Source organism: Aphis gossypii, chromosome 3 (genome assembly GCF_020184175.1).
Source record: "Aphis gossypii isolate Hap1 chromosome 3, ASM2018417v2, whole genome shotgun sequence".
Lineage (NCBI taxonomy): Eukaryota > Metazoa > Arthropoda > Insecta > Hemiptera > Aphididae > Aphis > Aphis gossypii.
In genome coordinates this window covers 23,274,612-23,744,332 of record NC_065532.1, presented here as the reverse complement: position 1 = coordinate 23,744,332, position 469,721 = coordinate 23,274,612, and the positions used below count along the sequence as shown (strand labels likewise).

Below are 469,721 nucleotides of genomic sequence, written 5' to 3'. Positions count from 1 at the left end.
ATTAGAGGAAAACTATTTCATTAAATTATAATAATATCAACATTAAAATACAAAAATAAAGATAATGTATTATATTATATTTACGTCATGAAAAAATATTAAAAAGAAAATATTATTTAGACAGGTGTCAATAAATGTTAAGTAAAATTATGTAGGTAGTAGGTACACAATGTTCGCGTTTGTTGAAGTCAACACTAAAAATAAATATTATAAGAAATTACAGTACCTAGCAAAAAGGTGCAATCATTCACAATCACAATTTATTGACATCTATAAAGTAATGATTTTATTAAAAGTCGGACTGAATAATATTTACAATTGAATAACTAAAAATATACGAGTATACAAACAGGAATATTTTATAAATTTACTAAGAAATAATGTTAGTGAAAATGTCATCATTAATAATTCTGATGTCGACTGAATCAATTTTCTTTATTAAATCTTATACAGAGTATGTGTTTATATGATTGGTGCACGGTGATATTACAAGTGAGTTACAAAAAGTGAATGTATTAGGTATATGTTGTGTTAAAATGTAAACAATAATATAATTTAAGAAGATAAAATCTTTAGTAATAGGTAGTCTTAAATTGCAATAATAAACAACATGCATTTAAATTATTTAAATTAAAATTATTTATTCTTATAAAACCATAATGGGTTTAGGTATTTTTATCAGTGTTATTAAATGTTTATTCATAGTTCTAAGCAAACATTGATATCTACTTCTGGGTAGCTGTGACACTTATCTATTACGACGATGATCTTTAGGCATTTTATACTAATATAGAATATAGATGAATGATTCTGTGCAGAGCTTAGTTAAAAATGTAGTCGTTTACCTACATTTATTTAAAAATGAACGGAGGTTGTTTGAATATTTCTTTACGTCTGAAAAAAACTATTGAGAAGATAGAAAAATAAATTATTACTTCTTAGATGTTAACAATTAATAAGAATGTTATACTCAATTTAGATAACATAAATAAAAAATACTACTTATATGAAATCTTCAAGACAATTTCCTTTCACCTTAAATAGTGCAGTTCACATGAAAAGATAAAATAAAATTATATATATATATATCACTTTATTTCAATTATTGTTAAAAACTAACAAATGCCACTGTAACAAAGGCGTATTTAAAATTTTTTCATAGAGGGGGTCCAGTTAAGTGGGTGCTTTGGTTCCTCCCCTCCAGAATTACATTGGAATAGAAATTCAATTTATTATAATGCATTAGCATAAAACCATTTTTATGGTAATAATTATTTATTTTTGATCATATAAAACAACATTTATAATAAAAAATCCAATTTCCTAGGACTTAATACCAATCTATTGATTATTTCTCAACAGTCTCACTACTACCAGGCGACACGAAGACACAGTAGCGGTAGTCGCCATCTTCGTGAAAAAAAATTGTTATTTAATACATTTTAGAATTTATTTTACAAAAAAGCAAAAATTAAGTATAACATTAAGTCAATTAACGCATCAAACGCAAATGAGAGTAAAGAGTGTCGGTCAGTTTAAAATTAATAACAAAAATCATTAACTAATAAACGAAAATTATTTAAGTTTATTAAAATAACCATATTATGTTATGTCCACGGATTAAGATATCTACCAAGTTCGTTATATCTGAGTCCGTGGTTATATTATGTCTTATGTCTATGTTTATAACGGATATCGCGCAGGTTGTTGTACAGAAATCAAATGAGGTACAGTTTTAACTACCTATTGTTTAGTTGTTTCCCCAAGTTATCAGCCAAAGATAATAGACTCTAAAGGGGCCTTATCGATTTCCAACTGGCTAATGGCAATCATGCATAACAAATTATGATAACATTTTTTTCCCCGATTACTTAAAAAAAATAACATTTTGTGTGGTGGTTCAACTTATACATTAGCACGGAATATATGAATGGACATAATATATCAATTGCGTCAAAAATCACAAGTAAGAAAAAAAAGAAATTATGAGATCAGATGAGAGGTTATACATAATATTGCGTCGGCGATACTGAAGTTGAAAAATAAACGATATTGTGTAAATATATAATATTATATATTTATTTATTAATATAAATATTTGTGGATTGTGTATTTTGAGTACATTATTATGTATTATATTACACGAGATTAAATTTAGACAACTTATTTAGAATATTATTTTATAGTTCATGGTACCTATATAAATATATTGTATTAAACATTTATAATACATATTCAGATAAGTTATAAATAAGTTATTTAAATCTAGTTGATAATTATATTACCTATTTGATATTATTAAAAACCATTAATAGTTTTAAATTATTTGTAACATTAACTTAATTATTATACACTTATAACAATGATGAAGTATGAATGATATAATTCAGTTCAAGAGTCGGCAATTAATTCTATTGCGGTCCAGTTAATTTGAAAAAAATTCTTGAGAGCCAGAAAAAACTTAAATATTAGTTAATAAATGTATTTAGTTTTGTGTTAAAAATATAGTTTAAGCTATTTTAAAGCAAATTTAATTATTTAATATAATATAATTTATGCTAATAATAATACAATTTTTTACTTAAATGTTTAACGAGAGAAATTACATTTCTTGTTCTGAGCAAGTTTGTTTTTTAAATTTAAAGTACTCTTGAAGAACAACTAATGCGCAGATTGTCTTGAAAGTAGAAGGGATCAGTTATTGAACGATATATTTTATTCTTTAAAATTTCTAAATATATCATAAAAATAGATGAAATATTTATTATGTGTTACAAAAACAGCATTAAAAAAAATATATTTGTTGGTCTAGTGTTATTTTTGTTCCGTAGTCCAAATTTGAACTGACTCCTGACTTGGATTCCGAGTGAGCTATGAAGCCGTGCGAGGATGAAATCTTATGTTTTGCTAAGATATATTTTTCTGTAAAAACTCTTTTTTGAAAAAAAGTTTTATGAAGTAACTATTTTTAAAATCGGAAATCTTATCTAGAAAATACTTATGAGTTATTAAACAGGTCATTTTTTATTTTCACTGTATAAATTCCCATATATAAATGCAACTCGCAAGGAAAGACCACTGACAATTTTCAGAATATCAACAAAAATAGTCTCAACTGATCTCCAATCAGAATAACTTTTCAAATGTGATGATTTATTATTATAATCTCATTTTAAATCGCGTAACATTAATATCACGCGACACGGACATCATTATATTAAGACGTATACTATTCTGAAGTAAGTTTCTCAATATTGAATACTGAATATAGTATTTGTAATCACCAAAACAAGTCTTTATTTATTAGGTCTTAAGATTTTTGGAAAAATGATATTTTTTTAAATTTTTCAAGTTTGTTTGAAAATTATACTAATTATATTAGGTTATAGGTACGTATTATCATTTATAATATTTTAGCGTAGATTTTATTATAAAAAAACAGTTAATATTCGCTAATAAATTTTTTGATTCTTTAAAAGCTTTTTTCTTAAAATTTCTAAATTTACATTTTATAGTTATTTTATTTATTCATAATATTAATACAAATTTTAAATCTAATGAAAATAAAAACAATTATATATTTTGGAATATAATTTTAAATCTTGAATTAACGTGATCAATTAATTGATCATTTAAACTTTAAATAATTTGCTGTAGGTATTTTTCAAATTTTAAACAATACAGCAAATTGTAAAATTGTATGGTTCTCATATTTTTCAGTAGATAACTAGTGCAAATCCAATAACAAATACACTAATTTTTAATTTTATTATGGAATATTTTATATTTTGTTGTTATACTACTAGCTCATATAATGTCTACTTGAACCTACCTAACCTTTGAACTGCTATAATCATACTTAAATTAATTGTATCTATTGAAATCTAAATCAAACGCACGCATTATTTATTTATTAAATGATTTATGCACTCTGAGGGACAAGAGTACATTAACTAGTGTAATATTAGACGAATAAACATAATATGAGATAAATAAAGGCATAAGACGTAAATTAGTTAATTAATACTGTACTATACTTTTTCGTGTTTACCTCTCTATAAAATGAACGTGTAGAGTGACATAATATAATATGTTATAGGGTGAATATGAAATACATTATTCTGCAGAAGTTCGTGTCTTGTTTGAATTTATATAATCCAACAGTGTTTATCTGGCAACAATATTATACAACATTTAATGTTACCACAAGTTTGGTAAGTTTAGTTTTAAAATTCGTTTCAATTATTTTGAACTCTTATCATGTATGATTAATAAAAATTAAAAACCAGTAAAAAGCTTTTATATTGCGTGATGGGTTAATGGGAATGGTTTGGAGCTAATACTTTGTTGTTTTTCTAAAATGTATGATAAAATGAGGCTTATTCAACAACTTGTTTTATATTTTTATTTATTGGTGTACATAATACAATATTGCAGTTCCGCCGATAAGTTTTCTCAGAAGTTGGTTTTTAATTATGAAATAATAATAATAATATCTGTAAAAAAATAACAGATGAGTGAGGCTAGTAGTACTAAACTACTAACTATAATCACGTGCGAATGCTTGGTAAGGTATTCTTATTTATTTCTATAAATAATTTAAAATAACACTAGGTATTAATGTCATGGAAAAATGTTCAACAAGAAATGTGTCATTTTTAAAAGGTAAGTATATGTTCACAAGCTATTTAAACTTATCAATTGAAAAGTAAAAAAAAGGGAAGATAGTTAAGACGTATAAGTTGTAGTTATCTAATTATTTATTTTCACTTAATTATTGTAAAAAGCTAATTTAACAAAATAAAGCATATTATTTAACTTAAATTTTAAAGATTTCATTTTTAATTTTCTAATCATTTATACAAATACCTAGTATAGTACAGTTGAGTTCAGATGCTATTTATTTAAGTTTTAAGTTGAAGGAGCCAAAAGAAAACCATCTTAGAGTATTCCAGAGAAACATTAAACTTAATGTAGATACCTACCGTTAAATTAAATTAATTTGAAATTATCACTCTATATACATAAAAAAGTAGGTAACTTTAAAATTTATTTATAAAAATAAGTAACTTGTTAGGTAAGTAAGTTGATTATAATTAATTTATTATCTCATCTTATTTTACGTTTTTTAACTTGCTAATACTCGGCCTCTTTGTTCGTAGATCAAATCAAAATCAAAAATAACTACCATAGTTTTTACTAACTGAATGAAATAATATAGCCATGGAAAACATTATCCTATTAATTATTACTATTCATTTTTTTAAATGATTTATGCTTCTATACAGTTTTGAAAATAAGTGCTTATACTAGCCACCACATCACAAGTATAAAAATCGTAATAATGATAATGAATTAAATTTCCAGTTTTTGTCATATTAGTTTTAATAACTAAAATGTGTTAATATATTAATACATTAGTATATATTAATATTATTTTATTTTTTATATTTATCTTTATTTTATATTATTTGTGGTAGACATATTAATTGTTTTTATTTCTACATTATATCTATTAATTCCACAGTAGTGATATATTTCTTTAAAATATAGTATAATATATTATTATTCTTAAAAGTATATATTAAAGTATATTATTGTTATACTCAAACATACATGTAATTTAATTAAGTTAAAAATACTTATAGATTGTATTAAGTATATTTATTTTTTAAATGTAGATGTCTGGTTTATATTTCATGTAGGAGTTGGGTTGAGTAAAATAATATACAGACTCACAGTCTAATAATAAATAATACAACATAAAATATAAATAAAGGTTGTTTGATAATAGAACCCTTCTTATGAATATATTTTTCAAGAAAAAATAGCAATAACAAGAACAAGGATATTGGCCTCTTTTATTTCACTCTCACAGTTGTACGTAATATAACAATATAATGAGACAAGAAGACAAACCTTTGTACAATCACTGTGTGGAGGATCACTTCTCAAATATGTATATGTGTACTGTGCGCTATTCAACATTTCAACCCAAAATATAATAATGATTTCTGACATGATATCTTACATCGTTCAACCAGCACGGAAGACATTCTAAGAGATAAAAACACCAACCGATTTCACAATTTTATTTGGTAAAAATATCATTTTTAAACGATATTGAACGCTGCATAAATAGAGTTTATTAGCAAGTGATACACATAGTACCTATATGGCTATATAGATTTACATTGACCTACGTAATAACTAATGTCTATATAAGTTTATTAACGATTAAATTAAAAAGTTATTGTTGTTTTAATCGATAGTGTATCATTATAAAACAAATGTTTTATTATTTTTTTTTCTTAATTTTCCATTTACTATCTAATAAAAAAAAGTTATTCCTATTCGAATTCCAGGGATTTCATATACCCGTAATCTGGTGGTATGTGTACTCTCGGGATCAGCTATAACTATTACTTATTAGATATGTATAGCCTGCGGGATCATATAACGTTCTTAGTGTACACTTGTCGTTTTGTACGAATATTTGGTAAATTATATTATAAATTGAAAGCTGTGCGTATTATAATTATTCATATAATCAATAATCTGCAATACAATTGTTTCATGAAAATGTCTTCCTTATGATTGTTGACGAGTACCAATATTAACTCTACTATAACTCTATATAAATACGTTTTATCAGCATTGACAGTCAGAGTTGGCCCAATGTAATAGAAAAATAGGCAGCCGCCTAGGGTGGCACTAGTTTAGAGGTCGCAAATTTCGAATGAACAAAATCGATTTTTAACTAGTATATTATCTATAGTACATACATGAATGTTAAAATTGCCTAGGGCGGCAAAAAACCTAAGGCCGGCTGGCTCTGAGGACATTAGAGCGTGAATTAGATATCGAATAAATGTACGATTTAGAAAACATTTCGATAGTCATATAATTGTAAAACTAGGGGTTAGGTTAGGAGAAACAACATTTTCAGACCCAATCGTAAAGAATTTTACTTAACGGATTTAAAAAAAAAAATTTAAAAAAATTAATGCTTCACACCATAAATATCTAACTCTATTTTTTCAGCATCTTTTTTTTTTTTTTTTAATACACAATCTATAGATACATTTTTATAATAAATTTTAATCTCGTAAGAAAATTTAGTGACTTCAATATATATGAGTGAAGAAACTTTCTAATGAAGACACATCGGATAAATACCTAATTCAACTTTTTTTTTTTATCAAAAAAATATTATTTTTCACATTTAAAAATGTTCAATATATAAATATAAACTAATATGAATTAGTTTTGATTATTTTTTAAATAATATTTACATACACGCAAAGCAAATTTTAATTAAACTATAATATGCACATTTTATCGTGTTATTGATACTTAAACAGAATTTACATTTCACTGCTATGGAATTTTCATTATGCTATTGCAGATCCAACGTTGTCTAATTGAACTTATGTAATATAAATCACGAACATTACCACATTGATTGCACATGCTTATTAAATGAAATAAATTATTATTTTGTTATAATTTTTCAAATTTACTTAACAACTGTAAAAACTATTAAAAATTCTGAACAACCTGAATCCAATATTCAATATTCAACTGATACTCCTGTATTAACTTTTAGAAACCCAAATAAAACATTGATTAAAATATATTTTTGATACATTATTTTGTAAAAAAATAAAAATGTTTTTTTAAGTGGGTATTCGGATTATGGAAATTAACTGTATAATAATAGCAAATAATATTATGTATTCCTAAATAAAATGTTTTATTCTTATAACTTTGAATAAATTCTTAAATTAACCTAAAAATGAATGTATTAAACTCAAAATTTGATGTATACAAACCTCAAAGAATAATATTTATATTAAAATAAAAATTATTTATTTATGTTATAAGTACTTTTTAAAGTTATGGTTTTACATTTTCAATTAATCATACCTAAAATTGTATGTATTTTCTTTTAAGTATAATATGAATCTAAAAATAACTAATAAGAAGGTACATATTAACATATTATTTGTGAATGAAAAAAAATTGCTATTAATAAAATAATAATTTGATTAATGTTTGACATCGAAATAAATATTTGTTTTTTATGTTTTGGGCAAGGCGAAAAAATATATTTCCATAAATTTTTTTTTATATTATTATGTGTATGAAAATCAAATCAAATTTGTAATTATAATAAATATTATAAAATTTACTTGTTTAACATTGTATTCATTTAATGAAAAAAAATGGATAACAAAGATTGGGAAGCCATATTATGTCTTTGCTTACTTCTGAGTAATATGGCGCATATTATAAATTATTATTATACAACTGAAAGCAACAAGTAACAATAACACGATGATCAATATTTTTATTTAGAAAAAATATTTTGTAAAAATAACGATTTCTCATCAACTGATTTTCTTATGGGCGTCAGATCTTTTTCGCTCAGAATCGTTTTTTGTTTGAAATGTCTTATCATTTAATTCAAATTGAAAACGTCATACATTACAGTGTCTTATTCAAATATGAAGGGGTACACACGACACCTAATATGTAGTAAAGTGGTTAACTGCTTTCCTTTTATAATATTAATTTTAATGAATGTTAACGAAAAAAAAAAAATTGTAAAAAATGATTCTATAAAAGTGTTTAATTGAGTAATGCTGAATTAAAATGTCAAATATAAAATAATAATAATACTTAAGAGGATGCTACCCATGCATTTGTTGTTTCCATCTTACACACGCCCGACATAGCAAAATTTCGTGCACTAGTTTCAATAGTGGGCTGTTAATTTTGATATTAGAGTGAATTGACCAATTATATAATTTTTAGATGATAACATTATCTGTGCTTAAGTGTTGGCTTCTATTCTATAGTTTAATTTTCAAGCGAGATATGAGCATTTTTAATTTGTGGTATTTCACTGCATACTTGCAGTATGCTTGAAAAAAATTGAAAAATCACCAACGCTTAAGCACAGATAATGTTCTTACCTAAAAGTTTGATAATAGGTCAATTTAATCTAATATCAAAACTAACAGCACATTATTGACACTAGCGAACGAAATTTTGTTATGTCGGGTGTGTGTAAGACGAAAACAACAAATGCATGGTAGCGTCCTCTTAAAAGTAATAATTATACTTTTTATCAAATTAAAAATCTAAAAATAAATGAAAACTGTATTAAAAGTCAAAATAAATTTGAAAATCAATCATCAACTTTGGACACGGAACACTTTGTCCTTGCTAGTATATTGATATAATTTATTTTCAGTACTTATGAACAATATTTTTTGTAATATTGTAAAAATAAAATATAATAATTTTATAATTATAGAATAAATAAAATATGTATATTGAAATTTATGCGTAGGTTTGAGTGTATAAAATAATATAATCGAAATAATTTATGAAAAAACCAAGAAACTCAATCCGCTGCAGTATATTAAGTTTCAAGTGCTGTACCTCGTCATATCGAGTTTGTTACAATAATCGGCATATGTGACTTTTAATTAAATAATAAATAACACTGTATGAAAAACAATTTCGGATGGAAATATTTTTTCAGTTTCTATAATATGTTCAAAGGTTATTTTATAATATATATATGTATTAATATTTATTTAATTTACCAATAGTAATTGATTTTTTTAATTATAATACGGTAAGTTGAATTAAATTTTGCCATAAACCTTGCATATTACATTATATTATTAGATTTTACCGTTAGTTTTGTTGTCTGTAAAGAAGTTCCACTTCATATATTGGTAGAATTTTTTAAAACTTATTTCATAATTATTGGACAGTGTGGACATTGTCGGCTCCCTGCCCACCGCGTATCATCATCAGCCCGCACTATTATTTTGTTTTCGTATAGCGTTCTTTCTTTCTTTTCTTTTTTTTTTGTTTTGTTCGGCTTCTAAGAGTTGTAGCATAATGTTAAATAGTCTATAACCCCTATTAAATGCAAACAAAATTATTTCAAATCCGACTGGTAGTTTCAGTCTCCGGATATTATCGTGATCAAAAAAAAAAAAAAAAAAACAAGCAAACAAACAAATCCGTCAGCTTTATTATACTATTATTTGTAAGTACTCGTATTATTATTAACTAAAATGCGTAATCCACATCGATGTTCCTTAAAATGGGGATGAATAGTAATTTAAACTATTTGAATTTTCCTCTAATATTTTAAAAGTATCGTTGTGCATAGAAAATGATAAAATATGTATACTACCCGAAAGTTTTAAATTTATACGATTAATTTTTTTAACTACTTACAAAAAAAATAACTAAAATGTTTTGATATAATATCGTTATTTGACTAACCAATCTCGTCAAAATTTAAGCTTTAAACTCATGTTAAAATAAGTGTGAATCCGTATTTTCGATGTCTACGAATTATTGCTATATTAAAAACGTATGAAGAAACTTGTATTACATTTTTAAGTTTTTTGACCTAGATCTAATATGGTCTATATAAATTAAAAAGAAAAAAACTTTGATAAAACATTTGGAAAAAATGTTATAAATATCTTAAAAAGAGTTAAATATTTTGAAAATTATATCATTTATAAAATATTTTTATATAAATATTTAGTGAAAATTTAAAGTTTCTACCGTGATATCTTTAAGAATTACAATACTATATTGATAAAATCGATTTTGTTATAAACTATAGTGTCGCGAGTATGTATTAGTTTTCTACTTTTTTCGTCATTTTTTTTCTAGTTTTTTCAATTAAGTATTAAGAAATGTATTAAAATTCTGTCCAAAAAGTGTCGTAAAAAATACAAATATAATATATATCATTGTGAAACCTGTAGGTAATACATATTTCCTGTTTCACTCGGAGTATAAAAATGAACACGCCATGGATTATAAACATGTATAATTTTATTTCAAATTTCTTTAAAGAAAAATATTTTTTATTATCTATATAAAAGTATTAATTTCAAAGAGGATTTATATGACATGTGTCAAAATGTTTTTCATACATTACTTGTTTCAAAATTATATTTATTTTTTGCTACCACCAGTTTCACGTCGACAACATTTTTATGTATTATACGTTATTGAATTTTATTTTGTGAAAAATGCAGCAATTATTGTACTTATTTGTTGTTGTTATTATTATTTATATTTAATTTTAAAATTATAAAAGTAAAAAATTGTGAAATATTCAATATTTTAATGAAATTTGTTTTTGTTTATAATTACATTTTTAAAGTTTTTCTCGTTGTTAAACATATATAAAAATATAAAAATGATACAGAAATACAGAATGATTATATCGAAATAGTATTATATGTATATTATATACTTATATAGTTAAATATAATAATATGTCGACTACGAGTTACAACACTTCAAGCATTGATATCATCAGTTTAACGTTTTTGTAAAATATTTCACAAGAATATTTTATATTTTTATAGTTTCAAAGTGATTCATAATGAACTAAACCATAGTTTATTTGTATCGAAATATTATGTGGTATAAAAATACATTATGTATAGTAAGTATTTACAAAATAAAAATGCAGTATCTACCTTAGTATTGTATATGAGACTGTTATTGAAATAAAATATAATGCCATACGTAGTAGAGCACTAATATTATTCTCAGTTGCTAGAAAAAATTAAAAAGACATTTTAATATTTTAGAAATCGCTTATGATATCAGTGACCTACTTATAGATTGTGAAAATTATAGTAAATTTCTTACGATACCGTTACTCTTGTCTATAATTGTTTAATAAAGTTTGAATCTTATAAACAATTTTATACTTATATTTTCTAGAAAATTTCTATACAGCATCTCGTTCTAATTATAATACTGCGATTAATTTTTTTTTATTTCACAGTTGCTAGAACAACGATTCATTGTAGTAAAATTGAAATTTTAAAATAAGTTCAATGCCAATTGTCGATCTTTTAAACATTCAACTAGAAATTATATAGACAATTCATCGGTAATCGTTTTAATATTTGCAGGTAATTACAGCTAAATTTTATAATATTAATTTTTTTAGTAAATCATTAAATATTTGTATGGGTCTTAAAAAATACTTAATACATAACTAAATATACAATAAATAACACCTCTTTGTTTTATTTTGTTTTCTCACTTACTTAAAAAAAATGTATGATTTTTTGCATTTATTTTATATGATTATTATGTTACATTTATATGTATACATTTAAAAAAAAACCTGGAATTGGATCTTATTTTTGTAATTATTGAGAAAATATTACTATTATAATACATAACTAAGACTATTTTTAGATTCAAACAAATTAGTAATTTAAGCATTGCACATAATGGTTAAATAAAGGTGAGAAAACTAGATAAAACATATTATTATAACTTATAAGTATACCTAAAATATTATTTTTTTACATGATTACCATTAATAGGAATTAGGATCATATTAAAATATTAAAACAAAAAATGATTAAACATATAAATTAAAATAAAGAACTAAACATTTTTTTTATTGTACTTAATTTTTTTTTGGCATTGGTCAAATAAATTTAAGAACACAATAATTATAGTGTCTTTTATGATATTTTTGTACTTGAAAATACCTACAGATATTGGTACTATTAATTTGTCAATTTATAATACAGTAATAAATTTCTAACGGAAATACTTTATAACGTATTAATGTTCAATATATTTACTTATGCATAAATAGAAAGGCTTTTATCAATATACGACAGTTGTTCATATATCAATTGATCGTTTCATGATGCGGATGACTACAACTACAAAATTGCAAATATTTTAGATAAACGAGTATTTTAGCGTTTAACCATTTAGGAGTACACTCTACGTATTATATTAGAAATAACCATAAATATTGTGCGGTAAACTATTTGTGTGTGTTTTTTTTAATAGTATGTAATGTATTATATTTTCCGTAAAAAATATTTTTTGTATTACATTAGGAATACTTGAACTAACAAAAAATTTGCATGAAATAACATACTGCTTGAATGACTATAAAAATTGTAGTAAGTGTTAACATCCAACTATCAGGTTTTAAAAAAACTTAACATCATTAAGGCAAACCTTCATTATTAAGTGATAAATTAAGTAGTTTAACTGTTGCGATATTACTCGATGATTGTTTAGAACTAAATGTATTAAATAAGATATTTTAAAGCTCACATAAACGATAGAAAAATTATAACTTTCACTCAAGATCTTGGACAAAGTACACTTTGATCGAGTATATTACATTCGAGAAAATGTAAAGACAATGAAGGCAATAATGTAGTTGTAATATTATAATTTTTATGTTACCCAAAATGATTGGGTAATGTGAAAACTGTACCTTAGATCTTCTTTATTGTTTATCACATTTTTCATTTTTAGGCAGTAAAAATCAAAATTACAATTCGAAATAGGTAAGAATAAATAATAAGAATAGTATACACTCTAGAATATGCCAAGTTGCATGTAGTCAATTGGTATTTATAAATATTAAAACAATATATTTGAAAAGTATTTTGTCACAATATTGTAATAGTAGTTGATTTGTTTCGTTTGCGAGTTACTTACGAATACAACTAAAAATTGAAATAAGTACCTACTAGGTTACGTGTATTTCTAAACACATCCGAAATCGATACTTTTATACATATACGCATTCAAAAATTTAATGGTCAGGTATGAGTCGGCCATGCCACCGTTTTATCATAATAAAGATTATACTGTAGGGGTGGAATGATATTAATTATACGAACAGTATTTCCGGAAAAGTTTTTAATTATTCCAATTATTCATAAGAACTGGCAACTTTAATATCGCAGTGAACGTAATAACGACCGTTGCAGGTAATAACTCAAACCTGTGTGTATTTTATTATAAAAATCATACTCAGTGATTGAAGTCTGATCTCTAGAAGTAGCAGGAGCAGAAACAGGAGCGATATCAGGAACAGGAACATCGGGAATGTCGTTAGAGCTTAAGTTTTAGGAGGGGAGGAAGGGTATATCGATAGTATCGCCAGTCGTGCCCCGTCCATACCGTGGTGTCCATGCCTCCAAGAATCCTGTTAAATTACACTGTCAACCGTCAATAAAATACACCCTTTGTCCATCGCCGTCGACGCCACTGCGGTCGCATTGTTATACCGTATAATACCACGCGTACCACGCGATTCATTAAACAATGAATTCCATTCTTTGTTTCGGGCTTAACCCGCTCGATTATAAACAATGCGGACATCCTCCCCGCCACCGTGTCCGCCGCCAACCGACCGATATCTCGTTCCTCCGCGACCTTTGCGGACGTTTCAGAATAATATAATAATTGATATTCTATACAGTATAATAGGTGCGTATATATACAATATAACATAATAAAATATAAATAATTTTTTATCTCTACGTGTTTGGCTGTGCCGTTGTTATTTCCGTTGTTACGAAATAAGGGATTAAACTGCAATTATCGTAGTTTGAATCAAAAAATGTATAAAACCGTATGTCTACTTATTTACCCGTTATATACATACTTGTACTAGGTGACACCAAGCACGTTCACTTCCTCCCGCCTACAATAATGGTGTTATTCAAAATCTGATTTTTGGAATTTTTAATATAGGTAATTAAGACCAATTTGAAAATTCTTGAGATTTGTTATACTTCTTAAGAAATGCCTTGTGGAGATGCAAACTTCTATTCTCAAATAAAAACCGGTCTTCTTTTCAAGAGTAAATTATTTAGTGGATAATTTTTCTGAAAATTGTACGTATCAAAATAAAAATTCAAAGTGTAGTTATCGAGTTAGATATTTAATTTGTGTACTAAGGAAAAGAGGTCAGATATAATGAGTGTGAAATAGTCCAAGTATAATGAACACTAGATTCATTATTATAATATGTAATATTTTCTATTTTAATATATTAAAATTTTTTAAAGATATTTTCCACTATTTAATTTTAGGTAAAACAGTGGGAGGTGTCTCATAAGAAACAGAAGTTTGTATCGTTTGGGACACTTCTTAAGTAGTACAAAAAATGTCAAGAATTTGAAAATATTTTCTTTGAGTATATTTTAAGATTTCAAAAAATCAGTTTTAATAAAATTAAGGTGTGTATGCTTTGTGAATCATGTACAATTTATTTTATTGATTTACAATAACATATATCAGCTTATTGTTATAATATGTGATTCAAAAGATCATTCATAATAGTCATTTATTCTGTATTTACAACTCATTAAGTACACAACAGTTGATTGTATTACTTATGATCAGTTATAGCCTACAGCTTGTAGGTATATATGTAGATATTTATTATTGCTATTGATTATAAAAAATAAAAATAATAAACAAACCCCATGTTTATAAATTAAAAAAAAAAAAAATTGTAGTCATTTGTGAAATGGTAATAAAGTTACACTACTTGAATAGATTCATTTATTTATGAATAATTGATAACTTTTAATTATAAAATACTTTCAAATATAAAATATTAAGTATTTATAGAGCACGATGAAAATACGGATATTTAAAAATATATGCATTAAAGAGGACAAGTTTTTTTTTTTAATTCACCATCACATTGGTAAGAAGCTAATTTATAATCAATGAAGCTAATTTAATTTTGGGGTTTTAAATTATTAACGTTTTTATTAAAAACGTAAGATATATATTTCTTTTTGGGCTCAATGCCTGAAAACGTTAATAAAGGAACGCTTTTGTTATTAAATTTGTCTGCAAGAGCTTAAATTGATGTAGTGATGTCTTATTCTGTTTTTGTTTTTAATGATGATATTATTTTCCTAGTAAAACTTATTATGATGTCTTTATTTTAGCTACAAAACATTAAAAAAGTATATTATATTATGTTGTAATTTATTAGATCATCTAAAAGACAAATACAAATTCATAGCTATAGCATTCGTCCCCGCGAGGTAAGCATAAACAAAAAAAAAAACAGTGAATGAATTTTTCTTTGAAGTGTGTACTTTTCATTTCCAATAAAATATAAAATATTTTCTTTAGTCTTCTTAAAACAGGACTTGTTTTGAACTCTGTTAAGTTATCTATTTCAAGCCAAAAGTTAAGCTTTAAATAGGTATATATTATTTACGCATCTGGTCAGTGATGTAATTGTAGCCGATAGTTAAACGGAGGTACTTATATTATATACCTATTATTATTATTTCTATTATATACTTGCTAATCCTGCAAGGCGTTGTCCACAGATTTACTACTCTTATTAAACTCCGTTAATATTGTACATAGATTTTTGACATAGTTATATTTGAGCTGTTTCAACCAAATATAAAATATAGATCCAAATAATATCCGATTATAATCACTATTTTATTTTCAGTAACCGATTTATAGCAACAATATATAAATAAAAAAATGATATTCTTTTGTAAGTTAACTATATTCTACATGTATATATTTAAAAGTAAAATGTATATACTCGTTATCGAATCAATTGACAAACATTTTATAAAATAATCGGTTGAAAATTGTGTTGTGTTGATCATAACGATCATCCGTTTTAATCCTTTAATTTTAATAGTAAATATGTATATTTATTAATTATAGCAAGCTGATCCCGCATGGTTTTATCAGTGACAAATTAAATTATACCGGTGGATTTACTCTGTCTTAAACTCCGTTAAATATAAACTACATATTTTATTTTCAACATATTAGTTTGGGTGGTTTTCAATAAAATATAAAATACATATCTCAAATTATATCAAATTATAATAACTAAACAACCAATGGAAATATCATAAAAAATAAAAAAATATTTGTTTATCGTCGGCCAACAATAATCACTGCGTGAGCCCAACTTTAAAAAAAAATTTGTTTCTAGCGGAGCTTTTTCGGATACGTATTGGATTACCTATACATGTACCTACCATGCTCCAGAATCACGAGTGGGACGGACTTGGCTGTAGGTCGCCACACACACATACACTTACACAGTTATACACACACTAATCGCATTTTATTAATATTGATTATTTAAGTACATAAGACGCATGGTGTCACTAGTAAACTATTTAATCGGAAATCGCAGTTATTGCGGTAAGTCGGATAATCCGGAGTCGTTTTCATGCTGCTGGCTGGTATAGTGCCCCAATTATGAATCTGTCGGGAACAAAAACCTCCATACCGACCATTGCCGGCCATTCGTTTCGAGCTTAAACGGTAACGGCCGTGTACATACTAAATCTTGTACAGGACACGGGGGTTTTTAAGAACAGGTATTTCTCGCAGCCACGTCTATTATGCCACAGCAGTTTTCACCCCATCCCCAGCCGCACCTCGTCCGTTTTTAATGGAAACTGTACAACACAAGAGATTGCAGTCTTACACATATATATGTATTATTACATAGGTACAGTATTTACGGTGCAGCGCAGAACCATTAGCCGTATTAGAACAACGTCCTCTCTGGACCATTTTTCCAACCGGACTGTTAACGCTAATCAATTACGTGTCGGTCGGTGCAGATTTTTTTCTCTTGCTTCTTTTTTTTTTTTTTTTGAAGTTTTCACCTCAGCTTGAATGTTTTCAATATAATAAAAGAACAGTAACAATTATGTAATAAAAAAATTAAAATTATAGCGTCCGCGGTATCTTGTCTTGTAACTTTCGCTTCGAATAATAATTATTATTATTATCATTTTAGTATAAAATGTATAAGCTTTGTAATTCGTTCAAATCGTTTATGCCTGTGTGAAATCGAATGTTTTAAACTCATATTTTCAATGGCGGCGGAGCCGTTAACTGTTTTTCAATAATTCAAATTCAAAGCAAAGTTGCTGTTCACGTGGGAATATCGAACCATTAATTATTCTCCATTCCTCCCCTAGGAACTGTTCTGGGTATACTAGTGCTTATACGGAATAACACATTGTACGGACGTGTTTTAAGGTTTTTTTTTTGTTAACTGTGTTAATATTTTATAAAATTCAAACTAACAGCTGAATACGACTCGGAAGAGTTCATAATATTATAAGTATACCTACATATATATTTTGACAAATTTATCGATTGTGACAGAGTGCCGTCAAATGAATGTACGCTCATATTATTATAAATACGAATATTTCTAATTACGAGAGTAATATAAATAAAGTAATTTTGTCATCTATACATAATACATATATTATTAGTGTTTACATCTCTTCGGAGGTTTTAAATATCATCCGGATATATATATTATGATTTGCATATACCAACATTTAATTATCGAACAAATTGTGTTATTTGCATTTTGTGCTTGGTAGTAATCGAAAATTTAAATGAAAATAAATTGTATTTTATTCTAGTAAATACCTATAATATAATTTCTGTGTATTAAAAACAACGAAATAGTTTCAATTTTTCAATAAAGCGTCATAATTTATTTATAAATTATGCCTTAACAATTTATGTTGATAATAATAAAGAAGTATGTTTAACAAAAATATATATACATATTTTTTGTTTTTATATATTAATTAATATTTGTTTTTAGAAATTTTACTAATCAATACTTTGTCTTCAACAATTTTTCTTTTACAATTATAAAGAAAAGCAAACAGAACGTGTTCCTGGAATTTTGTAATAAATTCCGATCAACTTTTCAGTTTTTTTAAAACTATTTTTTATGCAGGTACCGATAAAACTAATTTGATAAAAACTGTGTTTAAATGTTGTTAGTTAGTTTTTTGTGTTATACATTTTATGAATTAAAATAAACCTTATATAACGGTAGAATAAATGTAAAACCACTTATAATAATTATTAAGTGTTATGTTAGATGTATTTTATTCTTCAAAACGGATTTGACTATGAATAAGCAGTAAGCAAGTACGCATAACGACACTGTTAGTAACTGAATTCGATTGATAAATTATAATATTATTCTATTAGTTTTGTAAGTCAATCAGTGTGATTCAAAATGCTTTCACGTTTGAGTATTTGACCACATATACGGATTTTAAAATTCTTTGCTAATCATTTCATAAATCATTCAAACCGGGGAAAAGGGTTTCGAGTCTCGATGCAAATAATTTATATTTATATTGATTTTCGATAATATCCATCTCCATACCACGCCGTGCATACTACTGACAATGTATACTGTATAGGTATACCTACTATTATTATAAGTTATGCACGCAGCGAACTCCGTTGATATTATACAAATATTGATGTTAATTATATATAGTATACATTTACACAAAGTGCACATTGTACAATACGATTTATTATCTCCAACATGGTCCATCAGGAAAATCGATTATTTTTAATTGAATAACAGGTACCAATCGAGATGGTATACATTTTGGTTTAACCGCTTAAGCCGCCTTATCGAGAACCACAATGTAGGTGTACGATAAAAATAAAAAAGGTTCTTCTTATCGTTGATCATCATCGTTGTTTTTCAGTTTTGACTATACATCATAACTCATAAGATATAAAAATACATAGGTTTAGTAGTCATTACTCATTACTTATTAGCGTATATATATATTTTTTCCTAGGTGATTTTTTTCTTATATTTTATATATTAATAAAATATTGTTTGGTAATAATTTAATTTTATGTAAAAAAATGTTCTATAACGTTTATACTTTTCCAGAACTTGATTGTTTGGGTAACTACTAGCTATTTTTAAAAGAGTTTTTTTGAATATTGCAATATAATATGTATATATAACATTTATAATTAATAGCTGTATCAATTATTAACTTTGGTCGAAAGTCACGTTATCGTTTATTAATTATTGTAAAGGTAAGTTATAACATAAAATTAAAATATAATGTTATGGTTTTACCTGTGATTTGCATACACATACTTTTTTTTGAAAAAATTTATTAGGTTGGGTATTTAGTATCAAAGTACGAAGTATCAATAATTCATTTCATCTTAATTTCGAGTACAATATTAACTATCTATACATTCAATTTGAATGTATGTAACTGATCGGTTATATGACATCTGAATAAACATTTACACAGTATCCACAAAGCGAATATTAAAACAATGAATGATGATTATGGATAATTTAGAAATTAGTCTAGATGATGATAAAATATTTTGTGAAATTTAAATAAATATTAATAAAATAGTTATGATATATTATTGAATAGGTACTTAATGTTTAAAAAATTAATTTTTAAACGTATATAAAAATATAAAAATATTGCAGGTATTAAACAATATATTATATATTATAGCAGGGTTGGCCAAACGGTAGATCGCGAACAATTTTAAGGTCGATAATGTTTAAATTTATTTTTAGGTTCACGTGCCCTATATATTTTTTTAATAATTATAGTTATTGAATAATAAAAAAAATTTTCAATGAAAGTCGATCTTCAAAGGTGAAGTATATTTTTAGTTGATCATGACCAAAAAAAGTTTGGACATCTCTGTATTATACTATACATTATACTATATAATACGATTTATTATATATATGATATCTCAAACTTTTAGGCTTAGGTTAGGAATTTTTAAATGCATTTTTTAAAAGGTTGTAATAAAAAAAATTAATTATTTAAGCATCATTTGGGCTCGGATTTTAAAGCATATGTTTCTTTTTTTATATATATGAGGTAGAAATCTAATTTTTTATTTCGTTTCACGTCATTCTGATTCCAAACAAACTAATTTATTTTTACTTCATTCGGCTTTTTTTTTATGTAAATGATTTTTTTTTGCTTTTTTCAATTATTTCAGCTGTATAATTTATATAATATGTTTATTATACTGCTATAATAATAATAAAACACTGAATTAATAAGAAACTTAAAAACCCAGAATGCGTTATAGGTATTGGATTATTATTGTTTTAGTTATCGGATTGTTTATTAAATATATAAAACGTATAGAATATAGATTATCGATCTACATATTATTATTATAGCAAGCAGTACCCGTTTGGTAAGTATGCCTATAATAACATCGATATTGACCATTTAAAAATTTAAGATTAAGTGTTGTAACTTGTAATTCAAAACTTCTTGTATGAATTAGTATGCACCGATCAATTCAGTAGATGTAGAAAGTTATTTTCTATGTATGAAAATATTCTGTCGGAAAATATGGAGTCAGTTTCACTACTGTTAATTCAGATAAATACATGGTAATTAATTTTTTTAAATTTTTTTATTCATTTTTATAACTAGTTCGAGTTATGTTTTCTTTTTTTTCTTCTTTTAAATTTAGAATTTTGATGGTTACTATATTTAATATAGTAAGTACATAATATAATATAGTAGAAGGGAAATAGCGGTTCTGTTGCACCCTTCCTCACCACCACCTTTCGTATGCTTATCCCTTCGTACTTACTCGTCTCTCCACCCACGCACTCCTGTCATAGCGCAAAGACGAGCAGACGAGCAAGGATGAGCGGACGAGCATGAATGAACATGCGGGTTGGTTGTGGTGGGGGGAGGGAGAAGTAGAACAGCTATTTCCCTTCTACTTAATAAGGTTGATACCGCTCTTTTGATTTTTATTTCGGTGTTATTCATCATAGTTCACATGTATAAATGTATGATTTTATATTGTATCGATTATTAAACCAAAAAAATATTTCTTTTATCCTTGTCTACAAGAGGAGCTATTTTTATTTTTTATAATGTTTTTTAGTGTAAATTATAATTTAAATCCCTTGACTATCTTTATTATGCTACCCTTGTTCAATCTAAACTTTAAAACGTTAAAAGTAAATAATTACACAGTCAATATTAAGATATGATATTATATTATAATTTTTGATAAAATTAAATATTCTTTTTTTTTTGAATTAAAGTTAAATATATACAAAATTTTGCATAATAAAAATAGAAGTTAATTCAATTTTAATGAAAATATTAAACAGACTAATAAAAAAATCGGAGATATTATTATAATAATAAAAAAATAGAGTTACCTAAATAAAATAAAGATTAAAAGTTTTCGAAATGTAAAAATATCTTAAATTATTCAAAACGACCATAAAAACAGTTTTATTTGTGTTAAAACGATCACTCTGAACTTTACAAACGTAGAAGTTTGGAAAACTAAAATTAAAAAATAAAAACATTTTGAAGATTGTTTTTCCCGGGAAGATTATCTTTGCAATCGTCTCAAACAACCTAACCTTACAGGGACCTTTGGCCATTTGCATTGATAAATAAAAAATATAATATGATGATCATGTTAAAATACGTTACATAATATTACCTACAGAGACTTTTGTATAGTTTGAATTTATTTTTAAAAATATTGCATAATTTCATCGTAATTCCAATTCTCTATTCAGTTGAATAATTCTACGATCATTGAGTAGTATCACAATTACTTTCAGCCGATATAAACATACTTTCAATTAATATTAAGTCTATTAATTTATTGTAAATTATAAACCTGACCTAATCTAACCTAGTTAAAAAAAAACTCAACTACTCTCACGCCCTCTTATAACCACTTAATGTTCATATATATCCAAAAAAATTGACTTGATTAATTAACCGTTTTTTATTGATCAATAATGTTAATATTTAGAGTTAGAGACAAGTTAATATAAATTGGCACCACAAATTACTATTTCAATGAGAATAGGATGATTAGTGTTTTACGATGAGTTTAGCTTGATACACTATTGTCAGTGAAGTATTGATATAATGACATCACGGGGATATATATGTATGTCTATAGTTACCACTTACCTAGTTTACTACGTAAACAAAAGCTAACACATGTGAATCCCTTTATAGTGATATTAAATTGTCACGCAGCATTAATAACTAAATGTTTGATTGCGCGTGTGTGACATAGGACGAGTATAACGGTCCTAGATCCAAAATAGTTACACTTTGTTGACTGATATTTTATAATATGAAGTTATGTAAGCCTGCTATTATTCTGCTGAAGTTGAGAAATTCGCTAAAATATACTAATTATAATAGGAGTAAGATGTATAATTATATTGTATTTAAATAGTGTTAGAATGTTGTGTGTAAATGTTTTATTTTGTTAATATTAGGTATTTAACTTATAACAATAATTTACCACGAAGTAAAAAATAAATATTGCATTAGGTAGTAAACTATTTGTTAATATATATTTGAAATAAATAATACCTATTTATTCCAGATAAAAAAACTAGACGCTTGAAGTATGTGATTGTACTATTAAATGACTGAAATTATTTTTAATATGAATTAAAACTGAATGTAATTGGTCAAAAATTAAATTTTAATTTAAACTCGTTTAATTTTTTTTTTTTATATATTTCAAAACTACTCATTGATGATATTAATCAACAGTTCAGTAATTCAACATATAGAAAGTTTCATCGTTAAAATAATTGTGTTACAACAGTTATGTGTTTTTTTTGTGCCTGAGAACACATTTTCTAGTAGAAAAAATATTCAGATCATCAGTTTTGATAGAAGTTTCTGGTATAAAATTAGATCTAGGTGGTACTATTTGGAGCTTAAGATGGACAATTATCGGCATTTTTTAAATTCATTTGAAAAAAAAAATGTGAATATTGATTAAAACTATAATTTTATTATTAACATCATTGTTCGGTAACATTAAATAGCTTTGGAAAACGTAAAAATCAAAACATCTTCACTTAGAATCAGAATCGTATTTCATCGTACATAATGATTTATTCTAACCTAACACATCCGTTATAGTGCTAACTCGATGAAGCTTATCACTCGACTCCTTGCGTGCAATGCAACAAAGTAGTTATCACTTATCAGCTACTTCCTTAATTTTAACAATGTTGTTTTCAAATTTTTATACAGATGTAAAACCGTTTTGTTGATTGTAGATATTTTCTCAATTGTTCAATTTAAATTAGGTAAGTATAGATAAAAGTTAATTTTTATATCAATTAAAACCTTTAAGGCAATAGAAAATATTGCATATTTTAGCTGTAAATTAATATCTTCTATTGTTTTCATTATTATTATAAAAAAAAGTAGAGATAATCGGATAAACAATTATTATTCATAATAAACGTAAGTTAATAAAATTATATCAGAAAGTTACACATTTAGTATAGCAACCTTTCTTATAAACGAATAACTTAATCTATTCTTTATTATATTCATTTTAGTAATAAGTTTAGATAATTAAAAACTTAATTAGAAGATTACTCTAATACGCTTACCACTCGTAAATTATATAATTCAATCATAAATTAAAGATTTAATAATTTAATAAAATTGCTGAGAAACCATTTTTATTCTATGGTTTTATGTGAATTTTGAATCTAGTAATTACTCGTTTTCTAAGTAGGTATAATAAATATAGACACATTAAAACATTAGACATTTTATGAAGTTATAGGAATAATTTTATTGATATACTTTTATGTATTATTAAAAATAATAATAATAAATTATAACGAGCATATTATATTTTATAAAATATTAACTAAAAAATAAAAATATCATATTTAGAAATATTATCTTACAATAGGTAGGTTATGTGCAATATTTCTGCATTTAGTTGATTATATTTTGATAATGTATCTAATTATGCATTCTAAGTATACGCGTATTGAATACTTAATATCAAACAAATAATGATAATAATAAAATCAATGAATTAAATATTTAATCTGTACAGTTAATGATTACAGATTTGAATCGTTATTATTTTTGTTTATTATAATTCATAAAATTTAGTACAAATATTTCAAGTAATAATAACTGACATAATATGGCTAGCATTTTAACATGTGTAAGAATAAAATTGATTTACCTATCGAAGTTTTTTTTATTAAATTATTATTGTTATCAGTTCAAAAATAAAATAATTTGAATTAACTTACACTATATAAAAACAGCTCGTATAGTAAATAGTAATACATGACATACAATACTATATTTAATTATATTACATTATATTACGATGTATGAAGTTATTTTCTATTAAATATTAAAATTAGGGGTATGTTAATTACTATTGATAAATAATAAACTAACTGGGTATTTAAAAAATCCATTAATATTATCTATTTCAGAATTATTTTAAGTAGTATAAAGTTAAAATATCATTAACACTTTAAGTAAAATTTCAAACTTAACTAAAATAATTGTCAAAATTGTATAAATCAAATAACGAGTAGTGTAGTATTTGTTAATGCTTTTATTTACAATAATGATATAACTATCATTTAAACAATACTTAAAACTTTTGAACTCAACGTCAACTTTAAATTATTAATTATTGTTAGTTATTATTTTTGTAGTTTTTAATAAAAATGCGTGTGTGTATTTTAGTAAATATTTTTAAAAATATCTTTTGACAAAAAACTCCAATTATTTTCTCTGAAAAAATGTTTGATTAATTTTTTGGATGAAAACATTATGATTTTTAATTATCATGTATTACATTCACAAGCGTTAATTTTAAACCTAAATATATTTCGAATTCAATTATTTATTTGATAATAATATGTTAATTTAGTCTGGACCCTTATAATATTATATGTGATTGGTTTAAGAGTAAATATTATATAGTAATAGCAATTATAATACAGTAATGTTGGAATACGTATAACATTTTATGATTTGATAATTGGTAATATTAGTATGTGTGTATAACAACAATATATATTATTATGTAACAAAATATCAAACAATATGTAGGTTTTATCGACTTGTTCATTAAGTTAAGTGAGTTTAAAATTGTAAATTATTGCAATATTGTTATAATAAATTATTAGTACACAAGACCACGACGATATTATTGATATTATGTTGTTTTTGTCTTAGTACCTACCATAGTATACCCATCTACGAGGGAATTCTTATGAATGTTATTTACTCGTCGACATAGTATATATTTTACTTATTTCTACCTGTGATATAATAAATGATATTATGTTTAAGGTAAAATATTTCAGAACAATCTATAGTCCTCCCTTCGCAATATAACATTTACATTTTTTAATTTCACCATATTAAAAATAGGATAACTCCGTGATCACGAGACCTATAATACCATAACTTGTCATTTGGATTACAAGAGTTTTCCTCTGGGACTTAATGTATTTTTTTGGTGAGAATATAATTTATCGGTCTTATACTATAGTTGCCATCAGTTATGCGAGAACGGAACGGACATTGAATATAGCATGCGGTATACAGACGCAATTTCATATTTTTTTTTTTGTCCCGCTGAAAAATAAACTGTGGCCGCCACCGAGGGAAAACTAGTAAATGAAGAATAATTTATCAAACCGTTGCAACGCATGTTGTCCGTTAAAAAATATTTATAAGAGCCTCCTCAGCACCGTACAATAAGTGTGTCCCCTTTGGTCGTTAAGACTAGTGGAAAAACATTTTTATAAAGATATAATATTTTGCTCTACAAAATTTACATATTATACTCCCCCCCCAGGTATTTTAATAAAGATATAGATAAGGAGGGACTAATATAATGTGACTGCTATATTACAAGAGAAGAGTAAGAGGTTAGGGGCTCAATAAATGTACAAAATTAAAACACTCTAGGCGCGCTGTTGCGGTAATTGAATTTTAACACCCACTGAGTGAAATATTGAGTGGAAGAAGAAAAACAAAAGTAATTCACTAATATAGAATTTTTAATGTAAAAAGACGGCATAAAATTTATTAATAAAATAAACTGAGTTACATTTTTAAATTGTTTTTTAAATACCAAATTCTTATAGTTTTATGATAATAATACGTTTAATATGGCGTATTTAATTGATTGGTTTCTTTTCTTAAATCTCCATTTAGAGCTATAAGCGGAATTATAATGTGTACCTACTTATTTTTGATTAATGCTTTTCAGGGAGTGTCGAACCCTAGTTATGAATACCAAGAATTAGTGCAGCTGGAAAATTTACACAGATTGTACTATAAATAGATTTTATTAGAAATTAGCGCTTGTTTGAAAATATTGTTAATTTTTGGGTAAAAATGTTCCTTATATTTTATTATTTATCATTAAATTGCAATTTTTAAATATCCATCTAGTAACTTTATAAACAGTCAGTTTCATATTTTTTTTGAAAACTTCTATAGAAATATAAAGTTTACTTTTTTACACTAGGAATGTTGTACAAAAATAATTAATTTATAAAAATTAATTTTTTATTACACTCTTCGACAAAAAAAAAAAAAATATATATATATATAAAAAGTAAAGCATTTGCTACAAAATCCAAACCTTAGTAATCACTATTAATATAAAATTTTATCTATCTAGGTAAAAGTATGAAAAAGTTTATCCGTATAATTATTAATTAATTAATTATTAATTTATAAATTTTTTTTTCTAAAATTGTTGCTATTTAATAGTATTTTATTTAATTATAGTAAAATGTTGTTAAAACTAGTAGCGTAGAAAATATATTTTAATCTCTAAAGAAAGTATTTAAACAATAACTCACCCGCTACTATCTGCAGAATAATATATAATTTAAAACTGTATGCTAATTTTTGTTTAGGATATAGGTCATCAACAATTTAATAATAAAAAAAAAAATACTATGATAATTAATTATACACAAATTTTAATTTTTAAATTGAAGATACATTTTTATTGTTATCTAAGCAATTATATTAGACAAACGTCGTTCACCACTTCATCGGTGAAAAAAATCATTATATTGATTATTTATTCATTTTATAATAGATATAATTTAAATTTTATATTTATGTATTAAATATATATATATATATATATATTATGGTATTATGTAAAAATGGTAAATTAAAATAAACACAAATAAAATAAACCAAATAGATAATTATTTTTTTCAAAACGAATTTATGAAATTTTTTCAGGATAATATTATGTTTTCTAAATCAATCTCATACAATTATGAAAAAGATTAAAATATTTTACGTTTCATGTTTTTATACATTTTAATGACTTATTTAAGGCAATAGCATGATCCTTAAGTTATTCAAACAATTAAAAAAATATACGTTTTTGATGTGGTGTAGTGTATAATCACACTTGTATGTCGTGACTGGGATTTTATCGCCTTACATTTTCTACCCCAGTCCACTGTTAATAATATATATCAATGAACTAATGTAGATTGAGTTTTTGCCAGAGCTGTGAAAGCTAAACTTAATTTAATGTTTGTATAATGGACACGTAAATAATTTCAACTTTTGTGTACTATTTTGTAATTATACTATGTAACTATACATGTTTTTTTTGCTTAAACGATCAAATAATAATTATTTTGTATTTATAAGCACAATTTTCTAGAATTTTATTTATACAGTTTAAGAAGAGTTAGAAAAGAAAAGGTGGACAAGTAGTTACCATTCTGCTATACAGTAGGTGTCGTGTGAATCATTGTAATGAATGTGTTAAATTTGAATTCAATGATACATTTTTACATATAAAAAACTATTATAAGATTATACAATATATACTACCAATGATATTTTATTACATTGTTTTGTAAGAGTAATTTATTATTTTTTTAGTAATATAGTAGGTTGCAATATTTTTTTCCCAAAAGCCAATTGCACAATCTAAATAAAATATTTTATATAGTATAACTAGCTATCATTTATTTTACTTACAAGGTAACATCATAGGGTTAGGCTAGTATGATAAATAAATTAAAATAATATATAATAATAATTATATTTAAAATTACACCGAGCACAATAATTAGTTATAATGTATATAGTGGCAAAATGTTTTAAATTCGTAGGAATAATATTTTTTAAATTGAAACAAAATAACTAACATCATAATTCTTCGTTTGAATATCGAATTTAAATATATCAGTAAAATAAATCAATTATGTATATATTTTTTTAGATTTTTTGGTTACAGTATAAACTACTTAGCTTACTAACCTAACCTATCTTAGCTTTGTATTAAGTTTTCAATTTTTAGCTGTACAAAATTAACATTTTTTATTTTTAACTACAATATTATTCGAATATTGTTACAATATACTTCTTAATAGTGCTCACTTTATTATTATATGTATTTTTTCTGTATCTATTTGTAATCAATCAAAAAATATGAATATTCAAATTACTTCTTAATTGGTATGATACAGTATAGGTACCTGTACATTGTTTTCTTTGGTGTTATTCTTTTATAAAAATTAATTCACAACTTTAATAAATTATTGACATAGCCTACAACAGAAACCAATATCCGTGAGTCTCAAACTACTAACGTTTTATTATATAGTTAAATTAATATTTTTTACACAATATCATAATATTTTCAACGATTCAGAAATTCTATCTTAAATAGTAATTTATTGGCAGAATAGTAAATAAATTAAATATTATAGAATAATATAGATACTTCATCGTTTGCTTAGTTTTTATTATTGATTGTACTCCTATATAAGAAAATCTATTCGTGTATGAATTTGTAATATTTTTATTGTTAATTTTTTTTAAATTTTTTTTCTGTTTTGAATATATAGCATATATTTTTAATTTCATATTCTGTAGTAGAATATTTTTCTAAGTATTTCGGTGCATACAAATCGAAATTTGAACAAATAGTTTATGAGTTATAAATTTTTATTACTATTCAAACTTAGGTGAGCAGAGTAGTAGACACACATTTTGTTAGGTACCACGTACCACTCCATTCCGCTCACTTAAACTTTAAATGCTAATAACTCAAAAGAAACTCGTCTAAATTTTTATTTTTATTTATCGAAATACTCCGAAAAATCTTTTGCTCCAGAATGTGAAATTAAAAATGTAAAACACTTTAATAGTTAAAACGATAAAAATATTAAAATTTCTAATTTTTTTCAAAAACATTTACAGATTTTGAAATAGTGGGTGTTGTTGTATAAAAGAATCGTTCTGTATAATATGTAAAGTATCAGCAACTTGTATATTTGGAATGAACAAATCAAAAAAACGTTCAGATTTTGTTATCATTTAAAAGTGTGTATTTTAAGTGACCAGTATATTATTAAAATAGATAAAAACAAGTCAACATTGTAAATTTACGAGTACCTATTGAGGAAAATCTAGAAATACTTCCTTTTTATAATATAGATAATATTTTATAAATATTCTAACGCAAACCTTATTTAATTTAAATTAAAAATTCTTAAGCGATTTTTCTTGGAAATATCTGTGCATTTAAATAAATCTAAAATTGGAAACATACCTAATTTATTAATAATGGAAATCAGAAGTTTACACTGGTTAGAATAGAGAGGTTAATACTTAAATATTTTTTTAGTTAAACAGAATATTAATAAAAATAGTTATTGGTTTCTTGATGTTTAGCTCGTGTACCTAATATTGTATTTCCATTTATATTAATTTACTATTTCTATTTATATTCATTGTCCTCAAATTGGTTTTGAATGTATCTAATAATTAGAGTAATAAAGTTGTAGGTATAATGTTTCTTATTCTATATTAATAAATTATTTGTTATGTATGTTGCGTACATGTATACAAGTGAAGGTAAAGGTATGTTAAATTTACTACAGTACCCTTAAAAACAATTACCTACCGATCCTTTACCTTTCTCATAAATTACTCCCATATTATTTTAGTGAACCAGAAGATTTAAAGTTTTGTAATATATTTCCTCCAAGTTTTTTTTCACTATAAAATAGACGGTAAGTTTTTATTTTTAGTACTTATATGACCTCGATAAAAAAAAATTGTTAAAATATATTTTGGAAAAATATCAATTAGAGAAATGTCTACGAAGATTGTCATAATGTCATAGCACTAAATATACTGAGTTTTTTTCGGCGTTTGTCCCAGATAATAATATATATTTTTTTTAATTTATGTTTACAAAAATATGATTTTTGGTATTATGACTTTATAAGACGGTAACATTTTATTTGTCTGTAAACAAATAAATTATTTTTGTCCAACCTTAAAATAACTTAACTAAAATATTTATAATGATAAATTTTAGGGTGATAATGCAGTATGTAGTCTACCGCATATTTCTAATAAAGTATGTGATTTTCCGATATATTTATAATTTATGATGTAGTATATAATACAATTTACAATAAAAATGTATAAGATTCGACAGATAATAATACGAATTCTAATATTTTAATTAGGTACCTAACAAAATATCTAAAACCATTTTTTTTGCACAATTCATAAGATTTAAATTTTATAGATTTAAGTAATTTGATAATCTAGTCTGTAATATTTGATAATTAGTTCGTTTTTTTACAATTCAACTGTAATAGAAGTGTTTTGTAATGTTGACACTGGTCAATAAGACAATTAGAAAGTTAAATGTATTTTGAAGAACTTTGTACGTTTAGTAAACATAATCTTCTAGGACAATAGAGTTTTGGCTCTGTAATTGCATATTATTTATCTATTTATTTAATTTATTTATTTAATATTAACGAGCTTAGCCTATTCGATACAATTATAGACTATAGTGCATATATTTTCTCTAGCTAATGCAAAGGATTAATATTTGTCACTTGTTGAATTGAATATCTTTTATATTCTTATTGATTCAAAAAAGAAATATTTAGAATCAATTGCCCAATTAAAATATCTTAACATTGGTATATAATACACAAACAAAACGATTTGTTCAAAAGTTTCGCATGTAACAATATAGAAGTGAAAAATATTTCTATAATAATAAATTTCGCCACGTAAACGCGAGAAAAATACACACCTACTTAATAAAATAACGGTTTAAGTAGTATTTTATGTAAATTTCAATAGTGTACGCATATGACCCGGAACACCCAGTACAATAATAATTATAATACACTATAGTTACCACTTACCGAATGGCGGCATGATTATACCTATAATTTCGTCGTGTTTCCCCTTTGAATATTCTACAACCTTTATTCTCACTCCTTCTTTCTCTTTACACGGGGCGAACGAAGTTGATTAATATCTCTGATTAGACGTCGTCGAACCTGAGTTTATTAAGTTATTATTCAGTCAGCTTGGTCACCGACCGTGTATATAATCCATCGAATGGTACGATCGTCACGCGATCATTTCGCAACCCAATACTTCTAACCATATAACACAATAGTAGGGATAATAATACCTACTTGAAAATATTAATACTTCGAGCACAGAGCAGCATTTTAAATTGGGTCTAACATTGTGCTCGGTGGATTAACGAGTTTTTATTATTTGCTGAAGTCAATCATAAATATTTCTAACGTCCAGATGAATTTTTTAAATGACTTTTGCGAAGATTTTATCTTTTATTTTAGATTTTACTATTTTACCAGCATTACAATTATTTTTCTAATAATAATTATTTCACATATGCGAGAGAGAGACTAACTAAGAAAGTTTAGCTATAATTATTAACTGTGTTAAATTAAAATTCACTTTTGCTTTCTAGAATTCAATTCTTATAGTTTTAATTAAAAAATAATTTCCAAACGATTTTCTGATAGTTTTGTTTATTATTTATATTAGTAACTTTAATGTTGACCGACGACTTATAAAATATTTAAGATAAAGAAGAATTGGAAAGCGGTGTTTAAAACCTTATCTATTTTTAGATAATAGTGTTATATTATTAATAAAAACTTAAAATCAGTATAATTAATTACCCATTTCTTAGATATTTTTTTGATTATTGCCCATCTTCATTATGAGGGAAATAATCTCTTTAAAGAATAAATATTAAATTTATAAATCACAATTTTCATAAAAGTAGTATAGGTACTATAATAATCTTCCACAGATCTTACATAAAGAAGGCATCAATAAAAAATTATAAAAGTAAGTCTACCTACATGTTGTTTATAAATTGTTAATAAAATTTTATAATGATATCTTCTGAAGTTCTAATATTAATATATGCTATTGATTTATGAATTATCTCATACATATATTATAATAATAGCAATGAAGTAATAAAATGTTATTATTAAACAAAATAATTAATTTGTTTTTATAAAACAATAACAATCTCAATAATATTCCTTTAATATAGAAAAAAAATATCAGAATTATATTTATATTAAATTTTTATTATTTTTATCATCAATATTATAAATTACCTCACAGACCTTTTAAAATCCTATACATAAATAACTGAAAGCACTAATATCCTAAGTTGTGGACGATTTTAATAGTGTGTAATTGCGAATATTGGCTGCCCTATACTAGTATAATTAGGAGCGAAGAACGAAAAGATAGAAGTATTACGATTAATTAATTTTTTCGTGTTCATATAAATAATTGAAAGCAAATTTCAATTTTCATTTAACAATGAATACCTATATTCATTTTTTCAATGATATCAGGAAGTAGTTAATAAAATAACTTAAAACTACTCTTTGTAAATTTTTAATAGGGAATATTATGATTTATGATAAATAAAAAAATATTATTAAATTAAGATTTTCTACATTAAAACATGCTAAAATATCTGTCGATTGTACAGACGTTTAATATAATTTTAAATAATATGTATTTCATAATCTTTTTAAATTATTATAATATAGGTATTGGAAAATTCTTACCTATTGCTTTAATTGTGTACTTACATCGTATTAAACATTTTATTTTTTTTTCAACAAATGACACCATTATTATTTTAGTCAAATTAAATGTTTTGCTAACACACACACACACACACATATATATTATATATTATATATAATTTAATTATAATACATATTTTTGATTGTTAAGCAGAATATATTTCTGAAATAATAAATATTCAAACGTCATAAACACTGTAACTGCACTATGGTTAATTAAGTTAATTATTTATAAGAATTAAAAATATGGTTGTGCAGAGCCCGAAAATTTAATAGTGTATCCCGTGCACTTTACCAACGTAATACCTATATAACTGTTTTCTATAGTTATTAGTTTTATATTGTTTATTATTCAATATTCAGAAAATAGAATTAAAATATCCTCATACTATTGAACATAAACAGGTTTAAAAAAATCTATTAATCTATAAAATTAACCATTTTTGTTAGCATTTCACACGCCATGTCTTACATAATCATAATAGTCAAGATGAAAATAGTATCTAACTAAAATCTAACCAGTATAAAAAAAAAACATTTTTATTCACTTAAATTTATTTATAAGAAATGTTGATGTATCCAAATATACTTCATAACTTTTAAAACAGAAGTCAAAGTTTAATATTATAATAATATTATTTATGATTTTCTTATAAAATAGGGTTATAAAATAATCCAAAAATGTTGTTCACAGAAAATAATTAAATATTTATTTCAATGTCAATTTTAAAGTTATAATGGATAATCTGAATTATGTTTGAAAAGAAATTCATCGTGAACAATATTCATCTAATTTTTCATCTTATTTTTTTTTTTGTGTACTGGTTATTTTAAATATTTATGTAACACGAAATTACCCTTCTGAAATGTGTACAAATCTAAATCGAAGATAATTGCTTTTGGTTGTTGAAATTGGATTCACATAATTGGTTATCAATTACTGACAGAAATTGAATAATCTAATTTTATAGCCGGAACCATTTCATTTAGACCGTTTCAAAACGTTCCATTGTCGTCATTCACATCATCTTAATAATGTTCTATGTAGTTATAGAATCTATATTGCTGATTTTTTTCTTGCGTTACACGATTTTCCGAAATATTATTAAATGTATTGATCAAAGTTGTTAAAGAAATATATTATATTTAAAAGTGTTGTAATTTAATCTACATTAATTTAGTAGATAAATTGACAGTGTTAGTTTGAATCTGATAGTGTAACTTTTAGGACAAATTTAGTTGGGGATTTAAAACCATATTTAATGGATTAGTTAAGCTGGTTTGAGTTACATAAAAATTAACTAGGTATATGGTAGTATTTATATTTGAGTAAATATAAACTGAAGTATTTAAATGCATTTTTCATTTACAGTATGAAAAGAGAGTGATGGATAGTATGAGTTTTAAGTGAAATAATATTTTAATAAGTTTACTCAATTTCATTCAATGTTTTCCAATTTAAACCTAATCAATTTATACATAAATGATATATCATAACTTATACCTACAATTTACACATGTTGGTATATTCAGTAATATTAATTAATTTTTATTGGTTGATTATTATTAATATTTCACCAATAAATAAGTATATGATATACATCAGAAAAATAATATTATACTAATATAATTTTGATTAGTTTTAAAATAAAAAATTGCAAATATTACGAATAATACAGTTGTTAATTAGTTATAATTATTATTGAAATATTAGTATTTTATAATTTTATAAAAATCAAGTTATTATTTATATTTAGTTGATAACATGATATCAATAAAAGTTTTTTTAATTATCTTATTAACATTTAATAATATACATTATACATATATACATATTATTGTTTATAATTATTATATTACGTTTTCCTGCTTTACTAGTATTTGATATAGTTTATTCAATATGTATAAGGGTGATTAAAACATTCAAATTTACCTTAAAAACTAAACGGGTACACACAAATACAAAATTCGTAACGGGCTTATTAAAACTATAAAGTTATATTGTGTGCAAAATAAAAGTCTTGAAAGTATAATTATTTTAACACGATTATAATATGGTTTGGTTATACCTAGTAAAAAAAACCTCAATTTCGAGTGAAAAAAATAAATATATTCATTAAGAATTTTACGCGTGCCACATGTTGTTAGCAGGATATCATTTTTTTTACATTTTGTAAATCGATTTCAGTGCGCGCGTTTTTATGATTTCCGTTTTCTTGGTCAGATAGGAACGGATATCGCGAGAACCGATTCGATAGCGAATCGCGATGGCGGAAGTGGCCGTTAAAGCGATGATGACAACTACGTTGATGGTCGTGTAATAGCTGTTCGCCTTTTCGATCGTGGAAGGAAGTCGACGATCTCGGTGATGACGCCGTTACCTACAGATACCTACTGGGATCGTATGCTCTATATTTAGGACACGTCCTGACAATTTTTCGAATAATGTATAAATAATAATTCATACCACAAAATGTACGATTGGTAAATTAGTTGTTAAAAACAGAGATAAATCAGTATTTCTATTTATTTAGTTTAGATTTAAGATAATATGTATACCTATAATTTAATTATCAATATCTACATACATTAAGTGCCGACTTTGTGCGTTATTCAAATCAACGCTTAAAATGCATGTACGTATATTGATACATTGTGTATCAATCGCATTGCATTATGTTATTAATATTTTCTTTGGCAGTTATACAGATAAAATTTTCGCAAATTGTTTTTTTTCACGTGAAGTAAAAGTTTAATATAAACTTATGGCCACACTTCAGGATTAGGGCTGTTGAATTTTCATTTGGTTCGAGTTAATTTCTAAAAGTTTGTCGTCACTGGACTTCAACCAGATGGACGCGGACCTGTTGTACGTCAATTGGATAGGCTGGTGACCGTGGAGGACCGGGGTTGGAACTACATGCGTGGCTATAGGTGGTCGAGGTGTACAGGGACGCGGTGTGAACACCTGGAAGCTGTCGCGCAACTGGTGCTGTACCAGACGCTCGGGCCCGCCGTCTGCCAGGGCCATGGTCGTTTAGGTGAGTGTATTAATTTTGACCGTTGAAATTAATCGTTGTTTGGGTAAGATTATTTTTACTTAAGTGAGCGGTACCTATAGACTTTTAATGTAGGTAAATTTAATTAAATTAAATAAACTATTAACTGAAAATAACTAAGTTACAATATATTACTTTATTAATATATTTGTCGAGTTTAAGTCCATAGTTAATCATATTATACCTACACTGTACGTGGATTTATTGATTTTATTTTATTACAGGCGAACCCGGTCAGCTATATCTACTTTATTAAACAAAACATAACTATTATTTTTTTGGCTAAACAAATTGTTTAATTATTGGATAGACTTAGATTTTTCACGGTATCTTCTCTTAAATTTGAACCACAGATTAACAACAGTCAATTGACCCGTTATTCTCTGTGTGTTCTCTAGGTCTATTGAATATCGTCATTCAGAGACAAAGCAATACAAAAACACGTATCACCTCGTGCAATATTATATGTCACAAATATTGAGTAAGCTCGATTGCTAATTAATTTCATCTATAACATGACAAGGAAACTTACAATGCTTTAATTTATGCTAATCTATATAACTATATGTTTATCGTAGTATAAATAAACAAGAAGGAACTATACAAGATATATTAAATGTTACATTTAATGAGAAATTAAAAAGTTTCGAGTACACAATTTAATTGGAAAAGTATACTAGATTCAGTTGGTCGACACTTTAGTAAGATGTTTTTTCATTATTTTTAGAGGTAACATCGATACTTTAATGATAGTATTGTCATTAGTTATTGCCTAACAATATTAAAATTTGATCATATTGATATTTTCATTAAAAACAGTTTTTATTCGTATTAAAGATTTACGTCTCATTATTATGCATAGATTGTTAAATCATTATTGTACTGTATTTTACGAGACATTCAATTATTTATAATATATGTATATTGCATCATGTTGTCTATAGTTGGTTTAATGTTCGATTACTGAAAATATGAAAGCCAGAAAAACAATACTTGTATTTTTTTTTTTTATTAAAGTCAATTTTAAACGCAAATAATTGAAAAATTACGTTCAAATTATATTATTTTCTTATCTGTAAATTGTGCATAATATTATTATATTTTAACCATCAATATTTTTTTTGTATAATTTTCCTAAAAAAATAATCTATCCAGTTGATATTCATATTTAATTATAATTAATATTAAACTTTGCATACTAAATTTTTAGATTTTGAATAACCTATTATAACTTTATTATATCAACGTAGTCATTAACTGCTTAAAAATAAATGATAATACTAAATAATAGTAAATATATTATCACCTAAGGTTATGTATATTTTTACTTAATGAATCGAAAACATTTTAATCATAGATTTAAGGCGATTCATGATATATTAAATAATACTGTAAAAATCATAATTTATGGACATTTTTATACAACTGTCAATGTTTGTATATATCTTCTTAAAAATAATATGATTGTTATATATTAAAACTAATTTTTAAACAAAATATATTATTGATTTCATCAAGTATTTAAATAATAATATAAGTGTCTGAATAAAAGCGGGATGCATATTATATTATACATCTGAGTTTATATCATTATATAATAATAGATTTGTTTGAGAATTGAAAACAAATATATGATAAATTTAAATCATACATGTACACAAAGTCTGTATACTACACTTTAATATTTAGCATATACACTAATATAACATGGTAAATTTAATATTATTATACAAGTGTATGTATTTTTGTATTTATACGAATGATGATGATTTGTTTACTTTTTAGATTTGTATAAGAAATCATATTTTTTTTATTCCAAATGGTCTAGTTGGACTTTTATTTTTAACCAAAAGCATATAGGGTATATAATTTATTTATTAAATCATATAGCGTATATTATATGTTTATATTTTATTAGTATTGGAAAAAAAACTTATCATGGGGTAGTTTTCAATAAAATTTTCTTTTTTTGTATTTCATTGGTTTCCATTCGTTCTCGTTTGCCAGGAAACTTTTGACAGAAAGTAGCTGTTATGAAGAAAATGGCCAGCCGTTGATAGGAAATATGTGGTGGCGGTGTTTCTACTATTTTTCCTTTATTTTCTCTCCCTCCGCTTGTAGCTCTTTTCGGGTTTTTCTTTTGCAAAAACGAGCAGCAGTTGTATAATAAAATCATAAAAAAGAACGATTGGTGTGAACCTTTCTCCCAATGACGCTTTGTTTTTCCGCTCGGCCTTCGTACAATCGGTATATCCTATTGAATTGAAAGTTCTATGGTCTGTTTTACTTATTTCCTCTGAGTTTTCCATTTCATTACTTTTTTTTTTATTAAACTATTATTTCTAATCCTTATGCATATTATTATTATCATCATTAATGCAAATATAGTATTTTTTTTAAAGTATAATAATTGTACTTTTAGTAAAATTTAAATAATAAATATTACGAAGTACCTAACTGTGTAACTTCGATATGTATTACTGTAAAACGTTATTAGATAATACTTAACCGTCGTGCAAAAACGCATTGCTTTTCTTATATTTATCACAGATTTTTAGTTTTTTTTTTACGTTAGTTTACTTAATTTATTATTAAAACCGTGTCCGTATTTTGCTTAATTTTCAATTTATTTTGTCATAGTCAACTAATAAAATATTTATGATAACGTTAAGTTGATATTGTTTTAAAATATCTAATAATACTCAATATAACAATCTAGCTTGTAGTTGGTATAAAATGTGTTATTGTATGTTTCACATCTAATATTATAGTAAATCCAACTGCAGTTATGTCAACCTAATTGGAAGTCAACAAGACTAAAATAGATGGATAATTTGAAAATCACGTTTAACAAACCATTGTTGTTGTTTCAACACCACATCCACCTTAGTCGGAATCTAACGTTCAAATGTGTATTAGATTAACTCAATTTTGTGTTGAATCTACAACACTTTTCTATGTGTGATAGGTAGAAACCTAATTATTAGTATGATAATATAATATTACTTCGCTTGGTATAACTATACGTGTAAAAGTGTAAAATAGAGAACAAACGTGTACCTAATTAGGAGAATGATGTTTTTTTTTTTATAAACTGTTTACAGATATTTATACAAATACTGTTTTATGAATTGTATAATTTATTGTAATATATTTTCATCAATTTTTAAAAAGTTATAGTGAAACTTAGATATCTACGAGTATAATATGGTACACTTTTTTGTACTTTCGTAGGTACCTATCTATTATTATAGTATTGACTGTAATACACTGGTAACTGACTAAAATGGAAATAATATTGTTTCAATACAGCGGTGAGATCCCTTTTACGGTTAAATATATACCTAAACGGGCTAATGTGATATATATATACATAGAACCGATCAGCCCACAAACGACGGCAATGACCATTTAATGTTTAAACTCAACGTGATCCATGCAGTGAGTAAATGTTATATATTATACTGATGGTCCATCATTCTATTCGCTATAAAACGTTATTTTCTTAGTTGAAAGATTAGAAAGAAATTTTAGTTATTTACTCTTAGATGATATACACCTTTCCGTCCTTTAATTATGATGACTAAATATAATAATATCTATGAATATTGGTGATAATTATTATGGAGAGGGAGGAAGCCTTGAAAAAACTTACCGATAAGACCTTATGGTTTTAAAGAGTTTATTTAGCTCTCCTTTAAAATTTATAAATCCAAGATGATCGTGTAACGTTTTTATTTTTTAACCATATTAAACTTGAAGCTCACGTACTCCAATTTTTTTTTTTTTTTTTAGGGGGACTCTCAGTTATTTATTTATTTTAAAGACTTTTTAATTTTAAAATTGATTTTGCGATTTGTTTACACTAATAAAAAAAATTATTTGTAAAAATAAAATCTTTCAATTTATCAGGAATTTATTTTTAAATAATAGTTTATAAGTACATAACTATTGCTGAAATTTTATGATAAACGTATACAGTATCATGTGTGCATTGAAGTCAACCTCATTGGTGGGTGCAATACAACTATTTGACTGTTAGCGATCCTTAGACATTGTACTATATTACGTATGTCGTATATCCATCTAAATGTCTATGATGCGAATAAGTGGACAACGCGTGATTATAATGATATTTGCACTTAACTAGGAGTAAGCCTGAAAATAACTCTCAACTGCACATAATACGAATAAACAAACGGGTGGAGATGTATTTTGTGGAAGACACATGGTGGCGCCGTTGTAATTAGTAGCTGGTATGTATTATGTGCAACTTTCAACAGAGAAATTGCGCAATAATAATAATAGTATATTATTATCATGTGTACACCAGCATGACGTGGATAGGTAAATATATACATAATATTAAGTTCATTGGCTGACGTCAATAATACTCACGATAAGTATAAGGAAGAGCATACTCTAATATTACAAGCGTTCCATGTAATAATAACTTCCGGTATCAATACGCGTGCTTTATAGTGCGAGTACGAAATTAAACAGAAAACCAATAATTATAATAATAATAATAATAATACGATTAATATTGTAGACGTAGTAAAATCCGATAGATACGATGAAATTGTCATTGTTAAACGGAACTTATCCAGTCATGTATCTAATCGAAAGTTAATATCGTTGTTTAATAATGAACTATTAGTGTACATAATAATATAATATTAGACGAATAATTATTATCATAAAATCTATTCAATTTTTTTTATTAATAAACTATTTATACTGTTCAATATAATTTTTTTTCGAAACATAATAAATATACGTTTGTACGGATGTTGGCACGTTGTGATCATGATGATAAACTTGTCATATACAGGTATCTGATCGATTTTCTAGTTTGTTTAAAAAATCTATTTTTTTTTTTAATCATATGCTTTGTGTCTTGAACATTTTTTAATTGTTTAACATTTTTAACTGATAATTTATTTTAACTAGTCAATACAAAATAATAATTATAGAATAGTATCGCACACAAAAAAACAAAATGAATTTTAACAGATTTAACTGTATAAATACATCAAACATTTTGATTATAAGTAAATTTATCGTTTTAAACATTTAAATATTTAATAAAATCATTAATTAATCATGTTAAAATAAAATATTATAATGTATAGGTAGTGTATTGATACAAACATTTAATATTTTAATATTGATCATTCACTCTCTTAGAAAGTGTCATATTTTTTCTATGTATTTTGACAAAAAAATTATTTTGTTCGATTTTTCTGTCTACAACGTGGACTAAGAAATATCAAAACAAAATAAAACCATTAATAATTTTGTAGTTACCTTTAAAATGCATAGAAGTACTCTTACTAGTAAAATAATAATAAATAATAATAATAATAAGAAAAAAAAACCGATTAAATTTATATTTGATTTAAATAAGAAATCTATTATCTAATTATCTATTTATTCACTTTAGTTCTATACTTATTCTATATGAGTTATAACCCATTTAATAGGTAGGCATAGGTATTGTTAGCAGTTCGAAATTACTTTCAAGCAAAGAAGCGTAGAATTAAGTGAAATATATCTTTATAATGTATATGTATATAAGTACAAATTTGATTTTAATTTCAATTTCAATTTATTTATGTTACTATAACGGAATTATAACAGAGAATAATGATTGAATTATTATTTATTCAATAAAATATTCGAAGATATAGATATTTTATTATAATTTCCGTACATTAAAGCATTTCATTTTCCAGAGGTTAAACGTATTATTGTAGTGCAAGTATGCATAATAATTGGTTACCCATAAAATTTAATTTAGTTCAATCTAGTTAATTTACACACCTATTACATTGATATTTGAAATACTTTAATTATCAATATTTGGATGAATAAAATTTGTATTTGGTAATATAAAATGTGTATTATTTGTGGTTGGTTTGTAAATAGAACCATGTATCAAGTAATACATTTATTAAGTTAAAATGGCAAAAAATTCAAATATAAATGATTTTGTACATACAATAAGTTATATTAAAAAAGAATTTTTATTTTCAAATTAAATCTTACAGTAGTTATATGGTTATAATATATTCATATTAATTTTCAGTCAGATGTTAATAAATAGCATGGTACTAATGGTAAAGTCTGTATTTTAAATAAAAATTTGTATGAATAAACATAAAATATTTAATGTGTTGTATAAAATACTTTTAAATAATTTCAATATTATAATGAATTGATTTTTTTATAGTTATATAAAATTAATGAGCAAAAAAATACATGATAAAATTCTTAAAAAAGCAAACAAATACTATTTTATTGTTTAATTCTAAATCTTTAATAAGTATTTTTCTCCAACTTCTTAATTATTTTATTTCGATATTGTTCTATTGTTCTTTATAATAGCGTGATATTATATTATTAATATCAGCTTTATTAGGTATGCATTTCTATATTTTAAACACAATTTATTATTTAGGAAAGGTAAAGATTTTTTTGTTATTTTTATGTGTATCACATCGAATGAAAATTGTATGTAGATTTTACATAAAGTTTTTAACTTTTAAGATGATCATAATGGTAAAATGTCTATCATTTATTCTCACAAAACCATAAACAAACATTAAAATACTTTATAATTAATATTTGATAACAAATAAAATATGTATTTAATATTTAAAAATGATGAAATAAATATAAAGTTTTCCTTAGTTAACCCATTACTCAATCAGACGTTATATATGTCATTATTTTGTATTTTAGGTTTGATTAAGTGTTACGTATAATATGTTTAATAAATTGTTGTCAATTTGAAAATTATTTTAATGAAATGATTAATATTTAATACCACTATATTAATTGTGTATATGTCGCTAATAAACGCACTTTATATTCTATAATTTGATATTTGTAGTTATTATTAGGTTTTTATAACTACTAAATTAATATTTTAGAATTAAAATTTAAATAGTTAAATTTAGTTATTTTAATATAAAACAACGTAAGCTTATTAGTAAAGACATAATATTCTTGCACTTAGGAGTTGTCAATATAATCTCTATTGTAAAGCTAGTCTACCTATTTGTATAGGAGTTACTGAATAGTGATAGGAATTCAACCTAAACTGTATAATATTGTAATAACTAAATAACCATACTATTAAGTATTACTATTATATAATGCTATTGATAAAAGTTGGTTTTTAATAAAAATGATTATTTTTAAAATTGATGTGTTTCATGTTATTTTTTTTCATGGTTTATGGAAAACTATTAGTAGTTTTTGATATTTAAAGATTTTAATAATTATAATATGTGAAAGTACCATTTTAAATCAATATATTATACGTTACTTATAAGTTATGACTCATGATCAATTACTTAAGTTTGAAGTATTATTGTTGGTTATTACAGTCTTCAATAACTATTTTCTGAAATAGAACTCTATAGTTATTTAATTGTATAATCAATATCAATCTTGAGTGCTTTTAGGATTTTTTCACATCATTCTTGCTAAAATTAAATCATTAACAACTATTGATTAAGTCATAGAATACATAATTAAACTCTCGAAGAAATAAATCATGGTGTAAATGATGGTTTGTCGTAGTCGAATGTTAAAATTTAATTTTCTCTACCCAGGTTAATAATTATTATCCGTCGTTCTTAAATTTAAAAGTGAATTACTTACTTACCTAATATTTACTAAATTATAATAAAGCCATGAGAAAATTAAGATTTATTTATTAAACATTTCTGGTTAAGTTTTTAGAGATGTTCTAAATAATAATAATATGTATAGAAAATGCAAATATTGAATTATTTGGTTGATTGTACCAACCCGTGTAAAACGAACTTTCATTACCAAATTATTGCTATATATTTATACTAATGTTAATTATTATTTGATCTATAAAAATATTATTTAATTAAATTTTTTATATATTTTACTATAACTGTTGATCCATGTATCCTTTTTATATTTTATAGTAACTATATAAATAAAATATTATATTTTTGTGTATGTAAGTGACCCATACATAAAGTCTATCTCACTATTGGTTCGGAAATTTGATGATTTTGTACTTGAGGATGTGCACCCTGAAAACAAATTTTAAATGTTGCATTTTAAATAGGGACTCATACAAGAATGAATTTACTGGTTCATGATAAATGAATATTTTTTGTTTGCACATGATTTTCATTGGTCATTAGGTTATTAAAATTTGATAGTTTGTGTATTTATTATTATGTACTTTATATTTGGCCAAAGCCACCCAATAATGAATGTGTTAAAAATATGTGTAGCTTATATTTAATGGAGTTTAAAACAGGGTAAATCCACAGGCATTATTTAATTTGTCACTGGCAATGCCGTACAGTATCAGCTGCAATTAATAAATATATCTACGATATAAATCAAAGACCTAAAACGGATGCCCATTATACAAATCCACTGTTTTCGACCGATTTTCGTCAATAGATTCAGAAATATTCGTATAGTGTATTCATAGGTTAATTTTTACTTTTCAACACATAAATGTTTAGTATAGTTGACTCATAAAAATTATATTTTTAAAACAATTTGATACTGCTATTATTGATTACAGAAAATAAAATGGTCAACTACTACGAGGATATAATTTTAGAATATTATTGTATATATTTGGTTAAAATAACAAAAATTACCGAATTAAAAATCTATAAAGTTAATATTTGATGGAGTTTAAAAATGGGTTTATTACTACGGACATTTATTTGTCACGGGTATGTTGCTGTGAAGTGCAAGATAAGCTAGATATTAAATATTTAGAAAGTTTTAAATTTTAGCCATTTTAGGAACGGTAACTATTGTACAGCATTTATGTGTTTGATATAAAACAATGTACTTTCTATGCACGGCATTCTATAGAAATCAAAAAAAACCTCATAATTTACCTGTCATTTCAAGTAAAATAAAACAAAATTTCGAATTCTTAAAATCAGAAAATATTATGTAAAAAAAATGCTGTTGTTTTTTAAAAAAAATATCATAATATTTTATAATATGTTACGGATATAATGCCTACAACTGTTTGTAACGCGCGCCAGTAGGACGATAATCCGGATCATATGCACATTATCCGCCTGGGACACTTACAATTCTTTTTTATATCGTTGTCAGATTAAAAAAAAAATATATATACTTTGAATAAATATTTTGTTGTATATCTCATATTATCTGCATTGCATAGTTTACTTCATAATTTGTTAATTTTCGAATAATAATAAAAAAAAAAAGTACTGCATAAATGTGGTTAGTCGTGTCGGTATTAATAATAATTGATATTTTTACGTTTTCTGGATCCCCGTTTCGATTACACGGTCGTGATTAGTCAGTAGTTCTCCCACCGTTTGACTACTGTGATCATATTCGTTTGTAATAATATTAAAATGAAATATTATTATAAACGTAGTCGCTCTAAGATAATATTATACTATATTATTCTAATACTGGGAAACACCGTATGTGGCGTAATAGTTTATGTTATATTTAACCCGATAAAGAAAATCGGATACGGAAACAAAATATAGTATACCTACCTATAATATAATGTACGCATCAGCCAAGGGTTTTTGGTTAATGTGCCCACATTAACCGGATAACGTCGACATTTACAGCCGAATTGCTGACGTTAACCGGAATGCATACTATATTTATATATGGTAATGGTGTGCGCTTACAATAAATAAATAAAACAGAGTTGCTCGTCTTGCGATGATAATATTAACATTTTTGGTATATCGACGTATTTAGCTTGCTTGTTTGATTGAGAAATACGTAGATACGTCTCCCTATATGACACACGCTGAAAAGTCACCATTTTAGACACAGGGCTACAATTCATACATGGTATATTATAGTAGTTCAATTTAATGTTTTACGATCACGATAATTGACTATTTATTTTATTTTTTTTTTTTTAATTGAAGGAAATTCGCTGAATATCTACCCCAAAAAAGTATACTAATACATATTGCAATTTGTAACATAAAATCATCTATCTATTATAATATTTGTATAAATCGTATTTGTTTGACTATTAAATCGGTTAATATGCCGTGAAAAATATATGGTTTATAATAACTGTAAGTTACAAAGTGTTTACTGTTTATATGACGACAACTTAATATTTATTATTCTTGTTCATAAACTAAAATGTTAAATATTTTTAGTTATTTAATACATTTTTATGTTAATCGATCCAGCAATAAAAAGTTACTAATTTAAAATAAATCATTTTTCTAAACACAATAGCATACATAATCAAATTTATTGAAACGGTCGCAAATTGTATTTTAATAATAGATGTCTTACCAATTATCTCAAGGTGTCTCCTTTCTATTCCACAATAGAATGTGAGAACTAATACTAATTATATTTTAAATTAGAAATTTATTATTGTGAATTTATAAGATTTCATATTTGTATTAACCATCTAATAATTGCAGACTTTTGTATTGGCGGCAACAATAGAGATACCTATTGTTCATTTACATAATTTCTTATCGCAAACTTAAAGTGACAGGTTATTTTAAATATTTATAGCTATGTATATATTCATTTTAAATATGTTTGTGTTCAGTAGATGTGGTTTTGCGCAATCAACATTGTACAAGCTTTGAGTGTTTATACTTTATAGCCCCAAAATCGGTCCGGAAGAATAGTATTGATGAACTCTAGAAAATTGTTGTATTTTAGTAGAAAAACCAATAAAATGTTTTTGCGAAATGGGAAGCGTTGTGAAATCTTGAGAAATCAACAAAACGCATACAACCATAAAATAAAGCATTCCAAATCGAAGCATATAACCTCTCAAAAAAAAAAAAAAAAAACAAATAAATAAATAAATGTACATATTATTCGATAAAACAAAATTGTTTTCACTAAAAACAGTAAATCAATAAATTAAGAGTAGAAACAGTAAAAACAGTGACAGGAATATTAAAATATGTTAAATAATTTAAACATTACTAGGTACTTTGTCTCTTTTTCATTATTTTGTACTTTGTATTATGGTGATTTACATATTACTTTTGTGTAAATAGTCTTACAAGTATTGTTTTCAAATTAATGGCATTTATTACAATATGCATAATTTCTTGAAATTTGTTTGTATTTTATATTTTAATAATAGTTGCGTAGTTAAAAACTCATACTATACGTAGAAAATTAAATATAATTAATGTAGTTCGTCATAAAGAAAGATCCACTTTTAGTGTAATATGATATTTATAGATGTAAATAATTAAATGTTAAGTTAATTAAATTCGAAAAATAATAATATCCTTTGATTGTAAAGTCTAGTTTCAATGATTAAATAAAACTCGCAGTAATTTATATTCTTTGGGTCATTGATAAATAATTATCCATAATATGAAATTAACATCACAGATTTGAATTGATTTATTTAAATACAGCATAGAGTATGTTTATAATTTGTACAGTTTAAAGTACAAATTTTAATTTATATTTTCAAATATATACTAACATACTATATATTAATACTACAATATGTATATTAATATAGGCAATGATTTTGGAAAAAAAATTAATATTTATTTATAGTTTATATATATTTCATTTTCGTAAATACATTATGTGTCTGGTTACCAAAAACATTATAACTATAGTTAACTATTGCGATAAAAAAAAATATTGCTATAATAATAATAATAATTATTATTTGATATTTTCACTCTGCTCGTATATGTAACCTAAAAATTAAAATGGAAAATTATCGTGGCGATATTGTTTAGAAAAATAGTTTAATGAATATATTATATATAAATATTTTGTAGAATGATAATAAATTTATTTGTTTGACCTTGTAAATTTTACACTTCAAAACACTAAATATTTATAACGTTTAATTTTAAATGGTAAATTGACTTATATAATCACATAGTTAATCTATATAAATATAAAATCTATGAATTAATCTAATACTGATTCAAACGGTAATCGTGTAGAATTATTCTTCAAAAATGTTTAGTCATACCTTAAAATCTCTTACTTAATATTTAATTATTCATCAATAATTTAGTGTTAAGATTTTTGTGAATTTGTTTATTTCTATCAAAATATGTTCTAAATACATAGTTATTTTTGTTATCTGCATAAAAATAAAATCAAAACAACGTTCTTCTACACACAATGTAATATATTTTTATATAAATACATTAATAGATACAATTAATTTAAACATATTATAAATAATTGAAAACTGAAATAAAAATAAAAATACACTATATAGTCTATAATACAATATTTTAAATTTTATATTCTTTCATGTGTTAGCTTTGATGTGATACAATTCCAACATTTTTTTTTTAACATGTAAAACTTCAGTATCTAAGTTAGAAATGTTTTTTTTTCAAACCATTTGTGTTTTTTTGTTTATTTTTTACTATTTTAGAAAAAAAACGATTTTAATCAGCAATATGAGATATTTATTTCAACAATAATCAGTGCATTAAATAATATTAAAGTTTAAAGTAAGCTACATAATAAATGTTATGATTCGTTGGAAAATGCATTCGTGATGATGTAAAATTGGTCATTGGTACATTTTGTTTTTGAACACATAGGTTTTGGTTTAATTATACTTTAAAAAATTCATTGTGAAATAATTTACTCTTATTTATGCTTAATGTGTTCAAGTGTGTTTTTAGTTCTCCAGTTCTCATCAGTTATGAGATTATTGCATTTCAATACATTACATATTTAATCGCAACATTGTTCTATAAACTGGTATTGACATTTGAATATAGGTCTTATAGATTATAATTTATTCAATAAAATAATGTATGATTGATATAATGGAATAACCTATAAACATAATATGCAATAAGCATAAGCGTATTTGTATGACTATTTCGATATAATAATTTGGATTATTACTATTCTGCTCTATATGAATAATGTTTTATGCATATTCGACAACTCGTTTTTAATAAAATTTGATGTTTGAAATACTATTATCAAAATATGGTAATATTTGTTATAAAAATAGTATTTACCTATAAAAACTCACAGATAGGACGCAGTCGGCACCTTCAAACATTTTAGACTAAATGGCGATACGATTGAAGTATATTATTTTTTAAATTAAAAATAAAAACTATCAAGATTTTATTAAAATCAAATAGCTATTCGTTAAATTTTGTTTACTATATATTTGTATCGGTATTTTTTAGAAATATAATGAAAAATTCTAATAACTATAGAATTGTTTTTAAATAAAATTATAACAATTTTTTTTAAAATAAAAAGTATTTTCTCCTCTATTGTAAAATTTAACCTAGCTTATAAAGTACAGATTTCATTACAAAATTTGAAATTTGATAAAAAAAAAAAACTAATTAAAACTAAAGAATTATATATTTAAAACTACCATGGTAAAATAAAATAAATTTTTAAAGTACTTAAGTACCTAATCTATTTTATATAAACACTGTTTACGTTGAAAATTGCAATCCAAAAGTTTCATCGTTTTAAGAACTTTTAATATAGAAAATGGGATCTAGTTATTATTTTTAAGAGGTACATAAAAATCGATTTGCAGATTAGTTCACTTTTGTTCAAAAAAATCAGTTTAGTTTTCTCTTCGTTAGAATTCAAACATGTGTATTTAATATAAATACACAACATTTTAAATAACATTGATGTTTTGATTTTTTTTAGCACATCTCCTGACACGATCAGGAACAACCATGGGCTCTTCAATATATATTATCTATATATTTATCTACTTCCGGATCGTGAAATTTAAATGGCCTGACCATGTGCAAGGCCAATTTGTGAAGTTCCTAGCTGCCGTAGCAAATTTAAGTCTCTGCGGCTGAGTAAGGCCTGCGCCGTCACGAAGTTAGTATTCACAATTCAACATCACGAGTTCAGAAAACTTTTAAGCCAATAAAACGGTAAAGTTTTTATACCCCCTTCCACCGAGTTGTATATCTTATGGAAATTGAAAAGTTGTCTACCGTCACCCCTACTTGTCTTATCAGTCACGTTCCTTAACGTCATCATAAATTAAATGTTGTGCAGTGTACACTCGTATGCGTGCGGTGTATTATAATATTATAATATTATTGAAACGTGCATATATTTGTAGTACCTCCTCCTTCTTCCACCACTACCACCACCACTGCTGCTAGTACTACAAAAAAAAAAAAATTAAATAAATAAATAAAATACATTTGCATAAATAAAATCAAATTAAAGATATTTAAAATGTTAACAAAACTACGTTTCATAGAATATAGAACTCACGTTTATTTAGGTGGTTAAAAATAATGCGTTATTATTGATTACACATTTCTATATTTTTTTCACGCTTTAAAGTTATAGTATTTTACATGATAAACTGATATAATATTTTTCATTTATTAATAATGGTTATTGTTGTAAAAGTTCAATAAATTAATAAACATAATAAATATATATATGTAATATATTTATATTAATTTAGCGTATGAAAATATTAATATTAGTGAACATGTTAATAAAGTCGAATTGAATTTTGTTTCCAAAATATATCAAAATTCTATAGTGAAAATATTACAAGTAACCATTTTGAAAAATTGCTTAAAAATATAAATTTTAACGTTTTAAAGTAAACAAATTAAAAAGTAAATTTAAATTGTAGTATAATTAAATTTTTTTCTTTTAAAATTAACTTAAGTCACTATTTAGTTATATAAAATAGATGGCTAATCTAATTTTGGGTTTAGTAAATGCAATAAAAGCGTTATCGTAATCATGGTATCTGAAAAAAAGTGTTAGTGAAAAAAACTTATGCACCTACTTTATGTTCTCTTTTTTAATTCCTAATGTATCAAATTGTTCTTCATGCGCATCACATATGTAATATTAAAAATATCAAATAATAAAAAATAATAAAATAATTACTTAATTATAATGTTTAATTAAGAAAACAAAAGAAAGCCAAAAAAAAAAAAAGAGTGAATAATAATTTATACAATTTTCATTATACTATTAATTACAATATTTAATTGATTAACTATAATTCTATCTTTAAATAAATTAGGATAATAGTTGTTAATCTATAAATAATTATAAACAATTGGTGTTTAATGGCGTTAATAAAATTGATACAACGCACCAATGATATTATAATTAGAGTATGAATAACATAATTTGAACGTGTATAATAACAAATTAAAATACTTTTTCACCGTTTGTTATGTTACATCTTACAGGCCAACTTAAACTTAGAAGAAAAACAGATAAACTATGATAAGTCTTTGAGGAAGTGTGTCGAGTTGGCATTTTGTGTGGTGCGATTAATAAAATCCCTTAGCATAGCAAAAATAAAAAAGGACTAAAAGACAATCGAAGCGAATCATAAAAAATATTTTGGGACGTCTCCATAAATTTGATAATAATAAAATGACAAATGCTTGGAATTTTATGATGACATTCTTAGACTCAAATTTGGTAGCTAATGAAAAACTATTTTTATTGTGAGTATAAGTTAAGCTGTCATTTTTAATATGAGTATAACTTACACACCTGGCCAATTTCATTCCGGGTCGAACGCAATCCCTTTTATTATATATTTACAATTATAGCATCGTTGTTTGATGTTTTTATAGTCGTCAGACAATATGAATAAAATTAATATTTCTCGGATTTGTATACCTAGCATTATAGATATTGATTTTCAGTGGTATATGCTGAACCTGCTATAATATAACATGGTTAAACAATCAATTTTATAAAATTGAATAACTACCTATTCCGCATACGGGTATATGATACAAAATATACTAGGGTTTTCACGGAATAAACTATTATTACCTATATAATATTATACAATCAAAAAAATAGTTTTTTTTTTTTTAAATTGTCACCGAATCATAATTTGCTATTAATTATAAAATGGAATCGGTACAGTTACTTATTATTTGTAATTTAATACAAATTCAACTTACTTCTTCCCAAAGTTTATATTTCATAAACAGATTATATGATATCTTTAACAAGTTATCAACCATGTCTTCACATTACGTTTTATTTGTACTATTTAATTGTAATTTTAATATAGATTATGTAATATAATAATAAATATTAAGAAGATGCTCTTTAAAATATTTTAATAAATTAAATAGTATTTGCAATTATTTATCTTTTTTTTATACCACAGATTTTCAGGTATATCTTTAGTTTTCTATTTATTCAAATTGTATTGTTTGATGTAAAAGTTTATCAACAAATGAAAAATCTTACGCCATACTCCTCTACAATAGATTCAATATCCTCATATTCTATATAAAATATCAAACATCGAACAAGTTATTGTTATAGTAACAATGGTAACAATTTTTACCTAAATAATCTCTTACGTAACTCATCTTTGATTATGTTGGTTTTAACTATGATGATTGCATTGCGATTTAATGTGATTATATGAAAACTGTTTATTAAAACTACGATTCTCTGAGCCATGTTATTATATTAAAAACCAAATTCATGATGTTGTTTTGTACAATTTAGACTTACATTATAATATATTCGTTTTTTTTTTATATAAACATTTTTAAAATCAACCAATTAAAATCTCTAAACTTATAAATACAATAAATACATTGAGATAACTACATCGAAACTTAGTTGAGCGATTGGTGATTAGAAAATATACTAAAGTATTTAACTGCACAAGAAAAATATTAATATTTTTGGGATTTTATAAACAAAGAGATTCATATTTACTGTTCAACTATTTCAAAAAAGTTAAACAATGTAATTAATTGTATAGATATTATGCGAGCTAAATGTATAGTATTATCGTTTTGTATTTCAATAAATTGATTATAGCCTATTATTAATATTAATATGAAGTTGGATATCAAAATATTAAATATTTTAATACTATAAACATTCTTTTGTATTTAATATTATATTGAAAAAAAAAACTGTTATTTTATTGTGTTAGTTAGTTTATTGAATTGAGAGTTTTTATGGTAAATTGGATATACCTATGTGAACTCGTTAAACAATTATGTTTCATTCAAATTTCTATTAACATTTTAAAATATTGTATTACGTTGTTCTACTATTAATAAGTGTAGAGGGTATATTATTGCGCATTCCAATTTTCCTGCTGAATATTCTTTTATATTTATGTACATATTATAATAATAACGGTTTTTTAGTAGGTCAAAAGTTCTACTTGATTTGAAAAGGTATTTCCGGGGGAATATAACTTATCCTTGAAATAATAAATGTAAGAGTTGCCACAGGGTGTTTAATATCATTGCACGTGTACGCGTTGAATTACTTTTAGAATTAGCGAAAACCGTATAATCTACGGAATCCTAAAATAATTTGTACTAACGTCACAAGAGTCTGCAACTTTATTTGTTTATGTTTTATTACCTATTATGGTCTGATTTCGTTACGACTTGAACTCAAAAGAGCCCATAAATGATACAACGATGTTGAATAAAACACACGTTCTTCATAACGCGCACCCTCGGTTTATATTTGCTTTTATATCATTCGGCTCAAAAGTCACTTTTTTTTAACCCGTTAATGTCGATTACCCATTAAATTTTAACAACATTAAAACACTCCGTTTTTGTGTTTTCAGTCAAGTTATCTATTGAACACAATCTTGGCAACAACGGTGCATCATAAAAAAATTCGTTTAAAATTCTTTAACGTTTTCATGTGGTATACTGTTTCATTGTTTTTGTCCCATTTTCAATTAGTCAAATTGAACCATTTAAACCATCGACGACGTAAAACCTTATGATTAATGTATATTTGTATTTATTTGTGTTATTTGTGTTCTCTCTATATAAATTATTTTTTAAAACCCAATGTTTTATTTTCAATTGTTTGTAATAAACCTTGATTTAAAACTGATAATTAGTAGAAAATATATATTATAAATGTTTTAACAGTTTTTCTGATTTCACTGATCTGCTGGGTTGAACATCATATTTTATAAATAATACGTCCCAATATTTAACATAATATTTATGGTACAATAATATAATATTATATTATATTTTATGTAAATCGTTTTTTCTCTATCAAAGAATAATAATAATTGTAGAAACGTAGAATATTACCATTCGACGGATTCGTAACTGTATTGTGCGGGTATTTATGTATTATTCCTTTTGTGATTTAACCATAAGTATAAACCTAAATATGAGACCTTATTGTTTCGTGTTTACATATTAAATTATAGTTCAATAGACGAGAGAACCATTTCAAATCTTGATGGTTTTCTGTTTTCTACTGTCGATAAATGTCTATACTTTGATGTCTAATAAATATTTAAGCAGTAAATCTCGCACAAAGAGGTTCGTTTGTAATGTTTTAGGACTATTATTTTACGTCAATTAATATATTTTGTGACCTGAAAGTGTCTTTATTTCACTGGTTTAATCAATAATTGAGTACCTATATTATATATTATCACGTACACATTTTATGTCTGCTACCAGGAAAAGTTAAGTTCAATTGAAAATTACCATATCGTTAAAACAGTCCATAATATTGTCAATTGATAATGAGAATGGTATAACAGATCTGTACGAAAATATCACTCAAACAAATAACTCTCTAATTCGTGTATAACTTCAAACCATAATTATGAACTTCACTATTATACTATTTGTAGATATATTTTTTAATCATATACAAGTACACGTAAATGAATTTAAGTTGAATTTCATCTGATGATCAGCCCGGTAAATTACAATACTATATACAATTAAAATATATAATATAACAAAATTAAATCATATACAAAATTGAAATCAGTAAAATGTAATATACTGTATTAATGTATTATGTATTATAATATCATACTTTTTTTGGCTTAGGGATTTAAAGCTTTAAAAATTCTCACAAAAAGGTATGCATACCGAATACATATAGATAAATATAGAAACTCACATACACACACAAAATAATAACCAAATATTCAAACATTTATCAAAAAAATACCATTAATTCACTAAACACTTTTTTCTGCGAATTATTTACGTATTACTATTGTTATTATTTTATATGTATTTTCACTAAAAAATTTAATTATTTTTTTTTCTTTTTATACCTTAATACTACACAAAATTACACAACATATCAATGCTATAGAAATTCCCAATGAAAACAAACGATAATGCTATATGATATGAAGACTGACATCGATAAGAGTAGGAGTATGAAGCTTTTTTTCAGGAAAATACCCATAATATTTATAACAATTTAAATTTTAAATACTACATTTTTAAGAACAAATTATTTTTAATAGTTAAAGGAAATGTATTGGTATTTTAAATAATGTGTCGAAATTCTCTAATCATAAGTGTAAATCTTAAAACATTCGAAAATAAGAATAAAAAAAATACTGGAATTAGATTCTCTATAATGTGTTGAATAAGATCATTATTATACTGTTATTCACACAATTATATATAAAAATAAATAAATTTAAAAAAAAACATACATACAGTAAAGTTTCTGAGTTGAGCATTGATATACATTTTCAAAGAATTTATTTTTGAATTCAAAATGAATTCAGTTATAAAAACAGACTATGGACAATTAACTATTCACCGAACCGTGAACAGTTGAGATAACTCATAATAAATTCTTGACCAAAATGTCCTTAATATATAATATTCATAACTTAATATTTACGTCTACGCATTATTCGTACTTAAATATAAAATATCATATTATTTTAATAATTTTATAAAATATTGATAGGCTTGTACGGTCAGATATTATTATTACACATACATCTACCAAATTGTCTTTTACAAAGAACCGCTTTTATAGCATCTGAATTTATGGTTACAGTTGCAGTACTTACATATCGACATATCGTGCAGAGCGATTCCCCCCATGTATGCTTAATGCTTATCCTCAATTTATCTTGGGAGTATACGCTTAATGCAATTTAGATTTTTGAAATTTGACATATTTTTAAACCTAAAATGTATTTGTATGCTAATTAAAGTGTGCGGCGATACAAACTTTCATTGTCAAACTATTGGTTTTTTTTTATTATAAAATATAGTCTTTGAGTAAACAATACAAAAAATAAATATATTATTATAAACTTAGAAACGCTAAAAATCAGAATTTTTATGAATGTATAATATACATTTAAAGGATTAAAATATAGTTATGATCATGTTCGGTGAATCATCGTATAGATAACTGACCCGTTCTCCTTCTGTTTCACTTACCTCTTGGGTACACGACATGTAATAACGGCGGCGCTGTTGCTTCGCCAAAACTTTCTTATATTATACCTATACAAATTATTATTACACTACTATAGCTATATAATATATTATTAAGTTTGTACTGAAGAATATTATAGACACTAAATATATAATACGATTACGATATATATTATGATATTATTATTATGTACGATCCGTTTGAAAAATATATTTTTGGGGCTTTCTATATATTATTATATTTACGGCTTAAACGGAAGTTATAATAATAATAATAATAATAATAATTCCAATGACATCTACGTAGGCAATATAATATTATTATTTATTGTCTTCGTTTTCGTGGTATATTTTTACACTCTGGGTTTTGAGTTAAAAACTTTTGTCTTTTTTATTACCACTCTATGATTTCATCTGAGAATATAGTATACTATGTATAATGTATATATTATGTGAGTGTGTTTTGCTATTAATACGTTTTACATAATGATATTGCATTGTATGTGGGGTATTGATCAATAACGTTTGGGTTGATTTCTATAATTTTCTATTGATTTATACGGGTAAATATAACTATACTTATTCAGGTCGGTATAATGCGTTGTGGTTATAAAGTGCATATTATAATATATGTTGTTATTTATTATACCTATACTTACCTGTAAAGGTATGACCAGTTGGTTCAAAACTAAAATTGTTCTATGAATAATCGTTGAAGTGTTAGTATGAAATAGTGTAAATACTTCGATGTAATAGAATATGAGTTTCTTCGTTGTATTTTAACTATTTATTCGTATAACAAATCGGTAATAATATTTAGTACCTACTACGATAAGAATTATTAGTAGTTCGCGGAAGACATAAATTTATTGTATTAAAATTGCATAACCAGCGCGCCGTGTCAAAATATATATTATATTTTATATAATACTACACATTATTTTGTAGTAAAATTATATTTTATATGCACAGTACCTTCTATAAATTGGATTATTTGTAAAAGCTCAACTCGAGTTTATCTAATTCATCAATTTGTATCGTGAACAAAGGCGATATCGCTATACTTTTTTTGGCTTTAGCCCCAAACGATTTTTTATAATAAGTATAATATAGCATGATTTTATGGATTTTGCTCAGTAGTGCAGTTTAAATTATTAGTGGAGTAAAGATATGGGCAAGCTACTGACCATTTGTTGTTTTATTTGTGTTTTCCATCCAAGCCCCAAGTAAATCTTGACTTTAATACCTCGTCGTGCCATCTTGATTGGTTTTTGTATATGAATGCGACGCAAATCCTTGTAAATAATATTCGTATGTCAATAATTGAATAATGTAACGTTGTGGTATAATATCACTTTATTGATAAAATGGCATTCATTTCGCTATTACAAAATATTAAACATTATTGTTTTAATGGAATTCGATACCAACCGTTATAGTCAAATATAGGCGATTTTGTGTGTAATATAATTAGGGCGACTACCCCACTCATATACACACGTCATATCAATAATAGACTATACGATTGTTAAAATTAAATTTTTTTTTTTTGTACAAAATTATTGATACTCGTACTATTCCTTACAGTTTTATAATAATTTTTTTATTTCAATAATATTATAATCTTAAAATCTTATTTTGAAGAGTTTAAGAGGTCAGTTTCAAAAAAGTAAAAAGAGTAGTTTTCTAATAAATTTTATGAAGAACTTAAATATGTTTCCAGAAGCCTTATCCAATAGCTTGGAGGTGGGATGTTTGATATAAAATAAGTGTATTTTGGTAGAAAAATAAATAGTATCGAATCCCTTTTACACAACAGATTTCTGATAATATGATGTCATGTACCAAAAATTTATTCTTGGCGATTTATGGGCATAACTATAATTTTTTATCTGAAAGTACAATACGTGAACTACAACAACATTCACTACGAGATTTTTACCTCTCATAATGGTTACTATCAAATGTACTCATTTTCACGATGACATAATAATATTATGCTGACTATGACTTTGAACGATATTAAATGTATTATTGAAGATATTATCATAGTTTGTTGATTTTGTTTTTTTTATATATAGTTTTTATGGTGCAGTAGGTACAAACGTGACTAAAATTTTAAATTAAACGACTTGTCGTTAAATATCTATAAATTAAATGGACGTGACGATTATTGTACAGATAGCTTCTGAATTACATTAAATTAATAGTTTTGCACTGTATCTAATTACTTTATGTTGATAATTCTCTCATTATAAAGTTTTCGAAAAACAATTAACTTTTTTAATCGATATATTTGTATTCGACTGTGTTTTGTTGTGCTGCACAACCCCAATCTTTTAATTTTTAAATGATTACATTGTTTAAAAAAAATAATAATAAAATAAAAATATATTTCGTTTTCTAAAATGTAGAACAAATATTTGTTAAGATTATAGAAAAAAAATAACACCATTTCGAAAAAATCTTATTTGTTTGCAAGATTATGTAATGACGTAATTAATAATTATTGGTGTTATAATCACATTGAAACAATTTTTTTTTTTAATTACTCTTTCTGAATTATATCTATACTGATTTCAATGACTTACATATCAATATCATTTTTATATCGTTTATCAATATTAATTATTAGTATGTACAATACTTTGTTTATTCATATCAACCATCTTCGGTGCATCTTATTGTACAAACATTAATATAGACATAGTATGGTTTTACGGGTAACATTTAATAAAGTAGATAAAGTTGTATAATTTACGAGTACCGAGTGATCAACAACAAAATTTGTCTTACATACAGGTTGTTGCAAAGTTGTTGTTTATAGAACAATTGTTATTTTGTTGGAAAGTAGAAGAGAAAACTTTTTTTTTTTTGAAAATAAAGTACTTTACCGTGTATGCCTGTGTGATACCTTTGATTAATTTATCGATAGTTCCTTATATTAAACTATTTTAATGAAAAACGTATTATTCTATAACACTTTGAATTTTATATCAAAGAATCCGAGGATAAACTATTTAATTGAGTAAGTGTAGTCACCATATTGAGTTAAATATCAAGACGATGCTTATTTTACAGTTACTCCATGACTTTTTTGTTTTTCATAGAACACCATCTTTATTGCTTTTAACAACAATATTTATTTAACTAATCTTCTGTTTTATATTTTCCTTGAGTATATAACGTGACAATATAAAAAAAAAAACTGAGGTGTATAATATTATATTAATATTATTGTTTGTTTAAAATAAAAGTGATAATCATTGTTTTGTTAGTTTTTTTTTCAAAAATGCATTTTTTATTCTTACATAATATTTTAGCTTTTGATTCCATAATTGCAGTAACTAGTATTCTAGCTATATTGAGTTCTAAGTACACAATTATGACAAATCACAATCTGGATCAGATAAACAAAAATGTTTAAAGATACTTATTAAAAATAACAAAACTGTACAGTGTACATGATGGTTTTAAATTCTTACTTTTAACATTATTTCTAGTAAATTTGATTGTACAAATATGTTAAAGTTTATTATTTTTTTTTTAGAATGATAAATAGTTAAAATTAATTAATTAATATTTCATAAATTTCTTATTACGCTATACTTATACTATTTCTTATTAGTTTAATTATAAATATTTATGTTGTATTAGTTAATTAAAGTGCGAAATATTTTCTGCGTAGTTTTCTAAAAATATAATAATTCATATTGATATAGGTAGACACTTAGTTTATTAGAACATTAAATATTTACCACTTTGTGTTTTTGTTCTTAAAACTATAATTATAGAAAAAAAAATAAGGAAATATAAAGAATAAAACTTACATTTAAGTATTTATTTGAATATACGGGTTGTCTGTACTAAAGTTACTTCAATACTTAACTATAACAAGAAAAATATATTCTATCCCATAACCATATTTATTGAGTGAAAATCACGTTGCTTGTAAATTCAAGTTTATAGTATTACACCAATGATATAACTATATATATTTATAGTGGTCGTACGTGGTAGTGTGTCCTACCAAAAGAATTCACTGACTTACTGTATATACTGTTTCGTCCTTATCTCTCCTTATCTCCCTAGTTTGAGTATCTATCTTTTATGACCTTTATAATATATTTATAGTGCTTTGCAAAAATTCTCCCTAGGCGTATTTTAGATATTTTTTATCATCTGTTTCTACATTTTATGTATTTATACATGATTTGGTTATTTCGAGAATATTATTCATATAATGTTTTGCTGTAAAACCATGCCTAACCTATAATATATTGTTTTTTTTCATACTCTATATTATCAATCTCCATCATAAGCTAATAACTAAAATACTTAGTATTAATATTGTACAGTATTATATACACGTATAATTAATTCCAAGTATAAAAAATGTAAAATCGTAAAAAAAAAATAATAGCTCTATAAAAAATGTATTCTGAGCCATAATTTATATACCTACTATTTTATGTGAGTTTTTGTTATCTATCCTTAATCTTTAAATAAGAAATGAGTAGTTTATATTCAAGATTTTGCAACTATAATTTAATGCAACATAAATAACCATAAGAATGAATTGTTTAAATTTTAATAATCTTCGTTAGCGTTTTATTACCGACTCTATTTTGGGCTAAACTCATTATTTTTAAAACAAATTTCGCAAACATCGTGAATGCTTATTTTACTTTAATTAGGTGTTCTATTGTTTAAATTTAAATAAATATACCAATGTTTTAATATTTTTCAACATGGTTAAACAAATTAAATTCCAGTGGTAAAATATTATTCTTGTTAGGTACCTAATTATTCGCGGTATGTTCAGTGGCAAGGCTTTTGCGCAAAATTTTTGAAACAAAATAACATCATATTGTAAACCATTTAAAAATCAATTATGTTAAATGAAATTAATTCTACGGTAATATACCAGACAAATCCAATTGTACAAAACGCTGTATTCCGTATTTAAGCGGTTGACGGTCATAACAACAACATAAATAATAAACAATCGTTTTTCATGTTTAATTATTGTACGATGCGGTGGACACAAATTCTGTATGAAATTTTCCAAGAGGATTTGGAATTTTATTAATAAATACCTTTATTGCATATATAATTTTTAATTATACGTTTATTACATTGAATTATAATTTGATCAAGACAAAAACATAACATATTGATTGTGATTACTGATATTATTTATTATGTACAAAACGGTGGTGATAATATTATTTATTATTATTATGTTATAATATTATATTTACATGTTACAATGACACTATATATTGGTAAGAAGTGATCGACACAACAGAAACGATATATAAATTTAACACTATTATTAATAATAATTATTAACATTAACATTTTTAATGATCTAAATGAAACTCCCGACATAAAAAATTGATTTTAAAAACGTAACGAAATCGACTATAATACACAAATATATAATATCGTAAATATAATAATATATAATATAGTATCCAGCACTGTACACAATAATGAGAAAACGAACAGCTATAATATAGGAAACATTTATACACAGGTCACAGACGCAAAACAAAACTATACAACATCGATGGATTGGTAATAATAATAATTTTGATATTACAGCTTACAATAATATTATACTATACGACAGAAACACGTATAGATCATAAATCATAATATATAATAATGTACATTATTTTCGTACGAGTAAGAAATTCAAGCGGCATAAGGAACGATATACGGAAAAACAAACATCCAAACATCAATAGGTATATAAATATTTACAAGCACTTATTTTTTTTTCCGTTATCTTGTATTATAATAGTTGCATTAGTAATAATATATTATTATAATAATTTATAATGTGTGTTTTATAAACAAAAAAAAAATAAAAGTGTTTTCGACAAGGCAAAAACCACTGCCGTGAAAAACGCGACCACCTTTCCAAATCGCGCCTTATGTCTACAACGGTAATAATAGTAATAATAATACTCCTGTAGTAATATATTTTATCATTATTTCGCTGTCTCCGTCTCTCGTTTAACGCATCGTTTAAACTGTCGACACGCGAACGTTAAACAGTCGAACACCGTGTGGCACACCGCCCGAGTACAAATCGTGATGATATATATTTTCGGTAAACCTACGCAATAATAATAATGATAATATTGTTATTTCGTAGGAAAACCGAAAATCAAGAAACTCACTCGACGCACAGTATAGTAATATGATACATAATATTAAAGGTACCTACATACAATTTTACAATATACGTCTTACTCTGCGCAGTGGTGGCTGCGACGACATGCGCTTTTTTTTCTGTTTTTTTTTTTTTTTTTTTACAACGATCATCATAATAATAATATTATTATATAATTCATATTTATACATTTTTAAATAATATTTCGGTATAAACAAGCGCGTGTAAACAACACGGCGGTGTACACACGAAAATTAGTTGTAATATTATCAATAATGATTTTAATTGTGCACGCGCTTAGCCGTTCATCTGGTCAGTTTGACGACACGAGATGGCACGTACACGTCGGTGACCAACAGCACCTGAATGGAATGACACACGAACAACAGGAAAATTGGCAGCAGTCTGGTCACGGCACTGTTGCTGCTGTTGCCGTGTTGCATGGCCGCCGGGTGTTCACCTGTCAAAGAAGTCGGTATTTTCGTTATCATTATTATTATCGTAATCGGGTTTACATGTTTGAGAGCGAAAATGAATTTTAAGATGTACAAGTATATTTTGTAAGAAGAAAAATTTCAAAAAAAATTCTGCAGTTAATAAATACAATACGGAAACTATAAAATAATATTGGTAACATTTTGAAACAATAAACACAATTATAATTATAAGCGTTTAATATTTACCAAAAAAATGTAATTGACACGACGTAATTAAAACGTTTTATCAATTATAAATTTAGTGATGTTTAAAATATAATATGTAACTCTGTAGAATCGCAAGACATTATATTTTAACGTTGAAATAAGTATCGGTATAATGACGTAAAAAACTGGTACTTTATGTTTTCAAATTTAAAACTTCAGCAGTTGTCACGGAATCAGCCGTTATATAATTTTAAAAACTACATAATGTAACTACTTTCTCAAATGTTCATGCGATATAATATAACGTCGCAATATATTATGCAAATATTCATGCAGAAATGTTCAAAAGTATACAATAAAAAGATTTTATCATTAGATTCGAAACATTATGAAACATAGACATTTCATCAAAATTGTTCTATTTCAAACATATAGAAAATAAAAAAATTATACTTATATTATAAATCCAGGTCATTATTATGATTATTATTACACCCTATATTTTCAATTTAATGTACCTATGTAGCTACGTTACAATAGGTATGATTTCGTTGAATTATGAGTTTACTATTTGGTTTGTAATTTCACTTTACGTGTTTGAATATATATTCACATGATATCAAAGATATATGATGTATAATAACTCAACGTAAAAAAAAATGAATTTATGATTTTTTTTTTTTTAAACGTAAATATTCAAAGTTGAGAACAGTAAGTTGTTAAAACATTGATAGTTAAGATAGAAATTGTTAAAAATATCTCTACGCATAAAAAATAATATTTGTTCATAATATATAATATTATGCGTACGTACCTACATATATTATACAACGATCTATACTCGAGTTGAAAACGACAACACGGACGAAGGGGTGTTACGAAGGCGTGACTAAGGTTTTTTATCTGCACGAATTTGTCCACCCTCTAGTTAATATCGTTGAAAAATCTGTTTTTTAACTACATAATTTGTTGGAAAAAATTTAATTTGTGTTGTATAATATTAATAGTTTATTTTATGTCATACTGCCATACGTTATAACTTGACTATCAAAACTAATAGAATTCAAGGAAAATATCCTTTTCACTTTTAATACACAGATATCGTCTCAGACGAATTGCTATTTTAGATATTAAAAAAATAAAACAATGACGAAGTTGCACGTTAGACGGTGCTATCTGATACTTTTATTGAATCTCCCGACATTTGTTCCTTTGACGCGTTGTTATATTAATAATATAAGATTTGCCTATGTACTACAAAAACTCATGTATGTATTTTAAAAAACAATAAAATGTATCGAATACCAACAGTAAATAACCACTTTGATATAAAACGTAATTACATTTTTCCCCGATTTTGGGCCGTATATTATGAAACTACAAAGAAGTCATAAAAATAACGTATTTCAATTTTAAAAGAATACCCCGTGTTCAATTTTAAGATTTTGTAGAGGTGAAGATAATTAAAAGATGCAAAGTATGTGTTTATATTATTATAGAAGATAAAAAAATGCTCAAGTAGGTCACGTATTAATAAAATTAATATAAATTTGTGTCTCGTATTGCACAGAGAATAAAAATTAAATGAATACATTTTAATATTATTCGACATTGGTGGATCAATATAAATTTGCTTCAATAATATGAATTATTGATATCAAGATATTTACTCATGTCTATTTACAAGTACTGTATTTTTGTTGTAGCTGGTGTTGTAAGTTCTAATTTGAGATATTTTTATTAAATTTAAAAGTAAACCCAAATAAAATATATTAGGGGATTCATAAATCGTAAATCGAGTCCCCGTGTAATGTATCAAGGCCGAACAAAAAGTAGTATTGAAGGATAAAAACGTGATTGAAATTGAAGATGAAGAAATTGATTCCTGTCTTTTTCTGTGACAGACAACGGTACTATTATAGACTAAGTATTGAGTGTATCCAAATGTTAGAAAAATCAATAAGTAAACATTTTTATTTTTTTTTTCTATCAAAAAGTTCGTGGATTGAATTGTATAAAAAATCAAATAAACTGTCAAAATAAAATTTTGTGTATTATTATAATAGAGATTTTAACTGACGATGAAATCTTTCAATAATAGTGATAAAAATTGTTTTTTTGATTTAATGACACGGCCTTAGTTTTTATTCACAACAATGACAATCAGATATTTTGTAAGACTATAAAAATTAATAATTTGCTAAACAAGTGAACTTTTGTTACCAAACCTTTTTTTAAATAATTGTATACTTAAAAGCTGTGTCTCCACTGGAAAAAAAGTTCAGTTGCCTTTTTTTAATGTCTTGAAAAATTACAAAGAATTATAATTAGTTAAGCGAATGACAAGTCAGTATGAAAAAATTTACCCCGACTATAATAATTTATTATCTGGTAATAATCATATTAACATATTTTGCAGGATAAGTTAAGTATATCTACTGGATTATCCATTTAACGAAAGACACTCATTATTTCAAAAACTATTAGCGTTTTTGAAATATTTTTTTTACGTAATTTTAAGTCATTTTAAAACAACATTAAAAATAAATAAATGAATAATATTTATAAGTATTGTTTTTATAGTTATTGTTTAAAAAAAATCTTAAGTAAAATGTCATTTTTAAAGGTTATAATTGATATTATGGATACAAATTCTTTATTCTATAGCAGAATTATATTATTTAAAATATTTAGGTATGTAAAAATCAGATGTTTAACATGTACTTTATGTACGCTAATTTAAACTTTAAATAATTTATAATAGCTCATTAAGTACTTGTCTGAAGTTTGGTTTTTATAAATTAGAAATTTTATAAAATAAAATGAAATATATATTTAATATTTCAAAAGAGAAAAAACATTTTTAGAACAAGTTTAACAATAAAAAATTGTAATTTTTTTTTTAAATGTTAAGGTTCTAAAAAATTATGAGTGTGTTTTACGTTAAATGGATCACCCCATGTTGAACTGAGTTTTTTTTATAAAGTGAGAGACATTATTTCAGTACATATTTTAATAAACATTGAAGTCATGGCATTCACGAATCACATATGTTCAGAAACACACAATACAATTATTTTTTTAATAACGATTGTGATTTTAAATCGACGATAGAGATCCGTTTTATTCATTTTTGATGAGACTTGGAAATCGGATCAACGAATGGAAATTTAAGTTACGTCCTGCACTCTATGTACGTACCTAATTCGTTTTTGATCGACTTTGTAATTGGTTACGAGTATTTTTTTTTTTTTTCATAATTAACCTCTGTAATGGAGTGCAATCGCAAATTACTTTGGCACGTGCAATACATTTCAATAAACGTGAATACTGGAAGATTTATTTTCGCAAAGTGTATGTAATTTTAGTCGTGCGGTAATGATACGATTATTTCAAACGTCTCTGCGAAAACTTTGCTGTAGGTATTTTATCATAATCGTTGTGCAGAATCAGATCGCGAATTTCCTTCTCCGCACCACAAAATGTACTGTGTATATCGTCGAACGAGGTTTGCTAAAGGCGTTTAAGAAAATATTGCTAACCGTACGTAATACCATTATTGTCGAATTCGTTCGATACGCATGTCGTGTTGTATATAAAATATAAATATATAATAATATCATGTTCGTAGGTATTTCGTTTAGCGGTAACGCACGGTCGGTTGTAAAATATTTCTGTAAATTCACTCGCGTAATTTTAAACTTTCGATAATTTATTGCGTAATATTATTATTATATATAATAACTACACGATATAATGTATATAGGCCGATGTACAAACGATCGAAACAATAGTGACGTTGTAATTTATTTTCAAGCGGAGTCCATGTAGTTACAATTATGTTTCGTTATATTATTTATACGGCTTGTATTGTTAAGTGCGTGACATTTCTCTGAGGGTTCGTTTCAAATTGATCGTTACTAGTTTTTCATTGACGGTGCATAGACACTTTTTGAAATGTATATATTTTTATTTAATGTTATATGCAATACTTTTATCGAGGCTCGAAATTTAAATAACAGAGTAATTTTATTACATTATCTTATGTTTTTAGTACGTTAGAATAATTATCGTGCAACAAAGTCGTTTCTTATTTTATTCATTTAAAAATAATTTAAAATAGTAAAGTTCTTATCGCTGTAAATTGTACAGAAATATATATTTTATTCGAAAATATATTTTAAAAGCTAATTGAGTTTCACGATACTCAAGAGGTTTTAATATTTGTTGTCTTAGGATTATTTGACAAAGAAAATAATACGGTTAGTGTACAAAACTCGATAAATCCAATTTTGTATACTGTTTAATAAGAAGCGCATTCGAATGAGAAAATATTTATAGATATTGTTGAGTTGACTTTAATAAAGGTAGTAAGACTAAGAGTTTCGACCATCTTTCTTAAATAAATATAACCATTTAATATATAATGTTCATGTTTGCAATTTCGATATTTACTATGATAAACAAAGGTTTTATAAAATATATAGATTGTATTGTGGCGCTGTATTTTGTTTTCAGACTATGAAAATCACCATCAAATGGAAAAGTTACGTTACGTCGTTTTAATCATTGAGGGTTTTCATAACTTTTTTACATTTAAACCCCTTAAATATTGTTTTATTTTGCAAAATAATCTATAGTGTACGATCTGAAAAATTACTATAAAATATAGGTAGGTGTTTTTTTCCGACCATTTCCGATAAAACTCGATATTTGTTGTTCTAAGACAATTATTAGTTTAACAGTTTTAGCGCATATTCTTGGAACGAGTATCGACCGCGGTCGGACGTATTTCAACACACACACCGAACTCGATTATTGTAGTAGTCGTGTGATACAGAACGAATGATATCAAATCATTGAATTACATAGGTTATGCCAGAATATCAATTTGACTTGCACGTCGTACGGACGTAATACGATTTGTATTTAACAGACTCTAATAACATCGTCCGATAAAGATGGGTAATATTAATTAACCATTAACCGTATATAGTTGGATAAGTCGCTAGCTTAGCGACGAATCGTACGTATGTGTTGTCGTTAAATGGTTAAAAAATATCCACAGTCAAACATTGTGTTACCGATGTTAACTTACGGTTACTTCTAATAAATTATAATCATGTTTAAATTTTATTGTGCGGTATTATACGGTCCCTACACGTCGTTTCTATTCATAATAAAACACGCGTGTAAAGTTAATGCAACGCGTTTTGATATATACCCGAGTTTCAGTGGCGAATGAATAATACATTAATTGATCACGAAAACGGTGCAGTTTCGCCATGAATTTTTACTGTAGAAATTTGTCACGCGTGCACACCGAACGCTTACACGTACACGTTTTATATTGGTTAAATAATAACATATTTCCATGGCGACGTGATTTGTTCAGGATATCGGTCCCGATGTAGGTGCTTTTGGTTAATGGAATTTGGTTGACGTCGTGAGGAGGTCATCGCAATTACAATATTACATTTTATTGAAGTGCGTTATACGCGCGACAAAGAAAAAAACAATAATGCAATAATAAAATCGAAAATAATAATATTACGGAAAACGGACGAGTACATTGGTGTAGCTAAATTGCCTATACAGGACGCCGGGTTACGATAATAATTTTATTGTATTATTGAAACGAATAAAAAAAAAACACGACTAATGAGATACTGGACAAATGGTCTCTGCGATCTGTGGTACAAATTACGATACAAAAAGAAGATAAATCAATGTGTCCACTGAGTGTACATGGTTCGACCACGGAATTAATCATATTATTTTGTGTAAGATTTTTTTTTTTAATTATCATACACATTATTGAACCCTTTTTTTCAATTCTCGCAGTGTTGATATTAGTCGAAATTATCAATTTTTTACGATAAATATTCTCTGAATACGGATATGATATGTTAACTTTGGTTGAATATTATTAAAGCTAACGTGTCTAATTAAACGTTTAACGTTAGCGGTATTTGGAGTGGGGGAGCTTAAAAGGTGAAGTTTAACCACTCAAATAAATTCTTAACTTCCTAAAAAGTCTATTTCACATATTTTACAAGTATCTTATCATTTGAAGGAGACATAATGATCTATTTAAACGTTTTTTCAATAATTTTAAATTGGATTTCATCTTGGAATATCGCATGCAGTCAATCATTTTTTCCTCAGCCGAACCACTCTCGTACACCGAAAATATACGAAAATCAATAAATATTTAAAAGCTATTCAATTAAGATTATTAAGTTGAATACATTTTTTATGTCTCCTTGTTATAAATTTATTATTCGTTAAATAATATTATCAACAATTATCTATATGTTCAGTGTATTATTGTTTGTTTAAAATTCGTATTATATTTATGACTATATTTTAATATACCTGGCTTAATGAATCTCTAACAATGCAGTGAAGTTATTATAATACATATTATTATTATTATTATTGTTATTTTATAATTTATATAGACATTATAATATGATAAACGATAACTATTTTTTTTAGGCACATGTACAAAACTTGAAAACTCTAAAATATGATCACTTTTTTTTATTAACTAACCTCAAGGTATATTATTATGATCTCTTATAATACATCATGAGAGATTATTGTATTAATTTAAAATCTGGAATGGAAACTAATTCATTTACAGTATGATGAACGTAACGTATTTGAAATTTATGTCTAATTATTATAACAATAATAATAGTAATAGTAGAAATAATAATAATTTATTAAAATATTCTTAAAGACTTTTTGTCTTGCTCGCTCCGCTCATTAGATTCAGTACATTTTTCCTTAGAAATATTATGTTTTAAAAACTAAAAATATATTTTAATATAGTGTATAATTACACTATAATAGTTATTATTTATGAGTCATATCTGTGATATTTATTTTTATTTTATATTGTTGTTACTTTTTTGTTTTTTAATTGCCATACCAATTACTCAGTATTATATTCATAAAAATAAAGTAGTCAATATTTTTCATATTTAACAGAGTGATCTAATAATATAATAATATGTATAAAGGATGTAACCTGGTTATAATATGACAGTTTTTGTATTGAAGAATAATATTACAGTTCAATACGTCATATTTACCAAATACACTTTGAGTATAATATAATATTAAGACATAGTCACCATTAAGGACGTGAACGGTAACGCTTGCTGAGTCTGAGGCCGACGGGGCGCACGTGTAGTTTCCAGTGTCGGGTGGCTGTGCTTTGGATATCAGAAGCCTGCTGGTCCGTGTCTGTTTCTCGGTCACCACACTAATGCCACCACGTCCTGAATAGTTTATGACGTCCCTGTCCCTGTACCAATATATGAAGCTGGGTGGGTCTGGCGTTTCCAGAACAACGCACGTCAGGTTTATGTCACTCCCACTCCGGATATACATTTCCGTGTTTCCAATGATCTTGGCCTTCGATACTGTAAACGAAAAAAAAATATGAATTTTTTGAATTTTTTTCCATACCCCCGAGTTATTTATGACATTTATTTATGACCCATTTGTGGTTCATACACGCCTATCTCGAGGTCATCGCCGTCAATAGTTCAGTAGCCATATTATTCATAATATTATATTATTGATAAGTGGTCAAAAAATAGACTCAAGTTAGAATAATATTAAGGTTTTATACATGATTTATCTAAATAATTTAAAAATACTGCAGTGTTATAATAGAGAGACTGGTGCCACGATGACTATTATTTTAATGATTTATGATTTCAGTGATTTTGAATTACATTACTCTTATAAACATTATAATAGGTATAAAAGCTATTCATTAAAAATATTTTATACGATTTAAATGATTACACCTATGTTTCATTAAAATTCTCAACTTATATCACTATTTATTTGACCTTAATCCATCTTAGTAAAATCGATGTAGTATATGATATATTATGTATATTCTTGATGTATTTATATATTTCTGAAATAAGATTATTATTATTATTATATTCATGAGTAATTTAAAAATCTATTGCTATTTCTCATTTTCAGCATATTAGTTGTGCACTACCTAAAAAAACAACGTACAATGTCGATATAAACGGTAATCGTTACTCTAATGATCCAATCATAATAGATTTTAAAAATCATGAATATCTAAAATATTACAATGATTGAAGTTAAATTTACACGAGTCACAAGCGTAAACCTAACTTAAAATGTATTTATAAATATAATAAATCATCACTGATTATTCATAAGAGAGTGTTATTTTATGTAATATATGATAAATAATTTATTGGTTTAACATCATAATATGCTAAACGGTAACTATTTCTAAATTAAAACGTGTTAAAATATCAAATTCTCAAAATGTGACATGCACCCTTTTTTGGCCCAATACCAAAACGATATATAAGCGATCAACAGCTATGGGTAGCCGGTATATTATATACGTATATATTATGTATATGTACACATCACCGTGGCATTTCGCCCATCCGTGTCGTATAATACCTATATCGTATGCATTACGTAGAAAGGAGAAAAAAGAATGTGTGAGTTGTGGAGGAGTGGATAAACAACGATCGCCAGAAAACAACACCGTAGTACGCGATTAAAGGTATTACAAGTTGTAATCATTTTAAATCAGTGAATTTAGATGAATTTTGTCATTTTGTATTGAAGATTTAAACTAATATAATTTTTTATTTGAAATATCTTATATCTACAAGAGCAGGGTTTTTTTTTTTGGTTTGGGGGGAGGGAGGTTTATAATTCCGAACGAGATTTTCCGTGTATTGAATCGACAATTTTTTTTTTTTTTTTTAAATAAATATCATATTCAATGAAACACGTTTTTGAAATTGAATTAGCTATTTACAATTATTATCATTGTGATGTAATATTATTTTATTGTTTATTGAATCGATAAATGTATCATATTACTGAGTTTAACGAACGAAAATAATAAACCGATTTCTACAACGTTCAATATTATTATAATGATTATATTATACCATATTATTATATTAACGAGGTGCATAATAAACCACTTGCGTTTAGCTCAACATCTCCAGTCGTTTCTATAGTCGCCTTTGTTGAATCTTACGTGCTGTAGGTACTGCATTTATTATAATAATATATTATACATAAAGGCAAATACACAGCCTTTAGCGTATTAAAACCGACGCGGTAATTATAGTAAATCGAATACTTGTCTAAATAAATAAAAAAATATTTTGTGTTTGCTCACTAAGAGTTTTTATTTTTTTTCGAAAACTCCGTGAACCTATATTTTGTAAGCAAAAAAAGCTTCTTAATAAAAATAATAAATGAAAATCTCTAACTGGTAAAAAGGTTGAGAGAACCCGTAATTCAGATAGTCTTATCTACCGTAATCGGCGTAATATACCTAGCACAATTTAATCGTGAGTTTTTAATTATTTTCATAAAGTTTATGGTTTTTAATAAGCGGATGTCATCTTGTGTTTGTGTACTGCACCCGATGGCATATTACCGAGAATGACATAAGTTACGGACGTAGAGTCATAGGCGGTCTCGGACTTTTACTCCAGGGGCTTATGATATAATGTATACTGATATCATGGTAAGGAACGGGTAATTTTTTAAATTCTTTAAATTATTCTCATTCAGCTTCGAATTTTTCTTTGTTAAAAGGGTTAAAAATGTTATTAAGATATTTTTGTTTTTTATGTGCCTTACACGTGAATAGAACATCCAGTTTATTATCTCTCAAGGCACTCTACTGCATTAATTAGTATTGTTTTAACAAAACACTATGGCAAAAAAACACGTGACAAAAAAAATGATGAAACTCAAAAATTGTATTTGATAAAATTATTAACATTAAATAATTACATTTTATACAATGGAAATTAAACAAATATATGACAAATAGGCAAACACGAATAAAAAATTAAATTACGTTAAAACTTCCAATAAATATTAATAATAACTCACACCATGGATAAATATAAAATTATTGTTTATAGTTGTTGATACAAGGTTTCATTAATATAATACTAATGACAAAATACAATAAATTATTAATAATCTTTCTTTTTTTTTTTTTTTTAGTTGAATAACTCATTAGTTGCAAAAAAAAAAAGAAATATAAAGCAAACATAGAATACTGAAGAACTATTATTTGATGTTGAAACTTTTATGATGATATAAAGGAAAAAACAATTAAAAATATTTGTATATATTATAATCAGTCTTTCTTGATTATTATTTATATAGTACTTGGCAAAGTCCTTTAGTATTACCATTACTAGCATATAGAAGTATAACCTTTATGTTTATTGTTGGTATAATGTGTTTTTTCTTGTTTCACATATTATTATAATGTAAATACAACGCCGGATGCAGCCTCTGGCTATGCTGCATAAACTGCAGTCGTGCGACCGGCTACGCAAAAAGTACTTTACAGTACTTAGTAATTCACTTAATTGAAATCATGATCAAGGCCTGTATTTAAACAGCCATTTTTTTATTTTGTTATTATATTAGTATATTTGGTCTGGAGTGTAAATCTTTAATGAGTTTTACGACATGGTTTATAATTAATATATTTTAGAAGAGCAAAGTGATAAAAGAAAGTAAAATAGAAAAATAAGAGAGATAGAATAACGGTAGCGTTATTAATAATTTGCTACTTTTACCCATTGTTACAAATTTCATTAGTATTATAAATTATGAGAAGCATAACAATGTTGACCATTGATTTTTAAAGTTTCATTGGTACTTATATACGAATGGAATTTGTAGTCACATGGTAAAGCTAAACTTCTGACCAACGGAAACTTGATAAATACTATTTGTTGTGGATTGAAACAAAAATTAATTGGAATTATTCAAAAAAAAAAAAAAAAAACACTTGTTTACTTGTTTGAACAGACTTCACTTTTTATGTAATTGAAATAAATTTAAAACTGATTTATTTCTGACTAAAGGTTTCTGTTTATGTTACCTACTAACGCATTTTAGTAAATAGTGTGATCTAACCTTGTGCTTTCAACATTTTATTACACTCGTAATAACAAAACAAGATACATTTTTTTGACAATAGTTATTTTTAACTAGTTTGTACAAGAATTGAAATTTTACAGATACCTAAAGGTGATTTGTCAAAGTTATTCATCTTATTCGAACTCAAATCTTACCACAACATTTGTAGGTAGGTATGAAAATCATAATAAACGATTGACTATTAGGTATACACTGAATATTTCATTAATATTATTAATATTCTCAAATAATTATTATCTCAAAATGGAATTTTGAAAATATATTTTTCTTACATAATACATATTTATTAAAAAACCATATTTTTCTAAAAAACGCATTTTACTGTTTTATCATTTTTAATATTTTAAATTAATAGTTTTTTAAGTTTTTAATAGAAATATGCATTTTATAATTCTTTATTTCAAACCAGAATATTTTTAAGAGTTATGGAGGTAAAAATAGTAAAAAGTATATTTCTGTGATGATTATCTGTACATTCATATTTGACACTATTTTATTCTTTTGTTTTTTATAAAAATACATTATTTTTTTTGATTATTATAGCTTAAAAACTCGAAAATGTTCATAATTGTTTAATTATGAAAATTAGTAAAATACAAAATAAAAACATCATTGAAACAATAAGAATCTCTGAAACCCATTTTTTACTTAGATAACTAAATGTCTACGATTTAAAAAACAAGAAATGAAAACTATTTTTGTATAAATCTCAATCCTAGACATATAAAAATAAATTGAACTAAGTTTATAATTATTGTTAACACAATATTTCTATATTATATTATATTTCTCTTTTATTTTACGAATTTAAATAATTATATATATTAGTTAATTACCTACATTGAATAAAAATGAGCAATTAAAAATTAAATAATTAGTGAAGATATGTTTTATTAATAATGAATTATCTTAACTTAAAAATTATCTTAATTATTCAACAAATTAAAACTGTATACTTAAAAACTGTTATTTTTAATAAAAAAAATTACTTAATTTGTCACCTAATTTTAAAATTTAAATATTCATCTTAATTGGTTTCTTAAATAACAGTAAGTTGTTTAGGTAGATTAAATGTTATGATCCGTATTTTGTAGTCATGTCGATGATAAACCAATTATTATTATGACTATGTACAGAACTGTCACTTTAAATAAATATTTTTTTTTTGAATGATCGATAGAGATAACAAATAAATTATTTTTTTTCACATTAAAAATTAGGTTTTTAATAAATTGATAAATAAATATTTATACATTTATTTATTAACTACTGTTTTAAGCCTTTCAATCATGTATCAAGCTAATGGTAGATAAAATATTATATAATTTCTAAAAGGTCATAGGATATATTATGCAAAAGTGTTATATGTATTAAGAATTTACATTTTCAATAATAAGATAGTATACTTAACGAAAAAATAACAAATTTAGCAAATTGATTATTAACATAATTAGTATTTCAGTTAAAAATATTACAACCTACTTAACTACTTAAAAGGCCTTAAGGTATATTTTACAACAAATTTACTGTTGCCTATGACTTCCAGCTACCAGCTTCCTTTTAACCAAATTATGAATAGGCTGATAAAATAATACTTAAATGAAATTTTAAAAAATTTTATTTTATTATAATGAAAGTGTTTATAAAAAAAATCAATGAATAATATAAATATTTTTTATAATGTGAATTTTATATGCATTTTTTTTAGCAAACATTAAATAGTTATATTTCTATATTTAGGAATGTAACAAACCACATTTTTATATAAAAGTTAAATTATTTATAAAAAATTATCATATTATACATCTATCTCTGTTTTAAATATTTTATCATAAAATAAAATCACTATTGATTACATTCAAATAAATACTTTGAAAAAATGTTAATAGTTCGTCATATAATAAATAAATAATATTATAAATATAATATACTCATGTTAATTTACCCAGAATGTTTTAATAATTATGAGAGTTAAAAAAATATAATTCATTTAGTTTTAAAATATCAGCATTTTTTTTTTTTTAATACTTGAAACATTCAACTACCATAGAAATTATTTTTAGGTTTAAATTAATTTTACTACAAAATAAAAGTAATTTTACTAATATACTACACAAAATAAAAAAATTGAAAAACGCAGAATTTATAGTATTAATTATATAATATTAAACAGTCAACAAACATAATCAAACTTATGTCAAAAAATAAAAATAAAAAATAAAAAAATAAAAAGAAAGAATGAAAGAGAGAGTGAAAAACTAAAAGTTTTTGATTATTTTTAATTGTATAAACTAATAAATATAAATTCCATATATTTTTATATAAAACTTTTTAACTAGAATTATCTAGTGTTAAATGTTCATTAGAACATTTATTTTTACTAAACTTGTGTCCACTGTAGTTAACTTATTTTCCGTCAAATTGATTTAGTAAGTTCAGTGCACACCTCTAAGTTTATTCTATTCAATGGTAACATTTTTGTTGAAAAACCATTATATTTTTTGGACAATAGAATCATCGGACAATGGTTTTTAGTTTATTTCAGTCCGTTAAGGTAATATCTTGAGTTGGCACCTTCTATACTTGTATATCCCAAAAAAATTATTTTCGAAATTCAGAGTCCATGATTTATGGAGTACCGTCCTCGCCCAACTCACACTATGGTTATTAATGTTGTCAATGTCGTGGAAAAAAAAACTCAAACGCCATAATGTAATTTTTTTTTTTTTGAGCGTTTGGCAATAAGTCATAAAACATTTATTGAATATTTTTTGATACACATTTTGTTAATAGTACACGATATATTATAGGTATATACTTTAATGAGACATTTTTATTTTTAATTCAATGGCATAATTCAAATATCAAAATTACTCTCGGAATTTGATGTAATTTAAGAAAATTGCTAACCAGATAACGTTAAATAGATCTATTTGTAGTCAGTTAAAATTAGTTTCATTGTTATAACAGTGCATTAATATGTGAACTTCATAAATGTAATTTCACGTTAACTTAACATACTGAAACTGTAAATATTAGCTAAAAATAATGTTTTTGTAATGCAAGTTCAAATTAATGTGAATAAATACAAGAGGATGAATAAAGTAAACATGAAATAATATGGGAAAGGTTTGAATAAATATTAAATGTTACAATATGTATGTAATCTATTAGGGTTAGTTTTTTTTATTCAGAAATAAATAAAAATATAGTGGACGGACGATTAAAAAATAAAAAAAAATGAAAAATGTTTTGATAATTGAATAATATTTGAGTACTTATAGCTTAACATTTTATTATATTTATATCATGATAATCGTGTACAATAATGTTGTATAACTATAAACTCATGTAAAACAATCTTAATCTCTGGAGAACTATATGGAACAAATCCAAACGGTACAATGAATTTCAAATCATTTACGTTATACTAGTACAATATTAATTTTTAACATTTATTGTAGTAATTATTAAGGAATAAAGCTATTCATTTCTAAAATAACGCAAAACTCAATAAAGGATTGGTACCTAATAAAAGAAAAATATGTCATTAAAACCAACTTTTATTTCTATTATAGAATAATTTCATAAGATCACCAAATAATTTAGGATAGTTGAAAGAGTGGAAAAATCGACAAAAACTATTTTTCTCTTATCAGGTATCGCTGTCCTTAAACGACAAATTAGAAGGAGGTCAGTAGTTAATGAGAGAGCAATACATAAGTAGGTGCATCGGACACAATAATAGATATTACTAATAACACGAATCGCACAGTATAAAATGTAAGATAAACACAAAGAATAAATCCAAATGACGAATTCAATAAGAGAAGAAATGATTTGGACGGTAATGCGAATAATACTACTCGGAACAACTGATTTGAGTATAATACAAATAAATCCACCCTCTGAGCGTGAATACGGCGGCGCTGTAAACACGCCATTACAATCAAACGTATTTTTAATCTGATAACCACGACAAACGGAAGAGAGAAAATTATTCAAAAGACAAGACTGATATCAAAGAAAAACCAGAAACACAACCGGCAGAAGACGTTCGAGTGCTGAACAAGTGTTTAAACGCCTTAGAATTATCGTAGTCACGTACTCTCGTATACAAAAATGTATAATACATTTCTTAGATATTTTGCACGCACTGTGCTCGGAAAATGCTTCCGTTTCTAGGTTTTATAATGTTTTCAGGCCACACAACCACCGCGTCACAGCATTGTCACACTTATAGATCTGCTATGAACGGTTTCGTGTCACGCACCATAAAAGCCCGTTTTAATAACTATCATTAATTAATAACAAAACAATGGGACCAAACAGTATAGTGATTAGAGTGGAATTGAAACCAATCAAGTATAATTGAAACTAGGAGTCTTACTCTTTGATCTCCCATGTTGTTTGTATCTCGTTTTACTTAACATCCTAAACTATAATAACACATACCTAATATCTGTGTAATATACCTACTACAATAAACACACACAACAGTATTATGTACATATTATACATACTTCAAAGAAGCACTACTTCACGTAACGAACAGTGGCAATGTATCGAACTGCGCTCGATGAGAACATAACATGTAATAATATTAGGAGTGTTGTTGATTCGACAGTTTTGTGTTATTTAGCCAAAAAATATTATGAGTAAATAAGTAAATAAATGAATAGGCTTTACGAATCACAGTACAAAAAGTTAAAGAGCTGAAGAATACGATTTAAAAACTAATATAAAAGCAACTGAGCAGTGTCGCAGAGAAACGAAATCTCGCCAGATGTTACGGAAACTATTAATATCAACGGCGTCACAGCAGTAGAACAATATAGGATACGAAATTCAAATACCTATAAGATTTTAGTTGAATAAAGTCTAAAATTGAGAATTGCTAGTACGCGTTTTTCATAATACTATAAGATGGGCCACACACAGGACGGACGAAAAATTTGGTTCAAAATAATCGGAACCCACTTGCTTAATTAATGTCTTGTATATGTGGTTTAAACGCATTGACTTATAAAATATTGTAAGTATTCAATAATGATAGTAAACATAAACATATTTTTTCAATAGGATTTCAGGTTGAACCGATACATAAATCTTGCTTCTATCGAACAAAATCGATTTAAAAGTTTATAACATAGTAGGTATCTATATTGTACAATTTTACAAATACTTCTTCATTACTTTATGTAATCACTAATACATTTTTGAAAAATATGGTATATAAAATATATAATTTAAATTACGAATCATTACGTTGTTTTTAAAGTAAATTTTACTATGTCTATATTTGTATATCCTATACAATATATTTCAATCGAAAGATAAGACTCTTTATCAAACTATTGTGAATTTGCAATTAATCACCAAACTTAAATTGATATATTCGTAAAGTTATTTAATACACCAGATATAAAGTTGTGAATCAACTATTTTATTTTTGAAATAATAATGTCGTTCATTTTTTTTTTGTTAAAATAAGAGTTAAATTTTAAAGTAAAAACAATTTAAAATAATTTTTATTATAATTTGGTACTATTTTTGTACTTGGTTGCGTCATTTTTTTTTTTAATATTTTGGTTGCAAACTGTTTATTTTTCCTTTTTCTTTTTATTATATATTTTCTTTTTGTTTTGTATTTATACCCCTGTGGACATTTTTAGAATAAAAGTAATGAAGATCTTTTTATGAGATTTGAATACAATTTGACAAAGGTAAAGTGGAATATCTCAGTATAATGCGAATTTAATGAATAATTTTGTAAACGAAAGCGGCAACATGAACCATAATCAATATTGAGTTATTTACTTTTGCAATATGCAATAAAAGACATTTTAATGAGCAAGCTTTATTTTTCTACATAAATTATTCACAAAAAAAATTACAATTTCATAGCGAGACCATAGTCAATAATATTATTATGTTTACGCAAATGTATATTACTTCCGCGATTCACGTACACCTTTGCACATAGAAATCCAAACACGTCTTCCGTTGATTTTATTTACATTTTCAACGCATTAGCCTGTTACTTTTTTTTTGTATTTTAAAGTTCAAAAATGAACTATAATTTTAATTTTTTAAAACGATTTCTCCAGTTAATTATTAATTGTTATCAATAGTTTAGACTTTTGAAAGTACCCCTCAATTATTTTGGATGAAATATCATATTATTCTATTAAATTGATATTTTATTTGAATTTTTAGTTTTAAATAAAAATAAAATACAGGAGTTACGTAATTGTTTTCACGACGAATTAAAAAAGGGGAATTTGAAATTTTTCAATTACACTTCTAAGTCTAAACTTATAATCCATTTATTTAAATTGCTTTTAATCATAAATATATATATTATTTGAATTTGAAAAAAATGATTTAAAATAATACAAATTTAAAATCGGTAATGCTAAATGAGCTATAAGTCTAGTTAGCTGTTATTAATTTTTTAATGTTGATTTTTTCATGAAGGTACTCTATTAGCTATAATTTAAAACAGACAGAGGTAAATATACGTAGTGTTTATTTTCAATAAAATAAAATCTATTTATGTAAATCAATGAACAAACTTCAAATTTCATTTCATTTGAAATATATTTCATTTAAAAGCATAAACTTAAGAATTAAAAATACCGGTCGCTATAGTAAACACTTAAAATTACGAATGTTTATAACATTTGTTTTTCAATGTTATACCGTTGAAAACTTTTATTTCCTTTGTAAAGTTTATAGTAATAAAATGTTATATTCAATATAATCATGGATTCGTTAAAATTTATTTAAAGTACCTAGTAAAAACATTAAGAACAATTATTAGTTGTGGCTTTTCTTTGTTTTCTGAGCATTTAAGTTGATTCAATGTATACGAAAGTAGCTTTTTAAAAAACATGTTCAATTAAAATGGACATTTTTTCAAAATGTGCGCATATAAGTACATCGAATCTCGTATTTCTATAGATTTTTTTATTTTTGAATTTATAGTGTTTTCAAATAAATGTTTCATTTATTGACTTTATATTTACCCATAGGCAATTTATTAATTACACGGAAAAGTTTCTTGTGTAATGTTAGCGAATAAAAGAAACGACAGATTGAAATTGATCGATTTGAAGAACTAAAAATATTATTAAAATTATTAATTTAGTTTTCAATGTTTGTATTCAATTTAAATCAATATATAATTTTTCATTATTTATTTTTGAAAATTATAATTACTGTCTGAAAATAATTCACCGCTTCCTATGGTTTAAATCAAATATATATATATATTATATATATATATACACGTATACACATTGAATGATATGCTGTTTATACTTTGTCGTTTACTGAACATTTAAGTATTCTAACTCGTTACTCGACTTAAACTTTGTTCAAACTCTTATTTTTACTTTAAGGAACTTTAGGCGAGGAAACCGGAGTTTTTATAATGCAGACTCGCATAGTGGTTATCGGATATACCTACTGTTGTATACGTACAACAACGCGAATGTTTAACAAGTCGCATTGTGCTCGTCGGATAATATTCGGCAACGGACGGTTTTCGCGGGGTATTCAAGCGATGGTGAAAAATGTACAATATATTGTGCTATTATACACACACACCGGTGTATAGGAGGGTGTTAACCGATCTGATCTAGATTCGGCGAAGAGAAAAAAATGGAAATGCTTATATATATATATGTATATACACACATTATATTATACTGTATGAGCTCATCGTAATATATAATAATATGAGGTATTTCCGCTATTGTCGGTTGTGGCGGCGCGTTGTACACAATAACAAAAGCTGCGGTGCCGTTTGTTCGAACACGTATTATACACACACACTCGCGCACACGAATTCTCGGCCGGAAATAATGGTACATAGGCGTGAAATTTTTGGGAGGCTCCCCAGTTGTTGAAAATCGTGAGAACTTTCACGACCCACGGCATATCATATTTATATATTTATATAATAATAATATATTAAACTATATATATATATATATATAATATATATATACAGAGTAATTTACTAAGTACGCCCCTCTCTCCATTCCGCTCAGTTCTTTCGTTCTTTAATTATGAGATTCTTCAAGTTTTACTATTCATAAGACGTATATACTTAAAGATCTTATTTCCAAATTTTTAAAACGCGCACGCTAAACACTGCTTTAACTTTACGGTCCCGCGTGCAATATGACGTCTACCTTTCGATTTACAAGGAGAGCATCATCAGAAGTTATTATCTTGAATTAAAAAATCTATTTCGTCACTGGGCCGCATTTTATAAATGGAATGAACAATACAGAAATTTGAAATATGTACTTTAAAGTACTAACGAATTTCAATAATCGAAGTTATACGATATTTGCATAACTTAATAGACAATGTGCAATGTGTATGTTTAATGAATCAGTCTGTATATTATTATGTTATATACAGATTTGTCTAGACGGAAATATACGATCCATCGGTTTCGGTCACGTACGCAAAACTGTTTTGTACTCACGTCGGAATTGTCACCGTACACGCAGACCCATAAGCGCAAACCCGCACAGCACGCTTAAAAAGCCACGATTCGATTTTACTTACTTAGTCGTAACACTCCTTTTTTTTTCTCTTTCAAAACCGTCTACAGTTTAGTATTATATTATTATTATTCACTCACTGACTACGTTCAACTGGAATCCTTGGCTGATTTTCGGTTCGGTGCTCACTTGACACTCGTACGTCCCCGAGTCTTTGATCTGCGGAGACGTGATCCTGAGCGTCCACTCGTCCGACCCGTCTGAATGCAGCGATTGAAAACGCTGGTCGTTTGTGTACGTTAGTATGCCCACGGTCAATATGTGCAGGTCACGTTTCCTGATCCACGACACCTGGAAAAAAAAAAACAAAATAAAAATAAAAACGCCGGCCCTTTATAAAATAATATAATATAAAAATGCTCTGCACGCGAAAATACTTTTACGCGTTTACCAAAATTAAATTATCGTAACCGTATAATATATTGCACTTATTATACATAGGTACTTGTACTTGTACCGAGTAGACAGGCCATTGTGTTTTCCCGTTTACCTGTATTCTAATCAGGAAAAAACCCGGTATCACATTACATATTATTGCATTTGAAATGATAATTTTTTTTTTTTTAACATAAATTGCTTATTTTGTATATCAATTTTTGTGATTTTGAAAGAAAACAATGTCCAAATAGATGTATACCTTTCTAAAAAATAAAAAATAATAAGAGATGACACGTAATCTATTAACATGTAACGTACAGATATTTGTCTTGAAATAATTAAGCTCAAAATATAAATCAATTGTATTATAATATTATTATTAGAATGTTTCATGTTGAATCAAGTACCGACGGGTTTGAAAGATATAGACGTTAGTAATAAATATTAACTTGTTAATATTTATAATTTGTAAAAATTATCCAGGTATAATACATGAAAAATAAAATCAATACTAAAAAAAAATATCCATTAAATAATTTACAGCGAAGAATTGGGATTTTCATTTGAAAAATATTAATTTGTATCTCCACAAAATACTTGTTGAATATAATACAGCACAGAGAAATTTTAAGAATGTTAAAATAAAGAGTGTAGGTAATAGTGTAATTGAAAATTCGACGATTCAGAAATTATATAAATTCATTATTTGAAAAAAAATTGGGCTTAACATTTTTGTTGAATCACCATGTATATATATTAAATTATTAATTATAATGTACACGAATGATCCGTGTTTTATTATTGTGCATCATGTCTTCACTGACCGTCCGTGGTGGTGGAACCTTCGTCGTAGTACGGACGAAACGCGTTAAGCCTCCGAAAACACGGTGAGAAATCAGCTGCAACTGTTAAGAGATTACGCACGTCTGACGTCTTATTCGGAATAGCAAATATAATAATATTATCGGTCCATTTTACTGGAGAAAACTAACGCGTACACCTGACATGTGTTACTTTAAACAGTCACATAAGTATTATATATTATATTATATAGGATATGCCTTAAGGATCACGTGTTGAAATTTAATGTGAACATTTTTAATCGAATTTCTATTTTACACGATCCCGATATGGCTGCGTGTAAAATAATAAAATTACAAAATAAATAAAAATACGAAGCAGACGAACGTATCTTTTTTTATACCATGTTAGAAGAAACAAAAAAAAAAAAAATTCAAATTTTATAAGTATAAAAATAAAACGAAAAGTCCATCCGACCGTCGTATTACTTTTTCGTTTGCTCTATATAATAATACTTTTAGCGACTTGTCTTGCTACTAATTCAATACGATGTTGTTAATAATTATTCACAGACGCCACGCGTATAAACCTATTCTTATTTTATGACAACGTATAATTTGGAAAATTAGAAGACATTCAATTTAAATTAATTGCCAAAATTGATAGCGCGGGACATCCGTACGGAATAATTGAAACGTTTTATTAAAACCTACACAATACTGTTTGATTAATATCTCGGACAGACGAACGTAAAACGCATTAAAGAACATTTCGACTAATTTATTTTACCGAATGCCTCTACATCCCACCTTTCCGTGCAATAAATCTGGACTAAACTCAATTATAGCTTCGATTAAACAAAAATGTAATATGACATTGTGACGTAACGCATATTTTGATCACCTGTACCGACCTGACGATGAATTTTTTCAACATTTCAACTCTGTAATGATTCGTAAGCGAAATATCTCATGTCATTTCCTTGGAATAATAATATGCAAGAGTTCTGGTAATAGTCGGAAAATACTTTTATGTACTATATTATAGTCTTCGCATTTTTATTAGCTAGTGGCTTGGGTAGCATATTATATTAGATACGCAAAATCTTGGCGGTAGGTAAAATATTAAATTATTTGTTTAATTTGTTATGAATACATCAAAACTAACAGGAAAAAGTCATAACATGAATTCAAAATATTCAGATCAGTAGAAAATCGTATTTTATTAGCATTGCGAGAAATTTACTGATTTTATAACGGTGTCTCTTTCATTGTTTTTATTTCTCTATAACATCTTGGTGGAATGAGTATTCAAAAAGTTTCGTAATTACATTAAAGCTTAATGATTAAACTATTATTAATCGATATCTTAGTATAATTTGTCATGTTATTTATAAAACAACAGTGCCCGAGAACTGAAAATATGTAGGACACTGGTTCATGTTTAGATAATAGGTAGCTTTATATTACTATACAGAATATTTTAAAATTTTGATTGTTGACATACTTCGTAACATAGTTGATTCCAAAAAAGTCTTTTTTCAGACCAATAATATCACTGTGAGACTTTGACGCATAAATATATTATTTACATGTGACTTTGTAAAAAAGAATATAAGAAAATTTAAATTAATTGTAATACATTTTGTATAAAATTATTTATTCAATATAATATATTGATTTACCATTTAGATAATAAGGGTAATACGCTTTTTTCGAAATAGTATGTATCCATAGTCCATACAGTGTATAAATTATTCGTTTTAATAAGCTCATGTTCAATGATTTTAAGTAAGTAAACTACAATATTTTTAGGTAGCTTTAAGTGATTCGAATGTTGTGTACTTAATAAATTGTTTAATGCAAATTAATAATATGTTTAATTTAGAAAATATGTAATAAAAATACGATATGAATCCTACTTCAGAAAATGAAACTAAACCTATTTTCATTGAAAATTAGTCCTCGAGAATTTAGAAGTAAGTTCAACAACATCATGCATTTTTAATGTGACGGCTTGTGAAATTATGGCAACTACTATAAGGTGTTGGTTTTGTTTGGTCTGATGCTTCAGTCATACTATAGTTCAAAGATTATCTTTAAAGTTGTCTTAGATTCAGATCATGTCATCTCAATGTGTAAATAATGAAACATAGGATGTCGTATGTGATATTCCGCATATTAAATTTTGGCGTGTAGTCTTATTAAAATATGTGCACGCGCGTTGTATAAATAGGTTAATTTGTACACGAAAACAGACAAATGCAAGCTAATAGGTCTTAAAATTTATATGCGTAAAGCGTGCTTGCAATTGATATGGCTGTGTTAATATTATTATAAATTCCGTTAAAACATACTATGAACATTAAACATATTATAAATAGTATTATACATTTTGTAAAACATTAGTTGGATGGCATATTTTAGTACGCATTTGAGTGCATGAAGTATTATTTTTGATAATAACAATTATTATTTAATTAAATTATTTAAGAACCAATACATGTGTAATATGTATATTATATATAGGCATTTTTCGTGGTATATCAATCAAATTCTATAAATCGTAATAAATACCGCATTTATTTACGACGGGTACTCAATGTTAACATTTTATGTTGAGTTAACATACATTGTTGGTTTTTAAAAAGTTTTTTAATATAGTTACCCTGAGAATTTATTTCAAAACAATGCTATATAATATAACTTTCAGTTGGTTTAATACGAAATACATTTTTTATCCTTCCATTCAGGAATATTTATGCACGAGGGTTCGAAGTTAAAAACTATTGAATTAAATTTGATCTCATTAATTATTATGTACGTACACTATGATATAAATTCGAAAAAGTTAAAAGGTATTATTAAGTTTTAAGAGAGTTTACACAGTGTTCAAGTGTTTTAACTTAATATTTTAAACGTGCTTAATTTTAGTCTTAAAATGAAGTGAATTTTTAAAATAATGTATTTATTTTTAGAAAATCATCACGATATCATATTATTATAATTTATATGTGTATATAAATTGAAATTCGCATAATCACTATAAAAAAATTCGAATTGCTTTATTGAATATTTCGTGTATTATTGTAAATAAATTAAATGAGTTAGTAAAAAAATCACGAATTTGTTGACGATATAACACGTCATGTAACTGATTTTGTGAAACAGTTTTGTTCACGAGATACATCGTTTATATAAGAAATGTTGAAGTTGAATTTGACTAGTGAAAAAAATAACCACAGTATAAGATGCACTAATAAGAAATAACGATAATATTAACAAAAATAAAAACCAACAAATGGAAAAGTGGAAATAAAACTCGATAAATATATTTGGAAACTTAGCATTATTTTTATTGTTATAAAATATATTTGTTTAGACTCATTGGAAATTGTAACGTATCAGATGTATTTTAAAATGGAAATACAATATACCCACATAAATATAGAGAATGTCAAATCTGTGTAGGAATATTAATAAATAGAAAATAACCTAAAAATAATATTACTCGAATGCGTGTTTCCTGTTTGAAATTAACATTCAACTGTTTACTCTGTAAACATAATAATATTCATCGGAAAATTGTTTGACCAAACTGAGTTGAAACTTACAGACAAACTACGTAAATCATTGTTTTTTTTTTTTTTTTTTTTTACTATTAAATTTCCAATTCGTCGAGATCGCAACATTTTAGATATATTCGTTTATTTTTATATAATAATACATCGCTATTAGTGTTTACTAACGGAGTTCACGATTAATATTACACATCATCATTCACGGCATTTTTAATTCGCATAGCCGTTAAACGACGTGCGTACAGTGGGTAACCCATTTTACGCCTTTCGAGCGGATTGCGTATCCGACCCGATTAAACAGCACTCAGCTGATACGCGTGTGGTCTACTTAACTGCGTCATCAGATTCTATCTCCTCGCCCATTCCAATCATCCGACCACGTTAAAGGCTTCTAAATTCCTCAAACGGAACCGAACGGACCACTACGGCGGTGGCAGAACGTTTCGGTAAAACATGGCACGGAGGGCGCTTTTCCACGGTCATATCGTTTTATACGCACTATACATCATATATATTATATATAATATTATATTTTATGTATCGGAAGCAGTTATCAACTCTTTGCGCGACTACGTCCCTCGTGGCCTACCGATGATGACGACGCCCGCAGTGATAATAACGTGACACCGGGGGAGAATTTTTGAATTGGGTCAAAGTATTCGGATTTCTACCGCCTCACGTTCAATATTGGCGCGCGAGACGTGCGAGCGGATTACTCGATGCCGAGATTGGTTTCGGCGATACTATTATATTGTTATATGATTCACCGTCGCGTATGATATGAGTGACACACTTCGTTGGGGGTGCCGAATTTCAGTTTTAAAATAATGCTACCAAACGCATTCGGGCAACAAAAAATTTCCCACGGCCAGACCGCAGGAAATTATCTGTTTTTGTTTTGTGCATTGTTTGAAAACTTTTTTTGGTTTTTTGTTTCTCTTGAACAGTTCGAAGGTAATTTAGAATAATGGTATAAAGTAGGTGGCCGCATAGCTGTATACTAGCAGTCGAGTATTCGAGCGTACCTCGTATCGTTGAGTAGATCACGACGTAACGGATGTGTTTAATTGCGGAATTCAATACAAAAAAAAAAAAAAAACTATTGCATACGAAAAACGATTTTGAGCGAAAACGGTCTGTCAGTCTATTGTTATAATATAAATATAATGTTTTTAATTTTATCGTTTTAAGTTATTTTTTTACTATCAGTATTATGAAATTAACTATAAGTGTGATACGATAATATACAATTGATCAAAATTTTTAAAAAATGTCATTATATGCGTAATTAAAATTTAATAATATTCATAAAAGTTTTCCACGAAAACTGTTATTCAATTTATATATTATTCAGATATTTTGGTTCCGGTATGAATTAATTGTGAGAAACCTTGTTTTAAATATTTAAATCTGGCTATGAATATAAAAAATTTTAGGTATTTTTAATTACAAAATAGTTTTCAAATTTTTGCGATTTTGACGAATTTAATTTAAATTTAAATTTTAAAAAATGATTTGACCATTTATTTACGATATTTTTAAATAAACATATTTAATAGAAAAAAAAATTAAAAAAATTAAAAATATCAAATATCCTAACTTATAAACCTCAAAAAGAATCATACTATTTTGATAGTTTTATCATACATAGAAAATGTTAGTGTTAACATTTATTTTGGTGAAAATATCAATTGTCGACGGTTATTCGTTTTTGAGTAACACCATATTTTTCTCGTTTTTACCAATTATTTTGAACAATACTGGAATTTAAAATGTAAACCTCTTAAGATTATCAACTAGATTTAGCTGGTTATCAGAAATCACAATCAAATTTGAAAATCGTAGGATTTTTTCTGCTAAACAGATGAATTCAAATATTCATACCAATCTAAGAATGGCAATCATTTTATACCTCAAAAAAAAAAAAAAATCATCCAATATTTTTAAATTGAGATTTTATAACTTATGTTTTGCACAAGGTCTAATTTTCTTATGAGCCAAGGTAACCCTAACTAAATAGCAACATGTACAGATTTATGTATTACAGGACACTCAATTTTAGTATTTCAATTTATAATTTTTTTTGTCTATGATAACTTACTAGATGTGCAAGTAAGAAAACCTAACTCCTAACAGCGCGAAAGCTATAGTTAATCATCATGAGCATTGAGCAATAATATTAATGTTACCATAATAATAATACGATAGTCACACGATTCATGCCAGTCGAAATAAATTACTATGATTTTAATCATGAAAAATTAAATTTTTGTTGGGGGAGTACAAGTAACCGTATATATATAATATATCATAATAATTCCCGTAAAACTTGTATGTATCGTAAAATAATTTTTAACAGGGGATTCGTAAAAAAAAAGCAATCTTTTTATACGTATAGAATTAGAGTGAACGACCAAAGCAATGCAATTATTATTTTACATCGTATGCAAGTTGATTTTCAAAAAATACCGTTTCTTTCGCCGTTAAACTTTAAACGACTGTATATCATAGTCATAGTAGGTAGTTTATAATTTCACTGGTTAGGAATTGTATACCGTTGTGTAAAAACCCTTTTATGATTATCCACTCTAAAGGGACTATTAAAACATTTTTGCAAACTACAAAAACTAGAAAGTTTTAATTTGTTTTGTATGATATGATATTATAAAATACGTACACGTTATGTTTCACGTGCATCGGTGGATTGTTTCAGTATTATAGTATGAGTAGTTTACTTCGATCGCACACAGAAACACTTAAAATATAATGGAATATTTTTTTATTACAATAACCATTTCCTGCTACCTAGGTCATACTATCAAATCGGATAGGATTTAATTTACACCCATTACTATTATTAGATGACCGATAGCTGTATGTCAAAATATCATAATCGTGTTTACGGTTGTTAATTTTCAGCACTGATACCACGAGTTACATTCAAATGTCAACCAGAGTTTATTTTATGCTAAAATGTAGAAAATAATAATTGGGCCACTGTTTTCAAATAGTGAAATCATTGAAATTTACGATAACCTTTTCCTTTTATTAATTTAATTTAACTATAACAAGAATTTATAATATATACACAAACATTTTCGTAACAGTTCATAAGATTACGTTATAAAATACGATACTAAAGAAATTCTTTGTTCAAAATCTCAATAGAATACAATAAAATATTGTTAATCGGTTTGGCTGAAATGCAACTAAAATATCTTAATTCTAAACTAAACGATTACGATGACTAGCTGACGAAAAAGCTGGAGTATATTAAATGCGTTTAAGATATAATAGTATAAGAATAATATCATCTTTACTAGAAGAAGTAGTAGAACAGTATACTAACTTAAATTTTTATTAAAACGTTTTTACGTTATGAATGTCGATGTCTCGGTTTGTTAGTCTTTCATCATCTTATTTTAGTTGTTTAAATATTATAACGCTCAAATCAATAATACTATATTGTACGACAATATTAAGATCAGCTTAATATATATTATTTTAGGACGATTTATCTTATGAAAAAAGGAGTATTTACTTTGGACGTATATTACTGTACATAGTAATATGTTTTAATACTACGGACATGACGCCGTAATGTAAAAATGAAACCCGCGTGTATCGTAAACCAGAACGATCCGAACACAATAATAATATGCGATGTCTATATCGTCGTTATTGATGTGATCTTTGGCGATTTTTGTACTATCGCGCACTATAATATATTATTATTTATACAGAGTGGGTCCATAGTATTGTTCAGTTACGACAATGCTGGAAAACGGCAGAGATACAATGACCCACTCTGTATACAGATTCAATATAGTATGACAGGTGTAACTTTTGCTATATCGAGACGACGAAATATCATTTTTTTTCTCCTTTGTCATTCGGAGCGTTCCTCTCTAATATATACATATATATCCATATTATGTTTAACCGAAATGAATAAAACGAAGACGCTGTCGCCAGAACGACCCACCTCAATGATTTCGTGTCCGTATTTTGTGCGTATATTATTATTATTGTAAAATATAATGTATATTATTATAGCTATGGTATACACGTAGGCGCTTATTTTTTTTTCTCTCGCGTAATGCGTCGTAAAAACATATCTATGTAAGTACCGCTGTACCAGCTACTTACGTGTAAGTATAACGACGTGAAGAAAAAAAACCCCAAAAACATAGCTGAACAAACTTCACGGCGACGTCATTACGTCATAGAATTTTATTATTATTATCTATACCTACTTATAAAATGCAATTTATGCGTATACGTGTGTGTGTGTGGGTGTGAGAAATTTACGGCCAAGACTTTTACCCTCGTGGTTTTGAAATTCGGTACACGGGTAATAATGACTACTATGTACTTCTTCAAAGTGTACATCTCAAAGTATCGGATTATTAAATTTTGCATTTTATAAGAGGCTTTGGTAGGGATTTGTCGACGAAAAATGAATGTTTTTTTTTCGTTCGTACACGGGTTACAGAAAATAAAATAGTTAATATGATCGGACACATTTTTATGCTTGTATTCTACAATACGGATCGAAACCACCGCCCAGCACACGAACGTGTCAAAAACATATGTATATAGTTCACATGCAGCGGAGTGTATAAGAAATAGTAAACGCACTGGCAATATTTAATCTGTCACGGGAACGGCGCCACCGGTGCAGTATCGGCCGCCTATATATATATATGGTTAAATTATAAATTTTAGCGTATGGTACGGCGGCGGCTGCATATAGGTGGTCGTGTTTTTGTAATTTGGACGCGCCTCCCCCGCCGTACACGACTACACACTATCCCGACCGCCGGCCGTCGTTTACTCGATCAATTACGCCGGCGGTCGCGATCAATTTGTCCGCGGACGTGTCCGAAACTTTTCGACCGAAGTCTAAAAGTGCGATGGCTGTAGATTAATGTTTAATCGATATTAACAGCACACTACACACGCGGTTACACACACGTGAAACGTGTCACGACAGACTTAGAGGGACACCGTCGATACGACTGTCGCCTCGAAATCCACAACCGCGGAGTGGTGGCGGGTGATGACTTACCGATCGGTCGCCGAGATTTCGGACCCTGCAGTGCAAGTACGTCATCTGGCCCACTGTCGCGGTCACGTCACGTCTAGTGGCGTTGTCGAAGTAAGGCTGCGAGAACGGTTGTTCCCAGTAGTTGAGGTTGCCGGTCTGCGACGGCGATTCGATCGAACCATCTGTAAAATAACAAATACGTAAAACGTTATTATTATTATTATTTTTTTTTTTTCTAAAATTTTATTTTAATGAAAAAAAAATTATACATGTAATATTATATTAGATTAACAAAGTATACACAATAATGTATTATATTATAATGATATATCGTCTGGTATATTATTACTGTGTCAGTTTAATTGCATCATGCGTGGACTAAGTATTATTAAGTCGGTATAAACTACTAATATACAGTTACAAAAAAAAAAAAAAAAATTAAAAATAAAAGTAAATTATTATAATAAACATTTTATTACTATTTGCATATTTTGTTTAAACTAAATTACTTCTTGAAGAAATAAAATGCTTTTATTGCATGTAATAATAATAATAATAATACGTCATGGGAAAAAAAACACAAAAAACACATATGAAAAATGTATTTGATTTATGACTTTTATACGGCATATTTACAGTAATAAACTTAAGTTATTCGGCCCGTTGTGTTATATAGGTTCCCAAGGGGTTTTTAACGACCGCAGTATTATTATACAGGTGGTACTTACATTATTATACTTACGGTATACATGATTTATAATTTTATAATTTAAATCGTATTATTATATTCTCATTATATTATAATAATGTCGAGTTTATCATAGTATTATATTTTATACAATATATATAGTGTTTATTCAAATATAATATATTTTCTGAAACTTAACCTCGTGGCCCTGTACGGAGGGGTACTATATATGTATTCGTCAATAGCACGCATTATTCATATTCAATGTATCACGTTGTTGTCTATCTAGGAACTGTAATATATTCGGGTTAGTGGTATTCCCTGTACCACCATTAAATATTCGTATGGAATGTATAAACTCCATTTAAATAGTATTCTATTAATTTGATTTTGAACGTCACGAGACAAGCCATTAGTTTTACATGCATTATATATCATATCTGCGTGGGAGTTGCTCGCGTGGTGTATGCATTTCTTTTCGCAAAGGTATACAATATGACCATAGACCATCTCATCTACGGTTGTTATCAATTTATTGTTTGCGTCGTCTAGAGTAGATAATAATAATATCATCTGATACGGACGGTTGGCTGACTTATTGTTTGTCGTTCACTGTATAAATATGAGCTTAATTTAACATTTACTTTGCAGCGATATTTTATAAATCTTACGCGAGAGGGATTATCTTTTTTTCTCCGTTATTTTTTATTATTACTATATATATATGTGATATAAATTACTTATAGACAAATTTACTACATTTTTCGTTTTTGAAAAGTTTTTAAATATCTTAATCTCATCGACATGTTCATTAATTTTTATATTTCAATATTATTAACAACCTTTATCATGTACAATTAAAATATTTATTGTAAAATACTAGTTGTCTTCAAACCTATTATTAGTTCTCCGCGCTTGTAAATATGGTAAAATTTCCAGCGTGAACGAATAAAAATATATCAGCACCAATGCGTTACGTTATATTTTTTGTGACTTATTGGTTTAACTGTGCTTGTCTAATATTTACATTCAAACATTTTAATTGATAAAAAATATAAACTAATAATACACACGTATACATAGTATATACATAATATTCAATATATTTCACCACGTATATAATTCATTAAATATACAAAAAAAATTAAATATATTTGTACAGTAAATATGAAAAATATCTCAAAATTATAAACTATTATTGGGCGAAATTTCATATTAAAACACAATATTTTATCACGTAGTTCATTTTTAGTTTTATTAGAGTTAACGATTAATTGATTGTTTGTTAAAAAATTAATAATATGGATATGATACTGGAAGTTTATAAAAATAAAAATAATTTCGTTTTCATCGTCACGTTAATATATTTTGTATCAATAAATTTAAACCGAACATAGAACACGATATTAAAGCAATACGGAAAACATAAACCATTTTATATATTTTATTATCATAGATTTATTATATTTATACTATTAGATATTCACGTGTTTCATTTGTAAATAACAAATTATTGTCAACATAATATTAGTTAAGCTCATAAATACGTGTATGTCGTTTATTATACTGTGGGATGTTGAAGTGAATAGCTACGAAATTCAATCCCAAACCCAATATAATAGTAGCGAATTTTCAAGGGTTTAGTGACTTCGTATTGTTTTAAAAGCGCTATATACATATGGCTCAGATATAAATTCTAGTTGTCACCGACTTTTTCTCGGTGGTGTGCTATTTACTTATTTAATTTCAAGCTCTTTGGATTTGACTGTTACTTTTATTGTCCATACTCTCGAGTATGGATAACTTTGCGAATTTAACGTGTGCGACGCTCTCTCAAATCAATAATGCAAATTATTAGAAACTAATAACACAACTTAACTTAAATTTAAAACAAATCATTTTTCTACGTTTAACGCTATGTAAACCAATTAAATTTAGACTCGACATTTTTTATGCTAAACGTTTTACTTCAATAAATATCTATGCATAATTTAATTTAATAGTAACTATAATAATAATTAATACTCAAAACAGAACCAATTACAAAAAATATACTCTTCATTTAAAAATAAATTATTTTTTTTTTGTTAGTAAGATTTAAATTAAAAAACTAAAAAACATTAAAGCATTATTCATTATTCAACAAAATTATCATTATTATTTATTTATTATTACTATTTTTTTTAATTTTTTTTTTTGATTAATTAAACATTAAACAAAAATTGTTATGAGTACTTTTTTAGTATATCCAGATAACAGATAGAAATTATTATATTATATTGTTCATAATAATAATATTAATTAATAACATAAATTAATTAAAACACTTAATTAACTAAAGAATATATATATATATATGTATGTGTATAATTAAATTAAAAAATATTGCATAAAAAAAAATATAATAATAACAGTAATTATTTACTCAAACATATTTGTAATATTGTATTTAAATATATTTTCCTTTTGCGTTATTTTGAAAATTAAATAAATATTTTTTGTGATATTTAATAATATGTGTTTTTCCTTAATGTTTCGAGAACGGAATTCAACAGCTTAATTTGTTATTATAAAATACAAATCATATTAAAACCATAATATATCGAAATATTTTAAAAATTACACTTCATGAAAAATGTACTTTTGTTAAATTTAAAATGTATTTATTTATTGATTTATTTAACTTCGTTTTAAACATTTTATTTACTTTTACAAAATAATATCTATTCCCAGTGAACATACTTGTAGTGATACTAGAGAGTTCAACTTTAGTCTATACTAATTAAATAATACAATTTTACATAAATGATTAGATACATATTGTTATATTAGATATTAAAGATAACATGTTACTTGTTTACATAATTAAATTTAAATACTTGAATGATAACAACAATAAACCATAATTATACTAATCAAACAATTGCATATAAATATTGTTTCACATTAATTTCAATTTGATATTATTACCCAATAAATTTAATTTTACTGAGTAATAAATTAGTTAAATAATTTTATTTATTCTTTATTTTTATTTAAATTCTTGATTGACGTTGTGTTTAATTTAATTAATCTTAAATTTTCGTTATTCTCACTATTTGTTATATATGTTTTATTTAATTTTTATCTTTGTGCATAATTTTTTATAACTGATCGTTTGTTGTATAATTAATGAACTATTAATAGGTTCAGTTTTTTTTTTCGTAAATCTTTTATATTATACATTTTATGCCATTATGGATGTGTCTATTTTATTATTACATTGTTATGAATTGAACAAAAGCATAATAGACGAGAAATATTCAACGTAACTCTTGACATATATATTAACCTACAATTTCTGATACACAATATTAAAATATTTTATCTTATTTTTAATTTTTAAAAGAAAGTTAAAATTATTACTTGTTGGCAAATTAAGTAAATTTGATACAGAGCCACAGAGGAATATACATTTTGACTTAAAGTAGAAACATTTATTTTTTCAAATATTACATTTAAGAGATTTAGAGTGGATTTAGCAGCACAGAATATTTACTCTATATATAATATTATATATAAAATATAAATAAAATTTGCATATATACCTCTGTTATACTTATTCCTTTATAATTATTATCGTGTAGTTTAATTTGGCCGATTTGACATTGATTGATAAAGGAGGAAACCATTTAGTAATGAAATTTGATAAAATGTTTAATTATAAAATTATGACGGTCTCTTGGGAGATAAATTAAGGCGAATTTACGTCAATCAGTCTAAACTATTTTCAAAAATATTGAATTATAATAATATATATAATATACAATACCAGTGGATACACTTGACCGACAATATTTTATTGGTATTTTCTGTATTATTTTTCAGTACTGTGGAAAAACTTTAGAATATGCTTACTGTAGATCCATGTCATATTGGTATTCCTATGTGGTGCACATTATCTATGGCGTACAAAAATATACGTAATGACATTCAGTTGCAAGTAACCCATTAATAAGTATGACCGAAAACTTACGTCGCTGTCTCATTTATCTATCGTAATATTTGAATGTTTTATTAATATTTTATGGAACGCAAGTAATACACTCCTATAAAATACACTGATCGTAATATTTTAGACTTAGTGAAACGAAGAATGTATTGATTCGTAGTAATAGTGTAAAGTTTTTTTACTATATAATATTTTTCAAGTAGACGCTTTGCAACACTATGCGTACAAGCGCTCAAAAAGTTTCGTAGAACACGTACTGTCCATTCATATACTTACGATACTCTTCGTTAAGAAGCAATAATTTGAATTTTATTTTACCTTAGTAGTTTCCTTGAGTACTGCAAAGAGAATCTTCTTACAAAGTCGACAGTTTTAAAGTTTTGAAATTATGTCAGAAAATAGTCATGAATATGATTATAACCGTGATGATCCGATGTTCTACCATCGATTAACACCATTGTAATATTCTGATCCAAAGCGAGACAAGCTTCTTCTGGACTCATATTTTTGGCGTATTCTGACCGACTTGGTTTCGTTATTTTGTAATTTTCATATTACGCTTTCTACTGCCGATCTATACATTATGTCATTACTATTCTTGCGCGAGTGAAATAAATCACGATTTTCCGGCCACCGACACAGATGTTGACGATTGTAATACTAATATAACATTATGCATATAGTCATAATATTATAATAATAATCCTACATTTGTTTTAGCGATTTTGTAGTTGTTTCGTGCGATATAATATTCCTAATAAGAATTCTCAGTGAATTCATATGGGCTCGGACCGAGTCATTCAACGGCGAACCGGAGGACCACCGGAAAGAAACCATTTGCAGAGATGTGTGGTTATCGACTTGGTCGTATATACCTATTTAACCTATTGTACGTCTTAGTACGCTTTTAAACTTGTCGCTTATAAAAAAAGAAAAAAAGAAGAAAAGTTAGGATCAAATTGAACCCTGTGAACGATCGATTTTCTAATCAAACCCCGCACACGTACATTATATAGATACAGCTGTTTCCGACATTGCTGTGCCGACGAAGAAGACAACGACGACGACGACGACGACGACGAAGATCCCTCGGTCGGATTTAATATATTTCATCCTTTGTCTTTGGCTTAGCCATTTATATATATATATATATATATACATTATATACGCGTAAACGTTAAAAAAAATTTTCTATGTGCGAGAAATATTATCGCTGTTTGGCGAATTTAACGTGAACGACGCACACGACCGTTACGTATATATAACAATAATAGTAATAATAATAATAGTATATATATAGAGAAACGTGTATATGATATACACATTTATACAACAACTTGCGAACCCATTCGCACGTACATATATATATATAGATTATATATGAATACGGCACATTCGTATTTTATATTCAACGGTAAAAAATTGTAGAGAAACAATAGCTGAACGGTGCCGTTTGCTTTGTGATTTTTTTTTTTATACTTTGGAGAAATCCGCTTTAGCGTATAGGTTTATCTACACACACACACGAGCGCTCTCTCGACCCGACACGACCCGACCCGGTCGTCGACTAGTGTCTCGATATCCTATCCCTTTCATCCATTTTTTTCGCCTCATTCGCGCTTAGCTCTAAATCCTCCTAAAACACACGCAATAGCATTAAAAGCGCACAAACACCGAACACGAACATTGTGCATAAGTTTCCGTCGTAGTCATCGTCCTTCGCACCAGCGAACTTTGCCCATTGTCAAGACAAAGATGTATATATAAAATACATATATACATATATATCACTATACACATACACACACACAATCACATACATTAATAATAATAATACTGGTCGATTCACACACACACACACACACACGTATGGGCCAAAAATATGCGCCCGTTTAATATTAAATACCACCCCATTATAATAATAATAATAATAATATGCCGTCGACAAAACTTGACCCTTTGTGAAGCGGTGGCGGCCACTGCCGTATACGGTCCTAGTGATTTACCGTCAAGTATAAATTGGCCGACAAACTTTTGGCACCGAGACCAAATTTTATTTCAATATATATCCACGCGTCGCTTTTCTGAGTTCGTTCTCCTCTCCCCCTCCAGACGCATCGTTCGCATTGTGGGGGGGGGGGGTTTCTCTCTTGCCCGTCCTTCTACGCTCAGCCCTCTCACCGTTTCCACTCTCCTCGACTTCACGTATAACACGCATGCTGCACGTCCAAGACGACTTCGGGGCCATAAAACACAGCAGCTAACCGCAGTCAACGTGCAGGAATTCCAACTGCCAAATGTAATAGCGATGTTATATATTATACAATATTATATTATATATAAAGTGTGTTTGCAGGTCGAGAGGGACTGAACGGAACATTTATCGGAGGGTCGATTTCGTCTATTCGTCACCAAACCAGTGATTGCTCTCCCATCCACCCAATTGTGTACGTTGACGTGGCATACCAGAAGAAAAGTTACTCGAACGTCACCCTCTATACTTGACGGGTCCTGTCGGAAATCGAATGCGCGCTATAGTTCGGTACAGGTTTGACGACAGCAACTGAGAAGTACAATAATTATTATTCGAAAACGTATTTTACTAGTTATATAGCTGTAATATTATAAATTATTGTACTATACACATAACCATTGCTTCCGCGTGATACGTTTTGATTATTTTTTGAAGGTGACATCGCGGACGTATAAATGAAAAATAAAAACGTTTGCTGTGCATTATGATATTGTTGTTATTGAAAATTTTTTGTTATTGTTGTTGTTGTTGTTTATTATACATTCTCATACCGATGAAACGCGAAAACGTGATATTCGGTTGATGGAATTTAAAGATGAGTACAACATGCTATACGATGTGTAATATTATATAATACTGTACTGAGTAAATTACATTTTCCCATCAGTTTAAACAATTTATATATGTTAGAAAAAAAAATTTATAAATATTAAATCATTTTATAATATTTCCACGGACACACATAAAAGCAAGCGTTTTCTAGCTTTCTGTTTTTACGATAAGGGATTTTTAAGTTTTCATTACAAGCATATTATGTGAAGTTGTTTGATATTTACAGCCAAGGATGTCGCTACCTTTTTCATTATGTACTTTAAGGATAAAAGGTACCTAGCAAAATTCGGTTTTTCATTGCAAGGATACCTATATATAATATATATATTTATGCTAACTTATGATTCCATGTAATATACACGCGAGCCATTTCCTTTAAATTCGACATTATAGAAACGGAAGTTTAAGTTTTTTTTGGTAAAGGGTCAGTTAAAAAAAAAAAAATAATAAAAATAAAAATATATACCTTTTTGTAAGACTGCAATATCATCGTATATATTATGAACACAATTCTATTAGGAAGGATCGTTTCCTGAGTTAACCGACAATATTGATCGTATACATTATAATATAATATTTATCATCGCATAATCGATTTATTGAGTTGTATTTTTAGGTGAAATAATTATACTTATGTTACATATTTATTTAGATATTTACTAAGTTAAAATTTTTGTCATTCAAATTTATGAAATGTTGTATTCTAGTACATCTTTTAAGTAGCCAAAATATTGAAATTAGATAGAGGGTTTTTAAATTTATTTTAGATGTATAACAAGTTTTCTAATAATTTGTTCTCATAATTAAAAATTATTAAAAATACAAAATATATTATTAAACATTTTAAAAATTGTTTTTATTCACTTAATTTAATACTATGATACGTTCATACTCATTTTTTTATTGTTTTTAAAGAAATTTAAAATGTTTTTCTTCATAAACATATAATTTTTTCATAAAATTATGAAGTTAAAATTAATATTGATGTTAATATATTATCCATGAGTGACATTATAATATAATACTGTTGAATGTGGATGGGTCACTCACTTTTTCGCATAACCTCTACACCATAGAGTGTTGTAAATTGTAATAATATCTGCAGTCACAATAATAAACTAAATTTATTACATAATGACATAATTATTATAAGTGTGTTGTAAAATTTAGTTTTTTCATTTTTTGAATCAAAAACAGATGATACTTATTTTTAAATTTATTGGATTTGACTCTGTGCTATACATAAAGTGAGTGTAGACTGTTTTATATTTTTATTTTAATAACACTGTTCGATCAAAAATAGAAATACATACCTTCTTAAAATTTAAAAATAATTAACTGTATTTTATAAATTCGTAACGAAATTAGATCGTTAACTCAACAGAACAAAATATATTCTTTTTGAACTGAAAAATGATAATTTTGTTTAATCGTTATTGACGGTTCCATAGTAAAAAAGCAAAAAAAAACTCCATTACATACACTGCAGTAGCAGTATTCTCCAAATGTATTTTTATTTTTACATCTACCATTCGCAGAGTATAATATGCATTATTCACAGTACTCAGCTATAGTTTATTAATTTTTACATTGATAACATATTAGTGTAAACTGTACGCCATAGTGTAAAAAGTACGTAATATATCTATACATAAATATATATAGTAAATAATATTTTAACAATAACTTCGAGTGAAATATTTCATTTTAGATAAATGGACTAAAAAAATAAAAATGAAACAATTGAATTTTAGCGTGTGTTCAAATAGATGAAATTACGATTGTGAGTCGGATCATTAGTGTATCTTTGTGGACCCGGCAAAATGGGTTTTTCGTTATCCAATTTCCCGAATCAAACAATGAAATATCGACGCCAATTATTCATTCAATAAATATATATATATATATTATATATGGTGTAGAGGGTAGTATCATCGGTGCTGTAAATTCACATTGATGGTCAGTGACATTTGCAAATTGAGCATACCTTTAAATCCACTGAATATTATTTTAATGGATCGTTTCCTCTGTTAAATTTACCTATCAAACAAACGGACTATATCCATGCACACTATATTAATTTATAATATACATTATACGTTATACATTTTATACTTAACTAGAGACCTACAATGATTATTATTTAGGTGAGCGATTAAATATAAATATTGTGAATGTTTTTCAGTTTAGTTTGTAATCATGTATTTATTTTCTCTACGTACGTCCTACACTATAATAAGTTTATTGATTAGACAAAATAATCATATTTGAAATCTCGAAACATGATTAAGTAAATTAGATTAATTTCTCAAGGATGTATAACTAAGATTATTAATTTTTAAAACTATAAATAGATAAACTATACATAATAAATCAATAAATAGGTAAAATGTATTTTATATTATATCAGTGCGCTTATAAGTTATAACTTACTAATATTTTTTAACTATCAGTCGTAAGTAAAAAATAAAATCTATTTTATTGATACAACGAAGTAATAAATATCGTGTAATGTTTATTTACGATAATCCTTCATGATGAGATTTAATATTATTAAAGATTTGTAAATAAATCATAATATAATAGCATACATTTCAAAGATTGTATTTATAATTAAAAACAAGAAGAAAACTTTTATTTTATACACAATATAAAACGATGTTATATAAAATAAAAGTTTTCATATTTGTAGCCATTAACATTTTATAATATTATTACTGTTATGTTCATGCAAAAAATAAAACAAGAAAATAACCTAACAAAGATTTTAATTTAAACATATTTTATAATATACATAATATTACTATATATAAGTACATAGAATATGTCGTAATTAAATTTTATGAATTTTATAAGGTTGCCTTTATAATTGCTTATACATGTTGAATGTTTTGTATGTGACCATTGTGACCAATAGTATACTAGTTTTCGTATTATATTTTATTATATAAATCATATAGGTACTTATAAATAACTCAATAGTATAAGCCAAAAAAGGATTCGTTGTCGATCACTTTTTTTTTTTTTTATTTCATATAACGTAGCTATAGTCGATCACCGAGTTCAACATAGATTTAATTAAAAAAAAAAAAAAAGAAGAAGAAGAAATTTCTTCTTGCTAGAAGACGTAAGTATTATTTTTTTTTTGTCAGAAGATAGATGAATGGAAATGTCAAGGTGTTTCTCAGTCGAAATGAATTTTTAATTTATATCAAAGTGATCATTTTGATATTTTAAATTTTTAACCGATGTTTTTCAAATTAATAATATGTCACAAGTATAAATTATTTATAAAAACTTTTGATAATCAGCGTACAAGTAAAATTCATGATTTTAAAATGTGGCTAAACAACACATTCGAAAAAAAATGAACCAGTAAAAAACATTTATAGTATTTAAAAAAAAAAACTGTAATTTAATATTGGCGCCCGTCTGTGACTTTTGTTGGACACGCCTAATATAATTATTCCATATTTATTTATGTTTTATATTCATGAATGTCAAATAAGTATGCGCACGTGTGTCTATATTAAATTTCGTATACATATTTATTCTTGTTTTCAAAACACAAACCGTTCTATGTTAATCATTTTTTAATCAAGTTAATTTTTTAATTATGTTATTATTATTATTTTTTTTAATGGGTTATTTAAATAGGTAATGAGCTCAACAAATTTTTGTTTCCATTTAGTTTGACATTAAAAGTTATGCCTTTTAAATTGAAATACAAAAAAACCTTTTACATATTTTATATTAAGCCGCTAAAACTGTTCACACAGTATTGCCGTATTTTTCATTTGTAAACTTTTTTTTATGAAAAATTACAGTATTACAACTTTAAAATGTTTTATTTTATAGTATTTTGTTTATCTCTTATTTTCTAATTTCAAACGTTAATCACTAATAATATATTATTTAAATTGTTATACATATATTGAATCAACGTTCGTAATATAAGTATTGTACGAAGTGCGTTGTACGTCTTGTCAAATCTTCTAATATCAAAATCAAAATTGATTATATCTCACTAACGTTTATGACCACCGCTTACGGACGAAAAAAGGTTTTCTTTTTTATCCATAATTTTAATAAAAGTTGGACGTCTCGGGTTCGGGGCTGAAATGAAATCTATAACCTCGAACTTAAATAATATCATCATTGTTATGAATTCATATAAATATAATTTGACCGCCCATTGAGGAAGAACATGAGATAGGTATATCACATATAATATGACCGTTCTTTTCTCAGCGTTTCGCTATATTCTATTGTGCTATTCTTACAATATAATATAAAAATAACGAATAATGAGACGAGAGAGAAAGAAATAAATAAATCAAAAAAAATCATAAGTCTACACGGGGTTTTTTTACGTCATCAACCTAGACTATAAAATTACAAGATTGGTGAACACAAAACGTTATGATAATAACGCACCATAATAGAGGGCGATAATTTATCACAAATGGCCATTTTTCGGTTGTAATTACCATTTCGTTTGTTTTGTGCGTTCACATATTGCATTTAACGTTATCCAAACGTATTCAAATAACAGTGGGAAGGGAGGGAAGGCACTTTCGAAAAAAATAAATGCTTCAGTTTATCTATTTATACTGTTTGGTTGGATTTTGTTATCTGCACAGATTGACGGTGCTGTCTTCTATTGTGATAGTGTATAATATATTCTCCGAATCGATTCACTCAAGTACCAAATTATTTATGATATAATAATAATAATAAATACGAACTTTTATATAAATAATATTATTAAGTGTTTATCTGAAACGGTAACTCGAAATTCTTGAAATTCGTTTGATGTGTGTAATCATCTGTGAAACTGCATTCGATGATATGGTTATAAAAAAAATATAAAAAAATGAATAAATACTGTTGAGGGCCAACCTGACAGTATTCTCTATGAAAACTCAACCTTCATCGAGTGCCTATTACACAAATGCAATAATAATGTTATGCGCATATTTTTGTCACACAGCAGATATATCATAGCAATAAGCGACGGTATTACCTGTTCAAATGGTCATAATATGATCGAAATTCACGTGTGTTAGAAAATCATAATTATTCGATATACATTTTTTTTTTCATATTATACAGGTGTTTGAAAAATTATACCTGTTCATGTTTAACTTTAAATTTCAATTTCTTTTTACTTATTAGACATATATTTGTCGACAACAAAGTAGACATTGAGTTTTATAAGAATTTTAATTTACAAACAATAATTGACAAAATTGGTAGACATGAAATCGCACAAGAACTTCTCTAGTCGAGTGGATTTACAAGTATAAATAGTAAATATAGACGCAAATTATCTGGTAAAGGCCAATGGGAGAGTGGGAGACTACATTGAATAGATGACAGAATGAGAATTTGTTAATGAGCAAAGTTTTCATGGACAGAACAAACTAAGCTATCAATGTATGTTATACGGAATCAACACCAAACAGATGTTCAGAAGATGACAACCGTTGATTTATTAAAACCACGAAACTTTTCACCACTATATTAGGAAATATTATCGGACACAAAATCCATATTGAAAATAATATATTCTCCTTCTTCTCCGATTCGCTAAAATGTTGGTAACAGTCGTATCTATATGACAGTATTAGAAATAGTTCATAATTAATTTTCTATAGGTTTGAAAATATACATTTCTATAGTTTTTGAGCGGAAATTATGATAGTATTGTAATGTACGTGTAATGTACGTGTAAAATGCAATAAAAATGATAAATTTATAAAATAAAAAAGGGTTTATATTAAAACTGTATAATAACTCTAAAAATGTATGACTTAGAGTTTAATTAAAAAATGCGTAGGTACTTTTTTAACCGTTGATTATAGAAAATATGCTAATATAAAATTCAGCTATTCGTAATTTAAATTCAAAAAATATTATGTTTGTTTAGTATAGTTTTATATAGTTATACCTACGTAGCTTAATAGTTAATAATTATTAATTAGTTATACGTATGTGGTTTCAGAAATGTTTTCGCATATGCTTTTAAAAATAATAAATCTGTTAAAACAACGAAAAGGTTATTATTGAAAAAGTAATTTAAAAAGTTTAAAACGTATTAGAAACTATGTTGTACTCGTATTCAACGGACGAAAAATAAATATAAATCCATTAAATTCATCTTATTATCTATTAGAATAAATATTGTGAATTGTATTTAACGTTTTATTTAGATGGTATTGATTATATAAGTATAAATATAATTTATAGTAAACAATATTTTTGAGTCATGGAGTCAGCTTTGGATTTTTCGATCCGGAAGGATCTAGGATAGATATGAACCATCCTAAAGAATGCGCTACCTGATACATTTTGCTCGACAATGTTCTGAAAATATGTTCGCTGAAGGTGAGGCGTGAGTAAAGAACTGCGCGATCTCAAAAAACTACACCGGATTCCAGAATCCTACTCTTTCGTTAGCATAATGGACTCCACCTTGTGCCATACTAGCTGGAGTCTATAGTTACACTTCCAGGCGTCGATGGCGTCCATAATAGAGTCGACCACTCTAACCAGAGTTTCTGATGTCTGTGAAACAGAAAGTAGAGCTGGATCGTTAACTAAACTGATGAGCTTAACTTCTTCTGATATGTCCATAATAAGGATATCGTCATAAAATACATTTAACAGCATAAAGCCAAAAATCGAACTCTGCAGGATGTCCCTCGTGACAGGTCTGTCGGTTCTATTCCCATCTAATGTCCTTATTATACGTCTCTCCATATCTGACCATAGAATTTCAACTAGGTAACGAGGTATTCATCTGCATCTGCATCAAAGAGGCTCATTTACGTACTCCGGATTGACGTGGAGTTGAAGATATTCTTCACTTCAAGTTTCACCAAAGCACGTGCTTAAAGCTCACCTAGCCAAATTAAAAACCTTATTAAGGTTTTCAGTTGACTCAGTGAAGCAACCTCTCTGGAAGACAAACTGGTTATGACTGAGTCTTACGGTTCAATCGAGATGCTCATCAAGCCTTAAAGTAATATTTTCTTATTATGTGCTTATTTTTAATTGATGTCGTTACGGTTTGTTATAAATTACGTTTAATAATATACTAGAAAGACTACTGCGTATTTTTGATTTATATCGAATCGCTAGGGTTGGATCATCGATTACTGGAAATTATTAATTATTATACTGTTTGTCGTGTATCGCAAATGCTCGTCTCAAATTCTATTTCATTCGATTGTAATATTATGAAATAATAATGACAGGTACAAACAAACGATGATCAAACGCATATGATGGAATATTTATAGGTTTAAATATTAACTGTTGATGAGTTGGATTTACTGTTAATTTGTTAAACATGTTTGTTGAATTTCCAGTAATAAGTTATACGGATATTAATATTAATACTAAACGTACCCACAAGATTTTGCAGTACGTGTTGGATGGTTTTGTATATAATATGAGTATCTAACAAATATATAATATTTTTATGGCATTTATAATTTATACTATAATAATATAATATTTTACTTGAAGCTATTTTACGTATTGTCGAGTATCGCTTTGTACATCAGTTACCATGGTAGCAGTGCAGCGTTTCGCGTTTCAATACGGTTAACGCTTTAATTTCAATAGCCCTTCACCCTTTCACATTGTTATTGTAATAAAACCTTCACTATCTGCGAAAACGGATTGGGGAGTAGAATTAGACAATAATGTTATAATTATTATTTCTCGTTGTTTAAATCTACCAGTTATAATATTATGCATCTATTCAGTATGTGTATACTGTTTGGATTTAATTTAGCATTATACTACACGCTCAGATATGCTGGGTCATCCCATAATAGTATCTACGTATTGTTAATTTTAAATCTCGGCGGCCTAATGTTCTCCGTCCGCGATTTTTACCCGCATGGTCATCGGCGGTATAAAAAAAAAATCTCTTACAAACTACGATTATTACGATTATATCGAACGTTTAATGTGAACGATAATTATAATATAATATACGTACACGCGCCGTTTTAGAATATCATATAATATAATAGGTAGGAGCTTATGAAAACTTTTTCTTTAAGCTCGGGTGAAAAAAAAAACATAAAATACAGTCTATTATGTCTATATAATATAATCGTACTACATTTACGAGGCTTATGCGGAGCCATATTATAACTACTACAGACCTCACCCAACTCGATGTTGGCACAATAACGTAAAACCCCTCAAAGCCCTTTACAGTTAAGTATTAACATCTCTTTTTTTTTATGACATAGCTGCAATTAGAATAGGCCGGGGTTAACATATTATTTCTTTTTGCAAGTCGTTGTATTATCACTCTGTTTAATAGCAATTGATATTTTACAATTCAAATTATTAAATCTAAGTAGTTTTAAATTGAAATATTTACTAAAACTTCTTTACTTATTATTAATAAAGCTGCAGTCGTATAATTTTTTAACAAATATGTATTGTAATTATATGCTCTCTATAATGTTTCATCTAAACTGATTTATGACACTTATATGTAACAATATAATATTATAGATTAATAAATTGTACATAGATTTTTTTATAAGAATAATCATATTAACTATTAACTTATAATAATAATGTCTCATGTACTACATGTATATGGTTGATTCATCCAGCAATTTACGGTTTGATCACATTCAAAGACTGCATAATATACCATCCACATAAATAAACCATACAATATGGAAAATGGCGCTTAACCGCTCACTTTATAGGATGGCTCAACTATTGTATATATATTTTTATTCACGTTTAAGTTAATTGTAGTATTTAATTTTTATTATTAAAAAATTCAAATGTAATATATATCTTCTGATTTATGATTTTTTTTTTTTTAAATAATTCAAATCAACACATGTGAAAAAAAAATGTATAAATATCTGTTCAAATCACAAGTTTTACGAAAGGTAAATATATTTACTCAACACGCTTTATATAAAGTCCAATAATATATCTTAAAACAAACTTCTCATACACACTCTCTGTTAAATTGTTACATTAAGTGATTAAACAGATGTAATGAACTAAAGATATTAAATCAAATTTTAATTATACTAAAATATTATATTAAAAAATAATTGTATTATCTCACACTCTCAAAATCGTTCACTATTTACCCAATTCATTTTATTATTAATTTAAATTTAAAACATTACAGTATATTTGAGTATTTTATTAATGTGTTTTTTTTTCAAGATAATTAACTGATTTATCTAATAAAAATTATTTTCTAGCTCACTTTAAAACAAAGACTTTTGAAAATGTTAAGTAAAAATATATTATTTATTTTAATTCTACTTATACTTATTTTAATATATTTCCCGCAATGTATTTTTTTTAAAACAATTATCACCGAATTCTATTAAATTTGATGTTTACTTTGTTCCCATATAGTATAAAACATTATTTAAATTAGTCATTAATTGGTTTTAGAAGTTATAATTAGTTGCCACTGATAGATATACTCGTCGTCGACTTTGACACACGAAATTGTATAAATAAATTTGTATTGATCTTTGTCGTTTCTGATGGATTCAGCTAAATGGATGGTTAATTAGATTAAAATATACTTTACAGAGAGATTGTTGGTTCAGTAGATTTGAAACATGTACATTGTGTTCAGAGTACACACTTTAATATACGTACATAATATAATAGGACGGGAGACAATAAATTACTGTCATCTGTGTTAGAAACCTATTATCGTATAATACGTTCATAATAATGTATTATAATTATACGAGTATAATTTATCCGCAGTTTTATTCTACCTTTAACCATTATTAAACTATGGTTAATATATAAATTGTATATTTACAAGAAACTAAAATAAGCAATAATTTGAATTTACTATAATTTGTGCTAATAATAATATCGTATTTTAGTGTCTACAGCTTTAGTTTATATATCAAATATTTATGCTTGCCAATTTAATTAAAGTTCATTTAATAATATTCAAGATTATTAAGATTGTTATGGTACGTGTTTAATCCTAAATAAATCTTTCAGTTTAATGTTGTATATTTACGTATGCACAGTCGTGTTAATTTAGACTAAGATGATATTTTGTAAAACAGAGTTCAATACATTATATTGAGCTTTACACTTGAAGCAGTTACTTAATCGATTAGTAATCGCTCGAAAAGTTATTTACTACCTACTATCATTACGTATGTCAACATAATATGCATTTTTATTGTGAGCAATGGTTTAAAAAACAAAAGAAAATCGTTTTTACATATATTTTCAACAACGGTTTTCTTTTGTCTACAGTGAATTGCTTTGGTCCGGTGGAGCATTATTTAGTTTATAATGGATATGGGTGATATAATGAAAACATGTTGCGACAATAATTAAACGTTAGAGTTGAATTGACCGGATGTCTAGAAGTAATAATTTTGAATGTGTTTATGTGTTTGGTTAAAAGTGTTTTTATTATAAATAATCGTTTTTCTTATAACGTTTCGTGTGGTATTTTTTTAATTGTTATGAAAATTGTAAAAATTGATAAAAAAAAACACATGTCTCTATTTTGAGTGACCTATTTATTCTTCTGTGCAACTGAATTCTACATTTTAATAAATCTCTTTAAACAATGTACGAGATGAAGAATATCAAATTGTAGAATATTAAATTTTCACTGTTCAGTAAGCTATATTCAAGGATTTCTGACAGGCCATGCATTCCTGAAGATGCAAATTGGACTTCACAGACCTGAAAAGCCAAATTTGTCTACATTTGAATTTTTTATAAGAAAAAAAATCATTAATTTACATATCCCCAAACAAGAACTTGGACATTTATAATATTGTGATGTAAGTTGGTAGGTTACCTAATAAATAATAATACATCTTAGTATTATGGCCTTCAGAGCACCAATGTACCTATATTGCCTATATATTACGCCGTGTTACGATTTAGTTAATGATGAAAAATAGACTGCTGTACTTAATTTACAACACTATTTTTATAAATTCCAAACATGATTGTAATGTGGAAAAAAATCATTTGATGAAGTGTGTTATATAAAAGGTCATTATATTAAAAGTGTTCCTTATGCATAGGATCAAAATAGTCTTAATTTATTATTCTTAATATCTTATTCGAAATACATAGAAAAATGAAGTATAATATAATTTTCAACATATTTTTATCAAAACAATATTTAGATTGCCTTTACATGATTTATACAATATGGTATAATAGTGGATAAAACTGTCAGTAACAATTCTAAAAACCAAATTTGATTTTGTGATTTTACAAAAATTCTTGTACAATAAAATAATATTGTTTATACGCGTTATAATATATTATGATAATATTATATAATATTTACATAACATTATGTAAATGTTTTTTTTTTATAAAAATATTTATGGTTATTTTTTATTACGATTAGAAATAATACTGTGATAATCACACTCTTTTCATTCAATAAAATGCAATTTAAGATGCGTGTAAAATAACATTAAAAAATTAATATAAAACATAACCCTAATACAATCTTAAATGTTAGACAAAATTTTATTTTGAAAATTTTGTATTAAATTGTTTTTATACCTAAAAGTTAGTACACCAACTGTAGTATTATACTAGATAATAAAATATAATAACTAAAAACTTTATTTTTAATATAAAAATAACATTTTTTTAATTCAAAGTATTATATTGATTATTTTTTAACATTAAGTCACCAGTTATCTTTTATACATATATAAAATTAATTTTAAACTCAAATATTTTTTTGATAAAAAGTGAATATGATTGTATTTTTATTATTTAGTTATTTATATTTAATAATAATCATTTATATTAATAAGTATTATGTTTTATTTATCATACTGATCTAACTATAGTGAGTGTATTATCAATAAGAATAATTTTTTTCTTGCAATATAATTAAAACACGAATAATTCTGAATACTTGAAATTTTCATCAAATGATTGAGTTTTAAAATTGTTATGAACGCTTTGAGATATTTTCCATTATTATTATTTTTTTCTAAAAAAACTTGTATTGAATTCGAAGATTTAAGATTTAAAATTTAATTTAAACGAAACATAAAAAATACATGATCATGATTTTATTTTAATAAGTATATAAAATCAAATTATGATAATATTTTTCAAAATAATGATAGTTTGTAAACTATTTTAAAGTTAAAAATATATAGCTAAGGTTATTTAAAAACCTAATACAAAGTTCATCTAAAGTGTTTTTTCCGAATTAAAAAAAAAAAATAAAAAAAATAAACTAAAAAATATTTAGGAACCCCTTTGGTTTAAAATCATTTGAAATTCAAATTTTAATCACAAGGTATTTAAAAGAACAAAACAATTTAAATTACTTTGTTGTAAACCAAAAATATTAATTGCCGGAATTTGAATCTTTTACGTATATTATTAGCATTATTTTATATACTCAATGAATTTGCATACTATATATTATTATAAAAATGGAATATTGCATATATAATAAATAAATTGCTTTTGAAAAAAAAATAAATTAACTAACATGAAAGTAAATAATATATTTAATATTAAAAATTGACAAACCTTTTTTACTCACAATAGTTTTTTGTATGAAATACTTTTTATTATTGAATTAAAATTTAACACATACACAGTGACTTACTCAATGACAAAGATAGTATACTCGACACAACCGAGGAATTCTCTGATTTCCCCTATTTTTTCGTTAGATTTGAGTAATGTTTAAAAAATGATTGTTATTTATACATTCATATTGCATATAATATATAGCTGTCCATCAATCCAATCATAAAAGATATAGTTTATCAAATAGTAAGACTTTGTTAGCTTATAAAAGGTTTGTCATACATTTTTTTTTTTATTTCACTTTATTAAATATTATATTATTTTAACTTAATTCCATAAAAATTGGAAGTCAATAGTAATATGATGACATTATGTATATGTCTAATATTAGTAGTAAAAATTGTATATTTTATGCCGTTGATAGAATATTAATATTGACTGTTTCCTTTTCTACATAATATAATACAAACATGGTAAAATCTCGATTTTTATGTAAATAAATGCTATTTTATTTTTAAAGTATTACCAAGAATAATTCAAAGAACTTTATAATATTAAGTAACTGAGTCTCTAAAATTATCAGCACATCATACATAATTCGTATCACATTACAAAGGCACAAAAGATAAATTTAAATCATTTTTTTCTGACTAAGTGCGTATTTAGTTTCAAATATATAATCAAAATTAGTAAGTTGAAAAATTAGATGCTTTGTGTAAACTTATTTATGTTTTTATTTTATTTTGATTATTTATCTGATATGTGATATAAGTACTGCATTGCTGGGTTCGTTTAAGTTGAAAAATATATGTGTAATAATAATAATAATATCTTAAATAAAAAATTCAATTTTTAACATAAAAAACTACTGTCATACATTTTTTTTTTGGTTAAAATAATAAAAAAATGTTCTATCTGTTAGAGTCAAAGCGAAAGTATATACTTTTATTTCTATTTTAAATTGTTGATTAATGATTTGATTTTCACTTTGTTTTACTTTTAATTAAAACAAAACATTTAATTAAAAATAATATTGATTTATCTGGGAAAACTATTTCTTATTATTTTTTAACCCATTTAAATTCATACCCATGATCATGTTCGTGAAATTATTTTCTGTTCTCGACTTTTCATTACAGACTATGCATTTTAGAAGTTTATTGTTCTAAAATTTATCCTGGCGAGTCTATACTTAGCCATTAATTATAACCGTTGGTCATGACGTATTTAAAGGGTTCAAGTGTTTTATTATAAGTTCATTTTAAATTATTTCAAGTTCTATTCATATACCTATCTATCTAGAATAATAATAATCACACTTTTATTTATATTATAAAATTTGACATCAAGTTATACTTTGATTGCAATCATAATATTATAATTCCATGTACGAGCTATTTTATTAGCTTACAATATATTTAATATGAGTATATGATGAATATCATATAATAATAAGTAAAGTAAAGACTACTATTACAATCAACTATATGGTTTATTATTAATAAAAATGAAACAAAATTTGATTTTATAAAAGATAAAACCATCAAAATTAATTGTTTGTGTGGGCGGCATGAAACCCGATTAAGAGAAGAACAAATGAGATACAATCATACAAAGATACGTTAGTAATAGTAATTTAATTAAAACTTTGTCTGTAGGTAGTCTAAGATTATGTTAAAGAGCTCTGGATACGTAAATCCTCTGCGGCGCACATATTATCCTACACCTATACAACTTCATGAAGTTATATATATATAAAAAAAAAAAAATCCAATCGTGATTTAGTTATAGAAGTTTCAAAAGCAATTATTTTTTTTTCAGCACGTGACTACGAAATCCGATCATTTTATGTGTGTATCGCGCTCTTTAGATTTTTTTATTTATTTCATATAAAATATATTGTAGGAACGTTATAATAGTAGGCAAGCGCACAGTTACATTATAATATCTAATACGCTGTACTTATATCCGCATACTACGCGTAATACAAGGTGAATAATTTCCTTTTGCGGTGTCTACGTAATATAATATCCTCGAGCATAGGAGTTGCATATATACATATACTTTTTTTTTTTTGTATACATAATAATATTATGATAAACGTATGTGACATATAAATATAATATATTATAATGATAACACGTATATAATCTTTTACGGGCAATCTAACTCTCAAAATTCATTTAAACGGCTCGCAGGTAACTAAATTCGAGCGGAAACTATTCCGGGCGGTGACTCGTGTTCAGGACGTTTATGCGAATCACGAGTTCCATATCGTACGTGTGAAACACTGCAGTGACCCACTGTGAACCGCGACATTACCGCATACGTGGGTCTATCTGCGTCGTCGCAAAGACCGCTGCAAAAGAAGGCGAAGAAAGAAAAACAAAGTTATCATCGCTTCTTCAGACCGGAAAACAAAAAATTGGAGCCGCAACACTTGCCGGAAAACCCGAACCATATCTTAGTGAATTCCGGCGCATAATAATGTCGAACGCCACAAACGACGAAAGAGATTCGCGTCCGAAATGCAAAACACATTAACAGAAAAATTGGTCTTGGCATCACTTTCACAATATCGTTCTTTGTTCGGACACTGTTTTACACGTGTTTGTCTGTGTGTGGTATTCGCCGGGACCATCATGATTATTGATTTGATTAAAAACAACGTGAACGATAATAGCACAACAGCAATAATTACGAAAAGGAACTGTACGGGGTTGGGTATTTAGAAGGGCCCGTCGGGTTGACGGCGGCGGCGCCGCGTACACGCGAGCAATATATTATTTCTCGTCCGGCGGCGGCAACGATTAAGGGTGAAATGCATTTAGGACTTTTGGGTTGGGTCCAAAGACAATAAATGATAGACAATACCGTGGTATCGCTTCGATTCACCTTTGGCTTGTATTCAAACCGTGGCGTCGGGACCGATCGAGCACACACGCCTGTCAGATCGAAGTCCCGATGGGACGGCGTACATTTTTTCATACGCGACCGCCGCTTTTTGATATGAATTTTTGTTCAATATTCGTTAATATATATAAAAAGTGATTCAAAATATATGTTATAGCTATTTTATCGTATAAATATAAAATGATTATTATTATGGAGAAAAATGTTTACTATAAAAGAGTTTTTTATTTTTATATAAAGTTATCTAAAATGGTTAGTAATTTTTATACCTTTTTACAATATTTTAGATGAAATCAATACGTTTACTTTAAAAATACAAATGGATTTTGAATCACTCTGTATAAATAGATGCATAAAAAACTGAAAAAAAATAAAATAATAACATAAAAACGTCAGCGTAAATGTACAACTAAAAATAAAAATTATATTATGTCACAGATACTGTGTAATTGGTAAGCCGATATTATTATGTGTAAAATTTGAGAGGTTTGAATATTGCTGTTCTCCAACGTCGATGGTAATTAACGTCAATCATTTATTTGTATACAGAACAATTTTATTTAAATAAAAGAAAGAATTCTATGATCGTTTTATCTTTTTTTTTTTTTTTTAGATAACTATAGTGATATAATATAAACAGCAATTGTTGAAGTACCTCTTGATACTCTTTGTTAAGTTATAAAAAAATGTAGAGCGAGAAAATGTTGTTGTATAATATCCAGTACCTACATTGATATCTTGTAAGTTGTAACATTCTGAATCTTAAATCTTATGCTTTTTGATAAAATACGACAGTTGATGGAATAAATCATAATAATATAGTATTCTGCTTTGTGTTGTTCTGCATAGTGTCTTAAAAAAGAACACGGCACAGATAAAGAATTATGTGACGCCTACAAATTTCAATAGGTGATAATGGAAATGTTATTTATTTTTCGGATAAAGATTTTCTATAAAATGTAGACTACTTTGAAAATAATGCATGAAAAAAAGAACCCGACTACTTGTCATCACTGCACTACCGCTCTTTCCGCGTGACGTTATCTACTGTCAGCACGAAATACATATTGTATTAGATAATTGGAACGCTAGAATTCTTTTCCTATCCTTAATACCTGTGAAGTTTACTTGATGGGTCTGACAGAACAAGCAACAAATATGACACATAGTACTCAACACTTTTTAAAGAACCGTGCAATTACTTATCACGCAAACGTTGGGCGATTTCTTTAAAATATCTGGAGTGATTCAAAAGACGACAATATATTATCAAATTCTATTTTTTTGTTTATGATTGGAGTGAACATTAAATATTTTGTTTATTGAATTATTTTATACATTATAACAATACTATGTTATTTGATAATACTATTATACATTTACAGTGTGTTATGATTTATACACAACACGATTTAACTGTTAAGTTATGTTATATCATTGTGTGTTGTTGATATCTATAACAAAGAGTAGATGGTCAGCGTATAATATATTATATTCTTCTATTAAATTGGTAAATATTTAAATTTAATTAAAAATGGTAAGCCACTATAAGAGGAACAAGAACATCGTTTTAATACTTTGCTTCAAATAACTTTTGTTCAAAATGTTGTTTGGTACTGAGGGTTCAGTATGTTTAAAATTAAATATTTTTTTTAATAAAATTAAAAAAAAAGATAATGGACGAATATAATTATTAAATTACATTGAATAATGTTCATTATAGTTTATAAAGATTAAATTAGTCATAGAAAAAAGTGAAATTAAATAATAAAAGGATTTTGGTGATTACATAAAGTTTTTTTTAAAAAAAAAAAAAAAAAGAAGGACTATGAATAAATTACTGGATATTAAAATAATAAAATTAAATTTTAAATTCTAAATTATTTACGAGTTGTTAATTTAAATTTTTATCACAATTATAATATTATGACGTCTATTTTTTCTAATATAAGTAATAATTTTATAAATTAATCCATAAACCAATGCAGATGAAATTATTAGAAATACTTTAGAGACCATATTAATCATAGATTGTTGGCATTGATAGTTGGGTCTACTCCAAAGGTGATTACAGTTAAGCAAATTTTGAAGTATACTTCGTTTAATTAATTGATCGTTAATTAGTAAAATTGTTATATCCATTATAATATAATGGTTATAGTACTCGAAAACATAAATAATAAAATAAACATAAAATGATTAGAATTGATTCTTAAGCACATTCAAATATTTACACACATAGTTTTCAAGAATAATGTTAATTTTAATTAAATTATATAATCTTGTGAATTAAGTTCTTATTTAATATATTGTATATATTATAGTCATTATAGTCATTAGTTATACTTATAAACTTGGCATTACGATTACACATAATATCTAGTACTTTTTTTGATTGACATTCACATCATATTATAATATTGCATCATAAAACAATCGATTTTTTTTTCTGAGCATTAAGAAAATTGTATATTGCTAAACTATGTATTAGATACGTGGATTTATGTTATTGTTAAAAAATACATTTTAATAAAAATCATTCTAAGTACTAGTTTTTTTACTGCTTTAAACTTAAATTTATTTTAAGTCGAATGAACTAAAAATATAATATTCAAAAGCTTTAGAGAATAATACAAATAGCGAATGAAAGCAATACTGTTTTGACACAATAATATAATAATAATAAAGTGCGATATTTTTCTAAATATATCAAAAGTATAAATAGAGTGTATTGAGTAAGAACGATTAAAAAGCAATAAAATGAATGAACTATCGATTCGTTGCAATATGGATTATTGTCGGTTCGTAGAAAAGTATATGAAAACAATTTTAAGCCGTGGTGATAATTGAAATTTATTTTCACTCTTGCATGAATATTATGAATTTGCGTTATTACTTATCGCATTTGAATACACGATTATGGAAAATAATAATATAGTATATACAATTCGTTTGCAGCTTAAAAACGAACTTAATGTACTTCATTTGTCACTGAAAATATCCTATGCGGTTTTAGAATTAAAAAAAAAGCCTTGTTAAGCTAACAGATACATTCGTATACATAGGATTATGCATAACGAGATTTTAATAGGAAAAATGTTTTAATAGAAAATTAGCTCTACAACGGCATTTACAGCTGGTTGGTCATAACTTATATAACTTTGTATTGTTCTATAACTCTAACGGGCGTGTATTATTTACACCGTCACACTGTTTCCTATTAAAACGCTCCGTCATTAATAATATACGATGTATATAATAGCTGCTGTGTAAAAATCAAAATATATGCAGATGTGTTTTTGCATTGTTTAGATTGTTTGGACCCGCGGGTAATGGATTGTTTAAAAATGCTGCGAAATGTGTATCGATCGTTTTTTGGTACCTATCCAGTGGCATCCCATTTCTTTCCATTAGAAAATTAATGAACGTGATTTGGAACCCATGTCACTGATTAAAGACCTAGGTGTGGTATGTTCAGTGATCTGTATTTTTTTCTTTGTGTTCATTCGACACACACGCCGGAACAACGTAAGCCTTTTATGGCGCACTCTAAGCCCTCGTGTTTCCCTTAAAAACTGCGTTCGGTTTGAAAATATAATATTTTTTTGAACATTTTTTACGGTTATAATATAACTTAGGTACTTTGAGAAAGCTTGTGGTTTTCACTATTTTCATCAGAGTATTTCAGTACTTTCGAATTTCGATTTTCGATTTTATAGCTTTTGGTCGTTTCATAAATCAGATTGGTATTTTATTAAATTTGCGTTTGCAGGCGATGTACAATTTAATTCAGTAAAGTTACACAAATATACAATTCAATCTAACTTAGAAACAGGTATATAATTTGACAATTTATGACAACATTAATTCAATCCATGACTTAGGATGTACTAAATTAATTAAAACAATGATTATTGTAATGAGAACTAATGAAATAATATAACTATGATTACTACGTATACCTTTAATTTAAAATAAGTAGTGTAAAAGCTTAAATTTGAATAATATAGGCCTACAAAAGTTGTTAGTTCAATATTTTTTGAATTCATAAATGTTTGGTGATATAAATTTCATTGATTAAATAATAATTGAGCTCAATTGTTTCACTAAATCTACATGTTTACTTTATTTGAATAATACATTTATACTGTTAATTTGAAACTGTATTTGTTTCATTTTAGATATTGTTTTAAAATATTAATGTAGAGTGGTTTTAAAACGTATTGTGTATAAATATTAAATTGTTTTATTACACTTTAATTGTATGCTAGCTGTATTACATGATTACTACTTGGAAGAAATATAAAATACAACATGCATATTATATTTTATATAATATAAAATATGGCACTCTGTGTGTGTACTTTTGTTTGAGTGTAATGTATTTCAAGAGCTAAATTCAGTGTCGGTGAATCTCGATTTTTAGATAAAACAAACTGAGATAGTCAATCCGTCTACGGTGGTTAGTGGTGGTCGGTTAAAGTGTAGCAACTAACTTAATGAACAAATAGGTTTAAGTTTACCATTGAACTCCATCTAGGAAATTCATAATTATTGTAAAAAATAAGGATTTTACAACAGTTAAGTCATTAGTTCTGTAGAAAAAAACTTTAAATGTCGCTTTAAAAAATAAATAGATTGCGTTATAGATGTAATTTTATCAATATTTTTTCAAAGTTATATCGAACAAAAGTTGCGTCTATTAACCTATGCTTGACACTTGTTGCGTAGTGTGCTCTGCAAATTAAAAAAAAAAAAAACACTTGACGACAGGATAAGTAATCCTATAAGTGATTTATAACAAAGATACTAACGTTGATATCCTTTTTTAACTCCCTAAAAACTGCATTTAAACTCATTTTTACTGTTTTTCTTTATTAGGAACCTATCTGTGTAAAATGTAAAGTTTTTAGATCCGGTGATGGTTTAAGATGTGCGTTCATCTGTTAATCAGTCAGTTTTTTTTTATATAATGTTGCATAGAAGATGAATTGATTAACTTTTAATCACGCACTTTATTCCACAATGATTTGGTTTAGGTATCTATTTTCAAAATAACTATATAAAAAAAAAAAATAGCTATTATTATGACAGTGATGATATAAAATATTATCATTTATCACGATGACATATTAAATTTAAATCTTATGTGCAGGTGTTTTCATTTTATTAAATTTATTTAAATAACCAAAGCCATAACAATTAATGACATTTTTCAATGTCAGCTGTGAATTTCACGCAGGTACATTTTGAACGTCTCGTTATAGTGTTTCCGACAAGAGAAGTGAAAAAAACCTCGGAAGATTCATATAATGGGGCGAGGGAAAGATTTTAACTCGACCCCTTTCTACTCCGATTATGCTTCACCATCCTTTATGTTGAAATTTGTAAGTGGCTCACGCACGCAGTTATCATATAGAAACCAAGGGAAAAAGTGGATCTTTGCCTCCGTTGAGCATACGTGTGTGCGGTATGGTCATTAGGAAATGATAGCGTTTTGAATTCGCGTTTAACCGAAATTCGTTTTCGGTGACCCTTAGTCATTCTTTAGGAGCTGGTCAAAGTGCACACCCCGACAATAAATCTGTCAGTTTCGTTTTACCACAACCTTTTTTCTTCTTTTTTTTTCTTTCGCGTAAATAATGTTTGTGTACACCAGAATGAAAAAAGAAGTATCTAATTCCCAAGACTGCTTTAGTCAATAGACAGCATATTTAAACAGCATGAAGTAAAAATAAGCTGAAACCATATAATTTATGTTTGTATAGTTATTAGTTAATAACGCCTCTGCGAATTTTGTTTATTTTCAATTTGTGTATGTGTTTGGTAGAAAAAGAAAATCTCAATAGACGATAATTTTAATAAGAATTTTAATATCGTTTGTCATTTTCGTACAATATCGGGCATGATACACGAGTCGTATATAGTAGCTATCACGCGTATTGTTTTCGCAATATAGATAACCTAACGTAGTGATAATAATAATATCAGGACTACGTCGGGCTACGTGTTGCTTCGACGGCACCACTCAGCCACAACTTCCACTGATCGATGTGGTGGTCATCCGGTAAACACGTAAATAAAAAAAAAAAAATAAGTATTTTGTTTAACGCAGGAGCAAAAACGACGATTTTCGATCCTGCGGGGTGACCGCTAGCGAACAAATCATTGCGTCCAAAACCCGAAGGTATGGAACAACGTCCGGGTGTCCGGCGACCGTGTAATATATTAAAACGAGTTGAATATTCATTAATATGTATATGTTTACGTGCAACGCGAGTATAATATGTAATCAATGACGATTTTATACTGTACAGGATCCGCGATGGCAATTCGGGGCAGAGGACTAGCGCCGATGGACGGTGTGGGGGGTGAAAGTGCGACCGAGGGAGAGATAGGCCAAACGAATCGTGTTTTCTGCGGTCTGTACAAGTCCGCTCGGTGACCTGCAACACAGCCTCCGGGTGTCGGGATACGGGATTATTATATTGTTATAATTATTAAATTAATATTGCGTTAAAAAGATTATAACCGTCGCCACGCATATAATACAATAACAACACACAGCAGACGGTCAGACAGTACACTGTTCCTACGATGATTAAACGTTTTTAGGAGGGGGTGGGGTTAGGAGTTAAATACTGCCGTGCTACACAGGTTGATTGCAGTGTTATTCGGCACGTGACGCCGTATTCCAGGATAATTATTTGAAGTGCTCGGAGATGTTTTGCAGGAGGTGAATTATTAGCTACGGCGGCGGTCAAAGAGGATTTTTTTTTTTTATTGTTAAACAAAAACCTAAAAGTCTGCTCACTATTAATAACTGTTGTTGAGCAAAAAAAAAAAAAAAAATACAAATGTAGGTAGTTAAAAGTTTTTGAAAAATAGTTTAGATGTAAAATATATTGTTAATACAAAAATATTAGAGGAATAATAATAATAATACTAAAAATAAAAATATCTTGTGCGAAAAAAATAATTAATGTTTACATTTTTTATTAATACTCGGGAATACAATACGTAATATATTTTGTTATATTTATTTAGGATTTTGATATTTCACCAGAAATTAATTTTAAGTTAATGTTTTATGAAAATGTTTATAATATGTTACATCATTTGATTTTTGCAAAAATTAAATTTTGAATTATTCTCTCGATATGTTTACTCAGTTGCCATAAGTATAGTAAAAAATGATATAAAAAAATGTATACATGCACATTCCAAATTAAATTAATTAAAACCAATCATGTGATATAATAAATAATAAATACACTGTAATTTTTTATACAGGGTGTTCAATAAGTTTAGAAACGATCATTAGACTAATTGGGGCTAATAAACAATAATATGTTATAATTAATGATGTTATTTATTGTTTAACATTATATATGTAAAATATAAAATTTGTCAGTTATTATTGCTATTGGTATTAAAATATGCATACCATAATCACGAGTTTCCAAACTTATTGAACACTCAGCATTTTATAGACCATAGCATTTTAAATATAGAAGAGACCTATTTTTTTCTTAAAATCTACATAATATGTAATATATGTATATTGTATATATATATATATATATATATATATATAATATATATATTGCATTAAAATAATTTGTTGAATCTATGATATAGAAAAAGCGTGTAATATATTTTAATGTTATTATTATGTAAATAATATTTAAGTGTTTAGTCAGACTGAGAAATAATGAATTAATAAATTAACTTTTTAATTTTTAACCTAATTTACGTTATTTTATACAGTATTTAAACTTTATAAATAAGAAGTTAGTTTTAATTTTTTTTTTAATTTAATATGTTATTTTTGATAATTTATGTTTATACACTTGATAAATTATTTATCCAACTAATTTACTAAAAATAACCTATTCTGATAAAATATTAGTTTATTCAACTCAGCTGAGGTAAAATCATTCATTAAGTTACTCAGACTAGCTTTTAATTAGTTTAAATTTATCCCCAACAAGTTTAATAGTCCGGAATAAATATAGTTGGTATATCATTTGTTCATTACTAAGGTATATAAAAATTCAAAATAATATTTTTATTCATTAATTTTATTATTATTTATTTATTCATATATATATTATACATCGCAATACAGATAAGTATGTAAATTGTATAGTTAGATAGATACTTCAATTTTTTCAATTTATGAAATGAATTAAATTATCTAAAAATTATTTATTTTATTTTTCAAGAATACAATTCTCTTTAATAACGAAGATGAAATGTATTAAAAAATCAAATTATTCACTAACGTAGTTTATTTTAAAATTTTTGTTTGCAGTTTCTGGAAATTATTTTTTAAACAACTTCATGTATGTTTACAAAACTCAGTAATCTTCTTATATATCTACTTTTCAAACTTTACAATAACTTACTATTAATTTTATATACAACGGGAACAATTTAAAATTATCCAAATACTAATTAACTTTATAAAGCTGTAATAATAATCGTGATTTTATACATATTTAATTTCTTTACTATAATATGTCTGGCTGTTTGAGAGGAATACGCAAAAATTTAAGTAGAATACCACGTATCACAAATAATATGCGCATAATCTATGTTCGTTATATGTATGAAGATAATACTATCGATTAGATAGAAGATTTGCAATAATTTATTATTTAGCTGGTAGTCACTGCGTTAGATTGATATCTTAATACCATGTGGTTTAACGGAAAATCTCATAATGGAATTGACAAAACATTTAGATTCATATACAATATAGATGGATAATCGTACACCATACAGTGGAACGTAGTTGTAAGCAATCACAATAATAACAATAATAATGATCATCTAATAAAAACTTGTTCTTTGCGTCTTTTTAGCGGATATACGTATAATATGTGATAATATTTTTAACCGTAAACTCTGTGTACAAAAGTTTTGAAACGATATTTCAGTCCGGTTTTTATTTTTAGATAGAATTTCTCTCTTAATGTGCCGCATACAAGTCTTCTCTCTAAAGTATCCTGTTTGATTTATAATGTGTATACTCTCATCGTTTTGGTCATATAGTTTAGGCTGGATACTTTTTAAACAATTTGTAAAAGATTTAGATTGTTATTTGTTACAGCGTCCACGATTCAAAGAATACAGTCATTTTCTTAAAGTTGTAGTTCTCATAAAATACATTCAAGCTCAACATAAAAATAAAAAACAGAAAAATCTATACTATTTATTATTTAGGTTTTATAATATTTTGATAATGTCATAATGATGTACTTTACTTACTAAATTGTTAAGTTTTATGGTAACTGAACTTTAATTTGTAACGGTTTTTAAAATGTATGTTTATAATTATTTACAGTTGAAACCACAGTTCCACGTGGATAAACTTGATAATTTTTTATAAACTGTATTGATGCGACGTCTTTAAAATGTGTCTATATAAAAATAACGCCAATTTAAAAGAGTCGCTGTAATGGATTTGTTAAATTTGAACTCAATGATATTATGTAAACGAAAAATGATTCTGAGCAAAGGCGATCTGTCAGTATATCAGATTATTTATTTTTATTTATAATAAATTATTAGAACTGTGTGTTAAATTGTTAAACTATTTGACTGACCAAGAAAAAAAATAAAAAAAAAATGTAATTGTATATAGATCAATTAAAACAGACAATCTATAGAAAATGATAATATACATATTTATTGAGAATTTCAACTTTCTAAAGTTATTCATTTTTGAATTACAATACAATTTAATCAAAACTGGTTTTGTGTAAAAATTTGCATTTTTCGTTAACTTTTATTTTTGTTTCTCTTGATTATTAAGAAAAATTCTGAGAATTTTGAAGTTTTTACTCCTCAAAGTACCAATTAGATACAATTTTTTTTTTTGTCAAAATCCATGTGAAAAGTTGAAGACAAAAATATACTAATTGCTCTAAAAAATTATAACAGATACAATAAAAAATAAACAAAAATACATATCATTGCAAAACAATCATTCATCATTGTATGGGTATGTATGGGTTACATATTATATTATACTGTTCATGGTTTGATCTTTTTTTAAAAAAAAAAAAAAGTTCCCCGTGGTGATAAAATAATTATACGAGTATTTATATGATGCCCACCGTACTAGCTAATCGAAGAAAATAATTAAATAAAGCTCAAAAATATTGTTTGTTATCAGATAGATATTATATAAATGTTTATTATTGTATTATTTTATTTTTCGTTCAGGCTTATTACAATCAACATCGACGTGGTAGGCGAGAACGGGAGGGGAATAAGAAGCATAACGTCTAGAGAGAGAATGAAATATCTTTGGCATCTTTTCTTGTTCGAAAAAAAAAGCAAAGTATTCTGTAGGATACGGAACGCCAATCACGTGCGCGTCCCCTTCCACCAAAAACGATTCACGGGGAGAAAAAAATTGTACTCACAGCCAAACCATTTCTTTCGTTCTCTCACTCTGCACCACTATCATCCCTCTGCCTCGTACTGTCTCTCTCACTTTCTCCATCTCGTCTCTATGGAACTCCTATATGTTCCTATATATGTATTATATATATATATATATATTATACACGTGCATCTCGGCGGCCTTCTTCATTTCACGTCACGTATCTAAAAAGGTAACATTGCCGGAATGACATATTTTTCTCGCCGGTACTATCAATAGTCATCATACGAAAATTACCAGTCGCACAATGAATAATGGACCATATTTTTATCGCAATTTGTCCCTCAACGCACCACGTAAACCATATACGGCGCTGCAATACTTACACGACGGCGCGGAGGGAGGATCTATCGTTCCCGCGAAGTCCTCACTGTGGTCTCTCAGCCGAGTTTTTGTCGACGCCGTACTGTTATCATTCGTTATTACTTATTATATTAGTTTTGGCAATATGCCGACGACCGCAATCACAGCAGAGAAATAAAAATAAAGACGAACGGGTGAGATTTTTTTTTTTTTTGGTTTTTCTTCTTTCAATTTCAAGATGACGAGCACATCTTATTTTTATGTAAATACATTAAACGTGTAATTAACTTTAAGAAGATGTCAGACTTTTTTTTTTTTTAATTTAAAACATTCGTAAAATATATAACTCTCGACGATTGCACAATCTTTTGACGGCGATCATAACATTAAAAGAAATATATATATATATATATATTTATTTATTTCATTACAGTGCGTTTTGTCTGTTTTGACTGTAGATTTTCCACAGTCGTAAATTAAATTGTAAATAATGATGTAACAGATTCAGTTGGTTGGTTGTTACTCTGATAAGATTTCTTTTGAGACTTATGAGACTCACGTGTTTTAAACATTTTTACAAAACCGTTTGCTTAATGATATTTTATACTCCTCAATATGGTTGTCAATATTACATTCAATGATATATTCAATGTTTCGACAGACTGAAATCTTTTGAAATCATAACAGTAACGTAGTTGACACTATCTGACATTCATTAAGTGATGTAGTTAAGACATATAGTTTGGGCCGAGATGAATAAATACATTTTAAAGGAAAAATAAATACTCTTTTTTTCAAATATCGATATTCATTATTTATGAAAAAATAAAACGTATTTAACAATTATTTCACGAAATCTACAATGCTAAAAAGTACCTACTTTGGTGGTATGATAGTCATGGTACGGAGAGTGATTCTTACTAGAACTGTTTGTAATAGACGAAAAAAATAGTTAAAATCATTATGCCGAATAACCATTATTCGTAGAAACCATAATCAATTGATATAATATAATACATATTACATGGACAATAACGTATCGTATTATACGAGTTATAATGAAATACAGATAAAACATTATTTTTCTATTGTTAGCTGAAAAATTTTAAGAGTAAATCAGAAGTATCGGTAATATTCTATAGAATTTAAAATGAAATGGTTAGTACAAAATACTTAAATGTAGTGATTGCTAATAATTTAACCATAATTTATACTATAATCATGTCTATATGATAATAAAAAATAACTTAACTTTAACCAAAACTATTTAAAAAATATAAAAATCAATTTAAAATTTACTCAAAATATTTAAGTAAATAATACAATGTAGTAAACAATATTTATATTTGTATAAATTAAGTAATATTAATTAAATTCGCTTAAGTAAGTACTGTGAGCATTACTGAGAAATACACTACGTTTGTATTTGTTTTGTTTCACCCGTAAATAATGTAAATTAAATTCAAGACAGTTATTGTGAATTGTATTTTAAATTATTTATCTTCTAATGATTATTGAATGAGGTAAGAAAAGAAAAAAAATACTGGACCGTTTGTTTTTAGTAGTATATAAATGTGTACAATAGGTAATCCTATTTTGTGGACTCGGAGGATCAAAGGATCTAAATTATGGTAATTCTCTTGGATATCTTTCCGAATGTACGCATCTACAGTCTATAATGCGTATGTTTCGGGATATCTGTGTAGTAAAATAAATTTCAATGGAACTCTTTACTCTCAGGAAATGCCGTTATTGGACGACACTATAATATAAGGAATATTCAATAAACACCACGCCATCCTAGTGCACGGGTACTATGTAGAAAGTGAACAATAATAAACGCACAAAAAAGCATACGTATATTTGTAGTATTGTTTCTATTACCTATATAATCTGGTGTTGTTGTTCTTTTTTTCCGATCCGCGTCACACACACAAAACAAAGAAAACAAGACTCGAAATGGCTATTTTTTGACCTTTTCAACCGGCGTATAGTTCGACACAATTCGAGATAACGTTATGAGTCGAATAAAGACCACGTGATATAATAAAATCGCGTATCGAATTTCCATCAGCAAACCTATCTGGATAAAACTGCGTGTCCATAATACACAACCGTAGTACATATAATAGACAGTCTAAGGGCCCTAATGCTTGTTTTGAGGTAATGTTAATAACGTGGCCGCTGTTTATTATTGCAGTAGTGGTCTGCTGTAGCTCGTGCGATGCGAGATAATGCTACGAGACCATCGTTGCAATATGAGTTTGTTAAAAATGAGATCTTACATCCGAGTCGGCATTACTACGTCATATTACACGAGTACTGCTGCAGACGCGATATTATGTTAACTAGCTTTTAGATTTGAATCGTTCGAGACGGTTCAAAAGTTTAGACATAGACGGGAGCAGTTATTTTTATTCACCAACGCATAGAAACTACAATGATGTTAGCTTTAACTAGGTTTGACATTGGATTAACATTTTATCGTAATAAATTACGAACATTCTGCCCATTGCGCATTTTATCCGTGATGTTATACATACCAACTCGTAATACTAAAAAAAAATATGAGCACGAGATTTACTGTGATTAGAAAACATAAAAATTAAGGTAAATTACCGTGTAGTAAGAAATTACATCTCAGACAATCCGGCTTTTAATGGTAGTCAGTTTAAAATGAATTTGCAGATTAGATTTAGCCAAAACAATACATGTGTTAATGCATGTTCAAAAGAAATATCATTATTGTTAAGTAAACATAAAATAGTTAATATATTACCGACTGTATAATAATTAGTGAAGAATTATTTTTCTATTATCCTTTTTCAATATTAATGATATACGATATGAAATAAAAAAAATTATTAATGCGGATCATTATAACTAATTAATAATATAGTATTATTATTATTAGTATTAGTATGTATGGCATACCCAGTAATTTCAATATGTTTACCTATATTTTTTAATATTATTTACAATGTATAATGCAATTTTAAAAATAAATGATAGAATTTTATTTTTAACTACAGAATACGTTTATGACATTTTATACTCTATATAGATAATATAACCCGCAGTTTAAAAACAATTAAAAAACCTAACCCCCCTCCATGGTTAGCTAGTATCATTATTTCGTCAAAAGTATTTATTATTTACTCATAATAGACCATGAAAAACCTGCAGCTTAATATTAATTAACAATCTTTCATTAAATATCACATAAATAAAAACAAAAGTTCGAGTTTTTATTCATAGTTATTTACGCGTATTGAATTTTTTTCTGTGTCTTGATTGACAGAATGTTTATTTAAATTAAAAAAAAAGTAAGATCAGTTTAAAACGATAAAATAAATAATCAGAGATAAAATCCCTCAAAAACTGTTTTTATTTATTTGTATTTAATGTTTTTCTATTTAAAAGGTTAGTCCTCACTAAATGTTGACTAACTAAAAAGTTAATACCTGTATTAATGCTTTAACTTTCATAAGTTATTACAATACAATATGTCTTAAAAGTTATAATTATTTACATAAGATTGGTCAATAAAATTTATGATTATAATATTTTAGTTTAAAACAAAATTACATTTTTGTCGTATGATAAATTGCCATTCGATAAAATTGATGGTGTGTAATGACAGTATAGGACAATGAAATTGTGTGTGTATACTATTATACCTACATCGAAATTTCATAACTGTAGTATTATTATTAATAAAAAAATTATAAAATTATATTTTATTATATCGTAAATAGAATATTTAGGCTGTATTACGCGAATTTAATACACATATCCAATGATTATCCGAACCATGTATTGATAATTCAAATAACTTAGTCACTGGTCAAAAAGTAAAATTGACAATGTGTACCACGCTTCAACAAATACTTTATAAATAATACGTATTATAATTTGTAGTTCTGATACCGCAAATAACTTTCTTAGTAAAATCCATAAATTAATTGATTGCTTTGAAGTTTAAATGGATATGCATATTTAAAATTTTACCTACACATTATAACTTTGTAGACAAGATTAATAATTGATCATAGTTAGTAGCATGGGTATTAGAAAATAAATCATATATATTATTAAATATTATTTTAATTTGAATCACTTGAAATCAAGTTGATGTTTAAATTATTTGGTTTTAAATAGCCAGTTAAAAACTGATTATTTTTTATATTTTTTTCCGGCCAACTTAACCCTATAACTACAGACCAGTAGTGTCGTTTCCTGTAAAACCTTATTTTAATATCCATTAAGTTTTAAACAAAAGTATTATATAGTTTTATATAAAAATTAAAATACGAAATCGTTTAATTTTTTAATAAATTCCTTGATGGTAGGTAACATTACAAGTTTTCACAAAACTATCAGAAAATGAACTAATTAAAACATTCGTTGATCTGATATATTATTATGAACAGAGAACAATACAAACGTTATATTATAATAAGTGATTTTTAATTTTAACATAGTAGCTTATAGTATAATTATAAAACAACGATGGGAATCACGGAATTACTCTTTATTCAATTTTATTATTTAATTGTATGTTTAAATGTAGATTAATCAAATATACTTAATTTTAATAAATATAGTTTCATTGATTTATTTGAGTTTGTTTGTTAGTTTGGTTTTATATATTTAAGTATACAAATTATCAGCATTATCGTCATCGACAATGTTTATGTGAATCATTAAATTATATAACTAATGTGCATAGTGTAAATACATTATAATTAAATTATAACATGAATAAGATTTTATTCATTAAATTAATTGAGGTTTTCTTCCCTATCTGTCTGAATTTAGTATTGTGCATGTTTATAAGAGTACCTACTTGTGGTATTTTTGAAGTACTTATATAGTATTAATGATTTGATAATGATGTGATTTCAATTGATTTATTGCTTAAGTATTTTTTGTTGATTGTTATTTTACTTTATTTTTTAACATAGACCAAAATTAATTAAAAACATTTGAAATATTCTTATTTCTAGAAAAGAAAAAAAATATGCATTATGAGTTGATCTGTTTTTACTGGTATTATTTTCAATTTTCAATTCATCAAATTTATATATAATATACCAAAATACATATATTAATTATATATATTTATTATGTGTTTCCAGATTGGTCGATTAGTGCTAAGGCCGTATTACTGGTCCATTTATGATTGACCAATTATTCATTGCACCTACCTAGCCAAGTAATAAAATATAATTATTTAAAGTCAATGAACGCAATTTTTTATTTAAAATATTATATAAAAGCAGAATTAATAAACTAAAATATTAATTAATCACTGCGGTTTCCAAATTAATAAATAGTTTCATTGAATACAATCATTTTAATTACATTTTTAACTTTACGAGATAAATTATTTATTTTTAAATAATTATTATTAAAAAATATCTTTCTCGCGATATGATAGAGACACGTATTTTGAATTAATTTATGTGAATATAATATAACACAATATTTTATTAGTCGTATTTTTATTTTTATACGGAATAAACATTTTATTTAACACGTTGATTGATTTTTTTTTTTTTTTTAATAAATTGTTTAATGTATCCAAGAAGGTATTTACAAAGTTTTGGTTGTATTCAAATAGAATAAGTAATAGTGTACTTTGTAGTTGACTATGTATCAATGTGTTTAGAACGATCAATTATGTTGAATATAGTTTGAAATATTTAAATATATCTAGGTAAGTATAATTTATTTTGGAATTCTGTCAGATATTCATCACAATAATAAATAAATAATTAAATTAAATATCTATTACACTATTATCTATGGTTGATTGCTACCCGGTACTCTAATCATTTATTACAATTATTTTATTGTATTGATATAATAATTACTAATTAAAATAAATAATTTGTTCCATATTTTTTAAGAACTCAAAATTAATATTATATCTATTATAATATTCATATCTCTTATTTATAATCAAAAATAATAAACAGTAAATGTTCTGTTTATTATCTGATATTACATTAATATTTCAGTAAAAAGTATTTTACACAAATTGAACATCATGAATATTTTATTAGATTTTCTGAATGTTTAAATTATTATACCGAGTAATGTTTTTGATTTAATATTTTAATATATCAATAATACTGAGAAAAATTCTTACTTTATTGGTTATAGTTATAATTCATAACTCGTTAAGCGCACTTGATATTTTCTTTAAATAATTTTTATTTATTTAATTTTACTTACAAAATATATTATAAATATAAATATGTAAATTTAATATTTATAAATTAAATTATTTTCTTATCAAGTTATAAAAAATGAATACTGTTAAAATATATTAATAAATATTATGACTTCCTGTATTTTATCTTCTGGATTTATAATTTTAATTTACTACATCTACTTAAATGTAGTAAAATTGATGTCTATAACTATGTACACAAATTTTTCATTTGTTTCGGTCAAAATATAATGTGAGTATAAATTATCCAAATAAATAAAAGACGTAGTGCGTTTTCTAATGTGAAAATGTAATCTAAATGTAAAATTTAAGCTTAATGTGCAACCGTAAAATTTAATGTCACAAATAAAGCATCAAATATTTTTTTTACGATACATTTACTGGTGCCTGTAAATAATATATTTAATGTTATGAAATAAAAATTCTCATTAAAACAATTCAAAGAATATATAACTAATATACCTACAACCAAAACATTTGAACCAACTAGACATATTTTGTAAGACATATTCTGTCAACATTCTACGTTGATAAATTAAAATGCTTTAAATAGTAGGTACCTTTAAATCTAGTACTGAGTGAAGTTGGATACAAGCATTAAAGATTATTTATTGAAACAGTTAGTTTCTTTTTTTATGTTTTTATTAAATTTAATTCAGTTGAATGAAAACTAATAATAACCACTGAACTTGGAAATGGAATTAAATGCTTTAGTATTTAATATGAATCATTAATAAATACACTTATTCATATTATATAATATTAATAACGAAAGAACGACGTATTTTCCCAAAACTGCCGATAAATAATATATTATAAAAGGTACCTAAGTACTATAATATATATAAATATTATAATGTATTACATTTTTACGTACCGGTTTTTAAATTTTGTGTAAAAATCAATTATTTATTTTATTTATTGAGATACGCCTGGCCATCTAGTCCATTAGCAAATGATAACATACTTAATATAATATAATAACATTAATATCAAACAATTTTATTAGAGTAAAAAATCAGTAAATAACACTATCTATTGTCTATCTATCCATAACGATAAAAAAATAATACATTTAAAAGTACAACAAATTACTGTTATTTAATAATTACATATATTTAAAAACAGAAAGTAAATATTTAATTAAAAATTTTATATACATTAAAATATAATTATATGTATAAATAATTATGAATTTTTATATGATCCATAGTCCATATTCAATGTTTTGAAACTTCAAGAGTTAAACTATTTTTTTTTAATTTAATATTGTTAAACATAAAATAATTTATTAAAATAAGTATAATATATCATAGAGTAGGTATAATATTAAATTACAATAATTATTTATTATAAATACCCATTATTGATTTATGATTATCAGAAAAAAATACATTTTACTTATTTTAAAATAGATGTTTCAAATTCCTATTTTCAATTTCTGTATTAATAATTAAGTTTTATAATATTATATACATTTTTTAAAGGGAATTAATTAATTTTGTTCAAAGTACTATATTTTTAGAATGCAACTATAATGGGTAATTATTATTGATAAAAATATACTTACGTGTTATAACTATATCTTTCTAACAGTAGTAAATCATGCACACACATAATATTTGAAAATGTATTGTTAATTGTATATTTCTATAAATTGTTAGTGGTATTTCAAAATACGTATTAGTTATAGTTGATTTCACTTTAAAACCTATGTTGTAGACACAATGTATGATGTGTATTTTCTCACTCGGACACTGACGAATAAAACAACAATATTGATTAATGTTATTTGTTCAATAGGTATAATAAAGCGATTAATAATTCTATTCGTACTTGAAATTGTGTTTTATTATTTTAACCATGATGAGGAATAGAAGTTTTAATTAGCAGAAATGTTATTATAAAATATTACATTGAGTAATCAGTGATTGTTTTTCTTAGAAAATCTTAATGTTTTGTCATTAAAAACTATAAAACTACACCTACTGTGAATTTTTTATAATACTATAAATACTTATTCCCGGAACATAAAAGTTTTTATTTTAATATAAAACATCAAAATTCCAAAAAATAAAACATTAAAAAACATTAGGTTGTGGCTGAATCAATAGATTAAACAAAGATATATACTAACGCAATTTCCTCTAGTGCCTTTATTATAATTAATTTAATTTATGTATTTATGAGTAGTCAAATATTTGTATAACATTGGTTCAATGAAGTCTTAAACATATATCAAATCTAAATTTTCTAGGCAAGTTTTAGCATTCCTATAATAATTTTTTATAAAAAAATATAACATTTTTTTTTTTTTTTTACAATCTACCAGTATATCAAATAATACAATAGGTAAGTAAATTTTAACAGTGAGATAAAAAGTTATATTACATATTATAGAAATATTCATTGATATCACTCTATAAATGTATATAATTTACAATTTACAGTTTAAAAGTAATAATAACATTTATAAATTAACTAAAATCTGAGTTCAAAAATGATTTTTCTTTTTAAATATAACGATTTATAAAAAAAAAAAATATTTTGATATTTTTGTGATTTTCTTACACAATAATAGTTTAATAATAATATAAATAATAAACTTCTATTTTTGTAGTTCTCCATATGACACCCTGCATTTTAAGACTTATTCACTCACTCTTACAATTTATAAGTTATTTACGATGGCCTAAAATGTATACAATAATTGGATTTTAATAGTTTATTGAAGTTATACACTGCATACCTTAATAGTTATAGGATGTGTACTTTTTTACAACGATTGAATTAATAATATGACAAATGATGGGTACCTTGTACCTAATGCAAATATTAGAAATAATGTAATAGTAGAGGATATTGTGATGTTTGCGCATCAAATAAATCTGAATTAATATTGCGCGTACCTTTATGTTTACTTCATAGCGATCAAATATTTTATTATTATTATTTGTATTAAAAACGTATATATAATTTAAAATGGAAAATAATATTATAAAAGTCATTTTCATACAAATTAACCTATAGTTATCACGAAAAATAAACAATTTCGAGATACACCTTTAACGATACACTATTACACTGATTAGTGATTATGTTTTTATAAATGATGCTACAATAAATGAACAAATTATTTTTAAGAAGAATAAATAAAAAAATTGTAAATATTATTTTTCAAATTAGTTGTTTGTTTGATATAAAAATACGTATAAAAATATATATAATATTATTAACATCGATTTTAGTCGTCCTCGGTGGTTAACTTTGACTTTAAATACGTTATATCTTAAAATGTATTATTTATACATAATATCATTGATGTATTATAACATATTACGTATTCAGTATTCTACATAAATCCTATTTGCATGTAAATACATTTTATATTTTTAAATGTGAAGAATCGTTGGGTAGTGAAAATACAATTTTGATAAATTTTTAATATTTTTATAGATATACGAATTTTTTTATTCATTACAAATAATAGATATTATCACAGTTAAAACTTAAATGTATTTTTCACGTGAATGATAAATACAACAAATACATTGGGAACGGTGCCGTGTCTGAGTAAGTACCTACTTTCATCTCAAACGTTTTCATATTTATACATTCCAAATTCCAATACAAACACAGCGTTAAAACAAAATAATAATAATTATTATTCCAATACTTTAAGAGACTCATTAAATATAATGATATTATTATTGTTATTATTGTACTCGCGAATTACTGCAGTTCTTTTTCTCGGTATATATAGACGGCACCGCCCAGGGTGCTGCAAGTGCAGCCGACCCGAAAACAACCTTTTCAAACACAAAACAGACTGTATAAGGTGCACGACGACGACGACGACAACAATAATATAAAACGATAATGACAATTAGTCTCGGACCTCGTATAGTTTTCCATCACGATTATTTACAACAGTAGCAGTAAATTATATACGTATAATAATATATAAATTTATATAACTGCTACGCGTATATAATATGATGTACGTCGGTTTGTGTACGTTTGAGCACTATGTGTTTATAACACTTTACACACGCCACGAGCACACATCGACATATATATATATATATACATAGTGTGTAGACTGTACACCGATGGCCAGAAAGCTTCAGTCGGGCGGTGGCGGCGACGGCGGTGGCGAACAAACGTTTCGGCGGCGTCAGCGGCAAATAGTAAATGACGTGACAGTCGGAACATACAATCCGATTATTAATGATATAGCCGACTTAAAACCGGTGATCAAGAGTCCCCCCCCCACAGCAGCTGACGATCGGGGGTGCAAGCACACGGGGTGTTTGTCGGCGGTGGTGGTTGACGGCGGACAGGAGGGCGGCTATATATACCTATATATATATATATGACGGTGGCGTAAAACAAGGTCGTTCGGCCGTGAACGGGTCGGCAAGAGCGAACGCCTCGACGCGAATTTCGAAAGGGGAGGGGGCGGCGCGCGATACACTGCCGCGCGGTACTATATATCGCCCTCGAGTCCTGAAAAATGGTGTTGCCCACTTGATAAAACCCGCAGTGTTGTTGTTGTGTGTTTTTTTTCCTCTCTTTCCTTTTGAGTTACATTGATGTCGACGCGTTTCAAAACGGATTAATGAATGACAACAGACGGCGGCGGCGGCGGCGGCGGCGACGGCCCCTTTACACGGTGCGATAAGCGCAAACACGCGCTCGCACGTGCGTTATTTGTTGTGGGTAATAATACCACATCGTACCTGAATCACACGCGTTATATATATAGGTATATTATTATCGTACGAATGTCACTGCAGTTAATTAAGTTACGCGCAAACATTATGCTTGTAACGGGTAATCTCCGATATCGGTCAAAGTCGACATTATACCCGGGTGGTGATAAAGACGCGTTTACCCGGTTAAGTTCCCGTGCGAAACACATCGGCTAAACCGTTACAAGTGATATTATGTAAATCTCAAAACGAAGACGCCGTCCGCACAGAAGTCACTGCCGCACGAACAGAGGACATAAGCCGATACGTATTATCGTTCGTACGCGGGTATAAAATTAAATGTATATTACTTTCTGCGCTGTACGATACTAAAATATTATAACATCATAGTCTTAACTATATCTAGACTCGCCTTGTAATTTAATATAAAATATAATATGATGTGTGCGTTTTATGGTAAACTTTGTTCGATTAAAAATTGGTTTAAAGAATTTTCGATGCGGCACAAAAACCACCCGACGTTAACCACGCGAGCAATATTAACTTAACGATTAATTAATAATTCAGTAGAGTCTGATTAAAGTGGGTAAAAAATTCTTATTCGCTAGAGAAACTTGTGTACGAGTGTATTTTATTCGTTTAGGAAATTACATGTTTATGCCGGTGGATAATTTTTAACTGCCACGTAGAAACTTACATTCGCCCTCAGTGTTACCAATCAAAAAGTAAATGCGTTGTATGATATATTATGGGTGACCGCATTAATATTAGGTATGTTGTCGTATCTAAAGTAAATCATATTTTGCATTTTCACGAAATAAATAAATAGTGCCGTTTAAGGCAAAATAAAATAAAATGGTTTTGGTAGATTTTATGTCAAATGAATTTTACTCAGAATTTTTGCTATATTTAATCCTTATTAAGAAATTCAATATTTGATTTCAGAGACCCGAGCACAACAGGAGCACGGTAGACACCTCGTCAATTTGTATAAAAGATATACCAAACAATTTTGTCTTGGGTCTAATCAAGCTGTCTGTGTAAAATCAATTTTATATTCATGTATAATTTATCTGCAAATCGAGGATAACCATGACATAATATAATATAATAGCCGTGACTCGGATGCAGCCAATACACACACACACACACAATGGTACATTACACCGCCGTCGTGTGTTGTCGTCGTCCGTACAGCCGTTTGTGTTTTACATCGTCGAGCGCGGCGGTGAGCTTTCTTCACCTCCGTGTGTACGATGTCCTGTTCTGCCATTCGTCGTCATCTTACCATCACAAAGAAAACTCGGGAATACTAATTTCGTCACCGTATAATTTACAATACTAACCCTAGTATATAAGGGGTTTTTATCTGTAACCTAACCTGCCGTCATATTATTTAATTATTAAAACATTGTTATCTTCTTTCCTATATTATATTATCATATATACCTATACAGTCCACTTTCAAAAGGTTCGTGTGCAACGAAGCCGCACACTTTTGCTCAATAAGTATACCTAAAACCTCAGTATAAAAAAAAAAACTCTGTAGTACGTATATAATTATACAAAATAAAAATAAAACCATTTTTATCGTACATCAATCGATAAAAATATGACGGTTCCTCGTGTCTCTTTCACTAGTAAAAATAATTATATGTACGTGCGCCGTGCGACTGTATAATATATTATTATCGTTCTGCTCGTCACCTTTATGTCGTCGTCTGTCCTCGTTTCAAACAAGAATAATAATAATAATAATAATTTGAAAGTTTTAAGTGCGACACATTGTATGTACGTTGCCCGTGAGCTGCATCACGTATGATTCACGCAGGTACGCGATATAATACCGTGGTTCTGAGTTCGTCAAACCTACGGTTTTCGACGTCGTCGGGAGCACCAATGGTTGTCGAGCCTTCTGGGGTCTTAAAAAGTCATAATTCAAAGGTCACTGAGCAATAAAGCCACAGAGACTAGTCGCGTATATAAGTATGCTGTTTGCGTTTGAAACGTTCATAATAATAATAATAATAATAATAATAACAACAACAACCGGCGATTAAAATGGCGGCTCGCTATTAAGGAACGGTTATTATTACTCGGGTAAGTCGGTGGGTATCCGTGGTTTGATGTTGTCGTACGACTATAATATAATATGCTAATTACGCCAGTCAACGCGATTTCCGAGTGGAAAAATATAACACACATTTGCAAGCACACGAACGCCAATGCGCCGTAATAATAATATTAGCGTTAATTCAGTCATTAGTCGATTAGAGAACGCCTTTTCCGGCATCCATATCTATAGGTTTACGTTTTCGAAAATTAAGCTTATTATCATAACGAGAGTTATTTGGAGAATGTGAACTTCCCGCACGCTATAGACTGCAAGTCGAAAATACATTAAGTGTCGCCAGCTATAGTATAGTATGCACATTTTGAGTGGTAATGCTTTCGTTTCAAAAAAAAAAAAAAAAAATACTTAGAAACACGAGAATATAACACAAACAAAAATCGAACTTAGCGCTGCTGCATATTATGATGTGTGCGCTTAACCACCGCCGGATTGACTGAGACAATTGTTGATTATTGACTTATACATTTTACATTTTATTATTATGGTTTTCACGTTTTATGTGACCATAATATTCATAGTAATCTGTTGTTATTATTACACAGTGGTATGGAGCTAATATTATCATATTAGCATAGCTTGTACATTTATATTCAGATGGTAGGAGCTATTATAATTCCACATCATGCACATATTTTTTTCTACCTCAGCTCTTATCGACTCGAAGGTGATAATAATAATTTAAATTTGGTGTTGCTGTATTATTACAATAATATTATTTAATATGCTGACACATTTCATCCACATTCTTTACTTGCAATAATAACAACAACATGACACGAACACACGTAGCTTTTTTCCACATAATATTTCTGTTCATTATCAGGAAAAGCATCATATTATAATTTATATACCTGCTGGAAATATTCGAATGTAACTTGCAGTTTTTTCTTTATTTTTTAAAATGTCAACTATTGCATATTTTGCTTTTCACTGATGGTCAAAGAAAAAGCTAATATAATTTACGAAGAATCAAGAAAACATATTTTTACAACTCGGCAAAGAAACTTTAAGATTTATTATTTTTCTTCACGTCAAACAAACGCGATGAAATATAACATAACCCACAATATAGAACCGAGACAGATAGAACAAGACATATTTTCTACTGTAAAGTTATTTCAAAGCTTGGCGTTGAAAATCATAAATGAGATGTATGCTTACACATATTATTATTTATTAGATAAATATTTCTATGCATGTGTAGGAATTTTAAGAGATAAAAAATGAATGTCAAATGTGTATGGAGACTAACAATAATGTAATAAAATTACTATGAAAGTTTAATATTGGATCAGATAAATTGAAAAATGTCAATCGTAAGATTTAAAACTAGACGATTACCTATATTTAATATATATATGTAAATATATATATATATATATATGTAATAAGAAAACGTGAATAGCCCCGAATACATTGAACACGTCCCTTCTAATTAATATGTGTGAACGTTGAAACTCAAAGGGATTATCCTTAAGGTCTAAATAATCCATATAGCTTGTTCTGAAGGTAATTGTCTTTGTTATAGAGCTCTGATAGAAATAGCTGTTCGTACAATTTTCAAAACTTGTCGAGAAGATGTTCAAAATTAAAGAGTGATCGGTTATTATAAAATAGAGTTTGGACTGCTACAACAAGTATTCTTGAACCATTAAGGTTGAACACCATTAAGATATTTCAAAATAATATTTGTTAACCCTTCAGTACCCAATTTTTTTAAATTTGTGTATTAAAATTTATATACAATATTTATACAATAGTTTATAAACAGAATATTTTAGTGTAAATTATTAAAAAAAATTGTATATGTAATCATTTATTAAGTAGATAAGTCTTTTTTATAATATAAAACAAGAAAAGACCCAAAGGTATACATAGATTTTACATTATGCAGATATATACATATCACAACACAATTAATACATAAATATAGGTATGAATATGAAAATATATTTTAATTGATAATTGAATTAACTGCATTTATTTTGCATATAATATTTATCTTATAATATTAAATAAGTCAATAGCTGATAAAAATATGTACTCGTATATTATTTTTTACTATTGGAAAATCACTAAAATTATTATATTTACGATTATTTAATAACTATATATTTTAAAGATTTTATATTTTATTGCTTTAAAATATGAATTGAGATCTTTTTCATTTGTTTAAAAAAAAAAATTAGTTATTAAAAAATTATTTAACTAAATAATAAAACATTTTTAATGGACTTATTAAATTTTTTGAAATATTTAGCGATTTATTCAAGAAAATTAATGATTTATATTCACTTGTTTTCACTTGTTTTCAATTGTAATTTATCTGATAACATGTTAAAGTAAATTTTTTTACTGTATTTCTGTTTTTGTTTTATAACATAAAAATTTTAATTTAAAAAATGTACAATTTAACAAAGGTCATAGTCATATAATATAATGTAGGTAGTAGGTACTTGTAACTTTGACTCTCTAACTAAATTATGAAAAATATAATAATTTCACAAAAATCATGTATATATACAAAACAAAATATTTAAGTAACTTCTTAAACGTTTCTACATACCTAAAATCCCAATTATGTATTAAAAAATGTTGAACTTTGATTAAGCTAGTTATTTACATTGAATTATTCTATACAGCTATGAATACATTTATATGGCAAATATAAACACATTTAACAGTTTTAATTGATAAAGAATCTTAGGTAGGTAAGTTTTTATATTTTAATTTTAGATTTAAATAAGTCGAGTATAATTTTTATAATTGCTTGTATTTTATTTCATCATTTTGAAATCGTATTGAAGTATTGTTAATACACCAATTATTTTACAAGTATTTTAAATCGACTAATCATAGATTAATCTTTATTTTATTCTTTTTAAAATACGAGTATATATTTTCTTAGAATACTTGACATTTTTGTAATATAATAATTATTAATTTGTATGTTATTATACAACAAATAGTTCTTTATTAGATTTGTAAATAAAATAAGTTGTAAGGATTTGGTTCAACAAACAACAAATATTGATTAAGTTTAGAATTTTTTAATGAATACTTCCCCATTTAATATAATCTTGTAATGAATGATGTTTTGTCAAAAAATAGCTTTTAGAATTTACAGAACGATAAAAGTATTTTTCAAATAAAAAATAAAATACAGTTAGTTTATTTAATTTACCAAAATGCATTTATAAATTTACCAGAATTATAAACATAAAGTAAATAACAAAAAAAAAAAAAAAAAATGTTTTACGTGATTTCAAATCACATAAAAGAATTCAAAGTTTCATAATAAAGAATGAGAGATTATTTTAATTTTTCATGGTTTTAAATGCTACACTATAATTGTATAAAAATGCATAATTATTAATGTATTAATAATAAATTAGACAACATAATAAAGTAATAAATAATAACATAAATAAAGAAAATGAATGATTTTACAATTATGCGACTTAAGTTTAAAATTAACACTTAAAATAATTATAAAATATTCTATAATAAATTTTTCATAAAATTCGTATATTAGTACCAAAATAAATAGTATTATTATAATTCTAATATTATTGATAGATCGATATATATATACTAGGTTTTAATATTTAGTTTTATAATTTTGTTTATCCTCATAAACGATCCCGTTTCCATTACCCTTTGAGAATTTCCGTTCGCTAAAATTTTCTGATGCGCCAACCCTAAATAATTATAACTTTCAATACAAAACTAAAGGTTTTTGTTAATATATAAATTATTTAGGTACTTATTAAAATTACTTTATAAGACGTAAATCGATACGACGTTGCCTATATAGTACTTATAATAGTACTTCAACTATTTAATTAATCTTTTTGTTTCTTTTTTAGATTAAAATATTGGAAATAATTATATGTTATTGTCTTTAAATACTTTACGTAAATAGTCACTTATTCGTATGGTCGTATTTGTGCTAAGGAAATATTACAATGAAATTCAATCGAAAAAAAAATGATTTACCTAATAATATAATAAACCGTATATTAAAATACTTTAAAATTCGTACTTTGTTTATTCGTTACCATACACCAAATTAAATTATACTATTAATAATATTTTACTTATGGTACCAATATATAATTTATTATATAATATGTTTTACATTTTATTGTGAATACATATTCACCGAAATCATTTATACGTTTGAAATCAAATCATGTTATTCATCCATAAATTATAAATTATACATCGGTATATTTAACGGTGCATATGCACAGTTTTCAAAAATATTTTAAACAAGTAAAAATAATGTTAGTATTTTTCTTATATTCAAATTTGATCTGTATTGTATGATGATAGATTGTACGCGTTTGTGTCCAATTTGAAGTAGTTCAAACGATAATAAATTTGACAGTTAGTTTTGAGGGAATTTCATAAAATGTAAAAAACTATCCTTGAAAAATTAATTCATGAATTGGGATACAAACAGCGATAAATTAAATTAAAAATATGTAATTGTAGTTATAACAGATCCGCGAATGATAATATTAAATCATATTTTTTGCCAAATTGTAATTGTTTCGTTTTAATTAAACATTTTAATCAATAGATATATTTAATTATACAAGTTAATGTATACATAATATGTACAACGGTGGGCATTCGTGTATCAGGTGATCTACGGTGGTAGAGTGATTAACTATAAATTTAGAACAAATTAAAAATATATATGTATTTTTTTTTTTTATAGTATAAAGCACATTATATTTTTTTTATATGTCATATCATACACATTTTTGTGAAATACAAAAATAAAAAATAAATAGTCAAATATAAAAAAAATAAGTAAATTTTTAGTATCAATTGAAAATTTAAAAAAAAAAGTATATTGATAATTAACTGAACTCCATCATGCTTCAATTGTAAATGGCGATGTAAAAGTTCCGATGTATAGTGCCTTGTATTTTAATTTTAAAATGTGACTAAATAAGTAGTTATATTAATTAATGTTTGAGTGTTAACTTCTGTTTGTGAATCAACAAAATGTTCTGAATGATTAACAGACTTACAGTTATAAGTTATATACTTATATACCATGATTTTATAAAATATTTTATATACAGTTTCTACTCATCTGAAATAATAATAAATTGTCAATTTCCAATATTATACCCTATGGCGTCAATATTTAGACACCTAGTATAGTATTGTAGACCATCTACTACACCTAAAAAATAACTGTAAATCATCTGTTACATGAATGACCAGCCATGTATATATTTTTATATTTTAAATATTTTCAGGAATATATATTTATCGTTAGAACGCTACCTGTACTGTGGTTTAAATTCGTTTATGACATTATATTCATGTCCGTACCATGTAACTGGAAAAGGTCTTGATGTAACATTTAATGAAAACCCGAAATTAGTGGGGTGTGAGCTGGGTCTTGATGTTTCACGTAATCTTTTTGTTACCCTATATACTCCCAGGAAACGCCCATAAAAGCAAAAACTCGTTTCGAGTACATTTTTATTCCACTGACAAATTGGCAAAACTAATATTTTTTTTTTTTTTGGTACGAAACTAATAAGAATTTACTTAAACGTAGTTGGTATTATTATTGCAATGCATTTTAATAATAATAATTAAAATGACCGAAAGTCATTGAATTGAGTTTTATTATTATTATTATTAATAATAATTAATTATCATATATTATGTAAAAGTAATAGTACCATATGACAATAATCAATGTTGCAAAAATAAAAAATATAGTTAACTATATTATAATATATTATATTGTATCTGTTGTTAATGTTAACGATTTTCTTTTTCATAATAAGCTAGTCATTCAGTATTATGAGCGTTTTTTATTATGGTTGTTATAATATTATAAATTTTAATATGACTTGTACATTATTATTTTCTACTGAATAATATTCAGTTTTATATAATTTTGAAATATGCTTATTCAAAAATATTATATAAAAAATCGTCTTACAATAATAATATCTATACATTATATCAAATGAAATACAAATTAATATTTTTATATAGATTAGACGAGGTAATTACAATACATTTACATCGTTCGTATGAATTGGAAGAAAAAAAAACGATGAATCATAATAGTATATATTATAATATTTAAAATCGCAAAATATTGTATGCAAACATTTAACATTTTATTTAAATTACTCGATGAATTCCGTATACGGGGCTATTAATGCGTTGAGGTAAAAAAAAAATAATAATAATATAAAAAAGTATCGATTTGAATATTATGATTATTTATGAGTAAAAGTCCGCGTATATAGACTGTTAACCTGTAACTATTTCTATTCTTGGTAACATCGGTAACATTATAATATTATATAACCACAAGCCTTCAAAACTTGGAAATCGTATACGTATGTGTAATGTGCAGTATCGTATAAGACGGATGAAGAGCCAGCTATATGTACAGTGTGTGTGTATATATATATACACTCTATTACATCCGACAACCGTATGAACATCCTAATGGGTTTCTGCGCTGAGCCGTATTGCGAACTATTAAGTCCAATTTTACCTTCATAATCGTACCTATCTTATACGGTCGGAACTCGGTGCAACACAATTGATCTACTTGGAGCACTATATATCCGGTGCCGGCCGATTTATACATTGTATCACGAAAGCGCGTTGCTATGCGGACGACATCTGGCGCTGGCGCGTTTTATATTGAATTTGGATTCCATTACGATAGCCGACTGCGATCGAAAAACGACCTTATACCGTCGATGGCGATTCGGTCAAGTCTATTTGAAATCTACGATCTTGGCTTACATATACGTCGATGCACGAGCATTTATCGTGGAGTATATAAGGTACTCTCGGCGGACGATATCGTTCCAAAAATTACAGTTCATAATAGTATATTATTATTATTTTTATTTATTATATTATTTAAGTAGAGTGGTGAAACTCAGTCTTATAAAAAATGCCTTCTTCTTGCGTTCGTCGTATAGATACGTTCAAGTAAACAACGTCAAAAGTATTCAAACATATTACTATCATAAATTACATATTCAGAATATTAAAAATGATTCAATTATTTGATTGTGACTTTTTTAGATTTTTTGCTCAATATCATCAATTTTAATTATTATCACGTCATGTCTTTATAGTTTATATGGTTTTATGTAAATTTTAATACGCATTTTGTTAGTATACATTTATTTTCTTAAAAAAACCGAAATGTAACTACTACATATCGATTACGTTATGTACTAAAACAAGTTAATTTAATTAATAATTTATGAAAACAAAATATTTACACTCACTCCGAATGCAATATAAATGGATATTTATTATATTCGGTAATATATTATTATATAAAATATTAATTTAAGATTTTGGTATTTTTTTCAGGCCTTTTGTTGCTTCTATCAAATCCCTCCGATGATCTCTATATTGTCTGCTTTCTTTTATTCTTGCTGTATCATCTACCTGATTTAAATCTCTCTTTACTCGATCAAGCCCACATTGTCATGGTCTTCCTCTGGGACGTGATTTATTTGGTTTATATATAATAAGTCCAAGGCATAATCCTTGAGTATCTACTCGTGACAATAATATATTTCGTTTTGATATCGTTTAGATTGAAGCCCATTCTCTTACTATATCAAGTTAATTTCTTTGTACCTTTTTCTACTTAAATTAGAGGGTTTCTGAAAATAAAATACTATAATGTCAACGTATCCTAGTAAGGTCTTCCTAATATTTTTTCTAAATTTTTAATGTATCTTGCATACTTTATTATTTACTTAACTTATTTTACATTAAACATAAGAGGACATTATATTCATTCTTTATCTCAAATCGGACTTACATCGAAGTTTCTCGACTCTCATCCTAAAAATCATATTTTACACATGACACAAAAATTGTAAATTTAAACTAAATTTAGCTTTGCATACTATAATTATTAAAATTTTCTTTTTTTTATGTATTACATATTAATATGTTAATTATTAAGAAAAACATTGTGAGAGACCGATTATTTTCATAGACAATAGTTCTTTTCCCCGCCATCGCCAAAATAATTATAAATTATAATACCTATAGACAATAATGTAATACAAAGTATTTTTAAATGCAAAAGGAATACAAAAATTATTTTTGTTCAAAATTCATATCGAATCGTTTCATCTCAAACGTATCTGTATTAAAAATCGTACTTCACAAGACTGCGATCTACACTCAAAGGCATGACAACACGGTAGTATAGTACTTGCTATACGTTTATAGGTTGGTATGGTTTTATATGATATATGCTTATAATCATTCATCGTATGCAAAACACTGTTAACAACGGAAAACTATATTCACCGTCGTCATTCTCATGGTAATACGCCGTTGACGTATAGTGTAGAGATGCGGTACGTTATTTTAATGATTATACTCGTAATAATTCATGCGATGGGTGTGCGTCATAAGTTAACAGTGGCCATTGTTGTTGTTATGTGGAGCCAATGGAATTGAAGGTACCTATTATCGGTAATGTTAACCGCAAACGGTACAGGCCATAGTGATATACCGTCTTCAGTACCGGATTATGTGGTTTTTTTTTTCATTCCAATGTGTAATAAATAAATAAATATAATAAATAAACGTATACCCAGCTTTTTTTTATGTTTGTCGCACGATGGCTTGTATTTACATTATTCCATTATAACAATATAAAGGGATATTATATTCCTAGATGCATTATAATATAAGGGACGTCGGACGTCTAAAGAAAAGGGTAAACGATATCGAACGTTGGCCAAACGGCCACCGAAATGATGATAGTGGTGATGGCGGTGGTGGTTTAAGCGGTTAGTCCGTGGGCTTAAAGCGATTTTTTTTTTTTTTATTATCAAAACATTTATTATTATTTCTTTCAATATCAATAATAAATACGATGAATAATATTCATCATATTATATTTTAAGATTTTAATCGATTAAAAATAAAACAAATTTGATATGTTTTTTGTGTTTAATTATAGTTCAATAAGCTTATATTATTCTAAAATATAGTTTATTCACTCAATCTCTACTGTTGTAATAAAATTGGTTTAAAATTAAAATATTGTGTATTACACGCGTGACAACTTAAGATAGACGTTTCATAAAATATGTTATTGATTTTAATTATTTCATATATTTGGACAGTATAAACGTGAAATTACTTAACTCGTGATTATTCTAACCTAATGCTTATATTATAATTTTATAACCCTGATAACATTTTAAAAATATTTTAACTATGTAAAAAATTCTAAGCTATTTTATAGTTAAAACTTAGAATTCCTAATAAAACTTTCCTTTTTATATCTAAGTTATTATAACATAATACAAATTTTCTAGTTTTTCATATAGATACCATAAAATCTAAAAAAATTATTTAATGACGATTTTTTTTTATGTTAATCTTAAGTTCAATTTTTTTTGCAAAAAATTATTTATTTAATTAACAATGTTAATTATTTTGTTACAATTTAAATACATTAAGTTAAAATACCTACATAACTTTTACGTTTATTATATTATTATGAATTTTACTATTTATAACAATGGAATTTTAAATGTATTTTAATATAATATTATAATATATTTTTATTATTTTATGGTATTTACAGAAAGATAAAACTACACTTCGAATTTTATAGATTATATTAATTTGGTTTATATGTATATTACTATAATATTTAAATACCAAATTATTCAATAAAACATTATATCAACTTACTACAACACCACAGTTAAAGTATTAAATTAAGTATTAGATTTAAGTATTTATAATTGTGCATAATACTATAATACTAAAAGTAAAATAAATAGTTTTAATGGCTATATCAAAAAATAAAAAATGTATCTCAAAATATACTTAGTGATATATTGGCTGAGAGGACGGTCTCTGCTCATTTTTCCTATACAATGATTTATCATTGAATTCAAATTTTACACACACATAAGAACGAACCACTCAAGACCTAATGTACAGTAGAGTACATGTTTACCGACCCACTTGCCTACCTTTTCTAAATTGATCTACTGATATTGTATAGCCTGTTTTATACTAAAACATTAAACCTCAGAAACCTCTACAAGTGGTTTTCTTTAAGAGTTTGAAGTATGTTTGGCTTTTTATTGTAAAAGGTAATATTTTTATTAAAATAACACGATAATAAAACACATATTTAATGTAAAAGTATAGAATATACCTAATAAATCGAATTTCATATTCCATAAAGGCCCATTAAAAACTTGAGAACAATAAGTTCATCAATAAACCACACTTAGACTTAAATACATATATTTTGCATTGAAAATGTATCTACAATCACAGACTTTACGAATATTCAAGTGAAGTAGTTGAACAAGTTGAACAAATTGATTTTCCACATTAACATAGATATACTTTAATAAAATATTGCGTTATACGTTCGAGTTTACATTGCTATAGTTTTATTTTAATTACAAGTATACATATTAGGTACACATTATTACTTTGTTTATAATTTATTTTAAGTGCTAGTAAAGAATGCTGTTTCCAAATTATTATTAATAAATTAATGTGAAATTATATTTTTAAATATCAGCCATACTTAATCCAATTATTGAACATACAATAATTTAATAAATCATAAATATTTAAAATTTAAACTAGGTACCTACCTAGTGGAAACGTGTTTATTAAACATTTATTACAAATAAAAAATAAATAATATCTCATTTTGTTCTTAATACCTAATCTATACCTGAGGACAAAATAATATTATAGTTAATGTGTTAAAGGTTTTATATTATATAAATATTAAATACATATATAATTAATTAATCGCGATATTGGATCAATGGTAAATAATATATAATATCTTGTTGATAAGATTTGTGCTGAGCAGTCATTCATTATAGTCATTTACAGATGACTCAATTTTTTAACCAGTAGTAACTTGCGACCATAGTTTAGGAAAAAAAGTCAAGAAGGTCACAAGACTACTTTAGTTTGAAAAGTCGAAGTGTGTTTCAAGAAATTGAAACTATTACAAAATTACGTATGAATAATTGTTTGTTATTGAAGGTAAAACGGTCGTAGATGAATATGTAATGTATTTTAGCTTTTGCATGTACTAATTTTAATATTAATTTATAATGTATATTCAATTGGAAATGTATTATTTATGCCAACATTCAGAATAGGGACAACATAGCACCTGAATAAGATAAACAATAGTTTACTAACTCATATTGACATAGTACTGGTTACAATATCAGTCAGTACTACACAAGTGCAAGGAAATTTAGACTGGTGGTAACATGTTATCCTAATACTAGCATATTACACTTATTACAGGGATCTCGTAATATATTTAATATATGTCGAAATAGTTAAAGTTAAAGTTTAATTTAATCAGTACTAAACAGTCTTGAGAATCGAGTATCAGCCAATACTGGGAATCAAGTACTTATTAGTAATTTGAGTTCAGCAACGCGTTATTATATCAGACATAAGAGTATAGACGTATCGAGTACTTGTGACGATTGGCGACGTACCTGTGTTATAGGTTTCCGATTGGGTGTAGTGTGGTAAATAGATTTCCATCTAGACAAATATCCACAAAGGTTTTGTCTATATTAGAAAGTGCTTCAACGAGACGAATCTTAAAATATCAGAAACATAAAATTTACCTGCTAGAAAGTAGACGGCTTGCAAATGTTTTATTAGTTAAAATATAAAAGATCGTTGTACCAACCCCTGTGGGATAACTGTTGTATGGTATCAAGAAATGCACATGTGTGTTATGGCTTTTTTAAATATAATATATAAAAATGCATTAACAACCGTTTACATTTGATAAAAAAAAAACACTAAAATATTTAGCTAATATTGAGAGCTATTGAGCTATTAATTTATATAATTTGAGCTATTGAGAAAGTCTGTATTATGTAACAATTTGCATTTATATTTGTTTAAATTAAAATAATTAATAAATACTACCTTACGAAAAATTAAATATTGTAGCCGAAGGTTAGCTGGTTAGGTTTTTAATGTAATATTTTCTTTAAACAATAAAATGCACTTTTTAAGTTCATCCAATGAAATTATTAACACATATTTTAACAAAATTATAAGGTTTTACTATTTATAATTCAAATTAGATCTATAGATATACTAATATATTAAATGTATACTTTACTCTTTATTATAATTCGTTAAAATGTAATAAGTTTATCATGACTCATGAGTTTGTATAATATATGCGATAGTTAGTTTTAAAAGTTAAAACAATAGCAAAAAAAAAAAAGAACAAAATTATTGAATGACTTTACAAATAGTGTTATTAACCACATACAAATATATTGTAAAGCAGTTGTCACCTTAAAGGCTAAAAATAAAGTATAATACAATATGTTTAGGGTCACTATTGGAATTTTTCATTTACTTTACTTTGTAATTAAAAGAAAAAATACTCATTAAAAAAGTTTAAGGCAGGTTCATTTTTAAAAGGAAAAGTTTTTTTTTTTTTTTTTAAGAAATCCATGCAATACTAATTGGAATAGCCTTCCTCGTTATACACTCAAGGCTAAGTTCTTTTCTTTTTCTTTTTTAAATGAACAACGAACGGAGATTTTTCGATGTTGTATTTTTTTTTTTTTGTTCATTAAATAATTTTTCTTTATTTAATTTTTTGTTAGACAAAAATGCATAAAATAAAACGAGTTATGATTTATTAAACATTCGTAAGAAACAAAAAATTCTACATATAGATTATCCTCGGTGTTAGAAAAGCGTAATATGTTATTACATATTATACTCTAAAATTAGATTTACTTGTTTATATCTTCACACGATTCACAGCTAAATAAAACCATATCAAACAGATTTTTTTTTATTATCAAGTACTGTCTTATAATAACTGTATTAAATATTTATAGAATAATATAACATGTTAATTATAAATTAACATGACTAAGAGCATTGTATATGCATTTCAAAACCATTTCAAAACACATAGGTATAGTTCTTAAAGTTGTAAATTTAGTTGAACATTTTTCTTATCATAAATATGATACACAATTGAGTTTTGAAAATAAAACATAAAATTAGTACTATGTCTATGTAGATATTGGATAATAAATAAAGTTACAAACAGTTAAAACAGTTATAAAAAAAATATATATTTATTTATATATATAGAAAGTGTATAGTTTATTTATGCAAAACATTATATTTCACTGTCAGTCGTAAAAAAATAAATTTTAAATTTGGTAAAATAAAAAAAATTATACATAACCTAGTTATGAATAACCACATAAATTAATAACAGTTTCATACCTACGGAATAATTAATAGTTTTAAGTTACTATTATATGTTCATACAACAGATAGTATTTATTACATACAATTTATACACAATGGTCTCATATAATTTTAAAACGACACCTCCAATATAAGATGGTATGAAATTACCAATCTGCTATAAATTGAACATTAAAAACTAAATTATAGTATTATTATCCCAATCAATGTTTATTGATATAGGTAAAATAATAAAAAAAATACTATAGGCACAATAATAGTTTAAGCTAGAAGATTTCCATCTTCACTTGGAATGTAAAATGATTTGAAATATTTACAAACTGATATGCAGCATACAAATGACCGAAATTCAGAAAAAGATAAATGGATTCTTCGGAAACAATGTTGTTACATGGTTGACTTCTCTAAACGATTTGGAAACAAGATTTGACTTTCAAAGCATATTAAAAAAAAAAAAGTTTTTGAAACAAGTTCATATAACTTAAGGGATTTGTTATTTGTATAATATAATTCTTGTATATGTGAAGAGTACTTCTTAAACGAGTAAAAAGAAAAGAAAAGAAGAAAATAAAATTTGATCAAATGAAATTGAATATACTGATAATATAAACGGAATTAACCATAGTTGATGTTCACAAATAAATAAAATATAATTTATTATAATAAAAAAAATATTATAAATTTGATGAAAAAACATATAAAAATATATCATGTTTATAATAATTTATAAATTGTGTTGTAGTTATAATTATTTTGTAGCCAAACACTGAACTTCTAATGTATTTTAGTTATCGTTTTAAAACCAAAAATTATTTCGAAACTCAATATTATCAATAAATATATATTATTATAATGAAAATATAATATTATTTCTTTATAACTACATTGTTATTTATTATTAAGTCATACAATTACAGATGTTATTTTTATGATTTATTAAAATTAATTAGCTGAAATAAATGATACCTAAGTAATAACTACTAAACATATTTAATTCAATCTACAACTATAGTAGTTTAAATCAAAATTTGTAAGTAATAAAGGAATTTCAAGAATTTGAAACTAGATATATTGAATTAATTATTTTAAATATTTTTTAAAAAAAATTTAATTTTTAATTTTTAATTGTAATACTATAATTATTTTGATTTTATTAAAAATATGTTTTTTTTTACCATTTAATGGTAGTATTGACTACCTCGAATGTCATACCCATATCTGTCACTATAGTGTAATCTGGTCAAACATCTCAAATATTTGGTTGTCTTGGTGTTCGAGTGTTCAGAATTGAGTGTCGGATATTAAAATTGATCTGTTCGGTCTAATATACATATATGTCGATTTTGAGATGGCGTCAAAGGTTATGATTCACCAACGGTCCTTTTATTTATTTATATAGAACCACCTACTAACCACAAGTGGTTCATATTCAGATGGCGATAAATCTCTATTTATATTTGTTTCCTTATTTTCCTATCAGTATTTATTGTTGATTCATGTAAAGTAACTATATATTATATTATATGTATTATGTATGCACTATGCGTATATTATGTTTTTTTAATATATTTTTGAAATAAATACAATATATATATATATATATATAATATATATCGTCGCTGATACAGCAACAACACCTATCTCATATTATGAAGGTTTACAGGAACACCAAAATGCAATATGTTCCCAATGATTAATACTAATCAAAAAAAAAAAATTCTTATAATTATTTTCAATCATCATTGGTTAAAAATGTATATTTTGCACATCTTATTTGTATTAATTACTTATATAAGGTAAAAAACCTTAAATAAAAAATATATTAGAGATAAGCTTAGTTTCAATTTGACATGGATGAGAAAGGCGGTTTTGTTAATCAACAGTTATCAATAGATATTCGCTATTTATGAAATCTTTTTTATTGTTTTTGTTCATAATATAATAAAAGTGAAACTCTTATAGAATTAAATAATAAGTACAATGTAATAACATAATATTATTGTGATTTTATTAACTTCAGTTTAAAAAAAATAGTTGAAAATATTAAACAGTTTCATTCACTATTAAAAATAAAATTATGTCATTGAAAATAATCACTCATAACAGTATTAATATTGTAAAAATTAGTGCAATACATTTTAACTTAAATTTAAACAATTAAAAAGTCAACAAAATTGAATAACCTATTTCAACAGTCTTAAATTCGTTTCAATCACTATTAAAATAAAATTACAACATAGAAAATAATCAAACATAACAATATTAATATTATAAAATTAGTACTATAATACACTTGCAACTTAAATTATTATATGGTAGAAGTTGAACAGCCATTAAATCACAAGAAAATACGTGCCATTCACCAGCTTCTGCACTTAATTTGTCTTTTCTTCTTCCGCTTGATTTTTTCTAGAAATGTGATTTTGATAATCTTTTTTTTGGTAAATTATTTAGTTTGTACTGACAACATACATCACACTGATCTTTTTAAGTGAGAATATTGATAGATTTTTTTAATTGAAAACATAAACAAATTTTTTTCTAACAAGAGTTTCTTCATCATTTGTTTTGCATGTATCACAGTAAATATTATACAGCTGACTTATTGAATTAATTTCAGTTTGTAAAAATAATTTTCTAGTTAACTGTCTACAATAATAAGATGGTACCTAGTTTAGGAAAGCTATTGAAGTAATTAACCAAAAAATAATTTTTATATTTTCTGGCTCTCCTTGAGTAACCTTTTTTGTGTCCAAATGATTCATTATTTTCATTTTAAAATTTTTCATTATCAATAATCCCCAAGTCTTCTCTAACTTTTTTTGATAATTTAGACCAGTGGTCACCAATTAATACTTTCCATGGACCACATTAAGAATTCGGAAAATTCTCGTGGGCCATAAAAATTCGAAGTACATGATATTTATTATAATATACCGATTAGGTTAGGTTACGTATTAAATTATCGGCTTTTTCTCTCCTTATCTGCGGGCTGGTTAAAATTCATCTACGGGCCGCCATTTTGTGACCCCTGATGTAGACCCTTGTAATATATTTTGATTTTCTAACCAATACCTTACAGTTGAATCTTTTAAACTAAAAGTACTCAAAAACATATTACGACAGACACATAGCTTACAATCACCAATTTTCAAATAATATAACTATATAAGTATGTCCTATTTCTACGTGACACAACACTTTGAGTAGTTCTTTGTTTTGGTGTTATTTTTTCAATAACAGACAGAATAAAAGTTTGTTATTTTCCCCGTGATGTTAATTCCTTCCAAAAGCTATTAAAGATCATTATACGATCATTATATTTTATTTCTAAACAATGTCGTGTTTTCCATTTTTTGCAAATTGTAGATAGACAAGGTGAACCAATTTTTCTCTCATCTCTGTGTATATCATATATACTATATAGTATATCTAAAGTGCTTTTCTTGTCTTTTCTTCTATATCCTAAATAAGCTTCACCTCTCACTCTTTTAGATTTAGCTTTATTCCTGTTCCAAGAACTTGGATTTGATTTAATATGGCGTTTTCTTCCAACATATTGAAAATTGTTTTCTTCATTTTGGATGTGTAGTTCATTTGTTACTGGTACTGATAGTGATAGTGATAGTGATAGATTTTCATTGACCAAGATTTCAGCATTATTTGAATTAAATTCAAATAATTCAATATCCTTAATATTTGCTATATTATTTACGTTGTTGAAATTGATTCATTTCCTAACTTTTGGTTTTAAATTATTTGCAACGACTACTTGATACAGTTCATCCACATAAACATTGTACAATTATTATCGGATTCACTATGAGTTACAAATTCTATCATTGTGACCTCTGACCAGTATTCAGTAGGAAAAATTAAAAATTAAATAGATGAACAGATTACCAAAACACAAAAAAATAATATGCCAATTATTGTATTAAATAGCTCATATAAATTAAGTTCAAACTATAACAAATTATCAAAACTGAATAATACTCAATAAAAAAAAAAGATCGTAAAGATAATTTAAAACAATTTAAGAACATTATACTATTCAAACATAATTTATTTAATTGTTATTTTATAAGTTATAACACATTCTATATAGCATAAACTTTAAGATTGATAATATTATTGTAGTGATTTTTAATATTATTATTATGACCTATGTTGTATAATATTCTGTGTTATATGGTAGTATGTACGACGCACGGCGACATTGTTTACAATCTATTTTTAATATTTTTATAATTCTATCTATTTTTTATTATATTATTTCGTGTACGTTCTGGGCGTGCGTCGACTAACTACCCTATCATACCCTAACGAAATATTTGATTTAATGAATTTATGTATTTAGTATTGTAAACATATCAATTGACATATATAATTAAGATCAGTTTATAGCAAAATGTATTAAGAATTTAAGAAAAACTTACTTTTTTCTGAACTTCCAAAATGTAATCTGTTAATACTATGCTAAACAATGAAATATCAGATGTTATGAGCGTTATGATCAACTATAGATAATAATATAATATATATAATCTATAGACCATAAATATGCTTTGTTATCAATTTTGTTATTTAAAGTGAAACCAATTTTCTAAGCAAAAAGTCTCAAATAAAATATTTCCGTACGATGTTTATTATCAAAAAAAAACCTCATTTTGTCAAATGTTGAGATAGGTGTTGTTGCTGTATTTTAATTTATTTACATATTATCCATTATTTTCACATGACTCTTAATGAAAACATATGGATAGTCGATATTGTGGTATGGTACAATTGTATTTTAGTATAATAAGGTTAACATTATAAACGTCTAATATATTATTTTAACATAGTTTATAATTTATGCCGAGAAATAGCAAGCAAGTAAAATGATTTTTCAATCTGGGAATCGGTGTGTTTTATTTTACATTTAAAAACAAACAACAAAACAAAACTTCTCTAAAACAATAATGCACACATTAACTTTCTTTTATTAATAACAATTGTAGGTATAAGGTATTAAAAATAATCTAAAGTTGAATATATTTAACTATACTTCAAAATACTATTTTCATAATATTATGTCCATTTTACGAATTTATATTTTATCACTGAAAATCAAACATATTTATAGTTAGGTTTAGAATCCATGATGGTATATTATGTACATAAAATTGTTATTGTACAAAATACAGTAAAATGCCGTACTTCATTATTTTTTGGTTTCATGATTTGTAATATCCTATTAATAATATATTTGTGCATGTAATATGTAGGTTCTAAATATAAAGTACCTAACATTAATTATTTAGTCATTTTTTTTTTATATATTTTTATGTTCATAAAACTGTATTATGCTGAAGTATAAAATACCATGTTGTTAATTTTCAAAACTAATTATAAAAATTCAAAACTAAAATCTTAGTAAGAATACTTTATTTATTAAGTAAACATCAGTATCTATAAATATATATATATTATATATATACATTATGCATATTATAAACAGCTAAATTAATATAAATTTCATGAATACACACTTTTTTTTTTAATTTTAATATAAAATACAAGTCTATTGGCACTCAATAAACGTCATACTGATCTATTATTATCTAAATATATAGGCAAGATATTTAGTTTAGAAAAATCACAGACAAATTATACAGCATTGAAATGATATCATATTATTATCATTCTTACACCGCATCTGACTATTTTTTATTTAATATTTACTGTATTGGGTATTTTGGATAAGTTCAAAGAAAAGAAAATAATACATCACACTATATATCGATTATCCTGCAGGTATGTAAAGCACGTCCAAAAAGGTATAAACCCTTTACAATTGCATTGTATTCTGTAAATCCAAAGTTAACCAATATAAAATCTTTGTGAAACTTCAAAAAGCTAGGCAATTCTTATAATAATATATTAGCCAAACAGTTTAAAAGATTTTTATTCAAAAAAAAAAAACTATTAGAATTAATGAAAATTAAAAAAAAAAAAAACATTTGATTCCATATGAGTATAAAAAATAGATGAGTACACAATTAATGTACTTACAAAACATACACATTATGCCATACTCTCGTTTTATACTCGACTATTTGACAAATGCAATAATATCAAATAGTGATATACAACCTGTATATAATTATCTAATTATTATTTTGTTTTTATCTATTACCAAAAATGAACAATTTGGTGCGTCAATATGTGAAGAAGAAAATTAATATTTATAAATATTTTTCAGCTAAATCTGTTAATCAAAACTATCAAATTATTAATTAGGTACAACTTAATAGGACAAATTCGTAAAAGTCATAAAAAAAATAATGATTTGTCACAATATTTACACATTACATCAAGTTTAAACAACCCATAATATGATATATTTATTGAGTATCAGTAAAAAACATTACCGAATCTCCTAATAAAAATTTAATTTAAAAACAATAATTAATAAGATTATTCAAATAAAAAAATCGTAACTATTATAATTTAATTATTTTAAAAGCAATTCAACTTAAACCTTAGTACCATTATAAAGTGATATACAAAGCTAATTAAATGTATTGTGGCCATATGTAACATAATTAATATACGTCATTTTGAATTTAAATATATTTATGAGTCAACCTTAAAACTTGTAAGTTCAAAATGTTATAAAGGTATATAAAAAATAATGTCTATTAGGAAAAATAGAATTAGAAAAGGCGCTTTCCTGTATATTATGTGTAAAGTACATATTATATAATAATCAATATGTAATTTTATTGAGTGTTTTGAACTTCAATTTAATGATAAATAATTGTATATAACAAAATCCTGAGAGGATAGAATCTTTCAGAACAATATTTAATATTACTATTGGTAATATGATAGATATTATTAAATTTTACAAATTGTATCATGTATAAATAATCATATTTTATAAATTTATATTTCGGAAGAAATTCAAGTATTAGTGATTGTTCACTTTTGAATTATAGCAAAATTATGAAACTTGAATCATAAATAATTGGTAAATATTACCAATTAATATTATGTAAGCTATTGAGTTTATGTCCTGATCATATACAATTTTACATAATAATCGGTGAAACAAAAAAATCTTAAGAGTGAAAAGAAGCAGAAAAAATAGAAGAAAGAACATTATCATATTCAGTGTATAAAACCCTGGTGCTACAAATAAAAGTAAAACACATAAAAACAAAAATGTACAAATTAATCTAGAAATACACCATTGGAAAAAAAAATTAAAAACAAAGTTTTTAACAATGATTATAACCAATAACCTCTGTAGTTGAATTTTTAAAGCTTAAAAAAATAATATAATAAAATAAAAATTTACACATAAGCACCTATTGTATAATATATTTTTTTTTTCAAATAAATCCAAATATTTATGAAATATTATACAATTACTTTTTATAATAATTCACCTAAAACTGTTTGCAAGTTTTAAGACATTTTATAAGTTTAAGTTAAAACGACCATTACGCATTTAATCATAATATTTCATTCGAAAATGGGAAGACTGTCTTGGTTTTTATTGCCATACGGGTGAATTATAATTTACATGCACATTGCACAACAGTCAGCTGGGAAGGTTTTGGTTGATTTTCAAGAAAACGTTTTCTGTGGTTGAAAACGTTTGTAGCGATGGCAGTATTATAACTATAAACGGTACTTGATGTGCAAAAAAAAAATAAACAATATGATTTATAGTACAATGATTAAAAACGTAGAAATTATCACTATCATAGTATTTTTGTTTTATTTATTTATTTTGCAGTTAGGTGTATGAGATAAAATTGAATTAATTATTATAGTAAGTATATAAATATAAGCCATTATATTTATTATGTCACAGATTTATAGAAAATGATATCTGTAATTTCATTTAGAATGATTGCAATATAAAGGGAATTAAATTCAATTAATTTTACTTAGTCGATGTAGATTACTTGAGCATCTACCTCGTCCGAATACTAAGTTCGGAATAATTTAAGACGCAACTAAAATGCATATAATTTATATTGACATTTTAAAAATATATTGAATTAAACAATAATTTAATTATTTAATCACACGAATAAGGAAGCAACAACTTAAGCTTAGATTTTCATAACATATTTTATAATTTATAAGTTAAATTGTAATATCATACTAAATGGATCATATTTTTAAAACAAGGATTTCAATTTAAAAAATATAATTAGAAATAAGTAAAGATTATTATTTTTTAAAATTACCAAAAAAAAAAAACCGTATACTTAAGTTCTACAAAATAGCAATTAGACAAATATTGTCTTTGAATATATTCAATCATACATAATAATATAAATGCGATAGGTAATAATTGTACATAATTAATAAAACACTACATTCAATAAACGCTTGGCTATCGTGGAGAAACCCATCAATTGGTGAACAAAATTTATTATTTAAAAAAATATAAACGATGCAACAAGTTGTTTAATCTCAATCGGAAAATATTAAAATACCTACAAAATATATGTACGGTACATTTTATTTGTAATTTAGAGTTCTAAATCGATCTGTCGAGGGTCAAAATTGTTTTTTTGTTTTTTAATAAAATAATTTAATAGGTATGTTTTTAAATTTATTCTAATAATTAAATATTTGTAAGACAATAAAATTGTAATGAATTAAAAAATGATACTATTGTTATCTAAACTAATATTCAATTATAAAATCATAAAAAAATAAGTATATTCATCCGCATGGTACAAAGTAGTAAGTACCTAGTATTTGATGAATAATATAATACAACATAATTTATAGTATAAATTTATAGATCGTGTTTAAAGTGATCTAAAGCAATTGGTATCTGGTATTGTAAAAATCCATCGAATGGCATTAAGAGTAAATATTTTCTTGAAAATGTAAAATCATATTTCATCGTCCTTGCATTGTATTCAGGGCGAGCTAATTAAATTACAGATAGATCTTAAAATTACGTTCCGTTTGATTTATCGAGTTGAGTAGTGTTTGGCAAATATTATTTTGTATGCTCCAATTTTTTAGAAAGTCCTATAGCTTTTTTTTTTTAGTTTTCTTCCTCCGTAATTCATATTTGTTTACTAAAGACGGGATAATCCCATGCACACGTTCAGTGTACGAGATAACTATATCGTATATAGAGTAGAGATATAATTTAATAAAATTGTTTTTGAGTTGAGTTAGGTATAAGAAAAAAATAAAGCTTATAATAATAATAATAATAATAATAATAATCTGTACGTTTCACTAAAATACTTCGTAAAACTATGTTATATAACAGTTTGGTTGTTGAAAAAAATACTACTGTAAAATACCATCATTTGTAAGTATTTTATTTTAATATACGGTTTACATAAACTTATATAAATACAATTGAGTACCCATATCATAGTTTTTTTTATAAACAAAACAAATATTTTATTTGAATTGTGTTTTTTTCTTTTTTTGTTATGTTTCATAATATGAATATATATTATATTACAATAAAAAAGTTAATCAAATGTTACCCGTCTTCATTTATTTGACAAACGTCATTTATTTAAAGGGGAAAAAATCATATTCGGTATTCGTAAACACTAATGTGTGTAATTAAGTATCAAAATATATTTTTTTATATACTCGTTCTTAACATAATATAATAATATTACTGCCATAAAGTTCAACATAGTTACCGTTAGTAAAATTATTTTCACTGTATAGTATATTGTAATGAGTCCTGTAAATTAATAATGAATACTTTTATTTTTATTTTTTTTTAAATAAGTGTGTTTATCAAGTATAAAAACAAAATTCAAACTTAAACTTAATTTTAGAAGAAATATTAAAATTAAATCTCTAATATAATGAACCTTTTAAATAATACGTGCATTTGACATTCTAAAAAATGAAATACCCAAGTACTCAAAAATTAAAACACGTACTTTCAAATGAATTCAAAATAGTTCTGTGACTGACATTTTGGGTAAAACTATTAAAAATTATTTTTATAAAAATTGTTTAATACCTGATAGTAATCGAAGAAATTATAAATATTATTTATATCATTTTATATATAAATATAAAAAGAAAGGAAAAAAATCAGACCATATACTTAACATAATATTCAAAATTGCGAACTGATTAAAACTTGTAAACTATTAGTTTTTATTTTATTAAAAAATTAAAAATTATATACTTTTTAATTGATCTATAATTGTATAATTTTGTCAACCATTCGATTATCTTTTATATACATAAATATTATATTAAGTAATAAGAATGCTACGAAGTAAAATATGTTTAGTATTAATGTTTATAAATAAGAATTTAATTTAGGTATAGTTTTAGAACGAAACATTTTTAATTCCAATAATAAAATAATTAATATTTGAATATATATTATTGTAAAGCTTTATAACATTGCCACATGTAGTTCTTAAATAAGTTGCATTTATTTAGGTGGACATTTATTTAGTATATCTTTTATTTCTTATGGAAAAATAATACAATATTTTAGTCGACTTTCTGAAATATAAGATTTTCCTTTTTTTTCTCTTTAAAGTAATATAATGTAATACATTTTATATTATAGTTAGTCTTTTCTTGAATAAGATTGTTCTGTTTTGTGTAGCGAAATGGACTTTTACAATTAATTTTCAATGGTAAAATACGGACGAGGGGAAATTATGATAATCAGCATGTCCTAATTTTGAATATTAAATTTCGTTTGAATCTTTCATGTCTTATATAATGCATCTTTTTGTACATTTATTTATAATACATAAACATTCTGTCAGCTGAATTTGTTAAGACTATTACTTTTGAAATTACCCAAGGAGGTTTGTGTACTTAAAATCTAAATATTACCAAAAGCGAAATAGTTTTTCAATAGTGTCTCACTAATATAATGTGCATATTTTTATTTTAAATGATTTTAAATAATTAATAACAAAACATATATAATATATTGTTATTCTGTATAAATTTATTTTATTTTATACTATAGACGAATCATATATGTAGTATAAAGGGAGATTTTTTAACAGTAAACACTCATTATCTAGAAAAGTAAATATACTAAATATGTTTTTTTCTAATTATTACTATTTCTTACTATTTTATTTAATCAACATTTTTTGAAAAATAATGATATTGTTTAACAATTTTAAAATGTTTTTGTGTATGATTTTTTATTATTTATTTTTATAGTTTGTATGAAAAATGTTCAATTTCCAGTGAGTTGTATTAGGTACATATTACTTTAATATAGACGAGGTAAATTTAATGAATTAAACGTAATGCCAATACAATTTATTCTTTAAAATTAAAAGAATTTTTGATGGTATGTAAAAATATACATTTGCTAGTCGAAAGGCTTCAAATTAAATTTTTAAATGATTCGTATAAACAATTAGTTATTAAGTTATAGTTTCGTAAAACATAATTTTCATAAACTTTTTTGTCATGATAATTATTTAAAAAATATATATACATACTAGTTTAATTTTAAATAGACAATTATGACTTCTAACTTGAACAAGGCATAGATAATTACTTTTTGTTAGAAATAAATTAAAATATTTTAGCGTGTACCTATATTATTATAAAAAACAAGAGCATATAAAACTATTTCTGGTACGAAAAAAATAATAATTCTATTAAACATTTAATCGTTACTTCTTACTTTTTTACAAAACCATTGTTTAAAGCGAAATGAACACGAAACTACAGTCCCAAAGAATTGATGCCTAATTTAGTAGGTATTAATTAGATGTGTTTAATTTTATAATTTTCACTTATAAATATTCAAATTTAATATTTTATCACAAACGTCTTTTTTTAGATTTCAGATCCCTATATTATGTTATTCTGTACGAGTTACCTGTATTTTGTTTCCTAAATATAATTATTTAAGTGTTAACATCATATATTTAATTAAATATATTCAGTAGATCATTATTAGATAGCTATATATATAAATGTATATAATTTATTTATTATTATTATTATAACAAACAATTTCCTTTCAGAGTCTTCTTAACATTTTCATTATTTTATTTGTATGACATAATTTACTTTTATCATATTATGAAGCTTTGTAGCAGACAATTGAATAAAAAATTGTAGGTTACATTACTAAATGTGTTGAATTGTTTTAATCACCGCTTAACGTAATTCATACCTGAAAAAAAACAATAATAGAAAATTAATAATAAGTTCTATCGTTATAATATAATTTATGTATATCATTTAAAATTTTCATAAACATACATACACCCCATACAATTAGTAAAATAGGTGAGGATAACTGTTCTATTCGTATGTTTCTTATTAATATGATGTGTTTTTATATTTTAACGATGGCTAAAAGCCTCAAAAATGTGATACAAAGTTTTAAAACTTTTCAAAAGAAAATAAGTATAAATACCTATTACAATTCATTATTATTTATGATATGACATTTTTGAGATTCTTTTTTTACTACTATCGCAAAACAACGAAATAAGTATTTTTATATATCATTACGTAACTTTTGAATGACTTATGAAATTGTCAGTATATATCGTGTCTGCTATTATGCAACTTATTCTCGGTAATATACGTATAAAATGTTTAATTTAATACATTTACACGTCATTAGATAAAGCACGAGGTTTAATTTGAAATATTTTCATAGTTTCGAAGTACAATAAAAACACTATATTCTCTTTTTGACCGTGAGAAAAAAAAAGTTTCTGCTTCATTTATTTAAGTTTCGAACTTCACGAATTTATCCCTTTTTATATAAAAACCATACCATATAGTATACTCATAGTAATATTTTATCACGTTTAATTTAAATAACTTACAAATTTAATTACCTAATTAACTATACTGTTATTTTAATAATATCTCTTCTAATCAGTTATATACTATTATAATTAATTATAATTATCGTAAATATCAGATCTTTGATAATATAATCTATGAAAATATTATGATAGATCATAGATGAACGTGTTTTATTTCTATAACTATACAAAGTGTATATTGATTCTTAAACTGTGTTTTATACACATAAAATGTTTTTACTAAGTTATAACTATTATTTATCTTCTTTCTTTTTATTTAGAATTTGTATTTGATATTTTAAAGATTATACTACCGTCAAGACGTCTCACCACCTATCTATACAGACTACAGTATACTGCTAATTCTTACTAATCCTCTGCGTATGACAAATCCTTTCTCGCACTAAATATTTAACGTCTTCAAATTTTTCAAAAGTCAACCCGTGCGATACCAATGATTATCAGACGCATTATCTTGGTTTTTTGTAATTAATCTGTAGACCTGTCTTCTTAACTGCTATTTCCATCACTTTAACTACTCATTTTATGTCCCACAGCGGTTTGGCTATAATGTCAAAGTAATTTTGAAACCCTACGCAGATAACCCGATTCTCATTTATCAATAAACTTCGTCACAGCTCTGCAACTATCATCACATTCTCTTAAAGTTAAACTGAACGAATCGTTTTCTTACTTAGGTCAGTCGATGTTTTTAAAGTCTAATATACGAAATAAATTTTTTAGGCTAGTCATATTTAATTTATGAACTATGTTTTTTCAGTAATTTCATGAATAAGTAGGTAGGTACCTACTTTTGTAATAAATTCACTCTCACTAATTGTGTTTTGTAAATAATATATTATAGATAAAATATTACCTATTCGTATTTTATACTTTCTAATATTTTTTTTTACGGAGAGGCCTTGTTTAGAAATCATCAAAACTATTCTTTATAAATATATTAATTTACAATATCCAATTCGTGATAACCGGTTATGATTTTAAATTGTGCACGCGCTATTTATTGATGGTGAAAAGTTAGTTTTGTTAATGATAGTCGCGTGACAGGGCGGATGGTTGGTTATAAAAATAATTACGGGTCCTGTAACTTATATGAAACTTTCCGTCAAATGCAAGTCTTATCGTACCTATAAATGTATAATGATATATTATATACTATTATTTTATTCTTTACTATAATCTAAATACATAGAATTAAATCAAAACAATACTTTGGAGTATTAAATATATTTTGAATGTCAGCTACCTATCTAATAATAAATAGTACAAAGATTTTGAAATCGATAATATGATGATATGAAAAAAATTATAATAGTCATATCGAATGCGCTTTTTAAAGTATTTAAAATATAGATTTTATATTTGCTCTTGGAATACAAGAAACCAATGGATATGAGAATCCAAGCTAGTAAAACGCGAAAATTTGTATTCAAAAAAAAAAAAAAAAAAATACATTAAATTGTTGGTCCTGAAAATGGTTATAAATATGTTAGTATTTTATCTTTGTAGGTCTATTGAATTGAAATTTAATTCATTATTCATTTTATTACAAATTATTTGATTCGGTTATTAATCTTGAAAGACGTATATCACTATTCAGTTAATCACATTTAGAGTTAAGAGTTAAATATTTCACAAAGGTGAATATTTTACGTTATTTGTGCATATTATATTATAGTCTTCATCGCCTATAAATATATTATGAAGTCAGAGAAACTTAATTTAAATTTGATTTAAGACTTAACAATTTACAGTATTCTTATAGTCTACGTATAGAGAGACTGCATCCACTTGATCTACTCAAAAAATAACAATAAAAAAAAAAAATTAAATCAGAAAACTATAGCTATAGATAACGATACAGTTTTCAATTTACAAAAATTCGATTTAACGTAACAATTTAATTATTTTTCAGCGACGGTTTCATTTTATTTCCGTTATTATTATATCCATTGTATTATAATATGCGAGAATTCAATACGAAATGTATACAATATAATATGCAATGTATGTGTACACTGCAATATAACACACGGTCGAATAATTTTTAGCGATTCTTAGGATTACAACATACATGGCGTACAATGGAAATTGGGTCAATAACGTACGCTCGAAAAATTTACATCCATTATGTGGTTATAGGTTCCTATATCCGTCGTGTCTCTCTTTTTGTCATGGTCGGTAGGTATATATATTCGAGCTCATTTTTCGATGTCGTTTAGGACGTTAAACCAGCTCATCCTCGGTAATGACCGTATCGCAGTGCCAATAGACGAATTTCGGTGCGCCGGAGAACGCCGGCAATATAATATCGTCGGCGGTGTTTAAAATCTCCGACGGTGGAAAAAAAAAAAAAATAAAATAAAATATCGGAAACGACGAAAACGAAAACGAAAAAAAACCACACTCGCGCGCGTAGAGTGAGCGGGAGAGAGAACTGCAGTGTCGGAAACGGCGCGTCGGAATAGATGTCGTCGTTATCCGAGAATAATCCACTTTTCGATTATACCAATTTTCGATGTGTACACCGGGGATTATCCGTTTTATCGGATTTTTTTTTTATAATATTATTATTTATTATACGCGACAGGCTCGTCTGGCGGGCGCGACCGTGGCAACACATATACACTGTACGATATTATATCGTTTCCGTCGTTACGATGACGTAAAATAATAATAATACAGTGACAATAATAATATTATTATAATTGTTTTCGAACGGTCAGTGTATTATATTATTATTATTATTGGTCGTTACTGTATCGGCCAGTTGCGGTCCGTTTTTATCGTCCGACGTTTTATTCGCGAATAAAAACGGCCGACCCGTACAACGCGCGCCATTATAACATTATTATTATTATTATTATTATTATTATTATTATTATGACGTGTAGTGGGGATCAAGAAAATATTGAAATATTTGAAACGGTTCATCATCATATTATTATTATTATTCCCTTACCAGCCCGCAATTATTTGTGTACGAACGTGTGTATAATACGCTGTGATGCCGTACGGATTAAAAAAGGCTCGATCGGAGGTGTGGCGGTGCTGGTGGGGTCGAAACTGAATAACGCTAGAATTTATCATTATTATTACTATTATTATTTTTTATTATTATTTTTTTATTTTTATTTTTTATTTTTTTTTTGTTTTGTTTTTACCCATAACACATAAACCGTGTATAGGACCTTATGAAAACTGTGTCGAGCAACGACTTACGTGTTGTTTTTTCGCCTTTTTTATATATTTTTTTTTTTTATGGTTGAAGGCTTAAAAAATTAATCATTTTAGGTCGGGGTGTCCCTCGACAGTAAAAATGACTTTATGATGTACCGCGGTTTAAAAATTTACCAACACAAAAGTGTATATAATAACTCGGTTATTATTATATGACGACGACGACAATCATTTTACGTACGTAATCATTTCGTCACGCGGTTTTTACGACTGCAGTGCATTTTTTTTTTTTTAACTGAAACATTTTAATGAAAGTTCATGTTTTGGATACCACGAAAAGCGTATCCGGTTCTCTTTTTTTCAGTTTTTATATTCTTATTATTCTTATTATTATTATTATTATTACGGTAAGAACCCATTATTGTTGCTTTGCGGATATGTTTTGTGTTGCTTTCGATACCATTAGCAATACTGCGTATAGTTCCATAATAATGGAGACATATTAATAGATGAATAGGTGTAGGTATCTATAATACTATAATTATAATTCATTTTTCATCAAAAATACACAGTAAAATGTATTTTTCGTCCAACCGTCAGTATAAATTCTACATTTTTTTTCTACAGGATTCAACTTTTATAAATATTAAGTGCATTTGTAGAAAATTAATTTTAATTTTTAAACAATTGTAGAAAATAGGTAACTATTAGTATTAACACCTGTCTATGTTATAATGGTTCACATCTATAAAAAAAAAATGTAGTAAACTATTATTATAAGCTGCCACGCGTTGGCGTTATGTACACGGCAAATGACGGTGGGTACCAAACCATAATAATTTCCCTCGCAACAATATTATTATTTTTGTTAAACAAAAAAAATGTACAGAATATTGTACAGATTATGACTGGAATTTTCATGTTTTCAACATTTTAAGGCCAAGTCGGTGCTATTTTTATTGATATCATAATACAAATAATTTATTTTGATTTTTAAGAATTGGAATCCCCCACCGAAAACAAGCAAAAATAATTTATTGACTTATTTTTTCATTGAAAATAGCACAAAACGAATAAATAAATATTCAAAACATGACTTAAAAATCGTTAAGACATACATAGTATATGGAACATTATGTGTTAAACTTTTCTCTCTTGAGTTATTCTAGGGAAAGAAAAAAAATATAAAACCTATCACGAAACCAAAAGATAAAAATACCAACGTAATTTTTTCGGATTGATATGAACGATAAATGCAGATACATTTGAGCTGCTAAGCTCAGGGATATGAACACTACGGCGCTAGGGCAACTGACTTGTTTGAGTTTCATTTACAGTCTACAGATTAGTCAGACATTGTTTACGTTTATTTAAATCCATATATACATTGTAAGCCACCGGTTATCGAAACAATCACTACAATCGTTTCAGTACTGTTTATATAGTTACCGAATTTATTTTGTTTGTTCAGTTTTGACATTTTTACAATGTTCATCAACAAATTCATTAGAAGTATAGTAAAATAATTATTATTATTGAACAATTCGTTTTGTTAATAAATTGTGTACAGTGTACATATGATATAGTGTGCAGATACCGAGCTAAATTGTACCAGCATTTTAAGTAGTCTTATACTTTCGTAATCATGTGCAAAGTTATCTATGCGAAGATGCACTGTAAAAATAAAACATATTTTTATATTTTTGTCAAATTATTATTTAAATTGGTATATGTACAATAAATATTAGGTAGATAAATACATAGAATAAGACCGTCTTGAATGATCCTGTTTTTCTTTTATAGGTACCTACGGTACACGATGTATGACATTAATTTAACTGATTATATTAAATTCAATAGTTACCTTTTCTACAACTCCTGTATTTACCCAACCACGTTCTGATGCCCGAACATATATTATGAATTGTAACAATTGAACACCACTGTCAAAAATGACAGTTTGATCTAATCGTCATATTATTATTTTATCGAAAAATAAATAAAAATCTTAACGTATGAATTTGTTAGATATTATTAGGAATGTCAAAAATACCTTAATTTTTTTATTACTGGTAGTAGTGATTTTGTAATTGTGTGTAGATTTTCATAACCGTTGAGACACGCATACACAATTCCATAAATTATATAAACATATTACATACACTATTCAACATGAATTTAAATGCAACGTTACAGAACAATATTTGTGTAATAAGCCATCATAAAATTCTCAGAAATTCGTATACATTTTATTTTGTAGATTAAGTCTAAGATAAATTCCAATTACGTTAACAAATTAACTATAGCCAAAAATATAATTATATTATATAAATTGAAGTATTATGTACTGCTAAACAATAAGCTTAATGTCGATAATTTACTAAAAATCGATCACGCGTTCCACGATCGCCCCAGGTGTATAACTACGTATAGTATTCAGTCACAATTAAAAAATATACCTCTTCCTACTTTCTTTTAACGACGTAAAGTTCATCATTTCCATTCTCAACGGCTACTTGATCACGTTTGATATTTTATAAAACGTAAAATCCCGTGAACCTTCTTAACATACTAGAAACTTTTCTCATTTCCATATTTTTCTTTGTCCCACTTCCTGGGGCTATGTACAATGCTCCATCATCTACTCTACCAAATGTATCATCTTTTATATCTATCTTAACATTAAGATTTCATTTTATGTTTACAATAATTATTTAGCCGTATATAATAGCAATCTATCGGTTACTTTTACCGTCGTCTTTAATACATTAAATTAATAAATAAAATTATTATCGCCCCAAAATATTCATAAACCCAAACATTCATAGGTGATAAACGATAGTCAATAGGTTAACATTAAGTCGATGACATACAGACATATTTGCTATATTGTAGCCATCTAAGTTTTTTTCCAGTAATATTATTATCGGTTTACGTATTCTATTAATTAATAGTTAACGAGATAAACCATTAAATAATTAGTTGATTTAAATGAATTAATAGAAATGTTGGAAATGTTTTTTTTTTTTTTTAGTAGAGATGTTCGAGTATAGGTTATAAAAATGTCACGATACTAATTTAATATAATTTTATAGCTGATATTTTTTCGTATGGATACTGAATAATTTTTTATATGCCCATATATTTTTAAATTATTATTTTTTATTATATGTATTTTTTGTGTGTCCATTCAGTTGTAAGCATTGTCAATCAAACTTTCTGTCGACTTTGAGTTATTTTTACTTTTAAATTATAAGATAATATTAATTAATACATTCATAAATATTATAATAACGAAATATCACGAATTATGATAATATACTGACGATGTTTTTAAATTCATGTGAAATAGCGTATATATGTAATATATACGTATATGTTTATATAATATGTGCAATCTGTGAAATTTATGTAAATGGTTATTAAAACCTACACGATTCTACGATTTTTTTTAGAATCGTATTGTAGTTTTTTTCCCCGAATTAAAACATTGCCTTTGGTTCAATGGTTCCGAAATATTACATAATATATTATGAAGCACATTATTGTATTTATAATCATATTATTATGGTATTTAATGATCATAAATTGTTTTATATTCATAGGTACCTACACTACGTTGTGAGTCATGACAGTGTATACTTACGCTGAGATAACGCATTCACACTATATTATGATTTTTATTAATTTTATCATAATTTTATTATGATGAATATAATAAGGTATATTATTCATAATATCTCACTTTCATCAGTGAAGTCCATACATTCATCAAATAATAAACAGATAATTTCTAATGATCCACGAGTTAACTAATTTATAAAGTTATGTAAGTAAATATTAAATCATAAATTATATAATATTTCTAAATTATAAAAGTATTTAATATTTATAGTGTTATGTGATACAATTTTATTAAGCAATGGGTTTTTAAATTTAAAAAAAAAAATATTTTATTATGTACAATTATACATAAGAATAAAATATAATATCACAATTATTATTATTTATAAAATAACACACATTATACAATATAATATTACATTTGTTATTAAACTAATTTTCATTTTTTTTTTTTAAATTCTTATGATGTACATCATTTAATTTACTTTTAGGTAAAAATACTTAGTATTCAAATTAATATACATAATATATATGTTTAAAATATATATATATATATATATTATTTTTAAACTTGATCGTAAATGTGAGTGTTAAAATATAACATCTAACTTAAGCTTTAAGAAATAGTAAACTAAATTTTTTTTTCAAAATTTTAAACATAAAATGTATTATAAAAAGTAAGCTTATCTGTTTTAAAGTACATACTACTTTAATACTTTTATTTTATTTTTAAGTATTAATTTATTATTATTAAATAGTTTTTTTATACAAGTATACAACTATACAAAATACTGCAACTGTGTATAATTAGAAATTGTTAGTCATCACTCATTTTAAACAATTTAAATATGGTAACATTTGGTCGTTTTCCATTCACTTCGATTTTTATAATCTATATTTATATAGATTTTAATGAGTCTTGATATTCGACGCCTACATGACCATCCTTGTAGAATTTCGTATAATTAGTTGTAGTTATTTTTTTTTATTCATAAAAATTTATTCTTGTGGATTTTTTTCTTTTCCCAATTATTGTAAATAACCAATCATCTCTAAAAATATGTTCTCAATCCTCTTATGATCTTACTCGTTCAAATAACCATTTTAAATATAGTGTAATATTCATTCATATTATTTGAACGATAAAAATTATGTAACACGTCTAACTCTATTATTTTTTAATATATTACTAAGTATAAGCTGTTTCTTACTATATTACTTAACGCAGTTATAATATTACTCATTCATTTAAATTGATATTCATATTATGATATATTTTTTTTTTACCATTTCAGCACTTTCAATAGATAGAAAGAAATGAATTTTTTAATATAAAGTAATATGAACAAGTTTTCCAAAGATTCTAAAAGTTTTGAGAAATATAACAAATACTAAACGTCCTTATTTTAAGGTGCTAAATATTATAGGGTACTATAAATAAAAGTGATTGTGAATGTTCTTTTGATAAACTGTAGTTATTTCCAAGCACATAAAATATTCAATGTTCTTAATAAATCTAAGTATAAAATGATTATGTAAAATCATAACATTATGAAAAAAAAAAATACAGGATCAAAATAAATAGAACGTAATAATATAGACATGTATCTCTAATAAGAGATGATATATTGTTGTAATATGCTAAACATGGAACATCGACCATCGTCCATTCAAGATATTTTTGTACTCTTACTTTAATTTTAATATCGATAATAAATCATAAAATTAAAAGGAAAAAAAAATATAGCACTTAAAAAGAAAATATAGTTTTAAAATTTGAGGTTTTTCTAATATAGATTGCCTTTAAAAAAGTGTAACTTTTTATTATCCTACTGTTAACCAAACAATCATTTTTGTAATTTGTTATTCAGTAATTATCTACTATACATTTCAATAATTTTGAATAAAGTTTAAATTAAATAAAACATATTATTGTGTTTATACCTAACCTATGAATTATTATTAATATTTAATAAAACAATAAAAAATATATATATTTTTTATAAAAATATTCAAAAAAAAATAATAAACACAATATATTGTAGAGTTAATATAAGTTAACAAGAACATATAAAAATATAACATTTTAGTACTTAGAAATATAATAAATTTAATAAAAAGCTGCTATGAATATTCAACAACATCATAAGGTTATATCACGATAATGTTATACAATGATCGTACAAAGATAGCAAAAATGTAGTATATGCATTTTTCAAGAGTTAAAATTCAATGTTTGTATATTATGTCAACATTAAATGTGCAAAGTGGTGAGTAATTTTAAAAAATAGGTAGAGAAAGCAGGTAATCGTTCTTCTGTACAACAGTAAGTGTCAAGTGTACTTTGTCATTGAATCATTGTAATCACGAAAAACGATTCTGAACGAATACAGTTTATACTTAGTACTTAATATATTTATTATTAGTAATATAGTACGTTGAATTCGTTATTGCCAAAAACATTGAATTTGAAAATTTCACTGTATATCTGTATACATTATAAAATAATATACTAAGTTTCATGTACCAAGACTAATACTTTTAAATTACAACATAATAACTAAAATCGTTATTCGTCGACAAAATATCATGTTTACTCTAAACTTTAACTTAAAATATCTATATATTATATAAAAAAAAAAAACTATGTTAATGTACTTTTTAATTAATCGGTGACAGTTTTGACTACTAAATACTTCTATCAGAAATATAGTATACAGTTTTCAATTTAAAGCTATAAAAATTGAACATTTCAAAAATATTTAAGTTAAAAAAGTTTAAATGTTTTTATGAATTTATCAAAATTTGAACTTCAAATTATAATATTAAGTATCTATCAAATGATTCTCTTTTTTTCTTGGTTTTCTTGTTTTTATTTTAATTTTTAGTTTTGAACAATCTAAATAACAACTAAACACAATTTTTTACTAGAAACCACTTTCAAAGTTGAAAATCTAAGCATTTTTCTATTAGAAAAAGTATCTTCAGTTACAAAAACAAAGCACACATTATTTATTGTAAACTCAATACGTTTATCGATCGCTCTCTACTCGAATATAAAAAAATATTGTTTGCTATGAAAATGTATAGTAAATTAATAAATTTTACATGAGTTATCATTTGTTAAAATAACTATAATATTATATTGATAACACGAGTATAATTTATTTTAAAGAAATTGATTAAGTATTGGTCTGTAATAAATGTACAAGTTATATTATTTCTTGAATGCATATTATTATATTGTTGGTAGGTGTGTATATATTATTATTGCTCGAAGAAGTTTAAGTTTATTTTAATTAACTGTTACTAAGTCTTATAGTTTCATGTATATATATTTATAAAGTAAATATTATATGAAACTATAATACATTTAATCTATTTTTTTTTATAACTTTATTTAATTTCCATCAATATCGTTGTCTATTTGTCTGTTTATTCTCAAAGAAAATAATACAAATATCTGTGTGTCAAGGCTGTAGATAAGGTAGTTGTGAATATGGTTTACAATTAAAGCAGTAAGTGTCGAATATATCATGAGAGTTTTTGAGATTTCTCTCATAATTTCGCTTTGTACGAAAATATATAATAATTTATGATACGAGTATGATATCATGAAATTTTAATTAAGAAGCTATCAATAGATTAAATGATAAAGCTTAAAAAACATTTGTTAGTATAAAATAATAATAAATAATGCACCTAAGATTATGAAAATACTAAAAACTAATAGGTACATCATGTGGTTGATTCTGAAATTCAACGTGGTTTTTTTAACCTAAGTACTCAAAAATATATAGAAAAAACATATACTTTTATATTTATGATATTGTAATATTGATTAAACGATTTATAAATCCTATGTATGCTTATATAAAAAAAAAAAAAAAAACAAATAAGTAAATAAAAAAATAGTAATTATCGGGTAACAGTTATGAATCTCTATATTTTGATTAAAAATATTCGTAATTGATTTTCGTTATATGATCATTGTATAAAAGTGAAATAGGTTTTTAATTTAAATAGTAAAAATTGTAGATTTAATCTTTTTATAAAATATAAATGACAATAATTCGTCTTATCTAAATACAACAATACAGATGATAAACTTTTCTAAACTCATCTCCAGAATAGAAGATGTTAAGAAATTATTTCAATAGGTCGGTATAATATTATGTCTGATTTTTTCGAACATTAATAATAATGTGCTTCGTCAATCCGTCATCGACGGACAGTTTGACGCTATGCATCTGTAGGTACTTATCAATACGTACGTATATTAATATACCTGTATATAAATAATATTATACATGAATTTTGCGCTTGCCACATTATGATCGATCTGATTTAATAGTATAATACTACCGTCGTATCATTTTATATTATATTGACCATACCTACGTTATTGATGTATACTACGATTCATTCTTCTTAATCTCTTACGCGCTCGTATAATGTTTCCATTGCGATCGGCTGTCATCATACAATTATGGTCACAAATTTAAAAACCTTCTAAATGTCATATTTTATTATGCAGCATTATAAACGGCTGACTTTTTTTACTGAAAATATACCATTTATAGTGTTCCTATGTCCTATAGTAATAATATATATTATAGAATAACCTCAAAAAATACAAATTTTCTGGTTGAAAATCATTTATAATAACCAGTCGTCTATTAAAAATATAAAACCCATAAAAGGGCTCAAAATCAAAGTTTTATTTATATTAAGCATTTATTTACCTAACAAATCAATTAGGTATTACATACATAACTATAATGATGCATTTATTTTAACTATTTAACAGATCTTTTTCAAACATTTTTATAACTGAATGAATAATTTACATTTTATATATTATTTTACTATCATTACATTTATAATAAAAATACTTTACAAATTTATATTATGAATATAAATTCATTTTAAAAATATATTTAAATACATTTTGTAACGTCAATATTTATAAATTAAATAAAAGCTTCTGTTTATGGTAAATTATTATAATGTTAAAATGATTGTGAAGTTGCATTTAAAAAAGTATTAATTTCAAATTGTAGAAGTAAAGTTATTGAAACATCGACTATTGAAAATACGAGATACGAGAAATTGAATATAGTTTTGTCTAATTGTATATATCATGACTATGTTTTACCACATAAAATGGTGTTTTATGAGTAGTTTTTTCATAGTGTACTTATTTTACACAGTAAATCTATATTATTTACATTAATAAATGCAGGAAAATGTACTATTTCTAAATATATAAAAAAAAAAATACAAAATATTGTATTTAAATATAATGCCCAAGCATTATATTATACTATATACATATTGAAAATACAATTCAGGTTATCACTAAGTATACTATTTTCGGTAATTTTAAAATACATATTAACTTTTATTATTTATTTATAAAAATTAACTATTATGCAAACTATTTCAAATTATTTATTTACTTAATAGGTATAACACCTAAACACATTATTTTCATATATATATAGCCTTATGGCTATTAATATTAAAATTAAAAATAATCAATAGTTTTATCTATAGTACTTATCATATTCATATTTCATATAGCTATTCAAATTTTGACTCAAAAATCTTTTGTAGGTACTTTTTTTTTTTTGTAGCTTCTGATTTAGCTTAAAATATATCACACAATGAAATTGTATAAATCAAGAATTATCTACCTTGTGTGTCAATAATAATAAAAAACAAATAGTACCTACCTATAGCTGATATAGTATCTATTAAGTACCTAGTACAGATTAAAATTAAAACTTAAATGAACCTAATTAGCGTTATATATTATAATGTTGGCATAAAGTATCGTAGATATCATATGATTTTCTTTATAGCCATCATAGGTCACAATAATATTATTATAGATATTAAAAAAATGTATTGAAAATATTTTTTTTTATTTTACACTCATAATTATAACGGTTATGCTGTAATAATTACTATTAAGAAAGTAAAAGTCACAATTCAACTATAATTATTAAAAAAATAAATAAATATAGATTTTAATTTGTTTTAGTAATTATTAAGCAAGTTTTAGTAATAATTGGTACACGGCGTCTTGAGTCTTGACACGGGATATTATACATTTTAAATAAAACTAATGACGAATATTGATAGCGATAATGGATGTAGACAAAAACGATTAGTAATTACTTAGAAAGTAGGTAAACCATATTTAATATTATACAAAATTTATAAGTAATACGATTTTAATTCAATAGTCTAATGGAAGTATATTTGCATAAAGTTTCTCAAAATTGTAGATAATCGTTTTCAAACTTTATATTTTATTTTTTTATTTTAATTTCTTAAATTGTATACTGAATTATTCACTGATTAATATTTACAATTATATCATGGAACCTATAATAGAATAATAATTAAAAACTACCATCACATTATACAATAAACGATTAATCACATTATTATTAAATCTAAATATCTTAAATAAGATGACATTTACCAGAAGCTCATCAATATATATATTATGGATTGTACGTATGTAAATATTTGCACTTATAAGTATCAAACTTGTGTACCTAGTACTAAAGAACTATGTTAACAGGCTATCATTATACAAAATGGCATGTATCAAATTTCTTAATACAATATTCTATTGAATAACATTTTTTATCATTTTTTTTTTTTTTATATATATATATACAATATACATATTAATATAATATAAATATTAAATATAATACATTTGACCCAAAGTTTGACGTCATATTGAGTGTGGCACAATGACATATGGCTTACTTTATTATTATGTATTGAACATGTTTTAACATGTTATTAATTCAATGCTTAGAAATTTCTATCTTCTTCTGTGTAAAATATTTAAAACCGTTTACTTGACTTGTTTTAGATAATTTAGATTAAGAAATAAACAATTATAATTAATACGTGACTTATTTTATTTTATTACTTGAATCTAAAGACTTTCTTATATTATAATATGAGTTGATGTTTGTTATTTTTTTGTTGTTCGGCATAGTTTAATTAAAATCTGTTTGACTACCACTCTGATAGTATTAAATAATTAAAGACTGGACTGTGCATTATAGGCTACAACAACGAATTAGATATTCTACCAACCTAACCTATTTTAACATATTTTCATTTGTTTTTGCTATCTAAAAATGTGTTTATCAATAAATGCAAATCATGTTTTACTGGTCTGCAGAGTAGTTCGGTTGAATTTTTTTTTTATTGATATCACGTTATACCTAGCTATTTAATATTTATGAATCATTTTGGGCACAAGTATACGAGTTATAAATAACTGTGATGAATTGTCGTCTTAATAGTCTACACTATTTTTTTTATTTAAAACTCTGAGGAGCACCCATTGTGCTGTGAGGTCTAACGATGAACATTATTAAGATTGACGTGTGCAAACATCAACGCTGTCAAGAAAACGACAACGCGACTATGGTTTAAGTTCTACAATAAATTGTATAAGAGTAAAAAAATACAAGTAATCATACACGGGTTTAGCATGATAAATTGTGTGTTAAATATTTATGTTGTATTCAGTGTATACATTTACAATTTCGAAACCATAATGCAAAATTATTTTAGTAACTAAAAGATGTATGTGAAAATGGGGTAGGTAATCTTCTAGTTAAAAATTAGCCTTTAAAATATTTTTTGACGGTAAAATGGTAAATTAAATTTTTGCTGGAGTATTTTTTAATGAGGCTCAATCCTTTACTAGTTTATTATTTGTGTCTATGGCCACAGATTAAGATAGTTACAGTCTTGGAGTTAAATTCAATTTTAATGAAATTTTTAAGTGTATTTTTTTATTGAAATTCCTGTATACTATTAAATATTTTATAATACTTAAAAAAAAAAATAATAAAAATAAAAATAAAAATATCAACACATTTTTCTTATAAAGATAATATATTATTATGAGGTATGAATAATAACTTTATGTTAATAAATAATGTATATTATACAGCTAACTGAAAGATAGTAGTATAGTTGTGTCAAGTCTATTTTGTGCATTTTATCTTGATTGAGTATGGATTTAATCATGTACCTATAAAATGTAATTCTTCTGTTATGGATTTGTCTAAAAATTATAATTTTATTTTTTTTATCAAATAACAATAATATTATATTCGTTCAATATTTACGATAAACTCATAATATTTAATAATAATATTTTGGGAATTATTAGGAACTATTTGTTTTTAAAATACATGATTTTTCTATGAATATTTTTTTATAATGTTTGTTGACTAAGTTTAAATTAAAATACAATATTTAACACATCTATATAATTTCTTATGCAGTATAAAATGCTTTTTTTAGAAAGTATATATGATAAGATCTTATATTACTTAAACTCAATATCAAATAGGTACCTATTGATTTAAAGCCCATAAAATATGAAAGTATTAGCTAGTATTAGTCACAAACATTGTTTGCGGTTTAAAATTCCTGTTTTACTTAATGAGTATTTATCCCCAGCTAATCAACTATCAAATAATTGTTATGATCAAATCGTTTATTTTTAATATATATTATGTATCGAATCGACGTCACTATTCATAATACAGCTGATGTCATGTATTTATGTTCATCAGAATTAGTATTTGCAGTTAATATTATTATTTATTATATTATTATGTTTTTTAATTAGAATATAATATTTTTTTGACAAATTTAAATTAACTATTCCGTAACTGTTTGGTACTTTTCTATTTTATACATAATAATATAATTTTGGTGTATGATGTAAAATGTGTTAAAAGTTATTTTTCTAGAAGTAAATAATAATTATTTTTGGATTTTTAATACATATCTGTAGGCTATCAGTTATAGATATTTGCTATTCATATCCATTACCATATTGTCATAACCGTGTATATGATTAGATTTATTAAATGCAATTAATGTTTATTAAATTTATGTTACATATATGTATAAGTATTATAGTTAGGCGTTAGCTACTCATAAATTACTTTTATTATCATTTTGAGTTCTAAAAAGTCATATAAAATGAAAATGAAATGTCAAGCTTTGATTGGAATCGTTATTTTTAAATGTGACCTATCATTTATGATGACGAATCGATAATAATAATACGTCACCTCAAAGTAAGTGAAATGAGACGAATTCTACAAAAATCATATCTGTATTCTTTTTTATATAAAGCCTGTCTTATATAATAGATTTTACTTGTATTAAACATAAACTTTTGTGTTTTGTGCAATTCCATTAAAAGTACTGTTCACAAAGTAAAATTTTCCGGGAACATACGTTTTTTTCGCTGTAGTGAACACTTGAGTCGCTATCACAGAGCCTTCCCGTTGTCTAATGGTCTGTATATTTTAATTTTTTTTTTTATATTTTATATTGGTTTATAACTATATAACAATTGTTTAAACAGAATTTTGTGAATTTTATTGACTTTAGATTTAGGAAAAAAACATAATATATTTAAATGAATTATACATGTGTCATATATGTACCTGCTTATTAGTTATATTATAATATTGGTTTATATAGTATATTAAAAATCATAAATATGGTTTTAATGAGTTCGTGCTGGTTTGTGTGTTCATTTGAGAATAATAAAATAAACTACGATACGATCACGTTAGTTTTAAATTTTATGAATTTATATATTAATCTTGGACGTATAATACAATTTTAAATGAATGAGGTAATGCATTCCTATCATGTATATGGATATATTATTATTATTATAAGTAGACAGTAGTAGTAATAATAGAACTACAAAATATATAACTAGTAGTAGTATTCTTTATTCATAATCAATGATAAATTAAGATAACTCAACAACTATTTTTATTAAAATAATATTCTCATAATATCTCATTGCAAATGTAAAATTATTATATAATATAATAATAATATGATTTTTGCTATTATATATGATTATAATGTATTTGACATTGTGTTTTATTATTTTATTCATTTAGAAACATAAAATATGGAAATATAGGTAGATTGTTTCTGGTAAAGTATCAACAACCTAATCACACAACAAAAACCAGGTAAAAAACTAAAAATACTGTCATTCCTAGAACAATAAAAACAACTGCTCAATCGTCATACTCATACATAAAACCATATGAATATATATTTTATTATCTGCTCAAATAAATTTGAAATTCGAAATTTCTAAACTTTAAGATAATATAATTAATGAACGGATAATGCAACAAACAAAGAACTTTAAGAAAATATTATCGTGGTTTTAGTTTTTAAAATGTATTACTAATGTTTAATTCTATATTATTTTAATATTGTATGTTTATCATATGAATATTTTAAGAAAAACATTTATAGGATAAGTTTTCATTGCCACCATTAATATTCTTTCGAAATAAATAAATAAATATTATTACGATTTTGAATTTTTTTGGTCAATTATTAGAACATCTAAAATTAAAACTGTTAATTTGGAAACAATCAATGATTACTGTATTTATATAATATCAATAATTATAGTATAGTTGTTCATGTATAAATTACAATACAAATATTAAATAATCCTATTTAAAAGGATTAAAATCTATACAGATATATTACCTACCTTGTAATATTTATATTTTTTTTTAATTGGCAATTACAATATAGGAATATCAGTAAAATAGTAAAGAGAATTACGAAAAAATATATATATCTTTACAAGCCCATTCTTAGTACTCGGAACTCAGTAGTTCCGTTTGTTTTGATACTGTCGGTAGTTGGATTTATTTTTAGTTATTACTCTAATCATGATAAACCAAGTTCATGCGTTGTTTTTTTTTTTATGGAATGTTCCATCTAGTTAATTGACTTGGTGTATGTGTTTACAATTGAAGTAACTATATATTTATACAATCGAATGATATTTGGAATATATCCATTAAAATATGTTTCCCGTGTAAATACTATGATAATACATATAGTGTAGTTCAATACAATATTTAGTCACGAATTAGTGTTTCTTTTAAACAAATAAACATATCCTCTCAACCAGTACATACAAAAAAAAAATATTTATATATATATAATAAAATTGTATATCTTATGTTGCAAATAATGATTTATAGATAATTTATCTCGAATAAACATTAATATTTATTTAGTTAATGCACAAAACTGATATAATATATTATAATATGCATATATAAATCTCAATTATTAATAGTTATATAGTATACATGCATTAACTGGAAAATACTTGGGTACAATGAATTAATTCGTTCTACAAAGTTAAAAACTTACATTTAGTTTATGTAAGAAAAAAACTTATTTCTACATAAATGCTTTCGTCATCAAGTTTGTGTGAACAATGTATAAAGGTATATTATAGTTAAGTGTAAGTAATACTGTATAATATAGATTATAATACCATATAATTATACAGTATAACTTGTGTATAATTTATGAAACAAATCATAAACATCGTGTTGGATGAACGATGAACGCATTGTAAAAAGAAAAAGCCAGGGCACATATTAACTACAGTAACATCATTTTCATATATTATTTACTTCAAAATGACGTTGAGTTGAGATTAAACATTCTTCTACTAAAGCAAATAATATATATATATATGTGTGTTTTGTGTAGTTATTTGAAAGGTAGCTTTTGAACACAGTAGCTGTGTAACTTTAAAACACGCATTAACAATGTTGAAAATAAAACACACCTATAATGTTTTTTTCTTTCTCATTCTGTCGCCTTATTACCACAATTTATGACTTATTCTTTCGTACATTCGGACAATTGTTTTTTTTCTATTCTCAGCGGTTAACATCCACCCTTCGTCCATACCAAACCTCGTGGCGGTGTCACTCGATACTTTTTTGTCAACTGTTCCGTTCTAATGGCCTCCTATTGATCTTTCGTTTCTAAAAACGTAATGGGGTGTGCATGTGTCCTTTTGAGCAAAAACTAGATCGTCAGACGTGTGTGCTAAATTATTTTCTACTTTTGTACCGTATAACATATAACATAAAAAAAAAAAAAAAAAAAAATACAAAATACAAAACAGAAAAAGGACACGAACGTCAAACATGAAAATACCTACATTTATTTTGGGTATACATAACTTATTCAAGTTTTTTACAAATCGTTAATATCTACGTACATATCGACAGAGTTGGGGTTTATAGTTAACAATTTAAGTATAATACGTATTCTGTTATTCTGTATAGGTACTATAGTGTTCGTTGGAAATAAACTGATAAAGCTATACGAACTTCTTCCTATCACTATCATATGTAATCATATTATTATCAGGTAAACTTGTTTTTCACTTATTTATTTTTTTGTAACTTATCAAAGACTGATTTTTTAGCTTTTTAGTAAATTATCTCATGACTTTTTAGGTAATTTATTGAATTAGATGCACATACAGTAATTTCATACGAACATACAGCCTGAAATAATTACAATTTAACAACAAATCTATCATCAATATAATAAATTTAAAAAATATTTTTCAAATCAAGTTTTTGATTATTAATTATGTCTTTGAATAATCTATTTTTACATATTAAATTGAATTATAAAATCCAATTTTAAAACTTTTTTGGGGATTTTCATAAATGTTTGTGTAGAATTATGTATTTACCTACATACAGTGCAACAGATTAAACCATCAAATATAAATTTATAAAAATATTCATATAATTATTACCTAATATAATTTCTTATTTTAGTTGTGTTACGTTATTATTATGATTTTACTAGAGTATATAATTATTTTACTCTAATCTAATTTACATTTATATTACAGGCATATTTTATAGTTATTGTAGGTATTTTAAGTAATTCATATTTTTGGATTTTAATTGTACAGTATTAACTGCTTTTATGTTTTTATTTTAATACTGATACTTTGCCATGCAAACATTATAATTTACAATAATTGTGTACTAGTTGACTAAGTTGTTTTACAAAACAAAAAACAGGTAAGTGGATACCGCTCTGCTGTACATTAGGTACCGTGTGAATCACTATTATAATATATTATAGGAGTGTTAAATTTGAATCCAATGATAGGTATTATTGTATACGAAAAACGATTCTGAACGAAGATGATTTGTCAGCCTAAGAGATAATTTCCAGTGGTTGGGGAAAAAGGTGGTTTATGTTTTATAATGGCCTATATAAATACACCAAAATTTAAGTTCTTTTATAAATATTGTAAGCTAAACTTATGAAATATCTTGTATTCAATTTTCAAATCTTAGCTACTTTTGTAATTTTTTTATGAATTATACCTACAAAATAATTTGCAAAAAAATTCATGATTTTAACGAATTTTAGTCAATATTTGAACTTCAAATGCTAATAAAAAAAAATTGTTTATATGTATTCTTATAATTTTTTAATCACTATAAGTAAAACTTATGAAAAACTTTGCATTAAATTTTTAAGTATTTTGACTCGGCTGAAATAATTGTATCGACACTTCAAAAAAAATTTTTCAGAAAAATTGAAAAAATTCTGAAAATTTCAGTGGTCTATAAATAGCTCAAAAAAAATCAAAATATTTTGAAAATTAAACCATATAAAGAAAATGCCAATTTAAATAACTGGTGAAATTTTCAAGCATCTACGACTTGTAATTTTTGAATAATAACTAATATTTAAAATCGTTTGAGGGTAAATCGTTATTGTTACGCTATTTCATAAAAATTTAAAATTCAAACCCACTTAAAATCTTTCCTATAACGATGCTTCAAGTTCTACTTGAAGGAAAACTTATGAAAAACTTAGGGTTGAATTTTTTATTCTTAGATATCAACACAAAAAATTTTATAATTTTTCAACTTCAAAATTACTTGCAAATTTTCGAGATTTTTACATATTTCGTAAAAATTTGAACTATAAACGCTTAGAAAAAAAAATTGTGTCTAACGATTTTTAATTTTTTTTTAGCTACAATAAGAACAACTCATAAGGAACCTTGCATTAAATTTTCAAGTTTTTTGGTCATCCAATTTTTTTTATCGACACTTCAAAAAAAATTCTCATAAAAATCGAAAATTTTAGTGGTTTATAAATAACTCAAAAAAGTCAAATTTTTTTAAAATTTATCTGTATATAGATAATACTAACATAAACATTTGGTGAAAATTTCAAGTATTTATAGTTATTATTTTTTGAGTTATAGTAAAATAAAATTATGGAATTCGTTAAAAACTGGTTTTGCGTAAAAATTCTTGTTTTTCTGTTACTTTTTTAGGGTTTTTCCTGATGATTTTGAAAACTATTGGAAATTTTTAACTTTTGACCACCCAAAGTACCAACTAGATTCACTTTCCTAAAAGAAACGGGGCTGAGTTTAAAAATCGAAGCACTTTTACTGCTTCAAAACGTGATGACAGATACAAAAAAAAACACACATCATTGTAAAATCAATACATTCATCACTCCGTTCAGAATATAAAAATAACATTTCTAAAAAAAATAAAACCTTCTAAAGCGTGCATATTACATATTTTTTTTTTTTATGTAACTACTGCTAATTTTTCATTAACATATTTAAATTTTATATTCCGATTTCCAAAGTTAATAATACTTACCTAATATAAAGATGTTTGTACTTTAATTTTTTTTACCCATTTTAGTCATTTTGTAAGTCATAAAAATTGTTTATTCAAGTATTGTTTTTTACATATACTACCATTATAAAAAGCCACTGATGTATACACTATAAATTAATAAATACATAGTATGTCAATCCAAAATTTGAACCTTTAATTTTTATACTTATAAGCATATTATATCACAAGGTGTTTCAGCAAACACGCTCACACCCTTTTTCTTTAATAATGGAGTTATTCATAATCTGATTTTCAAAGAGCATATTTTCAAATTATTTATTATATATATGCTAAAAAGTTTCCTGTTAACATAAACACTTCTGTTTTTAAAATAACGACCCTCTTTTTATTATAAATTATTTAATGAATAACTTTTCCGAAAATTTATCAAAATTAAAATTCTTAGTTAATTATTTAGTTTTTGTATATTTAAATTTGTTTACTATAAATAATTATATGTCTATGATAATGGGTTAGGACAATATGAGTGCTTTGATGCCTTGAAAACGTTCAACATATTTTATATTCTTTTAAAAATTATTCAAGTATAATAAACACTATATCCAATATAAAATTTTATTTTTTTTTTAGTTTTGTAAAACACTTTTCAAGGACTATATTAGATACTTAGTATAATTATTATAATCACTGAAAAACTACTTTTTCGAATTTTGAATTTAATAAAAAATTCAAAAAAAAAGGTAGGGCGAGGGTTCTCATTAAAAAAAAAAAGTTTGTAATGCCACCGAAAACTTCTTGTGTAGTACGAAAAATCTGAAGAATTTTAAATATATAGCTTTTAAATACATTTAATTTTTCCAAATATCAGAACATGAATAAATTCATTATTAAACAGTGGTTGACCATACTTTTTTGACATCCTGTACAATAAACAACCAATATATACTTACTCAAATATCATGTACAAATAAATCCAGAATAGGTCGTAATCATAACTGTTTGGTAAGTATTTAGTAATTTTAAGGTGCATTTACTTATATATTTGTATACCATGTAATGCATTATGTTTGTACCCGACATGGTCTTACATTCAACAAAGAGCCAAGTTATTTTGTGTAGATGATTCTCGTTGCTCTTTACTCGAGTTTTAGTAACGTTGCGGTCCGTAAAGTTTCAAAATCGTTACCTCAATTGCACACTGGGACAAAAGTTCTTGGAACACGAATACATATCGGTAGTAAGGAATACGTCAAGTATTTTAGTGCATTACCTATATAAAGAATTTATAGCAGATACATTAGGACAACGAAATTTTGTAGTTCATTTATGTTATGGTACATCTGTTTATATCACACTAGACAAATAATATTTGATCGTCATTATTATCTAGGCTGCAGATTTAAATGCACATTGTATTCTGTACTTATTTTAGTCTTCTTAGAGTCTAAGAGTCTAAGATTTAGACATTGCTTTCCAAGCACACAGTTTTTTTTCATATATTAAAATTATTTTCATATATTTTCATACATTATTATTATTAATCAAAGGATTTATAAATTACACATTTTATTCTTTTATTCTTACGAATGGATTGCTTATTTCAATATGTCACTTTTAAGACAATAAAATTCACAAAACTAAAAATTTTACAGAATTTATTACACTGCATAGTGCATAGTATAATTCGAGTTTCTCACGATATTGATTAGGTCTCAGTAATTTATTTAAGTAAATAATCATTATATACATATAGAATCTATGAGAAATAAAGAAAATGATGAGATAGGGGATCAAACATTAATTTTTAGTTCTAGTATTAGCTATTTTACACTCCTATTTTTATAGCACTAGTATTTTCCAAAAATATAATTCCTACAAGGTATAAGTGAATACTGATGCAATATCATAAATTGTATGAAAATAAACTAATAATTAAATATTTATTAAAATAATACAATATTGTACTAATATTGGTGTAAATATTTCGAAAATGTTATTGTGTACTAAAATAATAATACACTTAATAATGAAAATGTCCCTTATTGTAATTTTTTAATTACAATAAAATTATTAATATTTTTACTCAGATGAAAAATCGAAACTTTGTATTTGAATATTCAATTTTGTCAACAATGAAATTTCAGTTACTAATAAAGAAAAATTGCAATCCTTTACTTTCTGTAAAAACTACTTATGAGAAAACTTTTATTAAATATTTTGGTTAAGTTTTTGATAAACTAAAAATTTTGTTTACATAAAATAAATAAAAAAAAAGGTAGACAATTTAAAATCTCCATAAGTAGTTTGGTAAAGTCCAAAATATTTTGATTTTAACTTATACCAAGTACAGGAAATATTAATGTAATTTATTATTGAATATTATATTTTATTTTCTGAATTAAAATAAAAAAATAAATGCATTTTGACAAAATGAGTGTTTAATACCTGCTTCCTATATGGTATTACACTATTACTCTTATATCATGGTTTATTGTTAAGTTTGTTTGTTATTCCTCGTTATAAGGAAATGCACTGGAATAATTGTTCTACTTTTAATGTCGCAAAGATTAAAAAATCAGATATTATTAAACTAAAATAATATAGGAGTATTTTGGAAGAAATGATAATCAGTTTTTGATATACACACTGAGCATCAGTATTTATTTATAATTAAAGTAACTTTTAATTTTTTATACTTAACCTCCATTTTGAATAATTGTTTTAGCTGTCAAATATTATTTACTTTAAATCATGTATTTTGTGTTTTATTCTAAAAATAATATATAGAATAATATTGTATTACACTGTTTTATTCCGAATATGTTTTTATACACTGAATTTTTATGAGTATAAAGTTCACTCAAAAACACAAATCATTGTTATAATTATATTATAATTAAAAAATCATGTGCATCATTATTCATACGTGAATGTTTTTATTGGTGTAATGAAATGCCAATCTAACTTCTCCACGCCTACACCTAAATAGCCTTAAACATAATTTATTTATGTTAATGACGATATGTTTCTCATCATGAGTCACGAAAATTGACTTTAATTTTTAAACTACTGATTAAACATAAAATAATAATATTAATGTAGGTTTATATTAGAAATAAATTCATTTTTTTCATTTTTACTTATGTTTGTGCCGATTATTATAGGTCAGTTGAAAAAATTCTATTATTTTTTTCATAATCTAAAATCTAAAATTGTAATGCCTTAGTTTAAACAAGTAAAAACATAAAATAAAAAAAATTCCAAAACTTTCACCACAACTGACACTGGGTACTCGACTTGACGAAACACACGATTATTAAATTTAAATACAATTATAAATCATTGCTGTCAAATAACTGATTGCAATCGAGTTTACTAAATGTGTGTATAGTATATTATGTTAATTTGCATTTACCAAGCAATCAAACAATTTATTGTATACATCGAATTTCAAAATGTTATGAACGCAGTTAAAATATGTATATTATTATTACTATTTTTCTAAACACTTTATTATAGTAAAGTTTCAAAACTAAAATATTTAGAAAATATAAGGTGGAAATAAATTTTAGATAGCTAATTTTAATATACTTTGGCTCTAGAGCCAATATTAATGACATTTTTTACAATTAATGATCTAGTTAAACTATTAAAATACGTTCAGTATCAAATGGTTTGAAAAAAACTTAAATTTTAAAACTTAAAAAATTTTAATTCTTATTATAATTATTTTAATTCAAAAACAAAATCATATTGTTATAAGAATCAAAAAATGTTAATTTTGATTAGAATTAAAATAATAATAAACAAATACGTTTTTATTTGGAGCAATGTTTGAAATACCTTACATTTTTATTTTGATTTCATGAAATATAAAATAGAATAATAATAAAATTTAAAACAGTTAAAAATAGGATCAATTTATATAACAATTTATCATAAATAAATATATTATAAAATATAGTAAAATATAAATAACTTGAAAATAGTACTTTATATACCGTTGTTGGTTCAGTAAACACTAAACATTAACAATTTTTGAAAAAAAATAATGAGAACATATAGCTATACAAGAAAATATAACGTTGAAATAATAGTTTATAAAATAGATTATACTATATAATTTAACATTTAAGCTAACTGAAATAATATTGTATATTATGTTATTTTACGTAATATAATTTTGGATATTATTTTAGTATGTTATACTTAATACCAAGAGCCAAAAAACACACATAATAAATTAAAATAACGATAAAATTAAAACAAATGAGGCATTTGTTTTATTGAAATAATATTTTTAATATTTTACTTATATTTAACAATACACACAGATATATTTTACATGATACGTTTAATTCTCAGTAAATTATTATAATTTAAAAAAACAAACATGTTATACATACACAAAGAATCAGCTTAATATTTTTTGTCATATTGATTGTTATATTTAGATTCTGAACGGAGCAATGAATGTATACACTTAACAATAATTATGTGTATTTTTTTTTCTTATGTAGTTTTTCAAATAGAAAAAAGTGTTATTTTTTAACTTCTAAGATGGTTTTTAATAGAAAATTCTATCTAGTTAGTTTTTAAATAAAAATTAACAAATTCAATTCAAATTTAGCACAATTATTAAAATCACTCAATGATGGGGTAAACTCGACACCTACTCTAATAGAGTGATTATCTACTTTCTCCATTTTTTTACAAATATTACATATTTCCGTGCTAAATAAATTAGCCAAAATGGTGTCCGTCATAAAATGTTATTTAAAACATTTTTCGCATTAGTATTTACTGTTGACAGTTATTTGGTTGAGCTGAGTACATTAAGCTAAAGTATTACACTTCTGTTATGCAATCTAATTATAGTCACAGACGAGTCCTTTTCATCAATTACATCATGTAAGTGACTAATCGACTACCTATGTGCTTATTATTTTCTAATGTATGTTTTTGAACTATACCAGAAATCATCTATTATTTTATTTGAATATATAATATATATGTTGACCATGAGTGCATAGGTGTAAAAATACCTTCGGTCACTTTCTAAGTTTTACAACAATGTTAAATAAAGTAGGTACGTAAGCACAATAATTATTTACTATTGAATGATGACAGGTTATACGTTTTTTATGATTAAGATTGATTTTATAATAAATTACTATCTTGTTAGCCACGATATAAAATATTGTCTCATAACTTTTGTATAATATCTTATTATAGATATAATAGGTAGCTATAATTTTACAACACTATATTATTCGGTTCGAATGTAATTTTTTTTATAGAATGATACGCGCACTGTTAATTCTTTGTATCAAAGATATATATATTGTATTTATTTTACGGTATAGGTATATTGCATTATGTTTTATTGTTTATCGAAGATGTAAGTAATTGGTAATTGTTAAGTACTTCATGTTATGCTATTATATTCTTTGTTTTCTGGTTATAAAATTATATTTTTTTTTTTGTTTTAATTGAGTAGTAACTATTTGTATGTAATACGTCATTTCAACACAAAAAAATCATATCCAGCACATAATCCACATATTTTACAGATAAACTTGAGTTAACATGGTATTTTTTTTGTTTACATTCTTTAGTAATTTTCAAAAATTAATAATGTATAAAAACTATAACGTAACCGATTATAATACGATTTAGTATAGTGTAATAATACCAATATTTATCGAAATAAAGCGAATCATTTAATTGTTTTTATCAAATGCGATAGTTACATAATTATTAAATATTTAATATTTTCGATTTGAAAGTAAAAATTACAATACTGTCTTGCACTACTAATAATAATATTATTTACCTATTATATACTATACGACTGTATACGAGCACTCAACACCAATCGTTTGTGTGTGTATGCACTTCACTTTTATCAACGCAATTACCTGCCAGCCTATATAAATTGAATATCAATATACACAGAAAGCGAAAAAAAAATATTAATTTAAAGACGATACGAAAATTCCCCGAGGTTTTTGCAAGATACCAAGATGATTGAAGTATTCGAATTCCTTTGCATATGTAAACCAATTAACTGGTTTCATTTACATTTTAATTTAACGCAATAAACATTTTGTACCCCGGGCTCGAATAATTACCACGTGAATATCAATTATGATAACGAATGCGCATCTATCTACATTTAACCGTCCGGAACATGGTGTGCAGGTATATTATTTTCATCACGCACTTACAAAAACTATACAGTATATACCTATTACCTACTACACTTATGATGATAAGTCAACATTGTTTTCAGTTACAAACAATATGCTCATTCGTTATAGGTACATCAATCACTGTATGTATTTTATTCGAATATATCATCTGCAATATTTGGTTATATGATGTATTTGTAGAGGTGTTCATTTTTCATTAGAGGTTGGTTTAAACTGTATACGTTCGACGTACAATATCATACATTTCCATTAGCTTTCGTTGAAACATCCAGGAACATCGTCATACTCATATAGAGATAACTTATCGAGAATAAGAAAGTTAATTTATAAGTTTATATAGATCAGTAATATACATTTTGTTTTAAATAAAATATCATCAAGTAATACAGGAATTTGATTGAAAACCAAAGGTTTGTTCATGAATGTTTTTTTTTTTTTTAATTAACTCCCAAGTTAAACCATGTACGCGAGATAAAAACTATTTTTTTTATTTCACCCAGTAAAGTTTAATCAGTAGGGCTTGGATTTAGAAATATAAAAAAAAACATAACAATTTCCAAAACAAAACTCAATACCAATTTTTTCATAGTTTTTATACGTGTTTTCATTTCATCATATATAATTAGTTTTATTTTTTATACTTGAAATTTTAAATTTACATAATTTACAAAACTAAATGGTCCTATAAGTTAAAAATTTAAAGGACTCCTCACCAAACTTAAATATTATTAATTTTTTTTTAAAGTGAAAACAGTCTTTACTGTATGCATTTTAAAATTAAATAATAATTAAAACTTTTAAATTATAAACGTATTGTATTTTATACAATGCAATGCATATCATACATCCTTAATACGTATTACATTTTAATTTTATAACAATTACAATCATCTGAATTGGAAATAATCTAGCTAAAAACCTTTCAAATCGATCATCAATTTGTCATGTATACGCAGTGCGGTACTTGGTGCCTAGAAAGTAATATATTATAATATTGTATAGGAAAAAAAGTATATAAGTATATTACCGTATTTTTATTTTGTTTTTATTATTTAATTAATTATTACATAATTTATTACATTTTTTATGATAGTTTATTTAATAACTAAACTTCTGCACCAAATTCATTGACGTTATAACACGCAAGTGAGAGAAAACTAACAATTTAACTTAAAGACTTTTTTAACACTTCTTAAAACTTTAGTTAAGTTACTAACAGAGGTAATTATTTAGTCATATGAAAACAATATGGAAAAAAAATAAACACGATCACAATGTTAGTAGTTAGTATGTTACACTAACTAAACAATTAGTTGTTGATTGTTTGAGTCCACTACACTGTTAATCAAACTGTAAGTAAATAAAGACGTTTTCAAAAATAAAAATAATTAGAACAATAATTGAAAATTGATACTGGAATATATAATATATATATTATACATATTTCATATTATCCGAGCCCTATTAATCATATTATTATGAGGACGATAATACGAGAAAAAAATACTTCTGAACTATACAGCTAACTTATTATAATTTTATTAAAATGAATTATTATTATAATGTATTTAAAGTTGTCAAATCACTAAATTAACAAATTTTCAACTGACATTAAGCTAGTAGATGATCGCTGATTTACTACAGGATCATTTTGTATTCAGACTTGTAGAGAAAACGTACCTAACAGAAAATGTATAATATACAATTTTAATATATATAATATGAAGATTCACAGTACAACTTAAACACTTTAACAATAGGGTATAATGTCTTTTGGATTAGAATTTAACGTTGACACATTCCATTCCATTGGTTCTCTCTGCAGGGAATCATTATTAGTTATTAGTTACTACTTATTACAAATTATACAAATTAACTACTAACTACGTAATATAGGTAAATTATGTGGTTTATATGCATACACACGCACTACGCACACCATGCTCTAACTTTTATATTATCAAATAAATTGTTGGAACGTTTCGGAATCGGTGTATACTATTGTAAAGAAACCATTACATATTATTATTATTTTATTATTAAACCCCGGCGACAGTGATAGTAGAAAAGTTTTAGGTATGATGTGCACTTATCTACATCATTAGATGGCTAACAGCTGCAGTTTTTTAGTATATTATAGGGGTGTTATTTTTGGACGGTGGTGAGTACACATCTTATCTCGGCCGGTTGCCCGGAATTTTGTGGTAATCCATGGATAGTGGCGGATTACCACATATGGTCACTACGTATAATTCGAATATCTATATATTATATAAGTACGGAACTGTATATAGGAATATAGGAGGATTCATCAATTATGCTTATACCATTTATTCGTTTAATAATTAATTTACTCGAATCCTGAATTTTGGAATTTTTAAATAAAAGTTATGTTTTCAAATTGTTGAGTACTAGTGGTATAATTCTAGTCATACAAACATCTGTTTTTCTAATAAGACCATTTTTAAAATAGAATATTAATTAATAAATAATTTTTAAGTGCATGATTCAAACTTAAAATCAGTAGTATTTCATTTGTTAAAATTTTTATTCTGAGAATAATAGTTCATAAAACAATCATTTTAAAAAAATGCAAATATATGTATAGTATTGTGAACCTAATATTAATTAAACTTGAACCATTTTTACTAATTATATACATTAATTACCAAAGTGTTCGAGTTACAATTATTGCTCCCATATCACTCAAACCCGTTATCATATTATACACAACTTTTCGTTTGAATTATGTTTTTAAATTAATTTCAGAATTTTATAAAATGAAATACCCGCTAAATAATTTACTTTAGAAAACAGGAGTGTTCATACAAAAAATATAAATTGAAATATTCACAAGACAGTACAAAAGTTCCAAAGAATTTTAAAATATGATTCTTTAGTATATTTAAAAATTTTAATTATCAGACTGAATAACTGTATTATTGAAGAAAAACGTTGAGCGTGCTCAGTGAATCACACTGTATACATAAGTAGATGTCGATGGAATTCATATATAGTCTCGATAGAATGGTATAAGTTTTATCTCAAGACCAATGGGTAATAATGAGGATGATCCTCGCTTTATATCTATACACACATATTATGAGCTTATAACGAGTAATACGTGCCGATCGATCGTACAACATTATTACTGTCGAGCGGGTGTGAGCTAAGAAGAACAAAAACCCGCTTGTAAGTTTTTGAAAACACACCACGTCGTGTTCAACAAAAGTTGTGTAAGGGAGGCGGATCGAAATTTTTAAAAATTGAAAACACGATAGGGAATACAAATTTAAAATACACACGTTATACTCGTATGATGGTAACAGCAGTTGATAACCGTCCCTAGCCGTTATACGTTCTAATACACATTATTATGATTTATGAGCACTTTTCCAAAAATTCCTTATTTCATGATTAAAGTCGTTATATAAGTATGTAGCTATTGACTTTAAACATATATATCATTATATGTATTATATTTATATGAGAAAAAGATGATACTGGATTGGGGTGGGTTAGGTTAGGCATCTTTGAATAATAAATCATTGCATTCGATAAACAATTCTGAACGAAACTGGGTCTAAAACGCACAAAACTTTATACCGAAAGTGTTGCTTATTAACATTATTCGAAATTTTCTAAAATCACTAGGGAGAAATTCGAGAAAAAATACAATCCGTGTTCAATCTAAAAAAAGGTGAACTATGAAACTTCTTGTGAGTTTATACTACCCAAAATAACGTTTTCTAGAAAAAAATACATAGTTACTAAACCAACCTAAAAAATATATACATCCCTATTACAAGGTTATAATATTATAGTTCCTTCCCTAATCTAAATAGAATTTCGAAGGCCAGTCGTATTTAGCTCCTCCGCAATATAGTATTTTATTTAAACCACCACTGCGTCGAGGCCCACACAAAAAGTATTTTATTTATAACTTATAGAGAACTGCTGCAAAGCTCTTGACGATATTAATAAAATTATTTGTTGGTAGTGTCAAATAAAAACAACGATAACAACAACATTATTATTCTTATTTCTTGGAATTAAGACATAATGTTATGCGTCATTTAATAGAACACCATAAAAACTGCATAAAAAATTATATAACAATTACAACAACACTAAAATATAATATTATACGTCATCGAATTATTATAATATTACTCGTCCATATACATGATAACCCAACGAGTGTTTTTGTTCTAAGTATATTATGTATTCAACAAATTATAAAACATATACTATAATATTATTATGTAAGTACAAAAATAATAGGCATTTATTAGGTACTTAAGTAATTTCGACTTTTATTTGCATACGTATTATCATGCGTTTAATAATCTAAAAATAAATTTGTAGAAAAAAAATTTGTTTTCAAAATAAATTAGTTCCAAATTATTATTTTATGTCAAATAAAATTTTTTAGCTTGCGATATTTTTATGATATTTGTATATACCTACATATAATTAATATGACATAATATAATTGGAAATCATATCTTTTGAATTTGATAATTTAATATGTGAATAGATAACAATAATATATTGTTAATAAATAAAGTTACCACAACAACTCAGAAAAAATATAGTATAGGAAACACAGAAAATTATAGAACGCTTGGATAGTCATAATATTTTTCAGATATTAAAAATTAAAAACTTTTAGTCTGTACAATTATTATGGTTTTGTTATTCATGAAATCCTCTATACGCTTGTACATTGAGTGGGAAAGGTATGGCGTAAACTTTAGTCGTGTGGTTTTGCTTTGGTACAATAACTAAACCAATACGAGCATAGGATATGCTAAATAAGCTGTTCAGTGTACCTGTGGCTACTAAAATCCGCAATTATTGTCTTTGGTAAATTTGAATATTGAAGACGTCATATAGACCACGAGAAACGTCAAATCTGCGATAATCAAAGAAATAATAACGAGAATTTCAAATTTTAAATTTTAACTGTGGTTTTGGTCTGAAATATTAACTATAGGTCTTGATGATAATGGCGTTATACTTCTTTTGTGATACTAATATTTTAGATTAAATCCACTCCAAAGCTGATTTCGCTAACATATATATTTTACATAATATTACCTATAAATTAAAATATACCTATACTGAAACAATGCATAGTATATATATATATATATATATATATATAATATATATATATATTTAATATTATTTTAAGCTTCAAAAATACAGGATTTTAGTCTACATTTGAACAAATTTGAACAACATTTAAAAAAAATTAAATTTATAAGTATTAATGCATAATATTCTTTTATGTTTACTTATATAACGCAATTAATACGTGTTCATAAAATCGATTAAATATAATAATTTTTGTCTTATATTATAATAAATAATAAATATATATATTTATATCATTTTAGAAAGAAAGAGTGATAATTCACAAGTTTCGTGGAAACTAATAATGTAATATTCCGTTATTACGTTTAACTTTGTATTAAAATGTTTCAACTTAAAAATAGTATTACATTATTAAACGCTTTAATATTATTTTATTCATTTTTTATACATAATAGAATAATACTGTTCGTTCTTGTCAATTTTTCGTTTGAAATACATTATTCTTTTTACCCTGCAAGTCTTCAAATATTATTCTATATGTAATATTATATTCATCGAGTCGTGTAAAAATAACCAAAATCAATACAACTGTTGTAAGACGTGTATTATTATTATTATTCATATAAATGCGTGCAGTACTCAACTTCAATGATGTAAATAATATAATATACCAAAATAAAAACGGTTTTCTCTCCAATAAACACAATATCATATTTTTCACTTGATTTTATTAAATCGTAACATTCGTAACATCAGGGATTAATTACACATTAAATCTAATCCATTATTTGGCATTTATTTTCTCGTGTAACGTAAAACAAAATAAATTTAAATATAATAATAGTAATAATTAAGTAATAATCTGTATATTATATGTAGTAGTTACACAAATGTACCTACATTAGTAAATAACAACAAAGTAAGTAGTATTTTATCTGACAACCAATAAGTTTACTCTGATGTGATTACAATGAAAATATCAAAAACTTTTTAATAAAATTAAACGAAGATAATAAATGTTTTGATTACACTATTGCTTGTGATTTTTATACTTCAATTAAGCAAACGACAAAATCAACAACAAATATTGCTGCAAATGCGTTTAGTTTTCCTTTTTTTTTTTTATATTCAAAATACTTAACTTGAACTTGTACAAAAAATAAAAGCGTAAGCAAAAATATAGTAGGTATGTTTAACAATAGTAGTAAGTACAAAAGTTTTTCAAAGGAGTCCGTTACCCGTGTCGGTCACTGATGACGTAGTACCACTTTGTAAGCCTATAGTTTTGAGTCGTTAAGTTTAAAACTATGACGTTGGTTTTAAAACTAGAGAAATTCATTTAATACTCGTGCACACACATGTTCGTTTGTAACGCTGAATGTTATTAAATAGATATTTATTTCAGGTAATTGTGATTTCCAAAATCCCTTAAGTATGGATAAATTATTACTAAATTTTTATTGTCTTTACTGTAAGTTTTGAAATAAGTATTAAAATATAATATGGTTCTTGAGTTTCAGAGAAAAATACTAGAGTTTATATTTTATAAAATATTAATTCTACATTTAATTTTAAATAAATTTGTATAGGTACAATTTTATTTTTAACACACCGAAATAATAATATGAATTGTGAATACAATTTTTAAACTAATATTTTATTTAGAAAAATGGTCTTATTATATAGAATAAAATAATCATGTTTTTAAAATATTTTAGTTTTCAATATTTCTCTGTTTTGAATGCAAAATTCGATCTGAAAACTCATCAATTTTTGGATACAGGTGTACTTCTAGTTTGGAAACAGAGATTTCTGAAAGTTGTGACATTTTAAATTATACTGAATAAAAATATCTATACGTCCCGGGAGAAAATGTCAAACACAATGACATAACTGAAGAGACAGTGTATGCTTTCGAAGTATGCTTCATACAAATGATAATTGAAAACTCAAAATGTAAAAAAGGTTTTCATAACGGTACATTTTTTCCATAAAATACTATGTTTATATGTTATCTTTTGAATATAAGTTTATCACCAATAAATTATTAAATAATTGATTATTTCTTAAATAGATTTAAATTTGTGCACAACACAACTAATATTTGACAAAGATAATTTTCTGTATTTATGTTTTCATTAACAAGATTCAAAGAATTAAAAATATATAGTACATTGTGTTAAGTTTTAATGTTGATTAATTTTAATTTCAGTTTCCATAAAATGAAATAATTATTATTCATGTAAATGGTATATTGGTATGTATATATTTCTATATTACAACGTATTACCTACCAGTTCCAGGAGAAGATATTGACTAAAAGAAAAACAAGCTGCAATTTACATTTTAAAAGATAAAATCAATAACTTATAAAATACATCATTAAACTGCTTTTGGTAGTGAATGATAAAACAACAAAAATAAATAAATATTTTAATAGTAATAATAAAAGTTGCATAGAATATATCATTTTATTTTGCTTCCCTCAGAAACATTCATTCTTTACGTACTTATATGTATAACAGCTCAGTGAATATAAAATTATATAAACTATTTAAGTATAGCCTTTGTTCATTTGACTTAAAAAAATATATATATTTTTAACTATAAAAATCTCTACGCATTATATACTTTATGACGTAATAAAAGTCGCCGTTGAATGGACATTGGTCATTTTTGTACCGTTAAAATGATTGTACAAAATATTAAATATTTCTTTGAACGGCCGATAAATTCATACTAAAACCTGCATTATGACGAGTAAATTCCACAGCTACAAACTCAGTACTTATTATAATCGTTATTGGGTACTAGAAGTATAATAGCAGTAATAATAGTATAGTCTAGTCTCTAATATAATATTTTTAGATTTTAAGAATATCATTTGTATCATAATTCATAATACACAATTCTGAAATTAAATGTACAACGTTTAGCTTATATAATTATAAATATATTATCCAAATACGATTTGGAAATAGAATGTTTTGTATTTATATATGTAGTTTCTATCGATTCCGGGAAATAAAGCAGTTATCATAATACGTTGGATATCATTTTATCAAAATCACAGGGTAACCTAACCTATGCATAATCAGCTAACATGTTTATGACAAATTTGTTTGTACCTACTACCTATCTATTACTTCTCTGGTTTCTCATTGACTTTCTAGGAATAAATATTATAAATATTAATACTATGTAAACAAATATTTATTGACGGGTGAATATTGACGATATAAAAGTAGCATGAGAACGGAGAAGACTATTATAAATATATAAAGGATTAATTAAATACGATTTATATCATCGAAAGTACATTACACTCAAAGAAACCTTCAATCAAAAAAAAAAAACAATACTATATAAAATCTATGTACTTCTTTAAGATAACTCCTATTTCCTATTGATTTTTTAATATATTTTTTTAACGCGTTTTTGTTTGATTTATACTTACAAGTAGTACTATCGGCTTATTTGTTTTTTCCATCTCAATTTTTATTTTTTTATTAATTGTCTTTATATTTTAAAAATTATTACAATTTAAACAACTCTTTCTTCCTCAAATAAATAAAAACTAGTTTTCTTTACCGTTAAAATCAAGTCTGTGTAATTTAATTAAAAAGCAAATTAATTACATGCTAAAAATTTAATTTAAAATTTAAGATTTTAATTCAATAATGATACACGAATGTGAACTGAGTAATTGACATAATACATTTAGTTATTTTGTGTATTTTACTTCAATATTCGTATAACACAATGTAATTAAAAACAAATCCAACACAATTTGCTTAAAGTTGAACAAGATTACAGCACTATTGTCTCGTATAATAGTCCCGTCATTACTTATTTTGCTACTCAATAATATTAAACATTTAAACATAATATCTGATTTGATTTAATCATCGATAAAACATAAGAAATTATTTATTTATTATAATATACTATATAGATTATAGAACTGCGAAATACTTGAGTAAGTTTGCTAAAAATTAATTAATACCTTTGAGTAAAAATATAAAAGAATATAATATAAAAGAAGTCACATACATATCCTAAAACGTTTTAAATCATACAACTGGTTTATAATTTCCTAATCATACACGTTAACGCTTTCCCCTTTTAAATAAATAAAACGTATGGTTGTATATGACACAATGCGTATTATAGTTAATAGTTATTTCACAAACCGGTTATATCTTTATTTGTGCAGTATTCAAATAATATGCCATTCATTCGTAGTATATACAACTATTATTCACAGCTGTATAATATTGTAAAAATATAAATAAGTGATAACAAATATATACATATTTAAATTTATTTTGTTGTAGTATATAATTTATTTATAACTAATTATTAATAAATAACATAATAATCAAGAAAAAAATTCATTTAACAGATTAGTATTAAATCATATTATAGAAATATAGGATTAACCGATAAATATAATCGTACAGTAGTACAGTATAACTACAGTGGTTTAACATGGATTATTATACAGTTTCAAGTGTTTTGTAGGTATTCGAAAAGGTGTTAACTAGGAGGTACCTATAAAGTTGCTTTGGTATGGACAAAACATTATATTATATTATATTATATTATCAATTATTAATATTTATGTTATAAATAAACAAATACATCTAGTTTTTAATATTATATAATGTCAAATCAAATGTTTAATGCAATATATATAATTTACCCAGATATCAAAAAAATATTCTTTTTTTAAATTAAATATATTCATAAATGTACGTGGACTTATTTAATAAGTTTTATCTTTAATTACACCAGATCAAAAATAAGTACCACTCGGTATAAAAGTGGTACCTATTAAAGAAAAGTTTAAAAGCAATTACTTGGGCAATGGGCATAGGAACACAGAAGAAGAGTTAGAATATAATAATATAAAAACTAAACTACCTAGTTGAATGTAATAATTAAAATTTGCATTTATGGAATATAATAATATATAATAGATGGAAGAATAATTAACAGAGGATTAGAAAGTATTTGCTGAAATTAAATCGCAAATAGAAAAAAAAAATAAACAAAATGTGTAGAAATAATTAAGTTTTTAATTAAATGTGTCGTGCAAATGAAATATATTACGTGGATGGCTTCAGTTACTATAGTTCAAATTTCAAAAACAGATACAAACTTAATTCGAGTAAAATATTTTGTGTTTGAGAAAACTATACGAACGAACCAATAGAGTTGAAATATCTTTAACGATATAAATTATTTTAAATACTTATGCACAAAAAAAAAAAGAACAATTTAAATTTGGAGAAAAATGTAACTAGGTGTACAGTCGTCGACCAAGATAATTTTGAATGAATTAAAATATATTAATAATAGCTATTCAAGATTCAACTAATAACTTACTATTCATACAAATGAAAAAATAAGCAGCGATGATAAAAATTTTTATTATTTACTACGTTTTAACAATATTATGTAGGAAAATAATAGTTAGCATAAAAATATAAATTTAATAAGGATTTTAAATTTGCTATCAAATTGAGTGACTTTATGTTTAAATACGTTTTAAACCATAATTTGGTAAATCAAAACATTTTTATCACGAAAAAACTAGGTACCTATTAATTATTAAATGGTTATAATAATATAAGGTAGTCTTAAATTTTTAAAATGGCTGCCGCGATATACCTAATATAATATTAAATCGAATTTCGACGAGGAATGAGAATAGGGTTAGAACGTGAGACATTTAGAGATTCGAAATTAGTTAGGTTCTTACGTCCTAGCAAAAAAAAAAAAAAAAATATTTAATGTATAAGCGATAAGATGATATTGGTTTCAATTTACGAACGAAAGCGAAAAGCGTTATTCGCAATGAATGTATATGGTAGAAAAATGGTCAGGATTAAAAATCAAATATTTGCGATAGCGCAATTGTAAATAGTCTAGATACAACTAAATGTGGTTTGATGAAGGAACAACGACAATATTGTATTATAATATTATGCAGATATGATAATATTATATTATGCGTATAACTTAAAAGAGAACGTGTTTAACAGAATTCTTTTGACCTATCTCTGTTCGCAGAGGGACTGAGTTCCGAGTTGAAGAATAACAACACTATAGTATTGTGTTGTTGCTTAACGTGATTACGTAACATGAAAAACGGTCGTGACAATATTATAAAATATTTTAAAGCGAGTATAATAATAATAATAATGAATGTAGGTAAGTTATAATATGCACAGTGCGGTGAAAAATGTAACATACATTTCGAAAAAGAAACTTAACTGTCGACTGATCGGAGGTCTCATCATTAAAAAAAATTTCGAAAAGTAGTCGCGCGATCTGAGTCAGGACTCAAGAGATCGTCTGCAGGCGCAGCAGCATCCGTGGCGTTATTAACCTACAATAACCATCAGGTGTTACTAGTGTTACGAGATGACGACGGTCCGATCACGTACGCTTACAATAACCGGTTCAGGCCCTACGTACGTATATTACACTCTATAGGTTATTATTAGTACCACAATGATTATGTAATAATAAATAATAATTGTGGCTTGTATCTCGAAAACATTGTTATTATGGTGGCGTTAAAAACATGACCCTATAATACCATATTATTTAGGTATTATAAATTATTAAAACAATACGATTCTAATTTGGTTTCTTTTTAAAGAGTAGCACTAAATCGGGTAGAAATGAGCCAAGTGCAATCGTTAGGTACTCCTTAAAATAGTGAGAACTGTTAGATAAATAATTCGAATATTCGAATGTATGATCATAAAATACAAGTACATACCTAATTAAATAATTTTTTTTTTTTAAAGACTAATTTTAATGTGAATAATTTTATTGTAAAATATTGTTAGAAAAAAAAACGATCCATTACACATTAATTACATGCTTAATGTTATAATTTATAAATATAGTTTACTAGTTTGTATAATTTTCAATAATTAATTAAAATATACACAAATTATATTATATGAACTGTATATATTATATTATTATTAAACATTTTAAAGCAAACATTTTAGAATCTGAGTTCTTCAGTGATGATTATATAATATATTAGATTTGCAATAGTGCGGTTTTTGGTTGGATATAAACTTTAAAAGCAGTAAAAAAAACATAAATTTTAAACTTTAGTGGGTGAATTCTAGCTAAGTATTGAATCTAGTTGGGGAGTTGAAAGTCAAAAATGCCACGTACTTTTCAAAATAATCTAAACAAAAAATTATCGAAAAATGGAAATATTTACTTACTTACTTATATCCGTATTTCATGATAAAACAAAAATAAAATTCTTGAAATATTTTGAATATTTTTTCAGCCATAAAAATGTGTTTGAAACTGAAGAATTTTTTTCTGTTTTAGTAATGTTTTTATTTAATTTAAATTTAACCGTGTTTCACACTTTCACGTACAGTAGTGATTTATCATTAAATTAAAATCGAACAAAATATCCATTGTCTATAGTAACAGCACTTAAAAATGAGATATACACTAAAAATCGACTACAATATAGCAGAGCATTATTCGTAATTCGTCTTTAATACACGAGAAAAAATGAACTATCAAATATTTCGATTGTCAATATTAATAATATTAATATAGAACGATGTATAGACGTATTATAGTTCCCTTTATGGTGATACCAACAAGCTTATAATATGTTATTTGGTTTATCAACCTGCAGTATGGTCGCACTGCTTCCACCGATTCACAATAACTAATCTAAAGGCGGGTTCACAACTTCCCGTGTCGTGTCGTGCCGTGTGAAATTGTAATATAAATTCGTTCCCGAATCAGGACGATACCAACTTGATAACCATAAATTCTACCGTAGTATCATGGTACCACGGTTATCAAATTTTACGCGGGTTTTATATATTTATATAATATACCAAGTCGTGAACATTGTGACCAGCACGATCAAAAGTTGAATTAATTCAACTTCGCGGTAATCGCGGTATCGTGTTGGTCGACACGAACATATTTTATTATCACATTTTAGTAAACCAATCAGAAAAAAGGATTTTACACGACACGACACGACACGGGAAGTTGTGAACCCGCCTTAACAATTAATAATAGTGGGTTGTGGAAAGATAAATATAGGTAATATTGTACAAGAACTATATTCTGTTGGTATTCTTGGACCACCTACTTCTTAGAAATATTTGTTTTTATTGCATATTATTTTGAATCATATTAGGTACTTCTCAGAATAAAAAATTGTTCGCAATTAAACTCTGAAGGGTATTTTGGACACTATATTTATGGGTCTGATAATCTTAGACGTTCAGTCTTCGTTCGCGTATCATCGGTAGTTCGTCGTCGACTTCACACGAGACGTTCGACCAACCTACACAATATAGAATAACGTATTTGGTTTTACATTTATAATATATAAGTAATACGCATAGTATAATGATATAATACTGAAATACAGCGCACTATTTACGTTGAATTTTTTAATAGTATTTATGACCTATCGTCATTATACGATTACTATAACCGTCCGCGTTCGTCCGGGAAGGGGCTCGTCCGATCCGCAACCGACCACTTTCTCCGTCCGGAAAGTTTTTTTTTTCTTCAGAACTCCATCGAGTGCGCTTTGAACACGGCCTTATATCATAGTGGTAGACGGACAGTTTAGCGGTCAAGTGCTATTCAATTATTATTTTTTTTTTTTTTACTATTATTATAATATAATAATACAGTGATAATCGCACGCGCGTACCATCTTTAGCCGGCCGAGTCTTCCGACGACACAATTTTGCACCACGTGAGTACACAATATATACGATACATTATATTATTATTATTTCGTCGAACAACGTACAAATATCCCAACGATTACGTATAATAATATTATAGTAATATCGCACCCATAACACGTCGTCGCACGCTGGACTTGAAAACATTTTTTTGCCGATCGAAAGCACAATGGTCAAAACGTGTTTTCTTTTATCAAATCTTGATCGTTACAATTTTTAGATTTCCGAGCTCTAGAATAGAAATTCAAACTAAAGATAAAACCTCTAAGAATAGTCATTTTATAGACATATTCTTTGAATCAGACAATTTTACATTTTAACTGTTCAATTATCATAAACTACCTTAAACTACAAGCATAACTCACTGTGCTTGGTAAATTGTATTGTTTTTTCTCAATATTTTTTTCTTTTAGTTTTTAACCATATTGTCGTATATACATAATATATAATATATACTACAGGGTCTTCCAAATGCTTTACGACAAAAATTTGTACAAATAAATTATTATTGGTCAGTAGTTCAAGTTAATATAGAGCTCAAATCATTATTTTATGCTAAATATTATATCTATATAAATATTTAAAATTAAAGTTTTTGTAGTTGATTTAGTATTGATAAAAGTGTTTAGCCTCTAATAAAAATCTTTAAAATTGAATACCTATAAGATAATGTTTTCAAATACAATTTTAAAATATACAAACATTATTATTATTTTTATAAACGTGCTTTAAGTTAAAATGTTGATATTATTTGGTTATTTTGTTTATCACTATAAAGTTAAACATTTATAAAATTTACAATTTTTATATCTTGGGCTTAAAAATCTAATACAAAGTTCCACATAATTACATAAGTACCTAGTTCATAGTAAAACCAAAAAATGTAAGAATATAATATACCTATAGTTTTATTTTACATCTAGGTATTAAAAGTTAAAATTTGAACCAAATTATAAAATAAGATTTTTAAACGAACGATAGTGATTTTAATTTTTTTTTTTTTGTTATTAAAAATAGTATTCTTGGGAATTTAAAATTTTTATTCATATTTATATAAATAAAAGTATTTTATATTTACTTTATACTATATTATAATATATTCAATTAAAATTACTGTGTTGCTGAAAGTTAAATGAATTAATATAGGGAATAGTAACATAAATTTATCATAAAGTATACTTTGTAATATTAGGCTTTGCTCAGAACGGTTTTTGACATGTATTGAATTGTCATTGAATTCAAATTCAGCACAATATACCCCTCAATATACTTTACAATGATTTACTCCATGATAAAGTACATTCCATAACTACTGCAGTCTTTTTATCCTGATTTCCCTCTTGTTTATAACTGTTTATTTAAAAGTTTTTAGTTTTAATTATTTTCTAAGCTAAAAACAATATTAATGTGTATTAATGTGTTTCATAATAAATACTTTAAAGTTATTTAAATTGTTAAATAGCCATGAGATTTTGAACTTATATTTTCATTTGATCTTATTTTAAAATGGTTATAGACCATTAGAAATTAAAATATGTTAACTAAAACTAAATAAATTATTCGGAATTAACCGTTTAAATTGTATTTACTTAGTATAAATATAAACTCTTTAACTCTATTTTTATATTTTATTTTTTATTTATATATATTATTTTATTGTTTGTTTTCCAATAATTTATAAAATTGAATTAAATTAAAAAAAAACACAATCATTATTTTTTTTTTTTGTTTAATCGACAAAACATAAGTAACAAAATCACAATATTATTATATCTTAATGCAAACAAGTAATATTTGTACAAAATTTAAAATATCAAAGAATAAATATTACCTACTTACATTTTATCAGTCCTAAGCAATGTACCTACTCTGAAACTTTACAAAAATAAAATACTCGATAGAGTTGTTGTTATTGTGATAAATTCCCCTGTGATTAATTTTAAATTGTATTATATTTCTAAAAATATTAACTCAAAAATTGATTTTAAAAGTTCTTTAGACTTATTTTAATGAGTGTAATGAATTAATGAGTTTTTTCACATTTATTCTTATGTACGTTTTTTTTCTAACTAGGCCCTGTGTTTTTAAATTCTAAACATAAATAATCCATAGTTATCGTAGTTAACCAGCCATTAATAATATTTAACGTACTTCCGTTTCAGAGAATTATAAATGTTTTAACAAAAAATAACACTTATTTTTTTTTAAGATCCTTGTTGATTTAAACTGAGTGTTCCGTATTTATTCTCCATGGACGAAGTTGGATTAGTTCCATTTACATTTTTTTTATTTACCTGCCATTTTATAAAACTACTCTCTACAAATAACGTACATTTAAGTTATTAATATTGTTGTCTATTACTTTTTTTAAACCTTTCTGTAATATTTACTTTGAAAGTTATTAAGAAAACAAATAAAATCATTATTTCATTATACACTTGCTGGCGATAAAAAAAATGGTACCAATTTCTTGTAGGTACTATTAAACTACAAGGTATATTCGATTGATAAATATAATATTGTATATCTTGCGAATGAAAGGTCTAGTTAAGCACATGTTGACTGACTTACGAACCGGGCCCGAGCCCAATGTGTTGAGAGGGGGGGGGTATAATTGGGTACGGTGCGACGTGGGGATGCGCAAGAATATCCGGTTTTCGACTCGGTACCCTTCTCTCGTGAGACAGTCTGTAGATAAAATGTTTTTCGTTTAAGTATTTTATGAAAAGTTGACGTGGTCACGTAACTCCTCAATCGTACAACATGCGCACAGAACCATGTCAAATAGCGGCGGTGGTTTAAGACCAATAGGACGATGTTTGACTCATAGAATTGTGGGTTCGAGCTCTTGTCGAAATAACTTTATATATTTTTATCGTCTAATTTCTGATACCTGTTTTACGATCGCGCCGGTGAACCGACCTGTACACAGTTGTATAAGCTTTATACATATTATGTGCAGATCCACTGCGTATTGCTCAGACATTCAGACCCATAAAATATTATTATACGTACCTAGTTATCATAATAATACTATAATATTATAATACTGAGTTATTATAATTTATATTTTATTCTCGTCTATACTATAGGACATAGGTATACTACATTTTTTACTTACCAATTTTGTATTCTGTACTTTTTTATTATTTAGAGTAAATGTCTTACCTGTAAAATATATAAAAAAAATTAATTAATATAATTTAAACACTTAAATATGCCTATTAAATAAATCTAGTGATTGATATTGTTTTGTGAGTGAAGTAAATAAAAATTTCATAGTAGCTGTAATGATGTTATAAATCAAAAGCAACATTCAATCGGTCGAAATAATATAATATTATGGATATACGATCACATGGTATACAGTATAATATATTCAGTAATACTTTAAAAAGGTATAGGAATTACATTTCAGTAATGCAATAATTTATGATTCCATTTGAAAGTTAATCTCGAGACAAAGTTTCAGGTAATAATAATAATAATTTATTTCGACTAAGATAGTATTATAAAAGTTGTTGACTTATTTTATACTATAAAATAATAATTTTAACCCTGTTCACCACTGAGAAAGACTTCTTATTGGTGATACAGATACGTTTGACGTGTATACTTCAATATTATGTATTATATTCATCGCGTTATTGCACGTGTATCGATTTTACACTTTTAACATGAGTATAAAAATTATTGTGTAAGATAATATGTAAATATCGAGTGAGAAATTAAAGATTGGTCCTTAAATTATATTTCTAAATTTATGAATTTCGCAAGTTTTTGTGTACAATTATGGGTGCTTTAAATGTTTCATTAATTGTTCATTTATTCGAAATTCTAAACATTCACTTATTTAATTTATTATGCATCATAATTCAATATAAACTCAATTAAATCATAAATTATAATTATATTATGTTACTATTCTAATATAAATAAACTTAAAATCTGTACTGTTAATTTTATCTCATATACCTAAGCATAGTGCATTTTATAGACGTCACGCATGTAAATAAAGCTCACAAACTATAATATGTAAAATTATTGTTTTTTTTTCTAATGAAATTATATACACCTAATACATTTAATACAACATTAAAAATATTTTTTATTCGGTGGATTTCTTTTATTGACTTATAAATTTATAATATTTCATTAGGTTCTACATTGCAAACTCTACAAGGTATATTAAATGCTGGAGTACGCATATTTATGTATAACTTTATTGAATTTTATACAATTTTAATAAGTGTTTATTCATAAAGTATTTATAAAGCAAAATATATTGATTAAACATTTAAAACAAATATGTATGAATTATAATAATATTATTGTCAATTAGTTGAAATATGTTACATTCAATTATTATATAGTCTTTGAGAAAACGCTGTAATACTTTGTTGTATATAAATAAATAATATTTTTATAGGCAATTCTTATATAATTATAATGAACCCTGTATAGTATATACAGAGATGATCTAAAAGTTTATTTTTTGAGGGTTCAAAATTAATTTTCCAACTTTAGAATATTAGAATATTAAATCTGGTGACTGACTTTCATATGGGCGTATGATAACCGATATTTCAGATATTTTTCTTGTATTTTTATAAAATATTTTTCTTTGTTTGGACTAATGTTATGATAGCTACGAATGTATAAAAAATAATAACTCAATAGAATAAAATTATAGCAGGTATCTATTGTTAAAGTAAAAATCAATAAAAAAAATACATGTGGTAAAATTGAGAGATTGGATATAAATGTAAGAGAGGTAGGTTAAATAAAATACAATATTAGGTAACGATAAATGTACGCCTTTTATCAAATTTTAAAAAATATTAAAATACATAGGTATAATAGTGTATACAATTAAAATAAATTCATATGAATACAAATGACGTATAGTATATATACTTATTTTTACGAATACACAATTATATAAAACTAATAATTAGTGAAATTTAATATTATTTCCAAACCTAATATATATAAAATCTCTAATGTTTTAATAGCACGTGATCATAATATAAAATTAATAATAAGTCCGGTATTTAATGCACTTTGCATTATTTCTCAAAGCTAACTATGCGATGTCTGTTTTATTATAAATCCGTTTCTTGAATTATTAGATTTTGACTGAGTATAATATATTATGTACAATTTTACTTTGAATTATTTAAGAAATTTTAATTTAAATTTGTTTGAAGAATTTTAAAATATTTAGGATATTTTACACTTCAATTACGTTAATATAAATTTATACTAAAATACCATATAAATTAAACACTACAATAAAATAACATCCAATGAGTGTTAACTATTAATTTCATAATTAAGAAACGAAATAGTACACTTTACTGTATAATATATAAATGATTGATTGTTGGATCCGAATTTCAGTTTTAGTAGTTACATTATATAGTATTTATATTTTACACTTAATACCGATTACCGAGAATTTACACGAATGAACGAAACGTGCTTAAAAATAATAATATTTATAATTGTTATCATAACAAAAATCTTGCGTGTATGCTGATCGAGTACCGATTTATATATCAGTAAGTTTGTATTGAATTATTTAGACATTTTTATGTATGAAAATAATATAATATTCTGGGTTTTCACAAATCTAGATAACCGCCCATTGGAATTATACACAATGAACAATCAAATAAGTGTCCTTATTTATGTGTTTTATGTGTCTATAAATAGTTATTTAATAATATTGAAGATATTATTTCGATTTTCGTGTATAGGTTGAAAATAGTTAAAAACAAATTATTTGTAAATATTAAATTGCAACTCTTTAATTTAATTGGCAAATTGTATTTAGAAAAAAAAAAATTATTCGAATCTATAGGAAAACAATAGTTTTGTTATTCTAAAATAAAGTAAGTTGTATTGCACTTGCTCATACCAAAAAGTTTAGAGATTAGAAATTAGTTAGAAAATATGTATTTCGGCACTGCGCCTTTCATTTCCCGAAAACCCCATTTCAATAAAGGTCATTCAACTGAAATATTTAGTGATACCACTTAGCGTAAACATATTGTAAATGAATTAACTTATATGCTTTGATAGTTTATTAGTTATTTAGTTACTACTGTAGTCGCATTATACCTAAGTCTCCTCGTGAATCACAACAGCATAGATAACGGTAGATAATGATATACCCTGATTATCCTGTTGCCAACATTCAAGTATCATAAAATTGAACGTTTAAAATGTCCATAAATAGCTTAAAAAACCAAAGAATTTTAAAAATTATGCTATTTTTCTAAAAAATGCTAATGTAAATGTGAAATAAAAGTTTTAAGTCCTTACAATGATCTATTCTAAATTAAAAAAAAAAAAAACATTGTTTTTATCAAAAATCCTAGTGCTGCTGTTTTTGTTATTTTTTTTCCAATAGTATTTGAAAAAAAAACATATTCACTATTTACTCTATTTTGTACTTTTAAAACTTAAGCCGACCAAAATTAATAACAGAAACAAACTTTTATTTTTTGTTCCGAAATTTAACTACAGAAACAAACTGTATTAAGAGTAAATCGTTCTTCATTTCTTGACTCAAAATTTAGAAATAATAAGATAGACGGTAAATTATCATTCAACTAGCGATGAAATAAGCAAAGCAATTCGAGTGCCTTGCAACACCTACTTGCAGTGAATCCACTGCTGTTGGCCTACAGCATCATACATTCATGTCTGTGGTTTTTTTTTCTTTAAAACATATTTTATAGCAAGTCTTACAATTTATTTCGCTTAGTCAAAAGTAGTACACCACGACACTCCAAAACTATAAAGTCCTTGTGAAATTGCACACATGCTAGAATATGAAACCAATTTTCTCACGGGAATGCAGACTTTTGGTTAAAAAAAAAAATGTTGATTTTTCGTTTTGAAATGAAACCACATGTAATATTTTATTACTTAATAATTTATTAAGTATACTATTTTAAAAGCCATCATAGATGTTTAATGTATTTATCAATGCTAATAAATTTACTCATTTCTGTTATACGATATGAAAATGTATTATAAAATGTATGCATTAAGTTTGCACAGAATAACATCAAAGCATACTATATAATATATTATGCAATATGTAGGTATTGAAAGTTTAATGAGAATAACGCGTTTACCATCAGTGATTACGCCAGTAACACTCCTAATGCTCTTTTTTTCTGTATAATACTGTTGTTCAATTGTTCAGTCGTATAAGACGTATATTTTATATTAAATAAAATTAACTTGGTTAAACTTCTTTAACACCCATTATAATTATATTATAGGACATATAGGTACTTACTCGTATATATAGTTTTCTAAAACGTAGTTTTTCATCGAATCATAATTACACGTCTGATGTTTGATAATTAATTACTTAACGATCATCGGCAAAATGAAAAGGTCATTATTCAAGAATAATGATAGTATTTAGACACGTAGTATTTTATATTTTTATATTTATCAATCGATTATAATTACGTTTGGTTCAGTGTATTTTAACGTTGAGTAATTAGTTATTGAATTAGATCATTTAGTTATTCCGTTCTACTTATAATAAGATCGATTAAGTTAATCATTTGTTTTCAATAAAACAAAATTTTTATCCAAGTAAAACCAAAATCAAACAAACATCGATTTTAACTTGTAATGTACTAACTACTAAGTACCATTTAGCACGTATAAATTATTGTATTTTTATTGATGTAAGAAAGTTATAGAAATATAAAGGCGCTTTTCTATTTCATTTTTCACTGAATTAAATTTTATGATTTATTAGTAGCAAAATACAAACTTTCCAATTGAATGTTATAAACATTATGATATTGGACATTGCACTAGTTTCACGTTGGTAGTCCTACATTTTTGAATAATTTTATTCGTGTTATTAAAACGAAATCAATCGTTCTTTAGAAAAATAAGAAAAAAAAATAATAATTTTTAATTGAAACAAATAATAGGTAAATAGTAACCTATCATTTATATTTCAGGTAAAAATAAATTATTGGTACATATTTACCATTTAAGCATATAAATATTTTAATTTATATTATAGCATTATATTTAAATTACGTGCAAAATAATACATTTTCATAAAACGTTCTGAAAAATAACTGTTCTTACATGCACTGTCCTAATAGATTTATTTTTATTACTTCATGAAAGGTACTGTTTTTTTTTCTATTATAAATTTATAATTTAATGATAAAAATAATGGTAAAATCATTTTGTTGGATAAAACAATGTACACCAGGAGTTTAACAGTTTTACATGATATTATCATTCGTTGATTTAAAGTGACCACATCTACGCATTTCTATTAAATTAATAGTATATATTTTATTGAATTAAATTCATTTTAAATAATTAAACATTAAACAATTTTATTTATGTTCACTTTTCATCAAATATTGATTATAATATATGCATGTACAATGGAATAGGAATATTCATTATTTTGTTTTACTGTTTTGTCGTAAAACTTTCTATTTTACAACCTTGCAAAGGAATTTACTGTAGTGTGTAGTGTCATATAATAATATAATATACTCTTCCTACTAATAGTTATCATAGAGTAAATAAAATTGTACCATAATAACTCTTTTGTATTTTTTTTATACCCACTACCTAACCTACTATTTAACTACAATATTTTATAAATCAAATGTATAAATAATTTAAGTTTATAGTGTTCATTTTTTCATTAATAACAATAATAATAAAACAATTTTATTATTTCAATTACCTACATTGTTAATTATACTGCGTATTAAATGTATGTGAAAGTTTTTACAATTGTGATTTTAATACAGATAGATAACAGTAAAAACTGAAAAATTTATTCACCGGACAATATAATAAAGTTAAAGTCAGTGATTTCAATAGGATTTATGCGCAACGTGAATCAATCTATATTATGGAATGTTTTTGTCTAAATTCGAAGGAATGCTCGTTTATAAAAGATATTCTAAAATAAGGTTGGCATATCCGTTTTACTGAAAGTAAATGCAGACGAGGGTACACAGAAATAACGAAAACTAATTAAACAGGGTGGACTTGACGGTTTGTTAAAGCCGATTAAGGTTTTTATTTTTTTTTTTTATGTATTTTAGAAACTTGGTTCTCGTAATCGATGTGATAATAAATCGTGGTAAACACTTTTGTTTCCTCAAGAAAATTATGATTCTACTTTTAATAATGTTAGATAATAATATCTAAATGTTAAAGTTTAATATTTCTTAATACTCAAGCGATTTAACGATGAGTAAAACAAAAAAAAAAAAAAAAGAAGAAAATGTTGAAGTATTTTATTTCAGTTTGTATAATACTATAATAGGTGGATTCCTTTTATTATTATATTCAATTCTGTTGAAAACTGCATAGTTAAGAGATTCAACAACTCTTATATGTTAGTGATTTTCAAATTGTATTATAGGTATAGTATGAGCAGAAATAAATTTTTTCGTCACGATTATGTTATCGGGGACATACCATCTATAATATATTCTATATGTTGTGCACAAGTGCATCGTGAAAACGCTAGTGTCGTAACACTCGTAACTCACGACTGGGAGGACCTCAGAATACTAACTGTTTATTTATTTTAATTTTTTCTACCTACGTAGATAATATTATACATAGTCTAATTATTTTAACCGTCACCTATCGTAGTCTTTTAATTAAATGTCACTTACTTAGATATTATTATAAAACACAGATGGACTCGCGGTGCTCTGCAGTGACACGCGACTACTGTGTATTATTAAAATCCGTAAAGTATAAAAATCCCAACACGCCCGAAACATAAACACAATTGGGTTACTTTAAAACATATTCACTGTATAACATGCCAAAAAGAAATAAATAAAACAAGTTTTTGTTAGAGGCGATGCTCGAGGCAACCGTGATGCGGCTCTTGAATTTCAGCATCTGGTTTTTATAGCGATACGTAGGTACTGAGACTACAGAAGTTTTCTAAATATATTCGAAAACATTAAGTTCAACCAAAGAAACAAAAAAAATAAAAATAAACAAAAATGAAAATAAAATAGCTAAAACTCTAAGACTTATTTTTTATTTTATTTTTTGTTTTGAAGCTGCAGTAGCTATTCAGCTAGTATTTAGGATTGATCGAATTACCGCGTAAAATGTGAGACTAACTCAGTGTTTTGTATTTATTTTTTGTAAGAAGTCGAATTGTATACAATTGTTAGATTGCTTTAAGAACAGTTTTTTTTTCAAGATCGAAATTCGTTTATTTCTTGACAAACCAATTATATATTTTGTAAGTATACTAGGTTTACTTTTCATGAATTCATATATCATAGACTAAATTTAATGATTCAATGTAAAACGAAAACTTCATTGCTTGAAAAAAAAATAAAGAAAACAATAATTATTTGTTAAGTTGTTGGATTATTACAGTAAACATTATTAATAAGTTATACCTGTTCACAAATTCAATCTCGTTACTCGGTATAGAAATTATTTTTTCTTTATATTAGTGAATACCTAAAGATACTTTTAAAATGAATATTTTATTAAAGTAATGATTTTTTTTTTTAATTTAGTAACATAATCATAATGTACATTTAAGCATTATAAAGGTTTACTACAGTACGTGTTTAACTCTCATCGACGATCCACGTGTGTATAGTTCTCAGTCGCTTATCTCAAACGCGCAGTTATAAAGCTTCAGATATCGTACCACAGTCAATAATTCACGGGAATCAGGTATAAATACGAATTATCGAATATTTATGACAGATGATCAATTAACATGTTTTGTGTGTCACCTGAAAAACCATATCTCTTCCCGATGCCCTCTTAATAAACACACCACTAACATAGCTGCTACAGTAAATTTAAATGATAAAAATGACACAACAAAAATTAATCAAATCACCCAAATTAATACACCAGATAAGCCATATTATATAGACTATAGAGGATGCACACACTGATAATAATGTATCAGATGACATTATCTGTAATAATGACACAACTACAACTAGACAAATTGCCCAAATATCTAACACAAAGATGAAAACACAACAATCACAAGAATGCGATAAAATAATAAGTCCAGATAATATTAATGAATCACTTAAAAGAAAAGCCAACTCATCAGTGCACGTGTCTGAGTCACACAGTAGCAGGGAAATAACAAACGATACTACACCATCTGAAATATAATATTGAAAAAAATAAAAATATGTCACATAAAGAAAATAAAAAGCCAATTTAGTGATAATATAGATGATTTTCTTGAACCGACAAGATTAGTATATAATAATAAAAAAAATTATACCACTAACATTTGAAGAAATCATAGCTCAATACGGAATCAACGACATGCTAATGATCGAAAATCTGGAATTGATAAGACCTGAACTAAAATAGAGCAGCACTAAAAATAATTGCACACGAATAACAAATCAAATTTTTTAAGTAACTGATTCGTACCAAATGGATACAGAAAGGGAATCAGACACATACTAAAAAAAACATACCCCACTCATATACAAAAATGAAAGCACATATTAATCACTACACTTACATACCAAAAAAATAAAAACAAAAATAAAAATAAAAATGAAATCAGATAATAATAATAATATAAAAATTTTACAATAGAATATGAACGGGTTCAATAATAAATATGAAGAAATCACCATCTTAATACAAGATAGTAATCAAGATATCATATGCATTTAAGAAACTAATTATAAAAACGACAACATAACAAAATTAGCCAATTATGACGGCTATAATAGAAACAGATTAGATAGTGCAAAGGCAAGTGGCGGAATGGCCACATAAATCAAATCTAATTACCCGAGCACAATTAACCATAAATACAGACATAGAAGCGATAGTGACTACAGTCAAGTTAACAAATAATGATATTAACATATGTAATATGTATTTACCTAATCACAAACCATTCACCGACACTGATATTAACAATATTATCAAACAATTACCACAACCATTTATAATTGTAGGAGATTTCAATAGTCACAATGTAATATGAGGTTCCGATGTACAGATATAAAAAAACAAATACAACAAGACACCACCCTACTTTGGCAAAATTAATGGAACACCTAAACCAACAAATAAAACCAAGTTAAAAAAACGGTCATAAGATGGAAAAAAACCCAAATATTAGCACCACAAACGAAAAACAATTAAATCAGGTCGGAATTGGACACACAAAGCTGGCACATGGATATCTAATGGAAAAAGGTGACCCACCAATATGCAAACCATGTGGCACCACAATCATAATTAAACACCTTTTCGAAGAATGTAGAATGTACGAAAGAAAAAGAGAGGAACTCTAAATAAGTCACTAAATCGGAAAAAAATCTAGGACCAAATAAAGACAACGAAACTAACACCATAGAATTTTTTAGAATAATTAAAATATTTAATCTAAATTAGCCAACTTATGTGATGTACAAAATATCTATAGAACTGTCTTTTTCTTTTTTTTATCATTTTTAATTGTATCCTTATATATAAATAAAATACCAATGATGCTAATGACCATAGAAGTCAAAGCAGAAATTTTTCTTTTGAAAAAATTTCAGGAACAATAAAAAAAAAAGGTATATTAGATTTAATTAAAACAAATGTATTTTTGGGTTTTTTTTTTTGAAATGATCAAATAGTATGTTTATTTAATATAAAGTGGAAAAATAACTTCGTACATTTCATCTTTGGATGTTCAATGTTCATAAATCATAATACAAATATGAAAATTGTAAGTGTCTTTTTCTAGTCCCGTATCATCAGAGAACCATGTAAAACGAGTTATAGTGTAAAACGATTTCACATGTGTACCTAAATATTGTAAATTATCTACGCATGAACATTTCAAAACCAGATTTTATCTTACGACTCTTTTTATTACATGTTTATTTGATTTGTTGGCGTTAAATCTACTGTTGAATACAACTATTATTATTTATTATCTACACGAAAAAAATATATTAGCTTAATAATTTGGACAAAACATTGTGTATGCGGAATTCGTATAACATTCGCCATTATAATCGCTTGAAAAATGAAATAAAACTATGGTCACTTCGTACGCACCATTATCTAGAGTTTTGTACATCGCCGGGCTTGAATTGCAATTAAAGTTAATGTAAATATTAATGAACAACGGTGAAAAAAAACCCAACTATATGATCTTTTTAATTTTTATTCCAAAATCTGAACGAGTGGCAGCTTTCCATTTCGTCAAGCCACTATCTGACATTATTGCAATGATCACATTATTATATAAGTTAATTTTCTCTTATATTTATGCTAGTATCTATATTTAAATATCATATTGTAGACAAAACGTGAGCGTTTTCGAATTGAATCTGATTCGATTGAAAACTGATGTTTACCCATTATTAATAGAACCTTCAAAAGGTTAATGGGAGACGACGGTGCTTAACATCCTTTCAGACATCTGCGAATGTGGTTTCTGTGGTTGAAAATCGGTCCTAGTCCTAATCTTATATTATGCACGTTGCTACTTTCCATTAATCATAAAGTATAATGTATACATAGTACTATAATAGTAGCGTCGTTGTAACGTCTAAATACATAAATTACGTTTTCAATAATTGTACAATTGAATAATAATTTGTTCAAGACAATATTAAATAATTGTTTGGAATGAGAAAGAAAATTTAATTTTGAAGAAATATTACAATTAGGTAATGCAAAAAAAATATTTATAAATATATTTACAGTTTACACGCATAATAAATAATAAATAAACGGGAGTTGATTAGATTTAATTTAATATAATATTGCATTATTCATAACCTCTAGAGACAACAATTTTTTGTGCTACATAAAGTAATAACGAAATAAAAAGACAAATATTCTTATATTATAATAGTGTATTAATATAGTTATAGATGCGTGCAATTCAATAAAACAATATTTATTCATTTTTAAGAATAAATTGTAAGAAGTTTTCTTAATGTTACATTTAAAAAAAAAATGCATACAGTTATATTATATTATAATGTACTGTCTTATATGTATATGCACCATGGAAAAAATTGTTACTTTATAATTAAATATTAGTATCAGTATAATAATACTATTATATTATAAATTATAGTTGATATACATAATACAACATATACATAGTTTAATAATCTAAAATCAAATAGATAAAGTTATATTTATCCACTATATAGTTTTGTTATTTAAAGGACCATATTAATCAAATTAACTCTTAGATAGTTATAATTAGACTATCTAAGAGTTAATTTGATTAATATTTTCTATATTGACTCATGATATTTAAGTGTTTAAGTTTAAAATAATAACTCATTATTGGCTAGTAACTTATGAATGAAAAAAAAAATATTTAATTTTTCATAGAATATCTATAGTTTTTGATTAATCACTTTTTTTTTATACTGCTTATATAAAAAATTAAGTATCCACTAAATAGTAGGTAATTGAGTGTACGAAGTTCAAATAATTCTAACTGAATTCTGAGTTTTTAAAAGTAAATTATAACGTATATTATATTTTATAAAAAAAGAATACGAAATAATTCAATTTTTTAACAAGAGGTTAATTTATTGGACATGAAAAAATAAAATAAAAATTGTAATGATAAATAAAACCATTACAATTAATATAAGAAGGGTAGGTAGATACACAGCACTATTTAAATATATTTAATTTGGTTAATAGCTAAACTAAAACTTTTATAATAGTTACATATAAATTAATTGTGTATCATGCATGTATAGGTAATAGCCAATAAGTAGGTATACCGTATACTATAGATAGGTATGTATTTAATAAAATAAATAATATCTATCAGAAATACATTCAGTAAAAAATAATGTAAATATTTTCTCAATAATCACAAGTAATTAATAACTCCATTTAAAACTTGAGTCCTTGCGGGTTAGGTTAAGATTCAAAACATTATTATCAATAATAATTTTACTATAGTATCATGCATAGTTATTTTTAATAATACCTACATAAATAATGATTTGATATAATTTCAAAATAGTATAAAATAATACTTTTAAAGCATTTTTGACATTCATAATCAAGTATATAAAATATTAATTAGTAAAACAATATTAACATAATCAGTATGAATAAAAATATAATTTCAAAAAAATGTCATTATAATTTATTCATTTAACGAAATTTTCAAGTACGGAACGACGATTGAGTAGGTATATAGTATAGGACATAGGTATTTAGATATCCATTGAATATTTCGGTTTCCGGCTGACGGTTTAAATCGTAATTAATATTTTTTTCATTATTATCTTATTTGGGGGGTTAAGAATTAACGATGCTTTTTGTTGTAAATTTAATTATTCACACTTTTTTATTTTTCCAATGAAATATTGAACAAAGCTTTATAATATTTAATATTAAATTTAATTATTTATTAAAATTTTCTTTTTTTTCATCAAATTTTTCACTAATCAATTTACGACACTATTCAAATAAAACATTTTTTTGTTTAAATTACTAACAAAAAACATTTATGAGAAATATATATATTATATATTACTTGAATAAGAAATACTTCGGTATCTAAAATATTTTGATAATTAAAAACGTTTTATGTGTTATTAAAGTAATGTATTCAAGAAATAACTGATCTTTTAATGCCCTGTAAAAGGCAACCTCTACGTAATGCAACGGAGATTATAATATAGTAATATGAACATTTTTGAACGGATTTTATAAAGGTAGTATTTTTTTTTTAATCATGTTGAAGAATTATAATCCTTAATATGATCATTTTAACAAATAGTTAAACTATAAGTTTAAAATTTGAATTATTCACATCTTTTTTTATAATAAATTATTTACAACAAAAATAGGGTTCTTATTTTAAAAACAGATGTTTGTATCGCCAAAATTTATAAGTTGTACAAAAAATCTTATGAAATTAAAATATGGTCTCTAAGTGTTAAAGTGTATTAAAAAAGATTTTAAAAAATAGGTCAGTGGTTTTCGGTGGTAGATGTTTGTCCATCATCCCTTCGGTCCTCGGACAGGATAGTGCAATTTTCCTGTAGGTATTCGATTTGAATGCAATGATTGCATTTGATAAAAATGATTCTGAGCGGACGAGGGGATCTTTTTTATTTAATTTTATTCGTTTTTATGCGGTAATAAACAAAGCCGTAATTAGTCGTTCGTAATTATATTTTAATATTACAAAATCGTGATATCGTACGGTTTTTCTCCTTTAACCGCTTTTATTTCGAGTACCATTTCGAAAATCCAAAAATAACCTCTCTTAAGTACCAGCTCAAGAACATTATCTTTCAGAAAATATGCTACACTTGTACTTTTGAGCAAGTTTAGGTAGAGAAGAAGTGTTTACAGAATAAAAAAAAGAAATAAACATAATTGTAAAACTGGGTGTAAAACCAATACATTCCTCGCTCCGCTCAGAATCTAAAATCAGAGTTCTAATAAATTGTTTATATGTTATAATAATACAAAAAAAAATGAGGGAGAGCGTGCTCGGTAAATGCATATATAGTAGGTACTTATAATAAGCACGCATCACGGCGGTACGTTTTCAGACTATTCTGCAAATTGGTACATAAAATAAAATGTTTTGGCGCATATCGCATGTATGGTTTAAAATTCGAAATTAAAACCGATAGTGAACACGAAATTTTTCGAATTCTTGCAGGTTTGCACACCAGCTCCAGATATTATACTATACACTACAACGCTGCAGTAACAGACGTAGTCCTGCACCGTCATGGGAGCGTACGTGACGTGGACTTTGGAGGCGTTGGCGTTTGGGACTTTTGTCGTGCTCGCGGTGCTCGTGCCGTACGCTCGTCGAAAGCGCGACTATTGGACGAGTCGGGGAACGCCGACCGCGGTCGGTTACCGGTCGTTGGCCAACACGCTGCCGGGCATCCGTCTACAGGACAGGTCGCTGTCCCGACACCGAGACGACGGTAAGGCCGCCGGCGCCGCCGCCGTCGGACTCTTCGACGGCGGCCGGCCGGTCGCGCTGGCTTGCGATGTCCGCGTGGCCGCGGCCGCGCTCGGCAACGACGGATTCGCCGAGGAGGGCGGTCGCCACGCGAGTCTCGTACCGGCCGCGGTGGACGCCGGCTCGGCGGCGGCCGTGCTGCCGACCCTGGCCGAGTGCGTGGTCGAGCTCATCACGTCGCTGGAGGCCGTGGCCAACCGTCGGCTGACCGTCTCGCCGTGGACGGAGGTGAAGCGGTGCGCGACCACGGCGGTGGCCACGTGCGTGTACGGCCAACCGATGGTCGACTCGCGGATCAAAGCGTTCGCGGAACAGTGTGCGAAGGCGCTGTCGCCCGCGGGCGGCGGCGGTCGGCCGACGGTCACCGACTATTTCGCCGCGTACGATCTTTCGTCGGACGGACGAGCGCCGTCTACCGATTTCAAGCAGATTTTCCGCACGGCGGCCGCGAACAGCGACAAGATCGACGCAGGTGAGTGAATTTTAAGTGCCTTTTATAATTTTGGTTTAAGACGAATACGCGCGTATCGTTTACTATATTTAGATAAAATTGTTTCGTTCGTCCGATCCGTATAGCAGCCAATTTAGGCGAGCACTTGCGCTGCAGGTTAAACTATTAATTTATCTCTTTCCCCGTGAAATCGTATGTTTCAAAGCCATAATACTCAATACATTTCATAACGAATTACTATATAATCATATACGGACGAAAGTAATAGCAATAGAACAGCCAAAGCGTGTACTTGCATTTTGGAAAAAATAACTCTCGTCGGTAATAATATGACGATATCATATTATTATTATCGAGAAATGGATTTCTTTTGTGATCTATTTGTACGTAATGTGACTACAATAATGATATCATCGAAATTGAACGCTTTTATAGCAACGTCATCGACTAGATGAGAAAATATAAAAAAGTGTTTTATTGTTTCCACAATAATAAATATCTCTCAATCACGAAATGTTATCAGATATATTATTATTATTATTATTATTTCGGTTTTTTGGTATTTGTGATATTATCCGCACTAATATAATAAATCGTACCGATAAGATTTCTTTACGATTTTCGTCTATACTAATTATTTTTTTTTTACGGGACACGCGTTTGTCGAAGACTTCACAACTTTCCGACATATGGTCTGCAATACCTTTATTTTTAAGGACGCTACAATAATTACTCGTTACAAAAAAAAAAGTTAGGTACGCGACGATTTTACGAATACCGATCGCCGCGGACGACACAACGGACCGATTCAATCCCGATCTTTCGTCGTCCCGCGGGCGTTTTTCTCGTCGGGGACACCCGACGCCACCGTCGACCTCGCCCGAACTGCGTTTCGGGGTAGTATAAATCATCCGTATAAAATAATAATATAATGTGGTAAGACTCGCGCGCGGGACGGTGCCAGGGGCGGGCGGCGCGGGATAACAAATCGGCTCATTACAGACCGCGTATTATACCGCGCACAACACCTTCTCCGCCACCACCCTCCGCCGCTCGGGGAGGGGGTTCGACCGTGGAACTTTTACGCGGACGATCGGCACCCGAAATTTTAATCCGTCACCGGCACGGCACAGCCGTTGTTTCTCCGATGAAAACTCGCGGGGAATTAATGGTCCACGCCACGCCGCGGCCGTCTATACGAATACCGGTTATAATAATAATAATAATAATAATATCGTATAACCGCCTATGCCGCCTGCGGTAGGAGGTTTCGCCGCAACTTTTCCGCGCTAGACGGTGAAAACTTTGCTCGGTTGTGAGAAATTAACCTCGTCGCCGCCGCCGCGCGCTCTGGCCGCCCCACTGCGGGGCAGCGGCCCAAGTTTTCTCCCGAAGGTTGTTTTTTTCCGGGTTTGCGCCGCGATATATTTCGACGATTGTTTTTTTTTTTTTGTTTTTGTTTTTGATACACGTGCCTTACGGTTTCGTTTCCTATACCGTCGTTATCGATTAAAACGTTCCGTGATAACTATATATTTATTATGTCGTCGGAGTGACTTGGGCGGTTACGCGATGATCGTCTCACTACGTCTTCTAAAAATTATTCTTGTCGTCTATAGCGCTCGTCGGCGTAGAGAATCGTTCCGGGTCATACCGCGATTCGGGTTCGGATATTCGTTGTTTCTACGCGAATCGTTATAATATACAGAAGAGTCGTCACGAACTGACGTCAGACTCCTCGCCAAGTAGGTATATATATTATGTAAATATATGCTGCAGTTGTATATATGTTATCGAATCCAACACCTCTAGTTTTTGCGGTCATACGCGTCTGTGTACTCCGATACTTTTTACGTGTGCGATTCCTGCAGAGGGTTTTTTATATGATAAAATAACTTTCAGAACCATGAAACATTTGAGTATTGATATTTTTATTTGTAAGCTTTAATTCCGTTATTTTTTTAATCTATAACTTAGTAATTTAATCGCTTAAATCTTGTTGTACCTCTCACAACATCTTGTTTTGTATATTATTATTATTATTATATGTTGCACAAACCGTTGTTATTATTGGGCTTGCCCTTTTAATAACAATAATAATAATAAATAAATAAATAATATGATATAATAATGTATAGTGTATGCGTAATCATATAGTACATCGAACAACGATAGTACCTATACGCATTTATACCTTTTATGGATATGGCTGCAAGAACTTGTAAAATACTAGTTATTCAACACTATTTGTGTGACAACGGCGCGATTAAAAAAAAAAAATAATAATAAATAAATAAATAAAAACAATAAAACCATTACGTGGTCCAACTGTCACGGAAATATAATTTATTCTCCGAACACGGTATATTAATATATTATTATTAAAATATGATGATGATCGTGTCTAATCACGAATGAAAACACATATTAACTGCAGGACTGGTATTATAATGAGTTAATGACTAAACATATTTTAATACACACGCCTTTAATTGTTAAGGAAAAAAATTGAACAAACAGATTGTCTATGTTTCTTCTGTATCATCAAAGTTAAGTTTATCGCCTAACACACGTGACTCCTAATAAACTCAACCCCGATTGTCTCAACACATAATAGGATACAGACAAAATTAGACTGAAAACATAAAATATATTTTACAACATTTTTTAGGATTGTTAAAGATATTAATATATGATAATCTGCAGTTAGTAACGTAACGTTTGGATAGTATATTACAAATTACAATACAACTAATCCATTATCAATTTACCATTATAATAGTTGAAGTTGTTTTTTTTAAATAACTCTATATAAAATCATAACAATTTAAATTTTCTCATAAAAAAACTAGAATATAAATTATGCCTAGTATTAATGTAGATAGTATAAAGTATAAACAAATATAGATTAATATAATTAACTAAATGTATCTCATTAAAATTGTGTATGTTTAAATTGTCGGTAGTGATTTAAGTATTTTATTTAATATTTCAGTAGTTTAAGACATAATGTTTATCTAATATCATAATATTATACACTAATAAGATGGCAATACTATTTGCTATCTCCTCAATAGGGTCGTTCAATTACTATTGCAATCATTTTGACTTGCGATCACGAATTTACGATGTTGCATTAGTAGTTGTTAAATTAATATTTAAAATTATTTCATTATTATAAAATCATGTTTTATACTTATATTTACTCTCCACGCTAACATCAAATCAGGTCACGGTATAGCCGTGAATGATGGGTGGTGTTCTAAAAACGACTAGAATGAGTTTCTGTAAAAAGTTTTAAAATTTTCTCTTTTTATGATTTTAGATAAAAACACTGTTTCGTATAATCATCGTCGTATTATCTGATAATATCGTACATTACGTTGTATATATATACGCCAAGTACATTTTATCGGAGTACGCGCTACGAATATAATGCAGTATAATATATATAAGTATACCTACCTAATTTATACCTTTCCTCGAGCACTCGAGCAGGTAGCTGGCATATATAGAATACGATTATCGCTTTGAAAAAGCTTACCGAAAGTTATATTGGACAAATTGTTCTATACAATTTAAATAAATTTAATTTCATCTAATTTTAATTCGTAAAATTTTAAAGTATTATTGTAGCCATTTGCTTACACTCTATTTATGTATTATATAGATATAATTATACATTATTCGTGTGTGAATGAGAATAATAACTAATAAGATGCAAGTAAATGTTTGCAAAAGCACATACCTATGTGTATTCACTGTGGAAATAATGATTATTGATTATAGAATCTTAACTATAATATACTCGTACATAGCATATACTATCTAATGCCATATAATATAATATTATATATAATGTTCTATTGAACAGTTTTGAGAGACTAAATAATACAATATAATAAATACATTTGAGTTTTTAAGTTTTGACATGGAGAAAATGACAATGCTATTAAATCATTCGCTCACCTCTATTTTTCAAAAAAAAAGCTACAATGTATATTATATCTATTTAAAATTTACTGTATAATACTATATTATTACCAAATACCAAGATAATATAATACTATTACAAGAGAAAATATGGATGAAGAGTGCAAAAATAATTACTTTGCAAAGACAATACAAACGAGTGTCAAGAATATCGCTATTTTAAAATGAAGAAAATACGCCCTGAGTTTTGTTACTGTCGAGAATTCAATTTTCGGAGTCATAATACAATTTATCAAACTTTAAAAGTCACTTCTCGTGGATACTGTTTGATTTTCCTCCTCTGTTTTTAACGTTTTTCTACTTCTTGGAAAATAATAAAGCCTAGTCTCGTTATTATGAGGTGGATTCACATATAATGTTATGTTATAAGCAATAAGGTGACCATATAAAAAAAAAAATACCGACAATAATTTAAAAATACTTCTATACTTTTAAACATATTTAGGATATAATATTTTACTGATAGATAAGGCGTGTTGTTGGAAAGAATAATGGTTGTGTGGATTTATAAATACATTATGCTATGAAATACAACAATGTGAAATTATGACTTTATAGCAGACAATATTGTACGTTGTCAATCGACGTTCGTTACACAAAAACTGTTTATAACTACCCAATAGAATTGGTTTAAAATGTTTCGAAATAAATATTAAAAATATAGTTTTGTATTCTTTTCGTATGGATATTCTTCAACTCACATAAAATAATATGGATATAACAGCAATGAAACAAAACTATTGTTTAAAAACGAGAATAACAGCGAAAACGACATACAAAATGGACTATTTCGTTTTAAAAGCGACGTATGGTGACCAACCATATCATGATGTACTATTATGAACCGGGTTAGGTACATATTGTGGGTGTATTATGTATCTATACAACTAGCACAGCCTATCGCTGTTGTAGGCTAAAGGTACCTTGACCGTATGGTATGGATTTGCGTGGGCTTTAATGATATATTAACATCATTAAAACATTTATGATGTGTGTATATATAGAACATATTATTATAGGCATACATTGGCGATTATTTTTAGACGATTAAATAATTGAATATTTTTTTTTACTCGAAATGCATATACATTGTTTGGCGCGCCACCATGTTAATGGATATGTTGTTTGTTTTTAATTTATATTACACGTATACAATAATATTATGTATAGTTTATACACGGAGGTGTATGCGTTATATTATAGTATACCCACGCATCGTATAACGTGTACAAAAACAGTGATGGTCACTTTTGAAATTGTTATATTATTAATAATATAATATGTTTTGACACGGCGACCCTCGTCGATTGGAATAAATCACATCCCGACTAATTGAAATTCGTTGGATCGACATTAATATTATTATATTAACGACTTACGTACATTAGACGTCATACCGTGTGATGTCAAAAACTTTTTGAAACCGAAAACAGCGGTCAAGTGCATATTTACGACCAGAAAAAATACTTCATTTTTCGCCATGCAGCGTCTCAAGAGGTATGCAAGTTTAATTTTTTCTTCAACTTACACATACATGCAGTATAGTTAAAACTTAAAAACCTCTCTTTATATTGCACTCGTTGTACTTACATTGTTGAAATTATTACCTACTATAACAAATATAAAGAATGCAATCAACTGTGTTTTGTCAAAAACGTTTTTTTTAATTTTTATTTTCAAAAAAGTTATTAAAAAAAAAATTAAAAAGATTTAACGCTAAATAATTTTCTTGAAAATAAAATGACTAAAAAAAATGCTAAACACGGAGCAGAGACCTAAGTTCTTACAAAAGGATAAAACGTTTTATTGATGACTACGACATTTGCTGCGGCATCAGTCATATTATGATTTATAATTACTTAAGTTCCTCTATATACCACATACTACATAGGCAAAGTCTAGAAGAAATAAATTATGAAAATATGGAATATTATGAAATTATGGAAAAAGGAAAATATTTTATCCCGTTGAAAACTACATTTTATAATACCATTTGAAGTGAAGAAAGCATGTATTATTAGTTTATTATAATGAAATAATACACTGATGAATTTATGTTTTGGCGTATGCAAGTTCATCTTCTCTCCTTAACCAAGACCCGAATAAAATAACAGGACCAATTCCTTTCCTTGTGTTCAAAATAAATTTAAAAAAATAAAATACAAATTACTTGTGCTACAAACAATTATTAAAAGATAAATGTATAATATATTTATACATTTATATATTTACTAACGTTATAACGTGAAGTTTGTATATACTATATTATAGTATAGTAAAAACGGAATTAGTGAACCAAAATTTAAAGTAATATGTTTTATTTTTAATATGACCAGTGTCAAGTTAAGTTGTCTATTGTTATAGGTTTTTAAATAACAATTATAAATACTTATTTTGACAGTCTTAATGGTTGTTATATTTTTAAATAGTGTACAATTATGTATAACCATAAAAAAAGGATTAATGAAATTGTTTTGTTAGAAGTGAGAAAAAGGGTTAAATTTTAAAAGTTGAGAGAGGTCCACTAAACAAGTCTTATTTAAAACGATAGTCAGTAATAATAATGGAAACGAAAAAAGGCTAAGTACAAAAAAATGTAAAAAAAATAGTCCAACAGGAAAATGTCCAAGTATATAAATATGAAAAAGAAAATTGAGGAAATTTGGTACGAGAAACAAGACCAAAATTATTATATTCTCATGAAAATAAATTGTCTGCTAAGTGTAATTTTTTTTAAAAAACTTCTATTTTACCAAGAAATATATAGTTATAAGTGTAATTTGTATTATTAAAAGATACCGTATTGTTATCTACCTTTATTTGTGATTCAAAGTGTGATGGTCTGTACACAATAAAAATTCGTATAGTTGTATAAAGTTATTATATAGTAATAAAATTCTCAATTTTCGATCATAAACTTTAATACAATATATAAGAGGGCGGGCAAAACTAAGTTATTCAGTTGAAGGTTGCAGTAGATGAACTTTAACTTAAGCAAACTATACTAGACCAATCTTCTGCCAAAAAAAATAAAACAATGTGTATTAAGTATTACAAAAAATAAAGCTGTTTAGATGTTTAGAAACCTTTTAAAACCTCATCTTTAAATATTATAATAATGTTATATAAAAATTATATTAAGTATACTGACAGTATTGTATAATATTATGGTTATTATATGAATAAAAGCTACGTTATTTTTTAACATATTATGTATTTATATTGACTTTTATCTTGTTATAATTAATTAATTAATTATATTGTACATCTTTGGCCATTTTTTTAATTTACCATTTTTTTTCTATCGGGCTAATATTCCACAACCAATTTTTTTCTAAACCTTTGTTTGTGTACATAATTACCGACTTTTAAATACTTCAAAAATGTATTCTTTAGTTTAACATATAATACACTCATACACGAATTATTGTGGCCGATCGGTGACTGCCGGTAGCAAATCGGGTCTTTGTATTCATCTCACGGAACCAGAGTGAGAAAATCAAATTAAAATACAATATACATTAGTCAATAGCGAATTACCACCGTAGCCGTAGGCTAGCTTTTTTTATTATTTATTTCAATTTCAAAAAGAAAATAATGGGGTCACGATAATAATAATAATAATAATTAATATATAATCGTATAACTTGCCTCGAAAAACGTAAATACCCGCACAGGCAGGATTGATTATGTGTAAAAACGGATACGTTTAATAAAATGGTTAGGTTATTAACGAATAATAAAAAAAAAATTTCGTCGGATGGGTCTTTTTTATTGATGGTAAGTATAATAAATAAGCGATGAAATACATAATAATATGCGAGTAATAGAATATTTACGTCATTGGAATAATACCGGGAACAATGATTTATTTTCGTTGTCGTAGGTCACTGTAAGTAGTCGTCACGCGTATTGTCGGCGGATAATACTACCCGTTTCTTCGAACTGGCTACTGGAGAAACCAAACGTGTTTTTCAACTATGAGAGATAATTAATTGATAGGTTCCGATGATTGATACTTACATCATTATTATAATTTCTATATAATTGTACAGAATTGCGTAGGTAACAAAATTATAAGCTATAAGGTAGAAAAACCAATCAAAAACGTTCTGCTCCGAAGGAAACGATGTCTGACGGTATAACAGCAGTTTCATTATTATAATATATTATTATATTAAGCAAAGATGATGGTTACTTACTGGATTAATCATATTACTCTAGAGGTACCTCGGTATTTATGCGCCTTAGCAAACGGATGACGGATAAAATGTAATATTATATAAATATCACTATGAACAGGACTTGACAGAAATTTAAGGGCATACATTTGCAATAGTCGTCGTCCCTTATTCCCCCATACATTTTCATTGTATTTCTAAACTTATCATTTTCTCAAAAAATATTTACACACACACGGACATATATATTATATATCTGTAAGTATACCATTTTACAGATTTATGGTTATGATATTACCAAAGACTTAAACATTTCTGGATATTAAGCAGTATACTATCATATTTTTAATTATATTATCGATTGTTATCTATTATAATTATTTTATTTTTTGGGTTTTTCTTTTGTATGTATAGCATCAATGCTATGTATTCAAATAATTATCTAAATTCAATGATAAAAATCAAGAACACGAAATGTCAATAGTATTACTTATCGGTATTATTCCGGATATTTAAGTTTAAATATCAAATTGAAATGCTATAGTGATTGAAATAATATTTTTGAAAAGTTTACGTTGAAATGCTCGAGATTTATAATTTGATTTCGTATTACGTTAACGTCTGTCCTATTTTAATTCATTCCTATTATTATTTATTTTTTTATTATTGTAAAAGATTTTTCGAAATACATAACTCATACATTAATAACATTTTATTTTAATGTAATAATGTCGAAATAGTTAAACTTTTCACGTTCTATAATTTTACTTTAAAATTCTAAATTTTGATTTACTATTTAGATATAACCGTAAACTTTAAATTTACGCGCATATAGAAACTTGAAATTTCTCTGTTCAAACGTGAAAATATAACTTAAATTATTTTACTCATAAAAACCTCAGAAGTTCAACATTGTTTAAATTTTGAAAAGTATAAAAGAAATTTTTAAACTAATTTTGCTTTTCAGATAGAGAAATCTGAAATATTTGACTAAAAAAAACTGAGATATATAATATATATATTGGAGAAACCGCATGCAATTTATTTAAAAAAAAATTAACTACTTTGATTTATTGTGGTCCGTGGGTTGTTAAAATACATAGTTTTTTATAAAATAGAATATATTTTTAAATGTATAACTTTTGATCCATTGAATTAATTATTACTTATAATGTATTATGCAAAATAAATCCATCATTAATTAAATTAGGTGAGTTCTATAAACAAAAAATATTAATTTAAAAAGAAACATACAAATCGTATAAAAATAAATGACATATTCTTGATAGAACCTTTCTGTAACGGTAATCTAAAAATATATGTTAATATTAATTACGGTTTCAAATTTTCAATACTAATATTGATAATAAGTTATTATTAAACAACATTTCATCATTATATTGTGTACGATATACCTATTGTTATTATCATTGTAGATCAAAGGATTATCCCACATTAATTATTTTCTCAGTTAACTGTAGTAAATTTTCACGTAAGAGTTCTATCATTTTATATTCTTTAAACGTAAAATATTTATTCAATCTTTAAAAAAATAATTAAAATAAAATAACCCGACTAGAATTGATCTAGCTGAAAACTCCAATGCAATAATAAATCGGAAATAATTGAATAACATCTGCGTGCTTAATTCTTAGTATTTTTCGTTAATAAAATACAGAAGGTCTTTGTCAATACAAATATAACGTAACATCATTATTACAAATTTGATAAAAGTGAGATAAATTATAAGATTTCGGTGCATCTAAATTTATCCAATAACGAGATTTATAGTGAATAAAAAATAATAATCACAGTTTGTAAATAATTATATCGCTAATAATTTAACTGTAACGTCAAACGTTCCTTTAACCTAGCTATCAATTTTTAATCAGTTATAATATTATACCTTTTAAAATTGAACAAGTGTTTTGATTAATTAATTTAACGTTAATTTCTACACTCAAAAGCCGTGCATAATGCTATAATCACTATAATATTATATAGTATATTCCGTATTAGCATAAGACTGTTACCTACAATAAGCGGGATTAAAAATGTTCACATATTACAATTTAGTAGGTCTAATATGTTTGTACGAGTAAGACTGCTGTAATAATAATAATAATAATAATAATAATATATGATATATATACTACATTATGTATACCTAGCATTCGACGGTTTCGTCGTGTACATTATAACAATTAGATATGAATCCAGAATCCTGCAGTTATAATAATATATTAAACGTGTAATTAACTATTATTAATTTAAGGCGTATTCGTCGTAATCTTAGTTATTACAAGCAAAATGTTATAGTAATAGTAATGTAACATTATTATTATTTTCTTTATTATAATCGCCATTCGCCGTGTACATCCGGACGGACACAAAACGTCAAATCGACGAGTTTCTGCCCCGAATGGCAGCTGCAGAAGCTCGTGCAATTCGGCGGAGGGTTCACAGACGCGCGGCTTTTATTTAATGTTCACAGAGATAATATAATATTTCGTCCGCGAATTATCTCCCAGAAATTAATTACGACAAAAGAGTCCTGCTCCTGCAACAGTGTGGTGGCGGCGGAGGAGACGGTGCGCGGTCCGTGTCGTTTATTTAGTATTCATCACGTGGAATCGTTCTAAAACTATATAACACCACGGCGGCCGCCATAAGAATCGGGGTCGAGTAGCGTGGTTTTGACGAGTGCGGCTCTCGGTCTCTTGAAGACTGAAAATGTATATTATATTATTGTACAATATTATATTATGCGTTATAATATCACCACGGTCGTCTCGTTCCGATGCGCGTGCGTGCCTGTATAAATCATGCGAAACTTCGCAAACTGCTACTCCCCCGTAACACATAATATATTGTACATACTTATGATGACTGTACATAATAATAATATTTTACTATGACGTCGTGGTTCGTGGGTACGACGTACACGTACGCACTAATGATATTATGTGTTGTGTTATTATAATTTCAGGGTTGAAAAAAATACTATTTATTTTTTGTTGTTGTTTAAAACGATTTTTTCATATATTATAATATAAATACATATTATACGTTTTAATATCTTATAAACAAACTCAAAATTTATTTTAAATTGTTAACAGTGTTTTGTTTATAACATTATGAATCAAAAAACATATATATTTTTAAGAACTACAATATATGTTATATAACAGTCATAATATGGTAAATATTTCCTGGACTTTAATTTTAAGAAAAACAAATTTTTCTATTTATTCGATTTTTGCTTTAAAATTATTATTCTTTCTTGTCTTTTATTTTTACACATATTATTTGGCATTATATGGCATTATTTGGTATTATCATGTTCCTTGTTATTTTAAATATTTATTAACAGAATTTTCGAATGATAAGCATGTGTCGATAATTTCATATGGGTTTCAATGTTGTTGTGTACTTACCTTTTTTATTACACTACCAATCTGATATTCAAATAAATATTTTGGTTCGTTCGTGTGTTATTGGTTGTACTACAAAGTCGTTTTTTCTAAGATCACTAAAAGTAAAGTAGTATACTGTATAGTGTATACAGTAGATGAACAGTGAATCTACTGATCTCCATTTCACATATAATATTTTACGTTTCCCGCAATATTGAACAATCACTGGCGGATACGACATTTTAAAATCATTTTTAAAGGCATTTAAAATATTTTTTACAAGGGGGTAGCAAAGTTTGATCAATAGTTTCTGGAATTCTACTCAGATGTATTTTTCGATTCTAGTTACAACGTTTTTTTCGGCGAATACGGATTTTCTGGTTTTCACGAATAGAGCAACCTCAGTATTGTGTGTTAGACATAAAACGGGTATAAAGAGGCTTGTGACCTTAATCGACCGATCAAACCTAGACAATTTCCCCGTATTCGCCATGACACAGAAATATTGAAATATTGACATGGAAATTGCGCGATTCACGACCACGTATCGCAGTTATTCAATTATAAACATATTACTCTCTTTGAGGTTCGGTTCAAGACAAATTGTGTTGCTCGGTACACATTGACTGGGGTTTTTAGGTGGCTTCTATATTCTATGCATACCTACATTTTACACTGTATTATAGAAACTACCCATTATTATTATAATGTTATATATTTATCTGCACGTTGTGTCCCATTCACGTATCGTGAAATTCGTTACCACGGTTACCAATTTCGTCGTTGATATATATTCCTATTGTTACAAATGCGTTTCATTGGATTCAACAATATTTTCGATCTACACTTTCCAGTAGTATCTTGGCTGCTGCCGTCACTGCTATACTACTAATGCTGCAGTGCTAAGGACAAGAATTTAAAATCTTGATCGGAGGGAGAGAGTGGTAGGTGGCTAAGACCGTGATTATTGATTACTGGAGATGCGCTCCGTTGACGGTATCGCGACATTATAAAAATACGGTTCACGAGAAAAAAATAACAACTGCAGTAAAATAAAATGTAATACATAGTTATAATCCATTTACTACGCCCACTAAAACTTTTGATCGTAACGTTTTATATGCATAATAAAATATCAATCGAAATGAAATGAATTTAATTTAAGAATATAATATAATCATTACTACAGAAACAATAACTGATTATTAATCAGTGATTAACGATAGATAACTATAAAATATACGCATTTTAAACTTATTGATCGACCGTTGTTACATGATATAATAATATAGAAAGCTGAAATGTTGTGGTTTGCACATTGCGGTATGTCTTCGATGCATTTAGGAAGATTGGTTTGGGGGTGCTAATCATCCCCAGTTTTGAAATTAGCCATATATAGCTCGTAATGTATACCATTTTTGGACTAATAAGAAATAACGGACTCCAGTACACCCATTTTTTCGTTTAAATTGCACAACTGCTACACTTGTGTAGGTATATATATTTAAATATGCTTATGTATACAACCTATTACAACTTATATCATTAAGATAGCTTGTATTATGTGTTTTCTCTGTATTTATTTTCTTTTCCGTAAAACGTACACGAAAATACTATTAATTTTAAAATATTAATTATTATAATATCGTCATACGCAGACCGTGGACCGGTTTATATAATTTGTGACGTACGATATAATAAACAATAATAATTTAAGCATACCTATTATATTTTTTTTTTACGGACGTCAGCGAGTTATCCAGTAATCATAATATTAATATAATTTATATATACTATGTCGTAAGTACAACAGTGACTCGTTTGATATACACACGCACGAATATCATAGGTTAGGTAAGTATGCATATATAATATCGTGGTTCGTGACCCGAATGGATGAGAAACGGTTCGTCGGTTGCGCAAACAATATAAACGTACGTATAGATACATATTATGACGATTTAAACTACATGCGATGTCAATTATAACGACGAGAAACAGTAAATAATAGCACGTTATTTTCTCCCGTGTAATGATATGCAACCATGCAGAGTAACTCTTTTATCACTAAACAGTCATTTTCCACAGAAATTTATGCATGCTGTTTATCCTTAAGTCATTGCGCAATATGGTTAGGACAATTGTGTACTATAAAACTAGTAATTATAAATATTACATCTTAGATGAGCGGAAAAGTAGAGCATTCAATAATGCAAAACATTAAAGCCACTACTTCAATCATTGCTATCGAAATCGTAACTATGTTACACGGCTCTATAAGTATTCGATCATTTGGTAATTATTTTCCTTTAATTTCATCACGGTTAAAAGAATGCTGTGTATATTATTTTTCATTTTAGACTGAGCCAAAAAATCAGAACATTATACTAAGTATATGGATTAGAAATCAAACTCTCTCAGCAGAGTTTTCAAACAATGTTGTAGTTTCTTAATAGATTTCTGTAAAACATATGCTTAAATAACAACAAACTTATTATAATCATAAGAAATTATAAGTCTCACGTCTTGGCAAAATTACGATCATAATTATTTGGCTAAATCTACAAACTCTTATCGAAATAACATTCGAATGCAAGGAACTTATCATTGCTGGTAGGTAACAAATTTACAGACGACTATCCCAGAGGCCCATCAAACTGTAGTATCGCATTTTTGTTTTGTTTCGTATCTGTGTAATCACTTTTTCGTATTTCGTATATAAGGAATGGTGGTGCTCCAAAAGTTTCATAACATATCAACTCTTCCTCTCTTCTACTTGTATGGTAGATAGAAATATTTCTTAAAATTACCAAATAGTTTTTCAGAATTTTTTTTTTTTTAGATGCAATAATTCTTTGAAATCCGGTAAGAGATCCGTGTTCTATTCCCAGCAGAGAATAAAACTTTTTGTATATTATATTACAATTTATCACTAGTTTTCATACAGTCTAAAATCCTAGAGACGTCTTAAAAATGTAAACAAATATTTATTTAAGCGTTGTTTTGGTATACTTTTCTTAATAAAATTAAGAATTACATTTAGTGCTTTATATATAACAAAAAATTGATGTTCAATTTTTGTTTTATTTAGTTTTTATATTATACATATTATTAATAGCGATTTATCCAAGAAATGCTACATCATAAAAGCGTTTAATTTTGAGCTGCACTCGTAGTTTTGATTAATAAATGTTATATTGAATTATCAGCAATTAGCTGCTATTTGCTGTTAGGTTTATCATATAAAAATTGGTCTGGGTATTCACTGGTATAAAATCAGTATTTGAATAGAGTATTTTATAGTTTAGCAACAGAAATCGGTTACCACATCTGGTCAAAACTCTGCATCTATAATGATTCTAATCTTACGCTTAAACCATTGAATATCGGATCATTGTAATAACATTTATTTTAGTTGTATTCGACTACCATCGTGTTACACGATACAGTACGTTTGAAGTCGAACTAGTAACCAATAAAATAGAATTTTTATGAATAGATAGGTAATACCAATATATAGTCTGACAGCAATGGTCGACTTCAAAGACCAAATGTTCTGTTGTCTTCGATTAATTCTACTGCCTATTTTGTATAATATAGTGTCGCCTAATTTTGCTGAACTTGTTTCTTGTCTGCCTAAGTGTATACGCGTATATTGTTATTTGTAATGTGTATTGTACTGGTGTGTGCATGTTTGTGACCTGGTTGTTTGGTAATATTTAATAAGTACATGACCATATTTTAAATCAGAGTTATTTGTAACTTTAATTTGTTGTTTTTTTTTATACTTGTATAACAAAACAAAATCATTTTATCCAAGATTGCAATTTACTGAAACAACGTCAATTAATCATGGTTTACTGTGCTAGCCATTAATGTCTCCTGCAGTAATAGTATAGTATACGGTGAGAAAACCTCTGCACGCCACATGTAAATGAGTCAAGCATGAAAATTAAGTTATAATGTGATATTTTTCAGTAACAAGCCAATGAAGTTTTTTTCATTACGTAAAATAATACTAATATTATAGTAAAAAAAAAAGAAAAAATGTAATACATTCGTATCAGATTGTAAGTGTGTGTTTTTGAATTCGTGAAAAGTTAAGTAGGTGCTCTCTTTAATAGGTACTATATAAAACTTATACATATTGTGTACTTATTGTCTCAAACAAAATTTAAATTTATATTCATTAAAATATTCAAATTTTTTTATTAATTGCTTACACCATAGAGTTACAACAATAAAAAGCGAATAAACAGCGCGTTTGCTTCAAATACCAACTTGACCAAGTAAATAAAAATTAAAAATAACTTCAAACCACAGGTTCACTACATACATTTTTTATTTTATATAATATACAGCTAGGGAGTTCATTCTTGGTATCAATTGGATACTTTATATAAAAAATAGTATTATACTTTTTTTATTTATAGTTTTTAATCAAAAAAAGGGATCTCCTTCCCTCATGACGTATGTTGCTATAATATTTTCAAACATAATTTTTTTTTTTAAATATTTGTATTCATTCTTATAATTATCATAGGTACAACAATTCGTTCTAAAAACTATATTTTGAAATTTCATACTTATAGTATATGTTAACGTTTATGATATCTACCTATGGATCACTTTAGGTTTAACTTTGTTTTTGTGATTTGTATGCATAAAGTTTGATCGGTTAGTATGTTATAAGATTAATATACATGGTAAATAAAGTTTATTTTGTTATTTACATGCAGTATTCAAAGTTTATTAACCACAATAAGTCACGAAAAGCTTCAATTATTAAGACAATTTTTATATAGAATTTAACTATAGCTGAACTGTTTTGGCATGTCTTAACAAGAAATATTATACTATAGTACTTTTATGAAATCACATTTTGAGAATTTTTTTATGATACTGATTATATTTTAGCCCCAAAAATTTTTTTAATACTATAATAATTTGGTGAAATATATTTTTTAACGAAATTCTTGATAATATCGATCTCTTCAAGCAAACCACACATTTTTTCATCTATAATAAAACTGCATCAAAGTAAAACTGGCCAATTGCCAGGTGTGTATGTTTTTCCGCGTCCCTTAGTTTCAGGAAAGTCGTGTTTTTGGTACATTTAGCAATTTTTCGTTATGTGTAAATAGATATTCAATTGGAAAAAAATATATATGGACCTATATATTTTCGTCGAACCAAATGAGGTATAGTATTCCGTAGGTTAGGTTTAGGAAAGCTGCAAAAATACTGTCCATTTCATTTTTCATCGAGCCTTCAAAATACATAATATACAGCTACACAAGCTGGTGCTACACCAAGTACGTTAGCAGTTTAGCACCTATTTTATGATCATGATTAATTATAAATCCTAATTTTCGCAAATCCCTATTATCCTTAGTTAATAAAGTTCTTTTATTCAAAATTCGATTGAGATGCATCAACATTTCCGAAAAAAAAATCCTCTAAACTTTGTCAAATAATATATAGTTTGAGGGTACAATAGAAGCGAGTATACTTGATTAATCACTTTGTGTAGTGTATATACAAACGTATTCACTACATAAAATAATATGTGCACTATGGTTGTATTATACTCTAATATTATATTATGTTTTCCCGCAGATGTTGCCGACAAACAAGTGAGATTAGACATGTTCGAGTTCGTGACAGGCACTATAGAACAGACGGCGGCACTAGTAACGGGTGTACTGTACGAGTTAGCCCGCAACCAAAATATCCAAAATCATCTCAGAGAGCACTTGGATAGCGAGCTGGACGAACATCAGCAACAGGTCACAATCGACCAATTGGATCGATTACCGTACTTGGAAAACGTGTTAAAAGGTAGGCAATATAAGTTTTTGCTATAAGTGTATACCAGACATTCTAAATATTTGATTGTGTCGGGTCTGTGTTATCATGCACATAGAATTGATTAAAATATACAGTTACTTTTACGACAAAATAAATCAGAATGTATGATCGTATAATATACACAAGTACTATACGTATAATTTTTTTTAACGTATGGTGTATTGAAACATATCACTTTTAACTTTCAAGGAACATGATAAAGTACTAAACATTTTAGAATCTACAGATATTATGTATATTTCCATTGTAAATATATCGATAACCGAATAAATAATGTTGTGTTATGGAGAGTTATATATGAATCTGGTTGTATTGTTGTAATATGGTAACTGTGAATAACATTGTTTGGAATTCTAAAGGTCTTACAAGTTTTAAAATACAATAAATCTTAAAACGCGAGTACGACTTTTTTGTTGCCTTGCCATTTGGATTTAATATGTTAAAGCAGTATTCAACTCAAAACTGGAAAATTAAATATACAAAAACACAAATTTGTCAAATAAATTCGAATTTTTTTACATAATTTAATTTGGGCGCAACATTATTATACACGAGTGTGATAAAATTATATTACTAAAGAGGCTATAGTGTATAAAAACGTTAATAATAAATTATTATTAGATTTAATCGAGTTAGGACCGTTAAAAATGTAATACAAAAAAAGAATAAAAGCTTTAATGCGTAAAATATTTTAGAGATAATTTATATTTATATTTTTTTTTCACTTGTATTACTTTCATTACAAAGATTTTAACCCATCTTGTTGAGTGCACTCCGTATCATTTTTATCAAAGATAATCAATTCGGAAAACTATAACAATGCGTGTGAACGCGTTATGAAATATTAATATTATTACCTATACACGGGTAACCCATGTTCGACTGCGGTGAGGATTTACCATTCCGTTTGGTAAATACATAACACCATATAGTATTATTATTAGGTCGTGCTTAACATATATTATTATTTATTGTACATTTACTCAGACGTGATAATAATGTAACCGTTTAAATATTATATTACGTTGCATTATAATCCTTTGTATTTCGGTCGTGTATTATTCTGTGTCAACTGCATTGCTCCGTTAACGAAAGAGACATGTCAAAATTGTCAAATAATATTATAAGCCGAAAGGTTTATTGCCTGTGGTCTGCGGCCTCCCTGGAGGTTCACAACACTCTTGTCAGGGATCCACGATACTGGTCGTACACACATATACAGTAGGTATGCGTGGGTGCGTGGGTTTTGTATAGTAGCCGTGATAGCTATAATATTATTTTATACAGTGTATAATATATAATATATATTATGTATTCGTAATCTGAATAATTGAATTATGTTATACTTTATACATGAAAAATGAAACTTATGTGTAAATAAATGTGTTGATTTGTTATCATTATATGATTTGAAAAATAGAATTGATATAATACAAATATAGTTAACCTAATCTACTAGGTATCATATTATACCTATAATAATATGCCGCCTGATATATTTTAGTAAAACAATCTTTATTTCAAATAATTTTAATACTTTTGAAAATATGTTTTTACATCATTTTAAATGGTTGAAAACATTTTTTTTATAATAAATTTTTTTTTAAAAAATTTTCTACATTTTTCAAGTAATATTCTACCTCGGAAAACTGTATGTTGACATTCAAAAGAGTAATTTATAACAATATAAAAATAGTAATGACATTTTTTTTCCAAAAAAATTTCCATTGTTTTGTAACAATTTAAGTTATGTAGGTAAAAGAAATATTTTTAAAACAGTTAATAATTTTCAAACTAATGAGCATCTCACGTTAAATAATATATCACCCGGCATATCAATAAAGGTATACCTATATTTATTTTAACAACTCTATTTTTCACATGGTGTAGGTATAAGTATTATAATAATGAATTCGTATATTTAATTACAGTAAAGTTTCATTCTTTAAAAACATTTTATGCAAAACTATCTGTATTAACATACTTTCAGTTATAAGTTGTTCATATATTTTTTGTAACGAGTTCATATGTAATGAAAAAGTTTAATAATATATTATATGAATTTGTTTAGTAAAGTATATTCAGTTCTTTTTTTTAGGAGGGGGGGGGGGTTCTGTAAATAGGTAATTGTGTAATTATTTTTTTTTATAATTATTATTCTATATGAATATTATATTATGTATTTATTCTCACCCCGGTCTTTTATAAAACTATAAAACACTTCTTAAGTACAACAACTTTAAATATAATATAATATTGTTTTGTGTTTTGTGATCCTAAGTATCGCACATATGCTTAAAATATATGTTACCCTTTATAATATATAACAATAGCGACTAGCGACGAGCAATAGGTACACTGCAGTTTTCTCAAAGATTTTTAAATGCATCTGTATTACGTACAATAGTGAATGATAAAATATCGTTGGCACACCTATCACTGTCTGTTAGTAAAAGCTTCATAAAAAATATAATAAAGATAGCATTGTGGTAGTATATATTGGTTATCCGTATACTACTATATTACAATGATATTATGATATTTTAGCACGATATTGCATTGGAATATACACAGTCATGATTCTGTTCACTCACAAAATTTATTAAAGTGATACAAAAATACGTATTTCGATTTAAGCCATGTTTTGTGATACGTGTATTGTAAAAATCATTATTTTAGGAATATATTTATTTCATAAAAAATCGATGAAAAATATAGAAGAATGATATAATTATAGGAGTTCATTATTCCATTTTAAACGCCGAACGTTAAATAAAAGTAGTCTGTTAAAGATGGAATGTTCAAATTGTACGTTAAGTACTTGACAGTCTTTTGAAGTCTAAATACGCATTTTATTCAAACAAATTTTATTTCTCTTGGATTTTGTAACTTAACGTTGTATTTCTGTATTTGATTATTTTTTATTTTAAAACTCATCTCTGTTCCCTTGTCAAAAACATTATATTATATCTCTTTTGATATCGTATTATAAAAGGTTTTTTACTTTAATTTGTAATTATTCATGATACGGTCATTAACTAAAAGCAAAGATATTTTGGTTAAAATTAAATAGTTTATTTTCTGTCCAAGTACTTATTTAATATCTTATTGATTTGTATATAATACTAAGCTTAGGTTTTTACGAAGACCTATATTTTAATATATTTTCAATAACCTATAGAGCTATTTATCTGTAAACACATATAAATAAATATTATAAATATAATATAATTTTAAATATATAAAATTAATTATATAAATTACACAACAAATAATAGTAACAATCCATTTAACCTTTAACATTTTTTTTTTTTTTTTTTTTGAATACAAAAGTATTGAAATTGAACACGAAACTTCGTGTAAATGACGTTTCCATCAATTGATTGCCCGTCTTAAAACATAAGAACATTAATATTATAATATATTATGTAGGTTTCAAAAAAAATATATTTTCTTATATTTTTTTTATTCCAAACATAATGTTTCAGTCGACAAGAATATATATGTCACACGCTATTGCTATTTTTCAGCTAGTCTTTTTTCTCCCTCAAGCAATAAATACGATTTTTATTTTTTGAATCTCATCCGTCTCTGTTTTGTCTGGCTTCGTCTCAAAACTTAATGGATGACACTGAACCAAACTCTGGCTAATTTATGTACGCTGCTTGAATATGTTGTTTATATAATATTAAAAAACTAGATAGTACCTAAATATATTATATATACCTACAGAGAAATTCAAAATTTATATTACAGCCACTTTTTTTTTTTTTTAACTCATAATAAAGAAAAATATATGATACGAAAACCGTTTTATTTAAAGACATCTAAAATGATTTGTAAATTTTATGATTATTTACAATATTTTTGTAATAGGTTTTTGGGGTAAACTTTGGAAATTTAAATTAGAATATTTGCAATCATAATGTGAAGATTTTTTTCCATAAATTATAGTGATAGAAAAACATAAATTATTACAAAACTATAAAGTATATATGCTTGAAAACGATTTAAAGTTTATTAGATTACATTTTCGATTATTTGTAATAGGATAGGTAACTCTAAAATTATCTAGGTACCTACTAAGCTGTTTGGCGATCGGTTAAATTGATGATATAAATATAATAAATTAAAAGTTAATAAATTATGATAAAATTATAAGTTATTAATATAAGGTATTATAAAATATAATACTATATAATATTACAATAATATTAATTAGGTATTATTAATAATTTTAGGTACATTAAATACTTAATATATTACAATAAAATAATGTCATTAAACAATACACAAAACAAAAAATGTTTAACTTATTTATATAATTTCAACATACAATTTATAGAAATATTAAACATAAATCGAATATTTGATAAAAAGTAAAGAGATTTGAGCAGTAAAATAAGGTACTTTTCATCCAATTTTTTTTTATAATACCTAAATAAACTATTATATTTGAGCATTTATTATATATTATATTTATATCATCTATTTCGTGGTTATTTGACTACCTTTAGTGATTCATCTATTCTATATTAATATTAAATTTGTATTCAGAATTATTAAATATACCTATATACATATTTAGAAACTAGAGAGCAGTTGAAATAACAATATTCGTAAAACATTTTATATCATAATATAATGTGCGTAAACTAAAAAACATATTTTAAATACGATCTATGAAAAGAATTTATTTTTATTCTTACGATGAAATGCCTAATTTATCCTAATTCATCTTAATCTAATATTTTATTGATGTTGTCTTGAAATTATTTATAATAAAAAAATCATAGAAATATTGTATAGTAATAGGTTTGAAGTAAAACAAAAAATAAAAATAAAAATGCCTTTCAAAAATTTAATTTAATACAACAATACCTAATATAACAAAATTTAAAATAAATGTTCATCAATAGTTTAATGCAATAAAGTCTATTTAAATTATTTAAAGTTAGGTACGTAATTTGGTGTTATCGCGATTGATGCAAGATGTAATTAAAACTACCTATCTATACTATACTGTTTTATATTATTATTACTCGTATAAATAACTACCTACTTGCGCGTGACAAAAATTTCGATTAGACTTAATGCAAAAAATAATGTATATTGAAAAAATAAGACAACGCAAAATAAAATTATAACTATTTAGTTTTTTTTTCTTTTAGTGGAATAGTTTATTGAAACGTTTGTCTATAAATATAATAGCTATCGGAATAAAATATATATTAATAGTATATTCTTGCATAATTTTCAATATGAAAAGTATAAAAGTAAGTAACAATAGGAATCAAGAGTAATTTGTAATTGAGTATGTCACTTTAAAGGGTTTGTTAAATTTGAATTCAGTGTTAAGTCATTGTATACAATAATGAATTTAAGCATGGTATTCTGTTAAAATATAAACCATGTATTGTTATTGTTAAATATTTATTGTAGTAAGTTATTTTACTATAAGTAATAAAGTAATATAGTATAAATTATAAATATGTAGTAGCATAAAATTAATCTAAATTTTATGAGAATGTCATTGTTTTTATAATTATTACGATATATGTAAACGTTTAAAATACCTACCCTTATAAAAAGTATTTTGAATTTTAGCAACATATCTGACTAAAATCGTTATACTTCGTTTAAATATCGGATATCGTTCAGATTTGAGCTTAAAATTTTAAGATTTTTTGATTCTAATATTAATTAACTAGGAACTTGTCTTGAATTTTTAAATATTAGCTACATAAATTAAAGATATAATATTATATTTTTACTAAAAAATAGTTTGTAGATTTTCTAAATTTTGTAAAAATTGAACTATGTATAAATACATTTCTAAAATAATTAGTGTAATGAAGCTCATATAGTAATATATCGACGTTTGTTGTATATTAATTTTCAAATAAATTTAAATGAAAAACAGCTATAGCACAAAGTTGTCATAAAAGTTTGTGTGATAGTACCGTGAATTAAAAAAATAATTACTCCAACAAGAATTCAAAACTACATAATATATCGACCTAGATGAAAGCGTATTTTTTTATAAACACCGTTGTTCTTTTTTCTTTTTTGTTCTTGTGTATTGTATTAAAACTTATCAACTGGCTCAACGTTATTCATTCAAGTGTATAACATTTATATGTACTATAATATACTTATGAGTATAGGGTTACTTGCTAGAAAATCTTTTAAAATACACTATAAATATCTTATAAAATGGTCTTAAATCAAGAGTATTCAATATTTTATTGTTTTAAATGGTACATATTTTATTTTAGCATAATATTAGTTATTAAAAAAAATAAATAAAAGAAACATTAGTTAACTTATATAAGTAAATAAATTATTTTGATTTAACATTCATACTAATTAACGACAATTCAAATAAGAAAATTTAAAATTAAAAAATTAGATTATAATAATATGTAAAAGTATTTATTGTATTTATTATTTTTTTGATTATCTGGGTAGGTAAAAAAATGTAACATGGTTTTTCAATTATTATTATGTTTTTAGTTTAAACACGTCTCAAAATTGTATATATTAATTCAAATTCAAATTAATAGAAACTTTATTGTTGTAAGAGATTTAACAAGAGTATATTTGAGACTTGATTAACAAACTGCATTAGTCTAGAATGCGAGCAAGTCATAAGCTTTATAAATGTATAAAAAAATATAATTAAAAAAGTCACTGATATTTATTTTTCATTATAAAACTACATAATCAATTAATACAAAATAAAAACCAGCAGGGAACTTGTTTTTGGTGTATAGCAAACTTTGAATGTATTGAATACAATATGTAACTGCTGTGTTAAAATTTAATTATTCGATGATAAATAGTTTTATACGAAAAAAGTATTCTGAGTACAAGATGCAAAGGAACTATCCTCTATTTCTCAGTACAGCTTAGGTACCAATATTCAAATAATAAGTATTCATCATTTTTAATTTGGTTTGTTGAAGTATATCACACAATAAAAACTCGTATTACGAAAGTAGCATTTATAAATTATGTTATTATAATTAAAGGTATAAATAACTTCAAGTATTCTGTAGTATTTTGGAAATTACATTATAATATACGTAATTAAAAAGCGTCAAGTCTAATTTATAATAAATTTATAAAATATATTATATTTATACATGATATATAACAACATATTTAATTTATATTTTATATTTAAGCCTAGAATACCAAATGAAAGTGTTACTAATGGGTGGCTGCTTTCCCCAAAAATGTCACGTATTATGTATAAATATTATTAAGAATATGATGTATTTTTTATTTTAATAATTTGTATATAACTAATCTGTTTCACATCTACTTATTGTGCCAAAGTGGTATAGATTGTAGATTACATTTAAAAAATAAAAAAAAAAAAAATATTTAAGCCTGGAAAATAGCATAACGAACATCGAGATTATTTACAATTCACATATTAGGTATTATATTGGTACACATAATATAGTTTTCGATGGAATTTAATTTTAACTATCTATATTTAATTATTAAATATATAAAATACAAACGAAATAGGTATGTTTCAATATTTTTTTTCAATATAAAAATCAATACATCTATAATGAATTAGTTTTACTTGAATAAATGATTGAGAATTTCTTCGATTCGACGAATCTATAATAAATAATTAAAAGCTATTAATTTGTGTTAAAAAAAATTAATATATACCAATTTTCAATATCGTTCGGAGCAATTGACAGAATATATACCTCTAAATAGATCTATTCAGTATTTCAACCGAGTCGATGTTTGCTGGCCAAGATAAGGACTGTATCGTTTTATTCGGTAAGACTGATCGTTGAGAAATCGTCATCCATTGGGTTTCTTGCTCGCTGTCCTCGTAGCTGTTAATAATATCATTTTATGTTCGTCAGTACTTCGTTGACGAGATCCACCATAGTCTCAAGTAACTGAAGTCACGTGAACATTGTCAAGCTCAGATGCTGAGTTGTCGTTTTCCAGAATCCTCTAGTATATACACATGCATATATATTATATATATATGTGTGTTTTACAACTTAAATATAATAATCTAATTGTCATTTGATTAATTACTAAGTACTATATATTTATTAGTTTTATTTTATTTATTTTTATCGTCGGACCGTTTTCGTAACTGGAAGCTCTTGTCGGATAATTATCGGCATTGATCGTTAATCGGAATTATTCCGAGAACTCTAGTTAGCTTTCACGGCAATAATTACCTTTAGATGATGGGTTGTAGACACAACAGGAGAATTCTTGTTGGCTCGCCGCCCGTACTACTGTCGGTACTGGCCACCATCGGTTGAATTCTTAATAAACACTCTAGACGTGGGCATGGCAAGTTTTCCGTGGTGCACTAGCTCTTGATAGCTGTTTTATGATTCGCTGGTTGTATTCAGTTAAATTACTACTTTCCCCAATATTTCAGTGTAAAAAAATATAATTCATATTAGTATTTTTAAATTAAAAATAATAACTAAAACTTTTTCTCAGTTAATAAATACCAATTACGTTTTTTATCATTTCTTCGTCGGTCACATGGCACAACAGGATGACCATCATTAAAAGATTGTTTTTTTCTTTTAATGTAATGTAATAATTAATATTTTATTGAGCAAGAAAAAATTATTAAAATTCCGAAAATTCCAATACTTGTTATAATTGAATATGATAAATAATATAATTTTTCATATTCAAGTATATTTTTAATAAAAAATTCTCTTTTCCGAAGCAACAAACGTCAATGTAGCGTTTATACGTGTCGATCTCTATCATTAATTATTCGCTATAGCGAAATTGAAAACAGTTTATATAAACGTATGAATGTCATTTTAAAGTCGTTTCTGCACAAACATTAGCAAACATTTTCTCATCAAGCATTCGAATACTCCGCTTTTCTGATTTACCAGACTTCATCGGACACGGAAACTTTGATGTTGTGAAACCAACCGTTCCACTCGACTTATTCGACAGATAGAGTCTATTTTGTGAATGTATTTACATTTATGTGGCTGTAAGTGAAGATAACTCTTGACTTCCTAGTGAGGATATCTATATAATAAGAAAGTCTCGGGTGTTCACTGTGAAACTTGGTTATTAAAATATGCATTGGCGTCCTGTAAATATCAACGCTTAACTAAACATAGGTGTAAACATGCAAATATAACATATAGAGGCATAGAACCATTATATTATCATGCCCTAAATAAATAATTTATTTTATTTATCGGAATTACGATCAAAATATACTAAAAATATATCTAAAATATTTAATAGATCTGAATAAAAAAGCGAGATACTTCTGTGGGTTATCATAATACTATTTATTGGATAAATATTACGAATCTATGTATATTATATATTTATATTTGTATTTATTATAACGTTCTCGAGGAAACCTAGTTACGATATTAGTTATCCAGTGAAGGTTTGCTATTCTTTAGGATTAGTTTTCCGTAGCTAGGGGTTAGATCTATATACGTATGCGTTATTTTTTTTATCAATAATAAGACACTTTTTGTTTATAAATCTATAATAATTATTATATTTTAAACTGTATTTGACTGGTTTTGGAAAATAGCTGTTAATAATTGTATCGCTTATAATGCTCATGTTGATGTTTATTTTTAAACTGTCTGCCGTGTTTTACTTTAATATATTTACAAGCAATATATGGACGTGTCGAAAAGGGTTTAGTGTATAATATCTATTGTATAATAGATACGTAGTGTAACGAATGTTGAATAATTAATTATCATATTATGAGTAAATAATAAATAGGTATTCGTGTATTAGAAATTAAACGAATCACTAAGAAATAATAGTTAATAATAACTTAAATACAATATTAATTTAATAGCAGTTTTGATTCTAATTTTTTTTTATCCATTGTAATAATATATTTTAGAACACTTCTTTTTTTGAAAGAATAGTATATTGGATTTATAGACGTAATTCTATCATCAGTCATGATTCAATTATTATTTTCCATTTGAAAGGATAAATCAATGGATTCAAAAAACTATTTGAAGTTGACATGGTTTTGAATCGTGTTTTTATATAATATTAATAATATTGTTCATATGAATACATTTTAAAACATGTAGTTTTAAAATATGTTTCATATAACTTGATAACACAGTGATTGATCGATTATTGGCATTTTTTCTCCATGGTGATAGACTGAAGAATGATGATTTCAATATTAAAATTTGAAAAAATATATTTATAATAAAATTATGTAAGTATACTAAAAATATAGCTGAATACTTATATCTCTCCCACAAATCAAAATATATTATTGTACACGTTATTATATTTCATTTAAAATCGTCTATGATAGTAATATTTTTTTTAACTAAAATGTTAAGTTATATTATTATAATATGTTAAAAGTTTGCATTTCTAAATGAGTCGTAGAAATAAGTTCGTATGTATAACATTAATACTTTGTGTAAAGCATCGAACAAAATAACTTTTTAGCTGTATAATACAATGTATTCACATATATATAATATATAATATATATATTATATACTTAATTTTCAAAGTTTTTTCAGTATGAAATTATGAAGTATACATAGAATTCGATTTTTTTTTTTTTTTTTTTTTGAGAAAAATACATGAAACAAAGTAAATTCCATCGTTTCGTACTATAAACCTTATAGACTCGCCAAAAGAAAGAAGAAAACTATTCTAAAAATAAAAAGTATTCCAAATCCTTCCGGCTAACCACAAAGCATTCTGAGAGAATATACCAGTTTTTGATATATTAAAACTCGATAAAGAATTTCAAAATAGTATATTCAATAATAGTATATTACTTTGGCATTGTTGAAAAGTATAATACAAATATAATATACAATTTTTCACCATAAAAATAATTAAGAAAATAAAATTCTTTGTCCATCCATTGATATTTAATCAATTTAATGTAATTCACGGAATGTTTTTTAAATATTATGGTATTACTACTTCATCATGCATAATATTATCATTTAAAGATTAAAAGTTAGACATCTAAAAAAAGAAATTTTAAAACAAAATAGTTGTCCTCAGAGTCGTTTTATTTTTTTTTTTTTAGAAATTATTTGAAAATTTCTGAGTTTCATAGACTTCCTATTTTGATAGCTATGTACTATCATTTATACTTAAATAAAATGATAATATGCCACTGTCATTATATATTACGTTGGTTGTTTTAATATTATGTTTTTTGTGTATGTAAATTCCAATAAGCACACAGAGTGAATTCGTACGTGTTTTAACAAAAATATTAATTAATCCAATTATTTTCTAATAACTAATTTATTAACATTGCTGACTTGTGGTTTTAAAAAACAATTAAGTATGTACATACATATTATTGTTTCTTTTACGTACTCTGTAATTTATCTATTTAAAAAAATGTGGATAAAAATCTGATTGTAAACTAGTAAAGCTCAAAACATTTTTACAATCATAAAATACACCCGTTAAAAAATTTAAACAGTGTAAAAATCGAGGTAATTGTGTTAATCCTTGATTATGAATTTTTCATTGACGCTCAAAGACAATTTAAAAAGTTTTTTATTGGCTCTTAGCTATTACTTATCACTTATTTTAGGTATTTTTCATTCTTTAATACACAGTATAGTATAAAATATAAATACCCATATCTATCAAAAAAAATACGCATAATTCAACACAGAAATGTTTGAAGTTGACAACAATTCCTCCTTCCCTTATTGAATACAATTAAAAATAATTTCATAATATAATAGGAGTCTACACTAGAACTATTCATTGGTGAATAAACACCATAACGTAGTATTCATAAATTTAAATATCATCATAGGCTTATCAAAACAGTTTCATCTACAAAAATAATATGTTATAATTAATTCTTTTCCGTAATCCGATCGCCAACGATGTATGTTAAGAATGTAACTTATAGTAGGTATTATAATATTATGCTACTTATTACGGGTAAGTATGTTTTTTTTTCACTTATTTTAAATGGTCTACCCTAGAGAAACATTTGATCCCATAAATATCTTTACATATTTTCTTAATTAATGCGACTTAGAATTTCACACATTCCTGAATTCCCATCACGAGGTCTATGTCTGTGCACGAATTATTCAGGAATTTACGGCATGTCACTCTAATAATTAATATTTTCACTGCCTTGACTGAATTTAATCTCGCTTAAAAAAATATAGGTATAATTAATTTTAAAATAATAACAACTAGGCAATTTAGATGATAATCATTCATCGATAAAATTGAAGTCAAAATGATAACTGTAATTTAATAGAAGTCAGTTAAAGGTATGCCTATATAGATAGTCAATAAAATATTTTTTATTTAATATTGAAATGTATATTTTAATTATTTTAAACTATATATTGTAGTAATTGCTTATTATAATTTAAAAAAATAGCTTAAATAGTCTATGAATAGTAATTTACACGTATTTATTACATAAAACATGTGTCTGTATTTAATATAACAATAATAAATATTTCTGTGAGCTCAAATACTAAATTAATTGTAATTCCAAATATTTAAAAATCAAAGATTAGTACTTGCCTACAATATGCAATAATAAAAAAAAACTTCTTACCAATAATAAAACGAAAAAAAATAAGCACAATAAATTATTTTCTCTGATTTGTATATATTTACCAACAACAATTAGAGTATAACTTCATACTATGCAGTATATAATTGTATCAATTTTAATACTCTTTATTAATGGTATTGTACAGTAAATTGAACAAATTATTTACTCATTATTTTCTTGAATATATAAACATCAACAATTAATTAATTGTAAATTTAATAACTATTTTTTTGAAGACATAAACATAAGTAATTAAACAACACAGCAACTTCATGTATAATAGTTATTTTAACTGTAACTTACTTGTAACCAGTTGCGAATTTCCTAAGTATCTATCTTATATAATTAGATACCCAATTTCAGAGTAACTTTTTACTATTTACAACTAATCGAGCAAGTTGCCTATTTCTGATCACAGTTCACTACTCGATGTTAAAAGGAATGTTAAATATTTTAGTATCCGTTAAGCTCTAATGGATCAAATCCATCATAAGTTGTTTAAGTTTTAATTAAAATGTATTATTCGTTAATAAATAAGTATTGGTATGTTTAATAATTTCATAAAAAAAAAAAATTTAACTACAATACGAATTACGAAAAATTTTAAATCGGAATATCCCTAAAATAGATTAGTTACTAATCACTATTAATAGGTATACCATTGGCACTTTGAAGGAATAATAAATTCTTAGTGAACTTTATCAAATTATACGTACGTATCTTTATATAATAATACTAGGTATCACCCGCTTAGTCCATCTCAATGGATAGTTGTTTGCAAATTGTGGGACAGTTTCTTTGTCTAATAGTTATTTCTATCATAAATGCTATACCTATTGTGTACATACTTTATATCTACGCAATAACAATAAGAATTTAAGGTGTTTATAAATTCTCATAAATATACTCATAGTTAATAAAAACATTTTTTTGCTCACATTAATATCATTACTATTACACCCGGGAAATATATTATATAATAATATTATTATAACGTCGTTAAATGAATAACAATAATAATGAATATTAAACAACAACATTGGGCATGTCATTCTGTGGCTCTTCCCGTCATATAGCCTATGAGCGCGCTACTGACTTATTATACTATTTTTTATTGGTTATTATTATTATTGGATGCGTTCTAACGTATTTTAACAACTCGAATCTCAAGATTAAGTACGTCAGTTATAGTTAGAACGTAGTGATTTATACATCAAACATCATAGGACCGTTCAAAGCACCGAACCGTTGTCACATCTCATATATGTCGACAATAATAATTGATTCATCGTCGTTTTTATATAGGTTCACATTCTGAGGTGGGTCGTGGACGATTGCTTAACTATACACTTTAAACAATTATTTTAATACATTATAATATATAATACATATACCACTCCAAAATTCAAATTTTACAAGATAGACACAAAACTTATTTTTGTGTATCGTATTATGTTCCCGTTATTTAAACTATTTTTTTGACGATTATTACATAGATGGTACGATGATGTATATCTAATAATTTTACACTGGCAATTTGTCAGTTTATTACAATTTTATTTTAAGCACCTATTGAATTTGAGCTTAAAAATATGAATGAGGTCCACAATAAATTGCAGAAATCATTTACTTATACCTATTTTAAATTTGTTTCTTTCTGACTGTAGAAACATTGCGGAAGTACCCGCTGGTGGCTGTTGTGCGTCGTGTGGCCACCAAACCATACATTGTACCCGGAACAAATAATCGTTGCACCATCGAACCAAACTCGCTGGTTGTGGTACCAGTGCATGCGCTGCACCATGACGCAGAACACTTTCCCGAGCCTGAAGAGTTCCAGCCACACCGTTTTCCCGGACAACTGTCTTCCGCGTACATGCCACATGGAAGTGGCCCGCAGTCTTACATCGGTAAGTTTCAAAAGAATTAATATTTTCAAAAATATTTCTATTACATAGTTGTAATCACCAGATAAAAAGAAAAAAAAGGTTTAAAAAATTTTGAATTGTTCACTTTTATAATTCAATGATAGATTATAAAGAGTAAGTTGCGATGTTCTCTGGCCTTTCTCGATCTTTTAAAAATTTCTTTAATTAACTTCCAAAAATTTTTTTTTAAAAATGTACTACTTGAATTATTTGAAATTACGTGGTTTACGCAGCTATCTGATACACATGATACACAAACATTTATTTAAAAAAATTCTGTATTGTCTGTACACTCTGTACCTTATTAAACGTATTTTTAAAATTTATTTCAAATAGGTATTTTGACACTTGAATAACAGATTGTTGAATGCAAATATCAACATATTTAAAATATATTTTATACTTATCTACATAAAAACTACTTGGATCTGGGATTTATTCTAGTCAATATTTTTCCGTTGAATAGATTAGGTGATATCTTTATTTTATGGTGATTAAAAATATTTTAAATTAAAAAATAAATAAATCTACAGACAAATACTTATGTAATTTAGCGTAAATATACTTGCGCGTATATATTATGAGAAGTTTTTTAATACTTATTTTGTGTTTTAATAAATAATTTAGTAAAAAAAGGTTTTTAAATTCAAATTAAAGTATACATTTGTTATTTTGGTTCTAAATTCTAGTAACGCCCACGGATTAAGGGAGGGAGTAGTTCTCTAGTTCTAGATACGCTCCTTTTACTATAAATTATAATACTCGTACGATATAATATCCACGTTTTATTTTCGTCACACAATCTCACAACTTCATCTCCCTCTGCAAGTCCTCATACTCACCCCTAAAAATGACTTTGCTATAGTATACTAGGATACGACGTCCACGATCCCATCGGATTTGTATACATATTATAATATCATGTCAAAGTCAAAGCCCGATCGCTTTATACACACACACGTATATATATATAATGTCATTAAAGCTAGGTCTTACTGCTAGGATTTACTAATCACGATCGGCGAAACGCGACAGCTTTTTCCATCCTGTTTCTAAAAGCTATTTGTATAAGGCTTGTATGATATACAAAATATATGTTAGTTGAAGCCGATTGATTCAATCGATCCGGTTGTACCCGTAGAAAAGCAATGCTCCCAATTAGGTACAGTAGGTACACTATATAACAGTCAAGGTACTTCAAGTATGGTTGTCATAAGTGTGTGCTTCAGTGTAAAATGTTTGCTTCCGTTGCCCGGTGGTCAAGGATTTCTTGAAAGTGTTAAAAATAAAATGAAAAGTATAACAGAAATACGTAAAAAAAATGTTTCGTTTACATAATAAAATATTATTATTACTATTAGCACTGAGTAATCTCAATTATTGCCTGTCGTCTATCATCACAAGTCACAACTCACCAATAATTAGTTTGATTGTTACAAATAATATTTTGTATAAATAAAGTTAATATTTCTCTCTGTACGAGTGAATTTTCTCAAAATAAAAACCATGAATGGCATGAATGTTCATTTTTATTTTCAACAATGACTTTTTTTATAGACTATACAACAATTTTATTATACGTTACCATATACACACGAATAATTGAAAGAAAAATAGTTTTTTTTTTTTATGTTTCAACGTACCTAATTGATTTGTAAAACCACTATAATTATATATAAATATATTGTGTGTGTGTGCTCTGCAAATTAAATTGAATAGTATAACATTGAGAATATAGATAGTTAGACTCGAGTAATTTATAATAATTATTATCAATTTATATTATGTATTACATATTAAATAATATTATAATTATTAAATTTTATAAACCTTAAGTAATAAAACTTTCTAGTTCAATACATTTAAAAAATATTTGTCTGTTGTTTCAAATTAATCATATTGATATTTTCAAATATTTCAGTTCTTTCAAAAATATTTATAGTCAGCCAATGTTTTAAAGTTTTGATTTACGTTTTAAATAATTTCGAGCAAAAATTCTTGAACATTTAATTTTTAATTTTTCTTGTATTTAATACAATGTTCTGAAAATGTTGTCAATTACATTTTGTAATTAAAATAATATATTGGACTAGACATAGATAGATTATTTTTATAAGCGTTTCAATTTTATATCATGTTGACAAAGTTAATAACTATTACGAAGTATTGACTGACGAGCAGATTCCGATTACAATCGTTTTTCGTCGTATACAATGGTTTGGTATTTATCGTTAACTTCAAATTTAATACATTCATATTACAGGAATCAGTTCAATAAAGAAGTATAGGTAATCGACACCTATTATTCAATAGTATAGTCACATTTCCAGTTCAGTTTTAAATTTATTGTTCGTTAAATTTCAACTTTTCGAATCCAATACATTTAAAAAACTATGAAAACAGTACATTTTTTTCTTCGATAAATTATTATTTTCCACTACAAATTAGTCGATTGCGTGACAGTCAGTCATGAGTCATTATACATTTGATGTGAATTTCAACCAAATTTTAGGAGTTTAATTTGCTTGACCAAAAATCAATAATACATCGACGGTATATTTGGTAATATTTTACGAAATTCAAATAATAATGGATTTTTTCTCCGAAACGACAATTATTCGTACGTTTCAGTAGTTTACTGCCTCGTACTATATTTATAATATTTTAATTATTGTATTTCACAAAGATAGATAAACCAAGTATATTTCAGCAGAATAAAATGCAAAAGAAAAACATAACTATGCAGTGAAATGAGAGCCATTGATTTTTCATCAGGTTTTGTTTTGGGTTCATAGTATATAGAGTAATGAATGTTTTAATTTTACGATTATTACACTCAACCGTTTTGTAGTCAGTGACTATTATTATTATTGAACTAGAATTCAACCGATACATTGCGTTACAGTGGTATTCTACTTAAACATTCGAAACATCAAAACAGAACGACTTCTACTGTTTTTCTAATTATATTTACAATCAAATTATCAATGTGACCATCTGTGACTTATTCGTTGCATAATACAAGTTATTACTTTCAAAGCTATTATATACGCCATGATTATATTGAATACTATCATTTATCACTAATATTATAACTATTAAAATAACCCTCAATAATTGTCCAGATCATTTTTGATTAAATCCTTCATTCCTTGCCAACGTAACAATTAAATTGTAATAACCTTGTAAGTATGACATTGTGGGAAATATTTCCAGATGCATAATATTGTCCTGTTTGAATTTAAAAATAGAAAAAAAACAATTTTTAGTTTTTTGTTTTTTTTTTTTTTTGTTTTCGGGACTGATGTGCGTGCATGAAGTCTATACGCGACATTTTACACAAATGAAACAGGAACGCCCACATGGATCGATTGCCATTTAAATAAGGATTATTAGATATTTGTATCGCTATTGATAATGTTATTAATTGGGAAGAGATGCTGATATTATTAATCTAACACTACAGTCCGTTATCTACAAGTGCGCTAAGTACAAAGAGTAGCGATACGTTCTAAAACTATATTATTTGTGTTATTTCCAGGAAAGAGACTTAATTCCATTAAAAATCCGCGCATTGTAGTGAATATTACACATATTTTTTTTTTTTTACAATTGGATTGAAAGATAATTTAATTGAAACTTAGAAAAAATAAAAGGTGTGATGACTGCTAACAATATCAAAAAATATCAATAAATAGATTGTGTTCAGAAATATTTTCAACAGATAATAATCTCATAGCTGATAAATTAAATGTACTTGCTACGTCAACCAAGATAACAATGTACTTAATACTGTATTACATTGTTAGTAAATAGTAATATAACGTTAATTTGAACGTATCCGTCGGTTGTTTTTAAGTAATAATCTTGTATGAGTACTAAAATATTCACATCTGTAAATTAGAATAAGAAAAATAAAAATGATTTTTTACTATAAATTTTTACCTATCGGTATTATAAAACACAATATTACATCGAGTTTTTGAAAAAAAGAAAAGCGATAATACAAATTGGTATGGAAGCTCTAATTATTATGTTTCAATCGGTTTTAATCGTTTTAATCGTTTCAGTTTATGATGGTCATAAATGCATACGATTAATATAGATATTATCGTATTGTTGTAAAAATAGTTTTAATTATTATAAAATAGACGGTCGATTCAAAAACTAGAAATGAATAACTATATTAATATTTTTATAACTATTACATATTAGGTATATTAAATAATTTATTATGTAGTTTTACGAAAAATATACTGTCAAAGAAGAAATATAATATATTATATACATGTTGTTGACCTGGGCAGCACTATACGACGTATATTTGCAACTGGAGTTCGGTGAAGTGTATATGATGTGAGGTGTGTGTTTTTTTTTTTTTTTTTTTTTTTAAAGAGCTTTTACTTTGACATTGTACATGAACATGAACGTGTACATAACATAGCAATTCAAAATAATATATAATATATATATATTTGTGACATTGTTCGTAGTGACCTGTTTTCCTTCATTTCCATATTTCATTGTATACTCACGCGTAGGAGAACATTATATTTTCATAATTTTATTTATATTGATATAAATAAATGTTCTTCAATGTTCGATAGAAGTATTTGTCTGCATACATGTATGGCAGAAATATTCGTTTTTCTAATAAACTACACGTAATAGTAACTTACTCAATCACTCCTATTATTATTATTTATACTAATAATATTATTGTATTTGTTCACATTACTATAAATACTTTTTATTGTAGAGTTCTTAATTTGATTCCTTTTATATTAATTTTATATTTCATATGTATATTGTGATTTATATTGTTTTTTTTTAAGTTTAAGTAATAACTAACAATATAATTGTTATTCTCGACGATCAAGTTATTATATTTACACTATTGTTGACATTAATTTGGAAAATATAAATCAACAAAAGTTGAGTGTCGACTATAGTAATTTCATTTTCTATTTTAATACTAAATATTGCTGAACTAGAATTAATTTAACTTCTTAGTCAAAAATTACCATTGTTTCCCAATTCTTTAGATAAAATAGTAATACATGCTTTAATGTATTTGACTTTCTTACACTGTATAATAGTTAGAAAATTTTATGTAAAAATTTCAAAGTACACCCTAAAGTTTAAGATTTTAATTTACTATAGTATTATTCTTTAAATTGTTAGTACCATTTATTTCGTTTTAACTTTTTGTTTTATGAAACTAACAAAAAACGTATTTATCATGATTAGAAGGTACTTAGTATACTAGTAACTATATATTTAACTGATATTAATTTAATTTAGTATAAAAAACATAATAATTCAATAAATTAATGTACAAACGAGTTAATTTTTAAGGTCTAAAGTATAAGGTATTTAATTAAATTGATATCTATTATAGTAAGTTGAACAAATAAAAAATTGAATGAATATAAATAGGTAAATAATTATTAGTCAAGTTTCAGTCAAATAATTAGTCAGTGATTAATGATTATACAATAGATTATTATAATACTTGAAAATCTTTATTGTGTTAGGAAAATAAATTATCATGAAAAACATTAAAATAAATTCATACATATATATTTTTTTTTTTACAAAAAAAAAAAAACTTAATGATAAAATATGATAGTGTTTGTTATAATATTTTCCATAGTTTAATAATTCTCAATTAGTAGGTGTAAACGTTAAGCTATTTTTTATATTACTTAAAAAAGAAATATTAGTTTTAACATTTCAATGGTAAACTAATAGTAGGTATTTTTTCTAAAGGCGTACAACCAGAGTATAATAGTTATTTGGATTGTAATTCAAACATACATATATATTATTTTTTTACGTTAAAAATAAGTACGCGTGTGGTATAAGTGTTGAATGTTGATATATATACTATATATGTTACCTATAGATACCCATATCATAATAATTATGGACAGAAATGAAAAGTAGAATTACGTAGTATACATAATAATATACCTTTAAACTATGTATACGATGTATATTTTAATATAGTATTTTTTTGTTTTTACATATTATTATTGTATTTAATTGATAGTGATTTATGTCACTATATAAAATCTGATTTAAAATTTAACCAGAAATCGGAATTAAATGAAAATAATTTTAAAAGCAACAGCGTTTTTATATAATATAATATGATAGGTAGTAGGTACGTAATTAAAATATTTATACTTATTTAATAATACTACAATATCACAACATTAATCATTGTTATGCAAAAATTACAAAATGGATTTAGTTTACTTCTTTAGAAAAACTGATAACAACTGGACTAAATTTTGAAACTCTTATATTTTGAAGTAATTATTACTATAACAATTTTTTTGAATACCATTCTACCCAACTTTGATATTAGGTGATCATCCGGGGAGAAGAGCTACTCAGGACTTAGTTATACCCCCAAATGCTTCGAAAAGTGGGTTTAGCCGCTTTCTAAAACATGTAATGATTATTAAGCAAACTTAACTGTTAAATTTGTTCTAAACAGTCTCTTAAAATATGATCAAATATTTAAAATTAAATTTTATATTTGAATTATGAGTATGTAATACTTGTTCGTATAGTAGATATATATCTAATATTTTTTTTTATAATTCAATTATAATTTATCGAACGGTTTTAACCATGCTGATTATCTTAAACTATGTGTCAGTAATCGACTATAATATATAATATATATTTCAGCAATCCATCAGTAAATTTTCGTCCGCCTTTTTTAGATCACTGTTTAAGATAAACGATAACCGATGATATCCTTTATATTATGTTCACAGGTAAACATTTCGTTGAACTGGAAGCCAAGCTCATTGTCGCCATGCTAGTGTCTCGGTACGAAGTGCACTTGGACAGCTCTAATCCCGGCACATCACCAGACTCGTTGAACCCTAAGTCGTTCGCGGGAGTACGCTTGAAGGTGGTCAACCGGAGCGGTGTCCGCGAGCCAAGGATGTACACTTCTCTGCAGCAGTTACATAAAGACAATAATGAGAGAGCTGGTGACCGGAAATTTATGTTCTTCTAAACGCGTTGTCGTTAGGACGAGATCAACGGTTCGATAATAATATCGACTATAAGAGTCAAAAAAAGGGTTAAGTGACAGTTTTACTTATTTTTATCAGAGAAAAATCAAAAATATGCATTTTAGTATAATCTTGACATTCAGTTTTGGAATGAGGTTAGTGTTATATATTCAGTATTATATCACATAACAGAATAGCCTGATAATTAATTTAATAGTATTTATTCAAAAAATGACTATACAACCTATAGGTTTGATATTATGTATTATAATTTATAATTGTTTTAAAATAAATATTACACCAAATTCATCACTGTATTGAAAACAATATAAGAACCAAAAAAATGTTTTCAAGAATATACCCTACCTATTTCATAATATTCGTTTAGCAAATTTATTATCTACAAATAATTAAAGAAAAATGACTAACCCGTTTTCGATCGTGGCATTTGTATAGAAATTTAAAACATTTGATTAGCAATTATAATTGTAGGAGCTATTTATTTGTTGAATATCTCCACATACATTTTAGTATTTTACAAGAGTCGCATAACCACTCCACAAATCAAAAAAAAAAAAAAAAAAACAGTCTAAAAATACTTTTTTTGGTATTCCGTTAAAAAATGTGGTTTGTCTCAAAATAAGAGATTAAAATATATTGTATTATTAAATTTTTAATAAAACAGAACATTGACGCTTGCACGATTGAATACTTGAACTGTTGGTTGCTCAGTAGTATAATACACCTCATGTCACTTATTACCTTTTACCTTTTATCAGTCGAATTATTATCATGTGCGTAACGTGAACTATTGTTATAGTTTTAATTTACCAATAATATTACCAACCATGGACTTTTTTTTAATTATGTAAGCTTACATGTAAATATTTAGACGACGTAATTCGATAGCGTTCCAAAAACAATAATTTATTGTTTTACTATTAATGAATTTCGATGAAAATATATTTTTATTTACAGTGAATTTATCGTAATTTGTTTTTTGTTAAATACGTACTTATAAGTAATTTCTACCTTACCTTTCCATAGTTAAAAGTCTGAGTGTATCGTTCTATTTACATAAAGATTATTATATTTTAAAATTATCATTAGTCGATGATTTTATAGTAAAGTTAATCCCTTGTAATTGTTTAAAACTTTTTTTTTTATTTATTTATCAAACCAAAATATTATCGCACTTTTCAATGTTTTACAGAGAAAATATAAACGTTTAAGTAATGTTACTTTACATGAATATTTATATTTTATTTATCTAAATGAAATAGCGTTAAAGTGTAAAAATGATTTGATTTAACTGCCAAGCTATACTTACAGATTGGCAGTGAAAATCTTCTCTCTAAGTTTTAATCTACTTAATAACAATATACTGCAATGTCTTAACTTAAATTTAAAACAGTGTTTATTTATTTTATAATTATAAAGAAGTGTTTAATTATTTACTTAACACATAAATCTATATTATATATTTTAATATTATCTACCTTTACAATTTTAGTATGTTTAATGTTTATCATTAATACGAATCGCTATAATTATTCCAAAATAAAAGTCAAAGGAAAAATATTTTTTCAATTGAACTTTGTCAAAAACGGTTTCTTCCCTGATATAGTAATATATAAAATGTATATACATAATATACGTACAAGTATACAACTATTTAGAGACAAATAGTTTTAAATAAGAGAAAAGTTATGACTTATTCTCATAAAATACAGACCAGTAGATGATAATAAGACAGTTTTTTTTATTGTTCAGTTTAAAAAGAAGAAAGTTTTGACATGTGTTTTATTGAATAAAACTTACATATTTTGGCTTTATATTTTATTTTTATATTATTGGGGTTAGGTTAACTTTTTGTAGCTTTTGTCACCAAAAGTACACCGACCGTTGTCTATACTTGACGTACCGTCGGATATTATGTAGTATTGACGTTCATGGCATACAATGATGTCACGGTGGACCATTGCTCATTCTTTCGTAATGTTTATAGACTTCTATCAGAAGAAAAGTTTGAGAACTACATTAATTATTTATTAACCTTTTTTTACCAACTAAAATTGCTAGAAGTCCATTAGGGTGGATCGCTTTTGAAAATACCCAAAACTCTAGTACCTATCAGATGTAAATAATAATATTATCTAAATTTCTTAACTCGTATAAGATGTAGAATAAAATAATATGTGGCCAACAATAAGTGACATCTAAGAATGCACATTGCACACGTTGGTTATAGTTGATTTTAACCTTATAATGGCGTAAATTTGAGTATAAAATGGTAACTCGATGTTGTTAAAATGTATTTTTTATAAACGATTTGCTAGTTAGTAAGCAACTAATCGTAATCTGAGATATTGATAATGAGGTAAGTTCATTAACTGTTAATTCTCTAGATGGTGTGTCATATACTCATATGTGATTAAGTTATTTTTTCATGAGTAACAGGTTGTGAAAAGAATCAATTAAATACACAACAAATATTGTCTTCAATTGTCAAACAAATATGAAAATACATTTTAGTAAATGATGCAGATACTTCGTTATTGTGATTCATTTTGGATAAGTAATATATTATCGCCAAACATTGAACAAGATTGATTTACACGAGTATTGTGTACAAAAGCTCAAAAATAGATATGTTTTTACAAATAATCATAATAATAAGAAATTCTACTTGAAAAAATAACATTCTAAAGTAATGCATTTTCCAAGTGTATTTTTTTTTTCATAAAATAAAATATACAATTTTTGTAGGATAAATATACATGCACATTGCATGTTTACTATTAAAATTGCAGTGAAAATAAATTCAAATATAGAAAATTAGTTATCTATATAATAAAAATAAAATATAGTAGGTACATTTTTATAACCCATTATTAGTATTAAAAAATTGTATTTTATTAATATTAAGCAGATTAAAATTTAAAAAATAAAATGCTTTGTTCGTTGTATGTTATACTATAATTTGTATTTATGTTATTTATTAATCTGATGGCGTTTAGTCGAATATTTTATATTATTATTATTATTATTATTATTAGTGGTGGTGGTTGTAGTATTAATATTATTTTGCAAACAATGGAATCTCCCAGTATGACATTGTCGCTTACCTATTCTCAAGCAATTCCATTAATCTCACCGCGTTCATTATTACCTTTGTAATATTATTAGATAGTAATCAGTCGCACGGTCGTCGGACTACGATCTTTACCAGGCGTATTTAGTATAACGTCTCGTTGTGACTAAGTTATTATTATTAAATTTTGTTTATCTCGAAACAGTAGGTACGTTTTATCATAGTATCATCCATTTTCCTAGGCTGATCCACGGTAGTTATTTAATTGTAACACTACTCTTTGAGATATTGTACACCCGTGTACGGTTGGGCCGTACGATATAGACTTGCTAAAAAACTAACAAAATGTCTTAAACATTTTTATAAATTATAACGGTGCTAATTAATACTTCAAAATTAAAATGTGCAGACTGATAGTATATGTATATGTATATTATATTATACATAAAATGTCTGTGGCATATATTATTATAATACGAATAGGTAGGTCACGCTAAAAATTCAATACGTGAGCTCAGTTGAACGTATTATGCCAATAATTAGTCAGAATATTACCGTCAGTACTATATACGTTTTAATGATATAAGGTAGATATGTATATTTTTTTTTTTTTTTTTGTACATGTATATAATATTGTGTTTACCTATCGAAAAATTGTGCACGCGATATAGTCAAAAATAATACAACATTATATATACATAAACCTTCCGTTTTTCGATTGCGGTCGAGATAATGAGGTCTGTACACACGAATATGTGTGGCCCAAAATAGCGTACAGCCATTGATGAAATATTTTAATATTTAATCAATGGTACAGCTATCCTTATTATATTAAAATAATAATTATAAAATAAATTAATGGCTTTTGTATGAAATAATACGATGGTAATGTTGGTAAAATACTTTTATTTATCTCAACTGTATATTTATTAAATCTTATATAATATACGTAATTATGTTGTATCCATTACAAATATTCATATAATTATATTTAATTAATATAGGTGCTAAATGTGTGAAAGTTAATATTGATTTAAAATATTCACATAATAATAAAAAATAAGTTTTTTTTTTTATTAAACACTTAAAACAAATTATTTATTTCTTAAAAATTTTTTTAATATAAAAATATATGTATAACATATAATATATTCTGAATCCTGATATTCAAATTGGGTTTGTGGGGAAATGTTAATGACAAAAATCACATCTTGACAGTAATTTTTTTATAAAAGCACAATTCCATTGTTTTAACCGTAATCAAAATTCACAAGTTCAATGATTGCATTTTTTATAAAGTTATATTGATATGAAAGGCGAGTGAAGGATTTTAAAAAAGTTTTCTACAAAATTTATTACGATTACCAATACCCGTTTACTGTTAGATAAACTTAGAAATTAATGATATTCAGAAGCAAAATGTTTTTTACATTTATTATGGATCACGTATTAAGCATTTCGAATAAATTACCTACAAGTTGTATCACTTAACTCGAAAATGTATCAACAAATTTTAAACATTTATTTTTAATAAATGTTAATCCACTAAGAAGTGCGTATATTGGAAATATATTTTTTTAACTTATATTAATAAAACAATAAAATATAAATTTGATTATATTTTGGTTCCGATATATACTTTCCTAGTAAAATGAAATTAATGAACTTAAAGCTTATTTATAACAATATTCCAAATAAATTCACCAAAAACTACTGATAACCTTAAAAAGGTCGGTACATTATCATAATATATAACAAAGTAGATACTCTATGGTAAAATAATTATTCGGACAAAATAAACGATTTTTTTTTATTTAGAGCCATATTATGCTGGTTTACTGAAGTCCAAAAGAATACAAAAGTATAGTACATAATAAAAACTGTTTCAATTTTGATATAAATATAATAACACAATATTTTGTAATATTATTATTAAATTTAACACTAATTTAAAGTTCCAGAAGTACACTGTATACTCAATATTCGTATTATTTTCGCATTGAAATAAAATAAAAACTATTTGAATAACATGCGTATTTACGATTGGATAAACGATGATTTTTGCTGTGTTTTCGTCCTTTGTTTAAAAAAAATATATGATTTAAACATATCAAGATTAAATATATAATTATAATATATATTTTTTATTACTAAAAATGAATAATAATCAATTTTGAGTACATTACATTAAAACAATGCGAATGACTGATTGCGAAAGCACTCAGTAGTGCTGACCTACAAATTAGGAATATTTAACAATATTAAAATAACATGTGATCACGCTTGGCTGTTGCTTTGTAAGTATTGCGAATAATCTAAATATTTTTCCAAAATCAAAATGGAGTAATCATCGTATTGCTCAATTATTGTCTATTTGAATTAAAATCGTCTGTTTGAGTATATAAAAAATAAAGCATTTATTTTGTAATCATAGAGTATAATATTTTTGATAAGACGTGCATGATATTTTTTAAATAGTTTATCGTACATTTACAATACGTACACTTATGCTTAACAAATTATCATCATTCACAACAAATATAACGACATGGTCAACAGCCGAAAGCATAACAATTTGCCTATGAAATTCTCCTTAAAATCTGGCAGTAGTGAGATATCTTATACCAGGGGCGGCCAAACAGTCGATCTTGTTAGAATTTATTTTAAGGGCCACGCGCTCTATATGTTTCTTAATAATTATAGTTATTCAATAATATAAAAAAGATTTTATGGAAGTCGACTCTCAAAGATGAAGTATATTTTTAGTAGATTGTGACCAAAAATAGTTTGGCAACCCCTGTCTTATACATGACCGTAAAATAATTCAGACCTATGATACACACAAGTATCGTCAAACCGGCAGTTTAAACCACTGCAGGGTTGCGGGTAAATACATTATAATAATTATAATATTAAGCAGAGCCCGGGTTGGTTCTGCTAATGTGCTGAGCTGACCGAGAACGTAAAGAAGTTGTCTAGAAATGTCTCATTCGCTATATTTGTAACGTCGGCATTGCACGCCTACCTTGTTATTATTAACTATTATTATAATAACTACATATTTATTTGGAGATACCGTTAAAATGTTCACATTTGGAAAATAATTTTTAGTAGGAGTTAGTTTAGTTTTATTGTATTTATAATTTCAAAAATTATATATGTTTGTACGCTTATGATCTGAAGTGCTTGTACATTTTGTTTGAATAATATTTTCAAACATAAATACTTAATAAAATATGTTTGGATTATTTACTGTTGTGAAAACAAAAATTAACTTATTCAAAATCAAGAATATCATTGACAGAATTATAAATTATAGAATTTATTATAATGTTGTAATAATTACATTTTACTATATAGTTAATTTATTTCGTAAGATAAAGTACTCATTGTGTTATAGACTTAAAAAACACAAATTATGGATTAAGGTTATATCTAAATAATAGTATTATTTATGAGGCTCAATATTATGGAGTAAATTCAAACTAATATTTATTGTTAAATAAGAAATATTCATACTTCAAAACATTTGAAAGATTGCCAAGCAAACAAACGTCGTGGAGCAACGGACTATGTAATTATTAAATTGTAAAACTGAGACATTTTTAGGTATGTAATTACAAAATATAAAATAATTATTCATATTATGTCTAATTTTTCTTTTCTTTAAACAGGTGGTGTTCATTTGTTGCTGAAATGTCCTATAATTATAAAAAAAATTGTACATTATTATTTTATTGGAGGAAAATGGTCAATATTTATTTTTTATTTCTTTGGAGAAAAATAGACAGAGAAGGAAAATGGATCCGCCAGATATTATTGCTTATTTCTTCGAAAATATAATTTGCTGCACTAAACAGGTTCGTAGGACTCATCAGTTCACAATTTACAATATTAAACTAATGGCATTGCAAATTAAATCATTTTCAAACCTTTTCCCAAAAACTGAAATAATTACTTTATTTTATCAATAATTTATGTTCGTTTATTAATTAAAATAATTATTTAATATTTTATGAAATATTTTTTACAACATATTGTGCGATGACATGTACCTATTATAGTACGATAAATATTTTTGTGTTTGTGAAAATTGACTGTTAAAAACTGTGTAATTTCCATGTAAAAAAGTGCTGAGAATCTACAGTGATATACTAATTCTACGTACTGTCAATAAGTTAAAGAATGTTTTGAAATTATTATTTTTGTATTGTTACGATTTGCTGATAGAATATAGTGGGAAGTAAGTCAAAGAATAGAAAACCTTCTGAAATCACGGTAACGAACGCGAGACTGCATGTATAGCATTATTTGACTTGCATCTACATTATAAATTTATAATATAGGTATATGACAGTTTTGATAAGGGTGTATTTCCGTTTGACATGGTAATAATTTATCAACGAAACGGTTGGCGTTTGAACGTCACTCGTCATAACACTCAAGTTATCAAATTATTGTCTTTAGGTGGTTTTACATTTTTTTCCTTATGTACACAAACTAGAAATAGTTCATCTAACTATCTGCGGGCTTTATAACGTGCTAAATTTAGTTTCTCAAAATGTGCAAACTCTTGAAACAATATGAAAACTAATTTAAATTAAAGAGTTCAATATAGGTGTTCGATTATTCAATTAGTATTCTAAAAATAATTTATTAAGTTTGTAAAGCTTCAATAAATATTATTAAATTGTTTCACAAACAATTTAATTAGTTGAAAACATTGTACAAAATAAACTATATTAATTATATTACACAGGTATACATGTAGGTACCCAAATTGCGATATTGTATAACAAAAGCTCTTTGACTGGGAATAGTCACAAATAATTTGTTCAATTATAACTGAAAAATTACTTAATTATAGTTAAAGAACACTTTATATTTAAATTTGTATGAGATACAGAGTATCTGAATAATGCGTAACTATGTTACATTTAATAATCTATAATATAAATAAACATTTAGTTTATTATTGGACAAACTAATAAGTGTTAATGAATAATTTTATCTTTCTATTCGTAAATTAAATTATAAAATAGTAGGTTGTAGATACCCATTACATTATGAGTACCTACATTATACGTAGTATAAAATTAAGAATTGAGTATTTAACTACATATTTCAACGTTGGTATTCTTACATTTTAGTAACAAACCCAACAAAATATATTATACTCACGAATATAATACCTAGGATGTTTGAAACTTCGATAATTAGATTTATTGCTTTAGTATTTCATAACAATTTTGAGCGTACTTGAATGTTGTCACAATATCATATAGGACTTAAATATTATAACTTAATGATAAAAAATAATTTTATAGTTATTAGTTATGTTCACATTTAGTTTTACTTGTTATCTGTTAAATTTACCATACGGTATATATATATAATATATATATATATGTATCGTATGGTAATTTTTTATATATATATATCAGTTAAAATGGTCATATAGAAAATAATTATTTCTTATTACTTAGTCGATGGTGAATGATAGACAACTAATACATAATATTATGAGTTACCTATGTGTTGATTTATACTCAATAAACAAACACAGTTTTTGGATATAATATATTATAAAAATCGTTTAAAAATTAAGTGGTTTACAATTTATTTACGATCGATGAACTAACTAGAAATCTACTAAAGCACAGTAAGTAAAACTATCAATTTCAATTGAAAAATGCATTTGAATGCAGAAGTATATTTTATTTTTCCCAATGTTTTCAATTTACTAAGTTAAATCGATTTATCAAAGAAACTAAAAATAATTAATATTTGGACATTTTTTTTGGCTTTTACTTTGTTATTTATTTTTTGGATATTTTAATGCGCTTAATACATTTGCAGTTAATAATGTTGAGTAGCTATAAAAAAAATTATAATTTTTAAACAAAATGTAGGTACGTAATCACAAAAAAATAATGTAATAATGTACATTATTATTATATATTTATATAATCTCAAAATATATTCGTTATTTAAAATATTCATACTTGATAGGTTATTAATAATAAAATTCATAAATTATAAAAACATTTTAATTGAATACCTATACTTTATACTTTATAGGTATGGAACAACTATGTTTTTTGTAGCTACCAACATAACATAATATATTTAATGAACACATTATTGTTTCAGTAACCTTTATGTTATATATTATAATATAATATGTCTTTTTAGGTTAAATTTATAAACTGATAAAACTAACAACATATAAAAAAAAAAATTATGAGCATACTTTTGCGTTTATAGTTACAACATAATCTATCACTCATTACACTAATGGACATTTTTTTAAAAAAAAAAAAATTAAATATTTAAAAACGTTTAATTAACAACAATAACAATCAATATGGTCAAAATTATAGACAAATTACTCAGGAGAGAGAATATTACCATGTTGACCGAGAATTATTGTGACATTTTTGTAGTTGAATAACTGTTAGCTTGTTATTATTTATCCTTAACTATTGATGGTCGATATTATGTTATTAAGTATTTATATTTGTATAATATTACTGCGTAATACATTATCAGATTATACAACATAATTAATACGTAAATGTATACCTCTTCGTAAATTATTATAAATAATAGGAATAGTTAGACGTTATTTACAATCTCATTGTTGTTTTAATCCTGAAGTATACAAAATTTGAAAATTATAAAGTAAGTACAAGATTACAAATTGAAAACGAACTTTACTTTTGTCCTTATCATTTGAAGACAAGTGACGTTAGGAAAACACAATACTGTTATACTCTGTTGGGAGGAAGGGGTTTGATCTACTTTACATAATCCTATAGATGAAAATAATACAATCACAGTAGGTACCTATATATCACATGCTAAAAGCATAACCCGATAGAACCCTTTAAACGTTTTACTACTATATTGTTTTTATTTAAGTTATTAATTAGCTGTATTATTATTCTACAATAGTATATTATTATTGTTCTTAGTATAATGGGTATACGATTTTCTATAGAAGTTAAATGTTTGAGTTATCGCCGGAAAATAACTGAGTATTACTTGTTTGAAGTATCCCAATCAATTTTATCCGTTGTTCACTTGGTATTTCTAAGAACAATAAAATCATCCGTTGTGAAAAACAACGTTCTCGGTTTTAAATATTAAATCCGTTGTATCAGCCGATCGGTATACGATGTTGTGTCACGATAAGAACGGTATAAATGGATAATACACAGCCATCTTTGATCCTTAATAAATTACATCCGAGAACGAGCGAACAAGCTTAGTTCAGAGGTAAACAACAATGTGTTTGGCAATTTTGACGATTCGGAAGACATACGAATACGTGATAAAAATGTCACTGTTGGTGGGTTTACATAAGCAGATGATGAAATTTAAAATAAGAAGTTGATGTCGGGTAAGCTTTAGCCTTCTATGGAAACTGTATACGATAGTAAATCGACTAAAACCTTGGAGAAATAATGGTAATAATAAAAATAATAATAACAAGCTGTGACGTGTTTTTCAGACTGCTGTGTACTTGGAACGACATACACTCGAACGGGATAGGTACCTACGCGCTAAGTTAAAATATTATTTCATCTACTGTTGCTTTGAAAAAAACGAAGTTTAATCAGCAACGCCAGTTATGGATATCGAAATGCTTCATATTTATGCGAATATCTGTATTATTATAACGTGCGATTCGTTAAACTTACTACCTACGCTAATTCAATACGTCAATGTTTGTGTTTAATATATATATATATATTATATATATATTAATACCCTTACTACGACTTAAATCCACTCATCTAAAAAACTTGAATGCTTATTTTAATATAGGTATATATATATATATGTATAATTACCTATTAATATTTAAAAAATAAGTATTTATCTATAAAAAAAAAACACCTAGATACTGAATATTAAGTATGTGTATTTAAATATTTCGAATTAAATAAAAATACTTTCGTTTCTTCAAAAACTAAAATATTGACGTATGTGGTAACAAAAAAAAAAAAAACCCATACAGATTTACTTGTTTAGCCCATATAAATATAACTGGGTATTTCCTACTACGATGCAGATACGCAATAACCAATTTATTTTTGAAAGATATATAGCCCGCGTATATCAGCGTTGTTCGAATGAGAAATCGTATACCTACAGGTATAATATAATATGTATTTGATTGGCATTTCGTGTTTTTATTGTCTTACCAGTCGAATTATTGCATTTATCGAAGTGTTAAAAGAAAACCTCTAGGCGAAAACATAACGTAATACATTATACGCCGACGTCACTGTCATGAAACACGATAATAATAATATAAAAATATTTTATTATTAGTGAGGATTTTTAGTATTTCGATGATAGGCTACAGTAGTACACTGGTACACTATGTATTGTAAAGTATTATTGTAGAAACATGATATAGTCTTGATTTGATCCGAGATAGATTACTATAATAGCTTCAAAAGCATTATTAATTTATTTTGATGGAGTAGGACAATCGAACTTGTGTTAGACTCGAGTTTTTTCGATTACGTCCTATCGGAGTTAAAACGGTTTAAAACAAACAAGTTCTAACTCTGAAATTTAGTGGACCATGGGGCAGTTTTGAGTGGTATCTACCAACCTAATACCTATAATAAATATGATTATAATAATATCATTATAATTTTAAACGTGTAATACACCATAAGCAGTGAACAGTATATTTTAAATTTAATATTTGTTTAGAAAAAAATAAAATGAGAAGTGACACTATTATCATTATTGATGGCTTTATGCATTAAAAGGCTTACTTTCAGGTTTATAATCACTTATTGTGTTCTTATTTCGTTATAAGCCACAATTTGTATATATTTATATCATACCTTAAGAAAAAATGTACACTTTTCAGATAGAAATGGACATTTGTTTTTAGAGGACTGTAACGAACGTTATTCGTGAATTCCAAAAGATGCATTTCCACGAAGCTTACAGCAATAAATTGTATTTCTTAGTTGTTATTTGTTACTATAATCATGATACGTATTAAATAATGCAATCAACCATTTTCTAATGATTATTTATGAATCTCATAATTGAGTTGGAAAAAAGAAAAGAAACTCGTTTCCATAGTACTAAACTATAATTCTTTTTCCAAAGCGAGTAATGTATTGTGTTGAAATGAATTTTTTTTTTTAACTCGAAAGATTAATAATAAATTAAAATTATACAAAATATTGCGTGTATACTATTACAGAATAAAATTGAACATTTTTGAAAATGCATTTTCTAAAAAAATCATTTTATTTGGTTTTACAAGACCAATGATTGTCATTGGTTTAACTCTGAATGATTTTAATGAGAACCTTATTTCTATAAATCATCCTCTTTATCGACGCGGACGTCATTTCAAGATATGAGCTGTCACTTTATAATCGTTGTCTAGGTAGGTTATCGCTTTAGTACAATTTACCTACCAAACATAGCAATCACTGTACACGATCTGTTAATTTAAATAATATCTTCAAAACACTTATGTTTTCTTAGAGCCTAAATAAATCATCGACTCAAGCTAATACAATAAAAATAGATAGTATATTTTTAAATTGTTTAATTTAAATAATATTTTTATAATTTCATATTTTGTTACATAATATAACATTATCTATACTTTAATCCTTCCCCCAAAAAAAATATTTTGCTGATTCCGGCCTTGTATAGAGCGCGTCCGGTCATTGAACATAATAAACATAATAATATTATGGTCAATGTTATTATTATATTTATATATTATAGTGTTGTAAGTTTGACAAAATAAGAGTTTAGAGCGAAATCAAAAATAAAATAATCAACCGTTAATGTAATGTATTTACATGTCTATAATATGTAATCCCACATTCCCACGCTTCATATAGATTTTAAAATTAAAACTGTTAGGTAGTAAATTATTCGTTGAATATTATAAAAAACATAACTCAAAATAATTATAGACTCGAGAGATTAACTCATAAACATCACAAATTGCATCAAATACACAAGTACTTAGTACATGACCAGCAAATTCTACGAAAAGTTAAAATATAATAACAGTATAATAGAAGCCTACTAAACTAAAGTTATAAATTTATAATAATTTATAATCATTCAAATAAAATAATTTAAAAAATAAAAACGAAAACATAATGAAAAATAATGTTCCATTATAAAACATACTTTTCTGCTAATTTTGGCTTATCTGGTGCAATCTATGTAGACAGGATTATACTATAAATGCGAATATTTTATGTTAAATTTTTGATTTTAATTTTAATCTCTACACCGAACAACTGAGAGGCATTCGTATAATCAAATGTACCTAGTCAATTATTGCCGATAAAGTTATCAGTCTGCTATTTAATTTATTTTTTCAGATATTAAGTAAAAATAACTTCCAACAAATATATTAATTTTTTCTTCAATGATTTACAAAACTATGCAAATATTATTAATAAATTACATAGGTACATGGTTTTATATAAGGCATTACAAGTAATATTAGACATTTTTTTACTCTATAACCATTCTATAATCATAAAAATGAATGATTTATGAAATTATATTATAAATTGTAGGGTACACATTGAAAATAAATCAAAAGTATGCTTCTAAAGAAAAAAAAAACATTTTATTAAAATGGATTATACCTTTCAGTTTTAACTGACAAATGATAATAAACAAAAATTTCATACTCTCATTATGTTTAAATATTTTAAAATTCGGTGAAAATGTAAATTATTACGTATGGACAATAAAAATTCTATTAATATTTTATGTGTTTCAACTTTGATAAACAAATTATATCGCAAAATAAACTGTTGATTGACTTAGTAATGTGTTGTACGACTTTATGTACGTATAACATATAATATGTTTATGTTAGTATTGCTTTATAATTTTGGAAAACAATCAATTATTTTTCATGTTATAATAATATAAAGCTTTCAAAAAGTTTAAATTTGAAACCCTTTAATTGGTACATTGAAGTATTCAAATTATCTTTAAAATTGATAACAACAATATTTAAACGTGATTAAAAAATAATAATAACATCATTTTCAACTACATAAATATAATATAAGCAATTAAAATAAATGTATAAAACCAAAGAAAAGATAAGACATTCCTAATAACAATCTCCATTGTACGTAATATTCTATAATTATTTTTTATTAAATTAATTACAAAATGTTAAGATTAAAGTATAATTATATTATTAAGTGTAAAACTCTTTAATTGTCTAACTCATAAATAGGGTATTTAAGTTTTTACTAAATTAATTATTAATAGATATTGTATAAGATTCGTTTGAGTAATTTTTTGCAAATTTGTTTTTTTATTTTTCAATATTATTATGGAGTTTCAACATCGGAATTCATTGTCTTAAATCAAGCTGTACAGGATACTATGAAGTATAATTTATTAAAAAAAAAATAAATAAATTCTAGAATAGATTAAAATGCTTATAAATAATTCTCTTATATACCTATACAAAAGTTGCTTGAAAAAAATAAGTTCATTTTTGTTGTACAGAAATACTAATTTTTTGTGTAAAAATAAATTGTAAATCTAGCACAAAGGTCAAAAGTTCAATAAAAAAAAAACCATTCTTAGTGGAGATTGATCTTAAACTTTATAATGTATTTATAATATTATTAATAATTTATTTTTCCATTATTAATGTTGTATGTTTAACTTAATTTATAAAAATTCATCACATATTTTATAGAATAATTCATGTAAAATTACGTCACATATTATTAATGTTACAAACGTGTAAGTTAATATTATGTACCTTCGAATAGTGTTTGTAGGTTTATGTTACAAATAACTCAAGACTAAAATAAATATATTAACAATTTTTATCGTGTATAGAAAATAATTTTAGACATTACTTAAGAGGATGCTACTATTATGCATTTGTTGTCTCCGTCTTACACACACCCGACATAGCAAAATTTCTTCCACTAGTTTCAATAGTGTGCTGTTAATTTTAATATTAGAGTGAATTGACCAATTATACAATTTTTAGATAATAACATTATCTGTGCTTAAGCGTTGGTTTCTATTCTATAGTTTAATTTTCATGCGAGATATATGAACATTTTTAATTTGTGATATTTCACTGCATACTTGTTCATAGTATGATTGAAAAAAAAGAAAAATTGCCAACGCTTAAGCACAGATAATGTTCTTACCTAAAAGTTTGATAATAGGTCAATTTAATCTAATATAAAAACTAACAGCACACTATTGAAACTAGTGAACGAAATTTTGCTATGTCGGGTGTGTGTAAGACGAAGACAAAAAATTCATGGGTAGCGTCCTCTTAAAAAATGGTAGCTTGTTGATTGATGTTTATTGTTATTTTTTTATTTCGACATAATAATTAAAATTTCTAGAGAAAAATTGATATTTTTCATTAAAATATCTAACTTTTTTAATATTAAACTTCAATCTCCAAATGGCTATAAAAATAAATTGCAGAATGAATAACTGAGAAACCTACTTATGAGAACTTGCGAAAAACCATAATTTATTAAATTAGTAGCCTTTAGAGTTTAGGATGAAAAAATGTTATTTACATAAATCAATAATCTTTACAGTTTATCAATAAATAGCTCAAAAGAACCAATGTATTTTTAAAATCAGATATTTATTTAAATATATACCTATGTCTCTACAACTATTCATTTTTGAATTACAACAAAATAAAATTAATTTTGCTAAAGTCTGGTTTTAAATAAAAATTTCTGTTTTCCCCTATTTTATTTTTTATTAGTAATTTTTGAAAGTAAATATGCACTTTAAGTCTGTACATGTTTTACGTTTGGACTTAAATATACCAAACTTATTCAATTTCCTAATATAAATGAGTGACAGTTCTGCACAATTAAGACTGAAGCAATGTATTACTCAAAAAGGTGAGGATAAACATTAAAAACATACATCATTTTATGATCAATATAAAAAACTATATAATACTATAAAAGCATATTAACTAATTTATAATTTTCTTTTTTTATATGAATTTCTTTACCATTATGGAAATAATTTCAATATTTAAGGTTGATACATAACATTCTGTATATTACTATAATCAACACAATTATCGTAATTTATTTGCATCATACATATCTTCAGTAACCATACCGTATGTGTGATTTATAATTAGTTTTTAATAACAACTAATGTTACATATTATACATAATATAATATAAAATAGGTTGTATCGCATAAAAATTAAAAAAAAAAAAAATAATTTGTTCAAAATAACTTAATAATATAATATAATGTTGTTATAAAGATATACTATTACATCATTATGGAAAATTGAAGGGTTCAAAAAGCACTTGAGAGTTGAGTTCATAATATATTATATGTGAAAACAAAATTGGATAATGATAATCACATTTTCAGGAAAATTTACCCTCATACACGCCGCATGTGTTTAGCTGCCGATTGTCGTTTTGAATAATTAAATTCATAAAGGGTTGGACAAGATGTATATATAATGCAAGTATGGATTTTTACACCATGTACAGAAAAAATAATCCTGTGGCATTGTTAATATTATCTGTGTGCAATTTATAAAGTCATTTTTTTTATTAATTTGCATTATTACCATAAAAAAAAACCAAAACTTTGTCTCAACACATTTAAATAGCCCACATTGATATGCATAATGTATATAATAACACAGTTTACCATGATTATATTGATATACACTGCAGTGTATTATGCAGCATTTTCATTCAGACAAAGTATAATTTAGCATAGATCAGGCTTTTTATATACAACTCATTTTTAAAGAGAACTAAGAAAGTTAATGAAGTTACAACTTATAGTTATTATTGAGTTAAAAACAAATAGTTAGTTAAATTGTTTAGCCATTTTGGAAAAGTTCATTTTCAACAAAATATACCTGTTAAATGTTAACTAAACCTAAATCACCAATTTATTAAGATTATAATATCACTTAACAAAACCAAAATATATTATTTTATGAGACAATTACTAAATTTAAATGTATAGAAAAAATTACAACGCATGCACTTGAATTGAATGTGATAAATATTAACTCCACTTTAAATCAATAAATAGTTCTTGTCCAGTTATATTTTAAGTATTGATGTTCAATCGTGATTCTAATTCATCAATTATTTTTGAATATTCTAAACTCTATCATACTTCCTCGTTTTTTTTTAAATTTTTTTTTTAAAGGCCATGAACAATAATATTATAGTTTTTTTTTTTTTTTTTAAATATAATGAACCATTTGTCGTAGTCAGGTGACCCGCATGGCTGATTCTTCATAACAATTGTATACACATTTTTGAATTAAATTGTCTAACCGGGCAACAACCCGTCATCATTTTTGAAAATATCTGTCTCTTTGGTTGTTGTAAAAATATAGAATAAAAATAGTATATGCATATTTTTTTTTAATTATTACCTTTATGACCAATTTCTTGAACTTTTTCATTACATTTCGATGGGTATTTTTTTATTTAAATTTCCGATGAAGAGCTACTTTAATTAAATGATGAGATCTGTTCTACATTTCTAACTGAATTATACATTTTAATACAATACAATTGATGAATTGTAAGCATGACAAAATGTCAAAGAGACACAAAGCACATTTTTTCGTCAAAATGTTGGAGTAGGTATATATTATGATTTATAGATCATTTCATACTCTGTGGAACAGTACGTTTTCATTATGAATCCTACATTGCCAACTCATTAAATGCTCATTGTAAATAAATAATAATAAAAATAAAACGTTAAATATTCAAACAGTGAAAAGAGAAGTTTCCAGATAAATTGGTACTTAATATTGGATGTAATTGATTATAATATTATTAATTTAATATAATTCTTATAACTTGTTTAATTGGTAGTCATTTAAAAACGCCAGTGAAAATCATATGAAGAAGTTTTAATTAAAAGTGACGTGATTCGTGAAACTTGAAAGAACATGTAAACGTTTATTATTGTAAAACCAAAAAGCTATAGCATATCGACTTTTTTATAATTGCATTTGAAGATAAGTTTAAATAATTAGTACTTTATACAAGTAGTACCTATGTTCTATTTTCTCGATGGGAATTTTATTATGAAAATACGTATTATAATTTATAACCGTTATATCATTATTTTTTATACATATATATATATATATATATATATATATAAATACAATGAATCTTCTACAACAACAATTACATAATATTTAGTATTGAGGTTATAACTTACTATTCTAGAACTGCTTATAATTTAATTTGATTTTTACTATATAAACATTTTGTAATTAATCTTATGAATAAATATATTTACGCAAAAAAAAAAAAAAATAATAATAATAACTTAATAATTACTACTATTATAGTGGCTTTGTGTGTTAACGTTAAATAATTTATAAGAAAGCCATTCTACACAATTTATAAAACGCTAAAATAGATACATATAAAAGGTAGATAATATAAGATATTGAAAATACCATAGATGTTTGATTCAATTAAGAATTATAATATTATAAGCTGGTATTTTTTTCTCATTATACAAAATGCACAATAACAATTAAACATTATTATATAGTAGGTATATAAATTAAAAATACCTAATTATATATACCTATATAAAATAATAATCAAATGAAACATATAATTTGTTTTAATTTGTAAAAAAAAATATGGCCAATCTTTAATAACAATGCGCTTTAAAAATGTCTTTTTTGTTCATTGTATAATTATACTTCATAGTAATAATATTTCCAAGATATTTAAATATTATTAAAATACTCAAGAACTAATAATCATTTTTAGTACGCTATGGCTTACTTTACTCTACTTTACTCTAGGGGTAGTAGTGAATGGACCATCAAACTTATTAAAAATTGATTTTACTTGAATAAATTAATTTTAAAATTAAAATTGCACACTATCATAATTCAAATAATTTTTTATTTATTTTTGTAAGAATACATTTATTTATATATAATATTGTGTCACATATTTCCATATACTAATGTTATATTATATTAAGTAATAAATTACATAAATATATTGAACCTTTAAGATTGGCTTAATTTCTAAAGTAAAATAAAACAAAGATAACATTTATGAATGGTTATAATTTTGTTTATTTGTACCTAAACTTTTTTTTTTGCGAACACGTTTTGAGTTGATAGAGTGCTTTCAATCGTTTCATGTAGCACATTAAAAAGTTCGGAAATCGAGTCTATATTTGATTTTCTTTAAAGTTTGCCTAAGCATAAAGAAAAACTACTGAGAAGAGTAAAACAATTTTGAAGAAATGCTCGCAACTTGATTTAAATCGAGTTTTGAGTAGAATCGTTTTATGGACGCGATGATTTATTATTGCATTCAAATTTAATATCAAATCTCATGGCGGTACCGATCTGTGGTAAATAAAGCGAGTGGTAACGAATCTACAATTTAATTTGTCACGTACTGTAATTTTTACTTGAAATTGTATTATACTTATCTCATTCAAAGTTATTAATGATCAATTTTAGTACAGTGCTTGTTTAGCATTTAAATGCATTTGTTTTTTTAAGAGCTAAATACTGCATGCTAGTACGTATCCATAAATAAATTGCATTTTCAGAAAAAAATATTTTAATATTTATAGTTTATAATTTATTAGAAGCACGTTAAAAAATGTTGTGTTGGGTATAATTTCACTCAATATCGATTCTGAACTGATCTCATCTATGTTTTGAAAAACTTTAATTTGTTTAAATATTTCCAACGATTGTTGATAGTTTTTATTTATGCTTACAAAAACAATTGAAAATAACTCTTTAAATTATCATCCAGACTTGATTTATATTACAGAAAATGTTCAATGTTCTTTTTTAAACATCACTGAACAAGTAGAAAAATAAAACAAAATATTCCTAGCTCAACTCAGAATTTAATTCAATTGTACATTAAACATTAAACATTTTTCTTTTTATTTGATTGTATTATCTCAAGTATTTATCTGAAGTTCTTTTAATTAGATAGTTATAACGTTCTTATTGAATTCTAGTAAACTTAATTAAAATTTTTAGTCAAATGGTAGTTACAATTGTTATGTGTTTTTTAATACTTTGTAATAAAATGTTAATCATTTTTCAAAATTGCTATATTTCTTACCGAAAACCATGCATCTTGATTTTATGTTTACAAATGAAAACACATACCTAAAACAAAAACAAAAAATATATCATTTGATTGTATAAAAATAAATAATCAAGTATTAAAATATAGGTATGAATATAATACAGTTACGATGCAAAATCTTAAAGTATATCAATAATTCAAGTCCAATTCTAATCCAAAGCGGATATCTTTTTGATACATAGATAATATTATAATTAGATACTATGATTTGGTAGTTATTAACCGTTAAGAGAAAAACAATTTTCTGAAATACGCAGTTGACAAGAGCACAACAATATATACGATGAATAACGGTACAGGCGGTTTTCTTGGGACAAATCACTATAATATTCGCAGGTCGTTGATGTGGTAGCTTGTTTTCAAACCACTCCGTCGAAATAGGAACTTGAATTTATTCCATTGATCCAATCTTTAATTAGTGCCTTATCTTATAGACATGAATATTCATAGGACACTGGGCAAATTCGGATAGGATGGTTTCATACGGTTGGTCTCCGCTAAAATCATCACTTTAAATGTATGCGACGAACTTGCGCGGTGCGTCGACCGGTACAGGTAGTTAGATGGTTTTATTCTACGACAAAGAATCACAATCAAACGACGGTCCGTCGAAATCGTTTCGCATTCATTGGTTATTAAAATCAATCATCCCATTTGTGTTTCACGTGCCCAGTATTCATACTGTTTAATATTCAAATATATATAAACCTGAACGCTGTTCTGTGACAAAGTGTTCGTGTATGATTCGTTTTAGTGTAATGGGATTTTTCACTACTCACTAAAGTGAAATTATTCATCAAAACACACAAACGCGCATTTCAATAATATATAATATATATACATATAAGATTATATTCATATACATTATACATACCAAGTTCAATCTACGATTGAACGTTTTCAACATCCCGTAATTTATAGTGACCTAAATGCAATTAAGGTTATATATCATTTTAAAATAATTTTTCATCGCGGTAATGACACTTAAACAAATAAAAATGATTAAATATCAAAAGTAATAAATATATTTGTGACAACGTCTATTTGTGTACGAGACCAAACATTATTGATTTTATACGTATAGCGCGAAATTAACGATGAATTTTTAAAATACAAATGTATTTGGTAAACAGCTATTACGTAAAAAAACAATATTATGATTAAAAAATAATTACAGCTTTTTTTAAAAATTTAAGACTTTAGTCAAACTGACTCGAGTTATAAAAATCAAACGGTTTCAATAATAAATGAAGTCATAATACTGTTTAAAAAACTCATAGTAAATATTTGTAGTTATTTAATTCGAAAAGTAATTGGTTTGAACCAGGGCTTGAAAATGTTATAATAACGTTATGATTATAACGTTATATTTGACAAAAAAACGATTGAAATTTGTAAACGTAATTATAACGGAAAACGATAAACATAAATAATTAAATAACGCAAAACAAAACGTAACGTTTATCAAAATATATAATATATCACAAAACATAACGCAAAACATTATTTATATATTATAATTAGGGTTAGGATGTTTATGATTTTGCATATTTTTTTAGGTTGCCCAATACCTTCCATTCTTATACAGAAATGTGTCTCATGATAATATCCATATTCAAAATATCAAATTTTTATTATGCATATAATTGCATATTTTATCATTTTTTATTTATAAGTGCATAATTTATGTTTTTTTCTGTTTATAAGCGCATATTTGACGGTTTTCGATGAATAATGATGAAAAATAACATAATTTTATCGTATACCAACCAAAGCCGCAACTGGAAAAAAATTTCAGGGGGTCCAACATTTTTTTTAAATATATAGATACTGAACGTCATTTTTACGTTAAAAATATAAAATTTGATTTATCTATATATATTTATTGAATTTTTTTTTGTTCACATTTTTTTATTTGTAATGCATATTTAACTATTTTCAGTGCATAAGTGCATACATATTCATACTTTTTTAATGCATAAATATCCTAACCCTAATTATAGTATACCATTAAAAAAAAATAATGAATTTGAATATTATTAAAAAAATTTAAAATTTAATATGTAGGTATTAATAGAATAATTTTATTGCCAATAGCTAATAGTGATACCCTATTACTCTGTTAATTTGAAACAGGTACGTAAATGCGTTTAAAATTTAAATTCTGAAAAAAAAAACCGCAAAAGTTGTGTAACGTTTTAAATCTGAAGAACGATAAACGCAAAAGTTGAATAACGATAAACTCAAAATTTATGTAACATTTTTATTCAAAATAACATAAAACGAACATTTTTTTTTTTTCAAATTCAAGCCCTGGTTTGAACTTATAAATATAATATAACGTACCTATATTAATTAAACATTTTAGTTTAAGCAATATTTGTATACAATTTCATAATATACGATCATATATAATATTAGTTAATACGTTTTTTTCACTTTATTATACTCTTTGCTCTACATCGAGCATTTATAACCATTAATAAAAGGCTCATGTATAGTCAAGTGCTAAACATATCCCTTAAATGCATTATTTAGATATTTATATTATATTTAGTGTTCAGTTTCTTATATAGCCACTTTAAGTTTTTGATTATTTAATACTTAAATGAATTAAAGATGAAATATTTTACTGAAATTAATTTCTATGGTAAAACAATACCTTCCATTAAATGTTTTGTGCTAAGTATTCGCATGTGATACTACAAACTGTTTAAATTGAATACAATTTATTCAATAGTGTTTTGAAACATATTTATTTATTCAATTTTTAGTTCCACTTAAAAGTAAACTTCAATACTTCCCATTTTATTAAAACAAACAATATTATTACAATTATAAATCTTGATTTAAGGGTTATTTATTGCAAAATACGTGTAAATTATTTTGCATAAAATAGATTAAAAGTAATAATTAAATATCGACTAGTTTAGGCCACTCAATTGTAAGTTGTAATTAAAAATGTGCAATAAAATAAAGTGAATATATAAATTTTAAATTATAATTGTTTTCGAGAAGTATGATTAATGTTTATAAGTAATAAAAGTGCGTAACTGAACATAGTTTTATAGGAAATCTATTTTAAATATTGAACCCATAAACCTAATTTATAATACGAACCGAGTTTTGCTTATACTTAAGTTTTCTCGTTAACACGAAACACTATGGAATGTATTATAACCCATCAACATAAATTGTACAATTTAAAGCGGAACATTGTTAGATATTTTATTTGCTACATTTAATCGTCTGTAATAACATGTCATTATTTTGTTTGGTGTACTTACCCATAATAAATAACTTAAATTTCAGATTTGCAATCTTACACAGCTCTAAAAAAGTACTTGAGTGTAAACAATTAATTCATTGTATTTTAAAATCTAGAATTTTATGTAGTGCTAAAATATTTTGGATAGTACCTACATTTCAACAACTGTATAATTTTTTCTCCATCTTTCACAAAATGTATAATATATTTAATATAAAAACACTCTCGGCTCTCTCAGTATTTCACTCATTTTAATTATATTGTTTAAATTAAGGTATTATAACCTATTATAATAATTATAAAAAATCTTGATACTTATATTTTATCAAAGATTTGTATTATATTTTTATTTATAAGTAGGTCATAAATAATTATATAAATAATTAAAAAAAATGAATGAATACTATAAATTTTCATCTTCCATAACACAATAATAATATTATTCTTTATAATTCTTATAATATATAATTTATTATGTAATTGTGCCTTAATTTCTACAACGTTTGTCTTATCACCATGGACAGGTTACACTACTAGTAACATTTAGAGAAATTATTTTACTAAGTAGGTGCTCAGTATATTCTATAAGTGTAAAACAGAAGATTGTTTTACTGATGAGTGTTTAATTTTAATTACAGATTTTTGGGTAAAAATGTGTTTGCTCAAAAACGCAAATTTAAATTAGGAGTGATAAGTTTATTTTATTTTTATATTTGATAATGGAAAATTTAAATAAATTTATAAAATTAATAACTAAGATTATACTATAATGACAATGTGGAAAAAAATATTCAACGATACGAATAAAAATAAAGAAAAAGCATAAGGAATTAGGTATAGATGTGTTTTTTTAACAGAAAAATGAAATCGATTAGCTAAAAAATTTACATAATCCCTATGAAATGATGTCAGATAAGGGTGACGGCGTGGAAAAAAATAATCCTTCACAAAATTAGTTAACCCGGTGAAAAGTTCACGGTTACAATTATCTGGCATGATTATTTTTGAGAAGCTACCTTAATTATTTTGGAAGATTAGTGGTATATTTTATGCATAGTGCGGTTATTGTAAGATTCTGGGGGATATTTCTAGTAATTTATTCAAGAAAAAAATAGTAATAATATTAATAAGGATAAAATTTTAATAAAGAGACCAATTAGCGAAACGAAAGTATTGAATAATTATAATCATAATGCTTAACACACCGTTATCAGCGGTATTTGAATTATTATACTGAACACTATTATGCTAGATGATTATTTTTACAATAAACACTCATTATCTGGAAAAGTATATTATACGTTTTTGAAAATATTTTTTTTTCGCATAACTCTTATTCATTATAAAACAACATTTTAAAAAGAAATGATATTTTTCACTTCTTTTTATCGATGTATTATTTATTGAATAATTTTCAATATTTTCCTTTTTAAAATGACAGCAACACAGAATAAGCAATTTCGTTTTTTTTTTTAATTCCTAAGCTAAAATATATTTTCTTCATAATTCATGCTAATAAAAACCATAATGTATACAACATAAAAATCATATAAAACTTATTAAATAATTGTTTAGCTAAAAATTGATATTCAATTTAAAAAGATAAAAAAAAATTGAATAAAAATAAAAGGTAAATAATGCAATTTTTCAAAAATGATTGGTGTAATAACACTAAATTTTGTAATAAATAAATAAAATATTTTCGAGTGTTTTTATGGTAGTTTTTTGAATAATGATGGTTTTCTGTTAAAATAATACATGATGTAGCTTTAAGTATATATTATGATAACACAACAAGGCCCACGTTAACGATATTTAATTAGGTACCTACATAGTAATAGTATATACTTTCGCAAACAATCAAGTAGTGAACACAGAATAACGTCTGAGCGGTTTAAAACTAATTGGGTTAAGAAAAAAAAAAATAGGTAGTCAAGAGAAGAAAAAAACGCCTAACCGCATTGCCAAAACCAACATCGGAGGCACCTTCAAGTGTTTCATCTAAACATTAGTGTGTACACAAATTGAAGATTAATGACTACATCGGTTTTCTAAAATACGATTATTAATATATTTCGGGTTATCCGTTTAACACGATACGTTCAATTACTTGGAAAATGTTGTTGTTACTTATCAATACCTATATTATTATTAATATTTTTTTTTTCTTAGAGGTTGCTTATGGTTAAAAACAAACCATTAACCCACAGAAAAGGTTATTTAAAATATTATAAAAAATAAAAAATAATAATTTACGAATTCTTACAGTATATTATTCTGTTTGTACATAATTATACAAGTTTCTCAAAATCATATTATTTTAACCGTTTGACAATTCATATTATGTAATTACCTATATGGAAATCCAATTTACAGTATATGTGTACATATATACGTATATGTATACATATACGTATTATCGTTGTACACAACGCACATAAATGATAACTATATTTTAAGCAATATTAAATTTAATATTATAAATAAATCGAATTTAGTTTCAAACTATATTTGATATTAGATGAAGAAATTAAGTTAATATATTCAAATTACAAATATTTAATTAATACTTCAAAACAATAAACGAGTATCAATCAAAAATTATCTATATTATATTGTATTGACTTAGGATTTAATGGTGTATAAGTTATATATATAAATATTATATATGAACTTTACATGTTTTACGAAATTAGTTCAACTCATCAAAGCAATAAATAAAAAGTCGCTATAATCGATAACGTATAATATATAAATTATTTATATAACGTACCCATTACATATTACATACACCATTTACTATTTAGTGTTACATTTGAATTATTTGAGTTAATATAGTTAATAAGGTAATATAATTGTTTCAATAACATCGAACAAATTTAATCACTTGAAAGTATTAAGTGTTATTGTTTAACTAAATGGTATGTATTCTGACATTTTACAGAGCAAATGCCATAGTTAATAAGTAGTTTTATTGCGATTTTTTTAATTGCTATAACCTATAAAAATTTAAGAGTAGGCTGTAGAAGTTTAATATAACTGTTGATAAATTATATCTAAGCTATGAATTATACAAACTACACTATTGTAATTTATATTAATTTATACAAAATTAATTTAAGTTATTAGATAATACCGTATAAGCATAATATTATTTTAATTTCACGATTTAAAACACGAAATTAACTGCTATGTTTTCAATAATTTATATAATATATTATAATATATTATTTGATTTTGGGAGATATATAAATGTAGGCTCGTATATTTACTGAAATTTAACTCAAATAATACTACAAATACGGATTGTAGTAATTTAAAAATATTTGAAAACCAATGACAATTTCAATAGATAGTAGATCCACTTGAAAACTGTAAAATTTGTATTTGAAAAATCTTTTAAGAAGATAAACCAGTTTCAATTTTGTAATAAAATATATAATTTAATTGTAACTTAATAGTTAATAGTATGTAAAATTTTATAATAAAAATAAAATAAATATGGTAATAGAAAAGAGAGAATTATACATCATAAATAGAAATAAAAAATGTTTGTCAGTATAAACTACAATCTATAAAGAATAAACACGAATTAAATATTTAAAGATAAAGTTGCGAAACTGAATTCTATCTAAGATGAAATAAACTATAACCATACGTTTATTTATAGACATAAGACCTTTATTCTCTATTAAAAATACAATAAGTGAAAATTTAAAAATTCAAGCCGGGTAGATTACTGATTTAAAATTAAAAAATAAGCGTTGGAAGTGAATATAAATTTGATTTTTATAAAATTGTCACTATTTAATGCTCCCTCCTCCTGAATAATTTAAAACGAACAAGTTGTAATTATATTCTACGTTGGTACTTGGTACTAATAGAAAATACACGAGTTTTTAATAAAATAACTTTTTTGTTTGGTAAACAGACCTTACACGTTTATAACCAATTTTTTTTAAAACATCAATAAATAAAGTATTGCAAAATAATAACAGATTTAATGGTATTGATTTTATAATTCCTAGTATGAATTCCCTTATTTAAAGTTTGACTCACATTTTTTAAATACTCCTCAAACTTAATTTATACATTTTAAAATCCCGGTGAAAAGAACGCACTATAATAAAAAAAATATTTTTAAATTGTTTAACAGCATGTAAGGTATCGTACATATACATCCACCACAATACTCAAAAGTCACTGAGCGATTTCATAATGTAACATATTATTATGCGTCTACTACCTACTAATAGTGTTATATGTGTATAATGGTACTATTCGTATTACGTATATTTGTTAACTATATAATATGTAGGTACCTTCACATATATTATGACATTTTTCGCTAGCCGTGTTTTATATTTTACCGTTACTCGGGGTAAAAAATGGTGAGCTGGTGCTGTTCGGACTAATAAAACGTGAAAGGAAATGATTATATTGTGTACCTAAGTCTAAATTCACATTAAAATATTATCGATCGATTCGCGGGTGAAATGTTACAGGTGAGCAACAAGGGCGTGAAATTCAGTGCATCAGACTGATTGGCAATTACACTAGATTTTTCATCGGAGCTTCAGCCGTCAACGGGGCCACACTCGCTAGTGCCAGGGTGCGTGAGAGAGACATAAATAGGTATCTACACACACACACACACTCACACGCGTGCACAAGGAGTGAGATTGACGGAGAGAGAATGGTTAGAGGAAAAAACAACCCGTAGCTGTCGTCATTTGTCACTATCACATCGGGATGGTTCAAAAATGTATTTTTTTCTACCCCCACTAGTTCGTGAACACTTTCTACAACCTTCACGAGCACACTACGCCCGCCCACCGTCAGTTTCATAATATACATGTATAATATGTATATATCCTCCTCCTCCTCCTCTCACACGGTATAGTACACAACACACACACACACACACACATAGATATATATGTGTGAGTGTGTGTGTGTGCACAATATACACATACTCGCTGGGCTTCACGTTCTCTGTGCATATATATTTCGGTTTTCAGACCCCGAAAATATAACGGTGAAAACGCGCGTAACATCCCGCGGGAACGTAAGCGCCAGTTAAACCAACCATTAATTCGGTATGTGTTTCTATCCCGAACCCACCCATTCCTCACCAACCACCACCGTCCTAACTAAGCACCGTTTCAATATTTCAACCCGCACCCTCTCAACCCGTTTTTACACCGATGGCACACTTTTCTAGTTGTTTTTTTTTTCAGATCGACAATAACGTTTTGGAAGGTTACGACAAAAAAAAATCGTGATCATAAACCTAGGTACTACGCACTGCCCTCAGATAAAAAAAATAATTAAACACTGTCTCATTAACAGATTTTAGTACATAAAACACTGAGTTTTGGTAATTTTTTTTCTTCAAACGCAAAATCGTTAATAATTCCTGTCTGTTAGGTACACGTAACGATATTATTTTTTTTTTATATATATATATAGATTATAGATATATATAAACGACTAAAGGTTTTTTAACAATGGTATCGAATGATTAATATAAACTTTATATTTATAAGTAATTATAACATTAAAATATAACTTAAACAGATTAATATAACAAAAAAAAATAAAATATATTAAGGCCAAAGATCAATATTATTTTAATTTACAGAGTGCATATAGCTCTGAGAGCCGTTCTACAGAAATTTAAAGTTCTCATGACTGACGTATAATTTCACTGAAGGTATTATATTTTTAGTAGAAAGCCTGTAAAACTAAGAAAGCGAGTTTTAACTCATCATCAAGTTTGCTTTCGACCGGAAGAGAAGGATTTCAAACTATTTACCTATAGTCCAGGATAGATTTTAAAAGAGAGCAATATAGATTCCTTATTTATGGTACTGAATTGAATTGAGTAGTATTCCGTCGTATAAAACCTAAAACCCATAAGGCCTTATAGGAATTATATTTTGTATATTTTGTAATATATATTATATTATCTATATTCTGACTGTACATTAGCGAGTTAGCGCAACGAACTGTAGATTACATCTAAAAACGATGGAGTTTGTTTATCCATCCCTTATATGGACAATTTATTTTAGGTTTAAAATATTATGCTATAATATAGGTACGAATAAACTGAGTAGCATAATGATGCAATAAAAATAAAAACAAAGCATAGAGACTATATAGTATACACTGGTACATAAGCGAGTTTAAGTCAAAGTGCATATTACGTATATATTTATAGTTGTAGATTTTTTCTTTGTTTTAAGAACAATACAATTAATGAGTATACTGCTTACAAGTTGTTAATTATATTACTATAATATTTTATAAGCACAGTATACAAATCATAACCGTTAATTTTAATAATTTTAAAGATGATAAATATAATGATACAGCACGTTTCTCTGTTGAGAAGGCGGGGTTCGTTAAATAGTTTTTAGATTTAAAAGTTACTTACTTAACAAAAATATATATTGCAATATTTTAAAATAAAATAAACTAGATATTAACCATCAGTACTTAAAATTTAACAGTAAAATACAGTAGGTGGAGATCATGAAACACATGTTTTCAATATCCAGTAAAAAAATGATTAGTAATTGTTGATGTAATAATGAATACAATATACATTATACATATATGTTTTTAATCAACGATTATCATTAATATTATAATATCTGACGCAGTTATACTGAAAAATAATATTTTTAAAAAACTATTTTTTACACAAATTGTTTAGTATGATAAACTGTAAAGTAAATATTTTGGTATATAAAGTTATTATAAAAATCCTTAAAATATATTATTATTATAAATATTGATACACTGTTAGTTTAGTTGAAAAGAAAAAATGAAAAAAATATATATTCCATTTAATAATAATTATAGAATAATTGAATTTTGTGTAACATGATGTAATTATGTAGTACAAACTAAAAACTTGCTATTTATAAAATAAGTATTATAATAATACATGTATATAATGTACAATACATGTTATATTCTTCAAAAAACAATAAGTTAATCAACTTTAATTTTACCATCCACTAGGTATACATAAACGCTGATGAATTTAGAGGAATCATCCATGACTAGCGGGGCATCATACCTTTTATGTAAACGGGAAGAATTATTGTTTTTATTGTAAAGATACGAAATTGAATCAGGATACATTATAATTAACATACCAAACATAATATTAAATAAAAGATGGATACAACCGAATTTCCTACACGCTAATACATTGAATAATAATGGTTTAAAATTGATAATGTTTCATGAATAATAAATAGGAATAAAACAAACTTATATTGATAACTTCATCAATATAAATAACTTTAGTATGTATGAGAGATGGGTATAATAAATATAAAATAAAGTAAATATTTATTGTATTTTTTTATTTATTTAATTTATAGTCACAATATTATTTGTGGCCATTTAATTATGAAATAATAATAATTTTTTTTAAACATCACAATTTAAATATTTCCCAATTTGATTTCATCAACTTAATCACTAATAGTTAATATTATTCAAATTTATCAAAGTCAGCTAAACAATCTTTAATAATTACTTTTTTCTCTTTATAGTAGCTATAACATAATATTATACTAAGTAATTATTTTAACAGCGAACATTAATTATTTCAATAAATATTGGTTTTGGTAATATTTTTTAAGATGAATTATTATAATACTAAACACCAAAAATATAATATAACATATTTATAATCGATTTGGACATTATTCATTAAAACAAAAAAAAAAGTAAATTATTAAATATAAGTTAACTTCAAAAAAATGCTATCAATTTTATATTAAACGTTATTAAGATTTTTTAAATTTAAACCGTTACAAAAATTATATTATGACCAACGAAGTGTTAATTGAAAAAAAAATTCAAAGAACTGAATTAAAAATACAAAATTAATTTAATCTTCACACATAACTATAGAAATCCTATTAATAAAAACATGTATTTCAAAGCCCTTCTTGTGAATTAATATACTTACACTCGAATCACAAACACTTAATTACTGACTCTTCCTAAATCAAATAATATTCAGAGCTATCTGTGATATCCATCAAAATACGGCCTTTGTGAAGATGACCGTACTTTCAACTATAAGGGATGCCCAAAATACAAATCTCTTCTCAAGTGCCGTAAAATAAATCAGTCTAATCACCATAGTCCGGATGTAAAACACATGAAACCTCTTTTCAACTTTCCTGTTACCCAGTCTGAAGCCTCAACTTATTATCTATAATAGTTCTATAATCGAGAATTCATTATCCAAATTTATTTCAGAACTTACTGCACTAATTAATTCTCTCCTTTCCCTACTTATAGTAGAACTCCCCGGCAAATATATTATCTCTTATTCTACTTCGTATAATTAAATTATATAATATTAATCTAACAACTTGAAGAATACGTTTTTATTTACCTGTCTATTTTTAATTGGTTTTTGATTTTTATTTATTTCAAACTACACTTAAATATCAAATTGTTAAGAAAATTGGAAAACCAATTCAAGAAGGTATTAAACCTAGTAAACCAATGTGTAAATATAAATATGATAAATGTAAATAGATAAATGTAATGTAAACAATTTAATCGTCGGTCAATAACCACGTAGTTGGAACCTCGAATAAATATCATGTTACATGAAGTTGTTTTAACCAATAAAAAATAAGGAAGCAAAAACAAAACCGTAAACTAGAAAACCATCATAAAATAAAAACGCAATAGCATAATATTGTCTGCGAGAATTTTTTTTTTGGTGTATTATGTGGAAGGGGGGGGAGTGAGCTATTCAGTTACTGGTGACTTGTGTGCCTCGAGCCGCAGGCAAGGACTGTATATCATCAGAGACAGAATATTTTGCATTCCTATATATCCACACAAAATATATATTTTATCACACTTCTGCTACCTACTCCACAGCAACTATTGATATTATGATTTATGGTAATCCATAATCAACTGCTCTTGCTGTTTCCAGTGTCTAAATTCTACAAACTGTTTCATACATAGAATGGCACAAAAGTAACCCACCTACTATTACCTAGTATTTGATATATTAGACAAAACGTATTTAATCTTACTTGGACAGTCTGTAACTTTTTCACCATCCATCGTCAGACACAAAAAAAAGCATTAACTATCTGCTGTACGAAAAAAATGTCGTTTTCCAGCACGTTAACTAGCGTCGAAAATTAACTTTCAGCACGGTCATAATAAAAAAATAGTGTACGAGTACCTATACCTATAATTATACTTGTTTTTAATTAATAATTTTAGTAGTTTGGTAATCGTAGTACAATTACGATAAATTATTTTACGAAACAATTTAATTTCAAATTTTGTCTTTAATTTGACCGTTTCGTCAAACAAAATATAACATAACAATAAAACTAATGTTATACTACGTACTTAACACTTATTAACAAAAATGAATAAATCAAATAATAAGTAGTCATATTTTTAAAACTTAATTTCGTTCTGAAAACACGAAAGCATTTATTTAGTAATTTTTGATTTTATTTTTAAATTCCAAAAGGTAATCAAAAAGTTGGTTAGATATCATGGATTTTAGTCCAATTACCATATTAGTTTGTGCCAAGTGTATTAAAATCACAAAATCACTAATACGATAAGTCTTCTTATTCGTAGAAAGTTCAGTTATACAAAATGTATATTTTATTTTTCCATTCCAATACAAAATGTGTAGTGAATTTATTCTTTAGAGTTTAGTAATCTAAAACTCGAGAAAAATAAAAGTGAGGAGTCAAACTTTAAAGTATCCTTGAACTTGTTATTAACTAAAAATGTATATAAAATAACTTTTTTTTTGTGTCAATAAAAGTGATAAAAAAAATGATGCTGTTGAAAAGATTATATTATTACTTTTGCTACTGTTTAGTTTTTTTTCATGTGAATATACTATAAATTATGAATAAATAAACAAAGATATACTTATTAAATTATTGTGTAAACTCAATTAGTAGCAAGCTGAAAAATTAAAAGTTCTATTTACTTATTGGTAACTTAAAGAAGTTTTAAAACATTAACATAACTATGTTACATTTTTCAATATTTTATTAACTGAAATATTACCATTTTAAGAAAAACAATATTTCAATATTATATTATTTTTAACTTGACATAAATAATAATAAAAATTCTAACTAATTACGACATAACTTAGAATTTATGGAAAAATTAACCTTAAATTATGAGTAATTTACAATTAGTATCTCAGCAGAAATATATAACTTTGTAAACAATATCTCATATTTTATGAACTTTTTTTTTTTTATAAATGATAAATGTAAGTAAATTTTTTAAATATTTAAATCTTTAGAATACGATAGCATTAAAATAATTAGTACAGGTTGCTAACTAATTTTACAAATTTTAAATCTAAATAAATATTAAAATACTGACAGGCTATAACTCGTATAAATATTTTTTTTTTACTCGTGTAGTAATTTATATATTTGAATTCCAGTTAAATCAAAATCGGTACTAGAAACTACCCTCAATTGTGTCAAAGATTGGAGTAAATCTTATGCTAGAAAATATGATAAGACTGGCAAAAATTTATAGATACGCTGAAAAACCAATAAATACTTATCTTATTTCTCAAAAAAATAAAAATAAAATATCAACGAATATAATGATAGTCAATTCACTCCAAAGTACATACGATACTCATTCCGCCATGAGTAACAGAATGTCTTTAGTGATTCTTCGCTATTTTCTAGATAACGTTAAGTTAAAACTTAAAAGTATTATTTTTCTGGATATCTTTATAATCTGTGCTCAATGTCAAACCTAACATAAATTTAGCTATAATAAAACTAATAAACACATTTTAAATTTTAGGACAAAAGATTCTACGTTAAATTTTGAATCAAAAAAATTGAAGTATTAAGCATATATTGTTTACAATTAAAACGCACATAATCAGTATTGATATTTAAACAATTCGCATTATTTGAAAACATTATTAAACAATAATCTTTTATCAAAAGAAAAATGATTTATGAATTTTTGATTCGTTAAGATAAAAAAGTGAACAGTAAGAAATCGGTATTATGTAAATACAATTTGATAATGGAGATAATGTTATAAACGAAAAGAAATATCCATGATCGTTAGATAAAGGTTGTTTTAGGAAGGTCTTTAGCAATTTGCTGCGATATAATAACGATTACAAACCTTATGATTCAAACATCAATTAGGGTCTTACTAGATGTACAAAAACGTGAAAATAAAATATGCATTACTTACAAGAAAGTTAAATCATCAAAAAATAGGGGAATATTATCTTAATGGTATACACAATTTAAAACTAAGAATCTAGGTACAATATTGTTGTTATAGTATTATAATGTAAAACAATAATTATATGTACTTCATTGTTTACTGAATTAATTACTTGTTCAAAACCATAGTATTAATTATAATATATTATTATTGCATTCACTAAACACAATTAAATGAAATACAACGTTACTTCATAAAGTACTGAGAGATTGCTGTGTGAATAATATACTTATAATGAATCTCCAATAAAAGATTCTATGTAGTTAAACCCATATGTTTCTAATAAAAGATTAAATAGTTATAATATTTTGAAAGAAATATCAAAATCTGATTTACGTTTTAGATTTTGAATGTAGCGATGAATGTATTGGTTTTATAATGTTATATATATTTTTTAATTCATTTATTTTAATTTCTGACTTCGTCCTTTTGCGTTAAAAAAATGTTTCAATCTACAACTTAAATATAATTTCGATAGAAGATGGATAATAATTAAATAAAGATTAAAAGTAAAAAATACCCAGTTTTTTTTTGTTTAAAAAACAGACATCATTGTAAAATACAAAATATTCAATATCAGATTTAAACTACTGAATAATAAGTTCATTTTATTTTTGGCAGGCAAAAGATAAAGGTACTTATAAGCCATTTTACAAAGAAGTTGGTGCAAATTTACACCAGACTTCCTTCTAAACGACGCTCCTGATCCAATTTGCATGGTCCAATTTATTTCTTCTTTTTACTATATTTATATAATATTCGAAGTTTTATTCGGTTAGGTCCATTAAAAATTATAAATAAATACAACTATTCGAGTTGTAATCACCAAAAATATTATACGTACGAACAAATTAATTTGTCGCTACGAAATATTGTGAACTGATCAGTCAAAAAGTTTGATTATTTATTAGTCATGTAAAATAATAATAACATGCATGCGTATAATACACACCTACATGTATAATTTATAATGTGTTATGGTAACTCAATATTTTTACAAATTATCCCGTAATTATTATTTTCTTTGTGTAATATAAATCTTAACTAACAAATTTAATTTAATATATTGTATGAAGATAGTTTGCTAGTACAAATTAAATTTTATGTTAATCACGTGATATATGTGTATTGTGTACATAGAAACAACGTACAAAAATAAACCACTCGAAGTAATGCACTAACGTCGTAGCTCTAACAAATGCAACAAAGCAGCGTGTTTGTTTTGATATTGACATTGCCAGTACGTAGTATTATTTTAGTACCTACTGTAAAGTATAAAGTATTACTCTCGCAGAGAAGTTTTCTTATAATGTATTATACTATAATTATGTAAAATAGGCTTCAAATAATTGTTATTGTGATCATGGATTAATTTTGAAAATGCTCAAATGGTATTCGTCTGTTCTGAAAAATTGTTTTTAAATAACTGTAACTTCTGTTCACGAGTAATTGAATATTCTTTCATTGTTTTGTGTTAATTATCACTAATACTTTTCATAATAAAATGACTTTATATGAATTCAAAATTTAAAATAGATGCATAGGTACTAATATTTTAACAAATAAAACGCGGTCACGATTTATTATTGTACGATTTTGACTTTTAATATATTTATGTATTTAAGAAAATACTGGTAGATTTAGTAGTAGCTTTATAGTCGGATAAAAATGAATGTTTATATATTATGTAGGCCAACTTGATGGAAAAAATAGATCTAAATAAATTACATTTTAGTACACTATTCGATTTTTACGACTTTCGGTGCTGAACAGCTATAAAATACCATATTCGAAATAATTCAATTATACTGTGAACCTGCCTTTAAATTCACATTATATACACTTATGTACACATATACCTATTATACCTGTACATATACGTATACACACATATACGCGAGGAAACAGCAATTTTTACTGCTAACGATTAAACTTCACAGAAAACTGTAATTTATACTTTCTGCGTTTCATCGGAAGAAAAGGTGGTAGTGAATTATAAAATGGGTTGAATGAAATCGATTAAACTCGACGAGTAAAACGTACAGTTTTCAAAATAATATTTTTTAATCAAGGAATTCAAATGTTTCCTTTTAATTTGCTAGTATATGTATACGTCGTTTGTTTTTGAACACAAAGGTAAATTAGAGTGGCTTTTGTGTGTTGTGCTGAAAGAAAATAATTATTGAACTCGAATGCAGATTTGTTTATATTATAATTAAAAATAATATAATGCGTTAAAAATAGCAATTATAAACTACGACGAATTGAAACTTAAAAAATATAAAGATTAGATAAATGCTATTGACGTATTTGTATGTAACCAAAAAATAAAATTGTTAAATTTAATAATGTTTGATTAGGATTATCAAAAATCAAAGAATATTATTTTTTTTTTTTAACATAGAATTTATATAATCTGTTAAATATCTTTTACAATAAACACAATATACCTATTCTATTTATAAAGTTTATAATATAAAATAAATAATCTACATTTTAAAAACACTGAAGACTTGCGTGAAGAATTTTTTTTTTTATGGACAATTTCATTTTATAATGATTAATAATATTTATATAATTAATAAAAATATTATAACTGTTAACTATCAATCATCGTTATACACACAAAAAATAATGTTTTTATACTAGTTCCACAATAAATTTTAATAAGGCTTATTATTGGATTTAGGTAACTAACTATTTATAAATTTATAATATAAATAATTAACTGTATATACGTACGAAAAATACTGACGCTGTTTGACTTGCAGCGTGCGCATATTATAATTTAAAATTAAGTTGTAAAAAAAAAATTATAATCACTCACACGACTTGGGTAACTTTGTTTAAAAAAGTTTATGGCGTTTTAATATTCGCAGTAAAAAAAGCATCTGATACTATCGTTACCTGTACCTACCTATATATTATTATATCGATCGCAGATACAAATAATTGTAATTTATTTGTCATCGCCGCCGTCACAAGCTTACAAGTCTAATCTATTAACGTCGTAACGTGACGACTATATGCAACAACTTCAAGCACTATTAAACATGAGTGTAAAATGTATGTAATATAATATATTAATTTATATAATATAAATCGTTTACGACGCCGGTTGTATTGAATAACATGGTTTAGTGACCTACAATTGAAGGCCCCGGAAAATGTTCCTATTATATTATGTACATTTATATTAGATATTATGGCATTCCTATAATCATACGAGAGCAATAGCATTTTTTTTTTATTAAGCTAGGTTCCAATTTAGTAACTCAAAAAATATATATTACTAATAATGCGATAACACAAAACACAGAACGTAGGTCACTTGAATAATTATTTAAAAATATTGCAAAGGCAATTTTTTTTTCATCGTTTATTGTTCAAATACTAAAAAACTTATAAAATTCATAAAAATATAATTTAACATAAATATATATATATACAGTAAATACATTATATAAAAAATATATGCGATAGGTATTGTATTTTACCTATATATTATATCTTTATATCTTAAATTTAAATAAATTGTGCTATTTTCGCTTTATTATAAAACAAAAATATGATAAAACCATTTTGGTACATATATATATACAATATGTGTATGAGTGTGTGTGTGAGCACTTGTTATTATTTTTTTTTTTTTTTATGAAAAATGTATTTTTTATAAAATAAATTTTCGCTAAAGACATTTTAACGTCAAACCATCCGATGACAAGCCCATTACTGAAGCAGGAATGTTTAAAGCAAGTTGAGTACTTCATATTTCGTGAACCCCATGACTAGTTGTCATTATCTCTCGTATAGTCGTATGGTATTTGTATACACAAATCGAATATTCGAATCTCTTATCAAAAATCGTTTACTTTGATGTGAGTGCATTACTATGGTATAACATCAGTCTGACGTTAAACGCCATTAATTAATGGCAACTCGGGCCACACACAGCAATTTAATGCAAATAGATACCTAATACTTAAAATAATTGAGTTAGTGTTTCTAAGTATATATAGTTTACAACAATGGTAAAGTATATTAAAACGGGTTCTAAAACGGAAAAGAATTTTTTTGTTTGTTTTTCGTATACTTGAATTAATAATTGTTTATTTCAATGACATAATTTGTGAATATCTCTATATATTTAATATTATATTATAAAAATATTGATTTTATCATTTTATTAGTATCAGTCTGATATATTTAATGTTTACCCATTATTAAAGCTAAGAGACTTAATACAAATTTAAGTTTATAATGAATAATTTTAATTATTAGTTATCTTCTTAATAATATATGATAAAAATAATAAATCAAGTAAAAACAATTTTACATATACAGGATGATTAATCAAGTATGCTCATCTCATTTTTCTTTTCTATAATCAATTCATTTATATCTTGATATTTAGATGTAACTACCTAAAAATTACTTATTAAATTTATTTTTACCACACTTCTTAATGAATGACCCGTGATGATAATGTAAACTTATGTTTTTCAAATGAATACACCCCTACCACAACAGCTTTTTTTTTTTTACTTATTTAATGAATATTTTTTCATTTTTTTTTTCAGTTATTATAGTATTTATATTTAGAATAATAGTCCTTACTTATAATAAAATACAGAATATTAAATACAATATTGGAAATTTGATAACATGATTTTAACCTAAGTATATTTGAAATTATTGAAGAAAGAAAGGGATTAGTATGGTTGATGAATCACCCTGTATATTAAAATAAATGATATTCAGACCTAACAGCGTATACAAATACGATGGTAAATATGATTTATTACTGAAAAAAACTTTTCATTTTGGTTTTACTTAACTAACGTTAAATTAAGTTTATAATTTTATTTGTGGAATAACTTTTATATAAAACTTCATTATCAGTTTATTCGAATTTTTCTGGTTAACTTATTTTTTACAACTTACTGTTGAAAATAACTGTTGTTTACATTATTTTTTTAAATATTTAAATTTTACAAGCTTAATCTAAAAAGTCTAAGTCTAAAACACACACATATGAGATCACTGAGTACTTTTCCCTTTTAATCTCAGTCATCTAACTAATATGTATCAATTATTTGGTTTTAAATGTAATTAAAGGTACATATAATAATATTGACATTTTTAACGTTATTAAAATGCCAACTTTAAAAATTAAAATTGTTGAAGAAAATTATTGAGTACCTTTTATGTATAAGTAATACAATATTATATGGATTAAAATGTAATTTATATTATTATATTCTATCTTGGTTTCACATAATAAATTATTCCTCGTGTTTTAAAACGGTTCGTTTACTTTAAAGAACTCGATAATATTAATCACAACTCGTGGTAGTCGTTATTAATAATAGTTGTTATTATAATACATTTTAGTCATGAAAATAATAGCTCATAATCTTTTTTACTTATATCATGATATTTTCGTCGTTAATGTGATAATATCGTTAATAAGACAGAATATCTGCCAATTATATAAAAAAAAAAAAAATCATTTGAATCATGGCAATAACGATATAGTTATTGAGTCTGGAACTCTGAACTACTACACCTTGAAATTGGTAATTAAAATTAATACATAATATATTCTCCATGGACACCTGTATTATACTAATATTTAGGTCGTTATCGTATTTTATGGTAAATATCTACATAATACGTATAATACACACATTATTATGTACATATAATATATAATAATATATAGATAGAATCTTTATTATCACGATACACGTATGTAATGGTATCGCAGTGCTATTTTCACTGCGGGACGTATACGCATTATTATATGTTATTGGAAGTCCAGACAGGGATAAACTAGCCGTTATTAACCGTCTTGGCAGTTTCAGACGACCATTCTGGTTTACCAATAAGAAATAATAGTAATAATATATATATATTATTGTATTTTTATGTATACAGACCTACCGTTTTTATTCTTTAATGACGCTTTTAAAATCAAAATGATATATTTTTGAACATTTAACTTTACTCAAAGACTGTATTATTTTTAAATACTCGGATTTTCTATTTTTTTTTTTTATCATTGAAGCAGCGTGTTGTGATGAAAATAGAAAATTCATATTTCAAAAGACCTTCCTATGTTAAATTTCAGGTGAATCAAAGTTTTCAAGATTACAAGTGCGGAAAAAAAGAGATTTATTTTTATTTATATTATATTATGTATAATCGTCAGAACATAACAAGAGTAACGTTTATTTTTTCATTATTTTAGTATTTTATTTTTAATGGTAAATTATGTTTTTATTTCATATTAATAATATGTAACGATGTGAAATAAATTCGTTTTAGTAGGTCATACGGAAGATGAATGAATGAATTGTATAATGTTTTCAGTCTAAGCTCAGACAGAGTTAAAACAATATTGTCTACTGTAAAAAATTAATTTGTAATCATTTAAGTAATAATTAATATTTGACATTAATACAATTTGGTTCTTAATTCGAGAGAATTTATGACCCTTGAAAAATCACGTTACATTCGTAAATAAAAATATTTAAATTTACTAATATTTTATAAAAGAGTATAGATTAAATCTTCAAACTAAAACCTAATCTAACGGTATTGTTCTCAATGCAGCTCAATCAATACGATTCCTTTCGTACTATCCTTGAACCTGGGTCATAAATGTCGTTAGACGCTGTTTCTAGGAAGAGAAAAAAAAGCTATCCACCTGTATAGAAGAGTAACTCGTCATTACCCGGTAGGATAAAAGTGGATATACGCTACGATGACGTTTTGCGCTTATCTATACGTTATAGTGTCTCGACCGTCCATACGTTTTTACTTATTAATGACTAATGAATTTGTTATATTATATTAACGTCTCGAGAGACGGTCGGACATAACACCATATGTTTAGTAATTATGTCACGACGACGACGGTCAAAGAAACGGAATGACGGGATATTTTGCACACAAAAAGTGTAATCGTTACGTAACGTACGGAGTAAGTACACGGGAAATCGAAAATAACTTATAATATTATACCGTAAGTCGTCGACAGAGTTTCGGGAGCCAGCTGCAGGTTTTCGGACAGACGCGTATTGAAGGGCTCGGCGCGCGTTACGTTAAATAAAACGCTAACCACGGCGGAGGGTCAGGACGTGTGTTCGCTCGGTGCAAGCTGTTCGGGGGGGTGCGTGTAGGGTATTAATAGTTTCAAAGCTTCTTTACGCCGGCGACGCAGTCACAGGCCGCTACCGCCACCGCGAGCGGTTCGCATGAATAATGACAATTCGAAAATTCCTCGAGATCGGAACAAAACCGCGATCAGCGGCAGACGGACACGAGACCGGACGACGGCGAGAGGGTCCGGTCGGCGTGTCGTCGCTGGCGTGGGCGGTTTGGTCGCGCGTGAAGAAGACGCGAAGAGGTCGGCCGTCCCGCGGAGGTGTGCGGGCGAGCGGGCACGATGACGATTCTCCGGCTCGGAGGGCGTTACGCCGCGGTGGTGGGTGGAATCGCAGTGGGGTGAAAGGGTCTCGCGAGCAAAAGGGGTTTTGACAAGAACTTTTGCCGCGCGTCACGCTCGCACAGCCTCCGACGCCGCCGCCGCCGCGTTGTGGGATTTCTTGTCGCTCCGTTCGGTCGGCGGCGGCGTACACATAACAATAAACTTTTGCCGCGCGCAAAGGGTCGACCCAGCCGTAACTGATAAATTATTATTATTATTATCATCGTCTTCGTCGACAATACGAAACGTTTTCGAAGAATCGTTTGGCGGTCCTCCCGCGCCGCGTCCCGAAACGTCCGACACGCTCCGCGCCGCCGTGATATCATAGTCCGTCGTGTATGTCGTATATTGTGTGCGATGAGGTCTATTCTTGCGCAGTTTAACCCGTCACCGCTTTTGTCGTCACGTCGACAGATGAAGGCGACCCCGACCGGAGCGCAAAGGGGATAATAACTGTGCGACAGACGTCGCGGTGGTGTGACACAACGACGCGACGGCGGTGGCGGTTAAAAGGAAAACGAATTAAAAAAAAAAAAACGAAACCTAAACGAACGAAATTAAATGTGACGACGAGAAACCGCCGTAGCCGAGCATTCAATTATTCATATCGGGTCTCGCCAATTCTCGTGGACGATAATAAGTACATATAATAATATATTATACAGTGTGTATATATATATATATAATTTGTCAACACCGTTTCCAAAACGTTTCGTGCGAGAGGGTGTCTGCACGTAACGATTAATTTTCCCTTGCGGAGAGCCACCTAGGTACCAAGGTTTTTTTTGCTTATCTACGCGTCTGCTATACTACGCGAGTTCTATCGAGACCGCCTCGAGGGCAGTACGGCGAGAATCGTCGTACGAGCAATTATTATATTCGCGTAAAAACACTCGCCTACAGGCCGTACCGGAAAATTGTAAATCATCTCACTCAAACTTTTACTTCGAGAAATTAGTTCGGAAACCAATGGCCCGTGTTATTGTTATTTATACTAAATATAATGTTTTTCACCACTCTCGCGTGCGTTCTAACCGTACGATGTGAAAAGTTTTTATTTTTTCAAATAATTTAGAGCAACGTTTTTCCAAATGTCTACATGAGCGGAAATAAATACGCGACACTGTTTGCCGAGACCTGTTCGTATTATGAAATACTATTATTATTTAGTCTCTTTCTCGTACGTCTCATAACGTTGTTCCCTTAAAAATGTGTATGAGCATGAGTGAACATCATTAATTTGTAATTTACTTAATGCCATTTACTTACTCGTACGATGCAAAAAATAATCATACTTATATTGTACACGCGTGAATATAAAAATAGTAATAATACAAAATTAGTTCCTAAACCGCTGTTTTTCTTCAATATTATAATGAATACATACAATGACTTGCTTTGACGTAATGTGTACGTGTCAAAGAAGATAATGTTTATTTCAAAGTATAATAATTAATATTTCTTACCTAAAACTATATTCTGTTTGATTTCGTGTTAATAAATTAAATTCACAATCATTTACCTGAAACAAAAAATTAACGATAAAAATATTATGTAATAAACATAACATTTTACATTTCTATGCAAGTAAATAAATATAGTAACAAATAGGTACATAAATAAATTACGAAGTAAATTATAATTCTTTTGAGATGTGTTGTGCATAAAAACAATACTTTATGATATCTGAAATATTCAAAACAGCTAATCTATTACACGCTTGAGTTTTGGCAATAATATTTCAAACATTTTTGACATTTGAATAATACCTATGTCTCACTTGGCTTTGATAATTCATTATTATTTATTTTACAATTTTTATGCATATTTTACATGATTATCCATATTTATAATGTATTTTATATCATATTTATCTAAAGTTTTCGGAAAAAATATTTACATAGTTGTTTTCTAACATTTCGATTGTTTTTTTATGCAAATGTCTATATAATATATTTATTATATTCGTTAAATATAATATATAAAGACATAAAGTGCATAATTTCTTTTTAAATATTTGAATTTTATTATAGGTACATAACCATATAATATGTACTTTTCAGGACCATTAAACGGATTAAACATAATTTAAAGTAAACCCTCTATGGTTACACCATTATGTATTACAGAGAAATTTATGAATGAAAATGCATAGGTATAATAGATAGACACCTAATCAACTTGTGTTTTCTATCGATATTTAATCCCGTTAGCTAATCATTAAACTAACGATTAAAAGTTAATGAATAGTGCAAGTGGTTGTTTTTATCTCATGTTAAATAAAATAAGTTTTATAATTTTTTATGTTTTAAAAACTATAAATACAATTTAATATCATTATTTATTATAAATTATACAAATCATTACTATTATTGTATAAGATAATGTTAAATGATCGAAGGTTGCAATTTTGATGTGTTTTTTGACGATCGGAACTGCTCGTAGCACCACTGAACATTAAATATACATTTTTATTGTAAAAGTTTGGTATTCAAGTAAACATAATACAATTGCATATTAATGACCCGTGTAGGTACAGCCTTTTTTATTACTACTACCTATTTTGAACGTTTTACTTACGCAGTTTATATGATACGTTTTAAACATTTATAGACATATAATAAAATAAACCCTTAAATATATGATGAGACTAATGATTGACACTGATTATTAAGTTATAACAGTATAAATATTCTGAAAATATTGAAAAATCATACCTTATATGGTTCTTTGAATTCAAATTCATTATTTATTTTAATTAATAACTATATTTTTATTATTTTATTCAAGGCACTAAAATAATACAAAACCAAATTTGTTCTGGATTAAGATTGTTATTAAAATTTATAATTGTTAATAACTTTTATTTATCCAAAAATAGTATTAACTTTAAATATCTAGCATGTAAGTGGGCTTTTAAAAAGTTTACAAGTAACTTTGATGGCCCACAATTAAATAACTAATTTTAAAAATGTATTTTTTATAATTATGGGAGCTATTATATTATACATTGTGGTAAGATAGTTTAAGCAAGATATTATTTAGAATATGAACACTTTCTACTCTGCTGGAATTAATAGGTATTCATCAGTTTTTAGGTCGTCATTACATGCTCGAGTAAAATTCAATAGGATTTTGACAACCTAACTATTTGGTAGTTCACTACAAACTAAACTAGTCAGTGGTCAACGACTCTTTACAAAGACAAGATTTAAACGAACCACGATGAAAGTAAGTATATATAAGAAATATTTCACTTTGAGTACTTCTAGTGAAAATAATGTGTTTAAAATAAATTGTCTTATAGTAGTGTATGTAGGTTAGGTTATGTATAGGTACTCGTAATCAATATATTTCACTAGTAAATCAGTTCATAAAATATATGAGCATTGAGCATCAGTAATACAGTCGACTATTAATTTTTATTAAAAATATAATAATATTAAATATCTATTGAGATACAATGGCAGAATTAATCAAGACATAAAAAAATATCCAAATGTATGCAAATTTTTAAATATGTTGAATACATATTTGACAATAATTCTATAATTCAATTTGATAAGTTTTGAAGTGAATTTTTAAGTTGGCAACAAACTTTTTGATGCTAACCACATGCTCATATCTTTCAAATAAATATCACAAAAACTAAATAATTATACTACTATACATAATTTTAAGCTATAACAAAGATTTTTACAACATATTGAATAACATATAGTTGTAGAACATGTGAAATTTAATAATGTCCATGGTCCATGGAATATAAAACAAAATTATTTTATTAAACGCTGCAAAATCTCTAAAATAAGTATCTAACCTATATTCTGTAGACGTAATTAATAAATCCAATACGATGACATAGAATTGGAAATTTGTAGGATTACTAAAATCGTTTTATTATAACAATGAACTCTCATTTTTTTTTTAATACTCACGAATAAATTACTATTAACGGTAGCGCTGTATTTTATTCACTTTAATATAACTGAATAAAATACATTATATTGATTGAAGTCTAAAATATACAATTTAATAACTAATACTAAAAAAAAAAAAAATGTTTAATTTTTGCATTTTTATTTTATACTGTTTTGTGCTAACAATATCTCGTTTTTACATACGAATGATAGTTATACAGATTATATCGATAATTTTAAGTTAATAAACATGCCATAGTAATTTTATTTTTATCACTAACCATTTTATAATTGTATAACATAAGTACCTATTTTAAGACTTGGTATGTACCTATATTACAGGGTATAATTTTGAAGAATTACACAATATTTTTAAGTCGTTGTTATTTTAAACATATGATTCCAATTAGTTAAACTACAACTCTTATAGATTTAAGCTATTAACAAGCGTTGTTTGTTTGGAACTATGATTAATATACTCGTAATATTGATATGAATATGCACAAATTTAAAAATGATTTGAAGCTAAAAAATGCTTGTAATATATTATAAGTGTAATAATAATAAATATAATATCAAATAACATATAAATATAAAATTGATACTGCACAAATTAAAAAGTTTACTATCATAAAAATTATTTTCTGTGCATTTCAAAAAAAACCAAATAATTGAATTAAGTATATTTATTCACTCAAATAAATTCAATAATACACCAATACTTTCAAACTGTTTTTCAAAATTTGTACAAATAAAATTTTGAATGTTTAATCCATTATCCGACTATATTTTATCAACTGTGAATAAATTAGAATTAAAATTTATAAACTTCAACGAATCGAGTTATAAATTGTGGTTACTGGTAATACGGTTAACACAAACAGTTAAGTGTTTTGTGTCGAAATTAACAACTCGCTTCCGTTAAACATACTCGTTGATAACATAGTAAATTATTTTCTACTTAAAAACAATATAATGTTATGATGAATTATAAAACAGTTCAAAACTTTGATGGAATAAAAAATCATTTTGAGTGATGTCAATTTATTAAATTAATTATAAATGTTTTTGTCGTAAAATTATACTACTGGGATGAAATGAATAATACTACAAAAAACTAATAGATCAAAAATTATATAACACTACATATAATGTTCAAAATATAAAAATTTTTTTTAAGTTTAAATAAATTTATCTATTGATAATTATTAATAAACTGTTATATATTAAAATTTTTTTTAAATATGTGACCTAAATGAGTTAAATGAGTACATTTAGGTAAATTTACTATAATTTATCTATATCATAGTGTTTTAATAAATATATAATTAGCAATAGCTGGATATAGTAATAGATATTTATTGTACATTTATATGTTATGGAATATTAACTGTTCATTAAAAAAAAAGTTTAATAACTCTCGGAAATCTATTACGTTTTTATACTTTATCCAGATATTAGCAGTTTAAAGTTTACACCAAATTAATTGTGTACAATAATATTTTAAATCAACTATTATTGTTGGATTATGGTCTGTTGTCTATGACTTAATATAATAATATTATATAACGGAAGATATTATATTGCTCATCCAGCATGGCAATTATTTGCAATGCCATATTACCTAACATTATTCACTATGTTTTATTTTAATCCATCGAACAAAACATTATCCATTTACGATAACGAGAACAAAAAAAAAAAAAAAAAAAAATAGTTGCCGACGTAATCCGAAAGTCTGCCTGTGACAGATACTGTGGAAATAAAATGCAATAAAATAGTACGGACCGATTGTCTTACTCCAAAAGACCATTTTTGTTCAAGAGAATCTCACATCGGTGTAATCCCAGTTGTAAATTTGTCATTTCGTTTCAAGACTCCTGGGAACGAACGAGTATCTAGTTTTTAATCAAATCTGCAACTGGAAAAGAAACTTTTCGTGTACCAACAGGATCAAAGACCCGGAACGCATTATTTCCTTTACTACTAGCACTACTGCTAAGCTCGATCATTTAAACTAATACTTCATTAACTTTTTCCATCACAGTGATTAAAATTATAATTACGTTCACAGCGAAAATTCTCAATTATTTGTGGTGCTGGTTGTCAGCACAACGGTTATCTTTCGAATATGGAAACGTGATGCAATTGCAGTCTATGCATCAAGTCGGTAGTTCTGTTATACACGTGAACTGCAATTTACGTCTCACTGGTATTAAGCTCTAAAACGTTAGGTATCACACTTAAAACTATATCATATAATGACTTGTGTCTAAGTAAAATAAGGTAGAGTGTATTATTATTATTGCCGCGTAGTTTTCACGACAATATCTCTGAAAGTTTTCTGAGCGAAGTCTTGTCGGTTGGAATATAAATCGCTGCTTAAACTTTTGGTCAACGAATTGTTTGAACCTTAGAGTTGAATAAATTCGTACAAAGTTTTTTGATTCAGCACGTTAAATATGGAAAATTGGAACGACGGCGTGCATAGTCACGACGAACATACACGCGGTGGGTGACAACAGCTATACAGGGGAAAGTGATACCTTTTCAAATTACTTTTTGTTCTGTTCGTGTGTAGGTGCGTGTGAGACTTCTAAATAATAATAACAACACACATTTTGGATCTCCACCCGTCTTGAGTCGTTATTTTTGCTCTTCGCCACCACGCATCGGATTACTTATGCTTATATTATATCTGTTATGTATATGTATATATATATATTACTAGGAAAACGGCGAAACTACAACCTCTCGGTCTTGGCCGCCTGGTGATTTCGGGATTAAACGAGTCCCGGTGGTATTTTATTACCATATACGTACTATACGTACGCCATTAATATGAGCAAGCAAAAACGCGCATTTAATATTAATGAATAGAACTTCCAAGGCGTCTGTATCGTATACTTTACGCATATACTGCGTCGTTGATTTAAACTAGTAAACGTTTTCATTCAACATTTTAAAACAAACGTAATACATAATACCTAATAACAATTATAATAATAACTATTATTATTATTGTTGTTGTTACCGTTTTAATGGTGCACGTACGAGTAATGCCGTCGCGAGGGATACGCAGGAAGTCGGGTACTCGGGTTATTAGTGGCACAGCCTAGTGCATAAAGGACTCGAGATTTTAAATGGCATAATAATATTTGTATCTATTTTTGATACTTATAAATATTATTTACTCTTTAATTAAAAATTATCAAAAATTAAGGCCACTTGTTTGATAAAAATAATGGAATTAAGACGTTTTATACATGAAACAATTTTGAAATATTATTATAATTTAATTATGTTATTTCAAATAGCTATGCATATTGAATTAACAAGTACCGAAATTCCTATAAAGGTCAATATTTTATTTTCAGATAAAATACATTTACATTTTATACCGCGTGAAATGAAGGCACACATTGAACAGCATGAAAAAATACTTTGAAATAACATTGTGAATCAATATTATAATAACATTAAATAATAACGTTTCAGAGTAATACAAATAGGTTTAGATGTAACTATAAAAAAATCATCTATATTTTTCTACTTTTGGACCCACTTGGAGATATTGATATTAGAAAAACGAATTCCAAGGTACCAAAGAATTTATGGAAATATTGATTTTATAATTCATACAATATTATTTTGAAAACACTGACTTTTAAGCTTTTAGAACAAATAAATATTTTAAAAATGCATAACTATAAGGACCGAAAATTTGATAATTTAAAATTAATCAATAAAATACTGTATAAAAATATTATTTTTTAATTAAGCGAATAAATTTAAAAAAATATAGTATATGAGTAATTAATTAAAAATGAATAAGCAATAAACAAAAATGATAAAATAATATTAATCTTGTATATATTATAAGTAAGTATTATTTCCTTTCACTATATTTCCCTTAAATTATATTTCAGCTAAACATTAAAAATGAAACCATTCTGTAAAAATGTATAATTATTAAAAAGATAAAATACTCAATAAACTAAACCTTTTAAAATTCTTTATTAAGTAACGTATTGTAATTATTAATAGTTGGGTCATTCTGGTATTAATATAATATATAATTTCAAACAAACAGTTTTAGTTTTAAGCTTGTTTTACATTAATTATTTGACAATGTTAGTATTTTATGACTAAATAAGATTTTTAATTCTATGTAGATTACAAATTGTAAGTTATTTTATTATCATAGATATTTATATAAATTTATTTTTTATACATTTTAGTTAATGTGTTTATTATTCAGTTAGGTATCAATCTATGGCTGTGAATCAGACTTATTATTATGTGTGATTTGTGATAATTTATAAACATGGAAGGTCATTCCTAATAGTGTTTATATTTATTTATATTAGTATAACAATATTTAATCAATACATATAAGTCATTATCCAAAATAAAACAACGTATATAATGACATTGTACTAAAAATGTATCGTATCCAGGGCTTGAATTGAAAGGGGAGTACACAAGGGACGGAGTCCTACTACACCTTCTTTTTTTATTCTTACGTTCCAGTCAATAAAACATTTAAATATTCAGGTATGTATATTTTTTTTACACTTTTGCATCCCCCTTCTATTTTAATTTTTTTACCTAACAGTATTTCATGAACTGTCTTCATACATACATGTCATATATATTGGAAGCATTGAGTGTGTGATCTTATATCATGTGTTTCTTTATACTATAATCTACGTGTAACTGAAGTTTTATAAATTACCATAAGAGTCATTTTATTTTTTACTTTTTTGTTTGTTCTGTTTTATAGAGTATAGACACTCCACATTTAACATTATTATGAACTTTTTTTATGCTTCACGTTTTCAGCATTTAGTAATAACTTTCGTTTCTTTGTTCTTGTAAATGTTCGCACACATTGTTTCATCAAATATAGTATGCAGATAAAAATATTATCAAGTATTTACGTTAACTCATAAAAAAAATAATGCATAATATACACCTACCTATAGGTACAACTGCAGATTACGTTTTAAACGAATATAAACTGCACTGTATTCAATAATGGTTAAAATATGCAGATTCAATTATCTTTTGTAAATATGAATAAACGATAGTAATATGTATCTGTGATGATAATAAAACATCATATTATAGTATGTTAAGCCCGTCGACAGGAAGATGGTATTATTATTTTGATAACTTCACTGAGATACCTACCATGTGTATACTGAATACACATGCCTAATAATAAATAAATACTATAAAATATACGAATAATAATAATAAATCGTAATACGGAAAACAATCATGAACAAATACGGTATCTTAATCAAACTTTAGCCATTATCTAAACACACATTATGCCTAAATCAATGTTTTTATATTTAGTTAAATATGATCGATTGTATTAAAGTAGGTACCTATTAAAATTGTGTATTATAATATTTATAAGTACTATAATAGGTAATTTTAGTATATTTATTTTGATATAAATACGAAGTGTTGAAATCGACAATTCGCACAAAATTATTGAGAAAATAGAAATATAACCAATTGGAACGATTTTTCCGCCGAATGACGATTCCAATGTTTCATAGATTACCTGAGCAAAAACAAAAGTATAAATCATACATATACCCTTCTTTCCCGTGTATAAGCTGTGGTTGTTTGACAGTATGAGAAACTGGCATACATGGCCCACAGTCCACACTTGAATTTATTTATTATATGTTCGTGAATGTTTCAATACTTTTAGTTATTAGAAACGTAACGGTATTTACTGTATATAATTGGTTTTATCGAAACCCAAAGGCTGCTGTCTAACAAAAACGTGGACAATTATAACGAAAGCAATAAAATAATTATTAGTAGGGCTCGGATTTTACAGCACATGCTTCTTTTTTTTATACATGAGATAGAAATCTAATTTTTATACATAATTTTATTTCACGTCATTCGTATTCCAAATAAACCAATTTATTTTTGGTTTTTTTGGTTTTTTTTTATGCAAATGTTTTATTTTGCTTTTTTTAGTTATAGTTATTTCAGCTTGTTTATTATGCTACTATAGTAATTATAAGAAATTGAATTAATAAGAAATGTAAAAACCCAGAATGATGTGGACTAAATGATTATATTCGACTATTATTATTTTCGTTATCAGCTTGATAATTAAATGTAATAATATAGATTGTCAATCAACATATTATAGCCCGCAGTAGGTACCTGTATGACCAGTGTGCCTTTAACATCGATATCAACCATTTCAAAATTTAATATTTAGTGTTTTAATTTGAAATCGTTTGTATGAAGACGTATGCACCGATCACTTCAATGTATGTAGAGAGTCCATTTTCTATGTTAAATGTTAAATATTCTCTCTAACAATAGTCAATTTCACTACTGAAAATCTAGGTAAATACATAGTAGTTAATTTAAATTAATTTTTCATTTTTTTTTTATTTTTTTTTTTAACTAGTTCGTATTAATTTATGATAATGCTTTTTTCCCTTTTTAAAAATAAATACACTTCATTTTTTGATTTTTTTAAAATAACCGTGTGCTTTTTTAATATTGTTTTACTGAGCCATTACATTGATTATAAAACGATAATATTTAAAATTTGTTTCAATTTTTATGATAATTTAAAAATATATTATGTATCACCATAATATATCTATCTTAGTGCATTAGTACAGTATAAAATAAGCAAAAAATAAAAAATAAAATAAAATTATAAGTATTCAGATTTCAGATGGTATCACTTTCAAACTGTATTTACTTTATTGATTCGTTAAGGTTTACAGTAAAACGAATAAATAAAATGCCTTTTTTTTTAAAAAAATTTCGCGGTATTATAATAATTTCTATAAATATAAATATACATATTTATAGCTAAAAATATTTAAGTGGTAAACGTTGATTTTTATAAAATTCGTTTAATGTATATTATCTTGTTAAAAATAGTTGATGTACCAATATTAAATGTTAAACAAATAGTTAAACTACGTATAGTCGTATCTATTCTGTTCAATACTAAATTTTGGAGAAAAAAAATGTGTAAGCGAACTTTGAGTGTAATTTTTTAAAACTGGATAACATAAAATTAAAATAGTAAATAATATCTCGATTGGTTAGTTGTATACAGGAACTATAAGAATGCAAGTACTTATTTCCATAGAATCAAATAAAAACTGTTAAATTGTATGTTGTGATTTCACTAAAAAGTGGCTTGATACGTATTTGTACGTTATAAGATTTGGTCATGATCAATTGTTTACTCATGTAATGTACCAGTGTACGTAAGTCCATTTAGGATTTCAGTTGTCTCTGTTTTACTTCAGTAGAGTATCAACGAGTGATTTATATAAAACGTGTGTAGTGTATTTTTTGACCTGCACGACGCTCGCTATCTATATCGATAGCTGAAAATTGTAGTCATTTTTCACATTTTTTTCTTACCATAGGTACTACGAATCCATCTCAAGGTTTTAGGAGATTTTAAAGATTCAATAAATTTGCCTTGTGAGCATCATCGGTGATTTTCAAAAGATTTTTGTGTACCCTACGACCTATCCTCCTTTTATTTAATCCCTCTAATCGTTTCTATGCATAACCTACTTCCTACTCATTATAATATACAAAACTGATTCAAACATTTTTATTTTATTTTACGGTGAAAGAAATGAATAGGGCTGGATCATATTGTCCATTTACATATTGTTCAATAATGAAAAAAGAACAGCAACACACATTGTTGTATTAATAGCATATTAATATATTTTTTTTCAGTATCTATAAAATAGTATTAAGACAATTAAATTATTGCTATACAAATTAATATTACATTTTTTTTATTAAATTAATGTTTAATTAATTTCTGTCTCGAGTTGTCTACAATAAATTTTTTTTTTATTTTTCATTTTGCTACCTATATTAATAAAATGTAGATAGAATAAATTAAAATAACTATTTAATTATAATTGTGTTATGGTATAATATGCTGTCTGTTTAACGTCCATTGGCACGATATCCTGTTGGCCCCCTGGTTGTCGGCTCAACATTGTGATCCTTTCTCAAACAGTTTAATGTGAATATTATTTATAATAGTTATGTATAAGTTGTAGACTTTTATCGGCATTAAGATATTGTATTTTTTTTAAATCAAAAGATTTGTAAAAAAAAAATATGTTATAGAAATTTAAAGAAAACAATATTGAGCAACATTTTTTTTTAATAGTAATTTATTCATGAAAAATTATAAAATCATTTGAAGAGTAGATAACTGAATAATAACCCAAATTTAAATAATGAATATTTAACGTTCTATAACAATATTATAAATTAAAAATTAAAAAATGGATTAAACTATAATTGGTAAAATTGTTTTCTTTCAGTTTTTTTTTTTAAATTTAAATTCACTTTTCTTATTGTCATTAATGCTATTGTTTAAAAGCGTTCCGAAAAAAAAAAAAGAAATACGATTTAGTTATTAAATATTAAATATAAATTCATAATCATCAATTATAGATTAAGGGGGCTGGAGCATGATTCATTTTTGGTCGAAAACATAGCTCACGACTTCCATCATTACTTCCAACATAATGTTCCGATATTAATTTTAAATACAGATTTGGATTTGTCACTAAATTATCTATGCTTTCACAATTTTATTTTATTTTTTTTATTTTTTTTTTTACTTAGAAATATACTGACAAAAAGAGTAAAATTAGATCATATTCATAATTCGTATTAAATTTAATTGATATAGAATATGAAAAAAGTACGACAGTCAAATCATAGTAAATTTAGTGGAAAATTCAAATCTGTTTTCAAAATTGAAATCGAAAAATCCTACTGAGCGTAGTGATGGAAGTCACTGACAGTATTTTTTGAAGAAAAAAATGTTTGTAATTTTATAAGGAAATAAGTATTTGACATGTGCATGCGCGTAGGTAAAACGACAGACGTATACGACGTACGTACTACGTAGGTATCTGCTCACTATTATGCCCCTATACAATGCGATCGGTATTATTCGGGGAATCAAATAAAACTGATTAGTGATTATTATTGTAATATAAAATATGTATAAATATATAGGTAATAGGTTTTATTAAATGTTTGTCTAGAGTGTCTAGACATTCGAAATATTAATATTTTTCTAATATAATTTAGAATTATTTACAAATATTAAAATATGAGTTATGACATTCATTGATTCATTACTTTACTGCACGTCAAGCCGTAAACATTGTCTCTACAGCCGCGACTGTACTACTAAATATATTTAGTTATTATTTACGTGTTTTTTATTATTAATTTATTGTGAATCAAATATTAAAAATGGCAAAAACTAGAAAATACCCGAGCAAAATTAAAAAAAGAAAAGGGAATCCATCGTTATTAGAATCGCGTAAATCTGCAGTAAGTTTATTTATTATTTATTTTAACCAAAAATATATTTATTCATAATGTAAATTTAATTTAATTTTTATAATTTTTAATTTTATTTAGAAAAATATTCCTACACAAATACGTAATAATGAAATTTCAACTGACAATGACATACATCGTATTACTGAATTACCAAGTACTTCAAATATCGAATCTTCATATTTAGAAAATTGTAATCAAACTCGATCAATTTTTACTTCTACTCCGATAAACTCTTGCAAGTTAATTCCAAAGCAATTATTTAAGTCAAGTGTATCAATAGAGGATGATAATACTATAGAAATAAATAATTCATTGGAGGATATAGTGGGAAGGAGATTTGTCAATATTAAACATATTTTTGACTCTATTCAATCAATAAAGCATGAAGGATTTGACTGTACATTCAGTGACCTAAAGTTGTAAATGAGATTAGGAAAGGATTTTTTAGTACTTTTGTATTTACTTGCAAGGTGTGCGGTAAAAAGGAAAATATTTATAGTGAAGATCCTTCGGATAGTATTATAGATATTAATATGGCTGTCGTTTCTGCTATCGTCAATATGGTCAAGGATACACACAGCTTGAGAATTTGCAGCAACTTTAAACATGCCGATGATGTCGAATAGAAAATATCAAGAAGTACACACAAATGTATATAATTACACACATCAAATTGCATTGGATGGAATGATAGAAGCAGGTAAAGAAGAAAGAAAACTAGCTATTGAAAGGGGAGATGTAGATCAAAGTGGCCGTCCTCAAATCGCCGTTATAGCCGATGGTGCTTGGAGTAAGAGATCATACAAAACCAATTATAATGCGTTATCTGGCGTTGTACGTAATATTTATTGTTACATGTATTATACTTAAATAATATTATAAAATTGTTATATTTTTAATAAAATAATGTATGTATTATTATTTTAAATAGGCTTGTATTATTGGAGCAGTGACAAAAAAAGTATTATTTTTTGGAGTAAGAAATAAATTTTGTTGTGTGTGTTATTCGGCAAAAAAACGTGAAAAAGAACCAGCACCTCATCATTGCTTTCAAAATTGGAACGGACCTTCTACGGCCATGGAAGCTGACATAATTGTCGATGGATTCAAACATAGCTTAAAAATGCATGGTGTCATATACTCGAAGTTAATTGGTAAAAAAATATGCATAATACTATAAATATATTTAGGGAAAAAATTGAATTATTTACGTAAAATTATAGTTTTCGACAAAATCAATTTATATATTTTTATAATATACATTCATTAAATGTTCATAGAATGTTTATATACGCATTATATATTATACACTATAACTTTTTTTTCAAAATATTCTCTCTGCGGGGTCAAAAAATTTGAAAATGTAATACAAGGTTCCTAATAGCTTGATATTTTTTTTTCTATATTCCATATAGAATACTCAATCATCATTATTCATTTAAAATTTATAAAATTAATTTATAAAATAAATGGGTTACGATTTATTTATTATAAATTACGATAATATCTTTGTAAAATCGTTATAAACCAAAATTTATATTCATAAATATAATAATAGACTATTCATTTTTGTGTCAATGACCCATATTTATATCGTTGATTATAATATTGGATCAATTAGATATAAAATAATAATATTATTATGTTTTCGTAATAATCAGTTATTGTAGATTCGAGGAATTGCAGCAGGTCTAATAACAATGGTTATAATTTTATAAAACCGGTTTTTGCATGGATAGTATAGTTCGGAGAGTACACAATTACGATTTACACATACTAATATTCATTTACTTCCAACACATTGACATGACCCGGATATACATGCCACATAAAATGCCTAGTTTTTACTCCTTACAATGGATTACGCTCCAGTCCCCTTAAGGTAAAACAAAATATATATTGATTGCTTTAGAAGCTTGGTTTTAAACTGCATTTACGAGTCAGTAATGGTCCTGGTATATTATAAGTTATAACGATTCTCTGTAAATATAAACTTAAATTTTAGAATTAGGTTGAAAGAAAAATGAAAATAGATTTTTCCAAAACATTGATCCAAATTAAGGAATGAAAAACTAAGTTAAGTATCAATAGAAGACGAAATAATTTACTAAATATTGATAAAATCTAGAAAGAAAGAAAGAAAACAAATTATACACGTAACATATTTTTGTAGTCTGTTATTAAGACAAAGGTCTTAGAAAATACATCTTAAAAAAAACCTGTATAATGTATAATCTGAAAATCGGGGAAAATATTAAAAATGTATTTATATAAATTTATCGAATATCTTGTGAATGGTTTATCTAACGTATAAATGATTTCAAATGACCTTTATAATTGTTTTAATTTAATTTATATACTATAATATACAATAATATAATTATTAAATATTATTATTCTTATTATATAACACGATTAAAAAATATAATGATGAATCACATTTCAACGCAATGCAGGGGTTGTATAATACGAGTATTTATAACTTATAGGAAAGTAAATAAAAAAAATTACTTGTTCGTTTCAAAAATTAACAGTTTTATCTCATCACGGTTATTTAAAAATCAACAGTCCCAATAGATAACCAAGTTTAAGATCTGGTAGTATTAATAATTGATAATAAGTTAAAAATTATTAACATAATATAGTAAAAAATAGTATTTATATTATGCTTAAAATAAAAAAAAAAATGAAAAATAATTTAGGTATATTATTTACTCATAATCATTTATAATTAACAAAATCTAGTTGATTATATTTTATTGAACTCTGTATAACAAATAAAAAATACTATTTAAGACTATTTGAAAAAAAAATTGTATGATTATCTAATATTACATAATATTATTGATAATAAGACAAAATTTTACAGTTGACTTTTAAAAGAAGTTTAGAAGTAAAATAGCGTATTATTTTATCTATTATAATAGCTACCATAAATTAAATTATAAATAATATCAATAATATATTATTATATTGACAATAAAATATACTATATTATTATTATAAATTATAATATTATAAAGAATAAAACACAATTCTAGATATACTCGTAATTATAGTAGAATAAATTTAGTTTATTATCTATCTAAATTACATATTATGTACTAAACTATTTAAATATTTTAAATTGTTTTAAGTTTAATTACTATAGTTCGTACAAAATACTTAAATAGGTACTAAAATTTTTAAAAAATAACAATAATTATTAATATTGTTTTATGGACTTTGTATACATACATCACAGCATGTGATGGCAACAGAGAAAATTATTAGTAAATATTACACTATTCTATACATAATATAATATCATGCAATTAAAAAAAAAAAATCGTGAAAAAGCAACAATAATAATAGTGTAAGCAAAAGAACACTCTAATAGTGTGAAACACTATGGCTTGATGTCTTGACATTCGAAAAAGCGCATCCTCATAACTATAAAATAAAGCAGAACAATACCAAGTGGCCAAGTTGACTGTATAAAGAAATCATTTATTCGAATGGGTTACCTAGTTGAATGCATTTTAAAACTGTAGAGAGTTTTTCATATATAGGTATTGTTATTAAAACTTACGTTGATATATCTCAAATAAACACCATGGAAATAATCTTTTTATTTTGAAAAACCACAATTTAAACTCAACATTTAATAATAACTAGAAACGTTTTTATTTAATGCGTTATGGTTATGCATATTATTAAAATTTGAGATTATTTTAAATCAGCAGACAAATATATAAAAATACATAAACATGGTACAATAAGAAAATTATAGATTTAAAATATTTTATTTGACAAAAAGTTTTTTATTACATTATTTTTGAACTGTGTAACCTCTTCGATAAAACATTTCCAATCATACAATGAAAATGCCTTTTTGCACAGAGCTACATAACTTGAGTTAAAAAGAACGTCAAGTATCGGCATTCAAAAGTTTCAATTTGCTTCGTCTTTTTGTCCTATTATTTTTATTTTATTTATATCCTTAAGGTTAAGATAATAATTTTATATCGAACAAAATAATATGTTATTGGATAATTCAATATACTTATTGCATACCTATCTAATATTTTTAATACGTATCTGGTGCAATTATTTAGCCAAAATATTTAAAGTTAGGCATTAAATACGAATTTTATTTTATTTGCTTGAAAGGATTTTCATTAGATCTACCCACATCGGTATAAAATGTCTATATTTGAAAAAAAACTCTCAGTACTATAATAGAGACAAATCGAGTTTTACATACTTATGTTTTATATGAAACATAATTATTTTTTTCTTTTATAATATAGTATTTCCTTTTATCTTATTCAAAAATATAAATTGTCTTCAAACAATGAGAAATAAAGCGAAACATTAAAACGTAAATTATCTATTCAAAATATAATATTATTGAATCGCGAATAAACTCATTCATGATTTACTTCTGTAAAACGATTATACTTTCGATCTAAATATAATATGCGTATGCGAAGTAATATAATACGACAGCTGCAATTATCCACTCTGCATTGATTCAAATAAATTAAAATAGGGGTTGGAATTATTCAATACCAATAATAGAACAATTCATACCAAAGACAGCGAGACGTTAATGCTTTTTTTTTCTTAGCACTTTCATATTATATTGTCATAAAAATTGTTGAAAAATTTTAACTGTTCGTGACTTATTATTTTACATACAAATGGTGCATTCTTTAAGTGACTTTTAAGCGTGATACTCTCAACATTGTGTCACATTAATGAAGCTTACTATCATACTGAATTATACCACAAATAGCATAAAAACATATTCTGTATATAGAAATACAGGTCAAAGGCACTCATGATTTATGACTTGTGAGTAATTAATACAAATACAGCATCAATTTTAATTTGATCTTAACAACCTAAGTCGAGCTCAGTTTGTATGTATTTAGTTGTATAAATAATATAATGTAATATACTCAATAGGTAAAACTAGCGATTTTTGTAGTAATTTTTCAAATGGTTATTTGTACTTTTGTCATTGTAAATGCGAGTAAATTTACAAAAATATTATATTTATTTATATTATACTTTTTAGAAGAGAAAAAAGGCACTTCATTTATCTATGGTAAAATATAAAATATAAATTAAGAATTTTAATTTATTTAATATTTGCGTATAGCCATCGTATATATTATTTAAGCGTAACCTGAATAATTTCGCACTAAACACTTGTAACATATATAATGACTTTTTTTTTTATTAAGTTTTCGAAACGAATCAATTTTTGAATACTAACAAAGTTATAATTCATTGCACATAATATATTTATTAATTTTAAAAGAATATAAATATAATAATAATAATAATAATATTGTTTATTCAAATAATTAAATGATTGAATAAAACGGGCCTGGGCCCAATGGTACATAGTGGTTTGAATTACACTACGACTAGAAATAATAGTTTTATATAAATAGCTATTTGAATAACAATAAGGAAAACAAAATACAAATTAATAAATTACTTATTAATATATCTTACAGTGGCGTATATAGAAATTAATTTCGAAGGGGGTTACAAAAAATATATGATAATAATATTATATATAAAATTATAACAACCAAAATCAATGCTCATACCAACCAATTTCAGGGGGGGTTGAACCCCTAAACCCCCCTTTAAAGATACTTTAAATCGGTAAAAAGGTAATTAATGTATTATAATATAAATATTTTTAAGACTAAGCTTTGTTATTCATTCGATTAAGATTTCGTTTATAAGGTGTCATTAAATATGGGTGTCACCAAAGTTGTAAAATTTTTTTTAATTTCCGACTAGCGGATGCTTTTGCGAAAGTTTATAATTGAGATTTACCGAAAAATGTTAGTGAAACTTTTGTTTCGTTTTCTCGTTTTGCGCCTGAAGATAAAATAGTCTTTTGTAATAATAAAAACGTAAATTTAAAAAAAATACTAAACTATACTGGTAAAAAAAAAAAAATACTGAAATTATTTTTCCAAACTTATATGACACCATAATAGTTCAGTAATAATTCAACACTACGAACGTAGTATTTTTTTATTTTATTCCTAAGGTAAAAAAATATTCATATTATTTTGTTTATTTATAAGTGTTATGTAAAATACATATAAATTATATTATACTTATTGTATTCTATACTATGCACAATTCATTTATTAAAATCTTTTATGAGATTACTGGATTGGTACACATATATATATATATATATATATATCCCTGTAATTAATAATTTAAATTGATATTTATTATAATTTTTGTTTACATACCTATCGGTTTTGTCTTTAAAAAAATATTATATAGATGTTTTATTTTAAATAAACATTGTTTATATTATTATGCAAGAAAATCAATAAATTATAAACGAAAACAAAACTCTTTAATCTATAGTATTATAAACAAGTTAGACGCACTTTATACATTTTAACTTGAAGAATGTATCATAATCTTGAAATATTAATCACTGGCTACGCATTTTATAATAAAATAACTTTAATAATGTTTAAACTAATTTAAATGTGCTTTTCAAAACATCCTTGTGCAAATCGATAGCTATACAATTAGTTTACCATCACTGCGTAATAAAACAACAGTGTTATTATCTTCTATGGTATGGAAAAAAAATTACAGTAATGATATCACTAATTAATAATTTTTTTTATCAATTGTCTCGTTGTAACAGAGTTTCGTTGTCTAATATATATTTTGGATAGGTAACATAATCTACCATCGTTGCAAATAATAAATTATAAGAATTTATTATATATTACGCCTTCAAATGAAAACGTACATTAATGAAGCCATCGAAAATAGATTTATTACAAGCACTCGAACATAATTCATCAATTTTATTTATTCTCGCGTCAAAAAAGTGTTAACTAAATAAGTGGTATTTGGCAAGAAATAATGTATGTACGTATATCAAATATTGAAAACTAAATAATAATTCTATTATTAGCTAATTCAGTTGGAAGGTTTATTTTTTGATTTGTCCGGGCTTATAGTCCTATTTTAGTTACAGCCTTTTCGATTAAGGTCCACTTATTATAGTTCTTATTTTTCCTTCTAGTCTCTAAAAAACTACACGTCATACCTGATTACACGCCTACAGCCGTTATTCTTCATACTATAGTCATAACCGTAGACACATATCAATATAGTAGCTGTATCTCAATGGACGACAATATTCTCAAAAATGATTTAGTACTCTGTTGTTAATGTTAGCGATACTTGAAAAATTATGTTTAGATAATAGCTGTATGTACTCTGATGAATTTAAATTAATATTCAATCTTTAAAATCGCATTTAACATAAACCATTCAAAGTAGAACATACATTTTGTAATAAAGTGTATACAATGTGTAAATACTGATAATTTGTAAACAAATGCATGTCAAAGAAAATTTTACTATAAAAAGCATTACATTAATTATATTATATAAACTTTTTAACAATGAATTCAGAAAAAAAAAAACAATTCCATTAACAACGTTTAAACGCCAATCACATTATTTGTTATTTATTCATACAGATTGTGGTATTATAAAGATAAGAATATTTATTTTTAGATATCGTTTAGTAATTTCTAAATCAAGCAAAAAATTTAAGCTGTTAAAAAGTTTAAGAGTAAAATTTAAAAATGAATTTTATTAAAAAATATATTTGAATACGTTTTTAAGAGTCGCTTATCATACAATTTATTTATATAACCCAAGTCGTTCAACATTATAAAGAGACGTTTTAATTTTATATATCATATAGTCCTTTGGGTTTTCAAAAGTATTCCAACCACGTATTTGAACATGCTTGAAAATAAATTTCATATATTGATCGATTATATTGAAAGCTATTTCTCACTAAAAACGTAATTATTTGTTGTTCTATATTCAAAATACAAAATTAATGAACCTTTTCATCAATACATTATGCCATACAATAAGTACACATATAACTTTGGATAATATATCATAAGATAATAATTATATCTTTATATGCTTATAATTAATAAATTAATAGATGTATATAATTAAAAATCTAAAGTTACTTAATCTATCAGTAACCATAACTTTTATAATTAAACATCATTGGTATCTTAACGTATGCTTAATATTATATATGAATTAATCTGGGAAATTTAGTGGAATAATGTCTGATCTAGTTTTACATTAAACAAACAGAATATTATTTAAATAAAAGGATGGGTTATTGGGTTCTCAAACCCTCGAGTCTTAAGAAATATGAATATTTCGAATAGGTAGTTTGAATATTTTAACTCAAGTTTGAAATGTTTGAGAACAAAAACAACAGTTATTATTATTTATTTTTATTTTTGTTTAGTTAATTTTCATACTATTTGTATTTATTTAGGTTAGTTTGTTAGTTTTTTCAAGTTAAGAAAAAAAAATCTAAAAATTCAAAATTAAATAGTTTGAGAAAGTTCATGATTAACCTATGTCTTCTTAAATATTTTGAATGTGTATAGTATAAAATCAAATTCGGAATGTTTTTATTATCAGCTTTGTTATTTGAACGTCAGATTTAGTATATCATAAAAATAAATAAACAAAACATTATATGATTAAAAATCAATAAAATAATTATTGACAATGATGATGCTAAAACTACAAATTCAAACATTTTAATTAAAGCAACAAAAAAAAAAAAAACATTAATTTTCACTATATTGTATATAATTTTTAGTAACCTAATAATACAATCATAATTTTTGTGGTGAAATTATGTTTAATTTAATTATAAAAATAATTATATTGGGTGAAATAATTATTTTTATTTACTTCAATTATCAAAACTTTACTTTGAAACATATTAATTGATCTTATTCCATAGATATATTGAATAGGCATGTAAATAATTACTTTTTACATAGGTATGTTTTGAAATTAAACTGCTATAAAGCGGCAGTGCATATATATATATATATATATATATATAAGTATTAGATTGTAAAACATTAGATGTTCAATGGGCTAAATTAAAATGTGAACATATTTAAATCTTATGTAATGTATAAATAATGTGTACATATAATTTATGCATTTAAGAGACTAATAAAAATAATAATAAAACTAAATTATAACTTATTTTTAAGTTTATTAAATTCAATTTGTATATTCTGGCATAAGTCCTAAAATATAGCATAATTGAGTGTATATTCAATGTCTTAGTTACTAGGAAATAATTTATTAGAAATATGAAAAATATAATTATTTTATTTTATAAATTAACCCAAAATATATAATAATACCTACACACTTAAATTGTACAAAATCATTATGATATGATATTATTAATTAAAACAATATCACTATCAGTAATAAATAACAATAAATATTAACATATATATAATTTTAATACAAGGGTGTCGTTATAAATTATAATAAATATTATAAGTATTTTAAAATTTTAATTAAAAAATTCTGAAATTCAATAAAGAAGTTCGACCTCTCGACACTAAACGTCATAAATTTACTCTGTCATGGACAGTCCACCAGACAAAGGACTCATCTATAAGAACTTCGGTAAGTACGTAAAATGAAGCTAGTTGTATAAAACTTGCAAGGTTCTTTGTTTACATGTAATATCATATATCAATCTCTTTTTAAAGTCATATATCTAAACTGTAATCAGAAACTTAGACCTATAATGTTTTACGAATATGTTTATCATATATCAGTGTAAACTAAAGATTAGGTCTAATAAGGTTTTAAGAAATTACCTTAAAATAGTAATATATTAATTACCACTGCCTACAGTATATTTTGCTTGATTAAAACAATTTATTTTTGTAGTTATTATTATTTTTTGGTTAAACATATATAGTTATATTGTATAGTAATACATAACAATCATTAAGGCGATCAATCAATAGATAACCTAGGTATACATAAATATTTTTTCAATTAACACATTGACGGACAGTGAAAATTATCAATAATTATATAAAGCATGCCTAAATAAGTCAATGTTTCAGTACTGCTATAGTAACAGGTTTTTTTTTTTGTAAAAATAACCGTTTTCTGTAATTATTTTTTGTTTATTTTTCTTATTAAAAAAAATACTGGATATTTTTATAATCAAACCCACCAATTAGATGCACTTTCCTTCCAGAAAATGTATTGAAAGTATGAAGCATATTGGCTGTAATAAAATGCAATGACAAAAAAAAACACACTGTAAAAATCAATATATTCATTATTTTGCTCAGGATCAAAAATTGAAATAATTCATGTTACTTTAACAGCAAACTTCATCATAGGTATATTATAATTTATTAATGTCATAATATGCATATTCTATGGAAATACAAAACTTAATGTATACTTGAATATTATAAGTAAGTTCAAACTCAATGGATATATTTAAGTCGAGAGAATTTGTAATTTTATGATAAACTTTATAACCATACAAAATACAATTTATATTGTACAGTGGTTGTATCTTTTTTATTATATCTCTTATTAATATACACAATATACTTGTATAATTGAGTAAATTACACTAGGTTTACATTAATCTATGCACAGTTTAGGAATAATATTTTTCACTGAAATATTTAATTGTTCAAGTGGGTAACTATAACTTTAAATAATATTTTAACAAACCACTTAACACTTTTAACCAACTAACTAATAATGTTATCATACCTAAGAGTAAGAAATAGCTATTTAACTATTGTCCAATATTAACATACACATTAAACCTTAATAACTCATATTAATGGTGAAATAGAATTTTAACATACAAGACAATTTTTAGTATGCACTGAGCCACTGAAAATTAAATTATTAACTCAAGATCAGTAAATTATTATCCGTATGATCCCCACTCTTTCGAAAAAAAGCTAGGAAGTCCATCAAGGGATTTAGTTAGACAGCAGTTTACAGACAGGTGAGAATTTTTTTGTTAAAAATAACCAAGAAACTATTTTTAGACTAATTGTTATATCGTTGACTAATAATTTTAAGTAGAAAGTAGAAAGTTGGCCAATATTCTAATCTAAAATCTTAGAAACGGTTTTAGTTTTACATTATAATATTATAATCATTATTGTTTTAAAAGATTTTTTAACAATATGGTAAATTATAGACTAAAAGAAAAAATTACAATTAAATATTCATAATATTATGAATAATATTTATTCGAAGTCTGTGTTTACCTAAATTAAATATATTAATTATCCATTGCCTTTCTTTCATTTGATTTTTATTACAGACCTTCGTTTTATTTTTATGTTTTATCTGTTTATAATATTAATTTAGAGCCTCAAACTTCATAAACTATAATATGTAATAAGAAAAAGCACAATTCAACTGTTATGGCGTAGAAATGAAAAACGATGTTTATCTGTAAAATACATTCCTAAAGCCCATATCAGTTTATTGCGTCTAAAGATTGTTATGGAGATTTATAAAAATCAAATATAACAAAAATTGAAACATCACAATCCTACATGTAATCTCAAATCCAACACGATTTGTATACAATTCATTTCGAGTTTCTGATATCCAAACGAAAACTACAAAAAACATATAAACTTAACCTAACCTAACCTTACCTAATCAGTACCATTTCTTATTTTTAATTCTCAAAAAATCTACTTGGTTTATTTACTTAAGTTTAGGCATTGTTAGCTACAGTAACTATAAATTCTCGATGTATCAAAAATAATCAACAGCACAACCTTTTAAAATCAAAGATAATAAAAAATAAGCATGACAAGCATAATATTATATTAACTGAGTATAAGGTCTTGGTTTTTTTTCTAAGAAGAAGGATGAACAATTTTTATCTTTTGTTGAAAAGAGACAATATGGTCTCATATATTTTTATATTTTGAGGTTGGGTACCAGAACAATATAAATAATGAGTCTCATAATCTAGAAATCTTATCATTAAATTCTCGTATGTTAAGCTCGTTTGATATCATATTCATTCTTATTCTATAAAAAAAATTGAAAATTAAATTTATTTGTTATTGTACATAATAAAAATTAAAAATGTACTGGTCTTATATAAATCTATATTGTAAAATAGGTATGTCATAGCTTTCAAACAGGGAAACTTAATTTGTCTGAAATAACCGATTATGACATGTCATTTAGTGTGATTTTTAAACCCTCTTTCAATTGGATCAGATTACCTCTCTGGTAGGAAATGTGAGTCGTCCACTTATTATACATTTATCAACAGATAATATATAAAATATATAGAGCTTGAATTTTAATGTTTTAAAAATTCTTTTTGGAGAAATGCATTTATGGCCTTAAAAATATAAAATTCAATAATTTTAAAAATTGTTAAAAATGTAAAAATAATACTTTTAATCATTAAAAACATATTTAAAATAAATGGAAAAAATACTAAGACATTCAATTATACATAAAACAGAAACAATTATCTTCAAAACTAAAAAATGATGCATAATATTAATGAAATCAATCCGTAACTTATAATTAAAACAGTAGTCAATAACAGTAATACAAATGTTTTAATTGCATTTTATTTTATAATTATATTCATTGTTACGTATCAACAAATGACTTAGGTATTTTTACAAAAAAATACAATTATTTTTGTATCGCTTGTGAAATGTTAAAACTGTTATTTTTATAAATTAAAATGATGATTATATAATATTAATATCGACGTTAATAAAAATAAAACTATAACTATATAAAATTTATATAGATAAATGTACTGAAAATGATCAACAAACTATTAATTAAAAATGTCAACAATTCAAAATTTAAACTAAAATTATATGAATCTATAAACTTTATGAAACATATTTTAGATAAACAACGAAACGATCAATCGTTCGGAAAAAATACATTCCACGCTTATATTCATACCCTAATAACAATATACCTATCATATTGTGGACTTTAATTCAAAACATACGAATTTATATGTAATAGCGTTACCATACTCAGACGGGTATTTGATACTTAATCTAACTAATGGTGAATTGTTGATAATATTATAACCATACGCATTCGCAGCGTAAGTCGTCGAGACTCGAGAATCAAGAGGATTAGTAATTACCACAATTCCGGTACCTACTAAGAAATACCGTATGTTTTTTGAACACGAGAAAGTTCATAACTATTATATCATATACTCAAACGAATGCATTATGTCGACTTATTTCGATAGTCACATAGAATATAATACGAATAAAAGGGGATTATTTTAACTATAAATACTCATATATAAGAACAGCACTTAGGTTTTTGAAATTATATTTGTTCATATAATTTGAAGTCATTATAAAAATACTATTTTCAAAAAAAAAAAACTATATTTTTATAATTATTATTTTTAAATTTTTATTTATAATGCACTATACATTTTTAATTTAATATTCAAAATGTTACTAATTAATTAGTTATAAGAATTTTATGCACCTAAATATGATCGAATAATAAATTAGTGAACCCATATTCTACGACAAATGTACCTACCACTGTCCCAACGCATTAAATTCATAAAAACTTTAAATTCTTACGTCTAGTTAATTATTTGTTCAAAATTTGATTGGAAAATATCCCGTGTTATCATTAAAATCAATAAAAACCTTAAAAAAGTATAAAAATAAAGTCGTTTTCCGAAAATCAAGCTTCGTTATAATTTTAATCGGGTATGCAAATAATTATTTAAATTACGGATGTGTTACTGTTAAAAGGATCATCAAGTGATATCATTACATGTAGTGATGAATTTAACGCGAAACACTCATTTTAAATTATTAATGCATATGCATCGAATGAATTATTCTGTATTTATGATGTACATACTTGATACGATGACTACAATGACACAATGACAGCGACAGCAGCATTAGATTTCGAATTACCTAATAGGACATACCTATTATGGTCTTTGATTATATTATGAAAAAAAAACTACGCACGCAATATTTTAATCTATTAGAGAATTGTAGAATGTAACTGCACCTGCAGAGTAATACATAAAATGTGGACAACTACAACTGTCGTCAGTAACTGATTATTTGTACATTCAGTAAACAAATCAAATGATTTGAAATTCTATCTGAACATATATAATAATGCATCTCATAATATGTTCCTACATTGTATATTAAGATTACAGATAGGTAAATAGAGTTTATATTATTCATATCGTTCAAACGTGTTTCAATAATCAGTATAAAATCATTGGCTTGTCATAAACTTAGCGATTGGGCCTTGTATTAAGCTCGGAATACCTGATATTTATGATAAAATATATCGCATAATTTAAAGTAATTAGTACTAAATAGGTACTATTAACTTACTGTTATAATATTAACCAATAGCAGTATTAAGGCTTCTTATTATATATTCTCATTACGAATTTTAATAACTTTATAATTTATTAAAACATGGAATCGTTTATTTACTTATTTGATAATCTGTTAATTTTTAATTATTTATATTTATTGTAATACACAACTCGAATTCTGGTCACTGAGTAATGGATATTATAAAAAAAAGTTTTGAAAAATTTCAAACTTTCAAATGAGAAAAATTTTAAAAAGTCTTGATACGAAAACTGAAAGCTTGAATTCGTTTTTGAAGCTTACAAAAATTCAATTATGGTTCCACCGAAAAGATTAAAATATCAGATGGCGTTTACCACTATTCATTCCATGGTTCAATTAACACACTAATTAATCTTGCATTTAGCGGACCGAGACGCCTAACTAGACGCTTTTAGTTCACTTACCACTCTCTTCAGCTTCTACGATACTGCAGTCCCACCGATCTTTCCAGACTCATCCGATTATCCTTCTCCTCCAAATCACAATGTAATTGGTATAAATTAAAAGGTAGAGCGAATTCTCGTTTTAGGTGAAATATATATGTCAAATTAAAATAATATAAAAACCAAATTTCAATACTTTGTTGAAGTATATACAAATATATATTTATTTTATTATATATTATATATTGTACTAACTGAACTGAATTTAATAGTTAGAGAACAGTTACTCTATTTTCACATTAATTGTTATAATTATTTAACAAAAAAAAAAAAAAAAAACAATGTATAACAGCGTATATTTTCATTTAATTTTTATATTTGTTTGTTTTACATTTTATGTTACTAACTAAATTTATGTTTAAAAAACAAATTCCATTTTTAAAAACAATTGAACAATAATTTATGCAGCTTAAATTTTAAAATTTTAGATATTAAATAATAGCAACAATCAATTTATTCTAATTTAAAAAATAATTATAGTAGATAAATAAAATGAAATATTTTAAACCATATGATGACTTTCATTATTTTTAAAGTAATATGCTTTAATTGAACTATAGGAAATAATAGGTTAATGATAAAAAATATATTACTTTATAAATTAAACTGTTATTTTTTAATTTTCTTGTAATAAAATGAAAATAGTTTACCGGTACTGTATAAATTAATATTTAAAAATACAATATTATCCATTAACTGTATTTAAAGTTATCTTACATTTGTTATGTATTTACGTAGGTATTATATTTAAAAACGGACTTGAATCAACAGTAATACAGTGAACAAAAATTAATATAATTACTCGTAATACAAACTGAATAAAATTAATTAAAACGTCAATTTATACTCAAAAACAAATTAAAGTAGAGTTTACTCAATAAGTACGAGTGGTTTGCTATTCATGGCAAGTTATAACCACAAAAAATGGTACATTTGATAATAATTGAATAATACAATTATTTTGATAAATTATATTTTTTTATTGGAGACTTGAACGCTATTTATCTCAATTGTTAACTTTCTAAAAGACATTGATCATAATATTATAACAAATCAAAAAATTTATTTATTTTGATTTTAATAATTTATTACTAAAGTGATTCAGTGTAATGTTTTAACTACTTACTATTTAAACTGTCTAGCATTTACGCCCAATTAAATATTCATAATCAACATTATATGCCATTTAGGTATAGCACTATATCTATACCGAGTCATCCGCCATATTCTCGAAAAACTGTCAGCGAAATTCATAATATAATTGGCACACATTTTACAGGTTATAAGCACATTATAGATTACCATTGCTATATTTATACGAAATTACAAATGTTTGTAAATAAATTATTGATTTGAATATGTGTAGTTCACTTTAAAATCCAGAATAAATATTTTAATAGTCTAGGATGTCGCAGATGACCGTTTAGTATGTGTAACAGCAATGAATATTTTAAATATTTTTGGTCTTGAAAATTCCTTTTTGCATTCTGATGAAATGGATATTTACTAGTCATTCAGCTGCAGATAATTGTATCCCTCTTCAACAGGATTTAAATAGGTTTTAATAACAATGCGACTTTAGTGGAACGACATTAAATGTTTCGAAATATATGTATAATGTATATAAATATAAATATATATATATATATATATATATAATATATACTTTCTACGCTTTGAACATCCAATTTAGTCTAAGTATACATAGTGTGTGATATCATTTCAGTTTGTCTAAGATTTGTGACCTTAGAATTTCATTATCTCAAAGGATTTATTTTTTAATAGTCACGAGCACAATGTTTATGACTATGCTAAGTATATCTTCATGTTATGCGGTTTCTAGAACACAATTGTTGGAAATTTAATAATCGTTTATTGTTTGAAATGTTAATATAGTACAATTGTAAGATCTCTGTTAAAATACGGTTCAAAAGCATTAAACGCTGGTAAGATACAACTTGTTGATAAAATGAAAAGCAATTGTTAACGTACATTACCTATGTTTTGTATAATTTTATGTATGTTTAAATTAGATCAAAAATAATTTTTTTAATATCAATAATATCATAATTTAAGTAATTTATACAATATTAAAATAATAATGTTTTTATGGATTTATAGGATTCATAGCAACAACGGGAAATCGGACAGTTTATTTGTATAATTAGCACATACTATAATTAGTAATTTAACACAACCTATAATTGTTTCGAATTAACCTTATAACTTGACTAACAATTCAACATACATTTTATCTTCTAATTACTCTTAGGATCAAAAAAACTGTTCTTTATTAAGTACTATTCGTGTAGTATTTTATATTATCTTAGTGGCCAAAGTAAAACGTCTACGTAATCTTTATATCGCATATAGTTAACTGTACTTTAACCAATAAATAACAATCATGTATTGTGCTTAATAAATACATCATAACATAATGTATATCATAACAATAACAATAACATATTATTAAGTATACAAAACAATGATTGCTAACTTTTGTTAAAATATATGTTATGGTTACTATTCACAAATAAAAACGAATAAATTTAAATTCTGTTATATTATTACTTTATGAATATGTTAGAAAATGGTTGTTATTATTTTTATTGCAGCATTATGATGAGATTCTGTTTGATTTATTTACAAAGAAAATACATATTAAATTAATTGTATTGTGATGAATACAACATAATAATTTAAAGCGAATGTATAATTTATATATATATTATATATATATAATATGTATATTTCTTTTATTGACCTAAAATAAACTTCATCTACATAGACAATGCGTTATATACACTTGCTTCAACTAGTTTGTTTCGTTTAAATTACATTATATAATCAGGTTTTTCTTAATGTTGATAAAATGTTTTGATTGTTTTCAAGCATGAGTTCTAGCGTTGCATTTAAGGTATTGGTATTTAGCATTATATTCCTCTTTGACAATATTAATGTAACTGATATTTATCATAATGTTATAATATTCACGTTATAATTAATGGCATATTTTAATAACAATCATTATGTAATAAATATCAGTTTGTTAATATGTAATGATTGCATGATTTAAGAGCAAAGTTTTGATTTCCGAAATAGATTTTGAAACGGTAAAAAGTAATTAGCTACGGTATTAACGATTCGGAGATATCATAAAAAACCAAACACGTACCCACAGTTTTGTAGTGGTGTTATAATATTATTATTATCATTCTCCGGCTAGCTGCATCTCCGGTGAGATAGTATATGTTAAACGCGCGTCCCTATTTATCTGACAACAGTTCGAACATGAACAACACCTGATAATTGTTCGTTCAATTAACACTAGTGCTGTGTATGTAAGGCACACTCACACACACACACACATCAAATACGTGAAACAGAGTTATCGTCAACCGGAAATGGTATATACATAATACCTATATATATATACATGCAATACAAATTTATAGTGTTGTGAGCATGTGTATATACACTCCTATGTGGATTAGTACATAGCAGAAAACCCTTTCTATCACACTATTCTACACACCATTTGCACCTCCCTCACCCTGTCCATCGCGATTCACATTCCGCCACCGTCACATCACAGGGCGTGATGTGGGTAACCTGACAATCCAAAAACCACATTCCGACTGTGTGCTCGTGTATTGCATGGCATGAGCAAATGATTCAGCTTGTCAAACGAAAGCCTTTAATGCCTTTCCACTAATTACTACTATCACATGTATCCGCCATTATTGTATTGTAGTTCGTAAAACATTTATTATGAGGAAAAAATGTATTCATAAACATAATAATATTAATTGTATAGTATATAAAACCGATCGAATCGAATATGACGTACAAAACGCATTATGCTTATTACACAAACAAACAAAGCATAAACCGAAAATACGTAAAACACTAATTCGAAAATGATAATCTTACGTTTTGGTCGGACCGAGAAACATTATCGTTTTAGTAATTGCTGCAGCGAGTTTTTTTTTATTTAAATTCGTTTTTAAATTTAATTACATGAAAAATAACTACATTCTTGTATAATTACAAGTGTGTATATCTTTGGACTAATTAATCACAAATTATTTTTAACAGTTTAAGTGATTATCTTCTAATTTAGGTTAAGTTTATTTATCTACACTAGCAAAATATTAAACAGTATTTTTAGAAATACTCAAATGTTTGAATCATGCAATTATTTGATACCATATTTGAATTATAATTATTTGTACTTTAAACCACTATAAATATTAATTTTGTTTTGTTCACTGACTGTCAAATTCTTTTCAGTTTCAGATTTTCAGATCTAAACTAAGCGATAAACAATATGTTTTACTATAATGTGTGTAGATTTTATATAGTAAAAAATCCAAAATTATAGGGAGGAATAACTATCAAAATTGTCTCAAGAAAATCTTGTAAACTATAAGTATCAACATTCTGTAAAGAACTTAAGTAAATTATGAGTAGGTCCTATACGTCTTGTATAATCACATAAGATTAAGTAACAATTAGGTATAGTTTCATCGTCTTATTAAATCGATGACGATAATATAAAGGACAATATAGATAGTGAAGTTCTAGTACATTCTATTGATATTGGATTACGAAAGTCAAATTATTATTACCATTGAAATATATCAGAATTTATATAATCTAAACATTTATATATAATGCACCTAATTTAATTCAATTATAATAACTACATTTTTTATTGTTGTCTTAGGCATCGATATTATACTGTAACTTATAAATGTTTACACACCAAATTTTAAAAAACGACCAAACCGCATTCAATTAGGAAAATGCTGATTATAATAAAATTAACTCATTTTTTAATTATTTTAATTGGTTAAACACTTTAAAAAATCTTAATACCGAAGTAGCAGCTATTTTATTTCACGAAGCGTTATTAGAAGCTTTAACCGCATTTGTCCCATTAAAAACTATAATAATACGTAAGATTTCATTTCCTGATTTGACAAAAAAAAAAAAAAACTTAAGATCCTATTAACATAGAGGAAAAATAAAGCTCACTCGTATACATGAAAAATAATACTAAAGCAAATTATGATAACATTAATCATAATTTTTATGAGTTCATATTCTAACACCTATTGACTTTATTTAATACGTTAACAACTGTTTTCTTAAATGAATGGCATTCAAATGTAATACTACTATAGTTGATAATTAAAATTATACAGAAATTAGGTCAAAACTTCTAAATATTTCTATTCTAGCGACGATAAATGAATTATCTGATTATCTGATAATACTTTTATTTTAAATTAATTAATGGTAACATTGACGCTAAGTGCTAACTACCTATTAAATTGTGTCTTTTCAAAATTTTTGATTACAATAACCGCTTTACTTCCTTGCTTTATATAATATATATTATATAAATATTTGTAATATATATATATATATATATATTACAAATTATTTGAAAACTCTTCAATTTTAATGGAATATGGCTTTATATAATAGACTTCCTGAAAATATGGATTTTTTTATTTCATTTTCAGAGGTTATTTTAAACGCACACATAAATAATGACGTATAATATTCAGTGTATAAAACTACTATACATAATATTATTGTGATAAATATTTTTTCAATTTATTTTTATTTGTTATACATTTTCAAAAATAGTTTCTAATTTTTAAGTATCTTATCTGTGCTATTGGGCTACTTTTCGTTTTATCCACTTGAATAAATTATCATTATTATCATTGTTATTATTATTATTATTATATAATTAGTTAATAACTTTGCGTGAATATTAAATATTCTATAAACCGGCTAACTTTGCGCGTGAAACCATAAATCTTAAAAAGGATCCAAAGAGAGACACGATTTCGGTTCAAATAATTAAGTAAATTAAATTGATAAAATTTTAAGTTAAGTAAGTAGGTACCTACGCTATAACGCTATATGGTTTTTTCGCTTTTAAAATCATATAGATATGCAAAATGTATGATATAAAATGCAATTAGTTAATTAAACGCTTAATTGTGTCGTAATTTACAGTTCAACTGATTAGATTGATTTAGCGTTGTATGATACAAACATAATATTATAGGTACGCATAACGTTTTTACGAAGGTAATAACAAAATGAATCTAAAGGTAGTAAATAAAACATAACAAAATATTTATCTAGTATCATAAAATGTATTACTCGTGTTTTATAATTATTTACAAATACCATATATACATGTCCATCACTATGGTAACTGATTTAGTGGTAGATTTATAGATATTATATTTATAAGAAAAAAATATCATGCCTATCTCAAATTCAATAAAGTAATATATTATATTATTTAATGATATATTTGATCTACAGCTAATAAAAGTAGTCTTACTGTGGCATTGCGTTGTTTTTAGTTTAATATATATTACATTATTTCATTAATATTAAATTAATTAAATATTCCTATTTTATTTTTCAGATCATAAGATGTTAGATAAATTGTATACGTAAGGAAGATAAGTTAAGTCACTAAACATAATAACAGGTATTAATAGTTTTTTTTTTTTATAGTATAATATAAATAATAACATACAAAATGTAAATATAATATTACTGCACTCCAAAACCAAAGGTTTATTTTATTTTACACATGATTTTATTACTAACTTATATGAGTAAATGTCCTTATGACATATTAAACAACTAATACTTTTTCAAAGTTTTCATTAATTTAAAAAAAAAATAATAATATTTTAAGTTAAAGTTAAATGATTCTTCTTGATTTTTTAGATGTATATCAATCTTAAGACATTAGATTTTTTCTTTTCACTTAATTCGTTGATATAAATATAATTTAGATGGATGTATACAATTTTAGACATCAGATTTTTGTTAATTCAAAGCCACCAATACAGTTTATTACTTAATACATGAATTACAATGATTTTGTATCTGTGGACTTTTATCTTATTATCATAATGTTATTTATTCATACTTGTGGAATAATTTAAATATTTTAAAATGGAACAAGATCATGTTTATACTAAATATTCTGTAGAGACTGACTACGTATAATATATTATTATAATAAACATATTTCCATCTCAAGAATAAAGTCTAACTCATTTTGTTTGACTTGTTTTTTCATTCAATTTTTAAATATTAAGTCACTTGGAAATCAAATGACGATATTATAGTAAAAATAATACATATAAATACGATTTATGATTAGTTTCCATACATTATTAATAATTTTATTTATAATTACAATTTAACATATTTTTTCTATATGGACATTAAAAATCATTACTTATATTTAAAATGAATACACTTATTTATCATATTAAAATATATTGATTCTTGTGTAAAATAACATATTTTAATAATTATAAATATTTTATTTTACTATTTATTATGTCATTATGTGATCGATTATACCAATCTAAAATTTGAAAAATCGTAAAAATTTCAAATAACTTTGGATTTCATATTAAAGTTTTATTTTCAAAATGTACACACCTGTTAGATGCATTATAAAGTTGATCTATAAATTACACGTCTCAAAACAAAAATAATAATAATAAAAGAAAATAAGTAACTACAGCGTAACATATACATTATACTAACATAATAATGGTTATAGTTATAACTTATATAAGTCTTGGCACGCTTAAAGGTGTTTACCTAGGGGAGATCCTGGGTCCTATTTATTCGTACCTCGTATCCGTTTACTTGTAACCATCACGACCCAAATCGGAAATACCCTACCAGCCCGTTATAAATCATGACATTTTCAAAATAACAACCAATCAAGTTTCTACTACTTTTAGTGATTTATTGAATTTTATTTATATTCTCTCAGCATATCACTTTCATCCCACAAACCGGATGACTGTCGGTTTTTATATCCACAAGAATATTGATTTGCATTTAATATAAATTTTTATATTTATATGGACACTTTAATTGAATTTAATTATATCTTACGATTGTTTAACCAAAAATATTTGTCTTGAGTTAAATAATATCAATGTTAATTATTTGTACACTTTTAGAACAAATTAAACTGTACACATTCTAATCAAATTGATCGATATTATTAATTTAATCCACCAATCAAAAATGTGTTCAGATAAAAAAGAAAAATGTAAATTAATAACTATTGAGACAGTGATAGATTATGACATAACATTTAAAGGGTAATCAGTTTAGTATAACAAACACGTTTACCAATAAATGCGTTATTTATTTTAAATGTATATTATATTTTTTAATAACTTAATATTAAATATTTAAATGCTCGAAAAAACATAATCACCATAACCTGCATTTATGTTAATAAAATGTTATTTAAATTATTATAGCCTTGTTTCTTTACAATATATAAATACAATTAAATGATAAAAAGGAATTGTTTAAATGAGCAAAATTTTGATATCGATTTAAGCATTAGTCAAAAAAATAATACAGATATAATACCATAAAACACATAAGAAAATTGTTTGTTACTCATCTAATTATAACGTATTTCTTACATTACACAGTATAAATGAAAATAAATTTTGTATTCTTATCACCCATTTGAAAATTGTGATGAATTATTATAATAAGATTATTAAGGTTATTTAATATCAATCGGTATTTTGTTGATAAATGATGTGTTTGAATGATTTACAATTCTGTGCTGTTTAAATGTATTTTTAAACCAACAAACATAAAATACTATTCTTATTCGTCCACAGTGTTATATTTCCACACGAATAAATATTTTCTTGAAGAAAAAACAAAAAAAAAATTTAAACGGTTCTTAAATCAATAGTAATTTAATTTTCTAGCAAACAATATAAAATATATGTACGATATTTGTATTTTATCATACTATATTATAAGTGCCATAAGTGATCTTTTTTTTTTTAATATAATAATTAATGTAGGTAGTTTAACAAACACCCAAAATAACCGTGTCATTAATGATTATTAAAATTAAATTCTAGAACCGAATATTGCTAAAGAACATAATATAATTTTAGATAATGTTTGAGTTTGAATGTAGTTAAGTAATGTATATGTACTCAATTTTATTGTAATTTATTTAATAGTTTAAGTATAAATAGAAACTTTAAAAAAATCAATAAAACTATGGAACAACGCGTCAACGAATCATCACATATTAAGTGATTAAATACAAGAAATGACAATGTAATTATATTATTCAATATCTTAATAATAATTGAAGTATTGGAATCAAAAACTAAAATATTACCTATTATTGTAACGTAATATATTATTATAAAAACTAGCTGTCACCCGTGCGCTCCGCCTCCGTGGATAGTTGTTTGCAAATTATGGGGCTGTTATCCTTTGTCTTAAAGTTATTTCGATCATAAAATGATATAAAGTATACCTTATACCTACAAAAATAATAATAATTTAATGTGTTTAATGTTTATAAATTCTCATAAATATACTAATAGACAATAAAAAATTTTTTTTCTCACAAAATAAATTATATAAATAATATTATAACAATATAACGTCGTTAAATGAATAACAATAATTATGATTATTAAATAACCACAATGGGCATGGCATTCTGTGGGTCTTCACATCATACAGCCAATCAGTGCGCTACTCAATTATTATACTATTTTTCTATTGGTTATTATCATTATTGGATGCGCTTTATCGTAGTTTAACTACTCGAATCTCAAGATTAAGTACGTCAGTCGTAGTTAGAACACAGTGATCTATATTTCAAACATCGCAGGACCGTCCAAAGCACCGAGCCGTTGTCACATATCATATACGTCGACAATAATAATTGATTCGTCGTCAATTCTATACACACATTGTGAGTACAACATAATATTTATACATTTTTAAAAAATCTAAGATAGCCAGTTATTTATACAAATATTTAAAAAAATAAATTATACCTTTTTTGATAAATATTTAAATAGTTAGTAAAATTTAAAACTTTGAGCTAGAGGAAGGTATAACTATAAATAAAGGAGTAAATATTAATAATATATGATTGTGTTATTAAAATCAAACTATAAAATAAGTATCCTAGAATTGAAGTTAATCATTATTATATTTAAAAATAAATATAAAACCATAAACCGATAGGGGTATATACTATACATAAAAATGTATAACACGTGTTGTTATAAAAAAAGTTATTGTTATGGTACTTGAAAAAAATTAAAAGTTAAGAGAAATTATCAAATTAACAAAACTAAAACTAAATAAATGTTATCTTGCGTATAATGTTAGAATTAATTTACTAAATCTTACTTAATTGAACTCCTATTATATTACTTGTAATACTTATATTACTATCCTTTACCCTATCACAAAAATTCAAATCTCAAATCTCAGCAGGTACAATCAAAATCAATTTAAGAAATAAAAATGATAAATAACATTTTTTAAGCCTAATATTTACTATTTCATTGATGTTAATTTAAAAAAAAAACTAAAACAGAGTTTTAACTTAAACCATTATAAGCTTTTGTTGTACACGTGTGTTAGGACTTTCAACACCCTTTTGTCATAATACCTGTGCTTATCTAGGTAAACATATAACACATTTTCATGCACATAAATATAAATAAATCCTGTTTATTTTTTTAACATATTTAAGCTAATATCCCATGGTTTAGGATATGGGTTTATACAAGAAGTCGAAAAAAATATTTCCAGGTAGAAAAAAAAATGTAACGTTTAAGTACAAAATATAAAAATACAAACAATAATATCATTGTTTATAAATAAATATAAAATTAAAACATTTTTACACAATTATAAATGTTCATTAAAACAAAATAAATATATTAAAATTGTAATACTTTGATAAAATTATCCATACAAAACTTTTTAAAACAAATTATCAAAAAAAAATGTACTTAGTATATCAATTTTTTTTTTAACATAAATATAAATTACTACCTGTTTTAACTTATAAAATGTATGATAAAATAAATACATTAAGTATGAATTTAAATTAAAATGCAATCAAAACTAAAAACAAATTGTCTAAAACAAATTCAATTAGTTATTAACACAACGACGTCCGTATAGTACTAGGGATGTATATTGCATATTACTAAACTATTCTGCAACACATATACTAAGTATTTAAGCCACACACAGTCAGTAATCAGTAATCACATAGATAATAATAATTATATTCTAAAACTTTAATTTCCAAATTATTTCAATAAATTAGTTGTAGGAGATATTGAACGAATAAAATAACATGTATTTATACTTAATAAACTTGATAGTTGATTCTAAGATACAAATTTCCAAATGTAAAAAATTGAGATGTTGTCACAAAATTTAAAAAACATAACTACGATTCAATTAATGAATTTGTATTTATAATAAATCGAACGTAATTAATAATTTAAAACTCCAATATAAATTCAAAATACATTATAAATTGGTACACATGAATATAAAAAAGCCTAAATCTAAATGCATAAATTAAATTTTTTTCTAAATAAATTACGTATCTAGGTATAAATATCTATTATACATTATTAAAAAAAATGTATATTAATTAAATACCATTATTACGATGAGTGTACAATAACTGTATGAAAAAATGGGTATTTGAAAATAATAAAAGTATTTTAAATTTAAATTAAATATAGTCATCTACCTGACACCAGAATATTCAGTCTTTTATAGCAGTGCTTCTCAACCTTTTTTGTTGTAGGGCCCCCTAAATTTAATGTAAAACTGTCAAGGCCTCCCCCTCAATCAAAATCATTCATTATTTTTTCTTAATGATGTACTAAATTTACATGCACTATTTCACACAAATAAATTATTAAAATGTAAAAAAAATAACTAAATAATCAAAAATATTTTAAATGAAATAAATATTTTAAGGCCCCTTAGTTATCCATCCATGGCCCCTAGGTTGAGGAGCACTGTTTTATAGGGCATGGAATTGAATTTAATATCCTCGATATTTCTTCTCACTGCTGCTTTGCTATGGCTTGGTTAAAAATGTATGAATGTTTTCCATTTGACAATTTGCCATGATTTTTTAAAAAGCAATGATGGTAGTCTTAAAAGTTTGTAACCTACTTAGATTTACTTATTTTTTCAGTCGATATTTTATTTCAAAATTCAAATTAACGAAAAAAAAAACAAATTCAAAGATTTTACTAAAACGTGCGATGTATTAAGTATAAAAAATAAATAGTTTTCTTTTTCACTTGAAAATATCAATTTGCGATGTTGCTCCTATTCATCGCGTTACTATCATACTCATACAGATCATATGGTGAACACAATTCGTTTACGAATATAAATGATTTTTACCAATACTATTTTTCGTTCGTCTACAAAAACGAATAACGCGAGTGGTTTGTACACACATCTTATTCGTATGCATTTCTGAATAGCCCCCCTAATCACTGTTAAAAAAAAAAAAAAAATTAAATAGTATGCGCAGGTGAGAAGTTAGTTGATTTTATTATATTTTGAAATCTAAATTTATTACTGTCAATACTAATATAGATTTGTAGATTTGTTTAATTAATTTTGATCTATATAAGTATAAACAATAATTTAATTACAGACCAACAGAATAATCAATTGAAAATTAGTACCTACTTACTATAAATTTACGAAACTCATTCGTGTTTATAATTCCTAATAAATTGAAATGTAGAACTTAAAGAACAAATACAAGTTTACGGAGGTAAGGGTGGTGCGATATAACATTTACAAATTGCATTTATGAATGGCTGAATTGTTTTGAACGGGCACGTAGAATTTAATTGTTGTAGCTACGTACCTACTACATATGACTTTAAACTTATTAGAACTCGTATTTTACTCGCCTCATACCCAACATGTCGAGGACAAGTTTATTCATTTCATTTGACTGGGTTAGAAATATGGTTATTTGAATGCATTGCCGGAGCGTAATCTAAAACTTACTATTTATTGTTTCTAATTACATTGATTTGTTTACGCTGTGCGATAATAGTAGAGCGATATGGTGAAACTGCGACTAAAATTTAAGCATAACAATAAAATATCTTAAAAAGCGTATATACATAGAACATACGTTTTTTTTTTTTTTTTTAATAGGTGAACCAACTGAACCGATTGAATTTATTCGTAAATTGAACGAATTGACACATTTAACGGTATGTCACTAACTCACATAAACCATTGTCATATTTTAGAGAAAAAAAAGCATATAACTTATGAATGTACAAGTGACAATCGAAAATCACATAACAAGACACGTAACACACTGATAAGAAGTGCCAACTCTTAACTTGATAAAAAATTGTATCAATCATTATAGTGGGAATTGCAAATACAAGCATTTCGCGAGGTAAGTGGACTTAAAACCCATGTTAGCCTTACAGTTATGTTTTGATAGTATACATTTGTTTTTATTGATTTTATAGTTACTTAGTTATCTACTTTATTGATATAATGGAAATCTATATTGAAATTTTTTTTAGGTATTATAAATTTAAATATTTACCCAAATGGTCATGTACTTTATTGTGTATTTATATTCATCGCGTGTTTCTTAATATTGCAATTCGTTTGCCTCGGAGCAAAGTTACAGAACTAATAACAAAAAAGACAAATCTAAGTACTTCTTAGATTCTTCTTTTTCTAAATCACATTTAGCCTTTTTGACATATTTACTAACGTTTATTATATTTCGAGAATTTTATATCTTTTGGACATTTTCGATGAAATTCAGTCTGACAATTTATTTTACGAACGCATTAAACGTGCCAAAAAAAAAAAACAAGTGAGTTTTTTTTTATTTTAAAAAGAGCAGACTACATAAAATGTCACCAGCTATGTGGCGCCCGAGTTATTAATATTACGAATATCAAAAGGTCAGGCTTCCAAGTAAATATTGACTGGTTAAAAAAAAAAATGATTGATAATGTCTAAGAGCCATGTTACACGATACAATGCTATCATATCATATTATGCGTTCTCGACTAAATGTACTGTGGACAACTCATTCGCTTTCATATCTTGTGTTTGGATACTGATGTTTCCGCTTTAATATGTTGACAAACTTGATAAATTATCAAAGTGTTTTCAGGATTTGACAAATTTGTTTTAAATAATCAGTTTATTTAAACATTTTTCAAATCATAACAAAAAAAAAAAAAAAACCACCACAGAACCACATATAGTTTAAAATATAATCCATCTAAAATTATAATAAAAAAAAAAACCTTTTCATTGAAATGTGAAGTTATATATTTAAAGTAATAAAACAATGAATGGTATAAACTCATTTGAATTTTTTAAAACATCTGCCACATAATTGAATTATAATTAGTCATCTCAATTGATTTATAAATGTTTTTTTATATATTCAAACGTAGTGCGTATAATTTACTTTTAATATTATCAATAGCATTAAAATAAAATAACAACAATATGCTTTTTCAAAAAAATAATGATTGATATTGAAAAGTAAATTAGGTGTATCTACTTTTATTAAAATTATTTTTTAATCAAAAACCATATATTCACATAAATATACGAATACCTAAGTCTTTACACTATGTTTATCGTATTGAAGTATCAGTGAATTTATTAATAAACTTTGAGTAGATATTACATACGAGTTGTGTGATTTATTTAATGTAGAAAATGTACTGATTTGAAATTAAATCAGTCATGTGTATTAATATTATATAAGTAAAATATCTATCTATTTTTACTCCTATAATATATTGTGTTGTAGTACTCGTATATTAAATTCTAAAACCAATTAGATATATCGATTTGCATGTGAATTATTGAAAAGTAATGATTTAAAACTCGTTCAGCTAATAGTAGAATAATAGTATAAATGTAAATTTTTCTAGTTTTTAATTACACATAATAAACTGGTGAATGTACATCAAAAATTGGTAAAAACTGTATTAAATAAGTTTCAGATTGTAGAAATGTTATTGAAGAATAACAGTTGAATACTTACTTTTAATTTTAAATCTATTTATTTTTTTTTCTATTGAATATATAAATAAAATATTTTAAATTTTAAAATATAAATCTATAAATCTATTTGAGGATAAAAATAACATAACATACTTAATACGATGATTTAAAAAAATATCTTAAGATTGTTGAAAATAATTTCAAAATTCTATGAATCAATTTTAAATTGTTTTGTGAAATATTGTTATATTTTTAAAAATTTATCGGACAAAGAGAAGTGTAATTTAATGGATATATTTAATACTTATTATATATATAATGTATTTATAATATATATTTAATACAGTAGAATTATCGCAGGTCATGTATGACTAAGTATTTTTATTATCTATTAGCATAATTTAAAATTCCATTAGTTGGATTATAACTAATAGTTTACAATACAAATAATTGTTAATATGATATATACAAATTAACAAAAATAATATATTCATATCATTTTTTTTTTTTTTTTTTACAGTAAAAATGTACATAAAAAAGTTTGCATCAATAAAATAGTATTGGTCTAAATAAATAATTTATGGTATCACAGAGCTAATAGTATTGAAGTATAAACAAATTTATTTATATAATACAAACTATACAGTTATCTGAAAAAGTTGTTTTGTTTATTGATTTCCTAGAAAACTAACAGAAGTAATAATTCTTAAGCGACTCTTGCACGCCTACTTTATTTCATACGTATATTTACACGGAAACTGTAAGGTTATACGAAAAGTTTTGCCAATAAAATCAGCTGGTGTAGGTCGTTTTGTCGCATATGAAGAATAAGCCCTATAACCTAATAGAAACTAAAACTATAACAATACAAAGGACACACAAAACGATGAACTATTTTATTTTTCATAAATTGTTTAAGTATTAGTTTTTAATCAATGTGATTATTTTTAACTGATTTGTATGTAAAATACAAAAATATTTAATAAGTATAATCTATTATTGTATTTGACTGTATTAAATTATACAAATTAAAAGAACAATAGAATGTCTTTAACATGTTATAAAATAAAAATTCAATATATGTTACCTCTAAGCCACTTGGAGAATACCCATTGTAAAACGTATTCGCAACGATAAACAATTCGTAAGCCTTTTACTGTTAATTGTTCGTACCTATTCATTTATCGTACATCATAAAACCATACAACGTTAAAGGATATATAAGTACTTAGATTCACTCATCACAATAATGCAATTATTATTATTCTAACTAAATAAAATTAACATATTATAATTTATGTTCAATATATAGATTATTTACTTAATAAAAATGGCTATCCCTATATTTATTTAATCATGAATTTATTCAAATTCTGACTTTTGGAATTTTTTAAATATACTGGTATTTAAATTTTGCATACTACTTGAGAAATGACCAGTGGCAATGAAAAATTTTGGTTATTCAAATAAGAACTCTTTTTTTCTGTGAATTAATCGGTGGACAATATTTAGAAAATGTCAAAGTAATTAATTCAAAATTTGAACAAATAGTAACTCAATCATTTAAATGTAGGTATATAATAATCTAAAACGTGATCTTAGAATTATAAACGATAATATTTATTGTATTTAAGTTTATAAACTATATATGTTGATAGATTAATACCTATAAATTACTTACATTTTAAAATTACTATAGCTATACAACATAATTTTTTTAATTATTGTGGACCTATTATTATTAGAACACTAAATTAAATATAACAAAAACTACTCTTTTAAATTTTAGTTTTAATACAAACATTTTCTAAAATTTTGAAAATAATATACAACATGTAGTCTTCAAGTTTTTTTAAAAATTTTAAAAATCAGATTTTTGTTAACTGTCTTTTTTTTGAAGAAGAAATATGTTAAAGCCTACTCTTTAAATCAACTTTTCGAACAACTTAAATCACTGAATATTCTATAATATGTATATTAATTTATATTTATTCATTGCGTATTTCATGTATTTTAGATATAATCACTAATCACTAATCAGTTGTAATTGTTCATCTTTAAAAGGGGCCAACAAAACCCCTTAAGTAATATATGACATATTTCAATGTTATTTATAAAACACAAAACCTTATTTTATAATTAATTATATACGCTGGACTCAAACCATTTGTAATAAAATAAAATAATACGGACCGTCAATTAAACAATAACAAATCTCTGATAAAGGAAAAAATACCTATAGAAAAATATTTTCATTTATAAAAATAATTTTTCAGAATTCGATCAGTTAATAAATTACACATGCATAAATATAAAAAATAACATATACATTATACACCCTTAAAAGTTATTTGACTGACTGTAAAATTATTAATATAATATCTGTGTATTGCAATTATATTATATCGGTTAAAATTTAAGTAAAAAGTGAATTGTCTGAACCCAAATACTATCTCAAAAATAAGATATTGTGTATTCCGATTAGATATTTAAATAATAATAATAATTTTTATTAGTGTTATATATTTCTCAGATTGAATTAATTTAAAATATATTTTAGTGAAAACTTTTAAAATATCCCATTTTAATTTTAATTTTGTTCATTTCCTCATATTTAATTCAAAATATGAAAGTATAATAGTATAATATTTGTATTTACTATGAAACAATATTGATTTATAAAAAAAAAAAAAACTAATATTTTACCAAAGTACAACGATATAAAACTCATTACTAATTTAAAACCAAATTACACAACCAAATTACCAATCAAATTAATTTAGAATCTCTGAATATTAAAAATATAAAAAACATCAATCAATACTGTTTCTGTAGTATAAATGTCACAAAGTGTATAGTCTTTGAATATTCAAAGGGTTAAGAAAACAATTGAAGTTATGTAAAGAATATTTAAGCCCTATTTAAGAGAGAAAACTATTTGCCCATCTTACATCGTATTTAGGAGTTGGATTGAAGAAAGTGGAAAACTTCTTTACCTTAGCCACTTGGAAATAATGTCTTAAATCATCCTCCGAAATCTGGTCTGGTTTTATTCTCGATTTTTTATTCGCCTACGTGTTTTAAGTTCATTGTCGATTGTTCCCTTCGATTTCACATGGGATAGATTTTGCGGAAGTAATAAGTTGTAAAGTTTTATTGACCGGACAGAAATGCAATTTTGCTCTTCCTTGTCCCAAAGGATATGGTTGCTTTTCAATCGTTATTCCTCTAACCCCTCCCGAGCGGGTTTCTCTCTTTCCCAGCGCCCACTCCGCCGATGAGCGACGTTACCAATTTTGGACTCATTTCGCATTGATAAACAGATTGGGTGACGAAAAAAAGCATAAGATGAATACGGATTTCACCGACCGTGACGCATAAGCCCTTTAGGGAAATTTCTTTGTTTCCAAACGCCATTAGTAAAACTGCCGAACAAGAAAATACGTTTTTCTCTTGTATACTACTAAGCGGACATCTTTTATTGTGCCGGTCCAGTGAGACAAAAAAAAAAACCGTTGACCGCATAAAACTTTTGAATACAAACTTGGTGGATAAATACGGTTTTCTTTTCTTTTTCTTTTTTACGACATCTCAAACGACTATACTGAAATATTCAAAACGATTGGCTTAAGAGATGAACCTTTGATGTTTTATGCAGTGCATTATTTTTATTTCAGAACCGATTTACTAACTTACTGTAAAAGAATTATATCTATACTAATGCAGTGTTATATAGAAATATTTTGATTTTTATGCAAGATGAACATAATATAAAACACACTTAATAATTTAAATTGTGTGTACCTCAAAAATTTAAGTAAAAAAACGCCAAAGCCTTACTGTATACAAACATTTTTTGTATACATTAACCATCCATCGATTTTATTATGTTAAACCTTTAAATTTTTTAAATCGTGGTGGCTTACAAATCTAAGTATTTTCTTAAATAACAACTTGCTAAATTTAATAATGAGACTTAAATTACCTGAATTTGAGATCCATTGAAACGTCATCAACCATATTGATATCAATTTTAATTGCATTTTAGCTAACATGTGAATTTAAAATAAAATAGTTCACTTTATTTTTAATACTATATTGTATATTATACCACTTAAAAGTTTGCAATCGCACTTTTTAATTTTATTAAAAAAAAAAATTAATTTTGTTGAAGAAATACTCAAAGATTACTTTAAAATCACTATCATCTTCAAATCGATCAAATCACCTGAAAAAAGTTAAAATTTGATTAAAAAATAATTTATAATAAATAACATACCATATTAATAACATATTCTAACTTTTAATAAATTAGATAAAACCAATAAATATGTTATTGACTCATTTTAAATTATAAAAATTATATTTGCTTAACAATTACATCTTTTAAAACATTATTTTTTTATACATGTTATACATTTATATATATTTATTTTATCTGTTTATCTGCCACCGATTTTTTGGTCAAAAAGGGTTTTATGTGACCCGATCATCGATTATAAATTGAGCCAAGAGGTCATTTTTCGTATTCCTCAACAGTTTTTCTAAGTGCATAGAAAAACAACTCAGAACCGTCGAGAAATATTTAAAAAAAATATATTTGATCGTTTATCAACTATGATATTTTACATTATGGCTTTTAAGTTTGTTAAAACATAAACACTATCATTATACATCTAGGCAAACAGACACAAGAGTTATTAAAATATTAACACTCAGTATTCGTAACCTATCCGTGGTTTTCTATCTATAGATTATAATTAAACCATGAATCACTAATAACTATTCAGAATCACAAGATAATTTTTCATCAAAAAAAGTTTATTCAAAATAACTTCCTTATTTATATCAAATAAAGGTCATTGGCTATTTCTCAAATATAATAAAAAAATATTATTTTTGAAAAAACATCTTTTAAGTAAGTACTTATAATGATATTTTTATATATTTTAGAATTCTACGATAAGTTTATGCCAGACATAAATAAATACATATAAAAAAAACAATTTCAGTTACACCTTTATTTATATTTACCTATAAATAGCTAAGAAATATTGCGGTATCTATCATCCAATTTCAGTAATAAACTAAAATATATCTATAAAAAATGAAATGTTTTTGAATATTGTAAAGTGTAATGCATACTCTGTAAAATTAAAGAAGTTTTATAATACTTAAAATCTTATAGAATTTAAAACACATATAACTATTAATTTTTCAGTCACATTTATAAGACGTGTAGCATTGTAGCAACATGATTCAATTCGATATCTATATTTTTGAAAAATATTCAATAAAGTAATTTTAAAGAATCCATATTTATTCAAATATACGTTAACAAAATATATACGTTGTAATAACAATCATTATATTTATTATTCATTGAGTTTTTAGTTTTATTTTAAAGAATAAATTGAAAATTTTATTAAAAAAAAAATACAAACTACGTATATTACATTTACATAATAATATGTTAGTATTGATGTAATTAATTACAATAAACACAAAAATTATTACTAGCCTATTCTGCAAATGTGTATTTAAATTAACCATTAACGGGTTAAATAATATTTAATATATTATATTAAAACATAAAATATATCGTTAAATTTCGAGGCGTCGTAGTCACAACCGGAGGCAAAAATTCTCTCTCAACAATCCTAAATCTCACATAGTCTCCACATATCAATTGTTATGGCTATTCTTTGTGTCTTATAACGTTATACCTAATCATTGAAATTTCATAAAATAGTTAATAATATTATTATTATTTTTAATTTCATAATCTGAAATATACAATATTTTTATCGAATTATTTATGTTTAAATGTTGAATAATAAGATACTAGTTATGGTTTACTAATAAACGTTTTAAAAATTAAAACGGTTAATTATAAATAAATAAAGATTAATATTTTATCTAACTATTCTAGAAATCAAAATAATTTTTAAGACTTAATCTTTATTTTAGGGTCTGTGTGGGGCAGTATACATTTATAGATTTTACAATAATATATATATTTTTTTATTTTTTTTTTCAACTTCAATATCTTTTCTGATAGGGGTCATTCTTTTTTTTTTTCACTTTTTTACAGACTTTTAAGAAGAGTAAAGATAGTTTTCAATTTCTATGAATTGGCTTGAAGAAATAATATTATAGTGTGGTTACTGGTTGGAAAGTGTTAGATAGGTAGTTAGAAAATAATATGTCTACTTGAGTTTGTTCAGATAATGAATTAGACATTTCAACGTAGAATATTTTTCTGCAATTTAAAAATATCCGTAAGGACTTGAAACTTTTATTATAAACTTTTATTTACACAGTTCTATGGTAAGTTTCTATTGTATTACCTAAAAGATATTTTAATATTTAATTTAATTTAATTGTTTTGTATGTAATAATCATTTAATTCAAACTTAGAGCAGGCATAACATTTCCAGCGTATTCTATCAACTGCACCAAAAATATTAAATACAATATACTATGCGTTCTGCATCAAAAGCTTTTAAAAACATTTTTTACTAAATGTATTACAAATATCACTTAAATACACACCTTACATGATATGTGTACTTAATGACAAGATATACTCGACACCACTGACGACACCTGAAGCTGTACAGCAGAGCAAAGGTTACTTACATGCCCGTATTTTTAAATATATATTTATACTGCTACAGTAGATATTTACTTTTATGGCCAAAGGATGAAAATTGTAACTTTATTAAATTTTGTGTAACAGTAGGTACGTATATTTACTTGAATACAAGTTCAGGTTTAATAACTTGGCAACAATAATAATATTAATTTTTGTATAACATACACGAAATATCTATATGACAATAACCAAATTTTGAAACAGTGTAAAAATATCAAATATTTAATGGAATAAATTAAATTATAAATTAAAATTAAAATAATATTCAAAACTAAACACTTATGTTTTAAATATTTTATAGCTTGGATCAGTATAATATTTTAACATATAATGAACAGTTTTAATAAATGTACATATAAATTATTATATCAAAATATGTTCAATAAGTATACTAAGAAATTATTTGTCCCGGTATTTCATAATATATACCTAAATAAACCCATAAAGGTTTAACCAAAAATATGTTAACACCAGGAAATTCGTTAATTAACTTTTGTTCAAATTATTACTATTTATAAAGTAATTAAATATTTTATCCCAAAATTAAATGTTTGTCATACTTTGGAAATCCATATTCAAGTATTTGACAGATATATGCAGCAAAAGCATAGTTTCAGACCTTCGATGAAAGAAAAACACTTAAATCGGATCAATATTTTAGACTCGATACCTACTAATTTGTATAATCTATATTATATCTTCAATTTTTTTTTTTTTTAATGGGTTTAATTTATGGTTTGTTAGAGGTAAATATTGCCCAAACACAGTTACGCAGCCTTTTATTTGTTTAGGTACGTACTACGTTGTACAAACATTTTTTTTTTTAAGTGATGAATTTACATCGACAATATTTTATTTGACATGTAATAAAACAACGGTACTCTATTGTATGCAGAATAGCGACAGATACAAGAAAATAGAGGTCAACATTTAGAGCATGACTCCCTGAAATTACGACGCTGAATAATATAATAATAAAAGTGGAATGGTGTTTTTATTTTATTTTTATTTTTTCAGTAGATTATTCGATCGTTAAGATTAAGTCGTGACTCATCTAATTGAAGAACCAGGTATATAGTCGTTTCATGTTTGAGTCAAAGAGTTACGAATAATATAAAACATGATTCTAAGTACAAAATTTAAAATTTAAATACATACTTATCCGCATACTCGATAAATATAAAAATAATTCTTTAAAAAAATGTTTCAAATACTTTTAGAAAAAAATAATTCGAGCTAAGAAAAGATTGAAAAATTATAATTTTGTTCAATTGTTCAAATTACTGGTTAAGAAAGATAAATATAAGGTATAAAAAGTATGATGATTATTATAATATACCTACAGATACTTAAGGTAAACAGTATATTAAATACTTTTTTTTCCGATATTATAGTGGGCTATACCTTTATGATAATACAGTTATAGAATATCTATTTTACACTAGCGTACTGATATTTCGAAAATTCATTTTCCTTAAGGTTAATATAAAGTAGTAAATTATCTATTTTTATTAAATATAATATTGAAAATTCGCGTAAGCTGGACGAATAAACAAGCCGGTTTTCCACCGAGAATGACCTTAAGCAAAAAATAATTCTAAAATGATATTTTCCACATTTTAATCAGTACTTATTGTATTTATTCGAGATTAATTCATTGATGAAATGAATATGACTATTAAATATTTTTAACATTTTTGTTTACAATATATTTAAATTATTTTATTTTAACTTTAATATTGGATTTATATAATAAGTAAGACGTATACCTGATACCTACAGACCACGGAATGTTTCACAGTATTCGTTTCCTTCGACAACTATTATTTCTTGACGCGTTATTTTAAAATTTGTTAGTTTTACTTCAAACAGCGTTCGGTGTTAAACACTAAGTACTAACATATTAAGTTATAATATATATTTCAGGTATACAATAAACCTGCATAGCCTATACAGTATACCCACCTGATATTTATTTTTATTTTACAAACATGTGTAATGTATTTAGTAGCTAGACTCACCGCCTACTTCAGTACTTCAAACAATATGAAAGAGAATCTTCGGTTAGCTAACATGTTAGGATTAATGTTGAGCTTAGAATAAAGAGGTCTGTTTAGTAGGTAGTTTCTTGTGTCATATATTGTTTACGGTTGGGTTCGATATCATTGCTCACAGTAAATTGGATAGATACCTACGTAAAAAGGAACCTAAATAATGTATTCTAATGCTTTGAATGAAAGTCCTGAACCATATTGGCGTTTGATTATTTGCCTAAATAATTTTCTATAATATGTAAAGCAGAATATAGGCTTTAACATAATTTTATATTATGAAATTATTATAAATCGTATGAATGGCTGTGAAAATAAATTTAGAAATAATATAATATTACAATAAACAATGTAAACCTTTGCTAACCTAACTTTTACACTAATAAAACAAACAATGAATGGCTAAGTAAATAGACACAGTGATATAATAATATTGCAATAAACATTTACCAACTTGACTTTTAAATTAATAACACGAGTAATTTTAATTTAGTAGTCATGACAAGTTCATAAATTATTTAATTGTTAAATTAAAAATATAAATATTTTTTAAATAAATAGATTAATAAAACGAATTAAAATAAGTTGGATGTGATGTAAAATAAATTCATAAAAAATGTTATTTATAAAAGTAAAAAAACGTGTTATAAAAATGCAACTACCTATGAACGAGATGTTGAAACAGTTAAATATAATATTAAACTTAGATGAAAATTCGAGTCTCGCTAGTTTTATGCAATACTTCTTAAACATAAAAATTAATGTTTAATTATATTAATGGTATTTATAGGTACTAATATCTAGTATTTATAATCAATGCTATAAGTCATAACAAATCGATTTGTTTTGTTTTATGAATTCAAGTGTTTTAAATTTAATATTAATACATATTTTTCTCAGTAATTTAATATTTTATGTATTATATTAGGTACACTATCGTATACTGTTTTATAGTTGACTTCAATTTCCTAAGACCCAGGCACATCAATATTAGGTATTGTTAGTTGCGATAACATGAAATCATTGGTGAAAACGAATACATTTAAATAATTGCTAATAAAACTATGTATTGACGTGTAAAAAATAATTGGTTTTATAAAAACCGTGTAATTTTGTCGTGAAACCGTGTTGAATATCGACCGTGTCATTTCCGATATTATAACACAATATTGCATTTTGGTTATTGGAAAAACCAGGGCCACCGCAAATAGGTATTTTATAATATTTATAACACGAAAAATGTACTCTGTGCAATACGTGCGCATTATAATATTATTATTATTGTGCGTGAGAACGAGCAAAAAAAGGTGTACTGTGCAACCGAATGCATTGAGACATTATTGCTGAATAAGTAAAACGGCGGAAGCAGAGGCACGAGAAGTAATAATAATATCGCATCAAAAAGCAAACATATATTAACATGGGAAAGGCGCTCCATAAACTGCTGATAAAATACAACTGACGCACATTACACACTGCTAGTAACGAAATAATAATAACGTCGTTTCCACCGTTTTTTACATTATTATATGGATGGATGCAATAAAATACCCTTTTTCTGCCCTTTTGTATAATGTTAAGTCAAAAGGCCGCTCGTTTTTGTTTTCTATATTTTTTTTTTCAACATATTATTATACCTACACCTCCCCCTCCCTCGTTCACCTCCCCGCACAATACATCGCCACCGTTGACTACAGAGCGTATTGCGTGCACTCGTCATTGTGGTCCTTGTACCACCAAACTCGTGACGAATAATGACGTTTTAACCATAAAAAAGTGGATTACAACAAATAGTAAAACAAAACATAATAAAAATAAAAATAATAAAATAGATTTCAAAAAATCAGGTCAACACTTAAACGTTAATATACATGGTAGGTAAATTGTTTTTTTTTTTTTTTTTTTTATGATCTTTTTATATATCCTCATAATTTTGTGCTAAAATGAACACTGTTTATTATCTACAAGAAAGTATCATAATAATTATTATATTAATGCATTTTTACAGGTGTTTAAATTACCGATTGTATTTATTTTATTACTAAAAAAGGGACTTACTATAAAGTTCACTCCGGGTTTAATAATTTAAATATTTCAACTTACACATGATAATGTATACGCTAATATTGCTTGAATAATTTCAATCGATTTTGTTTAATTGTATAGTTAAAAATGCAAACAAAAATTAAGTTGAAGTGATTGTCTTTAATCAAGCGTAGTATTTTCTATGGTATCATCGGTAGGTAATTATTGGTATTCAAAATCCAAATAATTCAAATCTAAAAATTGTTAATCTGTATATAAATTATGTTAGGATAAATTTCAAGTGGCACAGCAGAAATAAAATGACATTTTGGTCTTGGAATTATCGTCTACTTAGTGGAATATTCTTGTCAGTGTAAATTATACCATGATAATGGATGAATGTTTCCTGCAGATTTTAAACCGGAAGACAATACAAATAATTTAGATATAAACAATGAGGAAAAAACACTGATATCATAAGGTTGTATGTTTTTGGCTTGTATTGTAAAAAATAATGATATTTTTTAAGTTTTTTTTTTTTTTTATCTTAAAATTAGACCAACGAGCTTTACTATAGACAACAATTATTTTAAATTAAATTGTCTATGGTTTTAATATTTTTTCTCGTGAGTGGTGGACACACAACACTTTAAAAGATCGTGGATATAAGTTTATATTTTGGAAATTTTCATCGACCTTGTAACTAGAATTGAAACACAAACATTTAAATATGATTATAAGACATTTCATAAAACTAAATTACAGTATTATAATATAAAATACAAGATGCTTCTGGCATATTAGACTATCATCTTTGGAAACATTGGTGGCAACTGAAAACCATATTTAGTCTAAAAGAAAAGAAAACATTCTTTAACTATTCCGTAGAGATAGAAAATAAATTACATTTAATCTAAAATATATAAACAAAATAAAAAGTAAAATATTAAAGTTTAAATGTGAGAGGTCTTTTAAAATCTGATCAAAATGAGATATTCTGTACTTAAATTCAGAAATAATTATTCTTATTTTCTTTATACTTTAATATACTCGTATATTGAATATTTTATTTATATGATGTTGAAAATGAATTATTATGTTTGATTTAATAAATGACAATTTATTCCTGAGATTTTAAGATTTTACTAAATTTTTATATATTAAATTGAATAAAAGTCAATTTATATAAATCAAATACAATCTGATTGATTTAGTAATATTGTTTTAAAATTTATTCTTCATTTTCAAGTCATATTGTACTGAGAAAATATTCAATTAGCATACCTAATACTCGTATATAATATCTCTAGTGTATCTCTTACTAAATCAAGATATTAAGTCATATTACATTCATTTCTATACAATATATTTAAATCAATATCTTTGATTAAACATGATGTAAAATGATTCAACATTTTTATATTATCGTACAATAAACACTATATTTTTTACTTAAAGGAACTCTGTTCAGAATCGTTTTTCTCACTGTGCTGATTTATGATAGAGATTAAATTCATAATAATAATTCAGCACTATCATGTGTGCTACGGTAAAGGAAGCGAAAGGAGATAAGTGATCTACTCTCAATCGAAGTATATAGGTACATATTGTTTTACTGTTTTATAAGTATATCGCTATATATAAAATAGACGTAATGTAATGTCATTAAAAAAATTAACTCAGATAAAAATGTATCATGAAAATATTTTTACACAAATTAATTTATTATACTTGACCTTTTAAAATAAATTAATATATTTAAAGTGCTTAGTATAAAGTTTTCTTAAGCTAATAGAATAATAATTATTAGTATAAAATATGTAAGTAGCTGTATATGTACAGTTAATACTTTCGCTTCTTAACTTAAAGTTACAGTTTATTTAATAGATTTATAAGAAGTATTTTTTTTTTTTTTTGTAATACTTATTACCATTTCCTAAAAATACATAATGATGTACATTATATTATTATATTATGTTAAAAGTATCAGGTATAAATTAGGTTCTTAAAACATATATTTAATATAATTATATTTTTATTATAGGACTTATTTTAATTGTTTAAGAATAATAAATAAAAAAAAAACAAATTAAATAATAAATTATTTATTTAACCTTATTAAAAATAAATAATGATATATCGTAAGCATAATACATATCAAATAAATGTAAATATTTATGTAAAAATGTAATTAGACGTCAGTAGACCCTTTCTTGTGAATTAAAGTGCAATCAAAAAGAAAAAAAATGAATAAATAAATAATTTTTATGAAATATAGGAAGTGGATTTGAGAAATATAAAAACCCTTTGTATGATCAAACAGTTATAAAAATACTTATGAATTATGTTTTACGTTAACTGGGAATGTAGTCAATATTTAATATATATATATATATATCCGTTTAGATTTAGAAACCGAACGTCAACTGTAGAATAATCGTAATTTCTTATAAATTAATTAAACATTCTCGATACTCGATAATCACGTCCCGGGGTGTTTGATAGTCAATTTTGATAAAGTATAAAATATATATTTATTACCTACTCGAATAGTTTTTAATGGAATTAATACTTGGCCGATTGAATATTGTACTTAATATAAATACAGAATTTGAATGGAAATAGCACTTCGCAAACACTGATTTGTACATTAACGTAATAGAAAATACTGTATGAAAACGCGGAAACAAATTTTTTATACTTAGTTTACAGGTTAATATGTCATAATATACATCAATGATTGTAAATACAATTACCCGATTTTTATTTGATCGGCATTCCGGGTCAACTGTATTTGTTGTACACCGATGCTCTGTTTTAATATTATTATTTCCGACGGCATCTGTATTCATCGTTTGATCGACAAATTATAGTTGACATTTAAGGGTACAGAATGGGCATTTTTTTTTTTTTTTTGTTAAAGGGATAATTAACGTTTTGCAGCTTGATTACAACCAAATTTCGCACATATACACAATCTAGTCACTGTATAAATATCTAAGTATTGGGGTACTAAAAAATAAATTAAATTGCACACATATAATATAATACAGTAGATAATATATTAAACAAAAACACGAGCCTCTCACTAATTGTTTATTAAATATTGACCGTATAACTGTAATATATTCAAACAAAAGCGTCCATGCAAAATATCAAACGAGCAAAAGTTTCCGTAACGACTCTGTCCAACAATTTTCTCAGAAGGACTTTGTAGCATTAAGTATAAATATAACGTATCTCCGAGATCTCGTATTCAATTTCTGAATACGAAATCCGACTATGGTCAACAATCTTGGAAAAGAATCAATCTCGAAAGAAGTCTTATACTGCAAGTTTTGTTCATTCCACTTCGATCCAGGAAATATGTGTTATTTTAAACAGATTTCGTCAAGGAGTTAGATGATTGGCGCTGTGTATGTTTCCGATCCTAAACAACGGTTATGATCGTTTTCCAAGACACGACCGATCACAGTGGTGTTCGAGAAGTTCCGTTGCTTTGTTATCTGACATTCTACGGAACTAATTGGGTCAGGAGACATCTAACCGATCCAAAAAACACGATAAGATGACTAAAGTAACGCGTATTCTTAGTAATTTCCTCAAAATCCGATCGATATAGCACACCATTATACGACCTAACAACAATAACGGGTGTAGACGGATTTCCCTCAACAGCTGTTTTTGGAATTTCAAAAATGTCGGTTGCCCTCACATATTATTATACACACGATTATAATACCAACCAGTAAAATAAGAGAAGTAAATATATATATAATGCATAAAAATAAAAATATTAGCATATTAGATTTTGAAAAATCTGTTAGCCATTAATAATATATTTAAATTTTTTACTACCAATCACTTTATAGCATTTTACTTCTTTGACAAATTATATTGCATGCCACTTATAAATAATTATTGTATTTATTCTCTTATTATATATATTATTATTATTATTCACATATTCACCTCCCCTATTTTACGGGTTGATATTATAATTAAGTAGTTGGATGAGAATTGGAGTATAAAATACTCAATTTTAAAGGCGACTGGTATACATGCCTCTCTTAAGCTCATTAAACAGTTAAACATAATTTGTCAATCAATTAAATCACAAATTACTATTAACTATTGTAAAATATTATGAAAACTAAGTAATTATTCATTCATAATAATAATATAAAATACCAATTCTTACTATTAAACATTAATCACGTGGTTTCTTAGGAGTCTGGCGTAAAAATGTACAAATATACAATACATTTAAATTTTTTTAATATAATACCTACCACAATCTATATATATACATATAATATATATATATATAATATTAAAAGAATATAATAATTACCTATATTTAAAACTATTAATTAACCTACCATAACAATAAATCATAAAAATACAAGTTCTTGATAATTTAATTTTTACTAAGTATAATTAAAAAAATACTAGTTCATAATAATTTTATTTTTAATAAAACGTTTTTTTTTTTTAAATTTTAAGAGGTTGTAAAAGAAAAATAACTAAAATAAGACTTCTAAGCATTATTAAAATATGAAAGTAAATATAAATTATTTTTTTTCTTTTCAATTTCACATTAAAATTAGTTTAAATTGAAATGAAATACCATTCTAAGATTTTTAATATTTCACTTTTATACAAACAGCAATAAATTACTTTATTATGTCTTTAAAATCAAATTTAAGGCTATAATTAATATATTGTGAGTGGTATCGCATTGTGCACATTTTTCTTCGAATACTTAAAAATGAAACGATTTATGCCGCCGAATTTTCTATTTGTAACGAAAATACTGTTGAAGCGAGAGAGCATTTACCTTGCTCTGAAAATGCATTTTTTTTTCAAAAATATATTGTACCTTTAAATTCAATGCAATAGTATCATCGATCCTTTCAGAATTTCAAACGAGACGCATGTATAGGTAATACCAAAATGTATAATATTATATTATTATCAAGTAACATGCGCTCGGCGAAACAGCGTGGAGGGAGGCAACAATGATATCGAAGAAAATTGTGCTACCTCCGTCATATTTCCGCAATAAATTATTATGCAGATTTAACCATTTTAATATATCGTATAATTCATTTACTCAATACGATGTTAAATAAACCGCATAAGTTAGGCAAACCATACGGAAAAAATCCCATTTATAAAACTAATAATATAAGTATACGTATAAACTTTACATATCGAGTAACACTTTTTTTTGGTTTTAATAGCTTTTATTTTTTTTTTTTTTTCAGAATTGACCACCAAAGTGCTCTTTGTAAATAAGTTATGTAAGTCAACGTTGAATGTGTTTGTAATTTTATTTAGTTGTTGAATTCAATGAATTGTTTCTGTTGTCTGTTAGATAGTATTACGACGTCATGTGATTTGCTTGCATGCAAATAGTAAAACAAACATGGTACCACAATACACTGATAACAATCAAATTATGTAAACGTTTTCTTTAGATAGGTTCCTAGTCTATCTCTAAAAAAAATCACTAAGACGTCTTAAATAGATTTTTAGATAAGCTATTTAATTGATTGGATCAAAATGTTGAAAAAGATATTTTTTAGTTGCGCTTATTTACCCGGCTTTAGTAATAAAATACGTTAAATTTTAATAATACTTGATAGTTTAAAATTCATAAGCAGTGGTTTTAATGGTTATATACACAATAAATATAAAAATCAGTAATAAATTAAAGGTGTACGTCAAAAAGTTAATGGAAACAGGCCAATAATACTTTATCTGTTTACTAAATAGTTAATAAAACATTTGTATTAACTAATGTATAATACGCTTAAACTACAATATTATGTACTATAAGTAATAAAAAAAAACAAATTGTAAAATGAAAAAATAATAAATAAAGAACTATATTTCTTAGGTACAATTTGTAAAGACAGTTTTCAAATTGTATCTGAAATAATTATTTTATAAACATAATAATCAAAAAATTTTAATAAATTTTAACGTTTCATTGAAATATAGTGGAAAATCTACTCGAATTTCACTAAATACAAGACCAATTTAAAAATATGCCTTTAAAAAAATGTTGTACAAATTTAAGTTTTAGTTTATCACGATGAGAAATAAGCTTAATGATATTGTATGATTTTCAAAGTGATTCGTTAAACTAAAAATATCATAATTTCAGAACATCTCTAGTATATTATATACCTACATTATATATTTTTTAAATTTTTAGTTATTAAAATTTTGTATACTAAGTTTGAGCAATTTAATGAATTACCATTGTTGTTGAAGCTAAAGTAAAAAAAATTAAATCCACAATTTTAAATAATATTCTAGCAGGTATAAATTTTTTGACTATAAAAATCAACAATATGTTTTAAATTATAACTTTTAGTTAAAAAAAAAATGTTATATTTTTACCATTAATATAATACCTACATAAAAAAAAAAAATAATAATAATCAAAAATTAAATGACTCAAATCATTTAAAATGTAAAAAAATGATATCAATTGTCTAATTAGTAAAATAATTTTCATAGCATATAACTAATAAACTATTAGTTCGTAAAGGAGTATTAATATAAATATAAATACACAAATATACTTAAAAATATCCAGAAAATGATCTCATACAATATTTCCAATTAAAAAAAAATATATAAATAATTAACGTATTCTCTATAAGAAAATTTTGAAAATAATTATTTTCATAACCCTGTGTTAATAATTTATCTTACTTATAAATATTTAAAAACAAAAAATATTTTATGTCAAACAGTTCATTCTGTATCCTTTAACATTTTTAAATATTTTTACAACGATTTCTTGTGTACATGATTAAATAATGAATAGATTGAACTGATCATACAGAAATCACAAAAAAAAAATTAAATATTTTCTGGTTTAGTACAACAAAATTTAAGATAATACCCTCGACCGTTTGTATAATATATAGATTGAGTACTTTTTGTAATGATAGATAAAATATTCAAGAGTATATTATATTAAGTTTATAAGTTTATTTGAACGAACATAATCTTAAAAAACAATCGACGATGGAGTGAAATCAATAGTTCTATCTCGTCATTCCAGGGTCGTGCCTATAACCACGCTGTTACTATCTGTGAGTAATGAATATGGAACAATAACCATTAACAAAATGTTGTACTTAGACTTCACCACAATCAGAATATGCTGTTTATAAAATGTATTATTTTCAACTATAGTGCATAATGATAATTTATATCCATTAACTGTTAAGCTCTAATTATTGATGGTAAGTACTCAAATAATATATATATTATATACTTATCGCAAAATGATATAGGTACAATTATTTAAAAATTTAACTTAGATTTAAACAAATAAATTACGATCAAAAAATAAATGTTAAAATACCCGAACCTAACGGTTGCATTACATCAAATCAATTAGGTATATTCCAAACTAAATAAACTAATAAATATTGAATGATTTAAATGCATTAATTTCACTATACAAATTTAACAATACTTTTTTTTTTTTAATGAAAAAATTATAAATAATTTCTTTCATACATAAAATATTTCACAACAGTTAAGGAATTAAAAAAAAATAAAAATGTGTACAAAATAACATAGGTTATTTTAGATACCTTAATATGATATATTTATTTTGATGAAAACCATTTAATAAGTACCTATTTTATATTGACAATTTGTTGTATTTACGTTACAAGGAAACAATTCTGTCGATTTTCCTCTCACACATACACACATATTTAAATTAATACAATTTGTGTAAAAATAACTATAATGATTATTGTTATATTATGTATTATATCATAATTTTATTTATTATTTATTATTTATTTTTTTTTTTTGACATTCGATGTATTATTGTAATTGCTTTTTTGAAAATTGTATTTTAATGTACCTTTCAATCTGAAGTGTACACAAAATGCAAAAACATAGGTATTCAACACAGTATTAAATAGTATACCCATATATTTCGCACTTGGAAAATTATATAATCATGATTTTATTTAATAAAATAGCGTAGTTAAAATATCTCCGGTCATGGCGTTATTTTTTTTTTTGAACAATTAGAAATGACAAAGAGATGTTTTCTATTATCGATACCGATAAAGTAGGTATTGAAAATGATCAATACCTTTCGACAAAATTGATGAATAACCTATAGCTGCTAATACTATTATAGCATTTCAATAGAGGGTATAAAAATCTTTTTTTCAGTTCTTTTTCACCCGAAAGCGCCGATGCTAACCGATGGTAAGAGGTTTGGGTATTGTTTTTTTTCACAAACTCTTGCCTAAATATAAATTACCTATTATGTGTCATTCACGCATACGCACACGTTTACAGTAAAATTGTAAAATTTCCATTTATTTTTATTTTTTTTTTTAATAGCTTTGGCAATGACTGTAGGGGTCAACCTTTAAAGGCCGGCACGTTGTTGAGGCTAAACAATAATAGACGTGTACACCGACAATACTCTGGACTCTGGGGGATTTAATTCAAATCCACGACCTTTGTTCCATTTCAATTCGCGGTGTTGCTCTTTGAAATTATTATTTTCGTTATATTATTATAGTATACACTTTTGAAAAAAAAAATTCTGAGCAGATGCCAAAAATAAATATTATCATATGTTTAAAGAAAATGACAAATTGGTATAATATAGTCCATAGTCACAATTCCCTGAATTCATAAAATAATGATGACATATTGACAATATTCTGATTGGTACTATACTTTTATACTTAAAATTTATAATCATGGCGATATTATAAAAATAAAATTTTCAAAAACCGTTAAGGAAAACAATAAAATAAAATTCTTAACAGTATGAATAAATTATTAACGCAGTTGTAATATTATATTTTATAACACTATATGTATTACATTCTAGTCAAATATTAAATTAATTTATCGAGAAACATTCATTCAAGATTTTTTATTAAATATTGTAAAATTTAAATAAAGAAATAATAGACATTGGAAAATTTATACTTTTGATAATATTTTTACCACGATCGTAACGAAAATCACAAAATGTATAATTATAAACAGAGTATATATTTAGCATTTTTTAGTTGGATTCCATAAAGTTATATATAAAATATTTACAGTTATTTTTGTATAAGTTCGTAAGTAAATCACCAAGTGCCAAATAATTATTTTTATAAACACCAAATATCTGTTAAATATTAAAAAATATAATCATTATTAAACATTCTTGTTTTAAAATAGAATATCGCAACGAACGTGAAAACGAGACATAATCTTTCGTTTAGGTGAAATAATTATCGAAGCTTTTAAATTATTTTGATTTTTTCTTAAAAATCAAAATGTATTACGTTAAAAGTACTAACCTGTTTTCTTTATTTAATTCAGCGACCGATTTGTGAAAATCTCATAATCACGTGAATATTTTATTTTATGTAAAACAATTTCCATTAGCGTAAACAAACCGGTAGAGGAAATAGATAATTATTACCGACGACTGTCCCGTAACGATATTAAAGGCACACTGGATACAGAAAACTTTTCACGGTTTTCCCTAGTTTTCCGCAGCGCTCCCTACACACGGAGCGCTTAATCTAGTGATACACGGTTGTTAAACGAATACGGCATTAAAGATGTATTCTCGTTTTTTTGAAAACGTTTTTCCAAACTTTTTAACGTTTTTGGCCGTTTATCCAAAAAAGTAGGTACCGACGATAATTATTTTAAAAAAAATTGCAGCTTAAACTTAAATATTTTGTAGGTACAAATATACGTATAATATACACAATATGTAATATTTATATAAATATTACGTTTCATTAATATATAAAAATGTTTGATAATTTTACAAAAAGTACATAATATGATTATACTTCATAATTATTAAATAATGTATTCATAAACATTCATTTTTGTTTCCGATTCCTGGGTAAATAATTTGGCCTAGTATTGTAGTGATTTACATACTTTTTTTCATTTCTCGATTATAAAGAGTTTTGCGGAAACTTATATTTTATAATATATATATACATCGGTAAGGAAATTGAATATAGTTAGTATAGGTACTTAAATGGTTTTATATTTTTAAGTATTATCTATAAGCCATTTCTTAAAAAATATTAATATACGTTAAAATTGCACAACACATGACTACATAGTAGCGAGTGCGCTTCATTTGAAACTTAGCCGTGTTCCAAAATCTGTCTATGTATTATGTTGTATTTATAACAGTTTATTTTTAATTTGCTGTTAAAAAAATAAGAAATATTATTGTTTAATATTAGTTTTTAATATTAGTCTTGTAGATAATGAAAAAAAAAAATACATATTTTTAAATTAGTAATGTAATTATTTTATTTCAAATGATCAAATATTTTATTTTTAATTAACCTACATCTAACAACTGAATAAGTATAATTGAAGTCTAAAATGATCAAAAAATATTGAGTACTACATAATATTATGATACAGTAGAAGAACATTATTTTAACTCATTAAAATATTTTACATAATTTAAAAATAAATACTAACATGAAATACGATATATAGGCCGACTAAATTTAACCTATAAGTGTATTCTGTTTTATTCTCTATTGCTTGCTTGTCTTCAACCAGTATTGTAAATTTTTTTTATTTTTTTTTAATTTGTTACCAATGTGTGATGTGAAATCGTCTTGTTCAAAAAAATGATCTCTGGTGTTACTCTGCAATTGTTTACTATATAAATCGTATTAAGTGTTTTGTAGGTTCGTCATTTTTTGAAATTTAAAATAACCGTTTAAAAATAAATAAAAAATCTTTGTAACCAACAACAATTTTGAATTCACATAATGTTATTATTAATTTATTGCAGTGTATAAATATAATGTAATTGTTTATAAGTTATATTTGAATTATTTAAATTTCTGGGTCAAATAGAAGGGTAATTTTGAATAGCTTTTGTCTACTCAAGATAGTTTTTGCTTACATGCTGTCTCACTCTTTCTTATAATCCATACGTCCCGTATTTTAACTTGTCCCGACAAAAGTTATATGAGACTCATTTTGTCCCTTTTTTTCAAGTCTATCTCGTATTAATCCTGTTTTTTCCTTACTCTTAATATACACTGTATAATGTATATAATTCTGTATTTTTGTTATTAATTATTAGCTAGTATTAATTAATAACATTATCTTTCCAGAAAACACTAAGCAATTTTAGGACTGTTTTCGGTGGCGCATTGTTGTTGGTGACGTATAACGTACATAATATTACTACTCTTAAATTTTAATATTATTTAATTATTAGTACAATCCAACAAGCCAGTTTTTAGACAACTATGTGTGTATTACGGATTATCATATCTATTTACAATATCCACAATCCACTTATTAAATATATTTAAATGTTTTTTTTTATTATTTCGTCCATTATGTACTCTGTAGATTGTCAGTAATAGTCTTAGTGGCGTTTCGCGTAAGCCATAGACTCGCGGATTCGCATCATGGTATTAAATAAATAGTACGATACAATAAAAACATATTTTGTTTTCATAATTCCAAAAAGAAGTGTTTTTAGTCATAAAACATTATTTCAATCCAAACTCGGGAGTACAAATTAAAGTTTCTGAAGTGACAAATTTAAAAAGAGAAACAGCAGATATTTTATCAAATTAAATAGTTGAGAGTCTGAAAGAGCATAAATTATCAGATAAAATTATTACGTTTCCTGGTGATAATAAAATAAATTATAATACTAATTTTGGAGGTATTTTGTAAAAAAAGGACAAAAAATGGTTTTTCAATTATTTAATTTAAAAACGAATTTTGTGGGATAGGTTGCGCTGATCATATTTTGCATACGTAATGCAAACAAGTGCCGATGTGTTACATTTCGATGTGGAAATCATAATAAACAACATTTTTCAATTTTTTCATATTTATTTCGGATTAATAATTTTAAAGAGTTTTGTGATTATGCAAATGTTCAATATAAAAATATTCTTGAAAGTTTGAAACTCGTTGACTATCATTGTTAGCAACCATCACAATTTACAAGAATTATTGATATTTATACCGGGGCTTAAAATCCTACTTCGAGAAACAAGAAAAGAGTCCTGCAGTTTTAAAATCTTTTTTTTAATAATCCTATGTTTAAAGTATTGTTGCTTTTTTGCAAAGCAAATTAAAAGTTGTCTGTGGTTCTTTAACAAAAATGGAAGGAAATAAAATAGAAACATGTAAAGTCACAGAGGAATTAGAGATATTATTTAAAAATTAAAATAGAAGAAACTTAAAATTTAATTCATCAATTATTGTATTGTTTTTATATGGTTTAAAAAATAAAAATATATATGATAAAAAAATCATTCAAAAAAAAAGTTGACCTATATTTTATAATACATATTTATTGTACATTTTTTTCTATTTATAGATTTTTTTATTTTATTGAAAATCAATTTATTTTATCCACAGCTCAAATGTATTATGTTTTTAATATTACATTTTGTTAGGTTAAATTATATATATATATATTTATAAGTATTAATATTTAATATTATGTAGGTACATCATTTTAATTAACAAATCATCAGTATTTCATGTACCCACCAAGATATAGTTAAAATAAAATTATACTTCCTATATGTATTGTTTTTTGAAGTATGTTGTATTTGTATTATATTTTTATGGTCACCCTATTATAAACATATTAATTATTCACAATGGCCATTAAAAATATAATAAACTAAGTATAGGTAATCTAATTAATTACATTGCATATGTATGTAATATAAATATAATGGAAATTTTAAAATGTTGGTATTTTACCAAGTACTATCCAGATAATTTGTTTCTTTAATTAATTTTATTCATTAGGCTTCATTTAAATTAAGTATTAAAACACATCAAGAGACATAACACAAAAAAGTTTATCTGGATCAGTGGAAATACAACTCAGATATTCTTTTTACCATTTGAATATGATAATATCAAATATGCATCACAAATGATTTTTCTTATATTATTTTATACAGACAACATCACTTTTTCAAATTAAATTTGTGTTTAAGTATCGACTGAACGAATATTATCAATACAATTGTTTAATAGAATTAAGATATTCTACGTAATACATATCACGTAAAAATTTAAAATAAAAATTACAATCAACATACATTTTGAAAAAATTTGGTTGATAATCATCTATAGTTCGTCAAAAATATTTAATTTACGTATAGCAATTAAGAAGATGCTATAATAGAAAATGTAAAAAAAAAATGATAAGTAATTTAGGTAGATATTTAGTGAGATGACTCGACCAAATAATAATACTATTGTACAGGAATTACAAGGAGAAAAACAATTATTTTTTTTGCACCACATATTATGCATAATATACATAATACATGATATTATTATAATATAGGTAGACAAAATCATAAAATATGTAAAATGAAATTGTTTCATAAAAATTATCTTTCACTACAGAAATTAGAAAAGTTATAAATTATTAAGAACCATGAAGGAAAATATAATAAAAAAGTCAACTAAATTCAAATTAGTGGAAAGATTAATATGTACAAAAGTGTATAGCAACGTTTAGTTTTTTCTCTGTAAAAAACATAATTTTATTTTTTAGAGTATTTTAAAATACACCACACATTTTTCAGTAATTCTAATTTTAATTTTTTCAAGAACCAAAATTTAACTGTAGGCTAAATATTGGTTGATAGAATTTATAGTTAATACACTAATAATAGTTACAAACTGCAGACTAATGTTGCATCATAGTGCTATATTTTTTTTTTATTGTGTTTAAAAGAGTATAAATTGACCGACTGTTACATACCATAATTACAATTAAAAACGAAATTATTAATTAGTATAATTTAAAATTTATATGATATTAGTTGGTACCTATATTATAATACGTACAATACGTTCAACGAACCAATAATTAACTTTTTTAAACTTTATAATTTTAAATTTAAAGTTCAATGGAATTGTTAGATAATAAATAAGATATTAACATTATAGCTAATTGGAATCGATAGCAGATAGATATTAAATTTATTTGTTACTGTAAATGATGTAAAACATGAAAATTCCGTAATTAACCGATAATATTGTTGTAAACATTTATAAAAAAATGGAGATTTTCGATATTTACCGTTAATTGAGATATTTACCAAACAAATTGGAAAATGTTGCATATAAAATACTAAAATTCGATAATAACAACTTTTATGTTTTTCCGCAGCACTTTTTTACATTAGGTAGATTTATAACATCTAAAAATATGTTATCGCAAAGAATATTTATTACCTAAAGATTAAAGGTACAAGTAATTGATAATCAAATCCAGTTTTAAGTTTTATTTTTATCTAATCTTTAGAAAAACCAATATATTTAATTTTATAAATGAAGTAGAAAAAATTAATTGCAGGAGTCTATGTCGTAGACACTATTGTAATAAATTGTCATTTGGCGTGTCTGTTGTAAGCGTGTTGTCTTTTCGTATTTATTATTAATTATTTTGTTAAAACAAATAGTAGTAAATATTTAATATTTATATTATCATTTAAATATAAATGAAAACGTTTTGAAGAAAAAATTTGATGATATTATATCTTCTATAATCACACACAAACGTGATGACAACAAAGCGTTTTTAAGTTTATACGAATACGACTATCGTTTGGAGAAATTAAAATCATCCAAATTGGATTTAAATACCACTGGTAAGAAAAAGACAACAAAAGATTATAGAATGGTATATAAGTTCGATATTTTTAATTGCCAATGGAAAAAATAAACTCATAAATTCTAAATTATACCATACTGTATTATGTGACAAACGATGAATTATTTGATATTCCCCATTCGACTCATTCCGCAATTGGCCATGGTGGAAGAAACCGAATGAGCGCTGAGCTTAAAATGAAATATTGTAATATTACAAATGAAACAATAATAGCGTATTTAAGTTTTTGAGTACACCGTCAAAAAAATAAAAAATCTTCCAATCCGAAAAAAATGAACTGGTTTTAAAATCAATTTTACTTAATGCTTTTAACTCTCGTTCACAAATCGATTTAATTGGCATGCAGTCAAAGTGTATTAATATTTAGGTTTCATAATGAACTATAAAGATCGTATCTTACAAAATACGTTGTAGTAAAACCTTTGACAAACAAATGTGCGGAAAAAATTATTTCTCATAATCTACTCGATATTTACACAACATTTAGAGCTCCGTTCATATAACATTCGGATAATTACCGTAAATTTGTGAACTCAATAATAACTAAATTATATTCAATGTATAGCGACGTTAAGATCGTCCGGGGAAAACCTCGGCATTGCTAAAGTCGCAACGTTCCACTCAAGGGTACCAAAGATGTCACTGCAAACTTAATGTAAAAATAATAAATGTACTTGTCGTTCTTCAGGTAAACTTTGTAATTCAAAGTGTCATGAATCATTAATATGTTAAAATAAATAATTAATAATATATGATATACATAGATACCTACAACAACAACTATTTTTATCGTAAATTGGCGTAAAAGCTACTCATATAAATAAAAAAAATGCATATTTACGATATTTACCGGTAAATAACGTAGTTTTTTTATTTTTCGTCATTTACCGTAACATATACAATGGAATCAGTTTACACTATTGTACGCGTCTGAGTCATATTTTTATCTTTTTAATTAATTATATAGTTTTATATTAAATATTATTTCTTGTGAATCTTTAAAATTAAAAATCCAAATTTTTCACACCAACTCATATATAATATAATATATTATAAGTGAAATAAGATTCTATAAAATAATGTCTACATCAATAACATTTGAATACTATATTATGATATTATGATGAATGTTATATGATTATTTCTGTGAAAGTGAGATCTTTATAATAAATTTGTTTTAAATCCTGACAATGATTAATACTTATACATAAAAAAAAAACAAGTATTATGGTTAAAATGAAGTATGAGAGATATACGATATTTTATAAGGTTAATATTAGAATGTTTTTATTTTAAAACTATAGTCTAAAAAAATTGAGTAGAGATTATTGATTGTATCGTAAAACGTAAACACAACAATAATGTATATAATTCGTTGTGGTTCAATAAAAAAAAATAAAAGAGTTATATTTACAAATTAAGTACATGATTGAAGAATTAACTGTTATTTTGCAATAAACACACAAACAAAAAAACAATAAATTGTAAAAATTTAAAATTAATAACAGTGACAAATATTTTTCATTGACAATTTTATTAGATTTATATGTCACTAAAGTGTTTAAAGTTACCAAACATTGTTATAGATAAATAAAAATAAAAATATATATAAAATAATATAAAAATACATTTTTATGTTTTTATATATACTTGTACTATATTTTGTAAAGACGTTTGATAACGATCTTTATATTACTAAACAACAATGTTTATAGCCTGATTTAATTAGAAAAACACGAATAAAATTTAATTTTGTGATAAAATAATAATTAGCGATAGTTAAGTTAAATTAGAATCTATATTTTACTATGAAATTACGCAGTAACTTCAAAGAGATTTTAATTGAGTCATTTTGAGTGCAATAACGGAATGAACTTCTGGTTGCATTTATTATATATTATATACTATTAATAATAAACAATTATATACTACATCCGATATTCTTAACTAGAACTCTATACGCTCTATCTTTTTTTCAGTATGAACAAAAATTACAATTACCTATTCTTTTTTTGCGCTTACAGTGATTTAATATATTAATTAGATAAAGAATTTGTTGTATCACTATATTGTAACTAGTTGGTTTTGAAAATAATACGGTAACTTAAAATTATATTTATACATATAATATTCCTAAAAAAAATGTAATTACAACTAATTTATTTATTATCCCTTTATTGATTTAATATTTGTAAATCACTCGCAATATTAACTACTGCCTAAAATTAACGATTGTATTAAAAAATACTTACGAGCAGAGCTACAGATATTGTTCAAGATTTGGTTCAATTCTGTTGTATACTTGCACAGTCATTTTTTTTTTTAAGACAAATAAAACAAATTTGTTTGTTACATAAAACAAATGTATTGTAAAACAAATTATTTACCTACTTTATAGGTTATAAAAAATTACTTAAAAGTCAATGATTTTTACTGACAAATGTATGGAAATATATTGGTTATATTATAATAATAACAATACGTATAAAATATATTATGAATATAACTAAGTATTATTTATTTTGACAACTATGACCTACGTGGTACATGTTATTCAAATAAAAACAAATTCACAAGTAGGTATCATGAGACTTCATTAAATTAAGAGAACATTGAAATCATTTGACTAACACCGGTAATTGAAAGAAGATCACGAAAATCAGGTGATTTATAACAACATGTTAAACAATATGGACTTGAAATATTACTTCTCGTTAAAACTTTTTCTGTTTTAAATTTTCCACATAATGAAAACAAAAATTCAAAATGTTTAATTTTCTACCAAGTCTCATGCTCTGTGATTTATGTTTTTCTTTATTTTGTAGATCAATATGGTATACTATTACTACTACAAAGAATCAACATACAGAGAGAAAAAATAATATAATAATTATTATAATGTAGAAAAAAGGAACCATGTTGGATGATTAATTGTTATACCTATTTATTTTATTTTGGTTTTAGTAAATGTTATATAATGTTCTCTTATTAGGTTTAATTTTTAGTTTACCATTTTTTAAGTGATTTTTTTTTAAATATATTATTAAAAAAATGTCTTTAAGTTATAAAGAATTGAAAATATTATGTTAGTTTTAATCATAATACATCGATCTCGGTGTAGTAGACTAAAAATAGAATAACAAGGTAAAAATTATAGGGTTTATAAGTAAGCTAGCTGTCACCCACGTGCTTTGTCCCTCTGGATAGTTGCTTGCAAATTGTGGGTCTTTTCTTTGTCTTATAGTTATTTCGATCATAAAATGCTATGAAGTGTACATACCTTATGCCTACGCAAAATAACAATAAATTGTGTTACACCTGGAAAATATATTATATAATAATATTATAACGTCGTTAAATGAATAACAATAATAATGATTATTAGATAACATTGGGCATGTCATTCTGTGGGTCTTTGCATTGTACAGCCAATCAGTGCGCTACTGACTTACTATACCATTTTTCTATTGGTTATTATTATTATTACACACTACTCAAGTTTCAAGTTTAAGTTCGTCAGTCGTAGTTGGAACGCAGTGATGGAGTGATCTGTACTTCAAACCTCGCAGGACCGTTCAAAATACCGAGCCGTAGTCACATTTCATATACGTCGACAATAATATTTGATTTATCGACGATTCTATACACACCTTCTTAGGTGAGTTGTGGGCGATTGCTTAACCATTATACGATTTAAATAGTTATTTTAATACATAATATTTATACGTCAAAATTCAAATTTTACAGGAGAAATAAAAAACCTATTACGCTCCCTTTTCGAAATACACTTAATAAAGATACACATACTGTTACTATTATAGGAACACGTAGATGTTTTCACACCAAATAGTGCGTTTAAATACAAATAACATATTTCTGTAAAAATCTGAAAATTTCAAAATATTGGACATAGTCCCTAACAAAATTGGTACTAAGACCTTCAACAGACTGTCAGGTATAACAGTAAAAAATTTGGTGACTTTAAATTGGGTTAAACGCTGTTAATTTGTATGCGAGACACAACATCAGGACTTGTTTTTATAGTATATTATAGAGAATAGGACTTCGATAGTAGTGGTTACATGTTTTTTACAAATTACTTTTCTTATTTTTCTTTAATCATTGATAAATATTCCTAATTGTTATTATTATAACTCAGGCGTGTGTATGTATTCTACTACAATATTTATTATGTTTGGATAATATTCTAATATTTTTCTATTATTTTATTATTATATTATATAAATATTAAATATAATAGAAACATACACATACAATTTAAACATACTTACATTACCTATGTTTACACTTAAATATATAATATATTCATTCGATGACCTCGTGTGTTAATTAGTGAAAATATATAAGTGTAAGGATAGTACTATAGAGTATAGGTAATATACATATTTTCCTTCCGTATTAATTTTTTTTTATTATTTTAAAGAAAGTGTTATAATATGATTATTATAAATTATATGAAAGTCTACGAAATATACACGTGTATTCCATTGCACCCATTGCTCATTTTCATAATAGTCTTAGAAATTATAAAATCATGACGTCTTAAACAATATGTAAAAATCTCAATGTTAAAATCAATAACACTATATCAAGGTAATAACTTAATAAGACAAAAGTTTCATGTAAATAATATAAAAACTTTTGATTGAATTAAATATGGAGTAAATTAAAAAACTATAAGACTTAAAATATATAACGATGAATTATATAATTTATAATTTAGATTAATATTCTGGTAATTCAAACATTTGTTCGAGTAGCAAGAATATACGCATGGGATAAGGGTAAAGAAAAATGTATACACTATAGTACATTGTGTGTGTTAGTCAATTTATAAAAATTGCCATGACTGGACAAAATGTTTGAATATTTAATACAAAGTTAATAAAAAAAAGTTTTGCTTATGGCCATATATATTATTTTATGAGCATTTGAATTTTAAATTATGACAAAATAGGATATATTCACACGTAAAATAACGATTTTTCTTCAAATAATTTTTGTTAAATCGTTATAATTCAAAAAAATAAAGGCAAGTGCTTACCGCTCTAGTGTACATTAGATGTCGAGTGGGAGCTGCTATAGGTCTATTAAATTTGAATCCAAAAGATATAATATATCATTTTATGCAAAAAACGATTATGAGCAAAGACATTCTGTCAGACTTATCACCAAATATATTTTGTAATATATAAAAGTAATTTATTTTATTTTTAGAACAAAGATGGGTTGATGTAATGTATATCAAAAATATTTCAGTTATTAAATTATTAATATTTAATTACTATTAAAAAATATATTTTTACCATATTATAATATGAAAGTATATCGATCAAATTAAATAACATCTTTCATTAAATATCGTAAAAAAGCGAAACTAGATTTGATTCATAGTATACATATTATTATATAATATCTTAAAATGAATAAAAAATTCATTTTGATTGATAACATTTATAATTACACAATGTTTGTATACGTTTTAAGTTCCAACAAATAATGTTATTAAATTAGGTATATCAAAATAATTAACATCGTTATCAATTTAAAGTTAAAAAAAAGTAATTTTATCCAAATTTGAATTTAAAATTTCTTCTAACTAAAATTTAACCTAATTAAAGTTAAAAGAAATCTCGTGTTAAATATTCAAAATTTAGATACATAGAAAACATTTTTAAAAATTTCTAACTACAAAATAGTTTACAATATGTGAACATTTTAAGTAGCTATTATTATTTGAAATACAACCAAATATCAAAAGTTATTTGAGAAGAAACAATTATTATATTGGTGAACATCGAATGTCGTAAATATTTGAATTTGAAATTTTCATAAAAAATGATACAAAATTTTATTTTACATATAAAATATGAAAAATAAGACACAACTTCATATAAAATATGAAATCTTAGATTTAAAAACAAATTTTTTTAGAATTTTACTCATTTTACATAAATTAATATTCCACTTTTACTTAAATCACCATTTTTTACACACAAAATAATTTTCAAAATATTATGACTTATTTGAAGATAATTGTATTTTAATTTTTTATTGTTTTTTTATTCGTATTAATAATAATAATAATAATAATAATGTTTACATGTGATTAAAAAGTTTGAAAATCTAATACAAGATAATATGTGAAAATCTAAGCTAAATTTATTTCAAAATTTACTGAGAATATATTAATTATTATATACACACTAAAAGAAATCAATTTTAATAGTTAAAGCTTGAAAATATAAAACAAGATTAAAGAAATTACTGTCATTAAAAATTATTGAAAACCCGTAATATTTACAATTTTAATAAAAAATATTATTCATAGACTTAAAACTTTTCAAATAAAATATATTATTATTCCATATGCAGTGCTATTTTTAAATAATTATACAACTTACCGTATTACTGATAAAAAAATATTGAATATCTTTAAAAATATAAGTTGATAAGATACTGTCTCCACTTAGAACCGTTTATCGTCTACAAAGATATTCTTACCATTGAGTTCGAGTTTAACACGTCCATAACAACAGCGACCTACTAAATGGTAAGATAAACTCGACACCTACACTATATAGCAGAGCGAATTTCTGAGACATATTTTATTTTTAATTTAATAGAACCCGTCACCAGCTTCGCATATTATTCCGTCTTACAGTGTTCCTGAAATTGTTAGTAAGGAGTGGTTTTGGATTAGGGGATTAAAGTTGGAATCTAGTCTGTCGTGAAATTGTTGTAAATGTTTTTGCTTTTTCATGCATGGATTTAAGTTTAATATCAGTCTGGAATATATCATTAGATACGTGGGGGAGTACAACTGCAAGGAATGAGTAGTATAAAAAATAATATCATAAAACAACAAAGACGAAAGTTACATTTACTTTATTTGGCGGTAAGTGCGGAAAGTAGTGACAGAGTAATTTGATTTTTTTTCATAAATATTATCAAGATTTATTGCTAGCAATATCATAAAAATCTCCAATACCACTAGTACAGTAAAATATGAAAAATAGCAATCCATTTAAATTAGTTTATAACTGAATTAAAAATAAAATTATACTTCAATTACATTATATTTTTGTACAGTAGAATATCTTCTTTAATTCCAAACACCAACGTATTCGAAAAATATATTAATTTTATTACAAAGAGAGTTTTAAAAAGAACATTGAAGTAGAAGTCTTTAAATTATTTAAAACAGGTTCAAATAAAAAAAGGGTATAAACTATCTAACAGTTTTATTGTACAGTAAAAGTTGTGTAAATATCGCTAATTAACAAAAAAAAAAAGCTAAAATTTCAATACCTATAAACAATAAATAGCTCAATAGTCAAAAATTTGGAAAATTTTAACATGTATAAAAAATGATAATTTATAACTTGATGAAAGTTTTTAACATTATTAATTTTTAAATTATAACCAAATAAACCAATCAATTTTGTTAAAATTTGGTTAAGCGTAAGTTTTTTCTTATTTTTGTTTTTCAACAATTTTAAAAAGAATATTGGACATTTTTCTTTAGACTCTTAAAGTACCAACTAGATTAAATTCGCTACCAGAAACCACTCCAAAGTTGAAAATTGAAGTATTTGTGCTGCCCTAAAAGGTGATGGCACACAAAAAAATACACACATCATTGTAAAATCAATACATTCATCACTACGCTCAGAATTTAAAAATACTACAATATATACTTTTTGTTTATTTATATAAAACTATTTAATGTTAATACATGCTATAAAAGTAAGAGTATCATAAATATCGCACTATAGTCGAGGTATATATTATCATTAATTTTGTTATAACAAATATATAATATCAGTATCAGCAAAAGAATACCTTATTCAACTTTTCATATTTTGTATTTTATACCTATATTATTATTTTTTTTTTTATTATTATTATACCTTAAAATACCTAAGTGAAAAAAATATTCATTTTATAATGGATACAAAAAACAATCCAACAACTCTTCTAATGAAAATTTATCATAAGTTATAAAAAAATATATCAGTTTCTATCTTATATACAGATAATTATTTAATGGAGCCCCATACTACACTTTTTTTAGTACATACCTCATATTATTTTGTAATCAGTGTAATTTACAAGAAATAAAAACTTCAAAAAGTAGATTAAAACCTCAAATTGTACAAATAGTACCTATTTTTTATATTTATTTCATAAAATAAAATAAATATTTAAATTTATCATTCAATACTAGAAACTATTAATTAAATATCGAAAAATTAATAACCATTATACTATAAAATATTTAATAACGCGTCTTATTTAAATTTGACTCCTAGTGATAAGATTGTAATATTATAATCAAATGTTGTTTCTATGACTTATAAATAGTTTTAGAGAATTTTATTCGTATTTTCTATAACTTATAATATTATAAACTGGATTTTTAAAAAATGTAGATACTTGCGTAAAAATTTGCATTTTTCCTTAATTTTTTTTTTTTTGTTTTCCTGATTATAAAAAAATACAGAGAATTTTTGATTTTGACCTATTTAAAGTACAAAGTACATCCAATTTGCTATCTATCTTCAAAGTTGAAAATTGAAATAGTTTATCAACTATTTATCGTAGATACATACACACGAAAAAAACACACATCATTATAAAATCAATACATTCATCGCTCCACTTAAAGCTCTATAAAAGCACTTTATTGTTCAAGTATTAAAATTATTTCCACCTCTAAATGTAATCATGTCTCACCAAAGTGTAAAATATCTCACATGTTATTCTATTATGGGTGAACTAGATATTTACTTAATAATTAAAAAATGATTTAACAATTCCAATTTGGATTTAATATAAGAAGTAAGAATTAATAATTTAAAAAAAAAAATTATAATTATATATTTTTACATAATTCCAGCTTTTCTTTAATTTATTCTTTTAAAACAGAATTCCACGAAATATACTTTTATCAATTATTGTTTTTATTTTTAATAAACAATGTCGTTAAGTAAATTATTTTATTTATTTATTTTTTTTATATTTCGATAATTGTTTGGTTGTTAAGAATATAATAGAATATTATATGAATTCTATACTTCTTTTAAAAACCAATTTTATGAACATTTCAGTTATTAAAATTCTTTCATTGTTCACAATTATTGATGGATACATAATCAATCAATCTTTACCAATAAAAAAAAATATAAGAGTGGCTAGGATTGCAAACGGTGAACAATTTGACCAATCCTACTATCCCTATGTGGTCGGATTAAAAATACAAATCGTTGATGAAGAAACATACTGTACCGGTACTTTGGTGTCACCGAGGTTCGTGTTAACAGCTGCTCATTGTATCGAGGGGTCAAGTTTCGTAGAGGTAATTATAATTTGGTAAATATTAATTTATTATCAATATTACAAATTTTACAATTTACTAACAATATTTTTGGCTATGTGTCTCACGTTAAATTAGTTTTATATATAGTAAATTAATAAATCATTATATTTTGTAGTCATATAAAATGTAAAATATAATGTGAGTATTTTTTATAAGGTGTATCAAACTGATCCGCGAAATGAGGATGGTGAAAAAAGAGAAGTTATTGAATTATTTATGCATTCATTATACAATGATACAAGTTTTGTGGGTGATTTGTGTTTGTTAAAGGTTTGTGAAAAATCAATTTTTTTTTTTTATAAATTTATTTATTTGTTTGAATTTATTGAATTTGGTCAAAACAAATATTATGATTAGGTATAATATAATAGTAAGTAAAATTACGTGCATTAATGACATAACAATTGAATTAATTTAATTGTAGTGATTAACTATAAAATAAATTTTTAAAATGTAATAAGTTAAAAATTAAATCTAGAACTAAAACAAAAAATAAATAAATAAAAAAAAGAGGTTTAATTATTTACAAAACCGTTGATAAAAAATTAAATTAAATAGATACGATAAAATATCATAGAATTAAACGATATAAAATAACCTAAGTTTGTAGTTACAACCGAGTATTTCACTATTTTATTGAAGATTTTCATATTTTTAAATACGGCATTTTCAAAGTATCGTACTATTGATCTTTTTACTAAAGAAATAATTTTTAGAACGATATATTTTTCAAAAAATTTTCTTTTAAATAATTTGTCACATAAATGTTATGTAGAAATAGTTTAAACAATATTACATAGGTAGTAGATATATATTTTTATTATTTAAATATTATATCACCTACATGCATTTTCAAATAATCCGAAAAAAACTATATTAAAGGATTAAATTTAAATTAGTATTTAATAGATTGATATAAATAATAAATACATTCAAATCTCACTTTGAAAATATAAATTTTTAAAAAGAAGTATACTTTACTAATATAAATTATACAAGTAAATTGTATACAATAGTAAAATTGTACCAATAACATGAGATCAAATCAATTGGTATTAAATTATTACTTTTTATCTATAGATAAGCAAGCCATTTAAAAACATTACCAGTTACGCAAATATTTCCGGAAATCCCGAACTGTTTGCAAATGAAACCTCGTTAAAATGTTTTATATTTGGTTGGGGTAAAAACGAAACTGGTTATCCAAAATATAGAGCAAATTTTGCTTCTGTTTGGGTAAAGTATGGGCCCAATGCTTGTGAAGTACCTCCAGACAAGTATTTTCTTCAGATTGTTAATAATATAGTACATATTGATGAATCGTCGTAATGTGATGGACTATCTCGTTTTTACAGTTACTTTATAAAGGATATTGTTGAAAGTACGTGGAAAGATTTTTTGTGTCCAGTACCCAACAATCGCATGGCATGCATTGGAGACAGTGGAGGTGCTTTGATGTGCCAAGGATTCCTATTTGGTATTACCAGTCACGGTTATAATTATTATCCTGAAATGGGACATTTAAAAACGGAATGCGGCGATACTCGTGTTCAAACTAGATATATATTTATCGTTATTTATCGGGACTGGATTAATAATCATTTACATGGAACATCTAGCACATTAAAGTTCAATCATTTAATGTTTATTCTGATTAGTATTGTAAGGTTTTTATTATCGATATAAAATAGTAGTTTTATAATAAACTTACAATTGTCACCAATACGAAACCTTATTATATATATCTACCGTTAAATTCTAAGTAGTATATATACACTTCTATTAATATAACCTCAATAAATAATTTTATTAAAATAAGGTTATGACGTGTGTTAGAAAAATAAAAACTTAAAATCTACAGTTATTTGTTTTTGAATTACAACAAAATAAAAAATTATATTTTGTTTGAAATTATTTTCGTGTGAAAATGCCTGTTTTTAGTTAAAGTTTTTTTTCTTATTCTTTCTTTATTATTAAGTTAAGTACTTCAAAAAGTTGAAAATCTAAATAATTTTACTGCTCTAAAAGGTGACGACAGACAAAAAAATAAAAAAAAAAATACACATCGTTATTAAATCAATACCTTCATCGATCCGGTCAGAACCGTTACAATAATATGGCTATTAAACGTGACAATTAAAAATTATATAACATTTTTTTTTTAAGTACCTATATCAAATTATAAAAAATAACGCTTAAATTGTAGGTATATTTGCAAATAACACTAAATTGTAGTAAATAAAAGTATTTTTCTCAAATGCCTTTACTCTAAATCACGTAACCACGCAGAATAACAACTATTAACTTTTAGAATTTTTCTAAGAAATAAAAAAAAATAGTGAATCTAAATGATATAAAAACGAAAATGCTTCGTGTCACGGCGGGAGAACAGTTGATTCAAAACAACTGAGTAGGTACTTTTAGAACGTGTATCTACCTAATATATAATTATAGTCCACGAGTTACGACATATAATTTCTTATCCGTATCATACCAATAAATTCAACATAAGATAAATTTGATCCATATCTATTCTCGCTAACATTGAGGTATTAAAATAATTTATAACCTTTTAAATATAACATATTATTATTTTATAAACATGATATTAATAACTAAAATTCCCAATAAAAAATAAAATGGCAAAATAAAACTCGTATATTAATCCTACAAGTAACACAAATTTAATTACAAAAGAATGAAAATATTTCATAAATGGATTATGGGTAGCTTTATATTGGATCGATAGAAAAATACAAATCCTAACAAAATAGTGCAGTTTTATACGTAACAGTAAGTACAAAAAAAACTACTGAGAGAATTGACCGTATTTTGTCAACTAAAAGTTCGCCATAGATACACAAATAAAGCTAAAAAAGACAAACATAGTTTACTAACTAATCAACTAATTCAAAAACATACACAGTGGCTGACAACAAAATAAAAATATTTTTTAAATTTATTGTTGGAGTGTATCGTGATCTCAAAACATTCGAGTATAATTTGGGGTCCATAGATAAATCTATATTATATACAATGTTGGATCCAAGATTTTTTTTTGGGGAGGAGGGGAGGTTTAGTAAACTAGCTATCAATATGTAAAATTCAAAAATAAGATATGCTTTTCATTTATAGCTAAAACTACTACCCACCTACTGTTTTAAAACGATTTAAAATAATACGAATAAACAAAGTAAAGTTCACATAATCAAATGCTCTAAATTTTCAACGGTTTATAAATATTCTGAAAACAAACCGCTTTTCTCACCAGCATACTGCGAATGGCTCCTTCTCTGAATCTTTAATACATGCAAATACGCAATATATGCAGAATTTCTCTGAAATTAAAACGAAGCCGGCACTCAAACCGTTATAATACAACGGGATTTATTCTGTTTTCTTAATTATTTTATTATTCTTGAATTAATAGTATACTATTTGTGTTTTAAACTAAATACCTTTATCTTAATATAATAATGCTCACAAAATGTATGGTTTACGTTACATACTTTTCATTGGCGTACACATTTGTTAATACAGACGCTAATTTACGCATACCGGCGACGTAAATATCATAACGCGGTGGTGGTCTAGTGGTAGACGGCAGTTATATAGCCACTGCGTGTAATTAACATAATAACAAATTAAACAGGGCAACTGGTGAATGGGGTGAGCAAACGACCGGTTGAGGACAGCGGGAAAGCAGTGGTGGGGTTGAAATGCGTTCGTAATTTATGAACGTCCGGGTAATTTTGTGCTGATTGTGAATGGGCGCCGCCGCGTGTTATCTGAAAGGGGGTTGGTTAATGTCCCGTACAAGTCCGAAAAAATAAAAGTCAGTTCTTACACTTGGCTTTTGGCTGAATAATAAAAACTACTAAAACAGGAATAATACAGGGTAAAAAGATACAGACATTTGTGTTCGTTATTATATCCATGCCACATATACTCTTAACAAAAGGAAATAAAGGGTAAACCGTGTTAATTTGTAAACACTTATATTGTATTCTGAAGCCCACCTATTGTAATATGGTTCGGAACATAAAAATGCATACATTCATACATTTCTATAGTATACTCAAAGTCAAAATTACGCTTTTTACTATAGTTAGATATATATTTTACTTATATATATATTCACCATGAACCCATTAAGTTTTTTATTGTAAATCTCAATCAAAAAAATAATAATCAATATACTTTGATTAAACACCGTTGTTCATTTAAATTATTATTTTATGTCAATTTCGGTTTTTTAAGACATAAGTGGACGAGTAGAGTAGAACCAAAACACAGCTAAACTCGCGAAGACAAACGCCTTAACAGTAAAACACATTATAATAAGCTATCCAAACTACGTGGAATCTAGAACTAAATTAGAAGTTCTCGATCGTCTGTCTACAAGAAACTATATGTTCGATGGGACTCAATTATTGCCAATTTTTTTTAAAAATCTATTAATTTCCGTACAAACATAAAGTTTAATTTTTAACTTAAATTTATTCTACCATTATTGCATTCAATATTGAGTAATATATGAACTTTACCCAAACCACATATTTATAATTTAATAAAACACTTTTTCTTATGTTAAGCTATTTTTTTTTTTTAATTTGAAGTTTAGTATAAGTTTAAGTGAATTTTTTTAATTTTATAGTTTAAGTATTAAAATAAACTATCAATAATACTGTTTTTAAAATTACTAACAATTATCTATATCGTGATAAATACGCATTTATATATATATATTATAATAAACAACTTTTAGAAATAAATCAAAATAATTATTTCTAAAATGTACTTTATAATTAAACCGTAAAAATAAATAAAAATGCAAAAGCCTACATTATAATTTTGTGTTCAGCAATATTCAGTAAGTCGATTGTATACAGACTATTATTTATACATTTCCAACATAAACATTAAACATGATATTATATTGTCTTTAGAACCAAAGTCTATGCATATGTTTGATAATTTAAACAGCAATAAATACTTTTACTTATTGTTGAAATAATATAAAAATTAATAATTTAATTCTGATTTAAGTACACACACAATCACTAAACATTTAATGAATTAATATTGAGCTAATGATCCCTTAAACATGATTTAATGTCCCGTTTTTGGCTCATTAAATTTTAGTAAATCGTTAAATTAATCAAATTTATATGCAACCCGATGTAATAATTAATTTTTTTTTATATATATATATATATGTATATTTCGTTTTCTTCTCTTTATTTAATGCAGTTCATGAATTTCGTTAAGTTTTAATTAAAAATAATTTAGAAGAAAAACTAGTAATTTTCTCTTGAGTACCCATTTATTTTTATTTATTCTGTTGGTGTTTGTTAAAAAAAAATAAAATAAAAAGCTTTTAGAAATTCAATCCGAATTTCCAGTATGTTTACAAGTGGACCTAAATAAGTAATCAAAACACAATATTCAAGCATTTGTTTAAAAATATTAACCTTTAAAATTGAAATAGCAATAAGTCAATAAAAGTTTATATTATAACTGACTCGTCGAGTCGCTAGTATATTTTTGTACAATTTCAATAATATGCATTACATCCAACAATTTTAACACATATATTCATAAATTGTTTATTAGTTGAAAACGTGTAATTAAATATCATTTAAGTGCTTTTCCCAAGAGTAGACGGCAGAGTGTAGCATAAGGGGAGAGAGAGCTTTGTTTCAATACAGCTGCAGTAGGTAGCTGCAGGGTACTATGGTGTTACTTTGCGGTCATGTCAACCCGCACGCACGACAACATTTGACCCTAAATCGTTACCTACCTCGCGGTATCTCAAATAATTTACAAACAAGTGCTTCCATGTACTATCCTCATCGGTGTTGAGATTAACATAATATTTAAATATATGGAACATTTAACATACAGAAAATAAACAATTTAAAGAAAATATGTATTTATCTACTATCTACGGTAAAAAAGTAAGTAAAATTAACCATCATTAGAGACTTTGTTAAGAAAATATATAAACATTTATGGGCATTTTATATTGATATCGATCTCTAAGTAAACAAGATAAATATTAAAAAAAATGTTAAAGATTATCACACGTGGACAAGGTAATACATATATAATAAATATTTAAAAAACTAATCTTATAAAATTCTAATAATATTAAAAAAATCTAGAAAAATTACATTATAGTCGTATATCAGATAAAGGTAGATATCTATAAACTATATATTATATTATACCTGTATACACTATACATCTTATCTACATCACAAAAACATAATATTATATATTATGTAAAGGTTGTATCCTTTCAGCGTATTATTTAAATCAAAAATTATTTATTTAATATTTATAAATGTATTAGAAATATTAACTCCAGTGTTGTTTTTTAATACGAGAGATTATTCGATCATTTATTAGACAATATTATAATTTTTTTTTTTTTTTAAACATACTACCTAATTTTTTTTAAATTTTGTATGATCAATAATTATTTATTTTAATTAATTGATCTGATTCGTGTGTTAAATAAATCGTTATATGGATAGTTAATAATGTTACGAGTCATAACTTATGACTGACCTTGAGGTCGTTTTTAATGAATAATAAAAAAAAAGATAATAAAAACAATTTTTGCTCACATTAATATCATTATTCTTACAGCCAAAAAATATATTACATAATAATATTATTATAACGTCGTTAAATGAATAACAATAATAATGATTAAACAAGAACGTTGGGCATGGCATTATGTGGGTCTTCGCACCATACAGCCAATCAGCGCGCTGCTGAGTTAGTATACTATTTTTCTATTGGTTATCATTATTATTGGATATGTTTAATCTATCTTAACTATTCGAGACTGAATATTAATCGTGTCAGTCGTAGTTGTAACGCAGTGATCTATACTTCAAATCCTGCAGGACCGTTCAAAGCACCTAGCCGTAGTCACATATGATGTTGTCGACAATAATAATTGATTCATCGTCGATTCTAAAAACACATTCTGAGGTAAGACATGAGCGATTGCTTAACTATACGTTTTAAAAAATATATATACAATAACGATTTATCCTCAAACGGTTTTAAATATTTGTTATTATTTATAAAGTATAAGTCGTAGACACATGATAATTTCACCATTTAATAATTAGATTGGCATTTTCTTTACATAATTTTCTTTTCAAAATATTATTTTAATGCTCTTTATAGACATTTGAAATATTCGTTTTTTTTTTTTATTATTTTTTTTTATAAATATCGATAAAATTGTTTTGGCTGAGTTAAAAATACTTGTAAATTTAATACAAGGTTCCTCAAAAATTAATCTAATAATGAATCAAAAATTATAAAAATAAAAAGAAACAATATTTTTTATTAGTATTTGAAGTCCAAATCATGCAAAATATTTGCAAATTATTTTGTAGGTATAATTCATAAAAATGTTTGTACGATAATCTAAGTAATAATTATAAATAACTTAAATTTTGGTGTATTTATACCATAACAAAACATAAAACTGGAAATTATATCTTAGGCTGAAAAATCATCTCCATTCAGAATCGTTTTCGATTCGATTTCGTATACAATGATAGCTATAATTTTATTCAAATTGAATACATCCATTATAGTGACCTACTATACAGCAAAGCGTTACTCACTTAACTAACCCTTTTTGAAAAAAAATAATTTTTAGAGCTCTTTGCTAGAAATTGTATATGTTATATTTTATTTACTTTTTTTTACAATGATAAATAAAAAAATTAAATTCTTTATTAATTTTTTTTTTTTATAATGCAAGATGGCTATTTTATAAATTTGTTTTTAAAAACAATTTTAGCGTTTAAAATTTTGAATTAGATTAAAACATTGATTTTTAAACAATTTTTAAAGTTAACATTCAAATTTATTTCTTGCTATTCAGTTTTAGTGTAGTATTTAACTTAAAATTATTTTTTTTCCAAGAAATAATTCATCATTAAATAATAGGTAATCAACTAATATAATTTATCAAAATTTTACAACCATAACTATGGCTGTCTGTTGACAACACTATTTTATAATTTTTATATCACAGTTAAATCTTAAAAGTTAAACTAAATTTGAATACATTTCTAACTATTTCAATCAAATATTTTTAAGTCGTCGTAGATAGTGCGTTTAAATTTTCGTCAGCTAATTTTTATCGTCTCAAAATATTTGCATGAGCTTTAAACTAACATCAGAAGATGTAATTTCGATAATTTGGTACATTACATTTTAGATTCTGAACGAAGTGAAGAATGTATTGATTTTACAATGATGTGTGTTTTTTAGATTCTGAACGAAGTGATGAATGTATTGATTTTACAATGATGTGTGTTTTTTTTTTTTTTTTTATTTTTTTTTTTGTGTCTGTCAAACGTTTTGGAGAAGTAAAAGTGCTCCGATTTTAAAAAGTGGACCCTGTTTCGGATAGGAAAGTGAATGTAGTTTGTACTTTGGGGGGTCAAAAGTAAAAAATTTCCAATAGTTTTCAAAAGCGCCGGGAAAAACCAAAAAAAAATGACGGAAAAACGGGAATTTTTACGCAAAACCAGTTTTCGACCAAATCGATTTTTTTTTATGGTTGTAATTAAAAAACTAATCACTGAAAATACTTGAAATTTTCACCAAATGTTAATGTCAGTGGTATCCGTATATAGTTAAATTTTCAAAAAATTTTGACTTTTTTTGAGTTATTTATAGACCACTGAAATTTTCGATTTTTTTTGAGAAATTTTTTTTAAAGTGTCGATAAAAAATTTTTGGATGACCAAAAAGTTTTGAAAATTTAATACAAGGTTCCTTATGAGTTGTTTTTATTGTAGCTAAAAAAAATTAAAAATCGTTAGTCACAATTTTTTTTTATAAGAGTTTATAGTTCAAATTTTTACGAAATCTGTCGAAAACTCGAAAATTTGCAAGTAATTTTGAAGTTGAAAAATCATAAAATTTTTTTCTTTTATAACTAAGTTTTGAAAATTTGGTACAAGGTTCTCCATACATTTTTCTTCAAATATCTGTAAAAAAAACTCTACCGGATTCAGACAAAAAATTTTTATGAGTGTTTGAAATTTAAATTTTTACGAAACCGCGCTAAATAACGGTTTAGCCTCAAACGATTTTTGATATTTGTTATAATTCAAAAAGTATAAGTCATAGATACTTGAAAATTTTACCAGTTATTTAGATTGGCATTTTATTTACTTGATTTAATTTTCAAAATATTTTGAGTTTTTTTGAGCTATTTATAGACAACTGAAATTTTCAATTTTTCTGAAAAATGTTTTTTGAAGGGTCGATAAAATTTTTTTGGCCCTATCAAAATACTTGAAAATTTTATACAAAGTTCCTCATATGTTATTCTTATAGTGATTAAAAAATTATAAGAATACATAGTCACAATTTTTTTTTATTAGCATTTGAAGTTCAAATTTTGACGAAAATTCGTTAAAAGCATGAATATTTGCAAATTATTTGAAGTTGAAAAAACATAAAATTTTTTGTGTTTATAACTAAGGATTAAAAATACAACACTAAGTTTTCCATAAGTTTACCTTTAAGTATCTATAGAGAAAACTAGAAGCATCATTATAGGAAAAATTTTAAGTGCGTTTGAATTTTAAATTTTAACGAAATAGCGTAACGATAACGATTTATCCTCAAACGATTTTAAATATTTGTTATTATTCGAAAAGTATAAGTCGTAGATACTTGAAAATTTTACCAGTTATTAAGATTCGCGTTTTCTTTACGTGATTTAATTTTCAAAATATTTTGACTTTTTTTGAGCTATTTATAGACAACTGAAATTTTCAATTTTTCTGAAAATTGTTTTTTTATGTGTCGATAAAATCTTTTTGGCCCTATAAAAATACTTGAAAATTTAATGCAAAGTTCCTCATAAGTTATTATTATAGTGATTAAAAAATTATAAGAATACATAGGCACAATTTTTTTTTATTAGCATTTGAAGTTCAAATATTGACAAAAATTCGTCAAAACTATGAATACTTGCAAATTATTTTGTAGGTATATTTCATAACAATTTTTGTATAAGTAGCTAAGAGTTGAAAATTTAATACAAGATTTTTCATAATTTTAGCTTACAATTATTATAAAAGAACTTAAATTTTGTTGTATTCAGGTCATTAAAACATAAACCACCTTTTTCACCAACCACTAGAAATTATATCCTAGGCTGACATATCATCTTCGTTCAGAATCGTTTTTCGTATACAATGATAACTATCATTGGATTCAAATTTAACACTCATATAATATATAATAATGATCCATACGGCACCTAATGTACAGCAGAGCGGTACTCACTTACCCGCTTTTTAAATTTAAAAGGTACCTACTTCATATTTTATTTCAATTAAAACTGTCATAGGATATGATCTATTTTCTTAAATCAGTTTAAGATAAAAGTTTATTGCAATATGATATGCATATGTAACTAATAAGTTAGAATAAATCAATATTTTTAATTGGTCTAAAAGTCATAGAAAATTTGTACTTATCATTTTTATTTTAATGAAAAGAGGTACAATTAAACAAAAATTTATAGGAGAAACAAAAAATATATTTTGTGTAACTCATTATTAGGGTCTAGGACTTCAAGTTTTTTCAAATTTTATAGAAAGTTCTTAGAAAAATTTTAGTGATCAACAAATGAATTTTATAACACCAGGAGATTAAATTTAAAATTTTATTTGGCATATTTTAGATATTTTCTTGTTATTGCATATAACTGCATATTTGGGTATATTAGAAAAATTTAAAACATATTTTTCTATTTAATTCAATTTTTTTATTTTAAATTAATTCTTATATTAGCTTAGACAAAGAAGAAGAAAACGGTAAAATTTAAAAATAATATTTTCATTATTGGTTAGGTAATTTACTATCTGACCGATAAACCGATAAAACCTAAACGCGCATAGGAAGTGAATTTAGTTGTCAGTCGTATTTTGGCGCATACTCGTTTTATCATTGCGAGCACTGCATGAAATATTTTTGTCGCTTAATAATTTCGTCTATTTAAAACTTTTTCAATAATAGTTTTTTTTCATTTTCAAATATACCAAAGGAAAAACAATCATTGGCTTTACGTCTAAAAAGTTGTGTGTCGAAATTTATAGCGGTTATCTTAATAAATATTATAATTAGATAAAATAATAAAATAAAATAATTTTTTAGAACATATTTTAGGCGTATATTTCTTGATTTTTAAGTGCTTAAGTGCATGCATATTTTTAGATTTTTAAGTACAAAAAGTCCTCAACCCTACGTCCCTGCTTATTATGTTCTCTTTTCGAAATAAATGAAATAAAGATACACACACTTTTACTATAGGAACACGTAGATATGTTTCATTTTCACACCAAATAGTGTGATACAACTAACATATTTTTGTAAAAATCTGAAAATTTCAAAATATTGGTCATGTTCTCTAACAAAAGTGGTACTAAAACCTCCAGCAGACTGTCAGGTATAACAGTAAAAAATTTGGTGACTATACGTTGAACGGTGTGGATTTGTGTGCGTGACAAAAAATCGGGACTTGCGTTTATAGTATAGATTATTTTTCTATTATTCTATTTGTTGTACTATACTCGATTAGAAATTTTACATGGACAATTTTTGGATAATTTTAAATATTGTAACATTTGTAACATTCATTTCGAATTTTAATAACACTCTAAATCACTGTAAAAATTGTATTCGTCGAAGTAACATTTTTTATTTTTTTTTTTAGCTTTATATCTTTATAAAGCTTTGAAACTTGAATTAAACTTTTAAACTTTTACTATTACATAAAATAAAGTATGGTAGGTATACGATATTATACACTAATACAAAATCACCGAGTATGATAAGATTTTTAACACGAGAAAGATATTGATTTTCTAGGAAATATTATAAAAGTATTATTATTAATAAATTAGGATGAGTACATTTTTATATTTCGAGCGGAACGATAAAGCTATTAATTTCACAACACTGTGTTATTTTTTATTCAGAAAAAATATTTTTGGAGTAGTGAAAAATGTCAAACATTTTCAAGTAGTAATTCTTTAGATAATAAATGAACACAAATTATACAATAATTATGTTGCTTTCGAAAAACGCTGAAGAAAATATTATATTTTCAATAGTTCGTTTTTAACAACATTTTAATCATATTCGAAATCGTTCAAATAAAAAATAATAATACAAAACACCATTAACAAAAATTCTCGTACTCAAGTGTAAAAATGAGTTAGCGAGACAATAACTCCCAATAAATAATTATTTGTTTTCTTTAACTGCGTAAAAATAATAATATATATTTAAGTCCACAAGTCCAATTTTAGCTCCTGAAAGATCAATGAATGTCATTACATTTAATATTACAATAGTTTTGTTTTGTGCGTCTGCCATTAGGTACTTTTGAAGCTCTTCAATCTTTGACTTTAAACATGTTTCTAGTAGCAAAGTGGACCTAGTTGATACTTTAGGGGAAGAGGTGTCATAAGTAAAAAAAATTCTCGGTTTTTTAAAATTAAAAATACCGGTGATATTAGATTACGAGCTAATTTTCCTTTTTAAGTATACGATTGAGCACAGTGTCGAAATAACAAAAAACATAATTTTGACCATTAAAGGCGTACGAGTACACAGTACACGTGAAATTGATGTACTTTAACATTCCCAAATGTTATATACTTATATATCAAATTTCAGTTTTATCATAATTATATTTAGTATTTAAAACACGGATACAAATGCGTTCATTTAAAAAGTATTTAAATAATTTTACTCAAATACCTAACAAGAATGCTATAGTATAAAAAAATGTTATTGTACTGCTGATGCATATAGATTTACATTCAGTATACATAATAAAAGACAAAAATTATTTTAAAAACTATTGTTTAAATACCTATATAAAATAAATAATTTAAAAAGTAAACAATCAACATTTGATATATTTAAATAAGATTTTAAACTCCCAATACCTATTTCTAACTATGGCCAAATACATTAGTAAATTTAAAATAAACATATTATGATCTAAAATATAACTAATTACTTCTTAGTAATGGAAATTTTGTCTGGTATAGGCAATAATAAGACAGTAATAAATAATTTACTACAGTAACATACGGATTTACCGTGAATTTATAATATGATTAGCAACGTTGCTTAGAAGTAAAAATTTAGCTCGCGTAATCGTACATCTTTAATAATACCATCGATGATGACCACACGCAATCGTATCGTACTCAAAAATTCGATAAAAAAAAAATTCATCCAAAATCAGTTTTCGACAATCTCTTATTTTCTGATGATACTAAGATTCTTATACTATAACCCGTCATAATATAACTAAGTATATATTATCCATCATAGTGCTTTATAGAAATTTGCAATTTGGTAGGTATCATACGGTTGGGCCATTCCTATAATAATACTAAAAAATACAATAGTATGTCGTTATATCGCACCTACTCGGAAATTGATAGTTTTTGATTATTTTCTAGATGGTTTTACTTAGAACGTATCGACCAAATTAACGATTTAAGGTTTCTTTATATTAATTCATTTCATTGTTAGACTTCTGACCTCGTTTTAGTAACTATACTTGTAAAGCTCTACGTGTTCTTGCTTTATTAGACGATACTCGTCAAATTTCAATTCTTTCAAATGTCCTTCTACGCTTTATTGCGTCTAAGTACGTGCAATATTATAGTATAGCACTTTATTGCAACAGGGGACACGAGACAAATTTATAAAGTACAAAATCGGCATTTGAGTTTTTCAGGTTATCTGTTTAAATATGGTTCATCTGACTCGCGATTAAACGCCCATAAACGAGCAACTTAGTCTTAAAACATAAGCTATCAGACGCAATGTCTTCAATAATTGTTTAATATCCGGATTGATAGATGATTGCATTGATGGATAGATTGATGATATATTAGAATTGCTCAGTTTCCGTATTACTAGCGATATGATATTTCAAATCTTTTTTTTACCTACTGGTTAGTCGGTCTAATTTTACCATAAATGCACCTTTAATAAGCATCATGTTTGGAGCCATTAAACATTTTATTTGTTGCACTTACGGCTATAATATTTTGTTGTTATTTTTTTACTGTATAAAATTTAACCATAATACATATTAACATATTATCCTGGTATATTGAGATTTATTATTGTTAAAAGCTTCACGGAATTCATATTTCATAAATAATAATAGGTATATGATAAAATATCATAAAAAATATTATAAGCGATGTATTTAGAAAAAAAAACTTTAACCTATTATGACATTATAAATAATAATTAAAAATAAATCAATTTATATAACCTACGTAGCAGTATATATATTATATATTGTATGTATAAGTTATAAGATTAAGAATATAGAGGAAACTATGACGCATCGTTTCTGTTCAAAATAATAAAGTATAACACATCAATACATCTATTATTATGACTTACTCAACTTTTTTAGGATACTGATAAATAATAGTAAAATACATAGTTTTTATAGTTAACAATTACGATGAATATACAACCAAAATATAAATTAAGAATTATAACCTATTTTGTGTATTAAACATTTTAAATGTAATACACTAAGTATTAGTACCTAATATATTTTTAAAATTTTAAATACAAGTTTAACAGGGTTACATTCATCAAATGAAATAATAAATATCATAACATTAAATATAAATCATTAATACTCTTAATACATATTTAAAATAATCATGAATCTTTTGATTAATATATAATTTTTTTATTATAAATTATAAAATATAATCGTATAATTCAAACGATTATAGTATATTGTATAAGAGTATAAAATATCGAATAATTACAATTAACTTTGCATTGACACATTGTAAATTTTATTTAATATTCAACATAAATAATTATTTTGTAGGATGTAAAAGTTCAGTAAAATAATATGTGTTTGAAAACATATGTAAAAAATACAAATTCTTATTTACTTGTATTAATTGCAGGATCTCCTTATTATAACAATAAGTTGACAAAATACTATTATTTATTTTATCATAAATAAACAAGATTATATTTGAAATAATAAACAATTTACACAAAATAAATCTCAAGTTTCTCCCTTTTGGGAAAACATAAGTTCGTTAATATTTCTTATGGGAGGTCATAAAACATATTATTGATCATAAGTTCTGATCTTGAAGTTTATTTATTTATATAGATAAATAATTTTAAGTAATGGTTTATGATACAAAAAGTACGAAATATAATATTTTGTTTAAAAATATTTAACATTGTAACTTTCTAATGTGTATTTAGGAACATATCACTCCGTTATTTTTCACCTCATATAATAATAAATTGCTATGAAAACAATTATTGTTCAGTTTTATACTAAATTAAAACTAAAACTTAGTGCATTAAAAAAAGTTACATTTTTTCGTTATAAATTTTTTTTATTTTCCGATAATCTTAAAATCTTATTAATATCAATTTGAATCAGTAAATTCAAATTAATAGCTAATTTATATAGCTCTCTCGTAACACCGAAATAAACATGCATTTATAAATATACTTTTAATATCTCTTAACGTCTAGAATTTTAAAAAAAATTAATTTTAATTATATCTATAAGAAACCTATCGATATTTGTCAAGATTCCAAGTTTATAATGAAGTTTTTAAAATATATTACGTCTAAGAGAATATAAAAAAACCTGCCAGCCATTGGTCAGAGGTTCTTACTTTTACTTCTTCAATAGAGTTTTTAGACATTAACAGATGAAGGCCCATTAAACGAAAGCAAAATATATCCCTCTACCCTCCGTTACTCTAAAGCGCGTACCATACGAATAGGTACACAACCAAGATAAATTCCATATCATTATATAAGCGTTACAAACGTTAAATAGAATTCTGATAATTCAATATTCAATTCATTAACGTTTATAAGAAAATCAATTTCTCTTACTAAAAAGTTAAATTATATACGATTAGTCCGGCCTGATAGTAAAAATCGTCTTTTGTTAACTAATACTGTAAGTTATTACACTTCATAAGAAATTAATTTAAAAATTAATTTTTTTTTTTTCATTATTCTTAACATATCTAAAATTTGAAACATATTTCTCTGATTTTTGTTTTACCAGTTATTTTAAAATATTACCTTTCGAATTCCGATTAAATCTAACATTCCAAACGGTTTCAATGATTTTGTTCATCTACTGCTCTGCTACTAATTAAAATATTCTTCAAATTGAACGGAGTGAATTATATTAAATTGATCAATCTCAAAAAAATAAATTATTTATAACTATAAGATAGTTAGAGAAGAGTTTAGTTAGCCATTATTTATCAATTATTTTACCAATATTGCCACGATTTAAGATAATTATTAAGTAATAACTATATTAATAACTATTAGTAATATTATTTACTAGTTATTAGTTTTAGTATCTATAATCGTGGTCAATGTACAATGTACATGCTTGTATTCGAAATGTAATGTAATATGGTAATAATTATTATTAAATATAGTAATGATAATTATATAAAAAGAGTTATAACCATACAATGTTTTAGGTTATGACAATTATCTATTTTTATCCAGTTTTTATGTAGATTGTAGACTATAATTTTATTAAGTTATTTCCATAGAGTCTGAAGTTGTTTCATATAATATCATCAATGTATTTAAATTAAATCGTTATTGTCACAATGATATGCTACTTCAGATTAGTTGCTTGGAAAAAAAGTCCATATTTATTAGAAGATCTTTAAATAAGAATTCAATAAAACCATAATATATCAGTACAAACGGATTATAAAAAGTCACAAATGTACTACCAAAAAGGCAAAAACCATTTATTTGCCTATTCATTTTTAATATAAAATTTTACAGCTGATATAGTTATTAAATTATAATTTATATTGATCATTTACCTATAAAGAAATTTTAATAATATAATAACAATGTACTTAGAAAAATCTCATAACCATAATACCTTGCAATAACAATAATATCATATTGTTGTGTGTTACTAAGTGATATGATTATACGGCTCTCTAGAATTTGATGTAGAATAATTAAAAATTACACACTATGTGATCTCTATAAAGTTAGTTACACAAATTCTCAAAAGTTTTTATTAAAGTTTTCTGGATATTATTATTTATCATTTAAAAACATTTTTAAGACTAAATTAGTTATTTATAAGTTCATATTTTTTTTTATCCACAGAAGCTTATACCGTAGCTATAATCTTCGAATCTGGCTGTTAATGAAGCTAAGTAAGCGTGTTTAATAAATCTTTTCGAGCTATATCCGTATTATAATACTGTTTAGTATACCATTTTTTAGTATTATCAGTCGAAAAATTAAAAATTCAATACACATATCTTATGTAATTACTCTCAAAAATGAAGTACTATGCTTTTACTATACATAGATTTGGCCATCCCCGGCTTGCAAAAAAACTACAACTATACTAACATTTTTAACTTTGTCATTAAATTATTTTTATAACTTTATATTTGTTTTCAATTCGTATATAGGTACTCGTAATAATAAATTATGTATTTTAATTGCATATACGTTTCGATAATATATAACTTAAAATTGTTTAATAAATTAGTAATGTTCAAATGCCAATGAATAATACTAAACAATTAAGTTATACAATAGTTTTTATCTTTCATCGGTGCAATATAATTAATTTTATAGGTGCAATTGTTTAAAATTATAAGTGGTCAATCACAAATATACCTATTACAAAAACAATATCTGTTTATTATACTTATGTTAACATTTGCTTTTAAGTGTTTATGATAACACTGATAGTTTATTTTTATATCATATTATGCAATATACATAATATATAATAAAATATTTTTTTTTTAATAAATGACTCTGGGAAAAGGAACAATAATTAACCAAATAATGAATACACCTATATTAATTAGGTAATAATCGTAATTTTACGTAAAGTCCTAACACTGGTTGATTCCTTCAAATCATAGCCTACTATCCTGATAATATATATATTATGTACATTTGTTTTCTTGTTAGTCTATTTTTAAGTATGTAAATATTGTTAAATATCATTAATATAACTCATAATTACTGTTAAAATAAAAATATTTATAGATTGTATAATTCAGAAATAAAAACAAACAAAAATAAGTAAAAAAAGTAAGTACATATAGAAATAAAAGATTTAAAATTAGTTGTACAACCGGTTTCTATTAAATATATAACTATAAACTATTATATTTTAAACAATTTTGAAATATATGTATACCTATTGCTATTACTTATAGTTTATACAGTGAAACTTCCATGCAACGAAGTCTCGTGGGGAACAAAGAAAATTCGTATTATAGAAGAATTCGTTAAATAGAATTAACGCATGATTATAACTACAAAATTCGTAGTTTTTAAAAATAATTCGTTAAGTGGAAGTTTGTTTTATAAAAGTATTGAAAGTTCCACTGTGTAATATGACGTATAACTAACAAATTATATAAAAATAAGGTTTTTAATAATTTTATTATGAAAATATAAACATATATAATATTATATTATAAGGTAATACAATAATATTTGTATTATAATATAATTATTAAAAACTATATACTTTTACAAAAGCAGAGTAAATTAGGTATTAAATAATTATCTAGAATTTACGTACATACTAACTACTTGTCAAATGTTATAGGTAATACAGGTAATTATACTTAAACTGAACAAAAATATCTGTTTACTGCTATTGAAAATAATACATTATTTTAATATTTTAAAACTTATAGAAGAGAAGTATATTAAAAATATACTTAACAATTAATAAATTTATATTTCAAAAATATGCAATAATAACGAAAATCCAAACTATTGTGCTAATAATAAGAATTACATAATACACATTTTACAGTTGTTTTTATTTTTTACGTCACGTAATATAGGTACAAAGAATTTTCATTGGTTTACAGTGTTTATACTGTATCGTGAAAGATTCGAAGAATTTCAATAGGTATTTAAATAATTATAAAGTAAAACCAATAGATAGCTTCTTTGTTAGTATTTTTTTATTCAATAAAAAAAATTAATTTTAAAATGTATTCAAAGTATATAAGTTTAATGTCTTATACGAACATATTATATACTTTTTTGATATCGTGATTACCTTATTATTGGATGGTACCTACTAATCACAATTTACTATCTACAATTTTTTAATGATGAAAATTCATTGTTAGAGACAAAATAATTTATACTTTCAGTCATTACTTTTACGCTTTTGTAATGTTTTGTAAGAATTAATATTTTTTCATTTATGATTTTTCGTTTTTTTTTTTTTTTTTAGTCATTTCCAGTCAATGATGGCGGAACTCTCCACATGTTTTTATAATTTACTCTTGACATCATATTTTCATACGCTACCCAATTCCGTCTGTCTATAACAATACATAAAATTCAAAGCACATACAAATATATTCAAGACATACTATTACTAAGAGAAATAAGAATAATAATGACTAAAAAGTAAAAACTTAAAATAAAAGTATCTATAGAAAAACATACATTTTTATTAATTTTTTTTTTTTTTTTTACAGCTGTTTATGGTATAGGTACCGTAAAATGGATAAGAAAATACAATATTTAATTTTAAAATGATTTTCATACAAGCATTTTAAAAATATTTTTGTGTTTGTTAAAATACTGAACTCTATATGGAATGATAACATTCAATTTTATATGAAAAAAAAAATATTATCATAACCGTAAGATATTGTTTTGAAACTTATAATATTGTACAATATACCTACATTTATTTTAAATAAGAAATATTTTTGTCTTGTGACCTCGAATTGAAATTAAGGTTCCCGGGAGGAAATATAGAATACTTAAATAATAATTGTTGTCAATTCTACATTATTAGTTCTTTCATTGTGCATTCACAATACAACGAACGGTTTTTTAAATGATACCTAAAAACTTTTTTTTTCAACAGATGTTTATAAAATCTAAAATTTTTTCACACAAAAGTAAATTTAAATTACTATAAGTCTATAACTAGGTAGTATTTTAATCTATATTCCGGTTATTTTTATAGGCTTTAGAGAGATGTTAGAATGTTTTGAATCGCTGTATAAGAACCTGAAAATTAATTGAAGAAGACTAGAAAATGTAGGTATGTTGAAATCAAATAATTAGTTTCAATTAATATCAACATTCTAACTAACTTAAAATATATACCTTTTATAGGAATAAAAGATATAAAAAAAAAATCATTAAATAAATTAATATAAATGATTTGTTGTAATAACACCAAATATGTACCATCTTATATTATTATATTAGATAAGTGAAAAATTTTCAGACAATGGCCAAATCTGTAAAATATAATATAGATATTTATGATTAGGATTAATAGGTATTTTTAGTCGGATAATGAAAAAAAAACATAATTGTATGGATATTAGGAAGATCAGGAAATGTAATAAATTGAAAACATATGATTGTATTGTTAAATTAGTTTTATTTAATTTTGCTGAAATTTTAACGCATATATTCAATAAAATCGACTGCATACTTACCTATAAATATGTATTTCTTAGAATAATAAATTGCAAAATAATGGCCATAGACTCGGGGGGCCATCATCGGGATTAATATTAATTAATTAATTACTAGTCAATTAGCATGATTTACAAAATATTCAAGAACCTCATAAATTTACTATTTCTATTCATTTGTTAAACTTAATTTCATAGAAATCTACTTAGCAATTGTTTTTTTTAAGCGTGATATGGATTCTAAAAGGTACTTACTTCCATAAAAACAACAATTTATAAAGGTATGTATTGCATTTTATAAACACTTTCATCTAACTAAAATAATGATATTTATCTAAAACAAAAATTTGTCAATAATAAAATAAAATATACCTAATACAAACAGAATAGAAACTTAAATTAATTCTTAAAAACTATGAAATAATACTAATTGAAGCAAAAATTAATAACTATCTAGTATCTCCGAATAGTATTATTTTAGTAAATATTAAACATTATAATTTATTTAACAATATTGATCTAATAATATGTGGTATTGTAGGATGACTGTCTATAATAATACTTAACCTATGAACCACGTAATGCGGCGATTATTAAGTTAAAAAAATGTATTTTCATATTTTACAGGAGAAAAATATGCTGTTAATGCTGTTAACATAACGACCGAACCATAATAATTTATTCTAAGTATGTTTTTTTATTTTGTCCACTGTACGAATATAATTCATTGATAACAATTGATTTCGTGACATGGGTCCCGGAAGAAACGAAAACAATATTCAAAACGTCCGGGGCGTCTATGCAACAACATCATATTATAGTCGCACATAAAGGCGTGTTTGAGGTAGGGATAACACCAATTAATTTAAGGCGTCCTATCAGATGGACTCACGCAATCATCATAAATCGCGGCAGTAATGCTGCCATCTTCCTGGCGAAATTGTTCCGGCCCAGTGATATAATTACGGACGAAGGACCTGGCCGTTTCCTGAGGAAAAGATATACCCTTAGTGCCGCAAACTCGCATTTTGCTTTGTGTGACGGGAATTAATTTTTGTAACCTACATTTAAAACGCTAAAACGTTATATTATACCGTTATACCAGACAAAAAAACAATTAATGATAGTGGCGGTACTAATTATTAGAATTTTATGTTAAGTATCAAGCTTTTATTTAATAACGCATATTAAACAATATTAATTTTTTTTTAAATATGAAAAATTAGTACCTAGGTATATCTCCGTTGACGAATAATTTGAGAGTGCGGTGGAATACGATTCAGAAAATTTCATACATATGTGCAAGTTTCCGCATAATTTTAAACGCAATGTTGCCATTTCGAAAATGTGTATATACAAAATAATATATGTATTATTATAATAATATATAGTATATAGTATATTACGAATCATATTGTGTTTGAAATGATTCTACGCTTTTGAAAACAAAATTTTCGGAAAACATGTTTTCGGTTTACATTTTATACATAGTTGGATTCCTTGGATTATCGAATTTTATATTGTAACTTTGATACATTTAGTTAATTATTTGCTAATGATAAAATATATTTTGAAATTTTAACAATATGTTATTTTCATATGACATAAACATTATCAAAATATAAATTGTCAAAGTCCATCAATTTTATTTTGTAGGTAAAGCATAAGGTGAATATTAATAATTACGTTATGAAATACATATCTATAGCATATAAATATTATGTATATTATATATTCTACTGCACTGAGATAAAATTCTTTTGATTCCAATATTTTTCTAAATCATAACATTAACAAATGAAATTAACTTTGTCATTTAAAACATATTTCCATATTGACACCATTGAATACTTTAGAAAAAAATAAATATGGTTTCACATAATATAATAGTTAATTAGTTATTATACATAGCAATGTTGCATTTAAAATTATGTGGAACTGTATTTATAATATGTATATGAAATTTGCAGAATCATGTATTTATATCATTGGCTATTAATATATACACACAATTCCGGAAATTTTTGGAATCGTTTTGCAACCTTTGAAAGCAATAGGTAACTGAACGATTTGGATACATTTGCGTGGAAAGACGCGTTGTGCCGTTGTAGGCGGAATTTCTTGATATGTCTGGAAAACTGCGCGCGGGATTGTTATATGTTCAGTTTTTTGGACTTATCGCGTAGAATTTCTCTTATTTTCACGCGTGGGCGTTACACCCGCGCGCTTGCCGAAAATTTTAATCGTTTTATGCTTAAAAATCACGATAATATAATATTATTATATCGTAGCCGTAGGTACACCATCTTCCGCAGTTAATATCGGAATCAGATGTATTGGCTGATATACACCATGAACTATGATTAATACTATGATTAATCATAGTTCATGATATACACTATCCGTTACATTGTATAGGGGGGTATGGTCGAATTGCACTTATCTTAGTCGAATTACACTTGGGTTTAAAAAAGGTAATGGTCGAACTGCACTAGGGTAAAAAGCAGGTAGTAGTCGAATTGCACTTGGGCTCAAAAAAAGTATTTCAACTAAATTATCATACATTTGAAGGAGTTAAACATTTAGTTAACATTCATTTTCCTTCCCACTTACAGGCTTAGGACTGACAATGATTTTAATCATTGGCGTGGTTAAAAATGATTGTTTTATACATCACATTATGTTAATTATATATTTATACATTATAATTATTCTTATATCATATTATTATACATTATATTATATTATATTATATTATATTATACATTTTTTTTTTTTTTGTTTTTATCATTTTTTGTAGTTATGACTTATGACAAACTGCATACAAAAATATATTTTTTCGTATTCGATTTATGTCGTTACTATTTAATTGTTGTGTTAATTCTAAAGGAGAGTTAACAATTTCTTGTATGCAGAGTTTGTAATGGACCAATCGTTTGTCGTACAAGTAAGACGTTTCATAGAAGTTTTCGAGTGAAAATAATAATAATTAATAACTATTATTATGTTATAGAATATAAATTGAAGACGATTATAATATTAACCAAACATTGCAAACCAAATTCACTGAATACAACAAAATAATTCATAAAGTGTTGAATATTGGCTTTATGATAATGGTATTTTTTTTTGTTAATCATAATATTTATACAAAATATGGACAAAACATCAGCGACAGCACCGATAAAGGTAAGTCACAACTGAAAATGTATTTCGTACGTCTGTAAGACAAACTTCTAGGCCCGTAAGTAGGTAGTATTATTCGGTTCTATCCCCGTTTTTAAAATTACAGGGAAATTAACTATTATTATGTTATAGATTGAAGACGATTATAATATTAAACAAACATTGCAAACTGAATACAACAAAATGATACATAAAGTATTGAATATTGGCTTTATGTTAATGGTATTTTTTTTTTGTTAATCATAATATTTATACAAAATATGGAGAACAAAACATCAGCGACAGCACCGATAAAGGTAAGTCACAACTGAAAATGTATTTCGTACGTCTCGCTATTTTTTGTAAAAAGTATACTTACATTTTGACCTTTGATAAATTTGATTTTTTTTTTGTATTTATGTAATATTTAGATAACATATCTAGGTGTATAAATGTTAAAAATATATTTAATTAGAAATATAAAAAGCATTATTGATATTAAATATGTTTATTCAAAGATCGGCGTTAATTTATAGTTCTTTCATCTTATTCACTTATCTTAAAATTAATTAAAATATATTATATAACGTACCTATATTGTGTAGCTATGTAACGTATGTTTAAAGTATGATTTTCGCATTTTACGTAAGTTTTTTTTTAACTAATTTTTATATAATAATCATGTAATATTAATCTGAAATTATGAAATTATTATTTGTTAAATTTAATAAAGTCTAATTTTGAATATGATAATATTATGCATATTATATGTATAGAAATATTAGATAAAATGGCAAAATGTTAATTTTTTAAGAACATACCAGTATCTACTTAAGCAAGGTATTTTAATAGTATGTATGTAAATATTATACAATATTAATCATGAAAAGTAGTTAATAATTTCAGTGTTATTGTTTTTTACTATTTAGGTTGGATTAATTTCGATTACAAAACTTTATAATAATTTTAAATTACTTATGTTTCTTATTATTAGTGAACTGTATAAGAAAAATGGGAAAATATATGCGTCAAAAATGGCAAATCAGAACTTCAACACCCGAACTTCCAGAAGTGATCCCGACATATCCGGAAACACAACAACCTGAGCCTGAAAAACCTAGTTCTGAAACTCCCGGAGAAGAACCAGAAGTCAGTACCAGTGCAGGAACTACATATTCTTTTGATCTAGATGCCCCGTTATCAACTGGGCCCCCGTCGAGAGACGCATTAAAAGCTCAATGTAAAGAACCAAGAGGACTATTTCCAAGTAAAAATTCCATCGACAAGTACATTTTCTGTTAGGATGAATCAGTAGTCGAACTGACATGTCCTGAAGATTTTGTATTTAACCCAGAAAAACGTAGCTGTGGTTATCCAGCAAATGTAGCAGAGTAGTATAATTTGGTAGGTTCTCAGGACAGCACCGATAAAGGTAAGTCACAACTGAAAATGTATTTCGTACGTCTGTAAGACAAACTTCTAGGCCCGTAAGTAGGTAGTATTATTCGGTTCTATCCCCGTTTTTAAAATTACAGGGAGATTTAAAAACGTTTGTCCACGACTTTCCCTCTGGAGTGATCAGATTTGTGGGTGCTTCCTTTCCTCGTTTTAACAGTTACATGGAGATTTAAAAACGTTTATCCACAACTTTTCCCCTTGCGATGGCATTGTCGTCCCCGGGAAAATTTTTAATAAAAAAGATATTTTACTCAGTTTTCGTTTTTTATCATAGTTTTTTATTCTTCGTTATTTCAACTTATATGCGCAAATATCAATTAAATAACTTGTGGGCTCATGGCCTAGTGGGCTAAGACGTCAGGTGTAGAGTTTGTTATATTTGAATTTAGGGTAAGTAAGTATGTTAATACTACAGCCAGTGTCATAGTCTACTAGATCAAATTTTGTATTTGCTTGAGACGGGCGAAGTCAATGTTTGTTAAACTAATGTAATTTATTTTCGTTTATATGCAAGGTAATTAAACTATGTTTAACATTGATTGAATATGAAAAGTTATCAGTTATTTTTACACGTCTTCATTTGGTGTGCAAATTATTAATAATTGAATTGTAATTAGATTCAGACATAAGTGTGAACCATTCTTCTAAACTTCATGTAATAATTTTCTTTGAAAGTTTACATTCCAATAGCAAAATAATTGAAATCTGGTTATTTATTAATAACCCAACTGTAATATTTTTACATCTGTTAACGCTTGTTATAATTAAAACAATGATATTAACAATATTTTATATTGATATAATGAATTTTGTTTGTATTATGTTCGACTATGTTACTTATTCAACACTTATGTCGTATTTATATTTATAGATTAATGAAGATTTGACCGAAACCAAAACTTTAGAATATCAACCTCAAAAAGAAGCCATGAACACCAAACCGGAGCTATTGAATTGGCTCCCTAACTTAGGTAATCGTCATTTTTACGTATTTAATTGGCTCCCAAGATTTATGCATTGAGTTGGCTCCCTACACATTTATTTTATAAATCCATTGGTTATCAAAATTGTTTGAAAATAAATTCAACTATAGGTACGTCTATACGTTAAAAATATAAAAGTTGAATTAGTACGCGACTGTAATATTTTTAGCGACACAGTGTCGGTTAGTCTTGAAATTATCAATTCATAAATTCGATAACGGTCACAACTATCGATGTATTTATACAACCTTATAAACTGTGGTTTTCAGCCAGTGTGCTATGAGCTTTTGAAAGTTTTTTATAGTAATATTATATTAGTAATTACGTATGTTTGATAAAAATAATATCAACCATATGGCACCAATAATAGATCGCATATATGTAATATGAAGTATAAAAACGAACGGTAGACCGCAATACCGCATACCCATCGTGGCACATTAAAATTAATTTTTATAAATCACGGCACACGATGTTTAAAAAATCCAAATTTTCAAGACAGCCTTTGGGAAACACTGTCTTAAAGGATACATTAGTTATTATTATGTACCTACCTATAATGGTAGAGAACTACCTAGTGTTCTAGCCACCTAGGTACTAAATACAAATATTTAAAACGGGTACTTACTTTTAAAAAGACGCACAACATTTTAGTTGTATAATGAGACGAACCACCAGAAGCACACAATTAAATATTTAAATAAAAGAGGAATGCAGTAACGGCAAAATGCAAAGTAACGACGAGTCAGAATTCAGAAGTCACAATATTAAGCGTAGGTATTGCGTAATGCGTAAATGAAAACTCAATTAATCATTATTAGACAGCGTCATGTACTCGCCACTCGGCCAAATGTCACAACCATAGAGTATACTATACTCTATAGTCACAACCAATGATATGATTGGATTTTGTATTTTTAGTAAATAATAACAATAATAATAACGTCATAATATATTGTGTTGTAGTGGCGAATGTTTTAAGTCACTTCGAATAATATTTTAGGTACTGAATTATACGAAGAAAACAAAAGGATCAACAAAATAACTATAAAATAGTCATAGTCGAAATTTGAACTCGAATGTCGACGGAAAAAAGAAATAATCGTACTATGTGCAACCTAATATTATGAGATTCAAGATTTTAAATTGCTGTGATAACTACTATTGTGAGGCGCCTCGTAATAAACTGCAAGTCTGAGCTACCTACCGATTTCGATTAATGGTAATTTTACAAATTATTATTAGTATAGGAATAACACTATTATAATACCGATAATAGGTATTTCATTGTAATAATAATTAATCGTGTCTTTGGGTTAGGTACTGGCACTAATTACGTCCTGGAATCGTGGCCGATAGACGATAAACATTAGCATAATAATATTATTATCTTCGAATGCGATACGCAGACACGCTCAAGCGCGCTGTAAAGAGAAAAATGCAGTTTAGTCGAAACTGCATAGTGCACACTGCGTGCGACGGTACATCACGAGAACTCGATTACCTAGGCCAATAATAAGATTATTGCATAATATCGTACGTGGACCTGTTAGAATTTCAAGAAAACAAACGATCGACCTCTAAAAAGTATGTTATAATATTATAAACAATATTATTATATGTGTAGGTACTTTGTACGTTTTATTTTAATTTTGTTCGATAACACTTGTCGCTCGTGTTATAATAATTCGTGTTGAATGTTAATAGTTCGATAGGTACGTAAATCATAGGTAATCGTTATTGGGTAGAGACCAATAATATTATAAGTGGGTAAACAATTTAAAAAAAAAAAAAATACTCTTTAGAGACAGATAACGACTCGTCAATATTTACTTTGATCTCATAAACTACATTATAATAATAGCAACACAAATATTGAATTATATTACATCTACATACATACGATAAGCCTAAATAGCTAAATATAAAAACCTTTTTTTTATCGTATCATTAATAAATAATTGGTTCAATTCTACTTTAAATAAATATAGTGATTGTAACTTGAAAGTTGTTACACGGTGATTGTGTATGAACAGCAAAAGCATATTAGTTATATTATAGTAGATAGGTACGATAATAATGTTCATATAATATTATGTGGGTAAAACATAATAATGAAACGACAATGACGTCAAAGTGATAAGAAATAAGAATTTGATAAATATTGTGATGTTGATTGTGAGTTATGACACGGGCCTTATTGTTTTCAAAATCGTTAACTGGTTAGGACTGTAGGGAAGTATTAATTTTTTTTTTTTTTTGAAATTACTTCCTTTTATAGTAACCGTTGTAGACCTTGAAAAGTATTAATTTGTTATATATTACTAATTATTTGTTATCATATTGGCTATTTTGGCCCCTTGCAGTGGATTGCAATAGTGCTCAAACAATGGTGGACCGATTAGGTGAGTAATTTTTATTTTATTTCATCTTTTATTTGAAAATTAACTTTTATTTGTGTGTATATACATTTTTTGAATTTTCAGTGAATAGTGAGGCAAATGCTCGTCGCATTACTATGGTCGAAAGTTGTTTTGGTAGTTCAGGACAAGTAAGTGAAATCCCTACTACTGATTGTTTAAAGAAATTACATTTTGTCAATAACATTACACAATATACAATATGCTTTGTTATTATATTTTATTGACACATTTTTGCATTTATCATTATAGCCTTTGGCCGTTCCTGGGCGTGTATTAGTTGGTGAAGGCGTGCTGACAAAAATTTGTCGAAAAAAACCAAAACCTAGACAATTCTTTTTGTTCAACGACATTCTAGTATATGGAAATATACTTATAAATAAAAAAAAAGTAATTATCATTGAAAAAAGTATTGTAAACATTTACTAAAGCTTATAAATGTATTCTAGTATAACAAGCAGCATGTTATACCATTAGAAGAAGTAAAATTGGAATCTTTACAAGACGAAGGGCGTAAGTTACAAATACAATTACTAAGTGTTATTCAATTAATTAGTATTAACATATCAACAAAAAAAGTATCATTGTGTATCTTATTATTAAGAGTTGAGAAATGGTTGGCTAATTCGAACGACATCTAAGTCATTTGCTGTCTATGCTGCCACTTCAACAGAAAAACAAGAATGGATGGCGCACATTAATAAATGTATTGAAGATCTGTTAAGAAAAAGTGGTAAAAAAGCCGTAGAAGTCCATGCTGCGGTATGGGTTCCAGATTCTGAAGCCAATGTTTGCATGCATTGTAAAAAAACTCAATTCACAGTCCTCAATCGAAGAGTAATTGCAATATGAAAAAAGTTATAATTATGCACTTCTTTATAATTGTAATTTTTTATTGGGTTTCAGCATCATTGTCGTAACTGTGGTACTGTAGTATGTGGTCCATGTTCTAGTAAACGATTTTTATTACCAAATCAATCAACTAAACAATTACGTGTCTGCCTTAATTGTTTTGATAAACTATCTAGAGATAAAGCACAACAAAACAGTACTAACATCAACTATCTCAGAAACTGTATGTTTGTATTATAAAAGTAACCTATTGACAACTTTTTATCTCTTCAATAATCGATTCTAATTTATAGCCTTAAAAGATCGCAGTGAATCTTCTGGTGACGATGATTCTGATGATGATGATAATTTTGTCCCATCAACTACAACACCAGAGCAAGTATGTACTCGATAAAATTAGTATTCTTTTACTTACTTATAATAAATGTTTGTTTAATTTACAGCCAAAGTTTTACTGATTTTTACCGTCTACACGAGTACTTCCTTTGTTTTACTAACATTTTCTATGAAGTTTGTTATTCATGGAATCATCTAATTTGACAAGAGTTTATCATAATTGTTTATATTCTAGTAAAAACATATACTATTTAACCTTATCAAATAATTCAAACTAAAACGATAGATCTATTATTTTATATAATGTGTAAAATCCGAATTATGTATTTGTGATACCTTGTTAATAGTACTGTTAAGTTGTTCTTATCAATATTAATTTATTCAATATCTAGTTAATATTAAATATTAATCTATTATATTTATTTTCAAAGTATTCTTTTCTGATAATAATTTATTTTTACAATGAAAAAGACCAAATAATATTATTCATTTGGATCACTAATGTTTAAGAATTTATACATAAGTCAATTTTTAATGTTTTAATGGGATGGATTTATTTTTATTACATTATAATAATAACTATTAATTATTATCACTTTTTCCAATTTGTTTTTTATGTATTTTTTTCTGTAATTAAATTACTAGCTGTTATTAAAAAAAACCCCTAAGAATTCAACTATCACAGTATTACAGTTAGTGTTACCATTTTAAATATTGTTTTTTTATTATTAATATTATTTAACGTAACTAGTATAATATAATATATAAAGCAATATATAAATATTTGGTTAAAAAAAAAAAAAAAAATTATTGACAACTATCATACTAATTTAAAACATAAGTTTAAATATAGTCGCAGTCACTTCCTTGTTGATTTTTTGTTGATGTTTGTTGTTGAACACCATACGAATTAAACGTGATTGCTGTGCTTCTGTTAATGGTACATTGAGTTCAATGGAGTGTTTCATAATTTCTTTGCATTGGCTAACATTTCCTAATGTATCTAAAACATAAATAAAAACATATTTTTTTAAATCAATACTGACTGAATAATAATATTTAAATTGTCAATTACAAAAACTAGGTATTTTAATATTATTAAAATAATAAACTTGTACAAATATGTATAATTAATTATTGTATAATGTTTATTATATATATATATATTTTTTTTATGAACATTTATTTGTTTTAACAATAAAATATTTTTGAATTAAATTGTTGTTATTTTGTGTGATAAAAACTACAATCTTTAAGTAAATACATAAGTATAGGGTTGTTTAAACTTTATACCATAACAAAAAACATATTATTGTAGTTAAAAATATAAATTAATTTAATATGTACCTCTTATTTGTTACAGTCTGAAATATTTGTTTATGTAAGTAAAATATTAAATTATCAATAATAATCCTACTATATTCTATTAATTCATGAATTTTATACTATATTTGTATTTGTAACATATATCATTGATGTACGCCATTATAGATATTAGTTATCAAGACATAATTATTGTGAGTAATATCTGATGAACTGATGACTCATTGGCAATTACATGGTTATCATTCATTACCACCTTATAGTTAATATAATTAAAGTAATTTTATGAAATTAACATTTAAAATTATTAAACTTGTATTTATATTGGTATATTACACTTTACTAATAATTTTTCGGAAAAGGGGACCGTGAAAAGTATAATATATTTTGAATGAATGGCAAACTTTTTTTCGTAATATATTTTCGATGAGGACATTTCCCTCCGTTTTTTTTTTTTAATAATGTAATATTATTTATTATTTATTTTACCATATTTTATATTTTAGCTACCTATTTTATTTATATAACATTTTTATAAAGTAGGTACATTTATAATAATTTATAATATATTATATTTATCAAAAATTATTATTATTTTTAAATAGTATAAAAATATAATATACTCACAATAATACTCAAACATAGAACTTAAAATCCATTGATAAGGTTCCATTCGTTTATGTTTTAAAAGAATTATCAACATTTTTTGAACATAATCAATTTTATGTGTTTTTAATAATTTTTTTGTAAGGACTGGTGTAAGGTATTGTATATTTTCTATTAAATTAGTATTTTGTTGTATTAACTTTTCTGCTTCTAGGTTGTCATTATATAGTTCACTTAAAAATAAGTACTTCCACAGGATAACCATTGGATGATAATCTCTATGTTGGATAACTATCGAGTTGACAAATTTTGAAACCATGACTACTGATGCAGCACCATGTGTTTTAACTATAGTATTAATAATGGGTTCTAATACGTAATTAACTTTTATTGACTCAACAGAGTAGGTTGATTCAAAAATTTTGAACATACTATGCAAATTACCATTTGTCCAGTACGCTTCAGCAAAATTCATTTGTAAGTCAGACTCTTTAATACAATAGCCATACTTTTTGTTGAGTCTTTCAATTAATACTAAACCATTAATTTTTCCATGTCTTGCCATTGTCAATCTAAATTGATTTAGTGCACTTTCACTGACTTGGGAATAACCATCAAGGCATTGTTGTAGATATGTGGTCAGATGGTCTGGATCATCACAGAGCTCAAATATAGAATTTGATTTGACTTTTGATAATTTATGGTTTGTAGAGACAGAATTGTCTGATTTCCATTTCATCATATTTTCCAAAACAAGGCTGTTAGTAAACGAATCTAATGCATCATGGTGGTAGTTGCAAATTGAATTTTCCAATTTGGGTAGTTTGTCTTCTACAGTGAATGTGTGTTTTTTTGAGGTCAAATTTAAACATACTAAGCTTCTTGATGTTTCACATTTTGTACAAATATTAAAAAATAACATATTACGAAATTTAAACATCTAAATGTTTAGTAAAGAGTTTAATACAATTATGATACTTGAGTATTTCAATAATTTTTAAAATACATTATCTAATATTATCTATGTATTTTCAGTTTTTCTTAAAAAAAAATTCATATCAAACTAACAACGGTGAATAAGATCGAACAAGTAATATCTAAGTAATAACACTAAACAACATTTTTAAAATTATTTTTTTAAATAATTATAATTAGCAATAGTAATATATTACACAATTACACATAATTGAGAAACTACTATTTACTATTTTATTTTCAAGTATCAGATGTGATTGTTATCAAACACGCGGTATCTGGGTTATGACAGTTGTGATACTGTTGATAAAAATGTTGATAGAGTGGCTCAAGATAATATTTAAACTCGTGTTTGACATTAATATTTAATATTCGTTAGCTGTCAGCATGAGTGCCTTAGTAGGTATCTAGAGACTAGAATGTTTAGATATTTTAAACTTTAATTCTATTTAAGATTTTACTTGAATCGTTATTCTTTTGCCAATTGTAAACTGTAAATAATTGTTGATATTTTGTTTTGTGCAATTACCTATTTTACAACACTAACACTAAAGTAGTGTGTACATTGTTTTGTTGTAATATACAAAATATCTTACAATGGATACTCTGACTGAGATCAAACGAAAAATAGACTCTGGGAATACAATTTCAGTAACTGCTGTAAATATAACTCAATGATCATTGTTTATTAGACTTATTAAATACCTACCTAATTCAAATTTTATTTGTTTCGTTTTTTAGGCAACGGACAATCTAATTAATATGATTAAATCTAAAATCAGAGGAAACCGTTCAGACATGACAAATGTAATTATTCATTTTTATTTTATTTCTTGTTCTATTCTTGGCAATGAACCATTCTTATGCCATGATTGTTACGTAAATACTGTTGTTAGAGCTTATAGATTAAACTATTCCTAACTAGGTACCTACTACTACAGGAATAATACTTAGGATACACTTGACTCTCGGTAACTTAAACATTCCAAAGGATTTAAAAATTTTCAAGTTATCAAAAACCTATTTGAAATGTTACCGAGAATTAATTGTATTATATTAATTTAATTAATTTAAGACTCAATAACAATAATTTAATTAATTTTAATATAGATACCTGAAATGTTACTTCTTCAAGAATATTGTTGTAACCAAAATCCAATCATCAGTACTACAACATTACGAGCTTTATGTACATTCATGATGTCTAATAACTATCAAAACCAATTGTTAATTGACTGGTTAGTTGTCCTAAATCCTCAAATTAAATGTAGAACTGGATTTATACAAGAAATATTTGAATTATTAGTTTTTGGGTTGAAAAACAAAGACAACAACAGTAACATCAACATTCTGGTTGATATTTTAATTAAAATAATGGATGAAAGTATTGAAGAATGGCATGCAATTTTATTTCATATGAAAATCAATACACATTTTGATGATCACGAGTAATAATTTATTTTAATTAATTAGGTTTATTAATAATTAAACACATATTTCATAATAAATCTTACTATGAATTTAAATTAATGTTCTAGATTCATAAATGGCTGGTTAAATGTCACAAAACGGTTGTTTAAATTCATTTTTTTGTCTCAGACATCGTCAAACCATCGTAGTATGTTCGTCAAACTATTTGTTGAAATACTCAACTGTGCATCTGATTATGATTTATTATTTGAAATTTATTCTTGGCTACAGGTGAAATATATGTCAATATTGAATTTATTATTTTACTTATAATATTTTTATTACAGTTTATGGTTATTATTTATTACAGATTGATAATCTGGATGACATTCTATTTTTATACAATATTTTAGAAGAATTTTGTATCACAATTCCAGATTCATTACATACAACAAAGTACAATTTATGTTTGTGTTTAATTCAAACATCAATTCAACTTATTTCATATGGTTTCGATCCAACTTCCATGTTCCAACGTTTAAATAGTCTTCTGATATTATGTCCATGCGCATCTGACATTTCATTACTGTGTTGTTCCAGAACTCTTAGTTTATGCTCTTCAAAATTTGTTCACAAAATTATCGATTTTTGTAATAAACACATTTTTTTTCTTAATAATTTTTATTTTACTTACAATTTTGGTTATTTTTTCAGGCTTAAATATAGTTCAAAAGTATGGGTGCCATAAAATAATTGCACAGACTGTCATAGCAAGCATTTTGCAATGGAATCGTACAAAATTAATTGATAATGAAAAAATGACTATGATTTTGTCAACTTTTAATTCTGATAGTAAGATCTTAGTTTATATTTTATAAAAATATGTTATATATTTTGTTTTATAATTTTAGATGTTATATCAAAGTCATGTGCTAATAATCATAAGTTATATCCATTTTTATCAAGTGATTCATTTTTAATGTCATCATATTCATTGATTAAGTAAGATACTTTATTAGCATATTTATATAACAGTGCTGAAAGTACATTAAATTATAATGTGTAAACTAACTTGAATTATTTTGATTTTTTAGATTATGTCCAGAATTTAGTAACAAGGAATTTACCACAAAATGGTTGTCCGACATTAACTATACCAGTGATTTATTAAATGATACTCAGTTTAATTTTTATTTGGCAGGTCTTTACTTAAGTAAAATCTGTGATCGCTTTCAACAACAGACTATATTAAAATTATTAAATAAACAGTTTTTATTGCCATTGATTTCATATTCTTTGGATCTAGAAATATGTCATAATGGTCGATTTGATTTAATAAAAGCCATACCTACAGCAGCTTGTGTACCGGTTAGTGTATTACTTTTTTGTAGCAATTATAAATACATTAATGTTTAATTAGACGTATACACTGAAATAAATGTTCTACAAATAGCTAATGACAATTTTACTAATAATAATCTTTAAACTAAAAATTATCAAAATTAATTTTCTATTACGTTTCTAATTTAAAAGTACTTACCATTAAATATTAATCAAAGACTTAGTTTCTTAATTCTAACCACTTTTAAATATTTGAACATGTTATCATACCAGTAGGTAAAAAAAAATATTGATTAAAACTGTAATATTGAGTATAAAAACGTTGATTGTATGGTTTGATGATTTTTTTTTTTTTTTGAAAATATTTTTTCTTGTACCTTTTTGTTTTATTGTAATTTAGTTTAAATACTTTAAATACCAACCATAATACAGCATTATAGTTAACTCTACATTTAATTACTATAAACAACTATTTAAATAATAATAAAATATTAAGCTAAATTAAAAATTTTCTTTATAGAAGTGTTGCTAGTTAGTTAAGTAAAATTCTATTACATTTGCTTCAAAAATACTTATAGAAAAAGGATTTTTTATTAATAATTATGGCTGATTTCAAATGCCTGATTGAAATATATATTTTTTCTAAAATATCTACTTTATGTATTGTATTAATTTTTAGCATTGTATACAATTACAGTGCATTGTATAAAATAATTCTAGGTATCAGACATTTTCTTGCTCATCATTTTTTCTAAGACGAGAAAGTATCTATTTAACCTTACTCTTATATTATATTAATTGTATTTATCTTTTATAGGAAAACATTTCATTAATTATAAGTTTGATAAAACGTTTTGAAAATAGCAATGATGAGACACTGAATAAATTAAGTATTGATATGTATTATGACCTATGGATAACAGAAGTTAGATGTTACAGATTTTTAATGTATTGTTTATCAAAAGATAAACCAGGATGGCAGTGGAATGTCGTTAAGTCTTATACTATTAGAAAAATGGTCAAATCAAAGTAATAATAACATTAAAAATAACTAATAAGCATAGAATAGATATTGACTATAAACATTATATTTTATTTTTAGTCCTAATTCAGATTTAGTATCTGTTTTAAAACAAATGATTGGATTTTACATAAAACATTCTATGCACTTGCCAATGAAATTGGCATTTGAATCTTCAGTAGATTTGTGTTTAGCTGAGTACATGAATCCAGAATCTCTTATAAAAATGATTGATAAAACCAATTTAGACATTCACCATTCTTCTGTTATATCTAGGTATGATTTTATTAAAATTGTATTAAAAACGTTAAGAAAAGAAGAGTATAATGTTTAATTTTCATTTTGTACAGCTATTGCAATTTATTGATGGTGTTATCTAATCAAACAACAGAAAATGAAAAACGTATTGATTGTTTTCAAAAGTTATGGTCTATGGTATTACATTCCAACGATAATACAGTCAAATGTGCTTTGAAGTAAGTTTAAATCTCTGTATATTATTATATTATTACTGTAATATACCGTGGTTTAAATTAATCAAATCTTTATACAATTTTAATTTTAATGTTTTAGGTCTTTGTCTGGCACAGATTTAGAAACCATGCCTTTCAATGTTTTACCAAAAATATTTCAAAGTTATCCAAAAGTTGTTACACAATTGGAGGATTCAGAAAAATTGGACTTATTTAATGGACCTATACCTGGTAACAATGTTGTTATTTCATTTTTTTTTTTATTATTATTAATATAATATTGATTGTTATAGGCGAGTGTTGGGTAAAATTTCTACAAAGTATTAACAAACGATTTATCAATGAAGCTCAAATGATGTTATCAGTTTGGCTTAGGCGAGAGTTAGAAAAAAATGTCATAATAAGAGTCCAATCAGACAGTTAGTGCTATAAATAGAATATTTTTGTTTAGTAAGCTGTTAATTATTTGAATTTTAATTTACAGATGAACCAAAACATTTAAAACATCTTTCCGATCATAGCATAGCTCGAGGATTAATGTCATTTGTTGTTCCAAAACGAAAACAAACATTGGATGTTGATGAAGATACCAAAGTGGCTTGTTTAGCTGTGATTAATGGTGCTGATAAACAAATGTATCCATTTGATTGGGGCTTTTTAGAAAAATATGTGATTGAAGGTCCCAATAATAAGCTTTGGAAAGAGTCAGTTATATTAATTGCAAAGCAATCAACAAAATCTACTTCAGCATTTCGACTCCTATCCAAATGCTATGATCATCACTCAAATTTTGATGTAAAATTCATGCTCTCATATATTTGTTTAGTTTTTACTTATAAACCATATTGAATATTTTTTTCAGACAAATCAAATTAAATTACTGGTTACAGTATTATATAAAGTTTCCAATATTATTTTTCACGATTTACAAAAGCAATTTGTGACGGACATGGTTAATGAAATTTTAAATAAGATACATAAAATACATTCTAACAGCAATTTAGGTATAGTTACTATTATTTTAAATAAATATGCAATTTTTATTGATTTGTATTTTAAATATTTAAAATTTTGTAGATGTTGATTTGTTATGTCATATTTTATCAGAATTTAAAAACATATTACAAAGTCCTCAAACAAATATGGAAAATGTACACTTTATTTGTGATATTTTACAAAATATCTGGTATACAATAAATTTGGAAAATAAGGTTTGTCTATATATTTAAAAAATAAGATCCAAAATATTTATTTTGATTAATTATAGGAAATAATTTATGCATTCCTCGGTTGCTGCTTAAGCATGCCAACTGAAATGCTAAAAAATTTAAGACCGTATCCAGTTCAAGAATCAATGTTGCAAAAGTTTATAATTCTTTGCAGTGCACAGAATTTTATTTCTAGTAACACATCTTTTGATTCACTGAACGAATGTGTTCAAGCATGCAATCAATTTTCCAAGTAAAGTAGTTTTTCATTATTGTCACAATAAATCTTTTTTTAAATCATGTTTTTACTTTTTTTAGAAATCATGAATTTTTATATGACACAGTTATGGAAGTTTTTAAACTCAAAATGTTCGTTCCATATCACAATGAGTTAATAGCTAATTTTATGATTTATTTAACCAGTTTCGTAAAGAAAACAAATTCCTTCGAAAATGTAGGTATTGTTAATTTATTAAAATTTTTTATTATCATTTATTTTTGTATCATTTTTATATTGAGTTTATATTTAATTTAATAAAAATCAATTAATTAATTAATTCATATAGTTTTTAAATGTTTATTTCAGGGTTTATTTGATGTGTTGTGCTCAATTTTCATTAATTTCATAGTCACATTATCGGGATATGACACTATAAGTTTCACTTTTAACAGAAAACTTAATTGTTCAGTTTTTCCTGTTGCTTTAGCAACATATTCTAAAAATACATCACAGGTAAGAATAACTTGTTCTTTTATGTTTTTTTCTTTACTAAAGTTTTTATTTTATAGTCTTCTAGGACTATTGAATGGCTCAAGACTATGATATCCAATTCATCTTTGCCTAAAGAATATTCTAAATTGTTCTACTGTTGTTTAGCTGCATTTAAAAATGACCAATGTTTATTAGTATGGGCAAACAAAAAAAAAATCATATTACACTGACGATTGTTGTAAATCTAAACACTTAAGGTAATTTAATGTCCGTCTGCTTTACCATTCATACTTGCTGTATCGTTTGACTTGTAACCATTTGGATTCATGGTTTGCCATTTCCAAGAGTCTCTGCCTAAAATGTATAATGTGTTTGATGTATTATAATATATTTTATATTATTAATAATGTTTTATATTAACTTACACATATCTTCTAAGGTATATTTAGCTGTCCAACCAAGATCAAATTTTGCAAAATCACAATTGGCATACATTGATGCTATGTCACCTTCACGGCGTGCTTCAATTGTATATGGTACTTTGATACCTGTTACTTTTTCAAAGGTTTTTATAAAATCCAATACAGAAGTTCCTTGTCCGCTTCCTAAGTTATAAACCTATAATCATATAATTATAATAAATACATTTAAATAAATTATACATTGGTATTTTAATCATGGATTGTGCAGATGATATCATTATTCATTTATAATTAATTTTTCCTATATTTAAACATAGATTTTGCTATGAGTTGCTTAAAATGAAAGCACTTATTAATACTATATTTTATAAATTAAATTTAAAAACATATTTTTTTTATGTTTCTATGAATGTTTTATAAACAAAAAAATATATAATAATTATAGTCACCTGTAAATGTAAATGCTTTGATTGTAATTTTTTTAAAGCTGCCACATGCCCTTCGGCCAAGTCCATCACATGAACATAATCTCTTATACCTGCAAACAAGGGAATTTATGAAAAACTAATAACGCACATTGATGCTGTATGACGTGTAAATATTATGTACCGGTTCCATCAGGGGTCGCATAATCTCCACCGTAGATTGACAAACTGGACTTCTTCCCTAACGCCACTTGCGCTATGTATGGCATTAAGTTTGAAAAGTTAGTCGTTGGGTCTTCTCCGATCAATCCCGACGAATGAGCTCCTATTGGATTAAAGTACCTCAGGCTCACGATGTTCCATCTCTTTTTATATGAAACAAAAAAAAAAAAAATCGAAACGTTTAATTTGTGACGACAAATCAATACAGCACAAACTAATTATATATTACGTGGATGCTTTTAGACTTAAGTAAGTTGTTGAAATTATTTGGTCAGCAAATATTTACTTTCTCGGAGTTAGCGACGTCTCTGAGTATCTCTTCGATGAAATATTTCGTACGGCCGTATACATTGGTGATATTGCCAGTTGGGTGACTTTCGGTTATGGGCAAAGATGACGGGTTCCCGTAAACAGTACACGAGCTGGAGAACACTAGCTGGTAACACCCATGAGAGGCCATCACTTCAAGAAGATTCATTGCGCCTATTATGTTATTCTTGTAATACTTGAGAGGTTGTTTCATCGATTCTCCGACCGATTTCACTGCAGCAAAGTGTATAACACAGTCGAATTTATGCTATAACATCGGTTAACAACGATCACATAATAACGATGGTGTAATAGTAACATAATAATATACAGATAAGTAATATTTATATTTAATGTAAGTATTTATATCTCAAAAGGCTCGGAACTCTATGCAACATGACTACACTGCGCATCACAAGTATAATACTTTTTCAAAAATAATATACAGCACATAACTATATATGTAAGTATAAATTTGTCCGGTATTTTACGTGTGCCTACGCATTTGGTGGTTTTCTGGGGGATTTCTAGCCCCTCTAAAAACAAAAATAATTGCGATATATTGCTTTGTAAATATTAACCAAAATGCCCATAGAAAAATAGAAAAGTAACTACCCTGAACACGAGTAAAACTGTGCACATGTGACATACTGACATATTTTTTAAATATTTTTTAGATAATTGTTTAAAAAGAATAATTTCGGAGTGATACGTATATCACCTAACTTTTCAACCTTAAAGATATTTCAGTTAATACGCGCTTGTATGTATACCTATTTGTATAATATTATAAACGCATGGCGGGCTCCATCTTTAAATACTTTTCTAGAAGTTAAACAAAAAACATTCTTATTAGGTAATCAATGTTTGGATTTATGATTTTTACTTGTATAATTAAGTATGTGTGTAAAATTGAAGTAATAGGTACCTAAGAATTTGTATTAGATCAAAATATATTATGTTAATTATTCATACGAATTATTTATCGTTGGTGCGGGCAAGAGGGGCTTGTCAGCACTCACACTTTTTCCTTGTGCATCGCGTTTTTAATTATTGGATTTACTCACTGGAAGATCGCATGTTAAAAATGATTATATTTTTTAAAAGACTTACATAAGTAATACTTATGTTGAATACCTTCTTATATTTTTTATTGTATTTAAAAAATAATCCATCTATTCCTGCAATGTTTGTGTTTAATGGTAAATTTGATAGTTAGAATATATATATATTTTTATTGTATTGGTGTTATTTTATATAGTTGTATATTACTTGATACTAGGTATAAATATGGACCACATTCAACTAAAGTGTACTGGCTCGTCGTCGTTTAAGCATTCTTATCGATTTTACCTTACATATAATCGCATCTTCCTAAAATATTGATACCATGGTGAAATTATATTTCGAAATTCAAATGCACAAAGTTCCAAGCCTAACATCATGAATCAATTAATATTAGTTATTACCACTATAAACGAGGCTCCAGATCAGTTGAACTAAAGCTAATAACAATTTTTATTTATAATTTCGTATTATTTAAAAGGTCGGTATTGTCTAATGTCCAGCATGTACAATAATAGGTATTTTAAAGCCAAATAGACTCAAATATTTGTCCACTATTGGTTTGTACACGGCTTTGGACGTTTAGACTGTGGCGTTTAAATACTGATTTGAGTGATAGAAAATATTTTTTAAAAATAATACCTAATAATTGTTTTAGGTTTTCCGACGATAAATGCGCCTCTAGAATAACAATACAATAATAAAGTACAGGTAATTTAAATTTATAGGTACTTTGTCGAAAATTTCGTCTAGCTGCTGGACGTCCAACAGGTCGCACTTGTAAAAGGTTATCTCCTTGCCAGTGATGCGGCGAACCCGGTCCAAGCTGGCAGCGGTTTGCTCCTTGCCAACGCTGTTTGTGAAGTTATCGATGGCCACCACGTCGTAGCCGGCCTCCAGTAGAGACAGGACGCAATGGCTGCCGATGTATCCTGCGCCGCCCGTGACGAAAACCGTCTTGATGTCCGTCATGGTACCTATACAGTATTTATATTAAATCGTAAGTTTGCAGCGTCCCCGCAGAAGGATTTCGAGGATTTTCGCGACACGGCACAAACGGTTGTCACGCGAATAATATACTGTGCATAGAAGTACTCTTTGCAATGATATTATTATATGTATTTCTCGTGCGCCGAGCACGTTTGATGTAATTATTTTCGTTTTCGATCGGACGATCGAGTGAGGAGAGAGAGCGACCCGCTTCACGCACGCCGCACTATAGAATGACGTATCTTTATGACGTGTAGTGAATCTACCTAGCACACGTCGGTATTAATCTGAACACCGGATTATATCGTCCTTGGCCTTGGACTCGGCCAGTCGGCGAAGAAGATCCGAACCGCGGTGGGGAAACGATTTATAATATTGTATAGGTATATAATATTATACGGAGTGATTTTTTTTTTATTAACAACTGTCCGCCATTTTATCGGGAAATATAAAAGTATATTTCTTACTGTTAGATATTATTATTTGAAGTTTTACACTTTAACTAAAACAACATAGGTAACTAAATTTTAAATTTTAAAAGTGCCCAATAAGCTATATAAACCTATGAATACCTAACTGCATTTTATAAATTACCATCAAGTAGTATTCCAACGTTTTGTGAAAAACCTATAAAATACATAAATGCTTTTAAGTTTTAACTATAATTACGTGTATGGTACATACCTAACATTGGTTTGGTGTGTGACTTAATATTCTATTGAAATGTTCAAAACATTATAATTTTACTCTGGTAAATAAAGTTACAAAAAAATGTAAAGATTTTAATAATAAGAATAAAAATTAAAGATGATTAATAATATTTTGTGTTGTAATAACTTTGTCAATAGGCATAATGTAATAAAAAAAAATGTTCTCAAAAACACAAAAACGTAAAAATAAAAAAATTGTTAGTTCTTAATTTGAAGAACTATTGTGTATAATGAGTAGGTCATCTATTGATAGGTTTGTATGATAGTATAAATAATGGTACATGACAGTAACCAGCTACCTATATAATGACGATTGGCGATTTATATGTCAATCCCGAAACTGGTTTCCGTTTTTCGCCACGCGATCATAGCACATTATTCATATTTTGTACTTTTTTAGCCGAATGATATAACATAATGTCTTACACGTGTGCTGCCTGCCATTTATTACCTATTATGTATTATAATTTATAATATAATGTAAACATGAAGGTAATGTTAATAACTATGTTGCTCTTAGGATATTATATTGAAACTGATGACATTTTCAACATCATAATATAAGTATGTAACAACAATATTAATTAATAGTAGTATAAGTACGTTACCTTCCCGTTTCTGGCTTTCATCTTGTCTTGCTTGCTATTACGTCGGTAGGTAATGTGTGTACTTTGTGTTCAATGATATTATGTGATGGTTTTTTTAATCTATACTTATATTATATATTTTGTGTTTAACAAATATATAATATGTTTAGAAATGTCAAATGACTAATTAATAATAAACAGTTCACATCGAAAATTATTAAAACTATGGTAATGTCTAATGGTGAAAAATGTGTAATAGTATAATGTATGTAATATGGTTCACTTGGTTCAATAGGTATTATAAAAAAATATAGTATGATTATATATTTATTTAAAATTTAAAGCTTATAAATAGAAAACTATACGTATATACTATTGAGAAAAATATTTCAAATTATAGATATAGGTACTTATATATTTTCTAGTAGATATACGAGTAGTTATATTATATATAGTGAGCAGTTAACCAACACATTTAAAGCCTATAAATACAAAACAATTTTTTTTCAATTATATTTGTTTGATAGAGTTGTAGATATCTTTAATTCGTTGAACAATATACTTACATTGTTAATTTCTGCTCTTATGTTTGAACTTTTGAGACTTTGACTATAGATACTGACGGTAATTTCTAGTTAGCAATAACCTACGGTAATTATTAAATTTTAAATTTTATCGTGTTAGAATAAATTATTATAGCATATAGTATAGTCATTTAGTTTTCGCTATTGCTTGAAAATTGTGTATGTAAATTATTGTGCCACTCCTCAATGATAATTATATAAAATGCATAAAAATTATAGACATAATAACATTAATTACTAGAAAAGTGTTTAGGTATAATTCACACGATGGAATTTATTAAAGCATACATACCCTCGCTAAAAAAAGTTACTGAGGAATACACGCATAACACGATAGCGTTTTTGGTGTCTAATAAATTAATATATGAATCTATAATATCAAGAGCTTCATTGTTACTTATAAATTATAACTATATTTATTCGAATGTTGAAAAAAAACAACATTTTTAGGTATAATGTTGTTCAAGAAAGGTGGTCAACAACAGCAAAACGTTAACCGGTCACATGACAAACGATAATTCTGAAGACTAGAAGGAAATAATTATGGGTGGACTTAAGATTTTTTTCTTTAATAAGACAAGTAAAGACGATAAAACGCGAGTATACTACAACCAAAAGTATTTAAATAAGCTTGAAAACGAATGGATAATATTAAATAATATGCAAAGAAAAGGAGAGTTAAAATTAATTAAAATATTCGAATACCTACTGCACTTTTGGTAATTTGGATTCGTAAACTATTTAGAAATTAAAACTGGAATTTACAGACCAACCTTAATGAATTTATGTAAAATATTATTTTGTGGCACTGTACCAGCTGAATATTTATGGTTTTCGTGATTATATAGCCACAGCGCATAATGTATGTTATAATATCATGTTGTGCATAATAAATTTATAGTGAATTTATGGGATTTGGAACTTTAAACATAGTCATATACGCGTATTATATTATAGGTAGTATGAAATTTAAATCCAATTGTCGAATGTCATACTATTAATTATTATAAACAATAATTTATACCCTCCCCTCCCCGCCAACACATACTCGCACGCACAGACCGTTCGTTGACGAATAAACACAAACAGTCATACTACGCGAATCGAAATTATTAAAAAATAAAAACCACATATTTTTAATAAATGCGTTGACACGTCAATTAATATTAGGTTGCATACTAAATTTTTTTTCCTAGCGAGCACAACACACTAAAACTACACGCCGTGTTTACAAAATAGACGCGCCATGAATAATTATGCAAATGGTTTTATTCCATTTAATATATATTTTGGCACGCGCGTGGTCTATGATACAATACTATTAAAAAGATGTGGTTAGTAATATTTTAATCGTTCGAACCGCGACGATTGAAAGTCTACGGTCGAGTCCGACAGAACTCATCATGTAGTTTCGAAATATGCGCGCTCGACCGGTGTTTATATATTATATTTAGATACAATAATAATATTATTAATCGTCATCTTCTCCAGATAAATAAGTATAATCAATGGTATTACTTAATGATTTAAACGGAAACAAATAAAGTTAGCTCAATTTAAGAAAATACACATATTATGTTTAAAACTTTAAACGGAAACCAATTATTAGACAACTACCGACGTAGATTTTCTCGTTTCAATAAAGTACCTAAATAATATTATAATGATTGGATCATTGTTTTATGTACAGGCAATATAACTACATCCGTGTAGTTATGAAACACTATACAATATATTATAGGCTCTTCATGGAAAAATATCAAAACCTCACAATAATGTTTTTCGTCGTTAAAATAATATATATATATATATTTTTTACCTTTTATGTCGATTATTACTTAGGAATACAAGATTCAAGATGCTCTATCCGAAAATCAACCTGGTCAGTAACTGGTATTTTGAAACAAAAATTTCTTATTGCGACAAAACTTTTCTTTTGTAAGTAATACTAAAAAATTACAAAAAGCTATTTAAAAAGTCGAAATAAGCATGGTTTTAATTGGTTAACTGATTATTGAACCTTGCTTTTAAAATTCGAATGGGATTTACATTTTAAAAAAATATGTATATTTTTCTTAATAACTAGAACATATTTTCCATCATTTAATCGATATGAGTATATACATATAATTAAATTTCTATCCTTCTACTTTCTATGTTATTAGCTTAAAATTTAAAAGTATATAATTATGTTAATTATTGAAATCGGTTATTATTAGTACTCATCGAGAACTTATCAATAGAGTTACATACAATATATTAATTATACACCGTATAATATACTATCTGGGCACTACGGTCATTGCCGTTACGAAAATAAAATTGTGTAAAATATGATATTCAGAGCCGAATAAGTGATCTAGAAAAAGTATCTGGCTACACGATACAATATCCTTTTAGTTTAGGTATATCTATATAGCTACTTGATACTTGATACTTTTAAAATTAATAAAAAATTCAAGATACTCTAAAAAAAAGTTGTTCAGTATTTTACAGTACAGTAAACATAAAGAATAAAATAAAAGAGTTTTTGGAACAATTTCACTGAAGGGCCTCAGAAAAAATTCAAATTATATTTAAATTAAAAAATACACACACACATACACACTTACATATATATATATATAATATGCATATATGCGTTAGTATTTTGGTAAAGTCTGGATCTATTGATAGATACACATTTGTTTGTGTTCGATACTGTCTTCCGACTCTGTTATTAATATCAATATAATATTATTGTCTAGGCTATTTATAGGCGCATGTGGACGACATTATCAATCACGCCGACGCCTACACGCAATAAGTGCGGTGATCGGCCCCGTCGATTATAATCTACGCGAGTAAAAGGCAATGCGATGTACGTGTGCGTGCAAACGATCTACAGACAAGTCAATCGCATTGGTATTTCTGAAATTTTTTACCTACAGTAATCCTTTATCGGAGGATGTGCACCTCTAAGGTAATTTTTCAAGTCTGCATTCCCGTATAAGAAGGGCTCACACGGGGATTTGTCAGATCGAACGTCTTACTTATTTTTTTTTGTTTCTACACGGTCGCCGCCGGACCTACAGAAAATAAAATCTAATTTTTATAATCGAATGCGATAGTAATAATAAAAAAAGTCATACTTTGAATTTGTCTTAAAAAAAAAAAAAAACAGCCGATAGCACGACGTAATCGAAATACGCGTATTTTACGCACACGGCTTAATATATTAGGACGGGGTATAAGTCCGCTGCTGGCGTTTTTGTTTTTCGATTTGCGACTCCGCGCGCAGGATCAGCTATATACGGGTATAATATTATTATTATTGTTATTGATATAATATTGTTATCGTCGTCGTCGTCGTCATCGTCCTGGGCACACCGAATTATTAGAATATATACTATTAGAGAGACGAAGAGTGAAAACACCGAGCCGGGAATGACGAAAAAATAATAAAAATATAATAAACGAATAAAATAAATAAAAACTCACACGTCACACACACGCGTAAAACCGTGTGCGTAGTCTCTTACACGTTCGTCCTCGGCGGTGGCGGAGGAGTCGAATCGGCCGCCAATGGGGTGCCGCGAAAACGCGGTCCGCGCGCGCCGTCCCGGTCGCACACGACGAACAGTGAACGCACACCCCTTCGGCCGGCGGGACACGGGCGCGCGGCCGATCATCTCTCGCGTGGTCGTCGTCGTCGTCAACAGTGTTTACGATTGCCGTCGCGAATTCCTTCTTCGCAGTCGTCGTCGTCGCCGCCGCCGCTGCCGTCAAATGGCAATTTGATTTTTCGTCAAAAACATATTATATTATAATATTATATCGTCGGCGTTTTACGATACCTAATAATAATTATTTATTATTATTAAATTAAATTAAATCACCGTTAATAAAACATAAAATATATAGTTGCACTACACGCAGGTCAGTATTATACATAATATAATATTATAATGTTCTATATATGTTATCGTGTACTCGTATTATAATATTACGCGAGATGCCCACGACTGATGTGTGTATTTGACGAGTAAAGCCCGCGACGACGATCGTAAAATCACGTCTCGAATAGTCTGCACGGCGAGTCCGTCGTTTTCGTATATATGAAATTTTTGCACGTCTCGCGAATTTCGCGAATAAAAATATAATATAATGTGTTCTATTACCGTCGAATATCGGTCTCGTTTTATTACTGTAGTCTTAGCCGGCGATCCGCGAAAAGGTGGCGATTACCTAGCTGGTTAGCGTGTACTGTACCCACTATTTGTGCACGTCGATCATCAGCAAAATATGTTCGTCAAATACACGAGTCGTGGGAATCCGGATTGATAACAATGTGTAGGATCTATATGCACACGAAATCATTATACGTACATATCAAATGATATTTATATGTACGTATATGAGTATTGCATGTTGACGTGTGGACGAATGGTTATCGGTGTGGAATTTTCGGTTTTTCCTCTCGATTAAGCCCGGGTCAGAGGGGGGGATACTTTCAAAATTTATCGGCCAACGTCGATGATTTGCGCGCCTATATCGGAGTTTAGAATATCGTGTGTACCTATAATATTTTAGTGAACCTATCCGTCTAAACGATTATTGTATTACACATATGTAATATGTATGTATAGGATATCGCGATCTGACTTATACAGCTGCCACTGTAAGGTAAACTACACACACATTATACACATATTTTGATAACAAAGCGATTTAGATAGTATATAATTGAACAGGTACGTGTATAATTTAATAACTGAATCACTGAATTTACTAACTACTTACTTACTTTTGTAACTCATTTACTAGAAATAAACAATTATTTCATTTAGTTTTGGAGTACAGGATTTAGAACATATTACAATTTTACAAGCCATTATAAAATCATTATGAAAACATTATAATGATAATATGAAAAAAGATTATAATTTCTCAAATTATAATTTAGTATATATTTAATATATACGTGTACCATTCATTTAAGTGATTTTTTAAATTCAAAACAGATTAACGAAGTTCGCGAATAGTTGATAATTCAAACTTACGAGAATGATTAATAAATAATACATACTATCAGTTATCACCAGCGTGGCTATTCGCGTAATACATTTAAGCGACGTACAAGAACATTAATATGTAGAAAACAATAATTATAAGAAATTAAAAATTGAGCTAAGACATATTCCTTTTTATTTTTTTTTATAATTTCATATTCACGATTTTAATATACGAAAATACAGTGAATAATATATTAGTGCTATATTATTGTGATACAATACAATACACGATATTTATATACTAAACTATAAATAGGTATTTTAGGAAGTGAAACACATACTTAATAATACTATTATGTTTCTATTGTATAGTTTTTTTATTTTCTAATGTAATAATACATTATATTTGTATTTAAACCGAACAGTTCAGGTTTATATATACATGAATAATTAGGTATGTAGTTATTATTACGAACATTACCTAGCAATAAAAATGTTGTCATCTTTGAAACGTTCAAATTTAAATAGGACGTTCTTTAAACTAAACGCAAGCAATTGAATACAATCACAATCATTGAAATATCTGACTTGATTCAAAGGTAAATAATGACGCAAAATAAAATAACCGTGTACTATAGTGTAACCATTATATTAATAATTATACTATACAATTTTTCTCATTGAAAAAATTGGTAAGTATAGCATTCGATTTAATAATAATAAGATTTCATTCAGTGACGCCGAGAACGCATTTAAGTGAATGCATTTGAACCACCTAAAATTGTGGGTTATGGTGAGGAAGGGTGGGTAGGTTAAATAATTTAACAATGATAGTAGTTAACTATACTATAGTTATACTATTACTATGGTAAGTATAAAGTAGGTACTATAGAGACTTAATCAGTTACCAGTTACGTATTACTTATAGGCAAACAAGACATGTAACCTAATGTTGGGTTATTGGATTCGACGAGAATTTAATCACTTTTTTTTTTTTTACTAAACTCAGCGCCACGTCTTTTAAAAATAAAGAATCGTTTACTTATGAAACCAATAAGTTGATTTTTATTACGTACGTTTTATGCGGAAATTTTAACGATATTTATTTTCCAGGGCGAACGGTCGAATGACTATCATACAAAACACATCATCGTTTATAATAGACCCTAGAATGACCGGCCTCGCTCATTCGTATATTTTTTTTTATGCGAAACACTATGTGGTCGTGTTATTTAAATTCGATTTCAGTCACCGTATAATATTATAACATACCGATAATATTATACAGATACAATGTATTACATCGATACTATTACATAATACACCCACGCGTTATTCATTTTATTTATTTACCTAAATTTAGTATATCCTTTTCTTATATAATAAGTCACCCACATGAATATCTATTATTCATATCTGCATAGTTGTCTAGATTTTACAATACTAAAAAAAAAAACTAACAATATAAATACGACGATTAAACCAATATTGATATACGAGTATACAGTGTTTGAACATTGAATTTTTAATTTGATGATAATAGGGAGTAGTCGAACTCACATAAGTCAAATAATAAAAATGCAAAACAAGATTGACAAATCAAATATTAACATAATATATTGTCAATTGACAACTGACAAGTAATAGGCAATAGAAATTATTACACAAATTTAGCTGCCGAATAACTACGTTTTACGTGGTGATGGAAAGTATAGTACACATGAATATAATACTTCTGTAAAATGAGCTTTCTGGATGTGATACGTAGTGTTGGATTTTTGATTTTAACATATTTATAATATCGTGCAAATGATTTACAAATATTTTTGTTTCTTATTAGCTAGAGAGGGATTTCTTATTATATTTTTAGAAATTGTGAGTGGTAGGTGTATATTTGAACATTATGATTGATCAATTTTTTTTTCTATAAATTAATAGTAAAAGTACTCTCAATTTATATAACAACATACAAATAAACTTAAGAAAAGGGTGGCCAAGTGAGTAACGCTCCACTGTGAAAATTGTTTAAATATCAATAGCTTTACCTAATTCAAAGTTTTAGATGCTAAATTGTTTTTAAAAACTTTTTTTAAAATAGGTATCTTGGTTTATAAAAAAAAAAATGTTAGTAAAAAATTAATTTTTTTATTTATCGTTATAAAATAAAATAATAAAATACAACATATAGGTACAATTTCTAGCACAGAGCTCTAGAAATTATTATTAAAAAAAAGGGGATGGTCAAGTGAGTAACGCGCTGCTATATAGTAGGTCACTATAATAGATGTATTAAATTTGAATCCAATGATAGGTTTATCATTGTATACGAAAAACGATTCCTAGTCAGCCTAGGATATATTTTCTAGTGTATAGTGGAAAAGAGTGGTTTATGTTTTAATGACCTGAATACCCAAAAATATAAGTTATTTTATAATTATTGTAAACCAAAAATATTGAAAATTTTGTATTACATTTTTCACTCCTATGTAGGTACTTAACAAAATTTTTTATAAATTTTACCTAACTACAAAATAATTTGAAAATATTTATGATTTTGACGAATTTTTGTCAATATTTGAACTTAAAACGCTAATAAAAAAAATTGTGTACATGTATTCTTATTATTTTTGAATCACTATAAGACTAACTTATGAGGAACCTTATATTAAATTTTAAACTATTTTGACTGAGCTAAAAAAATGTTATCAATATTTGTATAAAGAAAAAAAACTAAACAAAAACGAACATTTCAAATGTTTATAAATAGCATTAAAAAAAGCGAAATATTTTGAAAATCACGTAAAGAAATCTAAATAACTGATGACATTTTTACCATACCTTTTGAATAATAATAAATACTTAAAATTGTTTAAGGATGAATCGTTATCATCGTTACGCAACTTCGTAAAGATTTAATATTCAAACACTCAAAATATTTTTCCTATAATAACGCTTCGAGTTTTCGCTATAGCTATTGAAGGAAAATTCAGTGTTGAGTTTTTTAACTTTAGATATAAATACAATTTATAATACATTTTCGCGATTTTGACATATTTCGTAAAAAAATTGAAACTTTGAAACCTTATAAAAAAATTTGTGTCTAATGATTTTTGTTTTTTTTTTTTAACCACAGTAAGAACGACTTATATAAAACCTTGTATTACATTTTCAAGTTGTTTAGGCTATCCAAAATTTTTTTATCGATGCTTCAAAAAAAAAAAAAAAAATACTCAGAAAAACTAAAATTTCTAGCTGTCTATAAATAGCTCAAAAAAAATTAAGAATTTTAATCGTGAATAGATGACGCTATTATAAACATTTAGTGAAAAGTTCAAGTATTTACAGTGATTAATTATAAAACCATATTAAAAAATCGATTTTTTTTTTAAAACTGTTAGAAAATTCTTACTTTTGACCTCTATAATGCACCAAGAATATTCACTTTTCCATCGGAAACCACCCTCGAAGTTTAAAATTGAAGAATTATTTCGACAAGTTATGATGTACACAAACACACACACAAAAAAACACATTAATACATTCATCACTTCGTTCAGAATCTAAAATTTACAAACTTAATCCAAACTATTACAATACATTAATAAATATTTAAAAATAATACTTTAGTATAATAGACACGTTGTACGACATGAGTAATAACATACAAGTCGTCGTCGTATAATATACTATACGTATGTATTATATACATACTTAATTAAGTGTAATACCGTATTATACGCCTGTATTATTTTTAATTACTGCAAGAGTTCCATTTCTGTTGGGAGACCGTGTTGACATTTTATTGTTGTGGTGCACGGTATGTGACTACGTCAGAGAAAAGCACTCTCGACCGAGTTTATAGTATAAATATTATAATGGCGGACGTTTTGCGTTGTACGATTCGACCGATTGCGTTTAGAAAGTTTTAAGTTAAAAATATACGAAAATCACCTGAGGAATAGCATTCAGACTACTTCACCATCGTGATCATACCGTTTTGCAAAATCATTCAACAATATAAATTTACTATGTTCAATTTATTCATGATCATAATAATGAATTTAATACATAACTGGGAAAGTGCATATTATGATAAAATATTTTATGTTATATATTCTAAACAACGAAATTATAGTCTATTCGATAAATAAAAGTATATGTTTATATGCGTGTATAATTTCATGTACAAAATACATTTATACTGGTTTTTTTATTAAAAGAAAAAAATGTCTGTGATATTTGAACCCCTCCTGTGAAATTACTATAACTTGAAATGCGCGGATTACATTAAATGAACGGTTTAGAATGTGAGCAAGAAGATTTAGAAATCTAAGGAATCACAAATTTAGAAATAGACTTTTTTTAAAAGTATTTTGTATTAAGTTTGTTTATTTTCACTTCGTAATCGCGGCTATCAAAAAAATAGGTAGATACCAACTTGTTAAAAAATTGATTTTAACTATCCGTTGTTTTTTTTAAATGTTTAATAAGCTCGAAGATAAAAAATAAACTAAGTACGTTTCTATAATTATATACAAATTCAATAATGTTATTCAAAGTATGTGCAAGTATGTCATACTTCAATTTAATTAGTGTAGAATAAAAAGTGTAGGTATATTAAAATAAAAAATAGGTTCATTCGGGTTCATTTAATTTGTACGACCTATAACTAATGTGAATTTTTATTTTCACGACATTTCAGTTCACGCATGCTTAAATAAACTTTTTCGTTTGATTGAACTATTCAAAAGTGTCTACCTATATTATACTGCCGATTTTGGTAGTTTTTACGTTAATTTTTATGATAAATTTAAATATATAATTTCAAGGCTTTTTCTCAAACCACAATATATTAGTTTTAATTAAATGCATTGCTGGTTTTAATCGTGGTAATTTTATTAGGCTACATTTAATTTATTAACATAATTTATTTGCACGATTTTTGAAACTAAAAATAAAATGAAATTTATTATTAACAATTTTTTTTTTACAGTAATAACCGTAAGTCAACTAAATTTATTGATTCCTAACATTGCTCAATTGTAAGATTCGAAAATAATTTTAATAATATTGCATTGATTGTAAATAAAATAATGAACGAATATAGTTATAATCGCTAATATTATTATGTATCATGACATTATTATTTCGATAAATGTAAATTTAAACTTGTTTAGAAAAAAAATAAAAATGATCTCATAATATTATTTATATTTATTTGTGTAAAACATTGAAAAACTAGTCACTAACCTATGAATTCAATTCGTTTTGATAGAGATGATTTGTTAGCATAGGATATAATACATAAAATATTTTAAAAGTACCTTTCAAATGTAAATGTGTAATGTAAAAAATTATCGAAATTACATCTTCGGATGTCAGTTTAAAACTAATGCAAACATTTTCAGACGATAACAACCAGTTGACAAAAATTTAAACGCATTAACTACGACGACTTAAAAATATCTGATTGAAATAATTAGAAATGTATTTAAATTTTAGTTTAACTTTTAAGTTTTAACTGTCATATAAAAATATTATGAAGTAGTGTTATCAACAAACAACCACAGATATTGTTGTAAAATTATGATAAAATATATTAGTTGATTACCTATAGATTAATGTTGAATTATTTCTTGAAAAAAAAAAAAAATTGAAAATCGACTACTGCACTAACACTGATTAGCATAAAATAAATTTGAATTTTAACAAACTCTAAAAATTGTTTAAAAATCAATGACTTCACCTAATTCAAAGTTTTAAACGCTAAATTGTTTTTAAAAATTATTTATAAAATAGCTATCTTGTGTATAAAAAATAAATAAAATATAAAATTTATAATTTCTAGCACAGCACAGAATTCTAGAATTTTTTTTTTTTTTTAAAGGGTAGTCAAGTGAGTAACGCTTTTCTGTATAGTAATTAGTAGGTATTATGATATACGAAAAATGATTCTAAACGGAGATGATTTGTTAGCCTAGGATATAATTTCAATTGATTGGTAAAAAATATGGTTTATGTTTTAATGGCGTAATACACCAAAATTTAAGTTCTTTTCTAATTATTATAATCCAAACTTATGGAAAATTTCGTATTAAATTTTCAACTTTTAGCTCTTGTACAAACATTTTTATGAACTATACCTACAAAATAATTTGCAAATATTCTGCATGATTTTGACGAATTTTTGTCAATATTCAAACTTAAATGCTAATAAAAAAAATTAAGCCTATGTATTCTTATAATTTTTGAATTAATAAAAGACTATTTTCTGAAAAACTTTGTATTACATTTTCATGTATTTTAACTCAGCCAAAAAAAAAAATTCATCGATATTTATAAAAAAAAAAAAAACTAAAAAAAAAAATGAATATTATACGAGCATAAAATGCCTATAAATAGCATTAAAGTAAGCGAAATATTTTGAAAATTAAATCATGCAAAGAAAATGCCAATTTAAATAATCGGTCAAATTTTCGAGTATCTACGACTTATATAATTTTTGAATAATAATAAATACTTAAAACCGTTTGAGGATAAATCGTTATCGTATATATTCTATTGTAATAAAATAATAATTGTTTAAAGCGTATATAGTTAAGCAATTGCCCACGACTAACCTCAGAATGACGTGTAAATAGAATCGACGATGAATCAATCATAGTTGTCGAATGTCGATGTATATGTGAGATGTGACCCAGTGCTTTGAACTGTCCTGCAGGATTTGAACTTTGAAGTATAGATCACGGCGTTCCAACTACAACTGACATGATTAATGTCGAGACTCGTGTAGCTAAGATAGATTAAACGCAACCAATAACAATAATAACCAATAGAAAAATAGTATAATAATCAGTAGCGCGCTGATTGGCCGTATGATGCGAAGACCCACAAAATGCCCAACGTTGTTGTTCAATAATAATTATTATTGTTATTCATTTACCGACGTATATTATTATATAATATAATATTTCCCGGCTGTAAGAATAATGATATTATCGTGAGACAAAAATTGTTTTTTATTATCTTTTTTATTTCCATCTCAAGGTCTTTGTCAATGCTTATCATAAGCGGACAGTAGGAAGATCGTGTGATTTATTTATCTCTATACACGTGATACTACCTCTTTTCCCAAAGAGGAGATGTATGAGGTCTTCACTTCCAAAGGAGTGGGACCAAGTTGGTAACCGGATGGCGCAATCATTCGACAGTTCGGAAAATTGGTGGTTGCGAGAACCACACGTTTTTCGCACTTTGCTATGAATCGATCCGACGGCTCGACTACTGCGCCACTCCAGCCCCATTTTAATTATCTATGAGTATATTTATGAGAATTTATAAACACCTTAAATTATTATTATTTTAAGTACGTATAAAGTATAATATACACTTTATAGCATTTTATGTTCAAAATAACTGGTGTAAAAAACCAGTGTGCGATATAAGATACGAATTTGACACTCATTATTTCATTCACTACTTAAATTAACATCAAAATATAGTTTGAATGCAATCGAAAATGTAAGTCATATTTTGAAATTTAACTATCGAGAACTTAATATTTTGTATAGTTCATTTAAGAGTTTTGAAGAAATTTAAAGAGGAAATTATGAAAAAATCAAAAGTTGCTGACAAGTACGTCAATATATTAAATTCTTTAAGGTTAAACTGTTAATATTAGTTGTTAATTGTTGACATTATTATAACCAATGTTCATTGTTGCAACATGATTAAAATATTATTCTTATTATAATTCATAATAATAGCAATAATAGGAACCTAATAGTTTTTATAGTTATTAACAAATATTATTAAAACTTCAGTGAGGTTATGCAATTATTTGAATGGAACGGTATTAAATTTTCAATTATCTATATTTCCAAATGTTTATAGCAGTGTTTTATGGCATTACGCTTTATAGAGTTTACAGTTAACTGCAATTTTAACTAGCTATATAAATATTTGAAACGTTAAGACTTTTGTGAATAGCGTGTACAATAGTATAAAATAATTTAGTATTTAATTTTATAAAAAATAAACTTAAATTGATACATAAGCAACACAAACATCTAGTGACATTTTTTTACCGAAAATTAATATTATAAAGTAATATGTACATTTTTATTTTTTTTACGTACTATGCAACATATCATTACAATGATTGAAAAATTGTTTCATTCAACCATCGAAAAATCCACAATATATACACACTTAGTCTTGCCTTTAGTAAACATTTGTTTACAAATATACTTTTGAAGATATACTTTGATATATTATTTCACTCTATGCATCAAAAATGTGTATTTTTCTTTTTTCAACAAATAATATCACATTCAATAATTTAAATGTTATAATATATGCTTAGACAACGCAAAACAATAAACTGTACATTTTTCATAGGATATATTATTATAGTCTAATATTTTACCCACCCACACATAAAATCTATTAAAGGCATATTTAATGTTATAAATTTAATTACCTATCGTAATAAATACTAAAATAATAGTTAATACTTAATCTATTATTATACGTTGACCATTATCTACTTACTCATCATTCATAAAAAAAACTTTGAAGCTGCCGTCTCTATAGATTATCCTTTTGCCACGACACTGCAGCTATGAAATTATATTATTGCTTAGTCTGAAAATATCGAATAAAAACAATTAACTAGTAGCAGGTAACATAATTTGATTACTGTAAGAGCTATTAACGGAATTCATTTCAACTTGCCGAGGATTGTGACCGATAATGGAAAAATGTGTATTCAATTCCTGTGATATCATCTTGGTGAATAAACTAAACGCTTACAACAGACATATTGCTTTATCATTGAAGTAAATTACTAATAACAAGTCTAAAATATATACAGACCAGTAGAATATTTAAAATGTTAGCATTCATTTGTTTGTATATTAATAGACCTCTAATAAAATATAACCTCTGTCTTATTGTAATTTGTATATATTTCTTGTAATAATGTTCGGTAAAACCAACTGCCTTATACTGTCACTATGATCTTAAGATGACAATAAAAATATTTTTATTCTTGACATAATTATAAAAACGATCATATTATTAAATTATATACTAAAATAGTGTTATTACTTTACCTCAACTCGAGGCTTTTAGTAATATACTTGCACATTCGCCATGTTTGTTAAATATTCATTTGGTCAACAGAAATTTCCACACAATAAATGTGTTTATTTGTAGAGAGGGGGTTGTAGGAGAGGGTTATAAATATATAGTTTTATTTTTTTTTGATGATGATAAATATCCGTTATAGCAGTTTTAATAACGCAATATATCATTTTACACAACTAAGCTAGGTACACGCACAAAGCAAAGTGTTTTGAACGAAATTATTAATTTTATTTTTAATGTTATTGAACTATTGATTTAAGTGCTAGAAATTTCTTTTGAGAGTACACATATTCAAATAAATTTATAAACAGTAAATCATCCGTAATATTGATGTATGTGAATAGAATATCAAAATTTTAAAATTAAAAAGCATATTTATTATTTTCGTTTTGATTTTATCCACTTAATTTGTACAGATTCCTAATGGTAAATTGTATACATTTCTAAGTTGAACAGGTTAAAAATGTTTACTTACAGCGCAGTGGTTTTTGCTACTTTTTTGTGGCACTAGAATGAAATTTTTTGAATTTATAAAAATAGTAATAATCAAATTTTTCCGGAGGAGGGGTCCTAAAAACTAATATGTATTTTAAATGTATTGTTTTTATTTCTATAAAAATAAATGTATTATATTATACTGTGTTAATGTATATACTATATTGTATGTGGACCTAAAATTCAAAATTTATAAAATAAAATCTAGTCTTCTTTTGGTTTTCCCTACTTCTGCTAAGACTGCGTCAACTGTTAAGCATTGCTCAACCTTAGTAAACATATACTAACTATCGGTATATAACAGAATATCGAGAATTAACGTTACGATGGACGATTTTATTAAAGCTATAAAAATACGATGGTAAAATATTACACTATATTATTATTATTATTATTATTATTATTTCAGTAGATTCTTGATAATCAACCTACTTATATATTTGAAATATATAAAAACATTATGTTATACGTTATACCTACTGAGTCAGACTCTGTGTATGTATTATATACTATGTATATATCAGGGTTGGGGGGCGTCCAGATTCCCTGCCTCTTATAAATCCAACACTGAATAGTAATTGACAAAAAGTAGATAAAAAATTATATAGTTTTATAAACCTAAAATACACTGGTTTTGAATTTCATTTTAAGCAAATTAATACATATTGTAGGTATAGTTAATATTATGATTTTATAATAATATATTTAAATGATGATAATGCTGAAAAAAATATCCAATTTACTACTCGACTCATTCGTTTTACAAAAATGATGTGGTTTGATTCGTTTTGTTCCATTTACTTGTAATTGTAATTTCCTTTTTGTAAAACGAAAAAGATTAACTTAACTCGTAACGTTTGCAATTACATATTCTAGTAATGGCAATGCTGCAGAGCCTGAAATTCTTCTTCGTCGTCTTCTTCAAATTAATAATTATGGTTAACATCCGGTGGAAATTTTCACAAGTAGATTTTATAAATAGAATTTCATCACATTTATTTTTAAAGTAGATAATAATATATATTATATGTATAATACATATATATGTATAGGGGGTCTACTAACTTTTAAAAATAATTCCTGAACTTATTTCGCATAGGTACATAATAAAAGTACTAAAGTTTTCACACAAAAACTTAAACAATAAAACAAATAAGTTACTATTGATAGTAATCAAGCATAATACTTTTAGCTATTACATTATTGAATGAAATAAAAATTTTTTTGAAGTTTTTATCATTTTTAATTAATTCCTAATAAAACGTTTTTATTTCTAAAATAAGGTGCTAGTCAGAAATTATTAGATTAGTTATAATAAAAACTAATAACTTCAAATACATACATACAAAAAAAAAAAAAGAATTGTAATTTAAATAATTTCCAAACGATTACTATCAACAAAAATAGTTTTTTATTTCTCAATTTTCTTTAATATATTAATGACCAAACATTAAAAAAAAATTGAATTTTATCTAAAAAATAATACAACAATATTACGTAAATCGATAAAAAATAAGTCTATTAAATATTATGATATTATTATTTTATGAACTATAAAATAGCAAACACAGTCAGTTTTTTGGTGATATAAATATAAATGCCATAGATTTCTCAATTTATTAGCTAGACGCAATTTCAGAAATATTTTCTGCGGAACGTTTTTTGTTATTTTATTTAAAATCAATAAAAATATTATTATAATATAGTAATGTAGTATACTTGTATAGCAAAAAACTTTAAAAGTAATCCTTCTATTTTAAAAAGCATACAAAATTAATATCAAGACACTATTTTATTTAATAAATAAATTGAGATTATGCCTGTAATGTTTTTACACAGATATCAAACAATAATTTGTGTTACCTACTTAATTCATCCAACTGATGAAAACAAATATATATGCGTTGGTATTTTTTAGTATTATAATGTGTTAGGTACTTGCATGAACAGTTCTGGAATCAAAACCACTTATGATGCTTTTGTTTTCTCGCAAAACCGGATATTCACGTATAGAGTAGTGCTATGATGATATAATACGATTATGTAGTATAATTTAAATGAAACATGGCTAAAAGCATATAATAATATACTAAATTAATGCCGCCATTCTCAATCAACATTATATAAAATATATTCGATAATATTCAAAATTCCGAATCTAAGTAACAGCTTTAATCGTAAATGTATACCCACTTATACAATTATATTGTTTAAAAACATTTTTATAATTGAGTTTCACGTTAAATTTAAGAGTATTATTTCGTCTCAAAAGCTGCTTCATCGATGATATTTATCTATGTTTTTATTTTTTGAGTTATATTGTACCTATAATACATGGTTTATATTTATTGAAAAATTATACGACATTATAAATCATACAAAATTGAGGTTCTTACAACATAATTACATTTTGCCCTTTTTTGGTCGTTTTTAAAGAGTTGGATGTATGCAATTTTAAGGCAGTCTTTCGTGTATAATCCTGAACTGTGATATGTAACTTTCTTATGGAAATGGCTAATATATGAAGGACCGAGGTTAAACAAATCGACAGCTGAATCGCAACGGGCTTGATAAGAACATATTTAATATATTAATATATTAGGCAACTATACATAACGTTTATAATTTTTTTTTAATAAATTATTATTTTTCGTACTTGCCTTTAAAAGAATAATTTACACGTTTACCACCGACGTATTTAGCAACACCGTTATTATAACTTTCCACACAGTTGTTGTTACAAAATGAACTAGACTATCCGTATAGGATAGCAAATTCGTTACTCGCCATAAAACACGAAATTTTTTTGATATTATGATAGTAGGAGCTGCAGGTAATTATACAGTATAGTAACTAGCATCTATTCTATTAAATGAAAATAGCCAAAAACGAATATGTGATAACATCAACAGCATATTATTTATGTGCGATTTATAATAATGATATAATATTCGTTTAACCATAGAGTAATATTATTATTGCTCTATAGTTTGAACTTTTATTATATACTCCGCGATAGGTTCGAGGAAACAGGACACTTTCTCACGCGCAGGCACAAGTCAAATACCGTCGCAGTGTCGCGCGATTGACGTACATTATTTACTACTTTTTATTTTTTCTAAAAGTATCAATCTTTTTCCAACTATACTGACTTTCCTAGTTATCGGAAACAAATTCCGTAAACATATTTGAATTTCTTATGAAGTTTACTTGAAAACGATTTCCTTACATTTTTAAATTATTAATTTTTTTTAGTTTATTATTATTATTATTATTTTAAAATTCTTAGTACTCAAAATTTTAAATTACAATTTTGAAGGACTCAAGTGATTAATTTCAAAAAAATTGAAAAATTCGTTTCAAGTAAATTTTATGAAGAATTCAAATATGTTTTTGGGATTTTTTTTCCCGATAACTAGGACAGTTAGTACAGTTGGCAAAATATAGGTTTATTTTGGCAGAAAATACAACCGGGTCGAATCTCCTTAACTGGCTCCCAATATTTTAAATGCAAACCATAAGCATACATATTTGAACTGTATAAAAATTATTTTATGTTTTTATTTATTTTATTATTTTGAAAAATCGTTTTTAATCATTATTCTAGAGATGTCACAGTAAGGGGTCAATGTCCATTACTTTCAAAAAAAGCTTTTAATTTGTTATCACTCTACATAATAATTTTTACAATTATTGTTAAGTATTATTCTTACAGTTGTAAAATTAATTATATTTAAATATAGTACGTTATGTTTATTTTACGTTAGTATATTCAATTATATGTATTTCATCATGTTCGTCATTTTTAAGCGTATTTTACTTAATATTTGCAAATAAAATAAAAATCGATTTCACATATTATTGTGATTGTTATTCCAAACCGACTACAATTTTCGCATGTTTTACAGCTATTATTCTGTATACCTAATACTATATGTATTAAATTATCTTTCTATTAAAAAAAAAAATATATTTACTTAATATATAAAAACATATTATTATATTTGCTATGTGATAATACATTAACATTTAATATCCGACTTTATCGATAACGTATCGCGTGTGTTCAATTTGTATAATTATTGATGGAGTGAAATGTTTGTAGAAACATTTTTTTTATTGTTATTAAATTTTGTTATACAATTATTTTAAAAAATTAGGTTATAATTTTAAAATTCCATAGGAAATTACAATGGAAAAATCAAAGAGAGATAAACAAAAATTACAGGAAAAATAATAATGATATAAATAAATTAGATTAATTAGTTATAATATATAACCTGTATGGTTAAATTATGATAGTATGAGAAGTATAGTATTTACTTGTTGAGATGAGAATTTATAATATTGGATATCAAAAGGGATGTTGGAAGATTTAAATAGGGACAATAAGTAATGAAATCTTGGGGCAGTTGAAAACGAGGTGGTTAATGTCACAAAACACAGGATTGTTGAGTTGTGTGCAGAGGGTTAGGTTATACAGTAGATTATTCATTTAAAAAGTGAATGAACGTTAGGGGAATAAAGTGTGGTTAAATTGAAGGCGATAAAATGAAGTTATACATTTACCGTTCAGTGTGAACTATTCAAATGAAAACATTAATAGGAAACTGATTATTAAGATTCATTGTAGACCAGAAAAAAAAATATCAAATTAAAAAAGAGTAAAAAAAATCAATCTTCGATGTACTGTTTTTATACGTCTTATACGTCTTATCCATACAAGTTTTGTTTCATTTATTTTCAAATAAAAACTTGACTAATTATTATTTGAATAAAATTTTAATTCTGTTTTGTATACACGCGATTACGTCATTAACTTTTAGGCTTTTTATACAAAATTAAATTTAAAATTCAATACATAAGCGTACAACTTATTATAACATTATATTTTTAATAAATGATATACGTATATAAAGAACATTGTTTTACATGTTGAATAAAAGTTTCTGTGTTTCAAATTAAATTATAATAATCATTATAATCGGTTAACAAAAAAAAAAAAAAAATAATAATAAGTAATAATAAAATAAACACAAGACAAATTGCTAAAGTAAGTAGTTCAAAGCAAAATTGTTGTTATAGCATTATATTTGAATTTAAAAAAAAATAAACTTTACTATAGGCATATTAAGACTTCTCGCTCCATATAACAGTTATATATTAATTAAAATATTATATTACGTGATTTGTGTGGTAGTTTATTAAGCTTTTAAAATATACGCTTTACATTGAGTTTAAATAATATACAGTTTAACTATAATATAAGACGTTTATATCATATTATATATATATATATACATAATATATATTATACCTTATTATATTTCAATATTTCAATTTTCTTATATTTGAATCGACCAAAAAAATTAAATATAATGTGCTTGTGACTTTTTTTGTTTAAGAATAAAATTCACGATGATTTATTTAGTCAGAGTTTATATTCTACATTAGGAATTTTTTTAACGGCTCATCAGATATATTCTAGAAATGTACTATCAACAGTTTAACATGCGTGAAGTAAAAAATAATATTATTTAAACGCTCTAAAAGCCATAATCTCAAGGAATAAAATTACATCATTTCATTATTTGATTCACAGAAGAAACACGAGTTAAATGCATGCATTATCTTTTTGGTATGCTTTAAGTAAAACTCAAAATAATAATTAAAAAGAAAATCCATAATGACTTATTATTTATTGTATTAATTTTAGTTACAAATGTTTTACTGTCATGCGTAGTATTTCATTATTATATAACGTTTTTTGATATTATTATTGTATGGGCAAAAGTATTTGAATTAATCGTTGTTTTATTTTTAAGTTCAATAAAAAAAAAATTGCAGTTGACAAATATTATATACACTATGTTTAGCTTTTGATACTATTCGTAATAATTTCAGTTCTTTGAGATATTTTGCTTAGTGTATTTGAGGATTATAATAATTTATAACTTCCGTTTAAAATATGTTTTTTTCTTTATGCGATTAAACACTCTTGTTGGATACTTCTACTAAATATACTGTTACGTGCCAAGAAAATCTATGTCATATGCTAATGGTTTTACATTGTTCAACACCGATTTAAAAATATTTATACTTAATTCAAAAACAACAATAATAACAACCATCATATATTACTTGATAGTATGGACATGTATAATATATAATATATCAAATAATATTTATGTTATGAAATATTATGATGGTTAAATATATTAGTTAGTTTTAGATCATCTTAAAAGTGTTAGTATGATAATAATAATAATCATAATGCAATAATACTTCTCAAGATTACTTCGAAAGAATAATATCAATTATGGGCACTAAAAAATGGTTATTGCATGTACCATTTAACGGCTAAGGAATTTAATAAGTTACATACATTATACATTAGCACCGCGTGTATACGTTATGGGTGTGTAATAAAACTTGGTATTTTCAATCCTAAAAATTGAGTAAAAAACAAATAAAAGATAAAATAACGGTAGACGATAAAAGATTATTTTAAATCACCAAACATCCTAAAATAACCTTAAAATCAACGATTATATCGTTTAATCTTTAATAAGGATTTTATACTCATTAATGATTAAATAATTAGAAAACTATTAAATTAGAAGTAGTCTTCGTAACAATTCCTCCGGGCGAGGTTATGACAACTTTAACATGACAATTTCGTTTTTGTTCCGTCTATAATAAGACTACAAATTGAAATATTCTTTAATTAGTCTATCAGTATCATCTTGTTTTTATTAGATACAAAGCTAACATATTAAAAAATTAAAAAATCGTTTTTACGTGATGTTTGATAGTTTTAATATTATATATCTTTTTAGTTTGCACAATGATAGTATAAAAACATTTTCACGATTTTAATCCAACTGGTAACGGTGTAATTATAGTAAGTTTAAAATGGTGCAAGTTAAACGTACTCGAAATAAACATTTGATTGCAGTACAGTCTTAAGTAGGTACGTAAAATAATATCTCTAGACTGTTAATCTTCTATTTTTAAATTAAATTAATTTATTTAACAACATTAATTTTTATTCTTATTTTTATAATTTTTGAACATAAAGCTTATAGTTCGTACAATTATTTTCAAAAAAAAAAAAAAAAAATTAAGAATTTAACAACTACATCTTATGTCTCAAATATCGAGTAATAAACATACTCTATCATTTACCATTCAAATAAAAAAAGATATCTTTCAGCTATAAATAGTTTAAATGTTGAGTGTGTCTTGTTATTGAATAGGAAATCACTGTTTGTGGATGTGTTAAATTTAAACTCAATAATAAATCATTGCACAACTAAAAAACTTGTTCTGACTTCTGAGCATAAACGATGTTTCTCACTCTATATTTTCTAAAGATATTTTATGATTTATTTACATTACCTACTATGTTGTATTTAAAACATCGAATATATTTAAATAATATGTTATTACAATATTTGTTCGATTCATATAATTACAGTTAGCAATTTATTATTTAATATTGATATATGGTATAAAATATAGATTTTTGGTACTTATGAACCTATAATGTATATTTTAAAATTTGTCTAAATATTTTTAAAACCGTATTATATATAGAAAAATAATAATATATTATGTAATGACAAGAAGTTTAAAGTGTTTACGTTTAACATTTTTTTTTAAAATTATTATTATAATAATTTTTTTATTATAAACTACATTTTTATTTTATTAATTAAATTCTCATGGAAGGGTTAGTAAAAAGAATGTCTAAAAAATGATGATTGAATATTTTGTAAGCATTATATACATCATAATTGCATTTTTTTTTTCGTTTTTCTCATTTACTTACACGAGTATGGAAATAATATTTACTTTTGAATGCACTGAACCTGCTCCAGAAGGTGATGATAGATACACAAATAAATTCAGTATTTTAGATTAATTTTATTCAGAATCTAAATTTCATTTAATCTGATACATCTCGACTTGAGGGTATTTAAAGTTTTGCGTCAGTGTCAGTTGTACGAATGACGTAATTAATAATTTTTATGCGATACCAGAAAAACCAAACCTCGACAGTGGTGTAGCTAAATAGCCTATCCAGAGCGCCGTGTTATCTCAAATTTAACTAATGTAATTCATAAAATAAGAAAACAAGTCTAATGAAATACTTCTATTAATAATTGTACAAGTACCGAGAAAAAAAAATGAAAAATTTAATTTAAAGATTACACTTAAATATTTAATCCGATACTACTAAGTCAGTATTGTAGGAAATCGACCATTTCGTGTATTAAATATTTATCTACCACAGTACATTATACCAACTATAACGAAGGATCTATATTATAGTATTTTCAATTCTATTAAAATAATATTATACATTCGAGCAATAAATTAATGTATAAAGACTTAAAAGATTGTTTTAAAATACTAAATCGAAATATAAAACATAAATATTAAATATCTAAATAGTTACCTATACATTTTTTAAATAATTTAATTCCATTACAAGCTATTATTTGTTCCAATGAAAATACGAATACAACAATTGTAATTTTAAACTTGCGGTTACGTATTAAAATTTACATGAATTATAAATAAACGACCTACTTCTACAGTTTAATAACTGATTAAAATAAATAGTTAATCAAAAATTCACGATTATAAAATCTGTATTATTACGTTGCTAATTTTGCGGTTCAAAACATTTATATTTGTAAACCATTTGCTTCCCAATAATTTAAGAGCGTTTAAAATGTAATTACATATTTTAAATTTTATCGAACGCAGTGGTACTATAATTTTTCGATTTAAACTCGACCGCTCGATAAAATTAACATATTTCTCCTGAACACACCGACGCGAGATTATTTATACCTGCATGTATATAAAACAGGATGTAAAACCAATTCAGCCAATCACACATAATATAACAGATTATTATATAGCTACATAAAATAAGATTATGCTAAAAAATTGAAATTTTATATGATTTAAATGACGTGTAAACCTAACGTATTTCATATAATATCGTACTTATTGTGGTTACATACATTTTTTTCGAATACTTGTTATCTTATGATAATATTATAATATTATTATAATACAAAGTTGATATATTATTCTAAGTATCATATAAATTTAAATCTCGGGTTTACTTAGAAATGAATTTATGGAGATAAACCCCTTGACTAAAATATGACATATATTGTCAAAAGTAAGGACAAAAGTGTACAAATAATAATTTTAATATGCATTATTGTAATAATATTTTAATATAATCAAGCATCAAATAATATGTATCTTTTTATCAATTATTTACCTATACCAAGTTTTCGGAGAACTAAAATTATTTGATTATTTCATCAAAAATTTCTTCGAAGCCTGCGTCATTTAAAATGAATTGAGCCTGCGTATTACAAAACAGTCATTAACATAATAAATTTTGTTTCGTTTATTAAAAAAAAAAATATCAGTATAAAAATAAATTAAATGTTAAGTATAAATCATTAGGCCTGTTGTTAGTAATCCATTTTAGTTATTATTTCTAACATAGTCACTATAAATATTATATAATCAATTATTCATATTAGAATATTACGTTACGAATTCTCTGAAAGAGTCAATCAATAATTTTAAATTACTTATCAGTTACATATTATATATCATTGTAATAGTGCTGCTCATCTACTTCAAATGTTTTTACATATTAATAAACAACACAATAAAATTAATTTAATTATCTGTAACAAGACGACTATCTCGTTCTTTACAGTATTACGTTGATTATGATATTGCAAACTGGAAAATCTTATAAAACAAATCAAAATTTTTAATTTTTTTTTATCGTTTAAAATAGATACTTACAAATTATGGTATAAATATACAACACAGTTATTATTTGTTTTATTCATATTAAAGAAGCGGCAATTGTATTTCATCGGATATTGCCTAATTGATGATAAAACAATCGTCATGCATTAGGTTAGATTAGATTTCATCAATGTAAGTGTATTGATGAAATGGTGACATATGATATTACGCTGTCTTTTATCGAGTACAGACTGTTATTTTTCTCGATATTTCGATGAGTGTTGACGAACTCGAGTGATTTGTTTTCCAGATCGTCCGTATAATTTTTCCGAACTTACTTGCAATAGTCATTATAGGCCCTCGGCGCATACCACCTGCTAACCACTCCGCATGAATGGACAACAAAATTCACTAACGGAAGCGCATGTTGTCGATTTTTATATGATATGTAGAAGCGATATATAATGTATCGTTTACGACGCGTACTCACATTAACCAACAATTGAGCAAAAGATCATGACCGATGACCGATGTTCCGGTCGTCGAGTCTTCTTCCGTCATTATATACGTTATGTTAGGTAATATATAAAATATATATAAATGCGGAGCGAGGAAAATAAATATCTACACGGGCGTAACATTTGAAGTTTTCTCGGCGTCAATTTGATTCGCTAAATAAAAAAGAAATGTAACTCAACGAAAATAAATTGTATTTTACTCGACCGAGGGATATTAATCTTTAGCCAGTCATTTTTTATGTCATAAAATACTTTTCCGTGTTTGTGTCGGACTCATTTATACGACTAATGCTTGTAAAAATTGTATAGGAATAGGTATTTTGGTAGACGGCACGGGCGTAGAAAAACAAAATTTTCCGCTCACCACTTAGCCATTTGTGACGATTCTTAGTTGATATTTGACTTTAGTCTTTAACTGTATGGTCACACTCCCATACAAATATAGAAAGAGCGATATTGAACTCAAAACACTATAACAATCACTATACTCTATGTGGAATATATAGATTGGTTAATTAACCAGAATACATAATTTAAAATTATTTTAATTAATATTTTCAAATACTCGTATATCTGTATGACTTTGTATTGAACTGAAAATTGATTATATTATCTTAAAATGTACATAACATGAAAAACTAACCCAAACATAATAAACAATCAGTCTCAACCGTCAATAAAAAAAAATTAAATAACAATTATCTATTAATTGTATATTACATAATATTAAACGTGTGCACGACAAAATACCAATAAAAACATTCAAATAAATTCAAATAGATCGAAATATATTAACCGTGTTTTTCTTTCATCTAATCATAAAAAATCACCAATGAGTATTCACTATGCACTGACAAAATAAAACCGGAAATATAAAATCAGTAGATGAAAAAATAGAACCTCCTAACGAAGTTTTCAACTAAAATTTTTATTAAAAATTAAATATTTACTGAAAGTTTGATGTTTGATTTATATCTACGAAAATACTATGTGATACCTTATTATTTTACTTCAGAATATTCAAATAAAAATGTATTTCGTTATTTATAAACGATAAAAATAAATTTTTTTCAAAAATATAAACTGACTTACTGCTAAAATAATATTTTTTTTTCATAAAAAAAAATCTCTCTGTATAGTATGTATGTTTAACGGGTGTGCATTTGTAGTGTTATTGTTCTATATATTGTCTCAATCTCTTCACAAATACAGCTTACGATCAATGCGCTATGGTGCGCACTCGTCAAAGACGTATTGTACATTGTACACATATATATGGTGAACTTGTGAAAAACTGGAGAATTTTTGAATCAGTCGACGACGTATTTTCTTCTATATTATTTCTAAGCTACTGGGTGATTCATTAACCGTAAGACATTTGCTAATTTAACAAAATCTTTACGATTGATGAAATATTTTTTTTTTTTTTACATACCTAGCTTCAAATTTTTAGAAAACAATATTACTATTTTTTATTGTTTTCCTTTTTAAAATTATTTAGTTTATTATTATTATTCCTTATTGCAAAGCAGAAAAAACCGGAGTACTTGGAATATTCTAACACAAAAAAAAATAATGATTTTTAAAAGAGTATGTAATAAGTTATAAGTATTAATTTAAGTTTAGAAGTTCGGTGTGTAGTGATTCAAAGATACCAAGAAAAGCGCTATTCCACATATCTAAACTTTAAATAATTATAAGTTGTAATTTATAACTAATTAATTAGGTGTTTGTTCATAATACTCCGAATAATATTTTGCTTCGGAATTTGAAACTAAAATATGTGTGATTATTATAAAAATTAAAATACTCAACAAATAATAACCATAAAAATAGTAAAATTTTTTGTCCCGAAAATGTTATTTTATAAAAAAAATAAAATAAAATTATGTAAAGAAATATTTTCAAAAACATTTGTGTTTTTTTTTTTTTTTTTGAAACAATGAAAATGGCTTATTATACCACTAATTAAGTTTTCCAGTGATAAAATACACGAGTATTCTAACCATATATTGTTATAAATATATTATGTATGTTCCATTGTATCCGATGTTGTTTTTCGCCCTTGTCACAGACTTCCGGACGTTTGTCATTATATAAACGACGTCATATATATTTTATGTTACAATAATATTACAATTAGATATACGGATGGACCGGATAACCGAAAAACCTAAATCATTTCCATGCTCGGTCTCTGGCAAAAGATGACGAGTCGTCTCGGTAACTACGTTTTAAAGCACAATTATCATTCAACATAACTGTTTAGTCATATTATATTCATACTCATCGGAATACAATTTGTAGAATTTTCGATATTAAAATATAATATCATACTGTCATATTATTTATTATTTTACTACATAAAATGTGACAATTTGGAACTTCCTTTTCAATATCGATTTTAAAATTCTTAAACGGAATAGTGGTTCAATCATTTACAAAACTTATCATTACCGCTGATCATCCATCGACATTGTTTGCGATATCGTTATTTTATAACAGATAACAACCTTTACTCTTCTTTCGAAATAAAGGTAAGGCGATCATTTGCTTATTTTCTCGACCGAAAAGTTATTACACAACAAATACTTAATCGAAAACTTATTCTGCAACAACAATATTATGAAGTTAATAATGACTTCGAAACAAATGAGAACAATACTACATTGAGAGAACCAACATTGTTTATAATAATTCATATACAGAACAACCAACGTAATTATTTTTTTTCAAGTGCGAATAAAGAATAGTGACAATATTATAAAAGCAAAAGATGAGGAATTTTTTTTTATTCAACCGGTACTTATTGTATTTTTAAATTCTTAAATACTGAGTTATACAACAGTTCTTTGTATACTAATTACGTATAATAAAATTAAAACTGTCAAAATAATATACAATGTAGTATTTGTTCAAAACATTGATGTTTTTTTTTTAATTCAAATCTGGTTGTTAAAAATTAATACACACAAAAACATTTGTAATATTATTCTCAATTTATATGTATATAAAAAAAAATAATAATAAAATGTTGAATTTAAAATATAATCGAAATAATTTATCCGATTGTGTACTATTTGTTTTTAAACTAATAAAGTAATTTGTTATCGGCGATTAACTATTTAAAAAATAGTTTATTGAAATATATATTTATATGTTATATTATAGTATTAAACTTTATTTTATTGATAACACTAAGATAGATAATACTATAATTTAAAAAGTGAAAGCAGATTATTTTGTTGAAGAATGATATTAAATAATAATTGCATATCATTACCTTTAGTGATTAGATATTTTATTTAGAGGAAATTAAACAGAGATTATATGGAAATACGTGCTTAAGTTTTAAAAACATACCTATATTGGTTTTGGTTTTGAGAAGAGATGTTGATAACTTCACAGTATAAAGTTGTGTAATAATGTATTTACTCTGAATTTAGAATATATAGGTATATAGATTCTTTGAACTTAAGAATATTAAATAATAAAATATATTATAAAGTATAAAATTATAATGAATAAAATTCAAAAGAAAAAATGAACAATATAAATTTAAATTTATCAAAATATTGTATTCATTCCACACGTTTGTTTTTTTGATACATAATAAAGATTTTTTTGATTATGTTCTAACAGTTATCCGAATACAATCTTTGCAACACGCTAACATGTTTTAAAACCTTTTATAACCTCCGAAATCATAATGCCATTATTGTATGCACTGTTAATAATTTTCATATTTTATTCAATTTTCCCGATAAGAATAAAGATATCAATAACTAATAATTAATGTCTAAAGCACTTTCTTTGTGCTGTATTGAAATGTATTCAATGTAAATACTTTAAATAGAATAGAACAAGAACACATCGATGGACGTTACAATAATGGTTTGTGAAGTAAAATAAAAGTCAGATTGGGAAAGTTTGATGAAAACTTAATAATTAATATTAATCATGATAACTTATAAGATAGTGAAATTAAAGTTGACAAAGCATTTGATATAAGTATTTTATACTGATGTAATAATACGGAATTCAATACTTAGATGAAAAACGTTCGATTAAAAAAAAATCTTAACGCAGGTGAATGGGTGATCAAAATACTATTTAGTGGATTTGTTAAGAGTCGCTCTTAAAGTAGCAGTTTCTGTGACTTTAAAAAGTACAATTCAAATATTAAGTCAAGAAAATTAATTTTTTATGTATGTATTTTTTTTTAGTGTATCAATGGTTTGCGTAACGGTGTTGTGTGCCGTATCATCGATGATCGTATGGTCTTCGGTGGCGGGTTACAATATGTTAGACTGTAATCGACAACTGTCCACTTTTCGAGTGTCCAATACCGATGTGAACGGAAGGACGTGTTCCGATGAGATCAACGTGATGTCATGCTGGGGAAGATGTGACTCAAATGAGGTATATCGTATTTTTTTTTAATGATGATGATAATGGTAATGAATATTCACTTATACGCCATGATAATATTACCGTTTACGAATATTTTTTAATACTCGAATTTAATCACACAGTAAATCAAAATGACATGATTACTTAATGCAGAAAATAATTTATCGATATATCATCTTCAATGGTTTTTATATGGTTTAAACATTGACAACAGAAACACATTCACAGTTTTCAATATATAAAATATTATAATATGATGAATACTCAAATTATAACGAGTCAAAAATGATAAAATGCTTTCATAACGTATTGATATGATATAAACTACGCGTATAAGCAAATTGGTACGATAAAAACAATTTTAAAAAATGAATTGATTTTTAAACAGTTTGCACTTGCGATAACGTAAAATATGATGACACGAAGCGATTACGGAAACACGTATGGATAAATAATTTATAATTTTTGACATAACTGTTGATTGATTAAACAACTATAATCATTTTTATTGCAAACCGTCTGCAGTATTCTCATTTTTCAATCATCTGCGGGAATTTTTTTTCGAAATCAAATTTTTGGGAAAAGTTTTTGCCAACGACGATAAAATATTACTATGTTATAGATTTTATTTTTTATTTTTTACTATAACAAGCTTAAGACATATAATATTACATCATTACGTGAATGGTTGAACCCAATCTTCATTTAGAATTGCATTTGATTTTGCTTCGTAGGCACATGATTGTGCAACGAATCTGTCGTAGTTCGTTAATATTAAGTCTTATAAATCACTGTTTGCACCACTTATGTTACTAGTCATTAGTCTACAATCAACAAATCTTTTTTGGAATAGTTAAAATTATATTTCAAAGTAGGTAATTTTAAATTCATAAGATCATAGTGCTAAACATGAAAGATATTTTACAAGTAGATAGGAGAGAATTGCTTATTAAACGTGCTATAGTCCATATTAAAAACGATTTATTCTAAATTAAATCTTATACGTAATTATTTTCGCTTCTAATTTGAAAATATTTGTTAATATCTTGCAAATACTAAGAAATTATTACATGAACACTATAATATATTATACAATTAAAAAGTATACGTATTTTATCCACATTATTTACTCTTCGTTATCCCGCTCAATTTTAGAGCCATTGAATATATTAATTCAAGATATGTTTTTAATTAAATAATCAATGCACATATTATATAGCTGAGTAGTATAATATATATATAAATACTGGTGGTTAGATTCAGTCGTAAGTGTTCATGTTTAGCAATTGTCTAATAAATATTATGATGTGAAACACTAACTGCCGTCATAATAGGTTACCGCTTTGATCACAAAGGTAACATCCGCACTTGTCACTACTTATATCATTAACTAACCTTCAAAGACATATAATGGAACCACAAGTGTAACTCGATCGTTATACATTGCATATCAAAATATTATTTGATATAAATGCTTATCAGCGGACGTAGAAACAGTTTACTGTAAAATATTCCGTAGGCAGTATAGTTAGGTTGTGGGACGTTTTAGGACTATTCAAAAAAATAAGTTAATCGGAATCTTAATAATATCATATATAATATAATATTATTATTATTTTATATAAATGTCCTTAAAACTCGATATAATATACATACACCGACAGAATTGTCTCCTTCTCAAAATCTAGAATTCCTGTACACTATCGCCGTTACGTGTTTAATGCTTTGCATTTATAATGAGTTTCCATTATTGAAAATTTTGGTATTTATTACTCGTGTAACCTCTCATTTAGCCACCATATTGATATTAGGTACTGGTAGAACTCTAAAATTTTCAGTCAATCGTATCTTCGACCTTTCTACATTAATCTTGTTCAATCAATTCTGAATACGGGAGTGTCATTTATTACCCTTATCTCGTTTAAGTCTATCAATTGCGTTTCGAACGCGTTCATTATAAATTTATTTCATATACTACTTTTAGACTAAAATTACTAATTAAATATTAAAATCTTCTCATCACAACTACTTTTATTCTAGTCTATCTATTATCTAAACAATATCTCTGTTTTTTTCTCGCGTCGTAATTATATTGACTTTCAGTTTATTTGTGTGTTTTTTTTTTTAATAAATCAATAGACGGATTTTCCCTTTTCTTCCGTGTTCTATTTAAAGTTAATTCATGTGTTGGAAATCAAAATTCTTCACATGCCCAGAATATTACGTCATAGATCATCAAATGTTACATTAATCTAATTAAATGCTTATAGTTTGTCTATTAATTGTTATTCTCACATTATAATAAAATAATTAAAATGTTGTAAATGACGTAATAAAAAAGTGTTGTAAAAATTTAAATTTTAGTCTTATATTTTCATGTTTAAGCTACTGTATGCTAAACAAAATCCACTTCTTCAAAGAGCATAACAGTATAATAATTATTACTATTAAAATATTATAATAAATTCATATCTCGACTTTCATCCCAGAGGATAACACTTTCGCCGAACGCCTTGTTGTAACCGCATCGGCTATATTAAACTTAATAAATTACACTCCGTGCGGTGGACTACTATAATAGTGACTAGTGACTAGGTAGCATGTTTATAGCATGTATATTACAAATTCGGTGCCTTACATAAATAATTGTCACCTTTAAACGCACCAGTTGAAACTTTATTTTCAATTTTACCGATACATAGAGATGTTATATTCATACATTATATTTTTATGATTCATGACTGACTATAATACTCCAAGGTTTAATAAGCATGGTACAATTGTACCAATTATAGTACAATTAACACAATTGTATGATATCGTTTTACCATAAAAAAATCAATAATAATTGTTTGAATACATTATTAATATTAATATGTTGTTAGTATATCGATTCTGAGAAGAAAAAAATCCATTGGCTATTCGATTTTAATATAAAACATAAGGATAAACCACTATAGAAACCCGGTGTACAAATCTTTGGAAATCATCAAAAATCTCTGAGAATCATCGAAAATGTTTAATATGATGTATAACAATTTGTATAGAGAATTACCCTCCGTATAAAACGAACAAAAACCTATAATATTAGCTACTTAATTAAATAATTTGTAGTATAATTAAATTAAATCAGTTCTGATACCAAAAAAATAAATGAAATGTAAACGTGTAAACACGAGCTATAATATTAAATAAAATAAAAATTGGATTTTAACTTCTGTAGTACTGACTCCTCCCACCCCTCGAAGCTTAGCGATAGAAGATAAATAATCAGAGGAAGAACACTCTAACTTATATGTTTTATAAATATTAAATTGTATGAGTTTCTATGGACTTTTATATCATTTCAATAAATGGACGTATATAACATTACAAACAAAGTTAACATAATGCATATGTGAGTATTACTTTTTGAATTATATAATATTGAATCTTTATAGAATCAGACACAAAATAACTATGATTTTTGCAATGCGCTTTTCAAACTTATGAATACCAACTCTTTTTATAACAAAAAATAATGATAATGTAATTTTCTACAATTTTATTTCAATAATAATAAATAATTCCTTAAAAGAGAGATACGCATTATGTTTATTGTGCAAAACGGATTTATTAGAAAACTAACTTCTATATTAAAAATAAATACGAACCACCAATATTACTCTTAAATTTTATGATCTAGAATAATCATATTATATTTGATGATAAGAAATAGTATGAGAAACTATATTTATAACAATACCGATATATTAGGTATTCTTTTTTTCAGTTTATTACAGCAATCAATTTTTTCTTTTATAATATTTAGTGGAGAATCATTCCAGACGTGTTGTGATATTATACTTGAAAACAATAAGAAATGTTTGCATTAAATGAATTTGGCATAATTCATGGTTAATAATATTTTTTTGTAGTCGCTGACAAAAAAAAAAGAGATTTTTATTGATAGTGTTCTCTCTCATGCTTAGCTAAATAATTTAAAAAGTAGTTACAATTCCTGTAATTTGTCAGATTCGATTTCTTACCAATTAATTTTTTAAGGTGTTTCGAGAAAAATTTTGAGGGATCCCTTAACTAGTTTTCATAGAGTTAAACAATTTAAAACTTATACATTCCTCGTTTTAATGAGAGTTCAAAAAAAAAAAAAAAATTATCAATAAATTAAGTGGAGTCAATGAAAAAATTATATTGTGCATAAGCTTTCGTCGTCAGCATTATTGTGTATCGAACAAAACCTTTAAAACTATACTCATATTATATTGCAATGCATTGTTACAAGAATACATTTTGCATGCAAACATAATACTAAACACACGAAATCCTGACTTATCCTGTTTGCCATGGTATGCATAAAATACGGTCAAGACGTTTCAAAAATGTTCAAATACTTTCAGATTGGTTTAATGAAATATAAATGTTAATGTTTTATTTAATCTGTTTGTAGTACTACACACACCGCGATGACTAGTTTTCGTTTTATTCTACAGGTATCAGACTGGCGATTCCCATATAAACGTTCGCACCATCCGGTGTGCATACACGCCGGTCAGGTACTAACCGAGTTCGTGTTGAAGGACTGCGACGAAGGCGTTCTGCCGGGTACGGAACTATACGTTTTCCCGCAGGCCACGACATGCAAGTGTCATACATGCAAGTCTTCAGAGGCGTCTTGTGAGGGGTACCGGTACAGAGATTTCCAGTTCATTTCCCCTGACGAAGAAGTTTGAGGAAATGTATGACTTGAAAAAAATAATGTGACGGAATTACGATGACAGCAAACCGAATACGACATCATATAATATATATATATATATAAATATATTATTGTTATTATTATACGCTTCCGTTTTTCTTTTTCCCATAATATCCTTCATGTCTATTATCTACTCGTCTATTATAATATCGTCATTACCGTCACACACTCGACATAACACACTAATATTATTATCATGTACACTATTATGATTTATGTCAAATATACGTTCTATCTCATTGTAATCCGAAACGTGAATATCTTAATTAGGTAATAATATTATAGTCTATACGAGCCCTCGTCTTTCGATAAAATACGATGTTGATATTATTGAATTGTATGCTTTTATAATATCGTATAATATGGTATTCAAATAATAATAATGATAATTATATGTATATTATATATCTTCGGTATACGTGTGTGCGACACGGATAACAATAAAAAAAAGCAGATTAATTAAAACTAATACACAGCGTTAATTTATTTTTCCTTTCTGCTATCCAACAATATGATTTTGTCCGATCACGAAAAGGTGTCAATAATAATATTTGAACAAGAACCGCTGAGACCAAAGTTTAAATACAATCAAGAGATTTGACTACATTGTGCAGGTAATACAGAGTGATTATTTTATTACTCATCAGATTTTTTCTCGGTAAATTATATGTTGTTTAATACTTAAAGTTTAAATTTGTAGAGTTGCTCTAAGAATCATGTCGGATACTGTGCGATATCGGGTATGTGATATTTCATTCATTAGCTCGTCTCAACTTTAAATGGATATAACCAGGACTAGGATTATAATGACCTACAAGACTAAAAACAATAGTTTAAAATTACTAACTGAAAAGGGTTTACAATTATCATAAAAAAAAATTAAAAATTAAAAGAAGTTTTAGATTTTAAATTTGTGTTACATAGTAAAATTATTGATAGGAAATCAAAAACTTGAAGAAAATATAAATATTACTAACTAAGAATAATTAAAAATTCAATTGAGCGATAAATCTCAAAACCGAGTCTGGCATGAAAACCATCGAAAACAAATATTTAAAAACATATTTCTATATATATTATGTAAATTGTAAGTATGTAATTAAAACAAAATAAAATTACAAACTCTATAACGCTGTAAAAAATATCTTTGAAAATTAAAAAAATATACTAAAAATAACTTTACAACTAAAAAAGTAAAAATATGTATAACAAAATTTACATTTTTAAAATCTCATAGTGTACAGAATCAGAGGTCTAGTTGAAATATTAACAATCCTGGAAATCGTACAAAAATAAAAGAAGCTCATATAAAACCTTAGCTGTGCTTAGAATTAATCAATTCGATTATAGTAAATATTATCAGAAATATTAAAATATTAAATATACATGTCGAAATTATTATTTTCAATAAATTTGTGTTATATAATAACTTTAAACTATTATTAGCATTTTATTAAATATATTAAATAGGTTAACTGGTTGGTAAGAAACGTATTATGTTTTAACTTTTAAAAAAACAAAAACCGAGAGAAGTGGGTAGGAGTTTTAAGTCCACAAGCACTGATTCTATAAAAAGAAAAAATTACACAATTTACGACTACTCTTTAAAAAAATAAAGTCATAGGAAAAAAAATGAAAACACAATTTTCTCGCCGATTTGTCTGAATGATGTTTATAATGATTTCACGAGAGCTTTCAGAAAATGACATAGTTTTTTTTTATCTACCAGGCTATCATATAATATGTAAGTATGTGTTCTACATATATCCTATGCTCGTTAGTCAATCAGTCAATCATTACAATTGCAATAACAATTGCCATAATCGTTATTCAGCGCCAGCACGTTTCTGCGATGAATAGCTTATAATAATTAATAGTTATTTCACCGCAACACAATTTATAATTATTTATAACATAGATACCAAATGAACAACAATTGCATCATTTACTATCACATTATTTAGTGACATAGTTAGTTTTTATGGGTGCTGATGTCATGGCAGTAACATTTTTTTTGGGGGAGGGGGGGGATATTAAGGGCAAGACAGTAAGACAGTTGGACTACTTAATAGTGAAAAAATGTATTTAGCTCTTAGTGTCAAATTGGATTTAATTTATCTATATTATTTACTAGTTTATAACACTGATAAGTAATAACAGTTGTTATATTTGTATTGAATATCTACATTTTTGATTATAAATTGTTATACATATTATAAAATATGATGATTAGTTACCGAAATTAATTCGACTAACAGTAATAAAAAAATCTAAATTCAATATATAATAAAATAACTTTAGGAATATAGGCTCAAAAATTGTCTTCAATTATAATCTAATATAATTTACTTACATTTCTATGAATGTTCTTCACGTCCAATCATCCAAAATTCTTACTTTTTATCTTTTTATGCCTTGATGTTTTTTCATGATCTGTAATTTTTTGAGTGAAGATTTGATCTAAAACAAAACACCGTCGAATGAATTAAAACTGTAATTTCTCTTGTTATTCACCGAAAGTAAAATATAATTATATTATAATGTGATTATTAAGGCTCGGTTTTTAAAACATAATACGCGACTAAAGAGCACACGATTATTTTAAAAAAGCAAAGGAGAGAAGCATATTTAATTTTTAAAAAACATCAACAAAAATTAACACAAACTGGTTATAAAAATAGTTATAATATTGATAAAAAAAAGAATTGATTACCGTGTATTTCAGTAAATTTACAGTAGAGAAAGAGAAACTGACTCTATTGTCCTACAGAATATTTAACATTTAACATAGAAAACGAACTCTCTACGTCCACTAAAGCGGTGCATACTTCATACAAAAGGTTTCATATTAAAAAACTAAATCTTAAATTTTGAAATGATTGTTATCGATGTTGTTGGCATACTGGCCGTACATGTACTGCAGGCTTTATGAAAATCTATAATCTAAACTTTTAATACATTTAATAAACAAGCCGATAACGAAAACAATAACAATCCTATATAGCTATTTAGTCCACATTCTGGGTTTTTACGTTTCTTATAAATTTATTTATTTTTATTACAAAAGCATAATAAACATATAAAAATCGACAGCTGGAATAAATGAAAAAAAAATCAATAAACAAGCAAAAATAAATTGGTTTATTTGGAATCAGAATGACGTGAAACGAATTTATGTATAAAAATTAGATTTCTATCTCATATTTAAAAAAGAAGCATACCTATACTTTAAAATCCAAATAATTTGTATAAATATCAGAACAATCCGGTTGAAAATGAACGACCAAGGAGATCATACTCACATATTAATTTATTATAATAAAACAGTATGTTTTATGTTATTCGACATATACCTACGTTATGAATAAAAAATTCTATATCAAACTTTCGAGTAGATTTGCTATGGTTTTTGATTTGCTGAACATTCCTAATTTTATTACTATTTATAATTATTTAAGTTACACGTTTTATACAATTTATTGTATTTACATTAACTGTTTGAGGTTTATGTTTTATAACAAATAAATCGTCGTGATTGGTTAATAACTATGAATAACAAAATGTAAAACTTACAACTGAATTTTACTTGCTGTAATACAATTATTGTAAGCGGCCAATCGTTAATTTTATCAAATGATATGATATAAAAAAAAAAAATGTTTTTCGGTCCAACACTTTATTTAAATTAATAATAAAACGAGTATAAAAGATTTTATTCTAGAATTAAGAACCACTAAAAATATAATATAATGTATTTTTTACTTCAAAATTAATTGAAAAACGAAAAAGAAATAAATGTAAAAGTTTTCATAGCAGCTATTAAAGCCGTTTAAAATAAAATATTAAATGTGTAACATTTTGTGTTGGCTTGCTTTTATAATGGTATAATAATATTTTATAGTAGGTAGATACGAACTATTTCCAGAGAAATCATAAACCTAATCAAATTAATATTTTGCTTTGAAATGTTGTTGTTTCTAACTAACGGTGAAAACATTTTTTATTGTACTAGAGTTTATTTATATCGCTAAATTTACATGCCGTTGGTCAATAATCGTTATAAAAATCAATTAAATTCGTGTCTGTTTAATCGGTTAAAGATTATCACTCATTTTTTTATTTATATGAATTTATATAATATAATCAAAAATTATAATTATTTTTAATATAAATTTATTATTATGATAATAATAACAGAAAAATTGGTTGAAAAAATTGATTTCATTATGCTTCTGATTATCAAATTTAAAATAGCAGTAATGGTAAGACTAAAAAAATACTATACCTAAAAAACGATTTAGGTATAATATTATAAGTAAATTAAATATAAAAAATTCAGCCACCATGACTTACTATTGAATTTTATAAAGTGATAATCAAATAATATAAATAAGAACGAACAAACCTCCAAATGAACAAACCTGTTATTACAATTATATGTATACAGCAGAACATTGAATTTAAATATAAGTATACGTTTTGAATTTTATAAATCTACACAAATCACAAAATCAAAACTGCTAAAATAATCTACTGCTAACTGGCTTATATAATTTTTCTGCACTAACTAAATTAAATTATGATTTATAATTTATGAAAAAAAATAAAAATGACTTGATAATACTTTTGGCCATTTGACTAAATGATATAAAATCGATATTGTAACATCACGAGGCTTCTGAAATTAGTTTTAGTTATAACTTATAGTTGAAACGCAATACAAAAACGTCGTCAACTAGTCAAGCACCATCTTTAAAAAATCAAATGATTTTTTTTTAACATAATCGTTACGTGCCACAACTTAATGATGTTTTTCAAAGGCTAAAAATATTAACAATTGAAATAAATTGATTGAAGTTAAGCAGCTTAGTAAAAAGAACAAAGATCACTTATCTGAGTTAAAAGTTCCACAATATAACGATCTTGGGTGTTCCTTAGGGGGGCTTTTTTTTATCCAATTTACACTTTACATTGTTCACTATACCATTATATTATAAATTAAGAACATTACCTTCAATTACGAAAAATGTATATAATTGCATACAAGATATTTTTAAATACCTAATTACAAGTGTATGTTAATTGGTTTTAACGATCAATCTGTGCTTTTATGAATAAAAACAAAAAAAAAAAAAATCCGAATTAAGAAGAGGCTCACAAAATTTGAGATTTTTTTTTTAGTGACCTTTAATTTTTCACCAGACATTTATGTGTTATTATTATTGTTACAATTACTACTTATTAAAATATTGTACATAAAAAAAATAAAAAAAACATTACTACCTTTAATCCTTAAAGTGGACAAAAATGTTTATCTTAAAAACATATTATGTAGGTTTTGAAAATAAAACATTTGATAGTTGTATACTTGTGTCATTGGATAGTTTGAAAGTTTCCTTTAAAACTAGAAAAATTTAATTGAATACTTATATTAGTTAAATGTTATATATTACGAAAATAAAAATTTATTGACAAACTTTTTTTCATTTGATATTTGGGTCCGTAAAAATTAGTTCTCGAGGTCTAAAATATCCCAGACTGAACTCGAGAACGAACCGTGACCGTTAAAATAAAAATATTTTTTTTTTTTACTGTATAGTCCTTATGACTATGGTTCGTATGCATACGCCATAAAACATTTAAGTAGGTACTACCGTGAAAATTATCGACCATTTGAAGAGTACCTATCACAAAAATAATTATCTAGATTCTAGATCAAAGTTAGTAAATGCAACAGTCGAATCAACGATCGCGTAATTTTATGTTTGAAAACGGGGCAACGAAAATAATTTAATTACGGTCGTATTATATACCTATGCCGTTCGAGCGGTGCATCGTATAATCCCACCCAAACCGCAAGAACCATAAATAATAAGACTGATTACCTATAACCCAATAATATGTGATAAAATATTTTAAGTGGTTTATCGCCGTGAGTATTATGGTCGGGTACTATCCGTAGAACTCGACGGCGACAAAGTGATCACACATTCAACAACGAGTACTGGATCGGATAACATCCCGCGAAACGATGACAAATCACCGACGTCTTGTGCCCAATTAACGGCCGAGACGACCGTATAACGGCGATTGAGCATATTATTATTATATGTTTTTTTTTTTTTTTTTTTTTTTTTTTGGCAATACGATAGAACATATTACAGTATTTTAAGCGACGTTGACACATTGCGCAATGCTGTAATAAACATTAAAGTCGTGAAGATAACTGATGTCTAATTTAAACGAATAACACAAATGCACTTGAATTTCAATCAATTAGGTATAAAATCTGTTCAAATTTCAGTATTTTTAGTATCAATGTTGTCTACAGAAATAATTCCGTTTAAACGGCTAGTGTTCGATTACCTCGCCGAGTCCTTCATTAGATCAGTGCTGTTAAAAAAAAAGTTCAAAGTTTTATTTTAAAGCCGAACATACAAATAATATATTATAAAAATTAATACATATTATATTTAAAGTTCATAATCTATAGAATATGTTTCCACGAAAAAATGTTTCACTTCGATAAACACGTGTGCTCGTACTGAAGTAGATGATCAAAAACAACATTTTCAATTTTGAGTCTATCCTGAAACTTTGTTTTGTTTTTTATATAAGGTAGAAAACAAAGCATTGCATTTAAAAATTAATACTATTTATAGTATAAACTACAAAGTCTATATTTTCGCATAATATTAAAACCATCTAATACCTGTAAATATTTAATCGTGTTACTCGTCGATAACTATTTTTTTCTAAATAAAAAAATATTAAGCCCGTATTCTAGGTACGGATAAAAATATCTGAGAATTTTAATTTTTAGGGTACT

The 469,721-nt window shown here is 25.6% G+C and overlaps 7 protein-coding genes and 4 long non-coding RNA genes across 14 annotated transcripts; 6 read left to right on the top strand and 5 right to left on the bottom strand.

Moving 5' to 3' along the window:
- The first annotated feature begins 46,785 nt into the window (after nucleotides 1-46,785).
- LOC126551443 (uncharacterized) lies at nucleotides 46,786-47,440 on the top strand. The gene is made up of 3 exons (XR_007605349.1): nucleotides 46,786-46,940; nucleotides 47,034-47,110; nucleotides 47,171-47,440. It is a non-coding gene; the product is annotated as an uncharacterized LOC126551443 (long non-coding RNA).
- A 15,257-nt stretch (nucleotides 47,441-62,697) lies between these two features.
- Nucleotides 62,698-369,927, bottom strand: LOC114132301 (protein amalgam-like). The gene is made up of 6 exons (XM_027997709.2): nucleotides 369,776-369,927; nucleotides 353,659-353,901; nucleotides 93,088-93,248; nucleotides 83,338-83,548; nucleotides 70,799-71,089; nucleotides 62,698-63,469 (listed from the first exon to the last, which is right to left on the bottom strand). The coding sequence occupies exons 2-6, from the start codon at nucleotides 353,726-353,728 to the stop codon at nucleotides 63,315-63,317; spliced, it is 888 nt and encodes a 295-aa protein (XP_027853510.1). The 5' UTR covers nucleotides 353,729-353,901; nucleotides 369,776-369,927; the 3' UTR covers nucleotides 62,698-63,314.
- LOC126551491 (cytochrome P450 6a8-like) lies at nucleotides 207,252-265,177 on the top strand. Its single transcript, XM_050204994.1, has 5 exons — nucleotides 207,252-207,654; nucleotides 224,382-225,168; nucleotides 242,357-242,578; nucleotides 256,895-257,137; nucleotides 263,950-265,177. The coding sequence occupies exons 2-5, from the start codon at nucleotides 224,454-224,456 to the stop codon at nucleotides 264,195-264,197; spliced, it is 1,428 nt and encodes a 475-aa protein (XP_050060951.1). The 5' UTR covers nucleotides 207,252-207,654; nucleotides 224,382-224,453; the 3' UTR covers nucleotides 264,198-265,177.
- Nucleotides 283,054-335,003, bottom strand: LOC126551493 (uncharacterized). The gene is made up of 3 exons (XR_007605405.1): nucleotides 334,689-335,003; nucleotides 308,060-308,115; nucleotides 283,054-284,528 (listed from the first exon to the last, which is right to left on the bottom strand). It is a non-coding gene; the product is annotated as an uncharacterized LOC126551493 (long non-coding RNA).
- A 14,286-nt stretch (nucleotides 369,928-384,213) lies between the features above and the next one.
- LOC114132304 (myeloblastin-like) lies at nucleotides 384,214-386,316 on the top strand. Its single transcript, XM_027997712.2, has 4 exons — nucleotides 384,214-384,535; nucleotides 384,713-384,826; nucleotides 385,637-385,833; nucleotides 385,912-386,316. The coding sequence occupies exons 1-4, from the start codon at nucleotides 384,242-384,244 to the stop codon at nucleotides 386,240-386,242; spliced, it is 936 nt and encodes a 311-aa protein (XP_027853513.2). The 5' UTR covers nucleotides 384,214-384,241; the 3' UTR covers nucleotides 386,243-386,316.
- A 21,657-nt stretch (nucleotides 386,317-407,973) lies between these two features.
- Nucleotides 407,974-409,476, top strand: LOC126550624 (uncharacterized). Its single transcript, XR_007604701.1, has 2 exons — nucleotides 407,974-408,650; nucleotides 409,328-409,476. It is a non-coding gene; the product is annotated as an uncharacterized LOC126550624 (long non-coding RNA).
- A 2,295-nt stretch (nucleotides 409,477-411,771) lies between these two features.
- On the top strand, nucleotides 411,772-415,600 carry LOC114132354 (pleckstrin homology domain-containing family F member 2). Its single transcript, XM_027997797.2, has 10 exons — nucleotides 411,772-411,996; nucleotides 412,095-412,361; nucleotides 413,141-413,179; nucleotides 413,261-413,325; nucleotides 413,447-413,584; nucleotides 413,644-413,707; nucleotides 413,799-414,031; nucleotides 414,101-414,269; nucleotides 414,340-414,425; nucleotides 414,490-415,600. Coding segments are annotated over exons 2-10 (810 nt in total). The 5' UTR covers nucleotides 411,772-411,996; nucleotides 412,095-412,360; the 3' UTR covers nucleotides 414,505-415,600.
- Nucleotides 414,935-417,485, bottom strand: LOC114132352 (uncharacterized). The gene is made up of 2 exons (XM_027997795.2): nucleotides 416,333-417,485; nucleotides 414,935-415,385 (listed from the first exon to the last, which is right to left on the bottom strand). Exons 1-2 carry the CDS (start codon nucleotides 417,249-417,251, stop codon nucleotides 415,213-415,215), a joined length of 1,092 nt encoding a protein of 363 aa, XP_027853596.2. The 5' UTR covers nucleotides 417,252-417,485; the 3' UTR covers nucleotides 414,935-415,212.
- A 153-nt stretch (nucleotides 417,486-417,638) lies between these two features.
- LOC114132351 (uncharacterized) lies at nucleotides 417,639-424,140 on the top strand. 3 transcript variants are annotated; one of them, XM_027997792.2, is made up of 20 exons: nucleotides 417,653-417,946; nucleotides 418,028-418,093; nucleotides 418,397-418,734; nucleotides 418,825-418,987; nucleotides 419,067-419,346; nucleotides 419,411-419,548; nucleotides 419,608-419,698; nucleotides 419,791-420,064; nucleotides 420,855-421,066; nucleotides 421,140-421,334; nucleotides 421,409-421,534; nucleotides 421,632-421,762; nucleotides 421,825-421,950; nucleotides 422,016-422,326; nucleotides 422,394-422,535; nucleotides 422,609-422,742; nucleotides 422,799-422,992; nucleotides 423,058-423,193; nucleotides 423,326-423,472; nucleotides 423,529-424,140. In XM_027997792.2, exons 1-20 carry the CDS (start codon nucleotides 417,884-417,886, stop codon nucleotides 423,679-423,681), a joined length of 3,420 nt encoding a protein of 1,139 aa, XP_027853593.2. In that variant the 5' UTR covers nucleotides 417,653-417,883; the 3' UTR covers nucleotides 423,682-424,140. The 3 variants fall into 3 exon arrangements, with proteins under 3 accessions (XP_027853595.2, XP_027853593.2, XP_050058435.1); XM_027997794.2 differs by lacking the exon at nucleotides 423,529-424,140 and having other exon boundaries at nucleotides 417,639-417,946; nucleotides 423,058-423,197; nucleotides 423,326-423,466; XM_050202478.1 differs by lacking the exons at nucleotides 417,653-417,946; nucleotides 418,028-418,093 and having other exon boundaries at nucleotides 418,397-418,524; nucleotides 418,593-418,734.
- Nucleotides 423,622-427,600, bottom strand: LOC114132353 (UDP-glucose 4-epimerase-like). Its single transcript, XM_027997796.2, has 6 exons — nucleotides 426,627-427,600; nucleotides 424,807-425,097; nucleotides 424,483-424,663; nucleotides 424,323-424,411; nucleotides 423,877-424,069; nucleotides 423,622-423,805 (listed from the first exon to the last, which is right to left on the bottom strand). The coding sequence occupies exons 1-6, from the start codon at nucleotides 426,864-426,866 to the stop codon at nucleotides 423,714-423,716; spliced, it is 1,086 nt and encodes a 361-aa protein (XP_027853597.2). The 5' UTR covers nucleotides 426,867-427,600; the 3' UTR covers nucleotides 423,622-423,713.
- Nucleotides 427,601-428,669: 1,069 nt separating this feature from the next.
- LOC126550623 (uncharacterized) lies at nucleotides 428,670-465,957 on the bottom strand. 2 transcript variants are annotated; one of them, XR_007604700.1, is made up of 4 exons: nucleotides 465,606-465,957; nucleotides 465,246-465,352; nucleotides 442,313-442,405; nucleotides 428,670-428,827 (listed from the first exon to the last, which is right to left on the bottom strand). It is a non-coding gene; the product is annotated as an uncharacterized LOC126550623 (long non-coding RNA). The 2 variants fall into 2 exon arrangements; XR_007604699.1 differs by lacking the exon at nucleotides 428,670-428,827 and adding an exon at nucleotides 440,445-440,552.
- Nucleotides 465,958-469,721: the final 3,764 nt, after the last annotated feature.

Bases quoted from the DNA above. Each gene is read 5' to 3' on its own strand.
- LOC114132352 (XM_027997795.2), bottom strand. From the start codon at position 417,251: ATGTTTAAATTTCGTAATATGTTATTTTTTAATATTTGTACAAAATGT. The intron at 415,386-416,332 runs GTGAGTATATTA...TTTATGTTTTAG, and splicing joins TTCTATGTTTGAGTATTATT to ATACATTAGGAAATGTTAGC.
- LOC114132301 (XM_027997709.2), bottom strand. From the start codon at position 353,728: ATGTTAGCTAAAATGCAATTAAAATTGATATCAATATGGTTGATGACG. The intron at 93,249-353,658 runs GTAATTTAAGTC...GTTATTTTACAG, and splicing joins TCAATGGATCTCAAATTCAG to ATGGTTCGATCGAATCGCCG. The intron at 83,549-93,087 runs GTAAGTCATCAC...TTTTTTTTCCAG, and splicing joins GAAATCTCGGCGACCGATCG to GTGTCGTGGATCAGGAAACG.
- LOC126551491 (XM_050204994.1), top strand. From the start codon at position 224,454: ATGGGAGCGTACGTGACGTGGACTTTGGAGGCGTTGGCGTTTGGGACT. The intron at 225,169-242,356 runs GTGAGTGAATTT...GTTTTCCCGCAG, and splicing joins CAGCGACAAGATCGACGCAG to ATGTTGCCGACAAACAAGTG. The intron at 242,579-256,894 runs GTAGGCAATATA...TTCTGACTGTAG, and splicing joins CTTGGAAAACGTGTTAAAAG to AAACATTGCGGAAGTACCCG.
- LOC114132304 (XM_027997712.2), top strand. From the start codon at position 384,242: ATGAATTCTATACTTCTTTTAAAAACCAATTTTATGAACATTTCAGTT. The intron at 384,536-384,712 runs GTAATTATAATT...ATTTTTTATAAG, and splicing joins AGGGGTCAAGTTTCGTAGAG to GTGTATCAAACTGATCCGCG. The intron at 385,834-385,911 runs GTATTTTCTTCA...TCGTTTTTACAG, and splicing joins TGTGAAGTACCTCCAGACAA to TTACTTTATAAAGGATATTG.
- LOC114132354 (XM_027997797.2), top strand. The intron at 413,326-413,446 runs GTAAGTGAAATC...TTATCATTATAG, and splicing joins GTTTTGGTAGTTCAGGACAA to CCTTTGGCCGTTCCTGGGCG. The intron at 414,270-414,339 runs GTATGTTTGTAT...TCTAATTTATAG, and splicing joins CATCAACTATCTCAGAAACT to CCTTAAAAGATCGCAGTGAA.
- LOC114132353 (XM_027997796.2), bottom strand. From the start codon at position 426,866: ATGACGGACATCAAGACGGTTTTCGTCACGGGCGGCGCAGGATACATC. The intron at 424,664-424,806 runs GTAAATATTTGC...TCATATAAAAAG, and splicing joins ACGTCGCTAACTCCGAGAAA to AGATGGAACATCGTGAGCCT. The intron at 424,070-424,322 runs GTGACTATAATT...ATATGATTATAG, and splicing joins CAAAGCATTTACATTTACAG to GTTTATAACTTAGGAAGCGG.
- LOC114132351 (XM_027997792.2), top strand. From the start codon at position 417,884: ATGGATACTCTGACTGAGATCAAACGAAAAATAGACTCTGGGAATACA. The intron at 421,951-422,015 runs GTTAGTGCTATA...TTTAATTTACAG, and splicing joins AATAAGAGTCCAATCAGACA to ATGAACCAAAACATTTAAAA. The intron at 423,473-423,528 runs GTAAGAATAACT...TTTATTTTATAG, and splicing joins ATTCTAAAAATACATCACAG to TCTTCTAGGACTATTGAATG.